At 48.1% G+C, this 530915-nt stretch overlaps 4 protein-coding genes and 2 long non-coding RNA genes across 10 annotated transcripts; 3 read left to right on the forward strand and 3 right to left on the reverse strand.

Annotated features, from left to right (window-relative positions):
* The first annotated feature begins 10532 nt into the window (after positions 1–10532).
* Positions 10533–210438, forward strand: MYLK (myosin light chain kinase). 3 transcript variants are annotated; one of them, XM_045812534.2, is made up of 32 exons: positions 10533–10664; positions 39833–40000; positions 81000–81207; positions 94673–94721; positions 95650–95815; positions 96776–96941; positions 98912–98930; positions 100100–100635; positions 101156–101362; positions 105474–105608; positions 108673–108825; positions 120020–120157; positions 121955–122152; positions 123111–123360; positions 128984–129055; positions 129490–130727; positions 137861–137977; positions 147252–147338; positions 161402–161452; positions 162248–162375; positions 164296–164449; positions 169877–170179; positions 178021–178053; positions 178151–178244; positions 179526–179729; positions 185346–185563; positions 187571–187694; positions 195775–195927; positions 198432–198555; positions 204347–204476; positions 205916–206047; positions 208399–210438. In XM_045812534.2, the coding sequence occupies exons 2-32, from the start codon at positions 39836–39838 to the stop codon at positions 208644–208646; spliced, it is 6000 nt and encodes a 1999-aa protein (XP_045668490.2). In that variant the 5' UTR covers positions 10533–10664; positions 39833–39835; the 3' UTR covers positions 208647–210438. The 3 variants fall into 3 exon arrangements, with proteins under 3 accessions (XP_045668490.2, XP_045668488.2, XP_045668489.2); XM_045812532.2 differs by lacking the exon at positions 10533–10664 and adding an exon at positions 34384–34585; XM_045812533.2 differs by lacking the exon at positions 10533–10664 and adding an exon at positions 34385–34585 and having other exon boundaries at positions 205919–206047.
* Positions 78898–85587, reverse strand: LOC148110234 (uncharacterized). Its single transcript, XR_015724192.1, has 3 exons — positions 85457–85587; positions 80979–81121; positions 78898–80887 (listed from the first exon to the last, which is right to left on the reverse strand). It is a non-coding gene; the product is annotated as an uncharacterized LOC148110234 (long non-coding RNA).
* On the reverse strand, positions 210103–233233 carry LOC123802105 (uncharacterized). The gene is made up of 3 exons (XR_006782435.2): positions 232435–233233; positions 214159–214250; positions 210103–210496 (listed from the first exon to the last, which is right to left on the reverse strand). It is a non-coding gene; the product is annotated as an uncharacterized LOC123802105 (long non-coding RNA).
* Positions 233234–233294: 61 nt separating this feature from the next.
* HACD2 (3-hydroxyacyl-CoA dehydratase 2) lies at positions 233295–344503 on the forward strand. 3 transcript variants are annotated; one of them, XR_006782457.2, is made up of 8 exons: positions 233295–233500; positions 236189–236306; positions 260894–260912; positions 308266–308354; positions 333378–333499; positions 335556–335734; positions 341455–341631; positions 343905–344503. XR_006782457.2 is itself a non-coding variant. In XM_045812745.2 (7 exons), the coding sequence occupies exons 1-7, from the start codon at positions 233346–233348 to the stop codon at positions 341535–341537; spliced, it is 765 nt and encodes a 254-aa protein (XP_045668701.1). In that variant the 5' UTR covers positions 233295–233345; the 3' UTR covers positions 341538–344503. The 3 variants fall into 3 exon arrangements, 2 of the variants coding, with proteins under 2 accessions (XP_045668701.1, XP_045668700.1); XM_045812745.2 differs by having other exon boundaries at positions 341455–344503; XM_045812744.2 differs by lacking the exon at positions 341455–341631.
* A 33848-nt stretch (positions 344504–378351) lies between these two features.
* On the reverse strand, positions 378352–383069 carry LOC148110235 (uncharacterized). Its single transcript, XM_087861860.1, has 2 exons — positions 382828–383069; positions 378352–382768 (listed from the first exon to the last, which is right to left on the reverse strand). Exons 1-2 carry the CDS (start codon positions 383067–383069, stop codon positions 381760–381762), a joined length of 1251 nt encoding a protein of 416 aa, XP_087717986.1. The 3' UTR covers positions 378352–381759.
* ADCY5 (adenylate cyclase 5) lies at positions 382629–528752 on the forward strand. Its single transcript, XM_045812687.2, has 21 exons — positions 382629–384482; positions 468242–468391; positions 472816–472937; positions 484378–484489; positions 486053–486180; positions 488085–488243; positions 489153–489294; positions 491182–491322; positions 495665–495687; positions 496537–496681; positions 497759–497856; positions 500723–500810; positions 511442–511558; positions 511933–512097; positions 514932–515107; positions 517062–517091; positions 518465–518597; positions 522087–522350; positions 523327–523531; positions 524494–524618; positions 526331–528752. Exons 1-21 carry the CDS (start codon positions 383331–383333, stop codon positions 526457–526459), a joined length of 3804 nt encoding a protein of 1267 aa, XP_045668643.2. The 5' UTR covers positions 382629–383330; the 3' UTR covers positions 526460–528752.
* Positions 528753–530915: the final 2163 nt, after the last annotated feature.

Raw genomic sequence — 530915 nt, forward strand, 5'->3', positions numbered from 1 at the left:
AATTAAAAAAAAAAAAAAGATTTGTTGCTCATGGTAACAAACTTGAGAACTTTTACGCAAATAATTGTGGGATTGAATTAAATTGTGTGGAATTCTGATTCTGAGCTGTTGTATTTATATTACGTCTACTGGACCCTTTTCCTAAAACCAATGCTGGGGATATCTTCTGTGTTTTTTATCTTATTCCTCTTATCTTTTATAGTGATTATCTTGTCTAATTACATTAAAGTCTATCTTGTCTGACATTAATTTTGCTATTCCAGCTCTCTTATGGTTAGTTTTTGCCTGACGTATTTTCTTATTTTTTCCATTCATTTCTTTCAACTTCTTTGTGTGTTAGATTCATCTTGTAAAAAGCATATAACTGTTATGTGAGTGAGTGTATGTATCTTTTAACTGGTGAATTTGGTCCAGTTACATTTATTGTTATTTCTGATACAGTTGGAGTTGGAGTGAAATGAGTGCACAGGAATGGAGGAATTGTTGATGGCCATTATGGGACACACTATAACACCACAGTGTACTGAAGATACCTAATAAATGTCAGCTCTCTTTTTCAACTCCTTCCTCCAGTCTCTGCCTAATGGATATTTGGAGAATTATTTTGTTTTTTTCTGGGTAGCTCTTTGAGTGCAAAGGCCGTGTCTTTCTGATGATACTCTTAGCCCCCCTAATCTCCAGCATTTTGACCATGCATGTGGTGCACATAAGAACTGGGCTGATTGCAGGGGGCTAAAGAGGGAGTGGGTGGAAAGGAAATTGTAGCAGGAGGTGTTGATGACTCACTGAAAACATTTAAGTGGAAAGGAAGTCTAGAAATAGGGTGGTAGCTGGAAAGAGCAGTAGGTCTAATTGTGGGTCTTTTTCAAGAAAGGATGTTTGGAGGCAGAGAGAAGGGAACTGACAAAATGAATGGTTGAAGAAATTCATGGGCTTAAGATTAATCTATCACTTCACCTCTATAGAGCAAGCAGCAGGGAGAGAGAAATATATGAAAAATGTTTTTACATGGTGTACTATAGAAATATATATTTCTACTAAATTACTAGTGTAAAATACATAAAGATAAGCAATATGATTTTTTTAACCTAGATGAGTCTCATACTCCTTTACCTGACTCTTAACAAACATTAATTCAACCAGATTTTTTTTTTCCTACTCTGTCTTAGCACTAGAAAGAAGTTTCAATGTCATTGAATCCATTTTACCATCTAAGGTAGACTTTACAGCATTCATGACGGGTAGCTGTCTAGGACATTTGGAACACGTGTGGTTTTCGAATCTCACCACCTCGAATGGGAAGCATCTGCCTTTGCCCAAAGGTCTGATGATAATGAAACTCTTCCTTTATTCAGTAGATATCTGCCTAAATGTAACCAGCTCTCTCTGGAACAACTATAAGCCGATTGTCTTTCCATTACATGTTGAAGACTCTACCATATATCTTTCCCTCACACTCACCTTCTAACAGCACCTGAGACCTTTCTCATGAGAGGACTTCTAGATCCCTCAAAAAGCTTGTACCTTTTCAGTCAGGGCATCCCAGTGTTTTGCATTCTTAGTAAAGCAGTTGCTCAGGGCACCTGGGTGGCTCAGTCGTTAAGCATTTTCCTTCAGCTCAGGTCATGATCCCAGGGTCCTGGGATTGAGTCCTGCATCAGGCTCCCTCTTCTGCAGGGAGTCTGCTTCTCCCAATGCCCCTCCTCCCACTTGTTCTCTCAATCTCTTTCTCTCTCTTAAATAAATAAACAAACAAACAAACAAACAAATAAATAAAATCTTTTAAAAAAAGAAAGCAGTTGCTCAGAACCATTAGTGGAAACTGAATTTTGTCAGGTGCTTTTGTTTTTATCATTTAATGAAATAATTATGTAGTTTTTCTTCTTCAATCAGTTGATATGATGAATTACATTTATTGATCTTCAAACATTCAGCCAGCTGTACATTTCCAGAATAAACCCCACATTATAACAATGTATTATTTCATACTACTGAATTTGATTTGCTAGTATTTTGTTGAGGATTTTTGTGTTTATGTTCATAAGGGGTATTGGTCTATAGTTTTCTTGTAATGTCTTTTCTGATTTTCATATCAAGTAATGTTGGCCTTATAATTCAGGTTATCTATTTTTTGGTTGAGGTTTAGTATCTGTGCCTTTCAAGGAATTTGTCTACTTAATCTAAGTTGTTGAATTTATGGGCATAGAATCATTCATAATATTTACTTATTTTTTAAATGTCTATAGGATCTGTAGTAAGATCTCCTCTTTCATTTCTGACTATTATAATTTGCCTGCCTTTCTTTCTTTCTTTCTTTCTTTCTTTCTTTCTTTCTTTCTTTCTTTCTTTCCTTCTTTCCTTCTTTCTTTCTTTCTTTCTTTCTTTCTTTCTTTCTTTCTTTCTTTCTTTCTTTCTTTCTTTCTTTCTTTCTTTCTTTCTTTCTTTCTTTCTTTCTTTCTTTCTTCTTTCTCTCCTTGATCAGCCCAGCTACAGTCTCATAAATTTTATTGATATTTTCAGAAACAAGCTTCTGGTTTTATTACTTTTTTCTCTTTTTAATTTGAATGATTTATGCTTTTATACTTATTATTTCCTTCCTTCTGATCAATTTGAATTTAATTTGCTCTTCTTTTACTAGTTTTCTTAAAGTGGAAGCTTCGATCATTGATTTGAGATTTTTCTTTTTTTCTAATATAAGTGGTTAATGCTGGGGCACCCGAGTGGCTCAGTTGGTTGAGCGTCCAACTCTTGATTTCAGGTCAGGTCATGATCTCAGGGTCTTGAGATCGAGCCCCACATCAGGCTCCATGCTGAACATGGGGCCTGCTTAAGATTCTCTTTCTTCCGGGGCACCTGGGTGGCTCAGTCGTTAAGCATTTACCTTCAGCTCAGGGGGCTCAGGGCGTGATCCCAGAGTCCTGGGATGGAGCCCCACATCAGGCTCCTCTGCTGGGAGCCTGCTTCTTCCTCTCCCACTCCCCCTGCCTGTGTTCCCTCTCTCGCTGGCTGTCTCTCTCTCTGTCAAATAAATAAATAAAATCTTAAAAAAAAAAAAAAAAAAGGAAAAGATTCTCGTTCTTCCTCTTCCTCTGCCCCTCCCGCCACTCATGCGCATGTGTGCATGCGCTCGCTCTCTCTCAAAATAAATAAATAAATGTTTAATGCTATAAATTTCCTTCTACACTTCAGGTGCTTTAGCTGCAGTCTTTTCATATCATTCAATGTGAAATATTTTCTAATATCCTATGACTTCCTCTTTGATCTGTGGGTTATTTCAAAGTGTGTTGCTTGGTCTCCAAATATTTAAGGTTTTTTTTTTTTTTTTAGATTTTATTTATTTAGTTGAGAGAGAGTACAAGCAGGGGGAGGGACAGAGGGAGAAGCAGACTCCCTGCTGAGCAGGGAGCTGGATGTGGTTAGATCCTGGGACTGCGGGATCATGACCTGAGCCGAAGGCAGATGCTTAACTGACTGAGCCACCCACGCATCCCATATTTAAGAAATTTTTCAGATTCTTTCTCTTATTGTAGTTTAGTTTCATTATGATTGTAGATTCTATGCCCATCTCTCTATGATTTCACTTTTTAAAGATTGATACAGATTTGTTTGTTGGCTCAGAATATAGTCTATCTTGGTGAATGTTTCATGTGCACTTGAAAAGAATGTATATTCTGCCTTATTGGGTGTAGTGTCAATTCAGTGAAGTTATTGATAGTGGTATTCAGCTCCTCTACATCCTTATTTCTGTATAGTTGTTTTATCAATTACCGAGAGAAGAGTGTTGAAGTCTCCAGACACATTATGAATTTTTACCTGGTTCTTCTTTCAGTTCTAAGAGTTTTTGGGGAAAAAGTATTTTGGAGTCCTATTGTTAGGCACATACATGTTTGGGAATGTTATATTTAGCGAATCAATTTTTTTCATCATTATGAAATTACTCTCTCTATCCCTGCTAGTACTCCCTGATCTGAAATCTACTTTGTGTGATATTAATATAACCATTTTAGTTTTCTTTTGATTACTGCTTGCATTTATATCTTTTTTAAAACACTTCTATTTTTAACCAATCTCTATATTTACTAATTTTTTTTTAAGTAGGCTCCACACCCGGCATGGAGCCCAGCACAGGGTTTGAACTTACCACCCTGAGGTCAAGACCTGAGCTGAGATCAAGAGTCAGATGCTTACCTGACTGAGCCACCCAGGCATCCCCCAATCTCTATATTTAAAGTGTACTTTTTGTAGACAGCATATGATTGGGTTTTGCTTTTTTAGCCAATCTCACAATCTTTAATTGGTATGTTTAGATTATTTACATCAAATGTAATAATCAATGTGGTTGGACTAAAATCAATCATCTAGATGTTTAGCTTCATCTCTTCTTTGTTCCTTTTATCCTCTTTTTCTTCCTGCCTCTCTATTAATGGAGAGTTTTTCTTACTTCTTTATATCTCCATATTGGCTTACTTACTACTTATACTTATTTTTAAAAATTTAATGTTGTCTCTGGTGTTTACAATATACATCTTTTAATCACAGCCTACCGTCAAATAATATTATATCACTTCATGTATGTTATAAAAACCTTAGAACATTATATTCCAAATTCATCCCTCCCCACTTTTGTACTGTTATATATTTTTCTTCTATGGATACTATAAACCCCCAGTGTATTACCACTATTTTACTTTAAACAGTAAATTATCTTTCTGAGCAACTCAAAAACATTTTAAATGTCTTTTACTTTTACCCTTATTTTATTTTTTTATTTCTTAATATAAAACTTTTATTTTGTCTGTGCTTATTAAAAGTCAAATAAGTTCATGATATTTCTGTTTCAAAATTTGCCAGAAAAAAAGATAGAATAATGGTTGATTTTTGTCTAATACCTCATGAAGTTTTGGGGGGTAGTCTAAGCATAATTGTTGAGAACAAGTTAATTAAATAGATGTAAATAAAATAGGTTTGTAGGTAAACTTCTTAAAAAGTTTTAATTTAAATTCCAGTTAGTTACCATACAGTGTAATACTAGTTTCAGATATACAATATAGTGATTCAACAGTGCCATACAGCACTTGGGGCTCATCACAACAAGTGCCCTCCTTAATCCCCATCACCCATCTGGCCCCCTACCTCCCCTCTGATAACCATCAGTTTGGTCTCTATAGTTAAGAGTCTGTTTCTTGAAATATCTTATATTTACCTCTATTTAAATCATTTCTAGAGATCTTAGCTTATCTAGATCTTAGTGCTGTTCAGTACATTCATTCTGCTTTAAGAGCGTCTTTTAATAGTTTTTTGTAGTGCCAGTCTGCTGGTAATGAATTCTTTCGAGCTTATTTGTTTTTAAACATTGCTATTTCTCCTTCATCTTTGAGAGAGATTTTCATGGGTGTAACATTCTGGGTTGACAGTTTTTTTCTTTCAGTACTTTTAAGATGCTATTTTATTATTTTCTGGTTGCATCATTTCAGATGAGAAATGTGCTTTAATACTAGTCTTTCTTAGCCTGCATGTAGTGTTTCCCCCTCATCCTCTGTCTGCCTTTGAGATTTTCTTTTTGTCTTTGATTTTCAGCAATTTGAATATGATGTGTCTAGGTGTATTTGATTGTTTTTGTTTGTTTTGTCTTTATACCACTTGGAATCTCTGAGCTTATTGTATCTGTGGTATGATATATTTTATTATTTTTCGGTAATTCTTGACCATTATTTCTTCAAATATTTCTTCTGCGCCATCGTCTATTTCTTTCCTTTCTAGGATTCCAATTACACATATGTTAGACCATTTCATAGTATCCCATAGCTCTTAGATGCTTTGTCTCCTCCTGCCCCCCCCCCTGCCCCCCACCACACACACAACACACTCTTTTGATCTTTGTGTTCTGTTTTGGGTCATTTCTGTTGACCTATCTTCAAGATCACTGATCTTGTTTCTTCAGTTGGGTTAAGTCTGCCAATGAGCCTATTGAGTTGTTCTTCATCCACAGGAACAAAAAGTAGATTGGTCACTGCCTAGGGCTTGGGGGATTATGGACAGTGACTATGAGTGGGTACAGGGTTTCTTTTTGGGGTGATGTTCTAAAGTACATTGAGGTGTTGGCTGCACAACTCTGTGACCATACTAAAAAGCCATTGAATTGTACACTTTTTTAAAAAAGATTTTATTTATTTATTTATTTGATGGAGAGAGAGCTAGAGAGCACAAACGGGGAGTGGCAGAGGGAGAGGAAGAAGCAGGCTCCCCACTGAGCAGGGAGGCCAATGCAGGGCTCAATCCCAGGGCCCTGGGATCATGACCTGAGCCAAAGGCAGACACCTAACCGACTGAGCAACCCAGGCACCCCTGAATCATACACTTTAACTGGGTGAATTATATGGTACGTGAATTATATCTCAATAAAGCTGTTATTAAAAAGAAACCTTCATGCTTTAGGTTTAAGGGCTACATTGATAAAAATCCAACAGGAATCAGGGAGGGACAAGACATCTTACTGATGGTGAAAGACAGAACAAAAGGTAATTCTGAAGGAAATGTTACTATAACTCAAACTGGTAGAAGGATAGAGATTATATTATTTTATTCTGTGTTCTATATTTGATTCTAAGTGTTAAAAACTGACTCTATTAAATGTTCTTATCAAGTTCCTGTCTTTATCCTTTTATGCATTTTCTTAATTCCTAGAGATAAAATGTGATTTATGGTTATTAGTCTTACCGATAAAAATGTTCCAAGTCCTCTCATTGCTTTGAGTTCTCTCCAGGGTTCAACCTCCCCTCCACTGTGTATTCCAAGATGCCTAACGCACTAGGTGGTGTTGTTATCTGGTAGTGTCACTCTTGGACTTTAGTGACCTAAGAGTTTACATGTCATCTTCTTCTGTTATAAAATTTGCGGAGAGTTCTCCAAGCTGAAAATTTCAGGGCAGTCTCCCTATAGGGGCTTTGCCAAGAAATCCACAAGAATCACATGATGGCCTAGCAGATGTTCCTTCTCTGCATTGAACACATGTGCCCCCAGGGGTGTTGTATGTTTCCAGGAGCTCAGAAGTCTTCTCAGTGGTTCTTATTTATCCAACACATATTAATTTTAAAAAAGCAAAGTATAGAGTAGTGTGTATAACATGCTATTATTTGTTTTTAAGAAAAAGTGGGGATAAGAATGTATGTGTATTGGGGCACCTGGGTGGCTCAGGTACTTGAACATCTGACTCTTGATTTGGGCTCAGGTCATGATGTCAGGGTTGTGAGATCCAGCCCTGTGTTGGAGCCTACTTAAGATTCTTTCTCTCCTTCTCCCTCTACGCCTTCCCCTGACTCTCTCTCTCTTTCTCCTTCCCTCCCTCTCAAAAAAAAAAAAAAAATATATATATATATATATATATATATTTCTGTAATATACTCCTAGAAGACATCGATGGCCTGGCTGACTCTGAGCTTAGCACCAAGGAGAAGGGGCAGGGTACAAGACCTTTCACTCCACACCTTTTTGTATCTTTTGAGTTTTAAACCATATAATTACATTGGCTATTCAAGGAGGAATACAAGTTAAAGTAAAAACAGAATCCTTCTAGGGTGATTCATCAACCTTGATACTTAGGCTGGCCCGGGATAATTTACTCTTTTCCTTCATTTCTCCTCACTTAGGTCTTCCTTCTTCATGCCCTCCGTGTCTGGTCATTTGCCTGCAACAGACATGTTGCAACATGCCCTCCTTCTCAGAGTGTAATAGAAATGCTTCACGGAGATGAGGTAGCATTTCTAAACTATCTGTCGTGACTGATAGCCATTTTCAGTCCCGAACTTTCTAGACCGGAGGTTCTCAAACTTGAGCCTGCATCAGATTCACCTGGAGGACTTACTAAAACACTGGTTGCTGGGTCCCACCCTCAGAGTTTCTGATTCAGCAAGTCTGGGGTGTTCCTAACAAATTCCCAGGTGATGCTAGTTGGAGACCATACTTTGAGAACCAGTGCTCTGGACTAAAATAGTTTCTCCTGTGACGTGTTGTCTGGTTTTGGTGTCCCTGCTGTGTCCTCATTTAGACATATGAAGAAATAAAAAACAGGAGAGGTTTGTCCCTTTCCAGAGGTGTGCCTAGAGCTCACCAGTGTCCAGCTGTCTGTCTAGCCAAAGTGCCTGTCAGGCTCTAGCCCCTATAAGGTGATATGCATGTCACCCTCAGCAGGACTGACATATCAGAAGCCTGCTCCCCCTTTCATCTGGACTCTCCAGAGCAGCCATTGCTGTCCGCTCCCTGTGAAGACTTAATTGGTGTTTAAGAACAGGTTTTACAAGAGTCATGCTAATTTCAGATTCGCCTTCCAGTGCTTCTCAATAGAGGCATTATTAACATTTTAGATGAGACAGTTCTTTATAATGAGAATTGTGTTTCATGTGGGATAGTCAGCATCCTTTCCCCCTTTCCCTGTCCTTGGTCATTATAGCAGTCCATAATCCCACCGCACGTCCCAGTGCCCCCGCCGGCAGCCTTCCGCTCTCCACTTTCCCCGCAGGATGGGTGAGAGCAGCCCTGCTTTCCCCTGAAAAACACCGTGTCTCGTATTCAGTTATCAGACCCCTTACCAAGCCACATTGCCTTAGCGTCCTGCAAAAATCCTCAGTCACGTTTGAATATTTTCCTTGCTTTCATTAAATGTTGATATTAAAAAGTGACCGAATCCTGAATATTTCTTTTTGAAAACCCTGTGAGTGTAACTGCCCATCATGCCGTTCCGTCCGCTCTCTGTAGGGAAATGCACCCGAGGCCCCTGTTTCCTGATGAAGTGGCTTTGCACCGTCGTCTGTCAAGGAGAATTATATGACCCATTCTGTTTCCCTCCCCCCCCTTTTTTTTGGTCATGAGTGTCAGGGAACTCAGGGATAAATGTAATGCTTGATAGGGTTGCAAAATTAGTGTAGAAAACCATTTTGGATATATTATCAGCTTTTATACAGTTTTAACTTTTAAATAATCAGTAGCTTCATTTTGCATTTTCTTGTGAGTGACTTCGGTTCCTTTTAGAAGTCGTCCCTGGTACAGGACGAGTTGTGAAGGATTATAGCCAAGAGTGGCCCAGTCAGCTCTGCCAAAGTGTCCCACAGTGGAGCAGCCAGGCTCCTGTGGACATGCGACAGGTCGTGGGCCTGAGGCACAGCAGGAGCGGCAGGCGAGGGGGCCTGTCTTGCTGGCAGCAGGGGAAAAGGTCCCTGGTGGGGATGAGGTGCCGGTGCGGTGCGTGCTCCGGCTGGAAGTGGAGGAAGGGTCAAGGAGCAAAGAGCCTCAGGTATCCCGGAGCCCTCAGCGAGATGGGAGACTCACTGAGGTGAGTGGCAGCGGAGGGACTGAGCTTGCTAGGTCAGGAAAAGTGCTGCCTGGACTGACTGGCTTAGCCCACGAGAGGCGCAGAAACCATTACTTTTGGAACACCATCCTGATTTGGCTCCCACTGGGTTCTGTGGCCAGACAGATCTCCAGGAGCAACTGGGTGCGGATGGGGCTGTCACTCTGGGATCAGCTTTCTGCCGAAGCTCCCTGTCCAGCTGGACAAGAACATCTGTGTGTGGGACTGCGGCACAGTGGGGATTCCACCCCATCCCACTACTCCTCCGAGGGCCCAGTTACTCCCATTTCTTCTGCAAAATATTTCTCAAAGTGTCCGGGGACCACCACGCTGGACCGAGGGTGCCCATCATCCAGATCTCCTATGTGAGTGAGGGGTGTATCGGGACTTTTCAGTCTACAAGTCTCTGTGTTGAAATTCCACGGTGAGAGCTTGATTCCCTTTGGGTTTACAAAGTATCCTTTACAAATCAATATACCTCTGGGAAGGTAGCAAATAATTTGCCCATTTGAGAGAAAGGATTTAGCACTTTAACCATATGAGATGTACTGCTGGAGAAAAACAGAAGCTTCTGAGGGGAGGAGATGGGATGCAGTTTACGAACCTTTGCAGGCTGAGGGGTGGGCCCTGTGGGCGGCCCAGGTGTGGGTTCCGGGGGAGCAAGGGAGCGGGCTGAGCCCTGGACAGCATGGCGGAGTCACCCATTTCTGAGAACGGTCCTTTCCCAGCTAGGGGTGCTTTCTCCCTGTCCTGTCAGCTCCTCCTTACCCTGGCTGTGTCCCCGAAGCCCGGCCCCTGATTGCCCAGGTGCCAGCTCCCTCCAGAGGGCCCGACAGCCACTACCTGCTCTGTGGCCTTCCTCCCGCACCCCGGCCAGGGGCTCTCCCCCGACCCTGTGACCTCACCGCAGTTCCACCCTCAGTCCTTCGGCATCAGTGGCAGAAGGCAGTGGCGGAAGGCAGCGGCTCGTTCTTGTTCTCCTGGTGACTATTGTTCCTGAACTCTAAACTCATAACCCCCCCCCACGGTAATAAAATCACCCATTGTCCTTGGGACGTTTCCACACAGCCTCTCTGAGTGATGTGCTCCTCCCAGCCGCTCCCGCTGCCTTGTGCACGTCTGCCCTGACTTGGCTTTCCTTTCCTCCTTCGCACCAGGCACCGGCCAGGTGGCTCCCAGTGGCCTCCCCTGCTACAGTCCAGAACAACTTCAGGAGCTTCCTGGTCAGGGGCTCCCGGAGCCCACAGGGAGCCAGACCTCCAGGACCTCCTCCCTCGTGCTCGCGGCCCAGTTGCCACAACAAACAGCAGAAGAGACGTTGGTGAGTGGGCGGGGTTCAAACTGTGCTGTTGACCGTCCCTCCTCAGCCCACCCTGAGGAGATGGCCGAGAGGGGAACTGGGTGGCCAGGAGAGACGAGTGCCCACAAGGTGGGATGATACCTGGCCAGGTGCCCAGACAGATGGGAGTGAGGTCAGCATGCTTTAGCATTATCTGTTGACCTTGGCTTAGCTGTTCAGAATTCCAGAACTAGTGAAGTCGGTGGGAACTGTCATTGAGCCAGCCAGGAGACAAGATTCAGTATCTGCTGGGTGCCCTGGCCTCTGCTACAAACTGTTCACACTGCCAAACTGGTCCTCTATCCTTCCAGACTGTCCCCAAACTTCTTACTCCTGCTGCTCCAGGAGGCTGCTCTGGTTAACTGCATTGGGTTTTGATTTTCCTTTTGCGTCTCTGGTTCCTTGCAAGCAGCCATCCCTAGGGCTGGAGCACAGGTCAAATTCTATGTTAATTGTGGGACTGAGCTATTCCAGGTCCTGACCAAGAGCCCCCACTGGCCCTGCTTCACAGATCTGGTCATCATCACTCTGCTCAGTGAGAAATCCCATTGAGAGTAGGTGTAGATTGAGTTTGCCTCGAAAAGATGGTGCCTTCTGTGGGTGGCTTTACTGTGGTCGATATTCTCAATAATATTTCAAAAGTCTGGATGATCTTTTGGGATTTCCTGTGTGAAATTTGGGGGTGGGGGTCCATTGCTTTCTGTAGCTTTTGCTAGTGAGCAAGATGGGTTTCCTTCTGCCACCCTGTACCCTCTCCTTAGGGTCTCGTGATTATGGCACTGCAGGGGTCCTCGGCCAGCATCAGCCTGGGAGCAGTCTGTTCACTCTCACTGTGAAGAAGACTGATGGGGTCCCAGCCAATTCAGTGAAGCTGAGAAAGTGAGAAGGAGAAATGGGAAAGAGGAATTAGTGAGAAGAAGCATAGCCTGTGATCTTACAACACTGATTATTTCCCCCATGGTTTTAAGGCTGTTTTGAAGTATGGTGCCATCGCTGAAGTGGGAGAATACCTTCTTAGACTACTTTGGCAGACAAAACTAAGTACGTGGGTTCTGTCCTTCTGTTAAAAAAAAAAATAGATCCTGTAATTTTAAAGGAACTTGTAAAAAGTGACTATGAGGTTGGACTCTAAAGTGGCGGATAAAAGGAGAAAACAGTGTCCAGTACTGCCTGAAAGAAAATACAGAGCGTGTGGCTGGGTTGGGGGGCATTATGTTAGGATTAAAGTGAACACTGTGTATGTATGAGCAGGGCTCCCTCGAGAGGCCAAGCCTTAAGGCACTCTGACATTGCGAAGCAGCAGACATGGGGGATCAAAGGACGGGAAAATTAATGCAGGGCCCTTTATTTTAAAGGCAGGGTTGCCTTGGCGAAAATCAGGTTGAAGGCAGAGCCCAGGTGCTGAGGAGTGGGCTGTGCGAGAGGCCCTGTCTGTGGAGTTTCCAATGTTACGCTCATGACAGAGAAATTTGCAAGGAGAGAAAGAGGACGGTCCAAGTTTCATTCTAAAAACTAGATCGAGGGGCGCCTGGGTGGCACAGCGGTTAAGCGTCTGCCTTCGGCTCAGGGTGTGATCCCGGTGTTATGGGATCGAGCCCCACATCGGGCTCCTCTGCTATGAGCCTGCTTCTTCCTCTGCCACTCCCGCTGCTTGTGTTCCCTCTCTCGCTGGCTGTCTCTATCTCTCTGTCAGATAAATAAATAAAATCTTTAAAAAAAAATAAAAAATAAATAAAAAAAATAAATAAAAACTAGATCGAACAGGCCTGCAGAAATCATCCTGCACTCCTTTCCCTGCACTGATGCGGCCGGGGGACCTGGGGAGCAGAGCTGCAGCGCCGTGCCTGGTCGGGCAGAGTCAGGCCGGAGCTCCACGCGCTGGTCCCCTGAAGTCTCTCAGGGGCCGCGCTCAGATCACTGAGGCACCTTCGGCAAGATACAAACGTTGCTTGATAGATTCTCAAAAGGGCAATAATGTTAGTTACATCCATACGTTTTTTTTTCAGAGACGCCTGTGGAAAAATCTCTTTTCTGAGTTCCATGCCCTTAATGAAGATGCTCTTTCTGCTTTTAACAGTTACTTTGAACAGTGAACTGTGGTGCCGTATCACATCAAATTACGTTTACAGAGGCTTCCTTGTGACTCTTCTTTCCTAATGAAAGCACATGTATTTTAGAAAGCTTTATGTTGCTTGATATATAACTTGTAATTAAGCATTGGGTTTGATCATATTTCTTTAAAAGTTGGGCATTAGGGACTTGATTAATATCATAACCATCCCTTATACTCTTGTTTCTATGAGAAATTTGGTCCCCTTCCCAAGAAAAGAACATAATCCATGTCAGTATGACTAGCGTTGATGTGATTCACGTATCAGACATGACATTTGTTCATTCATCATATAGTCCTTGAGTGATAGGGAGGCAAAGTCCTTGCTCTGGGGTAGTTTTACTTCTAGTGAGAGAGGAAGACAGTAATGTCTGGCATTTATTTATTTGTTTATTTATTTATCTATCTATCTATTTAAAAGATTTTATTTATTTGAGAGAGAGAGCAAGCACGAGAGAGGGGAAGCAGAAGGAAAGGGAGAAGCAGGGTCCCTGCTGCAGGACTGGATTCCAGTACCCTGGGATCATGACCTGAGCTGAAGGCAGACACCTAACCGACTGAGCCCCCCAGGCGTCCCTGTCTGGCATCGATTTTAAAGTGCAATGAAGAAAAGTAATGCAGGGTAAGGAGATTGAGGGATGAGGACAGAGGGTTATTTTACATAGGGTTGCCAAGTAGTCAGGAGGGCCTCTTTGTGGAGTGTGGTGTGAGCAGAGGACAGAATGAAGTGAGTGAGTGAGTTTCAAAATATGGGGGAGAAACTCCGTTCAAGGCAGAGAAACTGGCCTTTGCTAAGGCCTCAAGGCCTGAGTGAACTTGATGTGGCTGGAGGAGCCGCAGGCGGGCCAGCCAGCTCTGGAGAGGAGGGTGGGGCACAGCATGATGCAGGTTAGCTTGGAGCTATAGGCCGGGCTGGGTGAGGTAGGGCCTTACAGGCGGTGGGAGGGAGTTTGGACTTTAGTCCATGGGTAATGGGTGGTCACTGGAGGGCGCTGAGTGGGGGAGTGTCATGATCTAGCTGCTGAATGGAGAACCGACTGCAGGGAAGCAGTGTGGAAACGGGGACGTAGTTAGACTGCTGCAGGGGTCTAAGGACGTTATGCTGGTGGCTTGGATGGCTGATGGCACAGGGGTGGCAAGGCCTGATCAGAATGAAGATAGAACCAGTGGGAGTTGCTGATGGATTGGATGCAGAGAGACGGAGAGTGGGGGATGGCTCCTGGGCCTGAGTGTTCAGGTGCATGATGGAGCCTTTGGTCTGGGTGGGACATGCTGCAGGAGGAGCACGTTTGGCTGGAGAAAGTTGAGAGATCTTGTTCTATCTTGTAAGATAAACCAGTGGGGATGTGGAATAGGCAGTTGGATAGAAAATTCTGGAGGTTGGCAGAGAGGTTAGGACAGGAGATATGTTTGGGAATGTCTGGCCTCTCTGTGTGTTAAAACCATGGGACTAGAGTTGATCCCTGAAGAATGAGCAGGGCCATCACTTAGAGACCAGGAAGAGGGGATAGGAGGAAAGAGAGGAGAGGACAGCCCCTCCATCCAGAGAGAAGAGAGTCTCTCCACACGGAGGGGTGACTGACTGTGCGGGTACAGCCGAGAGCAGTGAATACACTATCAGGCTGGGAAGAGTGTCCTCTGGATGACTGCCTGGGTTCTTGTGTGCCTGTGGGCCTTGTCTTCCCCCCCTTAGACTGGGAACTCACCAACACCAGGGATAATTTCAACGTTCTGCTTGCACCTGCAGCCACTTAAAGCTGTGGCTGAACTGCCTACTGAGGGGCGCTTCCTTGTAGAAGCTGCTTGTGGAGTTGTTCATCGCGGGGACCATGGGGGCAGTGTGGATGAGGAAGGGGCAGGACCAGTCCCACTCTGGGCGAAGAGGCTACTGATGCGCCAACTCTGAGTAGAAGGAGTTGGGTAGCAAAGGAGAAGAGAGATGGAAGAAACAGAAGTGTTAGATTCCTGATATTAGGAACTATCCGCCCCTTAAATGTAGGCATAGAGCTCCGTCCTGAGGAAGGGGGCTACTGAAGAGTCAGAACGTCTTCGAATGGCCATTGATTGATGCAGCAGTTGGATTTTTTTACCTTCTGTCTCTGCAAAGTGTACATGGCCCTTGCTATGGCTTACGGGTGGAGGAGCCCCTCACGACTTCCAGTGGGACCTCTGTCTGAGGAGGAATTCCGTGGTGATGCTCTGGGGTAGTTATGGCCTCTTCTCTTGACTAGGTTTCATTGATCTGTATCTGTGAGGGGTAACTGGGCCTGAAAGCCTGGCCATCTCTGACCGGGGGTAGAGTCTGTGCTGGAACAGCCTAGAAGATCCCTAAGGGCTGGACACACTAGCAGTTAATCTGCATAGGGAGAAAGTTGAGCTTTCTGGCCATCAGGAGTCCGGGACATAGCAAAACCAGAGGACCCATAGGAATAGTTTGTGGTTAGGGCCTGTGAGAGCTTTGAAGAGATGGGATGCCATCTTGAGGAGACAGGAACAGAAGCTGAGAGCCCTTGACAACGTAAAGGAGACCCTGTTTGTGGGCTCAGGGTAGACCCGTGGCCCTGCAGAGTTTAAGCTGCTAATAAGCCTGCAAGCCAAGGGTCCATCCCCTGGAGTTATCCTGGGAACCTAATTACTCAATTTTTCTAGGCGTTCCTGGTCATGGGGCCTGATAAAGCCCAAGCGTGCTGCTAAAATTATATTAAGATAAAAACTCTCCATGTTCATTTAATATCCATTAAAACCATCACAGATTAATTATTTTTCAAAAGAAAGAAAACTATGCCACAGTTCTGTGACTAACTTACGACCAGATGTTGTCATCTTGGGACATCCTGTCATGCTTAAAAATATTGTTAAGAAGTCTTTAGACAGTAAAATCTAAAAATAAAACCCCCCAAATTAAAAAGAGGAATAAGGGAAAAGCATTGTAATTCAAGAGATTTATTTGTTTATTTTTGAAGAGAATACTGAGTTGTAACTTAATACCAGATTCTGAGACCTAGGCATACCCAGTTTTGTAGTGGAGAGGGAGGGTAATTACAAAATGCAAGAAAGTACCCAAGGGAGGAGCTTATAAAAATCACTGGTAGCTTATGGGGTGCCTAGGTGGTGCAGTCGTTTAAGCGCCCGACTCCTGTTTTCGGCTCAGGTCATGATCTCAGGGTTGTGGGATGGAGCCCCACCTTGGGCTCTGTGCTCAGCACGGAGTCTGCTTGAGATTCTCTCTCCCTCTCCCCCTCCCCCCACTCTCATATAGCCAGTGGGTATCTACAAGCTGGAAAGCATGAATCCTTGATCTAACAAGTGGTCTGGGAGCAGGGGTAGAGATCACATCCCATTAATTCATGGTGTCCGAGGAAGCTCTGGAACCACTGACAGCTTCCATATCTACCAGCCTCCCACTAAGCTGCCTGGGGTGAGTTGAAATTGTATTTCATAACCTTATCCTCGACTGTGTTCTTTTCTTATTGCCTGAGGTGAGTCTGGAGCACGTTCGTGGCCGTGTCTCCACCTCCTCACCACGTTCACACAGCTGCCTGTTCAGACCTCGGCTTGCTCTGCTTGCAGCTGTAGCAGCTCGAGGCCAGATTTCCCAGGAGGACGTCAGTGGTGTTCTTACCTCTCCTTCTGAACTACGCCAGCTGGCATCCCACTGACCTTCAGCCGTGCCGTGTCCCTCAGGCCAAGCACCCCCACCTTTTGGGGGGTGAGGTGGTTACTATGAGAGGCCCACCGAGTGCTCTCAGTGGAGGGTGAGGAGAGAGTGACAGGCGACCCAGGATGCTTTCTTCAGTCCTTGGGTTCATGCCAGGGGAGTCCTGGTGAAACTAGTGTGTGCCCTGAGGATATGGAAGGATTTGGAAACCATGCCTAGTCAGAATAGTGGAAGGACCTGGCGTATTCTCTGCAGAAGGATAAAGGATAAATGGTGACATCTTCAAATATTTGTAGATGTGTCTTAGAGCAGACTGGAGTTTAATCTATGTGACCCCAAGGGGCAGAATGGGGTCAGTTAGGGGGAGGCCTATCACAGCTCAGCCCATGGTAGGAAGGGCTGCTTGTGAGTGTGGGAACTTCTTCTCGCAGGATTTTCCGGGAGGTTGCCTTTTGGGATGTCCTGGCTAGGATCTGTCGGTGGCCCTTGTTAGGCACCTCTGTTTCTATTCTCAACAGGAGCTAAGTGGTAGAGGAGGAGGTTTCTAATGAGCTGTTCTAGACCTTTCCTAAGAAAGCAGACCCTACTAAACACAGTGATGTGAACTCCCTCCCCTGCCATCTCTTCCTGTCCCCTCTCTGAGAATTCTGTACTGTCAGACATGCCCAGAGGGGATTCGTGCATGGATGAAGCTATGTCCTAACTGGGGAATCCGTCTACCCTCAGGGGCTGGAGGAGTCTGGCTCAGCTGCAAGCCTGCTCTGTTTCATGGAGGGATCTTGGCTCAGTCCTGCCTCTAACTCTGATGGGTTTGGTTCCATCCCTCTCCCAGCCTGTAATCGCCAGCCTCCTGGCATGGCCAGGCCCTAGCAAGTGTCCACACCAGGCCCACTGTTGCCCAGTTTGGGACAGAACAGGATTCCTATCCTGGGTGGGAAGTTGAATTAGAAGATCTCTGTGGTCTCTTCACTATCTCTGTGGTTCTGTGATTCACCGTTTCCTTGTCAATAGCCCGAGCTTTTAAAAGCAAGTGGGAATAAGCATTTGGATGCAGTGCTGCTCTGTAAGGACCTGGCTGTGACCCCATGGTCACTGCCTTGTCTTGGGCCACTTTAGTCCTGAGTGGAAGAGGTCTGGTCCGGCTGCAGGTCCAGGGAGGAATTCGGGAAGATGGTGAGGAGTGAGTGGTGGAAACTGGTTTAATGGCATCTGTTCCACTCAGCCAGAAATGTCTTCTTCTGGAAGCTAAGGACTTCCTCAGTCTGGTCTCAATTAGCCTGTGTATATCTTTAAAATAATTACATTTTCATCAAAGCATTTTAGAGAGTGATGTTTAGCCCAGTGTAAAGGGCACAATCAGGTCTGATCCTGAAATAATGTGTCTGCTACCCCAGATGTCAGGAGTCACTAAAAATACACTCATAAATCGGAGGAATTCTTGGTTTATTGGACCCATCTCCTGTCTCTCTTAACCTCCTTCCAGAAAGTGAGAGGGTGAAGAAGTGAGCCAGAAATCTTTAATGATCCAGTCTGCTGACATTATTTTATCTGCAGCACTGATACTAAATCTCTCTAGCATTCCACTGCAGTCGCAGAGCTGAGAGCAAGCTCTGCCAACATGGGTCTTTGTCTTGCTGCTGGTCGTGGCCAACATTCTGTTTTCTACCCTGCCCCGCCCTCCCTCAGTCTTCTTAAATTCCACAGCTTTCTGTGGCACCGGAAATTATCTGTGTGGAATGTCCATAGTTTAGGAAAGTCCCTGAACTGTGTATCCGAGTTCTGCTTCCCCCAACTCATCTCAGCCATTTGTGATCAGGTTTTGGCATGCGCCCACCATGGGAGAGACCTGGGTCTGGCAGGAGCATTTTCTCATGTTTCTATTATTGACATAAATGAAATTTTATCAGTTCCTATCATGGACATCCATGGGGAAGGAAGAGAAAGTCTGGCTAGTTCTTTTTTTCCCCCATCCTTCATACACAAATTTAATTTTCCCTGTTATAGCCTTGACTTTTCTGGCCAGTCAGATGCATCTTGGACTTCATTTTGGTTCTGTGGGCTGTGACCTTATCACCTGACGTAAGGTAAACATGATCAGCTGGCTTGCTTAGCCCCCAGAGGATGCTACCGTCACCACTACAACTAGGTCGCGTTTCTGGAGGGCTTCTGGCGACACTTGCTGAGGCCTTGAGTCCTCACAGCTTCTTGAGGCAGGTACCATTACCATCCTCTCCATTTCGTAAGTGAGGATCCAGAAATGAAAGAATTTGCTGAAGGTCCTGCAGCAGAGCCGGGATTAGAAGGCAGGTGGTTGGCTGACTTCACACCCCCTCCATTCTGCCGGCCCTCTGCTGTGCACGCAACCAATGTCCCACTAACCCTCCAGGAAGTGTTCCTGTCTTTCTAAAGGCCGGTCCTCAGCAATTGTTTCATGAGAACTGACTGTGCAGGAAGGACACTCTGCCATGGAGATACAGATATATACCAACCTGAGATCCCCGCCCCCTAGACACCGTGGCTGCAGAGACAAAGCCTGACAGTCGGAGCCAGAGCTCTGTCAGCCTACCCATGGTGCCACCACCACCTAGAAATGCCCAGGGGCACTCACCTGGGCCCATATTGCTTGTGGTGAGCCCCCACGGAGTTTCCCTATCCAGAGCCAGCGTTGTGTCTGGACCAGCCCTGGTGGTTCTTATTATCATTGCAGGACACACCTCAGCAACAGACATCAGAGAACTTAGAAAAGACAAGGTTTATTACTTACTTACCTCCTGGAGGGTACAGGGCATGACGGGGGCCACACAGCAAGGTCATGGGTAGAGAGAGAGCTGGCCTGGGCTTCTGCTTTTCTTAGGGCCAAAGGTGGGGACTTAGGGCTTCACAGGTTCACTCTTTATTGGTGGATTTAAAACAGAAGAGCAGGAATTAAGGTGCAGGAAGGGAAAAGCAAGTGGTCAAAGGGCCAGTTGTGTAAGTCAACCACAGCTCTCTAAAAGCAGAACCTCATGGGTGGGGCAACTTGGCTCTTCCTCTGGTCCTGTAGCTGGCCGTGTGACTGTTCGAGACGGGTCTCTTTGAGGTGGATGCTGAGCCTTCAGAAGCTTCACGTCAGGCACTTACAGGACAGTCAGAAGAGCTGACTGTCTGGGTGCTTTCATGAAGGGTGCCTTCGTCGTGTTCACCGCTGTCTCCAGGGTCTGTAGTCACCCCTGGCAGGTAGCGAACTCTCAAAAAGTATGTGCTGAATGAACGAACTGCCAATGAAACAGAGCCATGGACATTTTTACAAATAAATGAGAGAATATGTTCACGACCACAAAATATGAAGGGCATGAACTGAAGATTGAAGGACGGTCTGTTAGACTACGCACACTGAGTGTATGAAAAACCACGCGTCCTCCTCAGTTTTGTATTTTGTCACAGATTTGTGGGAACTTGCTCCTGGATAGGTGCTCGTGAGCCCATGTCCTAGACCCTGCTGGCAAGGCCCCCGAGCAGTAGGGACTCTTAGATTAGAGCAGGACTTAGCTCCATGGAAAAGACGACCGTGGCACTCCAGGGCTGCCCCACTGGCAACATTATATAGGAGAGGGCAGAAGGCCTTGATGCTGTGCTCGATAACAACAGTTTTGAACTTCGTGACTCCTCTGAGTTGGATCCTTGCCTGTCTTGCTCAACACCTGCCTCACTTCCCAAACCTTGCCTGACTTGGTTGGGTATCTAAGTGCACATCCCTCCAAACTGTGCAGGGATCCCTGGGCCTGGCTCCTGCCTGAGCTGTGGCACCAGATCAAGGAGCTCAAGCTCGAACTGGAGCTGAGGAAGGAGAGAAGAATATTTGGGGGGCCATGAGTCAGCCCAGGCAGCAGGCTGACATGAATCAAGAGGACCCAGATTCAAGAGCCAATTTCATGCACTTTGACTCAGTAATTGAAATTCTCAAAATATATCTTGGGGAAATAATCTAGAATGAAGGAAAAGTTACGCTCATGAAACTGTGACTTGTGATGTCATCTGTTTTCGTGAAATTGGAAGCAACCTAAATGATAAACAACAGGGGCGTGATTGAGTAAATTATGGTTCATCCACTTGGCAGAATATTGCACAGTCATTAAAAATGAGACTTATAAAGTGTGTTCCATAACCAGGAAAAAGTCTGTGGCTTGGCCTGAAGAAAAGCACGAACATGAAGGCAGTGATAACACATAAATACAATTTTGTTTTGAAAGGTACCTACATAGGGGGCGCCTGGGTGGCTCAGATGGTTAAGCGTCTGCCTTCGGCTCAGGTCGTGAGCCCAGGCTTCTTGCTCCTCAGGGAGTCTGCTTCTCCCTCTGCTCCTCCCCACAGCTCATGCTCTCTCACTCTCTTGCTCATGTGCACTCTCTCTCTCTCAAATAAATAAATAAAATCTTTAAAAAAAAGAAGAAAGAAAAAAAGCTACCTACATAGAAACAGACTGGAAAAATGTATATAGAAAATAATGGTGTTTGTGTCAGGAAAAAAGTCATCTGTAAGTCTGTCCACAACCAGACTTTAAGCAGATGCTGCTTATGATAGAAGAGGCTGGAATACGGGGCCCAGAATGAGTTCAAAGTTCATGCAGAGAGTCAGCAGTCAAGGCACTGTCTGGAAAGGAGGGAGGACACCTATAAGAACATGTCCAACATGACCCAGTGTGTGACTAACATAACCGTTTCCTGGACTGAGGGCAGGTGAAGCATGGATAGGGTGAACGTGGCCAGGGAAGACGTCTGTGAAGTCACATCTCACATGTAGACTAGGGAGGCCGTGGAAATACGAGAGCCATACGTCCATCCTGGTTCTCCTGGATAGTCCCAACACGTTAATAACATCCCTTGTTTTTGTCAAAAGAGACTTGATTTGGATAACGTGTCACATGGTCACCCTAGGTGTTGAAAGGGAAGAAGAAGGCCACTCTAGGTTGATGATAATTGCTCTGCTGGTCACCTCGAGGACTGAAAAGTAAGTGAATTAAGATTCCCTGCGGCCGAGGTAGGCCCAGCCTGATGGAGAAGTGGCCCAGGTGTGACATTTGAATATAGCTCTGCTTCCTGTTTAGTTGAAGGATGATCGGGGTGGTTATTTCCAAGCTGCCCCAGCCTGTCGCTGGAATTAGGTATTTTACTCTGACCAGGAGCTTCTCCTTCCTTGCATCCTTCTTCGCCTATCCCACAAATCTGGCTCATGACCATTGCAATTTTCAATGAGCAGAAGCAGTACAAGTAGATAGTTTGCCAGCAGAGCCTTCCTTTGCTTGTATATGTGGGAGCATTTCTCCCTAGAGAAATGCTTGACTTTTAATAGAAACGCTCATGTATGGCTAGTGCAGAGGTAAGTTCAGATGGCAGGAGACGATAACGTCAAGAAGACCAGGGCTTGGCCTGGAGTGGGTGCGCTGTGTGCCTCTTGGTGTCCACCCTCTGTTCTGTTGGCTGTGTCAGGGCAGCTTATGGGGAACCCCATGGCTTCGCAGAGCACCACACTGACCATCTGTGATTCAGCCTGGGAGCCACGTCTAGGTTCAGGTTGCAAGAAAAATGGGGTGGGCTTGTGGAGGAGGCGTCTTTCCCTGTGCCCACGGGAGAACAGCTCTGACCCTGAGTGCCCCAAGATGCCTGCCTGGACATCGTGGGACTGGGGCAGAAGAGGCACAGAACCTTCTTTCAGCAGCATCACCTCGCAGACGGTCTCAGCTCAGAGACATTTTGTACATGAACAGACAGATAAATGACTTAGGAATTGCCTCTGTGAAGAGGTATCTAGACCTTCTGTGCCTTTGGTCCTGCTGTTTGGTAGAGGGATACAGTGATAAGTGTGGGGACAAGCTCTCTTTGACTTTTCTTGGACTTAAGCAAGAAGTTACCTTTTAGCACCTGGATACTATTTTAACTCTTCGGTTAAGACATAAGGGAAAAGAAAAGCATGGCCTCACTTAAGAGAGAGAGCTCTGCTTTGGAGGCCAGGCTGTGCATACTTGACAGGAACCTTCAGAGGTCAGTCGAAAGATGACACCTGAGCAAGCAGGTGCTCATTGCAAATCCCAGCTTCCCAGAGTGGTCTGGTGGGAGAACCTGGCCTTTTCATGGGGGAGAAAGTACCATTGTGAAGGCTTCAACTGAAACCAATGTCCACAAGACACTTTCCCTCATGGCGCTTTATCTATGCCACAGGGAGCAGGTGCCATCGGTAGTGAGGTTCCCTTCTTCACTTGAGCCTGGAAATCAAGAGGGACAAGGCCACTAGAGAAATGGGACCCAGTCCTGGCTGACAGGCGTGAGGCAGAGCAGAGTTGATACAAGCGTTCTTCAGTATCATGTCCCACATCTCCCCGCATCAGAGCCTGGGCTCTGGCAAGTCCCAGGGACTGCTTTCTCCAAGAAAAGTGTCATCTTGGGTAATGCTAAAACACCAAACCAAGAGCCAAAACTGATTCTCTGCATTAACCATTAATGTTAAAAGCTCCAGATGACAGCATTTCATTAAATGTTATAAAACTGTTAGCAATGGAGCTTAGTAATTAGAAGTGCATTGTTAATACATCTACTTGGTATGGATAAGCACACGGGGAGCTCTGTTTTGGGCCTAACCAACCATATCTAGAGAGGCCTAGCTGGTTGGCCGCTGTGCCCACTGGATAGAAGCTTACCTAAATTGCCTAGAAGGAAATGTTCTCACGACTAGAATGGCCATTTGCAGTGATGGCAGACAGCATACAGAGTCCTGTGCCAGTCGTGTTCCTGTGGGGAAGAGAACGTTTCACACCCAGTAGATGCTGGGGCCGTGTTGCCTTCTCGGCTGATGCTGGGAAATAAAGTGCTGCTTTTGTGTTGGCAGAGTGACCCACACAGGGTGGAAAATTGTTGGGTTCGGGAGTGGAAAACCATGGAGGGTTTAGGGCCTGTGAATGTTCTCCACTAGCTGTTTTGTTTCCAACCCCATGTTCCTGGCCCCTGTGGTTCTTCTGGTTTTTTGCTAATCCAGCCTCTCCAATAGGATTCCAAGTCCCTGGTCCTCCAGCTCTGTGCTCTCCCAGCTATTCCTTGGTGGTGGTGGTGGCCCATTGATCTTCCTTCTCTGGTGGCTGATGGGGCCTCCTGTGGGGAAGGACTTTCCCCCTGCATGTGAATGTCCCCATTTCTGAGACAGGGTTGGGAGGAACAGATGCTTTCTCCTCCTCACTGAGAGCCAGTTGAGTTGACACCTCTGAGCAGGGATATCTCCAGGTCAGTCACAGTTTGCTATGTTCCGCGTACCCACTGCCAGTCCAAACCTGAGATGGAGGTTCAGAGAGGCCCAGGCTCAGGAAACACCAGCTCCAGACCCAAAGGACACCCCATCCACCTGTGGTGCTCAGGGACTGCGGATTGAACCCTTCACCCAGAGAGTGGCCACTCCAGTGGGGAAGGGAAGGCAGGGCAGGGGTGGGGAGGACAGTCAGGGGTGTGGGAGGGAGATCATGGGAGCAAATGGAGGCCACTGGCAGAGTGAGGTCAGAAGGAAGGGGTGTGTCCTCACTCTTCCTACAGCACTATGTCATCGTATGGGGAGGATGTGGTGTCTAGCTCGCTCTGTGTAACCTCTCACTTCATTTATGCCCGTAGTCATCATCGTAGGTGCTCAGAAACACACAGTGGTGGGTATGTGGACAGACTGTGCGTTTTGACCCTAAGCCGGAGTTCTTCTCTGCTGGGAGCACAAACTTGATGAACCTGGCTTGACTGGCCCAGATGATCAGCGTGTGGCCCCTGATAACGTAAATGTTCTAAGGAGTCAAGAGGGGGTTGCATCGCGTCCTCTTGCCTTTGTCCAGCCGTGGACTAAGCTTTTTGTAGGCAAACATCCGGGGCCTGAGAAGTTGGGATCTGGAAGAAGATTCTTATGGATGTGACCACAGGAATGAATGAACTTCTGGAATTTCCTCGCTGAGAGGGGTGTGCATGCTTGCGGCTGTGGCTTTTGGCTACCGGGTATACGTTCTGCTTCCTGGTGTACAAGACTTACCTAATTACTAGCAGACTAACTCATCACTTCAGAACAGAAGTGACTGGCGATTGTCACACAAGTTCCCTCAGCACGTTCTTCCAGGCCCCCAAGGAGAGAGGTTAAGGGTAGCTTGTCTGAGCTGCTGTCTGCAGACCAAAGTGTGTGAGGGCCCCACAGGTGTGTGGGCTCCCAGAGGCAGACAGGACGTGCACATCAGATTAGAAGTTACGTACATCGGTATATACAGATAACATACATCCAGGAGAGGTGCTAGAGGTCTTCCAACCCCTGAGAGGTTGGGACACTTTCCCAGGGGCCACTGTTAAGAGATCCTGTGCCTGAAATCTGGTGGCTCTAGCTTGAAGCCAGCCCTTCTCTCTGGGCCTCAGTTTTCTTTTCTTTTCTTTTTTTTTAAGATTTTATTTATTTATTCGACAGAGATAGAGACAGCCAGCGAGAGAGGGAACACAAGCAGGGGGAGTGGGAGAGGAAGAAGCAGGCTCATAGCGGAGGAGCCTGATGTGGGGCTTGATCCCAGAACGCTGGGATCACGCCCTGAGCCGAAGGCAGATGCTTAACTGCTGTGCCACCCAGGCGCCCCTGGGCCTCAGTTTTCTTATCTATAGACTGAGAAGATCAGCAAATGTCCCCTTGTGTCTGTGGCTGTGAGTAATCTAGTGGCAGAGCCAGGACAAGACACCAGGACCTTGGACTCCAACCTCCTCCCAGATCCTCCCCGTGGCATCTCTAACAGCGTGACACTGTTACCAAGGGTCTGAACCTTGGAGCCAGCGACCCGGGTTTAAAGCCAGCTGATAAGAAGTGGCTGTTATTGTTAGTTCTGCGACCTTGGGTGCATTGCTCAACTTCTGCGTCTTCTCTTCAAAATGAAAATAATTCCGGTCTTTACAGCTGCCTTGAAAATGGCAGTTAACTAGGTAAAACCCTCACTGCAGTAGCTGGCCCCCAGCAAGCATTCAATAGGTGGGTTATCTCTGTTTGTAACAGGAGATGCTGGGCACCACGGTCACCGCATTTGTCTGGACCTGAGGCTCCCTTTCTGGGAAACAGGAGGGTCGGATTGGACCCCTGCTTCTCCGACTTTGCCATTCCCAAGGGAAGTGGAGAAAGAACATGTGCTCAGGGAGAGGGGCTTGGAGCGTAGCCTGAGGCAGCTTGTGGCAAGCATGGCATTTCTTTTTTTTTTTTTTTTTTAAGATTTTATTTATTTATTTGACAGAGATAGAGACAGCCAGCGAGAGAGGGAACACAAGCAGGGGGAGTGGGAGAGGAAGAAGCAGGCTCATAACGGAGGAGCCTGATGTGGGACTCGATCCCAGAACGCTGGGATCACGCCCTGAGCTGAAGGCAGATGCTTAACCACTGTGCCACCCAGGCGCCCCAAGCATGGCATTTCTTTGAAGTCCTACATTGATTTGTAAGTCTACTTATAGTCGTTGTTTTATACAATAATGTGAATACATTGGGTGTTTTTTTTTTAAGATTTTATTTATTTATTTGAGAGAGCGCGTGCACACGTGCCCGTGAGCAAGAGCATGAGCAGTAGGGAGGGAGGGGCACATGGGGAGGGGGAGGGGGAGAATCCCAAGCAGACGCCCCACTGAGCGAAGAGCCCTGACTGTGGGGCTTGATCCCACGACGCTGAGATCATGACCTGAGCCGAAACCAGGAGTCGGACCTTTAACCAACTGAAACACCCAGGTGCCACAGAATGCATTGGTTTTAATATAAAACCCTTCCCCCAGTCTCTGAGTATAGTTGATGTTCTGGGATGAGATGGCCTCAGGTGTCCCCAAAGGGCACACAGAGGTGCCCCTGTGGGGTTGGAGGTGCGATTGCATCATTTCTCAGACCCCTCCCAGCTCCGACATCCCAGGTTCCTACAGTAAGTGGTACCCAAGAACCCTGAAGGACCCTCGGAGGGCATGCTCCCCTGTGCCCCTGCCCCCAGTGGTAGGTAGGGGTGGAAGCAGCAGAAGGGAGGGAGAAGATGCAGCCCCTGCAAATGAAGGACAAAGAAGGCTGGAGGAGCAGGGCTGTGTCTGAGCCTGACTGTTGGCCTGTGGGCTGATAAACCTGGCTGGGTTGGGTTGGCAGCCCTCCATCACTCCAGGTAAGTTCCAGGAAACACTAAGCCATTGTTTCTCCTCTACAGCTGGAAGCTGTCCTGGGATGGGCCCTCATATCATGGGAGGGCGGGCGAGGGCAAGGGGTGAACTGCATGTGGCAACATAGGACTTGTCACACTGCCAGGGCGTCCTCCTGGCAGTTCTGATGAAGCACCCAAGGCCGCGGTCTGGGGTTGTGCCCAGCCAATGGGAGGAGAGTGGAGGAGAGCCTGGAGAAGAGCCCCAGGCTTCGGGGAAGAACACAGGTTTCTGGCCTGTGAATGGGAAGGGAGAGCATCCGTGTGTGTGGTGGGGGTCGGGGTCGGGAGGCAGACCTGCAGATGCTGGTCCGGGCCCTGCATAGATTTGCTGGTGATTGGCCGTACACAGGGACTCTCTCTCAGGCATGAGGGATTGAAATGAAGTCACCCATTTATTTGGGACAAATATAAGGGGCTTTCCCTGGGCAAGGGATTGACTGCTTTAGTCAAATTTGTACCCATCAGATAGCATTCCAATAAATCTCAGAGAATATCACCAAGGTGTTGCTTTGGAAATTTCCTGTTGGGCATGGTATTTATTGTGATAATAAGATTTAACATATCTTGATGAATTCTTCCCGAGCATGTTTCCAAATGGAGCTAGGATTTGGAGTTAAGAAGGGTTGGATTCCACTTCTGCTTTATTAGCTCTATGACCTCAGACACGTCACTTGGTCTTGGAGCCTCAGATTTCCCGTCAAGAAGTGCGGTTATAACATACCTCAATATATGGTGAAGTTGAGGTGAGATCTGGATTAGGAAAGCATTTTGTAAGTTGTCGGTAGCTTAATGTTAATTTTAAACAAAAGCCCTTTTGGCAGCATTAGCGAAGAGCATTGCTATCCTCTACGCCCTCCACAACCCAGCCTCAATCAGTTTAAAGACCGTAACTCTCTAAACTTCTCTTAACTCAAACCGTCCTTTGTAACTCAAAAACATCCCTTTTTCAGATGAGTTTCGTTTGTCTTAGACATGCATTATCATCTCCCTACTTCTAATTCAGCTGTCTACTGCAGGGCTCACCTGCCTCGATGGCCCTGGGCCATGCCACACAAACCTCAGAGATCCCTGCACCCGTCTATGAGGGTACATTGGTTCACTCTGGGCCCCAGTTTCTTCACCTGTAAAATAAGAGGAAAGGGGGTTGGAATTTAGGGCCCCTTCCAGCCCTCACGTTCTGTGATCCAGAATTTGGGAGGGTGAGAGCAGTGCATATTGTCTAGCCAGTGACAAGTAACTGATAAACACAAGTGAACATTCGAACGTGAATTAGTAATCCACTCTTTGCAATAGGGCAATGTTTGCAGCAGTATTAAAATAAATTGGAACACCTAAGTGAAATGTGATACCTCTTATTCTTCATAATAATTGACTTTTATCAATTGATAATGATCAATTATTTGATAATCATCAAATATTTATATTTGAAGGAGGGATTGTGTGCCAGGCATTGTTAGAAGTTACTTTGCATGTTACAGTTACAATGTATTGGGTATTCCAAGTATTTACTCTGTGTTAGATGCTTGAAGTGGCTTCTAATTTCCACAGAGCCCCACAAAACAGATTTACAGACAGGGAAATTGAGGTTTAGAGAGATTAAGTAAGTCACCCAGGTCATTCAGCTACTAAGTGCCAGAGGCAGGTTCAAGTCCAGCCATTTTTGTCTGACGACAAAGCCTGTGATGGGACCCCTCACTGAAGGCCATTGGCTGGCAGTCATCCCCTAGCTTGCTCTTAAATTGCCAGTTTGTTGTTACTCTTGTCCTGGGACTGGCGGTTACTCCAGCTGTGTTTTTGATACAGTTCTGGGCTTGACCCTAGCGGAGGAATTGGTCCTTTCTCTCTAGCTGAGGCAGCTGGCCTGAAAACGGCATGGGGAAAACCCGACTGGCTTTAGCACCCTCCCTCCTCCGGCACGTTGGAGACACCCAGCCTTGGCTCCCTCCTCATTCTGCTTCTCTCGCACCTGCCCTCTCGTCTCAGTGCTAGTCAAGGGTGGAAGGAACACTAGAAATCGTAACAGTTTGCCAGGCCTTGGCTTCAGCCAGAGGAGACAATTGTGTTGGTGGGAGTAATTAGAAACCAGCTGCAAACTTGAATTTCAAATCGGGGCCCAGGGAGCTGACACATCAGGTTGGCCCGTGCCTCATTTTCCTCTGCTGTGTCACAAGGGAGAGGATTTGCAAGAGAATGTCCCCAGGCCTCTCAGGAAGCGAAGCTTGAGGGAAGCACGCACATGCTAGAGCCAGATGGGCGATAGCCCTGCCTTGGGCCCCAGGAGGTCCAGAAGGGGCTGTGGATGGAGTCTTCAAACTGCCTTGGTTCTCGTCAGCGCTTCTCATCTCTGCAGCCTCTCCTGTCGGCAGGGCTTCCTGCTGCCCCACTCCTTGGAAGTCACTGTTCCAGCCCAGGGCCTGAGGCTCTCACATGGAAAGGCAGGACTCCCACAAAGGGGTCCTCCTCGTTCTGTCTCCTCAGACCTCGGAGTTTCTCTCCAATCAGGCTGATGCTGGTCCAACCACAGAGTTATTTTCCCGGGAGAAATGGCCAGGGGATGCTGACATCTCCCCTAAACTGTGTGCAGAGTCTCAGGGGCCACGTTCAGCAGCCACACCTGGGCGAGCTCTGTTCATCCTTCGTGTCCATCTGGGTTCTTAGAATCTAAGTCCTCTAGGCCTGTCCCTTCAGATCATTGCCACACTCCAGCTCGCTGCAGAAAGCGGAGAGGGTAGCGCGTGCTTTAGGCAGACTCAGAAAGAAGGGATGGGACATGCCAGTCGGAGCTAGAGAAGCTGCTCAGAGCCCCCTCTGGGGCAGGGAGTGGTTAGCAGCGTCATGATGCCCACTTCCTTTCTGGGCCTTCTTTTCCAGAGCTTTCCTGGAAGAAGAGCAGGAGAGGAGGGGCAGGCAGACTCATGGCACAGAGTGGTGGCCTTTACTCCTCCCTCTGCTTTCTAGATCTTCTTCCTTCAACCCTCTGTCACTAAGCTACTAAATGTTGTTTGGACTGGGGTGGGAGGCGGGGGAAGAATCAAGTAGTGGAAAGAAAAGGAGTATGTTCCGTTTACTTTATGAGTGAATGATACTCCCCCAACACTCTCCGCATTAATTTTGCTGTTAGTATTTGCCATTCTAAGAGATTCAGTGAGGTCAGTCACATTGAGTACAGCAGGAGTACTCCTGACACGTAGTATGTGCTCACTAAATCGTAGCTATTAGTGGTTCTCGCTTTTTCTCCTACTTTTCCTGGGGTTTCCCCTCAGTGTTTTCAGCCCCAGTTTCTCTCTGGACAGACTCATCGAATCAGAGGCTCAACTTGGGAGCTGGCCAGCGGCTGCAAAGCTGGAATAATCACGTAGTGCCCCTGCTTAGCACTGGCCCCGTCTTTGTCCTCATGCAGATGCTGGCGTCTTGCAGGTGTGCCTTGATGACAGGTGTGCCTGCCTGATTCGGCCGCCCAGCCTGTGCAGCCCTGCGTGGTGGACTGGGAACAGAAGCTTCTTTCCTCCTCTCCTGGTGTCCTGTGTCATGTTCCTGCTCTGGGCTTGGCTCCCTCTGCTGAACCTTTTCCTCTTGCCCAGGTGTCCCATGGAGAGCTGGCGGGAGTCCTAGAGACACAGGTGCACTAGGGCAGGAAGTGGCTCCAGAGAGGCCCATCAGGCCACACAGAGAGAGGAGCATAGGGAGAGAAGGGCAGTGATTTCTTAAGGTCACACAGCTGGTCAGGGTGCAGCCACACAGAGCACCAGAGTCGCTGACTGTCTCTCGGATGCCATTTTACCTCCAGTGATGGCTCCCAGTTTCTCCAGTGGTCCTGTCTGTGGCCAAGGCTGCTTCTACTCTCTGAGCTTCTGAAAGAGATCTTAAAACAACAGCAGTGATGTTAACTACAGCAGCTGCTGTGGATTGAGCACGTACTCTCTGCCAGAGACTGGGCTGGGCTGCTCTTCATACACATTGCCGACCCTCGAGGCAACCTCATAGGGAGCGGGGTATTTGCGGGAGCCCCGTTTTACAGATAAGTAAACTAAGACTTTCAGAGGTTTTCACCGTCCTCGGGCCACACAGTTTAGCGGTGGAGAACGCAGCATCTGACTGTCGAGTGGTCTGTTCCCCTCCGTGGGGCATCCTGGGGATGGGAGCCGTCAGCGCAGTACTTATTCCCCGAGGCGATTTTCTGGGCTCCCACGGCCTGAGGATGGTGGGGGCTACCCCTACATGAGTATCCCAGTGCTCATCTCCTGGGGTTTAAAAAACTCGGCGCAGTTGGTGTGACTTAACAGAATGGAGGGAGGAGGCATGGTGTTTGAGAAGGGGGCGGTTGGATCAACACACTGGTGATCCCAGATTTACTTCTGTGGCGGTAACACCTGATAACAAAATGAGCATTAGGATTGTTGGCTAATTGTGGTAGAAATGTGCCTTTTGCTAATTTAGTTATAATCAGGGTTTCTGGTTCTGGCTTTGATTTTTTTTTTTTTTTCATGTGACTTTTATTGCAAAAAGCTTCTCTCAGCCTGTTCTCATTAAATCCCAAATTAAGCAAGAATCCCAACAGGAAGAGAGTAGCTCCAGGAGACCAGGCCTCACTGGTTCACACTGTGTGTGCGGTTGGGTGTGTTTATTTGATTTGATCTGTGTGTGTGTGTGTGTCTATCCCCTTTTAAGAAAATTTAAAAATAACTTTCTGCCAAAGATGTGGGCACTCGGCGTGGTATTGCTGAGCTGGCATCCTCCTGCCCGTGGTCTGCTGCTCTGCTGACGTGGCCGGGCTGACGTGGGCAGCTCATCTGTCTGCGGGAACCCAGCCCTTCCTTTAATGTGCTTTTCCAGAGGAAAGGCCCAGGAAGCCCAGGGGACAGCCACCTGCCTGGTGGCTCAGGGAAGAACTCAGCTGTGGGGGACAGCATGGGCTGCCTTGGAGTGCTTTCACTTGGGAAGCCAGGGACCTGGCTCCGAGTCCCTTGGAAATGCCAGCAGGAACCTCAGTCTATCCAAGACTCCAAGGCAGGACATCATCATGCCCATTTCACACACTGGAAGACTGAGAAGCAGAGTGGAAAGGGTGCACGAGTCACATGCTTGGTCTAAAGCCAGACTAGCACCCATGTGTCTGGAACCAAATACCTATTGGCTCCAGAGGGGCAGATTGTTTTATTGGAGTGACCTGTTCACTGGTTTCTTTCCCTCCATCTTCTCTCTAACGTTCTCAAGATTCCCTATACAATAGAGTTAAGTGTGTCCTAGTTTGGAAGAGATTTTTTTTTCAATACTTTTTTTAGCCCAACTTTCTGTTCACTCACGTATCCCACAAGTATTGTTGAGAACTTATCGTGTGCTCATTAGTACTGTGGGCATTGGGGATACAGTAGTTAGTGAAACACTCGGGATCTCTGACCCGGGGGGTTTGTGTTCCAGACAGATGTTAATCATAGAACCACACAACTACGTGACGGTCATCCGTGAGCTGTGGGATAAAGAGGCCGTAAGGGATTTGATGCGTGCTGCTAACATGGGACTAGCCTGATCTCTGTGGGACCAGAGGTCTGAGTGCAGTGTTTCCAGTCAGCCGTTTTGTACTTGGGTACTTGTGTTTGTACTTGGGTAGTTGTGTTGTGTTGTGTTGTTTTAGATTTATTTATTTATTTGAGAGAGAGAGAGTGCGGGGAGGGAGGGGCAGAGGAAGAGGGGAGAGAGTCTCAAGCAGATTCAGAGCTGAGCGCAGAGCCTGACACAGGGCTCCGTCTCATGACCCTGGGACCATGACCTGAAACCAAGAGTTGGATGCTCAACCAACTATGGCACCCCAGCGCCCCTGTTTTTGCTCCCGAGCCTAAGTATTCAGTTTAAAAATTGTCCTTTTAAGTTTCCTTGCAAGCTCTGGTCCATTTTGCTGATCTTTTCAGGGCTGTAGTGAGCAGGCTAGCTGTGTTTAGCATGTTAGCTGTTCCTACTTGCTTAGTCTAACCCACAGGTGTGATAGACATGCCTCCCATGTTTTTGTCCACTTCATTGTCCTTAGTTCTGTCCATCTCCAGATGACTCTCCAGTCCTGTTGCCACCACCAGAGATTTCCATCTAAGAAGACTTAGATCTGAATTTACCTCCATTCCTCAGTGGTGAACAGCATTGTTTTTTGGATTTCTTTCTTCCTTTATTAGCCATAAAATATTCAAATATCTACCATGTCTTCCAGAGGTCTGGAGTTTATATTCAGTCTTGGCCGAGGACTTAATTGACTTACAGGTGTTCTCTTCATCAGTATCTGTTTCAGCTTCAAGTCTCTCAGGTGCACGTTTGTTCAACCATTTTCTTTGGAAGAAAAGGTGGAGCCAAATTAGATATCGATTCACCCTCCTCCTCACCCATTCCTCAAAGCCACACTCCACTACTCCTATAAAACCACTTTTCCCCTTTCTAGTTGTGCATTTTTAGGAAGACAGACATGAGAGCAGATGGTAATGGGGAAAACAGGGGATGGGTTAAAGCAACAGTTCTCGAAGTATGCCCCCAGCAGATCCTTGGGATCCCTGAGACTCTTTCAGGAGCCCAGAGGTCCAAATCATCTTTGTAATAAGATGGCATTTGCCCTTTTCACTCTCTTTCTCTCTCAAGTGGAGTTTTCCAGCAGCTGCAAATACACTGTGATAACACAGTAGACTGAATGTGGAAGCAGGCATGAAAATCTAGCTGTCTTCTATTAGCCAGACATTAAAGAAATTTGCAAAAATGAACAACTCTTCTTACTAAACTTCTTTTTGTTTTGGAAAATATATTTTTTCTTTTAAAACTGTTATTTATGTTAACATATGGGCTTATTGATGTTTTTGAATGAATTATTAGTTTTAATTTTGAACACAGTAAATATTGTTAGCAATAACTCACAAACAAAAGCTCTTTGGAATCCTCACTAATTTCTAGGAGCATAAAGGGGGCTCTGCGACCAAAAATTTGAGAACTGCTGAGCTAGAGGGTAAAGGGTCCCTTAGCTGTTAGAAGAGTACCAGTTAGTCAAGGCTCAGACAGGGCCCAGTAGAAAAGCTTTAAGCTTTTCTACCGTGTCATTCCTGATTCAGACATCTGCAGTTTGTCCCATGGCGTGAGTTGCATAGCGTGAGATTCCTTTGGAACTATGGAAATCCTTCTCTCCCCTGGAGGAGGACTGGGCTGAGTATTACCTTGTTACCATGTTTTAGAGGTATGCACTGAGGGCCCGTCCTGAAGCTCCCCAGGGGTCAGAAGGAGCCCTGCTGGGTCCCGTGTGTGACATGAACAGTTGGAGCCTGGTTCAAATCTCAGCCCAGATTCCTTAAGACAATTGCAGCGCGGGAGTTCCCCAACCATCTGTTCTCTGGGCTTCCCTCCCACTCCAGGGATCATAAGCAGGGCTTCTTTAGCTTAAGGAGGAAAGAGCTGGGTCTCAGGAGGCACATATCCCATGAGCCCTGTGTGGTAATCGCATGCCAGATGTGCCAAGGGGTGAGTGACGCTCTAGGCCAGATGTGGCGCTGGGGGTGTGCCCAGCCCCTCCAGGGATTCAGCTCTCTGCTTGACAGCGTCCTCCCTTCGCTCCCCACTGAGATTGGAATTGGCAGCTCTGAACAAGTAAGAACCTGTGAGCTTCCACTCCTGGTCTCCCCGGGACGCCATTGAGAGCCTCTGCAGCTGGCAGCCAGGGGTTTCAAAGGTCACCCCAGCTGGGCGGATTCGAACAACAGATCTCCCTGACAAGTGAAGTTGGCTGCCCAGCAGAAGGCAAGTTGCAACATCTGCGAGCAGCGTCAGGCAAACGGCCCTTCACTTTTCAGTCTAGCCCTGGGCTCCACAGCGTGCCTGGCTCTCCCTCACTGCCTTCCTCCTCAGACGGGCGTTGGACAGGATTCTCTGCAGCCCAGCGGTAAAGCGGGGCTGCCCTCGCGCCCCGACTCATGGGAGAGCTGCCCGGGGAAGAGACCACGGTAAGGCACGTCGGTGCTCGGTGCGTGGCTCTGCCTCACGGTGCGTGCCTGTGGGTCACGGCAAGTCCACCTGGCACAGCCTCCAGTCGAGGAGCCGCTGGGGTGTGAGGAGCGATTAGGGGATTGGTCAGGATCTGAGTGCCCCGCAGGGAGAAGATTAAGGTGGGGAGAGCGGAGCTGTCATTGCCTGGGGCCCTTGCACCTGGGTGGTTTGCTGCCTCCCGCCGGGTGCGGGTGGGGGTGGGGGGGTGTTCACGGCTGGCTGCCAGGCTTCCAGTGCAGAGCCTGCTGGGAGCTGGGCCCTAGAGAGAAGGTGTGGTATTTCCAGGATGCCTTGCTGCCAGGTCAGGTGCTTAAAGACCACGATTGTTTTAAATGTATGCACTTTGGGTAGGGAGGAGGACGGCTCGTTTCTCTAAACTTGTTCCGCCATATAACTTCATCCCTAATTTTTAACATTTCTTCTGAGTCTTTTTGCTTCAGAGTTCACTCTCTTTTGGCCATAGTTGAAAGTGTTCTTTTCTAGGTTCAAGAAACAATTTAAAGTGCTTTTGATCAGATGAAAGTCAAGTTAACTAGTGCTGCTTTAGATGATTAACAAATTACGTTACTTGTGGAAACCTTATCTGGAGGTGAGCTTTGGCCTGAGCATTGTGTGGGGGGGCTGCCTCCAGCTCTCTTTGACCCCCTCCTCCATTTTTCTCCTCTTAATTCTCTGTCCTTTGATCTGCATTTAACTGGTATTGAACGAACCCCCAAGCTGGGTGTGTTTCCAGCCACTGAGCACTGCTCTGCCAGTAGAGAAATCATGGCAAAAGTTACCCAGCCCCTCTGGTCTTCTCGACGAGTGTGGTCATCAGGCTGGACGAGAGATTAGAAGGGAATAAGGATGGTTTGGTTTGATTTATTGTTATTATTATTATTTTAAAGATTTTATTTTTAAGTAATCTCTGCGCCCAACGGGGGGGTTTGAACTCACAACCCTGAGATCAAGAGTTGCACACTCTACTCACTGAGCCAGCCAGGCGCCCCTGATTTATTATTATTTTTTGGTAGAACATTCCAATTATGTCAGTAACCGTTACTTGTCAATGTGGATGGGTTCTGTTTATGCTGCTGATGGCAGTGGGCGGGGCGATGGGCTGAGTGAAGCTGTTTGGTGTGTCTGGCCAGCCTGGGACTGGGCTCTGTTCCTGCCCACACAATAGTTAAGAAACTACCCCCCCACACACACAACCACCTTGTGGGGGACTGGATGTCTCCTGACTATACTGACTTGCCTGTTGCTTTTCTAGCCATGAAGCCAAACCTCCCCTAGGGATAGATGACTTCTGTCCTCTGTGTTCTTGAAGCTAAACACTTTCCCTTTGATGATGGCATCCAGGACCTTCAGGAGCTTTTAGACAGACCTCAGAAGATCTTGGATCAGGATGATATGCAGAGAGGGTCCTGAGCCTGATGTCACCACTCTGAGTTTTCAGCTCCCCAAAAGTCTTGTGTCGTTCAAAGCCAGGCCTAAGAGCAGAAGGGGAGAACATTCCCTGTCCCCCACCCTCTGTGCCACTCCCAAGCCTCTGCCTGTTTTATCTCCCTTGACTGGAGACAGTAGGAAATGCCTCGTCGGGGTCAGGGGGTGCTCTAGGAGGCCTACAGGGTGGGACTGAGGTCAGACTTGGTTTTGGTTTCTACTTCTTAGCTCTGTGACCTTGGACAAGTGTTATTTCTGAGCTTCGGTGTTGGCATTTGTGAGAGGAGCATAGTCAGAGCTGCCTGGCAGGACTGGGGCGACTGCCCTGAGCCCTGCTGGAACAGACACAACCGTGCCGAGGGAGGCTGCTGTGGGCCTCAGGGCTGCCTCCCCTGCCTCCTTACGGACCTCTGCCATCTGCTTCCTGCGGCTGGTCACAGTAATCCCACTCAGATGCCCTTGCCCTGAAGGTGACTGGGCCGGACTGGGCTCCTTGCTATCCCTGGTGAAGAGCGCCTGTGTCCTGCAGGGTGGGGAGACCAGCTTCTCTTTGGGAACTGGATGATGACAGTGTTGATCGGCTACTACTGATTGAACCCCTCTCGTGCTGTGTGTTTTGTCTGTGCTCTCACTCACATCCTCCCCACAGCTTCTGAAGCTGATGTTATCCCACCCGTTTTACGGAAGGGGGAAATGGAGGCCAAGAGACTTGAAGTAGCTTGCAGCTCATGGCTGCATTTGTGGCAGGGTCTGAGCCTCATGCTCCCTGCCCCCACCCCGAGCCGTCCCCTGTGCTGGCAGCAGAGTGTGTCTGTCACCTCACCACAGTGGCACCGGAAGAGGACAGAGGGAGCAGGGTTCCCTCTGGGTGTGGTCCTACGGGGTTCTGCAGGATTTGAGAACCCCATTCCTTCCCTACCACCATGTTACCACACTTGCCACACACACGTAATTGTTCACTGCTGTATCTCAAACACCTAACTTGGCACATGGTCGATGGTCAAGAAATCAGTTTTAATTGAGTGAATGAATATATCCTGATTTTTGCCATTAAAATATCACAATGACTTTTATTTTTTATTTTTATTTTTTTAAAGATTTTATTTATTTATTTGACACAGAGAGACAGCCAGCAAGAGAGGGAACACAAGCAGGGGGAGTGGGAGAGGGAGAAGCAGGCTCCCAGGAGATGAGCCTGATGTGGGGCTCGATCCCAGAACGCCGGGATCACGCCCTGACCCAAAGGCAGCCGCTTAACGACTGAGCCACCCAGGCGCCCCTATCTCGATGACTTTAAAATGGTTGTGCAAACACACACAAACTACAGTGACAGAAATATGGCAAGATGTTAACTGTTGGAGTTAGGCGATGGGTTTTTAAAGTATTCATTTTATCGTTCTTTCTACTTTTCTGTATGTTTGAAATTTTCCATATTAAAATTTAAGTTGAGTTTAAGATTTCTATATCATTCAATTCCTATCATCATTTTCCTTGTGAACATACACTCATATACCTGCCTGATACCCCACTGTGTTCCCCCAGTTCTCACTATTAGACACTTAACTGGGTCTTCCTTTCTCTTTCTACTTCAGGATTATTTTTCTATTTCTTCTGCTATAAATAATGTGATGAGCATCCTTAGATATAAATTTTGTGCTGCATCTCTGATGCTTTCCCAATAATACATTGCTAAATGTAGGATTTCTGGGAGGAGAGATGGACTTTTCTTTTCCAGAGTCTCTTTGCTAAATTGCTTTCTGGAGAGATGGTGCCAATTTTTATGCCCCTCCCCCGAGGTGAGTGTGCCACCTTACCACAGTCTTACCCGCACCAGGCAGTGTCCCTTCGTTTAGTGGCCATGTGTCTGTCTTCAGTGAGCGGCTCAAGTCATAGCCTCTGCCCACCTGTCTGGGAGGCTGTTTCCTTCTTCGTTGCAAAGTAGTCCAGTCCCTTGTTTTTGCTGCAAACACTTTATCCCATCCATCTTTCAGTGTTGTTGATGGTATGTTTTGACCTGCAGAAAACCTTAATTTCATGTGCATATGCTAGCGGCTCCCTCGCTGGCTACCCCAACCTCAGAGCCCCTTGCCACCAGCCAACTCCAACTGCTTAGAGAGGGCAAGAGGGCCACGGGTTAGGAATGGGAGCTCTGGCACCAGACGCCTGGGTTCAAGTGCCAGTCTGGCCCCTACTAAATGCCATGACCTTGGGGACATTTCTTTATCTTGCTGTGCCTCAGTTTCTAATCCATAAAATGGGGATGATGAGATTAATTGTCTTCTAGTGTTTATATGAGGAGCAAATGAGCTGTTATTTGAAAGTGCTTAGAATAGTTCCTGGTGGATGGTAAGTGCTACAGAAGTGTTGCTTATATTGTTATCTACTGCCGTGAACCTGTGAGTCTTATCATTTGGAAAAGATTTTGTTTGCACAGCTAATACCTTATAGCAAAGAGAAAGCTGGTTTTTTCAGGCAGGGTATGTGCCCTGTTATAAACGAACCTACGTCTTTGTTACTTTAACGTGAGCATAGCCCTACTTTATTTTTATGATTATTATAAATTTAAACAAACTAATTACATGCCCCTGACATCACTGTTCCATGCAAGTAGGACGTGGTCCCCAATCTCGAGCTGGTGCAGCCTGGTGAGGCTCCACCTGGACTTGGCACTTGGAGCAGGGGGACTTAGGATGTGCTCCAGGTGGTGGCTGTGGGTGTCCACGGGCTGCCTGGGGTCTGACCACCTGGCTTCTCTCAGCTGCTGCCTGTTTTCCCAGCCTTGTGCTCCAGTCTTTCTGGGGATTTGAGGACCTCCTCCTTCCCCATCTTTCCCACAAATCCCTACCCTGTTTATGAGAGCCAGAGTCTCTTCTGCTGCTCACCACCAAGAGCTCAGATTCGTACCTGTTTCTAATTCCACTTCTGGAATCAATCCTAAGGAAGTCCCTGTGTCCCAGCTAACCTGCCAGCCCCCATAGACATCCTGTCTAGTCCCAGCTGGGGACTGTGCCAGGAACAAGGGGCTTGAGGTATTCTTGCCAGTGATGACATCATTTTGCTTTGTCTCTTTGGGCTAGTGACTTACCCTCTCTAGGCCTCAGTTGCAAATGGAGGAATTAGCCTGAATAATCTTAGAATGCTCCCTTCTCTGACATTCTGTGACCTGCAAGGCTTTCCACCATCTAGTCCCCAGAAGTGGGATGTCCTCCCTAGACGTGCTCCCCTTCCTCCATTCATCTCACCCTCACCTCTCCCTACCTTAGCCAGGATCCTTGCTGTGTTAACCCCAAACTCTTTCCTTTCTGAGAAGATGCATTCTGTTTTTCTTTAGCCCGTGAGCTCTCATAGTTACACAAAAGCAGCTTCTACTTCCTACCATGAGTGCCTGACTTGCTTATTGATACTGAAGAGCCAATGACTATTAAATACTGGTTTTAGAGTCAGCTGTAAAGATGCTGAGATCAGCTGGTCCCTCTGTTCTTTCCCCAGCTGCCCCTTTCCTAAAAGTTCTCCATAGGGTTTGGGGGAGGCAGGTCTCTGGCCCTGGTGCTGGTGTCTGGGGTGGGATGAGCCTCACCCTGGCAGCCTTGCCTGTGGAGGACTCAGAACCTCTCATTCCCAGAGAGGAGCTCCGGGCCGACCCTGACCTAACGGGGCACCCACTCCCCCCAGAACCCACGACCCAGGGGCCCCACCTGCACACTGGGAATGCTGGCCATGCACAGGGACGAGGGGCTGCACTTTGTCTCATCTGACCTGGTCTTCCTTCCTGTTTGCAGACCATGGGGGATGTGAAGCTGGCCGCCTCAACACAGGTTTCTAAAACCCCCGTCAGTGTGGATCACTCGAGAGTCGGTTCCGTGCCCCTGACCGAGGCCCCTGCTTTCATTGTGCCCCCTCGGAACCTCTGCATCAGAGAAGGAGCCACCGCCAAGTTTGAAGGGAGGGTAAGAAGTGTGGCTGGAGGGTTGGCTGGAGAGGAGATGGGGCAGGGTTGTCACTGCTTCCGCAGCCCTTTCCCCAGCAGGCTGGATCTCGCGGAAGCCTGGTTTTCTTCGGACCCACACATAAAGTGAATATCTGTCAGTTTACCTGACTTGTTTGGTTTATGGTTGACTTTGGTCTGTGCTGGAGAACTCAGGGGTGGGGATGGGCGTGGAGACGTTTTGCTGTTAAGTAGGCCATGTTCTGGGTACGTGCTGTCTAATTATAGAAGAGGACACGGGCTGGTGGCAGGAACCATGCAGCTTGGGTTGAAATATGTGCCCTCAAATCTGGACAGTTGAGAACAGACCATCATTTTTCTTTCACCTTCTCCCTCAGAGGAGCATTTTGTTCACCAGCTCTCTCGTGTATCCACTTGGTGCATCCAGAGCAGTGGGAAGGGAGATGGGACCCCTTATCGGTTCGCTTACCTTTTGCTAATGAATACTGGTCTCTTGCTCTTACTGAGCCTCTATTTCTTCTTGCAAATTGAGCATGATAATCCCTTATCCACGTTGTGCTAGAAAGGAGAAGACGACGGGGACACCGAAGAACAGCTATAAGAATAGTGAGGTTACGCCAAGCAGAGAGACTTGTAGCGAGCTGCTGGCTCAGGCCGCTGGGAAGTCACATCACCAGCTTGACATGGAGACGCATGTGGAACTCAGGGACATTGGCACGTATTACTGGGTTAAACGTGGGGAATCCACTCCAGGAAACACTTTAGGGGCTAGAAGCCTTTGATCCGAGCGAAAGAGAGCTGAGCTGATGAGAAATTCACAGGTGGCATTATGAATCTACAGTTTAAGAGCAGGCCCCTGCACGCTTGTAGAAGGAAGGGGTCAAGCGCATCCCTCATCCCGGATGATGCTGGGCCTTGCCTTTGTTTAAGCACCCGGTTTGGCCTAGTGCAGGATGGCCCTCGCCATCTGGAGAGCACATGGGCTTCACTGCAATGCGTGCTCCCCGCGGTCCTGTGGTTAAGGCTGTTTGCCGGTGGACCTGACGTAACAATCCTTGCCACACCTTCCCCTGGAAGAAGATCGTGGGAAGTGTTGGCGACACTGCTGAGGGGTCTGTTTCTTCTTTCTGGGCCCTGCCAGAATGAGGGCTCCTTTCTGTTGCCCTGTGGTCTCCACATCCCCGCAGCTGGCAGGAGAGAAGCCTCGGAGAATCCCTGGGGATTTAGCAATGGCTTAGGCCGTGAAAAGGAGCGACCTACTGATACATGCTGCAGAGAGATGCACACCGAGAAGACTCTGCTAGGGAAGAGAGGCCAGGCACAGAAAGCCACAGACCAAACGCCTCCGCGGCAACGAGATGTCCAGAGTAGGCAAAGCTATCATAGATTCGTGGTTGTGGGGGTCAGGGAGGAGGAGTGGGGACTGACTGCTAATGGGTAGAGGGTTCCTGATGGGGATGATGGAGATGTTCTGGAATGAGATAGCGATGGTGGCTGGACCACTCTGTGAAGGTGTTATAAGACACCAGCTTTATACTTAAAAGATAAAATATAAAAAAATGGCTTAGTGAAACTGACCTCATCTCCAGAACCTTCCCTCCTGCCCTACTGCCTCGGAAAGATGAACTCCTCCTCAATTTCTGGTAGACATGGGGAGAAAGAGAGGACTTAGTTTCCTCTGTAGCATGGTGCTGCTTCTGCTTCCTTTGCTGCCTTTGGAGGTCACGAAGGGACCACGCCCTTGAGTTATTTTCTTTGGAAACTTGTAGAATGAGTGCCGGCCTAGGCATCAGCACACTGGGTTCCTTATAGCTTGGCATCCTCCGTTGGCTTCACACCTTCTGTGGACCTGGGTTTCCTTATCTGAGAAGAAACAGCTTGCGGTTCCTGTATTTCTGGCCTTCAGGAATGTGAAAAGAAAATGAATTGAGGAAGAGAATGGTAAAACCACTTCCTAAGGTTAAAAAGTATAGTAATATGGTCGTTTTTCAATGAGGTAAAAGTCACATAACATAAATTAAACCATCATAAAGTAAACAATTCAGTGGATTGAAAGCATTCACAATATGGACTGCAGGAATCTTAAAGTACACCATTCTCCGAGAATTTTATTTTGCTTATATTGGTGAAAGTTGACTTTCTATATTGCATATGGATTATATGTCAAAATGGACACATTCCTTAAAAGTCCGCCCGCACAGCTACTTTACCCCTTCCGACCTGCCTGGGATTAATGCAGAACAAGACCTTGGCCGCATGCTGGGGGAAGACAGTTCCAGAGAGATCTTAGATGGAGTGTCTGGCTCCATCTGAGAGCTTGCAAGTGGAAACGCAGAGGGAGAGGCTGTCCCGAAAGTGCTCTTAAACTAGCATGCTGCAGGTGTGCGTGATCCCCATACCAAAGGGCACAGAGGGATGTTTTGCAATAGGAAAGAGCCACCTCAGAAGTTTCCCGATTGAGGATGCTGGTTGCAGGGAGTGTTCCTGCCCTGATGCCCTCAGAGAAGGGAGAAGTAAGGTGGTGTTAACCTGGAGGGATGCGGCCTTTGCGCAGGAGTTGCTACTTATAAAAGATGGAGCTCCAAACAGGGTTACCCACTGCGTGTAGCCAGTGGTTCTCTGCATGCGGTACATGTTACCCTTCACTGCTGCGGCCACTTGACCCTGCCTGCAGCAGACCCCTCCCTCCAGGAGCTGGGCTATATCCTTTCCAGATGCTCATTCTGCACCAAACCAGTCCTGGTGTCTGTCGCAGCGACCTCGGGAGCTCAGCTCTTCATTAACTGGGCTCTTGCAGAATCTTATGAATGAGTGACGTCTTAAAATTAAGCCTTCAAGCTGCTGCTTAGGCCCAGGCTGGTGGCCATTGCGCAGGCATGAACCCTTCCCTTTGTGGCAGCCCCCAGGAACTCCATCTGCTCCCCTCTTTAAAGTTGCCACCACCAGCTCAAGTCCTAAAGCCTGGTGTGGAGGGTACGGGGATGTCCCAGCTTCTGACCAGGGCACCAGGACCCTCCCGTCACTGCAAAGAAACACAGTGGATACCAGGATGTGAGAAAGTTATAAAGGTTTGCTTCCTGCTGCCTTATGAAGCTAGTAATTAGAAGTTGGTTCGGGGCACCTGGGTGGCACAGCGGTTAAGCGTCTGCCTTCGGCTCAGGGCGTGATCCCGGGGTTCTGGGATCGAGCCCCACATCGGGCTCCTCTGCTATGAGCCTGCTTCTTCCTCTCCCACTCCCCCTGCTTGTGTTCCCTCTCTCGCTGGCTGTCTCTATCTCTGTCAAACAAATAAATAAAATCTTAAAAAAAAAAGTTGGTTCAAATTTGTACTTTTTGTTTTTATTTCTAAAAAAGATAAAATTATTGCTGCCCTGCCCTCATTTCCTTATTATACCTGTATTTATAGGCTAAGGATCTAATGAGCCCTTTCCTCCAATAAGGTCCCTCTTTCTATCCAAAAGACTTGGGTGTCATTAAGGTGGGACCACATAACCCTTGTGGCTCATGTCTTGTTCTGAGAAGCTCCGAACAGTGAGATGTTCAGCTCTGTACGTCTCAGTACATCACATCCATTAGGGCTTTTCCACTTTATGGCAGACCCTTTGGACAGCCAACACATAACCCATTACCAGTTCCCTTTGCCCTTGACCTTTTCTACTCTAGAAGCCATTGTAGAGGCTTCCCTTCCAGCTAGAGGTGGCTCAATGACACATTCTGGCTGAAGCTGACTATGGAACTTCCGGGAAGCTCTTGCTTTTCTGATTTAAAAAAAAAAAATCACTGGTGTTGTCATGTTCCACCCCTCCTCTGCTTCCTGCCTTGAATGCTGGTATGATGTCTGGTGCTCAGCAGCCATATTAAAACCATGAAGCAACAAACCAGAACATTGAGGATTGGTTGGAGTGGGCATGGGTTGAGGGTATAGCAGTAGAGGGAGCATAATGACCAGCAACCAAAAGACAAAAAATCCTAGGCCTTAAACACTTTTTTAGATAGGATCTTTGGCTGTGATTATTCATACAGGAAATTTTACAAAAACATGTTCCTAACTGATAAACACCCAGTGAGATGCTTGTGGAGATATTGTCTCTTTAATTGATGGGAATAAATAGGAAAGAAGACATAGCACAGAGAAGGATGAAAAAAAGTCTTTCAGATCAGACAGAGAAAGGTAAATACTGTATGATCTCTCTTATATGTGGAATCTAAAAAAAAGAAAAGAAAAAAGAAAAAAAAAACCCAAACTCACAGAGAATCAGATTGGTGAGTGCCGGAGTTGGGGGTGGAAGGTGGGCAAAATGGATAAAGGCAGAAAGGTACAAACTTCCAGTTATAAAATAAGTAAGTCACGGAGATGTCATGTACAGCATGGGGACTACAGTTAACAATACTGTGTTGTATATTTAAAAGTTGCTAAGGGATTAGATCTTAAAAGTTCTTATCACAAGAAAAAAATTATAACTATGTGTTGTGATGGATGTTAGATTTAATGTGGTGATCATCTCACAGTATATACATATATCAAATAATTTTTTAAAGAATTTATTTATTTGAGAGAGAGCATGAGCGGGGAGAGGGAGAAGCAGACTCCCTGCAGAGCAGGGAGCCTGATGGCTGCGGGACTCAATCTGAGGATCCGAGGACCCTGAGATCATGACCTGAGCTGAGGACATTGCTTAACCGACTGGACCACCCAGGCGTCTTGAATCATTTTGTTACATACCTGAACCTAACATGATGTCATAATTTTATATTGCAATAAAAAAAAGAAAAAGAGAAAAAAACCTCTTTCAGACCCTTACCAAATCGACCAATAGTGATGAGAGTACCTTACTCTGAGTTGAAGGTGGCCCTGCAATTAAAGCATTCTAGAAGAATTCATTCTTCCCTGGCTCTGGCCACCTGGCCTGAACTGACAGGGTCTAGGATCTGGGAGAGGAAGTCAACCATATGGAGTCAGGAGGTGAGTTAATACCATTTAACTGTTAATGACATTTTCTATAATGTCATTATAGAAAACCACTCTTCATCAGGGTCTGTTGATTAAGCCAAAGCTGCCTACCTTTTACAATTTTTCTTGGCTCTGTCAACTGGAGATTATAATTTCAAGAACTCATAAAACTTTGGATCTTTATCTCATCAGTACTACCTCTAATCCAGGCAACCTGAGCCCCCATCCTAGAAACCTCTGCTCCTTCATCTGGCTGTACCCTCACCTCACAGCAGGGGATCTGTCTGCCTAAAGGTTGTGCACACCGGAGCCACGCCATTCCCCATGTTCTGAGCACCTGGGATCCCAGAGTTGTCTACCAAATGGCTCTGAACCCATCCAAAGCCTATGTGGGCCTCTTCCCATGGGAAGGCCTGCTAGGCCTGAGTGGGGTGGTCAGGGGGCAGCTGTTTGCTTGAGGGAACAAGACAGCAGATGTAACTCAGATGTGGGCTCTGTTGTCTGCCCACGTGCCCAGGAGGACCCCCACAGTGCAGGATACCGCAAGGGTGAGAAGAGAGTAGTACGCCGGACTGTGCCACCACGGTTGAGCATTGCTGGGCCCAGGTGCTGGGGCCTTCTTGCGTAGATAGCTGGGGCCACACCAGTGCCAGGGGCTGACGGAAACTCTTCCGCTGTTCTGTGGCGCATAAGGGTGGCTAAAGCCCGATAGGCTGCCTCCCCCGACACAGAGTCAAGTGTGAAAGGAGCAAGATGGTGAGGAAAGATATTGAAATGACTGGAGATTTCTTCCCCTCTGCCCTGGAATTCATTCTTATCAGAAAAAGCAAACATGGTGATAAGCCCTGGCCGTGCTGTGAGTCAAATGAGCTGATACTTCAGTGTCTCTTGAGAAGTTCAGCCCAAATGAGGCTTCCCTCCAGACCATGGGGCTCGGTGCTTACTGATGTGGGCTTCACAACGAAGGGCCAGCCCCACCTCCTCAAGGCATGTTTCTGTTGAAGTCGTGGAGCATGGAGGAAGGGAACGGAGAAGACCCATGAAAGCATGAGGAATTCCTCCCTTTTCACTTTAGCCAGCGGTAGTATCCATCCCACACTGACTTCTTCCTAGTTCACTTCTAACTTGGAAGTACTCAACCACTTGGAGAAATTTGAGGGAAGTATCTCCTTCCTTCTGTGCTTTCTGTCCTCAGGAGTCTTGATGTAGTTCTGGAGAAAAACGCGTGTATGTAAAACAGTAGGATATGACAGTGTATAATTAGAGGCTTGAAATAGTTCAACAAATTGCTTGTACTATAGGAATTTAGAGGAGATTAAGACAGGATTTGCAGTGGCTTGGAAACCTGTTTCCTGCTTCCTGACTTCTGTCCTTGCAGCTTGTCCTTCCTGCAGTGTGGGTCTGACTGGGCCACCCCTGCTTAATGTCCCCGAGCCTTGCACGGAGTTCTTCAGCACTGCCTACAAGGCCTTTATGATCAGCTCCTAGCCCTCCAGCCCTGTCCCGCTCTCCTGCTTCCCTCCTCCTAAACGTGGCCAGCCCTAGCCCCGCTCACCCAGCCCACAGTCCACAAAACAGGGACTTTGTTCTGGTTTCACTTTTGAGGAGAAAGGGTAAATAAGAAAAGTATTTTATCTTTCCTATCGATCTGGGGTTAGGAATGGGGCAGAGTGTGAGAGGAAGTAGCATTTGTTGGTGCCCGATGGGGTCAGGCATGTGATCTTAGTGATTTCATCCTCATGGTAAGGTAGCCGTCTCCCCATATTTTTGTAGAGGAAGAACTGGGGGCTCAGAGTGATTACAGAACTTGTTAAGGTTATGTCCATAGTGATGGAGGCAGTACTTTTGGGTCCAAATCTTGTATTTCTCACACTATATGATGCCATCCCTGTCACATGTCTCATCTGATTTCTGGAACTCAGTGACTATTTCTTATTCATCATCCTGCCCCAGGAGTAGCATGATGGCGGCCACCTGATGGGTGCTCAGTACATGTTGGGTGCCCCCAAGAACCAAGTTGGTAGGATCTAAGACTCCAGACGTCTTGCTAGTCAAGTTCATAAGGACTTAGTCTTATGCTTCTGATAGGGTCTTATCTCCCCTTATCCCATCCAGTCTCTTTCCAGCCCTTCCAGAGCCCTCACTGCTTACCCACACCCCTGCATCCCTGCTCCCTTGCCTTCCTCAGGCTGGACCTTTATCAAGAATGCCCTTTCTCCTGTTCTCCATCTCATCCAACATAGGGGTCCAAATTCAATTTTGCCTCCTTCAGGCTGCTTATCCTTGAGGATGCTTTCTTTTTGAAGCATTTTATTAGAGTACAGAAGAGCCATGGTCATAGGATGTGGAATATTCCCAATAATCACATAAGATCACTTGTGAGTAATAACCACAGGAAAGAGTTGTCTTCTTTGGCCTTTTAAAAATGTATTATTTGTTAATTATCTAAAATAATTTTGTTATGGAGAAAAAATGATTTAAATGTTAAACTATTTGTAAAAAAAAAAAAAAAAAAACAATGTAAACAAGTTCTTGCCTTGACCCATACTTCTGCTCTCCAGAAGTAACCATTGTCAACAATTGGGGTATCCTTCCAGAATTGTTCTATGCACATAGAAGCATTGTATCTGCATTTGCTTATGTATATATGTATACACACAAATGGGCCCATGTACATATTCTGATCTGCAACTTGGTCTTTTTGCTTCTCATGTTTTGGCATTTATTTTTCACGTTGGCACAAAGATCTACCTCGTAGATCTAAACATGAACTTTCTAACCCTCCATTGCTCCCTTCTCTGGATTCCTATAATACTTACATGTATGACTTTTTACTTTGATCAGTTTACAGTTTTATCAGTTATTGTTGGTTGTCTTTTGTTTCCTCAGTGAGAATGAGTTGCCCCAGGTCTAGAGCTGAATTATCCAGTAGGACAGCCGGTAGCCACATGTGGCTATTTCGACTTAGGTTAAGATTAATTAAAATTAAATAAAATTTAAGATTCAGTTCCTTGGCCACACCAGTCCCATTTGAAGTGCTCAGTATCCACATGGAGCTTAAAACTACCGGGTTGGGCCACACAGATTATTGAACACTGCAGAAAGTGCTTTTGGACAGGGCTGATTGAGATCACTCTTCCATTTACCTCAGTTCCCATAAACCAGAGACCCACAGCCAGAAGATATATTAAAATTAGCTATTCCATTTACAATAGAAATAAGACATTAAATTCTTTTTTTAATATAAAAATAATTTTAATTAAAGTGAAGTTTTATAAATTTACTTAATCCCATCTTACAAATAAACACTATGTAATCTTTCAGAAATTTTTTTTGCATTATCTACAAAGACATATATTCAATATTCAGTGTCCCTTTTTCTTTTTTTCTAGCAGACTGATTTTCTTTTGCTTTTTTAAATTTAAATTCAATTAATTACATATAGTATATTACTAGTTTCAGAGATAGAGGTCAGTGATTCATCAGTCTTACATAACACCCAGTGCTCATTACATCACGTGCCCTCCTTAATGTCCATCACCCAGTTACCCCATCTCCCCACCCCTTCCCCTCCAGCAACCCTCAGTTTGTTTCTCATGATTAAGAGTCTCTTATGGTTTCTCTCTCTCTGGTTTCATCTTACTATATTTTTTCTTCTCTTCCCTTATGATACTCTGTTTTGTTTCTTAAATTCCACATATGAGTGAGATCATATAATTGTCTTTCTCTGGCTGATTTATTTCTCTTAGCATAATACCTTCTAGGTCCATCCACATCGTTACAAATGGCAAGATTTCATTTTTTGATGGCTGAGTAGTATTCCATTGTGTGTATACACACACACACACACACACACACACAAACACACATCTTCTTTATCTGTTCATCAAGACATTAAATTCTTGAGCATTTACTTAGGGCATAAGATTCATTCAAAGAAAAATGTTATCTTCTTGATGAAAGAATCTTTATCTTCCATTTTCACTGAAGAATGGTAATCTTGGGATCTAGGCCAACTTGAATGTGCTCCCAAAGTTTCCCTAGCTGTCCATTCCAGGTGGCTCAGAAATTCCCATGGCAAGGAGGCCTGGTGGTGGTGAGCTGCTGGGTGTTACAGAGTTCTGTAGTGCTCACCGGAAAAGCGGCCGAATGGGAGATGACAGGACGGTGTTGCAGAAACCACTACAATTGTGAGCAGGTGGCCGCCGCTGGCTCAGAATGTCACACTGAACAGACTTGCTGACTTCTCCTCCCTCCAAATATGCCACTGATACGCACATGTAGGGTTACCGAGAGAATTGATTTGGTGCTGTACTGAGAACAGGGAGGGGATGTGAACGGGTGAATGGTTTTCTCAGGATTGCGTGGACGGCTGTGCCAACCCTGCCTGCCATCGCATCTGAGGGGTGAGGCTTCGGCAGAAGTGAGAGCCTCATATGTGAGGTGAAAGCATGTGGAGACGAGGAGTGGGCTGTAGGACAGAGGTTAGGGTGGTTAAAGGATGTTTACTTACTATCCATATGGAGAAAACGAAAGCTCCTGGTATGGATATTGTTATATCAGAAGAATGCCTTTTTACTTTGCCAGCAGCTGAAATGGTTGGCTGTGCTGCCAGATTACTCCATGCCCAGACCCTCCAAGTGAAGCCTGCCAGCAGATGTGTCCCGCTCAGGTACACTCAGCTCGCAGTTGGGTCCTCTCTTTCGGGGAGACAGGACTGCACCCAAGGGATGGAAAACCCACACCAGCTACCCACATTGGGAAGTGAGTTCTTCAGTTATAGATTGTGAACAGTTAATTCATGGCCACCAGACATTTGAAGAAAATATCTGTACAATATAATATTGCTGTCAAGAAAATTGTCCTGTTTTAAAAATCAACCCACAGACAAAGCTCAAAAACGTTAATTATAGGCACAGAACAGAAAGCTAACTCTGAAAGCTCTGGAAAGCCCCAAGTAAAGGAATGGTGAGTGGTAAGGTAGAGGCGGGAAAGGAGAGGAGGAGAAGACTCTAAGGACAGTAATGTCCTCATCTTACTTACAGAGTGCGGGGCGAGGAGCTACCATCTAAAACAGATGCATCAAATAACAAGTTTGAGTACAGGACTTAAACCATAATGACAGAGGTCAAAAATGGTCAGCCAATCGGCCATGTTTGGCACACAGATCTTTTGTGTTTGACCAGCGGTATTCTCAAAAAATTTGAGCTAAGTTTCACAAGTGGAAGGCCTACACACACACGCGCGCGCATCATTTCTGAATGGCTTTGCGCACAAAGTAAGACTTGGCGGTGCTTCCATGTGGCAGCACGTGGGCAGTGGGAGCCACTGCCTGCGTCTAAGGGTGTCTCTGCCAGCTTGCTACGGTCCTCCCCTTTCCTTGTCCTCTCCAACACACGGACAAGAGTCTGTTGCCAGTTGTGACTTGGCCTTTTCCCTAGCTATGTTCGTATTAATAGTGGGAGAGCAAAAGGTGGGCAGGGAGGTCCTCGTGACACTTCTTGTCCCCACCCATTTCCTGTACCTGTGTGTCCTCCCAGACTCCATGGCATTTGAATTAGTGACCTGGCCATCAATGTCCAATGGAAGATACAACAATCAGCTTAGGACTGGCGAGGGGGAGGCGGTGTAAGTCAGCGAAATTCCTCATCCTTCATAGTGGAAATCTGCTAAATGCTATCTAAATCAAGAAATAGACACACTGTTCTATCTAGAATTACAGATAAGAATGATAAGAATAGAAAGATGACTTCAGCAGTTATATCTGGAGAGTGATACTGTTGCAGGGAGGGGAAAGAGCAAGGGGAAAGAAACTTTTTGCCCTCAACTTTCACCTTTTACTTTATACACATTCTTATTGCTTGAATTTTTAAACAATAGATGGAAATTACTTCTGCAATCTGTAAAAAGCACAATGAAACTGGCTTGGTATATCTTTTCTTTATTTTATTTTATTTACTTATTTGTCAGAGAGGGAGAGAAAGAGAGCGAGCGTGAGCAAAAGCAGGGGGGGAGGGGCAGAGGAAGAGGGAGAAGCAGACTTCCTGCTGAGCAAGGAGCCCCATGCGGTACTCTTTCCCAGGACTCAGGGATCACAACCTGAGCTGAGGGCAGACACTTAACCAGCTGAGCCACCCAGGTGTCCCTGGCTTGATATATCTATCTGACTTGTGTCTAGATTCCATTTGATAGGTGGTCAAAGATGAATACATAGTTTACATCGAAAGGAAACATAGGCAAAGTCTGGGTTTGGAAAAGTATATGGCACTGCATCAAAATACATTGCACAGTCGTGCAAGCAATTAAACAAATGGAAGTTAAAGTGTGTACCTGAAAACCAGCAACGTAAAAGACACCAAGAGCTCACTGTGGGCCTATGAGGAAACAAGTGAAGGTTTCCTTTGCTGGGAGCACTGTTTGGCTCAGCCTTTCTGGGGCTCAGACTGGCAGAATGTTACAGGGACAACCAAACCATTGATATGTTTTGCCAAGAATTCTGCTTTTGACACCATATTTTAACCTGTAACGGAGAAGGAAAAACTAGTTGGTACAAAGATGTTCAGAACACTATTTAAACAAAAAAAGAACTAGTTTGTGCTCAGAAGGAGACGATTAAATTAACATGTCAATATGGCAGATATTGCATAATCATTTACTTGTCATTTGGGGAGCTGCATCCGTCAGTGGGAATGTGTGTGGAAGATGCAAAGTGGAAAGAGAAGTAGAGCAAAGACGCCCTGCACAGTCCAATCCCGCTGCATAAGAGCGTCTGCACGGTCACTACCTAGAACTGGAAGAGTACTGGAACCACGTAAATAGACATTTTTTTGTTCTCAGTTCTTTGTATTTTTTATTTTAAAAATTCACTTATTTTTAAAGATTTATTTATTTATTTGAGAGAGAGTGCATGTGAGCGTGAGCAAGCGTGAGCAGGAGGGGCAGAGGGAGAAGGACAGAGACTCTGAAGCAGACTCTATGCAGAGCGTGGAGCCCGACAGGGGGCTTGATCTCACCACCCTGAGATCACAACCTGAGCTGAAACCGAGTCGGACGCTCAGTGGACTGTGCTACCCAGTCACCCCTAAGCGTCTGTATTTTTTAAACTTTAGTGACAGTTCACCTGTGAGGAGCAAAAGAAAAGGCTGTTGCTATCTGGATGTCTCTGTCTCCTAACTAAGGGGGCTTTTAGGCACCTATGATTTTAACATGTTTCCGATTATCTTGACTGTCTGCCTTGAAATGGAAACAAAGGTCTGTGGCAAAATGAGCAATGAGAGATGGAGAGACCAAATTAGCCTCTTCTTACTCTGTATGCACATGGGGCGCAAGGGGGGAGGTATGAAGTGCCAGGTTTGCCATTCATCAGGGCGGGGTCATGGGAGACATCAGTATGGCCTGGCAGAGACACAGTTTCTGCAGGACCTGAGATGTTCACATTCTTTATAATATGCAACTTCTTTCTAACTTTAATCATCAAGATACTGCTTTCGTAAAAATTGGCTAACATGAGTTGAATTTTCTCTGTGCCCCAGACACTGGGACTACACAGGAAAATAAAATGTGATCCCTGCCACCAGTAATCTTGCAACTAATGGATTATCAATTTTGGTTACAGAAAATTAGACTTTTTCTCCTCTCTGAAGCCTCTTCCAACTCACTGTGTTCTTTTCCATTGCCACGTTCTAGAAGGGTTATATTCCGCACTCTACAATTTAGAATTTAATTAGATGATTAACATAACATGTTTGGAAAGAACACTGGACTTGGGTTCTCATTTCTCTGAAGTTGCCTTAAAACTTTCAACAAACCACTCAACCTCCCTGAGTCTCAGATTCCTTTGTATCAGATCACAAGTTAGATGTCCAGTAAGGCCTTTTACAATCTGAAATTCTATGATTTATATACTGTTGTGTGTGTTCCCTACTTCGTATGTCAGTTTTTTAAAAACACACCTAAGTCCCAGCTCCTGGTAGGTGCCTGGGAAAGAAAGATTATTTGTTCAGCCTATGGATTTTCTCGATTTTAATCTCTTACATCATTAATGTTCTGCTCTTATTTACGGTAGACTTCCAGTGTTTGAATTTGATTCATTTAACTAATGTTTATGGAACACTTTACTATGAGCCAGGCGCTGTATTAGTTTAGAACAGGAAGTGTTCAAAGAGGCTGGACTCCCAACTGTGAGGACTGTAGTATTTTGGATCTACAAATCATGTTGGGAGTTGGACCAAATAATCTTGACAGTCGTTTCCATCTTTGACATTTTGTTATTTTATTCAGTTCCAACATCTTGGTGTTAGAGTTTTCTTTGTATTTTGTTCTGATCATGTCTTATTTTTTTAAAGATTTATTTATTTTTTTGAGAGAGCAGGAGTGGGAGGGGTAGGGGGAGAAAGAGCGTCCTAAGCAGACTCCTTGCTGAGCACAGAACCCAATGTGGAGCTCAGTCTCATGTCTCTGAGATCGTGACCTGAGCCAAAACCGAGAGTCTGACTGTTAACCTACTGAGCCATCCAGGCACCCCATGATCATGTCTTATTTTTTAAATTGAGATAGAATGACATATAACATTATGCAACTTTTAAGATCTCTCTTAACAAGTTTTGAATATACAATATGGTGGTATTATTATTATTATTATTATTATTATTATTATTATAAATAGGCTCCACGCCCAGCATGAAGCCCAATGTGGAGCTTGAGCCCATGACCCTGAGATCAAGACCTGAGCTTTGATCAAGACTTGGATGCTTAACCAGCTGAGCCACCCAGGGGCCCCTACAATATGGTATTATTAACTATGGTCACCCTGCTGTACATTACATCCCATGACTTATTTATTTAATAATTGGAAGTTTGCATGTTTTGAAGGCCTTCACCCATTTCACTCACCTCCTGCCCCCTGCCTCTGGCAACCACCAGTCTGTTCTCTGTACGTATGAGCTCGTTTTTAGATTCTGCGTATAAGTGAGATCATATGGTATTTGTCTTTCTCTGTCTGACTTACTTCAGTTGGCATAATGCCCTCATGGTCCATCCATGTTTTCACAAATGACTGGATTTCCTTCTTTTTTATAGCTGAATAATATTTTCTTATATATGTATACCACATTTTCCTTATCCATTCATCCATCAGTGAAACTTACTTTTCATAATATGCTGTACATTTGTATAGCATTTATAGTGTACAAAGCCCTTCTGGGTTTGCTAGAGGGTAGACAGTGCTAGTTACTTCAGCTCCAGTTTCTAAGCAGCTGGGAAAAGGTAGGCAGAATTAAATGGAATGAAATGTATGAATGGAGGCCCAGTGAATCCCGGAGCAGTGTTCTCAGGGAGACCTAAATTGAAGAATTGGCCAAGTTTCTGATCACCTCCCCTGAGTTAAATCAGCCCATGCACTGGTGGGTGGTAAAACTGAAGAACAGCTTCTGTCCACAGAGCGGGGGTAACCCCCAGGTGCTCCCCACTCAGCCCCTTCCAGGCTTCATCTACTGTGAAGTTCTTTTCTGAGCACTTATCAGCCCAGAAGCCTTCCATGGTTTTGAGTCTGGACGCCTTCCCTGGCGTTCATTGTTCTCCACGGTGCGGGGCCAATCCAGTGTTCTTCTTGAATGTCCTAGGACCTGGGCCCCACCATCCCTGAGCAGGTCCTGGGTGTTGCCTCTCTGACTTGTCATCTTTCTGCTAAAGTCTGGACCCCAAATCTATAAGACTGCTATCCAGACTCTGCTCCACTTAATTTTTTAAAGATTTTATTTTTTTGTTTGAGAAAGAATGAGAGAGAGAGAGAAAGAGAGAGTACAGTGTGAGAGGGAGAAGGACACTACCCGCTGAGCAGAGAGTTCAGCTCAGGGCCTGATCCCAGGACCCTGAGATCATGACTTGAGCCGAAGTCAGATGCTTAATGGACTGAGCCACCCAGGCGCCCTGACTCTACTCCACTTCTTCCAGGGAGCCCATCCTGCTTCTCCTTGCCACTTATGGTCTCCTCCCTTCTGAGTCACCTGAGGCTTTCTTGCACTGTGTATCTTTGGCTTTACCTGATGGTTATTTATGTGCTTGTCACTAGAATGACAGAGCCCCTTGAGGGCGATTTCTTACTCATTATTGCATTCTCCACAGCATCTAGGATGGTGCCCTGCCCATGGTAGGTTTTCAGGAAGGCCTGGATAGATTGTAGCTAATTAGGATGGGTTTAAAGACACTGGGCTACCGCAGTCAGCCCGGTGATGCTCAGATGCCATCCTTTGCAAACATCTTCGCTTGGCAATTTGCTGGTTGTCTTAGGGAGCTGGCTTCTCTTAGGACCAGTGTGACAGTAGGAGAGCTGGCCTGGAAGTCACCTCAGCTTCTAACTCTCTCTGGCCCCTGGGCTTTCATTTTCTCATCTATGAATGAGGAGGTTAGACCAGATGACTCTCATGCCTCTTCCTGCTGTAAAAATAACGTTTAAATGAGGTTTTAGGGTAGCGACCTAGTGGTTTCATGAGCGTGCCCAGCGCTCCATGAAGCTGTGACACTCCGGGAAGCCCGACTCCAGTGGCTGGTTAATTCAGTTGAGTAAACATGAGTTACAGGTAGGACGTCTGGTACATCTGGGATGAAAACATGACAGAGAAGACCAAGAGACCATCCCTACATTCAGGGGATTCACATTCTGTAGTAGCCGAGGCTGCGAATGCCCCCCCACACCCACCCCACGCACCCTTGAACGCTGGCGTGCTGTCTGGGAATGTAGGAAGTCGGTTCTCCTGTTGCGTGTCACACCTGAGGGCTCCTTCACATGGGATCTCTGTCTCCCAGTCCTGCCCAAGAGCGCTGTGAATGGAAAAAGCGGCAGGGCCACAGTGACAGTGCATGGACATCTGTGCCCCAAGCACTGTCTGAGTGGTGGTGAGGAGGAAACTGGCCCCTCGTGTTCTCTCATCTGCTGGCCCTGAGCTCCTGAGCAACTCCTGAGAGACAGAAGACTCCACAGGGTTTAGGGCAGGCCAAAGGGATGGGAGCGGGGCGGGGGCAGGAGGGGTGCCTATTGAGTGCTGGTGCTTGAGATGGCAGGCACGGGCTTGGGAGACACGGTTGTCTGGGAAGTGTGAAGGACTTGGCTCACCCAGCTCCAAACTCTGGGATGCCTGACAGGGGAGTAAAAAATGAGCCTGGAGGGGTTGGAGCCAGGAAGGCAAGGAAAAGCAAATCAAATCTGGATCCTGATTTAAAAGGCATTAGGCTGAAAGGAGCCAAGCACCTGAACATACTTTCCACAGCCTGTCATGTGGGGTTTGCATCATCCGTGAGCACCGAGGGGAAGTTGAGGCCGTGGGGACTGGTTCCCTGGGCTTCGGCCCCCGCAGCCAGGCTGCTGGGGGACAGATGCCACCACACTGAACGCCAGAGGACAGGGTGACCTGCCAAGGTTACGTCCAGGAAGGAGAGCGGAGACACTGGTTTCTGGGAGTAGTGAACATAATGACCTCATGCGGTCCTCCCCACACACTTGTAACTGAGCTCTGGCATTTGACTAATGACTCACCTGGGGCAAAACTCTTTCATAGTAAAATCAAATGAGCCACCACCCCACTTCCCCCCCTTCAGTTTCAGCAGCCCAGCCGAGGTGTGACTATTTCAAGTTCAGGATGAAATCTGGACCCGAGGTGCCAGAGTCATTAGTGGAGACCCCGTGTAGAGTTGTTTCTTACAAGGGGTCCTTCTGAACTCAGTGAGGTAAGACCAAGAAATCTGCATCTGAATACACCCACATCCTCTGCAGGTTATCCTTTAAGCCACCAAAGGAGACTCTTGGAAGCAAAGGTCAGAGCTGCAGGCTTCGCTGCACGCTGGGGAGCACGTGGGAATTGCCTGAGCAGTGCAAGACGAGGTAGAATCTTACTTCTGGGAAGATGTCTCTGACGATCAAGAAGGGTTCTCTTCATGGATGGGCTGCTCAAGCACATGGCTGACTCATGTAGACCAACAGTCCTCGGAGGTCTACTCTGTATTTGCTTATGTACATATATGGACCTTTAGTACATGAGCAGATAGGGAGCATCTAAGCGTAGGCTTCATGCATAAAAAGATTTTTGCCCCTCCTCCCCAACTCCAATTTCACCCCCCCGGGGGGGCTGATATTACCCTCACACAAGACTAAGTTTTATAATGGTTGAAATACTCGACTGGGATAGGGTGAGGGCTCAGAAAAGAGCAAAGGGGAAATTTGGGGTAAGAATGACACACAGAAATGACTGCTGCACAGTTTGTATAGCTGCTAAAGATGGGCTACCAATTTGACTATAACCTTGCTAAAAACCATGATCAGGTGCAAGGACCATTTTGTCCTTAAAAAGTTAACCACTTGCTCAGGAGACGCCATCACAGGACATAAGCGGTAGGAACTCTCCAGATGGTGAGAACCTATGGATATGTACACATTTATCTGTGTCTAAATAAGGGGAGTGATCGAGATTTCAAAGGTGGCTCAAGATGCTATTTGGACAGAAGAGTAGAGGGCCCTGGCTCTGTCATGGTCCTCTGCCCTGTGATCCTCTCCTCCCGAGAATTCAAACTGGCTTTTCCCAAACTGTCTCAGGCCTTTACCTGTTTTTCTTCACCTCATCTCCTTTGTGGCCCTGAGATCTCTCTGTCCTACATTCACTCGTGCTCCCTGGACCTCTCAGAGCCCAGCCAGGGGAGAGGCATGACCTGTCTCAAGTTTCAGGGGGTGGAAGCAGGGGTAAGTAGACAGGACTCCAGCTGTGGCCGAAGGTGCATCGGTGTGTCTGGGAGGCCTAGTTCACCTTGACTTCTTCTTCAGGGAGCAGCGGCCAGCCCTGTGCTCGTAAACATGAGCTTGCCAGGGCTCCAGTGGTCATAAGACGTCAGGGCTGGGCACCAAGAACCTCTGTGCAGTGGGGCTGTGGGAGGAGTAGAAAGGACACAGGCTTTGTAGCCAGGAGATCTGGCTTTGAATTTCTTCTATTAAGTTCTCTAAGCTTCATAGATGAGCTGAGAGAGTAAGTTCTACTTCACAGCATGACGAGGAGGGAGGGTTGGCCCCAAAGCAGAAGTGTGCCGGCACATACTTAGTTGCCTAGTAAAATGATAGGAATTATATTAGTCATCTGATCGGGATCACCGGTCTGCCATAACACCACTCCAGAAGTCTTGCTCTAAGAGTGTTTTCAAGTAAAAATGCAATATGCAGTTTAAGAATACTTAGAAAACCAAAAGTAGAGAAAAGGTTAAGACTACACATGGTTCTACCTTCCTCTACAGTCACTATTATGATTTTGTTTGATAGTTCTTATTGTTCTTTGCTAAGCTGGGGATTTCTTTTGTTGTCAATGTAGGAATAACTGTAGGATTTATAGGGGCAGGGGTCAGACTTGAATTCAGGCCCATCCTTTACTAGCTGTGACCTTGGGTAGTTTGCCTAGTTACTTTCAAAGTCACTGTCCTATCTATAAAATAGGGATACTACCACCCATATCGTGGCATTGTTTAAATAAAGTATATTTGCTTCATACGTCATATAAATAAGTGCTTAGTGACTTGTAGTCATAATTAAAATCATTCATACTGTTTTGTATCCTGATTTTTTCAACCAACATATCATTTTTCAAATCACTGTTAACAATTTTAGTGGTTAATATCCCATTAAATTTGATACACTACCATGTACTGAGTCATTCCTCCACTGGTGCTTATTTAGATGATTTTTAATATTTCCTTTTATAAATTAAATTCTGATGAACATCTTTATATATGAAGACTTCAGTTCCGTATTTAATATTGTTTTCTTGGGTTTGCTTAGTTTATAGTAGGGGGTTTAGTGGAATAAAGGCTTTGGGCATTCTTAAGTTCAAGTACTTTCCCAAAGGCTAGTCTTTGGCTGACACTGCCATCAGTGAGGGATGAGACAGAGCACCCATTTTCATGGCCCATCTGCTCCTTGATCTGTGGCACGCAGACCCAGTTTGTCTGCATGGCATGCCCTCCCACCAGCATCTTCCCGCCTCCGCTCACAGTCTGGTACTCCCTGTATCTGCCCAACTGCTCTCTAAGCGAGACTCCTTCACTGGCCCAGGGTGCCTCTGTCCTCTGGCTTAACCTCCTGGTGCTGGTCTCCTGGTCCTGGGGTCAGACACTGAGAGGGATGGGAGAACTGCTGTAGTTTTAAGCTCAGAGATTCCTCCAACCACACAGGGTCAAGTCTTGAATTACAATTTGTCCTTCTTTTTTTCTTTTCTTCTCCACACATCAAATCTTGACCTACATATTCATTAATTTTTATCTTTCCATTTGAATCATCTCCTTATTCAGTGTTTATTTGTCACTGTGTCTTCATTGGGTCCCAGACAAAGAGCCCTTAGGGGTGGACACTGCCCCCCGCACAACAGACAGGGTGCCTCCCAAGGTCAGAGCTGGGTCTACTGTGCTGACTCTGACATAGGTGTGCAGCAGGTACGGACCGGGGCCCGTGAGACATGAAACACTGAAGACTGGCTTCTTCGCTTTGCTGCAGCCGAAGGTGATGCTGTGTGCACACATGTAACTTTCACGTAATTTTCATTTGCTGTGTAAGACTTGCTGTGCTGACTCTGTCTTCTCTATTCCCCTGTAAAAGTAAGTGCTCCCTGAGTGGAGACTAGTCCTTCGTTGTCTCTGTATCTCCTGCAAGTGCCTGGCACAATACTTGGGAAGGTAGCTCCATAAGCCTTTGTCAAGGGAGTGAATGAGCAAACAGCAGTTAGGGAACAAAACCCTCTGCTCTTTGGCCAGAGCATAAAGTACTATAAATATGTGACAAAAGCTAGAGGCGAGAAGCATTCCCCAGACCTCCCGGAGAAGGTAGGATCCATCTTAGGGTGTTCTAGGAGTCCGTAATTTATTCAATCCTGAAATAAGATGTGGTACTTAATGATGCTCTCTGGAGGGAGGGGCACAGGTGAAAAATCTTGTCAAAAGACTAGGTGGTATTGGAGTAGCTTTTTGATATCTAGAACTTTCTTGCCTGTGATCCTATTACTCCCTGAAAGGCTATAGTGGAAAAAGCATCAAGTTGGGGATCTTGTACTAATGACTCATTACCCTGCTTTGACTTTCATTTTTCTCCCCTGTAAACTTAGCATAGTAATGCTGACCTTCCAGGGCTGTTGGGGGAATCGAGTGTAGTGATGTGCAAGTAAGGCCAAGTGTCCGTCCCCTTCGTCCCGTGTAGCAGGAGCAAGAGTGGTAACTGCCTTGGAAGGCCTCTGCTGTGGTCTCCAGTGACCCCGCCGAAGTGTTGTAACCCCAGCTTGACCTGCTCATAGGTTGCTTAGGAGAGGAGCTGAGAAGTTGCCTGTGCAGTTCATGAGTTAAGAGAATGTCACTTCATTGTGGGCTTGATGGAAAACATTATGTGAGGTTGGTTCAGATCTTTCCAGAGGTCTGCCAGCAACCTCAGAAGTGGAGCCTTATTGAAAACAGCTGGGAGAAGGTTGGCGCCCAGCCTCCCCTTGCTTTTCCATGCCCCAGAGCTGTCTTGCTCTGTGCACAGAGCTCAGCCCCAGGACTCTGCCAAGGGCCCTGGCAGCCTCAGCTGGGGACGGGCGGTGGCTCTGCCTGGCTGCAGACTCCAGCTCAAAGGTTGAAACCAGTTAAACCAGAGGGGATTTGGCCAGGACTGCCAGTGAGTATTGCTTTCAGGGCTTGGAGTTAACCACTGACTCGAGCCCTTGCAGCGTGAGTTAACTATTGTGAGGTTCCCTGGGCAGAGGCATGGGCTGCCGGCTGGGCGAGTGGCAGATGCCCTTTGAAGTCCTCTCAGCCATCCCACGGGGCTCCAGCGAGGGAATGAGGACACCGTGGAAGCACCCATGGGGAAGCCTCACCCCCTCTGCTGGGAAGGGCCTTGCATGGGGCATGCTGCTTGCTCTTCTGCAGCTGCGGCCCATTTGGTCTCATTCCAGTCGGTCACCAGCCATGCCGATTTCAGCCGGATTTTCGTCAAGCGCGGCGTGCCGTTCTCTCAGTCTTCCCTTCTGAGGGGACTTCTAGGCACGTCGAGTCTTTCTTTGTACTTACTGTCCTGAAAATGTGCTCCTATGCAAATCTGCATAATTTGAACCTCCCTGAGTTAAGTGTTTCAACTGTTTTGGTGCTTTTCAAGAAAGTAAAATATATTCATTGTAAAAATAAAAATTGGAAATACAGAAAACATGGAAACGCAAACAATCCCACCACGAAATATAACAGCTTTTACATTTCTGTAGATTTCCTTCTAATGTTTTCTTTTAAAACAGGAGGAAAGTATATGGTTACTAAATATCATACATACTAAAAAACTACCGTTTGTAAGCTCCCTTTTTACTCATTAATGAACATTTTCTTAACTGCCTCAAGATTATAATTTTTAATAATGTTTAGTATTTTATCTTATTGTTGTATTTTAAATAAACTGTATTCGGCTTCGGATTTCTAATGTTTAACCTTTTAAATAACTTAAACTTACATCCATCATCATGGACATCTTTGATCATTCCTAAGGCAGATATTAGATTTAGTGAATCTTTTTAAGTCTTTTGATAGCTAGTTCCAAATTGTTAAGATAGCCATATAAGATCAGCATTACTATGCTAATTTTATAGGTAAGAAAAATGAAGCTCATATTGTTACCCTCACATCAACAACATTTAAGAATTTTTTTTATTTTTTATTATTTTATGTTAGTCACCATACAGTACATCATTAGTTTTTGGTGTAGTGTTCCATGATTCATTGTTTGCCTATGACACCCAGTGCTCCATGCAATACGTGCCCTTCTTAATACTCATCACCGGCCTATCCCAGTCCCCCGCCCCCCTCCCCTCTGAAGCCCTCAGTTTATTTCCCAGAGTCCATAGTCTGTCGTGGTTTATTCCCCCTTCTGTTTACCCCCCCCTTCATTCTTCCCTTCCTTCTCCTACCCATTTCCCTGCTATTTCTTATGTTCCATAAATGAGTGAAACCATATGATAGTTGTCTTTCTCTGCTTGACTTACTTCACTTAGCATTATCTCCTCCAGTCCCGTCCATGTTGCTGCAAATGTTGGGTCTGATGGCTGAATAATATTCCATTGTATATACAGACAACATCTTTTTTATCCATTCGTCTGTTGAAGGGCATCTTGGCTCCTTCCACAATTTAGCTATTGTGGACAATGCTGCTATGAACATTGGGGTGCATATGGCCCTTCTCTTCACTATGTCTGTATCTTTGGGGTAAATACCCAGTAGTGCAATTGCTGGGTCATAGGGTAGCTCTATTTTTAACTTTTTGAGGGACCTCCACACTGTTTTCCAAAGTGTCTGTATCAACTTGCATTCCCACCAACGGTGGAAGAGGGATCCCCTTTCTCCACATCGTCTCCAACATTTGTTGCTTCCTGCCTTGTCAGTTTTTGCCATTCTAACTGGTGTAAAGCGGTATCTCAAGGTGGTTTTGATTTGAATTTCCCTGATGGCTAATGATTTTGAACATTTTTTTCATGTGTCTGTCAGCCATTTGTATGTCTTCATTGGAAAAGTGTCTGTTCATATCTTCTGCCCATTTTTTGATTTGATTATTTGTTTCACGTGTATTGAGTTTGAGAAGTTCTTTGTAGATCTTGGATACCAGCCTTTTATCTGTAGTGTCATTTGCAAATACCTTCTCTCATTCCGTGGGTTGTCTCTTTGTTTTGTTGACCCTTTCCTTGGCTGTGCAGAAGCTTTTTATCTTGATGAAGTCCCAAAAGTTCATTTTTTCTTTTGTTTCCCTTGCCTTTGGAGATGTGTCATGAAAGAAGTTGCTGTGGCTGATGTCAAAGAGGTTACAGCCTATGTTCTCCTCTAGGATTTTGATGGTTTCCTGTCTCACATCGAGGTCTTTCATCCATTTGGCGTTTATCTTTGTGTATGGTGTGAGAGAGTGGTCAAGTTTCATTCTTCTATATATAGCTGTCCAATTTTCCTAGCACCATTTATTGAAGAGACTGTCTTTTTTCTGTGTACAGTGTGAAGTAGGGATCCTAAATATGATTTTTTCCCAAATGATCCATACTTAAATGATACATTTTTCCCCATTCATTTGAAGCCACTTTTATCATATACTAAAGTCTCATGTATAGAATGTATTTTAGGATTTTCTGGACTGTTTTATTAACCAATATATATATATATATTCTTGTATCAGAACCAACATGGTTTTAATTATTATAGCTTTTTAACATTACGTATCTAATAGTATAATCCCACTGATTATTTTTAATCCAGGGGCAGAGTACTTTCCGTTATTTATTCAAAACTTCTCGTTTGTTGTTGAGGAAGTTTTGAAACTTTCATTATATGGGAACTTCGCACTTCATTAAGTTTATTTCTGGATGAAGTGTGTGTGTGCGTATACTTTTTCTAATTGGTAATAGCTACTGGTTGTGAAAACAATCTTACTTTGTGAATGGTTAGTTTATAATAATATCAGAGATACATGTGTAGCCTTTAATGCTTTTATTATTGAACAAAAAATACTAAAAATTAATGAACCAAGTTTTCAACTCACAAAACCAAAGAATAGAAGAAACCAAAGGAAAGCAGAAGAAAGATATTCATATAAGAGCAGAAATAAATTCCTTACAAAGTAGGAAAATTATATTAATTAATGCATTTAAGGACTAGTCTTAGAAAACCAAAGAAAAACATAAAATTTAGAAATGAAATTCTAACCACTGATGTATAGTTGACAAAAATGAGATTTTCGTGTTCAACTTTGATAATACATTTGAAAATCTTGAAAGATTTTTTCCTAAGAAGATAGGAGCTCCCAAAATTGACTCAAGAAGAAATTGAAAATGTGAAAAGTTTAGTGGAAGAAACTGGAAATGTTGAGTAAATACCTCCTGAAAACATGCTAGATCCAGACAGTTTTGTAAGTAAATTTATGAAACCCTTCAAGAAACACATCATTCCCAGCTCTGTATTTGTAGCACGAAGTTATTTATAGTGTAAATGGAATATTTCTTTCATGTTCTCTCTCACCTTAATGCATTCAGTTCTGTTAAATTCTTAGAAAGTTGGGATTTGGGTTGGAAGGTACCCCTTGACGACATCCCAGGTGATTCTCTAGCCTCCTCATGGACACTTCTCTGGATGGGGTCTCCCACGTTCCACTTGGCCCCTTTCCTTATGCAGGCATTGTAATCCATCCTTGTTTGAGCCTAAATCTGCCTCTCTAGATGTTGGACCCATACATCCCTGTTCTGTCTTCTGAAGCGACACAGCAGAGTCTTTTATACGAGAGTTCTCCATGTATTAAAGACAGATATGCCGTTCTTTTGGTGTGTTTTATTTCAGGTTACTGATACCTACTTCCATCAATTAATCTTTATATTCCTTCAATAAGTATCTGTTGAGCACTTGCAGGGTGCCACCTGGGCTGTGATCACCTCGCAGAGCCGTCGGCCCCTTCATCAATATCCCAGTAACGTGTGGCACATGTACCTGGAAGCATTCTGTCAGCGGTGGTCAGACCGAACGGGACGGCCTCCTCCCGTTGTGCTGTGATAAGACGGCTTGAGAGCGAATAGTATTTCGATAGGAGATTCTTGCCCAGCTGCCTTTACACGTGAGCTGCCCCCACCTCTGATTTTTGTCCAGTTGAGGATTTAGAACCTTCATGTGACTTGTTCTCTTTTCATGTCTTTTTATTTGGGCCTTTGTTTCTTTAGAATGTTGATTCTGTGAGCTAACACCTTACGCCCCACGGCATTGATGCCAACTTCAGTTCAGCAGACTTGTCATCTTCATTCAAGTTACTAGTGAGAATGTCGATGCAAAGGAGAAATACGGAGTCCTGGGACCTCCCAGAGAGACCGTGTCATTAATTTAAACAAAGCTATTGACCACCTACTGTGTACCAAGCAGGGTGCCAAGCTGGTGATTCACTGGTGAGCCAAACCACTATAGTTCTTTCCATAGGCAGATGCAGGCTGGTGCTGAGACAGTCGAGAGCAGCCACACATAGAATGAATTCCAAACTGTGATGAGACCACGAAGGAAGAACACAGTGCCCTGAGAGCGTAACTGCATGACCTTGTCTGGGACACCAAGAAAGGTGTCTCTGAAATGACCCTTGGGCTGGGAGAGAAGAGATACTGGTCAACCATCCGCTCAGTAGTGGATTTAGTGGCCATGCGGGGCATGGAGAAAACTTTGAAAGAGGCGTAATGTCTAGTTCCCCCTCTTGAGTAACTCCAAGTCTCACAGGGGGCTGTGCCAAATGTGCCTGGAATAAACAGAAGCGTCACCCGTGTTAGTGCTATAGGTGCTGTCATCCCAGATTGTTGTGAGCCGTTCTGACTGAAAATCGTCTCATTTTTTCCAGTAAAGTCGTCCAAATATCCTTGGAGTTCCAATATTTTGATGTTGAAACTCTTAGAACACTGACTCCTTCTCACACCTGGAGGCTGCCCATAAATCTCTTGTCAGATAATGTGTCCTGATTTTATGGAAAGTACGGCCACTGTGCTTGCTGGAGAACAGGAAGAAATAGAAAAGGTGATGTAATGGGGATGAGTTGCCCCAGATTTTCTGAGACAGGCCTGATTTTAAACGGTCTGTATGGTGATCGAATAAGTGTCTGCTGGTTTTAAAAATGTAGTCACTTTAGATAATAGCGTAAGTGCAGGATGTTGGGAGGTGGGGGAGGTGAGAGGGGGCTGCATAGTTGAAGAGGCTTTCTCCAGAGGGAGGGAGTGGTGCTGGTGACAGAGAGGGGAAGGGTGGAGCGTCCTGGATTTGCTCCTTGCTTGGTTCCACTAGCGTGCACATTTCTAGGGTATCTATCCTGTTCACCTAACAGTGTATGGTGAGCATTTTTGAAAGGACAAAACTAGGAGGAAAAGGCTGATGTAGGACACATCCTATAGACAAATAGAAATAAAACTACAGTTATCTCCTTTTGCAATGGAGAGAGAACTGAGAATTGGTAGTATTGGCATTTAGCTCTGACTTTGGGATATTTTCTGAGCTTATAAGTAAGTACTACCGACTTCAACATGGAGCTCTGTCCCCAGTATCCAATCTGCAGGTATGTTTAGAGAACTAGGCCCTCTTGTGGCCAGGGGTCAGGAGCACCAGTGGCCTGAGCCCTGAGTCCTAAGTGCTGTTGGGGGTCTTTGCCTTAGAGCAGGCCTTGGTGAGTCACGCAGGGCAGGCTTCTCTTTGTTCCATGGGTCTTCCCCTCAGATGACCCAGCTGGACGGTCAGAGCCGAGAATTCTCTCTGCCAGGGCCTGCGTTTGTGGCTTGCACCCTGCTGGCCGACCCTGCCAGGGGCAGCAAAATCAGTTCAAAAGAAGCTAAGGGCCAAAGCAGCATTGGTTTTTTCCACTTCTCCTGGTCCAGAAATAGGAAGGAAAAAATACCAACCTTGGAAATGGGACCCTGGCCCTGGACCCAGTTGTGAGGCTCTCAACACAGAAAACAGCTTTGGAATAAACAGTACTCTCACGCTTGCGTCCTGCGGCTTGCTGAGGGCGGGGAGATTTGGGCCCCAGGCACGCCCGATCCCTCTGGGCTGCAGACTGGCCTGGCTCCCCTCCGCCTCCGGGGCTAGAACCCCCAACTCATTCAGGCTGCGGTGGGCACCAGTGTCGGTGGTGGGGCTGGGCGTATTGTAGGAATTCCCAGGGGGCTCCCTGAGAAGGTGAGTGATGGCAGTCGAAGGAGCTAAGCTTTTCTAGGCTAACGTGGACTTTCTAGGGATGTGGCAAGTTTACGGATCCTTCCCAGACTCAACCTGAGGACGATCTTCCTAAATAAACAACAGAAAGTATGAACCAGGCCGTTTCTCAGGAGCCCCCAGGACTGTTCCCAACAGTCTGCTTTCCCCCAAAGCATCCCATTGGCACATTCTTCCCTAGAAATTGCTTCTCCTTGCCACTTCCCGCCACTGCCCATGGGACCGACACCACGCATTCTTATCTCTTCCCCTCAGGCCTGGAGGTGACTGTAGCTGACGGGTTTCATTCGGTCAAGGCCTTACTAGGGCGACGCCGGTGCCTGCCAGCACATCCACCCATTTTTAACAGCTGCTCGGGCTGCACCTGGATTCTCTGAGCTGGGTGGCTTCTAGAAGTTACTGACACTGAGGTGGGGGCCAGTGCTGCCTACAGACTCCTTGACCCAGAGTAGTAACAAGAGCTTTTATCTAATGGTGGCCCCTTTTTCATGTCTTCCAGTTCTGTACGAGAAGAAAAGGAGAGCAGATGCCCAGGCTTTCTGTAGATGGCCTGTTCATCATGCTTCTTCAATGAAGGATGTCCCAGGGATTGGGGGACAAGGCCTATCTGGGCTGCATAGCTCCCAGCACAGGAAACCCTTGAATTTCTCTTAAAGTAGTCTGGGAAGGGACTGGCTTTGAATCCCCCTCCACCAGCCAGGGGTTGGTCAGGCCAAAGCAGCTTCCCCTGACCCTGTTCATAGGCTCTGGAGAGTACGAGGTATCCTAGCCTTCCAGTCAGTGACTGTAGCTGCCATTTGTGGGGCTGGCCTCCTCTGGGGGTGAACATGCTTGGTGCCTGCTCAGCTGGGCCCCAGTCCCCATGGATCCCTGAGGATCACGTAGTTGAAAGGGACATTGGCAGGAGGGCGGGAAGGAAAGCTTGAGTTTTGTTTTTACTAAATAACTGGGCAGCTTTTCCCTCCATTTTTTTCCAGATGCTTCTTCAGAAAAGAAATTTCAGTGGCTTGGACTGGGAAGTCTAAATGTGCTTTAAATGTGTATTTTGAACCAGGACTCAAACCCCTTTGGTATTCCTCTGCCCCCAACACGCCACCAACAAGCACCCAGAGAAGCACCACATGTTTGCTCACAAGAGCACCTCATTTGAGGGTCTTGGCAATTGTTTCTTCTCTCTTTCCCGTGTCCCCTGGGGCCCTGCCCTAAAATCCCCTGAACAGTGGCTTGTGCAAGAACATCACTGCAGGACAGATCAAGCAGAAGTGGCTAAGGAGAGCCGCTCTGGTTAAAGTGGAACTGTGTATGGAGAGAGAATCAGAGAAGAGAGGGGCCCCAGCGCTCTGCGAGGCTCCGCTTGCACCGCCCTGGCCTGGGATCCTCCTGGGTCGGGAGTCACCTCTCCCGGCCCATCCCAGCATGGGGTCCCTGCGAGGAGGGGGGGGCGAGCGGGGAGGGGGCTGCCAGAAGGCCAGAGCCATCTTGTTTCTAGTCAAGGTTGAAAGGCTGCTTCTTGGGAACCCAGCCCTCTCAGTCTCTGAGCCCAGCTCCTTTGGGCCAGAGAGCTGTCCTGGGAGGTGGCCGGGGATTCCTGCTCAGCCAGCAGCAACACAGCCACAGAGCTCCTCCCTCTCCACCACGCTCCCACAGTCCTCCACGCAAGCCTCTTTTGTGGCACTGAGTGTACATGTCATCCTGCTGACCGGGAGCCACTCCTGGGTGGAGAACCTGCCAAGTTCATCCTATTTCCTGGCCCAGAGAGAAAGCCTCTGCGGCAGGAGCGCAGTGGGCAGACACAGGCAGGGACCAGGTCTCGCAGGGCTTTGTGAGCCATGGTAATTGGATTTTATTCTTAGTGCAATGAAAAGCCATTGGAAAATTTTTAAATAGAGAAGTGACTTTGGTCTGAATTACATTTTTTCAAACTTTTATTTCTTGATTTTAATACTTAAGGCCATCGTGTTACAGGCAATGTAGTGTTTGGCAAAGGGAAGAACTTACAGATATTTGAAACAAAACAATTCAGAAATAAATCAGGAAAAAATGCATTGATTGTGTGTGTGTGTGTGTGTGTGTGTGTGTGTGTAAAACATACGTAGCGTGAAGTTGGCCATGCTTCAGTGTCCAGTTCAGGGGCATTAAGTGTGTGTGTGTGTGTGTGTGTGTGTGTGTGTGTGTGTGTGTGTAAAACATACGTAGCGTGAAGTTGGCCATGCTTCAGTGTCCAGTTCAGGGGCATTAAGTGCATGTTGTGCAACCGTCACCACCGCCCGTTTTCCCAAACTTTTTTCACCTTACGAAACTGAAACTCTATCCATTAACAGTAATTCCACACCCCCCTCCTCCTACCCCCAGCGAGCACCATTCTGTCTTCTGTCTCCATGAATTTGACTACTCTGGGTACCTCCTAAAAAGTGGACCCAAACTGTATCTGTTCTTTTGTGCCTGGCTTATTTCATTCAGCATTATGTCTTCAGGGTTCATTCACTGTGTCATGTGTCAGAATTTCCTTCCTTTTTAAGGCTAAATGCTATTCCATTCTATGTATGTACCACATTTTGTCTTATGCATTCATCTGTTAATAGACACTTGGCTTGCTTCCCCCTTTTGTCTGTTGTGAATAATGCTGCTATGAACATGGGTGTCCAAATACGTGTTCAAGTCCTTGTTTTCAGTTCTTTGGGGTTTATATCCAGAAGTGGAATTGCTGGATTATAGGGTAGCTCTATTTTTAATTTTTTTGAGAGCCCTCCATACTGTTTTCCACAGTAGCTACACTGGTTTGCATTCCCACCAACAGCACACAGGGATTCCGGTTTCTCCTTGCCAACACTTGTTATTTTCTGTTGCTTATTGTTGTTGTTTTTATAATGACCATCCTTAAAATGTGTTTTTATAAAAAGAAAATGAAAATTATAAAATCATGACAACATAAAGAGCAGCAGCGGATGAGAGATGTCAGCAGGTTGGTGGACCATGGAGAGTGAATAGATGATTGGTTGGCTTGGGTTTCAGCGTCTTGTGTTGTGCTGTGCCTGTGGTTCAGGGAATGGACAGCAAGAAGAAGCCAGCTTGTGCCAGAGAGTTCCTAAATGGCTGAGGAAGTGGAGGCATCAAGTACTTTCAAGGCCTGGGTAATAGAGTGGAGCTGAAAACTGGAGGGTTGACTGGAAGTCTAATAAGGAGCAGTAAGGTCCCGGACCCCTCCTGTGCCCCATGTACCAGGCTGCCGCTCCTCCCCAGTACCCTAAAAGACCATAGGTTCTCTGTGGAGAAACTGAACGTGACCAACTCCCAACTCCTGGACACAATGCACGACTGAAGTTAGAAGTGAGGTGTTGTCATCAAGAGGGAGAGGGCTAAGGGCAAGTCGGCATACTGAATAAGAGCCTCATGGCCTCCCCTCATTCTGAGTCCTCAATGCTGGTAGACAGATGTAATTACTGTGTCCACATCATCACCACCAAAATGGCAAGAGTCTTCTTTGTGGAAATGGATCATCTCGAGAGAGAAGACCCACCGATATTGATAGTTGAGGGTTTTTACCCAGTTTCCTGGGGGGTCCCACAAGCTGACAAGCACCCCCCATGTGTATAGAGCTGTTTACTTCTTCATATATGAAAAATCAGTGAGGGATCATCAGATGCTCAAGGGAAGCCTCTGTTACGAAAGAGACAAGAAGAATCAAAAAAGGAACCAAGTAGAAATAGAGGCCACAGAAAACAGAAAACTTTGAAGAAATTTTATCTTACCTTAGAGATAAGATGTTGCTTCCATTACGAAAGAAGAGGATATTATTCAAAACAGCTTTGAAAAGCCAAAAAAGAAAGAGGTTTTTGAAGTTAATGATGGCCAAAATAATAGCTTCAATAAACTGCAAGATAAAATGAGAAAAGCGGAGAAAAGAAATGTAGAAGGTCATCTAGTTGGGCTCATTATCCAACTCACAGGAGTCCTGTAAAAAGAACATTAAAACAACGAGGGGAGAGAATTGTCAAAACACACAAATGCCTAGGAATTAAATACGTGTTATCAATAATGAGAAGACCTGTAACCAAAGATCCAATACGATAGATGAACGAAGAAGGCACCCACACAAAGACAATCATCATGACATTGTAGACTGTCAGAGAAAAAGGGAAGCTTCTCAAAGTTTAAAAGTAAAACACACACACACACACACACACACACACACACACACAGAGCATGTGAGAGATGAAGGATCAGTGTGGCATTGTATCTCTCAGCAGCAACACTGGATCCCAGCAGCATTGCCTTCAAATGCCATGAAACAAGGCCCTCAAAATGCCGGAGGAAAAAAGGATTTCCGTTTAGAATTTCATTCCTAGATGAACTGTCCATTGAGTATAATGTTAGAATATTGACTCAGAAATGCCAGGTTTAAAAATCGTAACCTTCTATGCATTCATTCTTAGGAAACCGCTGGAAGAGGCTGTGTTCAGCCAAAATGGTGACAGACACCAGGAAATGCCCCAGAGATGGTGAAGAGCCACGGCGCATCAAGCTTAGAAAGCATCCAGTGTAGACTGGAGGAGGACAGAGTACTCCGGGAAGGATACCTCCAAAGGAGGAAAAAGTAAAAGCAAGTGGTGAATTAGTTATCTGATGTGTTTGACTGTGGCTAAGAAGAAGTTTGTAGTTCTCCTAAGAAGTTGAGGTTCTTAAAAAACTAAGAAAAACCAAAGCACGGCAGTTATTAACTCCAGAAAAAAGGAAAAGTTCAAGAAATTGAATTGTAATGCACTATGCAGCTTGGCAGCAAGCAACGTTAAAATGAAAAAAACCCAAACACTCTACATTGACATAAAAATGATGATGTAATGATTAGGGGTTGGGGAAGGGCATATAGAGGGAGGATGATTTGAGAGCTAAAAGCTCAGGTTCCATACAGAGAAGTTACGATATGATGCTTAAAATTTAAAAAAATGAAGTAGTCATTAGGTAAGGCTGTTGTTTAGAAACACGGGAGAAAAGAAACACGGGAAGAAACGGCTGCAAGAGGTGAAGAGGACCCTCCCAAGGAAGCAGAAATTGGGGGTGTGCGGGGTGGAGCAGAGGCCTGCTCTTTTGTTGTTGTTATGACTTACAGCACCAGTGGACCTTTTTGACCATGTGCACGTGTTGGCTTGGTGAGAATAAAAACAGCTTTAAAAAAGCATGTTTGATTGTGTTTTTCAGCCTGTCGGGCAGGCACTGACACTGTACTGACATTGTGCGAGACTCCTTATCTGGCATGATTCTCTCTGCAGGTCAGGATGCTTGGGGGCAGCTGGAGCCTGCAGATGACATCGTGCCATAAAGTAGCAAATGCGTATGGCTGCTCTCTGCTCCTTGTGCTAGGCATTCTGACAGCATCGCAGAGACACTCTTCTGGCCCTATCGATGCAGGTGGCAGGAAAGTTCTGGCTTTCAAAGCCCCACCTGCTGCGCCCCACCCCCTCGCAGCCTGCCAGCTGGGAGAATCCAGGCAGAATGCGCGCTTTGTGTGGTAATGTGCTTGGGCAGCAGGTGTTGGGTCAGAGGAGCAGCATGGAGAGACTGAAAATCGGAAATCAAGCCAAAGGGGCAAGTCGATAGGTTTTCGGGTTGTCGGGACCTTCTCGGCTCATTGTTGCCCACCTCTGCTTTTAAACAGAACTACCTCAAATTCTCAGAGGGTCTTCATCATACAGTACCTTTCCAGTATGATCTGTGGCCAGTTTCAGAGTCTTACGGGATCGGGGCTCTGCTGTTTGAGGAGTAAGGAGGCCTTGCCAAATCCACTGCGTGTTCTCTGGGGAGCGGTCCTCTGCGGCATCCGTTCTGCGGGTGAAGTATGTCTGTCTGTCTCTCTCTCCAGCTCCAACCGTGACTGGCTAGAGACTCCAGGTGTATTACCCCAGATTTATTTCCTTTCTGACACTCACGCATGCCCTTGGAATTCCGGGGCTGCATTAGTCAGTGAGGCAGAAATCAGGATCGCCTCTCCTCAAAGGTGCACATGGAATTACAGGAGTGGATTGATGGGGCAGTCACAACCACTAAGCTGCATATTTGTTTCAAGATGTGCTTTGTGATGTTACATTAAAACAGTGATCCCTTTTCAAGCAGGGTTCACCTCTTCCCTAAAAATAATGAGTCAATTCAGCTAAAGCAGGGTGTTCTCAGTTAAAATGTTAGGTTTTTTATCCAGTGAAGAGTGTAATACCTTGAAGTTGTCTTTAAGGATGTGAGTTGTATGGGATGAGGCCCAGCAAGCCCAGAAGTTTACAAGGACTATTTCTTAGGGCATTTTCACACTGTTAATAAAGCTGGGAGCTGAGTGGGTGCTGGGGTACCAAATTATGAAGAAGTACTTACTTTGAGGAGGAGAGAGAAGGTCTGACCTTTAGACGTTATTAATGGGCTGTTGTACCTGTGCTTATTTCATTTGGTCATAAACTTTTCCGTGTAAGTGGTGACTGGTATATCATCCCCTCTTTCAGCTGTGTAAACTGAGGGCCGAATAAGTTAAATCACTTGCCCAAGGTCAGGCAGCTGGTAACTGGTGCAGACAGCATCCATACACAGTTATGTCTGATAACAGAGGCCAGATTCGTCAGGACTCTTATCTGCAAGTGATGGAAACCACCTCCAGCTGGGTTAAGCAAAAGAGATGTGCTGTGTTAGACAGCTGATCCCGAGTCCAAGACAGTTCTGCCAGGCAAGGTCTCCATCTCTTTTCTTCACTGTGTCTGTGACGTCAGAGTCATCCGATGGCCGCCTCCTCTTGGGAGGGGGCAAGAAAATAGGGGGCAGGAATGGGAGAGGACAGCTATAGACAGCTTCAGGCTTACACCTGCCCAGCTTGGGATCTCTGTGAAAAGAGACAGCTTTGATCTCCCTTTATTCTAACCTAAAACTGCAGGGAAAAGCTCTCATTGGCTAGCTTGGACCGTATGTCCATTTTCGGAGCCCACGCACGTTGGCTGGAAGCAGCCGACTAACTGGCATTCCCACCAGAGTCACATGTGGTGGGTAGAGGGGGATGGAGTGTGTGGCAGGAGATCTTGAGCAAGTCAAGCAAAACCAAGCCACAGCACTTCCAACGCCACATGCCTCCTATTAATATTTGAATAGACCTGAGAGCTTAGCTCAGCTCAGGAGCAGAAACAGTGAGCTCCCGAACCAGCCTCACCTGCTGGAGAGGCCATGTCCTTGAAAGCCATAATGAGAGCTAGTAAAGCTAGAACCCCAGGGCTTTGTGTAGAGAGGCTTCTGGTAAGGCTGTAGTAATCCCCAGCCACTCCAGAGCAACTGGGAGTTCAAACAGGAGGACACTTGTGTTACATGGAAACTGAATTTGGGGGAACGAGGAAATCATCAATGTGGCAGATGCCTGATGACTTTTAGGATTCTGTTTCTTCGTTGGACTGCTTCTGAGGTTTTTAGGTGCTTGTATCATTAGAATCAAATCAAAGTTGCGTGCATTGATAAGCTTGATCTAGATAAAAGGAAATAGAATTTTTTTGGGAAAGATTAAGAAGGGCCTGAGGTGTAACCCAAGACTGCCAAGACATCATCTGCCTTGTGCTCTCGGCATAAGAAACGTGGAGTTCTCAGACTTGCAGATACAAGGGTGTGGGGGTGCCTGTGTCTTGGTCCACAGAATAGAAAACTTGCCATAGAAAATGAAAGTGGCTGATCACAGGGGAGACTTTCAGCATCTGCCCCTGAAGACGTGTGGAGTTTGCTGAGCCAGTTTGAGGAATGGTTCTTGACGTTCGGATTTCATTCCTCATAGAACCACTTTTGTCCTCCTCCTTTCCAGCAGTCTCAGCCTCTCACTAATTGCTGTTTGGGGCGGGTCTGATCTCCTCCTGATGGATTCTGTGTGTTCAGTTAGGGCTTTTGACTTTTGGCAACGGGATTATTCAAAGGGCCTGCCCGTCTGCAGGGCCGCGGGCCAGTTGCTGACACAGACACAGCCCCTAAGCTTGGTCATGCCATGCCTGTGGCACGCCCTTCACTCTTCACCCTCATAGTATACCCATGATGTCAGTTTTATAGACATTTTTTGTGGTCTAATTTGTTTGGGTGTTCATGTTTTCATTCTCCTTTCTGTGCATCATTTCCATTTCTTATCTGAGGGAGCTTCTACTTGCAGATGGGGTGGGGGATTCTTCTTCAACTAACTCTTCAGCACCATTGGTTTATTTCCTATTGTGTTTTAGTTTTCAAATCACCAGCCCTGATCTAGTAGTCAGTGATCATAGCGGAATTTATTTACTATATAGGAAGCTGCCTCAACATGGGGTAAGAAGTTCAGAGTCATGTGTTATAGGCTGTCAGGGAATTACAAGCAGGTAGACAGTCGTGTTGCAACATCGATGTCCAGCTCGGGGGAGACATCCGTCTAACAGTTTCTGCAGTGTCTGTCCGCCAGGCTCAGTCTTTCCCGGCATCGATTCCGTGACTCCACAAGATTAAAACACATACTCATTGGCCACCCCTCAGGTCTACCGTTCTCCGCTCTGAGGTTTTTGTTTTTGTTTTTTTTAAAGATTTTATTTATTTATTTGACAGAGATAGAGACAGCCAGCGAGAGAGGGAACACAAGCAGGGGGAGTGGGAGAGGAAGAAGCAGGCTCATAGTGGAGGAGCCTGATGTGGGACTCGATTTCAGAACGCCGGGATCACACCCTGAGCCGAAGGCAGACGCTTAACGACTGCACCACCCAGGCGCCCCCGCCCTGAGGTTTTTTAGCTCACTGCTTATGGTTTCTTTGTCTGTCTTCCCAGCTCTCCAGCATCCTGATGGGCAGCCCATTTTCTCCCTGGCCCCAGTGCTGTCGTGGTCTCTCTCCTCCTGGTCTCCCTCCCTCTCCAAGGGGGGCAGAACTACAGGTGCCTCTCCTGCCCGACCTGGCTGATACATTGGCGTTGCAGCTGTGTGGGCTTGCGGTACGCACACAGGGACAGGCCTGTCCAGCAACAAAAGACTGGACTTGTAGGAGATCATCAAAACCATCAAAATCACGCCCCTTTTACTGCCCACCAAGCTAAGACAGCAGATGTGTTGCTCTGGGTTTTGCCAGGGCTGTGGAGACGGGGAATCTGTCACTGCTCCGGGCTCAGGCTGTGGTAGCCTGTCCCGGGCACCTTGGAACAGACTGAAAGACCTTCACGCACGTCAGAGAAGAACCAAGAGCCTTTGAGAATGTCTCACTTTCCGTCAGTAAGTAAATCTCAGAACAGCACCGGTTTCTGAAAAAAATCTCTCTCGAATATGACAGGTAGGTGTGATACTGCCGCTGAGCAGGCTGCCTACCGTCTCGTCATGCAGCGCGTGCAGGATGAGCCCCCATTCCCTTTAAAGGCCTTTTGAGGACATTTATGGAGCTGGAGCGCAGTTTCTCTATTTGAAGTTATTATAGGGGTTATGGTTACTCTATCATTATTTTTGTGACAAGTTGTTGGTTATGCTCTTGATTTATTTGACCCCAGGCTTTTGTTCAAGAACACAACCTCCAATTAAATGCGGTTACTGTGGCAAGAATACGATTCTCCTTAGAATGACCCTCTGTGGGGCTGTTTCCAAAAACTCATTATGGTGAAAAGTCAGGGCTGCCCGTTCGTGTCCATGAGCATGTCTCCTTGTGGTCACTTGGTTTTCCTGTATGGAGGATTAGAGGGTATGAAGGCTGTGGCCTGGACCCAGAGGAGACTGGAGGGGGAAAGGGGAAGCTAAGTGGGTCACCATGCAGAAGCATGCTACCTCAGGTTACTACCCAAGCCCCCTGATGGAAGGGGCCTTAGCTATGAGGAGCTGTTTTCTCTTCAATGAAAGAAGGAATTACAACCTGAAGGGTCTAGGAAGCCAAGCAGTCCCAGGCCCCCAGCCCCGGCTCTCAAGCTGCCCTCCCTTATCACACTGAACATCCTGGGGGCGTCTTGGGCACATGTATGGGACTAATCCAGTCTGACTTAGCCTGTTCTGGTTGCCGTAACAGAAATACCACGGACCGGGGGGCTCAAACAATGGAAATTTATCTCTCATAGTTCTAGGGGCTAGAAGTCCAAGATCAAGGCCCTGCTAGATTCAGTATCTGGTGAAGGCTTGCTTTTGGGTTCATAGATGGCTGTGTTATTGCTGTGTCCTCACATGGTGGAAGGGGTGAGGGAGCTCTTCAGTGTGCATTTTATAAGGGCACTAATCCCATTCGTGAAGGCTCCAATTTCATGACCTAATCACCTCCCAAAAACCCTATCCTAATACCTCCTAATACCATCACACTGGGAGTTAAATTTCAATTTATGAATTTTGGAAGGACACAAGCACTGCCCTATTGTTCCTCTGGGGGAGCAACCCAAGACTTGTGTATGCATGGCCATATCTTTTATGAACCTTTTGACTTTCTCTCAAAGTGGGGAACAGATACTCCTTTAACCTAGAAGACATTTAGGGTCTCTTAGGGAAAGACACTTACCAATTCTACAGAATTTGTCTCACCGAAAACATGAATTTACAATGAGAAATAGACAACCACTCAACTTGGAGACCAAAATTGTGGTCCCAGTTCTCCACTTAATCTGCCATTTACTGGCTAATTATCGACTTCTTTGGGCCTCTTTCCTCAGCTATCTGGGTTCAATAACGTGATTGGCTTTGCGTGCTGTCACTGCCACTGTTGGAGCCCCATGCAGACCCCCTTCCCCAGGCCAATATACCCATTCCCAGCTGCTGTGTTGGCTAAGGGTTCGCAGATGGGGTTCCCTGAATCCCTACTTCAGGTTCTGCTTCTGGGTACCCCAACCCAAGACACTTCCCTCATAGGGTTGCAGAGTCAAATAAGATTCTATATGTGAAGGTCCTCTAAAAGCTAAAGTATCAGTGGGTTTTTAGTGTGGCCTTGGACCAGACCGTAAAAATCCTAGCTGTGGCTTCTTGGCTGAAGGCCTGTGATGAAGGTAGACGAGGCACCCCAGGAAGGCTGGGCTGTTGTCATGCATCCCAAGGGTGTGAGCCCAGGCTTCTTTCTTTTCTCCACCCAGGTGTCCAGGATAGTGGGCAGACAGTAAAAGTGGGTTTCGGTGAAGCTGATTGTCTTTAGATTAGGTAGTGGTTGAACAAGTTTTTCTCCTATTGGGAAGATAAGAATTGGAGTTGCAAATCATTTCAGACCTGGGAACTGAGCAAGGTCACAGAAATCCTTGCCTGTGCTTCGGGTGCAAGGTGCTACAAAAGTCCCACTGCAAACTGCAACTTTCTAAGAGGCGCCAGTTTCAGCATATGTAACAATCTAAAATTTATTTTAATAGGGCATTTCAGAGGTAGATTGGCCGGGGGTTGTGTAGAAAGCTGGAGGAAATTGAAAGGAAAGAGAGAGCTGAGTTCCTGAGGTCTAGAACACTTGCAATGTCCCCAGTTAATCATTGATGCCCCCAGGCCTGCGGGCCACCGGAGTCGGCCCTGCTGCAGGGGGCCAGAGTACTTGCTAATAGAATGCTAACCATGCCTTTGGTGCAGTTAATGATTTATCTCCTCCCATTACAGTGCTCTCTACTCCCTTTCTCTGAAGCTCACAGAAGGCTGTGTAATCATCGGGAGGTTAGGCTGGCCAGGCCTAAGGGGGGCGGGGGTGTGGCTGGTGGATATAATGGTGATTCGCAAACTCACTGTAGGACTGGACTTTCAGGGGCTTCCTTTTGTAGGAAAGAGTATCTTTCCTTAGTTGTTTTCTGAAGATATGCTTTAACAAAGTAATTGTTGTCTGATGTTCCTTTATATGAACCTTTGCAAAGATAGCATCACAGGATGACATGAGTTTATATGGGTAGGCAACATTTGTCACCATCACAGATGCATAATGTCTATTTGTAGAGTGCTTCTATTTCCATTGCTAGATTTAAGTACCTTGAGGGCCTCAACAAATTAATGAATGCTTGTGCTGTACGTTCATTATACATACTAATATAAAAGAACCATGGGGCACCTGGGTGGCTCAGTTGGTTGGGCGTCTGACTCAGTTTTGGCTCAGGTCATGATCTCTTGAGCTGTGGGATGGAGCCCACATGGGGCTCCATGCTCAGTGTGGAGTCTGCTTGAGATTTTCTCTCCCTCTGCCCCACCCCCCACTTGTGTACATGCGTGTGCATGCGTGCTCTCTCTCAAATAAATAAATCTTAAAGAAAAAAAAGGAAACATGTATTTTCATTTAAATTTGTTTCTACTCCACAAAGGCCAGGTATGTTATTTGCAGAAATACCAGAAAATAATTGTTCAGTAAAGAAAAAGAGGAGAGACCCAGAGACAACCACCGTTAACACTTGGCTTCATATTATAATAGATGTCAGAGCTTATCTGTCCAAGTGAATGTGGGCCCCTCACCACCGTCCACCTCAGAGAGGATATGAGTGCTTTGGTGACAAACAGTGTTGACTGCTTCCAGGGGACGTGACTTCCGAATCTGTGTTCCCTCACCGATACTCAATCTCTGTCATGAATATGGCTTAGATTGTAATAGGAAAGAGATTTTTTGTTTCCAGAAATTATAAATAAGATGGATAATATTGATTTGAAGTTTTGACTTTTTTGTTTTTTGTTCTTTTTTAAACATTGATGCCAGACTACAAGCTAGTAAGGATGGGGAGGCGGGCCTCGTGGGATATAAAGCCGCACTGACGGGCTGACTGTGGCATAACCAAAGAGGGGATTGTTCACTTTGGGGATTTTTCCTGTGATTCCAGGCTTCCTTCCCTAGGAAGACATCTGCATCCTGGCCTCTGAGAAATGGGTTTGAGGACGAGTTGGAGGCGGGCTGCCTGGGAAGGGAAGTGAGCACAGTCCAAAGATGACCCCTGAGGCTGTTAGCACGGTTGTTTCTGCGCTGGCCTGCTTAGGGCGCTCACTGTGTTTGGATACCGCGCTTGGGTGCTCTCTCCCCTGTGCTGATACAGCATGTTCTCTGAGCTTGCTGGGGTGTGAGGAGCTCACTGAAGGCTTTCTTGGTAAATTCAATTTGGAGCCATTCAGCAAGTTTTGGGTTTATTCCATCTGTATCCCTTGCCTCTTGTCTTGCAGTGGCTACATGGGTAAAAGCTATTGCTACCACCCTTTTATAAGGCAAACGGCTTCTTTCTCGGGAGACTTCTGTGTTGTCTGCTGTGCATTTTCCAGTGCTAAAGTCCCTTAATTCTGGGTCTCAGGCTGTGCATCCATGGGCCAGTCTAAACCCCGCTCGTCTGAAGACGAGTCCATTCTCATGGGCCTGTTGAGTTTCAGGGGTTAGAGAAAACTTCTTTCTCTGAAACTCAAGTTGATTTCTTTTCTTGGAATTTGTCTCCTTAATTTTCCCCTCCCTGGGGAAATATCTTCTCTCCAAACAAGTTACTGTAAGGCTCACATGTGTCAGGTACTTAGAAAAGTGCTTAACACTTAGCACTCAACAGATGTTAGCTGCTAACTAGTATGAGAGACAGAGTGGTCTGAAGCCGCACTGCTCCGCCAGAACATGAGGCAAGGGCACGTGTGTTGTCGCTTTCCTAGTACCCCATTAAAAAGGTAAAAAGAAACAGGTGAAATTAATTTTAACAATATATTTCACTTAACCCAACACGTCAAAAATACTATCCTTTCAACACGTAATCAATATTTTTTAATTAGCAAGATAATTTTGCATTCTTTTTCTCCTACTAAGTCTTCAAAATCCAGTGTGTAATTTATCCTTACAGTGGAGCTCAGTCGGGACTAGCCACGTTTGGGGTGTAGCATTGCCACGTGTGGCTAGTGTGGCCACCACCCCGGGCAGCTCAGGTCTAGAACCTTGCTACTCAGGATAAGCTCTGGAGACCAGAAGCATCAGTATCATCTGAGAGCTTGTCTGAACTGAAGAACCTCAGGCCTCACCCCAGATGTAGCGAAGCAGAAGCTGCATTTTAACAAGCAAGTGATTTATTTGCATGTCCGAATGGGGAGCACTGGTGTTGAATGCCCATGCTCAGTCCTCACCCCGGGATTCTGATTTCATTGGTCCAAGATAGAAGCTGGGCACTAGTATTTTTTAAAGCTTCCTCTGATGATTCTAATACGCAGCCAGGCTTGAGTCACTTGTGTAGTGGGCTCTGGAGCCAGGATACCTGGCTTTGCCCCTTTCTACCTTTGAGACCTCGGGAAATCTGCCAGAAGACTCTCTGTGCTTCAGTTTCTTCATGTCGTGAAAGTTGTATCTGCTTCAAGGAATGTAATGAGTTAATACGTGTGAAACACTCAGAACCACACCTGGCACATAGGAAGCACTCTTGAAGTATAAGCTCTCACCCTTTCTTCTTTTCCTTGAAGGTCCGGGGTTACCCAGAGCCCCACGTGACGTGGCACCGAAATGGGCAACCCATCACCAGTGGGGGCCGCTTCCTGCTGGACTGTGGTATCCGGGGGACTTTCAGCCTTGTCATTCGTGCTGTCTGTGAGGAGGACAAGGGAAAGTATACCTGTGAAGCCACCAATGATGGTGGTGCCCGCCAGGTGACAGTGGAGTTGACGGTGGAAGGTGAGTTTCAGGAAGCGAGAGCCGTGGTGGGAGATGAGCTGTCAGTTTCCCCAAGGCCTGCAGCTCCTGCTTCTGCCCTCTCTTGGGCAGAAGAGAAACCCACAAGAGAAAGCATTCCCACCCCTGAACTCAGGACCTTTTCATCTAATGGGGGAAACGTGGTTCCTGAGAACAAGGGAGGCATCCCAGGAGACACTGTCAAACTCACATCAGTTCACTTTCTTGCTCCAGCCCTCCCATGGCTTCCCCTCATACTGAGACTGAGACCAGACTGCACCACCTAGCTCTCTAGACCCATCCACCACTCCCAGCCAGGCCCCCTGCCCTTCCTTGAGCTAGCGTCAGGGCCTTCCCTGCCATTCCCTGTCAAAGCAAGAGCTCCTTCTGCAGCCCTCGCCTCCGTCAGGTCTCTGCTCACCTGTCCCCTCCTTAGAGGACCCTTTCTGACCACCCCATCCCCAGGACTCTCCATCCTCTCACTCCCTCTGAATATTTTCTTCTAGCACTCATCACTATTTCCCATTTTTTAATTCTCTCCTCCACCCTCACCTCTAACTAGAAACATTAGGAGGCGAGGGACTTGATCTTGTTTATGCTGTTATCTCTAGCATCTAGAAAACTTCCCGGCACAGGATAAATACTGAAATATTTGGAGAATGAACGAACAGTGTTTCTTACCATCATTATAAAGTAATATTCACCTATTCATAAAAGTTTTGTAAAACTCAGAAAAATATATAGGAGATAAATACACCAATGTGTTAACACTATTTTGTCTCCCCCCCACACCCCCATGTACTTAAAAGATTCTGTCAACTTTATTATCTTTAAAACTTCCAGGGAAAACATTTGACCATAAGTAAAACTGTTTCTTTTGCTGCTAGTGTGTCCCCCACATGCTGAAGCCCCTCCACCGGGGAGATCATTTCCAGTTCAGGCCACTGTCTGCTACTTAAAGGCCTGATGTCCAAAAGGACGGGGGGGGGGGGGGGTGCTGTCAGGCCCTCAGAGGTATGACAGGGTTCCCCCGACCCTTACAGGCCTTTCTAAGGGCTACTAAACCAGAAGTCCAGACTCGCTTTCTTCCCTCTCAGGAGACAGTCTTCCCAACCTGGTTTTGAGGTACACTGGATGTGAGGATTAAGATAGCCAGGGAAGGTTCCAGAGGGGGTGAGGTGCACCTGGGCCAATGTTTTCCCTGTTTCCCTACATCATGGAAAGACAGGCAGGCTGTTTCACGGAACAGAATGTGCATAGTTCGGATGCTTTCCCCAAGTTCTTTAACTGAGTGACTCATTCCTTTTAATGACCTTCAACTGCCTGTGGGCTGGAGCATTCCAGATGGGAAGTGGCCCCTGATCAGAGTCTCTGAATGGCCTCATCTAGGACAGTTCTGGTACTGTGCTGTCCCCTCTACTTCTCAATATCCAAAGTTTGAGTTGAGCTCACAAATAAAAATTACTTTCTCCTCGTATTAGTCAACTCAAGCTGTTTTAACAAATACTGCACACTACATGGCTTCAGTAAAGGCAACCTATGTACTCATAGTTCTGGAGGCTGAAAGGCTGAAATCAAGGGCCAGCTAGGTCTGGTTTCTGGTGAGAGCTCCCTTCCTGGCTTGCAGATGACCCCTGTGTCCTCATATGGCAGAGAGAGAGCTCCGGTGTCTCTTCCTGTTTTTTAGAAGCGCAACAGCTCTACCAGACTAGGGCCTTACCGTTAGACCTCATTGAACCTTCATCACCTTCTCCCAGGCCCTGTCTCCAAATACAGTCACACCGAGGGTTAGGGCTTCAACATAGGAATTTGGGTGGGGACACAAAATTCCGTCTATAATACCCCTTTCTGGCTTTCTGTTTATTGCTGGGGAAATGGGGAATTAGGAGTCAGAGGTCCAAGGTTCTGATCCCAACTTTTGCCAATCATATGTATAACTTTAAACCTCTGGACCTCTGTGTCTGCAGAATAAAGGGTCTAAATTCAGTGCTCTCTGTAGACTGGGCTAGCCTTTGTTTTCCGTGATCCATTTTAAAGGAATGGAATAGGCTAGGCATGCAGAAGAGGTATATAAAACCCAACTAATATGAAATCGTTTTTTCAATTCCCATTATTGAGAAAGTGAGAGTGATGACCCACTAAAATTTTTCCTGCTTAGCTGAAACGTGGGCGACGGGGAGGAAAGAAAGCAGGAGAGCTATAGAGGAATGAGGGGAGACGAAGGCTCTCAGCCCTGCGCCCTCTCCTTTGGTTTTAATCTGGGGAGACTCAGGCCCAGATCACTGAAGACGGTTTCTGTCTTCTAATCCTGGGACATAGAGAACGGCCTCAGGGCTGCAGCATCTTTACATGTGAGTGGCCCTTTGGACATTCTGCTTCTGCATCGGAGGCCAGTTTCAGCTGCTGTGTGGCCTAGGACCACCCCGTAGACCACAGGCCTGGAAGGAAGTGGGAATTCTTACAAAGGGGATCTAGCAGCCTCCTGCCTGCTCACCAACTCTGCGCTCTGCTTCTTACTTGGAAAGAGCAGAGGTCCTCGAATTAAGAGTCTAATTCATAGGTGAAGACTTTTGACCCCCTAGTGGTCAAGCTCAGAAGGCAGTGTTGTTAAACCGTCTGGGATTTTAGCTCCACTGACTTCTCACTATGGGGAACTTCCCCTTTTGGAGCCTTAATTCCTTTTCTGTAAACTGGAGCCCATCACTGCCCCATGGGGTGTGTAAGGATCGGTGTGGCAGTGGCAAGTAGTAGGGACCCGGTAAGTGTGGCCTTGTCATATTTGAACCTGCCATTAACATCCTGAGAACTACTTCCAGAGAGAAGTCTTTGCATGGAGAATAGAGGAATACGCTCCCCTGTCTGATTCCTGTTTGGTAACCGGGGCCAGGAAACACGCAACATACTCCATGAGCATAAGTGCTTCAACGATAGGACTGTTCGTGACTTTCTGCACTGGGATGCAGCCCTAGTGTGAGCGCCGGAAGGGCTCTCTCTGGCCCAATCCCGACATTCCCCCACCTCCAGGGGGCTGGTCACAGAGACTTGGTACAGAGCAAAGAAGAGATATGGCACCTGCCCGCTGGGAGCTTTCTCTCTGATAGAGGGGCCACGGGCCTGTCCTCCAGCACAGCTGTCCATAGAAATATAATGTGAGCCATGCACATAATCTTACATTTTCTACTAGCCACATTTAAAAAAACAGGTGAAGTCAATTTTCATAAAATATTTTAGTTAACCCAGTATATCCAAGATACTATCATTTTAACATATAATCAACATAAAATTATTAGATATTTTACATTCTTCAGCCTTTGGGGTATATTTTGTGCTCACAGCACATCTCGATTCAGACTAGTCCTATTTCAGGAGCCCAATGACCACACATGGTTAATGCCTGTTATGTTGGACAGCACAGTCTAGAAGCTCCCACTTGAATAGGGATAAACAAGGGTTACTCAGAGAAAAAAGAAAATCCATGTATACGAAGAAGGTGGTGAGTAGTCCTGGGCAATCGCAGCCACAGAGTGAGCCTAGAACTTGGGGTGGAGTGAGGGGTGATGCTGAAGTGACAGGTGTGCCCCAGACGTGGTGGTCTGAGTCTGATGAGAGGGCCCTTTGTGTTTCGGGGGCCAGGGAGTCACTTACATCATTTCAAGTAATAGAGGGTTAACTTGAAGACTTGAGCTCGGGAGCCCAGGGTAAGCCAAACTGGCAGGCCCAGAGGAGGTCCAGGCCTCAGGATGGCTCACGCTCACCTTATAGGATTGCTGAGTGCAAACGCAGGGACCGACAGATCCCCCAGGGAATCTTGTTAAAAATGCAGATTCTGATTCCACGGGTCTGGAGTGGGGCCCGAGCGTCTGCAGTTCTAGCCAGTACCAGATGATGCCCACGCTGTTGGTGCCTGTGTCACAGTTTGAGTAGCTAGGAAGGATTCAATTGCCGACGGGATATATTTAGCCTGATGCAGTGATTCTCAAATGGAAGCATGTATCAGAATCACCTAAAGGGCTTCTGAACCCACACACTGCTAGGCCTTGCCCCAGAGTTTCTGATTTAGTAGGTTGGGGTGGGCTCAAGAATTTTCATTTCTAGCAGGTTTCTTGGTGATACTGATACTGCTGCACACGGGGCCCAGTGCTTTGAGAACCAGTGGGCTAGTGCTTATACAGACTATTAGGGGACTCCAGAGAGACAGAGTAGATCATACATGTATACGTGGAAAGAAATTCATTACAAGAAATCGACTTACATGACTATGGAGGCTGATAAGTCCCAAGATCTGTAGTCCGGAAGCTGGAGACCCGGGGGAGTCAATGGTGTAGTTCCAATCCAAGTCCGAAGGCCCAAGAGCCAGAGTTGATGATGTTTTTCAGTGCAAAGGTCAGCAGGCTGCAAACCCAGAAGAGCTGATGTTTCAGTCTAAGTCAACAGCAAAGGAAAAACCGATGTCCCAGTTCAGAGGCAGTCAGGCAGGAGGAATTCCTCCATATTTGGGCAAGGGTCTGCCTTTTCAGTCTATTTGGGTCTTCAACTGATTGGATGAGGCCCACCAACATTAGAGATGTGACTCTGTTTTACTCAGTCTACTGGCTTCAATGTTAATCTCATCCGAAAACACCTCATACAGGGGCTCCTGGGTGGCTCAGTTGGTTAAGTATCTGACTCTTGGTTTCGGCTTGGCTCATGATCTCAGGGTTATGGGATCGAACCCCAGGTCAGGCTTCACACTCAGCGTGGAGTCTCCTTGTCCCACTCCCTCCCCCTCGGCCCCCCCCTTGCATGAGCACGCTCTCTCTCTCAAATAAATAAAACCTTAAAAAAAAAAAAAACCTCATACAACTATGGACTATGAGAAACAAACTGAGGGCCTCAGAGGGGAGGGGGGTGGGGGAATGGGATAGACTGGTGATGGGTAGTAAGGAGGGCACGTATTGCATGGTGCACTGGGTGTTATACGCAACTAATGAATCATCAAGCTTTACATCGGAAACCGGGGATATACTGTATGGTGACTAACATAATATAATAAAAAATCATTAAAAAAAAAAAACCTCATACAAACATCCAGACTAACGTTTGACCAAATATCTAGGCACCCCATGGCTGAGTTAAATTGACACATAAAATTAACCATCACTAAATACTTTATTAGAATATTCCTGAATTATTTCATGGAATCTGATTGACACCTTTCTTCTTTTGTAGCTATCCATTAGGAATATCAGCTGAGTAACAGACCTGCTGTAAAAGTTAGCAGTGGTATGTGATATGGGCCAGAAAGGCAGAATGGGAACATGTGCCCAGAGGTTGCGAGAGAGCAGCCGCAAAGCCGGGAAAAGATGTGCAGAGACCAGGTATAATATAACCAGAGCCAGCTCGCATCCAGTCCTTCCCCGTGTTGCTGGCAAGGTTGGGATTGGTCTTCCTGAGGACAGGTGCCACCATGTTCCAGTCTGCACTGTACAGGGCAGGGTGATGAGTATAAAACACGGCTGCCAGGTGCTTGCCTCTTTTGCAGGCCTGTGGTCACGGCAGGTGTCACTGGGGTGACCGTTCATCTGCTTTATGCCTACTCTGCCAATGTCATTATAAATAAAGCCTGCTTTGACTTTCAGAAGAGTCCCAGTTTGGATAATAACTGCCATGGTTATTCTGGCCATGCTTGACATGTCCAGTGCCCTGAGCAGTAAGAAAGCTATAAAGGGGATGCTGAGAAATAAAGGGTTATTCTAGGGACAGAGGAGTAGCAAGAGCAATAGTTTCAGAGGACGTGGATAAAGTTTATTTCATCTCTGGAAAATAAATTCCAAGCCATTAACCACTCTGGCTTAGAATGAACAATTTTTTAAAGTAAATTTTAAAATAATGAATACGTATTCACTGGGGAATAGATTTGGCCAGGAGCTCCCTCCTCTTAGGGAGTTTTCTTTGAAATCAATAGGAGGGGCAAACACCTAGTCTCCCCCCCACTTTCTGGACCCGGCCTTGGCCGTCATCATTCTTTCTTCTCTCCATCCTTTGTGCAGAATCCTCCTCCATGTCTGTGGACTTCTTTCCCCAGCTTCCTCTCCTGGAGGTGATGGGTTCTGAGGCTGCCCACTTTTGTCTGTGCCACAGAACAAAGATACGTGCCCTCATCCTACAATGTCTCCAGCGAGGGAGGAGCAAATCCCTGTATCCATTCCCCGTTCACGGCTCCGCTCCTCTCTGTGTCAGGCCCTGGGGACAGAGCAGAGCAGTTCATACAGGGTCCCTGCCCCCTGAGATCTACTTCATACTGAGAAAGAGAGACTATAACTAAGTAACAAGTGTAACTTTTGTAACAGAATTAAGAACTCCCTATGTGTGAGAAAGATGGCTGCCTGGAATGTGACAGCAGGAGGAAGAGGGACCTCAGGTCATGGGATTTAAGGGAGAAGAGTGGCCCTAGGAACTTGGAGTTAACTGAAAGGTGGAGTGTTTACCCCCAGATCCCCTGTCTGTCCTCACTGGAGGGCTTCTTCCTGACACATGAACTCTCCATCACTCTGGCTTGCCCTGTGTGTGATCTGAGTCTGCTGCTGAGACCAGACATGAAGCCCCAGACAAAGACTTATGGGTTTAGAGTGAGAAATAGTGAGAGAGTTAGTGAGGTCAGCCGAGTGAGGGTACGTCTGGAGAGGCAGGCAGGGGTTAGACCCTGGTGCTGGGAAGCCGTTGGAGGGTATCAAGGAAGAAAATGACATGATTTGATTTAGGCAAAATATCTCACTAAAGTGTGTGGTGGCAGGGAGGCCGCCATTGGTCTCCTGTCTTTAAGCATCGATTTCCTGAAATTGACTGAGCAACGGCTGTTTCTATTTCCTCATAGAAGGCGTTTCCCTGATCCAAACCAGAGGGATCGGTGTGTGCTGAATCTTTTAACAGCACATTGGCCAGTGAAACGATAGAAAGCAACTCACCTCTGCCCCCTCACCTCCACTTCACTTGTTTCGCTTTTGTTCCTTTATCCCAGAAAGACACGGATTTTCCCCTGTTCCTTCCTAATGTACACCACTGGCTGGCCCAGTGGATGCCAAGGGCTGTAGGTTTTTGCTTTGCCTTTTAGTTGCCCCTGTTCCAAACAAGGCCTGCCCCCCACCCCAGGTCTGCCTGCCTTTCCTCTTCCGGAAGGTCAGCCTCCTGCCCATCCCTCATGGCCCAGCCACCCCAGTCCTGCAGCCTCCTCTCTCTACACCCCCATGAAACCCCTGTCCCGCAAGCCAAGGCTCCCTGACAGTGTGGGAGAGAAAGGGTCCGGCGGCGAGCCTGGAGAGAGTGACCCCATGTCGTGGGACTTAAGGGTGAAGAGTGCCCCAGTGACTGCTTGCCTGCTTATACTGGTGCCACCAGCCTTCTTGGGGGATTTGGGATTTGTAGGAAATGCTCCTGTGCCACCTTTGTGCCGCTACCCTTTTTCAGGGACAGATTTCTCAGATCCTTTTTATTTTCACATTGGATTAGATTGATGACATTCTGGATTTTGAACCCATGTCTGTTTGTAGTGGCTGAGTCTTAAATTATTGTACACCTCAGGAATGTCTGCTGTGATTCTCCATGTACGAGTGTGTGTGCTCTTATTTCTTTTGTAGTATCTTTTTTTAATCTACATTTTCCACCTTCCTACAGACCTGTAATTATATTACCCAGTGAGACTCTATAAACTCCTTTCAGTTCATAGCACTCCCTGATGCCCCTTCCTTTTTGTAGGTGCCTGTGCTCTACTGAAAAAAAAAAAAAAATCCAGTCGGGATTTTAGAATGCTCTGAGGTTTTGTCCTTTTCTGTCTCATCAAAGTTAACAGTATAAATGTGTTAGAAATGAACGTTGTTCTTTTTGCCCCACAGTCTCTTGGCTGTGAAATAGTTGTGTGTCAAGGCTGCCTTGGCAAAAGCCTCACCGCTTACTTGCTCTACACAAGAGCCAGCTGCAGGTCCCTTGGTCTCTTTCTGCTCCTGAAGGTGACTCCCAGTGTCCCCATACTCCACAGCATCCGCCAGTGCCCCTGGCTGGCCCCGCTTTGATTGTCACTGTGGACACTGCGGCCTTTCACCCCCGGCTCACTGGTCTCAGTCCTTGGCCCCTCCCCCGCCCTTAGCCAGTCGCTCCCAGTTCCAGCCTCTTCATTCACCAGGTGGTATTGAATGTGCTGACTCTGTGCTGGGCTCGGAGGGCAGCGAGGGTTGGTGATTGCCCTCAGGCAGACTTTCCTGACCTCAAATTTCATTATTACATTGCAGTTAAGATTCAGTATCCCGATGTATTTATGAGGTGCTGACTGTGTGGGGTGCTGTGTGGGAGACACAGTACTTGGTCGAATCCTTTCTGCAGGAGCCTGGTTGGTCAGACAGGACGTCAGCGCATTGGGAGTTAAGCGAAAGCACTACTCCAGCCAAGGCAGAATGGGCTTCTTGGCCAAATGATTGGCACATCGGCTTGTAAATTCAGAGGAGAACAAAGCCTCTGGAGGCCGAGATGGTCTGTGATGTCTTCTTGGAGGAGAGACTAGGGCTAGTCCTGGAAGAACGAGTCAGATCTAGGCACAGATCAGGATTCGGACGATGGGGGTGGGAGGAAAGGGGAGAAAGTTAGTGACATCACACACACACACACACACACACACACACACACACACACACACACGGTCTTCTGTTTTTCATTTTCTGTATCTCAGTGCTCTGTAACTTGGCTTGCTATATTATCTTCCCTTAAGGTTATTTCATACTTTTTTTTTAAAGATTTTATTTATTTATTTGAGAGAGAGAGAGACAGGGAGTGCACAAGCCGGGGGGAGGGGCAGAGGGAGTGGGAGAAGCAGACTCCCCGCTGAGCAGACACCCCATGCGGGACTGGATCCCAGGACCCTGAGTTCAGGACCTGAGCTAAAGGCAGACGCTTAACCCACTGAGCCATCCAGGCGACCCTTGTACTTTTTTTTTTTTTTAAGATTTTATTTATTTATTTATTTGACACAGAGAGAGAGACAGTGAGAGAGGGAACACAGTGGGAGAGGGAGCAGCAGGCTTCCCACTGAGCAGGGAGCCTGATGTGGGGCTCGATCCCAGGACTCTGGGATCATGACCTAAACCGAAGGCAGACACTTAACGACTGAGCCACCCAGGCACCCCTGTACTTTTTTTTTTTTTTATCACATGTCCACTTTGCCATTGATCCTAACACTACCTTTTTTTAGGCCACCTTAATATTTTTCTTCTTTTTAATCTTTTCTCTTTATTGAGAAATAATTCTTTTTTTCCACTTTTTACTTTTTGGGTCTCCCCGTGTCTACCTGTGTGCTTTCATTTTCCGGGACTACTAGTACAGTGCACTGCTTGATCATTTGCTTTTAAATCCGAACATCCCAGAATCGCCGTGCGCGTCATTGCGTCCTCTGGAGCACCTGAGCATTCACCTACTGAAATAACCATGTTGAGCACTTACATATTGAAATAAGTGTTAGGGTAGCTTACTTTCCTTTTATTTTTGGTTAGTATTTTAGTTAGGGCTGTACATTTATTTTCTTTTTGAGATGATATGTGGGTGGTTAGCAGTGAACTCTCTGGATGGCTCAGGGAGCATTACTAAATATCTGTTATAAAAAATGGACACTTTTTTCTGATTAAAACCACTGTTTTAAACAATCCTTAAAATCCACTTTGAAGTTGCCTGCGAGTAGGGTGACTGCTCCCTGGTTTGCCTGGAACAGCCCTGGTTTACTCCTATTGTCCCGGCAGGATTATTAATTATGTCCCTTCCAGTGTCACGAGTCCCTGTTTGGATGATAAGTTATATCATCACGTATTTTGGAAGCATTTCGTCTCCTTACCATCTTGATCACATTATTTGCCTTGTCTGCAGCATTGTCTGTCCCAATCCAGTCTCCGTATCCTTTAACAAAAAGCACCAGTTCCCTCACTGTTGAACTTTTCACTCCTAAAACCTGCCAGCATTCTCTTCTACTTGTCCTTGAAAAATCTAAGAGAACTGTTTAAATACTTTCAGTGCCTTGGCCTTTTTTTCCCCCCTCACTAACTCGATCCTGTCTTCACCGATTCTCTTAACTTACTCTTCTATTTTTGGCATTTCCATCTTAATCCCCTTTCCACTTATTTTTCTCCATAGCCTTACTGTTCTGCCAGATTTTCATAGTTTCACAAAATTAATTTTGCCTTATCTGACAACTCGCAACTTCAAATTTTTGCCTATAAATAGACTTGTTAGTTATTTTAGCCCAAATTCTCTTTTCGTTTTGATGTCCACTCTCTGGTGTTAACCCACATTAAAATAAGCACCCCGTTCCATTTCTAGCTGCCGGCTTGCTGTCTTACCTTTGGTTGATACCGTAAATTGCTCTCACTGATACAGAAGTACCTCCAAACAGCATTCTTTTGCTCTTCTTTTAGGCAGTGTCATATTTTTGCTTTATTTTTTTTTTAAGGAATAAAAGAATTTTAGTCTTTGGATTAAGATGTTTAGCTCCCAAGAATCTTAAAAATGCTTAGTCTGTTTTTTAGTGTGGTTAAAATACACATAAATTTACCATTGCAACCATTTTAAAGTATACAATTCAGTGGCATTAAGTACATTCACCATCACCACCATCTAGTTCCAAAACTTTTCGTCATCCTGAACAGAGACCCCATCCCCACTGAGCAGTCACTCCCCATCTGCCTCCCCCAGCCCCTGGCCACTGCTGATGTACATTGTCTCTATCCATTTGCCTCTTTTCAACATCTCATACAAATGGAATCAGATGTTTATTTGAGTCTGGCTTTCTTCACTTAGCAAATTTTCTCGGGGTTCATCCATGTTGAAACACGTGTCAGTACGTTATTCTTCTGTGTGGCTGAATAGTATTTCATCATACGAATGGACCACATTTTGTTTATCCCTTCGTCAGATGATCAGTCTAATTTTTATCCAGTCTTTGCTCTGAGATGAAATGAGTGATACAGTAGCATGATAAATGCCGTGAAGGGTACATAGATATTTTTCAGAGGGAGTCTCAGTGATCGGGTATGTGGCTGATGCTTTGCTGTTAGCAGGTGCAAGAGGCCCTATTCACCTGTTTGGGCGCCAGAATTGCCTACCTTACTTTCTTTCTCCACCCCACCCCTCCTTTTTTCTTTATTTTTGATAACTAGACCACATCTTGTTTTTTTTCTTTACTGTCATATTTATAGGTTTTAAAAAATACAGCTGAATCAATTCTTCATAGTCCCACCACCCAAAACAATCACTGTTAATAACATTTTGATATATTTTCTTCTGGTTGCTTTCCTGTCTTTGAATACTTTATTTTTTCCTAGTTAAGATCACATCGAATAGATAATGTTGTAGCCTGCTCTTTTTTTTTTCATAAGATCCCTTTATTTCACAAGTATTTGAATCCTATAAGGATTTGGGCACTGTTCTGGATACTAAGGATGTACAAATAGGAAGTTCTGGTGGGAATATGGCTTGGGAGTCATCAGCTTGTAGATGATATTTAAAGCGATGGGACCGTCTAAGACCTCCTGGGGGGGGAATTAGTAGTGCAGAGCAAGGACCCCTGCAGGACTCAGCCCTGGGGTACTCCCACATGCAAAGGTAGAACAGGGAAGATGGTTGAAGAACAGGCACCTGATGAGAGCAGGAGAGTCTTGGGAGGGAATGTGCTTGGGAGTGGAATGGCCCCATAGCAAAAGCCGTTGAGCACCTGAGTGTTGGGGGTGAGGATTGCCCATTGGGTCTGGCAAGATGGTTGTCAGGATGAGCTCAGTGCAGTACAGGGGACCACCACCCAAGGGGAGTGTGCTGAAGAGCAAATGATATCGTATCTTAACCTATTTCTGCCTGCCTCATATATTCTTATTTGATGGCAGAATAAGATGTTTAATTGTACACTTAACCACTTTTTATTTTCCTACTGTGTGACGTTTACACTGTTTCTGATTTTTACTATTACCAATAAGACTGAAACGAACAGCTTCGTAAACTTTCTTTTCTACGTTTAGCATCATTCCCTTTGATTTGGAGGCGCAGACAGAAAGGTGCTGGTCTAAGACCAGAGCCTCTTTAGAGCTTAAGATTCTTACTCGCTCCAGTACTTTGGAAAAGGACTGACTGGCTGGCACTTCCTCCAGCATCTGAGGGCGATTGTCTGAGGGGCCCCAGCATCTCGGTGGTGACGGCCAGTTGGGTCCTCCCAGAGCAAGTTTCTCCTTTTATCTGCGTACAAGTTTTAACCTTGAACAGACTATTGAGTGGCAAGAACCAAACCCACATGGAATGAAAACTATACACAACTCGCTAAATAGTGACATTAACTAGAAATACATGTATAATAATTGTCAATCCACTGGAACCGTAACTTACATGTGATGCTGGGGTTTGCTATTAATCCTTTTTTCACTAAGGTTCTTTAATCCTTGAGCCAGATAGGCAGAGGAAAATTCGCAGCCCCCATTCCCATGTTCCTGCTCATTCATACGGATGCAGTGGGTGCTGGAATTTAAGGAAGTTTACCCTTCTCCAGTAAACACCCTGCAGATTTCCCATTGCAGTTGCCCGCTGATATTCAGGGAATGACTTCCATACTTTCTGTGTCTGCCTTGGGTGGGGTTTTATAAACATTCCCAGCTTGTGGCAAAACTAGAACAACTTCTAGGCTGATCTCTATCTCAGAAATGTCCTTCTTTCCCCCCTCCCTATTCCTCAAAAACACCCCACCACCTTATGGTCACTTCCTGTTCCTGGTCACATTAGGAATGGCCCCTCCCGGCTGGCTGGATAAAAGGAGCCAATCTTCCTCCCCCACCCCCGCCCCCCAGGTTTGCTATTTAACCTCTTCCTGTCCAGCACGACAGCACCTTACCCAGGACCTGCAGTGTCCAGGGTGCTGCTGGTGCGGATTCTGCCGAGAGGCTGGCTGCACAAAGCTCAGCGCCGGGGATCTGCGCCATGCCAGCAGGACAGATCTTGCTGTTTGCAGGGCCACAAGTGGGAGGATGGAGTGTTGACTGTATCCAGCGCGGTTAGATCTGGTGAGAGACATGCCCGTGCATCTGCCCACCTCGCTTCAGCAGGGTCACCTTCTGGAAAGGTTCTGGATCATCACAGAGAATCCCCAGAGTAGCAGGTCCAGTGGCATGTAATAGCTCAGCAGAATGGTTGAATGTTCTAGAACAGGGGCGTGTGGATGCATTTCTGCACTATTACTGGTTCTGTGATTCCTTTTTCTCATCTGTTTAAGAAACAGAAGGATGATGTGATACCAGCTTCCTTAAATGATGTGTGTCAGGTGTCCACCATAGTGCCTGGCCCAGGACGGGCTCAGTCAGGGCGAGCTGTTTCCGGCATTATCCCACCCCACCCCTGTGGTTGACTCTTCCTGACCTTTGTTGCTCCGAGTTGGTGGCTCACACCCGACTCTTCAAGCCGCTCTCTCTTTGTTTCCTAATTGCAGGGGGCTTTGTGAAGAAGCATGGTCAGCCCGCTGTTTCCAAACCCTTGGGGTAAGCCATGGGATGCTCAAGCCGGGGTAAGGGCGGGATTGGCTTTTTCTGCTGACCTGACAGAACAGGTCTAGGGCGTAAGTCTTCTTGTGCATCCTGGGTTATAGTAAGACAGCAGGAGCCTACTGGGATGTGATGTGGCTCTGACACAATGCCTCCTGACCTGCTGGCCTGTGTGAAGAGCCCCTTTGACTGGTCCAGCTGCTACATGCTGAGGACGTGTGCTGTGTGCCCATAGTCTGCAGGGATCGCCAACAATCCAGGCAATAGGCAGACTTAAGTAAGCAGACCTAGGAGAGGCAGTCGGTACATGGCACTTCTTATGGAAAGGAGACCTGTATTGGTAAAGGTAAGTAACAGTAGCTGCTGTAACAGGCAAGCCCCCAAATTGCAGTGGTTTAACACGGGGAAGGTTTATTTCTTAACTCAACCAAAGTCAGTTTAGATATTCCTGAACAGGTGGAGAACCTTGCCATCATCATTCAGGGACCCAGTCTCCTTCCATTTTGCAGTTCCATCATATCTTGGCTTTGGAGCCTCTCTTGGATCCTCTGCATCTAGCCAGAGGAGTGGCCAAGAGAGAGTGTGGTGAATCTCACAGGTTTTTATGAGGTTAGCCAAGAGGTGGCATATGTCACTTCTGCTTGTGGTCTGTGGGCCAAAACCCAGGCTTTTGGCCAGAGCTAAGGAGAATTCAGGTATCCTTCCCACAAGGGAGGCTACTATTTGAAGTCTCGCTGCACGTTCAGGAGGTAGAAGAAATGGGTTTTGGTGCCACATACTTTTCCAGAGGGTAGATGAGGAATGCGTCTGAGGCACAGAGTTGGGAAGGCTGCCTTTGCTGGTCTCTGACCCAACTTAAGTGACATGGGTGGGGGCAGAGAGAGAAGATCTGAATTGCTGCTGGACTCTGCTAATTTCTTTCCAGGGACAGACTTGCAGCCCCCGCCGTGGAGACCCGTCCTAGCATCTGGGGAGAGTGCCCACCAAAGTTTGCTACCAAGTTGGGCCGAGTCATAGTCAAAGAAGGACAGATGGGACGGTTTTCCTGCAAGATCACTGGCCGGCCCCAACCACAGGTCACCTGGCTCAAGGTGAGGTTTGATCTGCCCTGAATCTGGCCCAGGCCTGGGGACCCTGGATGTGGAGGGCTAGTCCCTTGGACCAATGGGAGTCTGTCTTTCCAGTCAGTCCCTTCTGTTCCACTGTAGGTGGTTCTCCAGGGTTCTCTGTATGTGTGATAGTCATGCTTGTTCCTGCCCCTATCTGCACACTCTGCCTCTGTAACTCAGCCCACAATGTCCTATAATCCACACACTCCCCAAGCAGCATAAAATTTCTGAGTCAGAACAGACCTGACCATCTCAAGAGAGTGGAATTTGAAGTCATGAGACTAGGTTTCAAGCCACAGCTCCCTCGTTCATAAAACATGTGATGCTGGGCAAGTCATCTTGTCTCTTGGAACACTGGTCTCCTTATCTCTGAGGCAGAGATGATGCCACCTACCTCAAAATACCGTTGGGAGTAGTTCATTTAGGGCCAGGCAGTGTGAAGGCAGAGCAGCAGAGGTGGGGGAGGGGAGCGGCAGCAGCAGGGGGCCTCAGGGCCGGGGTGGGTGTTCAGCAGGGCAGTGAGGAGCTGTAGGGAAAGCTTGGGGTCTAGGCCTGTGGGAGTAGCTTTCTTACGGATGGGAGTCCTGGATCAAAATGAGTGAGGGGACACCTTTTCCCTATTTCCGAATTCTCCTGGGAAAAGAGTAAAGGAGAGGAAAACAAAGCAGAGGTAAAGTGAGGAATGTAGGATCCCCATTTCAAACTAGCGCTCCCCTGAAACAAGTTCATACACTTGCTCTAAACTGGACCTGATGCCACACTACACCCACGGACCTGGAGTCAGAGCCCTTGGATTGTCCATTGACTGCTCTCTGAGCACGTTCACAGAGCCGAGAGCAGAGGGTTCTGTCGCTCAGGACTGCTGTCCGTCCCAGCCAGGCTTGGATAGTGCCAAAAGGTAAGCAGGTTTCTCTGACCCAGCTACCCTCTTGCCGTCCACAGGGAGAGGTTCCCCTGCAGCCAAGTGCCCGTGTCTCTATGTCCGAGAAGAATGGGGTACAAGTTCTGGAAATCCACGAGGTCAGCCTCGATGATGTGGGAATATACACGTGCCTGGTGGTGAATGGGTCGGGGAAGGCCTCCATGTCGGCCGAGCTTTCTATCCAAGGTATCAAGTGGTGGGAGGGCTCGTATGGAACACCCCCTGCCTGGTGTCTGTACCCCGCTAGGGGAGCTGCGGTTCATTACAGATCTGTGTTACACTGACCCACCCACCTCCCCATGCATTCCCCCAGGAGCTGTGCCCCACACCTGTGTCTCCAGCCTTTTCTTCTTGCTCGCATTCTTTTTTGTATCTCTAATTGCCATCAGAAGAATGGACGTTGCTAATGCCTTGCCATCACCCCAAATTTAACCTGCCTCAGAATAATTTTTTTAAAGATTTTATTTATTTGAGAGAGAGAGAGAGAGAGCGCATGAGTGGGAAGGGGGAGAGGGGCAATGGGAGAGGGAGAAGCAGACTCCCTGCTGAGCAGGGAGCCCAACTCGGGACTCGATCCCAGGACCCTAGGGTCATGACCTGAGCCAAAGGCAGATGCTTAATCAACTGAGCCACCCAGGTGCCCTTAACCTGCCTAAAACTTAACTCATCATCCACTCTGTCCTTCACATCAGGTGTTCCCTCAGCTTAACTTGACGCAGACAACTCTTTCTACCCTAGGATTCTGCTTTTCCTCCTCACCTGGACTGGTCATTTCAGCATTTCCTTTGACCCTGTCTCCTCCTTGCTGTAGGCATCAGCCGCTGTCAGTTCTTCCCTGGAAATCTCTTTGAATCTGTCTCCTCTTTATCTTCCCCTTGGTTTTGCCAAGTCCAGCCTGTGGAAGCGGGAGTGTGGGTGGGAAAGGGGATTGACATCACTCCACCGAACGGGAACCTTGAGCAAGGTGGGATTTGGAGAATCAGGGAGGGAAACAACATTCATGCTCCTCCCCCTTTCTTACCCTCTTTTCTTCTGTGATTTTTCTCTTCCACATTCCCTTCCTTTCTCAGAAACTACTCCTCCTTGCTCCCTTTACCATTGTTGGCTGGAGTGTTTTTCATAACCCACAGAAAGAAATTTATTCTGTGTTGTGACACAGGACACATATATGTATATAAAGATATTTAACGGAAAAAGTTTCAGGAAGCAGTCCTGAGTTGCACGACACATAGTACGTGTGCTGGCATTCTCCATTCCATTCTACAACATCAAAAGTCCTGGTCTTGACCGAAGAATTAGACTTCACAGCTCACCATAGGATTGGATCCTCTGTTAGGCATTGAGAAGAGTGATTCAGCCACTCGCCTTATTTGCCCTAGCCTTGAATTAAAGAACTGCTCCCTTCTCAAGTACTTAATGACAAAATGATATGTTGCCTGGGATGTGTTTTAAAATACTCCCAGAAGAAGCTCCTCTGAAAACCAAAACAAAAAGGAATAGAAAAGTTGGTGTTATTTCCTTAATCTGAATGATGGCTTTCAGAGTTTGTTATATCCTCTCTACTATTGTATATTTTGAAATTTTCCATAATAAAATTTTTAAAAACAATGTGGCAGGAAAAAAAAATATATATATATATAGTATGTTTTTTTCTTTGAAGAACTGGATAAAATTATACTTCCCCTGTACATTTTTAAAGGAGGTATTTGTCAAGCTGATCATTTGGGGAGGTTTGTTTTTGAGGGCCACATGTAAGTTAAACTGTTTGGGTTTGAAATTTTCAGATGTTTATTCCGGTTTGTCCCTCCATTGGTTTCCTTCTGTGGCTAGCGAACAGGACAGGTCCCATGGCACAGGGTAGCGTTGCCGAGGCTTCCAGAGAAGGCCCAGGGCCAGAGGCCTGGACAGTGTCTCAGCGTGGGTTCCGAGGAGCTCATCAGATGAACCCAAGCAGTTCAGGACCAGGGACGCAGAAGGAGGGAGGGAGGGAAGGAGGGAAGAAGGGAGGGAGAGAGGGGGGAGCATAGGCGGGGGGCCCAGTGAAAGCAGGGGAGGTGAACACTCTATAAGAAATGAAAACCAGTGCTGTCTTATCACTGTCTCCTCTTGGTACATAAAATAGTCCATTAACAGTTTCCCCTTCTCCCTTTTTCCAGGTTTGGACAATGCCAATCGGTACGTCTAGGTTTTATAATCACTCTTTCCATCTTGAGATGCCCTGCAAGAAAAGACAGGTTGTATGGAGAAATGCCCCGAATATCCGAGTTGTCGTGTAGGAGGGAGAACTGACCGTTGGGGCCATTGTTAGGTTTCGGTTTGTTCTCCTATGGCAGTATGCCACACAGGCTCTGGAGCAGGCTCGCCAGCGTAGCAAGACTCTCGAAGACACAGTGCCGTCGTCTTTCTCCGCGTCTGGGCAGTCGCAGTTAGTTGTCACTAGGAAGGGCACTGACTAGGGAGCCTGACGCGTGCCAGGCAGGATCCGCTCACCCACGTAGCATGTCTTCCTCAGAAGCTTCCTTTCCCGTGCATGAGGCCTGGAGCTAGACACCGGCTCTGCAGGGTGGGCAGACATCTGGGGGAGGGAAAGGGCTTTAAACAGCTGCGCGAAGCCACAGTTACAAGCTGGGGCGCGTCCGAGGCAGAGGAACGAGCCTCGCTAATTCAGGTTAGAGGGTCAGAGAACCTTCCTGGACACTTGATGTTTGCACTCAGGTCCTTGAAGGGGAATATTAGCCAGGTGAAGAAAAGCGTGGGGAGAGTGTTCCGAGCAGGGCCATAGCATGCGTGAAAGTGGGGAGATGAGAGAGGTGAGCCCCGGGGGACCCAGAACACCGCTGTGGCCGCAGCCTGGCAGGCGCGGAGACAGTCTTGAGAGGCCCAAGAGGCAGCGGGAACAGCTCACCTAGGGCGTCCTTGCGGGCCACGTGGAGAAGCTCGGGTTTTACTCTTGGTGCAGTGAAGATGGGCTGTGCTTGCCGTGCAGACGGTGGCTCGGAGAGGGCCAGCGGGGACGAGGGGGAGGCGGTTGCGTGGGTGAACTGGGTGGGGAGAGCAATGGGAGGGGAGAATAAAGGCAGATTGGATAAATGCAGATAGAACAGGCTCTGGGTTGGGATGAGGGGCAAGGAAGCGTCAGGAATGGCTGCTTGCCCTCTGCCCTGGGAAGCTGAGAAGGCTGCAGAGAGAGACTTTCGCTCACACCCTGTCTTCATTTGTGGGCTTTTGTGATCCCTGGAATCTGTGCTTGTGATGATTAATGCTTATGAGTAACCAGATAACCATTCTATTTCTCTTTCTTCGTCCCTGTTGCCGCCCCATCCCCACCAACCACCACCATACAGGCCATTGGTGAGAGGAACAAAGGCGGCCAATTCAGATACCAGGAAGGAAGTGACCAATGGAACCGCACTGGGGCCGAAACTGGACAGCCTGGAGTCTGCCGCCGAGAGAAGGAACTGCTCGGGCACCCAGAGAGGGGGCTCCCCGACCCGGGCCCCAAGTAGCCAGCCTCAGCCCCTGAGGGAGTCCCAGCCGGAGCCGTCCGGGGACCCACCCAGAAAGGGCCTGAGGAGCCCCGTCCTACAGAAGACTTCCAGCACCATCACCCTACAGGCTGCAAAAGTCCAGCCAGAACCAAGAGCACCAGTGTCGGGCACTCTCTCATGTTCCGGAGAAGAGAAGGAGAGGCCCGCTGTGTCTCCCCCAGCCACCCTCCCCACCAAGCAGTCTGGCCTGGGAAGCCAGGAGGTGGTGAGCAAGGTTGCTACCAGGAAAATCCCCATGGAGAGCCAGAGGGATTCCACCTTCCCCAAATTTGAGAGCAAGCCCCAAAGCCAGGAAGTCATTGAAGATCAGACAGTCAAGTTCAGATGCCAGGGTGAGTAGAGCTAAAGAAAGTCACTGTCCCACCCCACCCCACCAGTGTAGCCCCTGGTGGCCACTCCCTCCGTCAGTACAATGGTATCCACCCAGCCCACCCCGGAAGCCACCTTCTAGGAAAGACTCGGTCTAGTAACGTGCCTTGTTCTGGAGAAACACTCAGCAGTGGTCTGTTGCTCGTCGTTGGATTTGGCATTGACCCCGTATCCTACGGCTTACTACCCTAGACGGGAAAACCCATCATCACCATCACCATCCAAAGATAAGCCACAGGGACTCTTGCTCTTTTCTCCCTTCTGCTGGCTTTGGCTGATCTGGAGACCTGTGTCCCTCCTCCCCATAACCTGCCTCTATCTTGAGGTGTTTACTCGCACACAGTGCAGGGTGAGGGGTCAGAGAGCCTATTTTGCAGGAGGGCACCTCAAACCAGAGCAGGCTTCTCCCTCGGGTCCAGCCCCCCGCCTGCCCCACAGCCCAGTGCACTCTCGGGGCCTCATGTCCTTCACCTGGCCCTGTAGTTTCAGGGACCCCAAAGCCTGAAGTGACCTGGCTCCTGGAAGGTGCCCCCGTGAGGAGACGAGAAGGCGTGGTTGAGGTTTATGACGAAGGCGGATGCCACTACCTCTGCCTGCTGAGAGCGCGGGCCAGGGACGGTGGGAGCTACAGCTGCACAGCCTCCAATGTCCGAGGCCAGGTGTCCTGCAGTTGGACCCTCCTGGTGAAACGTGAGTACGCTCCTCCCGCCATCCTGGGTTCTCTGTGGGGGCCATCCATGGGACGCCTGCTACCCTGGAGTATCACCTCCTGCTACCCCCGTGCAGGGTGTACATCCCCACCCACATGCCAAGGCCAAAGTCACTGCTCCGGGGCAAATGCCTCCCGATGAGGAGTTTGCACCAGAGTCACCTCAGGATAAGCGTGCCCACCCCCATGCCCAGCCCTGCCGAGAGCTCCCTTTTCTGGGTTCCTCAGCTGTCCAAGGAGTGCCATGACTCACTTCTGTAACCACAGAGAACCAAACATTCACTAAATATACGCATTTAGAGTCAGATGAGATGATGTGGGATCCCGCATCTTTTATGTTTATTGTAATATCTGTTTATAAAAGTTGTGCCTGTTCATTGTGGGGGATTTAAACACAATATAGCTTTATGACTCAGAAGTAAATGATATTTTAATGTTTTTACAACAAAATCGACATTGTGCTGTTTGTATAATGCTTTCTGTGCTAATTTGCTCATGTTACGTAAGCATCGTTCTATACGATTTCTTTCTATATTATTTAGTATTATTCAAAAACATGAGTTTAATGGCCATGTAATATTTCATAGAGTAGTATATATCTGATTATGCTTGGTCTTACTGTCAAATATTTAGATTGTTTCCATTTTATCACTATTGTAACAAAACTGTGATAAATATCTTTGTACCCATCTATCTCTCTACAAAATTTCCTCCTTAATTTAAATGCTATTTAGGGACCTTTGAGCCAATGAGGAACATATTAAACCACAGGGGTAGAGTCAGCAAATTTCAGGCTTTTAGAAGTTCAGTGGACAAATAACCTTTGCCTATTTTTTTCAACGAATAAATTGCAAGAAAAAGAGGAAGAGAAGGACAACCTATAGGAAACTTAGATGAAAAGATACGTAAGAGACATCAATAATTGCAATCCATGGACTTTGTGTGGCTCCTGACTGAGACACCTTTAAAAAAAATTTTTTTTAATGAGAACACCAGGAAAATTGGAGCATTCACAAGATACTTGATATAAAAGAATTAATGCTGGTGGTACACTATTTTTAATATACGATGGTGGTCTTTTGGTTAGTTTTTTTAAGTCTTTGTATTTTAGAGATATAAACTGAGTTATTTGCTGGTGAAATGATATGATATTTGCTTCAGAAATAATCCACGTGTAGTGGGAGCTGGTGGGGGTACAAATGAAATGGGGTCGGCCGTGAGCTGATACTTAACTAAATTTGAGACACAGTATGTGATAATCCACGGTACTGCTCTCTTTCCTAGTGTGTGTATTTGAAATTTGCCGTAATAAACGTTTCCAAAAAAAGAAAGGGAAAGAAAAGAACTTAGTGGTTCATCCGTACAGTAGGATTCCATGCAGCCAATAAAACAAATATGGCTGACCTGCCAACTCTGATGGTGAAACATGTCCAAGATACTAGTAAGGGAGAAGAGCCACATGCAGAGCTGTGGGTATCATATGCTATTTGCATAAAAGGAGAAGAATCTATGTAGATGCGGGCAAACAGATGCTTATGTGCTTATGTGTGCCTAAAACATTTCTGGAAGGGTCCACAAGTCGCCTCAAGGAAAGGAAACTGGGGATGCTTAGGAAGGGGTGAGGGGTAGTCTTACTTCTTGCTGCATGCATACTGGTGATTTACTTCTTAATTGGGATTTTCACTATGGTCATGAATTTCTTTGTAAGAAATAGTGTCCATTCCATTGGGAGGTGGGAGTGTCTGTAGAGTTCACGAGTCCAAGAGCCCGAGCCTTGTCATCCCAGGCTCTGTGCAGGGGATGGACACATGGCATCATGTCCACCAAAGGTTGAAACAGACTTTTATTGGAGTGGTCGCTGTTATTATTAAATGGAAGCTGTGCATCGAGACTTATTTGCAGCAAGTTGGGGGTGAAAGAGAATATGGTCTTCCAAGCTCCCACAGAGCTGGGGCAAACAGGGTGGGAATTAAGCACGCCGCCAAGCCGGCTCTTCTTACCGACGGGCAGCTGTTCGTTTTTGAATGCATGCTCTTCAGAATGTCGTAAGCCTTTGGTTAATTTCCACAGTTCGGAACAAGTTGATTTTGACTGTGTTTGCCACTTATTGCTTGTATGGGGGAGTGCATTCTCAGAAGCCCTTACTTTGCCGTTGCAAAAGTTCATCCGGGCTCCCTCTCCCCTTGGAAACACTGACTGTCTGAAACCTTTCCGGATGACTTCACCAAGACGCAGGTCACCTGATGCGTGTCCTTTCAGCTTCTCCTGCAACACCTTTCTCTCTTTTTCCTTGCTATGACACAAAACTGTGTCTATCTCCCTATCTTCCCCTCTCCACAAAGATCTTATTTAATGATGATTCACGCTCCCACCATTTCTTCAACCTGTCCCCCTGCCCATAAGCAGAGGCCCCTTTCTTCTCCCTACAGCCATGCTCTGGGGAAAAAGGAAAGAAAATCTTCCTTTTGCTCAGTGGCCCCTTAAGCTCCCACCCTATCTCTCCACTGTCTTTTGCCCCCAGACTCGCTGCAGGTCTAGTCTCAATGCCCAGTGTCCATTCGATGGTAACAGCTAACACTCCACAAAAGTGTGCTCAGTGTGTCAGGCGTGCTCAATGTGTCAGGCTTTGTGCTACATGCTTTATCCCTATTGGGCCATTTAGTTATCCCAATGTCTGAGGAGATCGTTGTAGTCACACCCATTTTCCAGATGAGAATACTGAGCTGTGGTGAAGTTAAATGACGTGTCCAAGGTCACATGCCTTGTAAAAGATAGCATGTTTCTAACCCATGTTGGTTTGACACGGAAGTCCGTATTTTTTCAACGGCTCCCAGAGGCATTTCCCTGTGAAGGAATGTGACACCGGCTGGGAAGAGGGATAGAGGTGCCTTCCCACACCTCTTGAGGTAATCTGTCCATCCCTTCCTTCAGCGCCAGTCCCAATCAGATGCACCATCGTTCTGACTTAGCTGCTGTCCCGCGGCCGGCCGACTCTCCCCTTAGGGGAGCTCTCGTGGAGGAGGAAGTGAGGGTGCCAAGTCAGAGAGCCAGGGGTGAAGCCTGCCCTTGCCGTTGGGCTGGACTCTGAGAAATTACTCACCTGGCCTATAAAATGAGCTGAAGAAAGCGACCTCATGGCACCGTCACAGTCACATCTGGGAAAGTACCTGGCACATAGGAAGCCCTCACGTACCAGTTTTTGTCCTTAAACCCCTGCAGTATGATAACGGCTTACCCCTCACCACGGCATGGAATAGCTTCTCCTGAAAGGCACTGCTGAGGCCTCTTCTAATCACCAGATCCCTTCCCCTTTGTCGGCTGTCAGCCACCTTGACATTTCTGCATCATGTTCTGCTCGTGGAAGAGATGATCTATCCCTATTGCTCTTAGTTAAGCCCCCCCCCCCCCCGCCATCTACAAAATGCTCCCCCAGTCCACCAGTTAGAGGGCTTCTGGAAAGTTCAGCTCAGTGGTTCTCAACAAAACTATGCATCAGAATCCTGAGGGAACTTCGTAATGCCTAGTCCCAGGCCCCCAGCAGTCCTGAGCCATTGGCCTTGGAAAACTAGGTCACATATGAGTCTTTATCATTTGATCCAGTCCTGGAATTGGAAAAAATAACAATTTAAAATTGAAAGGTCCTCACCAGTGGGCATGTTGTCTCTACAAGTACAAAGATACTCTCAAGGTTGTGCAGGTCCGACAGGGTGTTAAAGGAAAGAAGGGGCCCCGGGAAGTAAAGGGGGCCTCAAAAGCAGGGAAGGAGCTCTGCGGATGCTCCGGGACAGCAGACACGCTGGGATCGGAGGCGCCTGAGTCCCAGAGGAGAGGGGGCAGGCCCATGTCCTGAGCACTCCCTGGCCTGGGCTGTTCCATGACCGGGAATAAGCCCCTGCTGGTTTCTCGGCCCAGGCCCCAGGTCTCCACACCTGTGGTGCTGCCTGCCTCCAAGTGTGATTAGAGGTTAAGGCCAAGCCAGGCTCCTGGGGAACCGTGGGTGCACCTGTCCGCGAGGCTCGGGGTGACTGTGGTGCTTCAGCAGAGCACGCCAGCTGCGGTCTGAGATGGCCTGTCTGTTCTCTGCCCTTGCAGGGCCGGCCGTGATGGAGGTGGCGCCCTCATTCTCCAGGGTCCTGAAGGACTGCACGGTCATTGAGGGCCAGGACTTTGTGCTGCAGTGCTCAGTGCAGGGGACCCCAGTCCCCCAAATCACTTGGCTGCTCAACGGTGAGTTCCCTCTGCCCCAGCCCCCCGGGCCTTCTGGCCTCGCCTGCATTCTCACTTGGCTTGCTCCGTTTATTACTCAGAACCATACAGGGTCCAGAGAGCTCGTGGAGTCTGCTGTTGCCGGGCTGGGGACACTGGGCAAGTTACCGTTCCTATCTGAGCCTGGAGCTCCTGCAACACATGCATAACATCAGCTTCCTCCCGGGGTGGTGGCTGTGAAGTAATTTAGATCCTTTATACAGAACAGCTGATGCACATGGGTGCACAAGCCATTGGGTTCCATTATGTGGCCAGGCTCATTGTAGGCCCTCGGTAAATATTTGCTGAGTCAATAAATGAACAAATTAACAAATTAGTGAACGATACTAGAAGTTACTCATGGAAGCTCACCTTTTATTTAGTGGCAGTTGGTTTTGGAATGCGTAGACCGGTAATTCTTTTTAATGTTATAGTCCTATAGAGACATGCCAACTTTTTTTTTTTTTTGTCAAGTAAGGTCTTTTGAAAAAATTAGTTATCATATATTATCACTTTTCTCTTGGTAAAAAAGCCTTTCAATTCCAGAAGTATGGGAGAACTCTAATTTTAGAACCGAGGACAGTCCATCAAATTGATGACATTGAGCAGGGTCTGTTTTGGGAACCCCTGCTTTGGGGATCCACAGGGAGGATGAAAGAGGAGCTGCCAGTCAGGAGACAAGGGCTCTTAGCCTTCTCTGCCCTCTCGGGGTTGGGGGACCTTGGACACCCCCCCTTCACCTCTCTGGGTGTCAGCTTCTTTATGGATGAGGAAATGGGCTGGAACAGACTTGGGACCTCAGCCAGCTCTCAGGGCTGACAGAATAGGCTCCTTAAGGAACAGCGGCACGTGTCACCTATGCACCAAATACCCTCCAGCCATTTCTACACTATTGACGTGTTACTTGTGAACCTTCCTAGTTGGTGTAGTTTGCTTAGGCTTTGCTAGAGATTATCTCTAGTCAGTGAGAAAAGGTGCATATGGTCTTCCTATGTGTCATTTTCTTGGGCAAATAAGTGACAGTTGAGGTCACCCTTCCCTCCACCCCTCGCTATGGGCAGAGCTTCTGTCGGATCCCGTGACTGACTACAAAGAGGCAGCCTTCTTGCAGCTGGAACAGAACACAGATGTTAAAGACTAGTAATGGATCTGAGTAAGAGAGTTTCACTTCCGTCTGGCTCAGAGTCCAGACCAGAGGTCAAGAAACATTTTCCGTAACGGCCAGATAGTAAATATTTTCAGCTTTACTGGCCATACAGTCTTTGTCACAATTACTCAGCTCTGCTGTTGTGGTAGCACAAAAGCAGCCAGAGACAATATGTAGATGAATAAGTGTGGCAGTGTTGCAATAAAACTTTATTTATGGACACTGAAATGTGAATTTTGTACAATGTTCACAGATCAGGAAATAGTTTCCCTTTGATTTTTTTCAACGATTTAAAATCTGTAACAACCATTCTTACCTTTCAGGCTGTACAAAAGCAGGCTGCAGGTCAGATTTGGCCCATGAGCAGTAGTTATGCTGACCCCTGGTCTACACCACTCTGAACTGGGAAAAGCAACCCCACCTTTTTAGTCTTGGTCAATCTTGGCATTTCCTCACTGTTACCACTAGAGGGCGATCGTGCTCAAGTTCCCTTGGCTGCTAACCCTCTGGTCTTAACCAGTTTCCCGGCTGGAAGAGTTCCATGTCTCCCAATTCTGAGTGCCCTGAGCCAACAACTCCTTTTTGGGGCCACCATTCTATCCCATGTGTGTAGGGGCAAAGTGAGTTATGCTTCAGTAACAAAAGAGGTCTCAAACACTGTTGGCACATTTCGACAGCAGAGGCACTTCGATGGCATCATGGAATGTACTGGTATTCTCAAGGAAGAGAGGTTTTAGAGTGTCGTTTTTCACAAAAAGCGAAGCTTAGTGTTCAGTGCTCTCAGTAGCCCAGTCCTGGCCCCTGCCTCTCCCAGCACCCAGCCCCACCTTTACGAAGTGCTGTAGGTCGGGCAGATCTCTTCCCTCCCGCCCTATGGCGTGCTTGCTTGGCAGTCTCTGCAGACTGTCAGGGAGACACGAGGTGTTGCTATGTGCAGAAGAAAACATTGCATTGCAGGGAGACGACTGCTTTCTGTACTTTCTCCTTCCCTCCCACTGCCCACCCCCAATTTTATGAAGTGCAAACCAGGACCCCGGGGCCTGACAAGGGAAGAAACTGACAGTTGCTTCCTATATGGTGAGCAGACACATTCCTGTTCTGAGGCCAGAATCTTCAGTAATGAGATTTTTTTTTTCCCCTGGAAATGAGAGCTCACATCCTGGAATGATAAAGTCCCGGGAACATATAGCATTAAGGAAACCACTGAAGTTCATTGCATGAACTTCTATCTCCATGGAGGACTTTATGTGACCTGAATAAAGAGCCTCTCATGTCAAGGACTCTGGGAAGAAGGGCCAGAGTCGTTTTTAGTTTCCCATATTTATCTTTTCCCTGAACCCTAATATGCACCGAACTGCACCTAATTGCAGCCTCAGCTTGAGGTCACACACTTGTTTTCTGATAAATATCTGCAATGGGAAATGGAATCATTATTTCTGGAGACGTCTAAAAGGAGCCAGGAGCCTCCTGTTGTCTGGGTGAGGCCTGTTGTGCCTGAGGCTGGGCTGTGGGCCAGGTGACCCTGTAAGATTCTTTCCAGGCTCAGAATTCTGTGAAGTCCAGGCTGTGGATGTGGGGACTGTTCCTTTAAACAAATGCACAGAACTATGCCCCCTTCCCTTCTGCATTCGAAATGCTTCCAGAATCTCTCCCCACAGTCCTTCCAGCCCCAGCCTTGCTCCTGTACCCCAACAATCACGGCCTCTCCTTCATCTCCCTCCCTCACACCTGCTTTCCTCTCCACCTGCAAACCTCTGTCCAGCTGGCTAGGGGAGGGCCTGACATGTCATCAGCCCGCCGTGGATCTGAGCAAGCCTGGTGACATGACAGCAGCAGCAACCCCCCCCCCCCCACTTGGGGAGCCCCTTGGCCTGAGCCTTCCTATGCTTCCCTCCACAGAGCAGCCCATCCAGTACGCTCACTCCTCCTGCGAGGCTGGTGTGGCCGAGCTGCACATCCAGGACGCCCTGCCGGAAGATGACGGCACCTACACCTGTCTGGCCAAGAACACCGTGGGGCAGGTGTCCTGCAGCGCCCGGGTCACTGTCCATGGTAGGAGCCTCTGGGCACCTCTCTAGAAGCACCTTTGCTGCAGACACCTGCTTTGGAGAAAGAGCACAGTGCACCTGAAGGCAGGCAGGTGGAGGAACTGGCCTCTAGAGGTCCACAGTGACAAGGGGCTGCCATGGCAGATGACTAGGCAAAGGCCTGTTTCCCACCCCCTCACCCCGTCGGGGCTGAGGGAAGATGTGGGGGAAAGAGGCTCAGGAAGCTCCCAGTGTGGTAGGAAGAAGTCCTCGCACATGCAAGATGCCCCAGGAGGACTCACACACCCCCTTAGGACTTAGGGGACGCACAAATGTCACCTCCCGCGCTGGGGGCTTCGAGAGGGTACCAGGTTAGTTCCCCTTTTCCTTCTGACCCTGCCCCTCCCCACCAGTCTGGGCTGGTTGTCGTACATCAGCAGCCTGGCGTCCAGTAATCTGATTATCGTGCTCATCCATTGAGCCGCGCCAAGCCCTTCGTCCCAGGAAGCTACAGGGGCGTCACGGCACTCGAGACAGAGCCGTCTGGGCTGTGGGATCAGCGGGCATGGTGACAGTGCCCAGGGAATGCTTCCTGGGGCCAGGGTGTCCAGGTAAGCCTGCCTCCCCACCCTCCCCCAGGCCTGGCCCCCGCTCCTGTGTGTGCCTGGGGCCGGGAGCTCGGACGGGTGTGCTGTGCTCTGCTTTCCCAGCACGCTGGCAGGAGACCACGTCTCTTCCCTCTTTCCCCCAGGGTTCAGGTCTCATGGGGAGAGTCCCCCTATAACGTGGGCAGCTGCCTTCTGGGAGGCCGCAGGACCTGGTTTCACTGGAAAGGGCAAGGGGAAAAATCACGTGTTGGTTACTTCGTTAAGTACTTTCTCATTTAGACTTCAGCAGCCCTGGGGAGGGCTGTGCTCTCCCTGTTTTTTACACAGAAGGGTCTGGAGGTCTCAGAAAGCTTACGCAACTTGCCTAAGCACACAAGCTGGTAAGTCAGACTGGTCTTTCAGACCTAGATCCTTGTGACTCCAAGCCTGTGCTCATTCCTATGCCCTGCCCTTTTCCAGAGTGTGCATCCACTGGCCCAAAGGGACAGCCTGGGCCCTGTAGGCCGGGCAGTGTCGCCCCTGAAGGATTAAGGGGCTTGTGCTGACGCAGGCTCTGTGAGGCTCTCTGCCGAGAAGGGGCACACTCCTGGGCCTCCCCAGTTTCTCTGAAGTGCTCTGGCATGGAGTCGTCAACTGGCCACCACTTCCTTCCAGGAAGCCATTCACACCCAGGTGGAAGCTTGCCTCTGCCTGCCCCCCCCCCAAGGAATCTCTCAGCCAGAATTCTGGCTGACATATCTATCCGCTTCGTCCTCACAGATCTCCCCTCATGGCTCATTGAGGGGCCTCAGGAAATCTTGATAATGAAACAAGAAGAGATCTGAGCTTCATCTTTTTGGGCCAGGGGAGCAGCCCTCACCTTCCCAACAGGGGGCTGTCCTTGGAGGTCCAGGTAGCCTCTCCAAAAGCCTCTCCAGAGCCTAGTAACGGGCAAGGGGCCAGAGTGACATGTGACGAGTCTATTGCCCAAGACTCTCCCTGCTAGCTTCAGCCAGTGGCCCTGCTAATCCAGTGCCTGTCCCCACTTGCCTGGGTTTAGATTGGATTAAAGAGACCAGCTGAGCTGATAGGCCCTCCGGAGGTGGGGGTCCCCAGATGAAGGATCAGGGAGTCTTTGGGGCCATCCTCCTTGTCCCCAGGTGTGTGGGAGGAGTGGGCCTGGGTGACTGCCCATCCAAGTGTGTTTTAAAGCAGAAACAGGTCCCCAGCAGTCACTCTGCCAGAGCCTTTTGGCTTTTCTCTGGGAGCAGCCCTGTGTGAGTGAGAACTGCCTCCCGGTGTGGGGATTTGCTGGCCTGTGAAGGCCAAACAGAGGCTCAGACACCATAAATGGTGAAGCAGGCTCAGAGACGCGGCCAGGCGCGCGGGCCGCAGGGCTGGGCTGTCTGCACAGGAGCGAGGCGGGCTGAGCCTGGCGCAGTGACACCCCTGGCTCCCTGCCCCCAGGCGCTCGGGCAGCTCAGGGCCACGTCCTGCACTGTCCTCAGCCTTGGAGTTTTTCTTACTTTATTGGCAGCTCCTGGGGCTCCAGGTCTCTGGGGGCGGCTGAGGAGACAGGGAGGCGTGGGGGAGGGAGGGAGGCATTTGTTCCTACTGTACCCAGCATGGTTCTGGCCCCTGCTTAGCTGCCCAAGGCCTGGCCCTTCTGTTAACCCTCAGGGTGGCACCAGCCACAGTCTCATCGTGGCCGTGGAGCAGACTGGCCGAGAGCGAATCTGGCTGCACCACTCGCTCACCTGGACACGGGGGTGCCATTCGCCCCTCTTCTGTGCAGTGGGGACACTGATAGTCCCAGTCCCAGTACTGAGGATTAAGTTCATGAATACACGTGATGTCCTTAGAACAGAGGAAGGGCTCCGTGTGTGCTCTTGTGATGACTGTCCAACGGACCCCCCCCACTTTTACACAAGGTAAAATCGTTCAAAATGCCAAGTCTAAGCGGTTTTACCAAAGGACCAACTTTGCCACAGTGGGTGGGCGGGTGTCTGTCCATCTGTGTGCCTGTTCATTTGTTGTTAGTAAGGGGCAAGAATCCCAGAGTCCTAGAGGGAGGGAGGCGCCCGGCAGACACTAGAGCCAGAGGACGACCCCATTCTAGGGGCTCCAGCCACGAGAGGGCGCCCTTCAGCAGGGCGCCCCGGCTGTCGGCTTTCCCCGGAGGGGCGGTTTCCAGGGCGGCGGTGCTGCAGGCACGCGAGGCGGAGAATCCCGCGGTGCCCCACGCAACGCCAGGTGTGGGCGCTCTTTCTCACCTCGTTAGCCTTCTGCCAGGGTTTTGCAATAATCCAGAAATCGCTGGCCCAGTACTCTGACCTGACTTCTGCGGCCACTTAACCCCGCTTTCTCTGCCTCCTCTCCTCAGCAACCCCTTTCTCCAAAATCTGCCTCTCTCCGGAACAAATGTCATTTCCTTTAGGAAGCCCTCCCCGGGAACCTCCCTTATCATTGTGCTTATTTGCCAACAAATCTGTAGTGAGGCCCTGCTTTGGGCCAGACGTCATTCTGGGGAGGCCGCAGTGAGCAGGACAGGCAAGCTCTGCGTTCTGATGGGGAGACACGCAATAATCAGCACCTAGTTTGATCAAAAACTGACCGAGAAAGGTGGAAGGGATCCTTCTGGAGGATGGGTGAGGACATCGGGTGGTGAAGGAAGGCTCCAGGTGGAGGCGACTTTTGAGCAGAGACTTCAGTGAGCTGGAGAGAGAGTCCTCCAGGCAGGCGGGGCAGCAGGGGCAAAGGCCCTAAAATTGGGAGCAAGGTCAGCGAGCCTATTCGAGGAACAGCGAGATAACCAGGGTGGCTGGAGCGAGGCGAGACGGTGTTCAGAGAGAGAGGCAGGGGCACCTCATGCAAAGCCTCTAGGGGCAAGGAGCAAGCATTTTACTCTAACTGTGGGATTTTACTCTAATTGCTTAATTGTCTTCCCTGCCAGACTGTATGCTCCCTGAAGGCAGGGACTGTGTCTTAGTCATTATCGCACGTGGCTCAGGGCCTGCTGTGTGAGCAGGTGTTCAGGGAATGGATGGAAGCACACGGCGATAGGTGGTCTCCCCAGACGTGTGGCAGGGCGTCCCTCCAGCTCCTGACTTCCCCGGGGGGCTCAGTTGGAGTGTGTAAGAAACCCACCAGCTAGCTCTCAAGAGTCCCTCAACAAATATTCCTTCCGTCCTCCTCCCACCCCAGGGTAAAAAAAATGCCCCATAGTTAACCGGGCAATGAAATCCTTCCCCCACCAACCCAACCCAAGATGGAGACTAAAGGGTGATTAATCCAAATTCCTGCAGAGCCCAGGAAGATCGGAGGGAGAGTAAATATTTCAGTGTATTTGGACTGAGTCATTGGGGTGGGGGGGGAGACTTCCTCAGGCGAGAATACTTTAATTTATCTCCCCCTGGAGTATCTTTGTCAAGGCTGAAATTCTTAAGTGACTAGATTTACTAACTTGCTAACTGTGTCCATTTTGACTTTAGTGTCTCAGCCTAATGGTGTTTATTTAACTGAAGGCTTGTTGGGCCTCTTAGAGGCACCTAAGGACATAAAAGGGTCTGGAAATGTTTTAAGAAACTGATGTCTAGAGTAAAAAAATGAAACTTAGCGCATCAGTAGAAGCCCGGTTCACTCTCAGGTTGGTGACACGTGCTTGGTGGGGCAGCTCAGAGCCCTGATGGCCTCCCACCCCCACCTCTCTCCCAAGTTATGCTTGTACTTTGGATGCTGTATAATCTGTCTGGTGGTGTGAGGTACGCACTCTCCCCTCAATAAGCTTACGAGCACTGAAAACATTTCTAATACTTATGTTAGCTGAAGAGAAATGTATTGAAGAAAGATAAACATTGGTTTTAATTCTTTTTTGTGTTGTGTTTTAAGACCCTTAGCCCATCCACCGCATCTGTCCAAAAGTCTTTTAAGTTCTAAGAAGGCAAGCAGATAAATGTTGAATTATTTTATAACCAATATTCTAGTTTTATATGGTTTGAATACAACAGAAACCGCGTTCTGCACCACGTGAGTTCTCCGTGTCACAGAAAGACTTCTGAATATATGTTTGTACTTGTGTGTCCCTGTCATCGAACTGGAGCCTTGTTTTACTAATTGGACAATTAGAGATGCAGAACTGTGTAGTTCTCCAGCCCACTGTTGGCCATATCTGTCATTACTTGCTTGGAGTCCTTGGTCAAGAATGCTATCCAGAATTACAGCCTTGTGTCCCTAAGAGCAAAATGTGATCCACGCTATGACTGTATGGTGGAGATGATGGTTTCCAGGCGCTCATCGGGAGGAAGCACTGCGGGCTTTGGCTGCTATACCTTTACATTGAGAGTTTGGTTGTGACTTCTGAGTCAGTCAGAAAGCTGTGGTTGCAGTGACTCCTGCTTCCCATCCAGCAACCCTACCATCACTGGTCAGAGGTCTCTTGGGGAATGTCATACGTCATTGTTTCCGTTTGTTCTTTTCCTTGCACACTTCTATCCCCATTTGCTTCTTCGGTTCTAGAGAAGTCAGTGGGGGGGGGGGGGGGAAGGAAAGCCAAAAGAGCAAGGCTCTTTTTATGACACAGAAGTAGAAGTTTTGCCGAATCACCAAGTAGGTTTATTTGGTTAGGAGAGACTTGTTGGAAGAGAAGTCAAATACTGGAGATTTACACCTAGCATAAATGCCCTGCAAATAGGAAGGGGCTGGGTGAAGGTAGGCTTCCTTTGATGAGTTCTCTAGAGTCAACAGTTATGGCATATAGGGAAAGGAGGCTAGTCTGTGATCCCTGACCGTGCTGGATTTTGAGCACCAAATAAAGAAAGGAGGGAGGACTGTGCTTCCAGAGCTCCCCTTCAGTTGGTGGTTTACTGAATTTCCATACTAAACAGGGCTTGGAGTGAATCAGATTTGCTGTTGGAATGGTATTTTGCATTGTAATGACTAAGCAAAAGAGCTCAGCAGTGGTTTCCAACTATGCATTTGCGAGAGGTCTGTGTGTCTGTGCATGGGAGGCTTCAGGAGAGGGGGTGTTAGGAAGTAGGGGCGAGCCATTCCACATCCATTTTCATTTGGTGACCACCCTTGAATCCAGGGATGCGGGGCAAGCTGCTGATGGCCTGAGGCTCTGAGAGTGGGACTTAGTAAATGGCCCTGACAGCAGTAGGCGGGGGTCCCTCTGTAGGGGAGAGTCCTCGGGGGGCTTTTTCCTGCTAAACCCGTGGAAGGGAAAGGAAGGACCCAAAGGGAAGAGCAGGAGAATCATTGTAGTGTCGAGTTCATGTGAAGGTTTTAAACCACCGATTAGTGTTTTTAATGAGGAACATTGTTTTGACAGGAAAAAAACGACTGGGTTAGAAAAGCTGGTTTGTCTTAGTTCATTCCCGTCGCAAGTCCACTTTCCCTTGTGAATGAGCTCCGCACGGGTGGAGAAAAGCCGTGCTCAGAGGTAAGGTGGCCGTGCGCCGGACCCAGCTGGGTAGCCAGGCCTGCCGCGGCTTCGGCCCCCGCGCCTCCCCCTGTGGGTCTCAGGGACCTGACAGGTTCTCCGTTTACAACTTCTGCTTCACCAGAGCAAGAAGTTAATGTGGAAGTTCGTGACAGGAGTCTTCAAACACAGTGGCTGATGAGTCAAAACAGAGCAAAAATGGCCAAGGAGGAAAACATCGGAGGGTCAGTAGGGGTCAGTAGGTCACCCCCTTCCTTTGCCCTCCATCCAACCCCTCTCTGCCCCGTCCTCTGTCCTGCTCTCCCCCTTCTCCAGTCCCGTCACCAGCTTTAATGGATACAGCACCATTCTTGTTGTCGACACACTGCTCCTAAGTATTCTTGATCTCAGGTCTTATCTTTCCATGGAGGACAGGCTCGATCTGTTCCATTTCTCTCAAAATGGAACAGGGCACCCGGTAGCTAGCTAGGCAGTTAAATGACAGAGTGAGTCCGTGAGTGACTATGGAGTCACTGGCCAGGGGGACCGAGTACCAGCGCCACAGGTGAGCTCACGTTCCATCTTTAGTTCTAGGCCAGACATCAGGGGCGCTCGGCCCTTCCCGGATCCCAGAGAGCAGGTGCTCTCCGGGCTTGGTCTCAGCAGAGCAGCAGGAAGCACAGCTGTGGGGGAAACCTGGGGTATATTTAGTCTGGCCCCGTTTGAGCAGGGTGGCACGTCTGGCTCTGGGTCCCGGGGACCCCTCCCTTGGCATCTGTGTGCCATGGCCAGTGCCTGCCCTCCCCAGATGGAGGCGGCTCAGGTCCCTCTCACCTCAGACTCTGCCTCCCTCCCCCTGCTTCAGACCAGGACTGTGCCGGGTGACATCCAAAGCACAAGCCCAGAGGTGCGCCTCTCTAGGGGCACTGGCGAGTCTGGGCATGGACACAAACAATGACAGAGCTCCCAGTGGAATCTAGGCGGCTGGCCTTTGTTCTCAGGACAGCAGGGGAGAGAGTGTCCAGCCCCAGCCCCTGGTGGTTATGTCAGCCCCGGACTCTTAGCACAGGCCGGCTCCCTTCTCCGAGCCTCAGCTCTCTCCGACAAAGTGGGGACACAATCTGCACTACCTCTGGGAATGTTGAGGATAACGCTGAACGGGCTGCAGACATCCTTCAGAATCTTGAAGTGCTGGACTCTGCAAGGCGCTGTGGTGATGATGTCCCCTCAGTGGGAATGTCCTGGTTTGGAGGACTGTTCTCATTGCTGTTACGGTCACATTGAGTGTGCCCAACCCAAAAAAGTCAATTGGGTTAGGAAAGGCAAAAACCCCCATTCGTTTTATTACGTGCCAGATATTGCTCTAGCTGCTTGACAGATGGTGCTGCTTTTAATCATCTAAAACCCCTGCAGTGTTGATCGTGCATTATGCTGATGGTGTATACGTTACACTTACCAACACTGCAGCGTCCAGAACTGACGGCACTGTGGGGTGGGAGCTTGCTTCAGAGCACAGAGCCAGCGCTCTGAGTTCGGAGCGCCACCTTCCACCCGTCTTCTCATATCCTCCGTGTCGGTGCAAGAGTGAGCATAAACCAGTGCACTGGCGTGTGGGCTGCAGATGGGACAGAGCCATGTGGTTGGCTTCAAAACTAAATGCAGGACACACATCTCGCCCTTTTTACCTGGCTTGGCCTTGCTCTGCGTTAGCTTTTCTCCCCTGGCTAGAGTCTAGGATGTGGGTCAGCAGCTAAAACCCCTGTCCTTGTGGAGAGTTCGCCACTTGAGAAACCTGGTTCCCGGGGAAGAGATGACCTCCAGAACATCGTGGCCTTACCATCAGGAGGCCTGGGTGCGAGCTCCAGGTCTGCTGGTGACTGCCCCTGTGACCTCGTGCGGGTCACTTCACCTGAGCATGCACGGCTTGGCCTCTCTATCGGGAGGGTGGGATGGTGGGCTTGGGGCTGGGGCCTCAGGATGCTAGTGAGGGCTGCTTTTCTCAGGCCGCTTCCAGAAAACTACGTGCCCCCACACTGAGACCGTCATGGCTCCTTAATCCCAGTGTATAGTGTGTTTGTGGGAGGTTTGGTTGGTTTCTCACGCTGTGAAGAATTTGGGGCGGCTGAATGCTAGGGACCTCTTAGCCATTCACCAGCCTGGATTCAGCACTGATCCCATGTGACCCCAGTCTGTAGGTCTGAGGCAGGTTCATTCTGCGTGCTTACTGCTAATCACTTCCCTTTGCCCTCCTTCCAGGCCTGGGAGGGTGGTGCCGTGGGACTCCCTGTCTCCCAGGCCGGGCCCCCACAAAGCAGTCATCCCGCTCAGTCTGTCTCTTGAGGGGCTGCAGCCAGGTTGTTCTCAAATTCTTTTACATATATCCCGGGAGAGTTTTAAGCAATACATTTGTATTTCTAACAGTATTTGCCTTGGGTCATGTAAGAAACAAAACAGAAACAAGTCTGCAATCCTGGGGTGAGGGCCCCATCTCTGTTCATTTGCAGCTGACAACCCACAAGTAATGGAGCCCAAGTGGGTAGGTCAGCGCCCGTGTCAGCTTCACACAGAAGATCTCATTGCTGTTTAATAGTTGAAGTATTCACCAAGTCCTGAAATTATGCTGTTACCACCCTAACCACAGGTGAGGCCATAGAGCTTCAGAGAGAGGCAGTGACTTGCCTGAGGCCAGACCTGAGAGAGGGTAGGGGCCAAGGAGGGGCCTCGGAGCCGCTGGCTCAAAGGGTTGTTTGATGTTCCCGCAGCATGCAGGAATGCCCGTCTACGGGGACCTCTGAAACTGGGGACTGGCTGAGGCAGCAGAGAAGCAGGAACGGGGGGAATCTAGACAGGCAGAAACATTTTGTCCTCAAGCCTCAGTCTGTGCAGGACAGGAAATTCCTCAACTCTCCCGAGGCAGCCTGCTTTCCTGGCCACTGCAGCCCAGGCAGAGAAATGAGATCGCCGCACTTCCAGTACTGGGCCTCCCCGAGCCCACTCCGGGGGCCTCGGGTCAAGGGCAAGTCTGCCTGGCTGCCCCTCTGTCAAAGGCAGCGATGCTGCAGGCTGGGACAGAGGCAGCAGTGGGGGCCTGAGAGCACATCCCCTGGTCACGGACTGTAGGGTTATCCTGCCTCCATGCCCTTTACAATGCACCTGCCTTGGGGGAGGCTTCCCTCCAGCATCGCGAGCCTTCAGCCTCTCCAGTCCTCAGTCCCAGAGGCTGCGCTCGGAGAGCTCTGCAGTGGGCCCTGTTTTGTTTTTAGTGCCAAAAGATAGAAACTCAGTGGCAAATTTGGAGTTAGATTTTTCTCAGGTATATAAAGCACCATGGAGATGTATCCCTGTGGCTACGGGCTTTCTGGAAATCTGGTATATGCGGCCCTTGCTAATAACCCAAAATACCAGAGTCCCTTTCCCCCAAAACTTTAGAGTTTAAGTTAGAGATATCATAGCCCTCTCCCTCCCTACTTCTGCCCCTGCAGAAACAGAAAAACAAAAAAGCTCCAAATTGATTGAAGGTCAAAGCCACCTGGCTCGCAGGGCAAAGGACAAGATGAGAGACAGTGCAGCCATGAGCTTGTCCTGCAGCAGGGCTGTCCTGTGTGGGAAGCTGACACTGGCTCGGCCACTCTGCTGCCCCTTCCCCTCCAGCTCACATGAGGCAGGTCCAAGCCCAGCTTGGGGGACATTCCAAGAATAACAGCCTGTTTGTGACCCCCGTCTCCCTGGAGAACTGAAACGGGGGTGAGTGGGCCAGCCCTGGACCCAGAGAGTTGTCCTAGCTTTTGTCTCGGACTAGCTGGTGTACTTCCTTCCTCCCTCAGAGACTTTCTTGCCCCAGTTCTTACCAAGATCACATTGATGTACCGTGAACTGCGTATATTCCTGGTGTTTCATTTGAAACCTTCGCCCTTGAAACCTTCACCACAATCTTAAGAAATGAACATCTCCATCCACCCCAGTGTTCCCTGCTGCCCCTTTGCAGTCCTTCCCCATAAGCCCCAGGCAACCACGGACCTGCTTGCTATCCCTTGGTATTGCATTTTCTAGAATTTTATATAAATGGAATCATCCAGTATGTACTCTTTCTTTGGCTTCTTTTATTCAGTGTCATTTTTGTGAGATGTGCCGGTGTAGGCTCTCCGGTTAGTCTGTTTCTTTGTATTGCTGCGTAGTACCCCACTGCATAAACACAGCACAGTCGCTTTATTCATTCACCTGTGGACGGCCCTTGGAGTTGTTTCCAGTTTGGGGCCGTTAGGAATAAGGCCGCTATGAATGTTTGTGTGCAAGTCTTCGTCTGGATGTCTGCTTGCATTTCTCCTGTGCAAATACCCAGGGGTGGAATGACTGGATCATATGGTAAACGCGTGTTTAACTTTTTAAGAAAGCGCCAAGCTGTTTTCCGAAGGGTCTGTGCCCTGCCTGGTGCGGCAGCGTGTGAGCGGTCCCGGCGCTCCGGTCCTCGCCCACACCAGTGCTGGGCCGGCCGGCCTTGGTCATTTGAGCCACTCTCGTGAGTGCAGTGTCTTTGGCTCTTTGAGGTACTTAAAATCTTGCAGGAGGGTGATGAGCATTCACACAGCCATGGAAGACAACAAGGAAGCTCGTCACTGCTGTTTTATGAGGGGCACCGAGGGGTGTTGTTAAATGAAGAAATGAGACGTCAGTCAGTGCGTAGAGTGTGCCATCCTTTCTGTAAGAGAAGAAAGCGGAAGAGTGTACCTGTTTGCTTGCCTGTGTTATATACACAGACCATCTCTGGCAAGAGGAATGAGAAACTGCATATTGGTTGCCTCTGGGGTGAGGAGCCTGACGGCCACAGGTCAGGGCTGGAAGGGAGACGGCACGTACTCTTTGGTACTTTTTAAATTTGGTGCCATGAGTGAAATTAAAAAAAAAAAGAAAAAGAATCTCCTAAGATGGCCGGCATTGAAGTTCTCCTGAGGAAGCAGAGCCTCAACTGGGCTTGGCCCTGCAGAGGCCTGTCCTTTCCCTGCTCTCAGGCAAGAGCACTGGTACGCCAAGCAGAGAAACAGGCTCACCCAGTTCCTAGTGACCTCCAGCCCCTCCCCACACACCCCACCTGTTAGCCGTCAGCCTCTGGCAGGAGCCCGAACCTCACCACAGTTAGGTGCCCAGCAGGTATTTAGTCTGTGTTTGTCGAATGAATAAATGACTGTTCACCCCCTGTTCTGTTGTCTGCCACACAGAAAAGAAGAGCGACAGGAAGACCGGGTACCTTCTGCCCACGGCTCCCGGCAAGCCCGTCGCACCCCTCTTCCTGCAGGGCCTCTCCGATCTCAAAGTCATGGATGGAAGCCAGGTCACCATGACAGTCCAGGTGTCAGGTCTGTCTCTGCATCTCTCTCCTCGGGGTAGATGTGGAAACAGGTGTGGTTGCCATGCGCTCATTGCTCCCCCACGTCCCACTCGATCATCCACCCACCAGAAGGTCAGCACAGGACCGTCAGTCAGTGGACCCAGAGAAGAGGAGCCTACTGGTCCCTCTTTTCGGCTTCCTCTGAGTAGGATTTTCTGGATTCAGGGTTAATTCAAGGTGATCCAGAGGAAGAAGATGACCACAGCTAGCAGGGTGGAGATTAGTGGGGAAACATAATGGGGCCACTGTAACTGGTAGATTTTGAACAGTGGCTAAAAGCCAGCTGATGGGAGAGCTTCCCAGCTCTTGGAAGATACTCTGTTGCCCTATTCAAGGTCCTTCTAAAACCAGGGCGGGATGACAAGAGCATGTGACCAGCAGCCCAGTCAGTGTGAGCTGTCACAGTTCCCACTAGAGGCCAGCAAGAGAAGCCTGGGGACTCTGCTGGCACAGACTCACTAAACGGACTTGTGCCCAAGCATATCCAGAGTTTCCTGTTCACTGCTGACCACTCTCAGTCCCCCTGACAGCCTGGACGCTGCTCTCCTGGGCTTTAGTTCATCCTGAGCTGCAGAGGTAATAAAGATGAGCTGTGGGAGAACCAATGGGCTCCCCCTTTCAGGGATCCCCATGCGCCCCCCATGCCTGCAGGCCTGAGGCAGCCCCATGACGGTCCCAGGCCGATGCCTGGCTGTCTCCTCTGCCCACACTCCTCGAATTGACAGAAATCAGAGGCAGTCTGCTCCTGGCCTCTGTACCCGTGCTGGCTAACCCATCAGAGGCAGACCCCACTCTCTGTCTCCTCGAGAGAGCCTGACACCACACAGCCTCCCTTGGCAGCCATTCCTGCATTCCCGGGGCCTTGCTCCTCGGACGCAGAGCACAGTGCTACTGCAGGAGCAACTCTCACAGGTGGCCGTTGTCTTATGCCCCACCAAATGCTAGAGTCTACCCAGGAGAGTAGCCTGGCAAAACCTGAAAATGCTATCCACCCTGAGCTGTGTTCGGAAACTCGCATGAGCTGGTGCCCATCTCTACCCTCAGACCCAACATTTCTATGGTAACAAAATGAGATGCTAACTGACTTTTCCTCCTGGTGAAAATCGACAGAGGAGTGACTGCGAGGTCACCATGGCATTGCCTGGATGTGCACGCATTGTGCGGGGCAGGCAGAGCAGGAAACGCGTCCGCTTCACACCCAGGGAGCCAGTTACCATGTTCCCAAGAGCTTGAATTCTGATTTCTTTCACTTCCGATGCTTTCTAGTTTCTGCAAATCTGTTGTTAAATAATTACCATGAATATGCATTGAGCACTTTCCTTGTGCCAGATGCTAGTCTAATCTGCTAAAGATTTTATCTATCTATCTATTTATTTTGAGGAAGGGGGGAGGAGCAGAGGGAGAGGGAGAGAGATTTTCAGACTCACACTTAGCGTGGAGCTTGATGTGGGCCTCGATCTCACGACCCTAAGATCATGACCTGAGCCGAAATCGAAGGTCAGACATTTAACCGACTGAGCCACCCAGGCGCCCCTCTAATCTGCTATTCTAGTGGGCTGTTCCGGGGGACTGTATTAATTTATTCAATCCTCCCAACAAACCTATGAGGAAGATATGGTTAGAATGTTTTGTGGATGGGGAAACTGAGGCATAGAGAGGTTAGTACAGTGTCACAGTATTAAGTGCAAATTTGCCACTTGGCCCAGGGAAGCAACCTCCTGCTGGGTCTGCCTGCCCTATCTCCCCCCCACCGCCCCCTCCACAGGAAACCCGCCCCCTGAGGTCATCTGGCTTCACGATGGGAATGAGATCCAGGAGTCAGAGGACTTCCACTTTGAGCAGAGAGGCACTAGGCACAGCCTTTGTATCCAGGAAGTGTTCCCCGAGGACACGGGAACATACACCTGTGAAGCATGGAACAGCGCTGGAGAGGTCCGCACCCAGGCGGTGCTAATGGTGCAAGGTGAGGCTGCCGGGCTGCCCAGGGTGGGGGCAGGCACGGGCAGGAAATCCATGCTGCCCTAGTGAGCCCTCCAAAAGCAGTCTGGAGGTGAGGAAACCACATGAGCTTACTCGGTTTCCCCCATGGCCCCTGCGGTCCCCGGGTCCCATTCCAGCCCCCAAGGCCAGGCTCTGGCTGAGTAGCACCACTGTTCCCTAGAGCCTTCTGAAGTCCCTGCCGTCTCCAGGTCATTGGTGACAAGCTGCAGAGTGCTAGGAGAAAAATCTTCTGATACACTTAACAATTAGGGAGTGATAGTTTTTTTCCCCCTTTATCGAAATACCGTTAACACACCATGTTACATTAGTGCAGTGAAAGCTTTTGAGGTGAGCTGTGGCCTGTTAGTGTCCTTGCCTTTGGAGAACCTGTATTTTTTTTTAAGATTTTATTTATTTATTTGACAGAGAGAGAGAGAGAGAGAGAGAGCCAGTGAGAGAGGGAACACAAGCAGGGGGAGTGTGAGAGGAAGAAGCAGGCTCCCAGCGGAGGAGGGAGCCTGATGTGGGGCTCGATCCCAGGACCCCGGGATCATGCCCTGAGCCGAAGGCAGACGCTTAACGACTGAGCCACCCAGGCGCCCCTAGAGAACCTGTATTTAAGAAGAGAGACCAAGGAAGGACAGATAAAGCAAGTGGCAATTCTTAATTATACACATCTCATCATAGATCACTAGCCCAGTGCACCTTCTGGGTTATCTCCCCTGCTCTGGATATACAAATTCATGTCAGTATTATCCTCAGAGAAAGTAACCAAGACAGATTTGCTGTGAGAAGGATGTGCTTTAACTGTATAGGCAATAAAAGTGATTTCTGGACCAGCTGTTATTTCCAATCTTCGACCTTTACCACCATGGAGAGCTGAGTGGACCCTGTCTGCTGAGGGGCCTGCCTCTCTAATTCAACCCTTTGCCAACTTCCAGAGCCTCAGGATGGCACCCAGCCCTGGTTCATCAGCAAGCCCCGCTCAGTGACAGCCTCCCTGGGCCAGAGTGTCCTCATCTCCTGTGCCATAGCTGGGGACCCCTTCCCCACTGTGCACTGGCTGCGAGATGGCAAAGCCCTCTCCAAAGACACTGGCCACTTCGAGGTGCTACAGAATGAAGACGTGTTCACACTGGTTCTAAAGAACGTGCAGCCTTGGCATGCCGGCCAGTACGAGATCCTGCTCAAGTGAGTCCACGTGTCCTGCCAACCTCCTTTAACCCACTACTGCCCAAATTCCTACTCCTGTCAAAGTTCCCACCTGGGACTAGGAAGCCAGTGGAAACCCAAAATAATGTGGGGCTGGGCTTCAAGGTAAAGAAAGGGCAAGCTTGGTGCTGCCAACAAACTTTGGTTTCTCTCGCTTCAATGCAAAGGTGTTCATTGAGCTCCTGGGCTCAGTTCCCTAGGGCCCCTTGTCTTATTACATCCTGGCTTTTGTTCCCCTATTATCTGGTGTGTGGAGCATATGAAGGAAAAATGGATTAAAATTGGAAAAGCAGCAGGATAGAGGGAATGTATTAGATATCCATTGCTGTGTAACACATTATCCCCAAACGGAGTAGTTTAAAACAATAGCTATCTTCTCACAGTTTCACTGGGTTGGGGATTTGATGCAGCTTTGCTGAATGATTTTTACAGTGAAGATGTTGGTAGGGACTATGGTCTCAGAAGGCTTGACTGAGCCTGGAGGATCCACTTCTAAGATGTCTCACTCATAGGACTGTTGGCTTGAGGCCTCAGCTCCTTGCCATGTGGACGTCTCCTTAGAGCTGCTTGAGTGTCTTCATGACATGGCAACTGGCTTCCACAGAGCTAGTGATCCGTGGGAGGGAGTAAGTTGCAACCTGCAGTGGCTTTTGTGATCTACCCTTGGAGTTCATACACTGTTACTTCCACTATAGTCTGTTTGCTAGAAGTAAGTCACTAAGCACAGTTATACTCTATCTCCTGGTGAGAGGAGTATCAAAGAATTTGTAGACATTTAAAACCACTACAGGGAGGTTAACTATGCCTGTTCCTTTTTTTCCCTCCTGTTAAGGTTTTTCTAGATTACATGGGAAGGTAAGATCCATGAAGGCACACTGCTTTGTTCCCAGAGCCTAGAACAGTGCCTGTCCAGAGTCAGCATTCAGTGTTTGTTAGATGAAAGTGATCCAGAAATGTTCTTCTACCTTGAAAATGCTCTGACTCGTAAAATCCCATGCCGGCCCTGGGTTGACGGAGACAGAGCCCCGGCCCCTAGGGTTGATGTAAGCACTGAGGAGGAGCGTTCTTCTGACCTTGACCCTGCAAACAAGACATTGTGCCACATGCCAAAGATGTTTGGAGCTACTCTGGCTCGGGTGGCTGGCTACTGTGTAAGGGGCTTGCTTTCCTGGATAAATCATTTCCCTGTACTGAGCACATCATGTACAAGTCTCTGAGCCACATGCCAAAGCTACTGTCATGGTAGAGCACTGTTCCTATAATAATAACAGAACCCAGTGTGTGGCCCACCACGTGGGGTGTTTCTGGGCATGTGCTTTATGCTTGTATCAGTTAGCTTTTGCTGCATAACAAACACCTCGAATTATAAAAAATAGTCATTTATCATTTCTTTAGATTTGCTGGAAAGTTCTTCCTAGCTGGGTAAGGGTTAGCACATCCCAGCTGAGCTAACGCCGTGTCTGTAGTCAGCTGCAGAGATGGTTTGTGGGCTGGCTGGTCGTCCTGCTACCATCAGCAGTATGCACAGAACACACCAACAGCCTTTGCTTACACCCAAACCAGTTATTATCAGGAAGGCAAATCTGCCTCCAGACTAGAGAAAAGATATACTCTTCTTCCCCTAGGCCAGTACAAATAATAGAAACTGACAACACGTGAGACTCGAGCTTGTCTGCAAGGAAGGAGTCGTGCTGCGGAACAATACTCACGTTAATCAAGCCAAACTTCCTAGAAGGGAGAAGCTCCTTGTGGGATTTTGAGGACAATAGGCTGAGGTTTAGCAAATGAGTAAAGGCTTGGCTCTTGAGGGCACGTTGAAGAGCTGAGCAAGAAAGGGTAGGGAAGAGCAAAGCAAGGGCTGCGGGAAGTCTGCCAGGCCAGAGTAGAGGGTTGCACTGGGAGGTCGGCAGGCAGACTGTCTGGGCCCAGCTGGGGACAGTCATAAAACTTACACTGGCCCAGCTGGAAGGGACTTCAGAAGTTATCTAGCCAACTCATCGTTTAATAATGGGGGAAACTGAGGTCTCAGGGTCACGGATTTACTCGTGGCCACCCAAAAGCAAGTAGCAGAGCCCAGATTGGAACCCTCATCTCTGTCTTTTAATCAGATTCTCTTCCATTCCTTGTTTCTCCCAAGTGCATGGGAACTTGGGGAATCCAGGAGGTTGCAATAGAGCCCCCATCCATGCAGCCCTTGCCCCTTCCCCTCCCCAGAGTCCAGCCTCTTCATTCCTTTGGGTAGCTGTTGCCCCGGCCTTGGTTTTGTCCCCAGCTGAGGAGCAAGTCAGTGGAAAGTTCTCCTGGGGAGAATGTGACAGGCCTGCCAGGGGCCTCATGCCCCTCCAGCTTTTCACATCCTGACAGAAATCAGACCTAGATCCAGGACAGAATGCCTTTCAAGAAGGGAGACCGGATATCTGGGAAGAAAGAGGGGAGTAGTGGTGTGACAGGTCCTGTCTGTCCCTGCTACAGCTGTGGCTGCATGGGTCCTGCCTCCCCTTCCCTAATTCTTGTCTCCTGAACTGAAAAAGGAAATGTCAAAAAGTCAGTTCCAAATTCCAGCTGAAATATTTGAAAGATTGAGACTTGCCAGGAAATCAGTTCTTTAAACTAATTTTACATATAAAACCCATTCCAGAGGAGGGTGATTCAGAGTGGGACAGGGTCCAAGGCTTTTTAACCAAAGTGGGCTTCTTATTCAGGGTTTGGGAGGTGGGAGGAGAAAGGGCTTCGTTACCTTGTAAAAGGTGCAGCTGATGGGGTCTTAGCCCCATATCCTCTTTAGCAGGGTGTGGGGCCTCATCCTCAGCCCCGGGCCTGACTTTGTAACTGAATGTGTAGATAAAGATACCAAAGATGGTCTCAAGAGGCTGTTTGGCTGGTTAGATTGTCTGGTGCGTGCGTGTCCCAGGTCACGGGCCTTTTTGACCCTTGTAGGCTCTGAATGAACCCATGATTTGCCTCCAAGGCCCAACAGAGACTTAAATTTATGGCTGCAGAATTAGTGACCCCCAGATCACCCGAAGGGAGGATTCCCTTATTGGGCCAGCCATGGTGTCCCAAGTTCTCCACCTCTGTCTGCCCCTGAGACTTCCGCAGGTGCCTCAGGTTGAGGCCTGGGGATGGGCCAAGCACCAAGCCACCTGTCCTCCCTCCCTAAGGGCAGGCAATCGAAACAACAGAAGCCCTCACCTGCTTCCGCCTGGGTAGCTGGAGCTCACTCCAGCTCAGGGGATGGGGTGCCCCACCATTTAAAGCCTCTGAAGGGTTCGGCTAAGGTAAAGCACGACCGCCTGGTCAGCATCTGCTCCTGATTTTTGCATCCGGGCTGCATTGCACCTGTGGCAGGAGGAAACTCAGCGGGACAGTGTTGGGAAGCACCAGTGGGAAAACGCAGCCCTTGGCCTCCCGGCCTCCTGCTCCTCACCAACCCTGGGCCCCACACCCTGTGCTTGAAAGAAAAGCTGGGAATGAATGGCCTAATACTGGCCAGCAGCCTGGCAGAAGTGGGGTGCCAGGGAGCTGGGCCTCACCTGTAAATGACCTCCCGTGTTTATTCTACAAGTTGACCCAAAGCCCTGTGAGCCTTCCGTGCTGCATGCTCAGGATGTCCTGAGGGCCTCTTAGCCTTCCCAGGGCCTGGCACTAAGGAGGCACCTGATTGCTGTTTGTTGAGCAAAGGAACAGCCTCGGGCCTTCCAACTGTCCAGGCCTGAGGCTCCCTGAGCCTTGAATCTGTACCCCCTCAGAGCCTGAGCATTGACAAAGGTGCCCAGGAGGGGACCCCAACTGATGAGAGGAGGGTTGGAGGACAGCCCAGATTTTTTTTTTTTTTTTTTTTTTTTTAATTAATAATGATTTTTTATTATATTATGTTAGTCACCATACAGTACATCCCCGGTTTTCGATGTAAGGGAGGACAGCCCAGATTAACCTCTCTTTGTTTCAAATGGGTCTCCATGCCTGGGAGTGAGTGGCAACCCCCCAGGTCCCCTGCAAATCATCTGCCACGCCATGGCTGCCAGTGGCTGACCTGGGCCTGGCCATCCACTGGGAGGGAGGCCAGGCAAAGCAAGGTGTAGATAGCCACATCCATCCGCAGGGCTGCGTGAATACGTGCTCAGGGGCCTGTCCGTGTGGGGATGACCGTGCTTGCGCCCGTGTTCCCAGACACGGACCTGCAGTGCAGCCGCCCGGGAGGGAAGGTCCCGTATCTGCGTGTATCCATGCGTGCGGTTGATATCCATATCCACGCAGAGCCATGCACAGACACACACGGATCCCACAGTAGATTTGTACTGACGAGCCCTGCGGGCCAGAGGGGGAAGGCTACAGGTCCCGGATTCAGGGAGACCTGGCTGCCAACCCCTTTTTCTGCTGGTTGGCTCTGTGAGTTGAGGCCAATTATTTAACCTTCAGAAGCCTTATTTTTCTTAACAGTGCTGGCTTCCCAGAGGTATCATGAGATGCAGTGAGACGGGTTATGTAAGGGACCTGTTGCAGAGCTTGGCACAACCGTGGTGGGATCTGAGGCACGTGCTAGGCCCTGAAGCACCCGTGAGATGACCACGCAGGGTGGAGGAGTGGGAGAGCCTGGGGGCCCCCAGCACCGCCTCCGGGAAACTCCCGAGCCTCCTTCCTTAGCCTTTAAAATGGGCGTAATAGTGCTGCATACCTCGCTGGGGTGTTGTAGGCCCAAGAAGGTAACAGATGTGAACGAAAGGTGGAGGGCCCTGTATAGAATGGGAGGTGATCACCATGAAGAGTTGCCTCCGGCTCAGTCCTGCCCCCACCCCTCCCCCCTGCCTGGACAACCTTGGCTGCTCAGAGCTCAGAACCGCCAGCAGATGGCAGCCACGCAGGGGCGGAGGGCGGATGGGCGCTAAGTCCCTGCAGCGAGCAAGCACCATACAGCCCCTCCCTGAGCGCAGAGCGCAGGGGCTTCAGCTGGCCACGCACCACGGGGACACTCACGTTTTAACAGTGGGTTGAAGGATCCAGAGCTCTCCCTACCTGAAGGAAGGAGAGAGGGTCACCCATGCAGGAAGACACCTGTTTGGTTTTTAGCTGATGGGGAGGGATTAGAGGGTGGTTTCATTCCATGAGCAGGAGAAGGGGAAGTAGCAGTTGGGGGTTGGCACTGTGCGGAGAGGACGGAACCACCTCTGTATTGAGGGAGCGTGGAGTCAGACTCGGGGTCACATCGCCCAGGGCTGCACGGGCTAGACCGAGCAGCCCCATCACTCTGGCAGGTTTAGACTTTAGTTTTGAGTGATTGTATTTAGATTGAGTGATTGTCTTGTTTTTGTAATATACTTAGAGGAAAGTATTCCTACTTCTGAATCTCTAAGCTGTTGTTCAGAAGACTTTTTTTTTCCTTTTTATACAAGAGCTGGGGTGGGGAAGAGTGACCAAAGCAGGGCAGGGCCTGCCCTAGATCTAGGTCTCGTGTGGGTGTTTGGGGTCACAGCTAAGCCCGTGGCCCCTTCTTCCCTGGAGCACACCGGCCAGCCTCAGGCCAAGTTCCTGCCCGCCCTGCCCTCCTCATAGCCCTAGGCTGAGCAGGCCCTCTTGATCTGTATTGATCTCTCAAATCCTTCAGGAACCGGGTTGGCGAATGCAGTTGCCAGGTGTCACTGATGCTACAGAGCAGCCCCACCAGAGCCACCCTGCGGTGAGTGCCCCCAGGAGGTGCCCGGCCAGGCGCCATGCCACCACCCACCCACTTTTCCTCCCGGCCCCTGCAGCCCAGCCCAGCAGCGCCAGATGATTTGTATCCTCCAGCTGAGGCTGCTGAGCCAAGAGGGAGAGATTGGAAGGGGAATGAGGGAGGGAGAGCAGGGGAGGAGAGGGGGGTGAATTATTATTTTTTTTTTGCACACACCCTTATAAGGCTACTGAAGTCATTACCGATGTAACAAACCAAGTAAGCAAGCAAGAGCCTCTCACCAATGTTCCCTTCTATAAACACAGCCTGGTCAGCCCCAACCTCCCCTTCCCCCTCCCCTCTACCCTCCCTCCCTCAGGGATTTGCTCTCCCCTGACGTTTCTTTCTTACCCGGCCCCTTTTCCTCCTGCTACTTTCCTTTTTCCCTTCACTGGTTGCAGGGGGAGGGAGCCTACCAGCTGTGAGGGCCTCTGCAGCCAGGGAGCCGGTGCTGATGGTGGTGGCGGTGACTGCTATGGGACCCTGAGGCCTGGCTGGCCAGTGAGAGGACAGGGTTGGCCCGACGAGGAAGACAGTGAGGACGTGCGGGGGGTGCTGAAGAGGCGTGTGGAGACCCGGCAGCACACCGAGGAGGCCATCCGCCGGCAGGAGGTGGAACAGCTGGACTTCCGTGACCTCCTGGGGAAGAAGGTGAGTACCAAGACCGTGTCAGAAGAAGACCTCAAGGAGATCCCAGCTGAGCAGATGGATTTCCGTGCCAACCTGCAGCGGCAAGTGAAGCCAAAGACTGTGTCAGAGGAAGAGAGGAAGGTACACAGCCCTCAGCAGGTCGACTTCCGCTCGGTCCTGGCCAAAAAGGGGACTCCTAAGACCCCAGTGCCTGAGAAGGCACCACTTCCCAAACCTGCCACCCCAGATTTCCGCTCGGTGTTAGGCAGCAAGAAAAGATTACCAGCAGAGAATGGTAGCAACAACGCTGAGGCCTTGAATGCCAAGGCAGCAGAAAGTCCCAAGGCCGTGAGCAATGCCCAGCCTTTAGGGTCCCTGAAACCCTTGGGCAACGCCAAGCCTGCTGAGACCCTAAAACCTGTGGGCAACGCCAAGCCTGCCGAGCCCACGAAACCTGTGGGCAACATCAAGCCTGCTGAGACGCTGAAACCCATAGGCAACGCCAAGCCTGCTGAGACCCCGAAACCCATGGGCAACGCCAAGCCTGCTGAGACCCCGAAACCCATGGGCAACGCCAAGCCTGCTGAGACCCCGAAACCCATGGGCAACGCCAAGCCTTCTGAGACCCCGAAACCCACGGGCAACGCCAAGCCTGCTGAGACCCCGAAACCCATGGGCAACGCCAAGCCTGCTGAGACCCCTAAACCCATGGGTAGCGCCAAGCCTGCTGAGACCCTGAAATCAGCTGGGAAGGAAGAACTCAAGAAGGAGGTTAAGAATGATGTGAACTATAAGAGGGGGCATGCAGGAGCCACAGATAATGAAAACAGGTCCGAGAATCAAGGGCTAGCCCCAACCTTCAAGGAGAAGCTACAAGATGTCCATGTGACAGAGGGCAAGAAGCTGCTACTCCAGTGTCAGGTGTCCTCTGACCCCCCGGCCACCATCACCTGGACGCTGAATGGAAAGACACTCAAGACCACCAAGTTCATCATCCTCTCCCAAGAAGGTAACAAGGGCGAGGGCCGGGAAGAAGGGGTCTCTGTATCAGGGCCACCATAGGCTCATGGAGCCTTGGGCTTGTTGACTGCCGCTCATAGCCCAGAGTCTGGGCTGGAATGCCCAGCCTCTGCGCCCCCTCCCTGGCTGGAGAGGTGCCCTGCTCCGGGCCCTCGGGCACCCACTCCCTGACTGGGCAGTGTGAGGGGGGCGTCTGGTCCCGTGGCACACGCCCAGGCCTCGGCACCTGTCTGGCAGAGATGCTTTGTGGCAGCCCAGCCGTGGCTCCTCAGAGCAGCCCTGGGCCCGAGCTGGCGCCCTGCGGCTCTGACGTGGAGAGGGCTCTGTTTGCAGGCGTGAGGGGGCTGGAGCCCCCCCAGGGCTTGGAGCTGAGAGCTGCTTTTACAGCAGCATTTTAGGTTTGGAGAAGGGTGTACAGTGACGGGATGGCACAGGACTGTGATTGGGGGTCAACAACAACCTAAGTCTTGATAACATTGTGGGTTTGAAAGGATCCGTGGGGGGAAGCCAAAACCCCAAACAGCCCCTACGGCACACACTCCTGGGCGGACAGAGCCACTTGCTTCCTAATTTGGATGAGACTTTTGTTTGCTGGTATTTCACATTCTTGGGTTGTGGGGAGAAGAGGGGGGGCACTAAATCCTGACATCTGGGGCCTTTCGGGGTGTGGAATTCTCAGATGGGCCAGTTTATACCTAGAGAAGAGATGGGGGTGAGAGGGGCATTTTCCCTGGACCCTCAGTTTGGTTTGAAATGTTTCAGCCAAGTATCCCAAGCCTGTATGAGAGCTCCAAGTCCGGCAGACTTCCCACACCCCACTCTGGTGGCCAGCGCTGGAACAGACCCTGGCCTGAGCCAGGGGCTGATGCTGGTGGCTCTGGACAGGGCAAGATACAAAGTGCCCCAAGAAGTGGCGTTTTACCCTTAAGGGGTAGAGGGCGGCAGCCAAGAAGAGGCCCAAGTGGACAGGTCCTGTGCAGTTGGAATCCACTGAGATGTCAGAAACACCCCACACGGTGCCGCTGTCCTTTCTGTCTGCTGACTGCACACCCCCTCCCCTCCTTCATCAGGCTTCCTTCCTTCCTCCTGAAACCCGAATGAAGCATTTGAAGAGAGCAGTATCTCTCTCAGCCCACGATGAAGCTTCTCTCTTCATTCTGCAACTCAGGAAATCAGCAACAGCCGAGCATTTTGAATCTGAGCGCTAAGAGATTGAGGGGAAATTGACCAGGAGAGAGAAAATGTTTTATTTTCTGCTACTGTGTTGATAGGAGAACTTTCTCGTGTGGGTATCTCCAGATTGGTAGGGTCCTCTGGAAGGCTTGTCATCCACCCCCTGCCTCTGCTAGCTCAGCCTGCCTGTGGTCCACACACAGGTGCACATGGGGGAGTACTGCAGTGGGGTGAGATGTCCAGGAGAGTGGATGGCGCACCTTCCCTGCCATCCCCTGTGGGCCCCTCCCAGTTGGAAAGCCTTTGGTAGAACTGGTCTGAGACCTTGACTGGGAGCATTTCCCAGGTTACCCTGTGGTGATCTCTCCAGGAAGGATGAAGGATGGGCAGCCGCCCGGGACATATGCACAGTGCGAGGCCCATGGCTACACCCACCTCAGGGAAACTGAAGTTCAGACAGCTGAGGGCAGTGCCCAGAGCCACGCAGCCGCTGTGAGACCTGGGTGGGGCCTGCGGAGCCACTAGTAGCCGCTTATAAACAATCCCCTCAGCTGAGTAACGTGAGCAGACCTCAGCCCTGGTCTCAAAACACAAGCCTGAGCTGTTGGACACTGGCTGCTCATGTCCAGGGCGCCTCGAGTGTGTGGTACCTGCTGTCCCTGAGCGTTAAGGGCATAGAGACCTGGCTACTCCAGTCTCGCCTCCCATAGAAGCCACCTCAAAGGGACAGTTTAGGTCCAAGTCAGAGGAAGAAGAATTGATTAAGAGAAGGCCAGCACAAGGAGGGGATAGGGAAGGACTAGGAGGGGGGTGGGGAGGGGATGTAGAGACAGCCCCAAATTCAGGTCTAAAACATACTCTACATATTTGTAATTCTCCTTTGACAACTAAGAATAGCTGGCATGAATGGAACACCACGTGCCAGACACTGTCTTAGACCGCTTACCCTTCTCACGCATTTCATCCTGCCCATCTCATGGAGAAGTGCAGTCTCTTGCCCAAGGCCGCCCAGCTGGGTAGTCACAAAGCCAGGATTTGAATGTAGGCGGTTGAGTTCTGATGCCTAGATGGCTAAGCTGTATGACCTCTTAGTTCCTCCTTGTTGGAGGTCAGCACGCTGCTACAGCTGAGAGAACTTTCGGGATCCACTTGCCAGCAGCCTTGTCCGGCAGCGAAAATACTCATGGCTGTTAACTCCTCAACACTCTCTGTAGTTGTCAAGAGGCCGGAAGACTGGTGGTGCCCTCTGGGCTTGCCAAGTTTCTGGTATTTTCACTGCAGTGGAGGAAGCAGACCTTGACATGGGCTGGTCTGCCTTGCCGCGGTGGGGAGAGTACCTTGTCTTAAAATACCAGCCCCATGTTCTGTCCATCCCTTCTGTAGTGCCTCATGCTCCAGGTCTTCAAGAGCCTGGGTTAGACACGGACCCCAGGGAGAAAGTCTGTCTGAAAGCCTTATCAGTGACCACTTGAGCACCCCTCCTGCAGGGAGCCGGGCGCGGTGAGAGGTGTCAGTGGACGTGCGCTCCACAGACGTGGAAAGAGGGGACACACGCTCACAGTGATAAAACTATTCCAGCCAAGTGCCGAAGTTGAGCTGCTAAGCATAGGAGAAGAGGGAGCTGAGCGCCGGGGCCGCGGGCGAGGCTGGTGCTGAATGAGCTGGGCCAGGGCTCCAGCAGGTGAAGCGGGGCACGTGTGGGCTTCCCAGGCAGGGGCTCCAGCAGCAGCAATGGTAGGCCTGCTGCCAGCATGGGAGGGCTGGAGAGGAAGGCATGGCCCCTGGCATCATATGTGGTGTGAGGAGTTCGATTCTGAAGGTACTAGGGAGCCATGTAGAAGTTTGGAATGAGGAGCAGTGCACAAAAAGCTAGGGGTTTAGGGATTTTGATGAACCCCGTGCCCAAAGACAAGTAAGGAGCCTACTGAGGAGGTCGGGGAGAAAGGGGGGCTGGACTAAGGAGGTACCATGGCAAGACAGGAAACAAACCAGTTCAAGAAGCAAGGCCAGAGTGAAGAGCACCTGCTGCCTGGCACGGGAGCCGGGGGTAGACAAAGAAGGGGAAGGAATGGAAGGCCACCGCGTGCTGGTGTCTGGGTGACTGGCATCAGTGGAAATCAGCTGCTGGCTTGAGTTGGTCTGGAGGGGAAGGTGGATGAGGTGGCTAAGGGGGTCTCCCCATCCTTCACACTCCCTCAGCACCCTCTCCGCCCCCCCGCCCCCGGCTCGGAATCCTTGCTCCACTGCACTGAGCCCTGTGCTGTTAGCTCATCTAAGATCAAACTTGGCTTCTCCAGGTCTCCTTGCCAGACTGTTGTCACCAGCCTTTGGCCATGAGAGACTCCTGTGCTCTCCTCCCCCACCAATCAGCGTGTACATCCACATACCTACTGCTCGTGGACAGTGTTTATAGGTTCAGGGGGCTTCTTGGAACCCTGTAGCTTGGAGAGGGCTCATAGGCTTCAGGCCCCCCAAAACATGGTCGTGTTTACCCCATTAGCACCAGGGACAGCAGAAGAGGTGTGCCAGGAGTTGGCTGGAGTTGACTACTAATTCTGGAGGGACACGGGGAGGTACCCTTCCCCTTTCTGCATTCCCCAGAGCTGCAGACGAGATGGTGTCCACTTACAGCGGCTGGGCCTGCCTCTGGGCCTGCAGGGGGACTGCACCAGGCCCTTCTGGGCCTTGCAGCCGAGCTGCTCAGGCCTTGGCCTTGGCCTTGACTGAGGAGTGGGAGGGATGGCCAGTGAGCCAAGGGGGGCTCTGTGCTGCTCCTGAGAAGCGGTTTCATCTTGATGCCCTATTTCCTGTCCCCAGGCCAGGTTTCTCTCCCAGTCTAATAATGAGAATTCATTTTGTTGCTATTGTCAACCGATGATTCTTGCAAAGACTTTTTAAAAACCTATGTAAGTCCATTCTACAAAACACTAAGATTTATGCAACCCTACTGTGTGCAAGGCAGTATTGTGTATGCATAATCCGCTTGAAGAACTCTGAGGTAGGAATTTGTTCCTTTTAGAAACTACATGGTCAGGGCTCCTGGGTGGCTCAGTTGGTTAAGCCTTCATCTCAGTCATGATCTCAGGGTCCTGGGATCCAAGCCCTGCATCAGGTTCCCTGCTCAGTGGGGAGTCTGCGTCTCCCTCTCCTTGTGCTCCTTCCCCCAGCTTATGCTCTCTCACTCTGTCTCTCTCTAAAAAGAAAAAAAAAAACCTATATGGTCTTTTTCAGTGGTAGGTTATATGTGACTAAATGTTCATGGCTTTCCCTTGCATAGATCCTCCCAGATCACCTGCTACAGAAATGTGCCTCGGTTGTTCTCAGCATGGCAGATATTTTTTTTCCACTGTGACTGCATTCCAGGCTCAGGAAAAACATTCATAATAGACACAGTCACTGCCCTCTGAGAACTAGTGGGGGAGACAGGCATGTATTTCAGCAATGGCCATGGGAGACATGCTCTGATAAAGGGAAACTCAGGGCACAGAGAGGTCTGTCCATGGCTGGGGATGCTTGTGGGGGACAGGGAAGGCACCATCCCTGAGGAGGTGACCTGGGGCTGTGTTGTACTGTCCAGACATCCTAGGGGACCAGGCTGGGGAGGCACTGCTCACTTGAGGGCATCCTCAGAGTACAGCCTCAAGGGCTTTGGGCACCCCCCACCCTGCTCCCCCATCCTCCCACACACTTGGAGCAAGATGGGGGAATCTTCAGACCCCGTGGCCCTGAGGGGCTCTCCCAGGGACCGTTCAGCTGAGCCATTTATTGGATCTTTGATTCTGTGGTGACTGCTCCCATCCCCCTCACCTCCCTCTCAAAATTCCCCACCAGGCTGAGGCTTCTCAAAAAAAAAAAAAAAAAAAAAAAAAAAAAAAAAAAAACTCTGGGAAACGTTTTTTCTTCTGGAGGTCAGGAATAAGCTGTCCCACAGGAAATACCAGATTCTTCAATCTGGGCTAGCCCGCCTGGGGGCCCTCCCCCAGCCCACGCACGTGGCCAGGGGTCCCAGCTTTGGACGGCAGGGAGAGCCGCCTTCTCTGCTGCGGTCCGTGCTGAGGGGCTGAGGGCCACTTCTCCTGGTGGGCTCACCACTGTCTCTGCAGTTTGTGCCCTTTGGGCTTAAGGTGGAAGGCTGTGGGGGTGGGGGGCTGGAACTGAAGGTCAGTGAGGGATTCGAGCAGAGTGTTCACTGGGAGTGGGGTGTCTGCTCACAGAGCCTTAGCCTCAGACTGAAGGGAAGTGGCAAGAGGGGGTGCGTTTCCTCTAAGCCTCAAATTCGGGGGCCAGAGGTCTTAGCACCCTCCTGCCCTCCCAGATGAGTAGAAGGTTCTCTCTTGTGAGGACAGTTCCCCTCCATCCCAGATTCCTGTGCCTCACGGTCTCACTCTCATGATAGATGTCCTAAAAATCCAGCCCAAGTCCTTTCTGGTTCAGTGTCTGCAAAGTCTATCTCCTAAGGACAGTGAGCAGAGATCCCGACTCGATGCCCTCCCTGTGGAAGAATGTAGTGAGGCCTTTCCTGAGAAATAGGCTCTGTGTAAGTAGGAGGGAGGTGGTTGGTAGGACAAAGGTTTCCCTGTTTAGGACATTACCCAGGTGCCAAGAAGCAAAGGGAACCATTACGCCTCTGCTTTCCCTTTCCAGCTTTGGTGAGGTTCTCTGAATATCCTTGTATCTGTTGGTCAAGTCTGTGGATCTGCCTAATGGGGGTGAATGTACTTTTTTGAGATCGAAGGCCCTTTGAGATCATGCCCTTCTGCCCATGCTGCCCCGCATATAGGCCTGGGATGCGTACCCAAGGCCAAGGGCTTGGGCCAAGCCATTGGCTGGGGAAGTAGGAGGTGGCGGGGAGTGAGGTGGCCGAAGCCAGTGGCTCCAGGCAGTGGGATTCACGTGGCCCTGGCTCTGTCCTCTGTCTTGTGTGATGACTGCTGCCCTGACAACGGGGGCAGCTTTGGGCAAGGCGCCATGCTGTTGGCTTGTTTGTGTGTCTGAAGGCAGGAACTAGGGTGCCACTGCCCTCCTGCCTGGCCCAGCAGTCGCAGCCCTCAGCTGGCCTCTCCCACCCTCTGAGGGAAATCCCCCTAGGGGGTATCCCAGAGAAGGAGCCAGACCCCGGATGAGAGAGGTAGGGTGGGCAAGGACCAAGCCCCCGATTCCTGTGCATGTCCAGCCTGGCTCCTCCTTCCCCCAGCCAGGCCAGAAGATGTGTGCTGTGGGTGGAGAGACCCATGGGGAAAGAAAGCGAACGCCACCCCTCTGTGAGGTGACAAAAGACCCTGTCCTGAAGGGAGGCAGCCCCAAAGTGCCCCTCTCCCAGCCCAGTGCCCCTCGTTGGCCATGCTTCTCAGCTCAGATACCATTCCTGAGAAGCCGGCCTCAGGACCTAGGCTATACAGACCCTTTCCTCCCAGGAGACCCTCCTACAGGTCAGTGCCTCTGCTGGACGGGAACTCCTGCCCTCCCTCGCCCACCTCTGTTCAGAACTCCCTTTTCTAAGGTGCATTCCCGCAACAATTGCTATAAGCTGCTGTTCCGCACCTGCTGCTGTTCTATCACGGGTCTCTTCCTGGCTGCTGCTCATCTCTCATGCTGACGTCACAGCGTGCAGGCTCGCGGTCCCTCTGCGCCTTCCATTGTATTGGAGGCTCTCCAAAGGTGGAGACTATTTCACCTTTCCATTATGTCTTCCAGAGAGAGCTCCCTGGGAGGTAGGAAGAGGGTACCAGGAAGGAATATATTTAGGGATCAGTTATTTTGGACCTGGGTTATCAGCAAAAAGTATCCTGACTTTGGTAGGGAGAGAGGGCTGGTTCCCACGGGACCCCTGACTTCTGGGCTTCCAGAGGCGGCCCGTGTGAATAGCCCTCCCCTGCCATGTTCCAGGGGCCAGGGCAGGTATTGGGCTTGTACTCACTCCCCTCAACCATTCTCTCTCTTCCTTCCTAGGCTCTCTGTGCTCTGTCTCCATCGAGAAGGCACTGCCCGAGGACAGAGGCTTATACAAGTGCATAGCCAAGAATGGCGCAGGCCAGGCTGAGTGCTCCTGCCAAGTCACCGTGGACGGTAGGTCGTGCCCACCCCTCACTGCCACACACAGAGTCCCACTCCTCAGCCCTTCCCTTGCCAGCCATACCTAAACAGAAATGCCTCCAAGGCTGCCATCCCTCCCCGAGGCATTTGTTTTGTGGAGTTAAGCCATCATTTGCAAACAATGAGACAGAAAGGAAAATGGGCGCTCAGCTTGATGGCCCTATGTGACCTTGCAGCCCTGCCCTTGGCCGACAGGAGGGGCTGCTCGCCTGGCTGTCCCCCTGTCCCCAATCCTGACTCCCACACGCAGAACCTTGCTGAGCAGGGAAGCCAGGCACGGGGCAGGAGGAGAAAAGACACACCCACAGGAAAATGACTACATACTATTTTACAAGCGGCAACAAGCAAGTGTCAGTGCCGGCAGGTCAGCCCTGCGGTGAGGACGGAGTAGCGGGAGGTCCATGTGGGGACACTTCCTTGAGGAGGTGAGTTGGGGCTGCGTCTTCGGGGAGAGGGGACAGACCCGTCTCTGTAAGAAGAAAAGGTCACCATAATACAGCAGGGGGAGAGGAGGAGACACGTGGTGGCCGAGGGCTACCAGGTCTGAGTGGACTTTCCGAGTGAGGAAAGGCTGAGGCCTGGCTGTGTTCGCGACTCTTCTTTCTCTCCTCGGTCTGAAGTTGAACATTAGAGCCTCAGAAGTAGAACCAGCCTTGGGATGATCTAGGCTACTGCCCTCATTTAAACAGTAGGAAACCAAGGCCATGGAGAAGGAAAGCACCCCCTGGTCCCCCGAGGGCCAAGCCATGGCCAGAATCCCATCTTGGGCCTTCCAATCCAGAGCCCTTTCTTATTATTTCGTTACTTGCCTGGAACTGTCTAAAAAGGTACTGTGGGGGAAATAACTTCTTGCCCTTGAAATGCCTGGTTAGTAACCATGAGTGACAAGTGAAAAACTAGTGTCCAAATAAGGCAAGTCAAAGGCCAGCTTTGTTGTTCTTCTGCCTCCTGAATATAATCACTTGGGTTATAAAGTCCTGTCCCATTTCACTGCCATTCCCCAAGATGTGGAACCTGGGTCCCCATTCTTGGCTTGATAATCTGATTCCCTGCTCATAAAAACTGAGATCTGTGATATATTAGGAATGGGAGAAAAGAAAAAAGAGTATTTATTTATTTATTTATTTATTTATTTATTTATGAAAAAAGAGCCTTAAAAAGAGACATTTAAAAAAAATACACACCGTGGCAAAACACATTCAGTTGTCCCTCGCCAGCAGTAAGCTGAAATGGTAGAGGATTGTGGGCGTCCCTCTGGAGTTCTGTGAATGCGTCATGAGGGCTCTGAGTCTCAGGAGCAGATTTGATAAGTCAGTGTATGGTCTGTTCAGAGTGGGACTCGAAACGCGTGTTTTGAGGCTTTAGGTAGGGACTGCTGCTATTGGATATTCCCCTGTGTGACCTGGCTATCACCCACCCAGGTCAGATTCCTGCTTCTTTCTAGACAGGTGCTGCAGTTAGAGGGAAAAAAGTGTTTCTGGGAACTTGACCCTGAAAGCCTATTTCTAGCAGCCCACACTTGGGACGCATGCTGGGTCCAAGCAACCTAGAAGGAAGCGCAGACTGCTCATGAGGGTATCTGCTTTTGGAACCCCTGGACTCCTCGGGTCCTGTTTACGTGGCTAGCTGAAGGCAGGATAGTAATTCATTCTCCTTATCTGCAAAATGTCAGCACCTTTTTGAGAAACAGCAAATGTTTTATTTTTAAAACAAAACTTCGTTTTCAAAATAAAGTTTTCTTTTTCCCTATAGAATACATTTGGTTTTTTTTTTTTTTTAAAGGTTTGCAACTTATGGGACTTTTTTTGGCCCTAAGTTGGTCTCCTCCTTCCAGATTTCCTTGTACTCTCGCTAATCTTGATCATCATTATTTATCTCTAGTTTGGCCTAGGGCTGCAGACTAGGAGCTGGGTCTCAGGAGAAGAGCTAGCAAAGGGATTGGAGGGAGACCAGCTGAGATAACAGGACTAACTCTCAGTTCATTGGTTTTGTTTTTCAAAGGGAAAAAGGGCAGCCCCCTTCACACCCACTCTTCTCCCTGTTGCCAGACTTGGAGATATATTAGTGTCCTCCAAGCGGGTGGCCTTCTTGCCAGGCAAGTTTTATTTCCCTATCATGAGCCACCTCTAGACAAAGGACTGCAGTTTCCCTAACTGTCCCCCTGCCACTTCGCAGCACCTTTTCCCCTCCTGGGCTCCCCCACTCAGCCGAACTGGTTTCCTGTCCTTCCTCCATCCCCTATCCTCCCAGCTCTCCCCACTCCCCAGGGCCATCCTGGAGGGTCCGTGCACCCTTTGAAATGATATGCAGAATGTTGTGTGTTTGTGGATTAGAGCATTTTTCTGAAGAGAAAGCCCATAGTTTTAAATCAAATTCTAGTTAAAGTGCATGGAAGAACTGCTTGCCCTACGAAGTAACCACGACTGAGTTTGCAAGTTTGTTCATGCTGTAGGGTCTCCCTGTCTCTCTCCAACTCCAGCTGCCTACTCAGCTTCTGGATAGGACTGCATCCCTCCCGAGGGGCAGTGAGGTCCCTCTCCACCAGGGGTGGGGACTGTAGCTCATACCGATGTCAGGCTGGCCCTGCCCCCTGACAGTCAGGAGCTATCACTCGCTCAGCCTGTGCCAAACACCATTAAGACTGTACATCTGTGGCCAATACAGTGATACATTTCAGGGCCTCATAAAAGTGACTTGGGCTCATTGGCCAAAGTATTAGCCATACTTCTGTTTTTCTCACTGATAGTAAAGACAGAGAGAGGTAGCCTTTATAATTCAGCACATCTGGCTATTTTAATCATGCTGTGTGGGTCTTTTCCCTGAGAAAAAGGGTGCTGTTTTGCACTTTCTGAATTCTGGTCACATCCCTGTTCCTTCCAAGTGCAGCAGAAGGCAAGTGTCAACTTATACCCCAAAAAGCACCTGAAGCCTGGAGTGGGTAAGGACTTGCCAGAAAACTCACCGCGGGTGACAAGAGCTGACCTTCCAGGTTTGCTTGGCCAGAGGCTTTTGTGCATTTATACAACAGTTGGGCAGGGTATCTCTCAGTGGGAAAACTGAGGCTCGGCGAGGGTCACGCAGACAGTTCACAGGAGAGTCTCTGGGTGTCTCTGATCCCAAAGCCCATGCCCTTGCAGCCACCATGTGCAGGGAGTTAGAACATGAATTGCCTTGGCACGATTCACACCTGGGTGTGTCTGGTTCTGAAGCCTACCCTGTCCACGACCTGGCATGACCTCTCTGTCCAGTGAATAACATGTCAGTGTCCACTCTCTTTGACATCCGGGTCTCCCTTAGTAACAGCCCTTCCTGCTGGAAAGTCCCTCCATACTTCCTTGCAGCCCTGCCCTTGGCCGACAGGAGGGGCTGCTTGCCTGGTTGTCCCCCCTGTCCCCAGTCCTGACCCCCACATGTAGAACCTGGCCTGAGTGACCCATTCCCTCTCATTCAGACCCAGGTGAGAGGTGGGGAAACAAAACTCTTCATAGGCCAAAATCCCAAAACAGGGCAGCTTAGGCTACCCTTCCCCAACCACCCTGGCTGAGGGCATCTGGTCTCAGCTACTGGTGAGATCAAGAGGTTTGTGACCAGGGAGGGTCACACATATGTGTGGTAGGAGGTGACATTCTAGTGGGCACATCCCCGCTGTCATTCATCCCAGTGCCAGGCAGCACTTTGGGGGCTGGGTTAGAAGCGGTGAACAAAAAGGAAGTTCCTGTTTTTGGGGACTTCACATTCTGGTGAGGAAGAGACGGTAATACAGATGAACAGAGCGATCATATAATCTTGGGCAGTAGCAGGTGCTATGAAGGAAGAGAAGCAGGGTGTGGGGAAGGGAATGTTACTGTCAGAGAGGATGGTTGGGAGGCCTCTCTGAAGAAGTGACGGTGGGACAGAGGCCTGAAGGAAGTGAGAAGAAGTCTGGAAGGAAGAAGAAAGAGGGAAGGGTGAGAGTAAAGCTCTGAGTGGAGACTGTGCCTGATGCAGTCCCAGCAGTAGGAAGGCCAGGGGGGCTGAGCCATGAGCCAGGGGCCGAGAGGCGGGAAGTGAGACGAGGACCAGCAACCACATCTGCAAGGCCATAGGCTGTGACAGGGAGACCAGACTTTATTCTAAGTGTGGGCCAACTCTGGGCATTGAGAAGGATCACTGGGGTGACCACAGTGGCCAGACCCAGGATGGGTAGGAGGGAGAGCAGGGAGACCAGCTGGGTGTTGCTGTGATGGCCCAGGCAGGAGCTGATGTCAGCTCAGCTCCATGCAACAGGTGGGAAGTGATCAGATTCAGAATCTGTTCTCAAGATAGAGCTGATAGGATTTGCTCCTGAATTGGAAATGGAGAGAGAGGAAGGGAAGTCAGAGGTGACTTGGTTTTTATGGGGGAGCACAGATCAACAGTGGTACTACTTTCCGGATGGGCATACGAGGGCAGGGGACAAACAAGAATTTTGTACCTGTGAAGTTGAAGGTGTCCATCAGACATCCAGGTGGGCATGTCACATAGGCAGGCATTTAGATGAACCTGGAGTTGAGTAAGGAGGTCAGGGTTGGAGGCAGGATATGGAGAGCCATCCACGTAAGAGGCCACTGAATGTCCGGGGATTGAATGAGGTCCCTAGGGTGGATGTGGGTGGAGGGGACAGGAGGAGAAAGAGGGCAGGACAGAGGTCTGCAGAGGAGACCAAGAAGGAATGGCCACGGTGGGACAGGAAGACGTCCCGGCGAGAGGGGTGTCCCCGAAGCCAAACGGTGGCCACTTCAATAAGAAAGGAATGATGGGATCAGTGTGTCAGATGCGGCTGCCAAGTAGGATAAGGTGAGCCTGAGCACTGGCCATTGGGTTTGGTGATTCATAACTGTGACGGGGGGGTTTGCGGGGTGATAGTAAAAAGGCCTGAATCAAGGCGTGTGGGGACCGAGTGGCCTGCTGGAGTCCATGCAGCTAATAACTAGCTGGCTGGGCATTTAAACGCAAGCCTTGGTGCCTTGCTCCACGCTTCCTGCGCCCATGGCCGTCGGGCACCTCCGACTGGGACCGAGTGGATTTCGACACACCCTTCTTTCATTGGCCTGGGTCCTGCCGTAGTGATAAGTCTGCTCCCACTTTCACATCTGTCCTTCCGGTCATCGTAGGCAGCTAACACACTAGATTGAACTAAATAAAATTGCTGTTCCGGAAGGCCAAAGACACTCGAATATCGGCAGATATACGGTTCAACCTGAAGCAAGCGGATAAAGCACGTAGCATCGTGCCAGGCACCAACTGCGTAACCCGGTAAATGCCCGCTGTTACCGTATGGCTCATTCACTCTGTCGGGCTGGGATTCCTGTTTTCCTGGTGAAGGTCAGGCTCAAAAAAGGGCAGGGAACTTGCCCAAGGACTCACAGGCCCCAGACAGCAGAGCCAGAAAGGAGCTTGTCTCCTGCCTGGAGGGCCCTCTCTTCCCATGATGCCAGCTCGCTGCCTGCCCTCAGGCAGAGAAAGAAGCCAGCCCTGCCCCCTCGTGGAGCTCCTGGAAGCTTGGACCCGCTCCTAGAAGCCTCCCAACACCTCGTTCCCCCTGCCTTAGGCTTATATCTCAGGGAACTGACCTCTTGGGGAAGATAGAAGCAACACTGCTGCCCTGAAGGGCTGGGTCCAGAGCTAGCCCAGGAGTAGAAGGGGTGAGGTGTTGCCCATATAAGGACACATTTTCCATTCCATGTAGAGGCCCCCCACCTCTCCATACTGCCATCTTCCTCCCCCATTTGTCTTTGGGGGGCACAGCCAGGCCAGCAGTGGACTCCAGCCCTGGGGCCCAGATCTAGAAATGGAGTTCAGTTTCATCACCAACTGATTAAAATAGAAAATACAAGCTGCACTTAGACTTGTATTACTATTATTTTTATCCCCTGGGCATCCGTGCAAGCACAAAGCTGGTTCTGATTAAGCACACAGTCCTTCCAGCCCACTCCTCGCTGCCGTTCTCACGGAGGGCGAGTGGCTTGTGGTGTGTGCACAGCCCCATGGGGCAGGAGGACTGCCGAGGGTAAAGGGGGCCAGTCCCACCCCTGGTGGGGGGGCTCCAACTCTGGGGGTGTGCCTGGTTTGAAAGGGAAACTTGAGCCCCTTTGCTCATGGTCAGATGGAAAGATAAAGTGCACAGAACTTCTAAAAACAAAGCTCAAAGCACATGACAGGGTAGTGTACTCACACGTCAGTGTCGAGCCGGCAGTGGGAAGCTGAGGACAGACGCAGAGGCGGGAAACATGCAACGTACTGGTGGGGGCTGGGCAGGCAGGGCTTCTTGAAGGTGGAGAGTTTGAAAGCAGAGTCAGAGGGAGGGAAGGAAACGTGGTAAACAGGAGGGAGGAATTAGTAGGCGAATGAGCATTTTTCTCCTTTCCCGAGCACAAATACACTCCCTCCTTTGAGACTTTCAACACTGTGCAGTAGAGAAAATGAGTGTCGTCTCCTTTGTACAGATGTGGAAATAGAGACCCAGAGCGGTTGAAATGATTTGCTCGTGATCCTGAGATTGCTGGTGACAAAGCCAAAACTAGAACCCTCCTCTCTGGGTCTGTACTCTAAGGATGCTTGGAAGCTAAGGCCAACACAACGCCGCGAGGAGAGAAGGGATCTCAGTCCCTATGTCCCTTCTTTAGGGACCCAGGTGCACTAGGCCTCTCATCCTTTGCTGGCTTTATGTCTCAAGTTATTCATCAGTTAAAACAACAACAACAACCCTGATCCTTCTTTATCTCCCTCCTGTGAGGTCCCAGAACTCACCAGAAGAAAGATAGGCAAAGAGAGTTTTCAAGCTGAGGAGCCCAGAACTCTCCGTACACACTTGGCTTTCTCCTCCTTTTCCTTAAAAAAGGGGAAAACAAACACATTTGGGGGTGCAGCTTCCTATAAACTGTGATTGCTTCCTGTCAGGTCTTGAAGGGAGGGCCCTAAACAAGGGAACCGTAGACTCACCCCATGCCCTGGTGTATGGCACCCTAATGCCCAGGCACCAAGGGGAGTGCTGGTCGGCGTTCCTGTCTCTTAGACTGGTCCCTGAGACCCTCCCTGGGCTCCCCTGCCACCTCTAGACACACAGGCACATACACACACGTGTACGCACATATATACACATATGTACACACACACAGCCTGAGGAGAGAGACGAGGAGTGACAGATTGAATCCATCTGTGGAACTTCTAGATCTTATTGATACCCAGGCCCCTAACTAGACCAATTAAACCAGGATCTGGGCAGTGAGGTACCTAGGTCCAGGTGCTGCTAATGGGCAGCCCATATGAGAGCCACAGAGGTTGACAAACATGTACTGAGGATTTTTCTGTAGCTGAGAATGGCCGTTAGGCCTGGGGAAAACACCCAGCGTGAGGAAGTGAAATCATCCCCTCCCCGCGGGACTTTCTGCTCCTCCATCCATATGCACATGGAACCTGGTGTATGTGCGGCCCGCTGAAGAGACCGGACGCAGGCAGAGTCAGCTACGGAAGGCAGGACCCCTGACTCACCGTCTGGGGTTCCTTTTGCTCTAACAGAAGGACAGTGAGGAGTGGAGGCAGGGAAGGGGGCCAGGTTGTCAAGTGCTGCTTAAAAGGACTTCTTCCAACTGTGTTCCCTCAGGACCATTCCCTGTCATACGCTGCTAGGGAGCTCTTCCTGAGGACTACACATCACCATTTCTGTAGTGACATGGGTACCGCTTTTGGCTGACTTCCGTAGGAGATTGCCCCCACAGCCCTGGAGGCCCATGTGCCTGGGGCTGCTGGTGAGCCTGGACGGTGCCTGCACCAGGCCTCTGTCCCTGGATTTCCCAGCTATAACCGAGAGTGGGCAGGCTTTCAGTTGGGAAGGAAGCTTGACTCTTTGTGGGGGGATTTTCATGGGCAGATTCACCTTCGGAAGCAGAGAAGAGCCGCAAATGCCATCTAGAAGGAACAGTGCGTCCAGATGGAGCATCGGGAGTCCATGTGCTGGGAAAGGGTTCATCCCCAGGCCCTAGTTCTGTGCAACCTGTGTCCACCCCACAAAGCCCCAGGAGCCAGCCTGGGAGAGGGCACGTGTTAGCAGCTAGGACTGCCCCATCTAGGAGGCAGGATAGCAAGATGGCCCTTCCTCCCCAGCCAAGCCACAGGAATGCAGCCCGAGAAAGTCCCAGCCCCCTCCTTCCTCCCTCTGAGCTTCCTCTCTTCAGCAGCAGGAAAGGGAATGGCAGGAAGGGGCTCTGAGGGGGAGGCTCCCTCCCAGCACATCCCTGAAGAGAGCTCCTTGTGGGGAAAATGTTCCTGGGGAAAATGCTGGAGCATAGTGATAGCTGTTTAAGCAGATGCTTCTTATCCAAGTTCCTGGGTGGTTTCCCTGAAACATCCTGAAGTCCAGTCTCCTCAGGGCCCAGTAAGGCCTTTTATGCCCAGCCCAGCCCAGCGCAATGTTATTCTTCTGCCCCAACAGGGGAGTTTCCCCTGGCCTTGTCCACACTCGTCATTAACGTGGAAGAGGGAATGTGGGGGAGAGGACTGAGGAATTGTACACTCGCCCATGTCCCATTTCAGGTCTACCCAGAGGCTGTGCAGGGTTTCATGGGGCCTACTTTGAGGAGGGGTGCAGAAGCTCCCATAATGGGTCCAAGGCTCCGTCCAGGGGCCGGGGGAGGCATGCCGGCTGCCCGCTCCGAGGCTTTCGTCGGCTCTGGAGCTCTGTCAGTGGCCATGTGTAGAAGGGGCAGGCCCCTTCCAGGCCATGAGCCAACGGCATGGGCCCTGTGCCCTCCTTCTGCATGAGAGACCTCTCTCTACAGAGCGGCTTTGGGAAGTGCAGAGTGGTTAGCCCTGCTGAGTGAAGGCCCAGGGAAGGGAAAAGAGGGGAGAGAGGTAAGCAGAGGGCGCCAACTCTCCTCCAGCCCTGCCGGTGATGTGACTTGTGGTGGCACGTGCCTGCCGTAGAGGGGAACGTGTTCCCTAGCTCCCAGGATAGCCTGTCCATCCATCTTGCCGCGGTGACTGTGCTCTCTCCCCCTGATTTATGAGGTGCAGCGGAGTGGACGCTCCTTCTTTGGCGCTTCTGTGGAGGAAGGTGCCCAGTGGCAGGCGCCGTCTGCCCAGCAGGCACGGAGGGCCCCCAGAGTGGAATGGAGAGCGGGGCGGGGGGGTTCTAATTTTGGTCAGGGGGGATTTTTTATTGAGATGCCTCCTCGGCTCATTTCCTTGGGCAGCAGCCAGCTCATGTTTGTGGTTACCTGTTCTGTTCCAGATGCTGCCACCAAGGAGAATGCCAAGGCCCCGGAGATGAGAGCCCGGAGGCCCAAGAGCTCTCTTCCCCCCGTGCTAGGAACGGAGAGTAAGTACTTGCTCAGCTCTTCTAGACAACCCCAGCACTGAGGGCCAGCGTCAGAGCCCCAGCCTCCTTGGCTGCACCCCGGCGAGCCCCGTGAAGTGCCGGTGCCCGGGCCAGCGGCCGTTCGGCCCTGCCCACCTCTCCCAGCCTCCGCACATCCGCGTCCACTCGCCACCTCCCTCAGGCCCTCAGTACTTCTTACCAGACTCCTTCTCCCGAGTCCTCCCAGGTGAGTCTTTCCTGCCGGGTAGACCTTTCCAGGCTGTGGCTCTGACCTTACCACTCCTGGCTGCAGTCCCTACAAGTGAGCCTCACACACGTCGCCACCCCGGCACACCTGCCACACTTGTGCACGCACATTCGGACACAGGCCCGGCCTTTCTTTCCGCCCCCAGCTCCTCACTCCTGTCTTATACTCAAGCCAGACCGGGCTCCTCAGTGTGCCCTAGAAGTCCCGTGTCCCTTCCATTGTGCCTCAGCTCTGGGAGCACCTCTGTACGTGAGACGTGTCTTTTGTGGGACAGACTCCCCCCGAGCAGCCACCTCATTACTTTCAAAGTAACCCTTCCCTCCTGCGCACTCCCAGAGCACTCAGCAGCGCCCTGCTGCCCTCTCTCCTGCCCCGTGTCTGGTGATGTGTCTGGGGCTCACTCCCCTCCACCACTATAAGTGCCCTGAGGGCTGCTGCGGGGTGTTCCTGGATGCCGTTCCTTGCTCATGACAGGACCTTATGGAGGCTCCTAGAATCAAATAACCTAGAATCAGGGAAGGAGCTTCTCCAGTGATTCTACAGGACTGTGTCCCTCTTCCTGGGTCTCACCTGGAGGACGAGGGCCCACTGATCTATGAAGCACAGCACCCAGGGTCCACAAAAATATCACAGTCTCTTCTAGAATTAGAAGAAAAAATAAACTTTTAGGTCAAAGAAAAATGTTTTAATTCGTAGCATTAATATATTTATACCAGTGCAGTTCTAAAATATAATTTGTGTGTGTGTACATACGTATATATATATATATATATACACACACATATATATCAATTTTTTTCTTCTTTTTTAAGTGGAGGAAGGGGTTCATGAAGGCAAAGGTCCGCAGAGGCCACAAAAGTCATAGTGAGGCCCTGGCTTCCCCTACTGATTAATTATTGGTCTCATTTTATTAAGACTCTGCTTCGAAACCCCAGTTTTAATAGAGGGTATGGAGTGGCTTAAGCATCCCACACACACTCTGTTTAAAAAAAAAAAAAAAGACAATCTCTTAATTACCTATACTAATAGGGCAAAGTGATTGAGCTTCATTAATTCAAAGGCTGAGTCTCTTTCTCTGTTAACAAGGCAGAGTTCTGTGACTTAGTTTTATTCTCTTCTTTTCAAAGCTACATATTTACCTTCCTAACGATGAGCTTGGGTTCCTTGAGCACGCACCAGCCAGCTGTCAGGGGGTGCTCAGCCTTCAGTATGTGGGGTAGCCAAACTGGAACCTATAATGTCTAATGGATATTTAACCAAAGTGGGGAGCTCAGATGGTCAGGAGTGGACATTTAATAAGTTGCTGGAAATGCATAAATAATTGTAAGAAAAAGCTAGTAAGAATGGGTTGGTGATTTTCTTTTCCAAGAGGATTACTTGGGCCTTGCTCTATTCGTTACGAGAAAATGGGATCTTAGAAGAGCCCCCGGTGCTTGTGACTTAGGGGTCTGAACCCGTCCTTCCCTTCTCCTGGGCACAGCAGTGGGAGCGCATGGAGTAGATGGCACATGTCATCAGGCAGCCTCCTGTCCTCAGCTCCGGCACATCCATTCGAGGCAGATCCTAGGGGAGTGAGGTGTCGGGTCAAGGGGAGAGCTGAAAGGAGAAAACGGGCTGGAGACGGGGAGCAGCCCCGAGAGTTGGGCCTTTGTGCTGGATGAAGGAAGGCTGTGGGGAAGCAATCAGGTTGTCATCCTCCAATTCCAGGATGGGGGCTCTACCCCGGGGAGCTTTTGAAACCGCTGCTGCTGGGGCACCCCAGCTCAGTTAAATCAGAATCTCTGGGGTAGGATCCAGGCTTCAGAATGTGTTCCAGTTCCTGGGCCATTCTGGCGTGTGGGTGTGGTCAGTCAGGCCGGAAGCACGGCGGGCCTGCACTGTTGGGCTTGTGAAGCAGAGGGCATCTCCTTTACTGCCTCTGTTAAGTGTGGCACTGCCTTGGGGCCCGTCATGCCCGGTCCTCAGGCTATCTCTGGCACCAGCCCACAATCTCTGCTCTTTAGGGAGGGAGCAAGATGCTGGAAGCAGAGCTGGAAGACAAGGTTCTGACCCTTCTAGAGGGAGTGGGGAGTGGGGCTCAGTCAGTGGCACTGCTCAGGGGATGGGGCAGGACTGGTGGAAAGTGTTTGTCTTCCTTTCCGTAGCAAAGAAACACATTCGTGACTGGATTAACGCCAGCAGACACTGCTTGTCTGTGGAAGGGGAATTTTCCTCTAGCCTTTGTGTTGCAGTTAAGTCAGGACAGGCATCTTACCTCCCGAAGGAATGGAAAAATGTGTCTCCATGTACAGTAATGACCACCTTGAATGGTCCGTCTGCCCGGCCTCTCATCACCCCACCCATCACCCCCTGGCCACTGAGAGCTTTAGCAGGGTGGTTCTGGTGGCCCCTCCGCCTGCTTACACACCTGTGCTCAGAAACCTGTCGAGTTCTCTGGATGCTTCTAGAATACCATGGAACTTCCTTCCCGAAGGCTCCTGAGAAGACAGCTACTCAGAGATAGGAAATCAAGGAGGTGTCTTTTAGACCTGTACCTCCAATTCTGTTCTCAGTTTTTGGGTTAATTTGTGGTATTTATTAATTACATACATTAAATATGCACGCGTTCTTCTTTAAACATGCTAAAAAGTATAGAGATGTTCCAAGTACAACATGAAAGCCCTCTTTCATCTACCCCCAGTTCTACTCACCTCCTCAATTACATTCACAATGGTTTTTTCCGAGCATTTACATATACAGATGTAAATACATCTGCATTGCGGACATCTCTGCAGCTTGCCTTCCTCTCTTGGCAGAGCCGTGCCCCGTCCCAGACGTCTCTGATCCCATGAGGAAGCCCAGATTCTCTTGTCCCCCAGTGCCCCGGCTGTCTATGTGTGTTCATTTTTCTCAACGGCTGGGAAGTACCTAGTCTAACTAGGAAATCCATCTCTCCTGCCAGTAACTGAGGGAAGGCCAAGTGTTTTTCTTGTCAAACAGATCATAGCCAGATCCCTCCCCACATGACCTCCCCACCCTCAGCTGTGTTGCTCAGTCCTGTGCGCGAGCTGTCAGGTGTGAGGGTAGATGGCACATGTCCATGCAGTGGCCTGGGAGCCCCTAGGAGTCCTGCTGAGGACCGTGAGGGGAAAGCCAAGTCCATCGGCCACCCGAGGCAGCAGGATGGGTGGAAACAGACAGAAGTACAAGCTAGAGTGCCAGACACCAAGTCACAAGTCCAGTCCAGTGGCAGTTTGCAGTGATTTGGGATGAGGGGAACTCTGGGCTGGGTTCGGAAGGAGAGGGACAGGTGGTGTGGTTGAAGTGGAATGGTAACATTGCTGGAATGCTGGAGGGAGAAACTACACAGATGCCAGAAGGAATGTTGTAAGCTCCCCTCCCCCCACCGACTCAGGTGCTCCCTTAGCGCCTTCCCAGCCCCATGCAGCAGGCATCATGTCAGGTGCTTGGGCTCTGTCACTTCAGGCAGGTCTCACTCAGCTGCGCTATAAGTAGTTGTGCCCATTTTACACATGAGCAAAATTGAGCCTTAGAGAACTAAACTGTCCTGCCTAGGTCTGATGGCTGGTAAGATCTGGAAGTGTGAGCCCTACCCTCATCCACGTTCCTGTTGCAGCACCCGTGCCCTGCCGGTCTCAGAGGCATACTTTGTGCTGTCTACACATGCCTGGGCAGTTCTTCCCCCCAGCCCGTGAGGGGCAGGGGTCTGCTGCCATGGGAGCTGAGGGGACGAGGAGGGCGACCCCTGCCATGCTTGCCGGGATCCTCAGACCTGTCAGGGAGTTTGTCGCAAGCCTCCCAAGAGGAATTTTTTTTATGACTTAATTTTGATATAATTTCAAATTTACAGAAAAGTTCAGGAATAGTGCAAGGAACTCTTACATACCCATTACTTAGGTCCACCAATTATTTACATTTTGTTCCATTATCCTAGCATTACTATGTATGTATTCATATAAATTTATTCACCATTCATCAGATATTCATACAGAGATAGGTCCACTATGTGTATATTCATATATATTCACCATGCATCATGTAGATTAGATGCACATATACCATTTATGGATAAATTAGAGACATCATGCCCTTGACCTCCAGATACGGCATTGTGTATCTCCTAAGAACATAACCATAATGCAGTTATTAAAATCAGGACATTTAACATTAAACCCATACTCCTATTCAATGCACGGTCAATTCAGTTTTTGTCAGTTGTCCTGATACCCTTTTAATGCTACTTTTCACCCTTCAACGGGAATTTACTGTCAGCACTCCTGGATCACTCTATCCACTCCTCCAGTCTGGAGTTGTTGTCCCCTACCTTTGTAGAAAGAACAAGAAAGAAGTGCACAGGCCCAGGGGAGAAGCATCCGAGACTCTGCTGGCGTTGCGTAGGCACGGGGAGGTGGCAGCATCCTCACTGGTCCTCCAGATGCCCCATTACTGTGCCTGGTTTTGGGGCAGTGCTCAGGCACAAGACATAGCCAGAAAAGCCACCAGGCTAGAAAACAAGGGACAAAAGTCTTGGTTCTGCCTCTGAACATGTGGCTTTGGTCAAAGCCATTTGTCTCTGGGCCTGTCAGATGGGGACTATCTCCAACTGAACTGAGCCCAAGCTTTTCCAGCTCTGACATCAGTCCATTCAGTGAAATGCTTTTTTTTTTTGCTTGCTTTTTTTTTTTTTTTGAGTGACACAGTTCAGGTGAGGTCAGCTAACTCCCCTTCATATCAGCCAATATGCGATGGGTTGAAGCTACAGCAAGCATGGCTTGTGTTACCCAGTAGCGGAAATATCCTGATGGGAAGGAGGCTTTAAGCAGAAGGTCCAGGTCTCAGGTATACCAGCTGGAGGGGACCCGCATGGAGTTTTGTGTGAGGGAGGCATTGATGGGGCTTCAGAGCTGGTTTCAGAGAACATAGATGACGCAGTGCCAGGTGGTAACAGACTCAGCACTCAGGGATTCCTCCTGTCAGTCTGTAGAGCTGATGGTCTTTCAGAAAAGAGATGAATGAGCATAGGGCACTTTTATAACTTGAGGACAGACGCTAGGGCCTGTTCATTTCTGAAATGTCCATGCCTAGCCTGAGGTAGGGATATAATAAGCATTTGATTTTTCAGAGAGATTCATGAGTTGCCATGCTTTAAGTGTCCCTGCCTCTTCTGCACTGCTGGGATTTGGGGATGATGCAGACAGAACACCCCTTTGTATTCCGTGCCTGGCACTGGCCTGACCTTGGTCACTTTGGCTGCAGTGACCACAATGAATCATCCCAGATGATGCTTTTAGATACCTTTTCCTTGGCCTCCTGTATGTGTCTCTCTGAAACCAAAAGTCAGGTCAACTTGAAAGCATCTTTGGATGTCTGAAGTAATGTGCAGTTTTCCTGAAAGATTCCCTCAGTATCACATCTTGCTTTTAAATGTTCCCTTGAAGTCATGGGGAATGTTAAGTCACGATAGGATTCAAAGGAAGGAAATGCTAGACAGGTTGAGATTTGGCATCAGGAGTTGCCTGACACTGGGATTCTGGAAGAAAAACTGGGGTATTTCCACAAAGGCCTTTGAAAGCTGGCACCAGCTGCCAGGGTCTCTCTACCAAGGTATTGCTCCGTGAGGAGGGATAGTGCCTAACATCACCCCCCACCCTGCCATGCATGTGACCCTGTGACTATCCCCCCCCCACCAGCTCCTTTCCCAGTCTTCCCCCGTCTCCCATGATCCCATGAAGTGGGAGGATGGGTCCTCCCCAGGGAGGACGCTGGCGCTGCTGTCCTGGCTGCGCCGGGTGCCTCTTGCACAACCATCCTGGCGTTCTGTGTCCTGGGGGCTGGGGGGTGAGTGTTTGCAATAACAAGAAGAGCAGCATTCCTCTGGAATTTTCTTATGTGACAGCCTTTGCTATGAGGGGATGTGTTTGGGAGATTTCCCCAGGGATGTTAATTCTGGGGAAATGACCAGTAATCCTCCATAGACGGTCTGTCTATAAGGACATCCTGGAAGGAGCCGGCATGTGCCAGCGGTGGGGAAGTGTTGGGGGTTGTCTCAGCGCCTGTGTCTGCCCGAGTGCGGGGCAGTGGGATTCGGCCTTCCCTCCTCGGGTCCCCACAGCCACCCTCCTTCCCCAACACAGCCCTGTGTGTGAGTGCGCCCTCCACACTTCACCCAGCCTGAGTCACCTTCAGAAGCCTGTGGTAGAAAGTTAATGCTGATTTTGGGAATTGCGAAGGGTTTGATGTCTATTTTTAGTTAACTACCTAAAAAGGGAAATGTCCCCAGAGAAGCAGACATCCAGGGACCTCCGTATACCCAAGGCTGTTGGTGCCACCTCCCTAATTCTCCTTTGCTTTCCATCGTCTCAGACCCTTTTGACACTGGGAGACCCCCCTTCAGGCTCTGTAAATATATCCCAGGTGCTTGCCCAGGTCTTCTGCCCTGCTGATTCATGGCAGAGGTACTCCTGTGCCTTCAGACTGAGGAGTCTGGAAACTTCTGTGGACGTTGACCTCCTCCCCCACGCTGGGGCAGAAGGAAGGCTCACCAGGCCAGGAGTCAATTAGGGCTTGGGCAGGCCAGGGCAGAAGCAATCTATGGGTTGCTCAGATAGTCAGGAGACCCGCCTCCCCAGCCTTGCCCCCCAGTTTCCCAGCAGGCCTCCAAGCTCAGGCTTTGATTCATGATGTTTTCACTGGGCTGCTTCACCTCTTCCAGCCTCAGTCTCATCTTTAGAGTGGAAGGCTCAGCACCCAGCAGCTTTGATCTAGTTGGTGACAGAGCAAGGAGGCAGCTTCTTTTCATGGGACGTTGCACAGGGACTCAAGCTCCAAGGCTTTATCTCCCAGGATCAGGGTTGTAGGACTGGGGTGGAGTGTTCTAGGGAACTCCCAGGTTAACAGAGATCCCCAGGGGCTCCACTCCTTCCTTTAATAGCTTTCCAAGCATGTGCCAGGAGCCATGCTAGGCACTGGCGGTACAAAAGGTGAACAAAATTGGCCCTGTTCCTGTCCCCAGGAAGCTTGCTGTGCTGTATGCATGTTGGCCGTGGGCTTCTGCAGTTGTGATGCCTCTGATGAGTGCTGACATACGCCCTCGAAGGGGCATCGAGCCCAGCCTGGCAGTAGTGATGCGTGAGCTGGGGGCTGCTGGAAGAAGGTACCAGAGTTGGCAAAGAGCTGAAGGCAAAAGTCTGGAACTACAGAAACAGAAAGGCATTGGGTGTGGGGGATTGAGGGTAAGGCACGGCCCAGCAGCAGCAGCATGCCCCAGACAGCCAGGAACTGTGTTTCTAGCAAATTTCCCAGCTGCTCCTAATGCACACTCAATTTGGAAAACCACAGACATTGAGCATCGAGGGCCTGGGTGACCATGTTCCCCAAGAGGGAAGAATAAGAAAGAAGATGGGATGAGAGCTGGGGACGAATCTTGAAGGTCCTTGTGAGATGAGTTGGACTCGATCCTCAGGGGCAGTGGCTGGCATTGGAGAGGTTTAAACAATGAACCGATGGCCTCAGAATGATGGCTGTATTAGAGCAGGGCCAGGGGCCCAGAGGCCAAAGAGGTTGGAACTAGAATAGTGACAGTGGGGATGTGGAAAGTGGCAGACCAAGGAGGTATTTAGTGGATGGAATTGACCGATGTTAGTGACAGGAGATAGAAGGGAGGGGCCTTGGGAAGGGCAAGCAGCAAGTTTGGGGAAAAGATCCTGGATTTGCTTTTGGACATGTTGGGCTTGCAAGGGAGGGGACGGTCAGGTAGTGGGATGTATAGGTGAGGTGAGGAGAGAGGTCTTGGCTCCAGGTAAAATGAGGCCAGCACAGAGAGGGATAAAAAGGGGATCTCTGAGAGCAGCAGTGAGCAAAGTACCCCAAGGGCATCAGCATTTGGGGAGCAGTGCTAGGCCAGGAGGGGTTGCTGCCTGGGACTGACCAGCTGTGAGAGGGGACTGAGCTCCTCCTCAGAGGGAAGGAACAAGGGGCAGGCAGTGGGAGGATGTTAGCTGCTAGCCTGACCATGTGGCCGATAGCTGCCATGGGATTTGCAAAGATGGTTGGATTTTGTTTTCCTTCTAGGATATTCCTCTCCCACAATGGCTGGTGCAAAAGTGTAAGGTGTTGGAGAAGGGAATGAGAGACACAGGGCTGACATTAATAATAAAATAATAAGACAGGTGAATGCAGAGGAGAGGAAACTAGTTAGTAACCCAAGGAGAGCTGAGAGTTTAAGCATCTGGACCAGCAAGAGTGTTACCTGGACTGAGGACTTGCACTGGGAGAAGGAGCTCCAGGAGCAGCAGGAATGCTATCTTGTAGGTACAGAGCTCAGCTGACACAGCGTGGCTTACGAATAGGTGAAGGAATGAACAGAGAAGTCCCCTGGGAATCCATCTGGGGAAGAGGGGTGACTGGGGGGAGTAGGGGGCTGGTATTAGAGCATGCAGTCTGTACTATACCTTCTTTACGACATAGCTTAATGCTTTTCAACAAATATTCCTTCTCCCCTTCACATTTTGTGAGTGAGGGAACTAAAGCTCCGAGAGGCTAAGTGACATGCTTTACGTCACACAGCTCAGGGAGCAACAGGGCAGTATCTAAACCCAAGCCCAGCTCCAGAGCCCATGCCCACTGCCTTCCTGCAAGGGGACAGAGAAGAGTCTCGAGGGCCTGGATTTGGGAAGTGAGCTGGAGTAGACGCAACAGGGAGAAAGCAGCCCCACACATGGCGTCAGGGGGCTCAGGTCCTCTTTCTACCTTGGCCACATCTGGTTTTAGGAGCCTGACGAATCACCTAGGAATCTATCTCCTTTTTCATGACCTGGAAACAGTGTGAGGTGCCCTGCTGGTGTTTGGTTGGGCAAAGACCCCAATGGGAAAAAGGACAATGAGATCATGGGTTAGACACTGCATGCCCTGAGTCCAGCTCTCTGTGAGAAACCAGGTTTTAGAATCAGGGGATTCTGCTCGCTGACCCATGCAGTACGTTCTTCCAAGCGCTGGACACAATTAACGGATTTCAGCAGATGCCTGTACAAAATATGTATGGCAGAGGCTACAGAACTTCATTAACATTTAAAATCGTGTTTACTAAGAGGAACCAAACCAGCTTCACATGCTAACCAATGCAGACAGCAGGAGAGGCAGAGGTATGGGGCAGACAGCCAACTTTGGCCTTCCATCCATGTAACGGTGACGCGGGTAGAGCCTAGTTCGGGCTCCAGCTCTAGCCACATAGGTTTATCAGGACTGTCGGGAGGCGTAGACACGGACTTTGGGCTCATGTGATTTCGTGGTGTGCTGCCGTCGTCCTCCCTGTTCTCTCTCGGCCTGCCATTCCAGGGCCTGTGGCGCTCCTTCCCAGACTCCAGAGCCCGGCCACGGCTGTGTGTGTCCCTGCGGCTGCCACAACAAAGTGCCACAGACCGGCCGGCTTGCCCAGCAGCAGTGTATGGTCTCTCTGTTCTGGGGGCTGAGGTCCAAGTGCAGCAGGTTGGCAGACTTGGTTTCTTCGGAGGCCTCTCTCCTTGGCTTGCAGATGGGCGCTTTCTCCCTGTGTCCTCACGTGGCCTTTTCTCTGCACGTGTGCCCCTGGTGTCTCTGTGTGTGCACATTTTCTCTTAGAAGGACACCGGTCCGTTTGGATTAGGACCCCCACTCCATGGCTTCACCATAACTTAATCACCTCTTTAAAGCCCCGATCTCCAAATATGGTCATATTCTGAGGTACTAGGAGGCTAGAGTTTCAACATATAAGTGTTGGGGGCTGCCGCTCAGCCCGTAACAGCAGTTCCACACAGCTCGTCTCACAGATGGCTCTCGCTCTCCATGGGAGGTCAGATCCTGGCTCCGGAGCAGCCCTTCATCTTCCCTGGAGGGCCTCTCCCTTCCCAGCAGCCCTAGATGAAGAAGGGAGGGGCTTCGCGGCTCAGCCTGTCGTGGCTGTTCGAGCCCATCTGGTACCCGCTTCCAAGGGGTTTGACTTTCCCATGCTGTTCCATCTCGGGGCCCTCCCTCTCCACTGAGCCCCAGCCTTCTGCTTTCAAACCTGTACTCCTCTCTCACCTGGGAAGAAACCTTGCTTGACATTTCCTCTTCTGTCACCCTGTTTCTCCTTGCCCCTTCAATTCCAGAACTCATGTCGGGTTAGTTGATTCCCTACCTGCCTCCTTGAGAATCTCCTCTGGAGTGACCTCTGACCCTGCTGTCTCATGGAACCTGACGTCTCACACCTTACCCATCACTCAGTGCTGGTCATACGTGAAGCCCACTTCCCAGGGTCCATTCTCCACCCTTGCTTGCAGGGACAGTCCTGCGACAGTTCCATCTGTGGAGGTCCACAGTGCTCTCCATCCCAGCTCCTCACCGTGAGCATTGCCTGGGATCAGACCCTGGCCCCTTCCCATCTTTCACTGCATTCTTTCTCCCAAAGAACTGACCCATTCTCACAGTTTGCATTATGATTGCATGTTTGATTCTGGAGTCTTTCACTTTCAGTCTCCACCAACCTCCCTCTAGGATTCTGATCTTGGGCTTCTAGCCTACAGGTGGGTTCAATTCTTTGATCTACCACATTCACTTGGACCAACCCAAATGCCTCATCTTTCACTCCCAAATTCTGTATTCCGTCACTACGATTTTCCCCATTTATCTAAGTCAGAAATCTCTAGGAATCTTTGTACCTCCCTCTTGGTCAGCCCCTAAATTGTTTTAACTTTCTTCTGTCTCTTATTTATATTTTCTTTTCTGCTGCCTTTACCAAGGCTGGACCTTGGTCCCTTCCTTCCCAAAGGATGGCAGTAGCCTCCGAATTGGATAGCCTTGCCCCCTAGGAGGTGGGGAGACCTCCAGGGGTCCTCAAGCCCAGCGCGACTGCTGTTTGCGTGCAGACTCCCTATTCACTCAGGACAAAGACCTTACTCTCAAACTTGGGATTCTAGACCAGCACTGTGAGTCCAGCAATGTTCTGTGTCTGCTCAGTATGGTAGCCATGAGCCACGTGTGGCTATCGAGCCCTTGAAACCTGACTACTATGACCGAGGAACTGAATTTTTTATTTTCTTTACTTTGAATTGTCACACTGTCTTCACACCACTCTTCTCTAATCCCAACCCCGCACTCTGGACAGCCTCCACCAAATATCACCCTGACCCTCAGCTCGAGCCACTGTCTCTGATCCTGAACCATGGGGCCCTTCTCCTGTCTCCAGTTTAGATGTTCCATAGCCTGCAGGCCCGTCCTGTGTCCCACCATCAAGCCCTGCCTAGCCATCCCCTCAGCCCACAGTGCACTCTCTCCTTCATTTGAACAACTGCATTGTGTTCGCTGAATAAAACTTTTTTTTTTTTTTTTTAAGTAGGCTCTATGCCCAGCGTAGGGCTTGAACTCACCACCCCGAGATCAAGAGTCGCGTGTTCTCTGGACTGAGCCGGTTAGGTGCCCCCTGGCTAAAACCTTTAAAAACAAAACTTTCCAGTTAACTTTTATTTTGAAATAATCTCAGACTTAAAGTTACAAAAATAGTACAAATAATTCTTGTATACCCTTCACTCTCATTCCCTAAATATCAGCATTTTACCATGTTTGCTTTATCATGTATTCTTTCTCTCTCACTTTTTTCCTTTCTCTTTCCTTTTACCTCTCCACACACACATAGGCACATATGTACATATTCGTACATGTAATTTTTTGAGTAATTTAAAAGTAAGTTGCACACATGGTATCCTCAACACTCAAATATTCAGTGTATATTCCTAAAAACAAGGACGGTCTCTTATAAAAACCACAGTTTGGTGATCAAAATGTGAAATTAACACTGATACAATATTATCATCTAATTTATTGACCTTATGCAAATTTTGCCAGTTGTCCCATCCCTGTCCCTTATGACAAAAGGGGAAAAAAAGCTTTTCCTGTGGACCACATACCTTGACATTTAAGCCCTTGAGGACAAGCTCTGATTTCTTACATTTGTGTGGTTTTCCTCTCAGTTCCCAGATTCGGAGTGTGTGCTGTCTGGCATTTGCCTGGCACACAGCAGGCCCTTGGTAAGTTTCTGTGAGATGGGCAGACGGCTCGATAATGGTGACAAGCCAGGGTGCATTTGGGGGAAGCAGGCCTCACCCTGGGCTTCAGCACACACCTGGTGGTCATCAGCTCTGTGATCTTGGAGGTCGCCTTCTTACACAGTCCTTGTGCAGCTCTTAAGTGGGTAGCGGCACTCTCTCTGTTTTACAGATGCACAGCTGATAATCCGCCACGTCAGCTGACTTGCCTGTGGGCACACAGCAACATCCAAGCCAGGACACGGTGCTGCTTCTCTGTAGTCTTGCAGAGGTGAAGCTTTATGGATGAATAATTGCTAACATTACCACCACTCATCCCTTCAATAAATAGTTACCAAGTGCCTCCTGTGTTCCAAGCACACTGAATATACAGCAGTGAACAAAAAAGAAAATGTTCCTGCCCTCAAAAACCTTTTACTTTAGAGATAGGTAAATAAACAAGTAAATATATAGTTCATTATATGGTGCTAAGTGCCATGGGGAGGATAACAAAGTAGGGTAAGGGAGATAAGGAGTGCTGGGGCCAGGGGGTTGCTATTTGATACAGAGGGGTTAGGGAAGATCTCATTGGTTAAGTGAGTCTTTCCCATTTTTTGTATTAAGGTATAATTTCTATACGGTAAAGTTCACCCTTTCTAGTGCACAGTACTGTGAATCTAGACAACTCCATATAGTCATATAACTATTGCCATAATCAAGATATGGTTCCCCCACCTTAAACCATGTTTTTGTGCCCCTTAATGGTCAACCCCTGTCCCCACCCCCCACTAATCTGTTCTCTCCCTATAGTTTTTCCTTTCCTAGAACGAGGCTTAGAAATAGAATTATACAGTTTGTAGCCTTTTGAGTCTGGCTTCTCTTAGAGAAAGAGGAATATGTTCTGTGTATCAGTAGAAGTTTGTTCCTTTTTCTTGATAAGTAGTATTTCATTGTAGAACTATACCACAGTTCATCCATTCTCCAGTTGTGGGACAACTGGATAAATTCTAGCTTTTGGCAATCACAAATACAGCCGTTATAACCATTCACATACAGATGTGTGTGCATAGATTCTCATTCCACCTGGAAAATAGGTTTTGATGAAAGACCGCAAGAAAGATGAAAACAAGCCATGAAGATCGCTGAGGCTATCTTTGGTATTCATCATGTTGTTATTTAGCCAAATGAATAGGTTTGTGCTGTGAAATTAGTCGGCTTGGGTCATTTTTCTTATTTGAGTTACTTGGGGAAAGTGGAAGGAATGGAGTAGGAATGGAAGAGACCGTTTGGCGAGTTCATTCATTTGTTCATTCATTCATCAATCCATTCAGCAAACACTAAAAAATGAAAACCGCTAGTCCACAGTCTGTGACCCAAAGGAAGCCTGAGACCCTTGGATCCACACCAAAGGCTAATTTTAGCTGGTTTGTCTGACATAATTTCCTTTCTGAGTTTCCTGAAGTTTGGGTGAGAGAAGAGTTAGTGAGTGTGGAGTTATCCTTGGTGAAATGGACAACGAAGACTCGAGCATTTTTGAGTTTTTATCTCAGTGGAGGCTCTGGAGACCCCTCCAGAGCCCCCTCCCCCCCCCCCCCCCCCGGAGAGAACTGATAGTCATTCAGTCATGAGCTTGTCTGTGTGGGAGTGCAAGATCTTCTGAAAAACACACTCAAGTGAGGGCTCTGTCCGGGGCAGGGGCAGTGGGCAAGGATCCTAGGATTCAGGAGCTTTGTGAAAGGCCAGGATCGACAGAAAATAACCTGTGAACATCTTTGTTTCAGGTGATGCAACTGTGAAAAAGAAACCCGCCCCCAAGACACCTCCGAAGGCAGGTAATTTTCACCAGCAGCATTTGGGGGTGAGAGTCATCTGCCGTGAGGGGTTTTTCCTTTGCCCGGCTAGACTGAGCACTGGCATCAGGTCCCAGGAGACCACCACTGCCCCTCCCAGAGTCAAGCTCTGCATTTTTCAGGCCAAATTTTCCCCAAGAGCCGCTGCACAGCCTGGTCCCCTACCCTCTCTCACTACTTGTCTTTTCTCCTGCTTCCCCTGTAGTGTCCCTAGCTATAGGAACGTCATATGGCATCATACAGTACTAGTGACTTTCCCATCCCTTCTGGGAAATTCTCCCTAACCCTCTGCCCTCCATGCTGCCATTAAAGGAGGTGATCCACTCTATGCTGTCTTAATGCTCTGTTCTGTATGTCCTTGTCATATAGAGCCTTGTCTGTTTCCTACAGAAAGACGTGAGGACGTGAACCCTATTGAGCCTGTCAGCCAGGGTTACCTGACGGTTCAAAGGCAGGGTGCTGCTTAGTTAATAAAGGAGTTATCCGATAGATTCAAAAATTTAGGGTAAGATGCAGATTCCAGAGCAATGGACACATGGAGGATTGTGCCATGTAAATTGCGTGGGCCATTTCTGAACAATCAAAATAAAGACATGAACAAACCTAGCAGGCCCATCAGTTCACACATTCTGGAGCAGCGGCTGCTGTCCTCGGTGTTACCCTGAAGGCTCAAGAAGGCGAAAGAGGAACAGACCAGTGTGGACAGCAGCACTGAGTGAGATCAGTCTGTCTGAGGCTCCCTCCCCATTGCTCACTTTGTTACTTGTCCTCTCCCAGTCATGCCCCCCCAGATCATCCAGTTTCCCGAGGACCAGAAGGTACGCGCAGGAGAGTCCGTAGAACTGTTTGGTAAAGTGGCAGGCACCCAGCCCATCACCTGTACTTGGATGAAGTTCCGAAAGCAGGTCAGTGAGGGGGGGAGTGGCCCGAGAACAATCCTCCCGGCCCCTGGGCCAAAAGGGATGAGAAATGCTGTGAGGGTGGGAGCATCCCTTGATCAGCGGGGGCCTTAGACATGGGAGGGCCCCTCCCCCACCTGTCCCCACCCACCACGTCTGAGTTCTTAATGACCTTTTCTTCTGAATCTATCATTAATACCGGCTTTCCAGACCATTTGTGTGACAGAAAAGTATGAAGGTAAAAAAGGAAACCACCCATGCCCCCCCTACCTGATTTTGATGTTTTAGTCTAGAATTCTGCTCAGAGTCGGGAAAATCAAACCAGTGACCCGAAGGACCTCTCAGACCCCATGAGCCTTCTGTGATTCTGGGCTAGCCCACTGAACCCTATCTGTGGTAACAACTTTAACTTACCACGTGCTGAAGAGATAAAAGTGAACTCAAGTATTTGCATAGATAAATTGTATGTTAAATAGAACCTTAGCGTACTGGCCCGGAAATATACAATTTCTAATAATAGTCCTATGAAAGAAATGTCTGAATTTCTGAACAACCAGCTTAAAGAGACATGGGGAGCCCATCCGTTCCACTGAGCCCATATTGGTAGCATGTGCCCCTTCTGTGTGATCGACAAAGGTCCCAGACAGTGGCTGGCACTGAGTCAGTAACTTTGCAGAGGATGTGAAGATTTCTTCTGAGTTCTCTGGTGCTCTATTTCCAAACCATTCAAATTGTCCTAAGGCCCAGAGATGGGAGGCTAGTACCAGAGAGGAACGGAGGGCTGGTCTCAAAAGATGAGGCTGAGAAGCCTGCCTTATCATCCCAAAGGGTGCTTGCTCTGTGCTCTGTCTGGCCTGGTGGTGTCTGAAGGAAGATTCAGTCTCTTCCTTTTCAGAGACATTTGGCCAGGTGCCCCCCGGGGACAAAAGAACTTTCTCTAGTGACGGATATGTTCTGTATCCGTGATCCAATATGGTAGCCACCACCAGATGTGGCTGTTGAGCATTTGAAGTGTGACTAGTGCAACTGAGGAACAGACTTTTAAATTGTAATTAATTAAAAATCATTATAGCAGCTTTGTTATGTACACCATAACATTCAGACGACATGAAATTTGACCTTTTAGAGTGTACGATTCAGTGGTTTTCAATATATTCACCAGTTGTGCACCCATAACAATGATCTAATTCTGGAACATTTCCATCACCCAAGAAAGAAACCCTGGACCCATTAGCAGCCATTCCTCCCTTTCCCTCAGGCCCTGGCAACCACTAACTTACTTTTTATCTCTATGGATTTGCCTATTTGGGGCATTTCATATAAATGGAACCATATAGTATGTATTCTTTTGCATCTGGCTTGTTTTACTTAGCGTATCCATGTTGTGGCATAAATCAGGGGTTCATTCCTTCTTATGGCCGAATAATATTCTGTTGTCTGGATAGGCCACAGTTGGTTTATCCGTTCATCAGTTGATGGACATTTGGGCTATTTCCACTTAATTAATTAAAATCTAAGTAGCCACATGTGGCTAGTGGCTCCAGGATTAGCACAGAAGAGGTCAGAACACACTGGGGTGGCCTTTGTAGGTGGCTCTGCTCAGACATGTTGTCCTGCCGTCCCTCCCAAAGCCGTGGAGATATGGGACCTTCCTCAGCTCTGGTCTGAGGCAGCAAGTGCAGACATGGTTCATCTGCCGGACCCTGCTCGGCACCCTCCCGGCTCACCCCGGATCTGGACCACCTCAGGGAGACTTGGCTTTGGATGCAGGAGAGGCGGGGCCTGAAGGGGAAGCCCAGAGTCCGGACAAGATGGAGCCCCATGCAGCTTGTCCAGCGGCTCTCCCTGAGGGTGGGGAGTGGGGGTCGGAGGCCTCTTCCTTTCCTGGCCCAAGTCTCCAGCGCCTGCCCCACTCTGTGCCCCCAGATCCAGGAGAGCGAGCACATCAAGGTGGAGAACAGTGAGAACGGCAGCAGGCTCACCATCCTGGCCGCACGCCAGGAGCACTGCGGCTGCTACACTCTGCTGGTGGAGAACAAGCTGGGCAGCAGGCAGGCCCAGGTCAACCTCACCGTTGTGGGTGAGTGTGGGAACGCGGTGGCCTGGGGGTCAGAGGACAAGGGAGGCAGAGGCACCCAGCAGGATGGTGGGCATTGGGGCTTTATCTCCCTGGGGCCTACTTCTTCGGCATCCTGCCCACAGCCTCGCGTGCTCCTGTGTTCCCCCTACCTGCCCCCACTCTCTTGCTGGGCTTCATGCTCCTGGAGAAGCCCAGACCCTGCCCCACACCCACAGTGTTTTCCTGTTCTTAGGAATCCCCTCCTGGCTTCTCTCTTTCTAGCCTTCGGAAACCCTGAGCCGCACTGCTCCAGACCCATTCCTCCGGCACCTTCACTCTCTGTCCCTCCGGTCCACGCCCTCCCCGCTCCCCCGCCACTCAGTCCCCTTGCCAGTCCTGGCCCTCGCCCTCGGGTGGTGCTGCCTTCCACGGCACTGCTCCTGCGCCTGGCTCTGGGGGCACCGCGGGAAGAAGATCACGACCCGCAGACTCAGCGCCGGACTCTGCCGGTGTCCAGGTGGAGGCACCAGTCAGCTCAGTGTTCTCCCAGATTCTCCGCCATCACTTATCACCCTGCAGGCCCTGGCCCCTGGCTTCCCTGAGAAATAGGAGGCAGCAGGCGTGAACTCGCACCGCTTCCTGCCCCGCACCGACATGTGTCTGTGTACTTCTGTCCCCTTCTCTCTCATCTTCACCTTCTCCTCTACTTGGCCCATCCCAGCCAAACACACAGGAGCGTGTACGCCTGCAATGTCCTGTCTCGCCCCGGCGCCCTGGCCGCCCCGCCATCTCTCTCTCTCGCCGTCTTCACAGCCACGGCCCCTGGAGGGGCCAGTCTCCACTTTGAGTCTCCTTCCTCACCTCCCTGCGGCCTTCCTCCCACCCCCATTAGTCTGCTGGGACCACCCTTCTCAGGTCACCGTGACCTCCCGATCCTACAGCCACTCCTTTTTCTCACCTCCTGCAGCCCCGTCTGGAGTTGCGCCTCTCTCCAGACTGATTTTCAAGTTCATTTTTCCCTCTCCACCCCAGCCACTGTTTTTCATGCCCCAATGGGCTCTCTCCTGCAGTGTCAGAATACCTTCCTCACTGGCCTCACGTTGTCCTTGAGCCCTGACATGGCAGGTGCGCAGGACAGCAGAGGAACAGCAGATGGAGGAGCGGGCCGATGGGCAGCAGGCCGTGTGTCTGCGCATCTGTGGGCCGGCAGAGGCTGTGTGTGTGACGGCCTGTGGCCTGACGGTTCCTGATTTGATCGCCTTGCTTTGCTGCTTTAAATCAGGACTTTTAAATCTGGGAAGGCCAGTGTGTTAAGGGGTCAGGGAATAGATTTCTCATCTCTAAAAAGACAGGAGACACCTTTTTCTCACTCTTTCTCTCTTTGGTGACTCCAGATGTTCATTTCAATGACTTGCCCCCCAGGAGTCAAGAGCATTTGGGGGCTTGGGGCATTGGTGCTAGTGACCCAGTTTGCCTGCACACTTAGATCTGTACCCGAAGTATTAATTTGGCCCCACCCCCACCCCCATCAGCACGCGTTGGTTTCCAGTTTTCCTTGGTGTTGTCTTAGCTGCCTCAGCTTGGGGAACCTGGGGGTCACCTCCTTTAACTGCTTTTCTGTGACCAGCGCCCCTGCCCCCGCTCTGGCTGGCTCCCTGGTGCCACACGCTCCCCTCCCCCAGCACCACCTCGGGGCTGCGGTTCTGGCCTTTTATGGTTTCGTTTCTTATTCTCCTCGGCCAGTGCTGACAGGGCCATTGGCGTGGCTGCCCGCCAGCTGGCAGGAGCAGCATGTTAAATGCCGTCCTGGGAGGGGAATGGAATGGAGGGGAACGGGCTCTCTGTCTGCCTCCCCCTCCCAGAGCTAAGAATAGAATTGCTCAATAAAATGAGGACTCGCATTGATGGATCCGGCAAGGCCACTTTCATTCAGAGCCCAGGGATTTAGCATTAGTCCAGAGTAAACCTGGATTAGGCCCAGATTTAGCTGCGTGTCTCGTGGGGCGTCTGTGCCGTATCTGATCAGGGCTTATTAAGTAGACGTCAAACGGGAGTCGCTCGGGCTGTTCCACGCAGTTTTCAAGCACGTGGGAAGCACCCGTTTGCAGGCCCGCTAAATAAGGCCGATGTAACACGACTTCTACTGGTTAGCAGTAAACTTCTCATCTGTCCTTTAAAATACCATTTTTTTTTCATCTAGGCTATGACTCCTATTTTTAAAACGGTAATAAAAAGTAGCCTTTCCCTCGGTTAGTTTGAATGAGTGATGGTTAACTATTTTAAATGCTTATGTTTTAAAAGGCAGCTCAGGAGTCTGTGTGTTCTGAGAGCTTCCACAGACGCCTGCCCTTTCAGCTCTGCCTTAGGGGGGAGCGGGAGGGGCCCCAGAGAGCAGCTAACCCAGATGCATTCCTTCCAGCAACTTGTCCGGCAGGAGAAAAACAGGTCACTTTGCATATCTTTAAAGGAGAAAAACAAAGTGGAGAGAATCTCCAAATACCCAGTAATCCCCAACTACTATCTGAGTTTGAACTCCTGATTTTTAAGGGCAGGAGATTTCCCTTTGTGATGCTTGGCGTGGGTTGAAGCGAGATGCTTCTAGATCTTACTCTGCTGGATAGCCCATAAAAAAGCAGGCCCCTGGAACAAGGCTCGGGAGATGTTTCGGAGTCTCCTTTTGGCTCTGCCACTGGCTCGCTGGGTATTCTTAGCAAGCAAAGTGCCTTAGCTTTCAAGGGCCAGATTATCCAGGCAGATGACCATGGGGATGGGGGGGGGGGGTCTCACACCCCTGCCCTTCTCTAAAGGCTGCGAGTGGCTGCTGAGGCACAGTGAAGGGAGGTCCAGGTGGGGTTGGGCACGGCCATGGGCACACGAGACCACCCGGGCGGTTACTCCAGTGAGAGGTAGTAGAGAGGAGAGCCTCCATTTCCCCGGGACTGAAGGGAAAATCCTGCCATGGGAGACTTTTCCCTTAGACTCAGCGTTTCCCATTCTGTTAGTCAAGTCTCCAGGGAGCCATGGGAGAATTCCAGGGCAGCGTGGAGCTTAGGGCTCTAGACACTGAGCCCGCTTTGCCTTCACCGGACCATGCCCAGGGTCCCCGTCCCAGCCAGAGTGCCTCCGTGTCTTTAGTGTGGAGGGGAGCCTCACAGGCCCTCTGTTCTGAGGACGTTTGTTGAGGGTTTCAGTCCCTGGCTGATGCAGCCTCTATGTGAGGCTCTTGTCAGTTGAAGAGAACAGAAAGCACCAGGCACAAGCCCATGGCCCTAAGGTCAGGCACGGGGGTGGGCGCTTCCAGTCCCCTAGACTTCAGACTTGAGCCTTGTCCGAACTCCTTAATTTGGAACCAAATGCCCTGAAAGCATTGTAGCTTCTCTTGGGATAAAGTCCCCCTCCCCAAATTTTGCATCTTCTCTTGTGCTGCAGGGGGCGACATATATCCTATGTCAGTCTTTCTGACCCTTTCAGCCAAGAGACATCTGGAACAGGGTAGGGTACAAATAGTACCTCTTTTGCAATGCCCATTTCTCAACCTTTGCTTCACCAACACAGAGGGGAGAAAATCAGTCAGTGGAGTGTATCTACATTTGTCGCATAAACCTACAAACCTACATGACTCGAAACGTGTCCAACGAGACACTTCCCAGGCAGTTTTTTTTCGGGGGAAGCAGTGAGTCTGTCTTTCATCCCTCTTTGGGCTTTTTTAACTTCCTTAGCCGGGTCTTGAGAGGACTTGAAGCACTTGCCTCTACAAGAGTTGAGAGTAATAAACATCTTAGCCAACACCAGAAATATTTCTAAGAAGACCAATACATCTTTCAGAACAAATAGTTTTTCTAAGAGAACACTTTAAACAACCAGTGAAAGTGGTTCCCTCACAGGAGGTCTCCAGAGTGACTGCAAGTGGCGGGGAGTAGCTCTGTCACAATCCCAGAGCCACTCCACGCAGGGCCCAGGCTGGGCCGTCTCTGGGCAAGGCATCCTCAGCCGAGATGGGGAAGCCGCGGGGCCTGGGGGAGGGGCGAGAATGGACACGTATATGTGTACGTGTGTGTGTATACACGTACACATGCCAACAGAATGTTTTTTTCTCCCCTGTATGCACAAAGTCATTTGCAAGAATTCTCTTTGGCTTTCCCACCTTGTTGAAGGAGGGAGAGTAGAAGTGCAGTACTTTCCCTGGGTTTGCTGCCTTGGGTGTTTACAAAACTCCTACAAGGTAGATAACGTATTAGCACAATTGTCCAAATAAAAAAGATGAACTGGAAGTTTGGAAACTTGGAAGTTAAGGAATTTGCTCGAGGTCACATAGCTTATAAAATGACAGAGCATGGAAAGCATGGTTTTAATTGCTGGTTTGGGGAACTCTACACCTCAGACTGCCTTGTGGGGGGGGGCTGGGAGATGGGGGTTACCGAATACTGGTATCTGTAGCTTAATCAACCACCTATAAAAGTGAAATCTAAAAAACAGGAGAATTTTGTTCAAAGGAGCGACCATCAAAATCAGCAAAACTCGATCGCCTCCCTAAAGTATAGGCTGGCGTGATTTGCCTTGACGCTGGCTGCGTTACTGGCCTGAACGGGAAGGCAGCCAGCCAAAGGGGCTGCTTCTTGCTCGTGTCCTCTGCTCATTTTCCAGCCCTTAGTCAGGCATGGTTGTGATTTGCTACTGCAGTTTGCTTTCGAAACTGTTTCTCGTTTTATCCTGGTCCTATGAGGATAAAAGAGAGAGGGTAGAAGTAACGTTTTACATGTTATAAAGTAAGAAATAAACTCCTACAATAGTGATAGCAATGTCTATACACACCAGCCACTTTTCCAGGAACTCTCACAACAGCCTTGTGGTCCAATTGCTATTATTATCCACATGGCTTACAGACAAGGAAACTGAGGCACAGAGAGGTTAACAAGTAGTGAATGGAGACAGAGCCGTGTTCAAACCCAGATCTGTCTGACTTCAGAGCTCACTGTGCTGTTCTGCCTGTCCATGGGCAGGCGTTTCCCGAGTCCCAGAGAAAGTGGAGACTGACCCTCATTATGTCACAGGCCACTGACCTAGGGCCTGACAGACACACATGCACACATTAAATTCTCTCTCAAAACATATTTTTGATGGGAAGCAGTCCACGCCTTCTGGGCAGCTTCCTAGATCTGTTTACTCAGAGAAATATGTTTAGGACTGAGGCAAAGTACAGGAAATCATGACTTGTAGGTTGGAAAACTAGCCAAAAAAAGAGGGTTTTTTTCGAGCAAATAGGTACTTGTGGAGCTTTCTGTGTCAGTGTGTTTGTGCTTAGTGTGACCATGGTGAGGAGACGAGAGCCAGGACCAGGGGTGTCAGCTCAGGTTCTCTGGGCTTCTCCTCCAAGACAACGCTAATTCAGAAACGTTCTTTCCCTGCAATTCTGAAGACGTGGGTGATGTTGTGCTTCTCTGTCCCCAGACAAGCCAGACCCCCCAGCCGGCACGCCTTGCGCCTCTGACATCCGGAGTTCCTCGTTGACCCTGTCCTGGTATGGCTCCTCCTATGATGGTGGCAGTGCTGTGCAGTCCTACAGCGTTGAGATCTGGGACTCGGTGGACAAAACGTGGAAGGAACTAGCCACGTGCCGCAGCACCTCTTTTAACGTCCAGGACCTGCTGTCTGACCGAGAGTATAAGTTCCGTGTGCGCGCAATCAACGTGTATGGAACCAGTGAGCCGAGCCAGGAGTCTGAACTCACAGCAGTGGGAGAGAAACCGGAGGGTAGGCTGCCTTCAGTTTATCACTGGCTTGAAATATGTGTGCATGGCTTACCTTGTGTATGTAGAAACCTGTACTGAGAGGGGTACTGAGGACTGAGAAGACGTCAGTGATGGTTGGCAGAGTCTTTAGGGATCTTGATTTCCAGGGTGGTGATGCCGATCCTTACTTTAAAAGAAGTACCCATGACCTTTCCAAAGACATTGAACCAGCAATTTTGGTACACTGCCACCAGGGGGCGGTGGTGTGTTAATCAGGAGCGCAGTCCTGGAAAGCAGGAGCTGGAGTGGACCTAAGTTTCAGTGTCCCCCTGCACCCACCTCCCTCCTTCTCTTGCACTCCTATCTCACTGTCTACTCGGTGTCAAGTTCTTGGGACACAAAGACAGATTAGACAACGGGCTTAAATCTAACTAGAAGGACAGCCATGTAGACAGTAACTATAATGAGATGGGATATATGCATTTATAGTGGTGTAAACGGAGGAGGAGACACAGCAGAAAGCATGAATAAGTTTGCCATGAAGGTGGAGGAAGGCTTCCTAGAGGAGGTGACACTTATGTGGAGTCTTGGAAAAAGGAATGGGCTTCCAAGAGGCGGGGAAGATAAGGAGAGGAAGCAGCATGAGCGAAGGTGCAAAGTGATGGAAATGCATGGCATTTTGAGAAGCTTGTGTGTGGCCAGGGCATATGCTGTGTGAGACAGAACAGGAGGAAGCAACCCTGAAGGGCAGTTTAGGTAACATGGTGAAGTTCATCAGAGATTTCCAGGCAGGGGATTGATATGATCATACCAGTTTTTTTAGAAAGAGAATTAGAGGAAGAGTGGAGCTTTGCTACCCAGAGTGTGGTCTGGACCAGCAGTCTTGGGACCCCAGCACTTGCTGGAAATGCACTCTCAGCCGCTCCACACCCCTGGTTTCTTCCAAACCCTCAGTTCCACATGCTCTGCCCCCCTGGATTCAGCTGCGTGTGACAGTTTGCGAAGCGCCCAAGTGGGGAGGGGATGGCACCGGAGTCGGTGAGATCCCGGCGGGGCCTCTGTGGTGGGGTCCGGGTGAGGGGCGGAAGGGCATGAACGAAGGCCTCAGCAGGTAGAACTGAGCATGCTCAGTGACTTTTTGGGTAGAGTTGAAGGAAAAATGAGGAGCTCAGGATGATTCCCAATCCCTGGCTGAACACAGATTTTCTGGGTTGCTTTTTTTTTTTTTTTAAATCCACTGCTTTTTTTTTTTTAAAGATTTAAAGAATTTATTTATTTGAGAGCTAGAGAATGCACATGAGAGAGAACATGAGGAGAAGGAGGGACAGAGAGAGGGAGAAGCTGGTTCCCCGCTGAGCAGGGAGCCTGACACATGGGGCTCAATCCCAGGACCCTGGGATCAGGGCCTGAGCTGAAGGCAGACGCTTAACTGACTGAGCCACCCAGGCGCCCTGAACACAAATTGAAAAGCCATTTATTATGACAGTTCTTGGTGGCTAACATATCTCAAGCACTTGCTGTAGGCTAACAGCGTGTTAAGCACTTTACATGCATCAGTTCATGCATCTAACTCAGTGAAGTAGCCGCCATTATTACCCCCATTTTACAGATAGGAGAATGAGGCTTACAGGGGTGAAGCTACTTGCCCAAGATCTCAGAGCATGTAATGTACGTGGCAAGCTATCTGACCTGAAGCCTGTACTCCTTTGGGACCTGCCTCCCAGGGACTTGGAGGTTAGGCAGCGGGAAGTCCCACAGAAGACACACATTCTGGTCTCAGTCCTGTGTAATTGTGGTGACCAAGGGCTACCCAAGCGTCTTCAGACTACTGACCAATTGATCTAGAACTCAGGAGAAGGTTTAGGTTAGAGCTACAGATTTGGGAAACCTGTTTAATTGATAATTGAAGCCATGGGCATCAATGAGGTCACGAAGAGGGTGGTAGGAAAGTCAACGCAGATACACCGAAACGAAGGAGCCTGCAAGACCAGAAGGAAGGACGAGGGGGAGAGCAGAGCACCAAGAGAAGCTGGAGCCATGTTGAAGAAACACAGAAGGAGTGAGTTGCAGAGAGGGCTCAGTGAACAGCAGCCAGCACCAAATACAGAAAGAGATGAGGACTCATGGATTTAGCCCTTTGAGACGCAGTCATCTTTGAGAGCAAAGTGCAGAGCGTTTCCACAGGGTGGAAAATGGTTGCCCCAGGGTTAAGGAATAAGTGGGAGAAGGAAAGGCCAAGAGTGTGGAATATTTTTTCAGGAAGTTTGACGTGAAGAGAACCATGAATTCAAGGTGGAGAAGAGGTTGGGGGTGGGGAGGAGGGACACCAAGGGAAAGGGCACCAGGAGAGGGAGAGCTTCAGGGTGCGAGGCAGAGAGGAGAGGGGAGAGTAAAGTCTGAAATCACCACAGGGCCAGAGGCATGATGAGTACGGAATAGCCATTACGGTTTGATGCCCTTTTTTGGTGAAAAAAAATAGATATAAAATAGATACTAAAACTTGACTTTCATATTAAATGAGGGCTCCACAAAGAAATTGGAGGATGCCAGTGGAAAACACACCAGATTTACAATGTTGTGAGTGCGGCCCTGTCTTGGGAGCCTTTATCTGGCGAGCCCTGGAACGTGGGAGGAGTGGAGGCGTGGATCCCAGCCCCAGGGACAGCCCTGCTGGGCCCCCACGCAGCTGTCCTGGACTCCCGGGCTCCTGCCCCCTAGCTGTTTACAAATGTCTGCTGGGGAAACCGGGTAACAAAACTACCATCCGCTGCCCTTTGACTCCCCTTTGAAATGAGCAGAGTGGGGAGTTGGCAGGTTAGCGTGGGGCAGTGGGGGCACCAGGAAGGGCACTCAATTATGTTTCTAGCATATTGCTTTGTTTAAGAAGAGCACTCCCCACCTCTTGAAAAGTGAGAAGGAAAGAGATAACATGGCAGTGAGAAGGTGTTCCTTATCTGGAAAGGAAAGCTTCCAGGTCCTCTATGGAGGAAACTCGGAGAAACTGCAGAGTCCCTGATAAACCCCATGCTGAGGACCGGAGGCCACGGGAGCTGTAAGGGGTGGCTCCTAGGAGGCCAGGACAGCAGCTCCCGGGGCTGCAGGGGGAGTCTGTGGGGACCAGGGGCTAGGACCACTGGGCTTTGGGCAGGTGGCCTTTCCCTTCCTCCCTGCGGCCAAGCCAGAGCCCAGCTGCGGTCCTCAGACTCCCCTCCTAGGGCCGGGCCGCTCCTGGCTGGGAGCAAACGAAAGGAAATGCAAAAATAGCCTACAAGCCAAGGAGGGCTCCAGGCCACCCAGGGCTTCCAGACTGGATGCTGCTCCCACCTCCAGGCCCAGCTGGACTACCGGGGAGGAGGGAAGGGCAGAAGAGTTGTTGAGCATGGGGCCTGAGGGGCAGAGGATGGAGGGGGTAGGAGGGTGGGTGGAGGGAGGTGGGGGTTCCAAGTGAAGCCCCCTGTGGACTGGTCAGATGCTTGTTAGTTATAACCTGAGGAGGTCATCTGTCTCTACTTTAAAAGGGAAATGGCTCGCTGAGAAGTGGGGCGTGTATGCACGCATGTGTGAACTGCACGTGTGCACGCATGCGTGTGCGTGTAGAGGAGGGGTGAGAGGGGGCTTATGGTGGCCCCGCTCTGTGGAGCCAGTGGTCTGTGGTGGTCATCAACACGCCAGTGCCAAAGAACCCTCCCTCCCTCCCATTAGCCCAGCTGATGTCGGCTCCCCACTGCCACCGGTACCCCTCCTGCCTGAGCCTTAGCAACCTGGGTTTTCCGCTTCATCCTGACCTCCCCATTCTGTCCCTGCTAAGCACCCTGACCCTCCCCCTACATTCATTCCCCCAGTGTATCCTGCGCCCCTCCTGTGTTCTGGCACTGTTCCGGGTGGTACGGGACAAAGCACGGGTGTTCTCACCCTGCGTCTTTGGCCTCCTTATGCCAGAGCCACCCCTCACGCTAGAATCCCTAACCCAGCTAGCTCCCCTCCCGGTCTCCCCAAACCTGGGTAAACAGAGCCACTGCCCCAATACACCCATCTCTCCCTTCCCAGCCAGGCCAGCATCTCTGCCGCAACCTACCCCTGCTCAGACTCTGCAGTCCACTCCATCCTTGCTCCTAATCCTAACTTGTTCTAGAATACATAGTTGTGAGCAAAACAGCTGGGAGAAAGGCTTCTTGCAGAGTTAGGGCTTCCTCACAAGCCTGAGGGCAGTTAGAGATGTGGGGCCCCAGGGCTAGAGATCAGCCTCCTGGGGCTGCTCACCCTGGCCAGGGCTACAGCCTCTCTGGGGCTGGGGTGCCCTCTAGTGCCCACTGGGCATGCGACAGTCCTGCGCCGCGGAGAGCTCCGTCCAGGGGGCTGCCTAAGGCGTGTCACGTGAGGGTCCCAAGGGCTCAGCTGGTCCTGTTTGCAGCACTACTTACCTGCTTGCAGAAATAGTTTAGAAGCACCGTCCGAGCAGTTCTTGTACTTAGCTCGTGGATGTCCTAGCTCTTTCTGAGTAGAAGGTTTTTGAAATGTCTTGTCGAAGTCCCTCCTGCTGTACTTCAGCTCCTTCTGTGGTGGAAAGATGGAAACCAAGTCGTCACCCCTCCCATTACTACTGCCCTTTATCCTTGAGGGCGTGGCTGACCCAACTGTGGCCTTTCCCCAGCTCCTGCCCTGCCCCTCTCCTGGTGGCTACATCCCCTCCAAGCAGAACGGAGGCCACACGACAAGGAAAAGGAAGAAGGGAAACCTCTCAGCCTGGAGTCTTGGTCTGTTTCAAACAGAAGAAAAGTCGTGGGGAACAGTGAGCTAGAAAGAGGGCTGTGACTTCCCTGAGAATGATCTCAGTCCCCACAACCGTAGCATCAGGAGAACCTTCTGCACCTTAATTGCCAAGGGAGATAGGCAGAGGTGAGGGCTGGATGCAGAGTGTGCAGTGAGAGCCGAGCAGGAGGCCAGCTCTGTAACTTCTAACTGGTGTGCAGTGAGTGGGAGAGACCAGTTCTAGAACTGCATGCCTCCTACAGGGCTGCCTGCAAAATGCCCCGGGTGCCAGGCCATTGGACGGCCCATGGCTGGTACCCCCTCACTAGGGAAATCCAGACAGTTCCTCCTAAAGATACCAGGCCTAGAGAGCCTGCCTTCTTTCTCTCTCGTCCCGCTGCTCATTGCACACCAAGATGAGTGGCATGGGAACAAAAAGAAAAGGGGACGCCTCATCGGGTGAACCCTCTCTCAAATGGGGGCACCGTGGGCCAGGACGCTGGGCCTCCCCCACAGTAAAGGTTGCTATTGTTGCTAGTATTTTGTCTCCAGGGCCCAGCCAGTGACAGCATCCTTTGTGACGGACTTGAGCCCCTTGCTTCCCCTAAAGCCCCGTCTGAAGGGCCGTTGTCAAAACTGCCCTACACACCTGCTGACCCCATCTGTCGTTCTCATGGTGCGCCTTCAGACGCGAGTTCCGTACCCCTCCAGCCGTCCTCCTGCGTGAGGCATACACGAGATCGTTCTCTCACGTTGCGGCATGGATTAGTTGATAAAGGTCTAACCTTCATCTCACCCTTAGCCGTTGCGATTGTTAGAAAGCCGTATCTGGGGTGCCTGGGTGTCTCATTCAGTTGGGCGTCCGACTCTTGATTTCGGCTCAGGTCTTGATCTCAGGGTCCTGAGGTCAAGCCCCACGTGGGGTTCTGTGCTGATCGTGGGGCCTGCTTGAGATTCTCTCTCTCCCTGTCCCCTGCCTCCCCTCTAAAACAACAACAAAATCTCTGCTTCAGGCTTTTCCCCCAGCCAGAGAGGCCCGACTGTCTGCTCACCCTCACATGCAGCTCTTCCTTTCGGTGGCTTTCCATACCCCAGCAGCCCTGCTGCCACTCTCTAAGTGCCTGCGGCCCTCGTTCCAGCCGCGGATGACCCCGGGCTCTGCTGAGGGCAGAGAAATAATACTTGTTTGTGGCCAGGGCACATCCCTACCCCCACCATGGCAGCATTCTGTTGGCCTACTGGCTGGGAACTAGGTTTCCACGCTTGGGTTCTAACTAGATGTCCTAGAGCCTGTTACCCCAAAAGGTTGAATAATTAATGTCCCCCTGAAATGTGACTCCATTGCTGCCTTCCAGGTGTTGCTCCCAGCGGCATTCTCATGATCTGTGAATTGGCAAGGTCACTCTGCACTCTGAAGCGTGTGATTTAGAAGAGTTGGTCGGTTAGGCTCATGTCCTGGCGCTCTCGGTGAAACCCTACCCCTAATCAGAGAATTCCCGTCTCTCTTACCCTTTTTATTGTTCCAGGGCCTTTGCCTTCCTGTGACAAAATATTCCGCCCCATCCCACTTATGTTTGTTTTTCGTTTCCTCAACAGCATTTTAAGGACTCTAAACACGGGGCGCCTGGGTGGCTCAGTCCGTTAAGCTCAGGGTCCTGGGATCCCTGAGTCAGGCTCCCTGGGCAGCGGGGAGTCTGCTTCTCCCTCTCCCTCTGCCCTCCGCCCTGCTCGTGCTCTCTCTCAAATAAATAAAATCTTTAAAAAAAAAAAAAAAAGGACTCTAAACAAATTGCAGCCTCTCTTGCTCCTTGGAGATTCATCCATGTGCTGTCCCTTGTTACACCCTTTCCCCCAAGTCTTATTCTCTCTCTCTCTCTCTCTCTCTCACACACACACACACACACACGCACGCGCGCGTGCGCCCTTGTAAAATCTCTGTCCTCTCTCGCTGACTTCTCTCGTGTCTTTGTTCCATCTCCTCAGAAGACCTGCCTGTCTCCATCTGTCAGGGGAACACAGCCCACGTCATGACTGAGGAGCACAAAGCACATCCCAAAGCATGGCATCTAGAGCTGGCCAAGGACACTAGAAATCACCTACAAATACAGCTCCCTCTTGTTACCGATGAGGAAACTGGGACCCAGAAAGGAAAGGCATTCAGCCAGGGTCCAGAAGCCATAGTGGCTCCATAGGGACAAAGCTATGTGCAGGCAAGGAAAGCCTGGAGCTCTGACGTGGCTGCGTTCTGATGGACCCTGCCTGTCCCCTCATGCCCCTCAGCCCCCCGTTCACTTCTGACACATCCTTGTGAGCAGCCGGCGCGGGCGGCTAGGCCCCTTTCTTGCCATACCTCTTAAACACCTGCCACTTTCGCCGTGTAGCCTCACCCACCTCCCTGCTGTGTTCCAGCATTTCCCTTAAGACACCACTCAAGGACTACTTCTTCCCAGAATCACTGCTCTGACTTACAGTTGCCCTGTTTTGTATCAACATCCTGCTTTGTATATCCAGCTCGTACTGTGATGTCGCGAGCTTGACGACAGAGCACCTGCAGTGCAGATTTCAAGTATACGTAGTTCTGCCCGCCCCCCCCCACCGCTAACTGTGAGCTCCGAGAAAGGAGAGATCATGCCTTCTGTGTGTTCTGTCTTATACCCACAATAACTGGTAAGATACCTGGTACGTGGCTGGAATTCCACGTACGGTTATCTAATCAAATGGATAAACAGATTTGATACTAGGAGCAAGGCAAGCTGCTGACTTTCGCGCTGGAGCAGAAAGGGGCTGTCCCAGTTGTGGGTAGGTTCTGAAAGTCGGAGGGCCTGGAAGCGCTGTTAGGAAGTGTATGTCTAGGGGATTGTGAGGTTGCAGAGGAAAGGAGGAGGTGAGAGCTGGTGGAGAAGCTGCTGGTAGGGCAAGGAGGGCCTGCCGGTGTATCCAGGGCTCTGTTGCACTGTAGACTGACCCACCCAGTGGCCATTCCCAGCGCTCTGGGCTTCGTGGTCTTGGACCTGGGAAAGCTGAGGTCTGATGAGGCCCCCAGCACGTTTTGTTCTCGATGGGCCTTCACTACTAATCGCTGTGTCCTCTGTGTCCCTCCTTGTCTCCCCCCAGAGCCAAAGGACGAAGTGGAAGTGTCAGATGATGGTGAGTGCTGGCCACCTGTCCTCAGGTACACTCGAGGGGCGGAGGGGGGCGAGAGAGGAATCTGATGGCTCACACTCACCCCACCCCCACCCTGCAGATGAGAAGGAACCTGAGATCGACTACCGGACGGTGACCGTCAACACTGAACAGAAAGTGTCTGACTTCTATGATATCGAAGAGAGACTAGGCTCGTAAGTGGAATGGGAAGCATCTTTCAGGCCCCAGGGTTGGGGTGGCACAGATCCCATCATTAAATTCCATGACTTGTCTTCCCATCTTTTCCTGGCCTTTGCCAACTTCCCACGCCGAGACCCCCTGCAGAAAGAGGAGGTGCGGACCCAGTCAGGACCCCACAAGGGCATCCCCACGCAGGGCCCTCTTAGTTGCTGCTGGCGCAGCTGGCTCCGCTCCGCGAGAGTCTCGAGCAAGCCCCTCTGTCCTGTGCCTTCCCCTGCACGGGCTCACAAGGCCCTGGGGCCTGGGGCGGACTGTCCGAGGCTGCCTTCTGTGTCACCAGCAGGAGGCAGTCAAGCCTGGTCCATCTCACTGTTGGGCGATTGTAGCTTTAGTGCATCCGTAAAGCCCACCGCCTTGAAAGGCACAGCTGCTCACCACTGCTCACTTTATGAACCTGGTCCACACCGTTTGCTCTATTTCTCCCCTGGAGTGCGGACACCCCAACCCTGAGCCCTCGTCGGCCACACCATCCCCTCCTGCGGCAGCCCCAGGGCTGTGTGTCTCCTACCAACTATCCCTGGAGGAGCACAGTGGAGGCCAAGGGGATGGGGCTTGGGTTTGATTTCCACTGGGTTTCTGGGAAATAAAGGAGTGACACCAGCCGCATCAGAGTCACATACAAGGGGCCTCCACTGCCCCCTGGAGCTGGGTCAGGGGAACACCACACTCCCCTCTCCCTCCAGCGGGGGGACAGCGGGGGCCTTCCTGGGCTGTCTCTGGGGGACCCGTGCTGGACACTGAAGCAGAAGGAAGGCAGCCACTCAGAAATTCTCCGTAGTGGGGAGGACTTCCTCCACCCGACGTCATGGGTCTGTCTGCGGCGAAGGAGAGCGAAGTCCATCCGCCAAGACGGAGGCCTCAGCTCCAGGAAATGACAGCCTTGACCGAGTAGCGAGCCTGGGCGGTGACTGGGCAGGGCTGTGGGCCGGGCACGGGCCAAGGTGGCCAGGTGAGGGACCGCAGGGTTGTCTGTGTTAGAAGTGCACCTCATGATCGAGAGCAGGGCTGGCAAAGTTGTCAGTAAAGGGCCGGATGATGGAGAGCTGAGGTTTCGGTGGAGCACAAAAGCGGCCATGGGCGATATGCACACACATGGGCGCGGCTGCGTTCCAGTAACATTGTATTTATAAAAAGAGGTGGGCTAGATTTCTCCGGTAGGCCATCACTTGTCAGCCCCAATTTAGTGGAAAGCTTGGCTAAATTTGCCTTTTCTCTCCTCATCCTTTCATTCGCAGTGGGAAATTTGGACAGGTCTTTCGACTTGTAGAAAAGAAAACTGGAAAAATCTGGGCAGGGAAGTTCTTCAAGGCGTATTCCGCCAAAGAGAAGGAGAATATCCGGCAGGAGATCAGCATAATGAACTGCCTCCACCACCCCAAGCTGGTCCAGTGTGTGGATGCCTTCGAAGAAAAGGCCAACATCGTCATGGTCCTGGAGATGTGAGTTTGCTGTGGGTCCGGGAGCCCCCCGCGCGTCTTCCCCACTGTCCACAGCCAAGCCCCTCTGCCCCAAGATGGGGAGCACTGCAGGTAGGGCTGCGGCAAGCAGGAGCCTCCCCAGCCCCGGTGGCCAGGCGGTGCTCCCTCAGAACGGCAGATCTGTACGCAGGAGTGGCCCTCACCCACTGACCCCCAGCCCACTGCAGCCCCTTGCTCGTTTCCATAACGGACTGGCAGATCTTTGAGGACCCCTGCCCCCCTTTCACCCCCACCTCCCTGTGAAAGTGCGAAGGTTAGCCCTAGGCTCCTGGGCTGCGTTCAGGGGCATCGACTTACAGGTGGCTTTGGAGGAGAAGGGGAGGAACAGAGCAACTTCCTGAATGGCCTTCCAAAGAAGAGGGGCCCAGGGCTGGGGGCTTGGGATGTGGGGGTGTAAGCCTTGCTGCTGTCTCGTGCTGTGCTCCACAGGCCCCCATCCCATGCTTGTTTGTACTTTGACTTCCCACCAGAGGGTAGTACTCTCTGGGCTGGCTTGTCCGTGCGCAGGGGCATGGATCAGGTGACCTTCAGCCAAGGCTTTCCTCCACTTGCCTGGCCCCCAAGCCGCGGGCGTGCACGCACGCGCACACATACACCGAGGCACGCGTGCACACACACACACACATGCACAGACTGCCCTCAGTAAGCCAGGCGTCCTCTGCAGAGGGCTCTGTGTCTTTCTGTTTTCTTTCCTGTTCCTCATCAGAACTTTTTTCAGTGGGGTACAGTCACACCAAAAAATGTAAGAACATACACAATAAACAGTTCCATTCCAACCCGTCCCTCGTCTACCCTGTTCTACCGCCACCGCTGACACCAGTAACCGTTTTTATTGGTTTTGTTTGTATCCTTCCAAAGTTTCGTTATGAAAATACAAGCATATATGACTTTTTAAAAAAATACTTCCCACCTCTTAACACCAAGGTTCCTCATATCCACTCTTCTGTATTTTTGCTCCTCCGTCCAGCAGTTCATCGTGGTGTGAGGGGCTCTGAACGTTTCAGTGGCTGGTGCGCTCCCTCATTGGCCCTGCTCCGTGGGATTTGCTGGCATGCACAAACCAGTTTCCTGGAGCCGTCTTCCTTTGATAGGGGTTGCAGGGTTTCCAGGCCTTTGCTTTTCCAAACGAGCGGGGTTTGTAACCTTGTTCGTACATCTCCTCACTCACGCCTGTGCACATCTGTAGGACACGTTCCCGAAGTGTGGCTGTGCTGGGTCGAAGGGTGCATGCATTCGAAATGTTCAGAAATCTTGTGAAACTGCCTTCGGCACCCTTGCATGGCTCGTCCTGAGCTTCAGGGAGCTTAGTCCTTTGGAGAAGATTCTCTCAACACCTTCCTTCCTAGGGAAGGTGAGGCCAGTGAGGCCTCCCCAGGCTTGAGGTGTGATTTTCTCCCCTCCCTCTGTGATCGCTTTGGTGTGTTTCTTTCCAGTTTACATACATCTGGAAAAGCTAGGATGGGTTAAAAGCACAGACTTAGAGTGCAAAGTGAGTCTGCTAAGTCCTCCGTCAGTCCCAGCTCTTCCTCTTACTTGTCGTGTGGCCTTGAACGAGCTACTCAGTTTTGCCAGTCCTTGGTGTTATTATCGGTAAAAGGAGGATATAAGCTGCCTCATGAATAATGTGGGGATTAAATGGAATCACGTATTCGGGCATAATGCTCTATAATTGGGACTTACGCTTATTCGTATGATACATTGACTTTTTCTGTGTCGTGGTCTTGTTCCCACTGAAAATGATTCGGTGAGCATTTTAACACACAACTGAGTGTTGTGGAACAAAAATCCTCCTATTCAGGAAACCTGGAGTCAGGTCCTATTACTGCTGAGCTGTGATTCTGTAATTATTAAATCCTTCCAACGAAGAGACATACTTGGATTAGACTCCCTTTTTGGTTCTAAAATTCGACAATTCTGTGGTACTGTAAGCTATTCAAAGAAAATCTGCATTCATATCTTAGAATCTGTTTTCGGCCCCAATTTGAGCTTACCTCCCCACTTCCAGTAAAGAGCAGCCCGTGTCTATGGCCTTACTGATCACACCCTCACGATAGCCCTGTGGTCTCAGCGCTTCACATTTATTCTAGAACAGGTTGCTTGGTCCAGGCAGTGTGGGCGTGTGGGGACATGTGAAGAAATGTCTTATGTTTAGAAGTTAAGCCTTGGGCAAGTTTGGGAGAGGGTGCGGGGACGGGGGAGGAGGCAGCCAAGCCTGGGTAAGGCTGGGCAGTAGCACCAGTGGGCAGAACACCATACTTAGCGTGGAATTGGGAGTTGGCAAGCTGGATGGAAAATGTTGAGAGAACACGTAAGAAGACTTCAGCTGGCCTGGCTTTCCTCCCTCCTCCCCACGCCTCCCCTGTGGGCAGGAGCGAGTCTGACAGGCATAGATGCCAGACAATTCTTCTGCACTTGGGGTAAGGAGCGTGCCCCGTGATAGGAGCTCAACCAAAGAAGTGGGAGCACATTCACTCTTCATCTGTACTTCCCTTCCAGCTTAAACAAACTTGGCCTCGACAGGGCAAAGGCTGGCGTTTAGTGGTACAACTTGCCATTCCCCTTGTTTGATTGAGAGACTGAGATTAAGAGAAGGACAAGGTCTGGTGATGTAGAAAAATGAAAATGTCTTCCAGGGTCCCCTCCTTCAGTTCAGTGAGACATCAGAAGCAATAGGTGTCTTCACCCTTTCTGACCTCTGATGATGGGACAAGCCATAAGCCCCATTTTATAGCAGTGTTGCCCAGACACAAAGGTTCCCTCGGGCTCCTGGCCTGAAATCTCGGCTTGTCCTTTGGGAGCGCTCAGGCCCTTCCAAGTGGTGGTGGGACCCTCAGCACTGAAGCAGTATGATTTAGACTGGGTCATCCACTGCCCATCTCACTTTCGTGCTGCCACTGGCAAAATTTATCAAAGAATATCCAGCTGGCTGCCAGGAGACAAGGAGTAGAGCATCTGGGTATGGAGTCTGCTGAAACACCGTATCTTCTGGCTGCCAGTGAGGGTTGGCCAAGGTCTACACTTGGGGGGATGAATTTGATCCCTTGGGATTAGGTAGCCTTGCTAGTTGGTATTCACTCACTCACTCACTCACTTACTCACTGTTCATTTATTAAGTATACATTTCCTGTGGCCCAATCTTGGCCCTTGGCATGAGCCCATCTCTGTGGATGGCAGCTTCTTTCCACCCATAGTCTTGAGTATTTTGAAGAGAAACCTATATAGAACCATTAATCCTGTTTATGTAACCCTTTCCATCCTAGGAATGGACCACAGGAGCAGCTTTCAAAGTACATTAAATAGATTTGAATAGATTTGAACCTATTTAAACTTATAGTGAATGGGTTGCTTCTAGAAAGGGAGTAGTAATTACCTCCATGGCTCGGATTTCTGCAACTCGTTACCTCAGGCATTCCCAAGAGCACTGCAAATAATGGTTGCTTGCTTTTCCAGAATATTTTACATTTAAAAGCATACATTTTGGGGCACCTTGTCAGTTCCAGATATTGCCAGGTGTAAATAAATAAAAGTTTAGAGATGAGCCAGACCTTTTCCACACATGTTCATAAACAACTTTAAGCCAAGGCAGATCTGATACAAAAAGTACAGACAAAACTGTGGAAACCCAGAGATGGAAAGATCATTTCCTCTGGGGAATTCAGGAGTAATTTCTCAGAGGAATTTCTCAGTGAATTTCAGCTGTCCTCCCAGGGATGGCCCCTGTGTAAACCAGTATTTCCCAAGCTTGCCCAATCCTAAGAATGACCTGGGGTGCTTATTTAATATATGGATTCTCAGAGACCTCCCAGGATTTTCTAAATCAGAATCTGCAGGGAGAGGAGATTGAGAGTCTGTATTTTCAACAAGAGCCCCAACTGGCTCTTTAAAAAAAAAAAAAAAAAAAAAAGTAATTAACAGTATTGAGCACTTACTATGTGTCAGGCACTCTTCTAAGCACTTTGCCTGTATTAATTAACTCAGTCTGCACAGCAACCCTGTGAGGTGGTGCTGTTTTTATCTGTACCTTCCAGATGAGGACATTGAGGCACAGAGATAGTTAAGGATCGAGGGAGAGATGAGAATGGAAATTCAAGTTTGACTTTGAGCAGAGCGATAGAAATGGAGGGTTTGAGGACGGAGGCGCCACCTGCTGGCCGCCCAGGGACCTCCTGCTCTGTTGGTGCTAGAGCGTCCGTTCTAGCGCCCCCAGCGGCCACTGGCACAGACTGACCTTTCCCAGCTCAGCCCTCCCAGAGAGTGTTGGTGATGGAGGCCCATATAGGCCGTGGTGTGCTACGCCTCATACTGCGCCCCTGTCACTGACAAGATCGACCTGACTCACCACAGGTTGTGCAACAGTAATTAATATGTGCTGAACACCTACTGCATGTCAGGCATGATGCTTTACAAAAGTTCTGTCACTCCTAACAACTCCACGACGTAGGGACAGATAAGGAAAGTGGGCTCAGAGAGGTTAAGTAATTTGCCCAAGGTCACACAGCTTGTAAAAGGCAGGGGCAGGATCCACATTCAGCTCTTTCCCTTCTTCATGATGGCTCTCATTAGAAGAGAGAAGCCCCCCTCCCCCCCAAAAAAAAAGAAGAAGAGGGAAGATCTTTGGAAGAGAACGGGCCCAGAACAAAACCTGCCCAGCCTCATTCAGCTGGTGGACATATAGGCCATTGCAGAAAAGAGCTTACTGATGTCTGGATGCTATAAAAGTCACCAGGAAGATGCTTTAAACTTTCGGAGCAGGAAGGAAGGAAGGCGGGTCAGAAGGCTGGGACAGGGGAACAGAAAGGACTGTGTAACTCAGCTGGCAAGGCCACGTGTTTGCGCTGAAGGGCAATATGCCGTAGCCCCCAGGCCAGTCCTTAGTAGGAGATGCCCGCTGTGGGCCCCAGGGACGCCAGGGTCAGGATCCAAAGTCTGTCCAGGCGGGAGGATATACTACACTTCCAGCCTGGGCAAGGCAGCAGGCGAGACGAGCGAGTGCTGGCTGGCAGGAGGAACCGATCCTGTAGGCCTGGCCGGAGGAGCTAAGTGTCATGGGTTGTTACAGTTGATGAATTTTAGAAAATGTGCTGAGGCTCCTTATTATTGAAGATAGTTTTCTCTTTCTGGCTGTGTGAAACAAATGCTTATGGGTGCTGTGAGTATTTCAAACTCAGTTCTCTGTGCCTGAAAGCCGTAGCTGGGTTATAAGAACGAGCCCTTACACATCTGTAGTCGTCCGGGGAAGGAGGCTGCCTGGTGGTTACCTTTTTGCAAAGAGATTATGTCTGAATCTCTCAGCTCATGATCACCCAGAGGCTTCCCTGAGTCACCCAACAGCTTCGTGGTCACAAGCAGGGTCCCCCCCAGCAGGAAACCAGAGGCCCTCTTCGCACAGTAGAACCTGGGACCGGCATAGCAGGGCAGGGGCCCGGAACTCAGGAAGCCACAGAAGTGCCCGGCCCCTCCGACCCCGGGCTTTCCTGCCCAGCCCCCCTGCCCCTTCCCCGGCCAGCCCCTGGCCGGCCCGCCTGCCAGCCTGGGCCCCGTGGTCCTGTGCTCTGAGTGTGCCTTGTGCCCTTGCAGCGTGTCGGGCGGCGAGCTGTTCGAGCGCATCATCGACGAGGACTTCGAGCTGACGGAGCGGGAGTGCATCCAGTACATGAGGCAGATATCAGAGGGGGTGCAGTTCATCCACAAGCAGGGCATCGTGCACCTGGACCTCAAGCCCGAGAACATCATGTGTGTCAACAAGACCGGCACCAGAATCAAGCTCATCGACTTCGGGCTGGCCAGAAAGCTGGGTAAGGCCTCCCACCCGTCCTGGACTCACCCACATACCGTGGCTGTTCGTGTTACACACCCTGGGCATTGGAGAGAACGCCCTGGATTGGAGTTAAAATCAGAGACCGTGGGGGCTGCTGAGGCTCACGTCCTGCCCCGGCCACCCACTAGACTTGACTTCGAGTCTCTATCCCTTATCTGTAAAATGGGATAATAGTAGCCTTCGAGCTGTTGTGGGGGGTGAGGTCAGGGGGTCCGGTGCGTTAAGGCAGGTTAGGTGGTGCGAGCAGAGGCTGGTGCATGGTAAGCGCTCTGTAGGTGTTCGCTGTCTGTTATCGTTGTCAGTGTCCCCTCTTGTCGCTTCCACTCGGGGCCTGCGGCAGCAGCCCATTTTGGTGCTGGCGCTTGCTCCCAGTAGCATCCTACGCGGCAGTGTCCGGAGCCCTTTCACATACTTTCCTTGGGTTCTCACAGCAGCCCTGTGAGAGTGGCAGGGCAGATTTTCTGAGCCCTGGTTTATAGGCCAGGAAACGGTAGCTTTGCCCATTAGGTCCCACCACGAGCCAGGAGAGGGGCTGGGGCTGAACAAGGACCCCAGACCTAGTTAGGATTCCCTGAAGCCCCTCTGCTATTCCTACACCAGGTGGGGGGGAATGCGGGAGGGGGAGGGGCCTTCGTACCCAGCCCTGAAGCCGTCTTGGTCTGTGACCGTCTGCCTCACACCCTGCCCACGTGCCACCTGCCTGCGTCACCCTTTGATGTCTCAGTAACTGATGAGACAGCCTCACCCTGTACCCTCTGACCACTGCCCTGTCAACAAGGAGCTGAGGTCTGGCGCCAACTGGCCTCTCACCGCCCTGGGGACACTTAGTGCCAGGGAGCCCCATTGCAAAGAGGACACTGAGGGAGTGAGGTTCTGCCAGGCTCTGACTTGCCTGGGACTCGGCGCCCCGATGCCGGGCTCAGGAGCCTGCTTGGCCCCACCTGCTGAAGAGGTGGTGTGGGGGCAAGAGCTGCTGTGCGAGGCCTGCCTTCAGAACCACTCAGAGTTTGAACAAATAGGGCAGCACTGGCCTCAGGAGCTGGCAGCATCAGAGCCCCAGCGACACAACGTGCAGGTCCCGTGGTGAGAGAGATGCGGGCATAGTAGTGTCTCCTGCGGCCCTGAGAACTGGGAAGGGCTAACGTGTAAGCAGGGAGGGTTCAGGTTGGAGTGGAGCAGAGTTTTCACGCCTGAAGGCTGTTCGGTGGTCTGTCTTCGAACATTGGCTGTGGGCTCTGTAGTGACACAAGAGCAGGTGTGGCCCACAGGCCACACGTATGCCACCCCCCACCGTGGACGAGATCCTCTAGGAGCTGGTACCTATGAACATCCTACTGGGCATCTCTGGTCCCTTAAGGCTCAGTGACAGCAGCCTGGGGTTAAGGTCTTTCCTGGCTATCCTCCCGGCAGCTCCTGGGAAGACAGACAAGTGGGGGCAAAGGGACATAGCTCAGGAATGGGACCACCTGGGCTTAGGGCCTGACACCCACTGATAAAAGTGGGTAAACCACGCGACTGCCCTGAGCCTCCCTTTCTTCCTCAGGAACATGAGGGTCATACCTCCCTTAGGGTTGTTGAGAATATTACATAGAAAAGTCCTTATAAAACGGGTAGCAGGATACAGGGTACAGAGGACATAGTGAATATTAGAGATTATCGCCAAGCACAAGTCACAGTCCCTTCTTCCAGGAGCGCATGGGAAAGACAGACACATGAAAAACCGTTGGGGGCAGGGGCTTCAATGGCCTCGTCTCCCCAGCGCAGCCCAGCCCGGACACTGACTGTGCGCGCCGTCTGTCAGTTTCACTGTGCGTTGACCCACCTGTTGACAAGGAGGCCGGCTGTGTCTGTGCCGTTCTCAAGGGGAGAGCAGCCAAGGGCCAGACCGCGTCTGTGTCCCTCCCCTGCACACAGATGGCATTCACTTACCGCGGGTTGGCTCCCGAACGTTCTGGTAATGGATCCCTCTCCATCCCGGTTACAGAGAATGCAGGCTCTCTGAAGGTCCTCTTTGGCACCCCGGAGTTCGTAGCGCCTGAAGTCATCAATTATGAGCCCATCGGCTATGCCACGGACATGTGGAGTATCGGAGTCATCTGCTACATCCTGTGAGTCTCGGGGCCCGTGAGGGAGGGGCACAGAGCGCCACAGGAGGGGCCCCAGGGTGCCCTGCCACTGAAGGAGCCAGTGTGGGCTGTGGTGGAGAGCCCACCCCAGAGTCAGGAGGGCGGCAGCTCCTATCCCCATCCCACCGGCCTGCCCCACTTCTGTTTTCCCAGTGAAGTCAGCAGCCCGTGTTGCACTCATAGGGTGGCTAGTGCTGACACTGACACCCCATTCCGGGCCCTTCATTGTCCCTCATGCTGACCAGGCTGGGGTCTGTGGTCAAGAGGGTGGAATGTGGCTGGGGTCATGTAATTTACCCTCACTTGTGTAGGTGGGTCCATGGAGAAGGACGCAGGGAGCCCAGGTGCACATCTCCTGTGGGCGTCATCACTGTCTTCAGAAGACAGCACCCCATCCTCATGGCAGGGGGACCCCAGTTACCAGCCTCCTCCCTGAGCCCAGTATCTGGGCCAGTTATAAGCACTTCTGATGAGAGAGCCGTCAGCAGACAACAGAAAGCCACACAGGAATTGGAATTGGGAAATCAGGTGGACAATACGAAGCCATTTCAGTTAGTGATGCTGGAGAAGAAGAGGGGGGGCCGGGAATGCAGAGCAGCGCTCTGCGAACAGTCATATGCACCAGTCACCTTGGCTTCTCCTTAGACTGCAAGTTCTGCTTCCTAAGAATCCACGTTTCTAGCAGATTCCAGGTTGCCAGTGGTGCTGATCCAGGGACCAGCACACTTTGAGTAGCAGGCTCTAGAACACACACCGTGGTGGGGTCTCACCAAGTCAGTCTCTGAAACCCCAGGCTGCAGACGGTCCTTAGCCTCAGAGGCAGCCCCCGAGCTCCTGTGGCAACACGCAGTAACGGGGTGGCCTCCTCTGGAAGATGCAGATACGCACGCGTTCATTTTGCAGAAAATATATCTTTGTTGTTACAACGACAGGAAAACTTTAATGTTTTCATAGAAAACTTGAAGAGGACGTAAGAAGGGTTTCTTTGAGCCGGGGTCTTCAGACCCGAGTGAGAAGTGGCTCCAGGAGATCCTGCGGCACAGCCAGCTTCGGGTGCCACTGTTACAGAAGCTTGAGCAGAGATGAGTGATTTGGTGTGTGTGCGGGATGAACTGACCGAGACTGCTTCTCAAGTGCCGGGTGTCCCCCACCCCACCCGCTCCCTGGGGCCAGGAGGTTCCTTTCTTTTCCACCTGCTCAGGAGTTCAGTTCTCACTGTGGCCTATCAGGAGAGTCTCCCTCCATTACACCTGGGTAGTGGGCTCTGAACCCCAAAGAGTCCTCTTCTTCCCTGCCCGGGGTCACCCCCGCCCCCACCTCCCCAGAGCAGCAGACAAGAAGCCCCCTGGCCAGCAGCACATTTGCCTGTCTCTCCCTCCCCGAGCCCTCCCCAGGGAGAAAGGGAGCTGAGGGGTAGTGGAAGCTGCAGTGGACCTGCCTCCCTTGGTAAATAAGGAATTAGAGCAGGGCAGTGGGCCCAGCCACCCCTCCTGGGGCTGCCCCAGGCTGGGCAGTGCTCACATGGCAGCTCTGGCCCCGGGGGAGACACCAGGCACTTGAGAAACAGGCTTGCTCAGTGTGTTCTGTTCAGACCCAGCTGTCCTGTGGCCTCGCTCCATCCCTGGGTCCCTCACAGATTTTCACGTGGGCCCCCGTTTGATCCTCACCACACACTTACGAGTGAGTCGTGGCAGGGATCTGATCTTCCTTTGGCTTGGAGGTGACAGGGGCCAAGGAAGTCCACATGGCTGCCCACTTCCCACAGTCCTAGAGGGTGACCAGCCTTCCCGGTTCACCCAGGCCTGACGGGCTGCCCAGGATACAGGGCTTTCAGTACTAAAGCGGGGATAGTCTAGGGGCGCCTGGGTGGCTCAGTCAGTTAAGTGTCTGCCTTCAGTTCAGGTCATGATCCCAGGGTCCTGGGATTGAGTCCCACATCGGGCTCCTTGCTCAGCGGGGAGCCTGCTTCTCCCTCTGCCTGCCACTCCCCCTGCTTGTGCTTGCTCTCTCTCTCTCTCTGACACATAAATAAGTAAAAATCTTTAAAAAAATAAAATAAAATAAAGCAGGGATAGTCTGGGAAACTAGGACAGCTGATCTCCCTACCAGTCAGGGACTGCCCTTAAATTTTCACAGTGAACACGCCTGTGTAACCCGTACCCAGATGAAGAATCCCCGCATGGCTAGGGCCCCTGCAGCCCTCCCGAGTCCCCTCCCATTCACTGTTCCTCAGAGGTAACCATTGTCCTCATGTCTAACGTCATGCACCAGTTTTGCCTGTCCCTGAACTTTACATAAACAAAATCATACAGGAAGATGTGTCTGGCTTCCTTTGCTCAGCATTGTTCATGAGACCCATTCATGTTATTGTGTGTAGTGGTAGAGTGTTCATTCTCGGTGCTGCGTCGTATTCCACCGTGTGACCATCGTCCAGTTTACCCAGTCTACATGGATGGGTTTTTAATAGATGCCAGTTTGGGGTATTGCAAGTATTCTGTTCCATGTTGGATATATGATCTAGAACTAGAATTATTGAGCCATAAGAGCACTCTATTTTAAAATGCAAATTCTTTTAGGTGGAGGACCATAATAATTTGGATAATATGTTATATTGCTTTATTACATTACTTTTAAAGCTAAGACCAAGAAATAGGAAAGAGCTTTTTGAAATGGGGAGGAAATAATTTTGTTGAATGGGGCACCATCCTGAAGGTGTTTGCCCAGCAGGGTGCAAGGAGAGGGGAGAGGTGCTTGTGACAGGGAGGCAGGTGAGGGCCAGGCATGATGGACACAGGTCAGCTCTGCGGGGCCTCCTACAGCCCTCCAGTGTCCAGGCTCCTGCACACACCACCGCGGGCTGCTCTGCCCCCTGGGACTTTTCCTGTTGGCTCTCACAATGGGGAGAGGACTGGGAGCTCCCCTCCTGAGTGAGGGCTCCCAGCAGAGCACGTGGTACCCAAAACAAAAGTCGGAGATAGCCAGATTGCTTCCTTTCAGACCCTGCTATGCAAAATTCTAGAGCTGCTACTGGAAGTCTCCAGAAGAGGCTCTGTGGCAGTCTTCATGTACCCTCTGTGCCTCTCTTCAGAGTGAGGTTGTCTGTTTGACAGTCTTTATCAAGGCCACCTTCCACATTTGTACAAAGGAACCCCCCATCTCCTTTCTGGGGCCAGTGAGAGATGGGGAAGCCAGGGAAATAGGTAATAGCTCATTTACTGTTTAACACATAATTTGGTGAGCACCTCCTAAGCGACCAGCTCTGTCCCCATAGGTTGTTATGACTTTGTTGGAGGAACTCCTCAAACCCCTCAGGGAGATCAGGGCTGATCTTGTCCCAGCACTGGAGACCTGGCCTCGCTGCCTTCCCTGGGTTTTCCAGGCAGAGTAGAAATGCAGTGGGTGGGATTATGCCCCCCCCCCACCTTCTCATCCCTGATTCTGGAGGGAGACTGTAGATTTCATGAATTTCCTAGAGATCCTTCTGGTGTTAGCAGTGTCTGGTTTTAGGAGGAGAGAGGACGGAAGTGCTCTAGGCCACACTTCAGTGATGTCCTAAGCCTTTACTCCCTTTTCTGAGACCGCCTTTCCTCTCCTGCTTTCCTCTCACCTATTTTCTGAGGACTCAGTGTTCCCTTACTGCCTATGGGGACACCGGAACCCTTCTCTGTGCCTTCTCTCACCCCTACTCCAAAAGTCCTTCTCTCCCTCCTCTGCTCCAAGGCAAGGTAAAGGGCGATTACTGCTCTGCCTTCTCCCTACCATCTTGGGGTCAGCGACAACTCCTATTTCAGCTCATTTGTCTTTTTTTTTTTTTTTTAAAGATTTCATTTATTTCTTTGAGAGAGAGAAAGAGAGCATGAGTGGGGGGAGGGGCAAAGGGAGAGGGAGAAGCAGACTTCCCACAAAGTGGGGAGCCCGACATGGGGCTCCATACCAGGACCTGGAGATCATGACCCAAGCTGAAGTCAGATGCTTAAATGACTGGGCCACCCAGGCCCCCTCAGCTCATTTCTTGAGCATCTAGTGTGGTCTGAAACACTGCAGCCATCCCCATCCAGGGTCTAACTTCTAGGGACATCAGCTCAGTGGGCTAGGGAGAATGCCCAGTGCCCAAACATCAGGTGCCTACTCAGACTTGGGTTTTGGTACAGGGTTCTTCAGAGGGATCCAGCAGCCCCACTAAGGGCTGCCCTTGCCCTCCCCACTGCTGAGCCCGGACTTGCTCTCTGATTCCCGCTCCTGCAATCTCCAGGAGCCCTGAGCCCATACCAGTCCCAGCCACCACCTAACAGGTTTTGCTCTTCAGAGACTTGGGCTACAGTTAGTGTGACTAACCCAGGGGGTGTACTTTCTCACCACGGCATAAAATGATACTGAGTTCTTCCTCTGGGACCTAACCAGCCCCCTCAAATCTTTCCCCCACCCCAAGGAATGAGTATCTGAAGGCTAAAATGGGATAAAAGACTAGCCGCTTCCTAAGCATTCAGGAGCTCTGCTGGCAGATGTGGCCATTTCACTGGCCGTTCCTGCAGGAGGGTCATCTGCTTGAAAAACACCTTCCTGGTATAGTGCAAGAGGCATTTCTGTACCTTTCTTTGTTCTGACATTCTGCCCTGCAAGCAGAACAGTCTTCTGCATCAGATTCCCTGGGTGAAGTTTTGCTTCAGTGAGAGATTAAGAATTAAGAAATTAGAACAGCCTGCCGTCATGACCTCTGTGACTCATCAGCGACCATTAAAAATGAATGTGAAGACTCTGCACACACTTGTGAATGACAGTGTCAAGTGAGAAAAAGTGGAGCCCCCAAGAATTTTCCCATGCTGATTGCAGTTTTGTAAAAAACAGATAAATCTGTTGGCTTTGTTGGGGAGAAAGAAAAAACTTTCCTCCACCCTCTTAGGTTCTTTTCTTGGAGGCCTACAAATCAAACTGACAAGAGGCAGATTAGCAGGAGAAAAAAAAACAGATTTAATTATTACATGTGCATAGTAGTTCACAAAGAAATGTGATTCAAGAAGGTGTTCAGAATTGGGGGCTTACATACTATTTAACAGAGGCAAGCAAGCAACTGTAGAGAAATAACTAGACAAAAAGAGGTTAGGGGCTTCTGGAGGGGAAGTTGTGAGAAGGTTTGTTTAGCAAGGTCTGTTATGAAGAAGAGTCTCCTCTTTCTGGGAATGGAGGGAACATATTTACAAATGGAAATTTATGTCACCTTAATAAAGAGAACTGTATGTCCTGCTTTTAGACAAAAAGGGAGGGCAAAGAGCTAATTGCCTTCAGGTCAAAACATTCTTTATACCAAAGTGGCGTATTTTGGGGTGGCATACTGTGATCCCCTTCAGTTAAAAAATGAGATAAAACTAGGAAGAGGGGTGGGTAGTTGTGTTTCAATGTTAATGTTATTGTGTTTGTTGATTGGGTTGATCAACCATACGCGATCCTTATGCAAATTCTAGCAATAAAAAGCCGAAAAAACATTTAAAAAAAAATCCTGACAAATCCCACCACCAACATTACTGAAATCCCGACACTCTGTCATCGTGCTCTGCATGTATTGCAAGTTTTATTTTAGAGACATACTCTTTAACAGGAATTCTGTGGGAGCTCGGCAGGCAAGGAGCCAGCCAGGGCTGGGCGTATTTCAGATGGATGGGCTGCCAGAAAGGAGGAGCGCCGGAGATGAGGCGGCTCTCCCCAGCTGTGAACTTTACAGAGATTAAGGCCTATCTTTGTAGGATTACAGTCCCTAATTAGGAAAGGAGGTTTACAGAAGGGGACGGTGCAGCATTCCACAGCAGGGTTGTCTGCTCTTCTTGTGGTCTTTGGAATGCGGCAGGACTTTCCCCCCCTTTCTTTCAAATGGAAAAATGTAAAGACAGAAGGAGGCATGTAGCTGACAAGAGTCAGGCTGCTTCTAGATGGGGCTAGTTGGGGTCACACCAGATGGCAGAGATGGGGAGAGCAGGAAGCCCCTAGGAATTCTAGCCCAGTGCCCTTGGTGAAAAAAGGGGAAACAGGCCCAGAGAGTTGGGGGAGGGGATAGCCTATAACTGTGCAGACTCGGGAGTGGTTCGCTCCCACCCTTCCTTCGTTGTCATGTAACCGAGAATAATTAGCCCCGTGCCTTCTTCAAACAGAGCAGAAATCAGTGTTTTGCTTTAAGATATTTTAATGCCATCTGCAAAACTCTGTTATTCTAAAACATGAATATATTGACTAGGGCGAGCTAACTCACATTGCAAAAGCTTTCTTCTTTTTACAAAAGGTTTCGCCGGAGGGTTCCTCCCATGGCAAGCTTGCCTCACAATATTTCAGTGGGTTTTGTTTTACAAAACTAAGTTTGCAGGTGCTGTTGTATTTCCTAAGCTGAGGCCTTTTGAACTTAGAGACGCCTCCAGAAGGGTTGCATTACTGTTTATGATGATGGGTTCTTATGGATTTGGGGGAAAGGGACATTAGTGAAGGCTTAATCTGGAAGGTTGATGGCATGAAGTCCCTGGATCCACCTCATGGGACTCAAGTGAGGTCAGGGCAGGACCAGCTACATAATTTGTGGGGCCCAGTGCAAAATAAAAAGGTGGAGTGACTTGTTCAAACATTACTATGACTTTCAGTATGACAGCAGCAGATCATTAAACCAAGAGTGGGAACTTCTGAGGGTGGGGCCCTGCACGCTTGCATAGGCCTGACACCCGTGAGGTCGCCCTAGGTCAGGGTGAATGGTAGGGGATGGTGGGTATGAAGATGAGGTACACGGAAGTGAGGGATCAGGCCGGTAAGCTGTAAAGCTGTGCTCCTTGGCTTTGAGATACTTAGCCTTACAAATTTCACTTGGCTTAAGTTATTGGTAAGTGTGTTATTCCTGAGGTCAGACTGGTGAGGCACGACGAGTGCGGACGAGCTGTACGTGGAAGAACCGTACAGCATCTACAGAGCTATGGACAGAGCTCCTTACTAGGGACCAGGCCTCGTGCCAGAGCTGTACACCATGATTGCTTCATCTGCATGGAAATACTCGTCTAAAGGAGCAGTTAAGATCTAGACTCTAGAGACAGGTTCGTGGGTTCAGATCTCACTGATTGAATCCTTGCACAAGTTACTTAACCCCACTCTGTGCCTATTTCCTCATCTGTTAAAGTAATGAGTTACCTGGGCTGTAGGGTGATATTAAGCTTGAATGAGTTCATCTATTTTAAGCTGTTTGTCCAGTGCCTGGCACCTAGTAAATGTTTGCTGCCATGATGCTGTTGATGGAGGAGGAGAAGGAGGAAGAGGAGATGTAGAATAAGTAAAAGTGGTGAAGTGGTAGGTTCTCCATCATATAGAGAAGGAGAGCATGGCGCAGAGCGATTAGGAAAATGTCCCAGATTACCGGAAAATGAAGAGACTGTGCTATTTCCTCCGCCTTTGTGTCTCTTCGGGAAGCTTTCTGGTTTGGCCTCAGTGCCTCAGGCTCACTGGTATAGACGGATCACCACACCCATATGGCTGATTTGAAGTCTGCTGTTGGTCCACGCTTGCTAAGCATCTCGGGTGTGCCGGGCCCTGTCATTGGTGCTGGCAGGTGTGAAGATGAGAAGTAGAAGGGAGCAGAGATAGCCCAGTGTGTAATGAGTGCTGTACCATGGGACTCGTCCCTGGTGAGGGTGGCAACAGGCCAGACAGGAAGGGAGTCTTCTACCCAGGAGCCTTGGAGAAGGTTCTGGGCTTTCGGCAAGAATAGAGGACAGGGATGAGGGGCCCTGCTGTGTCCTGCCAAAGCTGTAAACTAAGTAAATTCCTTCCCCTCAGCCTCACAGACAGGTGGTGACAAGAGGAAGTAACACCCCAAAAGTACAGTGAGCACTGAGAAGAGTTGGGGCCATAAAGGCCCGGGAAGCCACACCCTCTCTTCTTTCCTCTGGTGGGAGGAGAGGGAGGCACAAGGGTATTATGGGCACAGGGCTTTGCGGGCCCTCACCTTTGACCTCGGTGACATTCACTTGGGGGGATCATCCCACACTGCCCTCCCTGCCAACACCCACCCCCATTCACCTGCTATCCTGCTCTTATCTTCCAGCGTTAGTGGACTTTCCCCCTTCATGGGTGACAACGATAATGAAACCCTAGCCAACGTTACCTCAGCCACCTGGGACTTCGATGATGAAGCGTTCGATGAGATCTCTGATGACGCCAAGGATTTTATCAGCAATTTGCTGAAGAAAGATATGAAGTAATGAGTTGACATTTCCATCTTTTCAGCTTCCCCACTCCCTGGACTGGGGTCCGGAAGCAGGGACTTCCTTTGCCCGTTCTAGGTCCCCTCTTCCCTGAGGAGAGAGGAGCAGGCACTGCGAGTAGTGGGGAGGGGAGGGGTCTTCCTAGGCCCCCCGCTTCCTGGTTCCAGACACCCCACTGGTCTTTAGAAGCACAGAAACCTCACTCAAAAAGCAACCCTTGACCGATGTTGCAGGGAGAGGAGCAGCTTGTCGTGTGTGAATAATGACAGCCCCTTGTGTTTTCTGTGTGCATGTGTGGCCATGGAAGCCATGCTGAAACCTCAGCCCCTCTTCGGGGGGGTTACTCAGGAAGTATCCTATTTGTGGCCCCTGATCGTACCCCCAGGGCTAATCCGGCTTGGTGTTTTTTCGTATCTCCATGACTTAAGAACTGCTGGCCTGAACAGGGTACCTACTCCCACTGGCCCCAGTGAGGCTGGGATTTCAGACCGCTGGCTCAGCCCTGTCCCTGAGTGGTCTCTGGCCCCCCCACCGTGCAGACTGTGTGGTTCCCCACCTCCGCCTCCGGGAGCTGCCCTTGAGGTCGGTGGAGGGACACGTAAAACAGTAGCGACCAGTGGGAGGCCGGGGTGTTGGGTCACGTGGGCAGCCTGAGGCCGTGAGAGCAGGTCAGACACACAAGGCGCTCTGTCAGCGTTCCCACGAGAGAAGAGTGGAGCTGCGGAGGCCAGGGCAGGGGCCTCGGGTGTGGCTAGCAGCATTCGTGGGTGAGGACTCTCCGGGTGAGGGAACTGGCGAGAGGACAGCAGGGAGGCGGGCAGGCTGTGCGTGTGTAGGGAAAGCTGGCCTGCCCAGGGGAAGGGAGCAGCGGCTGTCTGATGAGAGCAACTGGCCCGTTGGGTGCCTTGCCCGCTCTGTAAACAGGTGGCCAGACGAGGCAGGGCCTGGCTCCAGGAGCCCCCCGGGAGCATTTGGCAACAGGGAACAGTTCCAAGCTTTGCCCTAGAAGGGTGGTGGTGAAGAGGTGGGGCACCAGAGTGTGAGAAGGGGAAGGGTGGCCCGACTCCACAGGCAGATGACTGCGTTAGCCAGGTGACTTTGGGGTGCAGGCTCCACCTGGCTGCCTGGCCCACAGAGCCCCTGAGGCTACCAGTTAACTTGTTCCCCTCTGGGAGAAATCCTGTTTGGGAGCAGGAGCACAGTTGCTAAAAGAGCAGAGTTCGAGGGTCCGTCAGATGGCTCTAATTGTCTGGCTGCGTCCTCCTCTCAGTCCTTTAGAGATACCTCAGGCCAAACTCCTCCAGTTCGGTGAGGCCTTTTTAGCATTTTACTCTTGCAACCTTTGTAGCAAAAGTAGGCATGACCCAGGTGGACTCTGGATGTCGTGCGGGCCAAATGCCCTTCCAGTGGGAGCGATCCTCACTCCCAGCGTGCTTCGTGGAAATGCAGGCCTCCTTCCTCGTAACACTGGCCCAGGATGGCTTTTGTCCATCGAGCTTCATTCACTGAGGATTTGGCAAATGAGGTATTATGTATATACCCGTTTTCTCATCTGACCCTGAATTATCTCAGTACTGAGCTGTGTGGCCCCTCTGTGCTCGTAAAATGGATTCACAAAAGATCTGATTTCCAATATCAAGGCAGTTGAGTCCCATAAACTCTTAAACTTAGCGTCTCTTTAACCAGAAATCTCCATCTATCCATCCTGTAAAAAATATTTTTCTATTATAAAATACATGTTAATTGTAGAAAATTTGAATATAGGAACATTAAAATAATCCATAATCCCTTTATCCAAAGATCACTACATTTTGCTATACTTAGCAAATTTATTTATACTCATTTTTCTGTGTATGTTAATATTTGGTTCTTTGGGCTTTATTAGTCCTTTTACAATTAAGGCAATGGCCCTGAATTATTTCTAGAGTCCCAAAGCTTTCAGAAAGATTAAATGACTTTGAGTGCAGTTTCTAAGGTTGTCATAATTCATAGGTTGTATGTAGGACATACTTCTGAGTTTTAACAAGAAAAACCTGACACTCAGCCAGACCATAAGACATGTGAGCTCAGTGATTCTCAGAGATTTTGGCCTAATGTTTTACTCTCCCCTCCACTAGACGGAGACAGAAAGATTAGGCCTCCACAGCTCCCTGCCCCCGTGTGACCAGTAGAATGACCCTGCCTTAGAGTAGCATTCCCAGATATGTCTGCCCTTACCCTTCCTAGACTCCAAGGGCAGGTCATGAGACTCCAGTTGCTTACTTGGTGGTTAGGCCTTAACACTTCCTGTTCTGGGTCTAGTCAGTGTAACCCAGACCAAGAGAGGAAAAAGGCCAGGAGCACAGTGACCCTGATCACGGTGGATGGACTGGGAACAGAGAGAGCCCTGGGCTCTGCCCCGTGTGACCAGGGACAGGTGACCTCCCATTTCTGATCTGACCAGCAGTCTCTGAGGTCCCCTCCTGCTCAGAAATCCTCTGATCTCTGCCTCCATCAGAAACCGCCTGGACTGCACCCAGTGCCTTCAGCATCCATGGCTAATGAAAGACACGAAGAACATGGAGGCCAAGAAACTCTCCAAGGACCGGATGAAGAAGTACATGGCAAGAAGGAAATGGCAGGTAATGAGGGTGTCACTTTGGACTCAGATGTTGCCCCTCACATTTGCTTCATCGGAGCTATCCTCAATCCAAAAATATTTGCATCTGTTTCTGAAATAATCTGGGACCAAGACTGACATTTCATGCCTTTGTGGCTAGGGTTGAGCCTTGAAGACTATTTGGCAACCCTGGAGAATGCGATCTTTCTAAAGGCACTGTGATGGCCTTTAATTTCTTTGTAGTGAAGGAGGAGGGCACCGGATCTACAGAGATATGATCCCCACCATCTAGGGAGATTGTATGTTACTGTGTGTCCTTGGGTGAGTGACAGCCTTCCCGTGCCTTCACATTCTCACCTGTAAAATGGGGGATGATAGTGGTACCAACATCACAGCACTGTTGGGAGAATGATAGGACGTAATCTTCATCTGGCCTTGAGCACACTGCATGGCACGTAGTGTTCAAAAATGATACCAGTAGCTCATGTATAGAGAGGGCTGGCCGTATGTCAGGAAACATTCTATGCCGTGAGCCTTTTAATCCTAGGAGGCAGGTACTATTATAATCCCCACTTTACAGACAAGCTGAGGCAGGGAAAGGTTAGGAAAGCTACCGAGAATCATGTAGCTAGTACGTGGGAGAGGATTCAAACCCAGAGCCTGGCTCCAAAGTACAGTTTTAACAATGGCACAGAATTGCCTCTGATTAATAGCAGACGGATAAAATTGTTGTCCAAAACCATAGAGAATTTGTCATCAGCTATTTTATTTTTATTATCACTATTAGTATTACAAAATTTCTGGGCTATTGGAGGGAATGTATAGTGTAACAGGCAACTGAAGCAAATGGACATAAAAGGACGTAATGCACACCAAGAACCGTAACTATCAGTATAGCCTTCCATAGCCATATATGTGAGTGTGGGTGGGAGGAGGGAGCCAGGCACAGCAGAGCTGGATGTGCTTGTGAGGAAATGCTGCCAGGAGCAGGACTTTGAAAGTGGTCACGGAAAATGGGCTCGAACAAGAGAAGGGGGATACAGTGTAGACGGAGGAGAAGGTGCAGAGGTCCTCACCCTGACAGGAGCAGAGACCTCTAGCTGGGCAGCTGGGAGAATTAGGCCATTTAAAACTGGTCTGTGTGGCAGAGAGGACGGAAATCTCTATTTAGGGGCAATTGGGACACTGGTAATTTGCCATACTGCATGACGAAACCGTGGTCACTAAACCCTCAAAAAGCACAACTTTGCACAGAGGTTGAGAGGAGCAGAGGCGAAGGGGGTGCTCGGGGTGCGTGGGTTTAAGGGACTACTGCCCCCTGAGTGGCTCAGCCAGGACTCCCTCACAATGGGAGTCAGTTCCTGGTCAGCCCCCAGTGAAGGTTTAGGGGGACCTCTTGACTCCCTCAAGTGTCAGGTGACTTGGAACACCTGTGTTGCTTACCTTACCCTCTGGTATCATTAGGATCCAGTGAAATCGGAGTAACTAATATTCTTAAAACAAAAAGGGGTCCACAAAATCATGGTTGGCTTTATTAATGATCCTATGGCCAGTAGATCTCAAAGAAATAATGGTATTTCTGGAGTGGGTAGGGTGGCTGGTGGGGGGGGGAGGGTCCTACGTGCAGCGAGTCTCATTGGGTTTTGCTTGGATGACGCCGCGGGTTAAGAGGCAGCCTTATCACTTCAAGCTCTCTGGGAGCATCGACACATCTGTTAATGAACCCAAGCCAGAAAGGACCTGAACCCAGGGGACAGGCGCAGAGAAAAGGAAATGGAAAAGGAAATAAATGGAATTTTTTAGTCCGATGGGTCCGGGAACCATAATTTGTGCTGATATTTTAAATCACTTATATTTTTTTCTCCTTGTTAACAGTGTTATTAGCCATAAGGCTTTCTGGAAGTGAGAAGGGAAAGAAAAGGATAGAATTCAGAGGAGGAACTTTAATTTCATATCTTCATATAGGTAGCAGCATTTGAAAATGGGTTTTCCACAAAAATAGTGGTTAGGTTTCACAAAATTACACACAAAAGTGGTCTAGAAAATCCCATGCAGCACAAGATGTCCCTGAAGCATAATTTCACTGGTAATGGCTCAGCTGCATCTAACCATCCACATTTTTTACCCCAGATACCAGGACCTTAGCACGCCCAGAATAGGGGCCTCCCTCCCAGAGCACCTGAGGTTCTGTGTGGTGGGGCAGAGCCAAGTGCAGTGGAATAAAGTGGGGTAGACTGTGGTGGAGGGGAAGGGCCAGGGCAGACGGGGGCAAGAGAAGCTTCCTTGCTATCATTCTGGTGTGGTTTCCATAAAAGGCCCAGGAAGAAGGAAGTAACATGAGAGCAAATCCCTCTAAGTAAGGTAACATGTAGATGACTAATCATGTCATTGATCTTAGAAGGAAGTTATTCTGAAAGAAGGTATGTTTTTTATTTATATTAAAAGAGTTTTAAAAAGATGTGATGAGCAGTAGCACCTAGGGTGAGTTGAACAGGATAACAGGGCTGCTGCTTGTAAAACTAGAAGCAAAGGACTGGGAATTAGAGGCCTATGGGCAGCCATTTTATTTTCTGAGACCCACAAAGACTTCAGCAGTACGGACCATAGGCCACAGAGAAGGAAGCTTTTGATTTGACTCCGTATAGCAGAGAGTACTCCTGGCCGTCACATTTGGACATTATGCACTTGTCAGGGGAAACTGGAGTCTCAGAGCTCTTGGTATATATGTAGGGTCTGTGATGGCCAGCTGGCTCTAGGGTGACCAACTTGCCCCAGTGTGCCAGGGGCCTTCCCAGCTTTAGCCCTGAAAGACTCTCATCCTGGGAAACCCCTCGGTCCTAGGCAAACCCGGGCTGGTTAGTCACCGTTGCCGGCTCTCCCAAGGGAGGGAGTCTGTGCGGCCTTAGGGAGGCCAGTACAAACAGTGCCCGCCTGGAGCACGGGAACCCAGCCTTGGCAATCGCCCTCAGACAAGAAAAAGACTTCCTCAAAACAAGGGTGGAACTTAGGGAATTGAAACTTTCTTTCTTGATGTTCCAAAAATTTCTAAAATTCTTAGTAAAGCCGCAACCACTTTTCAGCTCAAAGGCATGAAACTAGAAGACTAGAACATACAGATATATATTTTTTTCCAGTTGTGACAATTTCTCTACTGGTATTTGTTTCATAAATCAGTTCCCAAAGATTGAATCTGACACAGATTATTTTTAAGATTTTCCTTATTAAGCACTTACTTTTCTCCCTGTTTTAGAAATTATATGCTGTAATACTCCATCTGATGGAAAATTTCCCCCTATGGGAAGCTCCCTTCTCTGTTTGTTAATTTGATTGGCTCCCTTCTCTGAAATACCCTTTTAATCTGTCTTGTTCTGGCAACTTCATATTAGTCCTTTTTTTTTTTTAAACATTTTTCTTTTGTTTTTTAAAGATTTTATTTATTCGACAGAGATAGAGACAGCCAGCGAGAGAAGGAACACAAGCAGGGGGAGTGGGAGAGGAAGAAGCAGGCTCATAGCAGAAGAGCCTGATGTGGGGCTTGATCCCATAATGCTGGGATCACGCCCTGAGCCGAAGGCAGACGCTTAACTGCTGTGCCACCCAGGTGCCCCAATATTAGTCCTTTTGTTAATGAAGAGGAAAAACTTCCTTATTCCACACCACACAAGCGAAGACAGTCCTGACCAGTCACCATGAAGGCGTTTGGAATTAGGGAGCCCATCACGGGCAGTTCCCTGCTACACAGTCACATGTATGAATCATAGTCTCTCTGCACAGGGTTGGAGCTATAGGGAGATTTGAATCTTCTGGTTCAAGACCATGAGGTCCACAGAGGGGAACTGATTTGCATAGTAATGTCCCTTTGTTGAGAACAAACTCTCTGAGTTGAGTGACTCCTGGTCCAGGCAAACCAATCTGTGTTGGATAAAGGGAATCGAGAGCCAGAAGGGCTGGGTCTGAGAGTTTGGCTGACTTGGTAGTAGTCTGGTCTGACGTTGATTCCATAGGGAGGGCTGCCGTGGCTGGCACCTCCTCTTGCCCCTTCCTGAGGTCAGGATGAGCTCCCATGGGAAGACCTGGGTCTCTTCAGCAAGCACAACAAACAGATCAATGATGTCACCAGAACAGCCTCTCCTAGCAGAGCATGCAAGGCTGCCAAGTGGGCTCAGTCTGCAGGTACATTCTCTGCAGGGCCAGGGGCCTCTGCACACAGCTAAGTTGGTCCATTGTCCTCTCTCATCTTCTTCTCCCACCCCCACATCACCTCCACCTGGGGCTTCCGGAATTCTGTTCAGAGGGACACAGCTTCACCATGGTGACAGAGGGCCAGAAACATAACCACACCACAGTGATGTATGGAAGAGGGCGGATGGCCAGAGGACAGAGCAGGATGGAATGTCTGTCCAAAGTACATGAAAAGAGTCAGCCACAAGGATGGCATGTGACAAACAGAAAAGTGGTGGTGGTCATAGCAGATCTCGGCTTAAACCACACACACACACCCATTATGAGTCCTTAGTGCCCTGTGATTCTTTACTTTCAAAATAATTTTACGGAAATATCCTGGCTTTCCAGATAGTCCAAGATTGTTAGGCTTTACTGAAATACTTGAGCGCATGAAGTTAGTTGAGGAGGAAGTGGCTTTGCTGGTGCAGCTTACGACCCGTAGGTGAGTGCTAGCCAGCGGCCTGTGTGCAGGCTGTTTCTTTCCTCTCTCAGCAGCCAGTCTGCAGTGGCATCTGCCCCCTGGACATACAGCATCTGGATGCCTGAAAAGATGCTCTGGGTGCAGGGTTGGAAAGAGTTGGTGATGCCTTCGTTTCTCACCTTGTCATTCCACTGACCTTAGAAAAGGGGTGGGAAACTTCACTTGAAGGTGAAACCTTCAAGGACCTGTGGGATCGGAAGGTGAAGGAGAAACACAGACACAACTGTATACTATGGGGGAGTTCCTAAATTCTAAAGCATAGGACCTAAATCCTATACTTGGTAGAATTTTCACAATGCAAAGCAAGTTTTCATCTCAAGTTCTGGCATCCTTTTCAGCAGAAATTCTGTCCTCTCCCAAAGTTTCTTGTCTCAGAAAAGCAAAGTGCCACTGCCTTTCATTTCTTTGGGTCCTTCTTTTTGATGCCTGGGTGTGCATCAGGAACACTCCTCCAGAACCTCACTGTGCATTCACAGACTTGCAGGCCAGTCAGAGTGTTTCTCGAAATCTCTTAAGTATCTGAATCATAAACAGAACTGATGAGACCTTGGAGATCATCTTGTCCAACCCCCTCCTTATACAGGGAAGGAAACTGAAGGCCAGAGAGGTTAAGCAACTTGCCCAAGGTCAGTAGAATGCTTTTTCTTTTTTTTCTTTATATCATGACCTGTGGGATCTGTAGTAACTTTCTCTGGACCAAATAAATTCCTATCACTAGTATTGTTTTACGAGAAACAGCCGCACTGGACCCCGTCAGCAATAAGTCTTTGGAGCTGTCTCAGCCTGCAGTTGCTTTATATAAACTATCCCTTTTATGGGAGTTGAAGCACAGTATGAAAAGGGTTTTTGTCTCATGTTGACCTTGTTTAGTCACATTAACGCACACATTGGTTCCAGGCCCCATTCCATTCTCCGAACATCTTCTGACACGCTGATAGTGCTGAGCAGAGCCAGGTTGGGCTCACTCCTCTGGCAGAACCTCAGCACTTGGGAGGCCCTCGTTTCAGGGACAGCTGCTTCTCCTGGTCTAGGCTCTTGTCCCCGAACCCCACTGCCCAGCTGGAACCGGAGACGCTGCCTGAGTCCAACCCCGGTGTCTATTTTCCAGAAAACAGGCAATGCTGTGAGAGCCATTGGAAGACTGTCCTCTATGGCAATGATCTCAGGGCTCAGTGGCAGGAAATCCTCAACAGGGTCACCAACCAGCCCGCTCAATGCAGAAAAATTAGAATCTGAAGGTAAGGAGCTCCCAGGAAGATTTTTCTCCAGCCAGTTGGTGAGAAAAGAAGGGTTGGGGATGGAGGGACATTTTGAGGTTTGGGGGGGAGGGGCTTCGGGTTTTTTTAAATAATATAAACTACAAGGATTAAATTCAGAACTAATTTCAGGCTTCCTTGACAATAATTACTAAGTCTAATAGTTAATCTTTAATTGTTCAACCTTAACTATTTTCAGAGGGAAGGTTATTTGTCTAATAGAACCAGATGAACTCCGCTGTTCTTTTCCCTATATTTTACATAAGAATTAGCGAAGACTTCATTAAAACCTTCCTTTTTTCTCATTACAGAAGTGATATTTGTATATTGATAGGTAAACATAAAAAAATATATAGTAATATCTTTTTAAAAAATATCCTTCCATATTCTTTGTGTTTTTCTTTTAAAAAAAAAATGAACTATAGTTCATATTCATTTGGCATTTCTCATGATGCTGAAACATGTCATTTGGATGGGGTAGACTGTGCGCTGGTCTCCTGGAGACCAATAGGGCTAGTTATTTGCACACCATCTTCGAGATGCTGCCCTGACCGTCTCCTCAGTGAGGGCCTTGGCCTCTTTATGCTCCAGATGCACATAGGGTCTGGCCCTTATCTTCTCAAGGCGCCTCATTTTGCCAGAGACACCCCCTACCTCCCGCTGCCTGGTGTTTTTGGTATTCAAAGGTGAGAAGCTGAGTCTCGATCCCTCTTGTGCATAAAGGCAGGGTAACTGGCGAGGCTGCTTGCTGGGCCACTCTGATGGATTTGGGGGCATAGTGTGCATCACATGGGCCTGGTCCCTCCATCCACGTTCCCCAGATGACCCAGAAATAGCCTGGAGGGAAGGGAGAGGATACAGGAGCCCCCCGCCCCCCAAGTCCAGCTTTTCCCTGAACCAATCCTAAATCCCTGGTCCACGGTCATACAATGGGAAGGCAGTGTAAGCGTGGAGAACAGAACTACAGGTAGGTTGAAGATGCATCTAGGACCCAGCTCCTCCTTCCCGAGGAGCAGGTAAAGGGCCTGCTACTGCAAGAGGAGGGCAAAGGGGGGACAGAGATCGGGAAGGCTGGTGTGGTTTGTCCTCCTAGATACCCTCCACTGAATCCTGAAACAGCATGGAATGCAGCCAAAAATCCTTTTTAGAGATTATTTCCTTTTTCAATGTGTCAGCATAAGGGAAGGGGGGAGTTCTAACATTTCCGCAGTTTGGTCACGGTTCTCTCTGCTGCCAAAACCTTTTGGCGGCAGGCCAACCTGTCCCCAGGAGAAAGGTGTGCTTGATTCAGTCCTCTAAGCCGCATTATTTGCTGAATTATAGCAACTTAAAAAAAAAATAATAATTCAGCTTTTTTAAACCAAGGTAGAGGAGAGAATAAGGAATAAAGAACTGACCACATTTCCTTCCCTGTCTCCTAGAAGATGTGTCTCAAGCTTTCCTTGAGGCTGTTGCTGAGGAAAAGCCCCATGTAAAACCCTATTTCTCTAAGACCATCCGTGATTTAGAGGTTGTGGAGGGAAGCGCTGCTAGATTTGACTGCAAGATTGAAGGTAAGTTGTAGCTATTCTTCCCTTGACTACAAAAGGGGTGCGGTGGACTGGTGGGCCCTGCTGTGTGCCCCGGGCCAAATGTCTGTTCTGGGCAGCCAGGCTGCCAGGACAACTGGGCCAGGAGGAGTTGGCCTAATGCTCCCACTCCCCCTCCTGAAGGTTGGTGCCACTCAGTGACTTGCCTAGGACACCTTTGCTATTTCACATCCTTACATCAGCCACTAGGCTCAAGTTAAGAGTGGTTTACTGGGGACCTGTTTGGTTACAGAACATGCGCAATGCAATGAGCTTCGTAAGCTTCTGGGAAGCGTGTGAACCGCCCACAAGAGGCTTCAAAGGACGGTGGGCATGAAGAGTACTGGGTGGGGAGCCGGTGGCTCTGCTGCTCATCTAGGGGCTGTGTGACCCTGGGTGTGATCTAACTCTTCTCAGCCTCAGGCCTTTAACCTTAAGACGATGTCTAATGCCTGCGTAGCTCTGGGGATGCTGTGAGAGGACATATGTGAGAAGAGGGAACTTTTTAAGTCTGTTCAAGGTGTCATGGAGTCAAGGGAGAAGTTGCGGGATTGGTAAGTGCAGAGAGGGAGCACGCCGTGTGACTCCAGACGGAGGGAAGCTGGGCTCTGGGTGCCTACGCCACCTTCCCCGTGCTTCTCTGCCTGCCGGGAAAAATGTGGCCGTAGAACTGTGAGTTGTTAGTGCTCAGGGGAACTTCAGGGATCTTGGCATGGCACCTGAGAAGTGAGCAATGATGGTGACACAAAGCATTTCAGTTTCCACGGATGGCAACCTTCCAGAAAGATAAGGGCAAGAAAAGACAGGATTCTTTGTCTCAAGTCTGTGACTGTTGTGGTTGTGTGCCAACCAAAGTGGAGGGTTATCTCCCGTTTCATTCTGACCAAATAAAGCACAAGAGTTCATTAAGCAACTTTCCCAACGCTGCATAGCACAGGAGAGCAGTCAGACAAATCATGCCTCCCACATTCTAAGATTCTCCAGCAGTATGACAAGATAATGCCTTTTGGGTAAAGTAACCCAAAGTGAGGAATGAAAAAAGTTTTTCTCCTGCGTCATTGTATCTCAGATTGCCTTGTAAATGCAGTGCCTATCATCATCTTTCTCTTTTTCTATTCAATTAAAAAAAAAATAGATGTGTTGCCTTTGCTAGTGGGGAAGTGTGCAGCTTGGGGACTGAAAGCTCTGGGGCCAATGCTCAGAATTCTCACCATCACCACTGTCTTTGGGGCTTCTGAAGTTCTTTTTCCTTTTTAAAAATTATTACAACATGGTAATTATCATTTTTGTACTTTTCACTTTGGGATTATTTCCTTTATTATTTGCATAACTTTGACTAGAGCAGTAAGGAGGAATTAAAGCATATGGCTGCAGTTTGATAAAAACAAAATCTACTTAAAAAGAATGTTAGAATTCTTAAGTTCTTATGTATCATTTTTATTCTGGATGGGGCTGTAATTTTTTTTCCTGTAAAAGTATTTCTCCAAAACGTAAAGAAAAAGTCAGTTAGAATCATTATATTTTGTAAAGGCTTATTATGTGTGAGTATATACATATATCATATATATAATACATACGATGTGTATGTGTATATAAAATATGTTTTTAAATGCTGAACTCTCCAGAAACATGACTAATAACATAAAATGTGGTCAATTTCCAGTTATCTATGGTTGGCAGATTATCTGTCTTTGGATCAGACCAAGATAAATTTGCTTTTTTTTTTTAAGCAATTTTATCAGCTACCTCTAACTTATGTATTATAGAGCTTATTATCAGCTTTGAGTTATAATTTATATAACATAAAATTTACCCATTTTAAGTGTACAATTCAATGATCTTCAGTAAATTTACAGAATTGTACAATCATCACAATCCAATTTTAGAACATTTCCATCACCTCCAAAAGATCTCCTGTGCCCATTAGTTCTCTTATTTTTAATAAAATTTAAGTTCAACTTCTATACAAGATACGAAATTTTCTCTTCATGCAAGGAGCTCTTTTGCTCTAGGCGCATGGCTGGAGTCAGGGCTGTGCTACAGGCTGTACTCTGGATCTGTGTAAAGGCGGGAGGGGTACAAGCCCCACATGGATGGCAAATGGCATGACTGTAAAGAACTCTTGAGGGGTTTCAGATATTACTATTTACAACATACACCCATATCCAAATGTAAATCTCAAAAGAGATGCTAAAAGCCAACATCATGATTTTTTTTCCTGTACCCCCTTAGTCAACCCTTAATCAATAGAGGTTCCTTAGAAGCTGCTAGCATGAATTGATAAGAAACTTTGAATAACGGTTTCTGCCACTTTGTGTCCTCTCCCTGTGCTGCAGGATACCCAGACCCTGAAGTTGTCTGGTTCAAAGATGACCAGTCCATCCGGGAGTCCCGCCACTTCCAGATAGACTACGACGAGGATGGGAACTGCTCTTTAATCATTAGCGATGTCTGCGGGGACGATGATGCCAAGTACACCTGCAAGGCTGTCAACAGTCTCGGAGAAGCCACCTGCACAGCGGAGCTCATTGTGGAGACCATGGAGGAAGGGGAAGGGGAAGGGGAGGAAGAGGAGGAAGAGTGAAACAAAGCCAGAGGGAAGCAGCTTCTAAGTCGTATTACAAAGACTATTTCTCTAAAGCTCAAAAAATCCAAGATAGTAAAAGCACCTAGTGTGATAGATTATCTAGTTAGGTCATTTGAGGGTTGATTGTTCAGCAACAGCAGCTGGTACCTAGCAGCAGCTATGGATGGGCATTAATGTGAAGTAACTGGCACCTTTACGATACTAGCACAGCCAGATTTCATTTTGGGAAATTACCAGTAACTTGCCCGATCAGTTGATGTTAGAAAGTAACCAAAAGAAATCCTTATCTGGGCAAAGTCATAAATTCCCTAACTGAAGGCACTCGTGAAAAATAAGGCCCTGTGCTCGCAGCTCAGCCCAGCCTGGAGATGGAGATGCGTCTCTCCCAGCTCCTAACTCCAGAGAACGGCGTCTCCTCCAGCACCGCAGCACTTCATCCTGAAAGCAGTTGAGCCATTTTAACTTGCGAGGCCCATTTGGTTCCAAAGTATACTGTAGACATTCAGACTTTTCATTTCTCTCCCCTGTTCCACCTGCCCGTTTTTCTGGCTCTGAACTTGCCATGATTTTAAGCACTAAGGACATTATGCTTCTTAGATTCTGAAGACCGGTCCCCTGCTCGTGGATGGCTGGCTTCCTTAGGAAAATAGAATCTCTTTTCTTCCAAAATCAGTAGGAAATCTAAACTTATCCCCTCCTTGCAGATGTCTAGCAGCTACAGACATTTTTGTAAGAACCCGTGAAAAAAAAAAGTCCTTGCTAATGTGCTTTCCTTCCGAAACCAGGATTCGTATTTGCGCTGTTACAGAATATCAGCTCCGCATGTGTGGTAAAGATTTTTGTGTTTGAATGTATGAAAAACCAGTTTGCTGAAAAGTTAGTCTTAATTATTTATCGGCCACTATGAAACAGATTTCAACTGATGAAGGGCTGTAGAACTGCACGTACTTTGGAATCTCCTTCAGGGTAGTCTGATGTTAACACACCTTCGATTCGAAACACTCGCCAGAGAACTCTACCTACCTTTTGGGTTCCACGATGTTTTCTTCTTGAATGTGCATCAGTCAGGCCTTGCCCCCAGCCTTCAAATGTATCCTTAGACCTGATAAATGCACTCAGACTTGCATCTTTAGGAATTTTTCTTTCACTACATTGGCACTTAAAATTTTCTTTATAAACTTTTTGAAGGTCATAAACAAAGACTATAAACTGATATGCCTAATACATTTCTCTGCGTGTGTGTGTAACATTCCAAATACTTTTCCTTTTCCACTGTTTGTAAAGTGCAGCAATTTCATATTTCAAGGAACTTCTTAATAGTTCCTCAAGAACCAATTTGAAATAACTTCAGTGCAACCCTACACAGTATCAACTTTAGAACTTTGATATTAGTCTTATGTTACCTTCCATTCTATTTTTATCTGCTTTTTGCTGCTAGTTTCAAATTTGCCAGTATTTTTCTTTTTGCTTTTTAAGCAGTTAAACAATTTTTTTTCATAATAGCCACAGTATTGCCACAGTTTATAATAAAGGGTTTTAAAATTTGATTTAGAGCATTTGCAGCTTTTCTTCACTTAGTTGTCTTTAGACTGTAATCTTTGTGTGCATGCGTGTTGTCGTGTGTGCGCATGTGTGCTGTGTGTGTTTGCTACAGGTTTTTAATGTCTTGAAATTGTGTTAATGTTCTCCCAGTTTATTATGCCATCAGAATGGTAAATGAGAACACTACGACTGTAGTTAGCTCACAATTTTTAAATAAAGGATACCACAGTGCATGCTGTTTGTTCAATCTCTGCAGCCTTCTCTTTCTTTCCATGCCACCAGCTTGGAGACTACACAGCGCGATCCTGGAAACGACAAACAAACGGCGTGCTGCATAAATGGCTTAGATGGTTGTGTTTCCCTAAGGAACAGAATGACTTATGTAGATCTTGTTCACACTAGCTAGCCTCAATTTTGTGCAAAATCTCTCTTGAGCATCAGTTTGGTTCAGTTACGTTCTACAGATAAATTCAATGGACATTCGATATTTATTGAATCCTCATAATGCTAAGATCTATATGACATTTTTGGCATGTGACAAAATCATCGTCATCATTAATACTATTAACTAGGGCTTGGTTTGCATTTGTAATTTTGGTGCGGTTTGTTATCAGCAACCAAACACTATCTTTCTGTGTCTTGATATTTAAATATTTGTTAGGAGGAAATTCCTGATATCGCTCCTGCTTTATCAGAAATCTGTTATCAGATGGTGAGCCCCTTATGTCTTGTGTGTTCAAACAATATTACAGATATTCTAAAAGGAATCAAGGCATGCTAATAAATCTCGGATTTGATGATTCTATGGTTCCACAATGTTGTCTAGAGGGAAACAATCCATTGTCCAATTAATAATTTTTTCACTTTCTTAAGGCAACCACAATCCACAAATGTTCCTAGTGAGGAAATTACTCTTTTTAAAGAAAAGGACTTTTTATTACTTGCTAGGGATTCTGCACCAGGAAAAAAAATACATTTTCTCCCATTCCATTTTCATCCCAAACACATAAAAACTCATTGATTGCTGTTTACATTGCAGAACGTCATATCAAATGATATTTCTATGTATAATTAAAAAGACATGATGACTTATTGTCAGCTCTAACTTATATAGTCTTTTTTTTTTTTTTTAAGATTTTATTTATTTGTCAGAGAGAGCACAAGCAGGGGGAGTGGCAGGCTCTGGCTGAGCAAGGAGCCCGACGCAGGGCTCGATCCCAAGACCCCAGGATCACGACCTGGGCCGAAGGCAGCCGCTTAACCAACTGAGCCACCCAGGCGCCTCTATATAGTCTCTTCTTCTTTTTAATCAAAGTGTTTGAGTTTTACTTTTCCCATCTTACTGGCTTTTAATAAATCAATGTTAATAAGTATCGAGGAGATGAAGGGTAATTGAATTCTAAAGAAACTCAATTCTCCAATTTTCAAGAAAACATGAATAATACTACTTTCTTTACCCTTTAGGAACTCCTTCTCTGTATTTTGAAAGGGAGGCTAACGTCTGTGCCAGTCATTACTGAGGCTCTTTGCCCCTGGCAGCATTGTGGGTCCTTGGCTCTATGGGGCTGTGACTAGTCCTGGTTAGTGAGTTGTGAGTAGAAGTGATGTGCATCCCCTCTGGGCCAGAGCACTTAAGTAACTAATGCAAGACTCTCCACCATGACGGGCAACATGTAAGGTGGTGATTGCTTTATCTGCCTGGGCCCCCAGCCAACCCCCAATGGATACATAACACAAGTAGGAAATAAACCTTGGTTCTTACAAATCACCAAGATGTTAGGGTTCTTTGTGGCTGCAACATAACAGACTATCCTGTTATAAGGATATATCATCAAATTCTAGGTCTGTTCTGACTAATAAGGTAGCCGTGAGTCACAAGTGACTATTTAAGCTTAAATTAATTAAAATAAATAAATTGCTAATTTAATTCCGCAGTTGCACCAGCCATGTTTCAAGTATTCAATAGTTACATATGAGTAGTGGCTACCTGATCAGACAGCACTGATTAAAACTTTCTGTAAAATTCTATTAGCACTGTTCTAGATGGACTAGGGAAAAACAAGAACTCCAAATTTTACCTCAACTGTGCGTATTACTTTTTAAATTATAGTGAAATTAAAACTTAAATGTTTGTGTGAAATCAGTCTGGAGGGCATCGTCCATAGTTTCACCAATTATATTGATAATATAGACTCAATACCTAGGTTATAGTTTGTGATTAGCTATTTATATATAGCTATATATATTTTATGTATGTATATATATAATATATATAACTATATTTTATATACATATAGCTATATATATAACTATATATTTTCTATATATAGATAGATAGCTATATATATTTTCCACTTTTTAATACATTTTAAAAATGTTTAATACAATTTAAAAATACATTTAAAAGTACCAGCTCTATGCTCCTCACCACCAAATCTAAACAGACTTGCAATTCACAAGCAATTACCAGATTACTTGTGATATGAAACAACCAGCCAGGACAACAATCTCGAGTGTTTTTGGAACCTGGAGCTACCTGAGTTAGGGAAGCATCCAATGGGGCCATTTGAGATAGATGCAGAGGAGAGACAGGGTCACTAGAGCATCATTTCCTTGACAGTGACCCAAAAGGGAGGTGGGAGGGGCCATTGTGACAGCTACAATCATTTACCCTCAGTGGCTTTGATCACTGGAAATGGAAACACCCAGGACACCTGCAGTGTTTGGAGACAACCTTAAATTTCTAACTGCTGCTTAAAATCTTAGCCTGCAGACCTTGCCATGTTCCAAATGCTGACATTCTGCAGGGAGGGCTTCGGGCTTCATGTCAGAGACTGTCGCCCCAGTGGTGACCACATGGAAGTGTATCATCCATCCTCACAGTATTAGACTCTGGGACTAGAGTTCTAGTTGGAGATAACTAAGGAAGAAGAAAATTCTAAATTAACCTGTTGATTGGTCATTCACACTAGCTTCTTCTGGGCAGACATTAGTAGCCTCCAATAGTTAAGAGATAGGTGGAGCTATAGGGCTCTTCCACAACCTTATTCCAGATGCTCTGTTAAAGTGAAAGAGGGGCGCCTGGGTGGCTCAGTCGTTAAGGATCTACCTTCGGCTCAGGGCCTGATCCCAGGGTCCTGGGATCGACCCCCACCATCAGGCTCCCTGCTGGGAGGCTGCTTCTTCCTCTCCCACTCCCCCTGCCTGTGTTCCCTCTCTCGCTGGCTGTCTCTCTCTCTGTCAAATAAATAAATAAAATCTTTAAAAAATAAATAAAAAATAAAGTGAAAGAGAGCCTCAGGCCAAATTCATCGAATACTTATTAGCAAGAGTCATACAACTTATTCTGTAAGGTCCATGATGTCCCAGATCTCTTTCCAGAAAGTACCTGACCTTTTCACTGAAGGCAAATGCTGCAGGACACTAGGGTAGGATTTAGCAAACCTGGTTAATCAGTCAAGGGGAGTCAGTTCCAGCTGCACCTCTTACTGGAGCTGTGTAGCTTGGGCTTCAGTTTCCTCATCTATAAAATTAGAGTAAGAGCTCCTCTCTCAAAGTTGTTATAAAAATTAAATGAGCTCAGGGTGCCTGCGTGGCTGAGTCAGTTAAGCATCTGACTCTTGATTTCAGCTCAGGTCACGATCTCAGGGTCATAAGATCAAGCCCTGTATCAGCTCTGTGCTGGGCATGGAGCCTGCTTAGGATTCTCTCTCTGCCTCTCCCCACCCCACTCCTCCTGCTAGTATGCACACACGTGTTCACTCTCTCTCAAAAATAAAAACAGATTGATTTCTTTTTTTTTTTTTTTAATGGGGGCTCCACACCTAGTGTGAAGCCCAATGCAGGGCTTGAACTCTCGACCCTGAGATCAAGACCTGAGCTGAAATCGAGTCAGATGCTTAACTGATTCAGCCACCCAGGTGCCCCTAAAAAATACAAATAAATTAAGTGAGCTCATGCACATTACCTGCTCCTGATGGTAAGCCCGATTCTTCTGGCAGTCAGAGATGCTAAGATGAGTCAGAAACATCCTTTACTCTCAAGGAACTGATTATACTCCTGCAGAAACAAAATACATATTTGAAAAAGTTACATCCTGATGAAAGATGAAACGAACTATTTAAGTTCACTCACCTCCCAGAAAAGGATCTTCGAATCTGAAAGTGCCCATGCAACTGTACGAAAAAGAATTGCTGTGAGTTTAGGAAATGCTACGCCTGCCCTTAACTCCCAACTGCTGCTCTCCTCTTCACAGTCATGAAAGAAAAACTTATCTGATCTTATGAGTCTTATCTTGCAATTAAGAGGAAATTTCTCAGACTCAGATCGACTTTAATTGCATTATACCTTTATCCCAAAGAGTTCCCTAATTTTTTTTTTATCTTTGATCTATTTGCCATTTAAGTAACATTAACTCCCATGAAAAAACACTGTGAAGATCAACAGCTCTATACACAGGTACAGTTGGTGGAGGGGGGAGCATGTGGAAAAATAACTATAATCTGATTTGCTAAATCAGTATGTTATGGAAAAACACACAGATTCATAATTACCAAAACAATCTTAACTTCTTTTTTTTTTTTTGATGTAATACTTTTTATTTTTGGTGGTACCTTTCAGTTTATAGAACACTCCTACAACAATAGCTCGGTTTTTTTTTTGATCATTTGATTTTTTTTTTATCGCGGTAAGTGTACTCATTAATCTCCATCCCCTATGTCCCTTCTCCCTCCATCCACCTCCCCTCTGGTAACCATCAATTTGTTCTCTATGGGTTAACAGTCTGTTTCTTGGTCTGTTTCTTTTTTTTTTTCCTTTGTTCATTTGTTTTGTTGCTTAAATTCTACATGTGAGTGACATCATATGGTATTTGTCTTTCTCTGACTTATTTCGCTTAGTATTATACTCTCTAGCTCTCTCCATGTTGTTGCAAATGGCAAGATTTCATTCTTTTTATGGCTAATGTTCCATTGTGAGTGTGTGTGTGTGTGTTTGTGTGTCTATAAAATACCTTCTTTATCCATTCGTCTATCAGTGGACACTTGGGCTGCTTTCATAGTTTGGCCATTGTAAATAATGCTGCAATATACAGAGGGACACGTATCCCTTTGAATTAGTGTTTTTGTATTTTGGGGGTAAATACCCAGTAGTGCAACTCCTGGATTGTAGGGTAGTTCTATTTTTAGTTCTTTGAGGAATCTCATTATTATTTTCCACAGTGGCTGCACCAGTTTGCATTCTCACCACTTGTGCAGGAGGGTTCCTTTTTTTCCACATTGAAGGATACTACATAATAATAAAGGGGACAATCCAACAAGAGGATATAATATTTGTAAATATTTATGCACCCAAGATAGAAGCACCCAAATACGCAAAACAGTTAATAACAAACATAAGAGAAATAATCATTATTAATATAATAACGGGGGACTTTAACACTCACTTAAATTGATGGACAGATAATCCAAACAGAAAATCAACTAGAAAATAGTGGCTTTGAATGACACACTGGACCAGATGGATTTAACAGACATATTCAGAACATTCCATCCTGAAACAGCAGAATACACGTTCTTTTCAAGTGCACACAGAACATTGTCCAGGATAGATCACATATTAGGCCGCAAAACAAGTCTCAACAAATTCAAAAAAATTGAAGTCATTCCATGCATCTTTTCTGACCACAACACTATGAAACTAGAAATCAACCACAAGGAAAAAATCTATAAAGAACGTAAATACATGGAGGTTAAATAACATGCTATTAAACAATGAATGAGTCAACCAAAAAATCAAAAAAGAAAGAAAAAATTACATGAAAATAAATGGAAATGAAAACACAATGGTCCAAAATCTTTGGGATGCATCAAAAGTGGTTCTAAGAGGAAAGTTTGTAGCAACACAGGCCTACCTCAAGAAGAAAAATATCAAATAAACAACCTAACTTTACACCTAAAGGAGCTAGGAAAAGAACAAACAAAACCCAAACCATAATAAAGCTTAGAGCAGAAATAAATGATAAAGAAATATATGACATAGAAACTAAAAAAAGAGGGGGGTGGGGGAATGGGATAGACCGGTGATGGGTAGTAAGGAGGGCACGTATTGCATGGTGCACTGGGTGTTATACACAACTAATGAATCATCGAGCCTTACATCGGAAACCGGGAATGTACTGTATGGTGACTAACATAATATAATAAAAAATCCTTAAAAAAAAAAAAAAGAAACTAAAGAAAAACAATAGAACAGATCAATGAAACCAGGAGCTGGTTCTTTGAAAAGATCAATGAAATTGACAAATCTCTAGCAAGATTCACTTAAAAAAGAGAGAGAACCCAAATAATTAGTAATTATTAATGAAAGAGGAGAAATAACAACAACACCAGAAATACAAATAATTGTAACAGAATATTATGAAAACCTATATGCCAACAAATTGGACAACTCAGAAGAGATGGATAAATTACTAATTTTTAATTAATATTTACCAAAGGTAATTCACATTGACTTGTTCCTGTCTGTATATTAACTACAGAACAAATAGCGCTCTGCTAGGCAGTCCCAGGAAATGGCTGGGTAGGTATCTTTTTTAAAATTGTCTAGAGAGCTCAAAATGGAGAGTCCTATTTTTTGGAGAAGCAGAATACCAAGGACTTAGAAAATGAGAAGCTACCATGGCAGGAGTGGAGGCCAAACAGGACCTACTGAAAATAAGCAGTCACTCTGCTCTCTTTGGAACCCATGCTAATCTGACAGTAAAGGATTAATAATTTTTTTTTAAAGCTGTAAACCCTTCAAAGACAAATATGGGAGAAGACAGATGAAAAATACCAGATTTTTGGAAGACAGAAAACAAACAAATGAGTGGGTAACTGACTTAGAACACAGAAGCTGAAATTTGACTTCCTGCAGAGAAGGAAACTGTAGGAGGCAGGTCAGCTTTGCCCTGAAGAATCCCTAAAAGGCTAGAGACTGGAGGAACCAGGTACATATGAAGGGGATCCTTAAAGGGAATGTAAGGTATCAACTCACAGATGCAAACCAAGGTCATTTAGGTCAAAGCAGGTCAAAAGTCCAACTGGGAGATCAAGACAGAGGTGGGATGGAATAAGTAGGAATTAGGAGAGACCAAGGTCCAGAGTCCAGGAAGTTGGTGTGAACACATCCATAATACCCATAAAGGGCAGAAAAGAGCCTGGTCCTAGAAAGGCATTTGCTTGCTCAAGCAGTTTTAAAGACAGATAAGCTTCTTCACACTGATCGTCCAAGAAGCCAAATTGTTTAGACTTTCTATAATGAACCTTCTTAACAGACGTCTTACATTCATTTACTTAAAATAGAAGCTCAGTTAACTAATTTCCATCTAATCCAAGTTGCCCAATTTAACCACAATTTTCATCTCTCTGTAAAATAAATTAACTGATGCCCACATACTTCTGAGTATAGTCAATTGGGTTTGTTCTTAAACTTATTTATTCCAGTTGTAACTGTAATTACATAATTATTATATAAGCCAACAAAAATTCAGTGATAAAGGGAAAAATAATTGTTTCTATGGAAACTAAATGAAGACTAGTGGCCATACATGGCAGACTGAACACTTGGCATTTATATCCTGTCTCCCAAAACCCCACTAAAATGAAAGTAAAAGGACAAAGGCATGGACCCACATGGGCAAAAAATGAGAGAGGTGATATGGTAGACTTAAGTGTTGACAAAATTGGGGGATAGATAGTTGGTAATTAATTTTGTTCTTTTTCCACTCTGCAAGTGGGTGTAGGAGAGAAAGCCTCAAAGAGCAAGCTGGGTCCTACCACAGAACTAGGCAAAAGTAGAGGGATTAGACCGACTCTCTCCCATCTCCTCCTCCTAGAGAGGCCATGGACTGGTGAACAAACAGACCTAACTGAGATGGGAGTGAAGCAACTCGGAAAACACAGGGCTCAGGGAAAAGCTACACACTAAACCTCAGAACTCCAGCCCTCTCCCCTGTGTGGCTGCCAGAACTCTGACAGCCAGGCAGGACCAGCTATGTAATTTGCAGGGCCCAGTGCAAAATGAAAATGTGGGGCCTTTGTTAAATAAATAAATAAATAAATAAATAAATAAATAAATAAATAAATAAATAAATATTAAGAATTTCAAAACAGTGATAGCAGGGCATTAAAACAAGTGTGTGGTCCTTTAAGTGCCGGGCCCTGTGTGACTGCAAAAGTGTCACCTATGAAGCCAGCCCTGCTGCTATATAGGCAAGAGATTGGAGCATTTTTCTTGGAAAAATGAACAGCACCGAGAAATAACCCACACATGCTGTCATGCAGGAATTTCTCAATAAAACAGCCCAATTTTCATCAAATTGTCAGTGTTGGTATTTTATGATTGAGGGTGATTTTTGTGCACAAAAAAGATTACTTGGAAACCATTCTGGGTTTTTTGTTTTTGTTTTTTAAGTAGGCTCTAAGCCCAATATGGGGCCTGAACTCACCGACCCAAGATCAAGAGTTGCATGCTCCACCAACTGAGCCAGCCAGGTATCTCATTCTGGGTTTTTAAAAATTAATATTTGACCTGTTAATGTGACAAATTTTAAAACCTAGTTCTTCCTTAAACTATTAAATTCAGTTTCCAGATCTGATTTGGTAGATTTATAAATTTACCAAGATGTAATACTTTTTTTTTAACTTTTGACTTCCTTTACCCATTTCCCCCATTCCCCACCCTCACCTCAGGCAACCACCAATCTGTTCTCTGTATCTATGAGGTCGTTTTGTTTTTTTTCAATATTTCACATCTAAGATAAATCACACAGTCTTTGTCTTACTCTGTCTGACTTATTTCACTTAGCATAATGCCCTTGAGGTCCATCCACTTGTTGCAAATAGGAAGAATTCATTCATTTTTATGACTGAATAATATTGTTATTTATATATAAGATAATTTCTTCATTCATTCATCCATCACTCTTGGGTTGTTTTCACAGCTTGGCTACCATAAATAGTCCTGCAATGAACATAGGGTGTATAGGTCTTTTTGAGTTAGTGTTTTCATTTTCTTCAGATAAATACCCAGAATTGGAATTGCTGGATCATGTAGTTTTAAATTTTTGAGGGATCTCAAAAATTTTTTCCATAGTGGCTGCACCAATTTCCATTCCACCAGTAGTACACAAGGGTTCCTTTTTCTCCACATCCTTCCCAACACTTATTTCTTGTCTTTTTGATAACAGCCATTCTAACAGGTATGAGTTGATACCTCACCATTGTTTTGCTTTGCATTTACCTGATGATTAATGATGGTGAGCGTCTTTTCATGTACCTATTGGTTATCTGTATGTCTTCTTTGGAAAAAAGTCTATTCAGGTTTTCTGACCATTTTCTAATCAGATTATTTGGGGTTTTGCTATTGAAATTATATGAGTTCTTTACATATTTTCGATATTAACACCTTACCAGATACATGATTTGCAAATATTTTCTCTCATTCAGTAGATTGCCTTTTTTAAAAAATGTTCTAAATGGCTTTTTTTTTTAGTTTTTTTTTTTAAAGATTTTATTTATTTATTTGCAGAGAGAGAGACAGTGAGAGAACACAAGCATGGGGAGTGGGAGAGGGAGAGCAGACTTCCTGCTGAGCAAGGAGCCCAATGTGGGGCTCAATCCCAGGATCCTGGGATCATGACCTGAGCCAAAGGCAGACGCTTAATGACTGAGCCACCCAGGTATCCCTAGATTGCCTTTTTATTTAGCTGATGTTTTCCTTTGCTGTGCAGAAGCTCTTTAGTTTAATGTAAACCCATTTATTTATTGTTGCTTATGTTTTGGTGTCAGATTTAAAAAATTATTGTTTTGGTAATACTTACGTCAAGGAGCTTATTGCCTATGTTTTCTTCTAGTTTTATGGTTTCAGGTCTTATGTTTAACAGCCCTCAATGCATTTTGAGTTATTTTTTGTATGTTGTGTAAGACAGTGGTCTAATTTTATTCTTTGTCTGTGACTGTCCAATTTTCCCCGACACCATTTATTGACTTTTATTTTTCTTGCCTAATTTCTCTGACAAGAACTTTCAATACTATGCTGAATACAAGTGGAGAGAGTAGGCATCCTTGTCTTATTCTCAATCTTACAGAAAAAGCTTTCAGCTTTTCATTGTTGAGAATGATTTTAGCTGTGGGCTTTTCATATTTAGCCTTTATTATATCGAGGTAACTTCTACTAAACCCACTTCATTGAGTTATCGTAAATGGATGTTGAATTTCATTAAATGCTTTTTTGGCATCCATTAACATGATTATGATTTTTACCCTGCATTTTATTAATGTGGTATATTACACTGACTGATTTGCAGATATTGAACCAGGCTTACAGCCCTGAACAAAGCCCAGCTGAGGGGAACATTACTTTCTCAGCTGACTGAGTGTGCTTTTTAAGCAGACTTCAGTGGGGCATAAGACCTGGAACTACAAGACGCCATGCTGATATTTCTTGTGGCTCTGATGATCAAGTTAAGTCCCTTTCTGTAGTCACTATGCTTCCAACTCTAAAATCCAGTTCTTGGGTTTAAGTCCTAAATGTTCCTTTATTCCTGAAAGTCTGCACCACCTAAATGATGGTAGCTTACTTCTTTCATGACTTCAATGGTTTTACATTCTTTACTTGTCCTTAGATATCTAAATCTTTCCCATCTACCTCTTTGGAATTTCATAGTCAGTTTTTTGAATCCTTAGGAGTCTTCAGGGTATTGAAAACTTTCTCGATTTGGTTTAATCCCAAAATGTTTTCTTTCTGGTAGGGCCACACTTCTATAGACATTAAAATTATGTTCTACTGAATTCTGAATATCATGGACTTGTCTGATCATTCTACGGTCATTCTAGTGGCTAAGCACTTTACAGGAAGGCCCACACTAAAAAGGCCCCACGTAGACACAAACTTGTTTTTAGTACCTCACTCTTAAATACAAACAACCAAATACTGTCAACCATTTGAGGCAAGTCTCTAACACAAAAGACAGAGGACAGCAAAGATCAAAAAGGACTTAAAAAAAAAAAAGACTATACAGGAAGAGAAAAAACAATAATTAATATCTTCAAAGAAATACAAGAAAACATTATATCCAAGGCACAAAGACAGGATGCTATTAATATTTTTAAAAAAATTAAGACATCTAGGTAAGATGGAAGAGTAGGAAAATCCTAGCTCACGTTGTTCCGTGGATACAACTAGGTATCTGATACAACATCAGTGTAAATGACCCAAAGACTGACAGAACAGACTCTCCACAGCTAAATGTAGAGAAGAGGTCACACTGAAGAGGGTAGGCAGGATGGTGACATGGTCAGGAGCTAAACAATCCTTGGGAGTGTCCATGGAAGGGAAGGATGCAGCCAACTGGAGAAGGAAAAGAAACAGACCCTCACACCAAGCACCCCAGGCATGGAGAAACTGCATGGGAAAGACAACTCCCCACAATGTTGGGCTTTGAAAATCAGAGGGGCCTAATTTCGCAAGTTCTTACAATGGCTTAACACTTTTAACTATAAAAATCAGCTGGGCTGGGCTCTGGGAGACCCTGGAGGGCAATAGGAAACTGAGTCCCCATCCTTAAAGAGACAGCATAACAAACAGCTAAGGAGATAGAGTAGAGAAAGATCAGTTTGAAAAATGCCTGGGGTATACGGGGAGGAGAGTTATTTATTAATCTCAGAGCATGTGCTGGAGGGGCAGGGATCCTTAGGAGACTTCTCCAGGAATAAAAGAGCTGGTAGGTGACATTTCCCTCCACCAACCTCCAGCCTAGACACATGGACACCTGCAGGAACCAACACAGTGCCAACACTTTCTACCTAACTGATTAACAGTGCCCCATCCCCATATTTTCTGTGGACAGGCCCCCTTTCGCCAGGCCTCAGCTCCAGGACCCCTCCCCACAACAGATCCAACAAACCTTGCTAACACTGCACAGACACCCAGCCCTGGCATTCTCCTGCAGACCTGCCCCCTCCAATATGTCTTCGCTGGAGCCCATCCAAAGCACTGCCACAAGCCCAGGATTGTGCACGCAGCCCTGATAGGGGCCAGCACCACTCCAAAGTGACTCCTGCACCAGGAACAGGGACAGATAACCACAAACACAAGTCTGACTGCAGCCCCAGCAGTGGAAGAAGGAAGACATCTGATCTGATTACAGCCCCTCCCCCCCACCACCAAAGAATGCTTCTCAAGGGACAACAAAGAGAAGGCACCCTCCAGTTCCTGGCTACCACATCTCTGGCAAACACATGATCTGAGTCAACTGAAGCCCAAAGCTGCCCTATATTGGCCCACTAAAAACAGAGGGACCAAATCCTGCCTACAACAGGCAAAGAGAGCCATCACTGAGGACAGGACTGAAGGTAAAGGTAGCTCGGCCACAATAGTAGGGTGAACACAACACACACAGGAAATACCCCTGAAGCTCCAGGTTCTGGTGAACATGGGACATTGCACTGCAGGGTACTGTAGGACCTCTTCTTCATAAGGCCACTACTTTCAAGTACAGGAAACATAGCTGACTTTCCTAACACACAGAAACAGAGTTAGAAAAAAAGAGGATACAGAGGAATATGTCCCAAATGAAAGAACAGAACAAAATCACTGCAAGAGAGCTAAACGAAATGGAGATAAGTAATACATGTGATGGGGATTCTAAAGTAATGGTCATAAAGATATTCACTGGACTTAAGAAAAGAGTAGAGGACCTCAGTGAGACCCTCAACAAAGAGAAAACATAAAGAATCAGAGATGAAGAACTCAATAATTGAAATTAAAAATACACTAGACAGAATAAATAGTAGACTAGAGGAAGCAGAAGAACACATCAGCAAAATGAAGGACAGAGTGATGGAAAGCAATCAAGTTGAACAGGAGACAGAAAAAAAAATAATAATAAATGAAATAGACTTAGGGAACTAAATGACACCACCAGGTGTAATAACATTTGCATTATAGGGATCCCAGAAGGAAAAAAGAGAGAATAGGGGGAAGAAAATTTATGTGAAGAAATAATAGCTGAAAACTTCCTGAATCTGGGAGAAGGAAACAGAAATCCAGATCTAGGAGGTACAGAGAGCCCCCAACAAAATCAACCCAAGGAGGTCCACACCAGGACACACAGTAATTAAAGTAGCAAAAAAGTAGTGGTAAAGAGAGAATTTTTTTTTTTTAAAGATTTTATTTATTTATTTGACAGAGATAGAGACAGCCAGCGAGAGAGGGAACACAAGCAGGGGGTGTGGGAGAGGAAGAAGCAGGCTCATAGCTGAAGAGCCTGATGTGGGGCTCGATCCCATAACGCCGGGATCACGCCCTGAGCTGAAGGCAGGCGCTTAACCGCTGTGCCACCCAGGCGCCCCTAAAGAGAGAATTTTAAAAGCAAAAGAAAACAAGGGAAACCCCACAAGGTTATCAGCTGATTTTTTAGCAGAAACTTCACAGGCCAAAAGGGAGTCACATGATATATTCAAAGAGCTGAAAGAAAAAACCCTATATCCAAGAATGCTCTACCCAGCAAGGTTATCATTCAGAATAGAAGGAGAGATAAAGAGTTTCCCAGACAAACAAAAGTTAAATTCATGACCACTAAACCAGCCCTACAAATAATGTTAAATGGGACTTTCTGAGTGGAAAGGAAAGACCATAAGGAGGAGTAAAAAAAAAAAAAAAAAAAAAAGCACAAAAGAAGTAAAATTTAGTATATCTACAAAATCAGTCAAGGGATTCACAAAATAAAAGGAAGTAAAGTATGACACAATATACCTAAAACATGGAGGGGAGAGGAATAAAAATTTAGTGCTTTTAGCATGGGTTCAAAATAAGTGGCCATCAATTTAATATAGACTGCTATATACATAAGAAGTTATATATCAACCTAATTGTAACCACTAAACAAAAACCAGCAATATGCAGACAAACAAACAAAACAAAAAGAAGAGAAAGGAATCCAAGTATATCACTAAAGAAAGCCAGCAAGCCACGAGAGAAGAGAGCAAGAGAACAAAAAAACAGAGAACTACAAAAACAATCAAAAACCAAATAACAAATGACAATTAAGTACATACCTATCAATAATTACTTTGAATGTAAATGGACTAGAAACTCCAATCAAAAGACATACGGTGATGGAATGGATAAAAAAAGCAAGACCTATTCATACGCTAGACCTAAAGTCACATGAGGATTGAAAGTGAAGGGATGGAAAAGCATTTATTATGCAAATGGGAATGAAAAGAAAGCTGGGGTAGCAATACTTATATCAGACAAAATACACTTCAGTACAAAGACTGTAACAAGAGACAAAAAAGGACATTATATAATCACAAAGGGAACAATCCAACAAGAAGATCTAACAATTGTAACTATTTAGGCACCCAACATAGGAGCACCGAAATACATAAAGCAGCCAATAACAAAAAGGAAGTAATCAATGGTAATACAATAATAGGAGGGGAGTTTAACACCCCCACTTATATCAATGGATAGATCACCCAAACAGAAAATCAGCAAGAAGTGTCTTTGAATGACACACTGGACCAGATGGACTTAACAGATATATTCAGAACATTCCATCCTAAAAGAGCAGAATACATTCTTTGCAAGTGCACATGGCACATTTTCTAGAATAGATCATGTATTAGGCCACAAAACAAGTCTCAACAAAATCAAAAAGACTGCAGTCATATCATGCATCTTTTCTGATCACAACACTATAAAACTAGAAATCAACCCCAAGAAAAAAATCTGAAAAGACCACAAATACATGGAGATTAAATATCATGCTACTAAACAATGAATGGGTCAACCAAGAAATAAAAGAGGAAATAAAAAAATACATGGAGACAAATTAAAATGAAAATACAATAGTCTAAAATCTTTGGGACACAGCAAAAGTGCTTCTAAGAGAAAGTTTATAGCAATACAGGCCTACTTCAAGAAGCAAGAAGAATCCCAAATAAAAACCTAACCTTACACATATAGGAACTAGAAAAAGAACAAACAAAACCCAAAACCAGCAGAAGGAAGGAAATAAAGAGTAGAGCAGAAATAAAACAGAAAGTAAACAAACAAACAAACACAGAACAGATCAATGAAACCAGGAGCTAGTTCTTTGAAAAGATCAACAAAATTGATAAACCTTTAATCGGACTCATCCAAAAAAAAAAAAGGATAAATTCCTAGAAACATATAAACCTCCAAAAACTGAATTACCAGCAATGAAATTGAATCAATAATCAAAAAACTCCTAATAAACAAAAGTCCAGGACCAGATGGCTTTACAGGTGAATTGCACAAAATATTTTAAAAAGAGTTAGTACCCATTCCTCTCAACTCATTCCAAAAAATGGAAGAGGAAGGAAAGCATCCAAATTCATTCTACGAGGCCAGCATTGCCTTGATATGAAAAGCAGATAAAGATGCTACCAAAAAAGAGAACTACAGGCCAATATCTCTGATAAACATAGATGCAAAAATCTTCAACACTTTTACTCAACATAATACCAAAAGCCTTAGCTATAGCAATCAGACAACAAAAAGAAATTAAAGGCCTCCAAATTGGTAAGGAAGAAGTAAAATATTCACTGTTTGCAGATGACATGATACTATATATAGAAAACCTTAAAGTTTCCACCAAAAAACTGCTAGAACTGATAAATGAATTCAGTAAGGTTGCAGGATACAAAATCAAAGTACAGAAGCTGTTGCATTTCTATACACTAATAAGGAAGCAGCAGAAAGCAAAATTAAGAAAACAATCCCATTTACAATTGCACCAAAAACAAGAAAATACCTAGAAATAAACATAACCAAGAGGGTGAAAGTCCTGTACTCTGAAAACTATACAACACTGATAAAAGAAATTTAAGATGACACAAAGAAATGGAAAGACATTCTGTGCTCATAAATTAGAAGAACAAATATTGTTAAAATGGCCGTACTTCCCAAAACAATCTACAGATTTAATGCAATCCCTATCAAAGTACCAACAGCATTTTTCATAGAACTGAAAAAACATCCTAAAACTTGTATAAAACCACAAAATACCCTGAAGAACCAAAGCAATTTCAGATTTCAAGTTATATTACAAATGTGTCATAATCAAAACATCATGGTACTGGCACAAAAATAGACACATAGATCAATGAAACAGAATAGAAAGCCCAGAAATAAACCCACAATGTTATGTTCAATTGATCTTTAACAAAGAGGGCAAGAATATACAATGGGAAAAAGACAATCTCTTCAACAAATGGTGGTGGGAAAACTGGACAGCTTCAAGCAAACTGGACCACCATACACGAAAATAAATTCAAAATGAACTAAGTACCCGAAACCATAAAAACCCTAGAAGACAGGACGGGCAATAATTTCTCTATCGGCCCTAGCAACATTTTTCTAGATATGTCTCCTGAGGCAAGGGAGACAAAAGCAATAATAAACTATTGGAACTACACCAAAATAAAAAGCTGCTGCACAGCTAAGGAAACAATCAACTAAAAGACAACTTACTGAATGGGAGAAGATATTTGCAAATGACATATCTGATAAAGGGTTGGTATCTAAAATATGTAAAGAACTTACACAATACACACAAAAAATCCAATTAAAAAATGGGCAGAAGACATGCACAGACATTTTTCCAAAGAAGACATACAGACGGCCAACAGACACAAGAAAAGATGCTCAACATCACTAATCATCAGGGGAATGCAAATCAAAACCACAATGAGATATCGCCTCACTTCTGTCAGAATGGCTAAAATCTATTAAACAAGACACAAGTGTTGACAAGGATGTGGAGAAAAAGGAACTCTTGTGCACTGTTGGTGTAAATGCAAGCTGGTGCAACCACTGTGGTAAACAGTATGGAGGTTCCTCAAAAAAATTAAAAATAGAAAAACCATATGATCCAGCAATTCCACTGCTGGGTATTTACCCAAGAATATGAAAACACTAATTCAAAAAGATATATGCAGCCCTATGTGTATTGCAGCATCATTATGGATAAAGATGTGGGGGGTGTGTGTGTAATAGAACATTACTCATCCATAAAAAAGAATGAAATGTTGCCACTTGCAAGAACATGGATGGAGCTAACTGAAATAAGTCCGTCAGAGAAAAATACCATATGATTTCACTCATATGAGGAATTTAAGAAACAAAATATAGGAACTAAGGGGAAAAAAGAGACAAACCAAATAATAGACCCTTAACCACAGAGAACAAACTCATAGTTACCAGAGGGGAGGTGGTGGGGGTGGGTGAAATAGGTGATGGGAATTAAGACTACACTTACCACGATGAGCACTGAGTAATGCATAGAATTGTTGCATTACTATTTTGTACACCTGAAACTAATATAACACTGTATGTTAACTACACTGGAATTAGTTTTTTAAAAAAAGAGAGAGAGAAAGAGAGAATGGCACACTACAAGGCAGAAGGAAGAAAAAGCCTGGCCGCCTTTCAATTCAATGACTGTGCACAATGTCTTGTCCCCCCGGTAAAAACATGGCCCAGTGAATTTCACAGATCTTAACTATTCATACTTCTTTTTCCTTCTTCCTTGGGGGCCATATGTGTTAATTTCTCATATTCCCTGTGATAGATGTCTACCATTTCTGGCTATCCAGTTCTAAACACACTATTTGGAGGGAATTTCAAGAAAGAAGCTCAAGTGTAGGCAAATAGCCCCTTACCCAGTAACAAAGTCTCTAGAATTTGGGCATGTGACCTTCCAATCAGATGCTCCTAAGACCCTGACCCTGTAGTAACACAGAGAAGCAAAAGGCAGTTTTGAATCTTTCAGGGGTACTAGAGAAACAAGTAATGGCAGCATTCAATGTCCAGGGGTAGCCAGGCCACTGACAGAAGCTGCCGGATAATAACCAGAGTCTTCCTGTGTATTAATCTGGTCTCTCTTTTTGGCTGCCTAATTTTCCATGGCTTCCTGTCCATGTTCCACACCTCACTCATCAGCTTTTCCATTAATTTTGTGAGCTATCCACTGACCTTACAATACATTCCTTTTCCCTCTAATTAACCTAAGTTGGTCTCCATTGTGTAAGAACCTGGAAATGATTAGTACCTTCCCCTTTTGTGTAGAAGTCACCTTTTCTATGAAGATAAAAAGATGAGGGAGAGGGTTGCCTCCTAATCAATTGCCCCTAAGTCAGGTGGCCAGCTCTAATCCAGAAGAATCCATTATTGTGACTTTGGTGGTAATTATTTCTTTGCTTTTCTTTATAGTTTTACCACCAATGTATATATGTCCCCCCCAAAATGTAGTTTCATTTAGCCTGATTTTGAACTTTAGATGAATCATACTGTATACATTCTTTTGTGCCTTACTTCACTCAATATTATGTTTATGGGATTCATCCAAGTTGTCAAGTAGAGCTCCAATTTGTTCATTTGCATGGCTGTAAAGTAACCCACCCTAAGAACATTTCATGACTTATTTATTTATTTTACTGTATTTATTGTGCTGTATTCAGTGTGGGGCTATAATAAACAAAACTGCTTTGAATATTCTGGTATATGTATTTTGGGGGCATTCGAGGGCATCTACTTGGCAGCAGAACATCAATCATGGGTTTTGTGTACCTTTGACTTTCCTAGATAATGCCAAACCATTTTCTGAAGTGAATGCACCAACACCACCAGCAGGCTTCAGGAGTTTCTGCTGCACTATGTTCTTGCCAACAACTGGTGTTATCAGACTGTTTCCTTTTAGCCACCCTGGAGGATGTCTCATAGTATCTCACTGCAGTTGTAATTTTCATTTCCCTGATCAACAATGAAGTTGAGGATATTTGCATATGTTTATTGGTCATATTTTTTCTTTGGAAAAGTCCCTATTCAAGTTTTTACCCATTTTTTCAATGTGATTATCCCTTACTGATTCGAAGGAGTTTTCATATGTTGTGAAAGCTAGTCCTTTCTTAATTACGTGTGTGGTAAATATCTTCTCCCACTCCGTACTTTGTGGGCTTTTCTGCTAATTTTAAGCTATCTTTTGATGAACAGACGTTCTTTATTTTAATCTAGTCATCAGTCTTTTCATTTACAGTTGGTACTTTCTATATCTTGTTTTAAAATTCTTTACCTTTGGGATCATAAAGATATTCTCCTATATTACTGTCTAAAGGCTTAAAATGCTGTCTTTCACATTTATGCCTAGAAATGATTTTTGTGTGTGCTGTGAGGAAGGGAATTTTTTTCCCCATATGATATCCAACTGTCCCAGCAGCATTTATTGAAAAGCCCATCTCTTCTCTACAGCATCTCTGTCATACACGAAGTGCCTATGTATTTTTGGGTCTGTTCCTAGACTCTCTATTCTTTTTTTTTTTTTTTTTTTAAAGATTTTATTTATTTATTTGACAGAGATAGAGACAGCCAGCGAGAGAGGGAACACAAGCAGGGGGAGTGGGAGAGGAAGAAGCAGGCTCATAGTGGAGGAGCCTGACGTGGGGCTCGATCCCAGAACGCCGGGATCACGCCCTGAGCCGAAGGCAGACGCTTAACCGCTGTGCCACCCAGGCGCCCCCCTAGACTCTCTATTCTGCTCTATCAGCCTATTTGCCATTCCTATACTAATACTATACTGTCTTATTTACTATAATTTATAATAATTCTTGATATATTATAGATGAAATTCTTCCAACATCTTGACAAATTTTGGACCTATACACTTCAATGTAAAATTTTAATTTCCTTACCAAGTTCCACAAAAACCAAAATGAACAAATAACGACAACCACCTGATGAAATTCTGATTTGAGATCACATGCAATTTATAAATTAATTTAGGGAGAACTGTCACCTTTACCATGTGGAGTCTTTCAATTTATGACTTATAACAGCACTCCAACCAGTTTTAAGGCTTAACTTGCTTCAAGCTTATGCACTTCTTGCTTGCTGACCTAAGTCCCTTGGTCTGTAGCAGAACTCACTTTCCTTGAGCTTTGCAGACCACTGGCCTTGAGGAGTAAAGGACCAAACTTTGCCAGAAGATAAGGCCTGATTACATTCTAAAGCAGCTGCTGCTGATGCCAGCAAGTCTGTTCAGGGTCATGTTGACATAGGACTAACTGCCTGGACAGCTGCTTCTTCTGCAGATAGCCTCCCTCCCTTTTCTCCTGCCTTCTCTTTTAAAACCCTCCAGCTTCACCTGGACAGTGATGATGGTCTTTGAGATATTAGGCCACCATCTTCCCAAGTTGCCAGCTTCCAAAGTAAAGCAACCTTTCCTCTCCCACCATCGCTTGTCTCAAGTATTGATTTTCAAGTGGGAAGCAACTGAACCTGAGTTCAGAACCGGTTCTCTGCCCAGTAACAAATTCAGTATCCCTCCACTTACTTTAGGTCTTCCTTAACGTCACCCAATGTTTTATTATTCTCACATGCTTAAAACTGTTCTGTTTTCCTGATGAACAGAAACTTTCGTGATTATCTCTAGTAATGCTTTTTGACTGGTATCGATAGAGATGTATTAGCTGTATTAGTTTTCAATTGCTGCTGTTACAAATTTTCACAAGCTTAGTGGCTTAAAACAATGCAAATATATTATTTTACAATTCTGTAGGTCAGAAGTCTGATACAGGTCTCACTGGGCTAAAATGAGATGTTGGCAAGGCTGCATTTCTTGCTAGGGAGAAAATCCATTTCCTTACGTCTTCCAGATTCTAGAAGCCCCTTGCCCCCATCTTCGAAGCCAAAAACATTGCATCTCTCTTTGCCTTTTTTCTACAGTCACTTTCCCTTCTGATTCTTTTTCTGCCTCCCTCTTATGATTATGTTGAGCCCACCCAGGCTATTCTCTGTATATCAAGGTTTAATCACACATGCAAAATCCCTTTTGCCAAGGAAAATAACACCTTAATCTAAGTGTTTGTATCCCCCAAAATTCACATGTTGAAATCCTGATCCCTAACACCTTAGTACTTCGAGGTGGGGCCTTTGGGGTATGATTAGGAATAGGATGAGCACCCTTATAAAAGTGGCCCTAGAAATCTCCCTTGGTTAGTCTCATTCCTAGCCCCGGGTACTAGCGATTGCCCTCAGAGAAATCCTGGCTTTGGCTTTTGCTAACTGATCACTGTTCTAATTTCAATTTACTGTTCTTAACCACCACCAACAGAAGATCTCTTCCCACTGCCAGTTCCCGCTCTGGAGATCCCTTACTTTCCTGCAAATTTAATAATGGTTTAAAAATAACATTATTTTTCTCAAGTCTTTGGGGGTTTTCTTGCTGGCCTTTTTTTTTTTGGCAATGGAATGTGGTAGGCTGTATAATGGCCCCCGACATAGGTCCCAATTCTAATCCCCAGAATGTTACTTTCATGGCAAAAGAGGCTGTGCAGGTGTGATGAAGTTAAGGCTCTTGCTATGGGGAAATTATCCCAGAATATCTGGTTGAGCCCAATGTAATCACATAGGTTGTTTGTTAAAAGAAAGCAGGTGGACGTTCAGGGAGGGCAAATCGAAGTGATGCAACTTGTGAGCGAAGGAATGCCAGCAACTTCTAGAAGCTGGAGGAAGTAAGGAATGGATTCTCCCTTGGAACCTCCAGAAGGTAGTTTTGTCTGCACCTGGTCTAAATCTAATTGATTACTCAACCTCTCCACTTGGATGTCTAATGTAAATTTCAACCTCAACACGTAAAAAACAAAATTCCTGATTTCTGCGTTCAAAATACTTTCTTCTACAATACAATCTTCCAAGTTGCTCACAATGTCTCTTTTTCTTATACTCCATTTATAATATATCCACAAATCTGATCAGCTCTTTTAAAATAGGTCCAGAATTCAATCAGGTTTCCATCATCTCAATCACGACCACTCTGGCCTAATCACTATCACTATGGCCTGGATTACTGCAATAGCTTCCTAACTGATAACACCTTTCACCAATTAATATACATGTATTTTCCACCAGCTCCCTCTATATGGTCTCTGGGAGACAGAACACTTTGTGTCTCATTTAGTGCCAGGAACCCCCAATGCACCCTCACAGACGTTCCATGTGTTAGAATGGATAAATATTTTATACCATGTATATAGTAATTCATTTAAGATGTCTGTGTGAAAATTAGCTGTAGGAGCCTTTTACAAATTAAAAAAAAAAAAAATCCAGAACAAAGCCCTGAATGAGCGAGGGGGGTCAGCTGGTTGAAGCAGTTTCCATAAACCTTCCCTGTTACCTCAGCAGACAGGTTTTCCGTCTAAGCCAACACTCTTCGGTTTTTGACCACTGTGGGTGGAAAGTTTCTCGCTCCACTCGGCACGTCACCCTTAGCTGACCGCCTAATCACCTCGTCCTCGTCCTGCTTTGGCGACAGGTGAGCCCAAGCGGCTTCGGACTGGAAGATGCACTTGAACCTTCCAGACCCTCACAAATGACACTGGATCCTAGACCACACGTGTGACTTTAGTTAGAAAAAGGGACACACTTCTAGTTGACCTTCTTCACTGTACTAGTAACTTAAAATTTAAAGCCAGGGAAGAAACCTTCTAAGACTGAACCTTCAACCTGGCTGCTGGCGCAGGAGCGGAGAGCACCAGCCGGAAAGCGTATTCCTCGCCGGCTTCTGGGGTTGATGGGAAGCGATATCAGCGTCCATTACCCTGACCCAAAATGGCAGCTTATTCGATCACGCTCATCGCGATGAAGCTAGAGCCACTGGAAGACGCAAGATGAAAAGGAAGAACGAAAGCATCATTTTCTTGATTCATCACGGAGGCAGAGTTTATAAGGAGAGAAAAAGTCAGGGACGACGAAGCATCCAGGTGTTAGAAACTGCGGGACCACCGAGGGAGGCCAAAGGCGGTTCTGACCTGATCCAAGATGGCGCCAGAGAGTATAACCCGGAGCGCACAGAGGCGGTGATTACCGTGATCCAAGATGGCCGCTGGCGTTTGAAACGAGCTGAGCGGCGGGGAGCGCCAGGAGTGTTTTTGCCCTCTTTCAAGATGGCGGCCGCCGTGGGCGCTGTCCCTGGCTCCGCCCCGCGGACTCGGCCCCACCTCTCCCTCGTCCCTCCCTCCGCCCCCTCGCAGTGCCTCGTCCGGGCGGTGGTGCTCGCGCAAGGAGAGCGTGCTCTGGGCACTTGACATGGCGGCACCGGCGGCGACTGCAGCGACGAAGGGGAATGGGGGCGGGGGGGCTCGGGCCGGGGCCGGTGAAGGTGGCGGCGCGCGGAAAAAGAAGGGCCCAGGGCCGCTGGCCACGGCGTATCTGGTCATCTACAATGTGGTGATGACGGCGGGGTGAGGCCGGGGCTCGGGGAGGCGGGGAGCACGCCGGGCCAGGGAGGGGGCTCTGCGGCCGGCGGAGCGGCCGGGCCGCTGGCAGGGCAGCCCGGGCGGTGGGTGTCAGGGTCCGGGGTCCGGGCATGAGGGCAGCCGAGTCGGCCCAGGTGCCTGCCCGGGATTCCCGCCTGGGCGAGGGGCCGAGCAAGTTCTCGGACGCTGGGTGTGCCCGAGCTGGAGTTCCCAGGCTCCAGGGGGGCACGGGGAAATCCTCCCTGGTGCTGGTCCAGAGGGCCTTGGGAGAACGGGTGGGCTGGTCAAGGGTCAGTCTTCGGGTGGGCCGGAGTGCCGGCTTACCTGCAGCGCCCAAGAGAGCCCCGGCGGCAAATCACGAATGCGAGCCATTTCCCCCAAAGGGAGTAGAGGGAGCTGTGGCTGCAGAGTGACCATTTATTTAGGCGGCTGTTTTTAAAATCCAGACTGAGCTTTAATCTGAAAGGTAATGGAAAAGCGTTCAAAGTTTTTGACCAGTGACATGAGCAGAGCTCTGCTTTGGATGAGTTGAGACTTTTTAGGATGGATTGGGGAGGGAAGGTGGAAGGCAGAGTTATTGGGGAGGAGGAGAACAGACCCTCTAAACAGGTTTTACCTCCTCTTGTTTCTCCCTCATTTTAGTTCATCCCTTGTCACAGCAGGTTTTTAGTTCTAGTTCTGACACTATCTGTGTGACCTTGGATAAATCACGTTGCTTTTCTTGTCCTCCCGTTTTTCATCTGTAAAACTAAAGAGTTTGGATTGGGTGATCTCCACGGTTCCTCCAGTTCTTTGATCCCATAGTTTTGGTGCGGAGGATCACAGGATCAGACTATTTGTTATGTATTTTTTAAAAGATTTATTTTTAAGTAATCTGTACACCCAGTGTGGGACCCAGACATAAAACCCAGAGATCAGTAGTCTCTTGCTCTACCGACTGAACCAGCCAGGTGCCCCTGTTCTGTATTTTTAAATTGTATTCATTTGTAAAAGATTTTCCCTAACATTACGAAAATTTTCAAAGATGCAGAAAAGTTTAAAGAACTGTATGGTGAACATCTAGTTTTATTTCTTTTCAAAATAGGTACTACATTGGCAGGTGCATAATTCAAAATATACCCAAGAGCATACAGTGAAACTCTTCCCTCTCACCCTTCCTTTCCATCCAGATCCCTTCCCTCAAGGTGCTAATTTTGTGATTGCTTCAGATGCTGATGAAAGCAAGTGTGTACACACACATACACCCTTTTTAACACAAATGGCTGATGTCATATTAGCATTTCAGCACCTTGCATTTTTCACACAAATATATATATATATATATATAGGGAGGATTGTAGACTTGATTATTTCATTTGAAATGGCTGGTGTTGAAACCTAGGTTCAGAGAGGTTGTGACGTTGACTAGTTTGAGATCACTGAACTTGTTGGTAATAGATTTGAATCTAGAGTCTATTTCTCTTGATTCACAGGCCAGTGGAGAAATAATACAGATGCAAGTTCTCTTTATTGCATAATTGGTCAAAGAGTGATTTTTAAAAGAACATTTCAGGAGTTTGTATTAGTATTTATATGTACATTCTTGTAGGCAAGGCCATTAACACGAGCATTGGACTGGAGAGAGATTTTAAAGTACCCTGGGAAAGAAGGAAAGAAGCCTTTATTCTTGGGTGATGGAGGATGGGGAGTGGTGTCTTAAGCCAAGAAAGAAATTGGGATTTTGAGAGGAAAGTAGTCTTTTTTTTTTTTTTTTTTTTGGAAGTTGCTAATGCTGGGACAGTTACACCATTAAGGAATTCATTTCTTTTATGAATTCTTATTTGATATCTTTGTATGATAGTTTCTGGAAATAACATAGACCATATATCCCATTGCCTAGTTAGGATTGTATATTTATTTAGGTAAATCTATTACTGCTTTCATGGAGACATACCTTAATAATAAAGGTGCATTTGTTTCACTATGGAACTTAACAAAAAATTACAGGGCCTGAGAAATTCATTTTTGAGGACAAAGCAGAAATGTAACATTCACAGTGATATACCTAAGTGTTTCCCTGTTTTGTGTTTTGTATTGATCTGGCCTTTTTTTTACTGAATTGATTTTGGGAAATTCAGCTAAAAAAATCTTTTTTTTCTTTAAAAAAAAAAACCCAACCTTTTATTCTTATTTCATTCGCAGTTTTAAAAGAGTAGGGTATGGGTGTGTTTCTGTGAGATACTTGTGAAAACAGTTTAAAACATCTTTCCTCCACCCTGTTATTATTACATACCCTTTGACTGCACAGGCCATTTAAAATTTTCCTTTAACAGCTTTTTTCTCTTGTCTTAGACTTTCTGGCACTTAATTTAGCTGCTGAAGGACCAATTTAGCTTATTCTCTTCGTTTTGGCCTTGTTCTCAACAGGCAAGTTTGCCAAAAAGCTGAGCTCCAGATGGGTGAGGTGCCACTGTGCTTTTGCAGAGCACTCTTGGTTGGGTGCTGTTGGTGGTGCAACATTTCTGTGCATTACAGCTTGGCATTTGAGGGCCATAGTTGATAAATCCGGGCTACTGATTCTTGAAGTCACCTTTAGCAGTTATCGCCAAATTTTCTGTGGCCCCCAGTCCTACTTAACCGTTTTTTGTTTTGTTTTGTTTTTTTCCTGATTACTCTTTTTCCTCTTTCTCGTAGGTGGCTGGTTATAGCAGTTGGTCTGGTCAGAGCGTACCTGGCTAAGGGTAGCTATCATAGCCTTTATTATTCCATTGAAAAGCCTTTGAAATTCTTCCAAACTGGAGCCTTACTGGAGGTAGGTCCTGAGGTTTGTTGTTCTTATTGGTTTCTATTGTTAAAAATTTGAAAACTTGCTTCATAGTATACTGTAATGTTGATGACTAGATTATCTTTTTGACAGTCTAGATAAGGTAAAATCTCATTTAATTTATATTACCTGGAATATATTTTACACTCAGCTTCTATTGAAAATCATTTTTTAATTCTAGGGAAATCCTAGGGAAGTGTTAGCAAACTCGGATACTTTCAGCAGCCAGCTTATAATGGAAATAGTGAAGCTGGTGAGTGTAGGATGTCAGACATGGTAGATACAAGAAACAGTAGAGGGGACGCCTGGGTGGCTCAGTCGTTAAGCATCTGCTTTCGGCCCAGGGCGTGATTCCGGGGTCGTGGGATCAAGTCCCACATCAGGCTCCTCTGCTAGGAGCCTGCTTCTTCCTCTCCCACTCCCCCTGCTTGTGTTCCTTCTCTCGTTGGCTGCCTCTCTCTCTGTCAAACAAATAAATAAAATCTTTAAAAAAAAAAAAAAAGAAAGAAAGAAACAGTAGAGCCTGTCTACATGCATCAAAAAACTTTTCTTAAATAAATGTTCATTAGTTTCCCTGCGTTAAGAGTAACAACATATCTAGTCCTGTTTCCTGGGGTCAGTATATGTTAGCATTTTTGAGTTGCAAGTGACAGACATTCACTTCGAAGTATTTTGACCAAAAGAATTTACTGGTTTTATAGTCGATAAAGATAAGTGTTAACTTACCAAATCAAAGGAACCAGCTCAGGAATGAGACCCAAGCATTTGACATTGCCAGACTCTTTCCATCTCTCATCTCTGTTTATGTCTATTTCTCTTTGAATGTTGGTCTTAGGCTCTCCTACTGCAGACTGCCTTCTCCACATGGTAGGAAAGGGGCGAGTTTTTTTTCTCAGCATCTGTGTCAGAGTTCTAGGGAAGCTTCTGATTGGCCTTACTTAGACCAGTCACACCTGCCTATGATGTGAGATAGTTGATGAGCCCGGCCTAGGACATATGCCCATCCTCTGGCCAGGGGACTATAGGCTTTGTTAATGGAAAAGGAGGAATGGAGTAGCTTTGGGTACACAGAATCAATAGCTACCATAGTTCATAATGGTAAAAAGCCTTCAGACTGCAGCAAAAATCTGGTGTTCAGTTTCATTTCACTTAGCGTCCAGGGCAAGCCCATTGCGACATTTGGAAGGATATTCCCTTTCACCTCCAGGATATGACATGTAATACCTTTTAACCTCTCATGTTCATATTTGAAACAGAAAGTTGTAGTTTTCCTTTTTTTGTTTTCCTCTCAGGAAGCAGGGGTTTCAAAACTGTCCATATATACACGTTTTAGGCAGATGGTATGGGGAGGTGAGCTTCCAGCTGCGAATCGAGGACCCATATTCTAAGTATGCTGGTTTTATCAATTTTGTGAATTTGAGCAAGTCATTTATCTCTTGTCCACCCCTTCTTATCTGTGAAATAATTAGACTAAAGTAGATTTCCAAAGCCCCTTCCTGCCCTAACAGTTTGAGTCTGAGGGAACTTCAGCAAATCCTTGTGTGGGCCATTTGTTAAACTTAGAGTTTTGAATTTTTTTTTTTTTTTTTGGAAGCTGCCAATAGTAAGTAGTACTTTGCCTCTCAGAGCTTTGGCCAACACAATTTTCTCTAGCTATAGAGAAGCAAGTTTGGGGCCAAGACCATGAGAAACTGCTCCAGTGCTTGACAGGGTATGCAATTGCACCCGATTGGAATTCTTCAGTAATTTAAAGGGGTTCTATCTCGGTAAGCCTTTGTAATATTAGAAGTATAATTTTTTAAATTTCAATATGTCTTAGGAAAGGTAGTGACATTAATATGTTTTACAAAATCCACTCAAGAACCAAATCTTAACACTTTGAAGGATTAGCCATTTATCCCTATATAATTTTTAACAGGGATTTAAGAAAACATTTTGGATTTTTGGTTTTATCTCTGTTATCCCCACTCAGAACCAATTAGGTGACAAATCCTGGATTTGGTTTTGGGAAAAGGACTTTGCAAAATGAAGTGAGGGCTCCCAAGAATAACAGGGAATTAGCCTTGCAGTTGTCAGTCGTGGCAGTAGACCCCTCAGCCTGGGGCAAGAGAGCAGCCTTATGAAAACTGCATCTCCTGAGTTGTCGGTTAAAGAGGGTTTCATGCCTCTGCAACCTATATCGTATAATAATTACATGTGCACAGTGTTGTTGAATTACAGATTAGTTATTCTTCTGGGAATTATTCATGTTTGACAATATATCTCGTTTGCAGGAGGAGAAAAGGAGAGAATGATTCCAGGGAGGTTATTCATTTGTATCTCTGAATGCTCAATATTCTTTTTAATTGAAGTATAATTAACATACAGTGTTAATAGTTTCAGGAGTGAAATAGAATGATTCAGCAGTTCTATACATTACTCAGTGCTCATCAAGATAAGTGTACTTTTAATCTCCTTTATCTGTTTCACCCATCTCATGCTACCACCAGTTTGTTTTTTGCATTTAAGAGTCTGTTGCGGGGTTTTTTATTTCCCAACATTCTGTGTCTTTGATTTTTATTTTCTCTGTCTTTTTTGCATTTTTTTGCTTTATTTTGAATTATAATTCTAATATAGTTAACATACAATGTTGTATTATTCTCAGGTGTGCAGTATAATAATTCAGCAATTCTGTATACTACTTAATGCTCATCATGATAAGTGTGCTCTTAATCCCCATCATCTATTTCACCCCTCCATCGCCCACCTTCCTTCTGGTAACCACCAGTTTGTTCTCTATAGATAAAAGTATGTTTTTTGATTTGTCTTTTTTTTTCTTTGTTCATATGGTTTCTTAAATCCCACATATGAGTGAAATCATGTGGTATTCATCTTTCTCTGACGTACTTCACTTAGCATAGTACTCTCTAGAATCATCCATGTTGTTGCAGATGGCAAGATCTCTTTTTTTTGGCTGAGTTATATTCTTTGTGTGTGTGTGTGTGTGTCACATCGTTGTATATGTATACCACTATAAATGAGGTTACTTACTTGTATTTCTGTATGCTGAGTGTTTTTTTTTTTAAGATTACATTTATTTATTTGAGAGAGAGCACAAGGACATGAGCTGGGGAAGGGGCAGAGGGACAGGGAAAGGGATAAGCAGACTCCCTGCTGAGCACAGAACCTGACAAGGAGCTTGATTCCAGGACCCTGAGATCATGACCTGAGCCAAAGTCAGACATTTAATGGACTGAGCCACCCAGGCGTCCCTGAATGTTATTTGTTAGTAGGTTTTGTGGGAGTTTGCTTAAAAAGCAAATAGAGATTACTTGTTGTTTTCAAGAAACTTCAAATTTTCTTGGGAAAATGTAACACTATGCTTTTCAAAAGATTTAACATTTACCATGCAAGCGCAAATGGGATGGAGTGGTATAATAAAATAGGTGATTCCACTTTTGAGGAAATTAATGTTTTGCAAAATGGGTGGAAAGATAATATATTGAGTCAGTGATACAATAATATAGCTTTTTTGTAACATGGACACAAATCCTAATTTTTTTTTACATACTCATTGGGGAATGTCTTGAGTGTATTTTATAGATAATTTTACAAGTTACTCCACAGGTGATAATTTGATTAAGTATGTATTCGAGTTGTTGTAATGTGTACTATGGAGGTTGAGCCCTTGCTAATAAAGAGCTTAAAATCTTATTGGGTAGATGATTATACTAGGGCTCTTGGCTGGAGATTACAGAAACCTCCTTAACCAACTTGAATGGTAAGGGGACTTTATTATAAGTTTATAGGATGTCCCATGGAATCCAAGGACAGGGATGCAGCCTGCAGGGAACTCAGGGATTCCTGCTCCATCTCTTACCTCTGCTGTTCTCACTTTCTTTGTCTCTGATTCTTTCTTCTCTTCTTGCACACTGGTTTTCTTGGTTTCTTCGTCTACATGGCAAAAAATGGTAGTAGCCAAAAAGCACCTGAAATTTACTCCTGCAAGCAAGAGATCAACTAGTTGGAAATAGAATCCTACTCCTAATTCCACATTCCCAATGAAGGGCCTAATTTGTCCATCTTGAATCAGGTTCTCATTCCTGGGCCAGTCACTTGGTAGACAGGAGCAAGGTCACATTAACCATATAGAAGTTGGAAGGGTAACTTCTAGAAAAAGGGGTGCTAGGTGGAAAGCCCAGTAAGTATTTATCAAGTACTGAAGCACAGTACAACCAACATCATAGTGTACAAAATGATTTATAAATGACAGAAAATAAAATATACTGATAATCTTGTAAGCCAACAGGTGAATGTATGAATAAATACGGTGTGTCTTGAGTTGAATCTTGAGTAATCCTGAGAGCTAATTAACATAGGTAGCAAAAAATATATTTTTAAAATATCATTCATTGATGAACTAATTTCTATACCACAAAGTTAATGAATTACTAATACATGTTATGGCAAAGCTGAATCTTGAAAACATTGTGCTATGTGAAAGAAGCCAGACACAAAGCACTACACATTATATGATTCTATTTTATGTGAAATGTCCAGGGAGGCAAATCCATAGAGACAGAAAGTAGATTAGTGGTTGCCAGGAGCTGTGGGGAGGAGAGAATGGGGAGTGACTGCTAATGGGAACAGGATTTCTTCTTAAGGTGATGACAGTATTCTGGAATTAGTGATGATGATTGCACAACCTTGCAAACATACTAAAAACCACTGATTTGTACACTTTAAATGGGTGAATTTAGTGGTATCTAAATCAGATCTCAGTTTTTAAAAAATTCATCTATAATGAGCTGTGGATAAGTTTTCTTCTTCTTCTCCTTTTTTTTTTTTTTTTTTCTGTGATACTCATTGTTAAAGATAGATTATCTTTCCAGCTTTGTTAGAATTGAGTTAAAGATTTAGAATTTAGTAGGGGTGCCTGGGTGGTTCAGTTGGTTAAGCGTCTGCCTTCGGCTCAGGTCATAATCCTGGGGTCCTGGGATTGAGTCCCACATCAGGCTTCTTGCTCGGCGTAGGAGACTGCTTCTCCCTCTGCCTGCTGCTCCCTCTGCCTGCTGCTCCCCCTGCATGTGCTCTCTCTCTTTTGCTCTCTCTCTCTGTCTCTCTCTGAGAAATAAGTAAAATCTTAAAAGAAAAAAAAAAAGATTAGAATTTAGTAGATTGATGTTATATTATGACAGTTTAAAATTTTCTGAGAGGGGCACCTGGATGGCTGAGTCAGTTGAGAGTCCGACTCTTGATTTTGGCTCAGGTCATGGTCTCAGTGTCATGGGATTGAGCCCTAGGTCAGACTCCATGCTCAGCGGGGAGTCTACTTGAGATTCTCTCCCTCTGTCTCTCGCTGTCTCTCTAAAATAAATAAATAAATCTTTAAAGAAAAATAAAAATAAAATTGTTTCTGAGAGAATTTGGATTTAGTTAACATAAGACTGTAGACACTTCAAATGCTCATGAATGGATATGCCTCAGTGATTGGCGGTGTGATTCCAGTGGTTTAAGGACTGCTCTGCAAAGACATTAATTGTTGAGACTGATACAGACCATCTTCAACATATGTATGTCTCTCTATATATAGCACTTAACCCACCAATGTCTAGCTGGGAATGCCTACCGGATCACAGGAATTCCCTTTCCTTCCCATTCTCTTCCAGATCTTTCTATCATTTAGAACCCCCTCACCTACAAAAAGAAAGGGAGAAACACCCCAGTCTTATTTGTAATCTTTTCCTAGAGTAGATCTAGAGCTGGGTCTGCAGTGGCAGAACTGGTTCCAGAGAGGCAGTGGAGGAGAGTAGACAGCTTTTGTTGTATCTTCTTACCCCACTACCACTTTCCAAGCCCTGTCTCTGTAATCTGGTCTGACTCATTGTGCCTCACCTCACAACTCTCTTCAGACCCTTTAATGACATAATCAGGAAGCTGATTTTGAGTATTTCTCTAAAATATGGCAAAATGTTAAGAACTTGTGGTGTCCTTAAGAAAGAGGGGGCTCCCAGGGGCTCCTGGGTGGCTCAGTTGTTAAGCGTCTGCCTTTGGCTCAGGGCGTGATCCCAGAGTCCTGGGATCGAGCCCTGCGTCGGGCTCCTCTGCTGGGAGCCTGCTTCTTCCTCTCCCACTCCCCCTGCTTGTGTTCCCTCTCTCGCTGGCTGTCTCTCTCTCTCTGTCAAATAAATAAATAAAATCTTTAAAAAAAAAAAAAAAAAAAAGAGGGGACTCCCATCTTGTCTCCCTGCCAGTTTTTCTAACTGTTTGCCTCAAATACTAGATGACTTTTTTCTACAGAGATACTAGGAGGTTAAGTTCTGTGGCATTAATACGATAGTATGCTTTAGGCATCATTGGTCAAGTTTACTTTTGTGTACTTGTCTGGGGACATGACCACCCTCTGTAATATTTTCCCTTCTTGTGAAAACTTCCCAATAATAATAATCCTAAAAAGGAAATTTTGAAACACAAGCTCTATGTACATTTTAGACTACCTTTATTATGAAGACTTGTTTTAAGAAAACAGACCTCTGAAAGAGACTTCTGCAAACCCAGCAGAGCAGTCATAGTGGGGATATCTAACACAAACAGAAAGGACAACAGATCTCAGACAAGCCAGGTTCAAAAACAATGTGAAAACCAGAGGTGAAATAGAACTTGGTGTAATTAATAAGTGTCACAACATTAGAAGGGAAGAGGGATCCTGTGGGAAACAGAACCCACCCACACAGCCTCACTGTTTGACAACTCAGGCAAATAGAAGAAAATTGATATGGCATTCAAACAGGTAAGACAGCTAATGACTGTAGAAAGAAGCGGGCAGAAATTTTTTTTAATGAAATGAAAATATTGATGGTATCAGTACAAGGCAGGAAGGAGGCTATAGTTCAGAGAAATAGATAATACTAAAGAACAAGAAAAGGTGAGAATTCCCAGTTACAGTCTAAGATTAAAGAGTTACAGAGTAGCTGTTGGGAGAGCATTACAGAATACGTAGTGCAAAGTGGATCAGAGATATTATGTGTTGGTGGACTAGCTAATGTGTGAATGATTATCTGAACAACAGAAAAAATATATGGGAAAGTAATGAAATTCAACAGACTATTAATAATATAATAGAACTGATGTATCTAGAAAATGGATTTTGGTTATAGAGCTTGTCAAAAAGTAAGGGTACCAGCAACAGAAAAGGTTAGAACATATTACTCAAATAATCAGGAAAAATTCTAGAAAACTTAACTGAAAGACCAATTCAGTATGGTTATTGAGAGTATATGGAGTTACACACTGGAGCTGTTTTTCAAGAAAAAAAAATCCTCTCCCTTCTTTGGCACCTATTTTTTTTTTTTTTTAAAGATTTTATTTATTTATTTGACAGACAGCCGGCGAGAGAGGGAACACAAGCAGGGGGAGTGGGAAAGGAAGAAGCAGGGTCTCAGCAGAGGAGCCTGATGTGGGGCTTGATCCCAGAACGCCAGGATCACGCCCTGAGCCGAAGGCAGGCGCTTAACGACTGAGCCACCCAGGTGCCCCTGGCACCTATTTGTTAAATTTTTAAACTCAAAACAAAGATAAGCAATTTCAAGCAGAAAAGAGATCTTGAAATGTAATAGTAAAACAGCCTAGGACTTTAGACTTTGAAGAATAAAAAATCCACATGAAATTAGGAGAAAGCTTTAGGTTCCTAGGTAACCTTGCAATTTCCTACAGGTGGAGACATTTTGAAATACCTACAAAAAGTAATGAAACTGTGAAAGAATCTTATCAAAGGGTTTTTAACTCTTATGTAAATAAATAAAATTAACCAAGTATTTAGATTAGCATTGTCCAGTAGAACATTCTGCAGTGATAGTGTTCTGAATCTGTGCAGTTTGATACAGCAGCCACTAGTCACATGTGGTTCTTGAGCCCTTGAAATGGGGCTGGTGGGACTGAGAAACTGAGCTGTTTTGTTTTTTGTTTTGTTTTGTTTAAGTAGGCTCCAACATGGGGCTTGAACTCAGAACCCTGAGATCAAGACCTGAGGTTAGATCAAGAGTCAGTTGGTGGCTTTACCAACTGAGCCACCCAAATGCCTCAAAAACCTGAGTTTTAAGTTTTATTTATTTTTAGTTTAAATTTCAGTAGGTATATGTGGGTAGTGGCCACTGCACTGGACAGCAGGGCTTTAGAGCCTGATTCAGATTGCAGGGTGTCCATTTGGAATTTCGTAAGATAATTCAGATCTTACCTGAGTGGAATGAAGTGGGAAGGAGAGTAAGCCAAGGAAGACATTATAAATTCTATGTCACTCCAGAGTTTAACTTCCTAATTCATAAGGTGAAAATAATGAGAATAATTACTAAAATATGCCGATGTCTTTAGATTAGGAAAAATCATTAGAAAAAAAGCAAATTGCAGATATTGGAAGAGGTGTAGAAGGATATATATTAAACTGCTACTGGTACTTATCCTCATGGCGGGTTGTCATATTTGGGGGAAAATAAAAAGGAAGTTCTCCCCCTTACTCTATATTTTAGTGTGTGTTTGTATATCATTTCTGTGAATCCTGAAATAAAAAGAAGATCTAATAAATATAGTATGTAATACATAATATAATAGGAAACAAAAATCTTGAGAAAAACAAGATTAAAATGTTTTTTGAAAAAGGAAGAAAGACAGGCAGCTTAGGTAAATTACCTTGTGATTTAAAGTGAAGTACACACAAAAGAAAAACAAAAATAAAGTACAGAATTTTACATCTGTTGTTAAAAAGGAAACAATAACAGTAAACCTACAAGATGACTGAGTGTAGCACAAACTCATCATTTCTAATGTTTATACAAATAGACTCATTATTTTCAAAATAAAAGTTATAGTGATGGTTAACAGTTTAAAAAACAAAATTCAGCAACCTGTTGCTATGAAAGACAAGTTTACTGGAGGACAAACCAGTCTGCCATGACCAAGCATACAAGAAAAGCAAGACCGCCCAGTTACAGCATAAGATAAAGTTGATAGCAGAAACCAAAGAGAAACTGGCAGAGTTCACAATTTGTCATGCAGGAGGAACATGGCAAACACGTTGGTGGAATTAGTTGATGGGTAAATGATTATCATAGAAAAGCTGGCAGAAATGTTACAGAAGTAAAATTAGAATTGTACTTAAGTGTCACAGTATGTGTAAAAGAATACTGGAGACAAGAAATCTGGGTAGTGAGGCTTGATTTTGCCACATGGTCTTAAACTCTCTGCAGTGAATACACTGGATTAGATTACCTTAAGTTTTTCCCGGGTGTGTGGGGGTTTTTCTTAAGATTTTATTTATTCAGAGAGAGAGAGAAAGAGAGAGCAAGCGAGCAAGCCGGGGGAGAGGGAGAGGAAGAGAGAGAATCCCAAGCAGACTTTATGTTCAACGCAGAGCCCCACACGGGCCTCAATCCCACCACCCCAAGATCATGACCTGAGCCGAAATCAAGAGACACCCAACCAGCTGAGCCATCCAGGTGCCCCTAGTTTTTTCCCAGTTTTAAGTTAGTAACGGTTAAGCATTTTACTATCAGATTATGAAAATAAAGCAGGTTAATGAATTAATGAATTACAGAGCTGAATATAGCAAGAAAGGTTAAATTAAATGAGAAAGAGAAAATAATGGTAATTAAGGAAATTACACTTATTTTCTCCTTTTAAAATGGATATAAAAGGATTTTGAAAACAAGTTTGGACTGGAGTCTTTGAGGGAGTCCAATATATTTATTGCCTCATTTTCTTGCTTATGTTCTGAACATTGAGAAATAACTGAAAGGAATTGTGTAAGGATCCTAAAAATCAACTTTGTTAGTGATAAAGGCCTAGCTGGAAGCTGTGTGTTTGTGTGCAAACTAAATGGGTTTGTGAACTGAACTCCAGAATTAGATCACCACCCACCCTGCCTTAGGCAGCAATGGCCAGGGTGGCATGGAGTAAATAGAGAACTTGGAGTTCTTTGTGAAAACCCCAGGGTAGAGCTGAGTTGAGAACTCCCTATTTATTCTTCTCAAATTTACTGTTCAGATGAGTCATCCTTCCTTTCCTGGGATAAAGTGATTAACAGAAAAAGACCAAAAATATTTGGGAGAAAACTCTTCTCACAGAAACCAGAGGAGGGGGGAAAGGTGTTTCCCTCTAATCGTTAAGTGCTGCATATTCATTAAGGGGAGGGGAATAAACCCATAAGCATAAACAAGAAAATGCATGGAGTCAATGTTTTGAGAGAAAATGGAATCATACATACATATGGTACGAGAATTTTCAAAACTAGCCAGATACTGGTAAACATAACTCAGGTTAGTTCTGGACCTCCCATAACATGAGTGTGGTAGATGTGTCTTAGAGCTGCCCAGCTCAGGAGAGTTTGTCCTCCCTGGAAGTTCTCCCAGTTCCACGGCTGGACCTGTCTTTCCTGATAGAAAGGGCATCTCTAGTCCCTGACTCCCTCTCAGGCCATAGCTGGCTGGTCCAGGGGTGCACATCTGACCCATACTGCTCTGGTCAGATATTTTTCTCCCAAGAATTTGGGATTTTGAATTGAAAGAGATTGGGGCCCACTGTAGCCCAGTCATATTAAATCCATGAGCTACAGCTGAGGTCTCCAGAGCTGCTTGGGTTCCAGTTCCTCTTCAGATTTGCTAAACTTTTTTGTGAGAGTGTTTTAATTGCCACAACGGGTGGAGTTGCTGTGTCTCCATGTCTTACAGCACTTGAGAGAGTCCGACTCAGTAAAGGTTTGTCCTGCATCTGCCCTGACTTTTGTATATCCCGCCAGGCTAACCATTCTATAAATAAAAATCGACGATTTTGTAGTACATATTGATATTAAAATACTTTCATGAGAAATTAAACCAAAACCTTATTAAGTTAGAAGTTGTTATCTTAGTGTTCTATTGCTGCATAATAAAGATATCACAAACTTAGCAGCTTGTCTTTAAAATAACATTCATTTATTAACTCATGCTTGTGTAAGTCAGAAGCTGAGCTTGGCTCGGTTATCCACATAGGGCCTCACAAGACTGAAATTAATGTGTCAGTCAAGCTGGCTCTTACCTGTGGGCTCTAGGGAAGAATCTGCCTCTAAGCTCATTCAGCTTGTAGGCAGAATCCAGGCCTTGTACTTGAAGGTCTGAGGTCCCACTTCCTTGCTAGTTGTCAGCTGGAAGTCGCTTCCTGCTTTTGCCATCAGCTCTGCTTTTATAGGGCTCACCTTATTGGATCAGGTCTGCCCATACAATCTCCATACCTTAAAGTCAGTTGATTTGGGACTTTAATTACTTTTGTAAAATCCCTACACTACAGTACCTAGATTAGTGTTTGGATAACCAAGAAACAGGAATCACAAGGAATCATCTTTAGATTTTGCCTACCACAGTTGATATGAAGAGGAAACCTAAGTGAAATAAAGATACCATCTCAAAATTATTGAGTAATTTGTTCACTCTGCACATTGCACTCTGTAAGAATTGCAGCATTTCCAACTTGCATATTTAGCTGAAAAGAATTTCAGTGCAATAGTGTTGTTACTGCCAATGCAATGAAATGGACTGAAATTACATAACAGGGGATTTGAGATTCCTGTTTAGATCTCAGTTATTAAGTTAGTAAAGGTACATAAAGTACAGGGATCTCATTTAATTTTTTAAATGTAACTATTTTAATAATATTTCTTATTGCCTTTTTGAGGGATCACCATAGTTTTTCAGTTTTATCCTAAAACTATCTCCAGTCTATTACACAACTGCTTTATTGCCTCTTGCATTATTGGTTTGTTTTTATCTAATCCATCTCTTCCTTGTTGTACCATTCACAGAATATAGGCAGATGGGCTTTCTGTGATACTTTCTTCCTACCCTGCCTCGTGACATAACATGAGGATTATTTTGACAGTACACTTAGAAATAAATAAGACCAGGTTCATTTATATTTATATTGTACTTGCTTTTTATTACTTTGTTATTTACCTTGGCATATTCTAACTTCAGTTAAGATTACTTCCCTATGTCCATTACTATCTTAATACTGTTTTTCATTCTAGTGTTGGTCTGCGCCTAGGCTTTTATTGTCCTATACTAGTTCAAAGTGCTTTCTGATATTCTTATTTTAAAATCCAAACTTACTTGTCATAAATTGTCACATATATCTGACTATTATGTCTCCAAACATTTGTATAGTGAAATACATATTTTAAAAAATAAATTACTTTGTATTCTTTATGTTCAGAACATTGTATTTTTAAAAATTTTTTGTGTAGGTAGATTCTATCATCTGTGAATTTCATTTCAGAATAGAATAGGCATTATAAAATATATGCAGTTAAAAAGGGGAGATTGGGTCTACTAGGACTAAGACCTGATACTCTGTTACACAAAGAAACAATGATAGCCCTCAAGCACTGTACAGTTGACCCTTACACAACACAGAGGTTGGGGCACAAACCTCCCGTGCAGTCGAAAATCCATGTATAACTTTTCACTTCCTAAAAACTTAACTGCTAATAGCCTACTGTTGACCACAAGCTTTACCAATAACATGAACAGTTGATAAACACAGTTTGTGTGTTACATGTATTCTTTACTGTATTTTTACAATAAAGTAAGCTAGAGAAAAGGAAATTTTATTAAGAAAATTATAAGAGAAAAATGCAGTTACTGTACAGTAGTAGAGTGAGGCACCGCACATCACCTCCTCCTTACCCAAAGTTAGCAAAGATGGTGACACCCGCTTTGTGCTCCTCTTCCCAGGAATGTGGGAAACCTCATTCCAGGTACAGTTAAGGGGAGGTCAAAGAACCGGTGAAGGCAGAGCACCTTTAGACCTTCTCTCTAGGTCACTTGCTTCACCTGACCCCGTTTACATGGTTCTAATACAGTTTCTGCTTATGGGAAATACTAGCAAGACTTGAGAGGCCAGTTCCCCTTGGGTATTGGTTCCCAGCCTCAAAGAATTTTCAGCACTATGGACAGCGCCCTTCCCCTGCTTTCCTCTCTGCAGGCTAGGTTTCTTTCTTTTTTTTTTTTTTTAAAGATTTTATTTATTTATTCGACAGAGATAGAGACAGCCAGCGAGAGAAGGAACACAAGCAGGGGGAGTGGGAGAGGAAGAAGCAGGCTCATAGCAGAAGAGCCTGATGTGGGGCTCGATCCCATAACGCTGGGATCACGCCCTGAGCCGAAGGCAGACGCTCAACTGCTGTGCCACCCAGGCGCCCCTGCAGGCTAGGTTTCTGCTTGGTGCTATCCTGCCCCGAGTTCTTCTGGAACCCTTATTACAGGGAGGCAGGTTATCATTCTGTGGTCCTTGAACAACACTGGCCAGTTTCTGGCCCTGCCACTTTGTTAAGAATCCCTCCCCAGAGCCGGTTCCTTTGCACCTCTCAGTTGAAGACCTCAACGAACCGAGCTTCCCCCAGGTGGGTGGTGTGGTGATGAATGCCAGGAATAGGTAAGAGCCCTGCTGTCCCAGCCTTCTCCATATCTTTCCTCCACCTTTCCTTCACTTCTAGGCATTTGGCAACCTCTATCTTACTTGTTAATCACAATATGAGATATGTATTTGGGGCTCCTAGGTGGCACAGTCAGTTAAGCGTCCAGCTCTTGGTTTCAGCTCAGGTTGTGATCTCCAGATCATGAGATCACATGGCTCATGGCTCAGCATGGAGTCTGCTTAAGACCCCCTCTCCCTCTGCGCCCCCCCCCGTGTTTTCTCTCTAAAATAAATAAATTTTAAAAAATATATATATATATATATTTATTGAAAAAAAAATCTGAGGGTAAGTGGCCCCGTGCAGTTCATACCATAGTTGTGTAAGGATCAACTGTGTGATCTATTCTGTAACATCCTATTGTTAATCAGCCTCCTGGGTGGACATCTTACCACATACATGGATAGGTTTTCTGTCTATGTACTGTTATCTGTCTTGTCTCAGCATGCTCTTTATTCATGTCTTTTGTTCCTCATTTAAATCTACAGACATCTTTTATTTTCCTCAACTTTACAGCAGGAGGTCCAGATTATCTTCTAATATGCACACATCTGAGATTCTTAGCAGCGTTTTCTTTTGAAAAAGATAAGATTTGCAGTATAGTAATTCTTTTCTTATCAGTTACCAAAAAATTTGTGAAGCTTGATTCTTTTTAATCCAAACATCTTTCGCTCCCCCTCCCCCCAAAATTTAGAGAATTAATAATTTTCAAGCACATAGTCTTATCAGGCATATTTTAGATGAGTCAAGTCTTATCAAGTTATGGTTTCAGCAGTTACCTTGTAACTAATAAACAGTGAAATAATATTACAAAAAAATCAATAGAGTAGAAGCAGAGCCTTGATTCTGGACATCACTTACTACTTTGGGGAATTCGAGCAGCTTTTCTCAGCCTTGGTTTTCTCATCTATAAGTAAAGATATCGATAAATATATCTGGCAGGGTTGTTGTTAGGACCAAACTATAGAATGACTGCTACAGAAATGTAAATTCTAAAATGTAGTACAATAACTGATAGTTCTTATCATCCAGAAAAGCTTTGGTCATTAAATAATATTGTAGATTTCTTCAGATTACTTTTTTATTATTATATAAGTTTCAGGCATATGGCTCTATAATTGGATATCTGTATACACTACAAAGTGATCATAAGTCTAGTCTAGTTCCCAGCCATCACCATAACATTGTCCCCCCTTCACCCCTTTCACCCACCCCATAACTCCCTTCTCCTTTGGTAACCACTGGTCTGTTCTCTGTGAATTTGTTTTTGTTTCATTGTGTTCACTTGTTTTGTTGTTTTTTAGATTCTACATATGAGTGAAATCATATGGTATTTGTCTTTTTCCATATGACTTATTTTGTTGAGCATAATGTCCTCATGCTCCATCCGTTGTAGCAGATGGCATGATGTCTTTTTTATGGCTAAATGGTATTCCATTTTATGAATATACCACATCTTCTTTATCCCTTCAGCTATTAATGGTCCCTTAGGTTGTTTCTATATCTTGGCTATTGTAAATAATGCTACAGTGAACATGGGGGCGCATACATCTTTTCAAATTAGTATTTTATATTCTTCAGATAAATATGAAGTAGATAGCTAGGTCAAATGATAGATTTATTATTAATTTTTGAGGAATCTTCACACTGTTTTCCATGGTGGCTACACTAATTTACAACGTCATCAGCAGTGTACTAGGGTTCCCTTTTCTCCACATCCTTGCCAACACTTGTTATTTCTTGTCTTTTTTTTTTTTTTTCATAACAGTTAAGTTCTAACATTAAGTGATATCTCATTGTGGTTTTGATTTGTATTTCCCTGATGATTAGTGATGTGCTTCTTGGCCATCTGTATGTCTTCTTTGAGGAAGTGTCTGTTCAGATCCTCTTCCCTTTTTTAATAGGGCTGTTCGGTGTTTTTGTTGTTGAATTGTATGAGTTCTTCATATATTTTGGATGTTAACTCCTTACTCCTTATCATATATATAGTTTGCAAATGTCTTTTCCCATATGGTAGGTTGCCTTTTCATTTTGATGATGGTTTCCTTTGCTGTACAGAAGCTTTTTAGTTTGATGTAGTCCCATCTGCTCATTTTTGCTTTTGTTTCCCTTGCCTTCGAAGTCAGCTCCATAAAGATGTTGCTAAGACTGATGTCAGGACCTTACTACCTCTTTCTTCTAATAATTTTATGGTTTCAGGTCTTAATTCAAGTCCTTAATCCATTTTGAGTTAATTTTTGTGTATGGTGTAAGATAGTGGTCTAGTTTCATCTTTTGCATGTGGCCGTCCAGTTTTCCCAGCATGATTTGTTGAAGAGACTGTCCTTTATCTATATTATGTTCTTGGCTCCTTTAGCACAGATTAATTGTTCATGTATGTGTGGGTTTATTTCTAGGCTCTTGATTTTGTTCCATTGATCCGTGTGTGGGTTTTTTTGTTTTGTTTTGTTTTTTTACCCATACCATACTGTTTTGATTACTATAGCTTTGTAGTCTAGTTTGAAATCAGGCAGTGTGATACCTCCAGCTTTGCTGTTCTTAAGATGGCTTTGGCTATTCAAGATCTTTTGTTGTTTTGTACATATTTTAAAGTTATTTGTTCTAGTTCTATGAAGTATGCCACTAGAATTTTGATAGCTATTTCATTGAATTTGTACATTGCTTTGGGTAGTATGGAGATTTTAACAATACTAATTTTTCCAAACCATGAGCATAGAATATCTTTTCACTTATTTGTTTTTTTTTTTTTTTTTTAATTTCTTTCATGCATGTTTTGTAGTTTTCAGTGTACAGGTCCTTCACCTTCTTGGTTAAGTTTATTCCATGGTATTCTATTCTTTTTAGTGCGTTTGTAAATGATATTATTTTCCTAATTTCTCTTTCTCATGTTTCATCATTATTGTATAGAATGCCACAGTTTTCTCTATATTGACTTTGTATCCTGCAACTTTACTGAATCCATTTATTTATTCTAACAGTTTTTTGGTGGATTCTTTAGGATTTTCTATCTGTAGTATCATATCATCTGCAAATAGTGACTGTTTTACTTCTTCCTTATCAGTTTGGAGGCCTTTCATTTCTTTCTCTTGCCTAATTTGCTGTGGCTAGAATTTTCAATACTATGTTGAATAAAAGTGGCAAGCATGAGCATTCTTGTGTTTTCCCTGAAAGCTTTTCACTGCTGAGTATAATGTTAGTTGTAGAATTGTCATTTAGGGCCTTTATTATGTTGAGGTATGTTCCCTCTGTGCCTACTTTGTTGAGAGTTTTTATCATAAATTGATGTTGAATTTTGTTGAATGCTTTTTCTGCATCTATTGAGATGATCATATGATTTTTTTTTTAAAGATTTTATTTATTTATTCGACGGAGATAGAGACAGCCAGCGAGAGAGGGAACACAAGCAGGGGGAGTGGGAGAGGAAGAAGCAGGCTCCTAGTGTAGGAGCCTGATGTGGGGCTCGATCCCATAATGCCGGGATCACGCCCTGAGACGAAGGCAGACGCTTAACCGCTGTGCCACCCAGGCGCCCCTGATCATATGATTTTTATCTTTCATTCTGTTGGTGTAATGTATCATATTGATTTGTAGATGTCGAACCATCCTTGCATCCCTGAAATAAATCCCACTTGATCGTGGTGTGTGATCCTTTTAATGTATTGTTGGATTTAGTTTGCTAAAACTTGTTGAAGATTTTACATCTATGTTTATGAAGGATATTGGCCTGTAATTTCTTTTTTTGTGGTGTCCTTGTCTAGTTTTGGTATAGATGATGCTGGCCTTGTAAAATATGTTTGAAAGCTTTCCTTTCTCTTCTATTTTTCAGAAGAGTTTGAAAAGGAAAGGTATTAAATCTTTGAATGTTTGGTAGAATTTGCCAGTGAAGCCATCTAGTCCTGGACTTTTGTTTGTTGGGAGGTTCTTGATTACTGTTTCAGTGCCCTTACTCGTTATCAATCTATTCACATTTTCAGTTTTTTGTTTTTGTTTCTTGAAGTAGGCTTGTATTGCTATGAACTTCCCTCTTAGAACCACTTTTGCTGCATCCCATAGATTTTGGTATGTCAGATTTTGTGTCCATTTGTCTCTAGGTATTTTTTTATTTTTCCTTTGGTATCTTCAATGAACCATTGATTGCTCAGTAGCATGTTGTTTAATCTCCATGTTTTGTGGGTTTTCCTGGTTTTTTTCCTTGTAATTTTTAGTTTCATACCATTGTGGTCAGAAAATATGCTTAATATGATTTCACTCTTTTTTAATTTATTGAGATTGCTTTATGGCCCAGCATGTGGTCTGTCCTGGAGAGTGTTTGATGTGCAATTGAGAAGAATGTGTATGCTGCTACTTTTGGGTGGAATGTGTTTAAGACCAGTGTTTCCTTATTGATTTTTTTGTCTGAATGATCTATCTGTTGATGAAAGTAGGGAATTAAAGTCTCCTACTATTACTGTTGTTGCTTTCAATTTCTCCCTTTAGGTCTGTTAATAATTGCTTTATATATTTTGGTGCTCCTGTGTTGGTTGCATATATATTTATAAATGTAATATCTTCTTGCTGGATTGACCCCTATATCATTATGTAATGCCCTTCTTTGTCTTTTATTATAGTCTTTGTTTTATTTATTTTTATTTATTTTTTTAAGTAGGCTCCATGCCTAGCATGAGCCTAGTGTGAGGCTTGAACTCATGACCCTGAGATCAAGACCTGAGTTGAGATCAAGAGTCAGACACTTAACCAACTGAGCCACCCAGACACCCCTCTTATAATCTTTGTTTTAAAGTATTTTATCTGATAGGAGTATAGTTACTCCAGCTTTCTTTTCATTTCCATTTGTATGAAATGTCTTTTTCTGACCCTTCCCTTTCACTCTGTGTGTGTCTTTTACTTCTGAGTCTCATAGGCAGCCTATAGATGGGTCTCATTTTTTTATCCATTCAGACACTGTGTGTCTTTTGATTGGTGAATTTAGTCCATTTACATTTAAAGTAATTTTTAATAAGCGTATACTTATTGCCATTGTGTTAATTGTTTTCTGGCTATTTTTGTAGTTCCTCTCTGTTCCTTTCTTCTCTTTTTCTCTTCCCTTATGGTTTGCTGGCTTTCTTTAGTGTTATGTTTAATTCCTTTCTCATTTTCTTTTGTGTATTTACTGTAAGTTTTTTTCCTTGTGGTTACTGTGAGGTTCACACAAAATATTTTATGCAAATAGCAGTCTGTTTTAACTTGATAACAACTTAATTTTAAACACAATTCAAAGCTTTACCTTTTTACTCTCCCCTCATTTTTTTATTTTTGATGACTCCTTTTTATATCTTTTATTTTATGCTTCCCTTAACTAATTATTGTAATTTCAGTTAAGTTTACTACTTTTGTCTTTTAACCTTCATGCTTGCTTTATAAGTGATTGATCACTGCCTTTGCTATATAGTTACCTTTTCCAGTGAGATTTTTACTTTCCTCTGTTTACTTGCTACTTAAAGAAGTCCCTTTATTTTATTTTATTTTTTTAAAGATTTTATTTATTCATTTGAGAGAGCGAGACAGAGAGAGAGCACAAGCAGGGGGAGAGGCAGCAGAAACAGACTACCCACTGAGCTGGGAGCCCAACACGAGGATTGATATCAGGACCTGGAGATCATGACCTGAGCCAAAGGCAGCCGCTCAACCATCTGAGCCACCCAGGCACCCCTAAAGAAATCCCTTTAATATTTATTATAGGGCTGGTTTAATGGTGATGAATACCTTTAGCTTTTGCTTACCTGGAAAACTCTTAATCTCTCCTTAAGTTCTGAATGATAACTTTGCTAGGCAGAGAATTTGGGTTGGAAGTTTTTTTCCTTTCAGCACTTTGTATATGTCGTGCCACTTTCTTCTGGCATGTAAAATTTCTACTGAAAAATCTGCTTATATAGCCTTCTAGAGTTTCCCTTGTACATAACAAGTTGTTTTTCTCTTGTTGCTTTTAGGATTCTCTCTTAATCCTTAACGCTTACCATTTTAATTATAATGTATCATGGTGTGGATCTATTTGGGTTCATCTTATTTGAAACTCTGGGCTTCCTGGACCTGGATGTTCAATTCCTTCCCCAGATTAGGGAAGTTTTCAGCCATTACTTCTTCAAATAATTTTTCTTGCCCTTTCTCTCTCTCTTCTCCTTTTGAGAGCCCTACAATGTGAATGTTATCCCACTTGATGTTGTTTTAAGGTTCCCTTAAGGTATCTTCACTTTTCTTAATTTTTTCCTTTTTTTTTAAACCACATTTGTAAAGGTGCTGTGTAAACTGAGAAAAGTGTTAATTATTACAAGATATTTTAGAAGTAGCCAGATAAAGTGCCAGAACATAGAGACATATCTGCTAATTTTTTTTTTCTTAAATTCACATTCTCAGAACCGTTTCTAAAATTAGAATTCTAATTAGTTTCTTATCTTCTCCTTTTTCAGAAGACTGTTTGTTTTCAGGTTATATCCTTCTTAATTTTTTGCTCCTTAAAAAGTGATGTGGGGGCGCCTGGGTGGCTTAGTCAGTTAAGCATATGACTCTTGATTTCGGCTCAGGTCATGATCTCAGGGGCATGGGATCGAGCCCTGTGTTGGGCTCCACGCTCAGCAGGGAGTCTGTTTGGAATTCTCTCTCTCCCTCTCCATCTGCCCCTCCCTCCCTTACCTTCCCTCTCTCCCTCTCAAATAAATACATTTTTTAAAAAAATGATTATGGTAGTATCTTGTATTTAGTTAAAAATGGGCACTTGACAAAATAAACAAGTATATCAACTCCCTCACCTTTTAAAATTGTGGATATTTTCTTAGCGCTTGAGATTAAGTTGTCTGGGAACCAATGCACTGTAATTCCCTGATTCAGATTGAAGTTTGGGGAGTTTTTTTCCCCTTCTACTCCCATTACGAAGTCCCACCAATTCTTTATCTGAGTGATTATCAGCTACATTCTTTCTTTCCTATGTTCCCATTTCTCATACTGGGCAGGCTGTTACCACACTACACTTAAATTACTGCTGGACCTCCTTTGCTATTCTTCTGCCCTTGATTCCTTTGTGCCCCAAACCTTCCACAGCTTCATAACATTCATCAGTTACATCACCTTTTTATCTTTTAATTTTTACTATTGAAGTATAGTTGATACACAGTATCCTATTAATTTCAGGTACATAGTTATTCAACAATTGTATATATTATGCAGTGCTCACCTCAGTGAGTCTGTTACCATCTGTCAGCATACAACTTTCTTTCTTTCTTTCTTTCTTTCTTTCTTTCTTTCTTTCTTTCTTTTTTTCTTTCTTTCTTCTTTTTGCCAACTAGGGAGATGCCTTTGGGCTTCAGTTTTTTCCTTTCTTATTTTTTTTTTAATATATAAAGTAGCTTTATTCAGCTATTATTAACATATAGTTTTATGTTAATTTCAAGTGGGCAATATAATGCTTCAGCAATTCTATTCATTCAGTCAGTGCTCATCATAATTGTACTCTTAATCCCCTTCACCTATTATACCCATTCCCCCCCACCCCGGCAGCCTTCCTGTTCTGTATAGTTAAGAGTCTTTTTTTTGTTTTTGTCTCTTTTTTTTTCTTTGTTTTGTTTTATTTCTTAAATTCCACATACAAGTAAAATCATATGGTATTTGTCTTTCTCTGACTGACTTATTTCGCTCAGCATAATACTCTCTGAATCCATCAATGTTGTTGCAAATGCAAGATGTCATTCTTTTTTATGGCTGGGTAATATTCCACTGTGTATATATAACATATCTTCTGTATCCATTCGTCAGTCGATGGACACTTAGGTTGCTTCCATATCTTGGCCATTGTAAATAGTACTGCAATAAACACATGGTATATATATGTTCTCCAATTAGTGTTTTCATATTCTTTGGGTAAATACCAGCAGTATGGTAGTTCTATTTTTAACTTTTTGAGGAACCTCCATACTGTGTTCCACAGTTGCTGCACCAGCTTGCATTCACAGCAACAGTGTACAAGTGTTCTTTTTTCTTGACATCCTTGCCTATACTTGTATTTTTTGTCTTTTTGATTCTAGCCATTCTGACAAGTGTGAGGTGATATCTCACAGGTTTTGATTTGTATTTCCCTGATGATTAGTGACGTTGAACATCTTTTCATGTGTCTTTTGGCCATCTGTATGTCTTTTCTGGAAAAAAATGTCTGTTCTTGTCCTCTGCCCATTTTTTTAATTGGATTATTTGGTTATTTGATGTTAAGACGTATAAGGTCTTTATATATTTTGTGTATTAACCCCTTATTGGATACATCATTTGCAAATATCTTCTCTTATTTAGTGTGTTGTCTTTTTGTTTTGTTGATGGTTTCCTTTGCTGGGCAAAAGTTTTTTATTTTAGTGTATTCTCAATAGTTTTAATTTTGCTTTTGCTTCCCTTGCCAAAGAAGACACATCTAGAAAAATGTTTCTACCACAGATGTCAAAAAGATTACTGCCTATGTTTTCTTCTAGTTTTATGGCTTCAGGTCTCACATTTAGGTCTTTAACCCATTTTGAGTTTATTTTTGTGTCTGGTGTAAGAACGTGGTCCTGTCTCATTGTTTGTATGTAGCTGTCCAGTTTTCCCAGCACCAGTTTTGAAGAGACTTTTCCCTATTGTGTCTTCTTGCCTGCTTTGTCATTGATTATGCCATACAACATTATTACAGTGTCATTGACTATTTTCTCTATGCTGTGCTTCTTTTTGTTTTTTTAAGATTTTTTATTTATTTATTTGACAGGGACAGCCAGCAGAGAGGGAACACAAGCAGGGGGAGTGGGAGGGGAAGAAGCAGGCTCATAGCGGAGGAGCCCGATGTGGGACTCGATCCCGGAACGCCGGGATCACACCCTGAGCCAAAGGCAGACGCTTAACGACTGCGCCACCCAGGCGCCCCTATGCTATACTTCTTATCTCCATGACTTCATTCATTTTATAACTGGAAGTTTGAACCTCTTTATCCCTTTATCTGTTTCACTCATCTTAATTTTTTATTTTCATTTTGCTGTTCTGTCTGGGCAAATTCCATTGCTTTGTCTTCCAGCTTCCTGATGCATTCTTCTACTTCATCCAGCTGCTATTTTTTCAAACTTCTGTTCTTTACTTTCTTATATTTTCTGTATCTTTGTTTAAGTTCTCATTGTGTTCAACCAGATTTCTACTGAGATCACTGAGCATCTGTATGATAATTTCTTTGAACTTTTTATCAGGTTGATTGCTTCTCTGTGTTTCATTTAGTTCTTTTTCTGAGATTTTGTCATGTTCTTTTCTTTGGAACTTATTACTCTGTCTCGTCATTTTGCCTAACTCTTTGTGTTTGTTTCTTTGTATGTTTCTATGTATGTTTCTCCCAGTCTTGAATGAGTGGCCTTACATAGGACATGGTACTATTTGGCCCAGAAATACAATCTCCCAATCACCGGAACCAGGCGCTCAAGGGGTGTCACCTTCGTGGGCTGTGTGTGCCCTCCTGTTGTGGCAGGGCCTGAGGCTGTGGTTGGTTGGCTGCGCTAACCCTTGGTAGGGCTACAGGTGTCCACAACTGCTGCAGGGTGTCTGTGGGCAGGGCACTCTGCTGGGTGTTCCCATTGTTACTAGAAAGTTAAAGGAATTCCAGGATGGTGCTGGCCAGCACCCACATTAGTAAGGTAGACTTGAATCACAAAAATTGCTCCCACCAGTGTCAGTTTCCAGAGAGAGCCCCTGCTGTTTCCTGCCTCTTCGGGCAGACACTTTTAAGGTTAACAAATGATTCTCCTTTACCTATGGTCTATGTACTATTCAAGTTGGTGTTTTGCACTGGTTTCTGGGTTGAGTGAGTGTGTGTGGGCCCTTTAAGAGCAGGTTTTCTGTTCCCTGCAGCTTTATAGTCTTCCGAAAGGTGATCCCTATTGATTTTCAGAGCCTAGTGTTTTGGGGGCTTATCATCGTCTCTCTTGTGCAGGATCTAAGGATTTGGGTACCAGATACAGAACTCAGGTACCTTTGATCCTCTGGAAAAAGTCCGTACTTTTGATGTCCCTCCCAATTGTGACACACCATAGCTGGCGTTTATTGCCTAGCAAATCTGTGTTACTGCTGCTATCCTTTTACTCTTTGTTGTGAAGGCTCTGTTCATTGAATTTTCAGGTCCCTTTCAGAAATAATTATTCCACAGTTGGTTATAGATTTGTTGTGTCCACAGAGGAGGTGAGTTCAGGATCTTGCTACACCACCATCTTGAACCCGGCTCCTTAGATTACATGTTTACCACAACCACCACCAGCGTTAAAGCAATGCCATATTCAGGATGAATGAATAACCTAATTGGCCACTTGGATGGCCACTGAGATGGAAAGTAGATAACAGTCTCACCCAAAGCACTGGAAATAAAAACAGGGAAGACCCATACCAGAAGTATTGGCAGGACTTGGAAACCAGTAGGACTTGTCGGGGAGGGGAAGGAAAAAGCAGTTGGACTTGGGAGATTGATGATCAAGAGGCATAGCAGGTATGAAGGAAGGAAAGGGGGGGTTTCTTGAGGAGGCTGCCGTGTTTGAGCTGCTGCTGGTACGCCTAGATGGAGATGTCCAAAGGCAGTTTGCAGTGTGGGCCTGGGGATGACGAGATCTAGGGTCACAGATTGGACTGGGAACATGCCTGTAATGAGGTCACCAAATGAGACAAGATGGAGTCTCACTGTGGAGCTTTGTAGGTTGAATGAATGTCTGCATTGAAGGGCCTGCCGGGTAAGAAGAGCCAACAAAGGCTCTTCTGACCCTGTGTTCTGTAGTCTGTGACAGTTCTGTCCTGTAGAATATGCGACATGGGAGATGGACACCTACTGCTCTTTCAGTATATGTATTATGAACGAAATCCTTGATAACTGGTACACTACTGGGTAAGATTTATTCCTTAGGAAATCTCCCACAGATACGGAAAGTAAAAGGGAAGAAACAAACAAAAATAAATAAGAATGTACATTTTGTTAAATAGCCAAGTTTAAAAATGGAATGTGTGTTTTTCAAGTCTAATACTGAAAAGTTAGTCTGTAGGAACTATATATTATTATTGATCTTTACTAATTCTTTTTTCCCCCTTTTTTCTCTAGATTTTACATTGTGCAGTAGGTAAGTATGGACTTTCCCCCCTACTAAGTACAGTGGGTTCTGCTATTTTTAAAAGTCAGAAATAATAGGTCAATTTGATTATGACTAAATAGTGAAAAAACAAAGCTATTTAATCATTGTATATAAAATTGCTTACATTGGCATGGCTTTTGGTTTCTTAAATGACAGGTACTACTTAGATGTTATCACTGAACAATTTATTAAATGTCACAACTGTTTCACTCTGTCAATTTAAAGAGGCCCCTCTCACCCTGTTATAAGGGTGACAGAAGCACTAGCATATTTATTAAAATGTGACTTGGGGGCCTTGGTTCTGGGCTATGGTTCTGGGCTATGTAGAAAGCCCTCCCTGTGATCACTTAAATATTAGATGCTTTTTACTTATGTTTAAAATGGAGTAGTTGGGGCACCTGGGTGGCTCAGTCATTAAGCGTCTGCCTTCAGCTCAGGGCGTGGTCCTGGCATTCTGGGATCGAGCCCCACATCAGGCTCCTCCGCTGGGAGCCTGCTTCTTCCTCTCCCACTCCCCCTGCTTGTGTTCCCTCTCTCGCTGGCTGTCTCTCTCTCTGTCAAATGAATAAATAAAATCTTTTTTAAAAAATTTTAAAAATAAAAAAATAAATAAAATGGAGTAGTACATATATTGCCCATCTCCCAGATGACTACTGAATGAAAGTAAGAAGGATTGGAGAAATCTAAGTATAAAGAGTTATATAAATGTAAGGGATTTCTACTAAAAGCAGATACAGTGTGTTTTGGGGGGAAGGGGCGTGTCATCAACTTCTGCTTCAGAACTGAGGAATAGCTTCTTGTCTGGGGTGAGCTAGACCCTTCTAATTAAATAGAAATCAATTCTGGAAAGTTGACAGATTCTGTAAGAGTAAGCCCATGGTGGTTGCTGTGCATTTGGGCTTATCTTTGAAAGGGCGGATTTGCATTTGACCTCGGGAAGCACCAAAGGTCTGAAAACTCTAGAACCGTGCATCCAAACCATTTTGATCCTGTCAACTTAATTCACAAATTAGGTGGGTACTTACTGTATTCAGGGCACTGTGCTTGGCACTGTGGAGTTCAGAGATAAGGAGACTTAGTTCAGAAGGACACACAGGTGGACATGCAGCAAGCTAGCCCGTGTAGGTCTTACAGGGTCTCTCTGATACCTGGCTCCATTAATTTTAAGGAAGACAAAGGATCTTGGTTGTAAACAGCTGCACCTCAGCTAATTTCCCACTAGGAAGAAGGTCTACAGTCAGGGGTTTCTCATGATTTACGGGATTTTGTATGCCTGTGTCTATATTTATTTTAGGGGCGGCTGGGTAGAATTCATAGCTTTCATTAGGTTCCCACAGGAGTATGTGATCCCCAGAAGGTTAAGAAGCACTGCTTTAGAACCTTTGAGCAAGAGATTTGAAAGGGTCTTGGGGTCTCATGCCACATGGTCTGCTTTCTCAGATGTTATAGGACCTGGGCTGTGTCACTTAGCCAGTAAATGGGTTTTAGCCGATGTATCATTTCACACACATTTCCTTTTTAATCCTTTATCTACAATTTTGAGATGAAAAATTTTGTCCTTTCTTAGATGGTTAAATGAATTTTAAGCATAAGCTTGCAGATTAGGGGATACATTTTGCCATAGAGAGTTCCTGAACCACTTCAGGCCTTTTCCACATGATTGAACCCTGTGCTCCATTCTCCGCATTCTCTTAACCTTCAGCTGCCTTTAAATGCATGTTTTTGAGCATGTGTGCTACATTTTAATTAATATTTCATTGTATTTTAATGCCCTGATTCCCTTTATCTTAGAATGTATTTTCATACTTCTTTGTAAAATTTCTGCCCAGAAATAAAGTTTCTGACCAGTATACGTATTCTTTCATACCAGGAATACTACTGGATGCCTGGCAGGTGGGTGCCAGACACTGGGTTGGACAGGGAGAGTAGAAAGGTGAGCAGGCACAAGCTTGAGTTCAGGAAACCCACAGTCAGGGCCCCTTCTGAGCTCCTCTGGAGGGGTGCGCTCCAGACTGGTGTTCATTTCACAGTCTGCTCTGATAGTTTGTGGACCACTGTCCTCGGGGCCTAGCATGATACCTGACACATAGTAGATACTTAAAATTCCTTTTTAATTCCTCCAGGACCTTGCTCTGTCAGTGATTCTGTCTCCTGCATCCTCATTCTTTGTCATCCACATCTTCCTTCTCACAAAATGCTCAGGGTACACCATCCTAAAAATAATTTTGGACCTAGCCTTTGACCCTACATTCCTCCTTTACCAGTACTAAATTCCTCTCTGTCCCTTTTACCAGTGGACTCTTTCCACTTCCTCACTCCCATTAATACCTTAGCCCAGCAGTTGGATCTCCTTGACCTAGTAAAATTGCCTGTTGGTCTAAAATCAGCAACAGTTTCTGCTAAATTCTGAGGACATGTTTGGAGCTTACTGGACTTCTCGACTACATGGGGCACCACTGATGACTCCCTCCACCAATTCCTGTTCCTTTAGTTTCCATTATACTGAGCCATTCTGGCTCTTCTTGTCCTTTGTGGTTCTTTTCTTTTTTCGGGGGCTTTTTCTTTGTCTTCTTGACTCTTCATTGTGGGTATTCCGAGGGTCTGGCCTAACTCTTTGCCCTTCTGACTGAATATGCCCTCTATGGGTGATCTCTTTCCTTCTCATGCTGTGAGATACTTGTGACACCCACTTTTTAAACTCCAAGCCACCCCTGCACTCCAGACTGCAGATCATCCTTTACCTGCGGGCTATCTGCTTCTGAATGCACACCTCCTTCTCAGTGTGAGTCAGAGTCCCAGGCTTGTTCTGCCTCCTGTGCTTTCTTTGTCAGGGGCACCACCAGCCACCAGCCCTTTAGTCCCCTAACCTAGACCTACAGCTCACTGACAGCTCCTCCTCCTCCCGGACGCCCACCTCTATAGCCAGGTGATCATCAGATTTTATCATTTCTGTTTCCTGCATACGTTTCAAATTGTCCTGTTTTTTTCATCACTATTCAGGGCCTCAGTATGCCTCATCTAGGCTCCCTTATAGGTCTCCCTGAACTTCTAGGCTTATAATATTAACAGTGATAAGAGCTACCCTTTATTGACCATTTACTGCATTCCAGTGCTTCACATTCATTACCTCATTTATCTCCCATTTTACAGTTGACAAGACTGAAGCTTAGAAAGTTTTATTTTTTTTTAAGATTTTATTTATTTATTTGAGAGAGAGAACATGAGCATAAGCGGTGGGAGGGGCAGAGGGAGAGGGAGCAGCAGACTCCCCCATGAGCTCGATCCCAGGACCCTGAGATCATGACCTGAGTTGAAGTCAGCCGCTTAACCGACTGAGCCACCCAGGGGCCCCTTAGAAGGTTTTGTATCTTGCCAAAGTTCACAGTTAATAAACCCTAGATAGAATCAGGAGTTGAACCTTTGGCTGTGTGACTCTAAGCCCATGCTTCACATAGCCCTTGAGGGATTTAGTTAAAGGATAATTCTGAGCTTGTTGTTTCCCTGCTTAAAACCCTTCACTGGTTTCAACTTCTTCATGATCTGGACCCTGCCTGCCTCCCCAACCTTATCTGTGCCCTGCCTCTCATTCCATGCTTCAGCCACCGAGAACTTTTTTTGAGTCTCCCCCATGTTACCGTACTACTGCCCTACTTCCTGCCTCTAGTCTGTGCCAGGCTCTGCTCTCTGTCTGGAATGAGCAGCCCACCCCCTTCAGCTGGCAACTCTTCACCAGTAAACTTTCCTCCCATGCACTGGCTAGATTAGATGCCATTCCTCACCTTCCTGTAATATCCTGCACCTCACTGTTGTTATACTTTCTGCCATATGTTATGGTCTACCACTGTACCTGTGTCCCCCACCAACACCACTGAATTTTTTGAGAAGCGAGAACTATTTCTTACTGATTTCTGTATCCTGGCATCTAACAATACAGAGCGCCTAGTGAGAGCTCAGTGAACATTTGTTCATAATCTTACCAAATTCTGGTGACCTTTTCCAAAACTTGTTTCAAAATGTTTTCAGTTCTTTTAAAAACTAAGAATAAATACGCTGTTTCTAGCATTATTTTAAAGACAGTGCCTTATTTTTTTATTCATACAACTTGTTAATTTTTGGAATGCTGGTTTCTTTTCTTGTGACTTTGTGAAACTTCACTGTAAGAATTTGGTCTTTTAATACTTGTTGTGGAGCCTTGAGTTTACAGACTGTTTAGTTTACATACTGTTGATGAAAAGTCCGGACCTCTGTCAGACCTGGGTTATCAGCTGTGTGACTTCCAGGAAGTGACTCAGTTTCTGTGCACCTAGTTCCTTCATCAGCTAACGGGGGATGATCCCCACCTCGTAGGGTCGTTGTGCAAATGAAAGGGGACATGCATGAGAACTACTTAGTATAGTGCCTGAAACATGGTAATGCTGAAAACTGCCCCCAGAATGGGAGCTGTGATTAACTAAAGCAGTGTAACGTTACAGAATGTTAAATGTTTCTGTCCCTAATGTAATGTTTAATATTTATACAGGTATAACTTTTCCGTATTCTTAGTTTTTTTTATTATAATTTCTGTGTAAATGATTGTTTCAGGGCCACTTATTCTTAGTGTGGGTTGGAGCTGCTTCTAGTTCATAGTTGTGACAATGCAACTGGGCAAAAATAGCTTCCAGAGATGGTAAATTAAAATTCTGTATGAGGGGCTCATTTCTGTGAGAAATCAAGGCTTCTGTCCGTGCAAAAGGTTCCCGTGCCCCAGTTATTTCAAAGTCAGTGGTTTGTTCTCCATTGATAATGTAGAGACAAGAGTTCTTTCTTGGGGTTGGGGGAGTGATTTTGAACACGTATTGGGGATGTATTTTCTTTAAGTAAGATATAGTTGACATCTAACACTGTATTTGTTTCAGGTGTACAATATAAATAATTTTGGAAGTTCTCTTTTGATTGAAAAGTGTAGAACAGGAACTCAGTCATAGCCCAGAGGGAATTATGTCTAAAGTTGAGTATTAGCACTTTGATATCATCAACAGACAGGGACAGAAGCCCTTTTACTAAGATACTCCGGATTTGTGATTTCAAATATTTGTCATATATGCCAGCTTGCACTCCTCTCTCAAACTAATGACACCTTTTCTTTTATTTACTTATTTTTAAAAAGTGAATTTTAAGAAATTTGCAGTTGTCTTAATAATAGGAGGTAGCACATGCCTTCAAACCTGACTTTATTAGGTAACAAATGGTGCCAGGGAGGAAGAGGAGCAGCTGCTGGGGAGATGAGCACGAGAAGACCACATCTCCTACCAGAAATCTTTTCCCTTCCACCAATTCGAGTGAATTAAATCTTCATCAAACTATAACACTTCTGCCCCCCACTTTGAGAGGGTCGAGCTTTTAGCAGTCATTTACAGTGTGGTATTGTGAGGGGGATCTTTCGTCACATATTATTAAAACCAGACCCAGAACCCTCCATGTTGTAGTGGGAGAGAACTCTGGAAGGAAAGCATCCTGGCGGGAAGGGAGAATTCCTCTGGATTCGCTTACCTGGAATTCCCTTTCCATCCCTGCACCTGCCCAGTCCTCAGGAGTATGGCTTTGAACAAAAACTGCTTTCTTTGGTTCCACTTAGGTGAGTTGACCTAAGATGAACTTTACCAAATAGCAAAGAAGACAGAAAGGGAATGAGTATCAAAATACAAACAGTATAAAAATACCCATATCCCCAAAGTACAAACTCTAGATCCTGACATCTACCTCCCCTTTTGTTACTGGGTGTTGATACAGTTGCCCAGTTGTGGACTCTCTTCCACCCTGTTTTTAGTGTGCTCAAACCCTGGGAACCCCCCACTCCTCTCCCCAGCCCATTTTTCTGACCCCCTCACAAAAGTGAATAAAAATGTTCCAGATTTAGATTCAGGTGTTGCTTTCTGACTGGGGGCATGTTTAGTGGTGGTAATGGCAAAGGAAAGAAGGAGCCCTTAGAGGTGGGAAAGTGGTATTAACCTTTCCCAGGAGGCTACCCTATCTCCCCTGCCTAGAAGCTTCTAAAGCTCCACCTGGAGAGTTCCTGGGGAGCAAGGGGTGGGGGTAGAGACCTGGATAGGAGCTTGCCAAAGTCAGCCTTCACATCTTTGCAATTCTGCCTTTGTCATTTATTAAGTACAGTCCTGACAGTGTCCTGACAACCAGAGCTCTGTGTGAAGACCATATGGCCGTGATCTTTCCCACATCAGTCAAGCCCTTCACACCAGCCTAGCTTAGTCTCCCTCTGCCTTGGCCCTTCATTCCTTCTGTAGCTTCCTGAGCAAATTTTGCCTCCTCCCTCCAGACACGAAGCGAAGAGGAAGAACAGATAGTTTTAGCACCTGCATCTTCTGTGCCTGGTACCAAAGCTAAAACACTTGTTCTCTGAATAAACTTCGTGTTTTCCCACCTCCATAATTTTGTATGTAGTCTCTTTGCCTGGAACACCCAACTCTGTTCGTTGTTCCTCGCTCCATGTGAATGTACTGAGATGAAGGGAAGGGAGAAATAGAGCATGCTCATTAGGAGCCCAAAGCGCCTGCCCAGGGAAGATGGAAGACTTACCCAGAGCTCATGGGCACTGCTAAGCACCTGGCCAGCACTAAGTTGTAGCAGCTCCTCCGTTGATGATTAGTGGGCAAAACTTGATCTCTGAGGGTTTCTGTGCCCCGTCAGGGTTCAGAAGGGAAAGCCATGAAGAGAGCCTGGATTGGGGAATTTTACCTCTGCCATCCTTGTAGGAACAGCCAGGGGTTTGGTTTGAATAGAAACCTGTTACTGAGATATTTAAAGTATCTTCCCTGTATGATAATAGTGTAGCATCCACTCCTTTAGGAACCAAGTTAAGGCAAACCAGGCCTTTTGGAAACACTACTAGTTTTGTGACAAGTCAGGTGTCCTCTTTCTAGACCTTAGTTTTCACATCTGAAAAACTAGGGGTTGGACTAGATAACAGATTATCTCTAACATTCCTTGTAACTTGATGTTCTGACATTCCATGAAACTAATGTAGCTTCAGAGATGAATTTCAGTGATGTGAGTGGTGATAGAAGAAGATAGGCTCGATCTTTCAGTGTACCTATGTGTTGGTATTAGGAAACTATTTCAGCAGTGTACTGTTTCAAGTACTGTAGTTTCAGGAAATCTTTCCACTCAATGCAGTGTGAAAGCCACATCTCAAAGCAGAATTGAAATAGATAAGCACATGCACTTTTTCTATAGTATGCAGTTACCCATACTGATCACTAGATGGCACCCTTGTATTAGTAAGGAGATTTTTCTCTTGGAAGTTACAGAGCTGGAGGACTTCTAATAAAATACAGAACCTCTGGAGGACTTCTAATAAAAATAGATCGTAATGAGTTAATAGCTAAAACTGAAGAATGATCAAGTTTACCAGGAAAAAGGAGAAATGGATGTTTTTCTGTCGAGTCTGATGATTTGATCACTAATATCGGAGATAACGAAAAACTGGAACTTTCTGCGTTACCCTGAAGGAAATTATCTTATAAATACTTCTTTTTTTAAGGCACCAAAGTGTCTCTAAAATTAAGAATAAGCTCAATTTACTTCATTAAAAGCCAGCCCCCCCCCCAAAAAAAAAAATTCTTAGAAGTTCTCTGGTGAGGTGGTTTGTGACAACCTGTAGCCAATAAACCTTTCATTTATGTTCTGAACTTCAAAAGCAAGGTTAGTTCAAGGAAGCTGGAAACACATTATAGTGGCTGAGTTGAGTAAATTCCATTGAGCCAAAAGGGGAAAGTTTGAGTTCTCTTTAGCAAAAGAATTATTTGATTTATGGCTCTGTGGCAGGAGTTGAATGGTTAAATAAATAATAAAGGGAGCAAGAATGCTTAGGAATATTTGTATGATAGTGGTATGTCTTGTTTTATAGTTCTGTACAGCTTTCCTGGGAGAGGATTGTTTTCCTCTCCATTCATAGCGAACATCTTTCCAATAATTTCTTTCTGCCAATAAGAGTTTCTATCTCACTCTGTTCTTTTAATTCATAATCTGCATTTAAGATTTATCCATGTCTTTGTACAGCTTGATAGCACATTCCTTTTGATTTCTGAGTAGTATTCCATTGTATGGATGTTCAGGTTTGTTTATCCGTTCATTTATTGAAGGACATCTTGGTTGCTTCCGATTTGGGATGATTATGAATAAAGATACTGCAAATATTCATGTGTTGGTTTCATATGGACAAGAAATTTTGCATTTTCACATCAGTAGAGTATATACGTGGTAGCACAGTTGTTGGATCGTGTCGTGGGACTGTGTTTAGCTTTGTAGGAGTCTGCCAAGTTGTCTTCCAGAGTGGCAGTACCACTTTGCATTCCCATCAGTAATGAAAGTGCCCATTGCTCTGCATCCTTGCCAGCAATTAGTATTGTGGATTTTAGCTATTCCAATATGTGTGTAGTAGTATCTTTGATTTTAATGCTCATTTCTTGACTGACAGATGATGTTGCATATCTTTTCATATTCCTAACTGACTGAGCCACCCAAGCGTCCCCTATCTTTTCATATTCTTATTTGCCATCTATGTATCTTTGGTGAGGTATCTGTTCAGATCTTTTGCCCATTTTATAATTGGGTCATTTGTTTTCTTGTCGAGTTTTAAGAAGTCTTAGTGTAGGGATGTCTGCCTTTGGCTCAGGTCGTGATCCCCTGGTCCTGGGAACGAGCCCCCTGCTCAGCGGGGAGTCTGCTTCTCCCTCTCCCTCCCTCTGCCTGCTGCTCCACTTGCTTGTGCTCTCTCTCTCTCTGTCTCTGTCAAGTGAGTAAATCAGATCTTCCCAAAAAAGAATTCTTATTATATTTTGGATACATATATAGGTATATCTTCAACAAACATTTTCTTCCAGTCTGTGACTTGTCTTTTCATTCTCTTAATAGTGTCTTTCACAAAGCACAAGTTTTTAATTTTAATGAAGTCTAGCTTAACTACTTTTTTGCTTTCATAGATCTTGCTTTTGGTGTTATATCTAAAAAGTCATCACCAAACCCAAGGTCATGTAGGTTTTCTCCTGTTTTCTTTGAGCTGTTTTATGGTTTTGCATTTTACAGGTAGGTCTATGATCTGTTTTGGGTTAATTTTTGTAAAAGACATCCAGTCTATGTTGAGGTCTTTTGTTGTTGCTGTTTGTTGGTTTTTGCATATGGGTGTCCGGTTGTTTTAGTACTACTTACTGGAAAGATTATCCTTGCTCCATTGAATCATCTTTGTGCTCTTGTCAAATATTAGTTGATTGTGTTTGTGTTGGTCTATTTCTGGGCTCTCTAATGTATTCTGTTGATCTGCGTCTTACTATTTTGCCCATTGCGCACTGTCTTGATTATAGTAAGTCTTGAAATTCAGTAGTATAATTCCTCCAACTTTGTTCTTTCTTCAGTATTGTATGGGTCTTTTACCTTTCCATATAAACTTTAGCATCCGTTTGTTAATGTCTACAAAATAGCTTCCTGAGAATTTGAATGAGATTGTGTTGAATCTGTAGATCAAGTTGGGAAGAACTGACAATCTTAACAATATTGAGTCTTTCAGTTCACAAATAGGGAATAGCTCTTCATTTATTTAGCTCTTTGATTTCTTTCATCATTGTTTCGCAGCTTTCTGCATACAAATTGTTTTGTTAGATTTATACCTAAGTATTTGCCTTTTTTTGATGTTATTATAAATAGCCTTTTTAAATTCAAATTCCAGTTGTTCAGTGCTAGTATACAGGAAAGCAGTTGACTTTTATATATTGACCTTGTACCCTGCAACCTTGCTATACTTGATTATTAGTTCCAGGAGCGATTTTATAGATTCTTTGGGACTTTCTGCATTGACAGCCATGTCATCTGTGAATGAAAACAGTTTTATTTCTTCATTTCCGGTCTGTATACTTTTCAGGTTTGTTTTTTTTTCTCTTAACTGCAGTAGCTAGGACTTCCAGTTTGACACTCATAATGTTCTTTACTCAATAAAATAAAGATATTGCCAGATCAGTTTTTCTCCACAGCCAGTTTTGAAGAAATACACTCTTCCTACTTCATACTTACTATCAAGGTGTAAAATTCAATGTTAATACATAAGGTCCCTTGGGTTTTCTGGAGTGTTGTTTTTTTTTTTTTTTTTTAGATCTTCTGTATCCTTATTCTTTGTCTGCATGATCTGCTTTGCTCTGATACTGAGAATATTAAAGCCTGTAATTATTAATGTGTTTCTGATTTTCCTTCTTTCTCCTATAGCTTCTGCTTTAGCAAAGGTAGTTGCTGTGCTATTCGGTGTATAGGTATTTGTAGCTGTTACATCTTCATTGCGAATTGTGACTTTTAGCACTAAAAAATGTCTTGTTTGCGGCCTTTCTGAATCACTTTTGTATTAATCATAGAGGTGAGTCTTGTTTTGTGAGCTGGTCTGAAAATCTCTTTCCTTTAATAAGTGACTTAAGCCCATTTATAATTATTGATATGACAGATGTTTGGACTTACTCTGTCACGTATGTTCTAATTGCCGCATATACTATGTAATACTTGCTGTGTTTACCTACATGATGTGTTTGGTTTGGTTCTTTGGTTTTGGTATTTAGAAGGTTTTGTTCTAGTGGTTACCTTTGCATTTATACAGCTTTTTAAAAGATTTATTTATTTGAGAGAGAGAGTGCGAGCGGAAAGCGGGACGGAGGGAGAGAGGGAATCTTAAGCAGGCTCCATGCTCAGCACAGCGCCTGATGTGGTGCTCGATCCCACCACCCTCAGATCATGACCTGAGCCGAAATCAAGAGTTGGCTGTTTAACCGACTGAGCCACACAGGTGCCCCTGTATTTATACCTTTTTTAAAGGCCCTTAGTTCTCTGTTTTCTTATTTAAACTTCTGTGACCTAGTTTCTCAGTTTCTAAAGCTATCTTTTTCGCCCCCCACCCATGGCCTGTGTGGCAGTCAGTGAGCTTATTCTTTCCATCTTTCCCACTCCCTTCTCCTCCCAGTTTTTAAATTTACATTATTTTTACTTTGTCTAAACATGTAACATCTATATGTTTTTCTTCTGCCTTGTCTTCACCTTTGTCTTGGACTTAAGTCTACACTTAAATATATTAAATATTCATGTCCTTTTGCTAAAGTTTCCTGTCACCTTTTAGCTGGAGGAAACTCACCTCTAGCAGTGTCAGGGACTGTGAGGGCTGTCTCAGTTATTACCCCACTTGTAAGCCAGGAGGTTCGTGTGTGACCGACGGGTGCTAACAGCGTGCAGTGGAGGAACATAGAACTTGGGAATCTACTGGTTTTATAGTGAGTGGAAGCAACTTGCTCTTTGTTTTTGAGTAGATGCTTCCTTACTCCTCAGAGTTACTCTATGCAGACACAAAGAACAACAACCTGGGCAGAAAGCAGTCAGTACCTTGCCTTTCTGGCATACCCAACAGGAATGTGCAGGGGTGCTCAGGGCCCGTGTCAGATTGCCTTTCCCAAAAAGTAGCTTCTCAGGAAGGAAGAAGCTTCTCATGGGCATAGTATTCCTCTAGTTCGTACATGCCTAAGACTTCTTCTGTAACCTTAATATTTGAAAGACTGATTTAGATGTAAAATCATCAGTTCACCGTTTTCTTCCCTTGGATTTCTTAGAAACGCTGCTCTGTTATTGCCTTGCTTATATGTTTCTCTTGGGAAGTCTGGTGCCAACCTAATTATTTTGCTCTTTTAAGATATTTGGTCTTGGGGCGCCTGGGTGGCACAGTCTTAAGCGTCTGCCTTCGGCTCAGGGCGTGATCCCAGCGTTCTGGGATCGAGCCCCACATCAGTCTTCTCCGCTGGGAGCCTGCTTCTTCCTCTCCCACTCCCCCTGCTTGTGTTCCCTCTCTCGCTGGCTGTCTCTGTCAAATAAATAAATAAAATCTTAAAAAAAAAAATATTTGGTCTTTTTTCCTGAAAGCCCTAAGGATTTTTCCCCCCACTTTTATTGAAGTATAACTGACAAATAAAAATTGTATATGTTATGGTATACAGGGAGAGGTTTTAATATATTTATACATTGTTAAATGATTACTACAATTAAGCTCATTAACATCATTTCACAATTTTTTGGTAGTGAGAACATTTAAGATCTACTGAGATCTACTTAGAAATTTTCAGTTATACAATATAGTGTTATTAACTATAGGCACCATGCTGTACGTTAGTTCTCCAGAACTTATTCATCCTGCATATCTGACACTTTGTACCTTTTCACCAACATCTCCTTATTTCCCCATCTCCCCAGCTCTTGGCAACTACCATTCTATTATCTGCTTGTATGAGTTCAACTTTTTTAGATTCCACTTACAAGTGAGGTCATGCAGTATTTTTTTCTTGCCTGGCTTATTTCACTTAGCATAATGATCTCCACATTCATCCATGTTGTCTCAAATGACAGGATTCCTTCTTCTTTAAGGCTGAATAATATTCCATACATATATTCTGTGTGTGTGTGTATGTATGGAATGTTATTTTCTTTATCCATTCATCCATCAATAGATACTTAGGTTGATTCACTGTCTTGGCTCTTGTGAACAATGTTACAGTAAATATGGGAGTGCAGACATCTCTTCAAGATACTAATTTCATTTCTTTTGGATATGTATCCAGAATTGGGATTGCTGGATTATATGGCATTTCTATTTAAAAATTTTAAAGAACCTCCATATTGTTTTCATGAATGCTGTACTAACTTACATTTCTGCCAACAGTGTACAAGGGTTCCCCTTCTTTATAGTCTCTCCAACACTTATCTTTGGCTTTTTAAGAATATTTACTTTTGGAGCACCTGGTGGCTCAGTCCGATTAAGTGTCTTAATTTTGGCTTGGGTTATGATCTCAGGGTTGTGAGATTGAGCTCCGTGTTGGGCTTCATGCTGGCTATGGAGCCTGCTTAAGATTCTGTCTCTCCCTTTCCCTTTGCCCTTCCCCTCTTACCCCTCTCTTTAAAAAAAAAATAAATTAATTAAATAAAATAAAATTAATAAATAAACATCCTAAAAAAAGGGATAATTATTTTGGATACATATTTGAAGGGGTACATGCACCCTGATATTTATAGCAGTATTGTCAACAATAGCCAAACTATGGAGAGAGCCCAAATGTCCATAGACTATTGACTGGATAAAGAAGATGTGGTGTGTGTACACACACACACACATACACACAAGAATATTAGCCGTCAAAAAGAAAAATCTTGCCATTTGCAATAATGTGAACAGAGCTAGACTGTATTATGTTAAGTGAAATAAGTCAATCGGAGAAAGAAAAGTACCGTATGATTTCATTCATATGTGGAATTTAAGAAACAAAGCAGATGAACACATGGGAAGGGGGGGAAGAAAAAGGAGAGAAGGAAACAAACCATAAGAGACTCTTAAGGATAGAGAACAGAGGGTGGATAGGAGGGGGGTGGTGAAAGAGGGCACTTGTTGTATTGAGCAGTGGGCATTGTATGTAAGTGATGAATCACTGAATTCTGCACCTGAAACCAATATTGCACTGTATGTTAACTAATTAAAATTAAAAAAAAAAAAAAAAGTTGGGTTACCGGGGTGGTGAAGTCAGTTTAGCATCTGACTCTTGATCTCAGGGTCATGAATTCAAGCCCCGTGTCGTGTTGGGCCCCATGCTAGAGTCTACTTAAAAGAAAAAAGAAATATTTTAATAGGTGTGGGGTGGTATCTCATTGTGGTTTTGATTTGTATTTCCCTGGTGATTAATGGTGTTGGCCATTTCTTTATATACCTGGTGGCCATTTGTATGTGTTCTTTTAAGAAATGTCTCTTCAGGTCCTTTGCCCGTTTTCTAATTGGGTGTTTGTTTTCTTGGTATTGAATTGTTTGAGTTCTTCTATATTTTGGATATTAATCCCTTATCAGATGTATGGTTTACAATTATCTTGTCTCATTCCATAGGTTGTCTCTTCATTCTGTTGCTCGTTTCCTCTGCTGTGCAAAAGCTTTTTAGTTCTCTGTAATCCCATTTGTCGATATTTTGTCACCTGTACCTTTAGGATTATATCCAAAAAATAATTGCCCATATCTATGTCAGGGAGCTTTTTCCTTATGTTTTCTTCTAATAGTTTTATAGTTTCAGAGCTTACATTTAAGTCTTTAATTCATTATGAGTTGATTTTTATATATAGTGTGAGATAGGGGTCCAGTTTCATTCTTCTGCATGTGGATATCCAGCTTTCTCAACATCATTATTGAATCCTTTCCCCATTGTGTGTTCTTGGCACTCTTGACCATATGTGTACGGCTTTATTTCTGGGCTCACTATTCTGTTATTTTGATCTATATGGCTGTTTATATGACCATACCATCCTGGGTTTTTGTTTTTGTTTGTATTTTCATACCATGATGTTTTGTTTATTGTAGCTTTGAAGTATATTTTGAAATCAAATAGCTTTGACTATTTGGGGTCTTTTTAGGTTCTATGAGAATTTTAGGATTTGTTTTTTCTATTTCTGTAAAAAAAAAAATGCCATTGGAATTTTGATGGGAATTGCATTGAACCTGTAGATTGTTTTGGGTATTATGGACATTTTGACAGTATTCTTCCAATCCACAAACACAGGGTATCTTTCCATTTATTTGTGTCTTTAATTTCTTTCATCAGTGTTTTATAATTTTCAGTGTATAGATCTTTCACCCCCTTGGTTAAAATTGTTATGAAGTATTTTTTATGCTATTATAAATGGGATTTTTAAAAAATTTCTTTTTCAGATAGTTTGTTGGTAGTATATATAAACACAAAAGATTTTTGTATGTTGAATTTATATCTTACATCCTTACTGAATTCATTTATTGGTTTTAACAGGTTTTTGGTACAGTCCCTAAAGTTTTCTTTTATATATAAGACCATGTCATTTGCAAACATAGACCATTTTACTTCTTCCCTTCTGACTTGGATGCCTTTTGTTTCTTTTTCTTTCCTAACTGCTCTGGCTAGGACTCCCAGTACTCTACTGAATAGAAGTGGTAAGAGTGGGCATCTTTGTCTTCTTCCTGATAATAGAGGAAAGCTTTCAGCTTTCTACCATTGAGTGTGATGTGAACTGTGGGCTTGTCATATATTGCCTCTATTATGTTGAGATACATTTCTTCTATACTTAATTTGTTGAGAGTTTTTAATCATGAAAAGGTTTTGAATTTTGTCAAATGCTTTTTCTGCATCTATTGAGATGATCGTATGATTTTTATGCTTCATTTTGTTAATGTGGTGTATCATTTATTGATTTACATATGTTGAACCATTCTTTCATCCTAGAGGTAAAACCCACTTGGTCATAGTGTATGATTTTTGCTGTTCAATTTGGTTTGCTAGTATTTTGTTGAGGATTTATACATCTGTGTTCATTAGGGATGTTGGCCTGTAATTTTCTTCTATTGCAGTTTCCTTGCTTGGCTTTGGTATCAGGATAATGCTGGCCTCATAAAGTGAGTTTGGAAGTGTTGCCTCCTGTTTAATTTTTTGGACAAATTTGAGAAGTATTGGTGTGCTTTAAATGTTTGGTAGAATTACCAGCCAAGCCATCAAGTCCAGGGCTTTTCTTTGTTGGGAAGTTCTTGATTACTGATTCATTCTCTTTGCTTATTATTGGTCTGTTGAGATCTATTTCTTCACAATTCAATCTCGGTGAGTAGTGTACTAGGAATTTATCCATTACTTCTAGGTTATCAAATTTGCTGGCACATAAATGTTCATAGTTTCTTATGATCCTTTGTGTTTCTCTTGTATCAACTGTACTGTCTCTTTTCTCATATATAATGTTATTTGAGGTTTCCTTTTTTTTCCCCTTAGTCTATCTAAAGGCTTGTCAGTTTTATCTTTCCAGAAAACCAACTCTTCATTTCATTGATCTTTTCTGTTATCTTTCTAGTCTCTATTTCATTTATTTCTACTCTGATCTTTATTATTTTCTTCCTACTGCTTACTTTGGGCTTAGTTTGTTCTTTTTCTAGTTCCATGAGGTATAAAGTTAGGTTGTTGATTTGAGATCTTTTGTAATGTAACCGTTATTGCTATAAACTTCTCTCTTAGAACGCTTTTCTGCATCCCATAAGTTTTGATATGTTGTGTTTCCATTGTCATTTGTCGGAAGATATTTTTTGATTTCCATTTTGGTTTCTAATTTTCCAGTTTTACTCTAGTAAAAGTTACTAGCTTCTAGTTTCATAACATTGTGGTCAGAAAAGATACTTATGGGGCGCCTGGGTGGCACAGCGGTTAAGCGTCTGCCTTTGGCTCAGGGCGTGATCCCGGTGTTATGGGATCGAGCCCCACATCAGGCTCCTCCGCTATGAGCCTGCTTCTTCCTCTCCCACTCCCCCTGCTTGTGTTCCCTCTCTCACTGGCTGTCTCTATCTCTGTCAAATAAATAAATAAAATCTTTAAAAAAAAAAAAAAGAAAAGATATTTAATATGATTTTAGTCTTCTTAAAATTTTAAGACTTGTTTTGTGATCTAACTTATGATCTAATCTGGAGAATGTTCTGTGTGCACTTTGCAAAGAATGTGTATTCTGCTGTTGTTGGATAGAATGTTCCGTATATGTATATGAGGTCCATTTGGTTTGTAGTGTTATTAATGTCCTCTCTTCCCTTATTGAAACCTGTCACAATGATCTATCCATTGGTGAAAGTGAGGTATTGAAGTCTCTATTATTATTGTATTACTATCTATTTCTCTTTTCAGTTCTGTTAATACTTGCTTTATATATTTAGACACTCCAATGTTGGGTGTGCATATATTTGCAGTTGTTATATCTTCTTGATGAATTTACTCCTTTATCATTATATGGTGATCTTTGTCTCTTGTGACAGTTTTTTACTTAAAGTCTATTTGTTTGATACATATTAGCCACCTCTGCTCCCTTGGTTTCCATTTGCATGGAATATCTACCTTCACTTTCAGCCTGTGTGTCCTTAAAACTAAAGCGAGTCTCTTGTAGGCAGCAAATAGTTGAATCTCTTTTTTTTTTTTTCTATCCATTCAGTCACTCTGTCTTTTCATTGTAGATTTTAATCCATTTATGTTTATAAATTATAATGATTATTTTGAGTTGTCAGGCAGTTCATAGTTCTCCATTTCTTTAGGGTCAATTATTGGTACTTTATTTTGTTATTTTGGTGGTGTCATGTTTTCTGATTATCCATGACCCTTGTGGCTTTGTATTGATGTCTGTGCATTTGAAGAAGTAGTCATTTTTTCCAGTGTTTATAGACTGGCTTTGACAGGGAAAGCCCTGTACCAGTCCACCTGGCCAGGATTTTGGGCAGGCTGTCTAATTGGGATCTGCACAGGAGCTTGCTGCTGGAGTCAGGCAGGCTGGCCAGGTGCCTGTGTTAGTGGGTGGGTGGGCCTGCTGCCTGGGCACACTAGGATGGGTCTGAATCTAGGTCTACAGGGTGGGCTTGGTGCCTGGGACTGCAGCGTCAGGCCCAGATCCTGGGTCCACAGGGGCCAGCCTGGAAAATGGGCTACAGTGGCCTGTCTGGCACTGGGTTGGGCCTGAAGCCTGGGTGCAGGGTCATGGGCCTGGTCCAGTGCTGGGTTCTACAGTTGGGGCCACAGGTGCAGGTCTGGTGCTGTGATAAAGTTGGGTGTTTACACTTCACTCTCCTTACCCCACAACAAAGGGCATTTCTCTCCACACTGTATTGTCCAGGCTTGAGATTGGGGTGACGTAGGTAATGTGAAACTACCCTTCCTATTCTCTTCATTGAATCTTTTCTTATTTCTCTACTTCAGCCAGGTACTGTAATCTTTCACCTGGAATCCTTAGCTCTTGTGAAGGTACTTTTGTTCGCAGATTGTTGTTCAAATATTTTTCTGAGGGGATAAGTGCTGAATAATCCTATTCTTCCCCTTGCTGACATCACTGAGGGTTTTTTCATTATATTTAAAGTCTAATACATTTACTAAGATATGCCTTAGAGTTGACCATTATAGGGCAATTTCCCTAGGTAATTAGTATGCCCTTTTGATACGTAGATTCAGGCCGCCTTTTATTTCTGGAAAGCTTTATTGGATTGTAGTTTTAAATTTTAGTTCTATTCCATTTTTCTGTTTTTCTTTCTCAGGGACTCCAAATGTATGCATAAGCTACCTCAGAGGTATTGTGCGTTTGGTTCCAGACCACTGCAATAAAGCGAGTATCACAATTTAAGAGAGTTAAATGAATTTTTTGGTTTCCCAGTGCATATAAAAGTTATGTTTACACTGTACTGTAGTCGATTAAGTGTGCAACAGCATTATATCTAAAACAACAATGCACATACCTTAATTTAAAAATACTTTATTGCTGTAAATGGCTTAGTCAGTTAAGCATCTACCTTCAGCTCAGGTCATGATCCCAGGGTCCGGAAATCAAGCCCCATGGCGGGCTCCCTGCTCAGCCTGGAGGCTGCTTCTCCCTCTCCCTCTGGAGCTCCCCCCCCAACCACTCATGTTCTCTCACACACTCTGCACGCACCCTCTCACTCTCTCTCAAATAAATTTTAAAAATAAAAAACATATAAAAATACTTTTGCTAAAGAATGCTAGCCATCATTTGAGTGTTAGGCTAGTCATAATCTTTTTCCTGGTGGAGGGTCTTGCCTCAGTGTTGATGGCTGCTGACTGATCAGGGTGGTGGCTGCTAAAGGTTGGGTGGCTGTGGTAGTTTCTTAGAATAAGACAGCAGTGAAGTTTGCCACACTGATTGACTCTTCCCTTCACAAACAGCTCCTCTGTGACATGTGTTGCCGTTTGATAGCATTTTACCCGCAGAACTTCTTTCAGAATTGGAGTCTGTCCTCTCAAACCCCGCCACAGCTTTGTCAACTAAGTTTACGTCATACTCTAAGCCCTTTGTTGTCATTTCCACAGTCTTCACAGCATCTGCACCAGGAGTAGTTTCCACCTCAAGAAACCACTTTCTATGCTCATCCATAAGAAGCAACTCAGTCACATTTTCAGGCCCAACTTCTAATTCTAGTTCTCTTGCTGTTTCCCCCACATCTGTATTTACTTCTTCCACCGAAAACTTGGACACTCAAAGTCTTCCATGAGGGTTGGAATCAACTTCTTCAAACTCCTGTGAATGTTGATATTTTGACCTCTTCCCATGAATCATGAATGTTCTTACAACATCTAGAATGGTGAATCCTTCCAGTAGGTTTTTAATTTACTTTGCTCAAATCTATCAGACACAGATCTACCTATGGCATCAGTAGCCTTACAAAGTCTATTTCTTAAATAATAAAACTTGAAAGTCAAAATTACTCCCTGATCCATGGGCAGCAGCATGGATTTTGTGTTAGCAGGCATGAAAACATTAATCTTGTTGTACATCTCCTTCAGAGTTCTTGGATGACCAGGTACGTTGTCATTGAGCAGTTAACATTTTGAAAAGAATCTTTTTTTCTGAGAAGTAGGTCTCAGAAGAAGTGGTCTTGACACACTTAGTAAACCATGTTGTAAACAAATGTGCTGTCATCCAAGCTTTGTTGTTCCATTTACAGAACACAGGCAGAACAGATTTAGCACAATTGCTAAGGGCCGTAGGATCTTGGAATGGTAAATGAGCACTGACTTCAGCTTCAGGTCATCAGCTGCAGTAGCCCCTAACAAGAGACTTAGCCTGTCTTTTGAGGCTTTAAAGCCGGGCATTGACCTCTCTTCTAGCTGTGAAAGTCCTAAATGCCATCTTCTTCCAACAGAAGGCTGTGTTATCTACATTGAAGACCTGTTGTTTAGTGTGGCCACCGTCATGAATTATGTGAGCTGGATCTTCTGGAGAACTTGGTGCAGCTTCTCCATCAGCACCTGCTACTTCCCCTTGCCTTTTCATATTACAGAGATGGCTTCCCTTAAACCTCATGAACCCACCTCTGCTAGCTTCCAACTTTTCTTCTGCAGCTTCCTCACCTCTCTCAGCCTTCCTAGAATTGAAGAGAGTTAGGGCCCTGCTCTGGATTAGGCTTTGGCTTAAGGGAGTGTTGTGTCTGGTTTGACCTTCTATCCAGACCACTCAGACTTTCTCCATATCAGCAATAAGGCTGTTTTGCTCTTTTACTATTCATGTGTTCACTGGAGTAACATTTTTAATTTCCTTCAAGAACTCTTCCTTTGCATTCACAACTTGGCTAATTCTTTGGCATGAGGGGTCTAGCTTTTGGCTTGTCTTAGCTTTTGACATTCCTTCCTCGTAAACATTTAGAGGTCATTGTAGGATTATTAGTTGGCCTAATTTCAATACTGTTGTATCTCGGGGAATAGGGAGGCCCAAAGACAGGGAGAGAGATGGGGAAACAGCCCATCAATGGAGTAGTTGGAACACATACAACAGTTATCAATTAAACTGGCCATGTTATGTGGACAACAGTTCATGTTGCCCTGAAACAATTACAATAATAACATCAAAGATGACTGATCACAGATCACCATAACAAGTATAATAATAATGAAAAAGTTTGAAATATTGCAAGAATTACCAGAATATGAAAGAAACACAAAATGATGACACGCTATTGGAAAAATGGCACCAATAGACTTGCTGAAAGTAGGGTTTGCCATAGACCTTCAATTTGTGGGAAAACGTAACATCTGTGACGTGCAGTAAAGTGTGAAACACAATAAAATGAGGTATGTCTCTATGTTGGATCTTCTTTGCCTCTCTTCCAACCACTTTTTCCTCGATTCCTTTATTTATCTCCTTTTCATTCTCTTGGTGGCTTTGCTTCTTTTCTTCAGTGCCCTTATTAAATTTTCATTTGACTCTATTCTCCTTTGATCACCTTGAAATTAGTCTTCATTTCAGGTATGATTTTGTCTTTTTCTTTCATTCTATCCTGAGTCAATTTTTGTTCTGCTTCTGCCTGCTTTTGTCCCATTTCTGTTCTCTTAGTTTCTGAACTTCTTGTTAAAAATAATCTTTCATATCCCCAAATGCTTATTTAAGTATATTTAATTCAGTCTGGAGTGTTGTGTTTAAGTTTCCTTGTGACTGATTTTATGGAGTGCATTTTCATTAGCATTTTCATTAGCTGAAATGTTTTGATCTTCTTCTTTTGTTTTCTTCTGATAATAGCTTTGCATAGTTGTAAATTGCTTTCATCTATTCACTTTGTGGAAAGGGTTGGAAGTTTGAGTTCGTTTTTAAGATTCCTTTTTTTTTTTTTTTAAGATTTTTATTTATTTATTTGACAGAGATAGAGACAGCCAGCAAGAGAGGGAACACAAGCAGGGGGAGTGGGAGAGGAAGAAGCAGGCTCCCAGCGGAGGAGCCTGATATGGGGCTTGATCCCATAACGCTGGGATCACACCCTGAGCTGAAGGCAGACGCTTAACCGCTGTGCCACCCAGGCGCCCCTGTTTTTAATATTCCTAGTTTGAGAGAACTTTTATCTGTAAATGTAGTGACGTGTAGCCCCTTCAGCTGAGTGCCTTTATTTGAGGAGGTTATTGGGGGGAGAAATTGTATGCCCATGAATTGTTTTAGCTCTAATTTGTTGTGGGAATCTAAATTTCCCCTTTTCTCCTTCACCATCCGGTCACTAGAAGGCACCTGTCCCTTCCCTTTTTACCCATTTCTTCCTACAAGCAGTGCTTTCTTGGGATTGCCACTCAAGTCCCATGGATGTAAGTCCCTCCCCTCTAGCTGGTGCTCTCATTGACAAGGTGTTTTTTCAGTGATTTTGTACTTAGAGTGGACTACCTCTTTCTGCGGTGATTTTAGTTCAAATTTAGGCCCTCTGTTGTTCTTTTCTCATTTCCATGTCCTTTGTCCAAACTCCTCATTTTCCACAAAAGTTTGGCAGTTCAAAAGGTAGCTCTGCAGGAATTTGGTGTTTTTTCCTACTTGCAGATGATTTGTGCCTGTAGTTGTCTCCGTCTTTTAGTTATACTGAGGATGGACGTTTTGTATTGATTTGTTACTGTTGATCTGTATAGCTATTTGGAGGGTGCATAGTATTGTTATATAGATGTCTTGTGATTTTTATTTAGTTCTCTGTTTGTTGAATATGTAGGTTTTTTTGTTGAATATGTAGTTTTAAAATGTGCAAATTATAACTATACTTAATAACTAAATCTTTGCACAGCTGTGGTTAGTCTATACGGATAAATTCCTAGAAATAGGTTCAGAGTAATATCACGTTTTAATACTTTTACTAACGTATACTTCCCAGTTGCCCTTCAGAAAACCTCCAAGCATTTATTGAGTTTCTGCGGGGCGGCAGGCACCTCGCTGACTAAACGTGGAGAATACAAATACCCAGTCCTGCTCTCAAGCCAAGGACACAGACATGAAGCACAATGTGACCAAAGTTTTGCCCAAAGAGTAAAGTCAAAGCAGGATATGAGCACAGGAGAGATGAGAGTACGTTTCGGAACCCTTTTCTATTATAAACAAACTCACCTTTGTCTTCACAGAATTCTTCCTCAGCTTTTTGACCTTGATGGAACCCTGGCTCTCTGAGGACACGCTTCTCCTGCTGCCCCTTACAGTGGGGTGACTCACTCATCACCCACCCAGTCTCTCTCCCTGCTCTTGCTGGCCTTAGGCCACCTGCCCCTGTCCTTAGGCTTGTACATGGGCTCTTCTTTCTCCCTGGGCCCCTCAAATGTCAATGTTCCCGTGGCTTTGGCTCTGAGCCTTCTTTTTCTTCCCTTACACAATCTCTTTGTGTGACCTCATCATACCTTCCCTGTGGCTTCAGTGGCTCCCACATACTCACTTCTGGGCCATATCTATCTCTTGACTTTCTGTCCCAGCTGTCTATTTGGAATCTCCACTTGGTTACTCTGCAGAAACCTCAAACTCAACATGTATAAAGCTTAACTCATCACTGTATGCCAGGCCTGCTTTCTTCTATTCTCTGCTGGACCTATTTGTAGCATTACCAGTTCCTGCCGGTTACCGAATCAGAACCCTGGGGGTAGGCCTTGACTTTTTGTGTACTCTCTCTCTCTCTCTGTTTTCCTTCAGGGGACATTGTTTCTCTGCCTCTGTATTTATCCTCTCTCTTTTTGCTCTCATGTCCTACCCTGAAACTCTTTTACCCTTCTTTCTCTTCCTTCGTGCTTTTTCCCTCTTCCCTTTATTTCTCCTACCACTTCATTGTTGCTCATTTTCTCCATTTCTCTTTTTCCACCTGCTTCCCCATTTGTTCCCTCTGTATTACCTGTTGTCAGACTCTAATCAGCCCTCACTGCCAGGTATGAGTCTTGGCCATGCCTCCGCTCTTCTTCATTTGGAGAATTTGAGTTTGGTTGGGAAGGCTTGAGGCCAGAATACCATTTCTAAAGCCTGGGGCAGAGGAGAATGGGGTGGACAAAGTATCAAATACTTCTAAACCAGAAGCCAACTTGCTGCTGTCTCCCTTTCCCTTCCACCCCAAGAGATAGCTAGTATTTGTCTTCGGAGCATACATGAGTTCCCAAATGACAGCTCTGGAGTGCCTTGAAAGCCACAAACAGTTAAAACTTGGGTGCAAGAAGCACCCGCAGAAAGCTTTCAGCCTTATAAAAGAGACCCAAATGATCAGGAATGAGGGCTTTAAAGAAATATCAATCAGTGAACATCAGCTGATCTTGGTGTGTTTAATGGTGGCTCTTTTTCACAACCTTCTTGAGACTTGGTTCATCATTAGCTTTTATCACAGTCATAGCTTTGAGGAGCATGACTAATAATTCCAGGAGGCAGTTGAGTTGAATAAAGAGTGTTTTGAACTTCTGAGTTGTTCCGTTAGTGACAGCTGCTCAGAAAAGAATCAGGGGTCTATAAATAATGGCAGATTAGCACCTTGAATAGACTATCAGGAATCAAATAGCTTACTCTTATAGATAGATTTTTGGAGCTGGAATATATTTGTTTCCTTATTGACTTACAAGAAAATACAAAAAGCAAAAGATAATGTGACAATCTAAGGCGGGAATACCCTTTCTATATATATATATATATATATTTAACATATATTGGTTTATTTTTGGTAAAGTAAGTTGAGCAGAATCTCAGAAAATAATTATATATAAAGTAAGTTGAGCAGAATCTCAGAAAATAATTATATATATATATATATATATATATATATTTAACATATATTGGTTTATTTTTGGTAAAGTAAGTTGAGCAGAATCTCAGAAAATAATTAGTTCAGTTCATTATGCCTTTCGAGGAACCTGAGGGATATGTCGTTCCACCCTTCTGCAGGAATCAAAATGGTTACTGCTTCCAAAGAATGAACAGACACTCAAAATCATTAAGTTGGTGCCTGGCTGGCTTAGTTGGTAGAGCATGTGATTCTTGATCTTGGTTGTAAGTTTGAGTCCCACACTGAGTGTTGAGGTTACTTAAAAATAAAATCTTTAAAAAGTAACTATATAAAAATAAATAAATCATTAAGTAATTATGCAATTATAGCTTACAGAAATACAATTTATACTGAAAATATGGTTCTGCTGAAATGTTCTATATTGATACATTAAAAAAATCCCCCAAAACTGAGTGGCTTAAAATCACAAACATATCCTATCTCATCGTTTCTGTGGGTCTGGAATTCAGGAGCCATGTTGGGTGGGGGGAGGGTGGTTCTGGCTCATTCCCTGTCATAGTTGCAGTCAGATGTCAGCCAGGACTGCAGTCAGCTGAAGACTTGACCGGAACTGGAAGATCTGCTCCTGACATGACTCACTCACATGGCTGTTGGCCAGAGGCCTCGGCCTCACTATTTGGTCCTCTCCACGTAGGGCTGCTGGAACGTTCCTCGTAACATGACAGCTTGATTCTCCCAGAGTGGATGATCCTAGAGAGAGGGCAAGGAGGAAGCCACAGTGCCTTTTATGATCTGTTTCCTATTGCCAACCACCATTACTTCTATTTTTTCTTTTTGTTTGAAGCCAGTCACTAAGTCTAGCCCCACAGTCAAAGGCAAGAGAATTAAGTTCTACCTCTTGAAGGGAGGTCTATCAATTTCGGGGCAAATTTAAAATCATCACAGCCTTTTTTGGCCTGCTTTTCTCTTTCCCGTGGTTAGAAGTAGTGTAGCTTAGTAGTTAAGACTGGGGATTCTGGAGCCAGACTGCATAGGTCTGATTCTGGTTCTCCCACTTACCCATCATGTAATTTCACATGAGTTACTTTCTCTGGATCTCACTTCCCTCTTCTATACAATGAGGAAAGTAATAGTCCCAGCCTCACTAGAGTATGTGAGAAGTAAATTAGCTAATATAAATGACGGATGTGGAACCATGACTGACGTGTAGAATACTTTCAATAAATAGTAGATTTTAGTATTGTTGCAGTTTGGGCAGCAATATAGCCTTATATGTTTCTCTCATTATTTCCAAATAATCTAAAGTAATGCTTGGCCTAACACAGCACCTAACACAGAGTTTCTGGTCATCTTGACAAGTCCTGTAGGATTTTAGGAAAATGGATCCATGATAGGAGCAAAGTGAGCTGGTGACTCTCAGTGTAGACTCCACCTTTTGTCGAGTAGCCTGTGAGGACCTTAGCTTCCTAAGGACATACCATGAGGAAAGTATATCCCTCTGCAGTTTGAAACTCTGACCTGGAAGGGACTTTCTCCTAAACTTTTGCAGCAACCTGCTTTGGAATATGGATTCTATGTTCATTATTCTCATGGTTCATTGACATATTCAGCCCATAAATATTTATTACAATTTCTTTGGAGTTCAAAGCAAGATGATTCTTCATAGTACTTTATTTACTGTGAAGAATCAAGTAAAATACATACTTCCTAGCTCTCTGGAGTATACACCTCTTTTCATGTAACATTTCATCTTAGATCTGTGACTGATTTGTTCAGATAGTTAGAGTATGGTGCTTATGCTAGAGTTTTTCCTTAAAATAATCTGTGTAGGGGGAATGGGGTAATCACAGTTCCAACACTTTTAAAGAAAAATGGTTTATTAAAGAGCAACCAACTATTTATGATAGTTAAATACTTCAGTAAATACTGCATTTCTATCGGTTAGATCTTGACCTGGCATTGACTTGCCACATTCTTGACTCCAAAAAGATGTTTTTAAAAAATGCTCATGAATACCACATGTCAAAATTGCAAAAGAAAGCAGGTTTGTTTTGTTTTTGTTTTTGGACATAAAATACTAGTGATTTTTTTGAGATATGAACTCTGTTTTATAGATGATTTAGAAAACTGTAAACCAGAAGGAATTATTACACCAAATTTCCACCATCTTCTTTCTTATTGATACCATTAGTCTTTGTGGCTGGAAAGTATAATTGAAATAGCTTCTTTTAGAAAGTGTTACCCAGGGACACCTTGGTGGGTGGCTCAGGCAGTTAAGCGTCTGCTTTTGGCTCAGGTCATGATCCCAGGATTCTGGGATCATGCTTCTCCCTCTGCCTGCTGCTCCCCCTGCTTTTGCCCTCTCTCTCCCCCTCTCTTTCTGACAAATAAATAAAATCCTAAAAAAAAGTGTTACCTAGTCCAACACTCTTACATACTTTGATCTCTTAAGTTTACCCAAATTCCCTTCAGATTTCCAAATCTGAAAGAAATTATATAGGTAGGATTGCACTTGGCTATATATGCCAGAATTCTGACTACTGTGCTTTAACCAAATAAGTGTTTCTTTTTCCATATAACCAGAAATTATGCTCTACCATTCCTAGTGTGACTTCTGTCTTGGTACATGTGATCCCGTAGTTAGAAGACTGCTATGGTGAGTTATGTGTATCTTGTCATATTCCAGGCAGAAAGAGCTGCACAGCAAGGCTCTTGAGAAACTCTCAGTCCTTCACTGGTCAAAACTGGGCCCCCTGGCTTCCTCCACCTGCAGGGGATTCCAGGGAAGCTAGTGCTTAAGCAGGGTACACTGCCACAGATCAGTGCTCTGTTAGTGAGGAAGAGAAGGAGAATGCCAGTGAATAAGCAACTATTAGTGGCTGCCACGAAGGATTTGGATAGCTGCTGAAGTCTCAGGCCGATATAGCAATCCACCAGTCTATCCTTGGCAACAGAGTACGGTGGTATTGTAGTACTTGGTATGAGTAATTAATCTGTTTTATATTTTTAAAGTTGGATTTGAGAAGCAAAAACATAGATTGGCTAACCCCAGGAGAATATATATATGGTTCTAAATCTCAGTACCCCTAACTATGTACATGGTCATAAACCTCAGTAATGACCTGTACATGATCTTCTCCTTGCAGCAGTCTTCATTAGAATAGACGTTACTCCTTCAATAAATAAAAATTTCTAAAGGCTGTTTGAAGTTAGATTTTTTTATTATATGTGATTTTTTTTTTTTTTGGTGAAAATGATTGTAGATGAGTTGTGCATGACAATGATTACACATTGTGTTGATCAAAATTGTACCCATTATTATTTTTAAGAGAATTTACAATATGGTGGCCATTAAATCAAGTTTTTTTTTAATGGAAAGGCCTTATTTCCAAAGTAATCTTATTTCTTATAAATTTATATCTTATGTTTTTACATTCCCTATATAAAAGTAACACATGCACATTGTAAGAAAAATTCAGCTCATGCCGAAAGACACAAAGAAGAAAATAAAAATGACTTTACTTACCCTGAAATAATTGTTGTTACCTTTTTGATATACGTTCCTATATATATAAAGTATTTGCGTTTTAGGATAATGCATTTTAGGTATTTAGGTAATATAGTTCGGAATTATCTGTGAACATATTACAGCACAAATAAGTTTATTAACTGAGATATCTCTTGACATAAAAATTTGAGAAAACTTTGGATAAATAACTCCATTTCAACTTAAAAAGGTAAATAAAAGTTACTATTTCATTTTCATTATTCATAGCTGAAAATTTTTGAACTAGTGTTAATGGAAAAGTTTGACATTAATAACTCCTTACTGACTTTGATTTATCTTGTAACAAAAAATAAAAGGTTTTTGCTTGAGTCTAGGATTTCCTTATTCCTCCCTGGGGCCATCTATTTATTTTGGGGGCTCACAGTTGAAATATTATCAGAATAATAGCAGATGATTGATAGGAAATAGGATTTTTTTTTTTTTTAACAGTGACCATTTAAAGATCTGTGTAGGTTGGGTCGTTTTATACCTGCACATTCATTTGCCTATCGTTTTCAAGCTGCAGATATATTCCACCTCTCTAGTTAAATTTAGCTGAGGAATTGTTAGGTTCAGGTTATAATTGCTCTCTCTCTTCTCTTCACTTTCCCAGCCTCTGCAGTACTTTGACAAGCTTCACTCCTCCTGCAAGCAGTGTTTTCATTGTGTGTCTTTTATGCACTGTCGACAGGCTCTTTCCATGTTCCGCTGGTCTTCTACTCAGTGAATACCACCACCGCCTCCACCCTGCCTTAGTGCAGGGATGGGCAAACAGAGCTGGGCAGAGTCATCGTACTCTGAACAGCCACTGGATGAACAGCCCTCAAAAGACCTTTTCTTTTATCCTTCTGAGATCTCTTGCCTACAATAAGAGTCAAGTTACCCCAGATGGTGCTTAGTTGCCTTGATTATGGGCTCAGGGTTCAAAGAGCTAGGCTTTCCTATAAGTATGGGTAGCAATGGGTAGCAAAGTGAGTGAAAATACTATGTTTTCCATTCAAATGCCACTTTAACATTATTTATTGGACAAATAACAATAGATACAACAATGGAATTCATTTTAATCAACAGGAAAAAAAAATGCCCCTAAATTCTACATTTTTAGTCAACAATTTTATTTTTCTTTGTTTTTTTTCCAGGCCTGGTCTATATGTATATGCAGTTTTTACATTGTTATAATTAAAGTGGTTATCATTTGATTTCTGAGTTTTTTTAATATAATCATTTTCCATTTTGTTACATAATTTCAGTAGTATACTTCTAATGAGTTTATTTTTCAAATGGTACCAAATGGTACAAAACTCACGTTGACTCACATGGTACAAAATTCAAAGTATGTAAAAGGGTATACAGTGGAAAGTAAGTCCCTGTCCCACCTTGGTTCCTTATAATCCAAGTTCCCTTCCCCTTTTCCTACAGATAAAACTGGTTTCCCTGGTTTCTGTTTTTAAGATTTTTTTATTTTTATTTATTCATGTGAGACAGAGAGAGCATGAGTAGAGGAGAGAGGCAGAGGGAAAGGGAGAAGCGGACTCCGCACTCAGCTGGGAGCCCGATGCTGGGCTCAATCCCAGGACCTGGGATCATACCCTGAGCCGAAGGCAGACGCTTAACCAACTGAGCCACCCAGGCGCCCTGCTTTCCCTGGTTTTTTTTTTGTAACATAACAGTGTATATATACTTTTTTTTTTCTTGCTTGATTCTTTCCTTTTATGTACCACACTGGTGTATAACATACTGGTTTCCCCAAATCTTCTAAAGCATACCAGTGGAAGTTTGTGGGGTTTTTTTTCCCCACAGGAAGTATATTATATTGTTCTTTAAAAAGGTTCAGGGCTTGGTTTTAAATCAGGCAGCAACATTTCTCATCAATCTGACATCTCTCTCAGCATGTCATACTGGCTTCAGCTAGCAGTACTTTATTAAATCCAAAAGAAAAGCCATTTCAATTTTGAGGAAAGAATCCAGTTCTGAGAACAATTAACATTAGTCTGTAATTTAAAACAAAACGAAGGCTAGTATTTCATGTTGCTTTGTACACCCTTCTCCTCATACAGAACCAGATGTGTAATTTTCCTACCTCAGGCAGACACTAATATTGATAGACACCACACACACAGCTTCTCCCAAACAACAAAAATCAGATATGTCCAAGGGATAGTAAAGGTTTTGCTTATTTTATCATCATGAAGTGAATTTTACCGTAACTGATGTGATTTAGTCCGTCCTAAGTCTTTGTAACGCTCAGATTGGCCATCTCTGGCCTGTGGCAGCATCGTTAGATGGTCTTCAAAGTCTTTTTTGACAGGACCCCAGTCATCTTGATGACTTCCTTGTTTTCTGCTATGAAAAGATGTTTCAAGCTTATCTTTTTTTTTTTAATGATTTTTCATTATGTTAGTCATCATACAGTACATCCCCAGTCAGGCTTATCTTTTATTCACTGATATTTTAAATTTTTTAATTTGCTACAAAATATTGAATTAGATGTATCATTATGCCTCCCCTAGTGGAAAATGCTTAGGTTGTTCACTTTTAAATATTGTTAATAATTTTTCAGCCAGTATCTCTGTTGATATATAGATTTTTTAGTCCTTGGTTTTTGCCCTTTGTGTACATTTTCAGGTATAATTACTAATTCAAAGAGTATGAGTATCCTTTTAACTCTTAAAAATATTACCAAATTGCTAAAGGAATTGCTAAAGGATTGTGCCCATTTGCAAAGTGAGTATGGTGGTTTTAACACAATACCAACATTTTGCTATTATTTTTAATATTCACGAAGTTAGTCATATGAACTCAAAGGTACTCTTGTTTACTGTATTTTTTACTAATTGTAAAATATAATTCCATATTATTTATTATGTTTATTTTTATGTGGATTATTTACTTAAACCCTTTGCTCATTTGCCTAATAAGATCTTGATTTTTTAAAAGATGAAAACAGTTTCTGTTTTGTATACAGAAATATTTGTTTACAAATATTTTTTTGAAGATTTATTTATTTATTTGAGGGGGGTTGGTGAAGGGCAGAGGGAGAGGGAGAGAATCTCAAGCAGACTCTCCACCCTGTGCAGAGCACGAGTCGGGGCTCAGTTTCAGGACCCTGAGATCATGACCTGAGCCGAAATCAGGAGTCGAACGCTTAACTGACTGAGCCACCCTGGCGCCCCTTGGTTGCAAATGTTTTATTTCTATTCTGGTTATATATTGACCAATAAGTAACCTTTGAGAGTAACCACCAAATTTTGCACATAAACATTAATTTATTTATTCAAAACTATCTCTGTAAGCTTGGCAAGTCACTTTACCTCTCCAGACCTCATTTTCTAATCTGTCAGACATTGGGTTGAACTTGCTCTCATAGATCCTTTCCAATTCTGACAGCCAAGATTTTCTTAGCTGCAGATTACCATACTAAATAATCCTTGTAGTTCCTTGCTCTTATAAATAGAGCATCTGTCCCATGGAAGCCTTCTTTCACCACCACCTTTGTGGTTAAATTTCATCTTCTTTTTTTTTTTTTTTTTTTTAAGATTTTATTTATTTATTCGACAGAGATAGAGACAGCCAGCGAGAGAGGGAACACAAGCAGGGGGAGTGGGAGAGGAAGAAGCAGGCTCATAGCGGAAGAGCCTGATGTGGGGCTCGATCCCGGATCGCCAGGATCACGCCCTGAGCCGAAGGCAGACGTTTAACCGCTGTGCCACCCAGGCGCCCCTAAATTTCATCTTCTTTAGTCTTCCTTCACTGCCCGGATGCTTTGGCAGAACTCTGAGAAAGAACACGGTTTGGTAGAAGTATATTTCTTGGTTTGCTTAAATGAAATCCCGTGATTGTTTTTTTCAAGTCATAAGGAAATGACTCTACTTTCTCCACCTTGTCATTGGATCTTATTTCAAGCAAGTGACAACTGGGTCAGGTTCAACCTTTTGAGAAAGGTTTACATAAAAAGAATTTTCGGAGTATACTGAGACAAAATTTAATAAAATTTTAAAATAGAGATTCAAATAAAATGTTTTCTTATCCCCAATATCCAGGACACTTATGGATTGTTAGCATAAGTTTAGCCAAAAGTGACTGTATATCTAAGTTCAGCTATCAGTTTTATTTGGTCTTAACTGTTGTATTAAATCTTTTTTTTTTTTTAAGATTTTATGTATTTATTTGACAGAGAGAGACACCCAGTGAGAGAGGGAACACAAGCAGGGGGAGTGGGAGAGGAAGAAGCAGGCTCCCAGCGGAAGAGCCCGACATGGGGCTCGATCCCAGAACTCCGGGATCACGCCCTGAGCCAAAGGCAGAGGCTTAACGACTGAGCCACCCAGGCGCCCCTAAATCTTTTTTTTTAAGAGAAGCTTACGATTAGTCTTGCTGTAAAACATATATGAAATATATATATTTCAAATATATATATTTTAAGGCTGCAATTAATGGTCTGGTCTAAAATACCTGGAGTGCTGTGGGCAATAAAAATAATCGGATGGCAATTTGCTTTTGAAATGCTAACTACAATACAGAGGTTCGAGAGTCTCCGTGACTTATTATTGACTCATTGTGTTCTCTTAGAGAACGGCTTCTAATATTTTTATGTTTTCCTGTTTTTCAAAAGTGACACTCTTCTGTTATCTTCGGAAAGGTGGGAAACTTGTCTCATTTTTTTTTTCATGTCTGCATTTTGCTCTCATTTGGAGATTAGACTTTCGGTAACCTTATTCTTAAGAGAGTGGAGACCCCAAAAGTAAACAAACAAATGAAAAGCCTCTGGATATTTGATTAAGCCCTCAAGAAGCTCATTCCCTTCAAAGGCCTCTGGTTCCTCTCTTGGAGCCAATTTATTATTACTTTTTACATGTGAGAACCTCAGTTAAGAAGAGCAACCTGCCAGTGGCAGACACTTTTGACAGCTAGCGATCTGAAACCGTAAACTGTATAAAGGACATCTAATAAACTAGAAACTGCTACTATAGTCAAAGCCATTTAATATGTAGGGATATGGCTCAAAAAACCAAGCACCTGGTTCTTTTTCTTTCATGTGCATTGAATTATACAACTGGATTGTTTTTTTTCTCCTTGTATTCACCATAAAGGAGCACAGTGCCAAGTTCATGGTCTCCCCCAAACACAAGTACACAGGCCCTCTTCACATCTGTTTAAGTGTTAATTTCTCCCATTGTTTCAAGATATTTTTCCTAACCTTATTTTCCCTAAGCCTGGCTTCCTACCTTTTATTTGTATTATGTATCATTGTGTTTTTCCAGCACTTCTCAAGTTTCCCTAGTATCTGTGAAGGGGTATAGTTTAACCCCAGGGACTTGGGAATAGAGGTGACATAGCTTGCCATAAATGTGAGAACTTCTGAAGTCCCTTTTTTATGTTTTAATGTAAAAATGGATACTCCCCTGAAAAGTCTTCAGGGAAAATCAGTGAACCAGGGTGATGTACTTGAATATATGCTGTGGCTTTTCTCCTAAAATAGAATTGCTTATGTAGGGGTAAAATTCCAATGAAAAATACTTTGAATTGTTCATGTAACACAGTGCAACTTAGTACTGACTTTCAATAAGTCCAGCATAGCCACTTTCCACTCCAATATTGAAAATGTCTACTCTTCATTTGAATGCTAGATGAAATAGTTGGTTCACATTCAGGGTCTATCTTGGATGACTCTTATATTATCTTTGTGGGGTTTTTTTGTTTTTGTTTTTTAAGATTTTATTTATTTATTTGACAGAGAGACAGCCAGTGAGAGAGGGAACACAAGCAGTGGGAGTGGGAGAGGAAGAGGCAGGCTCCCAGCGAGGAGCCTGATGTGGGGCTCGATCCCAGAACGCCATGATCACGCCCTGAGCCGAAGGCAGACGCTTAATGACTAAGCCACCCAGGTGCCCCTCTTATATTATCTTTGAACAGTGAGACCCCAGACAGGGTGGTGAGTGACCAGGAGACCTAAGACTACCATTCACTCTGGTGCCCACATTCACACTGTGAAATATTAGGAGGAGTTACCTACACTAGATTTCTATCTTATTTTCTGTGGGTTGTGTTCATACAGTTGAGTTTGAGTAAGTGAACTGCTACTAGGATGTCAGGGCATTGGACCCTGCTGCACAGCTTTGGGGCGTATGTGCTCCAGCTTGAGAAGCTCCTCCATGTTGAAAGTTTGGTCACATCAAGGGAAAAGATTTCATTCTAACTGCATGTTTCTTTCCAATGCTAGACACATGACATATCACTGTATTTGATTTTCTCTTGTGTCTCCCTTTTTATCCATTTCAATTTAGTAAAAAATAAGCATGAATACACTTAGTACCACTATCCTTTTAGCACAAAGAAATGTAATGCCCTCTCACAATTTAGTACATCTTTGAGAAATGCTAACCTCAAATAAATCCAGAGCTTATCATATGAATATCATAATTTGGCTATTGATTTCAGTGTAAGAAACAAATTTGTTGGGGCGCCTGGGTGGCACAGCGGTTAAGCGTCTGCCTTCGGCTCAGGGTGTGATCCCGGCGTTATGGGATCGAGCCCCACATCAGGCTCTTCTGCTATGAGCCTGCTTCTTCCTCTCCCACTCCCCCTGCTTGTGTTCCCTCTCTCGCTGGCTGTCTCTATCTCTGTCGAATAAATAAATAAAATATTTTAAAAAAAAAAAGAAACAAATTTGTTTTGTCAGAGCTCAATAAAGCAAGTGTGGTTAAGTAAAATATATTGAACATTGCTTTTGGGCGGTCAGGTGCCACAACCCCAAAAGGCAAGGCCAGTTTTCTATGTTCTGGGAAAATAGAGAATTGTCCTTCTGTCTGTCCTTCTTTTTAAAAATTAAAAAAAGGGGTGCCATGGTGGCTCAGTCGGTTAAGCATCTCCTTTGGCTCAGGTCATGGTCCTGGGATCAGGGTCCTGGGATCGAGCCCCATATCGGGCTCCCTACTCAGCGGGGAGGCTGCTTCCCCCTCTCCCTCTGCCCCTCTCTCACACTCATGCTCTCTCCCTCACTTGCTCTCTCTGTGTCTTTCAAGTAAATAAATAAAATCTTTGAAAAAACTTTAAAAGCCAGTCATCTTCCTTGAGTCCCACACTCCCACCCTTTTCTTCATTTTGACCAGAAATATTTTACTTCCCTGAAATTAGCTTCAATGTAAGAGAAAATATTTTTAAAAATTCTTGTTTAAAATTGGAATTAGCTCAGTTTTAGAATTATCTTTTTGCTGTTGCCAAATGTTTCATTTCTCATTAAGAGTAATGATTTTATTAATTTTGAAATCTAATTCATGTGTTTTGTCAGGAGTTCAAGCAATGTGGAAAGTACAAAGAGCAAAGTTTACAACTGACTCCAAATTCTACCATTTTAGAACTAATCTTCATTAATACTAGATAAATATTCTGGAGAGGGTTGCCTTCACATATATATTAAGAAAAGAAAAAAGTAGATGAATGGAAGAACCAAGATAGGTTCATACTATACATGCTATTTTTCATTAAAATCACTGAGTTTATTAATAAATATAAAATCTTTTTACCATGAGGTATACTATTTTTTAAAAGTTCCTTAAAGTTTAACAAAAATTTAGCTTAGAATTACATTTGGCTCTAGTTTTAGGTAGTATCTCCTAATTCTATTAAGGAAATTAGTATTCTCACTTCTCCTTCCATCTCTTCTTCCCTGGCTCCCATTTTAAAGCATTTATACTATGTTCTGTGGCCATAGTTAGCATAATTGTTTAGTCTTAGCTTTATATTTGGATTCATGGCCTGTTCTGGGCCCTTTGACCATGACTTCTCCATTCCTGAATTCTTTATTTTGATTCATCTCTTGTTTGGCTAAATTTTTGATAGCATGTGTTTCTTAAGAATGTTGGTTACATAGGCATTATGTAGCAAGTTCTTTCATATTTAGTGATGTTTACCTTTTGCCATTGCACTAGAGTGACACCTTGGCTGGGTATAATATTCTTGAATGTACTGTCTTTCCCTTGGACCTTTGTAGTGTTGCTTCATTGTCTTCTGACATTGGATGTTGCTGTGGAGAAGTCTGAAGCCAGGCTGATTTTCTTGCTACTTTGTAGGTAACTTGCTTTTTTTTTTTTTTTTTTTTTTTGGTCTGGATCCCTGGAGTATTTTTGTAACCAAGAAATTTCTTGGTTTTACTCATTCACAATCAGTTTTTTTTTCTGGAACACAGTGTATTCTTTTTTTTTTTTTTTTTTTTAAGATTTTATTTATTTATTTGACAGAGAGAGAGACAGCCAGTGAGAGAGGGAACACAAGCAGGGGGAGTGGGAGAGGAAGAAGCAGGCTCCCAGCAGAGGAGCCTGATGTGGGGCTCGATCCCAGAATGCCGGGATCACGCCCTGAGCCGAAGGCAGACGTTTAACGACTGAGCCACCCAGGCGCCCCAGGAACACAGTGTATTCTTTCAAATTGAGGTCTTACATTTCTTGGATTATACCCCTGAATACATTTTCTGTTCCACATATTGGGTTCTCTACTTTGGCGATAACAATTATTCTTTTGTTGGATTGCCTTTGCTTTGCATAATTATCATCTTCTTTCCAGGTGTTTTAATTTTTTGCTTTCCCCCAGATGTAATGCATGCTTTATTTTCTTTTCTTATATTACATTTGTATGGTTGGCATGCCTCTCTATCTTTAAAGTGTGAGCAGCCCTGTGCAGCCATTTTATTTGTTCTGATATGGATGTTACTGAATTCTCCCTGGCTGCATTTCCACTGTGTTTACTCAGTTGTTTTCCCCTCTGAGCTACAACTTAGGTTTGGAGTTTTCCTGTTTTACATATTTTTGTACATGCTGAGGACATAGGGATAGGCCTTAGGAGGGTGCATAGATATTAAGACATAAAGTCTCAGAAATTAAACAGTGTATATATGTATTGATGAAGAAAGGTCTTCAGGATATTTTATAAGGGAAGTAAAGCAGAGTATAGAACAATGTGTATAAAATGCTGCCATTATGTAAAAAGTTGGAAAAAAGGATGGATATAAATATATCTTTATGCATTCACTTAACATATTTGCTGTAATATACCTAAAATATATCTCTGTAGTGATAGACAAGGAATTAATAATTAGTTGCCTGTGGAAAAGGCACCTGAGTGATAGTAGGATGGATTGGGAGGGAGACTTTTCTCTATAATCTTTTTACACTTTTTAAATTTTGAACAATGCAAATGAATTACTTATTTAAAACACATGAGCTCCTCCATCCTTTCTGAGATTTAATTGCTGTGTGATGGGATTCTGCCACCTCATAAAAAGTGTATGCCGTTCCTGTAGGGAACTTTGTGCCAGTCCTCCAGCTCAGTGTGGGACCGGAAAGGCTTGGCATCCATGAGGTAGTTCCTAGTTAGTCACATCCTCCACTTTACCATCACTTCCCAGCCTCCCTGTCTGTCACACTCCACTCAGAAATTTGTGTTTCTCTCCAAATCTGAGCCTGTTGGTAAAAATTCTCAAAATTGTGTTGATTCACCAATATCACTTTTGGGAGATAGAGATAGAGTAGGAGGTGTACAATAATCTTTCCTTTTTTGGCTAGAACTTTTAAAAATATATGGCATACAGTTGTTACCCCATTCCTTTTTGGTTGCTGCTGGTGAGTGTTGTTTTTGTTATTGAATATTGCTACTTTTAGCTCAGTAGATTTGGTATTTGGGTAGGGAGATTCTCATTTCCCTTGCCATCATTTAATTTAGTTACTGGCGCCAACTTTGTGTTGCTTGCCTTGCTTTGGTCTGGCCTCCATTACCCATGTATTCCCTGATGGTTGATGGTTGACTCCTTTTCTGTTTGTGGGCTCTATCCTGCTCTGCTCCCAGCCTACCTGACTATACCTGACTTGCAACGCAGTCTTGATCATAAGTAGGTCATCTGCTAAGCCCACCAACCTGATCCATCTGAGGGCTGTTCTGAGCAGGGAGGATTTCCAGGGCTGTCGACCTCTGCCGGGCTTAGGGAGTCCTCAGAGCACCCTGGTTCTGGAGAATCAAACTGTTTGCCAGATCCCCTTTATACAGCTTTCGCTTAGATGCGTGCACACATCCCACACATATAAATGCCTGTGTTTCTTTTATCTGCCAATGTTTTGCTTCAAAAGTTCATTGCCCTTTCAACATAAATTCCTATAATTATTTCTCAAGTTATAACCTCGTCTTGCCAAAGATGCGCACTGCTGATAGAGAAATTTTTCTGAAACCAAGAAGTGATCATGCCATTCTGTTTATAGATGTTTAGTTGCCTCACATCACCTTCAGGAAAAAGTCCTAAAAATAAGATCTATCCCAAAGCAAATCAGTTACAGCCTGAGAGTGTAAGTTCATGAGGGCAGGGGTGTATCTTATTCACCATTGTATCCCCAGCTTGAAAAACAGTACTTGGCACAGAGTACGTACTCCAAAAATATTTGTTGAATTCAATTAATGAATAATAGGTGCCTAGTAAGTCTTTTTAAAATGAATTTTGATCTAGTGATGGTTTACTGATAAGATTGCAGAATCTCTCCTTGTTATCAGGAAACAACCAACTTAAGTAATCAACAACCAAAAATCTGAGGTATAGGTAGTTTTAACATGCTGTGTCACGGTGTTCAAATAAGGGATAATGGCATAATAAATGCAATCACATAGGGATTGAGTGCAAGAAGTCTAGAAAAGAAAGAGGATCCAGTCTGTCTATACTCCTCATTCCATAAGGATTTGTGATAACTTCTACAAGAAATATAATAACATAATATGTTTCAGATTTGGCTTGAAACATTCTAACTACCATGTTGAAAAGGGCAACTGAGAATATAACACTGTATGTTAACTACAGTAAAATTAAAGTAAAATAATAAAAGAAAAAAGAAAGGGGCAATTGAGTTATAGAATTCCTATCAGATTGGAGAGACGTAAATATTTCTTAGCATTGATTTCTAAAACAGATTTCCCACCTAGGGCTAATATAAGGGGCATTGAGTGATAGAGTGGATATTATACTGCATACCATTCCTACAGCAAATAATGATTCTCTTTTTAACAGTTCCAAATGAAATCCAGCTGACAATAACAGTACACCCAACTCAGTGATACCAATTCTGTTCAGAGCAAAATGATTCCATCTATGTGGCCTTCTGTTGTTGGTCTGGCTTAACTCCAAGGATAAACTTGGAGATCCCGGCCTTCAGATGGTCTTCCTTATATAAGGGGTCCTTCTTCCTGCTGGCCTTTTGACTGGTCCAGTAGAGCAGGCATTTTGAGATTGGGCTGTCAGGCTAGAGCCAAAACTTCTGTTTGCTGGGTGACCAGTTGAGGTAGGTTCATATGCCACAGAAACCAAGTGAGAGTTGGTGTGAATGACATCATTTGGGGGAAATTCGGGTTCCTAAACAGGCAGTTTCCTGCATAGGAAATTTAGGAGCACCTGCAGGCAAAGCCAGAAACATTTCTGCATCTGCATCAAATTAGAAAGCATTGATCAGTTTTTTATTTCCTAACTTATTTAGACTTAAATTTACTGGCTTTTTACTCCCTAACTTACTAAGATTTAAATTTACTTTGAGGGGTAGGCTAAAGCAGCCAGGCTTGTATGCTGCTGGTGGGAGTGTATCTTAATACAAATGTTTTAGAAAGCAATTTGGCAATGTATTTCAAGATCTTTAAAGGCATTCATAGCATTTGACCTAGTAGTTCTACTTCTGGGAACTATCCCAAGGAAATAATCCTTTAAAACATTTTTTTTTTCTAAGCCTCAGAAATTTTTAAGTATTATTTGTAATACTTTATTACTTCATTTATAATATCAAGAAATTTGAGCAATTTAAATATCTCACAGAAGGAGAATAGATAAACAAATATATTCTACTCTAATGAATATTATGACTCAAGTTAAAATATTTTGAAGACTATGTTGTAAGAAAATTTCTCAAAATGTTAAGTGAGAAAAGCAAACTACAAAAAGTATAAACAATAGAAATTGAACTGTATTTAAAAATATACTTAGAAGAGGGGAGGCCTGGGTGGCTCAGTCAGTTAAGCGTCTGCCTTTGGGCTTAGGTCATGATCCCAGGGTCCTGGGATCAAGTCCCACATCAGGCTCCTTACTCAGCAGGGAGCCTGCTTCTCCCACTGCCTGCTGCTCCCCCCTGCTTTTGCATGCACTCTCTCTCTCTGACATAGTAAATAAATAAAGTCTTTTAAAAATATAGGTATGTATACTTAGAAGAAAAGAATGGTGGGAAATATAACTAAGGAATAAGTGTTTTTGGCTATTAAAACTTACTTTAAAAAAAACAATATGATAAGTTTTGATTAGCACTTCTAAAAGGAAGACATATATAAATTTTCATATTCCCTAGGAAAGGGGGCTCTAGAGTAAAGAAGGGTTCCACTGAATTGCAATATTCATCCCTCAGAGCAACCAGATCCCTTCATTGAAGTCACACGTCCTAATAAGCATTCTGATTTCCACAGGAGGAAAAAAATGCCCTTAGATGAGGGTCTTTAAAATCCCAACCGTTCCGTTATTACAAAGGCTATGCTTCTGCTGTTAAGTGAATAAAATGACATAGTGGTTTATTAACTAGACTCCTCTGGATTTGATTAGTCTGAGTCAGTCTCCCAAGAGCCTGATTTTTGCTCATGAATGGGATAAAATTCGTTTTTTGAACTTGGAAATCTGAGGTCCAGATCCTGGACTTCTTGATTCCCACCAAAATATATCAGCAACCCTGGAGCGCAGTTCAGACCGTTAGAAGTCTAGCCCCCTGTTTCAATGGCAAAAGAAGAACGCAGAAATGAAAGGGAAAATAATACTTTTATGTGATAAGCTAGTCTTTGAGTTTAAAAAAAATGAAGAAGGTAGAAATACTGGTGGTCTTACCTTAAGCAGCAAATGCTTAAGAACTCATTTAGGAAAGCCTTTGATTATCGATCTTTAGTTTTTCTGGTAATGTAACCTACAGTTACATTGGCTAAGTATATTCACTTAATGTTTGACTCACTGAGTTAGCTTCTTTAGCAGTATTACATATTAATATCACCAGGCTCTGTGCTTAATTCACATATTTATTTTTTTATAAAAACTTTATTCACATATAATTCACATATGTAGTTCACCCATTTAGAGTATATAATTCAGTATTCACAGGGTTGTGCAACCATCACCACAGTCAATTTTAGAACATTTTCATCACCCCAAAAAGAAACCCAATACCCATTAGCAGTCGCTCCCAGTTTCCCTCCTAATCTTCTAGCCCCAGCTAACCACTAATCTACTTTCTGTCTGTAGTTTGTCTATTCTTGACTTTTCATACAAACCGAATCATGTAACATATGGTCGTTTGTCACTGGCTTCTTTAGTCAGCATGTTTTCAAAGTTCATCAATATTGTAGTATGTATCAGTACTTTATTTCTTTTTATTTATTATTCATTACTTTTTACTTTTATTTACTTTATTTCTAATGTTCTATTGTATAGATATACCATGTTCTATTGATCCATTCATCTGTTGTTGGACATTTTGATTGTTTCCACTTTGGAGCTAGGGTAGAATGCCAGTATGAACATTGACTGCAAGTGTTTGTGTGGGTGTATGTTTTTATTTTTCTTGGGTACATATATACCTAGGAGTAGAATTGCTGAGTCATATGGTAATTCCATATGTAACATTTTGAGGTACTCTCAGACAGTAGCTGCACCATTTTATAATCCTAACGGCACTGTATGAGGGCTCCAATATCACCACAACCTAGCCAGCACTTGTTGTTCTCTGTAATAATGTATCTGATGATTATAGCCATCCTAGTGAAATATATCTCATTATGGTTTTGATTTGCATTTCCCTGTTGACTAATGATTTGAGCATCTTTTCATGTCTTTATTATCCATTTGCATATCTTCTTTGGAGAAATGTCTGTTGAGATTCTTTGCCCATTTTTTAATTGGGTTATTTGTCTTTGATTATTGAGTTGTAAGAATTCTTTATTTTGGGGGCACTTGGGTGGCTCAGTTGGTTAGACATCAAACTCTTTATTTCAACTCAGGTCATGATCTCAGGATTGTAAGATTAAGCCCCGGGTCAGGCTCTGTGTTGGGCATGGAGCTTGCTTAAGAGTCTCTCTCCCTCTCCCCCTGCCCCTCTAGTTCCATCCAAATTGTTGTAAATGGCAAGATTTCAGGGTTGTTGTTTTTTTTTTGATGGCTAAGCAGTACGCCATTGTATATATATATGTACCACATCTTCTTCATCCATTCATCTGTCAATGGACATCTGCACTTTTTCCATAGTTTGGCTATTGTGGACATTGCTGCTATAAACATTGGGGTGTAGGTGCCCCTTCAGATCACTACATTTATATCTTTGGAGTAACTACCGAATAGTGTAATCACTGGGTCATTTTCAACTTTTTGAGGAACCTCCATACTATTTTCCAGAGTGGCTGCACCAGCTTGCATTCCTACCAACAGTGTAAGAATGTTGCCCTTTCTCTGCATCCTCTGACCAACATCTGTCATTTCCTGACTTGTTAATTTTAGCCATTCTAACTGGTGTGAGGTGGTATCTCATTGTGGCTTTGATTTGTGTTTCTCTGATGCCAAGTGATGTGGAGCATTTGTTGGCCATTTTTATGTCTTTTTTGGAGAAATGTCTGTTCATGTCTTCTGCCCATTTCTTGATCGGATTATTTGTTCTTTGGGTGTTGAGTTTAATAAGTTCTTTATAAATTTTGGATACTAGCCCTTTATCTGATAAGACATTTGCAAATATCTTCTCCCATTCTGTTGGTTGTCTTTTGATTTTGTCGATTGTTTCCTTTCCTGTGCAAAAGCTTTTTATCTTGATGAAGGCCCAATAGTTCATTTTTGCCTCTGTTTCCCTTGCCTTTGGAGACATGTCTAGCAAGAACTTGCTGTAGCCAAGGTTAAAGAGGTTGCTGCCTGTGTTCTCTTCTAGGATTTTGATGGATTCGTTTCACATTTAGGTCTTTCATCCATTTTGAGTCTATTTTTGTGTATGGTGTAAGGAAATGGTCCAGTTTCATTTTCTGCATGTGGCTGTACAATTTTCCCAACACCATTTGTTGAAGAGACTGTCTTTTTTCCATTGGATATTCTTTCCTGCTTTGTTGAAGATTAGTTGACCGTAGAGTTGAGGGTCCATTTCTGGGTTCTCTGTTCTGTTGCATTGATCTGTGTGTCTGTTTTTGTGCCAGTACCATGCTGTCTTGATGATAACAGCTTTGTAATAGAGCTTGAAGTCTGGCGTTCTGATGCCACCAGTTTTGGTTTTCTTTTTCAGTATTCCTTTGGCTATTCAGGTCCTTTCTGGTTCCATACAAATTTTAGGATTATTTGTTCCAGCTCTGTGAAAAAAGTTGATGATATTTTGATAGGGATTGCAATGAATGTGTAGATTGCTCTAGGTAGCATAGACATTTTCACAATATTTGTTCTTTCAATCCATGACCATGGAAGGTTTTTGCATTTCTTTGTGTCTTCTGCAATTTCTTTCATGAGCGTTCTATAATTTTTCTGAGTACAGATCCTTTGCCTCTTTAGTTAGGTTTATTCCTAGGTATCTTATGGTTTTGGGTGCAGTTTGTAAATGGGATTGACTCCTTAATTTCTCTTTCTTCTATCTCATTGTTAGTGTATAGAAATGCAACTGACTTCTGTGCATTGATTTTATATGCTGCTACTTTACTGAATTCCTGTATGAGTTCTACCAGTTTTGGGGTGGAGTCTTTTGGGTTTTCCACATAAAGTATCACGTCATCTGCAAAGAGTGAGAGTTAATGGCTTCTTTGCCGATTTGGATTCCTTTTATTTCTTTTTGTTGTCTGATTGCTGAGGCGAGGACTTCTAGGACTATGTTGAACAGCAGTGGTGATAGAGGACATCCCTGTCGTGTTCCTGACCTTAGGGGAAAAGCTCTCATTTTTTTCCCATTGAGAATGATATTCTCTGTAGGCTTTTCATAAATGGCTTTTATGATATTGGGGTATGTTCCCTCTATCCCTACACTGTGAAGAGTTTTAATCAAGAAAGGATGCAGTACTTTGTCAAATGCTTTTTCTGCATCTATTGAGAGGATCATATGGTTCTTGTCCTTTCTTTTATTTATGTAGTGTATCACATCGATTTGCAGAAGTTGAACCACCCTTGCAGCCCAGGAATAAATCCCACTTGGTCGTGGTGAATAATCCTTTTAATGTACTGTTGGATCCTATTGGCTAGTATTTTGGTGGGAATTTTTGTATCCATATTCATCAGGGATATTGGTCTGTAATTCTTCCTTTTGGTGGTGTCTTTGGTTTTGGGATCAAGGTAATGTTGGCCTCATATGAAGATTTTGAAAGTTTTCCTTCCATTTCTATTTTTTGGAATAGCTTCAGAAGAATAAGTATTAATTCTTCTTTAAATGTTTGGTAGAATTCCTCTAGGAAGCTGTCTGGCCCTGGACTCTTATTTGTTGTCTGGTAGAATTCCTCTAGGAAGCTGTCTGGCCCTAGACTCTTATTTGTTGTCTGAACTCTAGTTCCAACATCTTACTTATGTCCATACTGATTAGGTCCCTGGCATTCAGTATTGCCTCTTGTTCTCTTTTTTGAGGTGAGTTTTTCTGTCTTATTGGTCTGTCCAGAGAATAACAGATGAATGAGAGAAAAAAAATACTAAAATGGCAACAACCCCAGAGAAATATACACTAAACAAATCAGAAGAGACCTGAAACTGGGGTGGGCGGGGGGGGGCGGAGAATATAATCAGACCAGGTGAGCAGAATAGAGCAATACACTGGATTCTGTGTATATTTTGGTCTGTTTTTTAGAAAATAGATCCCAAAATTGTAAAGAAGAGAAACTTATGTACAAAAATAAAATTAAGTACAATGAAAGGATAGAATGTAACTGTAAAAATGGAAATTGAAAGACAAGAAAAAACAAAAGTGAAAAAAAAAAAACAACAACAAAAAGGAAGAGATATAATACAAGCAATACACTATCTCCTGAGTGTATTTTGGTCAGTTTGTTAGAAGAAACTACATCTCAAAATTGTAAAGAAAGAAACACTTGTATATATACAAAAATAAAATTATGTACATTGAAAGGATAGAATGTAACTGTAAATATGAAAATTAAAGACTTTAACAAAAAAAAAAAGGAAGAAGAAAAAAAAGAGAATATGATCAGACAGGTATTGAATAGAATAGAGCCATATACTGGATTTTGGGTGTTTTGGTCTGTTAGAAGAAACTGCATCCCAAAATTGTAAAAAAATAAAAACTTACATATATACAAAAATAAGATTAAATACAATGAAAGGATAGAATATAACTGTAAAAATGAAAATTCAAAAAGATTTTTAAGAGAGTTGATAAAATAAGAAATTGGTCGAAAAAGGAAAGAAAATTAAAAAGAAAATTAAAGTTGAAAGACTAAAGAATCATGGGGGAAAAGTCATGAATTCTCTATGCTGTATTCCCCTAGGCCTGGAGTTCTGCAGTTCTTGTTGATTGGTAAACTTGGTCTTGGCTGGATATTCCTGCTGACCTTCTGGGGGAGGGTCCTGTTGCATTGATTCTCAAGTGTCTTTGCCCTGGGTGGAACTGCACAGCTCTTGCCAGGGGCCAGGCTGTCAGCTGCTCAGGTTTGCTCTCTGTGGCTTTTGTTCCCTGAAGCCTTTCCGGGTAGCTGTAGAGGATGAGCATGAAAATGGTGGCCTCCAATATCCAGTCCCGGAGCTGAGAGCTCGGGGCCCCACTCCTCAGTGAGCCCTCAGAGAAAAGCTGTCAGTCACTCCTGTCTCCCTGCTCTCTGGCTGCACTCCATGCTCACCCAGCCTGGGACTGAGCATTTCTATCTCAGGCACACGACCCCGTTTCTCCAAACCCTGCATACTGCTTCCTCCGGGGGGGGGGGGGCGGTCTCTCGCCAATTCTGCTGCTTGTTGGGCCCCTGCTCATAGAGCAGTTGCCTGACTGTGCTGCAGATCCCAGTTTATGGCAACCCCCAGCTGAGAGCCCACTCCCACCCACTCCTGGGTTCAGTCTTTGTAGCCGGCTTCTCCACTCCGATACTTGGGAGCTCTGCTGCACTCAGGCACCCCCCAGTCTTCCTATGACCCTGAGGATCCTGACACCACACTGTCCCAGCTAGGTTCCACCCTAGCTTAGATGCCAGAGCGACATCCCTCACGGGAGCACACTTCCGAAGATTCCGATTTTGTGCTCTGCTGCTCTATCACTTGCCGGTAGTCAGCTGAGGGAGGCTCCCTCCCCACTTGGTTAATCTTCCCACGTATCGCCTTGGATTCACTTCTCCGCACCTCCTACCTTGCAGCAAGTGGTCGCTTTTCTATTTGTAGAGTTGCAACTATTCTTTTCTTAGATCTCCAGTTGAGTTCGCAGGTGTTCAGAATGGTTTGATAGCTATCTTGCTGAATTCCTGGGACTAGATGAAATTACGGCACCTCTTCTGACATCTTGGACTCCTGCCCCCCATATATGTTTTCTTCTAAGAATTTTATAGTTTTAGCTCTTATGTTTTGGTTTTTGATCCATAATTTTGACCCATAATTCTGCTTCCAGATTTTACTTTAGTAGCAGTTCCTTACCAGTATAAAGTTACAATGAGAAAATGAGGCTTACAGATAATGGCTTATTACTGGGTTTAAGATGACCTAAAGGAGGCAAGAGTTTTTTATAATGGTGGTGGCTGGTTTCTCCGTAGGGGATGTGGTTGTAGGAATTGAAAGGAGAAGTCAAAGAAATTTAAGCTTGGCAGAACTTAATGATTATCTAAAATAACTAATAATTCCAGTGTTATAACTTCAGGACATTGGAAGGATAATTGTACCAATGCTTATTGTAATGAACAAGGTGAGAATGGTTTATAAAGATAATAAACTTTGATTTTTGTATGCTTTTTGGCAAAATATTTAAGTGAATTTTAAAAGATAATTTAACCATTAAATAATATATCGATATGCAGTATGGATAGTACATATGATATGCAGGAGTTGCCAATGTTCATTAGATACAAATACAGTTGATTTCCCCTTCTATAGGTGCCTGTTCATTTTTGAAACCCATATTATAAAATGACCTTTCAGTGTCTAATTTTAGAGGTTAAGCAATGGTTTTGTTTTCTCTATATGATAAATGTAAAATATATTGATTGCACTGGTCAGTGATTTTGAAAGGTTTAAGAAGGGTACCTACATTCCATGGTATGCTGTCGCCATGAACAATGTTATTGTTTTGGGGGGGAAGCAGTATTAGTGTTTTGGAGGGAAAAAGTTGGGGTTTTTTGTGGGTTTTGTGGTTTTTTTATTTTTTTTAAAGATTTTATTTGTCAGAGAGAAAGAGCGAGCACGTGCGCGCGCGCGCACACACACACACACACACACTCACACACAAGTGGGGCGGGGCGGGGGGGGGGTGGTGCAGTAGGCAGAGGGAGAAGCAGACTTCCCGCTGAGCAAAGAGCCTGATACTGGACTCGATCCCAGGACCCTGGGATCATGACCTGAGGCGAAGGCAGACCTTTAACCGACTGAGCCACCCAGGTGTCCATGGAGGAAAGAAGTTTTTAATATTGACTGTATTGAAAAACAGTTTATATAAGTTTCGGTTGTTAAGATGGTTTTATGTCTTAACATTGAATGTTTCAGAAAATGTATTACATGTTGAAACTTAGTACAATATACATTTATTTACCCATCCTAAAATCTCTTTCAGGAATCGTTCCATCTTCTGTTGTCCTGACTTCTTTCCAGGTGATGTCAAGAGTTTTTCTGATATGGGCAGTAACACATAGCGTCAAAGAGGTAAGTATTTACATAAACTAAAATAAAATATAGGCAATGCTAGTCAGTGTTAGTCAACTTTTCTGTCTCACTTGTGTGTTATGGCTACAGATGGAACTCGAGGTTACATCAGTATAGCCCAAATAAAAGGCATATTTGCTGTAGGAATTGGATTACTAGTTGGAAACATACTCCAGTTGTGCAGTGTTGTTAAAGAGAAGACTGGTTAAATGATAAAGCCCTGCAATCTTAGTTCCCATAGAGATTTGGACAATATGGATGTAGTCTGCAGTTCAGTTATATTTTGGGGGTATCTTGTTTGTATTCAGCATACTAAACTGGACTTCTGCATCCTTATAGTGGGACTGTTGGAGGAGTTGGGAATATTAATTCAGTCCAGAGCAGTCCTCTTCATAAGACCAGGAGAAACAAACTTGTTTCCACCCCACCCACCAGGATTAATGGAATTCCCAAATGTGCTGAGTCTAGTGGTTCTGGAAAGGGAGTGCTCTGCAGGGGGCCTGGGGTGACAGATTCCCAGGCAGGCCCAGGGATGCTGGGAGAAAGCCCGCATTACCGTTGGTATGAATCCATAGCTAAGCTCTCATTTTCTAGTATGGGAGAAGGGTAATGATTATTTTCCTGTATTGTTTTTGTTTTTTAAATGTCCTTTATCTCTTGTTAGTGTCACCTTGAGGTAAAGTACCTGTAGCCACCAGGAGGATTCATTTTTCTGTTTTTCAGTCGCAGTCACCAGCAGTATTAGAATCTTTGGGGCTCATGAAATGTGCATATCTATTAGCATTATTCTGGGTGTTTTCTTTGTCTTCTCTTCTTCCAAAACCCCTGTCAAAATATTTTGTTTTTCAGGATTTATTTTGACAGTCTCATTTGTATTTCAACTAATGAGGTTTTTCTTTTTAACTTTTTATTGGCATATGATATACATACAGAAAAATGCACGTGGCTAATGAGTTTTTAACCAAAACTGATTAAGTTATTATTTGTTACATTCGTATGAAATTTGCTGATCCAGAGGCTTTTTATTAACCTCTCTCACTTCTCAAAGATATCTAAACTTTACGTGCAAGAAGAATGTCAAAACAATCATGTACTTTTTAAAAATTTTAATTCCAGTATAGTATAGTTAACATACAGTGTTATATTAGTTTCGGGTATACAATATAGTGATTCAACAATTCTATACATTACTCAGTGCTCATGATGATAAGTGTATTCTTAATCCCCTTCACCTCTTTCACCCATCCCCTCTCTGATAACCATCTGTTCTCTATGGTTAAGACTTTTTTTTTTTTTTTTTTTTTTGGTTTGTCCCTTTTTTTCCTTTGTTCGTTTAATCACATACTTTTTAAAAAGTGATCTCATTTCTTTAAAGAAAAAAACTTTTAAAACACATAAATCTTTTTTTGGGGGGGCGCCTGGGTGGCACAGCGGTTAAGCATCTGCCTTCGGCTCAGGGCGTGATCCCGGCTTTATGGGATCGAGCCCCACATCAGGCTCCTCTGCTATGAGCCTGCTTCTTCCTCTCCCACTCCCCCTGCTTGTGTTCCCTCTCTCGCTGGCTGTCTCTATCTCTGTCAAATAAATAAATAAAATCTTTAAAAAAAAAAAAAAAACACATAAATCTTTTTTTTAATTTTTATATAAATTCAATTTAGTTAACATATAGTATATTATTAGTTTCAGGGATAGAATTTAGTGATTCATCAGTTGCATAGGCCCTCCTTAATGCATGTCACCCAGTTATCCCATATCCCCACCCCCTGCCCCTCCACAACCTTCAGTTTGTTTCCTGTAGTTGAGAATCTCTTATGCCTCCCTCTCTGGTTTTATCTTATTTTATTTTTCCTTCCCTTCCCCTATGTTCATCTGTTTTGTTTCTTAAATTCCACATATGAGTGAAATCGTATGGTATTTGTCTTTCTGACTTACTCTACTTAGCATAATATCCTCTAGTTCCATCCACATCGTTACAAAGGGCAAGGTTTCATTCTCTTTGATGGCTGAGTAGTATTCTATTGTATATATATACCACATCTTTATCCATTCATCTGTCGATGGATATCTGGGCTCTTTCTATAGTTTGGCTATTGTGGACATTGCTGCTATAAATACTGAGGTGCAGGTGCCCCTTCGAATCATAATACCTAGTAGTGCAATTGCTGGGTCATAGGGTAGCTCTATTTTCAACTTTTTGAGGAAACTCCATACTGTTTTGCAGAGTGTCTGCACCAGCTTGCATTCCCACCAGCTGTGTAAGAGGGTTCCCCGTCTCCACATCCTCACCAACATCTGTCGTTCCTGACTTAATTTTAGCCCTTCTGACTGGTGTGAGGTGGTATCTCATTGTGGTTTTGATTTGTGTTTCCCTGATGCCGAGTGATATTGAGCATTTCTTCATGTGTCTGTTGGCCATTTGTATGTCTTCTTTGGAGAAATGTCTATTCATGTCATCTAGCAAGTATCCTAATGTAGCAAATGGCCCTTTATTCTCACTCTTATTTGTTTATGGAGTAAGAAAAAGTTACTTTACTTATAATACCACGTAACCTCTTCATTTCAAATTTCTTTCTACAAATCATCATTTTTAACCAGTATTTCTTCCTCCCTTACTTATGTATTTACACTATTTCCTTTTTGTTTTAACCAACAACTCATTAACTTCCCGAAAGTCTCAAGTGACCTAAATTTTTTTTTCTGATAGGAACTCATCCATATTCTTAAATAGGTAATTATGTACTTTCAGTAATTAAATGTTAGGTACATGAAGACGATATTGTCAACTCCAGGGTGTGTAATCGCTTTGCCTAAACAATTAGATGTTAATTGTCCAGGTGCTAATGCCCTGGCTGATAGATTATTTATGGCCTCTGCTTTTTCCTCCTGCCTTCTGCCTTAGTGATCACTCTTCTCCTTTTCTCCTCATTAGCCTTCTGGGAAAGGGGGTAACAGGTAAATCTAAAATGCTTGTAATTCAGGTCAAGCAGTTCTGTTTGCCATATTATTGTTAGCAACTTTTGCCAGGATTTCCTGGGCGATCATTAAGACTGCTTGGTTTAAAAGCTATTAACTGTGGATTACAGACAGGTACACGGACCTGGCCATTGTCCTCGGTAACCATGCTACCTGACGGATGCGTAGATTTGACCATTTCAGATGGTTCATATACACTGTCATATTTGAGCTCTGCAGTAAGTTGTATGCTTGTTACATTTGCATATTCAAAATTGTTTCTCTGCAACCAAACTTACCCAGTTTCCACTATCATTGACATACCATTTTCTGAAGAATGTGGTGCAATCAATTGTGTTGTCTTTCTGCCACCTCTTGGGTCCTTCTCTTTTCACATACACCTTATTAATTAGTTGACGTGCTCCTTTCTCAAGTAATTAGGATTCAGTGTTTCTGCTGTTCAGGGATCATAGTTCTTTTCTTCTTGTTACCCTTTTCTTTGAACAAACCTCTTTCATTATTTTGTTTACCTGGTAGATCCCCTCCCAGCTCACCGCAGGTCATCGATAGCTAACTTGAAGAATCTGTTGCTGTGGCATTTCAGAGGCCAGTCTGCTGTCTGTCTCCTGTTCCTCAGCCTCTGCTCTTAGCCAAATGCTATTTCTCCTGCCTTAAGTCTCATATTAGCTGTAATTCGCTTTGCTCTGTACAACATTACTTATGGCTTCCCTGCTAAACTTCCATTCTTCAGTTTCCTGAAACATCATTAAAATATCCTTATTTCCCTTATATTCAACTTTGTTTACTTTAGTGGTGGGAACCACATAACTAACACATAAGGAAGTTGATGTCAGAAATAGCTGCTTAATAAAATATATCTCACTTTCTCATAGTAATGTTCAAATTCTTTCCATACTGCTCTACTTTCATTCTTAGTTTCTTTTTACATCCTATTCCCCTCGAACGTGGACAAGAATTCTTCATATCCATAGCATTACGTTTGGATTTGGACTCTTGCTACCCCCTCTCTCTGGCCTTCTCATGTTTTCCATGCTCAGTTCCCTTGTTTTTCTGTAATTGTACATGGTGTGCTAAGGTAGGGCTTATATACCTTTTAAGACTAGATGCTACTTTTTTTATATGTGAGGTATATTTCCTTTTAAGAGGCCTTATAGGACATGCATCTCACTGGTCGTTTTAATTCTCTACCCGTGGCATGCTGGTCACATAAATGTTGCCATGTACACCACAGAACCAGAAGGTGACCAGACGGTTTTCTGTTATGATATAAAAGCACTCACCCATCAGTTAGTGTGACATCTCGATTGGCAGGATATTAAAGAAATAATTGTGGTCTCTTTGTTGAAGAGCTTTTTCTTAACTAAGCGTAGCAAATAACCTTCCCCCTTTTTCCTTTTAAAGAGAGCACCTATATGAGCATAGTAAAGCTTCTGACAAAAATGACAAGTTCAGCGGGGAGGTAGGGTGTGGGAATCAGCAATTCTAGCTGACCTCTTTCCTTTCCAGTTTTCCTGCCTGTTTCCCAGGCTTGAACTGGCTCCTTCTCCATCCCCTTGGCCAGGCTGGCCTCTGCTGCCGCCACATCAGTCCGCTATGGGCTTTTTTCTCCTCATACTCTATTTGAGGCTGTCCTTTGTCTCCTCACTGAGCTGAAACACGACTGGCATTTTTCAAAGTAAACTGCCGTGGAAAACGCCATCTTCTATCCCTCACTATAACCCCCTCTTCAAAAACACAAAAGTTCATAGGGCATATATTCTCCCTTTGTCCGAAAGTAGCTAAGCTGATCCCCAGATTCCTAGATACACAGATAGGCCACTGTCCCTTTCCCTGGCCCAACCCTCTTAGAAGAAGCCACCCAAATCCTCGTCAGAGTTCTCAGTGGAAGATCACCGTGTTCTGAGCAGAAGTCCCTGGTCACCAACATGGGCAGTAGTTGAAAAAGAAGTTGCTGGATTCTCACTGTGACTTTAGCCCGAGTGCAATGAATGCCCTCCACAGTCTACTAGTGATAGTTTGCATAAAATAAAGCTATACCCAGGAGTGCCGAGCCTTCTCTGTTTTCTTCCTCACCCTCTGCCACCAATGGAGAAAGGGATGTTTTCCTGCATTCTTCCAGATTGTTCTGTGAGTTCTCCTGATTTTACCAGTCAGCTGTTTCCAACCTCTTTTTGGCATGCTACTGGGCTTTGTGACACTTTATCTGCCATTCTTGTCAACTTCTCAGTGAGATGCTTACAAAAAGCCTACAATCAGTGTTTAAGAAAGTAACCTGAGTTTTTTTTATCATTATACTGATCTTTGTCTGTTTGATGCATTACAGTTTACAGAAGTCTTTATTAAGATACATTGTGGTCATTCACTCTTGACAACTGTCCTTTGAGGTAGGTTATAGCCTCCAATTAGAGTTCAGAAGCTAGAGAAGCAAAGTGACTGTCACACATGCAAGTGAGCAGAGTTGGGAATGGACTTCTGATTCCAGAGTCTTCCCTCTGTATCAGAGCTTCCTTTTCACCGTTTCAATTGGGGTATGAACACAACCATATTTTTGTGTGCTGACCATGCTTTCTCTGTCCCATATGGAGTGGAAAACCCCTGTCTCGGACCCAGGAACACATGCCTCTACAGCAGTTCTGTCATGCCACATGCATGCTGAGGTAGGATTCTCAGATCTCTCATCTGTCTGTATGTGAAGCACACACATGAGCTGTGGGCCCTGGGCGCTCAGCGCCACATTGCCCACTTGCTCCTCTGTTGTTCCTCTGCTCTGGTGGCTCTGTGATGAATCCTTCCAATTAACTAGGCTTCCTCCTTGAAAGTTCCAGGACTGTTTTTCTATTGGAGCTTATGGATTATTTGGAACAGAATTACCCAGAAAGCTTATTTTAAAAATGCACGTTCCAAGTCCCTCCCTGCACTTGATACAGAATCTCTGAGTGTGGAGCCAGAGAATATCATTGTTAGTAAACTCCTCCGATAATTGTATGAATTCTAAGGTTGGAGAAACACTTTAAGATACTGTTTGTTGTGCTGTAATTTTAATTGACCTTCTTTTCTCTTGATTTTACTTCATAGTTCTACTTAATTTACTTGAAGCCTAACCAGCTCTCACCATTCTTTCCAAGTCCAAGAGCCATGGTTTCCTTCTTAAGAATGAAAGCCTTGGAGCTCCCTCACACTGCTAAGTAAAGGCACTGTGGAATTTCTGGACTTTTTTCCAAAATACAGTAAATGCTGAGCTGAGCCTCATGCACAGGTCAGTGAAGGCCCAGGAGACCCACCTTGAAGGCAGAGGGAGATCGGAAGGCACAGCACTAAAGAAGCAAAGCTGACTTTCATGTGTTTGTTTTTAAGAGCGAGGATAAAGAATCCAGCTGCTTCACTTCGGGTTGGGTCCTGGGAAGGGCTCTGTCCTGGGCACGTGCTTCATGGTGCCCGGCCAAAGGCACCAGGCTGATTACTTAGGAGGTCATTCCCACCTCCTAAGTGCAGACACTTCTCTTCCTGGGGTTTACCAAGAAATGTCACCTTCCTTGGACAGTTTATTTTCTCTGTAGTTAGAACTCAGTATTACAGAACCTGGAGGCTTAGCACCCATAACTCGTGTGAGGAGTTGATGAGTGTTGACTTTGACAACTTATCCTGTAGCTTAGGACAAAACGTTTCAACATCCTGGACCTTGTTTTTCTCGTCTGTAATGCGAATATCTGTCCTGCTATGTCACGGAGTTTCGGTGAAGATGAAGTGGGACGGCTTTGTGGAAACAAGGCAGCCGTATTCAGAAATCAAGGTCTCCAACATGCCGCTTTTGCTGAGCAGCTCCTGAAAGCCCTTGTAAAGCAGTTTCACCTCAGAAGGAATGGTCCTTCTTTCATAGATGAACAGTTGTCTTTTTCTTCCTCTTCTCTTCTTTTTCACTCTTGCGGAAACCAAACTACTGAGTAAAGTGACACCCTCACTCCCACGCTCCTCATCCTATTTTGGTTGCATTGCGGGTTTTTCTCCTCTGCTGGCTTCACAGCATGCGCGCGCTCTGTCACCTCTCGAGGGTGCTTCTCCCATTGGTGTTTCCTGTGGTGGCACGTGCTTCTTGTTATCCCGAGTGGCCATCTGTGAACACGGTGTTTCCCTGAGGCCCAGGAAGGGCACCTTCTTATCCCCATCAATCCGAGGAGGAGCTCAGGTGCTGTGTCGGGGGCACAGCGTTCCCCCTCGGGTTCTGTATTGGACCCAAAGCTCTGCCACTCTGTCTTCTAGCACAGCGCCCTTTCCGCGGTGACAGTTCATCGTAGCAAAGGCCGCTGGGATACGTTCAGTCTCTTTTGCCCCCTGGAATGCCGAATGTCTCAGATTCTGCACCCCATTCCATCTGTTCCCGTACTTTCTATTTTAAATATTTCTGTAGGTGGATTTGCATCACCTTCACTTTTAAAATTAGCACCCCACTAAAGGTAGAACACCTCATTATTTGATCATTAATCAGATACTGTCAAACTTGAGACGAGTCCTAGACAAAGGCAGCCATACTGTATTGCCCCTTCTCCAGCTGTCCTAATGGACACTTGAAGATAGTGGTACTTTCCTCAGAGCTAGGTCGTTCGTTCTGCCATTACCTATATTTAGCATAGGGGATTTGGGCAAAATCAGATTGCCTGTTTTTCCCTCAGTGTTTTTCGGTCTCTTTCCAACATTTTCTTGAGCCATGTATAAAGATTTTTATTTCAAAATACTGAAAAATACTTTGATTTTTGTAAGTTCACTTCTGCCGTCCCATGTTGCTTCTTTCTCCGATAGTCTTAGTGCTTTTGTAGCCCTTGAAAAACTCCATTGGAACTCATGTGTTCAAAATACATTATACTCTAATGGTACTATTCTTTGATAATTAAGTCATTTGTGTTAAAACAAGAAACAATCAAGTATCTTAAACCATGCAAGCCAGCATTTACCCCGCTTCCTACAGAACATAGCCCCCTTTGTCAGTTGACCATTGAATAGGTTCCAAGTGCAACAAAATCAGGAAATCGGTTTCATTTGTATTTAATGTTAATCTTTTTCTCCTCCGGGCTCTCCTCCCTGCGGTGACCCTGCCCCACAGACACCCCTATACTTGAAGCTTCTCAGGACCTTTTCTTCTCCTCTCTCACCCCAAGGGCTAACTCTGACATCTACCATTCCCAGTTGTCAACTCCAGCATGAGAGGGAACAGCTACATTAGGCAAACGCCACGGAAGGCTGCACGGTTATTTTCATTTTGGGGGCGGGGGATCTCCCTCGGGAGGAGGATTGGGAGCCAAACCTGCCCCAGCCCAACCCATTGAAGGCTGCCCTAGAGAGGTCCAGTCCTTTCAGGCGTGGCTTCTTCCTTTTCCTCTGCCCCAGAGCTTCCAGATCTTAGGTTTTCCGGTGCATTTTATAAGTCTTTTTATATATTATGCTGAAGTCCCCTTCCCCCTTGTAATTGATGTTCTGGATGCATCAGTGGGGTTGCCTACATTGCTCCTATTTTTTGATAATGAAATTTCTGACAAAGAAACTTATTATTGGAATGCATCATCTTCAAGCACTAGACATTTCTATACTATTGGGTAATATCTTAGTCTAAGTATTACAAATCAAAGGAAACCTGTTTAGAGCCAAGTCTGGTTCCTGCAGTCCTGAGGTTAACAAAGATGCTTGACTCTTGACATTAGGAAACTATCATGGAGAAGGAATGAAGTGAAGGAAGGAAAAAATGGATACCTTGGGTGTGAAATAGTAGTTTCCCAAGTAAGGCCATGAGATTTATGGGCTGGAGCTTACATGGTTTCAGCCTTGGTTACATGGCATCAATTCGAATTAAAGAATCACATGGGGAAGCAAAGCTCTGTGTCACAGAACCGTGCTGCTGAGTTGTGTTGTCAGGGACAGTTACCAAGAAGTGAATTCTGGCATTCAAAAAGGTTCTCATCCATGGTTTGAAGATGAGATGCAGTAAGGTGCTTATTTAGACTGTTTATTCCGAACCAGAAAAGGTAACTTTTTGGTTACCAACATTTGTCTTTTGGGTATTTGCTCGTCCCCGGCACTGTCTAGAAGAATTTCCTGCAATGGTAGAAGTGTTCATATCTGCACTGTTCAATACAGTAGCTACTAGCTATATGTGAACACATTGAACCCTTGAAATAAGGTTAGTGTGACTGAGAAACTGAGTTTTAATTTAGTGTAATGTGATTTAAAATATCTACATGTCACTGGAGGTCGTCGTGTTAGTGTAGCCGTAGATGTTCAGTGTAGTGTTATCTCCATTCTCTTGATTTCAGTCAATTGGATTTGCATATACTTGATCTCACATGTGCATGACTGTGTGATTTTTTTTTTTTTTTAAGTAGCCTCCACACCCAACGTGGGGCTTGAACTCACAATCCTAAGATCAAGAGTCGTCTGCTCCACTGACCGAGGCAGCCAGGCACCCCTGACTGTGTTTTTTCAAAAAACAGTCTGAAAGAAATGTATATGGTATACTTGGCATGCTGTGTTCTTTAGACCAGTGATGATTTTTTTTTTTTTTAACACTCAAGCTTAAATCGTTACAAAAACCCTTCCTGCAAATGTGGAAAACAGTGTGGATGGTATTCTGTGTTGCAGAAATAGCAGAAGGCCATGCAGGCCCGACCTTTCAGAGGCCTGCAATGTGGCCTCTGCAGGGGTAGATTCACCATGATAACATGTCCCAGGCTTGTCCTTTTTGAAAACCATTTCACAAGACTTTTCTATCCTATTTGAGGTAAAAGCTGCCGTAGAAGTACAGTCAACATTATTATCCCAATGAGCTCGAAGATTCTCATTTCACACTGTAAAAGAGAGGTGATTGACATGCATCGTGAGCATTGCTCAAATATGTCAGCAAAGTCAAGGAAAGTTAAAAATTATTACCTATAAATTGCTTTTAAACAGGTGTGTTCCGCAGTACAATGAGTGGCATTTCTAAAGCATTGATTAATATTCATTTGAAAACTTTTAATACGTGGGAGGAGGAACTATCTCTTAAATTACCTTCTCTTCTGCCAAATCAGTCTTTTATATACTGTAGCTTTTTCAGTATAACTTTATTTTTAAGCATGAATATGGAGTGTGAGATAGTTTAATTAAAAATACATAAATCGAAAAGAATACCAGTACATTCAGCCTTCTGACAACTGGCCTGCACAGCGAATGCAGCGATAACTGGTCTCTTCGGGAGTCTTGACAATGATGGGGCAGCCTGAAGAAATCATCTCCAACCCCCTGCTCCTATGAAATATAGACAAAATGTATTTTCGTTTCTTCAGGGAAGAGGGTTCAGTAATGTTTTATAATGACTCATATCAAGAAGCCCTAGTCCGGTACCTCTCATTACAAGATGTGATGCATCACGGATAAAATAAAGCATATTACTAAGTTGTCTGCATTTTCCAGAAAGAGGACCCTTTTCAAGTCTGCAGTGAAACCCTGGTGCCCTTCGGGAATTTGTAAGACGTGCCTTGGTGTACATGCGCGGATATGTGTGGGTGCATGCTTGAGAGTATGCTTTGCGTTTCAGAAGTGGGGGGGGACTAATTATCGGCCTTGATGCATTAAAGACTTAACTTTTGTTTTCTTCAGATTGCCGCCATAAGTGTTTGTTTTTAACAAGAGGAGTTTTGACATCCTCTCCTTTTTACCTTATTTTGCTCTGGCAAAAAATTACCAGAATAACCAAAACCTTGAAAATTTTATGTCTCGTTTGCAATTCTGCATTTGGTGTTAAACTGTTAGATCAGGGGATCTTTTGTTGAGGTCATTGCCTCAAAGAGATTATGCTGTAAAAGCTAATCAAGCTAACCAAGGTTTTAAGTAATACTGTATAGTTTTTAAAACTTGAACTTTTCAAAATGTTACATTTGTGTAGCGCTTTGTCACCTGTGCAGAAGCTATGAGCTGGCAGCAGACCTCTATCCCACAGGTGGGTCTTGAAGAGAAAGTTCAAGAAAAACCCAGCAGCTGGAGGGTGTACCATCTCACAAGAGCAGAAGTACTCATCTCAGCTACTGACTGTCAAGTGGATCCAGTGTTAGGCAGTATGAATTTTTAAAGAAAAGGTGGAAATCTAGATTATTTTTTTATGAGGAGTCTCCCAGCTTTAAAAACGGGCTCAAATATCTTTAAAGCACCATACAAGCCCAAACAGAACATCTGTGATCCAGGACTCTGGACCACCCTTTTAAATATTTTCTGCTCCAGGAGATGGTATTCATAGCCTTGATTTCTATTTTCTGTCTTACTGAAGATTTTGCAATTATTTAAATGTTACAGAACCGAAAGAACCATGCCATTTCATGATATATATGGCCAATCTTGTGTTCTTTTGGGTGCCATTTAGGTTTCTGACAGTGATCAGTCCTCTGCCCCCTAAACTGTAGAGTAGGCAGATTGCATTTGGAGGTTTGGGGGCAGACTCTGTGGGGCGAGTATGCCCCAGCTGTCCCCATGGGATCACAGTAACCTACTGCTGTGGTTCTAGACTGGATTAGACATATAGAATCCAGGTTGGGACTGCCTGTGACCCCATTCTGATGAGACCTCTATGCTTGAGTTGGAGTGAAGGAAATAGTTGCATGAAATAACGTGCTCTTTGCGAGTAAGAGAATCAAACAGAACTCAGGAAGAATCCTGGGAAGGCCTAGCAGCTGGAGGTCCTTAGATATCCCAGAGTTGGGAGAAGCATATTAACCTTCAAGTAGAGGGAGGGATGGCATCTCTTAAACAACAAAAAGCAGGGGCGCGTGGGTGGCACAGCGGTTAAGCATCTGCCTTCGGCTCAGGGCATGATCCCAGCGTTATGGGATCGAGCCCCACATCAGGCTCCTCCACTATGAGCCTGTTTCTTCCTCTCCCACTCTCCCTACTTGTGTTCCCTCTCTTGCTGGCTTGGCTGTCTCTATCTCTGTCGAATAAATAAATAAAATCTTTTAAAAAAAAAAGAAAAAAAAAAAAGAAAAACAACGACAAAACATTGTCTTGGTAATTAAGCCAAAGAGGCGGCCATCACTGAATCACAGTGTCAGCCAGCATAGATAGTAGGAACTTAATAAATATTTGTTGAATTGAATTTTTCTTTTCATGGAATAATAACAACTGCTATTTATTAAATCACTAGCACCTTACTAAGCACTTGCTATGTTTTTCTGATCCTGCAACAACCATGCAAAGGCAAATATTCTCCCCAGTTTCCGTATGAGGGAACAGAGGCTCAGAGGGGTAAGTAACTTGTGTCGGGACATGTAGCCCGGAAGTCTGAAGGTCTCTGATTCCAGAGTGGTACTGATTAGAGAAGAGGCTGGTTAAGGAAGCTACCACCCTCCCGTCATGTTTTCTAGGAAGTGGACTGGCCACATTACTGTAGCATTAAATTTGGGCTCATGGGGACATGTTAGCATTTGGATCTGCATGTCTGACCTTTGCCATAAGTACAGCATTGATTGAGCATTGCGTGTTGACTGCATGCTTACACATTTTTTTCATTGCATGTTCAGAAAAGTAGATTTCATGACCAAGAGTTGTTTTGGTAAGCCAAAAAATATTTGACTAGGCCATCATCCACATCAAAAAAATAATCTGTAGTTATTGTATTGTAATGGAAAGAACTATTTAACCAGTTCCCTTTATCATTGTAGGTTTAAAAAAATCTATGTGGATGCACATTTTTATCTCCTTTAAATGGGAAAAAATATTAATATTTCTTTATAATGTAATTCACATTTTCCATAAAAAAGGAATAGTATCTTCTGGTTTGTTTACTAAATACCCTATCAAGGATTTTTAATAATTGCTTAATCATGAAGGACGCTCTGCACGTCAATTGTCATGTAAATAAGGCTAATGCTGATTCAAAAATTTTTTTAAACCACCACATGTCAATGTTTATTACATTTCAATTTCTTTCTTACCAAGGATAGATGAAATTCCTTTTCTAACTAACTAGTTATATTTAGTTAGAACTACAACTAAATGAGTTGTATTTTTGTTCAGAAACTTAATAAAGTTATGGAAAGAACCAGGATTATCGTCAGAATTGTCCTATTCTCCAGCCTAAGCCCTCAGCTGACGTCACCAGCCAGGCACCAGCCCTGTGACCCTTGGCCTCACTCTCACTGGGGAGCTGCCTTCCTCACCCAAGGCTGTTCCATCCAAGTCAGAGAACATGCAGACTTGGACTGCAGACGGGTCACCATTTATTCATTCTTATTCACCAACAAATATTTGTTCAGTATCTTCTACGCTCCAGCCATTGCACGAAGCACTAGGATACATGAGAGAAGGAAAATCATGGGTGCCGTCCTCACAGTGCTTCCAGCATAGTCCAGGAGCAGAACTGAGCAGACAGCAGTACCATAGAGTAAGATAGCTGGTAAGGCAGAGGAAGGACAGGGTGCTGCTGGGACCACATGGTCACTTCAGCTGTTCCAGTATCGCCGGCCCAGTTGTTTCTTTTCTTGGGATTGTCTTGGGGCCTCAGGGAACATATACACAGTGCGTAGAATAGTGTGTGGTACTTAGGAAGTGCTCAATAAATGTTAGCTACATATTCTGTATAATGTAATCTAATCTTATCAAAGAATTTTAGTGACAAAGTTCTGTGCAGCTGTTTTGAATTCTTTTCCATGTCCTGAGGTTCAAAACAGATACAGTTGACTTTTCACATAGAAATGAATGTTTTTTATACTTACTAAAATAGTTTCACAGTTAGCTGGTAAAAATTTACACATAATTACTTTGATCATACTTAAGGAATAATTAGCCCTGCAAATGGGAGTTATCATTATCTTAATCATCATTATTATCCTAATCTAAAGCATTTATTAAAAATTGGATTTTGGGGGCGCCTGGATGGCTCTGTCAGTTAAGTGTCCGACTCTTGATTTCAGCTCAGGTCATGATCTCAGGGTCGTGAGCTCGAGCGTCAAGTCAGGCTCTGTGCTCAGTGCAGGGTCTGCTGGAGATTCTCTCTCTCCCTCTCCCCCTCCCCCCTCAACTGTGTGCACATGCCCTCGCACTCTCTTTCTCTCTCTCAAATAAATCTTTAAAAAAATTAGATTTTGCCTTTTAATTAAAGCTAATGCCTCTTCAAAGCAAGTTTATGGACCTGCCCTCAGGGTATTTACCATCTAATATCAGTTGAGAGGCGGCATTAAATCTATTATTTCTTCACAAGTTCCCATTTCTCAGTGTGCTCTTATGTGTATACTTTGTTGTAAATGTTCTTATTTTTTTGTGGTTATATAGCCTGCCTCTTCTAGCAGATTCAGAGGCTTCATATCAGAAACAGTATATCCCAGAAACTAAATGATAGTTATATTTGCTCCTAATTATGCCTCCAGAAAAGTACAGAAACTCTCAGATTTCCTTCACTCAGATTCCCCACCTATTGGCATTTTACTGCATTTGTTCCATCACTTTCTCTTCTGTATTTATATACCCATTATCATCCATCCTTTTCTGAACCTTGAAAGCAAGCTGTACTTGCTGTCCTGTCACCCCTAAATACTCAAGTTCATGTTACAGACATTCCCCTCTGTCACTTGCCCTGGAAGCGATGACTTCGTTTGACCTCCCAGTCAGGAAGCCAGCACTCACACAACACTGCCGCCTTCTCTACAGGCCCCATTCAGATTTCACTAGCTGCCCAAACACTCTTTTCGTTCCACTCTGGAATGGCAAACACTTACTAAGTATTTCTGTGCTCCAGGTATTGTGCTAAGCACCAGGATACTCAGGGAAAGGAGAAACGTGTTGCCATGGTATTCTTGCCACACTCATGTTCCATTTAGTTGTCAGTCTCTTAAGACGTCAGTCTGGGAGAGCTTGTTAGTCTTGCTCTGTCTCTAATGTCCTTGACAGTTTTGAAGAGTACAGGCCTTAATTTCTGTAGGGTGACCCTCAACCCACATCCATCCAGTGTTCCCCCATAACCGATTGGAGTCATGTAGAATACTACAGAAACGTTCCCATGCTCTTCTCAGGGCATCACATGAGGTGGCAGTGCCGTGACTACCCATCCTACCCCAGTGATGTTGACCCCAATCACCTGCTCCTGTTGGTGTCTGCCAGCTTTTCCCACCTTCAAGTCACCATCTTCCCCTTTCGACTGATTAGTATTTTGCGGGAATGACTCCCACCTGTGTCAGCCACCTGTGTGGTGATCCAGATGATGGATACCAGATGATGATCCTCTACTTCTGTTACCTCTTTTACATATATTAGGTGGCTTCCTACTGTAAGCAATAGCTTTCCTTTTCTCTCATTTATTTCATTTGTACCAGTTTGGACTCATTAGCTCCTATGCAATTCAGTGGATTGTAATCTGTTATTTACTTTGATGCTAAAATTGCCTGTGGTTTGGCCAGTCGGAACCCTTTGTCCTTGTCCTTTTGTCTCCCTCATTCATTGAGCATCCCCCTACTTTGTGACCAAAAAAAAAAAAGATTTCCAGACTTATCTTGAACTTCCCCAGTCCCAGCCCTGGAAATCAGCCATTTTGCCAAGGAGCTCTGGTTCCTTTTAGTGGGAGATGGTATTTAGGAACCAAGATCTGGGTAGCTGGGGTGCTTCATGCTACTGGGGTGTTAATGCTTCTAGGTCCTCTCAGTGGAGAAAGCTAGGAGATACATACACACACACACACACACACTCTCTCTCTCTCAAATACTATACATATGTAGATACTCAGACACATGTACATCTAAAAGTATATAGCTCTGTGTGCGTGTCTGTATGTGTGTTTAATTATGAGTTCATACGGATTCCTCCAATTATAATTCAGCACCTTAGTGTTCTTTCTGGCATCCTCCTTCCATGTTTGTGAATACCTCTCCAACAGTAAGAAGCCCATTTTTTTTTTTTTTTTAGCATATTGATTCCTTTGCTCAGTTTACTCACTCACTCCATGTAACTGATTTCCCAACTGGTCATCTTTTCTACCATCACCTCTTGTCTCTCCCTCACCTCCCTATCCCTGGTTGCCCAGCCTCTGGTTCATCTGTCTGCAGCCCCCCAGCCTTCCTTCTTCTGTCCATTCCCTTGGACTCCAGGCCCACTGGTCTTCATGTCCACATGGCTCCCTACCCCTCACCACCTTGAGCTTTCAGCCCCCATGCTGACTCCTCTGTGAGGGGAAGGGAAAGAGACACTTAGGTGAACCTTAATGCCTATCCAGAAACAAATTTGAAATGATTGGGGTGATCACTTCTCTGGAAACCAGAGGCTTGTCCCACAAGGTATTCCATTCTTTCTTTTTTCTCATTTTCTTTTTTATCTTTGTTTTTATGAGTTCCATTCAAATCATATTTTATAGTCTGATTCCTGCAGAGCAGAGATAGAAAAGGAAACAAGCGTTTGAGATAGATTTTAGGGGTCTTGGCAATAAGTTAAACCCAGGAAGTGAAACAGGGCTAAAACAAAAAAGCAGTGAAGATCATTAGCAAAGCAAGCCTCAGGGAAGAAGATTCACACTAACTGTAGGGAGTTCATTAGGGCTGGTTTCAAGTTCTTATGTTGGTTTCTATCTCAAGTCAGTTGATTTGTGACTAAGTTCATTTCATGGATATATTCAAGATATCTGGACAGCAGTGATCTGGAATTTTTCATACTTTACTCAGTCCTTTTCAGTGAGCCTATTCCACTTAGTTCCTTCAGTGTCTCCTCTTCAGAGGTGGGCCACATTTTTTGGAAAACTTAATAGCTTTTGTAATACTAGGAGATTGTCACACTTACCTATTCTTGGCTCCTGTATATGGGTTCCTTTGAAGTTTTCTTGGTTTCATAAGAGAGTTGTTCTCCGCATAACAGTAGGGGTGTGTGTGTGTGTGTGTGTGTGTGTGTGTGTGTGTGTACTGTTCAGAGTTCATTGGGTTCAATTTCTGTAAGCCTCACTTGCCTCATCTGTAAAATGGGGATTTAATGAGGTAATATATGTAAAAATATGCTTGGTATACAGTAAGAGTTCAGTAACTATTGAGTATAATTATTATTTTTACTGCTGTTGTCACTAAAATTATTAAAAAGGGATTATTCAGGGGTACCTGGGTGGCTCAGCTGGTTAAGCATCAGCCTTAGGCTCAGGCCATGATCTCAAGGTCCTAGGATCGAGCCCCGCATCGACCTCCCTGCTCAGGGAGTCTGCTTGTCCCTTTCCCTCAGCCCCGCTCATGCTCTCTCTCAAATAAATAAATTCTTAAAAAAAAAAAAAAAAGAATTATTAAAAAAAAAAAACAATTAAAAATAGTCCAAGGACTTGACTAGACATTACTCAAGAGAAGATATACAGATAGACAAATGACCCAGTAAGCACATGAAAAAATACTCAACATCAATAACCATTAGGGACTGTGTTTCAAAGGCACAGTGAGATGCCACTTTGTACTCACTAGGATAACTGCGATCATAAAAAAAAAAGAAAAGAAAAGAAAGAAAGAAAAGAAAAGAAAGAAAATGACCAGTGTTGATGAAGATGGGAAGAATTGGAACCCTTGTGCACTGTTGCTGGGAGTGTAAAATGATGTAGCCACTATGGAAAGTTTAGCAATTCCTCAAAGGAATTTAGGTAATTTACGTAGGAGTGTAAAATGGTGTAGCCACTATGGAAAGTTTAGCAATTCCTCAAGGAATTTAGGTAATTCCTAAATATAGAATTACCATATGACCCAGCAATTGCACTCCTAGATACATGCCCAAAAGAACAAAAAACAGGGTACCGTGATGTACACCCATGTTCATAGCAACATTATTCACAATAGCCAAAAAGTGGAAACAGCCCAAATGTCCATAAATAATTGAACAAGTAAAATATAATGTACACAAACAATGGAATATTATTCAGCTTTTAAAAGGGAAGAAATTTTCTGGGGCACCTGGGTGGCTTGGTTAAACATCCAGCTCTTGATTTTAACTCAGTCATGATCTCAGGGTTGTGAGATGGAGCCCTGTGTTGGCCTCTGCGCTGGGCGTGGTGCCTGCTTAAGATTCTCACTCTCCCTCTGCCCCTCCCTGCCCTGTGCTCGCTCACTCTGTCTCTCTCTCTCTCCAAAAAAAGAATAAAAAATAAGTAAAAGAAATTCTGGAACATACTACAACATGGATGAACCTTGAAGGTATTATGTTAAATAAGCCAGACAAAGGAGAACACATATTGTATGATTCCCCTTAAATGAGGTACCTAGAATAAGCAAATTCTTAAAGACAAAGTAGACTAGTGGTTACCAGGGACTAGAGGGGCGGAATGGGGTTATTAGTGGGTACACTGTTTGGGATGATGAAAAGCTCTTGAGATGGATAGTGGTGGTGGTCGTACAACATGCTCAATGTACTTAATGCCACTAAATTACATGCTCTAAAATGGTTAAAGTAGTAAATTTTATGTGTATTTTACCACAGACAAAAAAAAGAGATTACTGAGATTCTAAGATGATATAACATGAAAAACATGCTTATGTGTACTTCCTTTCTTCATAGTGTCCATTGGTTATAGATATATTGACCCCCTCCCCTGACACACACAGTCTGTCAAAGGAAGGCTGAAGAATGACATTTGTAGAGATTAACAGGTCATAGGAAAGGAAAGTTGGGAGGGGGCAGTCTAATGAACCTAGAACAGGGGTTGGCCTGTGGGTCAAATCTAGCCCGTAATTTGTAATGGTTTTTTGTTTCTAAAGGGTGTAAAAAACAACAAAGATGAATACATGATAAAGTCGACATGTGACAGCAAAGCCTAAAATATTTGTTATTTAGTCTTTTTCAGAAGAAGTTTGCCAACATCTGGTTGGGAACATTGCCGTGGGCTGAATTGTGATCCCCCCAAATTTGTGTGTGGAATCTCTAACCCCCAGTGTTGTGGTATTTGGAGGTAGGCCCTGTGGGAGGTACTTAGGTTTAGATGAGGTCATGAGGGTGGGGTCCTCAGGAGGAGATTGGTCCCCCTAGAAGAAGAGACCCCGGAGAGCTCTCCCCTCCCATCCTGCCCCATGAGAACACGGTGGTGATAAGGCACCAGCTGCAAACCAGGAGGAGACCCCTCACCAGAAACCCAACATGCTGGCACCTTGATCTTGGACTTCCAGCCTGTAGAACTGTGAGAAAACACATTTCTGTTGTTTAAGCCGCCAGTCTGTGGTATTTTATTACGGCAGCCTGAGCAGACTTAAGACAAACATACTCTTCAGAGTTCTGCCAAGAACAGACTCTACTCCTCGCCTCTTAGATTTTACCAAAATCTCCTGTCTTCACAAATGAAGGGGGTATTAAGGAGAGGAAAGAACACTTACCATAAAGCCTGATAAGGGTATTTCTTTGAAATAAGCGGAGTGGTAAGCAGTGGGTTACAAATGCTAGGAAGAATAGGGGTTCTACAATAGTGATTTTCTTTGTGGCACCATCTGTTTTTCTTTGAATGTAATAAAAATGACAGCTTTTCATGTACTGATACTCCCTGAGCCTTTTAAAGTCAAACATATGATGCTATTTGTGTGTAAAGGTTTTTCTCTTGCCCCCATTTGTTTCTCCAGCTTGAATTTCTGTGTAAACTCCCTTGGCTAAATTACACAAGCCGCCCACACCCAGCGCCTCCTCCCTCGCTGTAGAGCCAGGGACGGAAACCTGGCTTCTGCAGCGTGGAGGGTCCAGTACGCAACTCGCTGACTGCACCAGGCAGAGGAAGGTTTCCTGGCGGGCAGAGCTGCCCCACGCCCACTCCCCGATTTGTGCCATGATTGTGAAGTTGCACCTTTGAAACATGGCCTCAGGACGTTTTTGGCAACCAACCCTTTGTCCCCCTCTTTTCTTTTGTAAACCTTGATAATCCTCCTTTATCTCCCTCCCCCACTTTTGCCCTAATACCCCCTTTTCTCTTAAAAGGCAATAATGTAATTTAAGGTAAACATCAGAGTGCCTGGCTAGCTCAGTTGGTAGAGTGCAATCTCAAAAGCGGTCATGACTTCAAGCCCCTGTTGGGCGTAGAGATTACTTAAAAAAAAAATTTTTTTAAATAAACATATTCTTTTAAAAAAACCTTTATGGGGACGCCTGGGTGGCGCAGTCGTTAAGCATCTGCCTTCAGCTCAGGGTGTGATCCTGGCGTTCTGGGATCGAGCCCCACATCGGGCTCCTCCGCTGGGAGCCTGCTTCTTCCTCTCCCACTCCCCCTGCTTGTGTTCCCTCTCTCGCTGGCTGTCTCTCTGTGTCAAATAAATAAATAAAATCTTTTTAAAAAAATAATTAATTAATTAATTAATTTAAAAAACCTTTATGGAGGTATAATTTACATACCATCAAGTTCACCATTTTAGGTACAATTCAATGCTTTTTAGTAGATTTACCAAGTTGTGTTACCAGTTCTAGAGAATTTCTGCCACCTCACTATGATCCTCATGGCTTTTAAAAGTTCATTCCCAGTCCCAGCCTCTGGCAACCAATAATCTTTCTGTCTCTAGATTTGCCTTTTCTGGACATTTCATATAAATGAGATCGTTGGCAGTTGGTGTCTTTCAGTTAGCGTCGTGTTTTTGAAGTTCGTCTGTATTGTAGCATGTATCAGTATTTCTTTCCTTTAAGTGTGACCAAATAGTATTGCATTGTATGGATTATGTCACGTTTTGTTTATCCATTTACGGTTGATGCACATTTGAGCGGTTTTTACTTTTCGGCTGTTCTGGGTAATGCTGTGGCACCGTTAGCCGGCGCATCTTTGTGCAGGCATATTAAACCTCTTATTCTTGATAATTAACAAAATTCTGTGTTTCTGGTTCCTAATTCAAAAAGGAGCTGGGTTGAACTTTTTTTTTTTTTAAGATTTTATTTATCCATTTGAGAGAGAGAGAGCACTTGCACATGGGGGGGGGTGGGCAGAGGGAGAGGGAGAAGCAGGCTCCCTGCTGAGCAGGAAGCCCCATGTGGGGCTCATTGAGGGGGAGGGCGCTAAATCCCAGGACCCAGATCTTGACCTTACCCAAGCTCTTAACCAGCTGAGCCCCTGGGTGCCCCTGGGTTGAACTTTTTATAATCCTAGGCCTTAGCCCCTCCAAAAACCCTTCCAAAACTAAGCTGGCTGGTTTGTTTGTTGTTGTTGTTGTTGTTTGAGGTTTTTTGGGGGGTTTTTTTGCCTCATTGATCTTTTTTCTCTGAGTCACTGGCCCTTGATAGAAAGAGGGCTCCCCAGTTGTTAGAAAAATGTTCCCAACTCCTGCTTTCAAAAAAAAAGAAAGAAAGAAATTAAAAGAAAATAGAAGGTATGATTCAAGTGAAGGGGCACAGACTCCGCACATGTCTTTGTGTGCAGACTGTGCCAGGGGCTGAGCGAGCCAACTGAGAAGGTCCCGGCAGCCCTGAAGACCTTAAGGTCAGGGAGTAAAGAGCCAGGGAACTATGCCCTGGTGTACCCTCAGCAGTCAATAACGAAGGGAGGTCTTAAAGTTATTCTCTCTTCTCTCACCTTCTTTGATAAAGGCAGATTAATTTTAAGAGGTACTATTTAAAGTCTCTACCCATTTTTTTTCCAACTAAAAAAATTTCCACCTATGCAAGGAAGTTAGTATTAGCCAGAGTTTCATGCCTTTCCCATGTACAGGTTATTCGCACACTCCTCTCCAAAGAACAGCAGCTGGAAGCCCTCGGCTGCCACTGTCCAGGGCAGCTTTCCACCCCTCACAGCGCTTTCTCCTGAGCAGGTTCAGTTTGGCTGTGTCAAGGGTCTGGGAGCATGCAGCTTTAGGTGGTGGCCTATTTTATTAGTCATCTGGTTTGTTACACAGCTCTTATTTTGAACCAGGTATTTTACCCCTGTTAGGTCTACCATTAGTCTTGTGTATGCCTCTTGCACACAACATTCATTTACGTGTTTTCATGTAGTTAACCCTCTCCTTTCCAAAGTAAGCTTGCTAGTTCAGGGGTTCTTATAACCTGCTTCGATCCCTAGGTGGGATCTAATCCATTTGGAATGGAATCATTGGGATGAGACTGTTAATGTGGCCAAATACTGCTTGGCTGCCTGGCTGCCTGGTCGCCTGGTCGCCTGGTCGCCTGGTCGGGCGGTCATCTGAGGAACCGCCTGCACCCTGTGGGCAATGCATGAAGCTTGCAGTTCACCAACAACCTGTCTCTTGGATTCCATAAGCTGGGTCTTCCCCATTCTGTACTAGAGTCATTTTGTTATTGCTGACTCATGGATAATTTACAGTTAACCTGGTTAAATTTTATCTTACTGGGGGTTTTTTGTTGTGGTAAACCACAGATAGCAAAATTTAACCATTTTAACCATGTTTAAGTGTATGGTTCAGGTGCAGTAAGTACATTGCCTTGGTTGTGTAATCATCACCACCATCCATCTCCAGAACGTTTTTCATCTTCCCAAACCAAAACTCTGTACCCACTAAGCATTATTCCCTATTTCCTCCCACCCCTAGCCCCTGGCAGCCTTCTGCTTCTACTTTCTGTCTCCCAGAATTTGACTACTCTGGGTACCATATGAACAAGATCGTATAGTATTTGTCCTTTTGTGACTGACTTATTTCACTTAGCAAATTGTGTTCAGCGTTCATCCATGTTGTAGCATGTGTCAGAATTCCCTGACTTTATAAGACTAATATACATTGCATGTATATACCACATTTATTTATGGATTCAACTGTTGATGGGCATTTGGGCTGTTTCCACCTTTAGGCTGTTGTGAATAACGCTCCTGTGAACACAGGTGTACAAATACTTGTTTGAGTCTCATTCATCTTACTAGCTTCAGCTCATTACATTCTGCCCCTGTTTTGTGTCACTGGATAATTGTCTTCAAATCAGATAAGCTTGATCTCCAACATTTACCCAAGTACCTTGTTTTTGCTGTTGTTTCTTATTGAAGTAGGCTCCACGCCCAGCGTGGAATCCAGTGTGGGGCTTGAGCTCATGACTCTGAGAACAAGACTTGAGAAATCAAGAGTTGGACTCTTAACTGACTGAGCCACCCAGGCGCCCCTTCCCAAGTCCCTTCTTAATAACAGTGCTGTATTTCCTGTTGGTCTGAAGATATCATTTTTATAAAATGGCCATTTCCCCCATTCTGTCTTTTTAAAATTATAACATGGTCTTCCCAGCTGGGCTCCGGGAGCAGCTGCTTTCACAAATTCAGCCTGAGTCTGAGCTTGTCATAGTTCTTTTGGTGGGGCGGGGGGCGGGGAATGAGTCAGATTAGGCTGGATCAAAGTGCAGGGTTTGAGGGGGGTTTGTTTACTTTTTACTTGTCTTTCTGAAGGCCACTGAAGACTACACAGAAACAAATATTAGGTATCAAAAGCAGGAACTTAGTCTTGGGGTGACCTGATGAGAATTGAATTTGTTTGCTCCACAAACATTTATTGAGCTTCCTACTTGTGAAAAGCACAAAGTGCTTTTGGGAATCAGAAGATGAATAAAACACGTTCCCTGCTTTCAAGATGATTAGAATGCAAAATATTGAAAGAACTTTCTGCTGCAGCCCAGAGATCTTTAAGCAAAGCTTCATCCCATAGCTGTAAAATAAACCTCAAGGATGAAGAGGATTACAAAATACATCAAAAAGCAAAATGTGCTCTAAAAATTGTGTTTTAGTATAGATGGGTTTTAAGCAAGGATTTGGGGACAGACTGAAAAATGAAACATAAAAGCTTCAGAGGTGTTTAGGTTTCACTTTGGCTAATATAAGAGCACCAGGAAAACAAAAAGTACTCTTGCTCTTGACAATGTAAAATTCTTATTATTTTTAGGGATTAGTAACTGTGCATTTATGAAATTCTTTGTCAGAGCAATTTAGTTAATAGGTATGTAAATGACTAGTTATTTTATTGTGTAGGTGGATCGCTCCATGTACACTTTCTGAGGAAGAATATAAGTGCTAAAAACTATTCGCATTGCAAATGCACAGAAGTAAAGTTAAAGTTAGAATACTGTACCTTTGTTGTATCAGGCGTTAGGATGAGACAGAGAAGATCCATCTTGTCAAAATCTGTTGCATTCACTCAGTGGAATTTCTTAGTCACATCCAGCTCTCTAACTGCCTGTTTCGAATACAAGGCAACGTGAGTGAATTGGGTTCAGGGTAGTTTCTTATTACTGGTCTTCAAGCCTGGATCCAGGATCATTATAAACCTGGCTGGGGGGCTGGTGGAGGTACTGAAAGCAAATGCCAGGGCAGCAGAAGTACGTTTCCACCTGAGATGTGCAGTCCAAGGCATCTAGTGAGAACAGCCCCCAAAAACCACCTGGGGTGGGGGGCTGTTTTAAAGTTCATTGCATTTTCAGCATGAAAGTGATTCAGAGGAAGTTGGAAATTCCAGAGCCCTTCTGGCTGTAGCCACCTCCTGTGGTCAGCGTGGAAGCTTTTATAATTTTTAAGTTAAACCAGGCTTCATCTGGGGGAAAAAGTCACCAGTGGGAGAGAATAAATGAGCCCAGCCTTCCAGGTGCTCTCTACTCTTCTTTCCTCACTTGAATTTGTCCTACCCAGTGAGTGAGCCTCGTCTTCAGTTGTGTCTCAGTCACGACATTCCTACTTCTTTGAAATTTCCTCAGACTCTTAGTTGTCGTGCAAATCAAATTAAAATTCTTATTAATGGACAGACCCCAAGCTTTCCACCGATGTGCCCTTCTACCTCTTATCTAACTAGTCTTGGCTCCCACTAACATCAGTCCACATTCTCCGCAGGAGGCCCACAGACAAAACTCACTCATCTGTGTTCGTTTTTTCCTGTGGCCTCTAGCTCATGGAATTCCTGTTTCTGCTTCTCTTACTCATCAGTAAGCTGAGTTCTTCTCACTTGCCCTCATTCACTTGGCTCTACACAGTTGCTCTCATAGGCACGTGTTCCTGGATGTGGCAAAGCTCTTCCTGTTCTGTGGCCACTGATGATCAGACCGGAGCTGTGTCCACTTGCTCAACCACCCAGCTCTACAAGGGAGCAGGGGGCTGGCGCTGCACACTGGGAGTGCTTCTTTGTTAAAAATGTTTTATGTGTTTGCTTTGCTTTTGTTTTCCTTTTCCTTCAGGTGCAGAGTGAAGACAGTGTCCTCCTGTTTGTTATTGCCTGGACAATCACAGAAATTATCCGTTACTCCTTTTACACTTTCAGTCTGTTAAACCATCTGCCTTACCTCATCAAATGGGCCAGGTAAAGTACATGGGATGAAGATGAACTTTTGAAGTGACCCATCACTGTATTTGTCCTTTATTGCTAAATATTGCCTCCAAGCTCCTAAAAATAAAGTTGTATGATATCAACTGTATTTCAGTTTTGTTTTGTTTTTTTAATTGTATGAGACAGTAGTTGGGATTGATGATCAGGATAAGGGACGCTACTTAACTTTGATTAATAGAAACACTGTTTTAAGTTTGATATACTTAAGTTATTTTTATTGGATCAGTTATTTTCATTTAAATTATTCAATAGAGATTTGATGTAACATCTCTTTTTTGTTCATATCAAGTTTTACTGATGAGCTCCTGCCTTTATGTTTTTTTGAACCAAGTCCAATTCTCCTAGTCTCAATTTTGCCAAGCTATGACTCTTAATTTTTAATTAATAACCAATGTTACATGCAGTTTTATCTTGTTAGCAATTTGATTTTGCTTTGATAATTTTTGCCAGTAATATTATGAATTGGGTAAAGGCTGACAGTTCATCTGTTTATCTGAGCTAATTCATGAGATAGTTGTGAGTAGTTTTCTGAGTTGGAGAGGACTGTGGGGAGAGTGACAAAGCAAAAGGATCAAAATTGTTCTTGGGGCCCAATGCCTCATTTCCTAGAAGGAAAATGGTAGTTCCCAGGCAACTTTTGAATTTGGTGATTAAATTAGAGATATAAACCAAGTGTTTCCAGCATTTCAAGTGTGCAGACTCCTTTCTTTCCCACCCCCCGCCCCAGCACGTAGTTTTCTCAGGAAAAGGGAAGAATGGGGAGAGATGGCAGTTACTAACTTAGCAGCCTGGGGAGGCATTGTGGGAGCTGTCTGCTCTGTTACAGGGAGAGTTTGCTGGCCAAGCCCTGATCTTAACAGAGGAGAATGACCCTTTTGCCCATGGTTGTCCAGGGCCTATGGAAGAATCTTCCCATTCCACCATCCTCTTTAGCATAGCTGAAGTTGGCCTCGGGGAATACCGGAAACACGGCTTCCATTCTTTGTCACTGATTTCTCGGCACAACTTCTGCACCTGGAAGTTTGCTTGCTTGTCAGCCACAAACAGCCAGAGCCTCTTTAAAATTCGAGCTGCTGGTTTCTTTAGCAATACTTAACACCTCCGAATGATTCCCAGTTAGTTCCATAGGATGAACTTCTCTCTGAATTCTTTTTGAAACATAGAGAACTCCTTTTTGAAGTAAAAAAAAAAAAAAAAAAATGGTGCGGATTCTATGTAATAGTCATTGCAGGGGTTTTCTATTGAAAAACTACACAGTGACCAAAAGCTATTGTGAATTTTTTAAGGTTTTTAAAATTGGCATAGATTTTTCATTTTTCACGGTGCTATGTATAGACATTTGGTAGGTGTAGAAGCACACTGGATGTGCTGTTCTTTCCAGCGCACAGACCGACGTGCTGTGCTTTGTAGGGATTCCTAGACACATACTCCAACACCGCCCCACCAGCTCCCTGCAAAGCCCCTATCTCCACTCCCACCCCTGCCACAGGGCAGGACCCTTCTGTAAATCAGGACTCAGTGCCCCGACTTTACCAATGATTGACATCATCTTTATTATTTTAGGGAATTGTATTGAATGTCGTTTATTTAGTTGGACCAAATTTTGAGGCTGACGAAACACATTTATTTTAGAACATTCAGAGACATACCTACTATAGGCTCTTTTCAAAAACTGGCATGTAAAACCTGAATTTAAACAATGGGTAAACAGAGCAGGGCGTCTGGCTGGCTCAGTCAGTAGAGCATGCGACTCTTGATCTCAGGGTCATGAGTTCAAGCCCCGCATTGGACATGGAACCTACTTTTAAAAGAAAGAAAGCGAGAGAGAGAGAGAGAAGGAGGGAGGGAGGAAGGGAGGGAGGAGGAAGAGAAAAGAAAAGAAAGAGAAAAGAAAAGAAACAGTGGGTAAACAGGAAAATTTAGAAATAACAGCTTCCTGAAAGACCAGTACTGATTAGAGGGGTGGGAATGTATCTTTCTACTAACGCTGGCTTCGAGCCTCAGTCATGAATATTTTGTTTTGTTTTAGGTACACACTTTTCATTGTGCTGTACCCAATGGGAGTGTCAGGAGAACTGCTCACAATATATGCCGCTTTGCCCTTTGTCCGACAGGCTGGCCTGTACTCCATCAGTCTACCTAACAAATACAATTTCTCCTTTGACTATTACGCATTCCTAATTCTGATAATGATCTCCTACATTCCAAGTAAGTAAACAATTATGCATATATTTATATATGTTTTTAAAATTGGCTCTACAATAATTAGAGTCAAATGCCTTTGGATGTTTTTATACCATATCCAAGTAAATGTAAATCTAATTTATTAGGAACGCTTTAGTTTTTATTGAATGCTGACTGTCAGAGGGAATTTTCTGTAGTAGTAATTGAATAAAGATGAACCCTTCTCAATACAGCTGCCAAAATGCAGCCCTTCTCAGTGTGTGGGTTGGAAACTGAATACCAGGAAAGGTGAACTACCTATTGGGGCAATGTACTGAGTGCAAAACAGAAAAGGCCATTAAAGACCTTACCTTGACTTTTTCTGTCTTTGGAAACTGCTTGTTATGGTATTTGGAAAACATTGTAAAGAGATTTTTGCATTTTCATTATATCAAAATAGACACTTCATTTTTAAGGAATCAGCAGCTAACTAGAAACAAATAGCAAAATAAAAGATTAATTTTTTTTTCTATATACCTTATTTTCTTGTTTGGAAATAGGCACTAAAATCATCTGAACAGGACATAATGTTCTCTTCAGAACAGTTTCCAGTTATTTTAATAGTACTGCTAAAGGTTTCAATACAGATGATCAAAAGTACCTATCCCCCGTGCTCGGTAACAGGGAGAAATAGCCATGTTTGAGGCTTCTGTGAAGTGAGTCCTGTTTGCTGAGGAAGAGTTGTTTAGTCCTTTTCTTGAATTCTGATATTCATTTAAAATCCTGTGATTGATTTTCACATATCCAAAAGGATTTTGTTTTACCCGAGAATACATGAAGTCTGAGGTTTCTTCTCATTTACCTACTTCCGTAGCCACTGTGACTGTGAATCTTATTTTGGTCTATAAGATTCTATATTCTTCCCTAAACCTCAGGTTAAATTCAGACAGGAAAGTTGGATTTTTCTTCAGCCCACAGCGTGAACTGAATGAATCATCCTAACAATCGTAAGCGACATGTTTGTGTCCCTCTATGGAAAATTGCATTTCATGCGTTGTGAGGGAAAAAACTACATCCAGATTTCATGTGAGCGTTTATCTTGGAGAAATTCTTAGACAGCAGTTCTGCTTAATGATTCATTTTCCACTTTTTATTAATTATCGAGTCCTCCCTCCTCTTTGGTGCTGGAACCATGGTGCCCAAAGGCCTTTTCTCTTCAAATTGAAAAAGGCAGTTGATTTTCAAAGAAGTCATAAATAGGGAAGAAGCTAAAAATTTAATAAAAATTAGCTTACAGTTCATCTCTTTAGTTTTGTTCCCTTAGAGTTTCATTTTCCAGTCTCTAAGCAACAATTGGAGTTTTGCCACACCCAGAGTAACATATATTAACATATATTATCCCAGTGGGCACCACAGGATTTATTTAAAAAATCAGCATAAGGGGGTGTCTGGGTGGCTCAGTTGGTTAAGTGTCTGACTTCAGCTCAGGTCATGTGCCCAGAGTCCTGGGATTGAGCCCCTCTGTTTGAGTGCTGCCCCCCCTCAAATAATATCTTTAATAAAATAAAATAAAATCAGCATAAGGTTTGAATGAATAAGAGAAAGATGCCAGATTGGATAACTGGAAAAGGAGCAGGGAGGGTGTAATGAAATCAAACCAATAGCAGGATGCTGCCACATTGAAAGAAATTTGGGGCCCCTACCTGAGAGTTGCTCTAAGACCTTAGTCTGCCAAGGAAGGAGGGTCTTCATTCCAGGAGCAGCTCTCCAGGACAGGCTCAGTCTCTCTGTACCTCCTAGTTTCTTTTGTTCTCTGGTGGCCAACCAGTGCCCAGTCTTTTGCCTCTGCCTCCTGCCCCCTTGATCTAGTTAAGGGGCCTAGTCAAGCACAGCAACCCTCCCTAGTGATATGATTCCTGAAGGAAAACAAAGCCCATTCTGTAGGATTTTCCTTCTGTGCCTTCAGATGGAGAGAGGAGAGAGGAGAGGAAACACAAGGGGCAGGTGGGGCTCTCAACCAGAGTTGGCTTTCTTTACCTTGGTTCCTTCCCCTTCTTTGGTTCCCAGCCTCCTTTTGGTAAGAACTTGGCTTGGTTAAAGTCTGTGTTATTTCTTTCTTAGGGTAGTTTAACTGCTATAGACCAAGAAAAAGGGTTGATTTCAAATAAAGAACAGATTTGCTCCCAACGCCTGACCCCGCACCCAGGCGCAAGATGGCAGCCCAGGCCACATCTTCTGCTACAAATCACTTGTGTCTGCTGGCGCTCATTATGCCTTTGACCTGAGCCAGTTGCCCTGCATGTTTTTAGTTGTTTAGGTTGTTAATGTTGAGACCAGTTTGTACAGTTCATTCCAGCCAGCAGTACATTTCCAACTTGCCAAAACTTTGTATTTATAAGAAGAAAATGCAGAGTTAAGAGGGGTTGCTGTTGACAAATCAGTCTTCTTTACCAAATTTGGTTTTCTTTCTACAGCTTCAGTTTCTTTTAATCTTCTTGAATGGGAAGTTGGTGATACACATGTATTATACAAAGTAACACCCTTTCTTTAGGGTCCTGACTAATTGTTGCTTTGTTGCACATGTGGCCCAAATTGTGGCCCGTGAGCCACGGCCCCAGGAGTTTTGTCATATTGGGGTGCTTTGGAATCCCTGCAGGGCGCTCCTTTCCTGCTTTGCTGCAGCTGCAGTATGTACAGTCTCTCTGGGACTCAGTAGACATCTAAGTCCTGTCTGCAGTTCCTGTCCCCCAGGTTGGTAAAGTTGGCTTTTACCACCCAATAGGAGTGGGGATTAAAAAAAAAAAAAAAAAAATTCTGAGAAATGAGAAACACTGGTGTAGGGTGAGGACACGGAGAAGCTGGGTGCTGTCCAGGTTGTCCGTAACCATAACCACACCTCAGATTTTTAGAGAGACCAAGAAAAAACTTGCCCCGGGCAGAGCATTTCCATTTGCTGTCAGCCTCCAAGTTTTCGTCTCCCTAGAGAAACCCCTACCCTCACCACAACACTCGAGTGCACAGTGACCATCTCCATTTCGTATGTCCTAGACTGGGAGAGCAGAAGGTAGAATTCAGAATAGCCTATTGTCAGATTGAGATTGTCTTGGGGTTTTTCTTCACTGTTGTCTATGGTTAAAAAGAGTAGCGATGGGGCACCTGGGTGGCTCAGCCGTTAAGCATCTGCCTTAGGCTCAGGTCATGATCCCAGGGTCCTGGGATCGAGCCCCACATCGGGCTCCCTGCTCAGCAGGAAGCCTGCTTCTCCCTCTCACACTCCCTTGCTTGTGTTCCCTCTCTCACTGTCTCTCTCTGTCAAATAAATAAATAAAATCTTAAAAAAAAAAAAAGAGTAGCCATGCATCTGGAATTGTTTCAGCCATTACAGTTGGGTCCAGTCTAAACATGTGGGTAATTCAGATGGAGACAGTGTCAGCCAAGTTCTGATCACTAAGAAGTCATTCCTAGAACTGCAGAGAACCTCCAGCCCAAGCACACATTCCTTTGCTTGGGCACTGAGAAACCTCAGAAGTTGTAAAGAATTGAAAGGGCCATATCTGCCCTCCATTCCTGACCTCTGGCCCTCCTGATAGCCAGCAGGCCCTTGCCTGTGGGGATGAGGATACTCCACCATCTTGCTTTAACTGCCACCCAAGGTCTGATGAATGGTTCTAGGTCATCCTTCCTCAGACCCTCTGAACTAGCAGGGAAGCTTTAGCCACCCCTGCAACCCAGTGGAAAAGTCCTTAGTGTACTTGACCACAAATTTTCCCTTTAGTAAAGTATATCTATAGAAATATGACTGGCCCCACATTTTTAAATGATTGCAATTAGCATTCCTTATGGTTTAATTATATCTTTACTTCCAGTTTTTAGATTATAGAGCTTGTCAAATTTTCTGGCTTTCGTACCAGAATAGTTCTCTCCCCTGTTGAATTATATGCACAAGCTGGGTCTTTTCTCTGAATAACTTCCTGCCTACAAATAGCGAGTGGAGTGGATGGCAGCCCTGCTCAGCGTCGCAGCCTTCTCTGCAGTTTATCAGATCTGTGCGCACACACCCACTGATGTCTTGAGTACTTGAGTACTTTGGGAGGATCATTTGAAATGTGGCCAACTTGGAACCCATTTAAAAAGGAAGAAACTGTTGGGGCGCCTGGGTGGCTCAGTCAATTAGGCGTCTGTCTCTTGATTTCGGCTCAGGTCTTGATCCTGAGGGTCGTGGGTTTGGGTTTTTAAAAAAAAGGAAGAAACTGTCAGTGGAATAGTAGAAATTACCTCCCCGGAAATACAGGTTACTTTCTACAAAATGAAGATTGGAGCTGTTGAGAAGGGAAGGAAAGAGAAAGAAGGATAGTATACATTTAAGACCATCTCACTGGAGTTTTTTACATGCGTATTGAACCCCCAGTTCACAGTAACCTTGTGAAGGCCAGGTAGCTTCAGCTGGCATTTCCCAGCAGGAATCCTCTAGGCATTTGGGGTAGAACAGTTCTTAGTTGTGGGGGACTGTCACATGTTGCAGATTTTGGCATTCCTGCTTCGTGTGCTAAATGCCAGTAATCTCCCTCCTTCTAATCTACTCCCCTCCCCCCAGCTTCCAAATACTCCTAGGGAGGTGGTACCACCCAGTTTCTTTGAGAACCAGAACTTTTTAAAGTAACCTATGAAATGACCAAGAACAGGGGCCCCTGGGTGGCTCAGTCAGTTAAGCGTCCAACTCTTGACTTCGGCTCAGGTCATGATCTCAGGGTCGTGAGATGGAGTGGTACTTTTGGGCTCTGTGCTGAGCGTAGAGTCTGCTTCAGATTCTCTCTCCCTCTCCCCCTCCCCACCCCCGCTTGCTTGCGCCCACGCTTGCTCTTTCTCTCTCTAAAATAAATAAAATATTTAAAGGGAAAAAAAAGAAATGACCAAGAACAGAATCTCTAGTGCTTGCTTTTCATAAGGACTTTCTACATCCAAACTTGGCTTCTTCATGTTCAGGTAAAATGTCTTGGCCCTCTTCCCCTCCTCAGTCTTCCCATTCAAAGAACGACCTTTCTCGGGAAGTACTTTTGGGAGATCCCCTCAGGTGACAGAAGGGACTAGACTGAGTGTCAGGAGCCCAGAGCCTGGTCCTGGTCAGGAATTTGCTGTGAGGGGCGCCTGGGTGGCACAGTGGTTAAGCGTCTGCCTCCGGCTCAGGGCGTGATCCCGGCGATGTGGGATCGAGCCCCACATCAGGTTCTTCCGCTATGAGCCTGCTTCTTCCTCTCCCACTCCCCCTGCTTGTGTTCCCTCTCTCGCTGGCTGTCTCTATCTCTGTCGAATAAATACATAAAAATCTTAAAAAAAAAAAAAAAAAGGAATTTGCTGTGAAACCCCAGGCAAGTCACCTGCCCTCCCTGGGGCTTGAATTCCTCCTCTGTAAACAGGAATAATAAGTGCGTCACTAGAATTCACCTACTTGTAAAATCAGAGACTAAATGTAGAGATACTATGAGAGAGGGTAGAGGGTTATTTTTCGGCTCTGTGGCGTCTCGATGGGTAGTGCTAGTGATGGTACTGTGTGTCACTTCCGTCCGGACCGCCCTTCCCTTTCAGCTAAACCAGGGAAAGGTGAGTCCCTGTGTATTTTTCCTCCCCTGACCCAAGCCCATCGCGTTCCCTTCCTCGGTTGCTGGATGAGAAAGTAGAGTCAAAGAGGACCCCAAGTCCACGTGCTTTATCTAGAACATGCAGTTTTAAGTGATCTTCCCCTTAACCAGTTCTTTCTTTTTTTTCAGTTTTTCCCCAGTTATACTTCCACATGATACACCAGAGAAGGAAGGTCCTTTCTCATACTGAAGAACACAAGAAATTTGAATAGCTCCTGCTTCCTGCGCACCCCCAAAAAACAAACTTTTCGATGACAAGAAATGCTGCAGACTTTTTGAGTTCCCAATACGTTTCATAGAAAATAAGTAAGAACTATTTTTAAAATATTGAAAAAATAAAAACCAAAATCCAGTGTCACACAGGCCTGGGATTTTATTTAAAACAACAACAAAAACTATTACATAAAACATCCTGGCCGGTCCATTTCAGCATGCTCTTTCAACCAGAAGCTCCCAGTGTTCATGATGGCGCTGGAAAGGGATGTGGCGCTGTGTATCCTCCTGTTCCCTTCATGTATCTGATAAGTAGAGCTCTGTAACACTAAATGCTTGAGAGTTACAGTCCGAGTAAGCAAGTCGTACCGGCCAAATGCCTGGCTTGCGGTAGAGTTCTGTTCCAGTCTGCAGTGTGTTTCACATTCCCTTTTCAAAGTGCTTGACTGCATGCTGGAAACTGTATTTTTGAAGCGGCAAATTTTGTTCTCTGGAATGTTATGAAGTTATGGCTGGGACCTCTCCCCTCCTATCTAGTGAATGAATTATACCATGTATATGTCTGTGAAGCTTTGGGGTTGTACCTGTAATCTGAAAACAACTAGAACCCTTTTGTTTGTTTTCAGTTGGGTCCTTACTGCCTGCCACTAAGAAACGTGCTTGAATTTAATAAGTATGTGTACATCATAGAGAACCTATCTTATCTAGGGCTCAGCCTCAATCATATTTTAACACAGTGACAGTTCTCAGAAAGGAAACGCTCAATCGCTGGTAAATGACAAGTACCTTTCACAGGGTCATTCTCAGAGCACCTCTGAGGAATGTATTTACCCATAGCTATTCTCACTTATGGACCCAAAGCCAGGCTAGTCGCATAAGGGGTAGAGAATCTGTAATTGAAAGCACATGGAAGGTGTTACTTTAGAAAAGTAGACCTGTAGAACATTCAGGAATAGGTTTCTACACCCTTATTATTTTATTTTTAAATTTCATTCAACTCTTCTGTTAGGATACTTTTCCTCATTTTGGTCCTGTGTAATTCCCACCAAGCTGTAATAAGTCCAGAGGCAGCGAAGTGTTCCCCTTTGGCAGACATGAGCTAAAAGCAGTATCATCTCTGTGTGTTGGAGCAGCCAAGAAATACTTCGGTCATGTGGACCTTGTCTAATTACCGTCATGTTTTCATACCATTTAATTGCTCAACTGTGCATTTAAGACTCTTCAAGAAAGGGTTGATGAAAATGTAAAGCCCAAGTTCAGATGTGCATTAAATTTTAAACACAGAATGTTCTTTGTGGATTCTTTTCTCCCCCCTTTTTTTTCAAATCGTTGATCTTAAAAGTTTTTAAAGCCTAGCTTACTGAGTAGTTATTTAAAATATAATTGCTGATATCAGAAGAGTGTCATAATGGAAAACTAATTTTTAAATGTTATTTTCAGAGAAGCCTGATAATTAAGATGAAAATGAGAAGAAAGTATGGAGCCTAAAATTTAATGCAAGGAGATATGTAATAAAATTATTTTTGCATTGAACATTAAAATTCTGCTTCTTTAAGTCAGCACTCTTAACTTGGGCATGTTGAGATTAGAATCTGTTCTTGTACTTCATACACTAAATATAGAGGAAAGATGATTTTTCATGTTTTTTCTTTCTCTTTTTCCAAAATATATTTCTACTGTAAAATAGAAACAATTTGAGTTATATTAGTCTGATTACTTAGTTTGGGTAAGATTTTTTTTCAGTTGTTTCTGGAATAGTTATAGAAGATGCGATGGAAAATGTAGGTTTTCCAGGATCGCTGGATTGGGGGTTTTCTTCAGTCCTCTCTATTATAATTTGTCACTGTTTATGAAGAACAGTCTGTCGCAAACAGTGGTGTTGCATCAAATTGAACTTTGGCAGAAAGAGCACAGCAAGCAACTCCCTCCTCAAAAAGGGTCTCCACCCCAGTGTGTATTTTTGTCCGTCGACATTTAAAATGCTCATGGCAGATAAGTAAGGCATGCACAGGGCCATGTCCTTCATTCACCTCTCGCGGTAACTGGTTGCTTAATCTCTGACATGAACTAATTTCTCCTTTGAAGTGATGGTGTTCTTTTATGAATTGAGAACATCTAACCCCACCAACTGTCACATCTTATAAAGTGTGAATGAGGAAGGCGGTGTTTAATGGGTATTTTGTCAGACTTACCGTTTTCATTTCAGGACATAGTCAGAGGCATCATCTGCCCCACCGCCCACCTGGTTGGGTGTTTCAGATCCCCCCTTCCGGGACACCTTCCGGCAGAGAATTCTTTGAGGTACGCAGTTGTGCTTTGTAGACACGAGCTGCTAATCTGCATCTTGCTGTGTTCTGTTTGCTCAGGTTGGGATCACTCGTTTAACACGTACTCACCATTATCAAAGGCACCGTGGAGAGTTAGTCATGGAACAAAGCACTGTCCTTCCAGATAAAATCCGTTCCTCTGGAGCGAGCTTCCCACAGAAAGGGTTTAGAAGATGTAGAGGTAAAGAGGCATGTGAAGATGGTGCCCTCTTCTCTCCTGGTTTGTGTGGATTATTCACTTATAACAAAAGATGGGCACTGATGTGGTACAACCTGCAAATTATTTTCAGTTCTGAGTTTCTAGATAAAACATTATAAAACATCAAAACCAGTACATACGGCTCCTTTGAAATTTGGGTAAAAAATGATATAACCATATATATAGTCCATTTTTGTATTTTTTCTATGTTGTGAAAACCAAAATTGTAATTTTATAAGTCTTTGATTCACTAAAATTATATAATTTAAATGTATTTTGTATATTTAGAAATAAGGAGTTCAAAGACTATGCCTAACTTTCTATGCATGCATTTGGAAGCTGTTTTTACCTGATAATGTAGTAATAAGTTGTATTCATAAAATACTGATCTGTGTTGCATTTCAAAATAAACTGGTGTGTGCTTTGCCTGGATTTGAAATACTGACCAGTGAGTCTAGTGACTTTTCACATTAAGTTGACCTGAACGTGGTGTTGTAGGAATATGGAAGAGTTTCAGTTTTGTCATGGATTCCAGTTCTTTCTCTGATAGGTTTAAAATCTATTTCTGCCATTCATAATGCACTTACACAGGAGAGATAGATTATATTAAGAGGTTTCCAAAAAGTCATTCTTCCTGCCAGTCTTCAAGCTTACCAAGCCCCCCTCAGCCTGGCCACAGAAGGACAAGAGGGATTACTCATGTAAGCGACCAGGAAATCTAAGGAAGTCAGTAAACGATTGAGGATCCTTGTCTTACAATGTTTTGGGTTGTTGTTGTGAGTTTTTTTGAAATGTTTTTTAATCTGACTTTTCTAATACAAGTTAAGAGGGGAAATATTGTTGCCTGGCAATGTTCATCTTATATGAAAACAAGATGTGGTCAAGTACCTCCTGAAAATGCCTCCAAATACAGAGCAATCCTAGGAACTGCTTCTTGCATTCTCAAGTTCACAGTAGGCAGTGGTGGGAGGGACACGGACTGGATACGCCCCATCGGGCCACTTCCGCCCTGCTAGTTCTAGACCCCAGACCTATTCACCTCAAAATGACAGTCCTGATGTGTCGGTGGGATGGGCGTTGTCTAGTGGGTGATCCTGAGTGATCTCTTTCTCATGTGCCTCCAGCGGTTAACATGCCCACTGCTGGGTCGGCCAGGTCTTTCTCAGAGTCAACCATCGCCATCGTCCCAGACTGTGGTCCTTGTTCCAAAGGGGTCATGGCTTCGACGTTACCAGCACAGTGGTTGTAGAAGCACTCCTCTTGTATACAGTCCAGTCTGTTTCAGAGATGGGCATTTCATTTATGAAAAGACTCATTTCAACTAACGCTGAGGAACAGATGGTAGAGTTAATAGTAGAGGCTACCCAGAAAACACAACCTTGACAATCTCAGGGTGGTAATGGGAAACCAAGGCTTTCTAATTTGTCATTGTCATATTTTGTGGCAATTATGTGTACTATGCTAACATAATAAGCTCTAGCCTGAGGAATTACCATCAGTGTAATTAAGAGACCTACTGTTACACACAGTGTTCCAAAAATACCGCTGTGGTGTTCTGTTCCCTTTACCAAGAATGAAGACTAGCTTTACAATTCCTCATATTATTTAAAAAAAAAAAATTCCCAGCCTTACAAATGGACTGGCTCATTGTCATACAATTTAGTGGTGAAGAAACTGTTCTAAGCAACTCTTACCAAAAATAGCCGTACCTATTAACGTTCCCCTGCGTGCAACTGAGAACCAGAGTTACAGGAGAGAGCTGCTGCATGGGTCTTTGACAAACACTTCCTTCTAATGTGAGAGACTAATCTTTTTTGTTTTCAAATTTAGAAAGCTACTCCTTATTATTATTGGGGCAGATCTCATTACCAAAAATAATCTTTTTTTTTCCCCTAGAAAAGGCAGTTCACCCTAAAAAGTCCCATTCAATGAGCAAAAATAAAATATGAGAAAGGCTGTGTATATAAGCACCTAGTGCCCATTTCGTAAATCTCTTTCTGTTTGGAAGTTGTGTTTTCTGCTCACTAGTTCCAGAGCGTAGACTGATTAGCAGGCCAGCGCTTTCACATCTATCTTGGACCTTCCTGGATGCAGGCCAGATGCGTTTCCAGATACCGCACTTGGTTGAAGGCCGAAGTCCGTGCCTGCGTTGCTGTAGCTGGGCTCCGCCGCTGGGGGGCAGCACCTCACAAGTGATCGGGGCCTTGGAAGTGAGGCGTTTGGAACCCGGCTTCAGCCCCAGGACCCCGAAGGGCAGAAAGGCACACGAGTGAAAATTAACCACGGGTCTCTATTGTCCACATAAAGCAAAGGCAGTCGGATCTTAAAGCATATTCTGGAGGGGTCCAAAAAATTACACTTCCTTTTAGAGCAAGGAAGCCAGCTTGGATTGTGTTGCCAGGCTCCATTTTTGTTCTCTTCTCACTGCGGAACCCTCCCCAGCATGGACCCTGCAGGGCTTTTGGAGCCGGTCGGAAAGCAGGTGTTAGAGCTCCTGTTTAATGGAGAGCCTGCTTGTTAATCTTTGAAACGTTCGGGGAGGTCAGTTCCCACTCTTCTGTCTCTGGATATTTTTGGAGGGTGGCCTGGGCCATGAGAAAATGTCAGGCCACCTTATAAGGCTGCGTCTGGCCCCGAGAATGCTTGTCTGCAGCATGTCCAGTACACTCTGTGGGTGTGAGTTAACTTGACTCTTGGACTGTGGGTTTTCTCACAGATGTAAAATGCTTCTATTCATGCCATGGATTATTCTCACTCTTTAATGAGCTTCAAGTCTTCCTCAAGAGAGAGCTATTTAAATGCCAATTTTGGACATACCCGCTAGATAACCAAGGGTCCATGTAATCCTCAACAAGCACACGAGTTGATTGTGCTGGGTCCACAGAAAGAGTCTACTGCAGGTGGTTTCTTGAACTAGCGTCTGTCAGAGTGAAATGCACAGAATATTAGTTCTGAGTAATGATGGGAGGAGGAGAGGGCGGGGATTCTGTGGTTTTAAAAGTTGAAACAAAATTCAAGTTTTTTTCTCCTATGAAACTTTTCAGATCTTTTTGCAGGTGAATGCAATTTGTGAATCTCCAAGAGAGGGGGTTGTTAATGCGGGATTTTCCAAAGCTATTTTCAACATTTGTCCTTGAAACATCTTTAGAGCCAAGGCTCCTTGAACACCTTGAAAAATATTAATCTGAGGGCGCCTGGGTGGCTCAGTCGGTTAAGTGTCTGCCTTCAGCTCAGGTGGTGAACTCAGGGTCCTGGCTCCCCAGCCGTTGTCCTGTCCAGGCTCCCTGCTCAGTGGAAGGTCTGCTTCTCCCTCTCCCTCTGCCCCTCCCCACTGCTCATGCTCGATTTCTCTCTCTCTCTCTCTCAGATAAACAAAATCTTAAAAAAAAAAAAAAAAAACTAATCTTAGTTGGTGGCAGCTTTCCCCATGGGGGAATATTAACCCATCAAAGGGAGGGGGGACAATAAGAGATGCAGGCTTAGCCAGGGATCTGGGAAGATTTTCCTCGTTTTTAATAATCCACCATCGTCAAGTAGATAAATGAATTGATTGAAAACCCAGATGTCAGCAGCCCTGGACGGAGTCTGCCATTTGCTGCTTTCTGGTGTCTGCCAGTGGCTGTGGACTCAGGTGTCGGAGAAGACCTGGCGGGGACCGGCAGACCTGAGAAGAGCAGGGCCTCAGGGACTGAAAAGCCCGAGCTGGGAGCAGTCCAACTGCCGCTCGTCCTGCGCCTACGCCCCAGTTTCTGAATGCAGACTCAAGAGCCTGCTGTCAGAGCCTCTCACTCAAGCTCTCGTGTCCTCCTTGAGACTCCTGGTGTCAGGAGACTGTCTTCCACACTTCACCCACATTCCCGAGTGTTGCCAGGGGGTGGCTGCTCTGTCCTGGCGTGCCCTGTTACCTGACAAAGCCTTAGGGCTCCTTTTGTTCTGTGCTGAAACCCCCGTGTCAGCTCCCCACATAGACCCTCACGCACCAGAGAAGCCAACGCTCACATCGTGCAGAAGAAACCAGGCTGCATGGGAAGCCACGGCCGGACCAGCCCCCACCCCCACATGCACACCAGGGCACCCCAGGGCTGTGCCCTGCTCTTTTATGCCCACACCCATCCCATGGCTTGGCTGAAGCTTCTAGCTCTCTTACTCTGCTCCAGGTCTCTCTCCCTGCTCCCTGAGCTCCACCACCCATGACACCTCAACCTTCCCCAGCAGACCCCTCTTGCCAGACTCCGTCATTGTCGCCATCATCATGAACCTCCGTGCCCTCCTGCCCTCCTACTGCAGCCTCCTGGCAAAACCCCAAACTGGGATCAGTCCAGCTGCTACCCTTCCCTGTGCCTCTCCTGCCTGGGACTGCCTGCCTGGCACACTGTCCAAGATTCCCTTCAAACTCCATCCTCCTTAAACCTCTGACTCACTCTTAGCCCAGGAAAGCACCCCCAATGTCACAGAGAAAACAGCCATCAGGCAGCAACTCCTGCAACTTTCTTCACCAAATTTATAAACTTGCCTATACAAGAGGACTTTTTTTTTAAAGATTTTATTTATTTGTGAGAGAGAGAGAGAGTGAGCAAGAATGGGGGGGGGGGCAGAGGGAGAGGGAGAAGTGGGCTACCGATATGGGGATCCTGACTAGGGGCTGGATCCCAGGACTGGGAGATCATGACCTGAGCCGAAGACAAATGCTCAACCAACTGAGCCACCCAGGCGCCCCGCAAGAGGACTCTTCTTGTCCTACTGTTAGAATGGAAGGGGTAACCTAACCAAAGCTAACACCTCCCTCGTGCTCTGGGTGTTTCCAACTTCCTCCCTGCCCTCCTCAGGGACCTGACTTTAGCCCTCCCTGTGCTTCCTCTTTGCCAGCAATTCCCATCAACTGCTTCCCCATCTTGGCCTTGACCCCCATGCACTCCACTGCTACCCTTCTCCCTCCTCCTGTTCCCTGGAAGGGTTGGCCATAAACACTTCTCTCTCACCTCCCACTCCCTTTCCATCTCATTAGTGCCTGGTGCTTCCTACTATGCCAATGGCACAGCTCCGTTCATGGTCATTTGTGACCTTGTTATGAATCCCAATGCGTGCTTTTTAGTCCTTGTCTTTTGGTTGAAATTGGGGTGCCATAATGCTGGATGTTAGAAATGATGGTATGGTTTTGGGGTAGACTGGGGGGTCCAGCGGTACCATATCCTGGGCCTGAACTCATTTCTCCTTCATGCATCCCTAATGAAGGTGTAGGCAAAAGAAACAATTACCAAATAGCCAACAAAAAATGTACTGGTTAACTGGCGTGAGCCCCAGGAGAGCATTCTGGGAAGCTGGGCAGACCTCACAGAACATCCTGCTTCCTAAACTAGCAAGAGGTGGTAAGTAGCTGGGACTGAAGGAATTTGCGAGGCCCGCTCAACTCACCTGCCACCCCACTCAACTCACCTGCCACCCAACTCATCTCATTTTTCTCCACCCCGGACTTCCGTCTCCCCACTGGGACAGGGAGAGAAGCTGACCCAATCCCCCAGAAGCTCCAGGAAAGAAACACTCAAAGTTGAGTGCACATGCCACCACGCTTGGCAGCAGGCTGGCTTAGGCTGGTGGAGGCCAGGCGGGAAAGGACGGCTTACCACTTACAGCTTGAGGAGCCAGAGGAGGGACCCACACCCCTGCATATGGATCCCTTATGCCCACTGACTCGTCCACTCTCCCTAGCAAATGTAGCTTCCCCAGCTATCTATCTCTTCCTTGGGGAGGAGCCAAAACGTGGGGGGGGGGGCAGGGGAGGCAGAAGGAGGACGGACCTAGGAACCATTCCCAGGAAGCCACCATCATTCTTGAAACCATCTCTGCTCTGGACACCCTCCTCCTCTGGTTTTCTCCTGCCTCTGTGACCAGCCTGGCTCTGTCTCCCCGGCTACCTCTGGCTCCGAGGTTCTCAAACTTGAGTGCCTCAGGAACCACTTGGGGTGCTTGACAAGATCAGAGTCCTGGGCTCCTTCAGACCTATCAAGTCTGAATCACTGGAGACAAAGGTTGATGGTCCATTCTTACGCAAGTCCCAAGGGTGACTCAGGGCATATTTTGCAGAACATTGCCCTACGGGGTTCCTGATCTTGAGGGTTCTACCCTAACTCCTCACTTCAGTTCAAGGGCCCTGGAGCAAACCTGGCCCTTGGACATGTTCTGTTTGGCCCATGTCATTTTTTAAAAATGGAATCAGTTGCCAACACCTTAAAATTGATAGATGTCATGTAAGTCATCTATGAGAAAACAGAAGATGGGGCAGCAGGAGTCCACATTCCCATACTTTGGGCATCAGCAAAAAACAGGGAGGGCTGCCCCACTGGATGGAGCTCAGGCCCCAATGCCACCTGCCAGAGACTCCAGTTTATCTGTCCCTGCCCGGCCATGCCCCTCCAGCATCTGAAGTAGGAGCTAGAGAGGAGGAGCATCGCCGCCATGGTTTCAAGCTCCCTCTGATGTGAGCCTGTCCCCATTTCAGGGCCCTACCAGTCATCTTTACTCCGACATCCCATAAGCACCCTGAGCTCAACCCATCCAAACAGAACTCATCATCCTCTGCTCCCCCTGCCACAAACCTCCTCCTCCTCCCACCTGCTAGTCAGCCGTGCCTCAATGACTGGCACCCCACCACCTGTCGCTCAAACCAAGAACTTAGGAGTCCTTTTCCTCTTCTGCTCCCTCGCTGGCCCTCAGTTAATTATAATCAGTTGCTAAATCCTATTGACTCTACCTCCAGAGGATCAGATGAATCTATCAACTTCCCTCCTCCACTGCCTCATGTCTCATCCAAGCCACCACCCTCTCCTCTGGACACCGGCCTCCTACCTGGCTCTCCACTCCCACTCTTACCCTCCCCCAAAGCCATTCTCCACAGAACGTCAGAATAGCCTCTTTAGAATGCGAATATTATCATGTTGTTCGCTGTTGAATCCTTCAGTAACTCTCTGTTGCTCCTGGTGTGGAGTCCAGACCGCTGAGCTTGACCCAGAGACCTTCTCGGACTCGTGTCTGCTGATGTGTCCAGCCTCTCCATGCCCTACGTTCCACAAAAGGTGACTGGGCCCTCCGGGCCCTTGACTCCCACCTCATGGCCTTTGTACACCACATTCCCTGTGCCCGGGAGGCCCTTTCCTTCTCTACCTGGCTAATTCCTGCTGGTCCTCCGGGAAGTACCTGCCCTGAGGCCCTAGGACTGGCTCTGGTACTCCTCCTGGGTGCTCCCACGGTGCCACAGGTGCCAGAAGAAAAATTAGAATTTCAGGGGCGCCTAGGGGACTCGGTTGAGGCTCCAGCTCTTGATTTCAGCTCAAGTCATGATATCAGGGTCCTGGGATCAAGCCCCGAGTCAGGTTCTGTGCTCAGTGGGGAGTCTGCTTGAGATTCTCTCCCTCTCACTCTCTCTCTCCACCCCTCCCCCAACTCACGCTCACGTGCACTCTCTAAATAAATAAATCTTTAAAAAATAAAAATAATAAATTAGAATTTCAGATAACAGTGATACTCTTATTGGTATAAGTATGTCTCAGGCAATATTTTTATTTGCCAAATCACTGATGGGGCCCAGATTTACCCCTCATGGTCTTACTGCCACCTCCTCTCACCTCCGGGCTGTAAGCTCCACAAGGGTAGGGACTCCTCCCAAGCCCATGTACCACCGTAGTCTCAGTCCTAGCCTTCCACTGGGGTTTAGGACACCTGCAGGAAACTTAAACAATTATTATTTTTTTTTTAAGTAAGCTCTGCACCCAGTGTGGGGCTTGAACTCATGACCCCGAGATCCACCGCCTGAGCCAGCCAGGTGACCCTACCTACAAACAAGATATTAAATAGGGTGGTTTCAGAGACTGTAAGTTTTTTGGGTTTTTTGTTTTGTTTTGAGAGAGAGAACGCATGCGCGCACACGCCAGTGGAGGGGGAGGGGCAGGGAGACAGAATCTCAAGCCAACTCCATGCTGAGTGCGGAGCCCAACGCCAAGTTCAAGCTCACGACCCTGAGACCACAACCCTGAGATCGCAGCCTGAGCCAAGACCAAGAGCCAAACACTTAACTAGCCTCGCCACCTAGGCGCCCCGAGGTACTCGAAGTTCTTTGAAGGAACTTGGAAAGGCGATGTGTAGGCAGACGCTGGCCCCACTGCCTTGAACCCAGGCATGGCCTCTCTGAGGAGTAATGGACACAGGACTTGGTCCTGATCCCACAGAGCCCGACAGCCCACAGTGTTCTCCCTCCACCATGCTTCCTCCCTATTCCCTGGAACACAGGGACGTAGGTGGGGGGCAGCGGGTTCAATTAGGGTGAATGTTATGTGGGGCCCCACCCAGACAGCTTTGCAAAGGGCACAGGTGGCAGCTTCTTTGAGATGTTCAGCTCTCCCTGTACCATCAGGGCACACTTGGCCCTCGCGCTTGCAGAAGCCCAGTCTGAGGACGGTTCCACCTCCTCTCTTCCAGACTGCAGCATCCTGCGGAGAGCCTGCAGCCCAAGCACGGGTTGGACCGTGCTCCGAACTTTCCCAAGCCCCAGCCTCTGCCCGGGGCACTTCCCATTAGCAAAGCTGCTGACAGCTGAGAGTCTGGGGGCAAGGAATTCCCTCAGGCCTGGTGGCTGCGTAACTATGGCAGCCCAGGACTAGAGCCCCTCCCCAGTCTGGGCCAGGCTGAGCCAACACTGTGCACCCATGGGCGTCTCTGGCCACAGCCTCCAGCCTCCAGCCTCCATTTCTTTGATGGTCTCTGCCGCTTCTCCCCCGCCTCAGGACAGCTAATCAAGCCCCAACTGTCGATGAAAGCTCAGGCATCGATCACAGCCTACCAGCAGCTTGGCGCTGCTCCTTTCCCTATGCAAGGTAAGAAGGAGGTGAGCAACCCCACCTGCTCCCTGCAAGACTGTCACTAAATACCATCCACCCCCCCCACATTGCACACCAGGGAACTAGGACTTCTCCGATCTCTATGGGACCTCAGACCAGCATTGTCACCTCCAGCCTCCACTTGTCCAGAGTTGGAAACTGATGCCAAGAAGAGAAAGGGACACAGGTGGTCAGTGGCATTCGCTACCCCCAGCCAGCAGGACAGCCCTGCAGGGCACTTCTGGGAGAGCAATCAGAGGATGTCACGCTCCTCCAGGAAGCCGGGCTTCCTACCCAGGAAGGCAGAGGTTCAGTGGTCCACACTGTGATTTCAGGTATAGACTTTCAAAGAGATCAGAGAATAAGGGGACTGGCCCTCCCTGGGGAGGGTGTCCTGGAGACTGCCTGTCCCTGGAAGCTTGGAGGACACAACTAGGGGTCTCTGTGCCAGGCAGCTTGGTGAAGCGGGGAGGAAAGTCTGCAGTGGGGTTCAAGTGGCCCCCTCTGGCCACAGAAGTCCTGCGGTTGTACGGCTTAACCTGGGCCTGTGAAGGTTTCCCAGAGTCCCTACGCGTAGTTACAGAGGAAGGGAAGTCAGTGGGCTCCTTCTGGAAGTCCCAGCTCCCAGCATCAGCCCCTCTCCCCCCCTGGGAGGAGCCCAGCCTGGGACACAGGCTGCACAGTGCAATCCAAGGGCTCACCCAGCCTCCTGTCAGGAATCTCAAATCAGAGCCAGGCGGCTGTTGGCTTGCATGGTATATTTAGAAAAGTCAGGCTCCAGTTGCTCCCTGTTCCCTTACAAAGTGTGAACTGCACCCATCACATGGAAATGTGATTCACTTCTCAGCAACCAAGCTGAGCTGCTTCCCACCGCCTCCAAGCAACCCTCCCTCCCTGCCCCACTCAGCCCTCCGGGGCCCATTTCCCCCTGGGCCCCACGTGGAGCTGGAGGCTCTGGCAGCACGGTGACCCCGCGGGCCCGGGGGGAAGGCCCCTCTGCGGTCCCAGGCAGAATGTCTCTTTGGCATTTTTCATAGCCATGCGTTGGTCTTCGTCTGTTTACTTTCTTCCTGGAAATCTGGATGCTTTCTTCCTCGTGGCCTCGCAGCCCTCAACTCTCAGTGCCACCCCCGCTGCGCCCTGCCCCTCCTGTGGTCTTTCAGAGGCGGGGAGAAGCTCACAGTCTGGCGGGCGGTGAGCCCCTCCAGGGAACAAGCGCCATCACGCACAGGTTGTGCCCGGGCAGCCCGCAAGCTGAGCATGGCTTTTTTTTTTTTTTTTTTTTTCTAAAATGATATTCAAAATTGTTTTGGTTACTAACATTTTTAAATTAAGAGTTCACATTTTAAAAAAATTAATTTCCTGCTTCTCTTGAAAAGACCCGGAGCTCTGGCAGCCCTGCGCCGGGTCCTGCAGGGCAGGCACAGGGGGAGGGAGGGCGAGGCGGCGGCTCCCCGGCCCGCTCCCTGCCCTTCCTCGGACCTAGCAGCCCGGCCTTCCAGCCGGAGCCCGGTCAGCGCGGCCGAGGGGAACCGGCAGAGGCGGCCGGGGGTGAGGTCACCACCTGTCCTTCTGGGAGCTCCAGCACGGTGATGGGCGCGGGCGAGGCCCCCGCTCGCTGTACGCGCCCCGCGCCCGCTCACTGGCTCCTCAGAACAGTGGAGGGGTGAGCTCTGGAACCTCTCGGGCGCCCTCTGGCCCCAACGCCACGGGACTTCGTGAGGCAGAGCGGAGGAATCTAGCGTCGGAGGGGCGCTGGCGCCACAGCGAACCCGCGACGCAGGAGAAGCCGACAGGGCGGGAGCAAAGGCTCGGCCAGAAACGCTGTCTGAGGCTCTGCGGGAACGGAAAGAGGTCCGTGCTCAGCCCCCTCAGGCTCCCCATGATGTCCTCTGCCTTCAGGACTTTTGACAGCGTGCCAGGGGACCCAGGGACACGGGACAGGCCCACCCCGGGGCCACAGGCCCATCGTGCGCCGGCAGCGTGCCGCACCCGCGTGCAGGCCCCAGGCAAGGCCGCCCAGGGAGAGCAAGGGCAGCTAGCAGTGCGCGCGCCCGCGAGGTGCCCGGCGCTATGGCTCTGTTTCACGTAGATGAACCCACGTATTTCTCCCGACAATTCCATGAAGTCTCCTGTTACCCAGATGACGAGACTGAGGCGCGGAAAGGGTGCGTAACTGGCCCAAGATCACCTGGCAGGTGATTGATTGAGGCTGGCTAGAAACCCAGAGGGTGTTCCAGAACCCGCACTCTTGTGGCTACGCTAACTAAATTGCTTTTGCTCTCGTGCCCCAAGCTGAGCCCCCCGCCCCTTGCCATCTGAAATCACGTCCAGCTGCAGCCACCCGGCCTGGCTTCCAGGCAGGTTACCAGCGAGCGCCTGGTGTTAACAGGCGAAGAACACCAAGGACGGGCAAGGGCCAGGAAGAACCCCCTTCCGTTTTCAAGTCAGTCTTTGCAGCACACTGAGAAGGTAAGGGCCCAACACGGAGATCTCTTCCCTTGTTGTCACAGCGAAACAAAACGACCCGTTCAAGTACCTGCAAAATGACATAGTCCCCATGACTCTTCCCCATTCTTGTCACCCTGCGCAGCCCTAGCCAAAAGGATTTCACTCAAATGCCTGAGACAGCCCCTTCTGCCCCTGCAGCCTGGGTGCTCATCCCCGGAGACTGGCCCAGGCTCCTTCAGCCCCCGAGGGGCACTGACATCCGTCCCACACTCACACAAAGAGCATTCACAGAACCTGACCCGACCGAGCACCATCGTCTTCTTGCTTAGACCCTAAAGGAAGTTTAGTAGTCACCGAAGGTATGCCAGGCAGGAGCCAGTAGATGGGGACTGTCAACAAAGACAAGAGATCCTGCCTTGCTAGGAGTCCAGCAATCCTCCTGAGCCCCACAGAGGCCCTGAGCTGGCCTTCCGCATAGCAGGGAATAAATCCCACTGAGAGCTTGGTGGAGCTGCCTGGGGTACCCGGGGGTTGCCTGAGCCCAGTGTGTCCCTGTGTTATCTCCCAAGCCTTCACCCTCAGGGGCCCAGAGACAAACCTCCCAACACCTCGCCCTCCCCTAATATCCTGTGGGTTCCCCAGGCCTTGGTTACTGCTGCCATCTCCCCTGAGAGCACCAAAGTCCCCTTCCTGCTCCAGCAAGACCTGACTTATGCACAAGAAGCACCCCAATCCCCCAGCCCTCTCTGAGAAGCAGGATAGAAGAAGGAACAAGAACATGGCGGAGCCACAGAGCTACGCCCCTTGCCCAACTCCCCAGAAGACTTCACCTGCCCCACTAGAAGCTCAGGCCCTCTGAATGGCCCAGAAGTCTCCTGCTCGGTGATGGTAGGGCCAGGCAAGGCTACCCAGTGCATTTTTCTTCTTCAAGACAAGACAGGCAACCAGGATCCCAGACTCCACTTAGGGGCTCTGTTGGCCTGTAGGACCCCACACAGCGGTCACTGGCTCTGCTCACTGTCAAAGCAAGGCTGTTGCTGGTGTGCTGGGCATATGCCGGAGGGGACCAGGTTCCCTGTGTCGGCTGATAGCCACCCGTTGATGTGGACATGACCTCTGGGAGGTCAGAGGGAAGAAAGGGAGATCAGTGGCACTGACTAAAGCCAGTAGTTCTGCAGTGAAGAGCTTCTTATATTACAGACTGAAATCAAGCTATAGTCCGGGTCAGGCTCTCTCTGGAGGCTCTAGGGGAGAATCCTCCCTTGCCTCTTCCAGCTTCCAGGGGCTCCAGGTTTCCCTGGCTTACAGCAGCAGAGCTCTGTGTTCACACGGCCTTCTCCTCTGTGCCCCTGCATCTCAAATCCTCCTCTCTCTTCCTGTCTCAGAGGAACACCAGTCACTGGATTTGGGGCCATCTTAAATCTAAAATGATTTCATCTTGAGATGAGATTGAATTCTCATTTTAAGATCTTAAATGCCTTAATTTTATTTGCAGACCCTATTTCCAAATAAGGCCACATTCACAGGGTCCAGACATATCTTTTGGGGAGACACCATTCAACCCACTACACTCCGTTTCCTCCTCTATAAAATGGGGCCAACAGTAGCACCGGCCTCACAATGCTGTAAGGATCGCCTGCGTTAATACAAGCTCAGCGCTCAGAGCAGGGCCCGGGACGTGGGAACTGCTCAGAGAACATTAGCTATTACCATCATTCCTCATCCTTCAAAATGCCACTCCATGAACTTGCTCTGAACCATGCCCGTGCCCTTCCCCTCACCCAGACAAAAGCCCTTGCCCGCACAGACGCTTCCGCGGCCTTGGTAGACCCCTCCAGCTTTATCCTAGGGCTCGGTGTGAGTGGGTGGAGGCTGGTTTCCTCTGCCAGCCCATTGGCTCCTTTTATAAAAAGCTGGATCTTATTCAGCTCTTTAGGAAAAAAAATAACTATTTTTGAGTCATATGAAAATATCTTCACCACAAGCAATAATGTGTGTATAGAGACATCATAGAGAACATATCTCGTAAGCCCAAATGTTTCCCTGTTTCCTCCCGACTGTTTGACTGGTCCCCATCACCTCTGTCTCACCAGCAGCCAGTTCAGAGACTGCCACGTGGGGCTGGAGCCCTTCTATCCCCTGAGAATGTGAAGGAGGTGGGCAGCCTGAAGTCAGCAGAAATTAAGGAGCAGCTGAATGTACTGCCCAAGGATACCTTGCCTGAGAGGTCACGGGTGGGTCCCCAGGGGTGACAGGAGGTTGGAAGGGAGGCCTGGAGCCCGGGGGGACAGAGGCACAGTGAGCGTCAGCAAGTGGGTCTAATGGAATGGTACCTGGCATCCAGAGAAGCTCCGCCCGGAACCATGATATAGCCCAGGGAGCTAACCAGGGAAAGAGGTCCACTATGACCGCTGGCTCAGCTGTGGAAAAGGCACAGCAGTTAGCTTTGCTTTTGTGGACTATTTGCTATGGATGACTAATTACCACATAGCATAATAACAGTTATGTATATAATTATGTGGCAGATTAATTTGTTAAAAGCTTTATTTAATTATACTGCTAAACTCTGTTTGCTAAGTCTCTACTACCCCAAAACAAAAACAGAACAAACTTCGAAGCCTCATTGCTCAGCTATTCTTTCTCAGTTGGAGAAGGTGGGTGGGACCTGACCCAAGATCCACAATGGAAGCCCTGCTCCCCTCGTGGCTGTTGTTAAAACCTGCTGCCTTGTGCTGAGCCCTTGCCGTCCCAGGCTAAGGGGCTCATGTCCGCATGAGCACCACATGGGCCTCTCTAAGGGCCTAGGCTGGGTTCAGTCCCCTCTACTTACCTAGGCTGGGAGACAGATCTTCTGGCTCCAGAACTGGGGGATGGCTGGAATGACCTTGGGGCTCCTTCTGGGTGTGAGTTCACTCAAGAGGGTCTCACCTGCCCCTCCCCCACTGCCCCTGCTCGGCCTGAGGCTTGGCCCCTACCCCACAGGTTCTTCACCCCTGCCTTCCTCACATTCTCGTGTTCCTTTTCTGTCTCTCCTGTCCCTGGTTTCTACGGTGACGGTGACAGCACCGAGCACCACAGAAATGCTGACTGACTCCTCAGGTTCCAGCCTTTGAGGCGAGTTGGGAAGAGGTGAGAAGCCACTGAGAAAAGCCAGGCAAGTTGTGCAGCAAACCTGGGACCCTGACCTTCCAGGAGACAGAGAAGACACGTGTGGAAGCCCCACCAGCACTCTGTGGGGTCTGGCCAGCCCTCCCCTCCATTCCCACTGTGCAAGTTCTTTCTCTCATCTAGCCTCATTCTTCTTATAGGACAGTTTCCTTGGTCTCTCTGCTCACAACGGGTCGGCCTCCAGCCCTGCCCCTGGCCAGCACACACCAAGACAGCATGCCCTCAGTCCACGACAACACTAGGAGCAGAAGACACCAGCTGAGCACAACAGCCATGGTCTACTCTGACACCCTCAGACCCAGTCTCATGTTTTCCTCCAGAAGTGGGTGCTGTCATCACCATCACTGTTCCACAGATGAAGAGAACGGGGCTCTGACACGCCGCTGGTAAGCGTAGAGCTGGGATTTGGCCAGCTCTGTCCTGCTCTAGAGCCCACGCTCTTAACCGCTGCATTACAGCCCCTTCTGTCCTGTTACTCATTCAACAAATACTGCGGACCATCTCTTCACGCAGACAGTGGGTTGGATGCTGCGGATGAACCACGCACAAGGCAGAGACGCATGAGCCCTCGTGGAGCTGACATCCAGGCCCACCCAGTACCTGTGGGCAAGCTTTGTTCTCCTGGGGTGTGGAGAGGCCCGACACGGGCCACAGGTGGGGTGGGACGCAGCAGCACTGACCACATTCCCAGCCAAGGAGGCACGTCATTTGGGATGATCTGCGTGCCACAGAGCAAACTTCGAGCAAGGTGCTGACGTGGGACCTCACGGCCTCCCTGGGGATTCTCCCATACCCCAGGCTTGGACATCAGCTGGGCCTTGCTCCTGCTGGGCTGGCCCTCCTAGGGACACCCTTCCCCCAACATCCTTCTCTTTGGCTCCTTCAACCAGCCATTGCTCTAGCTGGAAAACAGGCCTGCAAGCCTGACCAACTCCCTACCTGATGTCATCCCACCTGAAGGAAACTCAGTAGTCAACAAGACGACATCTGTGAGCTAATGAAAGACAGACAGAAACGCTGGGGGCCCTGGCCAGACAGCCTGACCTTCATCCCTGCAGAGGAGCTGAGGGGACTCGGGTGGTGGGAAAGGATGCCACCTCCCTCCGACAGCCACCTGGTGCAGTCCGAAGGGCTCTCATGGGAGGGCAGGGGGCTCTCTGCTGGCCCCCTGCCTCTGCAGACCCGGCCTGAGGCCTCGCTGGGAGGAGAGAAGCACCAGGCTGGACACCCTCCCCAGAGGAGCCCTGACTCAGCCCTGACAAGGACTTAGCTAGAAAGGACTACCTGTCCTGGAGTAACTCCTGTGTATCAGGCCCTCGACTTACCCTGGGAGAAGAGATGTTTTTATTCCACTAATGAGGAAATTGAATCTCAGAGAGGTGAAGCAATTTTGTTGAGGTCACATATAGAGCAAACAATAGTTCTGTCTAATAGGTCTAACTCCAAAGTCAACACCTTTTTCCACCACGTCAGATAGCCTCCTTTAGGGGCCAGGACTGGAGAACACAGCTTCCAGAGGCCTCCCTACTCCTGAGAGAAAAGCAGGGGGGAATCCAGTCTGTACGGAGAAGCTGCTAAGTGCCTGGTCCCCATGCAGCCACACACGTCAATGCCTCTGCCCTGACCCCACCTTCCTTACAAGTACTCTCCTTGCGAGACGGGCCCCCAAAAGTAGAAGGTGGTGGCTCATGCGTGGTCCACACCCCCACCACATCCCCACCACGTCCCCACCCTGCATGGGGGGCTGCTCTGCTCCCAGGGCAGTTCTGCCCCAAACCACAAGCCCAGGGTCGCAGGGACTACTGGCCCGCCCTCCCAGCCAGGCCAGAGGTGGATGTCCAGCCAGGCTCTGAAAGGGAGGTTATTCCCCAGAGCAGGCGGCGTTTGCCAAGTACGGTTGGAGGCGGCAGCATCCGTCTCCCCAACGCTGAATCTGGATGTCGCGGGGGCGCTAATCCAGTCACTGAGATAACCGGGAGAGCGGATTCATTAACTAGAACTTGGAAAGGAGCTCCAAGCACACAATCACCACGTGTGTGCATCAAAGGGAAAAGCTGTCACCGTGGCTCCCTCCCTGGGATGGGGTCCTCACTTGCACAGGGATCCTTCCCACTCCACCAGGTTAATTCTCACCTTTCGGATTTTCTCTGAAACGTCACTTCCCAGGGAAGCCCACCCCATAACCCCTGAGTCCCAGTCCCCTGCCATGGCTCTTGCTCTGCATTTCCCCCTCGGGCCCTGGGACAGGTGTCACCACATGACTGTGCGGCTTGTAGGTCAGCGTCTGTCTCGCCCTCTGGGACGTCGGCTCTGAGAGGGCAGGGAATCTGGCCTTGTTGGCGCCGTACCCCAGCTCTCGCACTGTGTTTGCAGTGTGGTAGACACTCGTGGAGATTTGATGAAGGTGCAACTCCGGGTGGAAAACTGGGAGGAAGCAGCTCGGGTTGAAGGAGAGAAACGGGGAAAATAGGCTTTACCATGTGGTTTGCAGGCCTTTCCCCATCCAGGAATTGCTCAGCGCACATAGGAATTTCACAGGGCCGTGGAATCCTCCCGCTGTGGAATCATCTCCCCCAGCCCCGGGTCGGACAGTTTCTGCCTGCACCCAAGCTCGCCCGCTGTTCTCAGAGATCCCTGCAAATGCAATTCCTCAGCTCTCTTACCATGTCCCTCGTGACGGTGATGTTGGGGAAGTTCTTCTCTGAGCCTGACTCCAATGTTTCCTCTGCCATCTTTCCCCCAGTGCCCTGTCCTTTTGAACACAGACTCCAACAATATCAGAACTAGACAGGAACTTAGAGATGGTCTAAGAAAGTAGCTCTCAACTCATTTTCTTTTTTCTAACAGGAAAATCCCTTTCGCAAAAAATCAGAATCTGAATCTTAAAATGTGAGGCTGATATGAAGGGAGCAGCTCTGATTGATATAGGGGTGGGAACCCTCTTGGGGTACCCCAGGAGCTCCCCAGAAACCAATTTGCAATCCAGTGAGAGATCTAAGCCTGACACTTTGCGGACAGGAAAATCCAAAGAAGGGAAATGATCTGTCCCAGCCAGGACCACAATGCAGGTCTTTCCTGCCTGAAGTCCACAGCCAACATCGTCAGACCTTAGTGGAAATGGCAACGTTTGGCGTACTTTGCAGTTGTGCTTTTTAAAAGTATGTTCTGGGGCGCCTGGCTGGCTCGGGTGGAAGAGCGTGTGACTCTTGATCTCGGGGTTATGAGTTTGAGCCCATGTTGGGGGTAGAGATTACTAAAAAAATCAGTAAACTTAAAAAAAATAAAAATATAAAAAAAATAAAAGTATGTTCCAGGATCATTTGGGAGCTATGTGTTTTGTGTTTTCTCCTCTATGATATCTGGCACCTAAATATGCCAAAAACTCAACAAGAAATTGGCAAAGAAAGTTATACAAACATGTTTCACCAATCTCCAAATCTTTGAACAAAGATGGTCATCTCATTTTCTCAAACATTTCCACATAGGGCTGCAGAGTGAAGCCCATCTTTTTTGTATTATTTACTTATTTATTTCTTTTGGAGTGCATTTTGATCACAAACCATGCGATTACAAGAAAGATCCAATTGGAACGTGAACTGGTGGCGTCCTTTGTGCTGGGACTCATTAAGCCTCTCAGCCCCAGGGACCTGGGGATTTTCATGGAACCAATTTCCTTCTTGGGATTGTTAACGTAATCCCCTAATTGGAGCATTGAGGGTTCTATCAGTGGCCAGCGCAGTGCTCTAAGGGAGCACATTCCTAAGGACCAGGAGGAAGGTCTAGGCCTCCTCTTGGATTTCCGTAAGACCTGCATGCTCTTGCCCCACACTCTCACCCTGGGCCCCAGCGCAGAGGAGTGTGAAGTATCTCAGGGGAGTAGGACTAATAGGGACTGGTCAGACATCTTCCATGTGCTGCCCTTAGAATATTAGTCCATATAGTCAAACTGTGTGTGCCACTTATTAAGCTTCTAGTATGTTCCAGACACTGCGCTAGTTCACCTAATTCTGACAACAAGGAATCGCAATAATGTTATCTCTATTTTGCAAATAAGAACACTGATTCTTCAGAGGAGCTTGGGCTGACCCAAATATTATTTCATTTAATGTTTGCATATGTTAGTTACTCTAATACTAATACTAATAATGGTTAACTCTTAAGGAGTGTTCACTATGTTTCTAAAAGCTTTACATGTATAAACTTGTTTAATCCCCAAAACTATCCTATAAAATTGGGTATTATTATCATCCCCATTTTTTAAAAAGATTTATTTATTTAATTAAGAGAAGGGCAGAGCGAGAGGGAGAGGGAGAGAATCTCAAGCAGACTCCCCACTGAGCAGGGAGCCCAACTTGGAGCTCAATCCCATGACCCTGAGCTCATGACCTGAGCCGAAATCAAGAGTTAGATGCTCAACCAACTGAGCCACCCAGGCGCCCCAATCATCCCCATTTTATACAGGAGAGAACTGAGGCACAGAATGGTTGAGAATCTTGCCCAAGGGTACTCCGCTCTCAGCCTCATCGTCAGTTCCAAGAAGTCTCAGTTCGGCTCAAGCATGGGCTGTGCTCCTTCCCTAATTCAGGGGCAACAGCACAGGGAGTGGTTAAGGGCAGGGATGCCGGAGTCACACACATGTCAGGTCAAATCCAGTCTGTCACAGACGGGCTGGGAGAGGGGCAGGCGGATTAACCGTCTTTTGCTACGTAACAGATTGTGCAACACTTGGCTGCTTAGAACAGGAACACCTAGTATCCCTCACTCTGCGGGTCGGGGTGTGAGAGCTGCCTCACTGGGCGGCTCTGGCTTGGGGCCTCTCGCGAGGCTGCTGTCAGGATGTCACCTGAGGCTATGGTCCTCTCAAGGCTGAGCCGAGGCAGGAGCTGCTTGGAAGTTCACTGCCACGGACCTCTGCACACGGCCACACAAGGGAGGACCCCCCCCCCCCAGCCTGCAGCTGCCTTCCCCAGGGTGAGTGCTCCCAGACAGGGAGGGACAGTCCCCAAGATGGAGGCCCCCGAGTTCCTGCAGCTCCAACTCAGAAGCGGCTTTCCGTTACCTCCACCCTATTTCATTCATTAGAAACGGGCAGTGAGTGCAGCCCGCACTCAGACGGTGGGGCACGACAGGAACACGAAGCTGAGGAGGAGGGGAAGGCTGGGCCAGTGTGGGGGGCCTCCCACACAAGTCACGCAAACTTCTGAGCCTCAGTTCCCTCATCTACAAAACGGGAATCATAGAGTTCCTACCTCAGAGAATTCTTTTAAGGCCTCAGTGAGACAATGCCCATAAAGAGACCAGAGGAGTGGGGCACCTGCGTGGCTCATTGGTTAAGTGTCTGACTTCAGCTCAGGTCATGACCCCAGCGTCCTGGGATTGAGCTCTGAGTCGGGCTCCCTGCTCTGTCCCTTCTACCGCTTGTGCTCTCTCTCTCTCAAATAAATAAATAAAATCTTAAAAAAGAGAGAGAGAGACCCTGGGGGGCGGGGGGGACACCAGAACAGTGCCTAGCAAAAAAAAAAAAAAAGAAGAAGAAGAAAAAAAAAGAACAGTGCCCAGCAAATAGGGAGTGCTCCAGAAATATGAGCTGCTGTCACCACCAAGACTGTAAACTACTTACGGGCAGAAACCCTGCATCTTCCGTGATCACATCTGTCCGTTTAATGCCTTCCCAGCTCAGTACCTGGCACTTCCTCTCACTGCGCAGACACCCGGCCTTGCAGGCCAGCGTGGGGCCGGGGAAAACGAGACAGCACCTGCTCTCACGGAGCACGCCACTCACGCTGTGGGACAGGAGTCATGTCCCCTGCGAGCCAGCCAGGGCATGAGGTTTGAGAGTCTCCAGGGGCTCTGGCCCCTGCTGGCGCCCGGCCTCCTCTATGCAGAGATGGTGGAGCAATGCAGATTACCACGGGGTAACCGGTCCTGCGTAGGCATCGGCCAGCCCTGCTCCCGTGGGCTCTGGCTTGGCGGATTCCCAAACACTGACCAGACTGTTCCTGGGGAGGGCTGGCACAAGGGTAAGGCCGAGTTCCGGAATGCTCACCCACCCACGTGCGGCCACAGACACTGTTCGTGGCTCCCTTAGGCCTGTCATCAAGGAGCAACAGGTTGCCCTCTGTGTGCTTTGGCAGTGGCGGCAGCTGCTCACCGTAACCGACCTGGGGCTCAGGGAAAAGGGCAGGGGAGAGGGGCCGGGGGAGGCGGCCGGATCCTCAGCCAAGGTCCGCATAACCGGCCAGGCTGCAGGCTCGGCAAGGAGTCGGAGCTCTTCCGCAGAGAAGCTCGGGCTGGGCTGGGAGGGCGCACGTCACAGAGTCCTGCGCTGACTTGGGGTTCCGCCGCTTGTGCGCTGGATGACGCTGGACAGGCTGCTCAGCTCCCCTTCATCTCTGGCCCCCCATCCACAAAATGACCTTCCACCTGGCACAGAGGCCTTGAGAACCAGCAGTGCAGGTGTGCAGAGCCTGGCACACAGTGGGGGCTCCATCAGCGGAGCCATTGTTATTATGGGGGGGAGGGGGCTTAGAGAAAGACAAAGATTGAAAGCTTAGTCTGTTTTGTTTTGTAAATTTTATTGAAGTGTATATACAGATTAAAATGGGCAGGAGGAGCCCCTGGCTGGCTCAGTGGGTGGAGCATGTGGGTTGTGAGTTCAAGCCCCTCATATTGTAAGTGTCCAGCCAGACGAAAATTCACAAAGGGATCACACATGTGTTATCGGCATCCGCATCAAGAAACAAAACATGACGGACGCCTCAGAAGTCCGCTTCGAGTTCTCTCCTGATTGCTGTGCACCTGCTGGAAGAACTGCTATGCTTCTAACTTCTAAGATCCTGCTTTTGCACTTTATTTAAATTTTTAAAAGAATTTTACTTATTTATTTGAGGGAGAGAGAGAGAGATTGAGAGCCTGTGCTCTCTCTAGAGCACAAGCAGGGGAGCGGCAGGCAGAGGGAGAAGCAGGCTTCCCGCTGAGCCGGCAGCCGGATGTGGAACTTGATCCCAGAACCCCGGGATCCTGACCTGAGCTGAAGGCAGACGCTTCACCGACCGAGCCCCCCAGGCGTCCCTGCACCGTATTTAAATAAAAACAAATAGTATGCCCTCTATTGCGCCTATCTTCTTGGCTCAACACGGTGTGTGTGATACTCGCGTTGTCGCATGGGATTGTAGTTTGTTGGTTCTCATTGCTCTGCCGTGTTCCGTTGTGGGATATACTCCCATTTATTTATTAATTCCACTGATGATGGCCCTTCGGGCTGTCTTTGGTTTGGGGCTCTTAAAGACAGTGGTGCCAGGCACATTCTTATTCCTGTTGTTATCGGACAGGTTTAGGGTGAAATACCTGGGTCAGAGGTCACCCAGACTTACCACTCTGGTGGGAACTGCTACTCCGGAGTTTTGTGCTAATGGAAACTCCCAGCAGTGGTGAACGAGCACCCTCCTTGCTCTACAACCGTGTGCACGCTTGTATCTTTACTTTCTCATCCTAGTGGGTAGTAGTGGTGATTTTAATCACGACTGTGATTGTATTGTGCGTTCTCTGGTCACTAGTGGGGAGGGTCACCTCTTCCTATGTTTATTGGCTATTTGGGTATGAATCTACATAGTTTCATTTCTGTCCTTGAGGGGGCTGCTCTGGAGGACTGACCCTCCTCACTCCCACGGGGGATTCCGTGGCTGAATTGCCAGTTGAAAAAAACAAGCTACCGTCCGTGACAGATATTGCAGACTGCTCCAAGCAGCTTCCTCCCCCCGTGGCGGGCTTTACAGCTCCAGGTCCGTCCATGACCCGCCCTCTGCCTGGCAGACACGCCGGTGCGACACTGGGAAGGCAGAAGCGTGGCCGAGCGTGTGCTGCTGCCACTGTTTCTGCAGGCTAGCTCCGGGGATGGAGAGGTTTGCCTCTCCTGGGGAGACGGTAGCAGAGACCCGAGGCCCAGGCTCTAGCTTCATGGGTGTCAAGGGGCAGACAAATGGCATCCATTCTCCGATGTGGATCACCTGGACCACTGCCAAGGTGATGGGGTCCCAGAGCTGGCAGATGAGGCCAGTGGGTTCCCACTCCCCAGATTCCTGGTGGTGGCAGAGATGGCAAAGTTCTTGTCAGGCCAGTCTCTCTGCGAGGCATTCCCAGAAGCCCAGCCTACCTCTGCTCTACCAGCCTTTCCGGTGATTTTGTGAAGTCCTAAATCCCTGTATTAGGGGCGCCTGGGTGGCTCAGTCAGTTAGGCATCTGCCTTCAGCTCAGGTCATGATCTTGGGGTCCTGGGATCGAGTCCTCTCATTGGGGATCCTTGCTCAGCGGGGAGCCTCTTCTCCCCCTCCCTCTGTGCTTCCTCCCTCCCCCCACTCTCTCTGTTCTCTCTCTCTCTCAAATAAATAAAAAAGCTTAAAAAAATAAAACCCTGTATTAAATGATAGCTAGTGATTGCTATACCTGCAATTAAACTCTGACTGATATATTGTGATACCCTGATACAGCCATTTCTTGAAAGAAAAGATCTTTTAAGACCAAAAAGTAGGAAGAACCTAATCCTAAAATAAAAGGACAGTTTCTTAAATTTCATTAAATCAGTCCCACAAAAAGCCCATTTTCCTTTTCTTGTTTTGCTAGTGGGAATTTTAACACTAGTGGTCTCGAAAGGAGGAAGTGAGTTCAGAAGAGGAATTTAAAAGGAAAACATAAAAAGTGGCCCCTGAAATGGGACACGAGGAAGTTGAGAAGTCCCGCACTGTCATTTATTGACAACTTATCCGTAGCTCCAAGAGTAGCATGACCCTGGTCCCGACAGTATCCCACGCATGTAGAATGCCACAAACAGGGGGCACCTGGCTGGCTCCGCCGATAAAGCATGCGACTCTTGAGCTCAGGGTCGTGAGTTCGAGCCCCACATTGGGGATAGAGTTTGCTTCAAAAAACTTAATAGCGATCAAATAAAGTCACTTGTTTAAAAATGCCACAAATAATATTGTGTCTGTGGGTTCTTTCGCTCTGACCTGGAGTTGAGGCTCAAGGAGGGCTTTTGATGAGGGGCACGTCAGTCAAGCAAGAGCCACTGTAGCTGTGTCCCAGACGATGTGAGTGACCATTAGGAATATTTGAGTAGTTATTTGGTAATTTAAATGTTAATAACAGGATTTAGGGGGAACAACTCCAGAGAGGAGAGGGAGAGCTGGAGTGAGGGGCCGTTGGGTGGTGCAGAGGTCTGCTGGGTGTTTGGGATCTGGGAGGATCTCCCTGTCACCCTTGCTCTGCTCAGCTGCAGCGCTCCAGGGCTGTGAAGGCCTCAGGGCCACAGCCTGGCTGGGGAGGGAAGTCTCCAGGCTAAGAGTCAGCTCTGGCTCTGGCGACAGTGGCAGGAGTTGGGGTTGGGGAGGGGTAGCTCCTGATGTGGTCAGCAGAGTGTGGCTGTAGAGACAAGGAGAGGGGCCAATGCCACCATGCCGGAGCTCTAGAGGTGGAAGCGTCTCAGTCATCTTTTGGCCCAGTGATGTGCAGTGGATGTTTTCTCTTTCTGGTTTTTTCTCCTTTTTAATGGTTCACAATGGAAATTTTCAAATATACATGAAAGTAGAGAGAATAGTACAATGAACCCCCATGGACTCATCACCCAATGACAACAATCATCAACTCATCAGCCCAGTGATTTTTAAGCTGTTTTTAGCCCCTGAGTCTCTGCTGTCTCATGGACGTGGAGCTGAATGAAATTATGAACTATTTACTTACGTGTTTTCCCTATCCCTTTCTCCCATCCAAGCAGATGTTAGGAGAACGAGCAGTACCTAGGAGAACATAAAGGGCTCCCAAGGGAGGTAAAAGAGGGGGAAGGAGGGGGTGCCTGGCTGGCTCAGTCGGTAGAGCATGTGATTCTTGATCTCTGCAACTCATGATCTCGAGGTTGTAAGTTCAAGCCTCATGGTGGGTGTAGAAATGACTTAAAAATTAAATCTTGGGGTACCTGCGTGGCTCAGTCAGTTAAGCGTCTGCCTTCAGCTCAGGTCATGATCTTGGGGTCCTGGGATGGAGTCCCACATCGGGCTCCACTCTCAGCAGGGAGTCTGCTTCTCCCTCTGCCCCTCCCCCCACCACCAGTGCTCTCTGTCTCAAATAAATAAATAAAATATTTTTTTAAAGATAAAATAAAAATAAAATCATCAAAAATTAAAATAAAATCTTAGAAAAGAGGGGGAAGGAATCTGTGTTTTTTTGCTAGGGCTGCTGATGAAATACCACCCACTGAGGGGCTTGAACAATAGGAGCGTATTTCTCACAGTTCTGGAGGCTAGAAGTCTGAGGTCACTGTGTCGTAGGGCTGGTTCTGTCTAAGGGCTGGGCAGGATTTGTCCGTTAGAGGCCTGTCGCCTGGGCTCACAGATGGCCATCTTCTCCATGTGTCTTCCTGTCATCTTCCTTCTAAGCCTGCCGGGGTCCAAATTTCTCCTTTTCATATTGGATTAGGACCCACCCAAATGACCTCATTCTAACTCGACTACCTTTGTAAAAACCCTATCCCCCCACATTCTGAAGTATTGGGGGGTTAAGAGTCCGACATATCCTTTTTTGGTGGGGGACACAATTCAACCTACAACAGGGACTCACTTTCATAGACTGACTGAACGTCCTAAAACACACACACACACACACACACACACACACACACACACACGCAAGGAAATTCTCTCTAGGATCCGAAGGGTTTTCCTGGGCTGGTGAGCTAGAGAGAAGGGTCTGTGGGATGAGGGTGAGAAAGGCAGTCAGGGGACATTGATCAGCTTCCAAAGGCACCCACGTCCTAGGGATGACACAGAATCAGCAGAGGCAGGTGGACCCACAGGGGACGTGGACAGATCCGTGGCTTATGAGTGGACACCCATGTCCCAGAAGTGAGTCACGGCCTGAGAGGAGAATTCCGATAATAATTGGGGTGAAAAATTTACCCACCTTCTGGGAATGGCTCCTGGGAGTCAGAGATTCATTTAGAAATTTAGACAATAAAGGAATTTATATTTTCGGCACCTTCTGAGTTTGTCAACTGAGAATGATATCTGCCAAACATAAAACCGATGAAAGGACTGTTCTAGGTGGAGCTCACCCCCGATGCTGGTTCCCCTTGCTATATCTGACGGCAATCCAAGGAGTCTGAGGGTTCCAGGAAACTCAGTTTGAAAACACTTTGGGTCCACCCCCCTCTCCAGATCCCCAGTAAACACACAAGGGCAGAGACGCTCAGAAGAGGAAAAGGCACAAGGCACATTAGCCGAAGAGCCAAGGTTCTTCCTTGGCTTCCTCAAAGGTTGCTCGGGAGCCTGATACTGTGTCTCTGCTCCACATGCGGGTCCTCGGAGGTATCTCACTGCCCAGCAGGCAGCTGGAGCCCTGAGCCGTCTGGCAGCGGGCATGGCATCACTTCTCGGGGTCTTGTCGGGTTCCTGTTTTGTTTTAGCCATTCTAATAGATGTGCAGTGTTCTGTGCGCTCTTGACGTGTCCCCATTAATCTTGGAGGACGTCTTTGCATTCTAGCCCAAGGAGGCATTCCAGATTCACCTTGTCCTTCCCTACCCCATGAAATTATCCCTGGAATAAGCCATTTATCCCTGGTTGTAGGCTGAGCTTTGCTAGCAGTTTCACAAGAAGAGGATTCAGAAATTATGACATGTTAGGGGGGAAACACCATTAAAAAGCTAGGTCTCTAATGTAGATTTGATTATTCTACAGTCAGCTCATTCCCCACATACCGAGGTAACTCCTAGATGCAGAAATGGCTGACAACTTCCTCCTTGAACTTGTCTCCAGCATCTTCAAATACATCTCTTTCTTTTTTTTTTTTTTTTAAGATTTTATTTATTTATTCGACAGAGATAGAGACAGCCAGCGAGAGAGGGAACACAAGCAGGGGGAGTGGGAGAGGAAGAAGCAGGCTCATAGCGGAGAAGCCTGATGTGGGGCTCGATCCCAGAACGCCGGGATCACGCCCTGAGCCAAAGGCAGACGCTTAACCGCTGTGCCACCCAGGCGCCCCCAAATACATCTCTTTCTGCTTCAACTAGTTAGAGTGGATGCTGTTCTCTGAGATGGGATATCTGACCTAGTTGGATTCGAAGGCAACAATGATCCTATTAACATCAGGAGATAGCATTCCGTGGTTTATATCACACAGTGGCAGTACAGTTAACCTCTGTGGTTACCTTGGATGAAGGCAGGGCTTTGCAGGACAGAGCCGCTGCTGAGATAAACCATTGTGGTGAGAATAAGGAACATAAAACCGGGGGAATAGGCTGGCTGCCTCAAACTACCCAGAGTGTTGAAAGAAGGAAATAATAACCTCAGGGTTTTTTCCCCCCTCCTTCCTTTTAAAAAAAGTTTTATATATAGTGTTATATGTCAATTATACCTCCATTTTAAAAATAGCTAAATTATCTATAAACAGCTTATTTACTAAAATGGCTACATATATTGACATAGAATAAATTGCATATGTTAAAGTGTACGATTTGTTGTTTTGACATGTATACGTACACACTCACACACACTCACACACACACACCCCCCTCGGAAACCATCACCACAATCAACACAATGAACATCCATTACCCCCTAAAGCTTCCTTGTGCCCGTTTGCAGTCCATCCCTCCTGATCTTTGCCCCCTTGCTATTCCCAAGCAACCACTGGTTTGCTTTCTATCACTATAGATTAGTTTGCATTTTCTAGAATTTTTCTATAAATGGAATAATACAGTATACACTCTCTTTTGTCTGGCTTCTCCCACTCAGGATAATTACAATCATTTTGAGGTTTATTCATGGTGTTGAATATATCAAGGGTTCATCCCTTCTCATTGTTGAGTGTATTCCATTGCATGGATATGCCAAATTTATCTATTCAATTGTTGATGGGTTTGGGGTTATTTCTAGTTATAAATAAACCCTCTATAAATATTAGCATACAGGATGTTGTGCAGACATATGTTTATATGCTTTCATTTTTCTTAGGTAAATACCTAGGAGTGAAATTGATAATTATATGGTATGTGTATGCTTAGCTTTTTAAGAAACTGCCAAGATGTTTCCCAGTAGCTGCACCATTTGCCATCCGCACGAGCAGTGTGCGAGAGTTCCCGTTGCTCCATATCCCGCCCAGCACTTGATACGGTCCCTCTTGAATTTTAGCTTTTCTAACAGATGCGTAGTGCTATCTTGTTGTGATTTTAATTTGCTTTTCCCTGATGACTAAGCATCTTTTCATGTCCTTATGTGTTATCTACATATTTTCACCCATTTTTGGTGAAGTCTCTGTTCAGATCTTTTGCACATTTTTATTGGGTTGTTTTCTCATTGTTGAATTTAGAGTTCTTTACAGATGCTGCATACAAATCCTTTATCAGAAATGTGATCAGCAAATAATTTCCCCCAGTCTCTGGCTTATTTTTGCATTCATTTAACAACGTTGTTTTGAAAGTCCTTAATTTTAATGAAGTCTAATTTATCAATACATTTTTGAATAACCTGAAAAAGAATGATTTTTACTTTTGGTATTATATCAAAGAAATCTTTGTAACCCAAAGTCACAAATATTTTTTCCTGTATACTCTTCTTACAGTTTTAGGTTTTACATTTAGGTCTATGATAAATTTTGCGTTAGTTTTTTGTGTGTATGGCGTGAGATAGAGGTTGGCAAACTTTCTGTGAAACGATCAAACAGTAAAGATTTTAGGCTTTGTGGTCCATCTGACCTCTGTCGTAACTACTCAACTCTGTCGTGTAGTGTAAAAGCAGGCTGAGACAATCAATACATGAGTATGGCTGTGTTTCAATAAAACTTTATTTATTTATTTGAGATTTTATTTTTTTAAGTAATCTCTACATCCAAAGTGGGACTCCAACTTAGAACCCCGAGATGAAGAGTCGCAGCCTGCACCAACTGAGCCAGCCCCGCGCCCTAAAACTTTATTTATAAAAACAGGTAATGGCCACATTTGGCCCACTGGCCAGAGTTTGCTGACCCCGTCTTCAAGCACCACTGAAACTCCTAGGCAATAGACGTGGCTCCATCCATCCATGTCTGTTGGGTCTGGTCCTGCCTCGCTTAAGGATCCTTAGTGGCCTCACCCCAGGCAGGTACCTTGCAAGAGAATGACAATTCCTCTCATGCCCCACTTCTACGCTTCTTCATTGCTTTCCGACCAATAACTAGGGGCATATTCCTGTTATGCCCCCAGAGGACCAAGTCACAAATCTGACTCAGCAAGAGCTGTCCACACGCCAAACAAAGCAAACTGTTAAGTCATTCAACTTCATCCTCTCTGCCTACTTTGGGTTAACAAAAAAAGTCCAGAAGGTTAGGTCAAGTTCTGCCCCAAATCCTGTGTGATATTGATCAAGTCCCACCACCTGTCCTTCCTCTACACCCCCATCTGTGTGTGTTGGTGGGGGAGATTTCTTCTAACACTTGCAATGTGATTGAGTAGATAAGAATAAGACAAGACATTTCTTACCCACCTGGTTCATTCTTTACCAGACAATTCCAAAGCCGCCTTCTCCTTGAATAGTTTTTAAAGACTGCTTTCAGTCTTTTTAAAAGCACTATACAAATGCAAGGTATTGTTACTGTTTTCTCTCTTTAAGTAATTCTAGAAAGCCCAGCCCAGGATTTCACAATCTGTCACTGTCCTTTGGTGCCTCTGCCTGTTGCCAGGGAGAGAGATTATCCCAGCTTGGGGAAGGTCAGCCAGCCCCAGCAAGATTTCTAAGACAGCCTGGCTTGCTGTGCCGTCCCCAATCACAGACCCAAAATCGGTGACACCGAGACTGGACGAGACCACTCCAAGGCCAAACAGAGTAGCCGCTGAGGAGAAAAAGCACTCAGCACCACTGTGATCACCACCCACGCCTGCAAGAGGGCCCAGCTCTCCAGTCTCCCAGGCAGACAGGCTGCAGTCTGTCAGAATCCTGAAAGAGGGAATGTGTTTGAGAACAGAGACCTCATCTGCATAGCCCTGGGGGCCCTGCTTTGAACACAGCAGAGATGAAAGAGCAGATCTCCCAGACCACTAGAGGCCTGGTACACAAGCAGCACAGACATAAAAATATTTATACAGTCACCTATCAATGTATGCAAGAGCCTGAGACCGGGGATGTGCCTCAGTCCATGCTTACCTCTTAAATGAACATCGGGGTTTCTTAAGAACCAATTTATTAATTGGCTATAATTAAGAACGACTCCAATTTTACATAAGGGTGAATAATTTGAGAAGGAATTTCTCATCATTTTCCTGATCCTCATAACAAGTGGTCAAGGGGGGTAGGAGAGCATTGGTACTCTTGCTGGCTGGGGACTGCAGAGGTGAAGTGAGCCATAATACAGCTAGAAATTCGTCAAGCTGGTGTGCAACCTCTGGGTCTTCTGACTCCAAGCTTAGAGCTCTTCCCTAGCTGTGAATTGGCCCTGCCGACCAATAGGGAGACAGCTGTTAGGGCCAGATGGGGGGTTCCCCTCAACTGCCAGCTCCCCTCTTCTTATCTTGCAACATTGCCCCTGGCTTACAAAACAAAAGCATTGAGGAGTAAGCAGCATACTTTCTTTACAAAAGAATTTGCCATAGAGAGCTTTGAATAGTACTCTCCCCAAGGGCATCTAAAAAAAAGGTTCAAACTATAAAAGTGGTATGTAAACACAGTTTGGGGAGATATCATTATTTGTATAAGGTTCGTATACATGGTCAATTACATGTACAGATAGCCAGTGGCGTAATTTAAGTCAAGATGGGACAAAATGACCTCTATAGAGTATAGGAGTGCTTGCCTCTGATGCTTTCTCTCTTATACTCAATAAAGAGGTGGTGGACTCACTTTGTGCGTGTGTGTGCGTGTGTGTGTGTGTGTGTGTGTGTGTGTGTGTGTGTACTCATAGAAGAGGCTGTATACACAGTGGGGGAAAGCCTGGCTTTAACTACCAAGGCTGAAGTTCAGTGATGCAGCCTTCCAAGAAGGTAGCCTTTGACTTTTCTAATGAAAAATTAATAGGCACTTACTTGCTGCTGCCTTTAATTACATTTGCTAGAGACAAGTGTCTGCCAACCAGCATGGCTCTGGCTGTCTTCTTTGCTGGATCTGTTCTCAGCAAACCCCATTGGTTTGGGAGAAGAAAGGGCGCCATTTTGGCTGAGCACTTGAAGAGGCAGAAACATCAGTGGGTGAAGATTGTGTCACATTTTTTTGCTAATGGGTCTCCATCCATTAACATTCACCTGACAGAGAAGCTGAACCAAAAACACCTTGGTAGAGCATGGACCAGAATTCTAAACCTGTGGTCTGAGGACCTTGAAGGACTGAGGAAATCTTGAAAGAGAGCCCCTAAGCCCTGTCTGTAGCCATAATAAACATGCTTCCCCATACAGATACAGAACTATTTTTCTAACGTGTAGATGCTATTGGGATAAATAAAGTATTAATTTGCTTAAATCAATTGCTAAATTCAAATAGCCTTTTACCATTATGCATTTTCTTAAATAAAATTGGGGTCCTTGAAATTTTTTTACCTTAAAAATGTGCTTGCAAAAGAAAAAAAGGACCTTCATACAGGAAGAAAGTAAGAATTTAAAATTAGGATATTCTTTCTATAACTGTGAAGCAGGATTACTGAAGGAAACGTCTTTCTGGACCTCCCCATTTTTAAACTGCTTTATTGAGATATAATTTGCATTCTATAAAGTTCATCCATTTAAAGAGCATAATTCAATGGTTTTTAGTATCTTCACAGAGTTGGGGAACCATCGCCACAATGTTAAGACAGTTTTCCCCATCCCGTTGTACTCATCAGCAGTTGTGCCCACCCGTCCTCCTGCCCCCAGCTCCTGGCAACCACTGAATCTACTCTCTAGTCTCCATAGCTTTGCCTCTTTGGGACATTTCATATAAATAGGATCATACAATAGGTGGTCTTTTGTGACTAGAGGAATGTTTTGAGTCCTGGAAACTCCATCCAGTCTTTGTATACCCAATTTTTATGTATACTTAAGGGTCTTCTCACTCCTCCCAAAAGCCTTTCTTGCTCCCCCAGCCTATAGCAATATTTTTCTCCTCTTAGTTCACAGCCTCTTGTTTAGTGCTCAAGAAGCATCCAGCATAAGCTGCAGGACATCCTCTCTGCTGACGTGGCACTGCTGAGCAGCCCTCCCGTGATTCCCTCACCTCTGACTTCTTGAGGGTGCCATCTTGCTGGCGCACTTCTTGAGCTCCACCCCACCCCCAACTCAACTGTGCCCAACATGGTTTTCTGCTTGAAACGGGTAATCAGTTTATGTGTGTTGAAAGAATAAATGACTCATGGGGATGTTTCCAGACTTTTTTTTTTTTTTTAAGATTTTTATTTACTTATTTGACAGAGACTGCAAGAGAGGGAACACAAGTAAGGGGAGTGTGAGAGGGAGAAGCAGGCTTCCCGCCAAGCAGGGAGCCCAATAATGCGGGCTCGATCCCAGGTCCCTGGGATCATGACCTGAGCCGATGGCAGATGCTTAACGGCTAAGCAGGCACCCCTGTTTCCAGACTTTTAGGATAAAGTGCAAGAAAGAAAGCAAATCAAGAACAGGAACCAAGATAAAGCATGGACCATGGGAGTTAGAGTCCGAGGGGTTGGCAGCTGCAGATCAGGTGTGATCAGGAATTGACTGGAGGGTATTAAAAGCTCCCCCGCCCCCGCCCGCCCCCCCCCCCCCCCCGCAGCAAAGGGTCTCTCACTTACCTCCAGTAGCAATTGAAAGAGCGTATTAGTCACTCCTTCAGCTGAAGGCATTAACCGCCTCCATTAAAATGCAAATGTCAACACCTGGGAGAGTGGCAGATCGAGCTATTATCAGCCATTTCCACCTCAGCTACAATCTGAGCTCTTTGAATATTTCCTGTTCCCTGAGGCCCAGAGGTTTGGAAGAGTGTAAGTCTGGAACAATCTACGGTCCGGCCCCTATGGCCAATTCCAAACTTCTTACTATCCTTGATTTCCAAGGCAAGGAAGCCACAGATCAAGAGTGAGAGGGCTGATATCCCTGGTTCTCCCTAACTCCTGGTGGGGGTGTGGGCTAGAGTGGAGAATGGCTCCCAGGGATGGCAGGGGCCTCAGCCACGCATGCCCAGTGGCTAAGACACTGGGCCCCAAGCCTCCAAGCATGACCTACCCTCAGGACACTCCGTTCTCCATCCTTTCAGCGACTCTCTGATTTGGGGTAACAATGAGTTAGCTCTGTGGGAAAGGTAAATCATAGTTTGAAGGGTGGGGCTTCCTTTCAAAATGCAAATGTCCAGGGGAGAGTGACACATTTTTGGGAATGGGGTGATCTTTAAGATTCTTTCACCCTAGAGAGAGCCCTAGAGGTCTTAGAGTTCCTTAATTCCATGTGAAGGATTCATTACAGGGGAGGGCAAAGTTCTTTCTTGACTCTGAAATCCTAATTTTATTTCTGCCCTCTTCCTTCCCGCTCCCAGGTACCTGTGTCCTCTTCTGGTTCCATTTGTCTTGGGAAATGCTTAGTGGTCCTGGGCATTCACTCCTTCCTCTCCCTCACTTATCCCTGTTCCTAAACAGCAAGCATCCATTCTCTTAGCGCCCCAGCCTTGGCTGGGCATTAGTTGGGGAAGCCTGCTGATTAAACTTGTTTGCGCTGACTTGATAACAACTAACAGCCCTGGCATGAATCCTTCAGTCCCCAAGGGGTATCTGCGTTCATTTTTTCGAACTACTTTATTGAGATATAATTTACATACCATAAAGTTCACCTGGTGAGTTAAACTGTGCAAGTCCATGGTTTTTCGTGTATTTCTTGAGTTGCGCAATCATTACCATAACCAAGCTTCAGAAGATCTTCATAAACCCCCTACAGAAATCGTGTGCCCATGAGCTATCCCTCCCCATCCTCCCCATCCCCAGGCCCAGGTAAACCACTCATCTACTTTCTGTCTCTAGGTTTGCTGCATTCATGTTTAGAGAATGGTTGTTATCCCAAAACATGACTATCTAATGGTAGAATTTTAAGCAGTGTCAGGGAAGGTGTTTTTAGGTAGGGGGGTAGCACTGATACCCACTTCTACAAATATTTCTAAATATTCTAAAATATTAATATTCTAATTTCCAAAGTAGAAATATTCTTCCAAAAAGAAACCCAGGAGAGTGAAGAATGAAATCTTAAAGTGTAACTGCGGCACAAGAGGGAAGGTGACTGGAGGGAGGAGGTGTCAGTAGATTTCCCAAAGGACCTGCAGTGCCCTGGGGTGCATGGTCACTTCACTTCTGCAAACCAAGTGCCCATTCCAGAAAGAGTCCTGACATGGCATTGGGTCAGCCCCTATCTGATGACAATAGTCAGGGGCACAACTTGGAGTTGGTTTTCAAAACTTCTGCCTTTCGTTCCTTGTTCCTTTCCTAGTTTTCTTCTGACGGTGAGGACTCCTCCTCTTCCCAGGTGTTGACCCCTGGGTTTCAGCCTTCCACAGATGTCTGCCCGCCAGTGGTGTCATTCTCATCGCACCACTTTTGGGCTCAGTCTACCTGCACTCTGCAACAGCTTCCTTACCGGTCCCCATAACTCTTGGATCTTGTTTTCTCAGTCTAGTTACATCATTGCCAGAGTTTACCTCCCAAGACATAATGGGCCAGAACACTCCTGTCCCCAAATTCAGGGGCTTTTCCAACGGAAGCCCACCCTCCCTCTACACTGTGTTCGAGAGTCCGACCTACCTCTCCATCTTCATCTACGGTTGCCAGTTGCAATGCCCCCGCCCCCCCCCCACCCCGACTCCATTCTGCTCACTATTTTCAGATGTAGCATTTGTTTATCAACAAACAGTTATGGGGCGCCTCCTATGTGCCAGGCACCAGGCCAAGCACAGGGCATAAGAGTGAGGAAGATACCAACTCTGCCCTCAAGGAGTTCAGCTGACTGTGGAGACAGTTCTGAAAACAAGTTAAGAAAATACAATGTGACAAGCGCTATAATAGAGATCAAAGCAAGGTGTGCTGGGAGCTGAGGAGGAGGGAGAGCCTCACAGCCTGGGTGAGGCAGCAGAGCGGGTTTCACAAAGCTGCCACAAATGTGATTTGTGCAGAGTAGGAGAGGTGCTCTCTACAAAGGCTTAAGGGGCTACTCCGGGGCTTGGGTGACATGGGGAAGCGGTGGACAGTGAAAGGCCGGCGGGAAGAGGCGGTTGTGTGGACAGTTTTCAGTTAGGGGCTGTGACCTGCAGGATCAAAGTGGGGGACAGATTGAGGGCAAGAAGGATGGAGGAAGGAGAGAGCTGGAGACTGTCCAGGCAAGGAACAGGGAGGATGTGCGGGGAGGCAGTAGCTAGAGAATGTGGAAGGAAGACAGATTTGAGAAGTTGAGGGTGCGGCAGCAGGACACTGGGACAGGGATGGGAGGGGAGGAGGGTTCAGCACTCAAAGATCAGGGAGATTGGGGGATGGCGATTCCACAAGTGGTGAGAAAACAGGGAGGAGCAGGTTTCTTGGCAGACAACCTAAACCTACTTTTAGACAAACTGAATCTGTCCCTGGTGGGTACCAAGGTGCATCCATGGGAAGCTCTCCAGTGGACCGGGTTAAGCGTGGAACTGGGAAGGGAGGCAGGGGCTGCAGATAGAAATTTCAGAAATACCTTAAGGAAAAAAAATGCTTATCCTCTGACCCAGCAATTCTCCTTGTAGGAATTTCTTCTAAGGATATAAAGATGTGTGTGAAGATTTATCTGCAAAAATGCTCATTGTTTATAACAGTAAAAGAGTGGAAACTTTTTATAAACTGCTATGACAGTGAAAGATGTCCAACAGTAGGGGATTGGTTAAATAAATTATGCCATATTCATGCAATGGAATTCTGTTTGGACAATAAAATGAATATTGCAGATGAATGCTTACTGACATGAAAAACACAATATTTAGCTAAGTAGAAAAATACAGACTGTAAAACTATTAGTACAGTAAAAACCCTATTTTTTGTTCAGAAGAAAATTAAGAAATTAGTGGTTCTTTCTAGGTGGTATGATTATGAATGCGTTTGCTTTTGTCTTTTTTTGTTAGTTTTTCTACATTTAATCATAAATGGCTTTTTTTTTTTGGTAAGAGGATGGTTATTTTATTTTTTAAAAGATTATTTATTTATTTATTTGAGAGAAAGTGAGAGGGGCAGAGGGAGAGGGAGAAGCAGACTCCCTGCTGAGCAGGGAGCCGGATGAGGAGCTCGATCCCAGGATTCCAGAATCATGACCAGAGCCAAAGGCAGACACTTAATCAACTGAGCCACCTAGGTGCCCCAAGATGATGGTTATTTTAAACATTTGAATAAAATGAAAAGGAATGAACTAGAGAGAGCTTCAGGAAGTAAGAAGCTCAAGGATGGAACCCAATCACGTTGATACCTCTGGCCATCTGGGTCTGTCCATGCAGCTGCCTGCCTATCTGGGGGTCCCTCTCATAGCATGTATGCTACAGGCTATGTGGTAGAGTACGAGGAACAGGCTGAACTTAGGTTCCATTCCGCTACAAACTACAGACCTTGATTCTCTAAGTCTCAGTTTTCTCATCTTTACAGTGGGAAGAATAATGTCTTCCTCAAAATGTTTATATGACAAGTTATGTAGTAGTTGCTTACTAAATAGTAAATATCAGTCCACTCCTCCTTTCTTCTACTCATCCTTCTCTGCTAGCCCCAGATTCAACCTCCAGAGTCTTTATTTGGCCTTCACAATGGGGAAGTAATGCCTCGTCTCTGAACTCTCACAATGACGGAATCGTGGCTCTTAACTGCAGTGGGTGGCTAGCTACTCTCCTTCCCTGATGGTAGCCAAAGGTGGCTCATCTCTTTATCCCCATAGCACCTTGCACAGGGCTTTGCACATAACGGGTACTCTATGAATGTTTGCGGACTAAGTTCATGGTGTTTTTTTGACTTGGCTAATCATGGATTGATTGTTCGAAGACTGGATTACTCAAGGGTTATCTTATTCAGATCTCTCAGCTTTGTCCTCCCAATGTGTAACTCTGGGAAGGCTTATCTTGCAATCTGCAAAGAGAGGATCAACAGAGAGAGGGAGAGAAGCTCACTCAGGCTGCAGGCTCCTGGTCAGACGCTCTGCAGAGAGAGCTGGAGGAAGAAGAGTAAAGTGAAGGTCGTTTCTCTCTCTCTCCAGAAGAGGTGTGGTCCCCCACAGCTTCCACTGTTTAGACTGCCAGACCATCCAATAGGACAGTTTAGGGGCAAGGAGCATTGTGTAGGTAGGTACATCATTCCACAGATCCAGGTCCCCCTAATCGGCAGTTAATTCCTTTTCTCAGCTCCTGACTCTGTGGCTGGTGCGCGCCACAGTATCTGGTCAGTCCAGGTCCAGCGGGGGGCACCCCACTTTGCTCTGGGTTAACAGCTTGCTAGGTGTACAGGAGGCAGTTTGGTGCTGACGAAAGATCTTTCGGTTGCAAGTTAGGGAACTTGTGTGATCATGGCAAGCTAATCACTCTCTCGAAGTCTCGGTTTCGGATTTATAAATTGGGAATAGTCACATGCGCCCTGTTTACTCTCTGTCACACCCCAGGGCTATTGAAGGAAGCCAAATGAGATTTTAAAAAAAACGAAAGAAAAAAAGAAAGAGAGAGAGAGAGGGAAGGAAGGCAGGCAGGAAGGCAGGAAGGCAGGAAAGCAGGAAGGAAGGAAGGAAGGAAGGAAGGAAGGAAGGAAGGAAGGAAGGAAGGAAGGAAAAGTGTGAGCAGGCAAAAGCTCTTCACAAACGCCAGGTGTTCCTAGCGCTGTCTGCAGGGCTCCCTCGGTAGCTACCCACCAAAGCGCTCCTGCCCGCCCCGCCCTGGCTGCATCAGCCTCACCCACTGCATCTCCATCTTTCCCTCACTGCCTCCCTGCGTCTCAGAGATCCTCAATTTCTCCTTCTCCCCCGTCCATTTCCGGGTCTGGCTCTTGGCCCCTCCGGGGACTCCGGTCTCCCGCTCCCAGTGGCAGTCGCTGCCCGGGCGCCCCCAGCCCAGTGCGCCCTCCTTTGGCACGGCCGCCGGGCCAGAGAATCGCCCAATAAGAGCGCGGGACTCAAGTCTGACAGCTCAGGAAGCGGCCAATCGAGCCGGGCCAGGGAAGGGGGGCGCAGCGCGGGGGCTGAAGTTGGGTTGTATGGGGGGAGGGGGATTAAAGGGGGATACAAAAGAGGGGAGCTGGGACTAGGGGTGCAAGAACCCAAGCAGGGGGCGGGGGAGGAGCGCGCGCCACCCAGGTCCGGTGAAGGGACCGCCGGCTGGACGAGGCTCCAGGCGCCTGGGAGGGAGGGGGCGCGGCGAGAAATTTAGGTGAGGAAGGGGAACTGGGGACCTCGCGGCCCCGGGCGCCTCGAGGGGCCTGGCCTGAGGATGCCTGCGGGGCGCAGAGGCGGGGGCAGCTGCCCGGCCGGGGGCGGAGGCTGCAGCTCGCGGCTCTGAGCCGAGGCCGGAGCGGCGCGGGGGGCGGGGGGGCGGCGGGAGGAGGGGATGCGGAGGGCTCTCCGGCGGCGGCGGCTGCAAGCGGGCGAGAAGGGAGGAGCGGCGCGAGCGGCCGGAGCGGCGCAGGGCCCGAGGCGTGCATGGCGCGCCCTGAGCCCGGCTCCCGCGGGCCTCCCCGGAGAGCCCCCGGGCCACAGCAGCTCTTGGGCGGACCCCTCTCGGCCGGCTGCATCTGAGCTCTGGCCCTCGATCTCTGGATGCAGCACTTCCCGGGAGAAGCCCGCCTGCTTTGGGGCACAACGGCGGCGGCGCTGCGCCGGATTCCGCCCTCCGCCTAGTCCTTCTGCGCCCGGCCGCGGTGGGCCCGCAGCCGGCGGCGAGGAGCCTGGGGCTTACGGAGTCGGCGCGGCAGCCCTCCTGGGCCAGCGGGTCCGGGCCAGCCCCGCTTGGTTTGGAGGGAAGGGGTTGGCGAGAGGGGAAGGGCCGCGCCGCAGGAGCCGGTCCTCGCCCCCGCCCCCTGCGCGGACGCGCTGAAAGCTTGGCTCGGCTTTCGCGGGGGCCTCGCTCCCACTCTCGCTGCGGGAGGTGGGGGATGCGGGCGACGGCCCCCCTAGGCTCCAGGACCCACCCCCCAGGGCCCCGGAGCTGTTGCTCCGCCCGCCGCCCCCTCCCCCGTCCTCTCCACCCCCCATCCCACCTCCCCACCCCTCGTAAGAAAATAATGCTGCCTGGCGCCCGCACCTCCCAGTCGCTCCTAGTCCGCCGCGAGGAAAGGGTACCCGCTCAGTCTCCACGCCGGGACCCCCGCCTCGCCGCCCTAGCCGCCGCCTCGCCGCGTGTGCCGCTGGGCCCCGCTTAGGCAGAATCCGCGAGCGCCGCGCCCCGGCATTGCCAGCCCCGGGGAGGCGCCGCCCGCAAGGACACCTCTCCGTCCCGCCTCGTCCGCAACTCCGGTCCTCGTCGAGCTCGACGCGAACCAGGAGTCCGGACGTCCCTCTGCGCGCGGCGCAGCGGCTCGAGCAGTCCCAGCTACCCCAGCCGGGAGCCAACTCCATCTCGGACCTGGGACTCCAGACGCGGATTCTCAGCCACTTCTCACCTCGGGGCTGTGCCTGCCTCCCCGCTTGCCCTCCTGCTGCCCTGCTTCTCCGCTCAGGACGGGGGTGCCAAGATGCCCCGCTGCTGCGCAGGGCCCCGGGCCGCCCCCGACGTGTGACCCCAGCCTGGTCCCCCTGCTCGGCCGTCCGCCGTCCCCTTGGAGACCCCCGGCCCGGCCCCGGGGGTTGGAGGAAGAAGACGACGAGACCGAGGGGGGGATGTCCGGCTCCAAAAGCGTGAGCCCCCCGGGCTACGCGGCGCAGACAGCAGCGGCGCCGGCGTCCCGGGGAGGCCCGGAACACCGCTCGGCGTGGGGGGAGGCAGATTCCCGCGCCAATGGCTACCCCCACGCCCCTGGGGGTTCGACCCGTGGCTGCACCAAGAAACCCGGGGGGGCGGTGACCCCGCAGCAGCGGCAGCAGCAGCAGCAGCAGCAGCAGCAGCGCCTGGCCAACCGCTGGCGCGGCGACGACGACGACGATCCTCCGCTGAGTGGCGACGACCCCCTGGCCGGGGGCTTCGGCTTCAGCTTCCGCTCCAAGTCGGCTTGGCAGGAGCGCGGCGGCGACGACTGCGGTCGCGGCAGCCGCCGGCAGCGGCGGGGCGCGGCCGGCGGGGGTAGCACCCGGGCGCCCCCTGCGGGCGGCGGTGGCGGCTCGGCGGCGGCGGCGGCCGCGGCCGGCGGGACGGAGGTGCGCCCTCGGTCGGTGGAGCTGGGCCTGGAGGAGCGGCGGGGCAAGGGCCGCGCGGTGGACGAGCTGGAGGCCGGCGCCGTCGACGGCGACGAAGGGTCCGGGGATGGCGGCAGCTCGGCAGAATCAGGCGCGGGGCCCGGCGCAGTGCTGTCGCTGGGTGCCTGCTGCCTGGCGCTGCTGCAGATATTCCGTTCCAAGAAGTTCCCGTCGGACAAGCTGGAGCGGCTGTACCAGCGCTACTTCTTCCGTCTGAACCAGAGCAGCCTCACTATGCTCATGGCCGTGCTGGTGCTCGTGTGCCTCGTCATGTTGGCCTTCCACGCGGCGCGGCCCCCGCTCCAGCTGCCCTACCTGGCAGTGCTGGCGGCTGCGGTAGGTGTCATCCTCGTCATGGCTGTGCTCTGCAACCGCGCCGCCTTCCACCAGGACCACATGGGCCTGGCCTGCTACGCGCTCATCGCCGTGGTGCTGGCCGTCCAGGTGGTGGGCCTGCTGCTGCCCCAGCCGCGCAGCGCCTCCGAGGGCATCTGGTGGACCGTGTTCTTCATCTACACCATCTACACGTTGCTGCCTGTGCGCATGCGGGCCGCGGTACTCAGTGGAGTGCTCCTTTCTGCACTCCACCTGGCCATCGCCCTGCGCACCAACGCCCAGGACCAGTTCCTGCTCAAGCAGGTAGGAGCCCACCTGGCCGCAGGGACTGTAGTTTGTGGGGTGGGCAGGCCTTGGCCTGACTCCAAAGAGAAGCAACCCATCACCCTTTCTCAAGTGGTGAAAGAGCCGGAGAGACTTGGCTGTGCCAGTATGTGGTGTCTTCAGAGCCTCTTAACCCCCTCTGAGCCCCAGCGTGCTCCTTTATGAGAAGATGCCCTTGCCTCGGAGAAGACACGTAGCCACTATTGTGGGGATATGAGTGAGGAAGGAGAGTTGGAGGAGAAAATTCTATGGAGAGGTCCCTCTTCCCTCCCCTGCCCCGTAAATAAAAGGCATCTCACAGAAGTGGCTGGACCCTGTAGCAGCCTCTCCCTCCTCCATTGTTAAGGATTCCTGGATAGAGGGTTGGGGAGGGGAGCCCCTGGGCACCCCTTGCTCAGTCTCAAGGAGGAGAAATGATAACCCTGCCAGTTGTCTGAGGCTGGGGATTTGGGGAGCTGGAGATATCCCTGAACTTGAGGGAGGACGGACAAGTTTGTTTTGTTTACCGAAGTGCCCTAAGCCAAAAAGCTGCCTTCAGCAAAGGTAGGAAGGAGCCTCTGAGAGGTGTGTGGTAGTTCCCCTCCTGGCCTGAGCAGAAAGCTAGTGCTGGGTGGCGTGACCCCTTTCCTTGGGTGTTCCTGGCTATTGCTTGTGGTGGGGTCTTTTTGTTCCTGCTGAGACTGCTTCCATGCACTCAGAACAGTGGGCTCTGGAGGAAATAAAACCCCTGCCTGATTAACCGGTGACTCCACTGAGGGCTTCTGGGAGAGAGGTGTGCTTGCTCTTCTGATCTGAGATGAGACCAGCCCCTCGGACATGCTCACCTGCTTCGTTTAACAGTGGCCTTGTCTGGAGCTCCGTGGGCCTCATCCATTGACCCGTGCTGAGCCTACTTGATTTCATGCAGCTCAGCTGTAAGAATCAAGGGAGCCCGTGATCCAGGCTAGTCTCTCGACTATGGACCCCACTGAAGCCCACACCTCTTTCCGGGTGCCTGCGTCCTCTGATAGAACCTCTAATCATATTCCATTGGCATTGCCATCCTCCTTCTCCCCACTTCTGATGCCTTTCTCAGACTTTGATCCTGTTGAGTACTGCATCTTCCTTGAGGGGTTTTCCTGTGCCCCCAGCTTCCTGGGTGTGGTACCCTTCTCCCCACAGGGAATAGCATCAGTATGGGCTTCAGGGAGCTGGAATCTAGCTGCACTCCCAAAGTACTCTGTGACTGGGAAGAAGAGGATCTGCAGCCTCTCTGGGCCCCGGGTTCTTTTCTCGAGAATGAGAGAATGGTGTATGCTCTTTCCAGTTCCAACCTCTGTGCCAAGCCTCACCTCCTCCCAGGAGCCCCTCCTTCCATTCCAGCCACACTGGCCTCTCCCTCTTCTGCATGGTTCACAATAGAGTCAGAGCCACAGAGTGGAGCACTTACTTATTTTCCAGTGCCCATTGGTTTTGCTCCCCATCCAATGTAAGCTCCTTGGATGCAGGATTCCTGTCGTGTATGTTTTTTCTTCTCCACCCTCTCTCCCTTGTCTAGCACATTTTAGGGTACTTAGTAGGGATTTAATAACTGCTTGCCAATTTGGTTGTGTTCCAGTGAGTGGAGTAGGTGGGGCTGTTGAAGCTTAAAGTTTTTCTGATCTGGGATCAGAAGGAAAGAAAAATCTTTAGAGATCAGCTTTGAACTTGAGAGAAGAACCTATTGAGAGGTGCTGGCATAAGAAAAAGTTAACTGCTATTGTTAGTGCTTATAGAGGCTCCGGCTCCTTCTGACCTGAGGACCGAGGCTATCGCATGGATATCGTATCTTTCTTTGGGCATTGTTCCTGGCTTGGGTGGGAGGCAAGTTGCTTGAATGCTTGTAACTTGTCTGCAGAGGGAAGGACATGTCATCCACATGCAGAAGCGGAGATTTCCAGGATCATTCAGGGTATTTTTTCTGAACCAGCCCCAGGCCATCCTAGATGTGTGGTTTCAACAGACTGGAGTCAGATCCCAAGAAAGGAGTTCTGGTCCTGGGGTGCTCCAACCCCATCGTAGCCTGACAATGTCCTGGCCACAGCAGAGGGACTGTCTGACGGACTCCCCTTCTTTCTCTGGCATATCTGCCTCCCTTCTCTCCCCCACCTTCACCACTTCCCACTCATGCTGCTTTTACCCATTGTGGTCTTTAGACTTGGCTGTAGGCTTTTGGGTGGATTTACACTTAACTTCTCACGCTCTGTTCCGTTGAGGACAGCAGAGCTTGTTAGGAATGGTCCAGCACAAGGGAATGCAAACATTCTATTTGGCTTCAGAGAAAACTGTATTTTGGGGGACTTGTATTTGATTATGCCTGATAGAAAATTTATGTTTCTTGACCAAACCCTGATGGATGGTAGAGAACTATCTGTGGGACAGTCCAGCATTAGCCTCTGCCTCAGATACTCAGAGCAGCCGGTGTTTGAGATGGCTTGCATCAGATGCCCTGTTCTTTTCTTTGATAAAGACACATGTCCAGGGAAGTGGGGGAGCAGTGCATGGTTTCTACTGTTGGAGCTTTAGAAATCCCCCTCCCCCCACGGTGCCTTGGGTACATGATAGGCCCTGGGTAAACTGTGTTCTTCACTTCTGCTCCTGCAGGGCTGGCCCCCTTGCTCCCACAGTCCACATCCTCATCATCATTATCCGACCTGGGTAGTTTCTTCTTCCCCATCCCCTCTTTATATTTGGGGCTCTGTCCTTTGCTCCAATTAAGAGGAGAAATACTTGGTTTCTCAACCAGTGCCTCCTGAGGGTTTTTACTCAAAAGATAACCAAGAGGCAGCCCTCTTTGGGGGATGGTGTTTCTTCCCTTCCTATATGTTTTGCTCTAGCTCTTCCCCCAGTATCCATCCCCCTCCCCTTTTGCTTTCTCTCTCACTTCCTTTCTCCTCCGCCCCCCCTTCCGGTGCCCTGTTGCATTCTGCCCACCTTTCCTCTCCTCTCATCTGCCTGCCTGCTTGTGCTGCTTCCCCATCTCTTACTCCCTGCTTGCCGCCGCCCAGCCTCGCCTGTGCTCTTGTCTCACCGTTGTCTCCTCCGTGGGGTACAGTAGGAGCGTCACGGGGTTGTTTTTTTCTCCTTCTTTGCCTGTTAGAAGTCCCTTTGCTACACCCATACCATAAATAACACTCGAGCATCTGCCAAACACATTCCTCACTTGTGTTAATAGGGCTGCAATGATGCCGGAGCCTGTTGCCATGGCAACCTCATTTTTGTTTGATTGTATCCCACTCTGCTACACGAAGCCTCTGCACGCACTCACACACAAACAAGCACGCTCACACAACCATTACATATGCTTGGCTATTAGAGATCATTTTGGAGAAAATACCTCTGGGCCCTGTGGGGGCAGGCGGTCGTCTGCCCCCGGAGACGAGCCTCTCCCCTGGCCAGTGTTACTCCGGGAGGTGATGATGGTTGGGCGAGCTCTTTGAAAAGTAGAGAGTCCTGTTCAGATGTGGGACATTATTATCCTGCAGCCGCATCAGGCCTGCCTGACCGTGGTTTCTGAGAAGCTTCTGACCCTGTGCAGGTCCCTGTGAGCTTGGGAGAGCTGTGAGCAGCTGCCCTCATGGTGTGGGATGCCCCATCCTCTTCCCCTGCCCATCTTCACCTCCTTCCTCTCTTCCCCCATGACCCTTTCAGAGAAACTCAGTGATTTCCCGCATTTATTCCTTTGTGCCTGTTTGAACCTGTGACTGTCACCGATTGTCCCAGAGATCAGAGAGGCACAGGCGCTGTGTGGGTGATGTTCTGTGACTGTGAGCACGTGTGTCTGTAGCTAGGAGGCTGGGGATGAAGGGGGTGGGGGTGCAGAGCGCGAACGACTGCTGTGTGTGTGCGGGTGTGTCTGCCCGTGTGCACACACACGTGTCTGTGTGTGTGTATATGTTGCGTGGGCTGACCCCAGCCATGGAGGTGGGCCGGGGGAAGCCTTTGTGTTGACTGCCAAAGGAGATCGTTGCAGCTCTGTCCTGTTATTCTTGGCCGGTGGCTGGCTTCCGGTGGTAGCCCTTTGCTTTTCTGATTTTGGGCCTTGACTGCCCTTCTGACCTTGACCTCTGGCTCCTCGGGAGGTACCCTGGATGCACATCCCCTGCTTTCCCTAACGAAGCTGGGGGCTAGACTCGAGTGGTCAGCTCCCCTGAAATACAGGGCTCCTATCCTTCCCTTTCGAAGACTCTTCCTGCTGCCCGCTCACTCAGCTGCCCAGTGAGCCCCACTGAAGAGCCGCCTCGTTGCTCTCGAGCTCGGCCCAGAGGCCTGCGTGGTGGGTCACTGTGGCTGCACTGTGTGCGTGCCGCCGACAGCCGCTCCCTCCTTGCTCGCTGGGTGCTGTGGAGGAGGGCGCACTTCCACCTCAGTGGCTGGGAATCCCCGGCCACCAATTCTCTCCCCTGTCACCCACATTTCTGGACAGGAGAGGTCTGGCCTGAGCCAACTCTAGCAGCCGCAGTTTGGGCTGGGGGGCGGGCTCTGAGTTTGGAGCCAAGGAGGGTCTGCTTGTCTTACCTCAAGGCTAATTGTTTTTGCCAATTCTCTTTGCTAATTGTTTTTAATTATGTTGCCTCCTTCTCTGTGCAATAGGGCAGGGGTGTTTGGAGGGAAGCAGAAGCCTCTGGGGGTGGGGTCGAGCAGGGCTTCGGGGTAGGGGCTTGTCTTCCAGATCCCAGGGGGGCCTCGATTCCTATGGGGAGGACTTCAGGCAGGGCAGAGGCCCAGCCGAGGAACAAAATGACCAGCTTCCGTATTTGTGGGAATGTTCAGTGTTCATAATTCAGTCTAAATTTTGACTGGAGCAAGAGCGCGAGGTCTGTGTGCTGCGAACACACAACAGTGTGCTCCTGTTTGTCTCTAAAGACGACACAGACAATGTTTTGAGCCCCATTGTGGGAATCTGCCCAATGTCACAGAGAAGTTTTAAAAATCAGTGTAGGGGCGCCTGGGTGGCTCAGTCGTTAAGCGTCTGCCTTCGGCTCAGGGCGTGATCCTGGTGTTATGGGATCGAGCCCCGCATCAGGCTCCTCTGCTGGGAGCCTGCTTCTTCCTCTCCCACTCCCCCTGCTTGTGTTCCCTCTCTCGCTGGCTGTCTCTCTCTCTCTCAAATAAATAAATAAAATCTTAAAAAAAAATAAAAATAAAAATCAGTGTAAAAGTCTTGGACAGAAACTTTCCCACGTAGATGGGCCCTGGCCACAGGTCATCTGTCAGAAGTTGCGGCCGGCAGCAGAAGCAGGGCTGTGGCCCTTGCTGTGCCAGCCCTCTTGTTCTCCTAAGAGGTATGAAAGGGGCGCCCACCTCCGTCCCAGCCAGAGATGGAGTGGGTGTTGGGCGAGGCCAGATGGGAGACTCCTGTGACTTTATGGGAGATGTCCTGTCCGTGATGCCCGCCCCGCACCTCAGTTAACTGTATGTATCTTGTGGGGGTCCACCTCCTGGTCATTACTTTCCGGGAGGGCAGCCTGTGTTGGGACTGGAAATAGTTTACTCCAGGAACTCATGCCCGTAAAACCTTTGGGTGTCATTACGTAAATTATGTTTTAGCCCGCCCTTCCTCCATCCATGCTTATCAGGTGGGGGCAGCTAGCTAACAGAGGGCGGAATCAGCATTAATGTTCTCTCCCAGACCCGAAACTTCAAGGAGATAGTTAGCCCTACTTCCCACCCCTTCCTCCCAGTTTTTCTCAGGGCACTGCCCAGATGTAGGACAAGGAAGATCTCTCTTTAAAGGTTGCACACAAAATCTGAGGGTTTCTAGGTAATGAACTGTGTGCTCAAAGTGAGCCTACACTGGGGGCTGGCAGTTTGAAAAGACCAGCAGGCTGTTTGGGTAGGTTAACGGATGCATCCAATTCATGGGAAGATTCAGGCCCTCTTTGAAATACTGTGGTTGATTCTGGAATTCAGAGGAAGGTGACCAGCTTGGGAAGGGGACTGGAAAGCTTGACTTCTGAGAGGACATTTGAAAAGTTGGGAGAAATTTGGCTGGGAGGAGAGCAGGCTGTAGCAGGATAAGAAAACAGCTGGGCAAGACATTATTGCTGGAACCCCTGTTGCCAGACACTAGAAGAGGGACTAAATTTATTTTTAGTTGCTCCCAAGGGCCAGGCTGGGGCAAATGGGTGGAAACAATAGACAGATTTCAGCTCCAAGGTAGGAGATACCTTTCTAGCCTTTGGGGCTGCAGCCATTAAACGAGATGCCTCCCGGGGTCGGCAGTGTGGGAGTGGAGGTTTTCAAGTATAGACTGGCTGGCCTTAGCCATGCTTGTTACTAAGGAAATGGTTCTGTTTTCAGAGGTCTGGCCTGGGGCCCAGCATTGGATGTGTTTTGTTAGACAGCTTGGATCTAGTTTTCAAAGTTCGCCAGGTGATCTTGACCAACTCTTAGGCTTGGGATCATTGACCAAGATGACTGCTCAGGTCACCCTCAACCCTAGGAGTCTGTGGCTTAGTGCCTGGCCTCCGCGTGACTGTCTCCTAAAGTCTGTTGGGGTGTCGGGCTGTGTTTGAAAGAAGCAAAAGCAGGGGTGCCTGGCTGCTCAGTCAGTGGAGCACGCGACTCTTGATCTCGGGGTTGAGTTCAAGCCCCACGTTGGGTGTAGAGATTACTTAAAAATAAAAGATAAAAAAAAATTTTAAAAAAGAAGCAAAATCATTGCAGACCTGATGAGACTTGCTGGTGGGGCTGGCCAGTACGTGCTGATGGGAGGATGCGGCTCTGGAAGGCGACGGGTAATGGTGAGACAGGAGGGGACGGATGCCCCAGACCTGGACTCATATTCTCCTCCCCACCTTTCCCATCATCTGCCTCTGGTCTGAGGCAAAGCAATCTGGCTCACCATTGGTGGTGGTGCTGGGGGGTGTTCAGCAGAAAGATCGACCTTGGTTTGAGTCCTGGTTTATTCATTCCTTTGTCTGGTAGCAGACACGAAAAATACCGAGGACACCCAGGTCCAAAACGGATGTACCAAATGGGGAGAACGTTAGAGTGGGGCAAGAGATAGGGAACTAGGAGATGGTTTGAAGGAGAAGGGCTTTAGGAAAGCAAGAGGAGATTGGAGCTCTGAGTATGGGGACAGGCCGGGAAGTGGGGGCAGGGATGCTGCCTGGGAACAATGGGATGTAGTTACCAGAAAAGGGGGAAAGACAAACAAACACGGGGAGACAGTAGTGGCTTTATTCTTCAGGCCAGCCTCATGTGTCAGCGTGAGATCCTCCCTCCTCTTCCTTGCTCTGAGTGGGTTATGAGCTGTTGCTTCTGGGCTTGAGGCTTCCTGACCTCATACTTGGGTGGTCCCCCTCCCTTCCCCGTGGGGGACCCTGGGCTTTACCACACAGCTCACTGCAGTCCCAGTTGGCTTTTGGAAGGGGTCCTCAGGGACCTCAGTGCCCCGCACATAGTAGGTGCTCAGTGAGGGTTTGAATGAGTGAATGAATGGGTGGTGGGGTGGGTGGACGGCTGCACACAGACTATGCTGTGCCGAAGTGCTAGACCAACACCTCCACAGAAGGAAGCGATGCAGCTTGGCTTGGAAGCCTATTTTGGTGGATTGCAATCCTAAACTCTGCGCAGGGCTTCCAGAATCCCTCCTGCTGCAATTTAAAACGTGTGCCTTCTTGGAAACGGAGAGCAGTCGCCTGGCACTGCCGATACTATATCACTTCACAGGTCTGAAAACCATTATTAAGTCATTCTTTCAACCTTCTCCCCATTCAATCAGACAGCAACTGTTTATTAGGTGCCTACTGTATACCAGGCACTATGCTAGGCCCTGGGCGGGGGGAAGGGATTCAAAGCCTGGGTCCTAGTACCCAGGACTGCCATTTGCCCAGACTCTAAGTGTCCTTTGGAGGAATGTTAATAGACGTTTCTCCTACACACATTTGCTTCTTTGTCAGATGAGCTTTGGAAATACTGGCTTAAATAGAATTCTTTACAGCAGGACTTTAAAGCTTTAAATATAATAATACGCACTAGAATTTGCCAAGGGGGGATATCGCATGAAGCTTTTATCAAACATATTTGACCCTAGAATCCGTTTTTTAAGGAACATAACCGGGGTCAAGAGTGTTTGTTGGGGGTCACTTGGGTGGCTCAGTCAGTTAAGTGTCTGCCTTTGGCTCAGGTCATGATCCCAGGGTCGTGGGATCGAGCCCCGGGTCAGGCTCCCTGCTCAGTGGGGAGTCTGCTTCTTTCTCTCCCTTTGCAGCTCCCCTTCCTTGTGCTCTCTCTCACTCTCTCTGTCAAATAGATGAAAAATCTTAAAAAAAAATTTTTTTTTTTAGATAGTGTTTGTTTAGTGTTAGTGTCACTTTAGGATACATGGCTTTAGGAGCTGGGAGTAGCCTGGAAATTTCTCAGGCATGGGTCTCTGGGATAGGCCTCAGCAAAGTAATCTAGATGGGGGCATTTGTTTGGTGGCTTTTCTCCCTCAAGAAGGTTTCTCAGCCTGCACTGGCTGGCTGCCTGTTTTAAAGTCTCATTCCCCATCTGAGTGTGAAATCTTTTATAAAATAAAGGGTTTTGATGGAAGGGACCAGGAAGATGCCTCTTTAATCTAGGTTTAGTTTCTTTTAGGTTTTTTATTTGTTTGTTTGTTTTGCTGTCATTAGACATTGGAGCAGATTGGGCCTCTGTATAATGACCTTTGGTGGGTCTGGGGTCCATCGAATGTCCTTCTAAAACTTTCACTTCAGGTACTGATTGCATGGCTGCCCACAGGGAAGTGCATGATGGGCCATTCTAGGTCATCCTTTCCCCCCCAATTTTCTTTGTTTTCTTCCCACCTCAACCCTCCCAAAGGAGGAAGTCCTTAAAGATTATTGATTATAAACCATGAGTATATACTGAATGTTTACTACGAGCCTAACATGGAACTAATCCCCTCCATACATGACCTCATTCAATCGTAATATCATCCCTATGAGAAAGACATTTTAATCCCCATTTCAGGCCTCAAACAATGAAATAAGAGAAGGTAAGTAACTTCCTCAAGGTCACACAGCTAGTGACATAGCGGATGGTGCAGCGCGCACCCATATTCCCTGGGCGTGTATATTTCCACGCCTGCCAGCCGTCAGTACCCGAGGGCTTTCTCGGTCCCTGAGCCTCTCTGCTTTCCCGTGGGCAGGTCAGAAGTGCTGGGGGTTTCCAGTCCCAGCGCAGCTCTCAGCCAATGACTGTTGTGTGCGGGTGGAGGAATACCCCAGCTCCCTTGCCCCTGGGGTGAGGGGAGTCTCACTCTGACACACGTGTTCTACGTTGGCTCCCTGTCCCAAGGAAAGAGTCGGCTCTTGCTGCCCACAGTGGTAACAGGCTTGATGACATTCCCTTTTTCTGGGCATCCCTACCTTGTCTCACTCCCCCATTTCCCTTTTAGTGTTTCTTGGGGTTACCTCCCAGGTAAACCGCTTCTACTCAAATCCTTGTCTCAGGATCTTTTCCTGTGGGGAATCTAAATTGAGAGTTGAGAAGCGGGGACTCTAACCCAGGTTTGACTTGAACACTGGGAAAGGGGAGAGGCTATTACTGGGGTAAACATGCAGCAGGTGCAAGACTCACCAGGTGGCAGGCTCAGAACCTCGTTGTGCCTGGGCTCCTCACTCCTACCTGATACCTTTGTCGCTAGTAGAGTGGTGGTTGCTGGACAAGAGGGATGAAGCGGAGTATACAAAAATTTAAAAAATATATCTCTATAAATACACATATAATTTACATATGATATATTCATCTATCTATCTGTGTAACTATTTTTAAAATTTTTCCTACTTAAAAACGTATGGCTTTTTGGGGCGCCTGGGTGGCACAGCGGTTAAGCGTCTGCCTTCGGCTCAGGGCGTGATCCCAGCGTTCTGGGATCGAGCCCCGCATCAGGCTCCTCCGCTGGGAGCCTGCTTCTTCCTCTCCCAGTCCCCCTGCTGTGTTCTCTCTCTCGCTGACTGTCTCTCTCTCTCTCAAATAAATAAATAAAATCTTAAAAAAAAATGTATGGCTTTCTGTTGCCTACACAGTGGCTCAAATACTGGCCAAAAGACTCACTTTTTTTTTTTTATGATTTTATTTATTGATTGGGCAGGGGGAGTGGGGAGGGACAGAGGGAGAGGGAATCTCAAGCAGACTCTGCACTGAGTGCTGAACTGACGCAGGGCTTGATCTCACGACCCTGAGATGGTGACCTGAGCCGAAACCAAGAGTTGGATGCTTAACCAACTGAGCCACCCAGGTGCCCCCACCTTTTTTTTTCTTTAAAGATTCACTTTCCCATTTGATTAGCATTTCGTAAATAACAAAGAACTTTACCATGTGTGATCTCCCCTGCTATTCCTGATCGCTCTGAGGAGGTGATGGGTTCTGATGGCACAGACGTGAGCTCTGGGGCCCAGAGGCCCAGGAGAAAACCCTGGTTCCGTGACCCTAGCTGAGCTGCTCTGCCTCCCTCAGTGTTTCCTTCCCATTCACTGGGGATGATAGGTTCCTGATTGATAGGATCTGATGTTGGGTGGCTGAAACAAGGTAATGCACTCCTACTTCCAGACCTGTGTTGCTGATACTATGTTGGAGAGGGGGAAGTAGGGGTTCAGAGAGGTTAAGTGATCTCATCTAGGTCACACAGCTAGTCATTTCGCTTAGGAGTTGCAATATAAATCCCGATCTCTGACTCCAAATCCAGTGCTCTTTTCACATTTGGACCCAGCCCTGCATCCACTCCGCGGTGCGTTCAGAAGCTAGAGAAGGCACAGCTGTCGTCAGGCAGTTGTCTCGGTTGGGTTTTGGAACGCGTGGTGTTTTATTTGTGATGGCCTTCCTTCCTTCATGGTGTTGGGCTCAGATGGGCGTTCAATGAGTTGTCATTTCCTGAGCCCGCAGTTCTGCGAGGGAAGGCGGCCCTGAGGTGTTCAGGGGGTGCCTGGGATCAGATGCTTACCAATGAAGAGCTCCTGAGTGGTTTTATGGATGTGTGATAGGAACTGAGACCCAGGGGAGGGCTCAGAAGTGATGCTAGGATAACTTAGCTTGGGGAAGGCTTCCTCCTATCCACTCTTACGGTGGCATAAGTAGAACAGGGGAGGGGGGCAGAGAGGCTGCTGGGTACACATCAGGGTACTTCTTGGTACTCCCTGGAGGTCAGACCTGGGGTCTTTCTGGAGAGTAGCATCTAGTAGTTGTGTAGTTTAGTGCTTACTAGAATGTTCCTACAGTATCTTCAAAGCCCAGCTCCTCACAACTATCAACATCTTAAAAAGTACCGCAAACATCTTGCTTCACATCCGCTTCTCTCCCTGTCCCTCTTCTCAAGAAAACTAAAGGAAAATGTTATCTCCTACCCCAGTGCCATTTTTTGCTAAGTGGAATTTCAAGATTTTTATTTTCACATTTTCTTTTGGGGATGGGAAAGCTATTTCTTTGTTTACTTAGCGTGCCAGGTCCCCACTCTTCCTCTGGCCAAGGCCCTGTTCCTGTGAACATTTTACCCTGTTGTGTGGGAGGGATCCATCCGCCCCCCTGACTGGCTCCCGGTGGGTACCACCAGCAGGCCATGCCTCAGCCCCGACATCTCAGCCGAGGAGGCTGCGGGGGAAGCTGTGCCAGAGCTGAGCCCCGGTGAGCAGGGCAGCCTTGTGCCCCTCCAGGGCCCCGCCTTTGCAACACTGGACCCTGTGGATCTAAATTAGAAGCGTCCTCCTCTTTTTCCCTGTAGCACTTACACTGGTCTGTAATTTGTCTTGGCAGGTTTATCTGTCTTTCTACTTGACAGCTTTCCGAGGGCAGGGGTCTGTCTGTTTTAATATCCAAATATTTACTGAATGCTATTGACTGTCTGGGCCCTACTTGCCCAGCATTGTGGGAAGAAGGCAGACTGTTCCCATTCTCAGGTTCCACAGGGATTTCTGACTTGGCAGAGAAGAGTCCCTCACGGTGCTCCCTCCCTGGACCAGGGCAGGCTCGTCCTCCATTGGCGGGGGGACCATGTGCCTGGGGTCTTGGCCTTAGAAAACACTGCTTTTCTTCTATACCCTCTTGCCTCTCTTGGATTTCCTACTGGTCTGTCTGGTGATGTCAAGCAGGGCCCTTGCGCCCATTTGTCCCCCACTCTACCCCACCCTCAGTCCCCTGTCTTCTTATCTTTCCTGCTCCCTGAGTCCTCCCCAACTCCACCTTTCCCGCTGTACGGTGTGGGGAAGACCCCAGAGACTCGCCAGGAGTCCAAGTTTAACCGTGAAGACAATAAATATGGACATGGATAACTACACAGATTCCGCAAAGTATCGTTCCTTCTTTTGAAAGCAATCGCACGGAATCGCAGTTGCCCTAGCACATTCTAAACTTCCTTCGAGTTGGCTGCCATGTAGTATAGAGCGTGTCAGCTCCACTTTTCACCTCCAACTCCCAGGGCTAAGGCTTCAGCTCTCTGGGTGGGTTCACCTCAAGAAACCCAACGGAACTTAATGTGTGGGAAGTGAAGGCACACCTAGGAGTTCTTATATAAGCCCGGTACCCGCCCAGGCTCGCGGGGGAGGGGGACCGGGGGGAGGGGGCTGGGCAGCCGCACGCTGTCATGCTCGGGGGAGTCTAACCCGCACCAGGGCCGAGAACTGCCGCCTGAGCCTCCCTCCCTCAGCAGAGAGGTCATGCAGATGACACTGAGTCTGATTTACGGCTGTATCGAAAGGCGAGTTGTTTATATCGAAAGGGTTTATTGTGGTGATCCAGTAAAGAGTGATGGCCACTGAAAATTATTGCAGGCATGTAATGGGAAGAAAACTTGGTTGTGGTTGGTGTATAAAATCTTGTCAGGCCAGGCTGTGGCTCGGTATATTTATGTTGCTCTTATCCCCAGCAATTAGCCCCAAACGTGGCTCAATAAGTGGCTGAGCAGGGTGCTGTAATAACTGCAGGAGTATTTTGGGCAATGACTGCTACACCATGTGCTCGCCCGAGCCACCCTAGCAGGGCCGCAAATCTCACTCAATGTGCTGCGGCCCCCAGTGGCGACACGCAAGTACCCTTTGATGGGCACTAACCCCTTTCTGTCTTTCGTACGTGGTGTTTCACTTGCGCATGGGTGGAAATCGTGCCGACACCCGTGGCCTTGCTCCCCGCCCTCAGCAGTGTTCACTGGCCTCTGTGAGTCCCCCCACCTCGATTGTAAATGAGAACAGTGCCTGTAGTAGATGCTTAAAAAATATTTGTGGGATGGATGAATGAATTTGCTCCGAGTGACACAGCAGGTCAATAGCGACGTGCGTCCAGCACTGTTAACTGCCATTACTTCTTTTTTGACTCTTTGATTTCTTGAGAGTCAAGGAATGATGTCGTTGGTGACTCCCTGTATGCATTTATTGTTACCAGCCTGTGTGGCGAAGACACCTCGAAGTTCCTTCTTTTCTAGCACCTTCAGGTCAGGGCAGGAAGCACAAGGGCTCTGCTGCAGCCCTCCTGCTCTGGGGACACCTAGAGGAAACTGGGGTCCATCTGAGGGCTGGGAAGTTGGAAACGCGCCAGGTGTGTGGGGTCGAGGCCTGGAAAGTATCCCTATCCAGGACAGAGCGACGTCCTTGGGTTAAACTGTACGCGAAGGGCCACATGTGGATTACGGCGTGGTCTTTTTTGGAAAGGGGTTATCTGGGGAGAGTTAATTTTGGATTTTGCTTTACATTTATTTTTAAAGTGGAATATTTCTCCAGCATTGGTGACAATGGCCTAGAAAAGCCAGTTAGTCACCAGCTGACATCTCCCTGTGTGGGGTGTTGTTGCCCCTGCCTGTATCCCACCTGCCTTCCGTTGTCGGGTGGGTTTAAACCCTCTCCCTCCGAGGCCTCTGGGGAGATTTCACCGGCACACAGGTCTCCAGGGAACTCCTGCTCCGTCTGGAGTGGTGTCATTCTCTGCTTTGATCCTGGGGTGTGTGGGGGGAGGGTGAGAGCTTATGGGGGTGGCAGAATAGCCCCTGGGGCTGCTCTTTGCTTCTCCTTGGAGGAAGCAGTGGCATCTAAGTGAGGCTGTGTCCGGGTCTGTAAGATAGGTTCCAGCCTGCATTCGCCTGTAGTCTTTTGTTTTGTTTTGTTTTTCTTTAATTTTGCTCTGTATCTTTTGGAGGTAAAAGGGAAATCACCCTAAACTCGGATTTAGAGACTAGACCTGGTTTCTCTTGAGGGAACAAAGAGATGTGGACGGCCCCAGCCCACTTCCCCTAGGGTCCTCTTTAGGGTCCACTGCAGAAGGAAGAGGGTGTCTTGGGCCCCTGGGCTATGAGGGCCCCCTCCCCATCCCCCAGGCTGGCCCTGGAATGATTGGGGGGGCACTTACTCATTTACTACAGGCAGTAAACAGAGAGCTACCAGCTCTGAGACCCACTAGGTCACCACAGCCCCAGCTGGAATTAGCCTAATAGGGGCAGCTCAGGCCTCGAGGGAGCAGGGCAGTGGCCGAGGGCAAGTGAGCTTGGGAGGACCAGTTGCAGTTGGGTGCACGTGTGGGTGTGGGCATTCTTATCCCCAGTAGAGTGCAGAGGCTGGGAGCCTTGGGTTTCCCAAAAGCTGAGAAGGTACCAGGCTAGCCACACACAGCTCGAGTATGCCACCCTGACTTCTCCTACTTGCTGCCACCCCCTCGGCCAGCCCCATCCCTCTGGGGAATGGGGACTTCGGTGGTCTTGGAGGAAGGTCATTCAGGGGCTGTGGCAACAAAAAACGATACAGCCCTGCGGGGACTGAAAGTCACACAGCAGACAGTGCAGGGTTCCTAACATTTCTTCCTTGCTTTAACCTCCATCGTGGGTCCCCTTCCACCAGTCCTCCTGGTCAGTGTCCTTCCACCCCCTGGAACTCAGCGTGTCCTAAACCAAAATTCATCATCATCCCTAACTTGGCTTTATTTTTGTCAGTGTCATTTCTCTCTTTGCCTGGGTGCTGGTGTCCAGTTTGGTGGACTGAATTGTTTAGCAAAGATCGCCTATGTGTGAGGCACCGGGAACCGAGATGAATTAGCCACAGACCCTGCCCTTGAGAGGAGACCTGTGAGTAGTGCCTCTCGCGCACCAGGCTCTGTTCTAAGTGCTTCAGTTGCGTTAACTCATTGAATCCTCACAGCTGCACTATGAGGTAGGCACTGATGTTGTCACCCCATTCTGCAGATGGGCACATTGAGACATTTAGGTTAGATCTAGCTGAACCGATGAACCGGGCAGCCTGGCTCCAAGTCTAGGCTCTTACCTCTCGGGGCCGGCAGACAGACAGGCACTCCCAGTGGGGCGCCAGCAGTGTTAGCGGCAGAGACGAAGCGTGCTGGCTTCTTCCTGGTGGGAATGGGAAATGCTGCAGCAAAGGGGAGGCTGGCTAGTAGGTGGGACTAGGTTAGGAAGAGGGTAGATTTCTGGGCCAAGTTTTGTTTGGAGGCAGGGGGGATGTCTAGAAGGTTCTTATGGAGAGTGAGTGGATGTGGCCCCATGTGTATTTAGAAAGGTGGCTTTAGTGTTTGGAGCTGAAGGGAGGAACCTCCAGGGAGAGGAAGAGTGGGAGGTGAGTGGAGAGACTGCTGCCTTGCCCAGAGACTGGGTGGGGTGGAGAGTTGAGGGTCGAGGCCTTTAGATAAGAGAGGGGGGTTCACAGAGAGCACCTGGGCATTTACCTATTAGTTTCTTCTCGCCTTGGTTACCGGTGGTGCCAAACCTGCTCCCTTGTGCTCTCAACCAGGACAGCCTCTGGGGATCTAGATATCACCTCCTTTCTGGGGAGACCTGGGATGGATCCCTCCTTCCCTTTTCTTGGGCTTTAAATATCCCATGGCAGCCTCCTCCCCTCAAATCCCTAGGGCTCTGCCTTTACCCAGATGTCAAGCACCCAAACGTTCAACCTCTTAGCTCCTCCTCTCTTTGGAAGCTGGGACCCCCTGCTGTAGCCAGCCCAGCCAGATGCCCAGAGATCTCATGCCTCGGAGAACGTTACCCTTCTCTGGGACCTGGTGTCCTGGCCACCCTGCCCCGCAGCGGAGCTCCTAGCACTCCTGCAGGCCCAATATGCCGACTTCCACATACTGTCTTTTCTCAGAGGCCACGTGACAAAGTGCGTATTGAACGCCCTTGTTCATTGCTTGCCTCCCCCTGCTGCCCCCCCTGAAAGCGCCTGCTTCCCCAGGTAGAGTCTCATGCCCACTGGGGGCATGCCTCCCCTGCGCCTACATGGTTGAAATGTTGAAATCCCAGCTCTGCCATACCCCGCAGTGTCTCCTTAGCAGGCTCCTTGCCCTTTCTGAGCCCGTTTTGCATAACATGGGATATACTATGGATTGTTACTTCGGAGGGTTGTGTTGGACACTGTATGCGGTGATATGTACAAAGCACTTAACGCAGGGGCTGCCGAGTAAAATGTTCTGAACACAGGACGTGTGGTCTGTCCTGACTGTGTATAGTTTGTACTTTTAAATTCCCACACATTAAAGGAGAGCCTAGTGTTTTTCTCAAATGCCTGTGTGTGCGAAGGGTAGTAGACAGGGTGGAAGAAAATTGCATTTCCCCCTGGAAGAAGGCTAAGCGGAAGGAGGGCGCGGCGCTGGGGCAGGGGTTTGACCCCATCCTTGCCTCATCCTTATTCTGGCCACCAAATGACTAGCGCAGACCTCCCCAGAGCAGTGCAGCCTCCAGAGCTGACTGGGACCAGTCTGGGAGCTGGGGCAGGACTTTCTTGGGCGAGTGTGAACTGGGGAGTGGGCTGGGCCAGGTCCCCCCTGAATTTGGGGGTGGCTGGCACTGAGGAAGGCTGTAGGGAGGTCAGGCCTGTGACTCACATCCCCTATCAGGACCGTTCTAGAGTCCAGGAAGTAAACTGAGAGTGGGTTTCAAGCCGGAGGACTGGGAAAGAGAGGGACACACATCTGCTTCTCCCAGATGTGCTTCCTTCTGTAACTTCATTAAGACACACACTCAGGCAGCAAAGGACAACAAAACCACCCACGGACCACCAGAGGCCTCAGTGTGGAGAGCGCTCGGAGCTGGTGAGGCCTGCTGGGGAGAAGGCCGGTGAGAGGCCAAACAAGACACTCGAGGGAGCTGGTCTGAGGGAGAGGGACAGCCAGGACATTGAGACACATCGCTTGCCCCTGAGTGAGTGTCTAGGTGGGACAGGGCCCATGCCCGGTTAAGAGATTGGTGATGATGTCTAGAACATTCCCCCAGCTGGTTAGACCTTGGGGGCTGGACGCAGGGCTGTCCAGCTGGGTGGACTGTTGGAGGACTGCTGGGAAGTGGGCTGCCGGCTTCCTGCCTGTTCATAACCTCGTGTGCCCCAGACTGGGCCCCTTCTCTCCAGTGCTGCTACCCTCCCGGTGTGTCAGGGGCCCCCTGTGCCTGGGCTGCACTCAGGATGCCCGGGGAGGGGCTAGGCCAGCACCAGAAACCACAACAGACCCTGACCCTGGCTAATGGAGGCGGTCTCGAAATGGACCTTTTTTCTTTTTGGCTAAATTAACATTTGGCATTTCAGGGTGCTGGCCCCATGCCCGGCTGCTCTGGCCTTCTGCCTGTCAGCTCCTTTGAGGCTATTTTTGCCATTCACTTATTTATTAACTATTATTGCTCCCCAGGACAGATGGGCACACTCACACACACACACACACACACACACACACACACACACACACACACACGTGCCCTCCAACCCAGAGCCCATTGGAAAAGCTCGCCTGCACCCACCAGGCTGCACATGGCGTGCAGAAGGGGACATGATCAAAAGGACGGTCACTGAGACTGAGTCAGGGTGGAGGAAGGGCTGATGGAAGGCAGTGGCCTCCCCAAGCTCGTCATTCCCCAGAAATGCCTCCCACCCCCTCCCAAAGCGTCTCTGTTCTTATTCTCTTGCCCTCAGGGGTGTTCAGTCCTACGAAGGGCTCCTGTGGGAGAAGATTGTGAGTCCTGCCTGAACCATCCTTCCAGAGAAATAAGCAGGGGGCCTGGGAGAACTAAGAGCCCTCTTGGTAGGACTTCTTACGTCTTCCAGAGGAGGGAAACGTGGCGTCTGCCTTCAGAGAGCTCCTAGCCTGGTGGGGGCAGCCCCGGGCTCTGCTGGTGAGATGAACAGTCCTCAGTCCTACCACCTGACAGCGAAGAGCTTCAGAAGGAAGAGGCATGAACCGAGGGGAAGTGTGCACACAGCCCTCCCCGCATCTGATCCCTCTGAGAGTAGATTGCTAGGGCAGAACGGATGCCAGGCAGCACGGCACACAGACCTGTGAGCCCCGCCTGCGTGCAGGGCCCTGTGTGCGCACAGGGGTGTATGCTGCGGACCCTTGGGGTGCTGTGATAATCCCCACATTTGTTTCCAGTCTCCTTGCTTCGGGGCCAGCCTCTCTGCTTTGAGCCTGGGGCCCTGGCCACGTTCCCTTCCGCAGCCCCTGACACCGGGGCTCCCAAAGGCCAGCGTGGAGCCAGTGGGAGAACAGAGTGAAGAGCAGAGACCTTCTGCCTGGGCCTCGGCTTGTACGTGCAAGAAATGGGACGGATCCTCCTGCCCCCTCCAAGGTCAGGGCTGGGGTGGAAACCCCCCCTGAGTGATGGTGACCAGGCCCGAGTCCTGGGGTAGCTCCCTATTTTCTCCCACTCCGCTGGCCAGCCCCACCCTTCCCTTCTTAGGGCATGTGGCATCAACTTTCCCCATCCCTGAGGAAATGCCTGAACCATCCTTCCAGAGAAACAAGCAGGGGTCCTGCGATGGTTCTCTGCCTCGAGAAGACACCGCACTTCTGGCCCTGGACAGTGACTGCGGAGGGACTGCCGGCCGCTGGGCTCTGTCCTGCAGGGCCTCTCTGCCTCAGGACCCAGTGCCAGCCCTTCTCAGACTGTCAGAAAACTCCCTCAGCAGGGGGCTTGCCCCTTCCAGCCAAGTGGAAGCTGAGGGCAGGGGCTGCGTCTCCCCCATCAAGACTAGGAGCTCCTGAGGACAAGGACCATGTCTGTCCTATCAGACTAGAAACTCCCTGAGGCCAGGGGCTGAGTCTGTCCCCACCAGATTGGGAAATCTCTGAGGGCAGGGGATGTTACCTTCTCCATCAGCCTGGGAGCTTGCTGAGGATGGGATCGGGCCTTTTCTCCCCAGCTTCAGGACCCAGTTTCTGGCTGTGGGACACAAAGGTGCTCAGTCCTGGGCACCTGGAAAACCTGGAAAGTGGGTGGAATGCTGAAGGCTCCACGGTTAGAGCCAGGGATGCTGGAAGAGGAGAAATCTCCCACCTTTCTGCAGGAAGTCAGAGCCAAGAATGACATCCCCTTCATCAGGAGCTCCCCTCCACTTCCCCTTCTCCCCTTAGTTTGTGCTCAGCTCAGGGCATGAGTCAGGGCGGGTAGGTGCAGGTCGGGGCGGGCGGGCAGTCAGGGAGGGCTGGGCTGGCACCTCTGGCGGGCAAGACTAACTGCCCTCTTGAGCTGCTGCCTCACGTGACCTACTCCTGAGCCCAGGGCTGGAATAGCCCTGGTAGCTGTCCTGTCTCTGCCTTGTCCTCAAGCTCAGCCCTGACACTTCTCCCCAAGAGGGACATTTGGGAGGTCCTCCCTGCTATTTGCATCCAGATTATGCTGGGCTCCTGTCAGACTGTGATCTGTGTCTGTATCTTCCTCCCCTGCTTAAGCAAGGACGGTCTTGTTAATTTGTGTGCTTGTCCCTCTCCTGGGATGACCAGAGCCCTTGGACTCTTCTGGAGTACCATGGCTTCTAAGGGCTTTCAGTAGCATGAGGAGGGGCTCATTGAGAAGGGGTCCAAGCCTGCTGCTAGTAGGCCTGGCATGGAAGCCATTGTCATATGGTCTGGTCGTTCTGGCAGGGGCTACGGGAGGGGGATTTGTAGCACCCCCAGTCATGAGCTGAGTTCACTGCCCTTCATCTGCAGTCATGACTCAGTTGTCGTGTGGTTTAATGACAGGTGCTTGGGCTCTGCAGTCAGGCAGCTCCAGGTTTGAACCCCACCTCCGCCACCTACCTGTGTACAAGTTACCTTGGCCGAGTGACCACACGTCTGACCCTCAGGGTCCCCAGCTGATCACTTGGGGCTGTTGCTATCTACTCCACAGCGCTGTTGCACGACTAGTGTGCTAATCTGTGTAAGACACTCTGACCTTCCCCCCGGTCATGGAAATGCCAGAGACAGGTGGAGGGGAAGAGTGCAGTGAGGTTCACGTCTAGCTCCTCTGGCCACTGTGCCCACCCTCGTTTCTCCATGGTCTCGTGTGTTTTAACGTCTGCTGCTTTAGTTACGCATCTAGATCTTGCCTCAGCTTCGGTGCCACTTTGCCGAGAGAAGGGGAGAAAGTGTGGCCATATTAGGAGCTGAGCAGAACCCTGGGAAGGCCCCTTTCTGCCCAGAGGAAGCTGGCATTCCCAGTGCCTGCACACTGTTCTGCCTCCCAGGCAAGCCTGAATTATTATGAGCTAACGTCTGTGCTGTCCCCGGAGTAGCCAGGGAAGCAACATCAAGTAATATGATTACTACAACAGTAATAATAACAGCGACAACACCAACAAGCACACACAATTACGGAGAAGGCCAAGATTTGAGGACCTGGCTCCAGGCCAGGGCTGTGGTTAGCACACGAGGGGTGGCTGTGGGGCTGGAAGGCAGTGGGTTTCAGGCTGTTCCTGTTCATATCTCTCTCCCATAGTCTTCTGCCACGAAATACAAAGCCTCTGGACAAATCAGTGAGTCCCTCCCACTCCAGCACGGCAGGTGGGTTTGACATGGTGTGGTCTTGTGCCCATCTTGGGCCGGTGGATAGGTCCCACAAAGGGCACAGAGGGCTCCATTTGTCCTATGGGCCCCTGCCCACTGCTCCTCACTTGCCCACTCAGGACGTCTCCTACCTCGGCATCTCCCACTGCAGGCCTGTTCCCGCTCTTGGGTGGCAAATTGAACCAGAGTGTGGCGGCCGCGGGGGGCGGGGGGCAGTTGCCCTGTGGGAGCTCCCTCCATAGCTCAGTCTGATGGCCAGGATGGACCACACCCAGGCCCTGGATTTGGGAGTAGGTGTCATAGCCACATAATATCTGTGCTGCCCAGAACCGGCACAGATGCTCACATCACATGATATGATTACTATCGTGCGGTAGCTAAGGACCGCGTGGGTTCGAATCCTGGCTTTGGCATGCGGCCACTGTAAGACCTTGGGTAAGTGCCCTAAGCTCTCCAAGCCTCAGCCTTCTCATCAGGAAGTTGAGATAATAAAAGTGACTTCATAGTCTTGTTGTCCACGCTTATGATAGCATGTGGCACGTGGCAAGTGCATGAGGGTCAGCTCTTTCATAGTGTTTCTTTTGTTAGGGACAATAAAAGTGCCTTCAGCGGCTCCCACCTGTGCGTTCTGTTTTTGTTGAATTGTATTTTCCTAAAAGATGTTGTCGTTCTAACTCATACCCGTGACCTTATTTGGAAATAGGGTCTTTGCAGATGATCAAGTTTGATGAGGTCATTGGGGGGGACCCTAATCCATTATGACTGGTGTCCTTACAAAAAAGGGGACATTTGGACTGAGAGATAGACATGCATGGAAGGAAGATGGTCTGGAGACCCAGACAGAAGGCCATCTGCAAGCCCAGGAATGCCTGAGGCTACCTGAAGCTGGGAGGGAGGTCTGGAGCAGATTCTCCCACACAGCCCAGAGGAGCCAACCCTGCTAACACCTTGATTGTGACCTTCTGTGCTCCAAGACTGCGAGACCGTGACCTCCGTCGTTGGGCCCTCAGTTTGTGGCCATTTGTTAGAGCGGCCCCAGAAAATGACTGCAGGCTCCGATGGCTCCGAGCCCCCCGGCCACCGTGAGCTCCCTGCCATCCACAGGGGGAGAAGAAGAGGGCTGGCGTGGAGCGGGCTGTGGTCTGGGGCCCACTGTCAGGCTTCGGCCGGCCTTGGGCCTCTGGCATCTGTCTCAGATGGCCTAAGTTCTTGACCTGCAGATGAACAGAGTTGGAGCCCTTTATAGGGCCTGAAACACAGAAAGCCCACCCCTCACCTTCCACCCTGCCTTCCTGTCTCTCTCCTCTGCTTCTAAGAGCACGCCCCACCTCACCCCTGCTCCGAGCAGGAGGAAATGGAGAAAAGAGATCATAAATCCCCAGAGAGGGCAAGCCGTGGTGGGGTTTGGGCCTGAACATTTCTGCCCCTCTCCTCACCTGTCTCCTGGAGCCTTAACTCTGTTCTCTAGGCGGGAAATGGCTTGCCTATCTGGGGTGTATCTATGTGTCTGTGCGTGTGAGTGTGTGTATAGAGAATGTCCCTCATTAAGCCGCTGTGGGCCTCGGGACCATGACTCATACACATACAATCAGGCTGTGCTGGACAGAGGAGACCTGTCCCTGGGGTGGGCGATGCCGGCTCCCGATGCAGCAGCCAGCGCCAAGGCCCTCCCTGGCGCACCTTGGCAGCCCGCCCCTGCCTTCTCCTCCAAAGAACTGGTTGTTCAATGTCACTTGAGGGAACAAATAGGTCTTGAGTGCCTCTGTCTTCAGGGCACAGGGATCCAGTGATGAGGAAGGCACAGGCCTCGCACACTGGGAACGTGTCATCTGTGCAGGATGGAGGGGTGGGTGGCGTCTAAGACAAGCACATAAATAACTCTTAATCTAAGGGGAATAAAATGGGGAGCATGGAGAAGTGCAGATTGAGAGTCAGGAGTAGGGAGAGGGCCTGGAGGCGAGGAGGAAGAGCTCAGCAGCAGTTGGGGATGTTGGGGGGAGGGGAGGAGCCCATGGGGTCTTCATGAAGGAGGCTCTGATCCCCCCGGTGTTGCCGCAGCGGGGAATGCAGAAGGAAAGGCCTGGAAGCTGGAGTGTGCAGGCTGTGTCTGGGCACACCGAGTCTTCCTGGTGACCCAAGTGCAGAGTCCTCCCCGGGCAGCTGGGAGATGAGGCAGGAAATGTAACCCAGTATGGCCTCGGATGGCGGCAGCGGAGGGTCCATGTAATAGAGCTGTAAGAGGGGACCCTTTGAGGGCAGGAGTGCGTGGTTCAGGCTGCGCTTCAGAAGGGGTTGGGGAGGGAGGGTTTGTGGGGTGGGGTGCATGCAGCCCGGGAAAGAGGCTGAAGCGGGTCTGGGAGGCAGGCGGGGAGCATAGTGGGAGTGGGAAGAGAGGGTGAAGGGAGAGACATTTCTCTGGGACAGCTGACAGGATTTGGTGAGTAAGGAAGAGGAGGCACAGAGGACGAGCCCGGGTAAAGGACGAGTGCTGCCGTTCAAAGAGAAGTGGGTGGTCTGTGGCTCCTTGGCCTGTGGGTGTTTGGTGGGAAGGGGCTGGTGTGCTTGGGGTCAGAACTGGAGCCTCTGCTGTGGTGGAGGGCAGGTCTCTGGAGAATCATGATAGGGCGAGGGATGCAGGGCCAGGGCCCTCTCTGGGGTGCCTGGGATGGTGGGAGCACAGGCCAGGTGGTGAGGGGGGATCCTTGGGTGAACACGTGCCATTTACCTTTCCAGGAGGAGTGAGCAGTGTGGGTCCCGGCCCCCAGGGTTAGCTCAGACCTGCCAATGGGCATGGCGGCCAGGGCTCCCCAGGAAAATGAGCCCACTCTGATTCCTGTGGCTGTTCCTTGCCACAAAAGGGTTGGTAGCCATGGTGGGTCCAGGGTCTTCCCGTGCTGGAGGGCCACTCTGGTTCTTCACCCAGCACATTTCAGGCATGTCAAGCTATCTTACCCTGCAAATCTTCGTTCGTATCGTTCCCTGCACTTTACTACCTAGAACTCTGTAATGTCAGAGGTCACAAGCACGTTAGCCATTGTATCCAATTCTTATTTTTAGTTGAATGAATGGAGGCCCAGGGAGGTGAGGTGACCAACCAAAGTCATGGGGCTAGTCTGGGCTGGTATGGACCTCTCTTAATTGATTGGGATTTAGACCAGTCTTCTGAACTGAGATACTGTTCACTTTCCCATGTCACCGTCTTTATTTGTGGGTTTCTGGCCTCTTCAAAGCCAGGAGCTACATGTCCATCTCTGGCACTCAGCAAAGTGGACATTTCATAAAAATTCGTTGCCTGAATAAAAGAAGGACAATGCCTAGCACGTGCAAATATTCATTTAGGGAGTGCTGAGGGCAAGAGCTTAAGGAAATGTCCTCTCTGGGGGCCTGGCTGTCCAGGGCCTGTAAGAGAGGAGGGCTCCTGGCTTTGGCTGGCTTGAGGGCTGGGTGATTGCTTCCCTCACTGCCGCCTTGAGCCCAAGAAGAGGGCTGAGGAGGAGAGGGTGAGGGCCTCTGGCTGGTACCAACTCCTTTTCTTCCCTGGAAAGGCAGACCCCCTGTGGGCTCTTCTTGCCTCTTGCCCTTAGGTCATGCGTGTGTGGAGTGAGGAAGGGGGAGGCACCCTGTACGTTCGGGGATGCTAGGCAATCAGGGGTGCTTGAGGCAGACAGGTCTGCTGACTGGGTCAGATGGAACTGCAGTGTGCCTCATCTCTCTGAGGGGAAGAATTAGTCAGTTTGGGCTGCCATGACAAAATACCACAGACTGGGTGGTTTAAACAACAGACATCTATTTTCTCACAGTTCTGGAGGCTGGAAGTCCAAGATCAAGGTGCCAGCAGATTGAGTTTCTGGTGAGAACTGTCTTCCTGCCTTGCAGATGGCCGCCTGTCTGGGTTCTCACATGGCCTTTCCTCTGCGCATGAGCTGTTGAGAGGGAGAGAAGAGACTCTGGTGTCTCTTCCTCTACTTATAATACCGGCCCTACTGGATGAGGGCCCCACTCTTATGACCTCTTTTAATCTCCGTGACCTCCCCAACACCCCATCTCCAAATACAGTCAATTGGGGGCTAGGGCTTCAGCCTGTCCATTTTGGAGGATAGAGTTCAGTTCGTAACGTAGAAGGTTTGTGAATGAGCACTGTAGGCTAGCATCTTCCCCGGTATCAGGGAGCCCTGTCTGTGAGCCTGGGAGGCACGTCTTGTAGGAAGTTTGCTCAAATTCTTGAGGCGTCTACAAGTTTCTGTGAACGAGTTGTCGCATTCCTTCGATTACCTCAGATGAGGGGGCAGAGTCTGAGGGTCAGAGCTTCCTCCTCTCTAGTCAGGTCAGGGCCAGGGAAGGCTTTTGGGAGGTCGGCGAGGCTGTCCCTCTGTGGGCAGCCTGGTGTCTTCCTCAAATCAATTAGATAAAATGTTCTAGTTCTCAAGGTTCCAGAGAAGGGAATTTGTGCCATTAGCCCCTTTTGGGGCAGAGTCTGGAAGTGAGTCCTGAAGAATGAAATCTCAGAAAAAGAGTGGTTGGGGTGGAGATGAGCTGTCCATCAAGACAGCAGGTCCTGAAGGAGAACGCCAACCTCTGTGGGGGCAGCCCTTCCTGCACCATCTCTTCCTTCCTCCTGTCCCTTCATCTTCCTTTTCCTGTGCCCTCCCTGCGCACCTCATCTGGTTTCTGCATTATGACTCCCTGCCCCTGGGTGGGGCCTTTGTCTCAGATTTTTTAATATAAAACATTTCAAAGTAGAATAATGAACTCCCACATACATACCCATCATTCAGATGCAACAACTGTCATGCTTTGTACCCCATTTATTTCATTTATTCTTTTTTTTCCTTCTTGCTGAAGTATATTAAAGCAAATTCCAACCATCATGTCAGTTTTACCTCTGTACATTTAGTATGGATTTTGAAAAAAGAAAAAATCTATACCTGAATGTGACCTCTGCCCCTGTGCCATCCCAAGTCAATCAGTGATGCCCCCGATGGTCAGTGTCTTCACTCTGATTTCTTCCCAAGGGTATGGGGTTGGGGTAAAATAAAGGAGAACTGAAAAAAAAACCGGTATAGTAAGAAGGTGTATCAGGTTATACCTGGAGGCTTGGGTTTTATAATTAAACTGCGTTCTCCCTGGTTGGAGCTCCTCCCTGAGGCCGCGAAGGCTCTGTGGGACATGCTGCCCCCTCTCTCTGGTCGCAGGAAAAGTAATCATTTTCTAAACGGTCCCCCAGACGCTGAAGAGAGGCTCATTAGTCCTCCCAGGGGCCCGCTGTCACCCCCGGGAGGACAAATGGCCCAGCTCGGAAAGAATCTGGGTCATTTTATCTTGTACCAGGAAGACCTCCCCGGGGCTCTGGTGAGAAGTGCTCTGACCACAAGACTAGAGGTGTGCGGACACCTGGCGTGGAGGTGTGGGGGTTGTGGTGGGGCTGGGCAGAGGCCGGTCAGGGGCTCTGTCCGAGGCTGGTTCCGCACTGTCTCCCCGGCCCCAGCTGAGCCAGGGGAAGTGTAATGATTCTGTCTCATTCCTCTCTTAACAAATGAATTTCTCTCTCTCTTGGCAACCTAAGCCGTGTTTACAGAAAATATCAGAGTCTAGAATAAACAGTTCCTGTCAGACCCCAGGGCCAGTGGGGACTGGGGCAGAACTTGTGGGTCTGCTCCCTGGTCACCGGTAGGGGGCTGCAGGCCCTGCTGGGGCTCACCCCTCGGTTCTTCTCTCCGGGGGGTCCTAGACGTTGATGTGCTGGAAGCTTTGGAGTCAGACAGCCCCACACGCACATCCTGCCTCCTGCCTTGACTGCCTTGCTGCCTTGGGCAGGTTACTTAGTTTCACAGAGCCTCGGGTGCCTTATCTGTAAATCCTCAAAAGGGTTGGTTTAAAGATGAGTTGTCAGGTCAAGCACCTAGCTCAGAGGTGGTGCTCAGAAGTGCTGCTTTCTCTCTCCCCTGACTTGAAGCTCCCATGTCCCTCTGGCATTCACTTCTGGACACAGGGAATCATTGGCAAAACAAATCATTGGCCGGGTGCCTGGGTGGCTCAGTGGGTTAAGCATCTGACTTCAGCTCAGGTCATGATCCCAGGGTCCTGGGATGGAACCGGCGGGCTCCCTGCTCAGCGGGGTGTCTGCTTGTCCCTCTCCCTCTGCCCCTCCCCACTGCTTGTGCTCTCTCTCCCTCAAATAAATAAATAAAATCTTAAAAAAAAAAACACAAATCATGGGCAAAAAAAAATTGTTGGTGCAGTTTCCGAGGAGCGTTTCCCACACACTATCTCATTGGTCAGTGAAATATTTATTATCATTCTCATTTTACAGATTAGAAAAATGAGGCTCAGAGAGGATAAGAGAATTTTATATAGTTGCACAGTAAGTGTGGAGGTGGGGCTCAGGGGAGGCTCAGACTAGTGGGTGAGAACTGTGTGGAGGGGCAGGGGGGCTAGGATTGTCCACCTGGGAGTGGAGAAGGCTGGGGATGGGCTAAGATGCGGTGCAGGCCTTTGAAGATTCAGTGTACCCCCAAAGTCATTCTTCACTCTCCCATCCCAGGCAGGTCCCCCAGTAGTTTATATGCCTTTAGTTCACAACTTACTGTCTGGACCACCTTTTCATTCTCTCTCTCCTTTCCCCTCTGAGTTTTGTTTTATTTGAATTGGAGCTGGTGGGGACCCTTGAGGTCACTCCACCAGCTCTGAGGGGTTTATGTCTCTGGCACCCAGCACCGTCAGGTTTAATAAATGCTTGTTGAACAAATCAAAGGGAAAGTGAACCGCTTTCTCTCTTTATCTTTTCTGAAGAAAGAACAAGAATTGCCTCAAGTTGCAGCCGGAGGGTTTTAGGTTAGACTGACAGTATGGTCAGGCCGAGCAGCTTCCTGTGGTGGCCATGCTGCCCCGAGACTCTGGAGACTACGTCATCAATTGTCCTCTCTGGTGAGAGCCACACTGGTTTAGGATTTTCTGGGGGGACGTGGGGGGGGGGGCGTCTGGACCAACTTCAGGCCTCAGGTTTCTGAGGGGAGGCCCTCCCCAAGTGCATTTTTCTATGGTTCAACTCCAGAAATTCTGTCTGGGAGGGAGCAGCTCCCTCCCGCCCTCCCTCCTCAGGCTGATATCAGAGGCCTCCCAGAAATGGACATCCTTCCTTGGGCCCCAGCCCACCCATGGGCCTGAGTTCAGAGCCCAGGGATCTCGTCAGGGACGGGAAGTGCTCCTGCCTGCCTGAGATTAGGGTTTGGGGAAGTGTTACGTGTTTTAGGCAAACTCAGTGCCTGCCTTCAGAAAGGTCACTACTTAAGACAACACTACTTAAGCAAACAGCCTGGCAGGGTCTGCAGCTCCTCTCCCACAAACTGGCAGCGTTTCCAAGATGCAAACTGGAAAACGTTGAACAGGGGAGAGAGGCTCTTCGTCTCTGGGATGAGCCTGTGTTGTGAAGCCTGTGTCTGTTTCTACCGCTGAGGACGTCTCCGGGGGCTCTGTGACTTCTTACAAATCTCGGTTTCACCTGAAACAAAGTCCAAAACTGGGCTGTGACTCCTGCTCTGTGAGGCCATCCTGGGTGTCCGTAACCCCGTGAGGGAAGGTCCCCGGCTGTCGTGACGGGGGTGTTCGTGGACAGGACTCATTAGGGTGCTCATCAAGCAAACACATAACCGTGAATACCCTTCCTGGTTGTTTGTTTTGTTTTTAGCCTGAGGACGGATCCAGATGTTTCTGTTTCTCCAGATGTTTTTTGTGGTAAAGCTAAAGAGCAGAGATAGGAAATGAGGGGTACGGGGCAGGTGGGTTCCAGAGCCTTCCACACAATAGAGGGCCAATTGGTAATTTGTCCTCTGTGGGGGTCCAGATTCCTTCTGTGCTGGACTTCTCTGTGGAGCCCACCAACCTTTCTCTTCTTTGAGACTCTCCATCACCAGCACTGTAACTGCTGTCCTAGTACCCTTCACATGTCACCCAAAGAACCAGCTCTGTCCCCTTTGGGAACCACAGTTTGAGGAGTGCCTGGACTTTCAGGAGACATTATGGTTGCATTACTTGGCATTTATTCAGAGCCAGAAGGAGGCACATGGGGACAGTCCTATCAGGTTCTTTCTCTGTCACTCTGTTCTCATCTCTCCCATCCCCTTTATTTCCTAGTGGGGAGAATATCTTCTCTAAGGGCAATCTGGTAGCAGCAATCTGAACTAAAACAGGGCACCCAGCCTGGGCCCAGTAAGGCCCGTGGGGGAAGACGCTTTCTCTCCTGCCATGACATACCCCTTTCAGTCAAGAAGCCTCCCTGAAAGCTAGCCTCCTTCCTTCCTGTTGTCTCTTCTGATCCTCCCCTATGTGGAGGAAGATTTTATGCATGGGGACCTCATTGGCGCCTTCTAGAGAGGAGGGCAGATGTCTTGAACTCCTGGATGCTAGGAGAGGGACCTGGGGTTCTGCAGCTCTGCTTGCAGGAGGAGGTCATGCAAGGAGGTGGGACATTCTATTTCGGTGGGTTTGGTAAGTGGGCCCACAAGATGTAGGGACAGGAACTGGACTGTGTGTGGAGAAGGGTGATGAAGGCTGTAGTCTGTCCACGTGGGACTCTGTTGTGCAGTCAACACAGACAGAAAGCCCTGCACGGGCCCACTCACCTGTATTGACATGTCAGCCCAGCTGTCCCCTTAGGTTACACTGTTTTTCGGTGTGCGTGCCGGAGCCTGGAAGCCTGGGTCCTTGGGTCCCCGTGCTGCCTTGGCCTCCAGACTGTGAGTTCAGGAGCAGCTTTAAAACCCCTACCCTGCTTCGCTTTTAGGACTTGGACCGAGCTTCTAGTGCTGGGCTGGTACTCTGTGGGAGGCGGGGCTTGGAGCATTTCTGGAAGATGTGTCTCAGCCCCGGGGTGGGAGGCAGGCTGAGGAGAACAGGCAGGAGCTGAGATCCTGGGCCAAGCTCAGGCCTTTGTCCTCTGTCCCCTCGGGGCTGGGTCAGCATCTGTTGCCTCTGGAGATTTCTGTCTCAGGCTGGGAACTCAGAGGACACAGTCTCTCAGAACGTGACCTCCCCAAGTGCCCAGGACAGGCCCCAAGCACGAATGATGACTAGGACAGTGGTGGGAGAGAGTCAGCCAGCATCCGTTTGCTCTCTGCTGATTTCAGGCTCTGCTTTCTCTTCTGAACCTGGAAGCATTCCATTCAATTTTCCAAACATCTGTTTTGCTCTTGGACTTGCTCAGCCCTCTGTGAGGGGACCCCACGATGGGCGACGGGCCCTCTGCAAAGCAGGCACTCATCACCTGGAGGCGCAGGCAGAGTGCTGGGAGTGGGGGAGGGGAGCACAGGGCAGGCAAGGAGAGCTTCTGATAGAACTGGGAAGGTCCTGGAGGTCTGGGACGGTCATGGAGGTCGGGCTTGATAGTGGGAGGGCATAACTGACAAATCAAGAATGTCTTCCTGTTGCTGCTGGTTTGGAGATGAGTGGGAGACAGAAAGGCTAGTTCCTAGGAATTTGGGCTTTCCCCAGTGGGTGATGGTTAGCCACTGCAGGGGTTTGAATAAAGGATGGGCGTGATAGTGGTGATGAATTTAAGAGCTTCCGTTATTGAGCCTTTCCTGTGTGTATTTTATGAGTTATGTCCTCTGGTTTCATCCTCACTGCAGCCCTCTAAGGAGGGTATTGTTATCCTGCTTTTCCAGAAAACCCCAATCTCAAAGGTCACCTAGCTAGCAGGAGGTGGAAGTGTGATTCCAAAGGCAGACCCAGTGCAGGGAGTGGCCAGGGGCTTTGGAATAATAGGGGCTGAACCTCCCCAAACAGGCGATTGGCCCCTGCTGTCCTCTGACACCGGGGAGGTGGGGGTGCTGCCTCCAGGAGGAGGAGGAGGAAAGAAGGTGATGGCTCCAGGGGCGGAGCTGCCCTGGAGGGAGTCTTTGTGAGCTGTTTCCTGGAGAGTTCTAGAAAGGAAACTCCTAGTCACTCTGCCGCCCTTAGGAGTGATGAGCTGTGTTCTAGCCCTCATCTATCCCTCCTTCATCCTCTCAGCTCTGGAGGGTGCCCTGGGGGCGGATGGGGGCCTCCCGCTGGGCTGATAGGATCCCAGCTGTGTGGGGAGAGCACAGGGAGGTTCTAGTCACCTCCTTCCGTCCGGGGTCCTCAGGGCTCTGGGGCCACTGTCTGGGAGGCACAGGCTTCAGGTCAGGGGAAATGGGTGTGGAAAAAGCTAGGGCGGCAGCAGTCGAAAGCAGATTGATTTAGGCTCTATCCACTTCAGGTGTTTACCTTTCCCAGGCCAGTGGGCTGGTGAAGAGAGGGAAAGTTCATCCATACCCAAGTGCTGATGAGCTCCTTGGAGCCCAGGACACTTTCTCAGTCTGCCAGCTGGGGCCTGGAGGTGGGTGGGGCTGAGGCAGGGGGCCTCCTCAGTGAAGGAAGCAGGTGCTCAGGCTTGCTGCCCCCCCTCCCCCGTTTCTAAATCACAAGGCGGGATGAGGCCCAAGAATTCACATTTCTTTTTTCTTTTCAAGATTTTATTTATTTATTTGACAGAGATAGAGACAGCCAGCGAGAGAGGGAACACAAGCAGGGGGAGTGGGAGAGGAAGAAGTAAGCTCATAGCGGAGGAGCCTGATGTGGGGCTTGATCCCATAACGCTGGGATCACCCCCTGAGCCGAAGGCAGACGCTTAACCGCTGTGCCACCCAGGCGCCCCAAGAATTCACATTTCTAACCAGGTCCCTGGTGACGCTGCTGCCACTGGTATGGGGATCCCTCTGTGAGAACTGTCGTGCTAGACACCCGAGTGAGAATGTATGGTGCCTCTTCCTTCGCCCAGCCTTGCTGCTTGGACAGGTGTGCGGTCGGGAACTCCTCCTCTCCACCTGAGAAAGCCACGTCCTGCCTTTAGGCCCTGGCTCAAAGGACACTTTCCCCTGTGGCCACACAGAACTGTGCGTGCTGGACCATCTGTCCTCTTTTTTCTCATTCTGCCTGGGTTTCTAGTGCTGTTGCACACTCCCTGAGGACTGGGGAGTCACTCTCACTAATGGGGGGGCCCCCATGGTACCTTGCATGGCCCTGGCACATGGAGGAACCAGGGCCTGAGTGGGTCTGGTTCAGCTGGGCTGTCGTCATGGTTAAGCCATTCCCAAAACCAGGAAATTGAGGTCTAGATGGGGAGGGATTTCACAGAGGCCTCCCAGGCTGGTTAGGGGCACGGCTGGAAACTGGAACCTGGCTTCTTGGACTCCTACGATACACTGCCTGTACAGACCATATTATAGCAAAAAATCCATCAGCTGAAGACACCCGCGAGTTTGCGAGGTCCTTCCTATACCGACAGAGATACACGTTTATGTATGTAGATAAATACACAGCGAGTGAGATCTTTGTGTCTGCCGGTTTTTTGAAACCTAACATTTTGTATACTCGTTTTCCTACCGAGTGTACAAATGAGTGTCTTTTGTGGGATGTCCTTCCATTATCTCATTTAATGCTCCCAGCGGCACTGGAGGCACATATTTTGATTGTACTCCTGCGGGAGAACATCCCACGGAGGGGATGTTGCATGGCTCGCCTCAGGTTCCCCAGCACAGCACACAGAGTTGCGGTTTAGCCCTGCCACTGCAGGTCCGGCGTTCTTTGTGCTGTCCCAGGCCGCCTCGTAACGTTTCTGTGTGCCCACTGCACATAACTGATGGAGGATCGATCTGATTCTTTTTTTTTTTTTAAGATTTTATTTATTTGAGAGAGAGAGAGAGCACGCATACATGAATGGGTTGAGGGGCACACGGAGAAGCAGACTCCCTGCTGAGCAGGGCCCCCCCCCCCAAGGAAGGGCTCAATCCCAGGACCCTGAGATCATGATCTGAGCTGAAGACAGATGCTTAACCGACTGAGCCACCCAGCTCCCCCTGATTTTTTTTTTAATTGAGGGGACGTTTGCAGGGCACGAAGCTGAGCACTTCAAAGCGCATGAACTCAGTGGCATGTAGCACATTCACAGGCTGTGCGGCAGCCTCTGTCTGGTCCCAGAAGTTGCTGTCACCTCCAAACCCAACCCCAAAACCGTGAGTAGGCACTCCTCATCCTCCCCTTCCCCCAGGCACCGGCAATCACTAGTCTGCTTTCTGTCTCCATGGACTTACCTACTCTGGGTATTTCCTACAAATGCAGTCATGTAACGTGTGTCTTTCTGTGCCTGGCTTCTGTCACTCCGCACCGTGTCTCTGAGCCCCAGCCGTGTGGCAGCACTTATCAGTACGCATTCCTTTATATGGCTGAGTGTGGATGGGTCACATTTTGTTTATCTAGTGCCATGCGTGTTGGTGACCAGAGGAACCTAAGGGCCAGTGTTGGGGGCTAATGTTTGAGAAGCGAGGGGATCTCGGAGAGGAGTTTATAGACGGGGGACTGTGTGGTGGTCAGGGTTGGGACTGGGGATGTGGCCTGGAGGGATCGAGTGGGCAGAGCTGCACGAGGACGCCTGGCAGGGAGGGGCAGCTGAGGGGATGTCACATTCCTAGAACAGAGGAGCAGGCAGTTCAGGGAAATGTGGTGGCTGAACTCCAAGGATGTCCCCAAGCCTGGATGTGAATGGCTTCACATTGAGGGATTTTGATCCCAAACCAAGGGGTGACCTGGTGCCCAGATGGAAAAGGTCCTGTACTTCCTGAGAAACAGGAGCAATAGCTGTGGCCTGGCCTGTGGGGCGGGTGTGCGAGTGACAGGCCAGCTGAGGACAGCCGTGTAGCCCCGAGAGGAGCCAGCACGGGCACGGGAGGAGGGGGGAGAGGGCCTGGACACTGTCAAAAGCCTTATAAGGAGCCCGGCTGGGTGGAGTGCTGGGAACGCCAGCTTGCTCAACCCCATGTCACCCGAGTGTCCTTGTCCCTCCCATCTTTACAGCAGTCTGTACTCGTTAAACCATTGTTTGTGCCATTTGAGTGATCATGGGAGAGACAGAAAGGAAACAACCTCGAGTCTCAAGAGCACAATTTCAGGAGGAAAAATCCCTTTCCTCTCCTCTTTACTGCCTCCAACTCACATGAAAACACCACTTTGCTGGTCAGTGGTACCTGACAATTATCTTTGTAACTGACTCAAGAACTCTAGTTTTGAGTGTTTTCAAATGTAGCTATTACTATGACTCAGGTGTGCTGAGGCCAACAGATCGGGAGATGACTTCCGTTGAAAAGATCGTTGTTCCTCGCAGTTCCCTGGGAAGGGGCGCCACACCTTGGGGGGGCCCCATGGGGAAACGCTGTGGTGGGTCAGGAGGCAGAGCGAGGGGGGATCCGGATGAGAGATTTTGTTGGGGTTTCTGCGGGAAGGAATGGGTGAGGCAGGGTAAGCAGGCTTGGGATGGGCTAGTTGGAATCATTTCAGTGGGTCTGGGGTGTAGGGGCTGTTCCGAGTCTGGTACCCATTGTGGGGGGAGGGTGATTGGGGCAGGAGAGTCGCGCTCTGGAGTGTAGGTCTGTAAGAGCTTAATGAAGGGAGTGCTAGGCAGGCTGGACTCTGGGTTGCTTGGTTTGCGTACAAAAGGCCTGCACACAGGTAAGAGGGAAGTGTTTGCTATCTCTGGGAATTGACTGGGCTGCAAGATATCCAAGCATCTGAAACACAGAAAAATAAGCAGATGTGATTGGTGTGGTGGGGAATGCCAAGGACCTTGTTTTCAGCTGGGCCCTACTGGTCCTCCGTGCCTCCCCGTCCGCTCAGGTCCTGAAGGGGAGCACAGCGGGAGTTCCAGCTTCTCTGCCTGCATGGACTCTGCATCTGGAAGGAGGACTTGGAAGGTGGACACACTGTGATCTGAGATGCCTCGTGTCTGCCTGCCCCTCTCTGTCAGCTCCAGACGGGCGCTCCGAGCCTCGCCAAGGGGCTGAGGGAGGAGCATGCAGACGTGGGCTGCTGCAGGCCACTGAGGGCCTGGGCTCCTGGCTGCAGAATCAAGACCACGCAGCCAGGAAGGCAGGCCTGGGGAGCCTGTGCTGGTTGGCCCACTGGCCTTCGCTGAGCAGCTCTGCTGTCGGAGGCCGTTCCCGCCAAACGGCAGCAGCACTGATAGGAAACACTTCCCAGCAGTTCTAGCGTGCTCGCTTTCCACCGTCCTCCCTCCGGCATCTCTGTGTTGTCCTAGCGGCACTCCAGAGGCAGGAAGGGTAGGTCTAGTTCTGTCTGTGCTATGTAGGCAAGCTGAGGCTCAGAGGAGGCCAGAGGTAGGGGCTCAAACCCCAAAGTAAACATATTTATCAGACCACTCTGACAGTGATTCTCTTGGGAGCTGATTGAAGATAGGATATGAAAAGATGGAATAAGACAGAAATCTGTGTGTCAGTCATCTTCCTTTGCAGTCAAGGGGACTCACGCTCAGACTTGTCTGTGGTCGGCTTGATTCCTCCAAGCATGCCCGGGTAGTGAGCCCTGGTTCTGTGACTTTCTCACCATGCTCCCTCTGATTTGAAAATTCCCTAGTGCTGAACTCAGAGTGGCTCTGGGGACACACACACACACACACACACACAGCCCACAGAGCTGCCAGGAGCCCTGGTCTGATGGGGGTGGAGGCTCCCACTTCTTTTCCCCAAGCTGCCTTCCCACCCAGGAGGTCTGTGTGAGTGTTTGTTCTGGGCATAGTGCACATTCTTCTCTCCAGAACACAGCTGGAGAGATGGGACAAGGCAGGAACCAGGCCCCAAACACAGGCAGGAACATGGGCCAACCACCCGCCTTTTGGACCCATCCCGCCGGGTACGCCAGAGCGGGAAGTCCTGGGTGGGGGCTGGGGAGGCAAGGCCAAGGGTACCAGGAGGCCTTGTGCCTGATGCTCTGAACTGGCCAGTAGCTCAAGGCCAATACTGCGCCCCCCCCCGCCCCCCCCCCCCCCCCCGTGTCTGGGACAGTGTTTGTCCGAGGTTGGAAGCTATGGGAAGAGGGATCTGTGTCTTCATTTGGGTCTTGTGTTCTCAGCAGTGGGGTGCTTGTTTGGTGCTTGTTAACCCGCATTCATGCTGTACTTAAAAGTCCCTTTCCAAAGCCTGCAGGTAACGCCTCGGAGCTTGGCCCAGGCGGGGTCGTGACTCAGATACAGCTCTGATTGTGCCCCTTCTGCTGTGCTTTGCAATCAAATGTTCTGTCTTCTTGAGGGTTTCCTGGGTGGGCATATCTCTGTTCTTCCTCACTGGATTCCAAGTTCCTTTCTCATAACCTAACCAGACGCAAAACGTTTGCTTCTTCAGGATGGGCCCCTCCAGGCCGCTGACTAGCATCAGAGCAGCCTGTAAGAAAGGTGGTGGGAGGGAGAGAATTCTCTTCCGGCTGGAGGGGTCAGGGGAGACCTCAGAGAGGAGGGACTGTGGATGGGTATGGATTCCAAAGAGAGATGGGTTTGAAAGCAGAAGAGATAGAAAGAAGACCATGACAGGGACAGAGAGGAAGGAGGGACCCAGGGTTCATGAGGGGTGCTGTGTGAGCAGAGGTAGCTGGGAAAGCCTGGTTTACGGGTTCATTCTTTATCTCATGGTCAGCAGGAGCCCTTTGGGAGCTTTTGATGGGTGTGATTGGTTCTTGCATCTGGCAGTGGTGTGGGAGCCATGGGAAGGAGGAGGTGGCATCCTTCGGAAGATGCAGGTGAGACCCGATTCCTCACTGTGCTGAGCCTCTCAGGAACACGTGGAACTATTCTCATAGTGATTCTGGTCGGTGGATCTTACTACCATCCCCATCTCACAGATGAGCAAGCTGGACCCAGGTCCCACATGCCGTAGGTGGTGGAGTCATGATTCAAACTCAGGTCTTTCTGGCTCTAAATCTGTGCTCTTCATGCTCCTCGAGACTCTGCAAGAGGTGGAGGTCCTGGTAAAGAAATCCATTGATTTCATTGTCCATCTCATCAGTATCGAGAGATGCTTTCATGGTTTCCTTTTTCTACTCTTATTGCCAATCCTTGATTATATAATAAATGTAATATACGTACAGCTTCTTTGCCAAAGAGAAAATGCTGTAGGCACGACTAGAGTCCTCTCTGAACACCTTCCCCAACCGTGGTCCTCGGAGCTGCTCTGCTTTGGGATGCAGAGGTTAGAACAAACCCTCGCTTATAGGACAAGGGTCCCCTTTCCCTTCCACCGTCCTGCCGGCATTGTCAGCCACGCTGCCACCAGGCTTCCCAGCAGTGCAGTGCTGTCAAGCAGCCAGATTGAGTCCCAAGAATAGTAGCTCTGGGTTAGAGCCATGCTCCGCAGCCCCAGCACTCCACCTCTGGGCCCGGCCCAAGCCAGTATGTTTGTAGAGTGGAGGGCTGTCTTCCTTGCCATCGACCTTAAAAGGTCCTGCTTGTGGTCCAGGCATCCCTTGTATCCCTTGATAACCAATCTTAATTTATCTGAACCCTCCCTGAGTCTGTTTTGTCCTCAGCCTATCTCAGCTCTTAGACAGATGGGGGTCAGGGGTTCCCATCCAGCTTAGCAGAATGCACTTCCCTTTTGTGTCCTAACTGTGCTTTCTTTAAGCCCTCAGGGGCACCAGCGCTGGTCTTGGAGGAGCTGGTGCACAGCTCTGGCTTTTCACAACCCTTGTGTGTGCCACCCCCAACCCCAGCCCTACCCCCGGCCCCACCCCCGACCTGCTTTAGCCTGGCCTGGCTTCGTCTGAGGTGTGACCTGGGTGGCCACTTGTTGCCGGAGGATTCTGGGAGGGGCAAGTGCCATGAGGTCACCCAGGGGTCATCTGAGTCCGCTCATATGTTTTTAAGGCCCTTTCTGAGACAGGCCAGGTTCTCTAGGTTGGTTTGGTACTTAGCTACGTGTCACAGCAGGGGCCTCAGAGAAAAGCTGGGAAGTTTGGGAGTATGTTGTTCCTGACGTGAAGAACGCTGACTGGGAAAAGAGGTCAGGACTCAGGATGATCCCGGCTTTCTTCCCCACCCTGTAAGAACAGACGCCTTATCTTTCCACTTGCTTAGTGAACTCTTACATAGATGTCCCTGGGCAAACAGTTAGTAGTCACTGATGTGAATTCTCCCCCACCATGGCCAGCTTCTTCACTTTGACCCCAGCCACTAACTGGGCCCCAGTGAACCCAGGTTGAAAATCACGTGCTCTAGGATATATACAGGGTGGTCAGACATATGTTTGGTTTTATCCTCAGTGCCAAAGCCACAAAAATGATCCCTTTCTTTCTTTCTTTTTTTTTTTTGGAAGACGAATGGGGCAGGGGGATGCTTATTCCCCACCTGGATATGAATTATACTGGTCCCTGGTCTTCTAGGGTTTGGCTTTTCCTGCAGAGGAGTCCTCAGCCCTGAGACATTGCCCTGACCAACCCAGCCTTGGGCCTGGGCTATCATCCGTGCCCCATTCACCATCTTTCTGACCCCTCCAGAACTTTGGAGTCAAAAGTAATGTTGGGGAACTTCGAATCAGAATCCTTGTTATATAGGTTTTCCCAAAAATTATTTATGCACATTTGGAAACTGAGAAAAGTAGAAAAAAACAAGCACCCAGAGTCCCATCACTCTAAATGGTCACTACTGGCAGTGTGGTGGATTTCCTTCAAGTTTTGTGAATACATTCATGTGGGCATCCGTAGCCGCACAAGACTTCTTTTCTTTTTAAAATTTAATTACAATTATGTAGTAGCAGCCTTTTCGTACCCTGCATTTTCACATGGCCAAAAGCACAGTCTTGGTTGGTGCTGTGCTCTTTTACATAACTGTATAACTTCATTAAGTGGATTTACCGTATCGGTTTAGCCGTTCTCCTATTATCAGACATTCGCTCACTTCCAGTATTTTAGTGTTATAAGTAGTGCTGAGATGAAGGTCCTTGCACATAAAGCTTTTTCCTTATTTAGGATTATTTCCTTAGGATTCTCAGAAGTGGAATTACTGGGTCAGAGTTTGAACATTTCTAAGGCTCTCGACACATATTGCCAAATGGCTGTACAAAAGGATCGAGCTGGTGCGCGCTCCCAGCAGCTGCGTGAGCCGTGCCTCTCCGGTCGCCTCGCGAAGCATCCGGCTCCGCAGGTTTCAGATGAGGAGACCGAAGCACACAGATGTAAAAGGCGTGGTGAGCCAAGGATGCAGTTTCTGGGGAGCAGAGGATTCTGGAACCCAGGTCTACAGGCTCCCATTTTAGACCTATTCACTAACCTTACCACCTACCCCTACGTCAATAACATTTCCACTTTTTGAGCTCTGTCCCAGCCTCTCCATAGGGGCAAGGAGAGCGTAGCTAGAACTCTGCTGCTCCTGAACCATGTCCGCTGCCCTGTCAGCGTGTGTGCAGCGGGGAGCGTCTGCGTGTCAAGAGGTTAGGTCTCATCCTGGCACAGCCTTTGCACACTTTGCTTCACTCCCCAACCTTGTGTTCTCTTGCCTGTTAATATTCATGCCTGGCCTGCTTGCTTCACAGGGTCGGTGTGTGAACTAGCTTGTGCCCAAGCACCATGGTGCAGTAAGGAACAACATAGAGGAAATGTGCTGTCCCCATGGGGGTTATTCCTAAAACACACCTGGGATGAGAGACTCAGCATTAGGGCACGAAGGGTCTAGGTTGAGTAACTAATTTGTAATACCATTTTGTTCTGGAGAAAATTTGAGGCATCTATCAGAGAGGCATGCATCAAGATAAAATAAAACTGAGAAAAGTGATGGGGTACAGTAATGTGCATAAAGTTGCTAATGCTGTACTGTATTCTTCAACATTTGTTAAGAGGGTAGATCTCCTGTGATACGTTTTTTACTACAATAACCAATATGGAGAGGGGAAAAAAGGTGAGTCATGAACATACTTCTGAAGGGACACTCATTACACCCCTCAGAGGTCAAAGAGAGACTCTTGCAACTGAAAGGTACAAGCTGGTGAACATACCCAAAGCTTTCTAGACTGGCCTGTCCAATAGAAACATACTTGATGCGAGCCACATATGTAGTTGAACATTTTTCTAGTAGTCACATTTGAAACAATGAAAAGAAACAGGTAAATTTATTTTTAGCACTGTATTTTATTTAACTCAGAACATGCCGAGTATGATCCTTTTAACCTGTAACCAGTATAAACAACATCATCAGTGAGCTATTTTATATCTTTCCTGAGTCTTTGAAATCTGGTGTCTGTTGGATGCTTCCAGTAGATCTCATTTTAGACTAGTCACATTCAAGTGCTCACTAGTCACCTGCAGCTTGTGGCAGTATTTTCAATAGCTCAGATACAGAACATTTCCAGCGTGGCAGAAAGTTCCAGTGGATAGCCCTGCCCTGGACGTACACCCTTCAACTTGCCTTGGAAGCTACAGCTGTGGTGTGGAGAAGCCAGTGAGGGGCTGAGGCCCCAGGGGAGGTGTAGAGATAGCGCCCCCAGCCCCGTCCCTGGAGAATTGTAATAGGGAAGCTTTGGTGCTGATCGCTAGGGAGTGCCTAGTCTGATGGAGGAAGCTACATTGTGGGTCCTCTGAGCGCTCCCATTCTAACAGGGGAATCTTACAGCCTAGTGAAAGAGAAAGGTTCCCGCTTGAGGAGTTCGCCGTGAAGTTAGAAATTTGGAGCCCACAGTCGGATGGTCCCGTACAGCAACGTGGTGGATGCAAGTGGTTGCAGTGAGAGACTACGGCATAGCTTGTTGCAGGCCTGAAGGTGAACCAGAAGGCAGAGACAGGCAGGAGCGGGCCTGATGGCAGGAGCAGAGAAAATGTGGCAGAACAGGAAAATTGGTGGAGCAGCTGGTGTGGCTGGAATGGAGGGGACCTGGGGTTGAATTTGGAGTGTGTGGGGGTGTAAATACCATAAAGGTTTAGATGGGATCTGATAAGCCAGAACAATCTATTTTAGGCACTGAAGAGTGATTGGATAAATATAGTATTTGAAGAAGATTATCTGGATGGTGGCGGCGGTGGCGGCCGTGAGCTTGATGGTTTGGCGTAGGGGAGACTGGCCTGGAATCCAGACCCGAGGTGATGAAGGGCCAGTGGTGTGGTGATGATGGGTGGGGTGTATTCTGACTCATCCTTGCAAAATCTCGAGAAGTGAGCACCTCCCAGTGTGCCTGTGTCATCTCAGCCCCGAGATCCCTGGAGCAGACCCTCCCAGACCGTGTGATGGCCTGGATGACTGGCCCGAGTCAGGGCGCACACTGGCCTCTCCGTCACTCTGTAGCCAGATGGTGTGTCTCAGCCCAGGGCTTGGCAGAGTCCTTGATTTTGGAGGAAGGAGGCTTTGTCAGAGGTCACCTGTGGTCCTCCTTGCTGGTGAGACCTGGTCTCCAGGTGCCTGGAGAGCTGCTATGCCATGGCAATGGGCACCCGTTGCCAGTGCTCTGAGGAGGAGGGCAGCCTGTGGCTGCTTAGGTGCTGCAGGGCTGAAGGGTGGGGTATCCCAGGCAAGGGGGCGCTTGAAGCCCGAGCACCTGTGAGCAGCTTTGTCAGTGCCCAGCAGCCGGCTGGACTTTGCGGCAGGAGGGTTAACCCTTAAACATCCCTTCTTACTCTTTTCCTGTCCCCTCTTCTACACTCTTCCCAACAGCCTCTCCTGCTGTCTCCCCCACACGGGCCCCTTCACTGTTTCTTGGTTTTTTTTTCTCTTTTTTTTGTTTTTTTAAGATTTATTTATGTGAGATAGAGAGCATGCGTGCAAGTGGGGGAGGGGCAGATGGCAAGGGAGAGAGAAACTTAAGCAGACTCTGCCGAGCGCAGAGCCTGATGTGGGGCTCCATCTCACCACCTGAGATCATGACCCGAGCAGAAACCCAAGAGTCAGACACTCAACCGACTGTGCCACCCAGGTGCCCCTCACTCTTTTGTCTCTAAGATAAAACAGAGCTTGAGCTAGCACTGGTATAAGCCCTTCTCCTCATCCCTCTTTCCCCTCTGGTTGGAAAAAATCCAGTTCACTTAAGATCAAAGGGAAAAATGGTTGAAAGTGGGAAAGAAGATCTTCAACCAGAACAGGAGAGATTTAAGCTAGACATCAGGAAGATCGTTGTCTAAGCTAGACAACCTTCCAGATCTGGAGGTTAAGTGCTAGAATGGATGAGTCAGTCATTCCTTTCCATGGCAGTCTTTGAGGATGGGGGAGACTGCTGCCTGGTGAAGTGGGACCTAAGAAGGACTTAGGGATTCTGGATGTTTCTGCTTCACCCTCCTCTGTGCCACAACAAAGAGTAAGGAAAAAGTCAGTGAGGCAAGGCACAGAGGAAGTTGTTGGCAGGGCCCCTTTCCCTTCCACCTAGTTCCACCCATTCTCAGGAACACCAGGACAGAGACGAATTTAGTCCTTCTATTTTTTAGAGCTTATGGAGAAAAACATTAGCATAAAGTCCTTATTGGGCAAGGGGGAATTCCGTCCCAGCTGGACCTCTTTTCTTCCTTCCTAATTCTGGGAGATCACATCGTGTGTGAGTTTCCCCACAGTGGTGAGAAGGGTGAGGCATGCATGTGAGGGTGCTCTGGAAAGCAGGACCCCTGATCTGCTGTGGAGTGGACACGGGGTTTCAAAGCCAGCAGAAGTATATTGAATGCCCGTTGAGTGCTGAATGCCGTGCTGTTCCTGGAGGGAACCGCACAGGCGGGTTCTGTCTGCAGCCAGCTTACCATCTAGCAGAGTGGGGGACGCAGGTGTGTGGGCAGCTGCACTCAGTACGGGGTGGGAAGGAGTTCAAGGGAAGCCCCGGGCAGGGCTGCCAGGTGAAAGGGATTTCAATAGGCCTATTAGAGTTTTGCTGGGGAAAGAGGTAGCAGGCGCTGCACTGTGGGGCAGGCTGAGGAAGCACCGAGGGCAGACGAAGCAAGGCAGCAGAAAGGTGGGTGTGCGTGCTTGGGGGAGAGGAGGCGGATCGGCTTGGAGTTCTCGTATGTCCTGGGGCCACAGTGGAGACCAGTTTTGGGGACATTGCATGCCCTGGGTGGCCCATGGAGACGCCAGACTGAGGTTTCTGTCTGGACGCTGGGCGGGGGCCTGAGGGGCCCTGTGAGTGGAGAGAAGTGGGAAGCCCTTCTGCTTATCCCATACAGCCCAAGGAAGGGGGGAAAGTCCAAAGGGCAATCTTCACTTAAAAAAACCCCAAAGAAATGAAGTTTGCACGGGAACCCTGCTGCTCCCCAGAACCCTCAGGGAGCAGGCCATTCTGTGTGGCCTGCTTTTTCTGGATAATTAAGAATTTATGCCAGCATTTATTATAATTATTTTTTAAAGACTTTACTTATTTATTTGAGAGAGAGCACAATTGGGGAAGCGGCAGAGGGAGAAGCAGGCTCCCTGCTGAGCGGGAACCCCCGACTCGGGTCTGGATCCTTGGACCCTGGGATCATGATTTTAGCCGAAGGCAGACACCCAACTGACTGAGCCACCCAGGCGCCCCCATTATAACTATTTTTGATAGATGTCTTCCTAAAATATGTACTTTGTCCACCTCTTAAGTGGTCCCCGATAGAACCCTTTCTGTGTGATTTGAGGAAACTTGTGTGAGTCAATTACCATGTCCTGCCACAGAATAGGGCGGACAAGTGGGGGCGAGAATGTCTGCTCCCGCACTAACTCGCCCCGGCTGCTGGGTCCTTTGGATCATGTAAGCATACTTAAAAAAAAAATCATGATCTGTCTTCTTTCTCGTTAATAGACTGTCACTTGTCGCTTCTGAAAGTTATCACAGTGCCTGCCCAAGCAGCTCTTCACCTCTCCCTCCCCCACCCCACCTCCACTTCTAATTTGCTATTTCTAAACTGCACAAGCTTGGCGACTGTATTATTAGAATTTGCGGAAACTAACAGTTATCAGGCACTTAGTGATAACCTGAGATTATCACTTGCGGGTAAAGTTCATGAATGTGAGTGCATAGTCTTAAGTGACCTCTGTTTTGTCCCATACGGTGCCTTTTTGGTTATTTCTGGGTTCTCGGCTCTGCTATGGAAGAGATACCCCTGTAAATACACATTCTTTTTATGCAAAAATAATCAGATCCCCAGAAGGGAAATGAAAATAGTTGATTTGTTAAGGTGGGACCATTTTATTTTTGATTTGGGTAAGAAAAAAAATTTTTTTAATCAAATTCAGTTAAGAGAATGAAAAAATATTTTTAAAGTTAGAGAGAGATTTAAAATGCTACCATCTTAAGATCTGTTGTTGTACATAGTCAGCGAGGGTCCTCAGCAGCTGGGGATGGAGGCAAGGAGGGGAAGCTGGAGTGGGGGCGAGCCACTGGAGTCTGGCGCTGGTCTGCAGAGGGCCCCTGTTGGTGGCCCCGTAGCTGCCAGCTAGTGAGCACCTGGGCCAGGCCAGCCCAAATGGACACTTTGCACATGTTATCTCATTTTCATGTGACACCACATCCCTAGGAGTTAATGTCCTTGTCCTCATTTTGCACGGGGACTCAGAAAAGACGAATAATGTGCCCATGGCCGCAGAGCTCAGCTCTGAGTGAACTGGTTTGAACTAAGGCCTGTCCCACTCCTAAAACCTGTGGTCCTTTGCACCTCTGGGGGACAACTGTGTTGGTACAGCGTGTGTTGGTGGGGGGAGGTTTCGATGGTGGGGAACTAGGTGTCTGTGCCAGCTCAGATGTCTGCCTTGACTGTGTCCTGAGGCAGACACCGAAGTGCCCACAGCCTTCCTCCTGGGTGCCATTGTCAGGCCCAGTGCAGTCAGGGTCACATGTCCTTTGAGCCACTTGGGGTGGGGGAGACTGTGGTGACCTCCCTGAGGATGCTGGTATTCTCCCCTCACCAAAAAAATAGCTTTTTCCATGGGCGGGTGGTGGGACACAGAAGGGCACTGTGTGTGTCCATGTGTCCGTGTGTCCGTAGGTGCGTGTGTGTGTGTGTGTGTGTGTGAGAGAGAGAGAGAGAGAGAGAGAGAGAGAGAGAGAGAAACTGGCACAGAGAGAGATGCAGAGGAGGGAAATATCAGTGCCCTGTGCCTGTGAGTCAAGAGGCCGGATTCAGACTCAGCTTAGCCACTACCTCTTGGCTAAAGGACGGTAGGCCAGCCTCATGTCCTCTAGGCCGCAGGCCACCATCCTGAGGTAAGAGAGTTGGAGATGGCTTCTTGGTCTCTGAATGTGGGATTTATGAGCGCCTCAAGGACCACGTCCTCACCTGCACACACCACCTCATCTCAACTTTTTCCTCAGACTTTGAAACACCTGGTGGCTTTTATGCCTCCCCCACCCGCCCTCAAGCTCACAGAGCTTTCCATTCAAGGTTTCTCTGAGGAAAAAAAAATCTTCATTGCATTTGTAGCTCTCTCTGTCTGATCATAAAAGCCGTACACGTCTCCTGAACACAATCTGGAAATTTAGAAAAAAGTATAAAGGAGAAACTAAAATCACCCTTAATTCTATGACATTTCTATATGTCCTTCTAATCATTGAAAGCCAACATTAGTATAATACAGGATATACTGTTTTGTAACTTGCTTCCCCCACTCTGGCCACTACATAGTGAATTTTTCTTAATTATGTGAAGTAAGTTAGATGCAAGGAGGAGGCACCTATCCAGAGCTGGCAGCCCTCCTGCGGCCTGTGTCAGCTGCAGTGTTTTGCTCGGGGTCTCTGGAAAGGGCCCCGCCCTTGGCCTCAGAGTCCCAGCGCGATGGGGAAGCCGTGATGCAGGGGGGCATGGTGGGAACTGGAGGTGCTCCTCGGATCAGAGAGGAGGGGTGGGGCTACTTGCCTGGAGGCTGGGAGCAGGTGGCTGGGAGAGCTGGTCGTAGGGCCACTGGCCACCCCAGGGCTTGACCACCCATTAGCCTGCAAGGCTGTGGCTCACAGCCCCCCAGGCTGCCGAGGAGGCCATGCCTATATAGTCTGCACTGTGAATGGCTTCCCCTGGAGTCGTGCAGTGCCAAGGGTGGGCCAAGGCCCAAGGGACTGCCTGCGTCACCACTTGGAGTTAACAGGAGCCCCGGGCCCTGGAGACAGCTGAGCACATTTCATGGGCTGAGGTTATTTTGGTCTTGTTTCCATCCCATGGCATTTGGACCTTGGGAAGGGGAGATGGTGGGAGCTGGGCTGCAGCAGGGAGACCAGAGTCAGCCCCCGGAGTGTCATTGTTTCTCTGCCTCCTTGACTGGGTGAGGGCTTCCTCTCAGGAAGGGCAACCCCATCGTCCGCCCTCCATCCTCAGCACCGGGGTTTCTCCCTCCTTCTGGGTGGGAAGTCATAATTGTAATTTATAGCCTCTCTTTCCCAAGAGATGATCTTTCACTTTATTTTGTCCGAGCTGCACTTGCTGTCTCCTGCGTGGCCCTCAAGGACATCTGGAAGTGTTTAGACAGTCTGTGGTCATCGGGCAGCAGCACCATGGAGCGGCTAGGAAGGGTGGGTTTGGCCCAGTTTAGTGGCCCAGCAGCCTCAGGGATGGCACGTGCTTTGAGATTCTCAGAATGTAGCTTGTTTTTTTCATCCCAGACCCACACACTTTTGCTTCCTTTCCCATCTATCTCCTCCCATCCCACCCTGGAGGGATCAGCATGCCTTCAGATTCTTTGAGCTTCCGGGAACCCCTTGGCCAGTCTGTTTGGGCAGCTGGGCCTCATGCGCAGGTGTGCTGGGCGGCCCCCCCCAAGCCCCAGGAGGGGCGGCTGGGAAGTGTGCTGGCTCCTGCCCAAGGCTGAATCAGCACAGTGTGCTGGTAGTATTTGCTTCTGGTTTTCTGAAGTCAGCTTTGGCCACCTCGTTCCAGGGAGCAGGGAAAGATCAAGATGCCCACCTTGCCTCTGCGAGTCTTTGTTCGTGGTATTGGTTGAAGTTTGAATCAATACTCCCTTCTCATTTGGAGATTTTGGGGGACAGACCACAGAGATGAACCCTGAGGGATACAGACCTCAGCCTGCCATCCTGAGCAGGTGAAGGGGGAGAAAGGAGCAGGATGAGTCCATTGTGGGGACATGAGTGGGCAGCCCAGCTGCCAGGTCCAGGACTGGCCTGTGGCTTTACCCACAGCCACCAGAGCCCAGCCCAGCCCTTGTTCCTTACTCCATGGCACCTCTGAGTCCCCTAAAACAACCGCTTATCCTCCTTTGGGTTTCAGTCCCTCTGCAAATCTAAGGAAAGCGAGAAACCCTCCCCATAGGGAAAGGCATCTCTGTGTACACAGAGACAGCTCAGAACCATCTTAGGGGGCCCTGGGCTCCTCAAGACCACCTGTGCATGCCTCAGTTAGAGCCCCCACTAACCAGATCACACACAGCAAGTCTGGCCATCTGTGGCCCATCCCACTGTTGTCTGCAGGAGGGGGCGGGTTTGAAGATGCAGGGCGAGGGTATGGAGGGTGAGGAAAAGACTGGCACAGCACTGGGCGTTCCAGCAGACCCCGAAGGCTGCCCTGCGCCTGTCCTAACTGCAGTCTTCCAGGCCACCAGCTCCCTCTTCTTCCCCTCTTTTTGCCATAAGCCACAAAAAAAGTCAGGCCTGGCTGTGAGCTGTGTTTGCCAGGAAAAGGTAGTGGGGTGCAGGCGGGGGTCTGTCCTCTGAGCTGATGGCTCCAAGTGTCCGTCCAACTGTCCAGCCTGCAACCAAAGCTAGAATCTTGATGGTTCAGGGACTGGCAGCCACCTGTCACCCAGGGCTACCTGCTCTGTGCGTGTGCACCCCTGCACAGGACCACTTCCCCGGCCCTCCCTCTGGCTCGGCCCCCGTCTGCACTCCCCACTGCTCTTGAGGAAGGACAAGAGGCCATTTGCAGCTCCCTACAAGCCAGGATCCCCAGCATGCTCTATCCCCTTTGTTTCTTGGGGCTCAGAGGTCTGTTGGACATATGTGTACTCTCCGTTAAATTGGGTTTAGGGCACGTTCGCTTTCCTTTGGAGTTGATCCTTCCCAGAGCCACGGACAGTGAAGTACTTATCCTGGGAGAGTTGATTGACCCTGTGGTCAGTGAGGGGGAAAGTTATAGGTTTTTCTAACCTCTGGGTTAGTGTCCCTCTCATCTGCTTGTCACATGTCTCTCTGCATGTGGTGCTCTGCTGGGGGTGTCGCCAAGAGCAAGAAACAGATGTGGGCTGTGCTGGCCCAGGGGTTCGGCCGTGATGTGCAGGGAGTGTGTGTGTATGTGTGTTGGGGGGGAGTTCTCTGGTGAAAACTCTCCATGTGCAGATGGAACCTACTGGTATTGGGGGCAAAGAGATCCAAAGACATAGGGACAGGACTACAAATCCTAGCCCAGAGGAAACTCTTTAAGCTGTGTCCCTAACTCTTCTGAACTAGTTCCCCTCCTGGGCTGGAATTCCTAGCAAGGATCTTCTAATAAGGTTTGTGGTTTTATTCACATCCTCCTCCCCAGAGTGGCCAGCTAGAGCCCTCTCCACTGTCTCTCTAGCTCTCACGCCTGTGTCACCACCGAGCCCTCATTGTTGGCACATGAACTCCATGCCTCTCTGAAGACCCTTCAACCTCTGTCCCTCTGTCTCTCAGCTGACCTCCTGGACACTCCTCCTGCCCAGGGCGCTTCCCCCACTGACCTGGCCTCTGTTCTGTCCCTCTGGGCCACCGCCTTCCCTCCATCCCTCCTGGCCTCCATTCAGCCTCCTCCCTCCTTGGCTCCCTCCCTTAGATGCTGAGCGTGGGCACAGGTTTTCCCGCGAACAAACCCATCCTCCTTCTCCCCGAGGCCTGCCTCCATCCCCGTGTTCTCTTTCTTCCTTGTCACCACCAGCCTTCTCGACAGGGTAGTTCTCAGCCTATGTGTCTCCCGAAACTCCCCAATTCTAACCCCCCTCCAGAATGAAAGCAGCTCTTGCTGCACATTTTGGGGTCTCCTGGCTGTCACATTGTTGAGACTCCTTGGCTGCTGGTCTTCTGCCTCTTGTCAGCCTGGCACTGCCTCCTTCCCGACACTCTCTCCTGCTGCATCTCTTGTCTTGGCCTCTGGTCCTCTCCTTCCTCTTGAGCATTAAGTGTTTCCCAGGGCTTCGTATTGGGCTCTCTTCTAGCTGATCTTGCCCACCTCTGTGGTTCAGTAATTGTCCCCATATCTGTCCCTCTGGCCCAGGCCTCTTTGGAGATACACTTGCAGATTTCCAGTAGTCTGTCGCTCCCAGGCTGTGTGTCCCTTGGGCTGATGGTTTTGACTCTGAAATGTTCTCGCCGCCACCCCCCTCCCCCATCCTCTCCTAATCTGCCCTGTTTTGCCCCTCATCTCTCATCTACACCACTGCAACAGCCTTTACACGGTCGCCCTGACTCGGCCCTCTCCCTCTTTGGTGCATCAGCCACACAGCCATAATGCTACATTTCCATAGCTCAGGTCTGAGCATACGGCTTCCTGGCCATTCCAGCCGTCAATATCAGCTTCTCTCGTCTGCCCTGGATGCTTGCATAGCTGTTTCTCCAAGCTTCCTGGGAATGCTTTCTGTCCCTCCTGTCTACTCTGCCACTGCTCCTCTGCATTCCCAAGCCCAAGTCAAACATCACCTCCTCCAGGAAGCCTTCCTGGGCCATGCCTCAATACACAGGGATGGGCTCTTTCCTTTCTCTCTTGGGGCCCCTCTGGGACCACACTCCCTCAGCTGTTGTGCTCTCCCTGGTTTTCTTTGTCTGTCTCCCCCCTAGACTGGGTGTGTCTCAAGATCCAAGACAGGTATTATTTATTGCTGATTTCTCCAGCCCTAGCAGAGTGCCTGGCCTGCCACTGGCCTCAGTACGTTTGTCTAATTAATGTTGTATGAAGATAAATTCTCTCCTGCATCTGCTAATAGGTCTTTTTAAGGGAGGTTACTCTGTCACTTAGTTTGAATGTCTTGTGTTTGTGGCTGGGCTGGGCTGAGATGAATGTCCTTCTCAGCAAGAGGCAGGCTTCTCTCTGCAGCTTGTTGGATTTGCATATTTTTATTACTCTCACCTCGTGTATTCCCTCTGTGGTTTGCCCCCCAGCTCCTTGCAGTGCTGGTCACATCCTGGGCAATTAATAAACTCCCAGATCAATAAATTTGGCTGAATTGATTTTTTTCCCCTGGCTAGCTTCCCCGACCCTTGGTATTTTCTGAAAGTGTTGAAGAGGTCTCAGAATCTAGGCTTATTTAAATAACAATGTAATATCAATGGGCTGAAACATCACCAATGAGATAAATGTATTGAAAAAAATCACCTAATGCATTTCAAAGCTTGATTCCAGGGATTGTCACATTATTCCCAGGATAGCTCATGACTCACAAGCACAGATAACGAAATCTGTATATATACATGTCTGTGTGTATTTCCATCCTAATTCCCTAGGTTTTCTATTTTAATTTTGTGAGTTTTGGTTTCATTGATTATAGGCCATAGCCTTGAAACTCATGGATGTTCAATCAATTTTTGTTGAATGAATGAATGAATGAATGAACGATCGAGCAGACTAGAACTTGAGGGAGTTTTGTCTTCTTGAAGATGTGGTGGTTTCTCATGGGTCTCATGTGTCCACAGGCCGTCCTGGGTGATGCGTCTGGCTACCTCCCTTCTCTATTCCAGAGTGGCCGGTTTCTGCTGGAGTTGCCTTCCACACTGACAGGCTCGAGACCTTTGGTCACTTATGTTGTGTTGAGAAGACCCAGCTGTGCTGCTGCTAGAAGTCACAGGCAGGGGGGGCTGGCAGGCAGCGTGGGAAGAAAGTTTCTTCAGTCTGGAAAGTAAAAGAGGCTGGTCAGGAGCGTTTCTTGAAGGTGCTTGGAACTGCCCAAAGAGGGTGGGGTGCCCCCTCGGGTAGCAGATTTTGGTCCAGGGCTCGAGACCCCGCCGGTGGGGAGCGGTGTTGGAGTCTAGTGACCGTATAATTGAGCATCAAAACCAGGACACTTTTGACAGTGAAGGGGAGGGAACACCGTTAATAATTGCTCCAAAACAGGAGGCATAAACCAGGCCCATCCTGGGCAGATTGGAACGAACGGTCTCCTGAGTGGAGGACAGGCCTGTTCTGGGGGCTTTTCAGTTCTGTCCAGAGAGCATTCTCGGGTGGAGAGCTGGAGCATCATGGCAGTGTTCTGGGAAGTCGAGAGATCACCAGTGTGGGAGCTAGGGTCCTGGGCCACTAACATCCTGTGGGGGACCCTCTCTCGGGAACTCAGGGCTCTGGGCACCAAGAGGTGTGAGGTGTCAAGGCTAAGTCACCTGGCTTGGCAGCCAGCCCTGTGCCCCTGTGCCTACCCCAGCAGAGCTGCCCCACGCTCATGCACACCCATGGGCCTTTCCTCACTTTCTCTTGACCTCATGAGTTCTGAAGAAGGCTGGGTCTTTCCACGGGGCCTCTGACTGTGTCTAGGACAGGCCTCTCCAGGCTCCGTCACTTATGTCACGACCTCAGGCCAGTTGCAAAGCTTCTCTGAGCCTCTAAGATGGCGATAAGGACAGCTACCTTGGAGTGCTGCCTTGGGATTAAAGAGAGGAAGGTGGTGGCCATGATGATTCTCTGCTGGTCCACAAAAGAAGTCCTCTCCTAGACTGTAGAGAGGGAAGTAAGGAGAATGGAGAAAATAGAGAATGGGATCACCGTCATGATAGCTAACATCTAATTTCCATGACTCTCGAATGTAGGTACTGTTCTTCTCCATTTTACAGATGAGAGACTAAGGCACAGAGCCTTAACTAGCCCACAGTCACACAGCAAGTAAGTGGTGCAGTGAGACTCGGACTCAGGCTTTTTCTAGCCAACTTAGGGATGGATAGGGCTCCTTGTGGGAGTTCCGGGGCCTGGAGGGTGCAGGGATATGCATTCACGACATTGGCAGGTACCCCTCCCTGCTGTGCACACTGCTGTCTCACCAACCAGGTCTCCAGAAAGTCGACGAGTCACGATTTCTGGCACTGACTCTGCATGTCGGGCTGGGGCTAAGTGGGGCTTATTTATGAAAGGTTTTAATAAAATAAGCATTTTGGCTCTATTGACATTCCTTCCCTCTCCTTTCTCCATCCCCCCTCCCTGCCTCTCTCTCTCTACCACCCCTGTCTTGTACACACACAGACACACACACACACACACAGATTATAGCACTGGTTGTGTGTGTGTGTGTGTGTGTGTGTGTGTGTCTACGATGGACATTTTTTGCCCCTAGAAGGATGTGCTCTCACATGGAGTGTGAGTGTGCAACTCCAGCTCCAGGGTGACCTCTGCAGGAAGGGCAGCTCTCTTGGCTCCGGCAACTTATTTGTTTATTTGTTTACTGGGAGTGGAGCAGGGCGCCGAGTAAGGAGAGGGGGCCGTGCTCACATTGTTCAGAGACATCTGCTGTTTGCAGTAACTTGCCAGCCAGGCGGAGCTGCGGGGTGGCTGGCTTTTCAGTGTTCCCTATAAATATTATGACTTCAAGGACCGGGGCGGGGCCCCAGGGACTTCAAGGAGACTACAGCGCTCATCCTGCACTTGGTCCCTGCATCCCTGAAGTCCTATTGTCCTCTCCTTCTCCCAGTTGAGGGGTCATAGGAGCAGGGAGGGCTCCAGGAACAGTGGGGTGGTGCGAGTGGCCTCTATGCTCCACAAGTTAGAAACTTTGGGGGCTCAGAGATGGTGCCAGGGCTGAGCTTCAGAGTGGGAGGTTGGGAGAGAAGAGGGGCACTGAGGCTTAAAGCCAGCTCTTATGGCTTTAATGGGGAGGGGACAAAGAAGGAACACTTTGTAGTCCCCTGGAGCTTGGTTCTGGGGTCAGAGAAGGGACAGTGCATGTGGACAGGCTTTACAAGGACACACCTGCCTTCAAATCCCAGCTCTGTCCCTTACCTGCTGTGTGGCCTGGGGCAAGGCTGTCAACATCTCTGAACCCTAGGTAATGTATATGCAGGGCATACGAGCAGGTGTTATCAAGGGCTCCAAAGGCCATCTAAGCCTGCCCCCCTCCCCCGCCCCGTCCGCACGTGGGCCGCGCTTGACCTAGCCCAGGAGAAGAGGCAGCCTTTGGTGACACAGTGGTGCTCTGGGAGGAGCTTCCGCAGCCTTGCGTTTTAGGTTTCTCTTGGTTGGAAGAGTCATCCTCAAGTCCAACCGAATTCCTTGATAATATTACTGCTGAGTTGCTTGCTCTGTTCTCAGAGGAGACAGCTGGCCCCATCTGCAGCTGTGAGCTGAAGGCTGTTTATTATTAAATCTCCCTCAGGGTCTCTTCCTGGGGCCTAGTGACCTCAGGCCCTCCGACCCGGGAACCGTAAGGTCACGTGGCTAATAATATTTGGTGGGGCCTTCCTGGGTTCAGAGCTGCAGGGAGTAAGGAGCGTTGACCAATTGCCTCCCTTTCACAGGGCAGGAAGGAGCATTACTAGGCCTGCCTGGAGGAAGGGCGTGTGAGTGCACGTGCATGTGGAGGGGAGTGCACGCGTGTGCATAGTTTCCTTTCCTTCTGGTTGGCCCCAGGGTTTCAGTCTCTGTAGCTGAGTGGTACAGGGGGCTTTGCACAGGGAGCTGCTGCTGCCACCGCCGCTGCTGGGAGCCTAAAATTAGCCCAGTAGGCGGGCACGTCTTCATCTGGCGTTCCTCTCCCTGAAGAGCGGGCCTTCTCCGGGAAGGTGGGAACCTGGAGCTCAGCCCAGGCGGTCCCGCCCTGCCCCATGCCACCCTGGGGTTGGGGCAGGGCTGGGAGCATCTCCAGCTCTCCAGGAGGCCAAAAGAGTTTCTCTGTCCCGTCTCAGCCCGGTCAGTTGTGGGCAAGGCCAGGCCTGGAGAGCCGAGAGTCTTGGAGCTTCCTCCAGCTGCGAGGCTGGGCTGACCCACGTCACATTCCTGAAGTGGCCATGGGGGCAGCTGCCCGGCTGGGCTGCAGACGACAGAGGCCGCCTCCCTTCCTTCTTGTCACGCGCTGTGGCCACTGCCTGCCGCTCGACAGGGCTTTCGTGGAATCCATAGCTCTGGAGACCGAATTCAGAGTTCCCCAATGCCTCACCACAGACTGCTTTCTCCCTCTGAGCTTTCCATCTATTCACGGAGTCCGTCTCTTCGTCAGTGGCCTGGGCTGCGCGTGTGTATCTGGGTCTGAGTGTCCCTTACAGTGTCACTAGGGGGTGCAACAGAGCCTGAGCACCCCCTTCCTTCTCCAGGGCAGGGCCAAGACTCGGCCGCCCGCTGTGCGTGGTGGTCCCCGGCACCCGAGATCAACCTCAGACCCTGGTTGCTGTGGAGGAGGCTAATGAGTCCAGGAGGGAGTCCGCCAGCCAGAGTGGATTCCAAATTTAATCGAATCTTCTACCTTCATGCTTTTATTTCTTCTGGCGAAAGAGACACAACATAAAGTTTGTTATTTTAACCATTTTTAAGTGTACAGTTCAGTGGCATTCAGCACATTCACCAGGCTGTGCAACCATCACCACCATCCGTTTCCAGAACTTTTTTCATTGTGCTGAGCAGAGACTCTGTACCTATTATATAATGACTCCCCATTCCCCCCTGCCCCCAGCCCCTGGTAACCACTGTCCTAGTTTCTGTCTCAGTGAATTCTGCCTCACGTAAGTTGAATCATACCACATTGTGTGTCTGGCTCGTTTCACTTAACATAGCATCTGTGAAGTTCATCCGTCTCGTCGCACGGGTTAAAATTTCATTCCTTTTTAAGGCTGAATAATACTCCCTTGTATGCGTGCACCACATTTTGTTCATCCGTCCACCCGTAGACATTTGGGTTGTTTCCACATTTTGGCTGTGGTGAGTAATGCTGCTGTGAACAGGGGTATGCAAATGTCTATTTGAGTCTCTGCTTTCAATTCTTTTGGGTGTGTACCCCAAGGTGAAATTACTGGATCCCATGGTAATTCTATGTCTGATTTTGTGAGGGACTGTCATACTGTTTTCCACAGTGGCTGCACCATTTTATGTGCCCCCCCCGCCCCATGCATCAGGATGCCAACTTCTCCACATTCTCGCCAACGCTCCATGCTTTTTTAAAGACCAGATTAAGTGTAGTCCCATTTGGGGACAAGGGGATAGAGATGATTTTAGAGGACTTTTCTGGCATTAAAGGGCTATTTGGTCATCTGTTTGGAAAGGATATCTGGGATAAGAGGGAACAATCAGAGCAAAGGCCCTGGGGTGGGAATGTGTCTGTTGGCCTTTTTGCAGAAGGGCAAGAAGGCCAGTGTGGCTGGAGCAGAGGGAGGCAGAGGGAGGACCCCAGATAAGAAGTCAGTGAAGGAAGGGAAGGATGCAAACTGTGAAGGGCTTCAAGGGCCCCTGGCAGGACTTGGCCCTGCCTTTTACTCTGAGTGCAATGAGACCTACTAGAGGGTTTGAGCATGGGGTGACATGATTCTGACTCCTATTTCAAGAGGACCGTCTGGTTGCTTTGTTGAAAAGAGATCGTAGGGGGCAAGGGTGGAAGGTGGAGAGCAGCTTTAGGCATCCAGGTGAGCCCCGACATGGAGGAAAGATCTCAACCATGGAGCCTGGGGGTGATAGGAGAAGCCACCGGGAGGTAGGTGGAGGCCTGCTAAACGTCATTTGCGGGGCCCAGGGCAAAATGAAAATGTGGGGCCCCTTGTTCAAAAAAATTCAGAAGAGTTTTGAGATGAATATAGCGAGCGTTAAACTGAGCGGCTGCACCGATCGCACATTCGTGAGGCGTGCCCAGCTGCTACGCCATCCAGCTTCTCCCAGGCCAACGAGCAGAGCTGCAGTGAGGCAACACGTCGGGCATGGAGCCGATTCCCTGGCACCTTTGGGGAGAGGCTTCTGGGAGGGGTGTTTTGTGAGAACCCGTGGCACAGGCCACAGGTTAAGACTCCCAGGAGAATGGAGCCTGTGGTCTTGTGGCTGAAGCAGGTGGTGAGCTCCCATCCCACCATTCTGGCACAGTATGACTGAGACCTCAGCTCTGAGAAAATTCTTGGCTTTTACTAGAAAGGAGAGAGCTGCTGTCCTCTGGTAACGGAAGAGTAGAATAATACACTCTTTTTATAAAAAAAAAATGTGTTAGCACTTATTGACATGTATAAAATCCTCAAACCACCCTAAGGGGAAGTACCGTTATTATCCCTTTGCTGCAGATGAGGACACTGACGCACACACGGTCTCAGCAACTTGCCCAAAGTCACACCATAAAGTAGAGAGGCCAGAAACGGAACCCAGGCTTGCGGTCTCCTGGGCAGACTCCTGACCTCTCACTGATAGTGCTAACGGTGAGCTCCTGCTCCCCTCCCCATCCCGGAGACGCAAAGGAAGGGGTAAGACAGGGGAAAGATATGCCTCTCTGGGCTCCATCTCTGTCCATCCCTTTCTCAGACAGTAACAGTGTTGGCAACAGTCTTGTGTGGCACAATTAGGCTTTCCAATATAGCGACTCACTCCATCCTTGTGCCAACATGGAGGGTGTCTCCGTTCCACAGAATAGGAGACTGATGCCCAGTACTTGCCGTGGGGGAGGGGAAGCACCATGGGGGGCACTTGCTGTTTGCGCTTCTTGTGGGGGCGGAGGATATCTGAGGAGGGTCAGAGGTGGTGATCCCAGGTCCTGGCACTGCAGGTGCATGCCTGCCCTGATTTCAGACTCTGGGAGAGCCAGCCAACAGGGACTGTGTATAAAGGCCAGGTGGCGGGCAGTGTGTAACCCTGGTTTAGGTTGGTAAATGAGGCTGACGAAGCTCACCACCCAGGTCCCACACACCTCTTCTCCTCACTTCTTCCTCGGGGCGGGGGGGCAGGATTTACGAAGGCCGGTGCTCGGAACTTGGGTTGCCCGTAGGGACCAGAGCGTGCACTTGAAGGCGGAGGGCATTATTATCATTCTCCCACTCACCGACTTCAGCATCTTGCCCATTTTCATGGCTCCCTGTACATGTTTGCGGTTGATAATCATGCTGGTGGTGTTGGTAATTGTAACTGGGATTTTTCCGGCTGCTATTTCCCTAGGAGACCAAAATGTTCAAACCCGGACTCGCGGCCTCAGAGGCCAGGCGAGGGAAGAATTACTTCTACTTAGGGAAGGAGCCCCAGCTAAGAGAGTCTGACCCATGGGTGGTGGGGGGGTTATTCAGACCCTGGGATGTCCGGCTGTGTCCTTTGGGGTTAAAAGGACCTGGACTTGAATTCTGACTCTATATTTGCTATTTCATCTGTGCAGCCTGGGATCGTGCTGGTTTCTCCTTTGAGTCCGTTTCTTCTTCTGTAAAAGTGAGGATAATCTACTAAAGTTAACATAGAAACCCGTGGTGAGATCCTTAACCAGAAAGACAAATGCAATTTCAGAAACTTTCGGAGGCTGTTGTTCAGGGAGTCTGATCAGAAGCTGGCGGAGACCTGGGGCCCTGGCTGGGTTTCTCACCTCTGCAGTTACTGAGCACCTCTTGCCGAACTCCCTGCCTCTCAGAGCCCCCTCGAGGCGACCCCACCCTCACCCACACACCCGTCCCACGCTCTGAGCTGTCACACAAGCCTCTCCTGACAGCCTTCATTGTCTGCCTCACCCACTCTCCTCACACCTTCTCCTCCCCTTCCCATCTCCCCCATTTCCGCACCCCCACCCCAAGCAGCAGCAATTGCTCTCCTAGATTCTCTCAAAGTTCTTGAAAACCCACCTGCTCTGTGGGCCTGAAGCTTCTCACCTCCTGCGATGTCTGTTCCTTTCTCACCTCACCAGGCTCCCCTCCCCAGAGTGGAGTGACTCCATGTTATTTCCAGAGAATTGTCTCAGAAGTCCTCCTGGACGGGAGGTCTCCATCCTAGGAACCCTGGCCCAGGCTCGGGCTTGCGGTGGTTCGTGACATCCCCTCCTCCTGCTCTCCCCACCCCCACTCTGGGGCCTCTGTACCCACACCACCCCATAACAACGCCACTCTCCAGCTCTCGAGCCTTTGCTGGCACAAGACCGGATGTGATCCCAGAGTGCCTACGACTGGTACTGTGTCCCTTGGCTGGAGACGGTGGACACCTGTGTGGTGGGCGAGAGCAACGTTTGAAGTGAATGTTTGTGTCTGATGCCGTGTCCACGTACCAGAGAATGAGGAAGCTAGCCCGTACCAGGCATTCACTTCTCTTGGAGACTGTCAGCCTGACTTCCTGGAAGCTAGGCGAGGACCCTCGAGAATGAGTGTGGGACAGGGCATCGGCAGCACAGGCCTGCTGTGGAGTCAGAGGCCGGCCAAAGAGAAGGCCCCCGCCAAGCTTTAGGCGACTCTCTCTATGATAACTGATGTCGCTTTGATCTGAACGTCGTTTTTCTCCTCTCTCCCTTGATCTGCACACTAACCCTGGGCCACAGGGTGGGGTGTGGGTGCTGAGCGGCCTCATTTTACCTTTCGGGAAACAAAGGCACGAAGATACACAGCTAAAGACATTGGCCAGTCCGACTAGGGCCACGACCTGAGCTGCAGGTGACTCCCCTTTGCCGGGGCTCCTTCCCCCCGACACTCCCTTGGCATGTCAGGCAGGTGACCAGGATAAGAGCCCACATGGTAGTGGGGCCTCCCCAGGATAGCGCCAGGCCGCCCTGCTGCAGGACGGGGTCAGCCGGACCATCTGGAGCCCCTGGGGAGTGCGGTGGGCACGGTCAGGCCACAGGGTGTGGTCTTCATGATCGCTCAGCCCCCACGCCGGTCGGGAGGACCACTTGCTGGTCTCTGCCTGGGGGCTCCCTGCTCTGGGAAACTGGGCTCCTGGTCAGTCTATCACCTCCGGGTAGGAAGCTTTGTCCTCCCCCCGAGGGACGTGGGGCCACTCGGCCAGTGGAGGCTACGGGTCCCTTCAGGGCTCTGGCTGGAAGTAGCTCTACTGGGGAGCAGCAGAGCCACTGTGGAGATGTCTTCTACACCATTCCCTCTTCCGGGGTCTGCCGCCTCCCTCACAGGGAGTTTGGGGCCAGGCGACGGACTGAGCTGCAGCCTGTGGCACGCGGGCGGAAGCCACATACGCCACGAAGTGTTGCCACGTCCGGGACTGGCCCATGGAGATACTCCGCGCTGGCCCCGGCCTTCTCCCACCTTTCTGCAGTGACTCGAGAGGCACGTGGTCCAAAGAGAGTAGAGCACTCGGCCTGTATCGTGTCTTTAGTGAGCCAGAGCTGAGCTCGTACGGAGGTGAGCCCCCGAGATTCCGGCGTGTACTTGTCTCTGCAGCAAGGCCTGGCCTGTTCTCCCACAGCAGCACGTGCCAGTCCAGGAGCCGGGCCCTGCTGCGCGGCTGCCGGCCGTCTGACCTTGGGCACTGCGTGTGTTTCCGCATCTGAGAAAGGAGAACGTCTAGCCCTTCTGGGGCCTGAAATCTGAAGATGAGCGTTGAGTGACCCCACTGGAGAAGGAAGGTTTTTGGCCCACGGTGAAGAGGTAGGCAGGTGACTGTGGTGCCCCAGCCTCTTTTCAGCTTGGTTCCCAAGTGTAATTTGTGGATCTAGGTTTGGAGAGTGCCCAGCTCAGCCCTGTACATTCTCATTCATTCATTCATTCATTCGTTCATTCATTCAGTGTTTCTTGAGCACTTATGCTGCCAGGTGCTATGCTACGCCCTGATGTTTCACTGTGAGCGGACGGTCTTTGCCCTTACGGAGCTCTCTGTCTAGTAGGGAAGTAGTTCTCTGATGAGAAGTCACACTGGCAATGGTCACATTTCCCTTGTACTCAGCACAACAGGGAGGGGGACGTGGGCCTGTGGTGGCTGTTAGGGGGAGGTCACAGCCACTTGGGGAGGTCATAAAAGGCTTTTCAGAGGAATTGAATATTTGGTTGACGTCTAAAGGAAGAGTAGATGGTAACAATGCAGAGAGGGGTGAGGGTGGGAGTGTGGTTTTCTTGGGTGAGGGACTCGCACATGCAAAAGCCCTGTGGCAGGATGGAGCAGGGGTTGAACTCGGGTAGGGATAGAAAGAGGTAGTGTGAGAAGAGGCTGGAGAGGCAGAAGGAGGCAGAGGACACACACACATGTGGTTCGGTTAAGGAGACTGGATTTTATTCCAAGAGACGTGGAAGTTATCAGTTTGAAGTGGGAGAGGAAGTGGAGTTTACATGATCAGATCTGTGTTTTGAAAAGAACATCTTGGCTGCTGTGTTGAGTTCCAGCTCTTGTCTGCTCTGCTCTTGTCAGCCAGCGGTGGACAGGTGTGTGTTTGCGTGGGTGAACACACGCACGACTTTAGAAAGGCCACGGGCTGAGGTCCCTTCTTCTTGCTGGGGCATGTCTCTCCATTGGTCTGCGTCAGCACAGATAAAAAGCACTCCGTGCTTGAAACACCAGAGGATGAAACTTCCCCAGGGGATGACGGGAATTCACCAGATGCGAATCCTAATTCTGGGAAGAAAGCTGATAGAGAAAGGAGCTATTGTCTAAAATTAGGCTTTGGGAATATTTCAGTGAAACATCTTCTTCCTGCCCTTTTCTTGCTGAGGGCTTGGTGCTGGTTCCTCCCACCTGCCTGCCCAGACTTCTCTTCTCCAGCCTCTCCTTCTGGCCACTTCATCCTCTTAGCTCACTTGGCCCCCTTTCCTCTGGGGGCACGTGGGGCTAAGGTTGAGAGGTTCGTCGTTATGTGTTTTAGACCTCACTGGGCATGCACATGGTAGGCGGGGTGGCCGTTGGCGGACTGTGATTTCCCCTTAGCAGGTTATGTCCTGAGGCCTCTACTGAAAGAAAGGCCTCTAGAAACAATTGTCTCCTCCCTCTAATGAAGCATTTCTCAAAAACATATGGCCTGGACTGGGAGGCCCTGGCCTTGGACAGAGAGAACTTACAGTCCTCAGAAGAAATTCTGATTTCTCTTACCGAAGTGCCAGGGTCCAGAGCCTGCTTAGCTTAACGGCGACCACCTTTGCTGCACTTGGGGTGTTTCCTTGTTCTTTGGTCCTGTGGACCTCCAAACCGAGGACCACGTTAGTCACAGTCCTGCTGAAACAGGCAGAAGGGCCAGGCAGTCCTTGAATCCCCCTGTCCCCCACTGCAGCCCTCTGCCCTGGAGAGCAGGCAGATTGAGGACTTGTCCTCTGCACATACACCCCTAACAGCCACGAGAGAATTCGACCTTTGAGTTAAGAACCCCCACGTCACTGTCGCCACCAGGACTCCCACTATTACTCTGAAGGCCTGCAGGGAGCCCGGCCGTGGAACTCTGCCGAATTTCCTCATGGCAGGTGCCTAAGAACCACCAGAACAGATGCTGATGTGGATAGATGAGCAAGGTGTTCACTGCTAGCTTTTCACATGCCACGTGAGTGCCCCGTCCAGCATCCCCGGATGCCAGATGCCCAGCACACAGTAGGGCCTCAGGAGACACTGAAGGATGAAATCAGCCCGTAGAATGGCCAGCCTGCCAGAGACCTCTCACCCCTCTGGCCCCTCCTGCACTCTTGGGGCAAATTCTTAACTGCAGACATTCTTTCTCAGGAAAGCAAGATGGTGCCTGCTGACCTTGGGTTGTAAATATCCTTCCTTTCCAGATTGGTCTGAACAGAGGGGCCTGTCCCAGATGGGTGGCTGAACCCAGAGACAGAATAGGCTGGGGTGATGTGGGGGTGATGCCTTGACACTTGACTGTAGGGGCCCAGAGTTTCCAGGAAGGACACCCTGTGGAAAGCCCTCTTGGCTGCGATTACTGGCAGCAGGACCTAGGAAAGCTCCGAGCCTGGTTTATCTCTGTTTGTCGTCCACTGAGGAAAAATGAGTGTGTGCTTCCTTCTCAGAGGTAGAGCTGTTTATATCTGCAGGATCTTGATACATGCGTGCATGCTTTCACACACAGAGACTTGGACATAATCCGTCTCCCACTTTGGACTCCGTGGCCGTGAGCAGACACTAACCAGATCTGGGCCGTTTCCCCTGGGAACAGATGCACTGCCCTGGAGAAGGGACTGTGGTGGGGGTAGACGTGTCAGTGGGGGAGGGGACCTTGGGGGACAGAGAGAGGGTGGGGCTAACTTGAAAAAGCCCGGGCTGAAGTTGACAAGGAGAGATGCCCCAGCGTCCGCCATGTGGGTTGACCGAGTGCGTATAGTATGCAGGTATAACCTCATCCGATCCTCATGACAACCCAACGCGGCGGGTGCAGTTAGAATCCCATTATACAGGGGCACCTGGGTGGCACAGCGGTTAAGCGCCTGCCTTTGGCTCAGGGCGTGATCCTGGCGTTACGGGATCGAGCCCCACATCAGGCTCCTCCGCTATGAGCCTGCTTCTTCCTCTCCTGCTCCCCCTGCTTGTGTTCCCTCTCTCGCTGGCTGTCTCTGTCTCTGTCAAATAAATAAATAAAATCTTTAAAAAAAAAAAAAAAAGAATCCCATTATACAAAGAAAACAAGGCACAGCAAGGTTAAGCAACTTGTTCAAGGCCACACAGCTAGGAAGTGGCTAACCATCATGCAACACTATTCCTCCCCGCCACCGAGAAGGAAGAATCAGCTGTCTCTAGTTGCAAAGAAGGGTAGACACAAAGAGGACTGCAGACTGGAAATACTGAGACATGCTACAGACATTCAAGACTGGGAATACTGCTGCATTAGGGGCATGAGGACGAGGAGGGACTGGGAAAGAGCCTGTCTCATGGGGCCAGCCACACTGATTTGATTCCTTCAATATGTAGAGTTGGGAGTTGACCATAACCATCAGAAGAAACGTCTCCATCAAATACAAGAAAGTCCTACCCTGATTTTATAGGCACCGAAAGGTCAAGAGATGTGTCCTAAGGTTCCCCAGTGACTGCAGTAGAAATGGGATTGGACTCCAGCCCGGGCCCTGTGCTCCCTCAGGCTTGGTCCTGTGCTACTGGGGGGCTGCTGGCCAAGTTCCATGGCTCAGCGAGGGTCACTGATGCAAGCCGGACTAGCCCTGCAAGTGCCAGGCGACAGCTTTGTGTTCGTGTAGGTGGCTCGTGCTAGCACTTGAGGCACTCACAAGGACCTCTGTCCCAGCTCCCAGGGCCCTTCAGGGTAGGGGGGCATCTGTGAGGCGGGCAGCTGCTGTGAGACCTGCTGTGGGGTGGGGAGAATCTGTCTCTCTCTCAGCCCCCCCGCTCCCCGTCCTGTTGTGGCTCCTGGAGCAGCCCAGCTGAGACTCGTAGGCTCCAAGAGAGTTCCCCACCCCTCTGGGTGTCCGTCCAGTTAGCTGCATTAAGCAAGGAAGCCAGTGGGCATGGTTAATACCAAGTAGCAGAGAATTTCTAAATGCATTTGATAGTTTGGAATGCACTGGGTGATTTGTAGCAGACTTCCTCTCTTAATTATTTTGAGCTCATACTGAGGTCAAATTGGCCTGTTATCCTTGTGTACATATCTGCTGCCTCAAAATGGCCATGGTTAGGGTAAGCCAGTCATTCCTTGACGTGTTTGCCATTCTCTTCCTCACCAAATGCTTATCAAGTGCCTACCACGTGCCAGGCGCTGGGTGGGGTTCTGAGGCTCTGTGAGATGTGGTCTAGGCACCCAGAGAGCTATCTGGCCAACCCTGTGGTCATTTTCTGTGGATACTTCTCAGCGTGAAGGCCTTGACTGGCCAGGAGAGAACCTGTGGCCAAGTGCTGCAGCGCCCACGTTTCTGAGCACCTGCGCCCTCCCCTCTGCTGGTCAGGGCTCAGCTGCTCCAGGGTCCAAGGAGGCTTCGCCAGGCTCTGTTTTCTGCTGTAGCTGTGGCCCTCCTTAGGAAAGGCCTGTTGATAAACCTTCAGGCTTGCAAAGCTGATTGATGAGGGGAGTGCTGGTTCGCTTCAAGTAGGGGACTACAAAGGCTGCACCTGCCCAGGCTTCCTGCCCGTGGTGGCTTCTTGGTGCAGCCCTCGATCCACAGCAGACCATAGGAATGGCTGATGCCAGCCGTGAGCCTGGCCGGGCTTTCCTGCCCTTGTTGCTGGTGTGGGGCAGGGCACCTGGGGGGTTTTCGTGGCTGGGTAGGGGCTGTTGCGTTCCTCTCCTCTCGAGCTGTCACGCTCTGTCATCCCAGGTGTGTCACGTGGCCCGGGGATGAGAGCATCTGGTATTGCTGGCTTGGGTTCTGCGCCAGTCTGCCTCGCTGAGGACTCAGGCTCTTTCCATTCCACCTCAGCCCTGGGAGGGACTCCGCTTCCTCCAGGTGGGGAGGAGAAAGCACTCTCCAGGTTCCTGTGGTCTGGGTGCTCTCAGCATGGCCATGTCATTCGGGGGTTGAGATGCCGCCCCACAGGCCATCGTGATGTTTTCCCAGATCCCATGGCATTCCTGGGAAATGCCCACGTTCCGGGGTACAGAGCAGAGTGTGCTGAGTCTTTGGGGATCAGTGAGGAGGCGAGGGCTTGTCACAGTGGGGTTGGGGTGGGTGTAAGCAGCTGGGACTAAGAGAGGTCAGCGTGGTAGCAGGGAACATGGGGATGAACTAAGGGAGAGACAAGGCTTTAAGCCGGCACAGGAAGTCACCTTCAGGAGAAGACAAAGGATCCTGGACACGCCCCTCGGCAGACGGACACTGGCCAGACGGGTTGAGGGCCCAAGGGTCTGTGTGGTGGGCTCATCAGAGGGTGGGGGGCGGCTATAAGGGACAGCCTACGGGGCCAGGCAAGGGCTAGGTTTCTCTTCAGTTTCCTCCACCAACTCAAATTATTTTGTGAAGAAAAGAAGGAATTTGAGTTGTAGAAGAGAAAGAGGAAAACAGGCCCAAGGATAAAAGGGGAATGTGGGCGGTTCTAGTCCTACTCTAGACCTCAGAGACTTCGCTGCCCCAACCCCTGCAAAATCCCGTACTGTGCCCACAGTTCAGTCTGAGCCCAAGGCCCAGCTACTCCTGAGGCGAGGTACTCAGACAACTCTCGCTTTCCTGCATACGCTGTATGGAAACGCTGAGGGCCCATTGGACAGGGAACATAAGGTTTTCAAAAGCTGGTGCTGGCCCAGGCCTGGCAGTTAGCCGAGAGCCTGCCGAGAAGCTTGAGTCTTTGTTCATTCCTGAGTTAGAGGCTCTCCAAATGCCTCCCAGCTCCCTGCTTTTAGGTAAAGGACATGTGGACTCTCTAGGGAAGGGCTGCTGTCCCCAGGCAAGAGCCTGAAGAGCCTCTGGACGGAGGAGAGGAGCCCCTTCTCTAGCAGGAGTGGTCCCTATCTTTGGGGGCCTCTTCCCCTTATGGGTGGAGCCCCTGAGGTGCTGCCCAAGAGGCGTGGGAGCAGCAGCCTTGCCCCCAGGCCTTGCCCATCCTCTGAGCCTGGGCTGCAGGTGCACAATGCCATGGGGCCTCCGGCCGGAACCCTCACAGGTCTGGTCATGTGTCACCTTCCCTGGGAGATGCTCTGGGACAAGCACTGAGCACTGTTCCTGGTGCTTTAAGGCACTTGACAAGTACAGGCGATGTCTGTCCCCTCCCTACTCCCCTCAGGCACTGTGGATGGATTGGTTGGGTCCTCGGTTTCTTGAATTCACTATATCTAAACCCAGATAGGCAGTGGAAGATCATTGCTTTTTGGACATTTTATATGATTGCCCTATTTAGTTTATCAACATCCCTGAGAAGTAGATAGTACATCCTTGTTTTATAGAAGAATCTCGGCCTGACTAGGGGATGTTACTCAGTGAACACCACTCGTCTAATAAGTAAGCTGAGACCTGAACCCAGGTCTTCGGACACCAGATCCCACGTACTTTCCCCATACCGTGCTTCACGTCCTTGAGATAACCCAGAGCCTGCTCCTTCTCTCCTCTGGGCCTCTGTTTCCCAGCTTGCCGAGTGCAGCCACTGTACCTCCTTCCGCCCCTGAGAACCCAGCCGCTCTGTCTGCTTTGTCTCTGCACTGGCGTCTGGGCTCGGGCCCAGCTCTTGTCAGGACCACTACCTCAGAAACCGTCCACTGTTTTTCAAGTGGCCTTCCCGTGTTCACACTTCCAACCCCATCCTGCCTTCTTTCATCTTACGTGCTCTGCATGTCATGCCTTCTCGCTTCTGCACTGGAGCAAGTATTAAGAGAGGAGGAGGAAGGATGGGCTCAGGCTGCCATTGGATGCTCAGATCTAGAAATCTCTGCTGTTTGCAGTTCCGTTAGTCAGGGTAAAGGCTAAGCTGTGTAACGCAGAGACGCCAAGATACAGTGGCTTTTTTTTTTTTTTAAGATTTTATTTATTTATTTGAGAGAGACAGTACAAGCTGCAGAGAGAGGCAGAGGGAGAGGGAGAAGCAGACTCCCTGCTGAACAGGGAGCCTAAGAGGAGCTCAATCCCAGGACCCTGGGATCATGACCTGAGCCGAAGGCAGACGCCTAACTGACTGAGCCACCCAGGCGCCCCACATACAGTGGCTTTAAGGAGATGAGTTTCTTTCTTTCTCAGGTAATAGAGTTGAAGTGACATGGTTCAGTTCCGTGGGGTTGTTCTGCCACCTACAAGGACATTATCTCCACTGTGTGGAGGAGGATGGAGCCTGCCCATGTTCCGGTCCAGAAGAAAGTGCAAAAAGGTGTTGGTCCAGGGCCGATGATGGAGAGTCTTACACGTTGCTTCCACTCACATCCCTTTGACCTGAGCGTCATCATATGGCTGCAAGGATGGCAGCTGCGTGCCCAGCTACTATGTGTTATTTTGAAGAAGGGGAGAATGAATTTAGGTAGACCATGAACAGTCTTTGCCATAGCCTTTAAAAAAATGGATTTTTAAAATAAGAAAGGTTAATGTCAGTGATCTACTCTAAAGGGATGTGGTAAGAGGCGGTGGTGTGATAATCTAGAGCTCACCAGGTGGACCTCAAGCTGAGAGTATGTTTCTGGACAGTAAGGGTGGGGAGGGCAGTCTGCAAATGAATGTCTGCCACACTCTTCCTACAGGGAGCTTTTTATAGGCATGCATCAGTAGTGGCTGAGTTTAATGGCTCACCCCTCGGCAGCCAGGATAAGTTTCCCTTGGCCCTGGGGAGGACTTACCTCTAGCTCCTCATACCTCATGGCCTCAATGTCAGCCCTAGTCGCCCTTCCTGCCCCTCGTTAGCAGGATGGCTGGGAGTGAGCAGTGACTGGACCAGGGCCAACTCTTGGTTTTCTCTCTGGTACGCTGAGTCACACCACAGAGAAGGCTCCCAAGATGTCAGGGCCCTTGGGAAGCAGCTGGGACCCATGGGGTCACGTTCTCCTGTTTTACATAAGACGAAACTTCCTGGGCCCCAGAGGACTTGCTGAGGTAGCCGAGCCAGGGAGGAGAAGGGCTGGGCCTGAGGTAATCCAGGTCCTTTGCTGTTCACCCAGCCTCGCCACGAGCGCCATTTCCCTCAGGGGCTCGGCCTCCGGGGATTTCTCAGTGACAGACCCACGGTCAGCCAGCCAGGAAGGGACTCCCCAACACTACACCCAGATCCAGTTCCCAGCCCACCTGAGCTTGCACCCCACTCACAGGGACACACGGATTTGTCTCACAGCTCATCACCCTGCTGGAAGCCCCGTCCAGGCCCTTAGTGGCGTGGCAGTTAGTGCTATATTTGTCCCTCTTCTGCTGTGTCATCCACGTTTCGCTTAATTCTAACTCAGGCCTTGGCAGCCTTGTGGATGGGGGTCCTGTGCCCCCTCTCCTGCCTTGGGTGTATGCTCAGTGTCCGAGGCAAAGACTGCTGGGGGCCTGGACTGTCTTCTCATGTGAGCTGCAATATTCAAGGCCTTGAAAGTGCCCAGCAGCCCGCAACTCCCTTTTCATCCATTTATTCATTTAGCAAGCATTTGTGAGCGCCTGCTGTGTGTCCGCTCGTCCTGGAGGAGGAGGACGACGTGCTAGCAAGCCGAAGGAGGCATGGCCAGCCCCACGGGGCTTTTGTCCAGCTCTCGCCGCTCCAGCCACTCACGGCACGGCCAGCCCAGCTCTGGGGCTTTACGTGGGTAGAGTGTTTGCACCAGGATTTTATTAGCACCGGTATTCGTGACCTTCGCTCCATTTTAGAGATGAGGGCTTTGAGATTCCAGTAGGTGCTGTGACTTGCCCAAAGCCACAAGGCCAGCCCGCGGGTCCCTTGATTTCCAGCACAGGGCTCCTTCCGTTGTCTCTCCCTGCCTTTCTCTGTAGGCAGTCTGTGGGGGAGCCTCCGGAGTCCCCGAATCTCTGCTGAGGCCCCTGATAGAGCTGGGCAGGCGTGCCCTGTCCTGAGCAGCGCCAGGGCTCCCCTCAGCCCTGGGTTGTGCATGGGGTGCCTGGGCCTTCCACACAGACAGACACAGCCCCATAGCGTGTTCCGCTACCAAGTCAAGGTTAGGTAAGCAGGGTAATGGTAGTTTCACTTTCTCTTGAGCTTTTCTGTTTTCCTTCCAAATTCAGCAGACCTAAAATGGGCCTCGGAGGGAGGGCGGGCGGAGGTTGGTGGAGAGGCAGGAGGAGAGCTCGCACCTCACCTGTGCAGGGTGGAAAGCAGAACTCTGGGTTTGGTGGTGCTCTTTTCTCTCCCCCTGAATCCGATTCCAGCGTTTTGTCAGCCCCTTCCTTCCACCTACACAGCCTGGCATCATCCTCATCTGTCACCACGGCTCACCTGGAACAATGAAAGCCTGTCTGACTTTCCTGGAAGGGGGAGGAGGAAGCTGGGGGGGAGCTGGGGAGGGGGGCGCTGGATAATTGTTCTCCAAGATGAGATTTTTTGGAGGAAGAAATCTAATTTGCACTGGATTATAAATAAACTGCTAGCCCATCGAACTTCCTGCCAGGCCACAAAGCAAACTCTTCCTTACCCCAGAGATGAGAGAACTGCATGGGGAGCAGTTCATTCGTGAGCGGACCCACCACCCAGCTTCTCTAGAAAGGCTTTCCAAGGCACTCCTGCCAGACCAGTCTCTCTGTCACCCCTGTTCCCTCCACCCCAACTTGCATCCTTGGTTTGGTTCGGGTGGGAATGTATCTGCATTTGTACATGTGATCCCCACCCCTTGGTGGGTGGGGAGGCCCTTGCCTGACACGGGTTCTGAGGCACCCCAGCTTCCTCTGGGATTCCCCATGGATCCTGCATGGGTCAGAAGGGAGACCCGTGTGGGACTTCCAGCTGTAAGCAGCTGTCTCTATGCTGCAGTGTTGAGCATTCCATTGCATCTCAGGAGAACTGGGAACAGAATATTTGAAGTCGGGGATTTCGTATCCTGCAAGTGGCACCTCCATTCGTGGTAATATGGTCAGGACAAGTGTCCCGCCGGAGCAGCCGGTGACTCAGGCTGTGGCTACTCCGTGAATTGTCCCAGGTGGCACAGACCTTGGCCTTCACCCATTGCCTCTCTAGTTTTATAGATACACAACATAATTTTTTTCTTTTTCTTTTTTTTCTTTCTTCTTCTTCTTCTTCTTCTTCTTCTTTTTTTTTTTTTTTGCAAATCCAGGATGAGAACTTAGCTTCCTAAGTCCCCAGTCCTTTTTCTACACTGCGCTGCTTCCGGACATTCACTCATTGCTCCTAGGCTGCCCCTTTAACCCATGGTTTTAAATCCATCTACTTTCCCAAAAGCCCCAAGTTACATGACGTGCTGGAGAAGTTGACGTGCTAGTTGGTCCCGCTGCTGTCTCAGTCTCTACCTGGGCTTCCATCCGAGACCTTCTTGTCCCTTGGGGTCTTATGGGTGAGCCTTAGCCCCCACCCACCCCTTCCCTTTTCTCCTTTACATTTTATGCCCCAAAGCCAGACCGAGTGGCAGCTGTGGAGAGCACCATCCAAAGTGAGTTCTGAGCCCGGCAGATGAATGAATGTGAGCCTCAGGAAAATGACCCCCTAAAGGACAGGAAGGGAGGCCAGTCTCTCTGAGGCCCAAGGGTGGGGCTCTAGGTAGATTCACCGATTGCTCAGTTTTCCCAAACACCAGTTTGATATTCTGCAAATCAGCCCGCGATGATGGCGGGTTCCAGGTCCCTCTCGATTTGCTCCCCTTTGCTCTACAGCCAGCTGTGCTGTTCGACAGGAATATAATGAGAGCTGCACACGTAATTTTAATTTTTCCAGTAGCCAAAAAATTAAAAACGAAAAACAACAAAAAACACAGATGAAACTAATTTGAGCAATATCTTTTTTTTTTCACCCAGTATATCCAGAATAGCCTATCAACATGTAATTAATATAAAACATTCTTTCAAACTCTGGTGTAAGTTTTACACTTACAGCACATCTCAGTTCAGACTCGCCACGTTTCAAGGGCTTGTGGCCCTCGTGGGTGGTGGCTGCCATCGTGGACAGCACTGCCCTGCTGTTTGATGGAGTGCTGTCCTTCGCTCTTTAGGACTCCGTCCCTCTGCCTTTGGATAAACCGTTCTCCTGCCTCTCCCTCCGCTCCATGCTGTATCCACCCAAGCTGTAACAACCCACGCTTTCTCCCAAGCTCCCTGAGAAAGAGTCACTTCACTACTGTCGCCCTCACGGCCCTTTATGACTTACGCCTTTGCAGTCTGGGCTCCTCTTCTACTACTCTCTCTCAGAGCTCACCTGTGGATTCTTCCTTATCTCGGATTTCTCCTTATCTCTTCAGCCTCTCCCACAGCACCTGACTGTGGGCTCTCCAGTTCTTGCTTGAATCTCTTCCTTCCATTTAGCTTTATGACACTCTTACTCATTGTGCCCACCCTGAAACCAGTGCCTCCCTGGACTTCCCTGTAGGGATTAAGAACCCAAACCCCTTCCCTTCCCCCTGGAGACTCACCCCTCTGAGATGCTTGCTTGGGACATCCTGAACTCTGTTCCCCTTTCCCTTCGCAGGGCACCTAGCCTCCTCGGGCTCTGGTCCTTCTCATCTGTGCCATTTGCCCAGCTCTCTGTTCGGCCTCTTTACTTCTAGCACCTTCCTCCTTGCCGCTTCCTTCCCAGCTGTGAAATTAATATTCCCAAAGTGCAGCTCTGATCACATTTTCCTACTGAAAGGCTGCAGCATTAGAAGTTGTAATAACAGGGGAATAGGCTTATATTATAATGTTAAGTGAAAAAAGCAGGATATTAAATTATAAACAGTAAGATCACAGCTTCATGAAAACAAAAAACCGTAAGGAGATTAAAAAAGAAAGAAGGAGGAATGAACCAGTTAACACTGGTTGTGTTGGGCAGTGAGTTGAAATTTTCTTTATTGAATGCACATATTAGAAATTGAAAATTTAGCGTACTTTTTAGTTTTGGAAATGCAGCCACCAAGAGTTTTAATGCTTCCTGGGTCATGTGCCACCTCCTTACCCAGACATGGATATCTCTCGCGATGTAGCTGTGAACCCCACCTCCCTTCTGGCCACCTCCCCTTGCTTGTTCTGTTCCAGTCAGCATTACTTCCTGGGGTTCCCTTGCACCCTTTGAAGTCCCTCCATCCCTTAATTCATGGGGTTTCTGCCACTTGGTTGCCTGGATCTTGCCCACACTGAGTTCCATGTCCAGAGCCCTCTCCATAATGCCTTCCTTGTTCCCACGGCCTTGAATGACTTGTTTATTTATTTATTTTTAAGATTTTATTTACTTAGAGTGCACACACAAGCAGGGGGACAGGCAGAGGCAGAGGGAGAAGCAGACTCCCCTCTGAGCAAAGAGCCCGATGCAGGGCTGGATCCCAGGACTCTGGGATCATGACCTGAGCCAAAGGCAGATGCTTAACCCACTGAGCCACCCAGGGGCCCATCAAATCTCTGAATCTCTTTCCCCATTTGGCTTATTCAGCCTGGTTTTGCAGGCCTTTGGATTCTCATCTTATCTCCTCTATGAGCCGAGAAGTTTCCGCAGCCGGCCCTGCTCACAGTAAAAGCATGTATTTTTTCCTTTTTAATATTAATGTATCGTTTTTTGTCTTTTAAGAGTAATACATATGGGGCGCCTGGGTGGCATAGCGGTTAAGCGTCTGCCTTAGGCTCAGGGCGTGATCCCGGCATTCTGGGATCGAGCCCCACATCAGGCTCCTCTGCTATGAGCCTGCTTCTTCCTCTCCCACTCCCCCTGCTTGTGTTCCCTCTCTCGCTGGCTGTCTCTATCTCTGTCGAATAAATAAATAAAATCTTTAAAAAAAAAAAGAGTAATACATAAAATAGAAAAGTTGGAAAGTGTCCAGTAGTCTAAAGAAAAATGTCTGAAAAAATACCTGCAATGCCCTGCCGCCTAGAGACTTCTACCACTGTTGACATGTATTTTTAGACTGGGATCATGTTGAGTTATGCAACTCTGTATTCTCTTTCTCCCCCACTTGACATTAGATTTTGAAAATTTCCTCACATTATTAAATCCTCTTCAAATAAAACATTGTAGAGGCCTTGACATATTTCAGGGGACTGCAGCTCCATAATTTTCCTAACTCTTCTCCAGGTCAACATTTCTGTTCCTCATGTTAAATTTTCGCATCATCCTTGCATATAAAGCCTTGTCCAGGCCAGTGAATTTCTGCATAGCAGAGATTCTGGGGAAGGGGCTGACTTGTGGGTCAAAGACGACAAACATGTTATTTTTTAACTGAGGTACAGTTGACACGGAATGTGACATTAGTTTCAGACGTACAACATAGTGATTGGACAACTCGATCCTGTGCTGTGCTCACCACAAGTGTAGCTACCATCTGTCACCGCGTCATTATAATACGATTGACTGTACCGCCCATGCTGTACCTTTCATCCGTGTGACTTATTCATTCTGTAACTGGAAGCCCATACCTCCCACTTCCCTGCACCCATTTTGCCCATCCTCCACCCCCCGCCCCCCCCCCCCCCCCCCGCCGAACTCCTGGCAGCCATCCGTTTGTTCTTTGTATTTATGGTTCTGTGTATGCTTTTTTTGTTTATTCATTTGGTTTTTAGATTCTGCATATAAGTGAGATCATATGGTATTTGCCCTTCTCTGACTTATTTCACTTAGCATGATACTCTCTAGATCCATCCATGTTGTTACAAATGGCAAGGTTTCATTCTTTTTATGGCTGAGTAATATTCCATTGTGAAAATATACCACATCTTTTTTCATTCATCTTCATTCATCTGTCCATGGACACCCGGGCTGCTTGCACATCTTGGCTTTGGTGAAAAATGCTGTAATAAACATAGGGGCACGTATGTCTTGTCAAATTAGTGTTTTCGTTTTCTTTGGGTAAATGCTCAGTAGTGGAATCACTGGATCATATAGCATTTCTATTTTTAATTTTTTCAGGAAGCGCCATACTGTTTTCTGTAGTGGCTGCACCAATTTATATTCTCACCAACAGTGTTTGAGGGGAGAGGATGGACATTTTTAAGGCTCTTCATCCATATTCCCAAATTGGTTTCCAGAACGGTGGTACAAATTCTCATCCCCACTGATGGATGGAAGGTGTCTGTTCTCTTGCATTCTTGCTAATATCATTACCATGAAAAAAAGCGTTGCTAGTTTAATAGGCAAATATTGTTTTCATTTGTATTTCTCTGTTTGCTAGTGAGGCTTCATATTTTTTTAATGTCATGCATTTGTCAGTCATTCGGAGTTTTATTTCTTCAAATAGTTTGCTCACCTACATTACTGATTTTTCTGTTAAGTTCTACTTATTTCTTGTTTATTTAGAAAACACTTCATATTAAGACTGTTGTCTCCACTACCATATTTTTTGCAAACCGAGTGTCTGTGAAACTAACTTGGAGTTGAATAATGCAAAGCCTGTGGCACGCGTGTCCTCTCAGCTCTTCTGTGCCTAGTGCCTGACTCTGTCACCAGACTTGCAGTCCTGGGGGCCAGGCGGCCAGGGCTGAGCTTTCCCAGACTCCCAGCACAAGGCTCCGCGATGGGTGCTCAGTCAGTGTTTATTGAGTGCATTAAGAGGATATCCTGCTCAAGAGAGTACTATTTCGTGAAAGCTGTTGTTTCTCTTTCTAATGAGTATACAAGGTCTGCTGTCTTCCTAGGAATACATAACCAAAGATGACGTATATAAAGTGAACGGTGTGACCATCTCTCTCTAAAGGCACAGCTATTCTGAGTTACAGAACACACTATCTCACTTGTTATTGTCACTATTTGCCTTAAAATTTAAGGGAATCCAAACCACAGTGAGATACCGTCTTGCTCCCACTAGGATGGCCTTAATCAAAAAGTTGTACAAAAACAAGTGTCGGGGAGGATGTGAGGAACCAGAACCCCCATGTACTTCTGGTTGGAGTAGAAAATGGCACAGCCACTTTGGAACAAGTTGGACAGTTCCTCAAAATGTTTCTTGTAGACTTACCATGTGACCCAGCATCTTAGTCCATTCGGGCCGCCATAACAAAATACCAAGAGCTGAGTAGCATAGACAACAAACATTTATTTCTCACAGTTCTGGATGCTGGCAAGTCCAAAGTTCAAGGAACCAATAGATTCAGTGTCTGCTGAGAACCCACTGCCTGGCTCATAGATGCTATCTTCTCCGTGTGTCCTCACAGGGTGGAAGGGGCGCTAGAGAGAGCGCTCTGAGATCTTTCTTTTTAAGATTTAATTTATTTATTTGAGAGAGAGAGCACGAGCAGGAGGAGGGGCCAAGGGAGAGGGAAAAGCAGACTCCCTGCTGAGCAGGAAGCCCAACGTGGGGCTCCATCCCAGGACTCTGAGATCATGGTCTGAGCTGAAGGCAGACGCTTAACCAACTGAGCCACTCCGGGGTCCCTGAACTCTCTTTTATAAGTGCACGAATCCTGTTCACCAATCCCACCCTCATGACCTAATTAGCTCCCTAAAGCCCCACCTCCTAATGCCATTTCATTTGAGGTGAGGATTTTCGCATATGCATTTGGGGCCGAGGGACACAAACATTCAGTCCAGACCATCTAGCAATTCCACTGCTAGGTGTATATACCCAAGAGAACTGAGAACGTAGGTCTGCGCAAGATCTCGCACATGAATGCTCATAGCACCACAACCCAAATGCCCGTAAATGAGGGATAAAGAAACAAAATGTGGTGTACCCATTCCGTGCGGTATCATGTGGCCATAAAAGAATGTAGAACCGATACGCGCCACAACAGAGATGGCTCTTGAAAGTATTATGCTACGTGAAAGTAGCTGAACAAGACGGTGACCTATTACATGCCTCTGTTTCTATGAAGTGTCCAGCACAGGCAAGTCCATCGAGACAGAAAGTGAATTAGGGGCTGACAGGAGCTGGGGGTCGGGGCGCAGGTGGGAAATAAGCAGTGATTAATGGGTATGGGGTTTCTTTTGGGGATGTTGAAATGCTCTGGAATTAGATAGTGGTGATGGTAGCATAATTCTTGAGAATACACTAAAAACTACTGAATTATGTACTTTAGAAGAGTGAGTTGTATGGCATAGAAATTATACCTCAATGAAAAAGTAATTAAGAGAAGCTGTACCAGAGAAAGGCCTCCCCCGAGGTACAGGGTGGGCCTTCGTCACCCACAGTGGCGGTTCCTTGGAGAGAGCGAGTTTTGGAGGCTGCGGCCGAGAGCAGGTCCCTAATCAGCACCATTTTATGTGACCAGGATCTATGAGGAAGGCCTGGGGCACCTAGGGCGAGCGTGAAAGAAAGTCGAGTGTTTCTTTATTAAATAGAATACAGCAAAAGTAGGCCTGAATTAGGTTGGGATAAATTACAGCTTCGTCCAGTACAGTAGGATGAGTTCTGCACTTGGAGTGAGAATCTGTGATCGAGCGCTTGCCGCTGTGCCGTGTCGCCGCAGACAGGGCTCCTGCCTCGAGCCTTGGTATCCTCGAAAGAGGGGTGATACCGCCCCGCTTGCTTATCTCGGAAGGACGGGAGGAGGAGGCAGTGAGACAGCACACAGGAAAGTGTTTTAAAGCTGTAAATTGATGCACCCAATCGTTCCTAGATACTTGTCTCTCTTTACATTTTAGTCTCTTTTGTCTTTCCTAAAAATGTATTAAGCAGATGCTAATTATTGATTGGTTAATATTTCATGCCCTGCGTGTAGTGACAGCGAAATTGTATTAAATAAACATTATACTTTTCAAATCATATTATAAATTGGTATTTTCCGGAGACAGTGGGTAACCCACATGGTTGGGGTAGGAGATGAGAAGGGGAATGTGGCCTGTAATGAGGCTTGGAGGGTCTTAGTGGCAGCTCAGAGACTGAGGCTTTACCCTACTGGTGATAGGGAGTCATGGCAGGCTTTTGAGCAGGTGTCACGATGTGGTATGGGGATCTCTGACATAGAGCCTTTCAGAGCAGGAGAGATTGACAAGCCCTGAGCAACTGGATCCTCGCTGGAATGGAGAAGAGAAGGTGCCTTCTGGGCAGGACCCCATGGGAATGAAGACAGCAGAGAGCCCAGTCTTGTTTGCCCAGAGCCATTGAGATAAACCATCTATCTCCGTGAAAGAGGCTCTCATCACGAAAGCCCCTAAGCAGAGATAATGCGGCTTTGATCACCAAAAAAGCATACAGCAGTCTTTATTCTTCATAAGGGACAAATTTTTAAGAGGCGTCACTATGATTTTTCAAAAAGTTAAAACTATGTAATATTTTTAAAAAGCCATTTAACACCTCATTGAGCACGGCACAGTATACAAGGAACCGAGCTGATGTGACTTCCAAGAGTATATAATTTAAGATTATCCTTCCCTGATTTATTGTATTTTGTATCATAATAGGATTCCGCTGAGGTCCCCGAGCTTCCCACCATCACCGGGTAGAACAAATGAAATCTGGGGCAGGCGGAAGAGACTCCTGTCAGGCTCGTCAGCTCCTTTTATTTGGGACTCATTTGGTTGCTAGTTTTGTGTGTTTGCAAATAGAAAAAGGACTAGAACGGGAGGGGCTGCACCTGTCTTTAGGGCTTGGGTCCCAGGAGAGGACCTTTCTTGTCTTCCTAATACCCAGAGCAGTGGGGAGCTGGTCCTCAGCCCCCAGCAGCCCAGAGGGGGTCTGGACCCTTGTGGCCAGATGGGTGGATTTGGAAAATCAGATCCCAGCTTTGGCTTTTGCCCTTAATTGAGGGGATTTCAGACTTTGATGTGAAGAGAAAGCACTGTGGTCTGTTTGTGCAGGATCTGCAGAGGGTGGAGAAGAATCTGGAAGAAGGAGTAGGGTAGAGTGAGAGCTGGGTCACCCCCAGAGTCCTGGGGCCCTGCCAAAGGGGAGAGGGCTGTTAGAGCTGAGGGAGGGTGGGTTTGAAAAGGCTCCCTCGTAGGATTGTCAGGTAAAATATGGTTGCCCAGCTAAATTTCAATTTCAGAGAACAACAAATAATTTTGTAGTATAAATAGGTCCCAAATACTGCATGGGACATACTTACACTAAAAAAAAATTGTTATTTATCTGAAATTCACATGTAACTGAACATCTCACCCCCCTCCATCACCAAAGCTGGTTCCCTGGGGTATTCTGACTCCTTATCTCTGCCACTGTCGCTGCCACCAAATACACCCTATGAATCACAGTGCAAGAGGCAAACTGACTCGTCCAGGAGAGAAGCCATGCCAGATAGCAAATTGTGAGAGGGTCTTCTCCAGCTCATTTCCTTCTATTCCAAACCTGTTCGTTCCTCCTCGCTCTTTGCCTTGCACCTTTCCCAGGAGTGGCAAGTAGCAAGCCTCCTGCAAAGTCAGAGGCAGTAATGTGTGCAGGGCCGAAGGCCCGCTGCTGGGATCGCTTTCAGCCTCCACGAGGAGGTGCTGCGCACGCCGAGCGCCGTAGCTTCACCCTGGGCCAAATCAAACCTGCAGCCTTTGGGCAGCGAGAGATCAGGTTTCCAAAAGCGCTGGGGTTTTAGAAACACCGCCACCACTGCCGCCAGAGTGGTAAATATTCATAGGCATCCCCCCCTGGGTTTCTGGGCGGGGACTAGAATTCCAAACATTTCCCTCTAGCGGGGGTTTCTCCCGGTGTGGTCCTGAGACCACCTGGACCCAAACTGGCTGCTGGGCTTGTTTTAAAGCAGATGCTGAGGCGAATCCCAGGGCTGAGGTTCGCTGTCTTGTTGGGTCTCCGCAGTGCTCTCCCTGGTGTAGGCGTACATGTCCGTGCACACACACACACACACCTGTGCACACGTTCCGTGAGGTTAGATATGTCCCTGGAGGTCGATGCAAGGAAAACCTACAAACCCGTAACTAGGCCTTGTTGCCCTGCTGTTGTGAATGGTACCTGTTATTATTGACTAATTAAGTCTTTTACATAAGGACAAGGTTTATGCTTTTACTGTGTCTGCAAGGGGCTCAGTAATTGAAAATTATTGTTAGTGGAGAAGAAAGCCAGTCAGCATTTGGACCCTTGTGCTCGAGGTGTGAGATCATTTTTAAGCTACAGACTCCTTCCTAGAAGAAGGCTTTAAGCAGAATTCCACCCGAATTTACTGATGCCTCCTCTCCATTCATCACATGATTTCCCAGGAGCCTTAGCATCTATGAGAACTGGGGACAGATTTCTGCTTTTTTGCGGAGTGGTGTGTGTGTGTGTAACAAACACATTCATGGCCTACTTGTTCACTCTCAGGTGAAATTTGCTGAAGCCACCCTTCCCAATGACCTGGCCCAAGATCCCCACCCCAGCACTGGGGAACTCTCACCCTGTTTTGTGTTTAGTGAATGAGAGAGAGGACCACGGAGACACACTAAGCTCGGCAAAGCCCTTTGGACCCCTATTGGGTTACTGGGCATCGTTTTACCTGGATTTGCACGTCTGTTGCTATTGGCCTTCTGGCTGCAGTAGGAGTCAGATTACAGCAGGAGAGGCCAGGAGGATTAGGACTGAGATGCTCCAGCGGCCAGGCGATAATTACCTCAGGGGTCATGTCCCGAAATAGACTCTGGCCCCTCTTTCTGGCCTCAGAGGAGAGGCTGCTCTCTGTCCTGCTGGCGTTCACATTCTCTCTTTTAGTCCCTCCCACATCTTACTGCCATTGGTTTTTTTAAAGTCCAATTTACAAGCAGTAGACTTCACCCTTTCTGGTATGCAGTTCTGTGGGCTTGACAGAAGCGTACAGATGTGTAACCACGAACACAGTCAAGCTATGGGACAGTGCTGTCACCCAGAAAGGTTTCCTCCCGCTGCCCTTGCAGCCAGCCTCTCCCTCTGGCCCCTGGTAATCATCGGGCTGTTTGCAGTCCCTGCAGTTTTGCCTCCTCCAGAATGCCATGTAAATGTGATCGCGTGGCCGTTTGAGCGTGGCTTCCTTCACTCCGTGTCATGTATCTGAGACTCGTCCACGCTGTTGTGCGTTATCACTAGATCGCTCCATTTTATAGATGAATCATACCCCATAAACATTCCTGCACGGATTTTAGTGCAAACATAACTTTTCATTTCATTTGGGCAAATACCTAGGAGTGAGGTTGCTGGTCACATGGCAAGTACGTGTTTAACTTTATGAGAAATTGCCACACTGTTTTCGTAAGTGGCTCTACCATGTTTCATTTCTCATCCCAAGGTGTGAGAGTTCCAGTTGGCCCACCTTCCTGACAGTACCCGTGTTGGCAGTTCTTTTTTCTTTTCATTTTGTAATGTTATTTTAGCCTTTCTAATAGTGTTGAGTAGTATGTCATTGTTCTAAAAAAAATTTGCATTTCCCTAATGGCTAATGATTTTCAGCATCTTTCTATGTGCTTTTTTGTCATGTTTACATCTTTGATGAATTATCTATTCAGATCTTCTGCTCTTTTATTTTTTACTATTAAAAAAGGATTTTGTTTATCCATTTGAGAGAGAAAGAGGCAGAGAGAGCACAAGCAGGGGGAGGGGAACAGGCAGAGAGAAAGGGAGAAGCAGGCTCCCCTGCTGAGCTGGGAGCCCGACATGGGGCTCGATTCCAGAACCCTGGAGATCATGACCTGAGCCCAAGGCTAGATGCTTAACCATCTGAGCCACCCAGGCGCCCCTCTTTTGCTCCTTTAAAAAATGGGTTGTTTTCTTATTGTTGACTTTTGAGAGTTCTTTATGAATTCTGGGTACAAGTCTTTTTTATCAGATAGTGATTTACAATTTCTCCCATTCTGTGGCTTGTCTTTTCATTATCTTAACAGTGTTTTTGGAAGACAAATGTTCTTATTTTTGGTGATGTCAGATTTATCAATTTATCATTTCTTTTATGGATCATGATTTTGCTGTTGTGTATGAGAAATCTCTGCCTAACCTGAAGTCCTATGTTTTCGTATGAAAGTTTAACAGTTTCAGGTTTTGCATTTGGGCCTATGAAAAATTTTGAGTAAATTTTTGTGTATTTTGTGAGGTTTGAGTGGGTCATATGCATAGCCAATTTTTCTGGCACCATTTGTTGAAAAGATTGTCCTTTCTTTAGTTGTCTTTATATATTTGCAAAAAAATAAAAGTATGATCTATGATTTGCAGATATTTTCTCCCATTAAGTAGGTTGTCTTTTTACTTTCTTGGTGCCTTTTAAAGAGCAAAAGTCTAATTTTGGTGAAGTGTAATTTATCTCTCTTTTTTTTTAAGTCATTCGTGCTTTTGGTGTCATAACTAAGAAATCATTGCCTAATCCCAGGTCATGAAGATTTACTTTTATGTTTTCTTCTGAGTTTTATAGCTATAGCTCTTACATTGAAGTCTCTGATCCACTTTGCTTTAATTTTATATATGGTGTGAGGTAGGAGATCCAACTTCATTATTTTACATGTAGATATCATGTTATCCTAGCATCATTTCCTGAAAAGAATATTCTTCCCCCATTCAATTGTCTTGGTACCATTGTCAAATATCAACTAACCATAAATGGAAGGGTTTATTTCTGGACTCTCAACTTTATTCCATTGATCTGTATTTCTATCCTTATGCCAGTACTGCACTGTCTTAATTACTGTAGTTTATAGTAAGTCTTGAAATTGAGTAGTAGGAGTCTTCCAACTGGTTCATCTTTTTAAAAATAATTTTGGCTATTCTAGTTGTTTTGCTTTTCCATATAAATTATAGACTTAGTTTATTAATATCTTTTTAAAAATCCTGCTTGAATTTTGATTATGATTGTGTTGCCTCTGTACATCAATTTGGAGAGAATTGACATCTGAACAATATTGAGTTTTCCAAATATGTGAATATGGTATATCTCTCCATTTTTTCAGGTCTTTTTTTTTTCTCTTTCATCAGTGTTTTATAGTTTTCAGTGAACAGGTTTGTATGTTTTTTGTTAGGTTTCCACACAAATATTTCATAGCTTTGCTGATATTTAAATGGTACTTTAAAAAATTTCATGTCAGATTATTTATTGCTTACATATAGAAATACAGTTGCTTTTTATATATTAAACTAGTATCCTGTGATCTTGTATTCTTGCATGTCTAAACTTGCTTATTAATTCTGGTAGCTGTTTTGTAGAATTTTGGGGGTATTTTCTACATGTCACCTGCAAATAAAGGTGGTTTTATTTTTTCCTTTCCAACCTGTATGCCTTTTTTTCTTTTTCCTGTCTTATTGCATAGTCTAGAACCTCCACTACCATCTGAATAAAAGTGAGAAAGGGGTCAATCTTGCTTTGTTCCTGGTCTTAGCAGAAAATATTTAGTCTTTCACATCAGTATGATGTTAGCTGTAGGTTTTTGTGTATGCCATTGATCAGATTGGGGAGTATCCCTTCCATTCCTAATTTGTTGAGTTTTTCTTTTTTAATCTTGCCTTGATGTTGAATTTTTTCTATACTTTTATAGTAACTATTGGAACAACCATATGGTTTTTCTATTCAGTCTGTTAATATGGTGAATTACATTGATTTTTTCAAAGTTGAACAAACCTTCCATCCTGGGATAAACCCCACTTGGCCAGGTTGCTTTATCATGGTATGTTATCCTATCTGAGGGTAGCTCCTCATCTTTTCCTTCCCAGTTTTTCCTGTTTTTAGTGGTCTGGCACCTTCCTCTCCTTTCAAATGATATCCCCTGACTAGAACATTCTCCAGCATTTCCTGAAGAGTGCTCCTTCAGCCTTCACCTCCTCATCTCATTCTTTCTCCTTACCTGTCTCTCAGTGGGCCCCAGTGGCTTCCTGGAGCCTTGTCGCATTGGTCACTCACATTGGTTAATACTGTAGGCCACTGTCTATTTCTTCCTGAACCTTATCCCCCTGGTCTTCAGGGGCTCTTTCTTCTGAGTCAGCTCTGCCTTGCCTGGCCTCCAGCCTCATGTAGGTCTTTGGGTTTCTGTGGCAGCCTCCTAACCTGTCTCCTACTTCCTACGCTGCTTTTGCCCCTGAGAAGTCTTCCTGAAGCTGTGTGGTCATCTTGCTGTTCTTTCCTTAAGTAGTCCTTCATGCTCCTATTGTATAAGGATTGTGCCAGGACTCCTCAGCCTGACATTCAGATGCCCCTTCAGTCTGGCTCTGGTCTGCCTTTCCAGCTCCATCTTCTCTCTGTGGACTTCCCCTCAGGATCATAAAGCCTGTGTCATTTATTCAAGGACCCCTAGTACCTCACAGACCTGAGCGTCATGGATACTCTTTCCAGGTATACCCTTCTCATGCCTGCCAGACTTGCCAACTATGCCCCCAACCCAAGGGCCGATGTGCCCTGGCCTGCCCAGGAGTTCTCCTCTTGACTCCCCATGATCTCCTCCTCTCTCTCTCTTGCTTGGTGTGAGGCTGTTCTGCTTCCTATCACTGGTTCTCTGTCAGTCTTGACCACTTATCTCTTCACCTGGATTGTAAGCTTCGTAGAGCAGGGGTTTTCTTTCCTTGTGATGAGTAGGTTGTGTTTTTCTCTGCTGTGTTTTTATACGAAATGACAATTTTGAGGTGGATGGGGTTGGGGTGGGGTTTGGGGGAGTTATGAGTCATCATCAGAGTTGGTGGAGCTGGTAATCTCAGTTTGCCCCTTCCCTGAAGGCACACCCAGGAAGCATCTGGAAGGTATCCAGGAGGGGCTCGAAGGGAGCTCACAGTGTCCTTCGGTTAGGAAACCAGAAGTTATTGTGCAACCAAGGAGAGAGCAGGACTTTGGGATGGGAAAGACAAAGTCTCTTTCTGTTCACGGGTTCTGTTCACAGTATACGATATGTCCAAGGAAACATGGCACCGCATCCAGCATGGAGCCCACATGGCCTCCAGGCCTAGGCTGACCAAGGACCCTGGGTGGGGGTCAGCATACCTCAGAGCTGGGGTGGGGAAGGCCTTCAGGGGGAATGCAGACCTGAGTGCAGGACAGGACTTCTAGGTTCCAGAGACAAAGAAGTCCCTGGAAGAAGCATGGACGGATGTCTGCCAGGTTGCTGCCAGGCACTGAAGTCCCAGAGGGCTCCAGGAGCTATAGCAGAAGGTGCCGGGGGCCAATCGGGGTTCCCTTCTGTCGTGGAGACTAAGAACTAAGTTTTTGGAGGGAGTGATGGAGGGAGGGACATCTTTGCGTGGCTTCTGTCCTGTGTGGCCTGAGGCAAGGGCAGGACCAGCATCAGTTTACCCAGATATCCCAGGAGCTGCATCTGCCAAGAAAAAGCTTGTCTCAATAGCACCTTTGCCGGGATCGGAAATGTGCTGTGTAAACTTGCTTTTGTGGGGTGTGTAGTGTTGTGTTCTGTTTTCCCTTAGCTTTTCAGTAAATACTCCTTTCCAAAGAATTCCAGCCTTGTCTCTGCGACCCAAGGGGCGGTAGTATTCTTCCACACACATCTCCGTCGGCACGGAGGAGGGCATGAGAGCGAGGCAGAGTGTGTCTGCTCGCCAGCTGCTGTGCTGGACTTGTCAGGGGGCTTCAGCGCTGGTGCAGAGAAGGAATGGAAGCCCAGGACGAGGAGAGGGAACCCACTGTTGGCACTGACCCCTGCTGGCCAGGGGCCTTATCCTTCTCTCGGTCCCCAGAGGGCTCAGCACAGTGCTGGGTATCTCATGGGTAGCCAGCAACTGCTTCTTCTTTACAGTTGCTCCTGGGGGGAAAATCAGCTAGTATACAAGTAATCATCTCAGGTTTCTCTGAAAAAGGGCAGCCCTCTGTCCTATGCTGGACACTATCACACTTTCAAAAAATGAAATCCCGTGACCCTTATGGAACCTTCCTTGCACTGCTCCTGCCACCCGCATCGCGTACACAGCTCCCTCACAGCATCACCGGTAGGCCGAAACTTTTCATCTCTCGTGCTGTGGGCATGCACAGTATGATTATTCAGAGACTCGGTTCCTTGGGGCCACAACCTGTCACAGGCCAGGCCAGCTTTGGGTTTCGAGGAAGTCAGAGAGCCTGACCTAGTATGCTTGGCTACTCCCTGTGGCCAGCCGTGGGTGGGTGTCCTTGACATTGGTTTGCTTGCAGGTCGGTATGTGTGTGCTAATGTGGGGGCTGGGGCCTCCATGCTTTGGGGCTGGAGGGGCAAGGTTGGGGCTCCAGTGACTGGTGCCCACTCCGGGACTGAGCTCTGTGTCTTCATCTCTCCCTCTGCAGCTTGTCTCCAATGTCCTCATTTTCTCCTGCACCAACATTGTGGGTGTTTGCACCCACTACCCGGCTGAAGTCTCCCAGAGACAGGCCTTCCAGGAGACCCGGGAGTGCATCCAGGCACGGCTCCACTCACAACGGGAGAACCAGCAACAGGTGAGTGAGGCCCTCCTGCCCTTGCGTGGCTACAGGGAGCAGAGGCCCCAGACTCGCCTCAGGCCAGCTGCCCATCACCCCACCAACTGTGCTCCTTATTGTCGTCCAGCCGTACCTCCCTGAACAGGGACCCAGCCAGGAGGGAATGTTTTCCCTGGAGGGAGCCTAGCATTTCTGACTCTGTGGGCATGCTCTATGGAGACTTTGGAGAAAGTTCTACCCCAGCGCTTGCCCATTGCCTCTTCAGTGTTCATCTGTGGGCTGCAAACAAGCCAAGCAGCCCAGATCCTGGGCACCAGAGAGGGCCTGCACCCTCCCCAGTGCTGATGAGTTGGAGTGGTGAGAGCTTCAACAGTCCCATCTGGGAGAGAGGAGAGGAGGAGGAGCTGTCAGCCTCTGGGACCGACCCTCACTAGGCACTTCCCTGTGCCGTGTTCTGGGGTTTGGTTGGTTCAGAGTAAGGATGATGGTCCTGTGTCACGCTGAACCTCGCTTTCGAGAATGTTTGGGCAGGAACATAAACCACTCACATGGGCCACAGACTTGGAGGGCTTCTCACAGCCCCTGTGTGCTCACTTGGGTGGGGGCAGGGCAAGGACTGAAGGCTGCGTCACGGTTCCCTCCTTGGCTGCCTGGCATCCTGTCTGGGGTTCAGGACCATTGTGCCCTCTCCTGCATGTGAACCAGATGAGGTCTGGGGACTCTGGTACACAATGGAGCTGAATGGCTCGCAGACAGGAGCCCCAGGGATGGGGCTGTGTGACGCCGGGGGAGAGTGCGGGCAAGCCAGCAGGATGACGGAGCCCCTACTGGACTCAGACTGGGCATGGCTCTTAGAGATGAAATTACTCCAAAGCAGGTTCTCCAACAAACACAAGTGGAGTCCTGCTACCTTTGAGCTTGGGGACAAGGGAGACAAAGGCCTAGACAGCGGCAGTCCCCTGCACCCTCCTTGCTTGCCCAGAGTGCATGCTGTGGGCACCCCAGCGCACAGCAGTGTGACCACACGTGGCAGTGTCTCTGGCTCCATCCAGATGCCTCCTGAGGAGTTACATGACACGGGCTGGCCATGTCGGGATGGCTGACCAAGGGGGTGAGGCTCTGCGGTGTCTCTCCAGCACTGTACCCTCCACCCCGCCCCAGTTGCCACCGCGCCTGTACCTGCTTCCCGTCCCTGGACGTTGTGTCCGCCAGGCCCCCAGCTCATGCTGTCCAGTTGGAGGCCTGGCTTGCCCGGGCATTCTTTGGGCCCTGTCTGAACTCCTGCTCTGGCTCTTGAACGAGACCCATGCTCAGCGGTGTCCCCGAGTCCTCCCACTGTCTTTTTCTGACAAGCTGGCCACCCTTCCGCACCCTCCTACCACCCTCCGTGCCTGAGGAGCCCCCTCTCTCATCCCAGGTCAGGCCCTGGCATCTCTCACAGGAGATCAGGATACCTTCCTTCCCTTTCTGTGTCAGGGAGTGTCCCCTGTCACTGCTGGACCTTGTTCCTCGTCCAGTAAAATGCATATTTTACAGCTCATCACAGTTTACTTGCACTGGCCCTGGACAGGCTGGACATTCCAGCAAACCCACAGGGATTTGGGGGAGAAAATCCATTTGCTTTACATGTTCTGAGCCAAGATAGCAGGGAAGGGAGGCGTGCTTCCTGGGGACAGGCACTCCTCACCCAGCCAGAGCCCAGTGGCTCTCGGGCCGCCCCCGTCCTCTGCAGAAGGTGCTGCTCTTGGGTCCTTGGGGGGCACTCCGAGGGGCCGCTTGATGGTGGGACGCAGAACTGTCCCCCAGCTACCCGCACCCACGCTCCAGACCCTCAGCCCCGGAAGCGGTTATAAATGTGGGAAGGTCTCTCATGGATATAACCATGTATAGCGCACTTCCCCCCAGCTGTGCTATATTTCCACAGAATTGTCCTTTAGTTTGTGTTTCTGTCACCAGGAATTGCTTACTGAGAGTTCAGTAAATAGCCGTGAGGGCCATGTCCCTGAGCTCAGGGGGACCAAGCTAACCCACAGAGAGCACCTTCAGTGGGTCACCAGTGTGTTCCAGGCCCGAGGCTGTCAGCTGTGGAGCTGAGCACGACACAGCTCCACCCTCGGGGGTGTCTCGCTGCGGGCACTACAGGGAGACCCCGTTAACAGACCATGAAACACTGAGTGATCGAGGACTCCGAAGGAAGGTCCTGAGTGGCGAGAGGATGCCGCTGCCAGAGCCAGGACCCGCCCCCAGGGAAGAGGGGAGCCCTGAAGGAGGGTTCCCGCAGTACGTGAGGATGCCGATTCTAGCCGAGGAGCTTGCGTGCAGAGGCAAGGAAAGCCTGCCAGGAGCTTGGGAAGTGTCCCATGGTTCACTGTATCTGGAACTGTGCTCAGGGCGTGCTGGCGCAGGGAGGGGTAGGGGGAGCCAGATCATGGAAATCTTGAGGCCAGGCTGGGCTTGTGGGCTGGTTCTGGAAGCTCTGGGAAGCATAGGAGGGTTTTACGCAGGGCAGCGATGGGGTCAGGTGTATGTTTTAGAAAGATCACTCCCTGGCTTGTGGTGTGGACAGTGGATCAGAGGCAGCAAGCTGGGACACAGAAGCCACTTGCAGGGGCTGCCCTGGTCGCCTGGGTGGGACCTGATGGAGGCCAAGACCTGAGAGAGCCAGAGGCTGGGATGGTAGAGGTGCTTTAGAAGGATACGAATGGCAGTCAGGCCCGGGTTGGCGGGAGCAGGCCAGGCACAGGAAGGGGGCAGGTAGAATGGGGGTTGTCGTGGAAAATAAAGAGGAGTGGACTCACTCGGTCCAGAAGAATGCACATCTGATGTGGCTGGTGGAACCCAGGGAAGCTTTGGAGGCTTTGAGCCAGGGAGTGGCATGACAAAGGCAGCGTACTAGAGAGACTGGGGCCGTACAGGAGTGAGGAGGGCTGAGGAGGGGCTGTCTGGCTGGGACGGCATGGCCAGAACCCCACAGTCAGGGTGGATGTGGAACAGAAGGGACGAGTGTCCGCATCCACAGGACTGGGTCAGAGCTGGACAGGGCCTGGGGCTGAGGGGACAGGGTTAAATCTCAGAGGGGAAGTTCTGAAGAGTAAAAGAGAGTGAAAGCAGTTATATGGGTGGGGTGTTGACCTTGTGACCAAGAGAATGGGGGTGACATGGGCAAAGGCAGGGAACTTGAAGAGCCACTGGGGAATGGAAACCTGGGAAGGTGAGTATGGTTTGGGGTGTGGTGTCAAGGCGGTGGCAGTTGGTCATCCAGCGGCAGCTGGGGACTCGGGAGCCTGGGTGAGGGCCAGGGAGTGGGAGGGGATGGGCAGAGGTGCCGGTGGAAACCATGCTCGCAGGGGTGAGAGTGAGCAGAAAGAGGAGGGGAGGTGGGGATGTGCTGTGTGTGGGTGGGGGACAGGAGGAGGGAGAGAACAGAAAGACGCAGGAGCAGAAGAGTCTTAGGGCCACACAAGGGGGTGGCCCAGCATCTAGTGGGCGAATGATGGGAGAATGAGGAAGGCTGGGCCAGCCAGGGCGAAGGGCCCCAGGTGGAGAAGTCTGTGACTCAGCCTGGCAGAGCGCCTGGTGTGGGCAGTGGGCTGTTGGGATGCAGGGCGAGGTCACCCACTCCTGAGGCCGCTGGAGCTCTTGGAGCAGGCGGGCCTGGGAGGAGAACACAGAAGGGAGGCAAAGTCGGGACCTTCCCTTCCACAGCATGGCCCTGGCCCCTCTCCCTGCTTCTCTCCCACCTCCTCTTTGACAGGTCTTAGCTTCTCTCCATTTCTTGGAGTCCATGTGCTTTCCCTCTCTCCTGGGCTACTGTCCCCCACGTGGAAATGGGGCACCCCAACCTCATCCTTCTGGTCCCCATGAAGCCCACTCTGACCACCCCATTCTCCCCAGCCTACGTCAGGTACCCCTGTGCAGAGCCCCACAGTACCCCATACCCCCATGAGACTGGGAGCTTTGCGAAGGAGAAGCCTTGCCTGTCCCACAGTTGTAACTCGGGGCCCCCAGCACGATGCCTGGAACACGGTAGGTACTCAGTACATATTTGGTAACTAATTGAGTGACTCTTACGTAATGCTCTCAATAGCCCCATCACTGTTTAAAGATGAGGAAGCTGAGGCTCAGAGAGGTTCAGTCATTTGCCCGCAGTCACACACAATCTCAGGTGACACCCAGGATTCCAGGAGGCTCAGTACTACAGGTTCACCAGAACAGAAAACCCTGGTGGTCTCCCAGGAAGAAGGGCTCAAGTAACCCTGGGGGCATGACGCTAGCCCCACGCTTACATACATGTTAGTTCTTTGAATTTTAGGCCAGCCTGAGGGGTTCTCCAGGGCCCTGTAGGTGGGGGGCCCAGGTGTGGAGGAATCGGCCTGGGGAGGAAAGGGGACCGCCAGGCAGGTGGAGGGAGCTGTGATGAAAGCATGTGCTTCCCTCCCCAGGAGCGGCTCCTGCTGTCTGTCCTGCCCCGTCATGTTGCCATGGAGATGAAAGCAGACATCAATGCCAAGCAGGAGGATATGATGTTCCATAAGATTTACATCCAGAAACACGACAACGTGAGGTAGGAGTGAGGCTGGGGGGTGAGGGCAGGGGGGAGAGGACTGATCCCCCAGCGAGACAACATCCCCACTTCTTCCCCTTCCAATGGAGCACAGCCCGACAGGGTAGTCTGTGGCTTTGGAGTGTGTGTTGTCTGGGGCACCCCCGCCGCATGGCACCCTTGAGGTTGGTGAAGTGAATTATTATCGAGGGATGGGAGGGGAGGCCCCAGGGAGAAGCTAGAGAAGGAAGGAGGAGAAAGGAGAAAGCAATAGAACCAGCTGTCGGGGAAACTCCTAACCCAGCAAGGGAGACAGAAAGCAGACTGGGGACCCACAGGTCGCTCTCACCTCAACCTTCATCATCATCTAGCAGCTTCCATGCCTTCTAAGCCGGTGTGTGGCAGGCACTGCCCCAGGCATTCCGCATCTCGTGGCTAATCCTCCTGGTCACGCTGCAAGGTGTGTACCCTCCTCACCATCCTTTGTTTAGAGTTTGAGCTCAGAATGGCTAAGACTTTGCCAGGAGTGGTGAAGTGGGGGTGCGCCCTGGTCAGCCTGCCCCGAAGCCCATGCCCCTTTTACTGCACATTTGCCGCTTCTCTAGACAGAATCTGCTGACAGCAGGGACGTGCAAACAGATGCAGCCTAATAGAGTGCAAAATCTGCTTAGGAGCTCCACGGGGACGTGGAGCGATGCAGTGGCCTTCATCCAGCATGGCTTCCTGGAGAGCCCGGTAATCCTCCCATATGCCCAGAAAAGGAGCTGCTGTGTCTGCCTTCAAGAGAATGACTTTCTCTCTGGGCAGGTTTTCCTATGACCCACGAATCTGCTAAGGCTGGTGTAGAGGAGACCTTAGAGCCTTTGGCTGAAGTTCCATAAAGGGTTAAATGGAATAATAGAAATGATGGTGCGTGTACACCCATGCACACACTAATACACATCCACTCGGGGTGAGGCTGATGGCCGCGGGGGCCGGGAGGGCGCTGTGTTCTCATGTAGGGATTGTCAGAATTTCAGGCAGAATTGCCCCGTTCCCAGGTGTGCCCCGGAATCTGAGACCATTGGTTCTGCCCTTGTGTCCTGTATGCATCTTCCAAAATAGACTCTAAGCCTTTGGGAGAAAAAGGTGACCTGAACAACACTTTTGTCCTCCGTTTTTGGGGTACCCCAGTCCCCCGAAACCCACACATGCTCCACTGTCAGGCAGGGAGAGTAGCCAGCGGCAGGAAGAAGGCTGCCACTGGCCAGGCTCCCACACCTGCCCAGGAGGCATCCCGAGGGACTGTAGTGCCATGGAGCCGAGCTCAGAGAGGAGAGTGGGGCCCAGGACTCGGTAGGTCGCGCTGATGTGGTGGTCCCCCACTTCTGCTCATGCCTGCCTCTGACTCCACAAGGTGGAGTCATTGCTCACAACAATAGTTATATAGTGCCTTCTTTGACCCACATGCTATTCCGAATACTTTCGTACATTCACTGAGTCCGCAGAATACATAGAAGAGGTCAGTAGCACTATTATTTCCATTTTACAGGAAACTGAGGCACAGAGATTCATTTGTCTAAGATCCCAGAGCTGGTTAAGTGGGACAGCTGCCCTCAGAAAGCTTTTTGGTATCAGAGTTCTTACCTAGCCTTACTAGGTGTTTTTTATATGCCCAGGAGAAAGGAGTGTGTATAAGGATTTGTGGGAAGGAGTCTCAGGGACCCCCCAAGCCAAGAGGAGACTCCGAAGAGAGGGAGGAGAGAGGTTTGGCTTCTAGAGAGAGAGAGAGAGAGAGACCGACAGACAGACAGACAGACACTGTGGACCCATCAGGGGACTTTCCTGTCTCATAGCAACCCCTGAAATCTGGGGGACTCTAGGACACATAAAGAAATAGCCTTCCCTATTAGAACACATTCCAGAGGCCCAAAGTTCAGGTGGGAAGGAGTAACCTGCCACGTGGTTCCAACACACAGGAGCCCCTGAGCTCCTCCTTTCCGGGATTTTCTCTCTTGGTCTTGTCTTCACGGCCTCACCGGCCCTGGCGTCATTCCAAACCCAGCATGGACAAAAGGTGTTCTCCTTGACTATTCTCAGCACAGAAGAGCTTCTGGCGGACTCCACTGAAGTATGAATTTGAGCGCAAAGGGAATGCAGAAAATTCACTGCTCAGAAACAGTTTGGCATGCAAGGCATAGGTTCTCAGCCTGGCTGGGCTAACACATCTGGCCGCCTCTGCATCTCCGCCCAGCACCTTGCCCTCTCACCCCTCCTTCTCCTGCCCCTCCTTTGCTTTGGGCCCCCAGCCCTCCAGCAAAGGGGTTTGGTCAGAGGGACTGACCCAGGCTTCTTCTGCCACCACAAGGAGTGCCCTGCCCTTGGGGTGACGTCCCTCTCCCCCCTCCACTCCCATGGAGGCCGTGACTTCGCGTAAATAAAAGAATAGTACCCTAATCTGCAAGTGGCCCAAGTGTCCATGTGGCAAGAATCAGACCCCAGCCACAATGAGGGTATTTCTGTTTCCGGACGTGCTACGGATCAGTGGCAGCAATCAAAGAGATAAAAGGAGAGAAAAATCAAAATGCTACCCTTTTCATAGGGACAGACCTAATCCTGACTCTGAGATTGCCGGGCTGCGGGTGGCTGGTCCACATCAGAGGCCAGCCACAAGCCATCACATGCGAATCGCCCGCGGGCCGTTCCCAGTTCCATTAGCAGCTCTGGCTGCAGCTCTTGGTGGAAACACGTTGCGTGCTTAGTCTCTGTTTTGCGTTGAACTTTGACTTGAGCTGGGGGCCGAGTAGTAGGTGGAGGGGTGACGTCACAGTGTAGAAATGTACCCCGGGGCCTGGTGCGTGGTGCCGTGATTAGGCCTGGGGCTCAGGGTTAGGCAGCCATCGCTCCACCCCCGTCCCGGGCTCCTGTCAACCAGGCTCTGCGGTCCCCTGGCCATGTGACCAGGGCAAGTGATAGGCCTTGATACTCTGAACCTCGGTCTCCTCCTCTGCCTGATAGGGCAGGAAGAATAGCTACTTAGCAGGGTTGCGAAGAGCGGATGGAAGTGTGTGAGGGAAGCGCTTAGCGTGGTCTGGCAGCAGACACGTGCTCCGTAATTGGGAGCAGTGATTATCGTCGTTACTGCTATTATTGTGATGATTATCACACTCGTATCAACAAAGCAAGGCCTGGGGATTCTCTCGCTGGAGAGTGGAAGGGTGATGAGTCACGTTTGTCAATTCTCGGCGGAGTTATAATATTTAGAGAGGGTGATGACATGCTGCTCTCTAGCCCCCTCCGAGACAAGGCCACAAGAAAAATAAATCAGCCCTGCGGTGTGACAGACTGGGCCTGGACCTACGGAAGGGGAAGAGACTAATGGGTGGGGAGAGTTCAGCCTGGGCAGGGAGGGGTGACAACAGACCCCCACTGCTCTCTGCGGCCTCACCCTTTCCTGACTCCCAACAGAATTGCCCCCTGGGACCCGCCAGGAGCCTGCGGATGCTTTGGTGCTGAGCGACCACTGGCAATGCACTGAGGTGGGCCAGAGGCCCAGGAACCTCTGGAGACGCCCCTGGAGCCCCCAGCCTCGCCTGTCTGACATGTAGTGACAGATGGAGATGTTTTAGCCCTCCTGGCTGGACAGGTCAGGTGGGGCCAGGGCCCGTGGCTAGGGTGTCAGACCTGTGGCTTGAGGGCCCTCCTCCCTGTCCTCTCCCCCAGATACCTGCCTCTCCTGCAGCCAGGGCAGGGTGAGGGTTACAGGGGCTGTGCTGTCCCCATTCCTGGGACAGAGGTCTCCAGCACATGCCATCAGAGGCAGCTCTGCCTGGGAAGAGGGACACTGAGGTTGGAGGAAGGGGCCAGCCCTAGAAGCACATAGCACGTCCCTGTGGTTCACAGTAAACATACAGATGCTGCCAGAACCCTGCTGCCACCAGGCGACCCTTCCTAAGACGTCACTGTTGAGGAGCGAGATGAGTGTCTGTGTTGAGCAGCCTGGGTCGCAGCCCTCTCTGCCGCTTACTAGCTGTGGGAACTCGGGCAGGGCTGAGCCTCAGCTTCCTCACTGTAACATGGGAGTGGTGACGTCCCCTCACTCCTGCATTCAGTGGATGTTTTCCTCCGCTTCCACTGGGGGAGCACTTACCTATAGAGGCAGGGATTGCAATGGGGATTAGGAGGGACACTGTCCCTGATGTTGGGAAGCTCACTTTCTGTTCAGGAAGTAAATTGTGGATCAGTTAGTAAATTGGGGATGAATCCTATGAGGAATGGGTCTATGTAGATGTTACAAAACTTCCCACTCAGTTATTCTGTTATGATAAAAGCCACAAAGGAACAGAGCCTGTAGGAGGGGGCCCTAGGACTCGCTCCTTGCCGGTGTGCTGGGAGGGCGGGTGAGGGAGAGTATGGGCAGCCCCTGCCAGGCCCCCCACCCAGCAGGGAGCTGCAGACTGTTTGCCCTCTGAAGGCGGAGCAGGGTATGAGGTGAGAGTCAAGGTCAGGTAACCCATACCCCAAAGGTTTCAGGGAGCAGGGAATGTGCGAGCCAGGCCTGAGAGCGTGCTGAAGGATGCGTGCTGCCGTGTGGTGTGGGTCCGTACTGAGTGAGACAGCGCCACGCCTGAATGACCTGTCCTCAAGCTGGAGCCCTTAGGTTTTAAAGGTTGTAGGTGGCGGGGAGGGCCAGAGAGCCAACTACTCCAGGGGGCGCTGGTCCTCACCTGGCCCCGTCTGTTTGGACCCTGGGAGGGGTTCACGATGGAATGTGGGGGTCTTGGCTTATTGGCTCAAATCACAGCCTCATTCTCAGGGGCCTGGCCGAAGAGCTGCTCACCCAGGGGTGGAAATGAGGGAACAGCCGTCCCTGCACAGTAGGGGTGTGGTGGGGTCTGGGGAGGGCTCTCCTCCTTCCTTCCCCCTCCTTTCCCTTCTCTCCCCAGCCTCTCCCGAACCTCCCCCTTTTAAGGTTATCATCTCGCCCGTCTCCTTCAAGGACTTGGCTGTGTCCCCAAGTCGTTCTGGTGCCTGGCCCAGCTGCGGCATGGCTCTGAATGATAATGGCCTCGCGACCACATCCGCGGTGCTCAGATACCTGTTTGGATTGCGCACCCTGTGGGCAGAGAGGAAAAATGTTTACCGCCAGTCATATTCCTGGCAAACGACCACATAAGGGATGGTCCGTAAACCTAGCACTCCTGTCTCCAACCTGATATTAAGAAAAGTACTCTGAGCTCTACGCTATACCGATTCTAGACACGAGGGGCCTTAATGTTATTATCTCGTTCATTCCACGCTTACCGTGCTGCCATTCTTCACCAGCTATGACTAGGAGTGGATAGAAAAGACACTGTGCTTGCCCCTTAGGGACCGTTCAGCCCTCAGCAGGGAGGTCGGGCCGTGCCCGGTGCTGTGGGAGCCGCAGCCTCATAACCCAGCTGGGCCCACTGGGAAAGCCACTGGGGGTGGGGCTTTGCTCTTTAATCAACTGATTAATTCATTATCTTACTTGTGATAAAAGATACCTAGTATAAAATTGGCTGTTTTAACCTTTCACATTATTGTGCGTCCACCATCCCCATCCATCTCCAGAACTTTTTTCATCTTGCAAAACTGAAACTCTGTACCGATTAAACAACTCCCTATTCCTCCCCTCCCCCAGCCCCTGGCAACTGCCATTCCACGTTGTGCCTGTGAAGTTGACTCTTCTAGGCACCTCGCTAAGTGGAATCACATAGGACTTGTTCTCCTGCGATGGGCTTATTTCACTCAGCATCGTGTACTCACGGTCCGTCCATGTTGTAGTGTGGGCTGGGATTTCCTTCCGTTTCCATGGGGTGTGTATGCCACATCTAGTTTATCCGTTCCCCTGCGGATGGACACTTGGGTGGTCTCCACCTTTTGGCTGTTGTGAATGATGCTGCTGTGAACATGGGTGTCCAAATTCCTCCTTGAGTCCCTGCTTTTAGGTCTTCTGGGTGTATACCTGGAAGTGAAATTGCTACGTCATATGGCGTGTAATCCTATTTTTTATTTTTTATGGGAGCCCACTGCGTTTTCCATAGCGACTCGCCATTTTGCCTTTCCACCAGCAGCGCACGAGGGTTAGTTTCTTTACTTCCTTGTGTGGAGGTGGGTGTTCACGAGTGACCAGAGTGTGTCCTCGGACACGGAATGGGGATCGGTGGGGAATGGAGCCAGCAGCCAGCTAGGACTTATTATTTTAGTGCTTTGGACTCAAAATTGGGGGCTCTGGGGTAGATGGGAAGGGAGAAATTTAGGGTGAAGAGACACTGACCTGTTGAATGTGTCAGGCTGTGCCTTTGAAATTCTGATCCTAATAAGAATTCAGAATCAGAAGGATTATCCCGGGTTGGGTAAGTCAGAAAAGACATCATGAAGGTGGAAGGGTTAGAACCAGATCCTAGAAGAATGTAATTAGTTTTCAGTCTTTTTGTGTGTTCTTTATAGAAAATTGTGAACTAACAATACAGGGAGGACAGTAGAAAGCAGCACATACACATCACTGAGAGGTCATGGACTACTGCTCGGTCTCGGTGCGGTCCCCTCCCCCTTCGCGGGCTTCTCCTGTGGGCCGCGTCTCCCAAGCTCATGCACGGCTTTGTAAGCACAAAGTCTGTGTGCTGGGAGGTCCATTGTCTGGGTGGTGGGAGTAGGATTTGGTGGGCAGAAACAAGATCAGGGGATCAGGGGTTGGAATGGGGTCTGCAGGAGGCCCCGAGGCTGGCTACAGGGATTCCAGGACATATGTTGACCCCAGACCCGTTGGACCCAAGCCTGACAGTCAAGCCAGTCGCAGGGCCCTTCTGCTTTCTGAAGGAAGGTGCCCCGTTGCCAGGAGAGAAGAGAGGGCCTGGCTGTCCAGGGTGGAATGTACACATATCCAGTGCGTTCAGCGTTCTTTCATTGGCCTTTCCCCTTTGCCTCTCCCAGCCTGTCCCTCAGAAGGTTCTCTGGCTGCTCCTTGTCCATACGCCCTGCTCTAATTGTTTTGCACGCCCCCCCTTGGAAAATGCCCAGTCATCTGGTGTCCGTTGTCAGCCAGATGTTGGTATGACCAGCTGACTGCTGTTCACCTAGCACATGCCGGTGACCCACTGCTCCTCCTTTGTCGTACTAGCGGCCTGGGCCCAAGACACTCCCTTGGCTTAGAGCAAATGGGGGGCACTCTGCAAGGGGTAGACCCCTCAGCTGTGGCCAGGCCTCCCCAGCCTAGGCTGCTGGGGCCTCCAGGGCACTTCCTGCCCTGCTTCCCTAAGACATTTAGCTCCCGCTAGGCCCAACGTCCTGGGAGTTGGGCTGAGTCCTTGCCATACTCCTTCCTGCCCCTGCCCTATGATCTCTGTTTCCCCAGGACCCCTGCCCCTCCTGGGCCCACCTCGACAGACAGTTTGCCTCTCAGCATTTCTTGAGTCCCCTGTGTGTGCAGTGCCGAGAAAGGCAGGTCCGAGGAGCAGGTCCTTGGCGCTGCCTTTGCCCAGACCTTGAGGAGAACTCGGCGTGTGGGTGGCCCAGGGGCTGCTGGACGTGGCTTCCGTTCAGGAGCAGGGTCAGACTCCAGCATCTTCATCAGGTCACAGCACCTGTTGGTATGAGAGGGAACAACAGCGGGAAATGCACTTCCCCAAAAATGCGTGTGGAGAAGCTGGGCTGAGCTGCAGCAGAAGGTTGAAAGGACTGTTGTGGTAATTGGGCTGAAGTGCCTGCCCGCTCTCGCCTGTGGAGTGGGAGGCGGGCGGCCACGAGTGATGGATGGCAGGCAATTAGGGAGGAGCGCGCTGCCAGAGGGGGCTGGCCCGGCTTCTGCGCGCCCACTGCGAGGGCCTGGTCTCCTTGCCAAGATGGGCTCGAGTAGGAGCTGATCAATGAATGAGGACCTTGCTGCGTGTCTGGGCCTGGCGTGGTTGGAAATTGGCCTTCAGGATTACCAAAGAGCTGAGCAGGAGACCTTGGCCAGGGGAGCAGACAGTCTGCAGTTGGGTAAACCTCAAAAACGGGAGCGTCCAGAGTGACAGCCACAGAGCAAAATCCTTCCCCGTGGCGATAGCACAGGCCTGTGACTTCGCCTCCGCCAGGAGGTGGGGGAATGTGGAGGTGGCGGAGTTTCCTTAAATGTGTAGGAGATGCTGCAGGGTTCAGAGCTGGGACCTCAGAGAGCCTGTCCAAACCTCTGCACCAGTTAGCAACCCTCTCTGAGCCCTGCTCTGAGCTCCTCCTCTCTTAGCTGGCTGTTTGCTCCATCTCATCACCAACTTGTCCGCCAGCAGCCTGGCCTCCCTGACTCCTTAGCAGCTGCTGAAAGCCCCAGGAGGGGCCGCAAAGAGTAGATCCCAGCAGGTTGGAGGGAGGCTCTGGCTTTCTAAGCCACCGGAGGCCCTTCACCCACCAACATCGTTTCCCACGCCTCCTGGCATGAACTAGGAAGCCGCTCATGGCCTGTGTAACCATTCCACCGTTTGTCCCGTGAATGCTGCTGGCACCAGGCCCTGGGTCCCACAGCTCCTGTCTCAGGTGACTTAGCCCGGGACCCCAAGAGGCCCCATGGGGTTGAAGGAAGAACTGCTGGAGTGACCGATCTTGCCTCTTGCTTGCTTTGAAAGTATGACTATTCTCTTCCAATCAACAAATATACATTAGGCACTGTTATGGGTTGAACTGTGTCCCTCTAAAAGATATGTTGAAGTCCTGACCCCTGGAACTTGTGAGTGTGGAAATAGGGTCTTTGCAGATGAAATCAAGTTAAGATGCAGAATAGGGTGGGTCCCTAATCCAATATACGTGGTGTCCTCATAAGAGGAGGAAAATGCTGTATAAAGACCCAGATACATAGGGACACCCCCCTGTGAGGTCAGAGGCCGAGATTGGAGTAACACAGCCACAAGCCCCGGCATGCCAAGGGTGGACAGCCGCCACCAGCAACTAGGGAGAGGCAAGGAAGGGTTCTGCCCAGAGTGTCAGAGGCAGGACGGCCCTGCCGGCTCCTGGATTTCAGACCTCGGGCCTCCAGGACTGTGAGGGAATACATTTCTGTGGCTCTAAGCCCCCCGTCTGCAGCACTCTGCTATGCAGCCCTGGGACGCTAATACAAGCTGCTCCTGTGGGCTGGGGGGCACATAGGGCAGAGGGCACGTGGATGTGACCTGTCTGTCCTCAGTCACCTGGTTGCACGGTTTATTGAACTGTTACTCTGTGTGCCAGACAGTGTGCTGGTAGCTGGGATGCAGCGGTGTACGGAATAGGCCAAAACCCCTCCCTCAAGGCCTTTACGTTCTAGCGGGAAGAGATAAACAGGAGCCTAACAATAACGCAAACAACAGCAGGACTAGAGTAAGGAGTGAAACGTGCACTGGAGAAGAGTATGCAGGGAAGGCAGGCAGACAGGGGAGGGTTTATAGATTCAAAAGGGCGATAGAAGTCTCCTTGAGGTGACATTTAAATGAGTGCAGTGGTTCTCAACCCTGGCTGCATATTAGAGTCACTAGGGAAGCTTAAAATAAAACCAAACCGGGCAAACTCAATCAATACAGAGCCCTACCTCAGACTAATTAAGCCAGAATCTCTGGGCGCGGGGCTCTGGGACCACTCTTATAAAAGCTCCGGGTGTTTCTAACAGACCCCAGGTCTAAGAACCACTGGTCTAAGCAGCTGTGGGGGAAAGTGCTCCAAGACCCAGCGAGGTCCCCCGTGGAGAAGGAGAATGATGGCAGGCCTGCCCACAGCCAGCTGTGGCAGAGAGAGGCCTGTCCCTCCTCACTGGCTAGGTAAGCTCAGTGAGCGTGGGGGTCACAGCTCAGTGAGGTAACAGCTGCTGAATGTGCCCCCTCTCGATGGCATCCCGGACTTGCCTTCTGAGCCCCTGGTCCGCACTCCTGTCTCTCCTTCCTCCCTGCACCCTTCTCCTCAGCCTCTTGCCGTGGGTTACCGGACCCAGCAGTCATCCCGCCAAGCTGGGTTCAGGGATTTCAGGGTCCCACCAGCCCCCATGGGGAAGTACCATGGTGGGTCAGGAGGCAGAGTGAGAGGGGTTCGAGGATGAGAGCCTTTGTTGGGGTTTCTGCAGGAGGGAATGGGTGAGGCAGGGTAAGCAGGCTTGGGATGGGCTAGTTTGAATCATTTCATTGGGCTCTGGGGTATACGGACAGTTCCGAGTCTGGTACTGGTCCCAGGGGTGATTAGGGCAGGGGAGTCGTGGTCTGAGTGTGAGAGCCTGGCTGGGCTGTGGGGCTCTGGACCCTAAGGCAAGCTGTTGACTGTCCCTAAGACCCGGCCAGCCTGGGACCGACAGGCTCTCCACGGGTCAAACATCAGAACAGAAAGACAGGCTTAATGTACCAAAACACATTTTCCAGATAAAGTGACAAAATATGTGTAGTTCTGCATTCCTAATTTAAGAAAGGAAGACTATCTCTGGAGCCTCAGGAGCCTTGTGGTGTAGCGGGAAGAACACCCCCTGGCAAAGGAGCCCACCACGCTGCTGTCTGCGGCTTCCTCCCTGAGGCTCAGCCGCCTCGTCTGTGAGGAGGACGCACCGAGCCTTCACTGCGGGGCTGCCTGGAGGACTCAGTGAGAAGACAGTTTGGAAGCTCCCAGCCCTGAGCCAGGCCACTGGGAGCATCTCAGTACATGAGAGTTATTACTCTTTGTGTCCATTTAAAGAAAAAACTCTAGGGGCCCTTACACACTCCAGCCCTGGGGCCTCACGTCTAGTGGTGTGTTGTGAAAGAAAGGAAGACGTTTTTGATCTCCGGAACACAAGCCACAGGACGGATGGAAGAGCCGCGGTGCACACTGCAGGGACTGGCTGCTCCATCGGACTGCGCGTCCGGGGGTGAGGCTGGCGCTGCTGGCAGGGACAAGTTGGAGGCTTCCAGACATGCTTGCCGGCTGTGTCATCCTCTCTCTCTCCTCCCTGAGCCTCTGCAGTCTGTCCCTTCTAGAGGCTCCCTAGGGATGGAGGGCTTGGGTCCAAAACCTTATCTGTGAGGCTGGGAAGTGAGACTTTAACATGATCGCCACCAGGGCCTGAAACACTTTCCAAGCCCATGAATCAAAGGCCGCAGCTATCTTGAGGGGGCTGCTCAGGCGTCAAACAGGGCCGGCCCAAGAGAGGACAGAACTGGGGGGTGGGGGCAGGCCCCTGTCTTTGGTAACTCAGGCGGACGCACTCTCCCAGGCCTTATATGCCTCTGCCCCCCCCCCCCCCCCCCCCCCGCTGAGCGGGAGTGAGGGCACAATGAGAGCACAGAAAGCGTCTCCCAGCCAGCAGGGAGAGGCCAGCATCTCGACTCTCCAGTGGCAGGGGCCCCCTTAATGCCCTCCCCAGCAGCTATTTGGAAACCGCACCCCCCCCCCCCAGGACTCTTGCTGGCCAGCAGCCCTCCTAAGGCCCAGGGTGGCCCTGGCTGCATCTCCCTGACCTTCCTCCCTCATGGGGGTCTTCCTCCACCTGTCTCCCCAGCATCCTGTTTGCTGACATCGAGGGCTTCACCAGCCTGGCATCCCAGTGCACTGCCCAGGAGCTGGTCATGACCCTCAACGAGCTCTTCGCCCGCTTCGACAAGCTGGCTGCGGTGAGTCACCCTCCCTACTGTCCTCGGCACCCAGGGCCCGCGCCAGAACCAGCAGGCTGGCTCCATGTGGGCCGCCTGAGGGAGAGCGCTGCGGCCAAGGACCATGAGCCGCAGGGACGGGCCCTGTGCCAGCATGTGCCCTGCTGGGCAGAGGGGCTGCACGTGCTGTGGCTGCGTGTCCTCACGCTGCACGCAGTTGGCCGTGTTTTTATACTGTCATTGGTCACGAGGGAGCAAGCGAGGGAGCCCTCCACCTGAGGAAGGGCGAGGGAAGTCCTGCAGGTGACACTGCCCAGGCCACTGAGGAATTTCTGTTCGGTGGAGCAGATTCGGTGCCCGTAGAGCTATTTTCTTGATGAGCTTGGCCAGAGTGGTAAGAGAATGAGTCTGAATCCCAACTGGCCTGCAGACAGCTGCTGCGTGCCACCCCCCAGAGGTTTCCAGAAAGAGGACTCTGTGCTGTTTGGACAAATTGGAAGTAGCACCCCAGGGCATGGAGTGGTAAAGGACACGTCCACTCATCCGGTCCCTGTTTATGCTGTCATCCTCTCCAGCTTTTGTATCTTTGTCGAGTCATTCTGTGTCAGGGGCCACTCACTGCCGTGTCCACCGACGGGCAGACACGTTCTGTTTTGCCCTCGCAGGACATCAGATCGTTGATGAGAGGCTGCTGCCGGTCAGAGGGGGCGCCGGGGCCTCCAAGGGCATTGGACGGCGGGTCTCGCGCCTGCCTGGCGGTGTCACCGCCCATGGGTGAGCGGAGTCGGGTATATGCTAGGCCTTCAGGCATCGATGGGCCTTAGATGAGAATCCAGGCCGCGCGGACGCTTGAGTCCCAGCGTCCCACTTCATGAAGTAGCCTCTGGGGACCAGACTTGGAGAGCTGAGAGTTGGTGACTAAGGACATCCCGTGCCAGTCCTCGTCCTGGCTCAGTCTTGACCTGCTGGGTGACCCCCGCTGTGCCCGTTACTCCGTCAGGAGCAGCAGGGACAGGTGCCGCAGCCCTGCGGGGGTCTTAGCGCTCACACGCTTGCTGGTTGGCTGCGCACTGCTTGGTCCAAGTCTCAGACAGGCTGAGGGGCACACGAGCTTTGATCAAGTCTCATTCCTGCTTCAGCCTTTTTGTAAAAGAAGGGGAATCAGAGAACTATTCGTAGAGCCTTAGGCCAAGAGTCCGAGCATTCTCCAGGGCCTGGGAGTGGAACCAGGGTTACTGACTCTCAACCTGGGGCCTTCCTCGAATTGATAAGTCTGCCCTGTTTGCTCCCGCATTGGACCAACCGCATTCTTCTTGGGTCTCAGCAGTGACCATAACAGTGAGTTCCTGAGCCTGGGGAGGCTGGAATGCCTGAGGGCTGCTCAGCCTGTCCTCCATCCCCCCTCGGCTCCTGATAAGCCTGTCCTGGGGCTGGGGCTATGCATCTGCCGGCACTGGGTCTGTGCTCGCTGCCCTAAAAGGCAAGTTATTCCAGGCATGGGGTGAATCTGTTTGCTTCCCGTTTCTTTCCCTCCCACTGCTCTTTCCTACTATTTTTAATTTTTAAAATTAATTTGCTTTCCAGGAGAATCACTGTTTACGTATTAAGATCCTGGGGGATTGTTATTACTGTGTCTCTGGGCTGCCTGAAGCGAGGGCTGACCACGCCCACTGCTGCGTGGAGATGGGCATGGACATGATTGAGGCCATCTCGTAAGTGCCCGTCTGGGAGGGGACTGTCCCTCAGCCTAAGTACCTGAGGTCGGAGGGTGGATTTGCACCTCTAGGCTTGGGGCCTTCTCCTGGGCAACCTCTGCCCACAGCCGCCCGGGAAGCTTTTCCCAGAGGAACGTGTCCTGTAGGAAGGGAGAGCTTTGCAGACTCCAGGGCAGTGGGAGGTGTGGCCCCGTCTCTGCAGGAGAGGAGGACAAGCTGGCCGTCATGCTGTGCCCTGTGCATTGCACCCTTGTCTCGCAGGGCCCACAGCCACCCAGCCAGGTGTAGAGCCCAATGGCCCCATTTCTTCCCCGACGAGAAAGCTTGGACTCACAGAGGTTAAACATCTCCCCAGGGTAATACAACACGGCAGATGGATGCAAAGGCAGGTGTCCCCATTTAAGAAAATCCATCCTTCATGGGAGCAATAGCAAGGACCTTTGGCCAATTCTTGGTCACTGCCGGCCAGAGACGGGCCCCTGGTTATTAAAAGATGTGGAGACAATCCAAGTTTAGGCTCAGTAACTTTGAGCTTCAGAAGTAGCCTGGGCAGGGGCAAAGGAAAAGCTGCAGTGGATAAGGTCAGAGGTCAGAGTAGCTGTCCAGGAAGGTGGCCGGGTCCACTCGGTTTGGCAGAGCTCTTTGGGCAGTGTTTGCTGAGTGCCCCTGTGTGCCTGGGCTAGCTCCCTCGCCTGGAAGCACGGAATCTGTTGAGGGAGAGGCCAGGACTCCCGCTGCTGTGACACCAGGCATGCAGAGCGGACAGCACCAGGTGAGAGAGACACACTGAGATGGGGGGTCCAGGAGGGGGCATTTGTTTCCTTTGGGAGGACTAAGAGAGGCTTTATGCAGAAGGTGGCCCTGCAGTTAAGCCAGAAAGGTAGAATGAGGTATTATCGACCTAAGCAAGGGCCCAAGGCACTGTGGATGGAAGGCACGTTCCAGCAGGGGCGTCCCAAGACAAGAGAAATGATGAAGGACATAAGTCTTCCCTGTGTTGGTGTCAGCCTCTCGCTGGTGGGTGGGGAGGGGGGCAAGCATCCGATGCTGGTCCTGCCCACCAGGCCAAGTCAGGCTGCTGGTCCCGCTGCTGGCTGAGTGGGCCTATCCCAGGGTATCAGAGAGCATCTGGGTCCCTGAAGAGTACACACTGTGTACCATCCCGCCCCCGGAGCACCTGCACCCTCGTCTGCAGACCCCGCACCTCCGAAGCATACCCAGAGCAGTACAGCTTCCATCACACTGTCCAGCCTGCAGAGGGCCCACCCATGTCCCGGAGACCCCCAGCCCTGGGGATGGGGCATGTGGCGGGCACTGGTGCTGCTTCTAGCACACGGAACCTCCCTGGCCCCTGCACCTGCTCAGCTCTCTTTCTCTTCTGAGCAGGACGTATGTCCGCTCTTGAAACTCACTGAACCGCCTTGCTCCATTATGCTGCTCCATTATGCAACATCCAAGAAGCAGCAGTGTGGACAACTCTGAGCATTATATGAATGGCGTTTGGAACGGCTGTAACTTCCCTGTTTGGCTCGGGTGGGCACTAGTATGCATTTGCATCTCAGGATACAGCTGGATTGACTGAGGGGTAGCAAAGGCCCAGGGCACCTTTGCGGGGAAGGGGAAGCGGTGGGGCCTGGGTTGTAGTGTGAGGCACTGTGCCCCCTTGTGGCCACACTGGGAAGCGACGCCTCACTGCTTAAAGCACCTGTGTACCAGGGTCCAGCCCCTGCCCATCGGGTGAGACAGTCTCAGACTCTGGATTTGGGCTGGACCAGAAAGAAATGACTCTTTGACCCCTGCACCTTCTGTCACACCCCCGACCCCGTGCCTTCCAGCCTCGCCCCCACTCTGTGTGCCTGGCCCCTGACCCTCTCCCAGCCTTACCCCTGCTCCATCCCCAGGTTGGTCCGGGAGGTGACAGGGGTGAACGTGAACATGCGCGTGGGAATTCACAGCGGGCGAGTACACTGCGGTGTCCTTGGTCTCAGGAAGTGGCAATTCGACGTCTGGTCTAATGACGTCACGCTGGCCAACCACATGGAAGCTGGAGGCAAGGCAGGGTGAGTGAGGGCCCAGACTTAGCTTCCAGCCCAACCCCACTCCCCCAGGGTGACTGTTGTGAGGCATGGGACTGGTGTGGGCAGGCTGGGGTAACTTGCAACTCCAGGTTGGCAGAATTTAAGGAGAAATTCCTCTCCTTATCAAATGACTTGACCACGCTGTGGCAAGTTGTAGGGAGCAGCCTCTCAACCTTTGCCCAGACTTCACCCAGAAGGTACTTGCACAAAACGGCATCTTGTTGTGCAGTGCAATAGGTGGGGTAGAGTTCTGGAGGAGGGAGGAACCGTGGGTAATTTCGGGGTAGCCAGGACGGAAAGGAAGTGGGACATGAGCCTGGATGACCGGGCAGGATTCAGACAGGTGAGGTGGGGAGAGAGCCAGGCCGAGGGACCGAGGTGAGGACAGGCACAGGTATAGGGAACATGGTATTTCCAAGGAATAGAGCACATGACCTCTTAGGGACCGGTAGGAGAAACAGTGCCTGTATTAAAAGGACATCTGTACCAGGCTGGGGGATCTGGACTCAGTCCTGCGCTCAAGCCGGGCCCCCTGCTGGCTTCTGAGCCGGTTTGCCAGGTTTGTGGGCCTGAGGCTGTGTCCTCCAGTTGGGCCAATGATGTCTTCTGCTGTGCCGACGCTGTAACTTAAAAGCGGTGTGGTGTGCTCAGGGCCAACACTGTGAGCTTGAGCTCAGAAGGGGTCTACCCGAGCCACGTGATGACAGGGGAGGGATCCAGCACGTTGAGATCTAGGTCGGGATCTAGGTTGGGGTTAGCATTTGAGCGACAGTGCGGGGCTCTGGGATTTGAACTGTGACCAAGTCGGTGGCAGTGTGGTTCGGCATGGGGGCTGGAGTTCTGAAGTCCTGTTCTCTGCCCTCCTCTCCCTGCGTCCCTCCCCACCTGCAGGCGCATCCACATCACCAAGGCCACACTCAACTACCTGAACGGGGACTACGAGGTGGAGCCGGGCTGTGGGGGCGAGCGTAACGCCTACCTCAAGGAGCACAGTATCGAGACCTTCCTCATCCTGCGCTGCACCCAGAAGCGGGTCCGGCTGGGGGAGCTGAGGGCTGGGGGGCCGGGCAGGTGGGGGAGAAGCCGGGGGGCTGCGGGGCGTTATTCTTCCAGGGAGGAAGGTTTCTTGGCATCCGCTTCCTTCTCTTCTCACTCTTTCCTTGAGTCAAGTCGTGCAGTCCTCGTGCAGTGTGGTTCCTGCTTCCCGGGAAGCACGTGACCGTTATGGAGGGCTTGCAAGGCTCACAGCAAAGTGAGGCTGTGTTTGTTTTACCTCCGTTGCAGAAATGCAACGGGCCTCAAATCAGCCGCAGCACAGCCGCAGGCCGGGTATGGAAAGGAAACAGCAAAGACTCTGTCCACCATCTACTCTCAGTCCAGCCTTTTGTTTCATGTGCTCCCTGCTCCTTGTCTGTTGCCTGAACCAGGCGGACATTGGGCCCTTCTCCGCCTCTCTGTCTCCCATCTGTCTCTGCCGGTCCCTACACACCTTCGTTTCTCCAGAGGACCTCTGTCCTTTCTCGGTTTCACCTTCTAGTCCCTCTCTCCTCCCTCCCTTTGTCCCAGCCCACACTTGCCCAAATATAAAACTGAATTATTAGCAGACTTCGGTGTTCTATTTTTAATAGTGTCATGTTCCATGTTCTTAATTTTTAAAGTGAATGAAGAGAACATTTTCTATTTCTCCCTAGATTAAAAAGCCTTTTACTGATGACTCTTTCCATTGCATTGACCTGTTGGTCAGTGACCTTTGGTAGAGAAAAGCTTCCCTCTTCTTTCATAAGAAGTTAGAGAAAGATAAAATTAAGCCGGGAGAAAAGTCCAGAGAAAGTCTTGGGTGACAGCACAGGTAGATCTGGGGGCTCCTTGGGGCAGGGGTCCATCCTGACAAGACGTCACAGGGGGACCTCATCTGCCACAGCGGCACAGGAGCTGTGTCAGGCCCCCCACAGACCACAGGGAGGAATGGGAGGACTTAGAGTGCCTAATGGCTCATTTGACACAATTTTGAATAACTTGCTTGCTCTTTGACTGGAGTATAAGTGAACCGACTTCCTCCCAGGCCCTCCCACACCCTCCCCTCTGTTAAGGTGACAAGCTCTTCAGGCTTTAGGATGCCTGCCCCACTCAGGCTGAGGGCTCACCTTCTACTCTGGGTTCTCTGGGTCATGTTCCTCTGACAGGTGGTCCAGAAAGATGAAATGGAGACAGAGAGTGACACCCCATCCCCTCACCCCACCCGGAGCCATGTCAGCTGAAGCAGGCTGTGTCCCCTCCCCTCTGAGTCCCTGATCAGATGGGCTCCCTTCCCAGGCTCAGGGAGTTGAGGGGAAGGCTGCCTCAGGTCTCCCCAGGGCCTCTCCAACCTTCTGCCTGGAGCCGCATTGGATGGATGGGTGGACAGACAGAGATCGTGATTGGCATAGAGGCAGCCAGCTGAGGCCCCGCTTGTGTATTTGTAAAATGTGTTTTGGCCTTTGCCTCTCAAGTTCTCGTGACCCAAACCTCCAGAAGCCGCCTCTCTGGTAGAACCTGCCTGTTTGGGATAAGTTGAGGGGAGACTGGAATTCCCGGTCCCCTCTCCCCCCTTTGCCCCGGGCGCCTCAGACCCAGGCTCTGCCCACCCCTGAGAATTCTGTGCTGATGACAGTGGCCCGCACGCCCCTTTGCTTTCTCACAAGAGCACCCTCCCACCTAGGCCAGCCAGGGCTAGCGCTGGGGAGCGTGAAGGCTTTAGGATGCTCTCTACAGTGAGCTCTAGGATCCTGGCAGACTCTAGGCTCCAGGCTGTGCACAGAAGAGAGGGACACCGACCTTAACTCCTACATGGCCAGGCACCCAGGAGGGATGAGAAACGCCCCACTTGGGCTCACCTGGTAGGCTCTGCCCACAGGCTGACGTATCGGTTTTACTCTCCCAGAAAGAAGAAAAGGCCATGATCGCCAAGATGAATCGCCAGAGAACCAACTCCATTGGGCACAACCCGCCCCACTGGGGGGCCGAGCGTCCCTTCTACAACCACCTGGGGGGCAACCAGGTGTCCAAGGAGATGAAGCGGATGGTAAGTAGCAGGTAGGGCAGCGTGCAGGCAGTACCTCCAGGGCTAGGGCCTTCCATGGGTGTGAGGACTGGGCCAAGCCCCTTGTGTGGCCTGACAGAACCTGGAGAGCCCCAGAAGCAGCTCTGAGCTAGGAGCCCGAGTGCCTGACTTCTGACCCTGGGCTCTCTCCGCGAGTCCCAAAGGCTGGAAGCAGACCATGCGTCCAGCCAGAACCTCCAGTGCTCCCGTGGCACTGTCTGGTGGGGCACCAGCTCATCAGACATCCTTCCAGCACCTTCTGCTTTTCCCAGGCAGCTGAAACACATCCTTGGGCTCAGTTGCTCAGTACTTTGTGGCAAGCGCCAGGCGATGGTCCCCCTTGCCCTCTGTGCTGTGAAGTGCCCCGGCCAACTGCAGACTTCCCATGGAGCAGGCGGACTGGATGAGCAGAGGCTCCGTCTCAAGGGACCCTGCCTGCCCCAGGGGACAGACGCCCCCAGCCATCCCTGCATACCCCAGGGACCATCTAATTCAGGATGCGCTGGCCGGGTTCTGCCAGCGATGACAGAAAGAATTCAGAGGGTGGGAAGAAGAGGAAGAGGGATGACAGGTCAGGGCAGAGCAGCAGTGTTTCCTTTCTTTCTATCTGAGAGCTTGGCTTCTCCGTCCAAGCACACCCCTCGGCTCGAGGGCAGCCCGGTTCCCAGGTGGAAGGCGCCCACCCTGGGAGAGGGATGAGTGAGGCCGGAGGGTGCAGGGAGCTGTGTTTGTGTGAGGGGGCGGGGGACACTTTGTTCCCTCAGAGCCAGAGTATAGGAATAAGATGGGGCACGCTCGCACTAGGAATCCCGATTTGGGGTCTGTGGGTTGGACCAGGTTTTAGCTAAAGCATCAGGGACTACAGATAAATTCTATGAAAAGCCAGCTGAGTCAGTAGATTGAGCCAGGGACAGGCTGGCGACCCAGCCATTCTGCTCCTTGCTAGCTTGCAAATAACAGATGACAAAGGTTTAAGGAAAACGGATAGGGTCAAAAAATGATTGAGTCAAGACCTCCATTTTAATTTTTGACGGTAAAGAAGCAACTCATAGGACACCAAGTTTATGAGGGAGCAGAGTCAGGGAGGGGTGCCTGCCTCCTCCAGGGCTTTGAGCTTGGACTTCTGCAGATCTCCAGCCACCACTCCCCCTCCTTGGGGGGGCCCCCCGAAGCAAAGAGCAGTTGGTGGACCCCCTCCGTTCTCACCCAGCCCTTTCATAATCTCCTGCGGCCTTGTATCTATGTGACCAGGACCAGAGAGGGGGTGAGCGGAGAGTGGGGGGGGCCACAGAGAGCAGGCTGCAAAGAGGGAGGCTGTCATCCAGGTGGCAGGGAAGAGGGAACAGGAAGACAGGAGGGAGAGGACAGAGGTGGGCAGGAGACTCTGGGAGCTAGGAGAGGAAGAGCCGCAAGCGGGCAGGAAAGGCACCCGATGGGCTTTCTCTGCTTAGTCGTTGGAAAGCTTTTTTCTTGTGATATTTGGTATAAGTGGAGTCTTTAGTTATTCTAGAGTCTCAGAGGAGGCAGTCTGGAGTGTAAGCACTGGTTTAGCAGACACATTAATCATTGTTAGGACCGGGAGCCTTGGAAGAATTAGCAAAGAATTAGCTGTCACTGGGGAGACTGGCCACAGGGCTTCTCTGTGACGTCAGCTGCCCTGCCAGCAGGAAGGAATGGGAAGGTGTGTGGACACCTCTGCCACAGTCTTTGGGAGAAGAGACGCCCCGTCCCTCCTCCTGGCTGGGCAGAGTCTCCAGAGGCCAGTGTCGAAGGCGCACCTCCGCCCCCGCCCATCCAGGCAGAGTGTCCCCGCCGTGGGTGGGGTGGTTCTGGCAGCGGCCAGGCGCATCGTGGGCATTTGGTGGTTCACGTACCTGAAATCTTTGAGAAAGATACACAGAAGAAGAGCTTCTGCCCTGACTCCCCCCGACGCCGGGCGTGGGGGATTAGAGCACGCGAGGACTGGGAGCGCTAGGAAAGGTGCTAACTCGCAGGTGGCGCTTTTACTTCCTTAAATCTCGTTCCAGCTCGTACTCCGCTTTTGAGTTGTAGCGACGAGCTGCTCCGCTCTGCGCTTAGGCATGGCTGTCAAGGTCCCTGAGGGTACTGATCAATAGGCTTGACAGGAAGGGCAGGCAGGGGCCTCTGCTCATCTAACCAGGGAGGCTCTGCGTTCTCTGGGGCAGCAGGCTGAGCCGAGCGCTCAGGGAAGACAGGCAGCTCGCCGGGCCGGGCACGCAAACCAGAGCCACGGCCACGTGGGTGAGCGGAGGGGCCACGGCCTCTGCTCCCGTTTTAGGTCCAAGGAACAGGAATTGGGAACCAAACAGAACCCGCTGAGGCGAGCTGCTCCCCAGAAGTGCAGTGGGACAAACCGCAGGAATCTCTCTGAGGGTCCCCCCAGCCAGGCGGAGGACCGTTGTCCCAGAACGAGCAAGCAGGTCAGGGAACTTGAACCCAGTCTGCTGGACTGTGTTCTTATTTTTTAAGATTTTATTTATTTATTAGAGAAATTACAAACAGGGGAGGGGCAAAGGGAGAGGGAGAAGCAGACTCCCTGCTGAGTAGGGGCTCAATCCCAGGACCCTGAGGTCATGACCCGAGCCGAAGGCAGACACTTAACCGACGGAGCCACCTAGGCGCCCCTGGACTGTGTTCTTAAAGACCATGTGCTGTGGTTTATCTGCCAACAGCCCTTCCCAGTGCTGAGCTCTCCACACTAACACGGCACTCAGAGCAGACCTGGGCCCCAACCAGCCCCAGCAGATGACCAAAGAAGCATAGGAGAGTCAGAAACAGGTTCGTTAGGAACGTGTCAGGTGTATTTCTGAGCTACAGAAACCAGCAGAATACAGCTCGGTTATCCTCAGTCTCAGAGTACAATCATGGCCAGCCCCAGTGATGGAATTCAGTGCCAGCCCCTCACCGTATTCTGCGGACAGCTGGCCTGTCTGGGTTCCCTGATGCCCGCTTAAGCTTGTGCCCTGACGGGTCCTGGGAGCACCCAGCATGGACCTGCCCCCAGGCGGAGCACTCACTTGAGTCACACCACCTCTTCCAGCTTGGGGCTGGGATGGTATAGTGGGCCGGGTCTCGCAGCCTGGACAGAGGGCCTGATGATTCTCAGAGGACAAGAAGAAGGGTTTGGCTTGTCCAGGGAGACCACTGCTAGGCAGCCTGGGAGGAGCTCAGAGTCCACAGTCGGGATTTGCCGCGTGAGGCTGCCGAGGCCCCTGGAAGTCCTCCACTGGGGGGTAGAATGGAGACAGAGCCCCCGATGCGGTGTGGACCCCACATCTGTTTCAGCACCTGGCAGCTCTGGCCCCTGAAGACCAACATAAATTCTGCTGTTTGCATTTTCACACCGTGTCTGCAGTGGGCACAAACGGAGGTGTGTTCGTTTGGGATTTGGGTTCACCTGGCGTTTACTGACCTCCATGTTTGCCCAGCAGTGTGCTCCACACTGGGCCACAAGAGACCACAGGTCACCTTCTGTCCTTGTTCTGGCAACCTGAGCCTTACCGGAAACAGTCCTGGGGTTGCTTGCCGCCTCCTCCACTGCCTCCTGGATTCCACCCCCTTCCCATTTTAGGGAACCCCCCCTCTGTTCTGCTGCAGCTGGTCACACCCTGAGACACATTTTGTGAATGTCGTAGACTAACTGTAAATAGACTTTGAGTTTGGCAACCAGTTAGGGACCTTCACACTCACCCCTGCCCTGTGTACGTGAGCGGCAGTCACACCTGCGGCGGGAGGGTTTCTCACCTCCTGGGTCCCCACCCAGCCCGGCCTTGGAAGAGCACACGGTTCTCAGATACCAGGAAGGCTGTTGCAGGTCACCGGCATTTAACTTTCTTAAGCTCAAAACATGGGAACTCCCCGGAGTCTGTGTGTGCTCAGTGGGGGTGGGGGTGTGGGGGGGGGGTGTGTGCACAGGTGGGAATGATCACTTAGTGATTTCTCATATTTTAAGCTTATTTCAAGGCAGAATTGAGAGAGACCTACCAAGCTCAGGGCCCAGGAGGAAAGGGGGACATTGGGGAATTGAGTGTGGTGACAGTTTGGACACCTGGTTTTGCCAATAGATGACATGAAATCATGGTGCCCCTTCCCCTGCCACCCCCCCCCAGAGTCTAGCACAGAGCTTGTCCCATAGGAAGACCCCGGCTATATTCGCTGAAGGAAGGAAGGAAGAACTCCTGAGTGACAGGCCTCCCTCAGTGCGGGCTCCTTGGTGAGCTGGACTGCCTTCCACCAGCCCCTCCTGGAAGCGTCCTCTCTGTTCTCATACTCCTTTCCTTCTCTCTCTATCCCTCTCTTTCAGGGCTTCGAAGACCCCAAGGACAAGTGAGTAATATGCCCTTCATTCCTGTTCCCCAGCCTGAGGGATAGCCCCAGATTTGCCTTACAGCTCGGTTGCCCCGCACGGTCTTGGCTGAGTGGCCAGAGCCCACTGCAGCTGATGGAGGGGCAGCCGGAGCCCACCCACAAGTACATGCGCACACATACGTGTGCACACACGACTACACACACGCACGCTCTGCGCATGGCTGTGTGCACGCACACACGTGCCTGCAGCTCTCAGGAAAATGCAGACCTTGCACGTTGGTCGCCGGGTCCCCGGCCACATCCTAGTGCCCTAAGGGAATGTCCTCCTCTTTCTCCTCCACATCCCGGTTCTTGGGGGCTGACCCCACTGATGACTGGGTGTCACCTTGGGGAATAGGGCTTTGAGTTCAGCACCCTGATCATGAAACCCATTTCCCAGGGCGTGCCCAGAGCCAGGTGAAAGCTCTCACAAGGCCTCTGTGAGAGCAGCCTTGCCTCCCGAGCTTGGCCTTCGTTTCAGGACGATGGCACAGCTGGAGAGTGAGGAGTGGAGACTGTGACCTGTGGGGAAAACAATTAAACCTTTGATGATCAGTCATATTATTATACTGTGATAATATATCAGTAGAGTCAAAAGCCTTATTGTCAGCGGGGCCCTTCAGCCAGCGGGTCAGACATGGGCAGTTTTCTGTGCACGTGTGCTGTGAAGAGGGGGCCTTGGGTTCCTGGCCATCCTGGTCTCAGTCCCAGAGTCCCCACCCCTTATTAGGGCCTTTCTGATGGCCCTGGGTGCAGGGGCCAAGTCGGCCCTCTAGTGGCGCCCCCTGGTGGTCAGCCTCTCTTGGGTCTGCGTCTCTTGCTCCCCAGGAACGCCCAAGAAAGCGCAAACCCTGAGGACGAAGTGGACGAATTTCTGGGCCGTGCCATTGACGCCAGGAGCATCGACAGGCTGCGGTCTGAGCATGTCCGCAAGTTTCTCTTGACCTTCAGGGAGCCTGACTTAGAGAAGAAGGTACGGCACCCTGGGTGGGAAGGAGGCCCTGGGCAGGACCAGGGGGAGGAGGACAGGGCAACAGACAGCTCCCTGCCTGTCCCCGTCACCACGGAAAGCGCCCTTTCTTGTCAGTGTCACCTGCTCTGATGCCACACTGCTCAGGAGCTAGAGATTTTAGGGAGACTTTCATGGTCAGAAGGGGTAAGTCTTAACTTCCTCATGCCTCTGTTTCCTTATCCGGAAAATGGGTCTACTTAACATACCTTCTTCACAGGGGCACAGTGAGGCTTAAACAAGTCCACGTGTGTAAAACACATAAAATAGTACCTGCCACGTAGATGTTCGGTGATGTTAGTTGCTATTCATTTTATTTTTATTGTTACCTTTATGAACGTTATCACCCGTGGACCTCCCAGCTGCCTTTGGCACACTGGCAAAAAGTCAGAAGGGGCAGTTGAGATCTCTCTGTCCCATCTCATTACGTTGTGACTGAGAGGTTGGGTGACTTGCTGGAGGCCACCAGAGAAGTCGTGACAGAGCCAGACCCGACCTCGGGCCTGCGAGGCCAACCTGTGAGGCAAACACTGTTGGCCAGCGGTACAGGGAACTGAGCCGCGGGTGCCCTCTCTGGTGACCTTGTGCCCGCACGGCCTCTGTTGGCGTAGCTGGTTGGTGTCGCGGGAGGAGCTGGGGCTGGGAGTCGGGCCCTGGGAGGTGAGCTCTGTGATTTGGGGGAGCCTCCTGTCCGCTCTGCGCCCGACGCGCTTCTCTGTGAAGTAGCAGCTATGTAGGTCCTGTTCCGGGGGCTCTTGCGAGGATGCGCGAGGACACCACGGACTGGGCGCGTGTCCTGGCAGGTAGATGGGTCTCCGTGATTTGAGCCAGGGTCATTGTGAATGACTCTCACGGTGACCCGACCTGCAGACCCAGTTCGGCTGCCGTCCCCACAGGCGCCACGTTACGGTGCTCCGGGCTGGTTTCTTGAGCGCTGAGGCTAGTGCTGGTTCTCCCAGGAGCGGGCTGCCCGCATGTGTCGGGTGGAGCGGGGCTGGAGCACACGCGGACCCCCTCTCACCCTGCGCCCTACCCTCTCAGTACTCCAAGCAGGTGGATGACCGATTCGGTGCCTACGTGGCATGTGCCTCGCTTGTCTTCCTCTTCATCTGCTTTGTCCAGATCACCATCGTGCCCCAGTGAGTACCATCCCTCTGGCTGCGGGGCTCCGGGGCGGGAGCGGAGCTTATGTAGGAGAGCAGGGGCGGGGGTCTGACCTGCTCAGACAAGGAGAGGTTTCCCCATGTGTCCTCGGTGGGACCGGGAAGCCACGAGTCTGATTCTCCCGTGACAGGGAGGTGACGTGCTCACTCCAGGGTGGGAAGCCTCTCTGGGCCTGGCCTGCTGCATGAGAGACTCCTCAGCCCTTTATCATCTCGCCCCCTTGTCACCCACCGCAGCTGCCCTTAAATCCCCGAAGTAGTCACCAGCTTCTGTGTGACCTTTGGTTCTTGCAAAAACATCCGCACATCTTCCAAGATAAAGGTTTTCTGCAACTCTGGGTATTTCAAAGAGTGGATTTCTGGTTCTGCAGGCTTCTCTCAAAGAGATATTCCTGAACACTTCCAAGGACTGGCCGTGTCCCTGTGAGAGGCCTGTGACTTCCGAGGGGACCACTCTGAAGTGGGCAGTGGGCTTTCGGAGATGAAGTGTCAGGTAGATAGTCACAGGGTCACACATAGACAAGGAGGATAATCGCTCGTGTTATCTTTGGGGGGTGTGTACATTTGTATATGCGTGTGTACGTGTATCTACATGCTTGTGACTTTATTGTGCAATATTGCAAACACACAGAAACGCAATGATTATAATCAGCACCCATCCCCCAGATATAGCTTTTGTTGAGGTTTTACCATTGTTTCATCTATTTTTTTCTGATTATTTAAATTTTAGACAGAAGGACATTTTCCTCCTAAAAACCCTCAATATACACACCAAACAAAATTAACACCATTTCTCGGCAATCATGTAGCACCAAGTTCGTGTTCACATTTCCCAAATCGTCTCCAGACGTCTTCTACTCTTAGTTTATTCATAGCCAGGGTCTACTCAAGATCCACTGGCTGTGTTTGGTTGTGTCTCCTAAGTCCAACTGAATCTAGAAGAGTCCCCTCACCCCAGCACCTTCTACCTTTCATTTGGAAATCATTGTCGACTTACAGGAAAGTTACGGAAGTACTACAGAGAGTCTCTGTACGTCCTTCATCCGGTTCTCCTAATGTTGACCCTTGCGTAAGCGCAACGCAAGGGTCAACGCCAGGGGATTAGCCCTGGAAGGACGCTATTACCTAACTGACTATAATCTAATTCCGTCAGTTGTCCCTAATGGCCGTTTTGTGTCCCAGGAGCCAGTGCATTTCGCTCCTCTTTCTCCTCAGTCCCCTCTGCTCTGTGACTCTTCCTCAGCCTTCACTCGTCTTCCGTGGCCTTGGCGCTTCCGAGGAGCGCTGGCCCATTAATTTGTAGAATGCCACCATGTGGGTTCGTCTGATGTGTTCTCGCAGTTACGTTGAGGTTATGCGGTTTTGACAAGAATCCCACAGAAGCGGTGTGTCCTTCTCAGCGCATGTTCTCGGGAGGTCCGTGATGCCTACACGGCTCACTACTCAGGCCTTTACGTTTAATGACACATTGTTGCAGAGATGGCCCTTACGTTTGTGTCTGCTGTGACTGTCAGGATACCCCAGATGCCGGCACCAACTCCATGCTGGTTGTGCACCTAATGCCCATTGCCCCCCCCCCCCCCTCACGCTGAGGTGGTGCAGAGCTGGGGGGACTGTGGGTCTTTATTGACCCAAGACCCCATTTTTTCTATAGAAATGGAGCTACAGGTATAAATAGGCGACGTATTCTTTCTGTTGCGTTGCTGCCCCCGATAGTCCGGTCAGCCTGGGTGCCTATCCCCCTGCCTCTGGGCCACTTGCTTCCCTGTTTCTGCAGTGTGGCTTGTGGGCCTGCTCTGCCTGCAGGGGCTCCCTTGCCCCGGCCACAGCTCCGAGCTGCCAGGGCATTGACGGAAGTCTTGCTCCAGCAGTCCTCTGTCTACGGAATCGTTAAAAGCTACTTTAAAGGTCTTTCTTTCCCTCTGAAGAGAGTTCTCTACCCTTGTTCTGTTTGTTTAAGGCATCTAAGTGCTGGCTTCTGAGGGAGCCTGGAACAAAGACGCCGTTTGAACACCTCTCTAGAGGTATTCACCTGCCTTGTCAAGCCCTCTGCTTGCCTTTAACCTGCTAACAACGCCTGGCATCTCCAGGCCGCTCTCACTCCCTGAAAGGGAAAAGGGATTTCTGTGGCCTCCCGATATGATGGGGTGTACCTTAGCCAGCCCCTGCCCCAGGAAGGCTGACAGAAGGTTCCAAATGGAAAGTCACTGGCAGCTCTTTTGTCTGAGGATTCTGGCCATGGTGAACGTTAAGATCACCTGTGATCTGCCTCTGGAAGCAGGGACAGGGGGAGTTCCTTGCATTTTCATGTTGAACTGGCAAGCTGAGTAGGACTTGTCGTGGGGCCTGGCAGGGAACAGGGTTTAGGGACTCTGTCCTCCAAAAGGATATGTCACTGCTGTTTCTCAGAGTGCCTGCTTGGGCTGCTGACAAATGCATTTGAAAATGATGGTCATTTATCCCGTTTTCAGCCTTCACAGTCACCTAGTGAGTAACTGCTTGGAGGGTATAACCAGGTAGATTTTAAAATAGGTCCTTCCAAGCGAAGTGAGGTCAGTCTGTGGATAGCTAAGAATTAGGTAAGATATGGAGCAGGTGACACTCGCTTCTCCATTCAGCCCCCTGCAGGCTTCCGCTCTGTGCAGGGAGGTGCAGGGAGATGGCAAGGACAGGAGCCGGACCATCACGGACGGGGTCCTGAATCACTTCACAGGGCTGTGTAAGCCCTTCTCAGTGAGTCAGGGGCTAGAAAAGAGTGGCCAGTGGGTTCAGGGGAGCAACTTCTCTTTCCTTCCAGAGCCTTTCAGAGCCCCAGAATTCCCCATCTCCTCTCTTTTTCCAGCTCCGTGTTCATGTTGAGTTTCTACCTAACCTGTTTCCTGCTGCTGACGTTAGTGGTATTTGTGTCCGTGATCTATTCCTGCGTGAAGGTGAGTCTAGCTCGCACCTGAGCTCCCCGTCGTCTTCTTCCCTCCCTTCCAGCGCACTGATAGGAGCTCCTCCCAGGAGCCCAGGAGTCACACTTGGGATCGGGGTACATGAGGCTGGGGCACCACTCTTGACTGGCATTGGCAGCAGGCTAGATGGCAGGGGGTGCTCTGTCAGTGGAGGCTTAGTGGTATCGGCTATTTTAATCTGCCTTTGCAAATCTTTGCAACGAGAAGATCATGTCGCTGCCTCTCCTGTCTGTCCCCTTGGTATCAGGTGGGATATAGGAAGGGCACCTCACACAAAGCCTAGCATGGAGCAGTGGTCATTAGACATTTGAGAAAATGAAAGAGTGAGTATGGAAGAGAGCTCTCTCAACATCCCCTTCAGTGTCCCCACGTGCCTGGAATTGGCCCTGGAGGGGACCAGAGGGATGATGGCTTTTGAGCCAATCATCATAGAGATGAGGAGAGTGGGCCAGAGTGGTTCAGTGTCTCAGACAGGGCCACACAGCCAAGAATGTGGGCATGAGGCCCTGTTCTGTGTTTCTCTCCCTTCCCTCCTCTTCGGCATGCTGTGTCTCCCTACCCCCAAGCCTGTGTCCTTCAAGGGGACCTGGCCACAGCCATTCTGGTCTGTGGTGGAAGCCACTCAGGTCCACCTTTGCCTTGTCCACCCAAGCCTTTCCCTCCCTTCCCTAGTGGTTTTGGACTTCGTGACAGGCCAGCCTGGTCCCAGAAAGCACTCTGTTCCCAGGCAGGTACGAGCCCCTCCAGCTTCTGCTGGAACCACTTCTCTGCTCCTCCCCTCACTCACTGGAGCCAAGTCCCAGAGCCAGAGCCCCAGGCTCTGCCATCACTCTCCACATACACCGCCGTGGGCACCACATTCTTCTTCTGGAGGGATTAGACCTTGGGTCCCCTCCAAAGTGCCCTTTCTCTCTCCACCCTCCAGCAAGGTATTTCAGTAGACTGGAAATTGTTTCATTACGTAACGGTCAAGGTCTTGGTGGACTGATTGTCAGAACTGGAAGGCCCCCCTGGGAATCACCTGAGCAGGAGCAGAGGGGGGCACCCAGAGAGAGGCAGGGTGGGGCCAAGGTCAGTTGGCAAGTTGAGCTATGGGCATGGCCAGTTCCTTCACTGCATCGTAGGATTTAATCCTGGTTCCCAGCCTCTCCACCAGCTCCTTCCTCAAGGCTCTGTGTTCATCCTGCCTTTTGGTCTTGCTGTTGTCATGCTTCCCCGCCCCCAGCCTGCTTTGTCCCCAGAGGGCAGGTCCACTTTCTTCATCTCATGCCTATTGAAGCACATGGTACATTCACAGCAGCCAAAAGGTGGAAACGACCCAAATGTCCATGCACAGACGAATAAATCAAAATGGTGTATCTCTGTGACGGAATATTATCTCCCATGGAAGGCAGTGAAGTTCTCACACAGGCTACAGCACGGACGAACCTTGAAAACATGCTGAGTGAAAGAAGCCAGACCCAAAAGGAAATAGATGTATGATTCCCCTTATACAGAATATGTGGAATAGGCAACCTCACTGAGACAGGAAGTAGACTAGACGGTCCCGGGGTTGGCAGAGAGCGGACGGAGAGTTCTTGCCTCACGGTGCAGTGTCTGTATGGAGTGAGTGACGGGACGGTCTTGAACTGGAGCATTTCGGACACGGAGTGGTGATGGAAGCATAGAATTGATGCCACTAAATTGTACGCTTAAAAATGGTTAAAATGCTAACTTGACGGTACATATGTGTTACCACAATAAAAGAGGTCACAACAACCGAAAACAAACAACAACAATAAAAAATGGCACACCAGAGTTAAAAGGGCGTGGTAAACATTCTTTTTTGAACATCCGGAAGAATCCTCTCTGTTTTTAAGCTATCAACTGAGGCAAAGTCAGTGTCTGAGGTACTTCATCAGCTTATTCAAGTCAGAATCAAAGCTGTATGTGGTCTACAGTTTTGGAACTGGAACCTAGATTTCTCTTTCCTGTTAGCTGCTTTTCCCGTTAGCTACCCCGACTTCACTGGGTTTGTGTTCCCTGACTGGCACGTCTGTCTGGGGGTAGGGGAGGAGGAGGAGAGGGAGGAAGGCTCATTTCCTCACCTGCACTGGCCATTTTGAGTTCATACTTTGGTCCAGTGAATTCTTTTTGCGACTGTTCGAGATTATTTATGAAAATCATTCCTGGCTCCTTGTGTTTGATTGAATCTATCTATTTTGTAATCAGCGTCACATTCAATAAGCTTATTCTTCATTCCTTTATCCAGTCCACTGGTTTTTCTGACGGTTCTGAGGAGGCCAGGGTCCCCTCAGGGGAGGCTGGGGAAGGGAGAGCCTGCCTCCCACCGCCACTCCATCCCTCGCCCCTCCACACACACCCCCCTCCACCAGGGGAGGCTGCTTCCGTCTTATGGTGTAGAGCTTCTGTAAACAACTCGTTTAGGAAGAGAGTGCTCCCTGGCTTATCAAGTCTGGCACCTGCTGATTTGGGCCAGGAGGCAAGTGGACTCTAATACCCACTCGGAGGTCCTGTCTGCGTCCTTCTCCCCTGTCCCCCACCTCTGATGCGTCACCTTCTCAGCATTTCCCCACTTTCCGGGAAGTGGACCCCAACCTGAGAAGTTGTTTGTAGTGTTGGTTCCTCTCCTGTTCCATTATTCTTTCCTCCTCCGTGCTGCGGAGGAACTGTTCGCACACGAAGACGAGAGGGGGTAATTGTCCTTTGGCATCTGAGCAGCAGGGCCGACTGTCCTCGGTGTCCACACCGCGTGCGGCCAGTCCTGGAACACCACCGCCCACACCACCTGCAGGCAGACGGACTGAGTGTTGATTTTATCACCTTTTCAGGTATGGCCTGAAGCTGACCTGACTGGAATTTTCCGTGTCCTTCTGTTTTCCCTTTGAAAACACTTGCCATTTGCCAGAACCCAGACATCTCTCATCTTCCTTCCGCAGTGTGTCAGGAGTCACGGGTGGTGGCTTTTTGATGAGATACGACAGTTCCTAAGTCACCTGAGGCCGGGCGGTTCTGTCAGCCTTCCTCTATTCTGTTTGTTGTCCCATGTCCCCAGAACAGCATGGACTTACTTGCTCAAATGTCCATACTTGACCCTTTCGGAAGACAGAAATGTGAGGAAGGTGTCGACTGAATTCGTCGAAATCAGCCAACGTAGTCGTGTTAGCTGTCAGGGAACGGCGCCTGGGTCCTCTCTGTGGGAAGGTGTTCGGAAACTCGCTGCCAAGTGCTCTGATGGCCTTTTCGTCCTGGGCCTGCTTGATCTTCTCCCGACACAGCGCGGCCCGGTTCACACTCACACCCAGATGTGCGGCTGACCTGGCGCCCTGGTGTCCTGGTCTCACTGCTCCAGAGCACCTGCTGCCCACAGGGCCCCACTGTCTCTGGGCTGCTTTGCCCTAAGGTTCCTCCCTCAAGTGCTTCTTTTCTTCTGGGGCCGGTCTGAATGAACATCTGCACACGTCCGTCACTCCTCCCTTCCCTCGGCATCCGTGCTGACCTGGGCACCAGAGCTGCTTGTCTTAGAAAACGCCATGCTGAATCCCTCCTTGCCATCACACGGGGTCCACAGACTCTGGGAATCTCAGACTGGAAATGGCTGGAGCAGTGAAGCAGCCCAGACACCCACCTGAGGTCGGAATCCCTTTACGATAACTGTGTGAGGATAGGCCAGCCTCTGCTTGATTACCCCATAGGGATGGTGAGCTCACTTGTTTTCCTGAGTATAGCCTCTTCCCTCTTCGAGCACCTCTGACTGTTCCTTCAGCCTCCCTATGGCTTCTGCCCCATCATCCAGTGAAGCAGCCCAGGCCTAATTCTTTTTTTTATCCCCCCTAAGATTTTATTTATTTATTTTGAGAGCACAAGCAGAGGGAGAGGGAGAAGCAGACTCTCTGCTGAGTGGGGAGCCCCATGCAGGACTCAATCCCAGGACTCTGGGTTGGTGACCTGAGCCGAAGGCAGGTGCTTAACCGACTGAGCCACCCAGCTGCCCCCTCTCCCATCAGATTTCATCACTTTTTTCATTTCTGCAATACCCTGACCCCACATCACAGACAGGGAACCAGGGCCCCAGCCTGGTCATTGATTTGCCTGGAGGCTTTCAGAGAGGCCAGGATCAAAAGTGTCCACCCCAGTCACGATTTATTAATTATGTCCCCACTCCTGTTTTTCATGTTGAATTGATTCGAATTAGTCAGACTGGGAATGTACTGGTTTGGAATTTATTTTTTAAAAATCAATTCTTTTTCTGAGCTGTAATTGTGAGTGAGCAGGCATTGAACAGTCAGTTTGCACAGGCACAATTCTCCTGCTGTAAAAATGGTCTCCAGGACCTGCGTGCACTGAGGTGTGTCCCTATGAGAAGACGTGCCCCAGGTGAAAAGTTTCGCCATCCACGCTGGTGTTAGTAAAGATGGGATTTAGGGCAAACATACAGATGAAGTTTTTGATTGCAGGAAATGAGATACTCTATAAATACCAGAGCAGGACGTCACGTCTTCTGAAAATTTCAGAACAGCAATTCCTGGGTTCCTGCCTGAGGTTTTAAGGTCAAGAGCAGGTCTTTTTAAAGGGCGGCAAGAGGGACACCTGCGTGGTTCAGTCAGTTAAGCGTAGCGGCTTCCTTTGGCTCAGGTCATGATCCCAGGGTCCTGGGATTGACTCCCACATTGGGCTCCCTGCTCAGTGGGGAGCCTGCTTCTCCCTCTGCCTGCCGCTCTCCCTGTTTATGGTCTCTCTCTCTCTCTCCCCCTCTTTGGCAAATAAATAAATATATAAAATCTTTAAAAATAAAAAATAAAAGGTGACAAGAGTAATCAGCTTGTAGCAAGCCAATGCATTAAGTTAAAAATAGAGCTACTCTATGACCCAGCAATTGCACTGCTAGGTATTTATCCAAAGGATACAGACGTAGTGATCCGAAGGGGCACCTGCACCCCAATGTTTATTGCAGCAGTGTCCACAATAACCAAACTGACTAATGAATGGATAAAGAAGATATGGGATATAGATACAATGGACTATTACTCAGACACCAAATAGAATGAAATCTTGCCATTTGCAACGACGTGGATGAAACTAGAGTGTATTATGCTATGTGAAATAAGTCAGAGAAAGACAAATACCATACGATTTCACTCATGTGGAATTTAAGAAACAAAAGAAATGAACATAGGGGAAGGGTAGGAAAAATAAGAGGAAAATTGAGAGGGAGGCAAAGTATAAGAGACGCTGAACTTAGGAAACAAACTGAGGGCTGCTGGAGGGGAAGGGAGTGGGGGGAAGGGATAATTGGGTGATGGGCATTAAGGAGGGCACTTGATGGAATGATACCAGATGTTATATACAGCTGATGAATCACTAAATTCTACCTCTGAAACTAATAAAAATAAATTAATTAAAATTATATATATATACCCCCCCCCCAAAAAAAAGGATCAATCATTCGTTAGAACTACATTCTGGATTGGATTTTAAAAGTAGCCTGCGGTTCTTCTCCTGACCTCTAGGGGGCCCCCTGTGGGTCTCCTGGTCCCATCATCACGGGAAGCCTATGGGCAGAGCCTGTTCCCCAGCCACCTTCCGTTAACTCTACTAATAACCCTTGCCTGAATTTTACTGGCGGGCGCAAAATGATAAAGAAACCCTTCAATTGATGGATGGGATGATCAGAACTGAAACGATTTAAGTAACATGGGTCGGAGGGTAGGATGCAATGGCAAAATTTTAAGCAGACACAGATTAGGAAGCATCTGTCATAGCTTTTCAGAGTCAGCTCCTCAGGCTAGTGCCAGAACACTTGCCCCAGCTGTGAAACAGAATTCCTTTAATAGGAAACAAGGACTTTCATTCCTATTGCTAACAGAGCTCTTTTAAAAATGCAAATATTAACTAAATATTCTGTTGAATTTCACAGCTTACAAAGCACTTTAAAATGCTTCATTTCATGGAGTCTTCATAGCCACCTTGGGAGATAGATATCCCCCACGTATCGGTAAGAAAGCTGTGCCCGGAGCCCTTGATGCCGCCCCCGGGGTCAGACAGCTAGGAAGAGCTTGAGCAGGGCCTGTAATCAGTGCTCTATTGAGCTATGATTCACGTACAGAAGATTCACCTTCATAAAGGTGGGTGAAGTTGTCCGTTTTTAGTATATTCATGCAGTTATGCAACTGCTACCACTAATTCCAGCACACTGTCATCACCCTGAAAAGGAACCCAGACTTCTTAGCTGTCACTGTTTCTTCTCTGCTCCCCACAGCCCCCGGCAGCCCCAGACGCCACTTTCTGTATGAATTTGCCCGAAGTCATACAAGATATGGCCTTTTGAGATTGTTTTCTTTCACTTTGCATAATACTTTCAGGGTTCACCCGTGTCGTGCCATGTGACAATATCTCATTTGTTTTATAGCCAAATGATGTTCCCTGGTCTGGATATATCCCATTTCGTTTATCCCTTCATCAGTTGACGGACATTGGGGTAGTTTCCGCTTTCCGGCTATTATGAATAGTACTGCTGTGCACTTTTGTATACAAGCTTTTATGTGCACTTAGGTTTTTGGTTCTCTTGGGTAAATACCTAGGAGTATAGTTGTTGGGTCATCCAGTAACTGTGTTTATCATTTTGAAGAACTGCCAACCTGTTTTCAAAGTGGCTACACGATTTCACATTCCCACCTGCTTCTCCACATCCTCACCAACCCTTGTTATTACCTGACTTTTTGATTATAGCCATGATTCTATACCATGAAGTGGTATCTCGTGTTTTTGAACTGCATTTCCCTGATGACTAATGAGAAACGTCCTGTGTGCTTATTGGCCATTTATATAGATTCTTTGGAGAAATTCAAATCATTGTCCCATTTTTAAATTTAAATTTAAATGATCTATTCAAAACATTGTCCCATTTTTAAATTGTCCCAAATTTTAATTTGTCTTATCGTCGAGTTGTAAGAACGCTTTGGATGCAGTAAACCTCAACGATGGTTTTGCTTTCTGTGGTTTTGGTCCCTGTGCTCAGCTATGGTCTGGAAGCAGTGATCCTCCTTCTGACGTATTGTGAGAAGCTCAGTAGGAGCCTAACGCTACGTCACAGTGCTGACGTCATTCCCCTCACTGCATCCCATCATGTAGGTGTTTTATCATCTCACGTCACCAGCGGAAGGGTGAATCCAATAAGATAGTTTGAAAGAGAGAGAGAAAGAGAGAGTTCACATTCACATAACTTTTATTACACGGTATTGTTATAATTGTCCTATTATTAGTTACTGTTATTAATCTCTTACTGTGCTTAATTTATAAATTAAACTTTATCGTGAGTGTGTAAGTGCAGGAAAAAGCATAGTATATATACATTTCAGGACTGTCTGCAATTTCAGGCCTCCAGTGGGGGGGGTCTTGGAATAAGACGGATAAGAGGAGACTACCTTATTCTGGTTACAAGGCTGTTATTAGCTATATGGTTTGCGAGAATTTTCTCTCATTCTCTGGGTTTCACTTTCTTTTTTAAATATACATAATACAGAACTTTCCATTGTAACCCTTTTTAAATGTACAGTTCGGCAGCATGAAATGCACTCACATTGTTGTGCAAAGGTCCCACCATCCATCTCCAGAACTTCGTCTTCCCAAACTGAAACTTTAGACCCATGAAACAGTAACTTCGCATTCAGCCCTCACCCCTGGCAACCACCACTCCACTTTCCGTCCCTATGAATTTGACCATTCTAGGTATCTCATAAAAGTGGAATCCTATCCTGGGGCGCCTGGGTGGTGCAGTCGGTTAAGCGTCTGACTCTCGGTTTCACTCAGGTCGTGCTCTCAGGGTCGAGGGATCCAGCCCCGCGTTGGGCTCTGCTTTCAGTGCAGAGTCTGCTTGAGATTCTCCCTCTCCCTCTGCCCCTTCCGCTCATGCTCACTCAATCTCTCTCTCAAATGTACAAATCTTTAAAAAAATAAGTGGAATCATCTAGTACTTATCCTTCGTGACTGTCTTCTTTCACTCAGCAAACTGTCTTCAAAGTGTTATCCGTGTTGTAGAATGGGTCAGAATTTCGTTCCTTGAGGCTGAATAATACCCCATTGGCTGTCTAGTCCCCATTGTTCGTCCATTCATCCACACATGGACACTTGGATTTTCCGCCTTTGGCCATTGTGAGTAACACCGCTGTGAACATGAGTCTGAAAACAGGGGTACAAACTCTGCTTTCTGTTCTTTTGGGTGTATACCCAGAAGTGGGATTGCTGGGTCATACAGAGATTCAGGGTTCCGGTGTTTTGAGCTATAGTCATACTGTTTTCCCCATCAGCTGCAACATTTTTTGTGTCCACCAGCAATGCATAGAGGTTCCAATCTTTCTATAGTTTCACCTTTTTTTACTTTCTTGATGGTATTATTTGAAGCACAAACATTTTTAAATTTTGATGATATCCAACTAATCTGTTTTTTCTTTTTTCTTCTTTTTTGCTTATGCCTTTGCTGTTCTATCTAAGAAACCATTGCTTAATCCAAAGTCACAAAGATTGGCTTGTGTATTTTCTTCTACCAGTTTTGTAGTTTTAGTTCTTACATTTGTGTCTCTGTCCACTTCAAGTTAATTTTTGTGTGTGGTATGAGGTAGGGGCCCAGCCTCATTCTTTTGCATGCAGACAGCCAGGCGCCTCAGCAGCTTCTTTCCGCATAGAATTATCTTGGCAACCTTGTCAAAATCCATTGATCAGAAACGTAAGGGATTATTTCTGGATTCACTCTGTTCCATTGAGTGGAATATTCTGTTCTCTGTGTCTGTAAAGCAGGATTTTCATTGAGGCTTATGCTCTCCAAATCACACATAGCTTTCCTTCTACCATATAAGTGGGTTTAGTCAGAATGTCGTCTTTCTTACTCCAAAAGGAAGTGATTTTCCAGAATGATGCCATAGATTTGATGATACATGAACATAGGTGGGGGCGTGGCCCGCATAGAGTGTGAAGGCTGCCAGGTCTCTGCCTGCTGCTGTCCTTCCCTGAGGTCCTCCCTGTCCCTCTGCTGAACAGGAGGTGGCCTCGTTGGAGGGCTGGAAGGGGATTTGGGTGGAAAAGATCTCCTGCTTCCCAACACGCACACCCAGCTCAAAGCCCCACACCAGGGGTGAGCAGGGCACTTACTTGATGACAAGAACAGTGAAGGGTGGAGACTTGGTTTCCCCCTACTTGCAAGCTAGTGGGTGAGCCTTACTGTGTCATGGATGCTGCAGGAGACAGGAGACTCCTGGGTCAGAGGTAAAGGACGCTATGGCTCCTAGCACAGCCAGCAGCCCGTCCATCAGCGTATTCGTGTCGGCCTCCCAAAGCCCCGCGGGGCAGACGTGATGGGCCCACGTGGGTGCTCTGCATATTGTGAGTGGGGGTTGCAGCTGGGGAACAGTAGACCAAGGTCCCTGTACTTGCCAGCAGAAAACACTGTAGCACGCCAGCCACTCTCCTGCGCAGTGGGAATGAGCAGTCACCTAGTGGTCACAAGGCGTCCTCTTGCCTGTTGGGTTGTCTGTGTGACCATCCTGTCACTAGGAAGGTTGAGCCTTACAGTCTGCTGTACGCAGCCAGAATGTGCATAGATGCTCGGGGCCCCAAGAATCCTACAGATGGGGAGCCTTCAGAGAAGGGATATGACTTGCCGAGGATTGCACAGGAAAAGCCACATCTAGAACCCTCCAGTCTCCTGGTCTGGTGCTTTCCCCACCACCCTCCTCTGCCCTTCCGGTTTTCCATAGGACACCTGGCATTTGTGCAGCAGACCAGCCTCACCCGGAGGCGTTGAGGTGGGTGGGGCAGGGGAAGCCCAAGCCCATGCCTTGGTTTCTCTGTGTCTGCCAACATCTTTTTAAAATTAGGCTGCTTTGGAGATGAGGAGGACAAGGTGGGCAAGGCCAAGTGCGTCAGATATGGTAGAGCAGGTCGTTTCATGACCAGAACTGCCGCGGGTCTTGGACGTGCAGTTTGTCTCTTTGAGGGAAATGTAGGAAGGGTTAGGTGAGGAAACGGATCAATGAGAGTCCTGGAAAAAAGGTTCCCTGAACTCACTTGTCCAGGCCCCACCCTCCTGCCCACAGGCTACTCTGCCCCCTTCTCACAAGCCCATCCCCTCCCTCCAGACCCCAAGTTCCCTCCGAATCCTCAGACCCATGGCTCCCTACTGCCAAGAAGCCTTCTGACCCTCCCTGGGAAAGTTCTGGTCCCCTCCAGGCCTTCCCAGCGGCCACCTCCTGCCCCTCTCTGATTGTAATCCTGACCAGCTCAGCATTCACGTGGCAGATTCATGTGCTTTTCCTTCTGCTCTGTAGGGGTTAGGATAGCATTTTCCTTCCATCACGCCTCTCTCCCCTGCAAGCTCCCCGGGTAGCCGGGCTCCTGGCCAGCTGCGGGCTCTGCGCTGTTGTCGCTGGAAGCAATGGTGCAGTGGTGTGAGCCTGGAGTCCTGCACACTGGCAGGGTGTTCAGGAAGGCCCCTGGGGTTAGGCTGGCCAGATGCAGAAGTGGGGGAGGGAGGGTTCCACCAGCTCCCCGTGGTAGTTTGCAGAGTCCCCACTGAATTCTGCTCTCTCTCCCTCCCTCATCCCTTGGGGCAGCTGTTCCCCGCCCCACTGCAGACCCTCTCCAGGAAGATTGTGCGGTCCAAGATGAACAGCACTCTGGTTGGCGTGTTCACCATCACCCTCGTGTTCCTCTCGGCTTTTGTCAACATGGTAGGCGGCTCCACCTCCCAGAACCTTCCCAGACTCTGGAGTTCTCTGTCCCCAGAATTTCTTCTTAGGGCTTCACCTCAGGTCTGGAATCAGATTGGACTCCTAAAGCCTCTCACACAGGCTGTTAGTTGCCTGCTCTCGAGGCTGGAGGATCCAGAAAGACCCAGCGAAGTCCCCAAGGGAAGTTTACGAGCCCCAGCCCAGCAGCCGGCAGACCTTGTCAGTGCCTCAGCTTCTGCCAGGCTCCTCTCCTGTCCCCGGTCCGTGTCAGGCTGCACCTGAGTCCAGTGGGGGGGACAAGCGCCCACCGCCCTGTGGAGATGGGCTGCCCTGGCCTGGCCCCCACGGCCGCCCCTCTCCTGCCCTGCCCCCAGTTCACGTGTAACTCCAACGACCTGTTCGGCTGCCTGGCGGATGAGCACAACATCAGCACCAGCCAGGTCAACGCATGCCACGTGGTGGAGTCGGCCGCCAACTACAGCCTGGGGGACGAGCGGGGCTTCTGCAGCAGCCCGTGGCCCAACTGCAACTTCCCTGAGGTACTGGGCCCAGGGTTGGGGGGCGGGCGGCATTCCAGGTGCAGACAGAGACCCTCCCACCCGCCTTCGTCTCTGCCTTCGGCTGCGCTGAGGGAGTCAGGGACTCTCAAGCTCACAGCCATGCCAGGGACCTCCTTTCCCGTCTCTACTCCGTGTGTCAGACACGAGTGAACAAGGCCAGCCCCTCAGTAGAACAGAAAAGCCGCAGGGCTGTCGTTTATACAGTGGCCAGGACTGCTTCACTCAGCCAGTCCTCAAGCAACCCCGTGACACAGACACGAAGAATATCTTTTTTATACAGATGAAACTGAGGCACAGAGAGGGTGAGTAACTTGCCCAGGGTCACACAGCTAGTAAGTGACAGAGCCAGAGCTTTCACCCGGGTCCTCTGGCTGCAGAATTCTCAGTCTTAACCTGAGGGCAGAACAGAGCTGTTTCTGGACCCTCAGCTTGGGCAGCAGGCCTGCCTCAGGAGAAACGGCCTGAGCCCCTCTGCTGTGGGCCAGAGAGCAGGGAGGGAAGCAAAGGAACCCATTCTGCCATCAAGGTCACCCATGCAGAGTGTACAGTTCAGTAGTTTTTAGTATATTCACAGATGTGTGCAGCCGTCATCGTCATCATCTAATTAGAACATTTTCATCGTCCCCAAGGAAATCACACCCCTAGGTTACTGGGTTTAAAACCAGTGCCGAGAATCCTTAGAGAGCAGCATGCATTAAGTGCCTATGGTATGCGAGGTGCTTCATTCACCTTTTTCTTGAGGAGCAGTTTTCGAGTGAACAGCCGGTCCAGGCTTCCAGCCCGGGGTGTCCATGCCATGCACGGGACAGTCCCCCCACCCCAGCTGCCTGTGGGGTCCACACAGAACCTGTGAGCTGTTGCCCTTTCCTGGGGAATTTCCAAACTTCCATCCAATTCTGAAAGGGCCCATGACTCACAAGAAGGTCCAGAACTGCAGTGAGGGCCCCCTAGGCTGTCATGGTGCTGGCCTCCCTCCCCCACCCCTGGGAAAGAGCCAGTCCATCTCCCCTGTACAGATGGGGTACGGGAAACTCAGTGGGGGGCAGGACTCCACCAATGTTCACCTAGACGAGCGCTTCTCTCCCCTCTGCCCCTGGGTCCAGGCCAAGGCCTCCCCCTCCCCCACACAGCTGCCTGAGCCCGTGGGAGCCGCTGCTTGAGGGCTGTGCGCTGAGAAGCAAGAGGCTGTGTCTGATCTTGTACTTGCCCCTTGGTGGTTGCTTCATGGAGGAAGCTGAGGAATGGGGGTGGGGGTGGCGGCAGTCTTTCTAGCTCCTCATTTGTGGGAGGTGGTTGGTCCCGGCCTCCAGCCCTCACCAGTCCCACCAGTTCACCCCCACTGATCCCAGGCCTTGCTGACTACAGAGCTCTCGGGCTCCCGCTACCCCACAAGTGTTCTGACTCAGCAACTCCTCCCAGACCCCGAGGCTCTTCAGGACACCTGCTTGAAGCCTTGGCCTCCTGGTTGTCTGGCTCTGTGTCTGAATGGGAATCCAGGCTGGCCCCGGGGCTCCCGCCTCCTCTCCCAAGGACAGGGTTATGATCCGTGGGCTGGATTATCTGGGTGGGCCCTCCCTGCTTGTTCCTCTGCTCCCGTTCCAGGTAGTGGCTTGAGGCTGGTTCCTCCCGTCTCCAATCACTGGGCGCCCTCTGCAGCCCCTGGCAGAGGAAGCAAATAGTGAGGCCCAATGATTCAGAAGGAATGATCCTATATTTAAAAGAAAGAACAAGGGGCGCCTGGGTGGCTCAGTCTGTTAACCGTCTGCCTTTGGCTGAGGTCATGATCCCAGGGTCCTGAGATCGAGGCCCACGTTGGGCTCCCTGCTCAGCGGGGAGCCTGCTTCTCCCTCTCCATCTGCCTCTGTCCTCCGCTCATGCTCTCTCTTGCTCTCTCTCTCAAATAAAATCTTAAAAAAAAATAAAAGAACAAACTAATGATGCTGACATGGCTAGGATTAGCATCAGGATGGCAGCAGAAAGGAACCTCTGAGATCTGTGGTTCAGCTCCTCCGTTGTCCGAGAAAGAAACTGAGGCTCGGAGACCAGAAGGGACTTCCCTTAAGTAAATCATACAGGGCCACCACAGTCCCTCGTCTGAAGCCTTCCAGGTCAAATATATTTTGAATTTCGGATTTTTCGGAGTTTAAAAGGGTATTTCACACCCCCCAGTGTAGCTTGGGCCGCCCCTCATGAGGACATACAGTAGAATTTCTGCAGCCAAATGGATGCGTAGTCACGAGAATCAGGACAAAGATGCTGACCAGCAGCACACCGGCTGGGGCAGGTTTTGCCACCAAATAAGGTCAGTTCAGGTGTTGCCACCGTATCAGTCATGAAACACTGTCAGTTCTCAGAACTTTGGAGTTAAAGTTGCAGATCAGGGGCTGGGGCGCCTGGTCCCCCCCCCACCCCAGTTACTGGGGACACCAGGCGCAAGCCACCGGGTGGCTTCATCTCATGGAACCGGATCAGTGAGCCCCTCACATAGAAGCTTTTGCAGATGTGGAAACTGAGACTTCGAAAGGTTGAATAAATGGCCCAAGTCATGCAAACAGTCTGTAATTAATCAGGGGTAAGCCTCAGGTCCGCCTGAACCCGGAGCCCTGCTCCAAACATGGGCTCTACTGCCAACACTGACCACACAGCCGGAGCCCCATCTCCCGGTTCCCACCCCGCCCTTCACTTGACCTCAAGTTTGCATCAGCGGAGGTACCCCCGGGCCAGGCTTCCTGCGGCCAGCTCAGGCTGGGGGAAGCCGGAGGGCGGGCCGGGAGGGCGGGGCGGGGCGCTGACGCAGCGCCCTCTCTCCGCAGTACTTCACCTACAGCGTGCTGCTCAGCCTGCTGGCCTGCTCCGTGTTCCTGCAGATCAGCTGCATTGGGAAGCTGGTGCTCATGCTGGCCATTGAGCTCACATACGTGCTCATCGTCGAGGTGCCCCGAGTCACGCTCTTTGACAATGCCGACCTGCTGGTCACCGCCAATGCCATGTAGGTGGCACCCCCCCCCCGATCCCCCCACTGGCTCTGGGGCATGCGGAGAGGCCAGAAGAGTGGGTGGCTGGGTACCTGGGCTGCAGGGGGCTTGCAAGGGGAGTGTTCTGTTGCCGCCCAGCTGACAGCCTGGGCCAAGCACCTCTGTGTCTTGTTTCCCTCCCTCCCTCCCCAGTATGGGGGGTGGCCTCAGGGCGACTAGGTCCTACTGTCCTTCTGCTTCCACTGTGCTAGTCAATCCTGCCCTCAGGCCTCAGTGAGTTGCTCTTCATTTGTTCAGGGCAGCCTCTGATGAGCTGTTTTCACTTAACTCCATCTGCCTGTGGCACCTCAGGCCCAGAGAAGGCTCAAGATTCAACAGAGCTGAATAGCAGGGTCTTTGGGAGCAGAAAAACAGCCTTTGTTGTTCTCGGGCTCTGTGTCCTGCCTCAAGCTAGGCACTGGGACATACATTATCCTTTTTCATCCTCATAGCAACCCAACAAAGTAGGCAGGGCTGCCATGGATGTTTGGGTGGTTTGTACACTGCTCAAAGGCTCCCGATTATGATGGTGAGCCATTAGGTCCCACATCTAGGTAGCAGTCTTGGGAGTTGTACCCCAAGCTATCTAGCTCCCAGTAAAATGGGAATAATATCCATAGTAGTAACATGTTCGTAAAGTGCCTGACGTCAATACACTTCTCTTCCCATCACCCCACTACACACACACACACACACACACGTGCGTGTGCACATCAGGAAGTGCAAAAAATGTGAGTGACAGCTCTGTGTCCCCTGAGAAAATGCAGCAAACTGTGTTTTCTCCAAGTTATAGGAAGGGATCCATTCATCCTTCTATCTGTTCATCCAAAGATATTTATTGAGGGCCTCCCATGTCCCAGGCACTGAGCCAGTGGCAGAACAGTCATGGATGAAACAGGCCATAACTCCAGTGTCAGAAATGTCACTTTCTGATGACGAGAGTGTCACCCGAGCAAAGGAAGGTGTAATGAAGGGTCTAAGATTCAAGGACGCCCTTCCTGGTGGCTGTGTGGAGCTGTGGGCAGACCCGGAGACACGGCAGCCCGCAGTCCTGTGAGGACCAGGAGAGGGAGGAGGTCCAGGCCTTTCTACTCTCTGATCAGGGCAGGAGCTGGGAGCTTTGCCTCCTCTTTCCTACGTGCTTCTTCCCCCACCTTCAGCCTCTCCTCTCCTCTCCTCCCGCTGGGGCAGCAGCAGAAAATGGAGGTCGTTTCCGGTTTGGGAGACCCTGGCTTGGCTCTGGGGCAGCACTGTCCAATAGATAAATCATGCAAGCCATGCATATCATTTAAAATTTTCTAGTAGCTGTATTAAAAAGGCAAAACATGCAATTTTAATCTTTTTATTTAACCAATATATTCAAAATATTATTTTAATAGTCAATATAAAATTATTAATGAAACATATTACATTTTTTCCCACATTAATTCTTCAAAACCTAGTATCTATTTTACACTTCTGGGACATTTTAACTTGCACTAGCCATATGCGAAGGTTCAGCAGCCCCATGTTTCTCCTTCTCTGGATGCAGCAAAGGCCTGGGGTGGGAGGTGGGTTGGCTTCTGCCCAGGTGGATGAGCTGGGGGGTCCCAGGGTCCCAGGTAAGGGCTGGTGATTTGTGGTCATGGTGACCAGATGGCTAGTTGGGGCCGGGCTTTTGGCAAGCCCCCCACCCTAAAAGTACCCTTGGATCCAGAGGGGTGCTGGGGGGGTGGTGGATGAAGGAGCAACAGTAGTGGGAGCACTAGTAGTGGGCGTGGGGTGGCAGAGCTAGGAGTGGGGCGGACACGGCAGTGTGAGGGGGGGCAGAGCAGGGTGGAGGGGCAGAGCAGGGTAGGAGACAGAACAGGGTAGGGGAGCACAATGGGCACAGAGACTGCCAAAGCCGAAGAGCTGCCCCAAACAGCCCTCCCCGCTTCCTGTTCACAGAGATTTCAACAACAACGGGACCTCCCAGTGGTGAGTGGATACTCTCCAAGTTCCATACAGCCCCTCCCTGCCCTTGGCGCGGAGCAGCCAGAGGCCAGCAGCCCGGGGCCAACAGAGAAGGCAGTGGTGCCCAGTGGGGAGGGGCCTTTGCGGCAAGGTGGGCAGTGAAGGAGGAGGCTGGAGGGGGCCAGGAAGCCCTTTCCTCAGCAGGTACCAAGGGGGCCTCATTGGGTAGATGCCCTTCTTTTCCTGTATGATTCCCACCCCCCCAAGATGACCTACAGACTCCGTGGCTGGGTCATCAGGACCCGCAGGCCATTCCACAGGTCTCGTCTAAAGCGTTGGCCTCAAGCTCTTCCCCAGGAGCATGTGTGGGATCCCAGGCACAAGAGAACAGGACCTGGTGACCTCCCCCCCCCCCCCCCCCGCCCAGCCCCACTCCAGAAGAAAGGAGCCAAGGCAAGGCCTGTGGGTGCAGGGTAAGCCCTGCACTGGGGCTGCTGCTGGGCAGGGAGTCTGCGGCAGTCAAGGTTTGGGCTCTTTGCTGGGACAGGGAGCGGGGTTTGGGATGGCTACTTGGTTATGTATGGAGTTTTTTGTTTGGGGTTTTTTTGAGAGAGAGAGAGAAAGAGAACGTGTGCACATGTGTGCATGTGGGAGGGGAGGGGCAGAGGGAGAGAGAGAATCTTAAGCAGACTCCACATCCACACCCAGCATGGAGCCCGACGCGGGCCTCAATCTCACCACCCTGAGATCATGACCTGAGCAGAAATCAAGAGTCGGCTCTTTAACCAGCTGAGCCACGCAGGTGTCCCGGGATAGCTGCTTTTATTAAGACTATTTATTAATAATGTTAACAGGAATGTAATTAGCCATGATCAGCTACCAGTTTTGGAGTTCCTACTGTTTGTCAGGCACTATACAAGGAATTTTGTATACAGTATCTTTAATTTTTAAAATGCGGGTGTCATTAATCCATTTTACAGATTAGGAAACTAAGGTTCAGAGAGGTTAAGAGACTTGCCCCAAGCCCAGAGATGGTCAGTACGGCCTGCCTGGCTCCCTTGTTACTGTGCCTACGGCCCCTATCTTATCCACTGGGAGAGACCTGGGATGGACGTAATGCCTTTTACAAGGGCCTCCTTGATCCATTGATGTGACCAGAGAGAAGTTTCCCAGTGATGGGGGAGAGGAGGGCATCAGGAGAGGAGTCCTGACTGCTGAGCTGCTGGTGTGAGCAGGGGCTGAGATGGGGCTGCTAGCCAAGAAGGCTTCCTGGCGGAGGCCCTACCTCAGGCAAAATTTGAGCGGGAGGGTGAGGAGAAGGGGTAGGGGGAGGAAGAGAAAGGCCTGGGGGGCCTCGGAGCCTGCCATGAAGTGCCAGGGCTCTACTCCACCTGCAGCCCTGAGCATGCGACCAAGGTGGCGCTGAAGGTGATGACGCCCATCGTCATCTCCGTCTTTGTGCTGGCCCTGTACCTGCACGCCCAGCAAGTGGAGTCCACCGCCCGCCTGGACTTCCTCTGGAAACTGCAGGTGGGTGGCCCTGGGGCTGGGGTGGGGAAGCGCCCAGGCCTCACAGCATTTATGACTGATCAAGTTTGTCACCCAGGCCGGCTGGGCCTTAGTTCTGCACCTATGGGGTGCCCTGCTCAGGCCTCAGCCCAACTAAACTAGTGCCCCATGTCCCAGCAGGTCTGCTCCCTGCATTTGGGAGCCAAGAGGCAGAACCCCAGAGCTTATTCTGAACAAACCACCCTTGACAGTGCTGGGACTTTGATGGGTCACAAATACTGACCATGCGCTACTGTATGCGTCCAGAGGCTGGGATGGGGGCTAGGCATGGCCAGCTCGTTTGTGGTGTGGGCAGCAAGGAGTCAGGAGGGTGGGGAGGAAAGAGTGGCAGGAGGTGAGGAGCATGGGGAGCGCAGTCCCCGTGTCATGGAGGCTGCAGTGCAGATGTGACCAGAACTGGCTTGAAGGCTCTTCTAGGGCAGAATGGACGGAAGGGGCATCAAAGACCAGTGACAGGAAGCCTAGGCAGGTGGCTGTGCTCTGGTCCTGAGGAGAGTGGCCCAGGTAGGGGCAGAGGCAGTGGGTGCTAGGTGCCCCACGCTCCACTCTCCAGGCTTTGTGCTCTGCACCCCAATAGTGTCCACCTGGACGAGGGGATGCCACTGGGCCACACGCAAGATAATGCTCCAGGTGCTAGCAGGAGACCTGCTAGATGGCCTCAGAGGGTCCGGGGAGGGCACCCAAGGGCATTTGTGGTGAGAAAGCCATCTCTCCTGTGGGCAGCCTCAGACCTGTTATTCCAGCCCAGCCTCTGCCTCCCCTGGCCTGGCCTCTGTCTCCAGACCACTTCTCAGCTCACCTTCAACTCACTTAGGCCTCCTCCATCCTCAGCTTCTTACTAATGTTGAGATCAAGTCTTCAGGCTGGGGCAGGGGGTCCTGAGTTTTGTTAAAGATGGGGGCATCCAGTTGCCCCTGTTGCTGGATGTCTTGCAAGGGGGTGACTGAGGTCCCCACTGCGCAGATGCCCTGAGGTTGGAGGGAACCTGTTTTGCATGTGGGGTGCCCCTGGTCAGCCATGGCTTGGGAGGGACCTGCGGGATATCCAGTGAGAGGCTGTACCTTCTTGGCTCAAATTGCTGCTTCCTGCCTTCTCGTGGCTCTCTCACACCCCTCTCCTTTGGGGAAGCTCCCCGGAGGTTCCAGCTCTCTCCTAGGGGGTGACCAGGCTCGTGGGACCTAGGGCTGATGTCCCTCCACTTCTCTGCACACACACATCCCACCTCCCGCCTGAGCCCCGAGGAAGTCCCCTGCCCCCAAGACGGTTGCTGTTGTGCAACTCGCTTGTGTTGCAGAGACCTCGAGAGAGGGGTGGAAGCAAGGGAAGGGTGAGCCTGCCGCTCAGCCTGCCTGTGACCTGCTGCCCTGTCACCCCCACCCCATGTCTTTGTCCAGCTCCTGAGTGCACAGGTCACAGTGAAGCTGTCTGCCAAGGCTGAGCAGAGCAGCCTGAGGCTTCCTCACAGCCCCACCCCGGGACGCAGGCAACAGCAGCTCCTCTCCCATTTTGAAAACAATTAAGAAGGCTTGTGCGCAGATGTGTGGGGGTGGGGGGTGAGCATGTCTCTACCTGTCAGGTGTGTTGGCCTCTCTCCAGTGAAGCCCTGTAACAGGCTCAGGATGCTTACATGTCCCTCCATCTCCCATCCTCCTCCAGGACTTTTGGGAGGGGGCACAACATACCAATAGGCAAAAACTTGAACACAGGCTCTTGGGCTGGGTGAGTGATGATGCATTGCCCCTGGATATTTGGCCATGGTGGGTGGGTGTGGTTCTGACAGGGAGGTGGGGAAGCCTGGGGTCCTTAGCTTCCTTGAAGCATCGGCATGAGGCATCAAGCCTGCTCCTGGACAAACCACTGGGTCTCAGTTCTTGGGAGAGCCCACTCTTGTCCCTCTCCCACGGTACTGACATTAGGCTCAGCGAGGGGAGGAGGGGCTGTGGACCCCTGCGTCTTCCTGCCTGGCCAGAGCCCAATCCTAGAAGCAGCTGGCTGTTTTGGGAGCTGCCCAACATCATGTCTCAGGGCAGAGTGGTCCAGATGTGGCAGGAGTCGCTGGTCAGGACTTGGCCTGTGTTCCCAGTAGTCGCCATGCTCCCAGTGTCCCAACCCCAGCCTCCGGCACCACCTGCCTGACACTGGGCAGACGTGCTAGGGAAGGGCATGTGTTATGTTTCTGCCACCAGCTGGGCTGATCAAAGGAGCCGGAGTGCTCCTGGGTCTCCAGGCACGTGGTCTCAGCAGGCAGAAGGGCTAGGCCGCCTGTGCATTTTCAGAGGCAGATGGGCCAGCTCGGGCTCCTCCAGAGAGTAGCCCTCGAGAAGTACAGAGAGTCCCACTCCAGCCCGTTCCCTCTGGCACACCTGTTTCAGAGCTAGGAGCAGGTGGCCACTGTTCAGGATCCGGTGGGATGCCTGAGCTTTCTGCCATACCTACTGGACCCAGGTCCTGCGGCCTTGGCTGGGTGTGCCAGCAGCTTCCCCATGAGCAGCCACCCCCCACCGGGAGAGCCAGGGAAGTTGTCCAGGCCCTTGTGGAAATTTTTGTTGCAGCCAGATAGGTCTCCACATTTAGTGAGGGAAGGCCCAAGCAGGTGGCTAGATCTTTTCAGCGGCCCTGCTAATGACCCCGTACCTGCCTGTTTTACCCACATGGTCACTCCCAGTTAAAGGGGCCATTTTGTTTGCCACCTCTGGGGGGCCGGAAGCCCGCAGACTGCACTCTGTACCTCCTGTGTCACATGGCTCCTTGCACACCTTGGTGCATGACTGTCTCTGCGCTGCAGCCTGCGGGCCACTGTTGGCCTCTTGATTTGAGGGCTCTGCACTGTCCCTCTAACCTGCAGGGTGAGTGACCACAGACTCCAACTTCCCAGACCCAGGACCCAAACTGGAGGAGAACCAAAGTCAATGGTGATGTCCCCATCCCACCCCAAGGGGCACTTTGGGGCATGTGCCCCTCCTGGCCCTGGGGCAGGTGTGCTCTTGTGGGAACAAGGGAGAGCGGCAGGGCTTTAAGCCGTCTTCCTGTGGGGTCAGGCTGTTGAAGTGATCCTTACCACACTGCATTTCCTGACACGGAGAGGACAATGGACGGTTGAGAAGCGTTCGGTAGCCGGAGGGCCACGGCGGGTACGGTTGGGGACCATCCCTGTAACCCCCTGCCTCGGTCTAGCTTCGGGCAGACAGGATGCTTTCAGCCTCTCCTTCAGGACCTGTTTCCAGCCTGGGGTTCCCTCCTTAGGGCCACCCCTCTCACGTGCGTTCTGGGGGGCAGGCAGAGCAGAGGTGGAGGCGGACACGTCTCTCACTTCTCTGATGCTCAGAGCACTAGATGCTCCCAGTGGGGAGAGGGAGGCAGGGACGGCAGGGAGGACAGAAAGCTGGGCGCCATCGGGCGCACACTGGCAGGCTGGCCGCGCGCCTCCCTCTGACCAGTGCCGTGTCCTAGGCCACGGAGGAGAAGGAGGAGATGGAGGAGCTGCAGGCCTACAACCGGCGGCTGCTGCACAACATCCTGCCCAAGGACGTGGCTGCCCACTTCCTGGCCCGCGAGCGGCGCAACGACGAGCTCTACTACCAGTCGTGCGAGTGCGTGGCCGTCATGTTTGCCTCCATCGCCAACTTCTCCGAGTTCTATGTGGAGCTGGAGGCCAACAATGAGGGCGTCGAGTGCCTGCGGCTGCTCAATGAGATCATCGCCGACTTTGACGAGGTGCGGCCAGGGGGAGCTTGGGTCCCTGGAGCGGGGGGGGGGGGGGGGACGCCAGGGCACCTGAGGGCAGGCACCTTGCCTCCATTTCTTCCCCTAGCCTGTTATAAAGGAGGAAACAGGCCCACAGACACGGCTTAGCTTACAGACAGGGGGTGGCAGAGTGGGCGTCCCAGCCCAGGCCACCGGGACTTCAAGTCTGCCCCCTGGCTGCCCCAGTGAGACATTGCCCGGCTATCTTGCCCATCCTCCCCGTTCGCCGCTGCTTCTCTCATGCCACCTAAGGCTGGGCAGGCCCCTAGCTGGGGCCAAGCTTTTAAGAGAGTCCAAGGAAGGAGGGACTCCCAGGCTAAGGGAGGAGGAGCCCTGAATAGCAGGGGCAGAAACACAAACATGCGCCCTTGCCAAGTCCCCAGTGTGCCAGGCCCTGGGCACATACACCATGCCCAATAGGGCATTTCGGACCTGGGAGCTCACCAAGAGTTGAGTGTGAGGGAGTGAACCCCAGTGGGAATGTAGGGCCTGGGGTGAAGGATGATGGGGTGAAGGCTGGGACAGGGCTGTGCTGGAAGCAGCCCATGAGGCTCCTGGGGCAAGGGGTAACTGAAGTTGGCTGAAATGGGTCTGGGCAGGCTTCTGGCAAGGCCGGGAGATAGAAGAAGGGTGTCTCTCTGGACAAAGATGGGAATGTGGGCCAGAGAAGGGAGGAGATGGTCCCCAGCCCCTTGGGGGCAACAGGCTCTGAAGTGACTAGGGAGCTGGTGTGGGGCTCTTGGTGCGGGGTGGACGGTAGCACCCGGCCACCACACATGGGTGAGTACTGGAGGAGGCCTGCTCTGTCAGCCTCGCTCTGAGTTGATGTGGAGATGGGCCCCCTGTGTGAACGGGGGGGACATGAAGGGCCATGCTGCTGACGTCTCCTGTAGACCTCAGTGCCCCAGCCTTGGTGGTGACCCAGGTTTGGCCTCCTTCCATCCAGATCATCAGTGAGGATCGGTTCAAGCAGCTGGAGAAGATCAAGACCATTGGCAGCACCTACATGGCCGCCTCAGGCCTCAACGACTCTACGTATGACAAGGTGGGCAAGACCCACATCAAAGCCCTGGCCGACTTCGCCATGAAGCTCATGGACCAAATGAAGTACATCAATGAACACTCCTTCAACAACTTCCAGATGAAGATCGGTGAGCTTGGGTTCCGGGCAGTCTGGCCTGGGAATAGCAGGTGGGGTGAAAAGCTCCATGTGGCTTGGCAGGACCGAAGAGGAGGGCTGTGGAGGGAAGTGTCTTATGGATGGACGACATTGCTATTTGGAAGCTTCTGCCATATTGGTGGTCCTACTTCTCACACAACAGTGAGGCTTTATGCAGCCCCATGTGAGAGAGACCATTTCTGTGATCAGAGGGAGCGCCCAGGGGCTTGAAGACGTGGCAGAATATGTCTAGACAATGTCAGCTGAGCCAGGTGTGTTGGGGAAGGCTCGTGCCTGGAGAGGAGGGAAGACACTTCAGGTGGGGAACCAGCACAGCAAAAGCTGAGTGGCAGGGGGATCGAGGCTGGTGTGGGTAAGACTGGGAGGGTGGATGGACTAGAGTAGATGTGCCAGGAGTGAGACAGGGAGCCCATGGGGGTAGCCTTACTTCCTGGAGCTGGGTCATGGCGACATCCCTGCTCTGGCTCAGATGCCCAGGGTGAGGATCACTTGACAGAGAAGAGACTGTGGGTTAAGAGCTAGGTTCTAAGAATAAGAATGGTGGTGCCCCTGAAAGAAAAGAAAGAGAGGAGGTGAGGAGGAAGAAGACGGGGAGTTCTGGTACATGGAGTCTGAACCGACAGTGAAAACTCAAAACGGCACTGAGAGGGAGATTAAGGAGAGCCAACTGGATGATGCAGCAGGTCACTAGACGATTGAAGAGGGTGGTCCTGGTGATGGACTTGCAGGAGCGGCCAGCTGGGTGGCAAGGACGCAGGAGCAGTGCTATGTGAACGGACTTCTGTGGTCTGGGTTAGCAGGCATTTGATGGGAGCAGCGGGGTGGGAGCTGCAGGGGTAAGCATGGCCTCAGGCCCAGAGGACCCTGAGTGTCAAGGGAGGAATGATAGGGAGGGTGAGCGCTGAGGAACATGCTGACGTCTGTCCCCTGCAGGGCTCAACATCGGCCCTGTGGTGGCCGGGGTGATCGGGGCTCGCAAGCCGCAGTACGACATCTGGGGCAATACGGTGAACGTGGCCAGCCGCATGGACAGCACCGGTGTGCCCGACCGCATCCAGGTGAGCGCTGCAGCACTCACACCCACCTCACATGGGGGGCCTGTGTCTGATGCTGCATGGGCGCTATGGCAGGCCGCCCCCAGTGCCCAGTCAGAATTTCTGTGGCCAAATTTGAAGGTAGTTGGGGCTCTGTCTTGGGAGCTTGGAATTGTGTTTCAAGCCCTCAGGACCTTGGACAGCTCTTCACTCCTGTGCAAAGCCCTCTACTGGCCACAGAAGGAATTGAGGGGTATAGGCGGGAGCCACTGCCGACACTAGGCCCGGCATGCTAATGTCATAACCCACACATACAAGGGGACACAAAGATGGCTGCAGGGAGCAAGGTCTTGCCGAATGGAGCCCACAGCACTCAGGGCCTGGTTCAGGAGAACCAGGCAAGGCCCCTGGTCCCTGGGATGGTGCCCCCAACAGCCAAGGGGCCTGTCCAGAGACTCTTTCTCCTGTCCTTTGTAAGCTGGTGCTTGTGACGCCCAGGCCTGCCTCTCTTCGGCTGCTGTTTTTCTCAGGTCTTCCTTGATTCCCTCTGCTCCAATCTGACAACAGTGAGGCCCTGGACTGGGCTCTCTTCCTGTACCCTCCAACGCCCAATGCCCCAAAAGGCTGTGGTCAGGTCACTTAGCTTTCCTGGCCTCAGTTTTCCCAAGTTTTGAACTGTGCTCTCTTCGTGGCCCTTTGCTCACACCGACACTGCTTAAATGTCCCTTAAATTCTCTCTCCTGTGGGACCTCTACACAAAGGGTCAGCCCAAAGCATAGCCCAACCAGATCAGCCAGGCCTGGCTAGTGTGCAGATGCTGTTGGAGGAACCTGACAAATGGCTTTCTCTCACCTCTATCCCTGTGCCAAGGGGAGAAGGGACAAGATGGGAAATGGGGAGAGGCACAGCTTCTGACCCCACCCACAGACAAGTGAAGGACTTGCCTGGCACCTCACCTTTGCATAGGGCTTTCCCATTCTTGGAGTACACATGATGACACAGCAGGTTCACCTTCCAGCAGCCCAGCCAGAGACTCCCGGCCTGACAGCAGGCAGGGCCAGGATCCTCAGCAGGGGTGTTGCGGGGTGTACTCAGATAGCTTTTGGGTCACCTCGCGAGACACGCGTTTGTATTGCTGCTCCAGGCAGCCTGCTTTCTGCCTCGCCTGGCAATAGTGCAGTGACAACTGAAGCCACTAGGGAGTTCCCCTGGGTTTCAAAAGCTAAAGCAGTTGGGCAGTAGGACACAGACCTGAATCCAGGCTCTGCCATTTGTTAGCGATGTAAACCTCAGAGACTTAGGTTGTCTGAGCCTGAGATAATAGCACTTTCCTCATAGATTAAATGAGATAAGCAGTGGCTCTCAACCTACCTGTGCTGGAGTGAGACTTGAGTGAGCACAGGTCGTGCTGGGTATCCGGGCGGCAGTGTCAGATAGCTATGGACACGCCTAAGCACTTCCGCGCAGCTTCTGTGCTTGTCACTGGGGACAGTGACAGGCAGTTCAGGGACCACAGCCACACTGTGAGCAGCACTGAAATAGCACAGGTGAGTTGCTGGACACGCTGCCTGGCATGGAGTAGGTGCTGCCATTCTTCTGGTTTCTAACAGTTCCAGGAATGAGCAGCTGTCACTGGGAGCCCGTGCCCATCCTGTGCTGGGGACAGAGCCACCAGAAAGCAGACTCCCAGCTTAGCTTAACCACAGCCTATCCTGTCTCCTCTGTTGCCTCCTCAGGTCACCACGGACATGTACCAGGTGCTGGCTGCCAACACATACCAGCTGGAGTGCAGGGGTGTGGTCAAGGTCAAGGGCAAAGGCGAGATGATGACCTACTTCCTCAACGGGGGCCCCCCGCTCAGTTAGCAGCTGCCACCTGGTGATGCCAGGCAGCCTGGCCTCCAGAGAAACGGAATGGCTTCTTTGTGTGCCGGTGGGCAGGTGGAAGCCTGCGCTCTAGCCCATGTGGCTGCGCCGGTGAGATTTTCCACTTTGACTCCAGAAGCAGCTTCTGCCTTTGTGGGCAGGCAGCAGCCTCTGTCCCAGGCCCTGGGGTGCCAGCGTCCTGCGAGCACCAAGCTGACCAAAGATGTTTCCTCCGTAGAAGACTCCACTAGGCGTGATCTGAATCTCGAGTTTTCTAACGGGTGCTGCTGCTGCACGGGTGGAAAGGAGCTGCCGGAGCTCTTACAGTGTGGGGCAGCTGGCGTGTGACAACAGGGTTGAGGCCTTGGCCTAGGGTGGGTGGGTCGGCGGCGCGACTCAGGCCCAGGGGAACCTAGGGGTCCCAAGGGTCCGCTTTCCTGTGTGAGCCCTTCAACTTCCGACAGAGGCCACGGCCCCTGCCCCATGGAGGGGCTTTCTGGCAGGCATGCGGGCTGTGAATGGACTGCGGCCTTCTCCGCAGTCCTCCTGCACCTACACACGTAGACACGGCCTCTTCGAGGGGAGCAGAATGAATGCGAGGGGGAGGCGAGAGGGCTCGAGGCAAGGAGCAGTGGTTCTGAGAAAAAGAGTATTTATTAAATAAAACAACTTTCTGTGCCCTCCTTTAGACTATGCTAGTTGTATGCGTATGAGAGACCCACAAGCAAACGAAGATGCCACTGGGGTGGGAGGGCGGGGATCCCAACTTGTCTTTTTTTGTACTTTTTATTTTGTATTATTGAAATCCTTGGAGATCTAACAAATATACCAAATTCTATATTTTGTAAATTATATTAGAAAACAGCTGTGCACAGCATTTGTACTGTACGTATGTCAATGTATGTACTGGTGTAGGTATGTGTGTGTTTATGCTGTGGAACTGGTCACCTACAGGATGCCTGCTGCCCTCACTGCGGATAAGGCAGTTTTGGGTTTTCCCAGGTCCAACCAGAGCAGGAGCGTGTGTCCTTTTGGGGTGCCCTACATTCAGATTAAGTGGGACAATGCATGCATACATTACCCCATCTAACACATCACTTCCCTTAAGTTAAATGCAAATGCATAATAAAACAAAAAGCTGCTTTCCCATCTCAGGCCCAGCTGGAACCAAGGGAAACAGCCCCAAGCTGCAGCAAACCACTGTCCCCTCTTCTGTTCTCGGAGATGTCAGCCCTCTGCTGCCTGCAGAGAGGCAGCTCTGAGAGCTCAGGGATGGCCATGGGCGCTCAGCTTGTGTGGGGGTGGTAGGAAGCCTTACCTGCCTGCCTGTCTCAGTTGGCCACTGTGCAGGTGGCTCTCCCAGAGCTAATGCCTCAGACTTGGGGGTAACGTAGAGGTTCAGGGAGGGCAGTGGCTTTGCTCTCCATCTGCAGACCAGAGAAAAGGGGAGCCCAGCTTCAGCGTCCAAACAGCAAAGCTAGCAGAAATTTTGTCTGGTTTTTGTTTTTTTTTTGGGAGGGGAGGGTTAAGTATATAGAAAAAAAATTATTTTTTATACCCTACAAGGGTAAAAAATGGAAACGGGCATGAAAGTGAAAAATGATTACCATAGAGATACATTCAAACAGAATCCTTGGGTTCTGTGCCCAGATCTTTTCGTTGCTTCTCAGGGCAGAATTACTCTCACCTCCAACATGAGCTTGATGGAGGTGGGGTGGCAGCTATGTGCCAGCTGCAAAATGTTACTTTGATGCCCACCTGCACCACCTCTCACTGGATCCTAGCACTGGCCTCCCCTTTCCACACACCATCTCTCACTCCGATTTGAACACCGCTCTGAGAAGCAAAGCTTACAGACCTAAAACTGCCAACCCAAGTTTGTCCACGCTTTTGCTGCTCCATCCTTTGAGTTCTGCATCGCCCCCCGCCTTGCATCTGTTGGGGGGGCTGGCTTTCTCCATGGTGGTGGTCTCGAGTCCCCTGCCCCTCCATAGTGCCCGCTAATGGTGCCAGGTTTTAATTTTGCTTCCAACCTGAGTAAAGTGTGTGTGCTGAGTTCCTCTGGTGGTCCCCCCGTTGGTTACGGTCTCCTTGGCCTCTTGGGGGCCCATCCCTCCTATCCCAGCAGTGACTGGTGACACCGTGCAGTGCTAGCTCTTCATTCCCTCCAAGGGTGTGCACTCTTTTTATTCCTGCTCTTGCAAAAAAAAAAAAAAAAATACGATTATGATTTCCCATGGAAATTTAAAAAGTCTATTTAAATAATTTAACTATTAAACACTTTCACTGGTAACGTGTCCTGGTCTGATTTGTGGCTTGGGCCATGGGCCTGGTTCCAGTCTGAAGGACAGTGCACTCAAACTTTGGTGGGGCACTGGGGAGGGAGCCCCAGAGGGCAGAGACCCACCCTGAGTGGGGAAGAGCACACTGCTACGGAGAGAATGTTGGCTAAGGACCGCAGTCATCGTGGCAATCAGGTGACAGAACATTTGTGTCCTTGGCAAGAGGCAGTTCACTGGACTGAGGAGCAGGTGCCAGGGTGCAGGAAGATGAGAACGAGGAGAGACACCAGGAGTGAAGGGAACAAGGGATCGAGGATGGTACCAGAAAAGATTCAGGGCTGAGGAGAGGATGTTTTAAAACAGGTGAGCCAACCTTGTTTCCATGCTAAGGAAAAAAAAGTTGCAAATACAAGAACACAGATCACAGAAAGGACCCAAGTCGCAGGGAGAGGAGGAGATGCTGGCTGGAGGCACACTGATTTGGCCTGGATAGCTGATAACCATGGCTACCACTTACTGGACACTATGTGTGCCAGACACTGGGATAAGCACCATATAAACTATCTCATTTGTTCCTCCTGGCCACCACATGTCACTGATTGATAGAGATTTAATTATTTGCCTGAACTCACACAACTGGTAATTAAAAGAGATGCAACTCAAAGCAGGCCTGTCTGCTAAGCTCATGCATGTAACTTCATGCCTGCCCCAGGACGACTCTTACCTCGAGAGGAAAGGAAAGGTGGTAGCAAGGCAGTGTCTGCCTGCCGCATCCATCACATGCACGGTTCGATTTGGGTTCAGGAAATAAAACCAGGGGGCTTGGTCAAGTGAAAATGAAGGAGCCAGTGAAGAAGACTTCACTGGGTTCACTGCAACAATGGCCACATGGGGGCACAGATGTGGCAGTCCTGGTCACAGGCAGGCCCCTGCTCCAAGGAACTGGGACAGCATTAGCGAGGGTTCCATTGTCCATGGTGGAGGATGTAACTGCATGGCACTCGTGTCTGACTCAGAACTTCGCAGGCTACAGATTAGAAAAGGAAACCAAGTGAAAAGGCCAACCTTTTGGGGCTGATTAGACTAAGTTAGCATGTCAGCTCCTGAAGAATCCCCACCCTGCTGGGACGAGTGGCGGCCCAGGAAACCACATGCACGTGTGTGGGCACACCAGGGCAGCTGGGGAATGCAACTCAGAACTTCTATGAGCCTGTCCCCTTCCCATCTCCACGGAGCTAATTCCAGAGAACATGCTTGTTTCTCCCTTATAGATTCATACTTTTTTTGCAAAACCATATCCATACCTGGAGTGTTAATTAGCCAAACTTACCAGCAAAGACACCACTGATACGCGTAGTGAGTTCCAAACACAGCTTTAACATCCACTGACAGCAAAGACCGTTAAAACCAAGACTGGATTTCAGCCAACACGGTGATGATTTGATTGTAGAGAGGGGTCGACAACATTTGCGGGAAGGCACGGTGAAGCCTGGTGCACCGAGGAAGCTAAAGCTACATATTCACCAGGTAATCATGTTACTTTAGGACTTTCGAAAATAAAAATACATTTACAGAACTTTTCCAAAAGCAAGTATCACCTGAGCAGCAACTAGTCAAATGATGCCCAGAGCTGTGGTTTTTACATGATACAAATTATTTTCCATAATGTTGCAACGTCACCACAAGTTGCTAATTTGCAGAAAGTGAGCCTCTAGAGCTTGGAAAAGATTCTGAGCCCATACCACTGCAGGGCAGGAAAGCGTTCTTGGGCACTGGGATGTACAATGCTCAGAAGTAGTGCTAAGCAGATTCTCGCGGTCACCCGAACAAAAGCAGGCAGTGGCAGGGACACACACTGTGAAAACCCATAGCTTCTCAATTCGTCTAAATCAAAATAGTTCCTCCCTTAAGACAACAAATGCCATACAGGTTAGGTCCCGAAGGAAGGGACTGTTAAGTCTGGGCCATGCGGGCCGTGTCAAGGTACCACTTAGCACAGGGGTCAGGAGGAGAGTTGGAAGGGCTGGTGTTATCTGTGGAGATGGGGTCAGGGGAGAGTACAACAGACCAGAAAATGCCATGCCCCCACACCCTGCCTTCGGATGAACTTCATCCAAAGTGTCTAGAGAGCTTTCCCATACATGTTCTCACTTGTGCGTGCCCCCAGGCCCAGG

This window comes from Ursus americanus, chromosome 4, assembly GCF_024610735.1.
Source record: "Ursus americanus isolate L20-20 chromosome 4, mUrsAme1.1.p, whole genome shotgun sequence".
In the NCBI taxonomy this organism is placed as follows: Eukaryota; Metazoa; Chordata; class Mammalia; order Carnivora; family Ursidae; genus Ursus; species Ursus americanus.

Bases quoted from the DNA above. Each gene is read 5' to 3' on its own strand.
- MYLK (XM_045812532.2), top strand. From the start codon at position 34,556: ATGGGAGAGCTGCCCGGGGAAGAGACCACG. The intron at 100,636-101,155 runs GTGAGTAGAGCT...CTGGCCCTGTAG, and splicing joins AGTCAAGTTCAGATGCCAGG to TTTCAGGGACCCCAAAGCCT. The intron at 185,564-187,570 runs GTAAGGCCTCCC...TCCCGGTTACAG, and splicing joins CGGGCTGGCCAGAAAGCTGG to AGAATGCAGGCTCTCTGAAG.
- HACD2 (XM_045812744.2), top strand. From the start codon at position 233,346: ATGGCGGCACCGGCGGCGACTGCAGCGACGAAGGGGAATGGGGGCGGG. The intron at 308,355-333,377 runs GTAAGTATTTAC...CTTTTCCTTCAG, and splicing joins TAACACATAGCGTCAAAGAG to GTGCAGAGTGAAGACAGTGT. The intron at 333,500-335,555 runs GTAAAGTACATG...GTTTTGTTTTAG, and splicing joins TACCTCATCAAATGGGCCAG to GTACACACTTTTCATTGTGC.
- LOC148110235 (XM_087861860.1), bottom strand. From the start codon at position 383,069: ATGGAGTTGGCTCCCGGCTGGGGTAGCTGGGACTGCTCGAGCCGCTGC. The intron at 382,769-382,827 runs GCGAGGCGGGGG...GCGGCGGACTAG, and splicing joins GCGAGGCGGCGGCTAGGGCG to GAGCGACTGGGAGGTGCGGG.
- ADCY5 (XM_045812687.2), top strand. From the start codon at position 383,331: ATGTCCGGCTCCAAAAGCGTGAGCCCCCCGGGCTACGCGGCGCAGACA. The intron at 468,392-472,815 runs GTGAGTGAGGCC...TTCCCTCCCCAG, and splicing joins AACGGGAGAACCAGCAACAG to GAGCGGCTCCTGCTGTCTGT. The intron at 486,181-488,084 runs GTAAGTGCCCGT...CTCCATCCCCAG, and splicing joins GACATGATTGAGGCCATCTC to GTTGGTCCGGGAGGTGACAG.